This window comes from Notamacropus eugenii, chromosome 2, assembly GCF_028372415.1.
Source record: "Notamacropus eugenii isolate mMacEug1 chromosome 2, mMacEug1.pri_v2, whole genome shotgun sequence".
Lineage (NCBI taxonomy): Eukaryota > Metazoa > Chordata > Mammalia > Diprotodontia > Macropodidae > Notamacropus > Notamacropus eugenii.
In genome coordinates this window covers 131,614,928-132,191,643 of record NC_092873.1, presented here as the reverse complement: position 1 = coordinate 132,191,643, position 576,716 = coordinate 131,614,928, and the positions used below count along the sequence as shown (strand labels likewise).

General features: G+C 35.1%; 1 protein-coding gene and 1 pseudogene across 1 annotated transcript; one reads left to right on the top strand and one right to left on the bottom strand.

Annotated features, from left to right (window-relative positions):
* Nucleotides 1–40,739: 40,739 nt before the first annotated feature.
* LOC140523686 (eIF5-mimic protein 2 pseudogene) lies at nt 40,740–42,512 on the bottom strand (annotated as a pseudogene).
* A 184,328-nt stretch (nt 42,513–226,840) lies between these two features.
* Nucleotides 226,841–549,734, top strand: LOC140522815 (protein eyes shut homolog). The gene is made up of 7 exons (XM_072638058.1): nt 226,841–227,594; nt 261,110–261,223; nt 436,771–436,964; nt 438,699–438,826; nt 447,692–447,806; nt 546,665–546,801; nt 549,629–549,734. Exons 1-7 carry the CDS (start codon nt 226,841–226,843, stop codon nt 549,732–549,734), a joined length of 1,548 nt encoding a protein of 515 aa, XP_072494159.1.
* The last annotated feature ends 26,982 nt before the right edge of the window (nt 549,735–576,716 follow it).

Sequence of the window (576,716 nt, the reverse complement as noted above, 5' to 3'; positions counted from 1 at the left end):
CTGCTTTTAGCCTAGACACACATCAGCTCAACTTAAAAGATCTGTATCTTCTGACTGAAAGAACCAGAAGCTACAACACTCAGCCAACATCATGAATCGGAAAAAGTAGACGAAAAGTAAAAAAACCATAGAATCTTTCTATGGGGATAAGGAACAAAACACAAACACCAAAGAGGTCAGAGCTGAGACTGTACTTCCATTTGAAACCTCAGATGGGACTATGAATTTCTCGCAAGCACAACTAGATTACCTGGAACATCTGAAGAAGGATATAAAAGAAAAACTGGCCAATGATTTTAAAATTATAAAAAAAGAATTCACTGATGAGAACATTACTCTGAAAAGGAAAATTGAAGAAATGGAAAACGAAGTTCAAAAATTAACTGGAGAGAATAATTCCCTAAAAGGAAGAGTTAATTAAACGGAAAAGGAAACCCAAAACCTAATTGGGAAAATAGATCAGATGGAAAAGGAAACCCAAAACCTAACTGGGTAAATTGATCGAATGGAAAAAGAAGTACAAAAATTAAATGGAGAAAATAGCTCCTTAAAGGGAAAAATTGGTCAGATGGAAAAGGAGATGCAAAAGCTAACTGAAGAAAACAATACGATGAAGATTAGAATTGGGCAAGTAGAAAGTAATGACTCAGTGAGGCAACAAGAATCAGTCAAACAAAATCTAAAGAATGAAAAGATAGAAGAAAATATAAAATATTTAATTGGAAAAACAACTGACCTGGAAAATAGATCCAGGAGAGAAAATTTAAGAATTGTTGGCCTGCCAGAAACCCATGATGAAGAAAAGAGTCTGAACAATATCTTCCAGGAAATCATCAAGGAAAACTGCCCAGAAGTACTAGACTCAGAGGGCAAAATAGTCATCGAAAGAATTCACCGTTCCCCTCCCGAAAGGGATCCCAAAATCAAAACCCCAAGAAATATAGTTGCCAAATTCCAGAGCTATCAAGTGAAGGAGAAAATACTACAAGCAGCCAGAAAGAAACAATTCAAATATCAAGGACACACAGTCAGGATCACACAGGACCTTGCAGCTTCTACATTAAAAGATCGAAAGAATTGGAACCCAATATTCCGTAAGGCAAAGGAGTAGGTACTTCAACCAAGGATCAACTACCCAGCAAAGTTCAGCATAACATTTCAGGCAAGGAGAAAGTCATTCAATGAAATAAGGGATTTCCAGAGCTTCCTGACCAAAACACCAGAACTCAATAGACAATTTGATCTTCAAATGCAGGTCTCCAGAGAATCATAAAAAGGTAAACAGAGGGGAAAAAAACAAAAACAAAAACTTGCTACTCAATTAGGGCAAACTGTTTACCTCCCTATAAGGGAAGATGATACCTGTTAATCTTGAGAACTGTGCAGCTATTATGATAAAAGGGATATATGTAGAGGGAACGGGCTTAAAGTAAATGATGTCATGTCAAAAATATGATTTAAGTATGAGAAAGGAATGTAATAGGAGGTGTGAAAAGGGGGAAGCAGAAAATGGCGAATTATATCACAGGAAGAAGTACAAAACTATAGTAGAGGGAAGGAGGGGAGGGAGATGAGCATTGTTTGAGAGGTACTCTCATCTGATTTGTTCAAAGGAGGGAACAATAATCTTAAGTAGATAATCCTAACTTGCTCTATCGGTAGTAGGAGGGGAAGGGGGAAGAAAGGGGAGGGAGACTAAAAGGGAGGAAAGAAGCAATAAGAGTAAAGGGGAGTAAAAGGGAGGGGGGCTAAAAGAAGGAGGGGAAGGCTGCAGGAGGAGGGGGAGAAAAGTGAATACTATTGAGGGGGGAAGGGAGACGGGAGAGCTAAAAGCACAAATAGTGGGAAAGAGGTTGGAGGGAAATACACAGATTGTAATCATAACTGTGAATGGGAATGGAATGAACTCTCCCATAAAACGGAGACGGATAGCAGAATGGATTAAAAGACATAATCCAACAATACGCTGCTTGCAAATAACCCATTTGAAACGGGGGGATACACATAGGATAAAGGTCAAAGGATGGAGCAGAATATATTGTGCTTCAGCACATGTAAGAAAGGCAGGAGTAGCAATCCTAATCTCAGACAAAGCGAAAGCAGAAATAGATCTAATCAAAAGGGATAAGGATGGAAACTATATCCTGCTAAAAGGCACCATAGACAATGAAGAAATATCATTACTAAACATGTATGCTCCAAGTGGTATAGCATCCAGATTCTTAGAGGAGAGGTTGGGGGAGTTGAAGGAAGAAATTGATAGCAAAACTATACTAGTGGGGGACCTCAACCTCCCCCTCTCTGGACTCGATAAATCCAACCTCAAAATAAACAAGAAAGAGGTTAAGGAGGTAAATAAAACTCTGGATAAAGTAGATATGATAGACCTTTGGAGAAAATTAAATCTGAATAGAAAGGAATATACGTTTTTCTCAGCGGTACATGGAACATTTACAAAAATTGACCATGTACTAAGAAATAAAAATCTCACAATCCAGTGCAGAAAGGTAGAGATAATCAATGCATCCTTTTCAGATCATAATGCATTAAAAATTACATGTAATAAAAGGCCATGGAAAGAGAAACCAAAAATCAATTGGAAACTAAATAATCTAATTCTAAAGAAGGGTTGGATTAAAGAAGAAATCATAGAAACAATCAACAATTTCATTCAAGAGAATGACAATAGTGAGACAACATACCAAAACTTATGGGATACTGCAAAAGCAGTTATTAGGGGAAGTTTTATATCTTTGAATGCTTTCATAAATAAAATAGAGAAAGAGGAGATCAATGACGTAGGCTTGCAGTTGAAAAAGCTAGAAAAAGAATAAATTGAAAATCCCCAAGTAAATACCAAATTAGAAATACTGAAAACCAAAGGAGAGATTAATAAAATTGAAATTAAGAAAACTATTGAATTAATAAATAAAACCAATAGTTGGTTTTATGAAAAAACTAAGAAAATTGATAAACCTTTGGTCAATCTGATTTAAAAAAAGAAAGAAGAAAACCAAATTACTAATATTAAAAATGAAAGGGGTGAACTCACCTCCAATGAGGAGGAAATTAAAACAATCATTAGAAACTACTTTGCCCAACTTTATGCCCACAAATTCGATAATCTAAACGAGATGGATGAATATTTTGAAAAATACAAATTGCTCAGATTAACAGAAGAGGAAGTTGAATACTTAAACAACCCCATCTCAGAAAAAGAAATTGAACAAGCCATCAATGAACTCCCTAGGAAAAAATCTCCAGGGCCAGATGGATTCACAAGTGAATTCTATCAAACATTTAAAGAACAGTCAATTCCAATACTACATACACTATTTTTGAAAATTGGGGAAGAAGGAGTCCTCCCGAATTCTTTCTATGATACAAATATGGTTTTGATACCCAAACCAGGAAGAGACAAAACAGAGAAAGAAAATTATAGACCAATTTCCCTAATGAATATAGATGCAAAAATTTTAAATAAGATTTTAGCAAAACGAATACAGCAGCTTATCACGAGATTAATACATTATGATCAGGTAGCATTCATACCAGGACTACAGGGCTGGTTCAATATTAGAAAAACTATTAGCATTATCGATCACATCAACAACAAAGCTAACAAAAACCACATGATTATCTCAATAGTTGCAGAAAAAGCTTTTCACAAAATACAACACCCGTTCCGACTAAATACACTGGAGAACGTAGGAATAAAGGGAACTTTCCATAAAATAATAAGCAGTATCTATCTAAAACCTTCAGCAAGCATTATATGCAACGGGGATAAGCTAGATGCATTCCCAATAAGATCAGGGGTGAAACAAGGTTGTCCATTATCACCAGTATTATTCAATATGGTACTAGAAATGTTAGCTGTAGCAATTAGACAAGATAAAGATATTCAAGGAATAAGAATAGCCAAAGAACAAACTAAGTTATCACTCTTTGCAGATGATATGATGATTTACCTAGAGAATCCCAGAGATTCAAGTAAAAAATTGCTTTAATTAATAAACAACTTTGGCAAAGTTGCAGGTTACAAAATTAACCCACACAAATCTTCTGCGTTCCTATATATTAGCAACAAAGTCCAACAGCAAGAGATAGAAAGAGAAATCCCATTTAAAGCTAGGGTAGACAGTATAAAATACTTAGGAGTCTACCTGCCAAAACAAACCCAGGGATTATATGAACACAATTACAAGACACTTTTGGCAGAAATAAAGTCAGATTTAAGTAAGTGGAAAAACACTAGTTGCTCATGGGTAGGCCATGCTAATATAATAAAAACGACAATTCTACCCAAATTAATATACTTATTTAGTACCACACCAATTAAACTATCAGAGAATTACTTTCTAGAGCTGGATAAAATAATATCAAAATTCATTTGGAAAGACAAAAGGTCCAGAATATCAAAGGGACTAATGAAAAGAAATGCTTGGGAAGGTGGCCTAGCGCTACCAGACCTCAAACTGTACTATAAAGCAGCAATTATCAAAAGCACTTGGTATTGGCTAAGAAACAGAGAGGTAGACAAGTGGAATAGACTTGGCACTCAAGATGCAGTAGGCAAGGAATATAGCAACCTTCTGTTTGATAAACCCAAGGACCCCAGCTTCTGGGATAAGAACTCATTGTCTGACAAAAATTTCTGGGAAAACTGGATAACAGTGTGGCGGAAATTAGGCATGGACCCATACTTGACACCGTACTCAAAAATAAAGTCCAAATGGGTACATGATTTAGGTATAAAGATTGATACCATGAATACACTGGAGAAGCAAGGAATAGTGTATTTATCAGATCTATGGAGAAGGGAAGAATTCTTTACTAAAGGAGAGATAGAAAGCATTATGAAATGCACAATGGATAACTCTGATTACATTAAACTGAGAAGTTTTTGCACAACCAAACCCAATGCAACCAAAATCCGAAGGGATGTACTAAATTGGGAAAGAATTTTTACAGCTAAGCTCGGGGATAAAGGTCTCATTTCTAGAATATATAGAGAACTGACCCAAATGTATAATCATACAAGTCATTCCCCAATTGATAAATGGTCAAAGGATATGAACAGGCAATTTTCAGAGGAAGAAATTAAAGATATCTATAATCGTATGAGAAAATGCTCTAAATCACTATTGATTAGAGAGATGCAAATCAAAACCACTCTGAGGTACCACATCACACCTATAAGATTAGCAAACCTGACAGAACAAGAAAATGATAAATGCTGGAGAGGATGTGGGAGAGTTGGAACACTAATTCATTGTTGGTGGAGCTGCGAGTGCATCCAACCATTCTGGAGAGCAATTTGGAACTATGCCTAAAGGGTTACAAAAATGTGCATACCCTTTGACCCTGCAATATCGCTACTAGGACTATATCCCCAAGAGATCATAAAAATGGGAAAGGGTTCCACATGTACAAAAATATTTATAACAGCACTCTATGTAGTTGCCAAAAACTGGAAGTCAAGGGGATGTCCATCAATTAGGGAATGGCTGTATAAATTATGGTATATGAATGTAATGGAGTACTATTGTGCCATAAGAAATGATGAACAAGAAGACTTCAGAGAGTCCTGGAAGGACTTATATGACCTGATGCTGAGTGAAAGGAGAAAAACCAGGAGAACTTTGTGCACAGCAACGACCACAGTGTGTGAGAGTTTTTTTGTGGTAGACTTGGATTTTTGTAATAACGCAAAAACTTCTTATAAAAAAAAAAATCCCAAAGGTGATTCTCAAGGCAAAATGCCTTCCACACTCACAGAGAGAAATATGGAAGTCTCTCACAAAATGTAGCAGATCATGTTTGTGTGTGTGTATGTGTTTGTGTATCATGTTCTGATTTGTTATACGATTTCTTTCATTTATCTTAGTCTGACTACATAGCATGACTATAATGAAAATATACTCAATAGGAAAGTATATGTAGAATCTATACAGAATTGCATGCAGTCGTGGGGAGGGAGGGGGGTAGTGGGGGGTAGGTGTGGGGGATAAAATCGCAATTGTATGGCAGTGATTGTTAAACATTAAAAAAAATATAAAAAAATTAAAAAAATTAAAAAAAATAAAAATAGGTAACCCAAATGCAAAAGAAGTCCACAAAGCCAATGAGGAAAAGAATGCTTTAAAAGGAAGAACTGGCCAAATGGAAAAGGAGGTTCAAAAGCTCAATGAAGAAAACAGTTCTTTAAAAAATAGAATGGAGCATACAGAAGCTAATGACTTTATGAGAAACCAAGCCATTATATAACAAAACAAAGAGAATGTAAAAAATAGAAGACAGATCAAGAAGAGATAATTTGAAAATTATTGGTGTACCTGAAAACCATGATCAGAAAAAGAACCTAGACATCATCTTCCAAGAAATTATCAAGGAAAACTTTCCTGATATTCTAGAACTAGAAGGAATTCACCAATCACCTCTTGAAAGAGATCCCCCCCCCCCAAAAAAAAAAACCTCCTGGGAATATTGTAGGTAAATTCCAGATTTTCTAGGTCAAGGAGAAATTATAACAAGCAGCCAGGACAAAAAAAAATAAAAAAAAACAATCCAAGAATTTTGAAAGTACAATCCGCATAACACAGGATTTAGTAGCTTCTACCCTAAGGAATCAAAAGGCTTTGAATATGATACTCCAGACATCAAAGGTGATAGAATTAAAACCAAGAATCACCTACCCATAAAAACTGAGTATAATACTTCAGGTACAAAAATAGAAATTCCAAAATGGAATTTCAATGAAATAGAGTACTTTCAAGCATTCTTTCTGAAAAGACCAGAGCTGAATAGAAAATTTGACTTTCAAATACAAGAATCAAAAGAAACATGAAAAGGTAAACAGGAAAGAGAAACCTGAAGGAACTCACTGAAGTTGAAATGTTTACATTCCTATATGGAAAGATGTTATTTGTAACTCATGAGACCTTTTCAGTATTAGGGTAGTTAGAGGGAGTTTATCTATGTATCTATGTATCTATCTACACATACATATACATATATATATGCATATATGTATATATGTATACATACATATATATAAATGCATATATATACATATATACATACACATATTTATGTAGGTGTATATGACTATGTATGTGTATATTATATATGTGTAGTATGTATATGTACATAGATGTATGTGTATATATGTATGCATATATGTGTGTATGTGTTTATATATGTGTGTGTATAGGTAGATAAATAGATACGTAGATAGAGAGATAGATAGATAGAGAGATAGTGATAGATGATATATAGATAGATAGATAGATAGATAGATAGATAGATAGATAGATAGATAGATAGATAGATAGATAGGCAGACAGATAGATATAGATAGGTAAAGAGGGCACAGGGTGAGTTGACTACGAAGGGAGAATACCTAAAAAAAAATAGAATAAAATTTACTATTGAATGGAATGTACTAGGAGTAAGAGAAAGGGAGAGGAAGAATGTAGCAAATCATCTCACACAAAAGAGGGAAGAAAGAACTTTGGCAATGGAAGGGAAGAGGGGGGAGATGAGAGGAAATAAATGACCCTTAATATCATGGGATTTGGGGTAAGGAGGGAATAACACACACTCAATTGCATATGCAAATCTATTTTGCCCTGCAGGAAGGCAAGGGGGAAGGGAATAGGAGAGGGAAGATAACAGAAGGGACAGCAAATTGGGTAATGGGTTAATCAAAGTCAAACACTATTGAGGGAGGACAGGAGAAGGGAACAAATGGAGGGCAGAATAGGAGAGAAGGAAATGTGATTATTCTTTTACATCATAACCGTTATGGAGTGCTTTTCATTGTTACACATGAATTACCTATATTGAATTGTTTGTATTCTCAATGAGGGTGGTGGGGAAGAAGGACGGGAGGGAATATGGAACTCAAAGCTTTATTGTTTTAGCATGCAACTGGAAATGAAGATATACAGGCAATGGAGTACAGAAATCTATTTTGCCCTACAGGAAAATAGAGGGGAAAGGGGATGGAGGATGAGTAATAGAATGGAGGACAGATGGGAGGAAGTGGTCGATGTTGTGCATGCTGTACTGGGGTGGGGGAGGGGAGAGATGGGGAGAAACTTTTGAATTCAAATTCTTATTTGTTTTTTTTTTAATTAATTAAATTTATTTATTTAACTTTTAACATTCATTTTTACAAAATTTTGGGTTACAAATTTTCTCCCCTTTTATCCCCTCCCCCCCCAAACACCAAGCATTTCAATTACCCCTATGTCCAATCTGCTCTCTCTTCTATCATCCCTCTCTGCCCTTGTCTCCATCTTCTCTTTTGTCCTGTAGGGCCAGATAGCTTTCTATACCCCTTTACCTGTATTTCTTATTTCCTAGTGGCAAGAACATTACTCGACAGTTGATCCTAACACTTTGAGTTCCAACTTCTTTACCTCCCTCCCTCTCCACCCCTTCCCTTTGGAAGGCAGGCAATTCAATATACACAAAATCTGTGTATTTTTGCAAATGACTTCCATAATAGTTTTGTTGTATAGGACTAACTATATTTCCCTCCATCCTATCCTATCCCCCATTACTTCTATTCTCTTTTGATCCTATCCCTCCCCATGAGTGTCGACCTCAAATTGCCTCTCCTCCCCATGCCCTCCCTTCTATCATCCCCCCCACCCTGCTTGTCCCCTTATGGCCCACTTTCCTGTATTGTGATATAGGTTTTCCTACCCAAATGAGTGCACATTTTATTCTTTCCTTTAGTGGAATGTGATGAGAGTAGACTTCATGTTTTTCTCTCACCTCCCCTCATTATCCCTCCACTAATGAGTCTTTTGCTTGCCTCTTTTATGAGAGATAATTTGCCCCATTCAATTTCTCCCTTTCTCCTCCCAATATATTTCTCTCTCACTGCTTGATTTCATTTTTTTTTAAGATATGATCCCATCCTCTTCAATTCACTCTGTGCACTCTGTCTCTATGTATGTGTGTGTGTGTGCATGTGTGTGTGTACTCCCACCCAGTACCCAGATACTGAAATGTTTCAAGAGTTACAAATATTGTCTTTCCATATAGGAATGTAAACAGTTCAGCTTTAGTAAGTCCCTTATGACTTCTCTTTGCTGTTCACCTTTTCATGGTTCTCTTCATTCTTGTGTTTGAAAGTCAAATTTTCTTTTCAGCTCTGGTCTTTTCATCAAGAATACTTGAAAATCCTCTATTTCATTGAAAGACCAATTTTTCCCCTGAAGTATTATACTCAGTCTTGCTGGGTAGGTGATTCTTGGTTTTAGTCCTAGTTCCTTTGACTTCTGGAATATCCTATTCCATGCCCTTCGATCCCTTAATGTAGAAGCTGCTAGATCTTGTGTTATCCTGATTGTATTTCCACAATACTTGAATTGTTTCTTTCTAGCTGCTTGCAATATTTTCTCCTTGACCTGGGAACTATGGAATTTGGCCACAATGTTCCTAGGAGTTTCTCTTTTTGGATCTCTTTCAAGCGGTGTTCTGTGGATTCCTTGAATATTTATTTTGCCCTCTGGTTCTAGAATCTCAGGGCAGTTTTCCTTGATAATTTCATGAAAGATGATGTCTAGGCTCTTCTTTTGATCATGGCTTTCAGGTAGTCCCATAATTTTTAAATTGTCTCTCCTGGATCTGTTCTCCAGGTCTGTTGTTTTTCCAATGAGATATTTCACATTATCTTCCATTTTTCCATTCTTCTGTCTTTGTTCTGTGATTTCTTGGTTTTGAAAAAAGTCATTAGCCTCCATCTGTGCCATTTTAATTTTGAAAGAACTATCTTCTTCAGTGAGCTTTTGAATCTCCTTTTCCATTTGGCTAATTCTGCTTTTGAAAGCATTCTTCTCCTCATTGGCTTTTTGAACCTCCTTTGCCAATTGAGTTAGGCCAGTTTTCAAGGTGTTAATTTCTTCAACACTTTTTTGGTTCTCCTTTAGCAGGGAGCTGATCTGCTTTTCATGCTTTTCTTTCATCTCTCTCATTTCTCTTCCCAGTTTTTCCTCCACCTCTCTAACTTGATTTTCAAAATTCTTTTTGAGCTCTTCCATGGCCTGAGCCCATTGGGTGGGCTGGGACACAGAAGCCTTGATTTCTGTGTCTTTGCCTGATGGTAAGCATTGTTCTTCCTCATCAGAAAGGAAGGGAGGAAATGTCTGTTCTCCAAGAAAGTAGCCTTCTCTAGTCTTATTTATTTTCCCTTTTCTGGGCATTTTCCCAGCCAGTGACTTGACCTCTGAATATTCTCCTCACACCCACCTCGCCTCCTGATCCTCCCAGCCAAAGTTTGTGGTCTGAGATTCAAATGCTGCTTCCAGCCTTAGGGTTTTTGGTGGGGGCAGGGCTGCTATTCAGTGTGAGATTAAGATCAGGTGGTCCAGTTGGGGCAGGGCCACCTCTCAGGCTCCTTTCCCTCAGGGGGTTTATGCACAGACCTTCCACAATGGATCTAGGCTCCCGCCTGCCTGGGGAGCCCCGTTCTGCAGCCGCCTCTCAGCTTCTACCTCCCTGGGGGGCCTGAATTATGGGGGCACCCCACTCCCCTCTCGACCCGCCAAAGAGACTCTCTCACCGACCCTCTCACCTGTGCGTGGAGGGACTTGTGCGGCCACTGGAGATCCCGTCCCTGAAGCCCGCTGGGATCTTTTCCTCTTGGTGCCGTGGCCGCGGCAGGGCTGCACTCAGCTCCCAGTCCCGGGCGCCCAGTCCGCAGTGCAAAGGACCCCCCGCGAGAGGTTTGCAGGTCTCTCTGGAAGAGAAATCTCCCTCGCTCCAATATTCCGTGGCCTCTGGGTGCGAAATTCGCCGTGAGTTACTCCCCTGTAGCCGTTCTATGGGTTGTCAGTTCGGAGCTATGTGTATGTGCGTCTTTCTACTCCGCCATTTTGGCTCCGCCCTCAGAAAATTTGACTTTCAAAGACAAGACTCTCTCACCAGAGATGTTAGGGCCTTCTTAACCAGCAGCCATTTATATAACATAGCCTTGAGGGGCGCTCAGCAGTTATTTTGGAGAGGAGTTTCTTAAAGGTTTTTCCATCCTTTCAAGTTCCATTTGTAAATGTAAATATGCCTTGAAGCATTGGCTAGGTTCTGCCTCTATCCCGAGGTCTTCGGTTGGCCAAACCGGATGCTCATATGAGAGAAAGGACGTTCCAGAGTCAAACAAGGGTTGAGCTTTATTTCAGGGTCTAGTTACAAGTGCCCCTGCACTTCCTTAGGAGGGAGCGAAGAATCTCCCAAGGAGGCAAAGATCTTACAATAAGAGATTGGAAGTAGAAGTATAAGCAGGGAGAGAGGGGGAGGGGAGAGAGGAGAGAGGAAAAGCAGAGCCTTGTTGTCCTGTCCACTCCGCGCCCCTCCGCCCAAGAGCTGAATTCAAATTCTTATGAAAGTGAATGTTGAGAACTGAAAATAAATTATATATTAAAAAAAATCTTAATCTAATAGTGCCTAGTAGGTATACTGAAAGAAGCTATGAGATCCGAGACAAATTAGAACTAATTTATATTAACTTTTCCAGATCCCTTAAATCAATAAGGCATTCTTTGAGTGCCTATTTTGTGTTAAAACTGGACTTCAGGTCTCTGTTCACTTTGTCATGATAGATCATCTGTTGTCTTTACAATTAATCAATATCAAATTGTCTATTTAAAAAAAATTAAATGTTTCTTTTAAAAATGTCACTTTATTCCACCCTTGTTTAAATTATGGTTTGCTTGAGGATCAGCAATTTCAGAATATGAGTTTGGCAGTCTGTGCACATTAATGTCACTCATTGGTTAAGATGATTAACTTTAAAATGATAAAAGGCCAGATATATCTAAATATTTAACGAAAAAATGAATAAAGTGCAAAAATATAATTTTCTGCAGGAAAAAAAATCAGAGTTTTAAAGTTCATTTATAAAGTTATTTAGTCCCCCCAAATTGAGAGGTGTATTATAATCATTTAGCATATTGAATTACAGTCATTAGAAAAATAAAATGCTTAATTGATATTGGATGAATGATGCTATTATTCCTATTAATGTTTTTAAGTCTATCTTATGTTGCTATTTTTTAAAATGTATTTTTGTTCATTATTTCCCAAACTTGAGATTATCTCTTTATCTTTCACCCATTAAATGTCATGACATTTAAAGAGCATTATTAAATAAAATATTCTGCACCATATTAAATATAATGAAAACTTTTCTAATCATACAAACTAAGGACCTTTAAGTGAGACAATACAAAGTAAAATAGACTAATTCTAGTGCATTGTTAACATGTAATAATATTTTAATATTACTAAAAATCAAAGGAGAAGTATAAACATTGCCCTATCATCTCTCTCTCTCTCTCTCTCTCTCTCTCTCTCTCTCTCTCTCTCTCTCTCTCTCTCTCTCTCTCTCTCTCTCTATATATATATATATATATATATATATATATATATATATATATATATATATATATATATATATATACATATACATATATACTTCTACTTATAAATTCTTTCTCTTAATACAGAGATCATTTTCTTTCATATGTACTTTGTAGTTAATTTGGTATTTGTAATATCCAAAATTACTTATTCACTCTAAATTGCTTTTTAAAACAGTATTATTGTTACTGAATACAAAGTTCTCTAGGTTCTGCTCATTTTGTTATTCACTTTTTTGGGTTGTCTATCCATGTTTTTTTAAGATTTTTGAGTTCATTTCTTATAGCACAATAGTATTCCATCACAATCATATACCACAACTTTTTCAGCCATGCCCTAAATGGATGGGTATTCTCATAATTTCCAATTCTTTACTACCACAAAGAGAGCTATCATAAATATTTTAGGAGATACAGGTTCCTTCCCTTTTTTCTAATCATCTTTGGAAATAGATGTAATGGTGGTATGTTGTTTAAAACCATATAGCTATTTTTACCTTAAAAAAAATTTATTTCTTCATGTAGAAGTTTAAGATTAGTATATTAGAGTGACTTCTTTCTACCCAGAGAGCACGTCTATGAAGAGGATATGTAATGTATTGGAGGAACATGATTAATTCTCACAAAATCTGGTGTCCCAAAAGTTTTTTGTAATTTAAGGATGATGACTCATAAGCAAAGTAGGAAATTCTTATTAGCACTGTTCCAACTGGAAACTCAGTGTGTGGAACAGTGCTCTTGGTAGCTTGCTTCATCCCACAAAGCTCAGTATTACAAACAGTAGAAATTATTAACCATGTCTTGTCTGGACATGAACCAAGAAATGAAATCATTCAAGATGTAATTTCAAGGTTTTGATTCATTATATGTTTTTCAGGAAGGGAAAGGTTATGGAGCCAGAGAAGATGATCAATAAATGCATGCATAATGACAATCCTGGGTATGACAGTGTATCAGAATGATAAATTAAGCATGGGGCCCAGTATTTTCTTTATTCAAATTCATACAGAGAGTGAAGTTATTTTAATAGGAAGAAAGAATGAAGGGAAGAGAAAGAAGGAAGGAAGGAAGAAAAAACAAAGGGAGAGAGGAAGAAAGGGAAATCTTTCATGTGACTACTTATAAAAGTACATACATTATAGGTTTTTCAGCTTGTGATAACTAAATCTTGGTTTCCCAAGCAACTCTAAATTCCAGTGAAGTTTTTGATTATCATTGATAAAGCTCTTTACCAGCAATTACTGACTCTGATGAAGTTCTTTACACTGATGAAAGGGTAAATTATTTCACTGATTTACGTCTCCTTTTTTTCTTCAGTTCCATTTTTTTTAGTTTTGTGGAGACTGAATCTCTTACAGTCTGGAAATAGAATAGCAAATCATAGGCTCTATCCAAATACTGATTGCCATAGGAGTTTTGATCTAACCCATTTTCCAACTGTGCTCATTTAGTCCTCTGGAGACAATTTGTATACCAAAGGTTCCCACAACTTTTCATCATCTTCTTTAACCCTAATTCAAGTCAGATGTTCCTCAGCTCAAGAAATCCACCAGTCATAGCCTCCAAAACGTGACTACAGCTTCTTTATTCTTCTTCTATTTATTATGATATCTTAATACCTTTATCTTTTCTGAATGCTCATATGACTATAATAATAATGTGTCATTTTTATTTAACAGTTTATGGTTTGCAAAAATGCTTTACTTTTATTGCATCATTTGAACCTCAAAACAGACCTGTAAGATATTACCTATTTTTGTCCTCATTTTATAGATGAATTTTATCTCCTATTTTTATTCTTTACAATTTTTTTCTCTTCTAGAATTCAGGGATGTTTAGCTTCAGAAAAAAAAAAAAGTTTGCTTTGAGATTTCTTTTCATATTCCTAGCCTCTCCATCTTAGTAAAATAGGAAAATCTCTGCTCTGATAACTCGGATTTGAGTCCTGTCTAGGTTCCAATTACTTGTGTCATCTTAAGAAATATACAGGAACTCTCTATGCCTCAGGGCCGTCATTGGTACAATTAAATGAGTGTACTAAATAATGTCAAAAGTCCTTCCCAAGGGGTTGGGAAACTGCCTTAGCCCTACCATAGGAACTTTTACCTCCAGAATAGTGAGGGGAGTTGGTCATCTGACCTGGGAAGATTGAAAGAATCTCTGCTGAAAAGGAAAATCAGAATGAGCTGTGCTGTGGAGAGCCAAGGGTTGGGAAGGAACCACTTCCAGTGAGCGCAAAAGCAGTGGGGTGAAGATGCTGCTGCCTATAGGCACTAACAGGAGGCTGGAAATCTTAGTTTGAGTTCAGGGTCAGAGGGGAGAACTGAAGCGGATCAGTGGCCAGAGGCACCATTACCCTTCACCTCCCTGGACTAGAGGTGATTATAAAAAAACTAATTATAACCACGCAAAAAACGCATAGGAAAGGGAGAAAGAATTCAGTCATAGTGCACTTCTATGGGAATATCGAAGACCAGGGCTTGTATTCAAAGGAGGATACTGAAGCAAACAAACCCTCTTCTTCCCTAAAGAGTGATGTCAAATGGTCACCTGCCCTAAAAGAATTCATTGAAGAAGTTAAAAAATCTTTAAAAATCAAATGAGAAAGACTGAGGAAAAAAATTTAAAAAAATAAGAATTATACAAGAAAAACAGGAAGATTATGACAAGAAATTCATCCAACTAGAAAAGGAAATACAGAACCTTAAGGAAGAAAATGACTCCTTGAACATCAGAATTGGGCAAAGGGGAACCAGTGAAGGTATAAGAGATGAAGAAATAAAAAAATTATGAAGAATGAAAAAAATGAAGGTAATGTGAAACATTTCATAAGAAAAAGCAATGGATCTAGAGAACAAATCAAGAAGAGAAAATATAAGAATAATTGGTCTGCCTGAAAGTGTGATTAAAAAAAAGTGAATTGGTACAATAATCCAAGAAATAATTAAAGGAAATTGTCCTGAAGCATTATAACAAGAAAGAAAAGTAGAAATAGAAAAAAATCCAGTGATCACTACCTGAAAGACATCTTACAGGCAAAATTCATAGAGATATTATAAATTCCAAAAACCCTGGAGTAAGGACAAAATATTACAAGTAACAAGAAAAAAAAAACAATTTAAATATAATGGCACCATAATAATAAACACACAAGACCTAGCATGGGCAAGGCTAAAAGACTGCAGGTCTGGGAATACTATATATTGAAGAGCAAGAGAACTAGTCTTCTGGATGAAAATAAAACACCCAGAAAGTCTAAACATCATTCTGAATGAAAACAAATAAACATTTGATCGACTGTCAGGCTTTCAGGACACTGTTAAAAAAATACTGACCTCAATAAAAGATTTGACATATAAGAATGAAGAGAAATATAAGAAACGTGGCAATGACCAATTATAAGGTCTCAATAAAGATACAATGTTTACCTTTTATGTGTAGAAAATGTAAAATCTGTAGGTAAGATTTTTAGTAGTAATTAGGTAGCTTATAAGAAAGTTTAGGTTAGAGCTGAGTATGATATGACTTTAAAAAGTAAAACCATTCAAGAAAAGTTAAAAGAGTAATTATCTTACACAAATAAGGTGCAAGAAAAATATCCAATACAGAGGAATTAGATGGGGGAGGCTACTTTTAGGTCTGGCAACCTACTTTCTGGTATTGAGTATAAGAGGGAAAATACAGATACATTTAGAAAGGCATAAAATTCTTCTACATTTAAAAAGAAATAAAACTCTAAGGAGATAGGGAGAAGATAAAGGAAGGACCTGTAGAGTAGAAGGTGAGGGAATAGGTGAAAATGGGTTATAGAAAGGTGTTAAGATTTAAGGGAATTGGAGCATAAGGGAGGGATCTTTAGAGGGGAGGGTGATGATTATGTCAAAGGAGTAGACAAAAGGATGTTTAGATTTAGAGGAATAGGGGGATAAGGCAGTGCTTGCTAGAGTATGGGTAGTAGGTTAAGTAATAGGAGGGCAAAGTTGCAGTTAGAAGTAAAGTAGAGGAACTGAGATATAAGAAAAAAGAGATATACACAAACATAAAAGCATGATTAGTAGTAGAATCTCTTAGGGAAATTCTATGTTAATATATATATGTATGTATATGTGCATATATATTGTATATACACATATATATGAATGAATGTGTATACATGTGTATGTATATATCAATGTCTATATAGAAATATATCCGTTCTTCAACTGTAGCCTTGGGTGGTGATTAGGGGGAAGATAGGGGGGGAAAGAACAAAGTAAAAAGTGTGCAGCAGACAACAAAAAAATACTTCATGGAAAGAAAGAAAAGATTGACAGTTTTCAACATAATGCACAGTATTTAATATATAGGTATTGTTTTTTAATATTTAAAATCATTTATATTTTCTTTCTAAAAATTGATTTATTTATTTTTAAATATATAATTAAATTTTCAGTTCTCAACATTCACTTCTACAAGAATTTGAATTCAAAATTTTCTCCTCATCTCTTCCTGCCCCCACCTCAGGAGAGCATGCACCATATCTCTTCCTCCAGTCTGTTCTCCCATCTATTATCCTACCCTTCTTCCATCCCCCTCCCCTCTATTTTCCTGTAGGGCAAAAGAGATTTCTGTTGTCTATAAGATTGTTTGTACATCTTATTTTCCAGCTGCATGTTAAAACAATTTTTAGCACTCATTACTAAAGCTTTGCATTTGATATTCTCTCCCTTCCTCCCTCCCCACCTACCCTCGTTGAGAAAACAAGCAATTCAATATAGCTCATACATGAGTAGCCATGAAAAACACTTCCATAAAAGTTATGTTGCAAAAGACTTGCTACATTTCCCTCTGTCCTATCCTGCTCTCCTTTTATTCTGTTCTCTCCCTTTATCTGTCCTCCCATAATAATGTTTGCTTCTGATTATACCTTTCCCCAATTTGCTGTCCCTTCTATTTTCTTCCCTCTCCTATCCCCTTCCTCCCTGCTTTCCTGCAGGATAAAATAGATTTCCATGTACAATTGAGTGCAAAGCTCTTTCTTCCCTCTTTTACTTGAGATGATTTGATAGAATCTACCTTTCCCTTTCTCTTGCTCCTAGTTGGGGCAGCTAGGTGGTGTAGTGGACACAGCACCAATTCAAGAGTCAAGGGGCCTTGAGTGCAAACATTTGAACACTTGAACACTCAGACATTTGACACTCACTAGCTGTGTGTCCTTCGGCAAGTCACTTAACCTCAGTTGCCCCATCCTGGGTCATCCCCAGTCATCCTGATGAATACCTGGTCACTGTATTCAGATGGCTCTGGAGGAGAAGTGAGGCTGGTGATCTACACAGCCCTCCCTCACTCAAAAAAAGCAAAGTCAAGTGCAAATCATGTCATCATTTCTCTGATGGCATGGTCTTTTTCGGCAACAAAGGACAAACACACACACAAGGATATTTATAAAATGTATTCATGTTTCTAATGTATGAAGGATCACAAATTACTGTTGTATATACATTAAGACTATATTTCTAGCTTATGTTAACTACAACCCATTCTTGGAAAAGTCTACATAGCCAAATGACTAATGATTGCTTTTCCATTGATTTTAAATCCTGTATGTCATCATATTTACCAGAAAGACATCCCGCAGTTTTAAACTTTGAGAGAATGTTACAGTTATCATTCCCTGATAAACTGAATCTCATTTCTGTAACTGTTTACTTTTTAAGTCATTAAGCCACAGTGCCTTGTAACCTTATTTTCCCAATGCCAAACCATAATCTAGAAAGGAGAAAGATGTAGAAATAGCTGAACAGAAATAATTGATAAACAGAAAAGATTGATGTCAATTTGCCAGGAGCTTGGAGACATATAAACTACTTCTTCAGACACTATGAGTGTAAGAAGTTCAGCAGTCAGCCACTCAGAGACAAATGATTCTCAAATCTATAGTGAACACTGAGTGCAAAGTGATATTTCTTTCCTTGCATTTGTATTTTCAATTCTACCTGCATTGACTACTTAAATTCAAATTAGTGGTTGGGCATTCTTGACAGCTAGTTTTAATAAGACCATAATGTGGGGGAAAAAACATAGTTATAGTGTAAAATGAATTATATAGGAGTTTCTGTTGTGAGGCAGTAGCAAAAAATCATGCCATCAAAATTTATTCCAGTATATATGAAAATACTGGATTATGAGCCAAGTCTAATCATTAACTGAGATATGATGCATTCAAGGGAATTCCAATATCCATTCATCTTACGCTTAATTACCTCAAGGTATAGAGATTCCAGAATCTATTTTAGTTGCCAATTTTCATGCCAAAGTCAAGAAATTACTCCTTATGTGTAAACAGTACTTCATATGCTGAGGTTTAACATTTTTCCTCTTAATCTCTCCCATTCTCTGATTAATTATGAAGTTACAGATCTCCTTTCTATTTTTATTAAGGTTCTGGATAAATAATGGTGATGTCTGTTATCTTTATGTAGCTTGTTTTCCTCCTTCTTTAAGGAAAATTGGCAACTGACAAAATAAAATCATATGATTTTGAAGTTGAATAGAACGACTGATATTATGTAGTCTCAACTCTTTTATCAGATTACACACACACACACACACACACACACACAGACTACACATTATTAGAAACATATTATTGGATTATACATATATACCAGAAGTAGCACCAATGTGGTATTCACAGTACTTATGGCAGCCATGAATATGTCAGCAAAATTCTGAATTGTGAAACACAACAGACTCTCCACATGAAAGACGTAAAAAAAACCCAAACATTTATTCAGATACTAGAAAGTCAAATCCCAATACCAGAAAGTCAAATCCATGATAGTAACAAAGAAATCTATGCACAATAGCAATGCAGAGGACAACATCAGCATCAGCACCAAGTCTTCTCTCTGTTAGGCTTCCAACAAACCAGCTCCCTTAAACAAATCACAGATAAGTTTTCTCACTCACACAGGTCAGCTGCCTGCTTTTCTCTCTCTCCCTCAGTTCTGACTGCTCTCACAAATTTCCTCTCAGTTCTGCTTTAATTCTACCTTTTCCTACTCCATCTTTTCTGTTCCACCCATTCAGCAAACTCCTCCTACCACAGGCTCCATGTGACTTGACTCATGTGTCTTAAGCAGGTCACATGGGCTTATTAATAGATATGAAAGATCTTCCTGTTAAGAAGCAATAAGCTGCTTAATAAATTATTATGTTCAGAAGTTCCAACCTTTGTTTCCTCAGTTATTTCAGATTTTACCTGCCGCAGTATAAATGTAGGTATACATGTAAACACAAACATATGTATATATGTATTCATGTACATATGTATATAAATATATGTATACATATGTATATAAAAATACACATTATAAATATATGTGTACATTTCAATACATACAGAAAAGCAATGACTAAAATTTATCCTCTCACTTAGATCATTTCTGATATAATAAAAATTAAAACCCAGATATACTGATTCAATTCTAGTGACTCCCTTAATTCAGATCACCTTTTCTGGTTTCTTTCATGCAATTTTGTACCCAAATTTAAAATGCAGTAATTAATTCTTCCTTCTGACTCATGAACTAACCTAGTGCTGTGGAGAGTATATAGTCCATCTTCTCAGATTCCATCCATGTCTTTACAAATTTAATCAAACCTTTATGTTATATGTATCAAGGGTCAATATTCTTAGTAGAATGGCCAACAGTCATTCATGAAACAAGAAAAGCAGCATTTCATTCCTGGAAAATTTATCATGTTGATGATTTGCAGGTAGCCTTGACAATTATGTAAGCTTAGCTCAAACAGCATTGTATAAGCAATGACTTTCCTATACTCCTCTGTGTGCTAAGGTTTCTTCTTTCAAATTACGTTGTGTTTATTTTTTATATATTTTTAGTATATGCCTCTGTGTTTGTATGTGAATCTTGCCATCAGAATGTAATTCCTTGAAAGGTAGTTTCTTATTTAGCTTTTTATGTCCAGCTGCTTGGTAAGCTTTTAGTAAATGCTTGTTGTTTGAGTGATAGATGGGTTTTTTTTTTTTGTATTTAGAAAGCCAAAATGTATTTTAGTTCTTTATCCAAGAGAGCATTCTTTGAATTTAACAGAACTTTTTGCATTATATGGTCCTGTTATATTTGATAAACCTTATCACAAATATTATGTTATATAGTCACACAGAATAAGTGTCTAATAAGAATTATACATTGTGTCATAGTTATTTTTTAATTACAAATTGTACCACAACAGGAAAGATAATATTGCTGGATCTTATTAAATGTCACCCTAAATATTTAGGCACTGTCTAAATTATTTTTCAGGGGAAAATATATGTTTTTTTTTATATTTTTTTTTCTGAGAGAGAATGGTCTCTGGACCAGAAAGAGAATAATAGTGGACAAAAGCAAGTTAATCCCCAACTAATTAAAGGAGGGCTTTTAATTTTTTTTTATTTTTTTTCTCTTTTTTCTTTTCATTTTTTTATTGTTATTTGTTAATGTTTAACAATCACTGCCATACAATTGAGATTTTATCCCCCCCCACCTACCCCCGACTACCCCCCTCCCTCCCCACTACTGCATACAATTCTGTATAGGTTCTACATATACTTTCCTATTGAGTATATTTTCACTATAGTCATGCTATGTAGTCAGACTAAAATAAATGAAAGAAATCATATAGCAAATCAAAACATGATACACAAACACATACACATACACAAACATGATCTGCTACATTCTGTGAATGACTTCCATATTTCTTTCTCTGAGTGTGGAAGGCATTTTGCCTTGAGAACCACCTTTGGGATTTTTTTTTTTATAAGAAGTTTTTGCGTTATTACAAAAATCCAAGTCTACCAGAAAAAACTCTCACACACTGTGGTCGTTGCTGTGCACAAAGTTCTCCTGGTTCTGCTCCTTTCACTCAGCATCAGGTCATATAAGTCCTTCCAGGCCTCTCTGAAGTCTTCTTGATCATCATTTCTTATGGCACAATAGTACTCCATTACATTCATATACCATAATTTATTCAGCCATTCCCCAATTGATGGACATCCCCTTGACTTCCGGTTTTTGGCAACTACATAGAGTGCTGCTATAAATATTTTTATACATGTGGGACCCTTTCCCATTTTTTTGATCTCTTGGGAATATAGTCCTAGTAGCGATATTGCTGGGTCAAAGGGTATGCACATTTTTGTAGCCCTTTGGGCATAGTTCCAAATTGCTCTCCAGAATGGTTGGATGCACTCGCAGCTCCACCAACAATGAATTAGTGTTCCAACTCTCCCACAACCTCTCCAGCATTTATCATTTTCTTGTTCTGTCAGGTTTGCCAATCTTATAGGTGTGATGTGGTACCTCAGAGTTGTTTTGATTTGCATCTCTCTAATCAATAGTGATTTAGAGCATTTTCTCATATGATTATAGATATCTTTAATTTCTTCCTCTGAAAATTGCCTGTTCATATCCTTTGACCATTTATCAGTTGGGGAATGACTTGTATGATTATACATATGAGTCAGTTCTCTATATATTTTAGAAATGAGGCCTTTATCCCCGAGCTTATCTGTAAAAATTCTTTCCCAATTTACTACATCCAGGAGGGCTTTTTAAGGAAGCAATTAGATGTTTGTTTGTTTGTTTTACTAAATTCGAGTTACTAGGCTAAAATAATATTTTAATTAAGACGCTTACTAGAAAAATAGCATCATTCAGAGAGCTGGAAGGTATGATTATTGAGAAGGCATCAGTGATGCTTGCAATAGTATTGAGACATGAAGAGACATTACACAACTGGAACAGGACAAATGATACTATGATTTTTCCAAAAGTAGAATGCTGAAATATGCCAACTTTGGGCAAATGAATTGAACTTCATTTCCTTGCAAAATTCTTGAATCTTCAAATTCAGACATGGTAAATAATGAATAAGAGATGACAACTCTAGAAAAAGAACATCAGGACATATTGGAGTAACCTCATTTCCTTTTGTGGTAGTGGTATTAGACTGTCACTTCCCTCTTCCTCAAATTTCTCTTATGTATATTCTCTTAACTCTATTCACACATCTGTCACCCTGGTTCAAGCCCTAAACACCTCAGTCTATCACAACAGCCTAATGGTTAGTATCATCGCCTCAAGTATACCTATTCCATTTTATCATCCTTTCTGTTGCCAAAATGATCTTCTTAAAGTGCTGGATTAATCATGATCTCCTACTCAGTAAAGTCCATTTGGTCCCTATTAATTCAGCCATTTAACTTGTAAAGATGTTCAACCTTGCCCATTCTTGCCTTTCTAGCCTTCTTATAACTCCCACCCTTCCACAGTCTACAGTTCAACAACATTTACCTTCTTACTGTTTCTAACACCTGACGCTCTTCATCCAAATTTAATGCTTTTTTACCTTACTTTCTCCCATTCCGGGAAAGTTTTTCCTCATATCCACCTACTGAAATTCCTGATTCATTTCAATATTCAGTCCAATTTCCATATTCTGCAAGAGACTTTATCCATGGACTTCTGGGATACAAGATGGTGAAATAAGCAGTAAGTCTCTCTCACTTTCCCTTACAGACCTGTGAAAACTCAGAAAATATCACCCCAGGAAGCATCCTGAAACAATGGAGCCAACAGGAAGACAGGGTGCAGTAGTCTTTTAGCCCAGACAGATTGGGAGAGTAGTGGGAAAGGTCCCTCTTACTCTGGTGGAACGGGAGTAGTACAAGCCATTGGTCAGCCCTACCTCAGGAAACCAGTTGGAGGTCCTGAGCCCTAGGGTGGTAGAGCAGGCAAGTGCCAAAACAAGGATCCCCCATGTATCTTGGCACAAATGGCAGACTCTGGCTCAGAAATACACCAGTTGGGCCAGAGGGCAGGCCTCTTCCAGAATCCAAACCTTCCCATGCCTCAGCACAGTTCCAAGTGGTCAGGCTTCCTCCAGCAGCAGAACTTTACCATACTTCAGTGAAGACCAGGTAAGCAGTCATACCCCAGTGGCCGGATCCCCACTCCCACTCCAAAGGCTTCAGTGTAGCCCTGGAGAAATGCAGAGAAATTCCACCTGGCCTCAGTACATGTCATCTCAGAACCAGGTAAGCGGCCAGAAACTTACCATCTTTTTCTCCACACTTGAGGCCACAGCACACAAGGCAGTGACCAGGTCCCTGGCTGCCAACACAGAAAACTGGGGACAATGCCCATTGTGTTCCAACAGGAAAGCCAAACTTTAAAAGCTAGAAAAAAGACAAACATCTTGAAGAAAAAGTAAAAACAGATAATGACCACAGATTCTTTATATGGGGACTGGGAAGAACAAAAAGCACAAACTCAGAGAACAACATTGTCAACATATATCTGAAACCTCAAAGGGGAATATGAACTGGCCTCAAGGCTGTAAAGTGTTCTTAAAAGAGCTGAAGAAGGATTTTAAAAGACAAATAAGAGAAAGATAAGAAAAAAATTAGGAAAATAAATGAGAGGTATGCAAAAGAGAGTCAACAATTTGGAAAAGAAAAGACAACAAATTGACTTTAGAAAACAACTTATTAAAAAGCAGAATTGGCCAAATGGGAAAAGAGACAAAACTACTCACGAACAAGAAGAGTTCCTTAAAAAAGAGACCTGAACATATGGAAAAAGTAGCACAAAAGCTAACTGAAGAAAAGAATTCATTAAATATTAGAATTGGTCAAGTGGAAGCTAATGACTCTATGAGAAACAAGAATCAGTCAAACAAAGTCAGAATAATGAAGAAATGAAGAAATTGTGAAATATCTCATTGGAAAAGCAACGGACCTTGAAAATATAACCATGAGAGATAATTTAAAAATTGTTTGTCTATCAGAAAGACATGATTTAAAAAAAGAGAGAGACTGAACAGCATCTTTTAAGGAATCACCAAAGAAAACTGCCCAGAGGTCCTAGAATCATAGGGTAAAATAGTGATTGAAAGAATCCACTAATAACTTTCTTAAAGATATCCCAATATAATAATGACAACAAATAGAGTAGGCAAATCCCAAAATAAGAATCAGCCAGCAAGAAACAATTTAAATATCATGGAACCAAAGTCATAATTGCAGCTTCTATCTCAAAAATCAGACAGCTTGGAATTTGATAGCCTATAAGGCAAAGGAGCTTGGATTACAACCAAGTACCAACTATCCCTAAAAATTGATGATAATCTTTCAGGGGAGGAGATGGACATTCAATGAAATAAGAGAATTCCAAACTTTCCCGATGAAAAAGACAGGGCTCAACAGAAAATTTTGATTTTCAAATACAAGTCTCAAGAGAGGGAAACAGAGTAGAACAAACAGGGTAAACAGGATAGAAAAAAAAACATTTTATTCAATAGGATCAAACTGTTTACATTACTACATGGAAAGATGAAATTTGCAACTTTTGAAAATGGAATCTTTATTATGATATTAAGAAGAGGTATACATAGAAAGAAGCATGGATATAAGTTGAATTTAATGTGATGATTAAAATATTTAATTAAGCAATGAAAAAAATTTTACTGGGAGAAGAGGAAAGGAGGAAATTACACCACATGAAAAACCACAAAGAGCTATTACACTAGATGGAAAGAAAGGAGGGAGATAAGCATTGTTTGAAACTTATTATCATCGTATTTGCTCAAAGAAAGAATAACATAATCACTTAAGTCTAGAAATCTAACTTACCTTACAGAAAGTAGAAGAGGAAAGGAGAAAGAAAAAGGAGGGGGTGAATAGAAGGAAAGGAAATAGCAAGGCCAAAGAGGAAGCAAATGAAGAAGGCTGAGAGAAGGGAAGGCAGACTGAGGGAAGCAGTGATTAAAATAAAACACTAGAGAGGAAAGGAAGGAAGAAATGAGAGAGAAAAACATAAATAGGTTAAGGGAAATAAAATAAAATAAAAGACACAGTTAGTAATCACAGTGAATGTGAGTGGGATGAAATCTCCCACGAACAGAAGATAGCAGAATGGATTAAGAAACATAATCCTAGAATGTGTTTTTCTACGAGAAAAAAAAAACATTTGAAAGAAAGTAATAAACACAGAGTAAAGGCAAAAGGCTGGAGCATAACGTATTTTGCTTCAGTTGAAGTTAAAAAACAGGCAGGGAAAGCAATCCTGATCTCATACAAGGCAAAAGCAAAAGTATATAGAATTAAAAGAGATAAGAAAGGAAGCTCCATCTTGTTAATGAAGTAACATGGACAATGAAGTAATTCTTAGAGAAGTTATAGGAGTTACAGGAAGAAATAGGTAACAAAATTATACTAGTAGGGAACCTCAATCTTCTCCTCCCAGAACTAGATAAATCTAAACATAAAAAAGAAAGAAGTTAAAGAGGTGAATAGAATTTTAGCAAAGTTATATATGGTAGATCCCTATAGAAAAATCAATTGAGGATAGAAAATATTATACGTTTTTCTTGGCAGTACATGGCACATACACTCACACACAAATAACCATGTTTTAGGAAATATGAACTTTGCAATCGAGTGCAGAAAAACAGAAATGTTAAATGCATTCTTTTCAGATAATGATGCAATAAAATTATGTGAAATAAAGGGCCACGGAAAGATAGACAAAAAGTTAGAAACTTAATAATCTAGAAGAAGTGGATCAAACAACAAATCATAAAAGTAATCAATAACTTTATCCAGGAAAATGACGATTATGAGACAACATACTGAAACCTATAGGATTCAAGCAAAGAAGTTATTAGGGAAAATGTATATTTTTAAATGCTTACATGAATAAAATAGAGGAAGAGGAGATCAATGAATGGGATATGCAGCTAAATAAGCTAGAAAAAGATAAATTTAAAATTCCCAATTGAATAACAAATTAGAAATACTGAAAACCAAAGGCAAGATTAATAATATTGAAATTAAGAAAACTGTTGAGCTAACAAATAAAACTGAGAGATCGTTTGTGAAAAAAATCAGTAAAATAGATAAAACTTTGGTTAATTTGATGTAAAAAAGAAAGAAGAAAACCAAATTAAGATCAAATTAGGATCAAGAATGAAAATGGTGAAATCACCATCAATAAAGAGGAATTTAAAACAATAATTAAGAGCTATTTTGCCAAATTATATTTCAATAAATTTTACAATCTGAGTGACACAGGTGAATATTTACAAAAATATAAATTGCCCAGATTATCAGAAGAGGAAATATAAATCTTAAATCATTCCATTTTAAAACAAACAAAAAAGAAATTTAAAAAGCAATCAATGGAATTCTATCAAACATTTTAACAACAATTATATATTATATGAACATTTTAAGAACAATTCCAATATCATGTATGCTTTTTTCAGGAAAATATGGAAAAATGGAGTGCTACGAATTATTTTATTATACAAATATGGTCCTGTAACAGTAAACACCCAAACATACACAGGGGAACCTGCTATGATTATTTCTTACATCTGCATTCCTAAAAGAAATTCAACTTTCAAGGAGTTAACAATCACTTTAATCAAACACATGTATAATTCCTTTAACCAAGCACATATATCATTCACCTAGGTCAGGGGAGTTAGCAACCTGAACTTCAAAGAAAATACAGAGAAATCAAATAATCAACAGACATGGTTTCTTCAGGCTGAATTCAACAGACAAGTCCAACTGTCTGACCCTAATTACTAGAGAGGAATGCACCAACATATTAGTTTTCAAAACCAGGGAGCTCATTTAGAGACTTACCAGAGTGCTCATATGGCCAAACACTTTCCATCAGTAAACCCCAAAGGAACACCTCAACTCAGAGTATTTATAACTTTTTTAGAGCCAGAAGACATCACAGCTCTTGAGAACAAGTGTCTCATTAACAAAAGGAATGTGCCTCACCCCAAATCTTCCCTAGTCAAACTCCCCTTCATTGGCAGGTCCGTTAATGGGTGGGGAAGATCTTTAATTACATTAAATAAATAACAATAAAAATACATATACTATTTCTAGTTAAAGAAGCTTTTGTTTCTGTACTTTACTCCTAGTAAAGACTCTTGATTTATAAAGGCACGATTCAATCAGAGGCACTTGATTATACTAAAACAAAAACAGCAAAAGATCCTTCTCTGCTTGCCCTTACAGGTGCTGATATCTAAACCTGAAAGAGCCAAAACAGAGAAATAAAAGTGCAGACCAATTTTCTTAATGAATATGAATACAAACATTTTAATATAATATTAGCAAATACATTAAAGATTATATACTATATTAATAATATATAATATACATAACTATTATATATTATATATTATGTATATATTATACATTATTATATTATACAATATATAATGTAATATATATAATATATAAAAGATAATATACTATGACCAGGTAGGATTTATGCCAGGAATGCAGGGTTGGTTCAACATTAGGAAAACTATTAGCATAATTGACCATATCAACAACTACCCTAACGGAAAACATATGATTATCTCAATAGATGAAGAAAAAGCTTTTGCCAAAATAGTACACCTATTATTATTAAAGACAATAGGGAGCATAGGAAGAAATGCAGTCTTCCTTAAAATGAGTATCATCTACCTAAAAACCATCAGCATTCATTATAAGCAATAGGGATAAGCTATTAGCATTTTCAATAAGATCAGGGTCATGCAAGGATGTCCATTATCACCCCTGGTATTCAATAGTTTACTAGAAATGTTAGCTTTAGAAATAATAGAAGAAAATATAAATTGAAGGCATTATTTTAGTTTGATAGTTTTGTTACTATCTCTCTTTCCGTATGACATGATGGCAAAGTTAGAGAATCCTAGAGAATCAAGTAAAAAGCTACTGAAAAAAGCAACTTTAGAAAAGTTGTAAGATATAAAATAAACCCAAATAAATCATCTGTATTTCTACATATTATTAACAACACAAAACAGCAAGAGATAGAAAGAGAAATTCCATTTAAAGTTACTGTAGACAATATGAAATATTTGGGATTCTACCTGCCAATACAAATCCAGGAATTATAGGAACACAACTTTAAAACATTTTGCACAAAACTTAAGTGAGATGTAAATAACTGGAAAAAAAACTATCAATTGCTCATGGGTGGGCTAAGTTAATATAATAAAAAGAACAATTCTACCTAAATTAATTTACATATTCAAGGGTATATTAATCAAACTACCCAAAATTATTACTACAGGAGAGGAAGGAATAATTTACCTCTCAGATTAATGAAGAATGAAAGAATTTATCACCAAGCAAGTAATAGAGAACATTAGAAAATGTTAAATGGATAATTTTGATTACATTAAATTAAAAAGGTTTTGCACAAACAAAGCCAATGCAAGCAAGATTAGAAGGAAAGCAGAGAGCTTGGAAATAATCTTTACATCCAATGTCTCTGATAGCAGTCTCATTTCCACTATATATATACATATATATATGTATATATGTATATATATGTATGTATGTGTGAATATATATGTGCCTGCATATAAGTGTATTGCATACATATATGTATATATATATTCATGTGTATATACTCATATATATGTGAGTATATATATACATATGTGTTTCTATCTATAACTGCATCAAAATTATAAAAATACAAGTCACTCTTCAGTTGGTAAATATTCAAAGGACATGAATAGTTTTCATTTGAAGTGAATAAAGCTATCTATCATCTAATAAATATGCTATAATTCACTATTGATTAGACAGATGAAAATCAAAACTACTCTGACGTAGCACATCACAGCTATTACATTGGTTAGCATGACAAAACAAGAAAATGGTAAATGTTGGAGAAGATGGGGGAAAATCACAACACTAATGCATTGTTGGTGGAGTTGTGAACTGATCCAACCATTCTGGAGAGCAATTTGAAACTATGCCCAAAGGGCTATAAAATTGTGCATACTCTTTGATCCAGCAATACTACTCCTAGGTCTGCTATTCCAAAAAGATTGTACAAATGAGAAAAGGACCCACATGTACTCAAATATTTATAGCCACCTCTTTTTTTGGTGGCTAAGAATTGGAAATTGAGCAGATGTCCATCATTTGGGGAAATTCTGAACAAGTTGTGGTATGTGAATGTAGTATAATACTACTGTTCCATAAAAAGCAAAGACCAGGCAGACTTCAGAAAACCTGTAAAGAATTACGTAAAATGATGGTGAATGAAGTGAGCAGAAACAGGAAAACATTGTACCCAGTAAGAACAAAATTGTGTAACAGCAAACTTTGATAGACTTACCTCTTCTTCACAATGCAAGGATCTAAGACAACTACTCAAGTCTCATGATGTGTGTGAGTGTGCGTGTGTGTGTGTGTGTGTTCATCCTTTATTGCCTAAGAAGACCATGTTATCAGAGAAATAATAACATGACTTGCACTTGCCTTTGTTTCATGTGAGGGAGGGCTGTGCAGCTCACCAGCCTCACTTCTCCAGAGCCATCTGAATCCAGTGACCAGATATTCACCAAGATGACTGGAGATGACCCAGGATGAGGCAATTGGGGTTAAGTGACTTGCCCAAGGTCACACAGCTATTTAGCGTCAGGTGTCTGAAGTGAGATATGAACTCAGGTCCTCCTGACTCCTGTGCTGGTGCTCTATCCACTGCACATTTTAGAAATGAGGCTTTTATCAGAGATACTCATTGTAAAAATTATTTCCAAGTTTGCTGCTTTCCTTCTAATCTTGGTTGTATTGACTTTGTGTATTTTTTTTAATTTAATGCAGTTAAAATTATCCATTTTGCATTTCATAATGTTCTCTATTTCGTGTTTGGTAATATATTCTCCCATTCTCCATAAATCTGAAAGGTAAACAGTTCCCTGCTCTCCTAATCAGCCTGTAATATCAACATCCAACAAAAGAACAATGAATTTTGGATGCAGATGGAAGTATATTATTTGTTCTCTTTTTTGTTGTTATTTCTTTTTTCTCACGGTTATTCCCTTTGATTCTAAATCTTCTTTTCAACATGAATAATGTGAAAATATGTTAAATATGAATTTATATAGAGAGTCTATATCAGATTGCATGCCATCTTGGGTAAGGAGGAGAAGAAAATTTATAACTCAAAATCTTATGGAAGTGAATGTTGAAATTTAAAAATTAATTAATAAAAATAAAAAAGACGTTAGCCACAGCTCCCTCTCTGACTCTACCCTAATACTTTCCCTCTGAGATTATCTGTCACTTACCTTGTATACATACTTTATTTTCCATGTTATCTCTCCAATTAGACTACAAATTCCTTCAAGGCAGGGATTATGTTTTTTGTCTTTCTTTGCACTTTTGCATTAATACTTCTTTTCCTCACACATAGCAAATATTTAATACATGGTTGTCAAGTGAGGGACATGAGCATATTTTCAGGTGAAATATTTGTATATCAGATGAAGTCATTTAATACTTTAACATTATAGTGTATTTAGTTGTTCTTAATTGCTACCTCTCACAAAGAAAGCATTGGTTTTATCCTAACTTAAAAATACAAATAATCTAGAAGTCACACTGAAAATTTCAACCTCCTTTACTCAGATGAGCCTCAATATCAGTATAAACTCCTTATAATTGAATTTAGTGGTTGCATCTGGAAGAGAACCTAGGTATCACACAGTCACAAAATTTCACGATTGGAAGAGACTGCTAAGACAAACTAGTTAAAACTACATCACAATAGTAATCACCTTGACAACCTCTCTGACATGTTACTGTCCAGCTTTCCCTGTAAGACAGTTAGCGAGGGGGAAACAGCTACCTTGTAAGACAACCCATTGCAAATCTTTTCTGCCTTCCTATTTTTTAGGCTTTCCAGTCTTTGTGTTATTATTTTAAATTAATTCTTTTATCTAAACAGTCACTCATTTTTAAAATTGGATTGTTTCTCCTATTAGTTAGATTTATGAATTCCTGAATTTCTTTTCTAGCATTTTTAAAATTAGTTTTTATTTTACCCTTTCTTCCTTTAAGTTAATAAAATCTCATTCACATCTCAGTAAGGAATTCTCCTTGAGTCTGTGATTAATATTCCTTAATCTACTGTTGTGAAAACTTATTACTACAGATTCTATTCACAACTTATTATCTCAGATATTATCTTTCATTTGTAAAATCTCAGCTTTTTGATTTGTGTTTCATACTCTGATTTGTGACTCTTTGATTACTTTTTTTCCTAGTTTGATCCCTCTTCTTCCCACTCATAATAAAGTGGTTAGCTCTAAATCTCCTCACCTTTGCTCTCCTCCACTAACTTTTTCTCTCTATGAAGGAATTCTTTATCTTCTCTTCAATGATTTTCTTTTATATCTATTCTGTCTATTTCTTTGCTCTGTTTCATGTTTTATATACTTATTCCTTCTTTAATTTTCTATCCTTTTCTCATTGAATAAAAACTCTTTACTAATTTCATTGCTACTGCTTTGAAGATCTTTTAAAATTAATATATTTATTTTTAGTTTTCAACACAAGATTTTGAGTTCCAAGTTTTCTCCCCATCTCTCCCCTCCACCCACCCAAGTAAATTGTGCATTCCAATTACCCCTTCTCCTAAGTTACCCTTTTGTCTGTCACACTTCTCCCTTCTCTCATCCACTTCTCCTCTATTTTCTTGTAGGGCAAGACTGATTTCTACACCCCATTGCCTGTGTGTCTTATTTCCCAGTTCCATGTAAAAGCAATTTTTAATATTCATTTTTAAAACTTTGATTTGCATCTTCTCTCCCTTCCTCCCTCCTTACCAATCCCCAATGAGAAGACATGCAATTCAATACAGGTTATAGATGTGTGTAGTCATGTAAAACATTTCTATAACCGTCAAGATGTGAAAGGCTGTATTTCCCTCCATTCTATCTTGCCTCCCACCTATTCTATTCTCTTTTTTGACCCTATCCCTCCTCAAAAGTATTTATATATAATTACCCTCCTTCCATTTACTGTCTCTTCTCTCATTCCTCCATCCCACACTTATCTCATTGCCCCTTACTTTCCTGTAGTGTAAGATAGATTTTCATATCAAATTAAGTGTGCATGTTATTCCCTCCTTAAGCCAAATCCAATGACAGTGAAGTTCACTCTTTCCCTCTTACCTCCCCCCTCTTTCCCTCCTTTGGAAAAGATTTGTTTTACCTCTTTTATGTGAGAGATAATTTACCCCATTCTATTTTTCCCTGTCTACTTCTCCCAATGTATCCCAATTTCACCCCTTAATTTTATCTTTTTAGATATTCTTCCTTCATATTCAACTCACTCTATACCCTCTTTCTATAAGTATATAATTCCTCCAACTATCCTAATACTGAGAAAAGTCTCAACAATTATAAATATGATCTTTCCATGTAGGAAAGTAGGCAGCTCAAATTTAGTAAGTCCCTAATGATTTCTGTTTCTTGTTTAGTTTTTCATGCTTCTCTTGACTCCTGTGTTTGCAAGTCAAATTTTCTATTCAGCTCTGGTTCCTTTACCAAGAATGCTTGAAAATCCTCTATTTTACTGAATGACCATTTTTGCCCCTAAAATATTATACCCAGTTTTAGTGAGTAGGTGATTCTTGGTTTTAATCATAGCTCCTTTGACCTCCATAATATTAAATGACAAGTTCTTCGATCCCTTAATATAGAAGCTGCTAGATCTTGTGTTATCCTGATTGTGTTTCCACAACACTAAAATTGTTTCTTTCTGGCTGCTTGTAATATTTTCTCCTCCACCTGGGAGCCCTGGAATTAGGCTACAATATTCTTGGGACTTTTCCTTTAGAATGTCTTTCAGGAGGTGATCAGTGAATTTTTCAATATCTAGTTTACCCTCTGCTTTTAGAATTGCAGGGCAGTTTTCCTTGATAATTACTTGAAAGAGCTCTTTTCTTGATCACAGCTTTCAGGTAGTCTAATAATTTTTAATTTTTCTCTCCTGGTTTTATTTTCCAGGTCAGTTGTTTTTCCTATGAGATATTTCACATAATTTCTTGGTTTCCCTTAAATTCATTAGCTTCCATCTGCTCCATTCTATTATTTCATGAATTATTTTCTTTAGTGAAATTTTGAACCTCCTTTTCCATTTGGCTGGTTTTGCTCTCTAAGACATTTTTCTCCTCATTGGCTTTTTGGATCTCTTTTGTGATTTTGGTTCATTGATTTTTAAAGTGTCATTTTCTTCAGTATTTTTGGGGTCCTCTTTAGCAAGTAGTTGACTTGGTTTTAATAATTATCTTATATCACTCTCATTTATCCTCCCAATTTTTGCTCTACTTCTCTTTCTTGATTTTTCAAAATGCTTTTTGAACTCTTCCCATGGCCTGAGATCAATTCGTATTTTTATTGGAGACTTTGGATGTAGGAGGTTTGACTTTGTTGTCTTCTTACGTCTGTATATTTTGGTCCTCCTTGTCATTAAAGTAAGATTCTATAGTCTGATTCTTTTTCTAGTTGTTGCTCATTTACCAAGCCATTTATCTGACTTTTGAGCTCTTTGTCAAGGTAGCTCTCTGTTTCTAGTGGGGTTTAGGGGGAATATATTGTCAGCCATTTGATTCCCACACAATCTGTTGGCTTACATCTCCAGAAACAGCTGCAGCTTCTGCCCCTACTACTGCTGCCACAGCCACCTCCACCCATTCCACCACCCTGGCATGGACTCTCTCATACAGGTGTGACTGGGTTTTTTTCCCACTGTCCTTTCAATTTTTCCTCAGTGTTTGGGGGTTTTGAAGACTATAAACTGCCCCAGGAGCCAGTTTCAGTCCCCTCATACCTGCTCAAGTCCCATCTGTGCCAGCTTGACCGAGGCAAGATTGTGCTCTGCTCAGAGCACTGCATGATAGACATTTCCCATCAATCTTCCAGGCTGTCTTGGTCTGGGTAGTTATTTCACTCCTTCATTCTGTGGGCTCTGCAGTTCCAGATTCTGTTTAGAGGAATTTTTTACGGGTATTTGGCTTGGCTTGGGGGAGAGCTGTAGTAAGTCACTGCCTACTCCATCATTTTGGCTCTGCCCCTCACCACCCACTTTGGAGAACTTGTCCCAAATATCTCTTATTTTTTTCTTCTATGGCTCAATCTTAGAAATATTAATTCTTAAGAGATATGATGAGAATAGAAACATGGCCACATAGTAGAAATTACCCTATGTCCCTAATGGGGTAATGAAATTACAAAGTTTTATCTTCCTCATGACTATATTTCTTTATATTTGCTATGTACAGGGTCCACATTTCCCCACTCTTCTGAGTATCAGTTATCTCTTGGAGTTCTGACTTCCCTTCTCTTTAATAAAAACATTTTCCATGTAGTTTCATAATCTCTAAAGTAGTTTCTCTCTTCAGCAAGTCTACTCAAATTCAATTTAATGCCCCCATCTTTCATTGTAGACATATTTAATTCCCACCATGGAAATGCCTTTTGCCAGGACTTACTGTTCCTATTGCTAGGAACTTTTCTCAACTTGTTCTCCGTATTTCAATTCCTCTCAGTGGCCATCACAGCCACTCTTTTCATTCCTTTATACTCTTTCAAGTTTACCGGAGTTACTTTTTCACTTCATATTTCATTCATGGACTTAATTATAGAATATTAAACACTCCTTTCTATCTTCAACCTCTCCTATCACCACTTATGGAATCTCCCATTCTGTGAATTAGTTTTTTTTTTTAAAGATTCACTTAAAAGGATGTAACATGCGTGTGGAATCTGGTGCTTGATATTTCATATCTGTTTCTCCCATATCAATTCTTCTACTGCTGTATATTTCACTTTCATCTTTCTTGCCTTCTATACTGATTTTGGTAAGCATGGATGTAGAGTGAAGATGGTGCAGAAAAGGTGGGCACTTATCTGAGTTCTTCCAAATTCCCCTTCAAATAACTTTAAAACAAGCTTCAAAACAAATTCTGGAGTGGCACATCCCATAAAAGTTTGGTCTAAAAGAATTTACCTGCCCAGAACAATTTAGAAGGTTGGCAGGAAAAGTCTGTCACACTGTGGTGAGAGTGGAGTACAGTCCAATGCAGGCTCTTCCAGTTCAGATCAAGCTACAAAAAATAAGCAGCAAGCTTTGGATGGTGACTGAATCAATGGCAGAATTTAAAATTTACAGGACCCCAAAATTAGATGCACAAAAAATATGAGGTTTAAGACAGTGACTCTTCCACCCAGGAAGGAGAGCCCCTTTTTAGCATATAGTTAAAAATGAAGAAATAGGTGAAAAAAATGAACAAACAGCAATAACAGATCTTATCATAGAAATTTCCTGTGGGAATAGGAAAGTTGAAAACATGATTAGAAAAATGCAACAAAGTTAAAATTGCTACATCTAAAGGCTCAAAAACAAACAGCAGTTCGTCTCAGGTCCTGGAAGAGTTCCAAAAGGATTTTAAAAATCAAATAAATGAGGTAGAAGAAAACTTATGAAAATAAAAAGCAGTGATAAAAGAACATCATGAAAAAAGAATAAATAGCTTGGTAATAGATGGACAAAGAATACTCAAGAAAATACACTTTTAAAATAGAATAGAGCAAATGGTGAAAGAGGCACAAAGAAATTAATGAAGAGAACGGCATCATTGGCCAGATGGAAAAAGTTATGCAAAATTCACAGAAGGAAAGAACATAAAAAGGTGAATTGGCCAAATGAAAAAAGTGTACAAAGACACTGTAGAAAGTACATCCTTAAAAATTAAAATTGGACAAGTGACTCACTTTAGAAAGTACATCTTTAAAAATTAAAATTGGACAAGTGGAAACTTATAACTCACTGAGACACCAAGCAGCCACAAAACAACTTCAAAGAAATGAAAAAAATGAAGAAAATATGAAATATCTCATTGGAGAAACAAGTGACTTGCAATAATATTGAGGAGAACTTAAGAATTATTAAACTATTTGAAACCATGATTGAAAAACAGCCTACACACATTTTTAAAAGAAAATATCAAGGAAAACTTCCCTGGTATTGTGAACATTCACCTCCACTGTAAAAGCTCTTTTGTGCCTTTTTTATATAACAAAGTTTACCCCATTCTATATCTACCTTGCCCTTTTCCCCAGTACATTTCTCTTTCTCATCCCTTAATTTTATTTTCTTTTAGATAATCATCCTATCATATTCCCTCCAGGTTCTGCTAGTTTCATTCTTCATTAGTTTATAAAAATCTTAAGGTTATTTTTCTTATGGATTATGACTTAGAATAAATGGTTCTTCTGGTTTTGATTACTTCACTCTGTTCACCAGCTGTCTTCACTCTGTCCTACCACTGGACTGTGATGACTCTGGAGAAGAGAGTGAGGCTGACTTTCATGCAACTCTGCTTCACTTAAATTCAACTTCACTCTGTGTACTTAAAAAATCCTAAATCAAGGATTAGCAAAATACAGGTCAAAGGTAAAATCTAGTTACCACAATTTTTTGGTATGACTAACAACTTAAGAATGGATTTTACACGACAAATATAATAAAATTTTATTTTACAATGTAAAATCTTTCTTAGCTTTTATTTGACCAGGAGGACCAATTTGACAAGCAGACTCCCTTTGACTTGAGTGTCACAGTTTTCCAATTCCTATCTCAAACAGTCAAGTAAAAATAATTGAATTGATAACTTTCAGAAACTTGCAGAATGTAGAGTAAATTCATACAAATTTTCAGAATCCCTGTGTATGTGTGTGTGCCTGTGTGTGTATATTTGTGTTAGAAATGAAGACCACTGAAGACTGGTCTTCCAACTTTTTGGCTATAGCACTACCGAATACACATTAGTATAGCTCCGTTAAGAAGCTATTCAATATGTCAAGTCTAATTTATTTTTCTCTTTAAATCTTCTACCATTTGATACCAAATCTGCCCTGAGACAAACAGAAAATTTCTAAACTATAACCTAGATTTTAGCCCTTCTAAAATATATAAAAATTTATCTTCCCCCAAATACATACATATTCTTTTCTGTAACGCAATATTGTTTTAATTTTGTTTTAATTGTTTCTATTCATTATGCTATCCTGTCCTCACTGTAAGCGCTTTTTAGCTTATCAAAGTTGTTTTTTTCTTACCTTAAATTGAATACAACACTCTCCAAATAACTTCAGTGTCTGAAACTAAATAGACACATAATATGTTTTTTTAAATTTATTAATCACCTGTTAATTTACTTCTTTTTTCTTGTAAAATAGTACTCTTTTCATAAAACACACAAATCTGTTGTCAGACAGTTGACTAATATTGAACTTGTAACTATAATATGAGTTAAAAATCTCCACCCTTCTCCCATTAATAGATCTCAGGTGAAATCCATTAAAGTAAACTAGATGATGGAAGACTTGTTTTGTAGGAAGACCTACAACTTTTTGTAAAATAATTATTTTATTTATTTTCAGTGTTCTACAATCCCTTCCTCCTCTTTCTTCCTCTCCCCACTTCCTCCATGAGATGCCTTGCAAACTTATTTGGGTTCTACACATACATTGCTATTAAATACAATTTCAATATAGTCAGATTAAATAGAAAAAAATAAAAAGAATGAGAGAAACCATAAAACAAAAGAAAATTCTCTTGTTTATTTTATGATCCAATTCTATAGTTCTTTTTCTGGATGTGGAAGGTGATTTGTGTGAAAAGTCCTTTGGAAATTTTTAAGGTTCTTGCGTTCATAAAAAGGACTAAGTCTAATAGAAAAATTCCACACACGCTGTGGTTGTTGCTGTCTACAATGTTCTCTTGGTTCTGCTCCTTTTACTCATCATCAGTTCATATAAGTGTTTCCAGGCCTCTCTGAAGTCTTCCTATTCATCATTTCTTATAGCACAGTAGTATTCCATTACATTCATATACTACAACTTGTTCAGCCATTCACCACCTGATGGGCATCACCTTGATTTTTTGGTCACCACAAAAAGAGCTGCTATAAATATTTTTGTACATGTGGGAACCTTTCCCATTTCTATAATCTCTTTGGGACACAGTCTTAGAAGCAATACTGGTGAGTCAAAGGGTATGCACATTTTTGTAACTCTTTAGGCATAGTTCCAAATTGTTCTCCAATATGGTTGGATCAGCTCACAGCTTTACCAAGAATGAATTAGTGTTCCAACTCTCCTACATCTTCTCCAACATCTATCATCTTCCCGTTTTGTCATGTTAGCCAATCTGATAGGGGTGATGTGGAACCTCAGAGTTGTTTTGTTTTTCATCTCTCTAATCAATAGTGATTTAGATCACTTTTTTCACATGATTTTAGATAGTGTTAATTTCTTCTTCTGAAAATTACCTGTTCATATCCTTTGTCCATTAATCAATTGGAGAATGACTTGCATTCTTGTACATTTGACTAAATTCTCTATATATTTTAGAAATGAGGCCTTGATAGTAGACACTAGTTGCAAAAATTCCTAGTTTTCTGCTTCCCTCCTAATCTTAGTTGCATTGGGTTTGTTTGTGTAAAACCTTTCCAATTTAATGCAATCTTAATTATCCGTTTTGCACTTCATAACATTTTCTATCTCTCTATTAAAAATTTCCCCATTCTCCATAAATCTAACAAATAATATTATTTCTTGCTTCTCTAATTTCTTTAGAGTGTCAATATTTATACCTAGATCATGTACCTGTTTGAACTTTATTCTTGTGTATGGTGTCAGGCATTGGTCTATGCCCAGCTTCTGCCACACTGTTATCCAGTTTTCCCAGTAATTTTTGCAAAACAATGAGTTCTTATCCCAGAAACTGGGGTCCATGGGTTTATGAAACAGAAGATTTCTATACTCATTGACTTCTGTTTCTTGATTATCTAACATATTCCGCTGGTCTTCTCCTCTCTTTCTTAGCCAATAGCAAATGTTTTTGATGATTGTTGTTTTAGAATACAATTTGAGATCTGGCAGGACTAGGATACCTTCCCTAGCATTTCTTTTCATTAGTTCCCTTGATATTCTCAACCTGACTTTACTTGTGTGAGAAGTGTTTTGTAATTGGGTTCATAATGTCCCTGGATTTGTTTTGGCAGGTAGGCTCCAAGATATTTTGTAGTGTCTGTAATAGCTTTATTTTTGTTTTGTTTTGTTTTTCTGAGGATGGCCTTTACTTTTTAAAAAGTATTTAGGACTACAAATTACAAAGAAAGCAGATCACTACAGTAGAAACCTATTAGATAGATACATAACATCTATGTATGAAAACTTAACATACACTCCACTCACAAGACAATCAGTTATAATGTTCTTCCTTAAAAGGCTATTATGTAGTTTCAAATTATATTATACTTCATTTCCTCAAGGTGTATTTTTAATTTTAAATACCAAATTCTTGGGTCTTAATGACATATGCTAAGATAGGGCACATTTCACTGATGTCCTGGTGACAGTTTCCAGCTTTAGCTAAGAACACTTTATTTTAAAATGATCCCTTAAAATCTTTTTTCCCTACCACAAAAATTTACCTGCCAAAAATGAGGCAACAATCACCTTCTCTTCTAATGGCTCTGGCTAGGTATATAGACAAATTATCAGCAAAGTAAAAAGGTGAGCCATCAGAATAAAAAGATCATGAGCTGGAAACTTTTTTGGCTTGTGGCAGGAAGAAAATGGCAGTGGGGTAGATACTAGGCAAATGTTTACATCATCCTTGCATATGCTAAAAAATGAAGGCAGTCCATTCCAGTATGGCTGCATGGTGTCCCATTTCTGCATTTCAATACAACAAGCAGGAGGACAGATCTAACGGTTATGCTTGGAGTCCCAAACGGGCTCTTTGTAATCTAGAAAACATTGGTCACTTAACATATTAAATATTTCACTGGGTTTAGGATATTCGTCATTTCCTAACACGCACTCCCTTTAATGATTCCTGTCCTATGAACTTAGAGTTCTCTAGAGTGCAAGCTACTGTGTATGATAAAACTGTTTTCATAACACATTTGTAAGCTGACCCGGAGGTGGTGGCATAGCAGATGCTCACCTATTTTTATTGGCTGAAACACTGAATGCAGAAACATATGCAGTGGAGAGATCTGAATTTTCTTCTTTCCACCTTCCTGATCACTTGTGCTGCCTTAATTTTTCTGAATCGTTTCCCACTAATTCTTTTACTTACAGATGAGAAACCAGGGAGCAAGGGTAACAGAAATTTTAGCTGTAGGCTACTTAGAAACCTTTTGCTTAAAGTGTAATAATGCTAAAAATAAGCGCTAACACGAATACTTTTTAGTTATGACAACAAAAAGTGAGCCAATTACGTTAAAATCAATGTTCAGAAATTAACCCGAGGTCTTATATAAATTATCATCTGATGAATGGGGCTCTGAACACCGTTTAATGTTGCCTTTTCATTTCATACTAAATATCGTACAAGTCATTTGCCTTTTGACTTTGGATACTTGTACAGTTTAATTTGCAAACAGAATTTCCATAACAAATTGTTTTTAACCAAATCATGCCTTGTAAACTGTTTGTAGAAAACCCAGGGATAAAATGAACTGTTCATTGTGGTAGGCCTTAAATTACATTATTACAGTAGAAAATATAGGAGGTAGAATATAACTGAAAAGACTAATGCAACATTAGATTCAAATCTATAGCTCCTGTAGTTACTTAAAACATGGTTTTAAAAACTAAACCCAACATTTTTCAGTAACCATAGAAAACAGTTAAAATAAATTTGCCATGAAAGCCCTTATATCATGCTTGATAGAGGGAGTTAGGAAGATGTAAGAACCAGAAGGACACATGAGACATGATATTTTATCTACAACTCCTGTTTGCTTTACTGAGCTTGTAGTTCCACAATTCAGTCTCCTTCTTCTGCTTCAGACTCGGATTCTTCTTCTGCATTCTTGAGCCACTGTACAAATTTTTTCATTGGCTCAAGAAAGACACTTTTCCCCTTTGCAACATGTGCATCTCTTTATCCACTTCAAAATGGGCTCTTCACTCAGGACTTCAGCTTTACAAAAAAGCACCATGGTTTTCTGGAAGGCTTTCATGAAGTGAATGTTGTCATAACAGTATTCCTGAATCTTCAGTAACAGAGTCAGCTCAGACTGACCTTGAGTAGTAAAGGCAGCAAGTAGAGGTCTATATTGCTTCAAATGCTTGATGCCTTGCTCTGCTACCAGCTCCTCCTTTTTGTTCCACTCCACAGTGCTCATTACACTTGACCAGACTATGCCGATAATGATCTGTTCTGGAATATTGTTTTTCTTCATCTTCTCCTTGACATGCAAAATTATATCCTTAAATGGATCATCACTTGACATCTGTTCTTGAAGTTCTTTCTGTAGCTCTTTACGAGCTCCTATGGTTTGCTGGTTCCGAACATACTTAGAAAGTTCTTTTAGACCTGCTTCAATAAAGTATTTTATGAAGTGCTCAACATTTTGTTGGTTAGCAGGAAAAAGTTCCATCAGTCTGTTGTCCATGCTGACTTTTCGAAGACTAGCAGCTACTGCATTGATATCTCTTTCATTTATCAATGATTTAAACAGCTTTACACAAAGGCCTCTGAAACACCTTCTTTAACCAAATTCTCATTATAAAGGCTGTGAAAAATGGATGCATTAACTGTCCCATTGGCCAGAAGAACCCCAGTCAATATGGCCAGTTTGTTCCTCTCAGACTCTGAAAAACCCTTCAATAGCAGCAGCTTTTTAACTTCATCCTCAAATCCCTTTTCAAGGTATTTGTATCGCCTGATTAACTTGTTGAATACCTGAGCAAAGGCTTGTATGGTCTCTAGGTCTTCTTGTGCTTCAAATACACAGACATCTGTACGCATCATGTCATCTGCCAGTGTACCATCTGGGGCCAGCATGCCACCAACCGCTAGAATGTAAAAAAGTGTTTCTGCATATCAGCGATAATCAAGTTTTGCCCTAGAAGCATCAAGAAATTTTGCTACTGCTTCCAAATCAGTGCCAGTTTCAGTGAAACCTTGGGTAATACAGTCCTGAAACTGCGTAGGGTCAAACCTCTCTTTTTCATCTCTTTTTCTAGTCTTAAAACTCTGGCCTGATAGCATTGACTTTTGCTGCTTTTGATTATTCATAAAAGACACCCGAATTTAAGGTGGAGAGTAAAGAGCCAGAAATCCCCGAGGTGTTGGTAACTGCGGTGGTGGCTCCTCTGAGACCAGAACTAACGCAAAGAGGAGGGAGGAGGAAGTGCCACCCCACTCCTCGGCCCGTCTCATATCCTGTCATAGCTTTAAATGGGATTTCTCTTTCTAGCTCTGGTTCTTGGGCTTTGTTAGTAATATATAGAAATGCAGATAATTTATATAGGCTTATTTTGTAACCTGCAAATTTGCCATAATTGTTTATTATTTCAAGTAGTATTTTACTTGATTCTCTGGGTTTCTCTAAATATGTCAACATATCATCTGCAAAGAGTGATAGCTTAGATTTTGCTTTGCCCATTCTAATTCCTTCAATTTTGTTTTCTTGTCTTATTGCTACAGCTACCATTGGGTAGTGCCATATTCAATAACAGTGCTGATAATGAACATATTTGTTTCTCTCCTGATCTGATTCAAAATGTATCTAGCTTACGATCATTGCATATGATGCTTGTTGATGGTTTTAGGTAGATACTGCTTATTATTTTATGGGAAGTTCCATTTATTCCTCTGCTTTCCAGTGTTTTCAGTATGAATGGGTGTTGTATTTTGTCAAAACCTTTTTCTGCATCTACTGAGATAATCATGTGGTTTTTGTTAGTTTTTTTGTTGATATGATCAATAATGCTAATGATTTTCCTAATATTAAACCAGTATTTCATTTCTGATATAAATTCTATCTGATCACAATGTATTATACACATGATAGGTTGCTGAATTTTTTGCTAATATCTTATTTAAAATTTTTGCATCTATATTGATTAGAGACACTGGTCTATAATTTTCTTGCTCTGTTTTGGTTCTTCCTGGTTTAGGTATCATGACCATATTTGTATCATAAAAAGAATTTGGTAAGACTCCTTCCCCAATTTTTTGCACATTGTCTATATAGTATTGGAATTAACTGTTCTTTAAAACTGTGATAGAATTCATTTGTATATCTCTCTGGCTCTGGAAATTTTTTCCTAAGGAGTTCATTGATGGCTTCTTCAATTTCTTTTTCTGAGATGAGGTTATTAAAATATTCAACTTCCTCTTCTGTTAATCTAGGCAATTTATTTTTTTAAAATAATTGTCCATTTAGAGTAGATTATGAAATTTATAGACATAAAGTCAGGCAAAGTAACTTCTACTTATTGTTTTGGTTTCCTCTTCATTGGCGGTTAGTTCACGCTTTTCATTCTTGATACTGGTAATTTGGTTGTCTTCTTTGTTTAATCAAATTGATCAAAGGTTTATCGATTTTATTGCTTTTTTCATAAAACCATCTATTTGATTTATTATTTCAATATTTTATAATTTCAATTTTATTAATTTCTCCTTTGGTTTTCAACAATTCTAAATTGGTATTTACTTGGTGATTTTCAACTTGTTGGAGTTTTTTTTAGCTTTTTCAACTACATGTCCAATTCATTAATCTCCTCTTTTTCTATTTTATTCATGTAGATATTGAAAGACATAAAACTTCCCCTAAGAACGGTTTTGCAGTATCATATAAGATTTGGTAGGTTGCCTCATTATTGTCACTCTCTTCAATAAAATTATTAATTATTTCTATGATTGGTTGTTTAACCTATTCATTCTTTAAGACTAGATTATTTGGTTTCCAATTAATGTTTGGTCTATCATTCCCTGAGCTTTTATTACATATTTATTTTTTGTATCATGATCTAAGATGGATGTATTGACTATCTCTGCCTTTCTGCACTGGATTTTGAGGATTTTTTTCCCTAATACATTGTCAATTTTTGTATATATGCCATGTACCAATGAGAAAAAGGTATATTCCTTCCTATTCCCTTTCAATTTTCTCTAGAGATCTGTCATATGTATTTTATACAGAATTTTATTTACCTCCTTAACTTATTTCTTGTTTATTTTGAGGTTAGATTTATCAAGTTCAGAGAGAAAAAGGTTGAGGTCCCCCACTGATATAGTTTTGCTGTCTATTTCTTCCTGTAACTCCTGTAAATTCTCCTCTGAAAATTTGGATTCTGTATCACTTGGAGCACGTATGTTTAGTAATGATATTTCTTCATTGTCTATGGTGCCTTTTAGCAGGATATAGTTTCTATCCTTATCTCTTTTGATTAGATCTATTTCTGATTTTCCTTAGGCTGAGGTTAGGATTGCTACCCCTTTCTTTTTTCACATCAGCTGAAGTACAGTGTATTCTGCTCCAACCTTTTACCTTTATCCCGTGTGTATCTCTCAATTTCAAATGTGTTTCTTGTAAACAACATATTATTGGATAAGGGTTTTTAATCTATTCTGCTATCTGCCCTGTCTTATAGGAGAGTTCATCCCATTCACATTCACAGTTATGATTACTCTCTGTGTCCTTCCCTCCATCTTCTTTACCCTCATTTGTTCTTTTAATTCTCCCTTCTCCTTTCCCCTCCAAAATAGAGTTTTAATGTTTGACCACCACCTCCCTCAGTCTTTCTTTCCTTCTTTCAACCCCTCTCCCTTTTAATCTCCTTTACCCTTACTGGTTCTTCCCTCCCTTTTAGCCTCCCTTCCCTTTTCTTTCCCCTTCCCCTCCTACTGCCTCTAGAGTTAGTTAAATTTCTATACTTAACTGAGTTTGTCATTCCATCCTTGAACCAAATCAGGTGAGAGTAAATCTCAAACAATGCTCTCTCCCTCCCCTCTTTCTCTCTACTGTACCTCTTCTTGTTATATTTTGTACCTCTTCCTACTATGTACTTAAGCATTTTCTGCCTCCTCCTTTTCACATCTCCCTTTACAATCCCTCCACAATCTTAAATCACATTTTTATCATTACATCATTTACTTTATGTCCCCTCCCTCTATCTATTTATATCCCATTTATATACCATGATAAACATGCAGTTCTCAAGATTAACACATATTATCTTCCCTTAAAGGGATGTGACCAGTTTGCTCATATTGAATCTCCTTTCTACCTTTTTATGCCTCTCTTGAGACTTGTGTTTGAAGATCAAATTTCCTAATGAGCACTGGCTTTTTCATCAGGAAGTTCTTGAAATCCCTTATTTCATTTAATGTCCATCACATTGCCTGAAATATTATGCTCCACTTTGCTGGGTAATTGATCCTTTGTTGTAGTCCCAGCTCCTTCGCCTTAAGGAATATCAAATTCTAATTCCATCAGTCATTTTATATAGAAAGTGCAAGGTCCTGTGTGATTCTGAGTGTAGCTCCTCAATCTCGATATTTGAATGGTTTTTCTCTCTGTGTCTCTGTCTCTGTCTCTGTCTCTGTCTGTCTGTCTGTCTCTCTCTGTCTCTCTCTGTCTCTGTCTCTTTCTGTCTCTCTGTCTCTGTCTCTGTCTCTGTCTCTCTCTCTCTCTCTCTGTCTCTCTCACTGTCTCTCTTTCTCTATCCCCTTACATCCCATCCATTCCTTTACTAAATGTAGACAAACTGTTAAAATAGAAAGCATACCCAGATTTCTACTGTTTGCCAATTTTTAAGCTGTAAATGCTCATACTGTAATTTTAACAATTGATTCTATTGAGCACCTTAGACTGACTCCCTGGAGTTGAGTGTCTCTGTGATTATAATAAGTTTTGATGGAAAGGTTCTTGTTTGTTTTATTTTTACTCATTATTCCATCCTCTTTCAGGATTTCAGGCTCTATGTTATAGCCAGGGTCTGCACACTTCTGGAGGGAATGTGTGGGATCGTCCTGTTGCTTCTGTGTATGGGTATTCAGTATCGTGGTGTTCCATGATTTAAGGACAGCTTGAGCTTATAACCTGCGATGTTCCAGTGCTCTCAAAATGGCTACTCTAAAAGTTCCAGACATAGGGTTCATTCTAAACAATAGTCTATTTACTGGCCCTACTTGGTGAATTACTAGACTGCTGTAACACTCAGCTACCATCAGACAATTAGAAAATTCTGCTGGTTCAGAGTGACATAACTATAGAATTATTTTTATTTTTATGGAATTTCTGTTCTGGTTATTACTCTGAAGGGTTCATACTGGGCTGATCCTGTTCAGCTCCTGTGGTCTGAGACACACAATTGCTGCTTTCTTTTGAACTTTTTTACCTTGCTAGATATACTGCCTAGGTTCTATGACTACTCCTCACCTGGCTGTGTTAAAGTAAGCAAAGGCTCCCTTTTTAGTTCATCCTGGAACTATCATAGGAAACTAACTAGGTCTCACTGAAATGGTTTCATGTATTTTAATTCACATTGTTCAAATTCATAATTATATAAAATAGGGTAATTGGTTCCAGCCCAATGGAAACAAATATTACAAATTTAAATAATGCAACTAACTCATGAGATTCATTATTCACAATAATTGGGACCTAGTTGTATGTAGTGAATGAAAAAAACTACCAGGTGGTACCTGTTCCTGTAGCCTATGAAATGTTAGACTATTCCATGCTGGATATGGGACCTCCTTTTGCCCTTGTATATACCGTTTTCATTTCACTGGAATGCTTTCTGCAAAGTTCTCCTTGTCCTATCCCACTACCTAGTGCAGGGATGGGGAACCTGCAGCCTCAAGTCCACATGTGGCCCTCTAGGTCCTCAAGTGTGGCCCTTTGATTGAATCCAAATTTCACAGAACAATTCCCCTTAATAAAAGAATTTGTTCTGTAAAACTTAAACTCAGTCAAAAGACTGCACCTAAGGACCTAGAAGGCCACATATAGCCTCAAGACCACAGGTTCCCCACCCCTGACCTACTGTAAATTCATTTCTCTATTTATCTACCTATGCTAACCTAGACTGGAAAAAAAATACTCCTTTTTATCCCTTGGATTTTCCAATCAGTATTCCATCTGATATATTTTTTTAGATCTGTTTAGAAGAGATTGTCTGTTAATTTGGGGGTCAGGAGGACCCATTATACTTTTTCCTGCTATTCAGCTATCTTGGTACTGCCTCCACTGCATTTAAAAGAAATTTTTTTTTTCATAACATTGAATGTCATTCCTTCTACTCACCGCATAGAAAATACTAATGCTCTTTACTGTTAAACTTCATACAACACTTTGTTCTACAACATTCTAATGCACTTATCTGAAATATTCCATATTATATTTTAGATGCAATATCTTCATATAAGAATGTGAACTCAATAAGTTTATGTCACTTTAACTTTCTTAGCTATACTTGGTCTTCTGGTGCCATAGTCACAAAAATATTAATGTTCATTGATTGACTCAATTCACTCATAATAAAGGCAGAGACTGATGAGTAAAACCTTTGGACATAGAATCAGGAAGATCTGAATTCAAACCTTGCATTACATCAGCCATGACACTTATTGTTTCCAAAGCCTCAGTTTTCTTATCTGTGAAATGAGGATAAATGACTCAAAGAGATGGCATGAGGAATAAAGGAAACAATATGTAACTATATGTTAGTGACTGAAGCACAATTATATTAGCTATTACTTTGCATTTGGTTTTCAGCCTTTTATATTTCCACTAGAACTTTGGTATTTTAAAGAAAGTTCCTATAAAATACTTCCATGTCTTATAGCACTTTTAAAGATATCAACAATTGTTATACATAAATACATATATATGTAGGTATTATACATATATATATATATATATATGGGTGTGTATGTGTATATATATGTATGTATGTATGTGTGTGTACACTCACACACACACACCTGCACACATACACAAGTTCACCAAAAGATGGAAAATGTAGGGACCTATCAACCAGGCCATCAGAATAATTTGCTAAATGGTGCTTGTGTGGATATGGCTGTTTGCCAGCAGGACCCAGGCTTCAATGCTTAAAGCAAATGAACCTTCTCATTGGTATTTTGTGTTCTGTTTTTTACCTGTTACCCAGAGTTACCCTGCTATCCTGATTGGGCTTCTGGGTCTCCCTTGGCATCCTTGAATTAACTAAGGTCTTTCATGGATTAGCCTTCTGATTACCCTATTCATCCCTTTGTGTCACATGCTCAGAGTGTGACTGATTTATGGCTCTTGGATTTTTGCCTGAGCCCTGAGCCTTGACAGCAATCATTGATTTGTTTAATTACATTTGAATTTTGCTAAAACTTTGAGATTTCGCTATAGAGTAGAATTTGGCATAAGACAGGTCAGTTCTGGACCCTACCCAAAAGCCTTTTTTAAATGTTTTCCTTTTGTTTCTTTTTAATCAAGTACCAAACAGATATCTTTATAAAGTGATCTGATAAATAAAACACTTCATATTATAGATGGGAACATAAGTATACCAAAGCTCCAATATCACATCTTATCTTGTTAAATTTTTTTCTAAAAAAAGTCTAGAATAGTTTTGCTTGGTTATTTCACTTATGTCTGACTCTCTGTGACCCCATTTGGGGTGCTTTTGGCAGAGATATTGGAGTGGTTTGCCATTTCCTTCTCCAGCTCATTTTACAAAGGAAGAACTGAGCAAACAGGGTTAAGTGACTTGCCCAGGGTCACACATCTAACAAGTGTCTGAGGATTTGAGCTCATGACAATGAGTCTTCTTGATTCTAAGTTCTAACACCCACTAAACCCACTGCACCACCTAGGTTGTGGTAATATTATAGACAGTCATACAATTTTAGCCTACTGTAAGAGAAATTTCCATTTTGATGAATTGATCAAAAACTTGAAATGTTTCTTAGGACATTATGTTAGAAAGGCTTCTATTATTTCTGCTTAACAGAGCTTGTAGAAAAATATCTGAAATAAAAATGTTGAATTCTAACTTTTTCTATTTAAATTTACTTCTAGAATCGTTTTACATTTTTGATATGAGTAGTTTTGGCAACTTTTGTAAATATTTTAAAGCATCTTGTCTCTCATCTTATTTGTAAAATTAATCAGTTTGTTTGTGGTAACTTTTTTTTTAATGCAGGTAGGAGTTCTGTTGCATTTCTTAAGCTCCTTTAAACTCTCATGTATGGAAATGAGTGAGTAAGGATGTTTATTTCTCTGTTAATTCATTTAAACAAATAATTATATTTTCTCAGTGATGAATACATTAATAACAATTGATGAAAGTAGCTATAACCCTGAAAAACAATGTAAAGGATAGAATGTACTGGGTTATATTAACATGTTTATAATTTATTTCTTGCTGTAAGCAAGTTTTGTAGTTAATATTTGGGCATGCTAGAATTATGTTAGTAATGTTTTATCCTAACTCTTTCCTTAGAAATTAAACACATCATTTCACCTTCTTTTTCTTTTAATATGATCATTTCATTCAAAAATAGATTGGATTTGACTATAGAGCATGCAAAACATCAACAGGCTAGATTTTTATCCTGTTTCATTTTGCTGCACAAAGAAATATGTGATCAGAATGTAATAGGCAAAATGGAATATTCTGATTTCTGTTAAAGATATGTTTCATTTTAAAGTCATATGACAACATAAAGTTGAATTTGGGGTGCAATTCCATTGAACTGAATCTAAAAGTCAGTCTAATTGCTAAGGAATTATATTTTGCCCTCTTTTTTGACACTTTAGAGTATTTGTTTCCTAAAGCCAGTTTCTACCACAGTTATTAGTCATCCAGGTACCTTGACTGGTAAAAAGACATGTATACCTTCTACAATTGGACAATTCTACCACCCACTAGAAATATCTCTTTTTACTATTAGAGGAATTAACATGAGTCATAGCAACCAACTGCCTACCCTTGAAACTTATTCCCAAGTAGGAAGACTTTTTGCCTCGTTAGGATCTTTCTTCCACTTAACTCTTCATCATTTTTCAAGGTAGCTTCCCCTTTAGGATTTGATCAGTTAGCCAAGGAATAAAGATGTCAATTCTCCCTCTCCCCCCCCCTCCTCCCCCCGCCTTGTGTAAAACATACAATTAACTATTATATTGGACCCTTATTTAGATGAATGTAAGGAAGAGAATGCATTGGCATTTTAATGTAAGTGGCCACATTGTTTACAGAAAACACTTTTGAAGTCCAATTCATTTCATTAATTGTTTTATTTCACTTAGTGAACACTAAGGATATGGCATTTCCTACCTTCTCCCAGAAGAACCTTTTTTGTTACTGACTCACTTGCAGGTTTATCCACACTTGTTGATGAGTTGTGAAGTCTCCTGGTTCTTTTGTTTCATATTAACATTGATTTTGAATTTAAAAGGCTAGCTTAGTGAAAACATGATTCAGAAGTTATTGGAAGGGAAAGCATATACAAATACCCATGATATTATGAGAGAAAACTTTTTTCAATAACTGTCTATTAAAATATATTTTCTTTGCTCTCTAAGGTAATCAGGACACAACAGGCAATAGGAAAACATTTTGTAGGAAAATATTTTCAAAGAAGGGTGTGTTGCAAACTTTTTGAAACTTCTTTGCACTTATACCATTTTTTTAAAACTTTTCTTTGTTTTTTACTTAGTATTGTATTAAAGTTGGGGTAGGGAGCACAAGTGATATGAGGGTTGTATAAGTGATATCATATGAATCATAGAACAAAATATACATTGATTCTTAAATTGAATTCTCAGGCTTCACAATTAAATATCATTAGATGAAATTATATGATGAACAACTCTAAAAATAAACAGTCTTTCAGAATGCAAGGGGCTTTCATACATTGCCAGTGCTTTAAGTGGGTATTTGGAGGGTATCTGCTACTTTTTGTATATTTCTCTAGGAATTCCACTTTGGTCACAATTCTATATTTTTATGCAAAGGGAAGCAGTGGGTTTCTTACTGTCTTTCAATAATAGATGATTCAAGAACCTTACACTTTACAAAGTAATTTAAATGTCATATAGCTTGATGCCCATGGCTGCACTATGGTGGGAGAATAGCAGAAATTATTATCCCCATTTTACAGATCCATGGGTTCATTGATTTAGATTTTAAAGGAATCTCAGAGGCTGCAATATCCAACTGCCTTTTACAGGAAAAGAAACTGAAGACCAGTGACTTTGAGATGAGGAAATTACAGTTGAGTAATTTATCTAAGTTCACATAGACAGCAAGTGGCCGAGCTAGTATTAAAATACAGTTTTTCCAAATCTCAATACAGGGTTCTTTCAGCTATATCATAGTAATCCTAGTAAAGGATTTCTGAACTTGGAGTATGTATGCATATGTATGTGTGTATACACATATATTCATATATATATTCAATAACCTCTAACTCTCATTTAGTATTTCTTTCATTTATTAACATAGTCAACCAATATTATTCAGAGAAAGGTTCCATGAACCTAACTGGTATGCCAAAGGAATCTTTGACATAAAACAAAAAAACAAAAAAAAGTTTAGGAACCTTATATTAGTGGTACTATGGTATGGTAATTTTTTTTTTTAATCTTTAAGGGATAGGTGTCTGGGAGTATGACTAAAGCTATTTCAACACTTTTTCAAGGCTCCCTCTGTTTACTCCAGTCTGTAATCTTTACAGTATCTTAAACCTCTTTGATGACTGATTCCTGAGTTCTTTTTGGTTCTCTCTGTTACTATATGGCTGTGGGTCTGCTTTCCTATTCAAAGTTGCAATAACTTTAAATCTGTTTTTACCCCTAAGTTGGGACAAATTCTAGAGTTAGTCAGAGAAACGCCATTTTGTTAAAGCTCAGGATTTTTACAAAAACCTGATAAAAATAATACGAAGGTGATAAACCATGGTGACCCCAACAAAAATGACACTTCCAGAGCAGGTGAGAATTATTTTCATGATCTGACACAAGTGAGTAGCCCCAGAATTGCTATCACTTCAAATTTTAAATGAGCTCAGTGAGTCAAAGCAAGAACTTGGTAAGCACATCTGGTTGGAACTACCTTTGAAAACATCACTGAAGTCACAGTCTCCAGTCTTGGGAATTTCTTCCACATTTGCAAAAGCCTGCTTAAATTTTCCACCTTCCCTCCTGGCAAAGCTTTCAATTTTGGGATCTCTATCAACCTGTCTAGAGACAGATAGGGTCTGGTTGATCAGCATACTTTAACAGTATGGCCTGATTGTTTGTGGAGCCTTTTTGTGCCAACCACTCTGAATGAAAGAATTGATCTAATCGATTTACTTCAGCCTCCTTCATCCGCACACTTCTTTTATTTGGCTTTGTTTATCTTATAATACATACATTTGGAAAACCCATAGAAGTCAGTTATTTTAGCCAACATTCAAGGCATGAGAAAATGATAGTCCAGAAAAGAGATATGATTTCCTGCTAGTCTGAAAAAGGAAATTTTTCATCAATCAAATATGAGCTTTACATTGATACTGAGTAGTGGGTAATCTTAGAGGAAATTACAAAAATCAGTGATTGTATTGTATAGGTGACCTTTTGGTACAATAACTTTATCTAACATTATTCAATTCTACTCCTTAATTCCAATTCTTCAATCCTATGAAGAGATTTACATTGTTTCACAGTCCTTTTTTAATATTTTCCAATTATACATAAAAATGCCTGATGTTTTCAAAAAATGTTCCAAATTTTCTCCCTCATTGAGAAGGCAAGCAGTTGGCTATAAATTATATATGTATAGGTATACACACACACGCATATATACACACATATATTTCTGTTTTTATCATGCTGTGAAAGAAAACATTGGCAAAAAATAAAAGTATGCTTTGATCTACATTCATACTTGATCAACTATTTCCCTGGTGGAGGACACTATTTTTAGATCACTGTACTGCTGAGAATAGTTGTCAATTACAATCTATCATTGTACATTATTTCTATTATTCTGTATAACTGTCTCCTGGTTTTGTTTGCTTCATTTCACCTTTTGATCCATTCATACAGCTATTACGTCTGTAGCCCAAAGAGATCATATAAAAAGGAAAATGCATCCACATTCAGAAAAAAACATTTTTATGCCATCTCTTTTTGTGGTGGAAAGTTATTGGAAATTAAGGGTATGTACCATTTTATAGCTTTTTGGGCATAGTTGCAAAATGTTCTCCAGAATGTTTGCACCAATTCACAATTTCACCAACAATACATTAGAGTTCCAATTTTTCACATCCTCTCCAATATTTTTCATTTTCCTTTTCTCTTGTATTACCTAATATAATAGGTGTGAGTAGGTACCTCAGAATTGCCTTAATTTGAATTTTCCAATCAATAGTGGTTTAGAGTATCTTTTTCATATTACTATAGATAATTTTGATTTCGTCTTATGACGTTACTTGTTTTTAGCTTGAACATTTATCAATTTGGGAATGACTTTTATTCTTATAAATCTGATTCAGTTTTTATTACATTTTTGAGAAATGAGGCCTAACAGAAAAACTTGATGCAAATCCCCTCTCCCCCAATTTTCTGCTTTCCTTCTAATTTTATCTACATTGGTCTTGCTTGTACAAATTCTTCTTGATTTAATGTAATAAAATTATCTATTTTGCATTCTTTAATGCTCTCTATCTCTTGTTTGGTCATAAATTCTTCCATTATTCATAGATCTGACAGGTAAGCTGTTCATATTTACCTAATTTGCTTACGGTATCATTTTTTATGTCAAAATCATATACCCATTTTCATCTTATTTTAATGTATGATATGAGATGTTGATCTATACCTAGCTTCTGCAAAGCTGCTTTCCAGCTTTCTCAACAGTTTCTGGCAAATAATAATTTCTGATCACCAAAGTTCGAATCTTTATTCAACACTAGATTACTCTGGTGATTTAATACTATATATGGTGTGCTTAAACTATACCACTGATTCATCAGTCTAATTCTTAGCCATTACCAGTTTTTTTTCATGATTTTATAATATTTCCAGGAGTTTCATTTTGGGACCTCTTTTACCCTGTAGTTAAAGGAAATTAGGACAGTTTTCCTTTATAATTTATTAGAAGGTAGTATCTAGGCTCTGTTGCTAATCACGGCTTTTAAGTAGGCCAATAAATCTCCTTGATCTATTTCCTTGGTCGATGTCTTTTTTTTTTTAAATTAGATATTTCACATTTTCTTCATCTTTTTTTTTAATTCTTTTGATTTTGGTTGACTGATTCTTGCTGTCTTATAGAATCATTGGTTTCCACTTACCCGGTTTTAATTTTTAAGGATTATTTTTCTTTAGTGAACCTTTGCACCTTATTTCCATTAGACCAGTTCTAATTTTTAAGGAATTTTTCTCTTCAGTGAAATTTTGTACATCTTTTTTGTTCCAATGTAGCCAATTCTGCTTTTGTAGGAATTCTTCTGTTTGGAGGATTTTTCTACCTCTTTTACCATTTAGCTTATTTTGCTTTTTATGCATTTATTTTCTTCAGTATTTGTGTGTTTCTCTTTTACTGAACTGTTGACTCTTTTTCATAATTTTTTTTTCTGCATCACTCTCATTTCTCTTTCCAACTTTCTTTTTACTTCTTCTATTTGTTTTTGAAAATCACTTTTTTGCAATTCCAAGGCCTCAGAAATAATGACCTTTTTTGAGGCTTTGTATGGAGATGTTTTGATTTTATTATGTTTTTCTCACTTTGTATTTTGAAATTCTCTGTAACCATAGTAACTTTCTATGGTTAGGATCTTTTGTGTTATTTAATCATTTTGTAGTCTAATTTTTGACTTTTAACTTTATATTAAATTTAGCTCTGCTCTTAGGGTGGGGAGGACATTGTCTCAAGCTTCATATGTTTTCATACTTCTATTTTCAGAGCTAGTTCTGGGAATGTGTAAGTCAGCCTATTTTAAAGTGGTATGATCTAAGGAGAGGTGTAGTCATTGCTCTCTGTGCTTTGATCTGTGTGTTATCCTAACCTCTCTTTTCTACACTGGAACTGTGATTAGTGCCCCCTCTGCTGCTACTGGTCTTCTTTATCCTGAGGCTTTGAGACAGAATTTCATGTGGGCAATGCAACAGAGGTCTGCTCCCAGTCCTAGCAAAGAGTCACCTATAATCTCTTTCTGAGAAGTTTTCTAACCCCATTATGATCTTTGAATTGAGAGCTCCAAAAGTCACTACCAGTCCAGTCACCTCCATGATCTATTGCTAGCTTTCTAGTATGGCCTGGTCTGTTATGGTCTGTCCTGGATTGTACTCCACTCTCATTCCAGTGAGACAGACCTTTCCCATAGATCCTCTAAGTTGTCTTGAGATGGATAATTATTTCACCCCATCCTTTTTTTGGTTCTTCTGCTTTAGAATTTGTTTTGTAATGGATTTTGGGAAAGCCCAGGTGAGTCCCTATCTTTACTCAGTCTTCTTGCCTTCATTCTCTCCACAGATTTATTGAGATGGTTTCTTCTAGTTTTTTGGTCAGAAGGACCCTAATGAAGTTTGGTATGAGCATGAAAACACTAAATGTGCTACTTGTCCCAAGTAGAATGGCTAACTAAATCCACCAAAAAAGAAAAATGTTAGTCTTTCAAAAAAGAAATAAAAAAGAACAAGAAATACCCTAGGAAAAAATGGAAGCTTAATTAGTTAAGTACTTTCAAGATTATTTCAAATAGGGAAGTATTTAGGCATTTAAAAGAACAAGAAGAGAAATTATGGTATAGAGAAAGGAACACAGGACTGGCTAGTAATTAGAAAAAACTACATTTTAATTGGAATTTGTCATATGTGTGTGCTGAAAGGAAAAAAGATCAATACTCAGTGCCTTGAGTTCTTTCCTCTATATTGCCTTGCTAATCTTTTATCATCTATAATCATTAGAATAAAAATAACTGTGTGAATCATAGCAAAGACATTGTTCCCAGGGGAGTAAAATAAGAAAAAAACAACAACAAGCTGTGTGTAATCAAACAGAAATTCTTCTGTTAGTTTGACCTAAGGAGTATAACTATATTCACTACAAAGACTGTAGTAGTCTGACTATAATCATTGTAATAGTGTGTGACCATATCAATCATCTTGACTATATTAATCACCTTTACATCAAAATGTAGTTGTTTAATTCTTAGCTTCTTGTGTAAACATATACTCCTTCACAAGAGCTTTCTTGAGTCAAAGAGAATGATTTGCATAATAGCAGCCCCCTTTTTTTCTGTTTTTTCACCACCCAAGAATCAAAAAATCTATAAATGAATGTAAACTTTGTAACTCAGGATCTGTGACTATACTGGACATACTATAGGCCCCACCTTTGTTTCTCTTAATAAAAGTTGGTTTCTATGCCCAGGAAAGCTTACCAGTTCCTGTTTTACAGTGTGTGTATATATGTGTGTGTGTGCATATGTCTCTGTATGTATGCAAACATATACAGAAACTTGAAAAATACACAATCCTCTGTGTGTCAGATACTTTATTTAAAAATAATAATAACTGTTAGCTTGTCCTAAAGATGCCATGATATCAAAGCATCACAGGATTGCAGGTTTAGAAATGAAAGAGACCTTTTAGTCCTTTTACTGATAAAGAAATTGTACTCCAGAGACTGACTATCTTGACCAGAATCATTTAGACAGTATAATATATGTCAGAATAATTAGTAACATATAAAACTTATGTAAGTGTAAGATATCATTCAGTCTCTAGCTTAACTGTAGTTACTAGCTTTTGGACTAGAAATAAACCTCTTTACTTATCTGACTCTTAGTTTACCCATCTATAAAATAAGCAAGGTGCACTAGAGAGATTCAAAGTTTTCTTTCAGTAGCTGAATATTCTAATTCTGTTGTGATGCATTTGAGACAAGAGTTAAAATAATGGCTAAAAATTGCAAGCAGTTAAGAAAACAAAAGCACAGCATTTTGTGTTGGTCCAAGTTCTCAGAAACCTGACCCAAGCTAGAACTATAGTAAATTAATATCCCAATAGATACAGTAACTTCTTTAGTGGAATTTTTTTTTCTTACTCTGCTTTTCACTTTTCTGCCAAGACATTATTTAAAGTATTAGTGCAATTTGTTGACCTGTTAAAACTCTATGCCACCAGTGAAGATGTTAGCTAAATGCAGACTTTATTAAGGTAGGTTAGTATATGACCTTGGATGTCTTCATACAGTCAGCTCTGCTTCTTTAGTTATATCCATAATCTATTCCTTTCAGATTATCCAATGGATAACTCTTACAAACCCCCCCCCATCTACTACTTAAATTAAAAATTAATTTCAGATAGAAATATAAGAAGTCACTTTTCGAAGAAAAAAATAATAAATATGGAAGGAAGGATTATATACAAGAGGATACTCAGGAGGCATAAAATATGGGGGCAAATTGTCGTTATTCAGTTTTCTATGGATGTTTCAGAATTAGCATTCAAGATTTTATCGGGTGGATACCTTATACCATCTTGTAGTTATCAATGTTGTTTTTGCTTTTTGGAACAGCGTCATTTGATTTTTTTTTATTTGATTTGAGGGAATATGTAGTTCGTGGTCATTAGCCAATTTTACTCATCCTCTGCCCCACAACACATATCCTTAAAGTATATGTGTACTTGTATGATAATGAAGAGAAGGAAGGCAACAATAATGACTATGACTACAGTCATGATGACGATGATGATGATGACAATGATGCTGGTGACTTTGTTATATTTTATGTCGAACAAATGAAATAAAAAAAAACAACATGTATAAAACCTATTTATACCCCCACTAACAAAACAACTAAATAGCAACAATTTCAAAAATAATATAAATTCTGCCAAATCAGTGTGATTTTTCTAAATTTGAAAGTCCAAACTGACCCTTACTGCCAGTACTCTCATTTCACCAATATCTAGAATGGTTTATTGATCTGAAATTCGTCCAATCATTTCACAGCAGCTTACTAATGATACTTAGATTACCTCAACTTTGGTTTTTCATCTTGCCCAATGTTTACTTCCCAGGCATGTGCTGTTGAAAACTCTTTTGTAAAACTTTATACATAATTCTAGTTTAAAACCTGGGTCAGTTGGAAATAATTTTCAAATTAATTCCAGCTATGATAACATTCAATTTCCACTCTCTAGGCTCTACTTGCCTTGAAATGTTAAGAAGAATAAGGATGTATATAGATATATAGATATATTTATATATACAGACATATATCTAAATATAGATATATGTCTGTATATATAATATAGTTAATCCATATAATAAATGTATTTATGCTAAGCATATGTGTATAATAAGCATTTGTATATATGCACATATACTTCACATATACTTGTGTATCTTTTTTATGTACACAAAAGGTTTTATATGCATATGTTATTATTCAAAGAAGGACAAAGGGGTTTCTATTTTTGTAGATTAAAATCCTTCATACCAATACACATATCTAAATGATTTTTGTGTATATAAGGAATACTACTATATAGGCACATATTAACTAAGTATAATTTTCATAAGAGAAATATATTTGCATGTGTACATGTATAAGCATATGTTGCATACCATATGACACATGATATACAAAAACATAGTGCATAAGTAAACATATGTTAATAGCTATCTATGTTGTTACTTAAATTCAAAGGTGCTCTAGAATATCACTACTTCCTTCCTAGTATCTTTTTCAGAAAGACAGAAAATACTTTACCAATTCATTGAAGTAATGCTTTCACATCTTTTCAATCATAACATAAAATTCCTCAATCCTAATATAGGAAACATCATATATATGTATATGATACTAATGACTGCATTTTTTCTATTTGATTCTCCAATTAGTAACATTAAAATCATTTCTGAGTTGGGTCAAACTTGATCTTCATAGGTCATTATGCTGTATTTTAAGAAAATTTTTAAGAGATGACCTGGTTGTTCTGGAAGATATATATGTATATATCTATATCTACCATCTATCTCTGTATCTCTGTATCTATCTGTCTGTCTGTCTGTCTATCTATCTGTCTGTCTGTCTTTCTGTCTGTCTGTCTATCAACTTTTCATGAGACTTGTCAGAGGAAATCCAATTTCCCCTTAATTCATAACAGATGTATTGTGTATCTCTCAACCCCAGTTTTATGTAAACTGTTTTCAAATTTCCTGATATTTCCTTTTTATATTGTGAATTTTGTTAATGAAATCACTATACCTCTTTTAGTGTTCAAGGGTTCTGGTATCCTTCATCTTCCCAGGCTAAAATTGACATGTGCGAATTTATATGGAGGCAATCTTAGATTCACAGATTATTGGAGCTTAATGAAAGAGTAAAAGAAAATAAATCAGAACACATGAGTATATGATACATAGAAGCAAAGTGGCATGCTATTGGAAATACCAAAAGATCAAATATATTGAAGTAAGGATGCATTATTTAGAAATCTCTTGAGGAAAAAAGGCAAAGCAGTTTGTCTGAAATTAGGATTAGTTTATGACCTCACATCACATGCAACAATAAAGGTCAAATAATTAAATTACCTAGATGTCAAAAGACACATGGCAACCTAATTAGAAGAGCAAGAATGAAATAACCTTTACCATTAAGGACAAGAAAGAGTTGATAACCAGAAAAAAAAAAAAGAGATGCCACAGACAACAAAATTTCTTTCCATTCTGTGAAATGGAAGGTATTTTGCATGCAAAAAAATCAATACACTTAAAATTCCCAAATGAAAAAGTTAACTAAGAAAGATTTTGCAGCAGGTTTCTCTAATAACTGTCTGATATACAAGACTATGAAGTGTATATATTTATGAAACTAATGAGGTGCATATATTTTAAAAATGAGTTAATTGCTGATAAATAGGTGATCCAAGGATACGAACAGGTATTTCTCAAAGCAAGAAACCTAATTGATTAATAACTATTTGAAAAAAATGTTCCATATCACTATTAACTAGATAATTGACAGTTCAAACAACTTTTAATTTTCAATACAATTCTACTATTGCTATGAAAGATGACAGAAAAGAAAATATTAAATATCTTGCCCTCTCTGAAACATTTGAGATATCCATCTCCTCTTACTACTGAATACTCTTTTCTCTCTGTTTTACTAGCACTGCTTTCTTATATGCACGATAACTTCTCAGTTTCCTTTGCAAGATCTTCATGTAGATTATGCCTCCTAAAGAACAATATCACTAAGTTTCCTTCTAGACTTTTCTTATGTTCCTCCACTACACCATCAACTCCCATAAGTTCATTTTTTTTTTTATCCTAGAGAATGCAGGGGGGAAATAAAGTTTAAGAAAATAGGATAGGTAGGAAGAACACAATTGTACAGGACAATCAATAGCAAATGGACAATTATTACATATGATCCTTGAGGTATTAAGGAAAAACTGGTAACTATTAGGGCTTGACATGATGAGTCCTGCACAGCAGGAAAATTGCTTCAGGTGGTTGAGAATGGACTGGAATGTAATTTAAGACAGGAGAACTATGTTTAAAATAAAATTCTGTCTAATAATTAGATTGAGGTGATAAGAGCCTGTGCTAGGGTGGTAACCCTGTGTGTAAAGAAGAGGGGACATATACAAGATAGTTTTAAAGGTTGTGTCAACAAAACTTGGGAACAGAATTGATATATAAAGTGAATTTGAGAAAGAAGTTATGGTTGATATTAAATCTGTAAGTTAGGATGAATAGGAGAATGAGAATGTCTGTGAAAATAATAGGGAAATTTAGGGTGTCCTTGATAGCATTTTCCTTTTCATTTATTTTGCTATGTATTATGATTAAATGTATTTTGCCTTGAACTGGTGGTTTCTTGGTTGTTCTAATGAAGACAATATTGATATGGGATTATGTGTCAGTTTTGGTAGCCTTTACAAAATTTGGCAAAATGCTATATAAATAGAAGGCATAGCAAGAACAAAAAAATCAAATTTCTTACTCAACACCTGAGTGGGTAATTCATATACCACTACCTTCTTGGGGCGAGTGGGCTCCCAAAAAGTTCATATCCAAACGTGGTGTCACTGCTGGATCACTCTCCCATCTCAGTTTTCTCTCAACTGTGTCCAAAATAACTATTCTTGATCTTCAAGGATTGAAAGTTTAACCATAGGTGAACACAAATTCTTTTAAAAGCTCTGCTATTGATCTCCAGGTGGATCATTCAGCTGACCTTTTGAAGTTCACAAAGTCAAGGCCTCCATTCTTCTTCACAGATAAAAACAAACAAAAACCTAGGCAAAGAACCAAAGGCCCTTATTCAAGCATTTGCTTTGGCTGAGGAGGACATGAGACTTCTCATTTTGTAGTATTAACTCTTACTAGATTGGAACAAGTAAAAGCAGTTGAAGAGATGATGTCGATTAGTATCTTTTCAATGTATTCCAAGTTCTGGCTACATAGATAATCAAAGCGACTTTTCACCACATGTTAAATAGACTGGAACCAGTAATAGAGTGTTTATGTATGTTACCAAAGTCTATATGTGAACTGAATCACCAAAATCTCTGAAACATGCTTTTAAGTGACGGACTCCTTGTTCAATCCTGCCCCACTCCTCCAACACCTCTACTGTCTTTATGCTTTGTATCTCCAATGCCTAGAATGTAATGAGTGATTAATAAATAAATAGAAAAAAATATTTTACTAAGAGTTGCCTGGGGTTGCTGAGAAGTTAAGGTACTTATCCAAGATCTTACATTTAAGTATGTCAGAGGCAAAACTTGAACTAAGGTATTCTTGACAAAGGAGCAGTCCTTTATTCATTCTATAAGATATGTAGATTTACTATAATCTTATCTAAATTTGTAATTAAGTTATTAGGGGAAAGAGAGACATGGAACTATAACTGTGTATGTGTCTGTCAATAATTCACAAAAAAGTTCTCCGAATACTTTAACAAATATTAATGTATTAATTAAAAGATACATCTCTAATATATCACATATTTTAAAATGCACTTAATTCTACAATTAAGGGGGAAATGCTATGATTTATCTGTTGCACAAACATTATTACTTCTCATTACTTCTTATTTAAGTAGTAGTGAACCATTTAGCAATTTATTCCAGATTCTAGAATTTTGTTATGGGCAAACTCTATCTGTAATGTTAAAAATTCTTACATTCACTTGTTTCATTTTTGTCCCATTCTTTCTTTTCTCCATGTTTAACCAAAGATTTTGAGTCCTAGTCTGGCAATCATATTTGAAATATATTTGAAAATTCAGAAATGTAATTTCTCTGACCCAGAAGGTATAAGCTATTCTGAAGTAGGTAATTATATATTTATGATATTTTACTCAAGGGTAAGATAGTCTTTAGGGTGCTGATGATTGTGAGATTTTTGTGATTCCCTTTCTATGTAGGTATTTTCTTATGTTTTTCTTTTTTACAAATGTTTTTGCATTTAACAAATACCAAATAAAATGTATAATTCTGTAAAAAAGGTAGAACAGGAAAAAGAAGAATTTTGCATGAAACTATTTTATATATATATACATATATATATATATATATATTCAACTTGTGAATTTATTATGTATATTTCAAAGCTGTCCTGCTCTGTGTGCTTCTTTCTGGCCTTCCTCCCTTTGCCTGAATTTTTTTAATGCCTCTATGATCCTCTTTGTTTCCCTTCCTTCCATTTCTTTTTCTTACTTTGTCTTTCCTTTCCTTCCCTTTCCTTTCTCACCTCCTACCCTGTTCTTACCTTCATTTCCCTTTTATTATAATCCATTAAAAATAAGCTGTTATAATGAACGTACACAGTCAATCATCACAAAATCGCACATGGCCTCTGTTCAGAAATGTAACTCTTATTCACAATAGTGAGTTTGCCAAATCTTTGTCAAGAAAGAGGCACCATGCTTCTGGTCCTAAGTTGATCAGAGACCTCATATCTTACTTATTTTTTTCATTGTAATTTTGATATTGCAAAAGTTGATTTTGTTGTTTTGATGGAATCTTATCAATCAACTCATTCAAATCTTCCCAGGTTTCTCTGACAATGTATTGTTTTAATCTGACTACCTTAGAAGCCGATCTGTCACTATTTTTATTTTTGCTCAGTCATGCATGCTATTAAAATATTTCTAAAATTTCCCATAGGATTTTAGCATTTTCACTTACTAGAATGACTGTGATGATTAAATGTAAATGTCATTTTGACTCATTCATTCAGCACATAATCATCATCACTTATCTGAGGAATTAACGCTTTCTTCAAGTGGTCCTCAAAACAACGTTGTGAGTAATTACTCCATTCATTATATTCATTTTATACGTGGAGAAACAAAAACTGAAGTTTGCATGATAGAACAAATATCAGAACATAGTTTCAAACTCAAGTCACACTTTATTCTAAATGCCACAACTGGTGACCTCTGCTACACACACAAACACACAGACACACACACACATATACCTACACATACGAAATAATTTCATTTCAGTGCACTTTAAAATTTTCAACTTGCTTTACCAATGGACAGAAAAGACACTGCACTGTATAAAGTGTTAAAAAATGAAGAAAATTCATTTAAATGTCTCATGCATTATTCATTTCACTGGGGAAAATTAATAAAACACTTATATGGAACTAATATTTATTTCCGTTTTAGAGAAAACATAGCTAAGGTTTCATCCATCTTAGATGATTTTCTCTTCTGATGTTATCCGGGTTTTATATCTCTTAGCTTAGTAAAGACTGTTAATGAATCTTCCAAATAGCCTACTTAGTATACTGCACTACCTATTTAAATGAAAATTCCCTCTGTGGAATATCTTAATTGGAAAGTATATTTATTTCTATCTGCAAAATCCCTGGCCATGAGGGAATCTCTTTTATGTCTTCAGTTAGTTTATACAGGGGTATTCTTCTCCTCCCCATCAAAAGGATATATTAATTTCATACATTTCAATATTATAAGTTGCCTTCTGAAGACAATAGAGGTTAACATGGGATTTGACTTCCATTCTTTGAAATCTAAGCCATTTAAGCTTTTGAGGATGGAACTTAGGAGGATGCGAATATTTATTGGAAATCTTGAGAGTGTCTTCCATTTGTTCAAGTCCTTATCAGGCATTATTAGTGACTCTGACTATATTTTAATGCTCGATTACAATAAGCTTTTGATATCACAAAATCATTGCCTTAAACTAAGCTATAAGTAAATTTTTTTCTCTCTGAATTTCATTAGTAATATTAGTAAATTACCAAGTACTACTGGAAGGTCTGTAGCTTCTTTAATTCCTTTTGAAAAATCTTCTGATCTTCTATATAATTATATTTAGCTTATCAAAGAACTTGAACAAATGTAGATGCTATTTTACTGCCCGGGAATCAACTTTTACAGTCAATGTAATGTTTTTCTCACAAGATATAATATTTATGAATACTATAACAATATGAACCATTATTTACTCATTTATATGGATAAAAACATTTTGTTCAATTTAGAGGTATTATTCTTACTAGGAATAATAAATGCATTTTAAATGATTTTATTGAATCAATTAGCAAACATTTATTAGAATATAAGTTCATTACAAGTAGTTGCTTCATTAGTCAAGTTCCAGGCATATAGCTGGCATTTAATAAATACTTCACAATTTATTGATTCAAACATGAATTGACAGCACCTCCCTCAACCTCTTCTCCCCTGTTATAGGAAGACTGGAAAACAGAGTTCAAACTCCTCCCAATGCCTTCTTAATAGAAGGCAGGAACTACTTTCAACTCACTCCACTTTGTATCTATTGTCCTTCTAGGTTTCAGCTCAACACTGGGTCCCCCTGCTGTCCTGTTCCTCCAAGTTCCTCTCTCCTTTTGCATGTTTTCTCCCCTTTTAGACTGTTAGCTCCTTGAGGGTAAGGACCCCCTTTTTAATCAGAGGTATGTTCCTGGCATATAGCAAGTGTTTAATAAGTATTTATTGGATCAGATGTGTTAGACCCTGTTCTGAGCAATGGTGATACAAAAAAAGATGAAAAGATCCCTTAACCAAAGAAGTTTACCTTCCAATGAGAGAGGAAAACACACACATACGTGCGCATATATACTCACATGCATGCACACATGTAATTATATATACTCACATAGTCATATAGTTTTATACACACACTTATACGTGTGTGTTGTGTATATACAAACATATGTACTCATATGCTATTCAAATCAAACGAATAAATACATAGGTCACTTCTGAGAGATTTGGTATTGCATGTATCACATACACAGATACACACATGCATATTTTATATATATGTGTATACATATATATTTATAATAACAATGCTCTGAAAACCTTATATTTAATATGTTAATGCTATCTATCATTACTTTTGTAAATCATATGCCTCAAATACTTTAACTCTATTCCAAAGCATTTAAGGCCTTGTTACATATCATCCTATTGAAGTCATGATTTGTTAATGCATTGATCAATATCTGGAAATAATCAAATGTTGTATTCTGTTATCTTTTCTGATTATTGTTTAAATTGTCCTGTTTTCCACATATATTGTTCTCTATCCATTCTTAGAGGCCATTCCCAATTTTTCTAATCGTCATATTTAACATTTTCTATGACAATAATACTGCACTATAGTCATACACCATCATTTGTTTGATCATTTAATTAAAGAAATAACTTTTGTTTAATCAACAAATGAGTTGAGTCCTGAACATGGAATCTTAAAAGGCTTCTTCATATAAACTTCACTTCTTAGTTATGTTATCTTCAGTTAACCATTTAATATCTTTGGACTCCAGTATCATTATCTATACCTCACATGTTTGTTGTGAGATTTTAAAGTACTTGCTTGGTTTTTTTTTTTTGTTGTTGTTGTTTTATTTTACCATAAAGTAATATAAACTTTTGAGATTTTTTTTTTGTTATAGATACAATACATAGATACAATGAAGCAGAATCTAGACTACAAAGACTTTTTTGAATTTTTACTGCACTACTTATTAGAGAAAGTGACTTCATCTCTTAGGGTTTCAGTTTTTGTGTGTTTGTCTTTCATTGCCAAAGAAGATCATGCCATCAGAGATATAATGACTTGACTTGCACTTTAACTTTGTTTTGAGTGATGGAGAACTGTGCAGATCACCAGCCTCACTTCTCCTCCACAGCCATCTGAATCCAGTGATCAGATATTCATCGTGATGACTGGAGATAACTCAAGATGAAGCAATTGGGGTTAAGTGACTTGCCCAAGGTCACACAGCTCGTGAATGTCAAGTATCTGAGGTGAGTTTTGAACTGCACCACCTACCTGCTCAAGGAATTCAGTATACCCATTAAGAAAAGAAAAATAACAGTTTCTAAAGTATTTTTCACCTCTAAATATTATGATTCTAAGTACTTAACCCGAACAAAATAGTATGATTGAAAATCATTGCATTTTAAATTCCTTCCACTCATGAGTTATGATACATTGGATCATAGAATTATAGATGTGAAAGAAGAAATTTTAGCGACCTTTTAATGCAACCCATTTGACAGATGGAAAAACTGAAGCCATGGCAGAAGTAAAAATATCATATAAGCATTAAGTGACAAAGGAAAGATCTGAAACCAAGTTGACTGAAACTAGAACCCAGGTTTTTCTTATAACAGGGAATGTCAATAGTTCATTGTCAAATCTGTGTTTTAACCAATCAAATATTTTATCTCCACAACCAGAATATAGATTCCACAAAGTAAAAGGTTGTTTTAGTATTATTCTTATTAAAAATTTTACTTCTTTCACAGTGGCATGCATAGTTAATTCTACATAGGAAACCTTTTATAAATGTTGAAGGAAAGAAGAAAGAAGGAAAGAAGGAAGGAAGGAAGGAAAGAAGGACAAAGGAATAAATTAATATTAATGCTAACCAGGAATACATCTTGATCAAAGGTGAAATATAGCAAATAAGTGTATACAGAATTGGCTTTCACAAGATAAACATATAATTAATAAAATCTATCTCCAGTTCCTTAGGATATGGAAAGAACAATCTATAAGAACGAAATTAATTACTGATTGCTATACTATATAGCACAGGGATTCCCTACTTATTTGTCTTTTCTCCCTCCTTTCCTTCTTTCATTTTTATTTTTCTTCCCTGATCTCCTCTCTCTTTCTTTCTCATTAAACATTCATCATGATCCAGGGATTGTGTTCCTTCCTTCATATTTGTTCCATTTGGTAATCTTTATTTCACTCTATATTTTTTGTGAGCCCTCTGGGAGGCTAAGCTTCGTTTGTGAGTATGTTGGTCTAGGTCCTGGGACACAGAGGGAGCATGACATTGACAAGAAGAACATCGGGAACAAGTTTGAAGTGTAGATACAAAGAAGTTCTATTTTCATCTTAAAAATTCTACAGATAGATATCTTTTAAAGATTTCATATTCTATCCTTAATTAGTCTAATTATTCAAAAGATCTTTAATGAAAAGTGTAGTATTCATACTAGAAAAATGAAACTCTTCTATAATAATCCAAAAGCAAATGGAGAGATTGAAATATGTCATATGATTTTGAGTGACAAAATTCATTATGGAACATTTGGATGCATATTTGCTGAAATATTAATGATCTCATATGCGTGATCTATAGTTCAAAAAAAGTTACCTTGTGAAATGTAGTGCCTAATAATTCAACTGAGGAGAAACATGCCATTTAAACTCTTTTTGAAGTTGATATATTTTATATTTTCCATTGACTTTAAAGTTTAAGTATGTGCTTTCTTCTTTTGAAAAAAGAGATATTTAATTTTGGACAGTAGAGTTGTGATAAAGTTTAACTCTTGGGCAAAGTTTAACACTCTTCTCCCTCATTTATTGAAATATCTCCCTAATCAGTTATATTTGTGAAAGGAAGATAGTGATGATAACACAATACCACATTCATAAATATTTTAATAGAATGTCATTATTATTCTTTGAAAAGTTTCAGCTTAAGCCTGATGTCTCATCAAGAAATCCTGGGGTTCTCAAAAAAAAAACAAAAAACTTTCGCCTAGTCTTCCCTGTCTGGTCACTAGTTCAATGATCTTATTATTTCTCATCTTAGCTAGCCTATCATAAACCTGCACTATTATTAGTAAGCCCACTCGAGTAGCAGAACTATCTTGGTGAATCTTGCAGCTTTTCCCTCTCTGAACATGAGATCACACCTTCTTTGCACATCTTGATGTCATGGAAACTTTTAGTATCAGAGTTAGAAACAAGCAGGGACAAGTGAGAGAAGTGCCACACTTGAAGTAATAGCAATAACATATTTCTAGAGGTAGAGAGGAATAAATTGGGTATACATAGCTTACAGAAATACCTGCCTCAATAAGCTCAGAGATCTTTAAGAATATTTGCATACATTTACATGGTTCATTAAAGATTGAAAGGATAAATCTATAGCTACCTATTGATAGTAACAGATATAGATATGCATATGTATGCATATATGAATGTGTGTGTGTGTGTATAACAGTTTCTAAGGTACATTCAAACCTCTAAATATTATGATTCTAAGTGTTTAACCTGAAGAAATTAACATGACTGAAACTCATTGGATTTTGAATTCCTTCCACTCATCAGCTGTAACTCAATGGATCATAGCATTATAGATGTATGTATGTATGTAAGTGACATATGTGGATAGAGAGTGTGTGTGTGTGTGTGTGTGTGTGTGTGTGTGTGTGTGGTTCTACTTCAAGCTCACAATAATCCTTTCATTTAGGTAGGGAAGGTATTATAATTCTTATATTAATAATGACGAAAATAATGCTGTGAAAAGTTATGTGATTTTCCTAAGTCAGTGCAACTAATAAATGATAAGGGTAGGAATAAAATGATCTATCCATTGGAACACTGTAATACAACTCAATAATAAATATGAGCATATGCAGGAAAATTGCAAAACACATGAGAATATGTCACTACCACCACCACCACCATCATCATCATCATCATTAGATAGTAGTGATAGGATAGGAACTGAACTTGTGATTTCATTGCTCCAGGTAGTTTCCCCAATGAGGAAATGGTTATTGTCCTTCATTCTTGAAGAGGATCAAAATGACATTCATTTTTTAGAGTTAAGTTACAATGCACCTGACTGTAGTTGATCAGACCAATAAGATCAGACCAGGATGCTCTACCATGGGTCAGCTCAAATAGTCCATGTGAACATTTTGGAAGGATTCTATGAATTTGCACTTCTTGTGTTTCTTTGGACCTCCTTCAATTCTACTTTGTTTATAGAGCACAACACTTTTTTCTGATGAGTGCATGCCATTTTGGGTGGTCTTGTCCCAATATTTACCATGTCACCCAATCAATTCTAGAGTTCTTACAGAAACCTTGAGAGTATCCTTGCATCACCTCTTCTAACCACCATATGAGTGCTATGCCCTGTATAAGTTCTTCATTAAATAGCCTTCTGGGCAAGTGTATATTTGGCAATTGTACAATGTACCAGCACCTTGTACTTGCCCTCTCTGCAATGGTGTTTGAATGCTTGACAGTTTAGTTCTTGAAAGGATCTCAGTGTCTGGTGTCTTATCCTGCCAATTTCTCTTCAGAATCTTCATATGACGATTTAAATGGATGCAATTCAGCATCTTGGTATGGCATTGGTATATTTTCCAGGTTTTACAGGCATAAAACAACAAGGTCCACACAATAGCTCTATGGAACTCCAGTTTGGTAAAGTAAAGCGTCTTCTTTCCAACACTTTCCTTTGAAGTCTCCCAAACACAGAGGTATATGTATGTCAACCTATTATCAATGTGTACAACCATAGAAAATACATTGCCAAGGTAAGTGAAATTATCCAGAACTTTCAAAACATCTCCATTTGTTGTAACCAGTGGTTTCATGTATGAGTATTGTGGTTCAGCTCATGGAGTACCTGTGTTTTCTTGGTCTTGTTAAGCGAAAATTAGCACAAGCAGCAGAGAAATTATCCAGACTTTGTCGCATCTCAGCATCAGAGGCTGCATTGAGTGCACAAGCATTTTTGAATGAACAAAATCATGCACCAATACTCCTTCCACTTTGGTCTTGGCTTGTAGTCATTTCAGGTTGAAAAATTTACCATCAGCTGATCTATATGCCATGTTTGTCCTCAATGAAGACATTGGCAAATATGGCTACAGATATCATGCTAAAAAGCGTGGGAGCAAGCACATAAATTTCTTTCATTCTATTGGTGACTGGGAAATCACAAGAGAATTATTCATTATACAGAACTCAGGCAAGCACATCATCATGAAACTGATGAACACTGGTGATGAGCTTCTTTGGGCAACCAACTTTTGACATAATTTTCCACAAGTTCTCCTGAATGACTGTATTAAAATTCTTGGTGAGATTTATAAATGTTGTGTACAGCCCTTTGTTCCACTCCTGGCATTTCTCCAGATGTTGACGGGCAGCAAACACCAAATCAACTATTTCTCAACCTTTTCTGAAGCCACAATGGCTCGCAGGTAGATGACCATCTTACAGGTGAAGGATCAACCTCCCAAGGAGGAATCTGTAAAGAATCTTCCTGGAAATGATGAGAGAGAGAGAGAGAGAGAGAGAGAGAGAGAGAGAGAGAGAGAGAGAGAGAGAGATATCAAGTGAGAGACAGAGATTCCCTCTGTGATTGTCACAGTACAATCTATTTCCTTTTTCTTTATAGCTATGGACAATGGAGGCATCCTTGAACTCTGGGGAGACAACCTCCTCTTGCTATATAGCCCAGAATATTTCAGTAAACTTTTGTGTAAGCAATAGACTTGTGTAAACAATCTTGTAAATCTCAACTGAAATAGAATCAGCACCAGGTGTTTTGTCCTTTCAGACTCCTTGTAAAAGGGAATTACTTTGTATTTAGATGATTATATTCAAGTTTATTATTGTTTCCATTATAGTATATTCCATTCCTCTATTTCAAATGATTCTTTAATCATCTTAAAATATTTTCTTGGATAAATTGGTATATTTTTAGGATAAGTTTAAGAAGGAACTGATGCTGCTTCATCAAAGTGTGAGTTAAGTAATACTATTTTTTCAAAACTTATAATATATTTCAGAATCCTGCCCACCACATGTGTGAAATGATTACACATTTCTAAATGTATAAGAGAGAAAAAATACCCACAAGAGCCTATATTGTTGGAAATGGTTTTAGAGTTAAAATTTTAGTTTCTCTAAGAAACTAAGACAATTAGCCATCAGTTTAGGGATAGTTTGGGAAGTAGGAATCCACTCTACCAGTACAGGCCAAATCCTGGAGAGTTTCTGAGGGACAAAGAGCTAAAGAGTCTTGCTCAGGGTCAAGAGCTGGTGTCAGCATTCTAATTTGATCCTGAATCGTCCTGACTTAAATAAAATTGAAAATTACAAATATATATATATATATATATATACATATATATATGTATATATATACATATATATATGTACACACACACATATATATCCACACATATATATGTATGTATGTATGTATTTCTTTTTCAAATTCTATATTAAGTCTTGTGAAGGTATAAATAAGATTATGGATATCTTATATACCATTCATATATATTTTGTTGCATCAACTAAATAGCCTTCTTCTTAGGTGACACCATATGCCCCAATACCTCCTGCCTATAGATAATATAAACTGTCTTAGAGACCTTGGTTTCCTTGGAAATGCTATTTAGAAGTCAGGGTAAGGATAAGGAAGGGCAAAGTTAATGTATGTTGTACCTCTAATGGAGAAATCCAGTCATTTGCATATGAAAGAATATAAAAACATCTACTGTTTTTCTGACTTGTATTCATCAAGCAAGAGTCAACATCTTGATTGTTATCTGTTAAGTCAGAAGTGACAGCAATTCTGTTATGTGGTTGAGAGTCAGGATCTGCACTGTTTCTGATTCCCTTGATGTTATAGATTAGTTTTTATTAAAAAAATAATCTGGCAGTGGGGGGTGGGGGTGGAGACATTAGGCCTTGATCAGTGGACATTATCCATTCTCTCCCTATCATTTTGAGCATATACCTTCTCTTATAGTATTTGGACAAGCATACCATACCTTGTTAAGAAGACACTTGGAAACTTAATTGGTATCCAATGACTTTGACTCTGCAATACAGTTGATTGACTGGCTGGGACTCAGGAGAATGCACACAGATGATTGTTTTCTCCCACTAAAAGAGAACAGTCATGTGATCTTCATCATTTTTTACTTCTTGAATAAACATTTTATAGCAAGTCATAGCAGACTTGAGGGTTGAAGGGACAGTGATAACACTTAGATCTCATCTTTTCCCACCTTAAATATGTATGAGGATGTTCCCTGAATAGTTTAATTGATCAATATGAATCAATATCTATCACAAGTCCACCCTCCTGAGTTCCAATCAGTCAATCCTGTTCTGTACAGTACTAGTCACTGGAAAATGACCAGCTCTTAGCATGATTCATACTTTATAGTGAGAGAGATGTACTCAGAATTGAAAAGAGGAAATTCATCTGGTGATGTTCCCTCCTTCCTCTTTCAATTTTCTCTTACAAAAAAAAATTAGATTTGGTGTGTATAGAAACGATTGACTTGTTACATGGTCCTTTGAATGGTTGAATTACTTCACAATTGCACCGACAATGCATTAGTGTTCCAAGTGTCTCATATTTTCTCCAACATGTATCATTTTACTTTTTTGTTATATTAGTCAATCTGATAGGGGTGTGATGGCAAGCAAAATGGGATCTTTGGCCTTTTTTGTTTTAGGATAATCAAGAAGTATAATGCCTCTGATTGAATCTTGACTTTATCAAGCAAGAGTCTTTACTAGGAGCAAAGTACAGAAACAAGAGCTTCTTTAACTTGAAGCAATATATGTATATGCATTGTTAATATGATTAAAGATCTTATCTACCCATTAATGGGCCTGCCCTTTAAGGGAAGTTTGATTAGAGAAGGAAGAACCACACTTTTTGGTAATGAGGCACTGGTTCTCAAAGATTGTGATGCCCTCTGGCTCCAAAAAACATATAAATGCTCTGTGTTGAGATTTTACTTTGAGGCTTACTGACTGGAAGTGTTTGGCTCTAGGAAGATGATAAAGGAGCCCCGTGGCTTTGAAAATCCAGATGTTAGTGCTTTGCTCTCTGATGACTATGGTCAGACAATTGGACCTGTCTGTTGAATTTAGTCAGAGGAAGCCGTGTCTGTTGATATTTGATTTCTTTGTATTTTCTTTGTAGTTCAGGGTTCTGACTCACCTGAGCTAGGTTAATGATATATGTGCTTGGTTAAAGTGATTGTTAACCTTATAAAGTTGCCTTTGCTTTTATGAATACAGATCTAAAGATTTGTGATAGCAGGCCCCCATGTATGTTGGGGTGATTACTGATACAAGGGATGAGGTGATACATCATATTTGTTCTAATTTAGATCTCTCTAATCAATAGCAATGAAGAGCAGTTTCTCATATGACTAGGGATAGCTTTATTTTAATCCTCTGAAAACTGCCTGTTCATATCTTTGATCATTTATCATTTGGAAAATGACTTATATTCTTAATAACTTTGACTCAGTTCTCTATATATTTTAGAAATGATGCCTTTATCAGAAACACTGACTGCAAAAAATTTCTCTCAGCTTTTTACTCTCCTGCTAATCTTGGTGGTATTGACTTTGTTCAAAACCTTTTTAATTCAACATAATCAATTTTTTTCATTTTGCATATCATAATGTTTTCTGTCCCTTGATTGGTAACAAATTCTTCCATTTTCCACATATCTGCCAAGTAAATTATTCTTTTCTCTAGGAATTTTCATATGGTGTCAACCTTTATGTCCAAATTATGTACCCATTTTGACCTTATTTTGGTATTATGTGAGATGTTGGACTATGCCTAGTTTATGCTATAGTGTTTTTCAATTTTTCCTATAGTTTTGTCTAATAGTAATTGGGACCTGAAGTCTTTGGGTTTGTCAAATAATAGAGCAATACTGGTACACTAGTAGTCATTGACTGCTGTGTCTCATGTAACTAATCTATTCCACTGACTTACTGCACTATTTCTTAAGAAGTACCAAGTAGTTTTTTTATAATTGCTGGTTTTTATATTTTTATATTTACTATGGCTGTCAGCTTCCTTTGCATTTCTTTCATTAATTCATTTTATATTCATGATGTGTTGTTCTTCCAGGTGATTTGTTTTGTTCTACTTCTATAAAATACTTTTGGTAATTTGATTGGTATGGCACTAAATAAGTAAATTAATTTAGGTATAACAGTCATTTTTATTATATTAGTTTGGCTTGCTCATGAGCAACTAATAAGTTTCAAACTGTTTAGATTTAACTTTGTGTGTAAAGTGTTTTGCAATTTTGTTCATATAGGTTCTGGGTGTGTCTTGGCAGGTAGACTGAAAAATATTTTATATTGTCTATAAGTATAAGAAATGGACTTTTTCTTTTGATCTCTTGCTGTTCAGTTTTTTTCTGGTATTACGTAGAAATGCTTATGATTTGTGTGGGTTTACTTTATATCCTACAACTTTGCTAAAGTTATTAATTATTTCAAGTATTTTTGGTTGCTTCTCTAGGTTTCTCTAAGTATACCATGCCATATAGTACCTTTTGTAAGGAATGATAGCTTTGTTTCTGTGTCAAAAATTCTAATTCCTTCAATTTCTTTTTCTTCTCTTATGGCTAAATTTCTAGTACAATACAGAGTAAGATGAGAGTGGACATCTTCAATTCACCCCTGACTTTACTGGGAAAGCTTCTATTCTCATTATGTATGGTACTTACTAATGGCTTTAGATTGATGCTGCCCATGATTTTGTTTTTTTGTTGTTGTTTTTGTTTTTTTTTTATTTAAGTTTTAACATTCATTTTAACAAAATTTTGGGTTCCAAATTTTCTCCCCTTTTGTCCCCTCCCCCCCCAAAACACCAAGCATTCTAATTGCCCCTATGACCAATCTGCTCTCTCTTCTATCATCCCTCTCTGCCCTTGTCTCCATCTTCTCTTTTGTCCTGTAGGGCCAGATAACTTTCTATACCCCTTTACCTGTATTTCTTATTTTCTAGTGGCAAGAACATTACTCGACAGTTCTTCCCATAACTTTGAGTTCCAACTTCTCTTCCTCCCTCCCTCCCCACCCCTTCCCTTTAGAAGGCAAGCAATTCAATATAGGCCAAATCTGTGTAGTTTTGCAAATGACTTCCATAATAGTTGTGTTGTGTAAGGCTAACTATATTTCCCTCCATCCTCTCCTGTCCCCCATTACTTCTATTCTCTTTTGATCCTGTCCCTCCCCATGAGTGTCGACCTCAAATTGCTCCCTCCTCCTCATGCCCTCCCTTCCATCATCCCCTCCACCCTGCTTATGCCCTTATCGCCCACTTTCCTGTCTTGTAAGATAGGTTTTCATATCAAAATGAGTGTGCATTTTATTCCTTCCTTTAGTGGAATGTCATGGGAGTAAACTTCATGTTTTTCTCTCACCTCCCCTCTTTGTCCCTCCACTAATAAGTCTTTTGCTTGCCTCTTTTATGAGAGAGAATTTTCCCCATTCCATTTCTCCCTTTCTCCTCCCAATATATTTCTCTCTCACTGCTTGATTTCATTTTTTTAAGATATGATCCCATCCTCTTCAATTCACTCTGTGCACTCTGTCTCTATGTGTGTGTGCATGTGTGCATGTGTGTGTGTGTGTGTGTGTGTAATCCCACCCAGTACCCAGATACTGAAAAGTTTCAAGAGTTACAAATATTGTCTTTCCATGTAAGAATGTAAACAGTTCAACTTTAGTAAGTTCCTTATGACTTCTCTTTGCTGATTACCTTTTCATGCTTCTTTTCATTCTTGTGTTTGACAGTCAAATTTTCTTTTCAGCTCTGGTCTGTTCATCAAGAATGCTTGAAAGTCCTCTATTTCAATGAAAGACCAATTTTTCTCCTGAAGTATTTATACTCAGTTTTGCTGGGTAGGTGATTTTTGGTTTTAGTCCTAGTTCCTTTGACTTCTGGAATATCCTATTCCATGCCCTTCGATCCCTTAATGTAGAAGCTGCTAGAATTTGTGTTATCCTGATTGTATTTCCACAATTCTTGAATTGTTTCTTTCTAGCTGCTTGCAATATTTTCTCCTTGACCTGGGAACTCTGGAATTTGGCCACAATGTTCCTAGGAGTTTCTCTTTTTGGATCTCTTTCAGGCGGTGTTCTGTGGATTCCTTGAATATTTATTTTGCCCTCTGGTTCTGGAGTCTCAGGGCAGTTTTCCTTGCTAATTTCACGAAAGATGATGTCTAGGCTCTTTTTTTGATCATGGCTTTCAGGTAGTCCCATAATTTTTAAATTGTCTCTCCTGGATCTATTTTCCAGGTCAGTTTTTTTTTTTTCCAATGAGATATTTCACGTTATCTTCCATTTTTTCATTCTTTGCTGCCCATGATTTTAAGGAAAACTCCATTTATTCCTGTGCTCCCTTCTGTTTTTCATAGACATGAGTATTCTATTTTGGCAAATTTTTCCTGTATATTTTGAGATAACAAAATGATTTTATTATTGAAATGGTCAATAGTGCTGACACTTTTTCCTAATATTAAACCAGCCATCCATTCCTGGTATAAATCCTACCTGGTCATGAAGTGCCATCCTCCTAATAAAATGCTGTGTTGTCTTTGAATATTTTATTTAAATTTTTTGCAGCAATACTCTTTAGAACAATTGATCTATTATGTTTTTCTCTGTTTGTCACTTACAGGTTTGGGAATCATCACCATATTGTATTATAAAAAGAATTTGATAGGACTCCATCACTTTTTTTCCAAATAGCTTATATATTATTAAAATTAATTGTTTCTTAAATATTTGGTAGAATTCACTTGTAAATCAGTCTGGCCTTAGAGTCTTGTTTGCTTTTTCCCTTAGGGAGTTCGTTGATGTCTCGTTCAATTTCTTTTTCTAAAATGAGGTTATTTTAGTGCTTCTTTTCTTCATCTGTTAATCTAGACAATTTACATTTTTTGCAAATGTGCATCCCTTTCACTTGGATTCTCACATTTATTGGCATACAGTTAGGCAAAATATCTTTTAATTGTTTTAGTTTCCTCTTCATTGGAGGTAAATTCACCATTTCCACATTTGATCCTATTAATTTGACTTTCTTCTTTCTTGCTTTCTTTAATTAAATTTTTAAAGTATCAAATTAATGAAGGGTTAATTAAGAAATCTATTTTATTATTTTTCCTTAAAATCATCTCTTACTTTTTATTAGTTCAGCACTTTTGTTGATTTCAGTTTTATTAACCTTTCCTTTGATTTTCAGAATTTCAAATTTGCCATTTAATTAGGGATTTTTAATTTGTTCTTTTTCAATTATTTTTATATTATTTGCATGCCCAGTTCGTTAACATTCTCTTTATTTTTTACATTCAAACATTTAGAGACAAAGAAGAGCATATTCAGCTGCATCCTATAAGTTTTGGGATGTTGTCTCTTTATTGTCATTTTCTTTCATGAAATTATTGATGGTTTGTACAATTTGTTGTTTGACCTACTCATTCGTTAAGATCAGATTATTTAGCCTAATTAATTTAAATTCCAATTAATGTTTAGTCTCTCTTTCCATGGACTTTACTATGCATAATTTTTATTGCATCATGATCTGAAAAAGATGAATTGAATTGTGAGGTTTTTATGACCAAATACATGGTTAATTTTTCTGTCTGTACCATGTACCAGTGAGAAAAAGTATATTTCTTTGTATTCTCATGTAGTTTTCTGTAGAGATCTATCATTTCTACTTTTCTACAATTCTATTTACCTCCTTAACATTTTTTATTTTATGTTTAGATTTATCTAGTTTTGAGAGGGGTACATTGAGGTCCCCCATTAGCATAGTTTTGCTATCTATTTTTTCCTCTGAGATGCTTAACTTCTCTTCTAAGAATTGAGATACCATGCACTTTGTTGCATATTTGTTTACTATTGATGTTACTTCATTGTGTATGGTATGTTTTAAGAAAATGTAGTGTCCTTCCTTTTCTCTTTTAATTAGATCTATTTTTGCTTTTGTTTTGTCTGACATCACGATGGATAACCCTGCTTTTTATTTCTCATTTCATCTGAAACATAGTATATTCTACTCTAGTCTTATACTTTTACTCTATGTGTATCTTTCTGTTTCAAATGTGTTTCCTGTAAACACTATATTGTAGGACTATGGTTTTTAATCCAATCTGCTGTCTCCTTCCATTTTATGGGAGAATTCATCCCATTGAAATTCACATTTATGATTACTAGCTGTGTCTTTATCTCCATCTTATTCTCAGTCTTTTATCCTTTTTTCTCTTCTTTCCCCCTTTCCTTCTTTCCCTCCTCTCTACTGTTTTGCTTCTGACTGCTGCCTTCCTCAGTCTGCCCTCCCTTCTATCTTCCCCCTTCTCTGTTCATTCCTTTTTATCCTCCTACTTCCCTATGGAATACAGGAGATTTCTATACCCAAGTGAATGTCTATGTTGTTCCCTCTCTGAGCCAAATCTGTTGAAAGCAAGGTTCAAACAAAGCTCAGCCCCTCTCTTCTTTCTTCTACTGTAATAGGTCTTTTTTGCCTTGTCATGTGATATAATTTGCACTATTACTCTTCCTACTTTCCTCTTCTTCCAGTACAATCCTTTTTTCCCATCCCTTAATTATTTTTATATCACCATACCAAAGTATATGGCCAATATGATATCCATAGCACAGATTATGAATATGTAGGTATATTTCTAGAGTAAATCTGCAAAATATAAATAACTCTCTTTCTCAAAGGTAAAACTTAAATATTTATTCAAATACCAGAAAACCAATTCCACTACGGCAACAAAGAAGTTTATGCACATCACCAATTCAGCAATCAATGACATTCCCAAGATTTCCCTCAGTTAGACCTCCCCACATACAAGCTTCTCAAGCAAAATTTCTTCTTTTCTCACTCATAGTAGCTACCTGCCTCAGTTCTGCCTCACTCTATCCCAGTTCTGCCTCACTCAGTCCCTGCCATACCCCACCTACTTTCCCCATTTCAGGGTCTTTTTTGTCTTTATTTTGTTTTTGTTAGTATCACCACATGTAGTCTTTTGTTTTTTGAATTTATTTATTTTCAATTTTCAACATTCACTCCCACAAAGTTTTGAATTTCAAATTTTCTCCCCATCTACCTCTTCTTCCCACCACATGATAGCATGTACTCTGATTACTCTTTCCTTTAATCTTCTCTCTTTCCTATCATACCCTATCTCTTATCCCCTTCCTTTCTATTTTCTTGTAGGGCAAGATAGATTTCTATACACCTTTGCCTATATATCTTATTTCTTAGTTACATGTGAAAATAATTTTAGCATTCATTTTTTAAAGCTTTGAGCTCAACATTCTCTCACTTCCACTCTTCCAACCAATGCTCATTGCAAAGCAATTTGATATAGGTTATACATGTGTAGTCACGCAAAACAATTCCATAACAGTCATGTTGTGAGAGATTATTTCCTTCTATCAAGTCCCACCCTCCACTGATTTCTATCCTCTCATTTGACCTGTCTGTTTACCAAAGTGTGTGCTTCCAGTTATCCCTTCTCCCAATCTGCCAAACCTTCATTTCATTCCTCCCTGTTACCTCCTCCACGCCTGCTTTAATATAGAATAAGAGAAATTTCCATATCCAAATTAGTGTGTATGTTGTTCCCTCTTGAATCCAAATCTGATGAAAGGGAGGCTCACTTATTTCCTCTCCCCTTACCCTTCTTCCCCTCCATTGAAATAGCTCTTTCTTGCACCTTTTATATGAGATGATTTACTATATTCTACCTCTCCCTTTCTCTTTCTTCTAGTAAAATCCTTTCAACATTTAATTTTCTTTTTTAGATATCATCCCTTTATATTCAGATCACCCTGTACTTTCCATCTCTCTGTCTCTGTCTCTTTCTCTATCTCTGTCTCTGTCTCTGTCTCTCTCTCTGTCTCTGTCTCTGTCTCTCTCTCTCCCTCTCCTCTCTCTCTTTCTCTTTAAATATATATCTATGTATATGCATATCTATATGTTTATGTATGTTTATATGTGTGTATATGTACACACATATATTTATACACACATAATGTATATATAAGCACACACATATATACACGCATATATGTATACATATGAATACACATAAACACACACACACACATTATTCCTTTTATGACTCCTTTCTGGAGGTTATCAGTGGATTCTTTCCCTTTCTATTTTACCCTCTGGTTCTAGAATGTCATACCAGATTTCCTTAATAATTTCTTAAAAGATAATATCCAGGCTCCTTTGTTTATCACGACTTTTAGTTAATCCAATAAGTTTTAAATTCTCTCTCCTGGATCCATTTTCCAGGTCAGTTGTTTTTCCAATGAGATACTTCACATTGTCTTCTATTTTCATCCTTTTGGTTTTGTTTTATAATTTCTTGTTTTCTCATAAAGTCATTAGTTTCCATTTGCTCCGTTCTAATTTTGAAAGAATTATTGTCTTCAACTAGCTTTTGGGACTCCTTTTCTATTTGACTCAAAATACCATTGATTTGGTATTTTTCTCCTCATTAGTATTTTTGAAACTTTTTGTCATTTGTATTAGTCAATTTTTAAGGTGTTATTTTCTACAGTATTTTGGGGTCTCCCAACTGTTGATTCATTTTTCATGATTTCTTGCATCACTCTCATTTTTCTTCCAAATTTTTCCTCTGTTTCTCTTACGTGATTTTCAAATTCCTTTTTGAATCCTCCAAGACCTGAGGCCAATTCCTATTTTTCTTGGAGGTTTTGGATGCATGAACTTTGACTTTGTTCTCTTCTTGTGGTTGTATGGTTTTATCTTTCTTGTCACCAATGCCATAAGAAAATATCCCTTCAAAGAGAAAGTAAAAATCTATAGTCTTTTTCTTTTTCCCTCATTTTCTCATTTTCCTAGCCAGGTACTTGACTTTTGAAATCTTTGTTAATTGGAAGGTTCCAGAAGCAGCCTCTGCTTCAGTAGGGACTGCCACTGTACTTGAACTTGTTCCTGGTCTGGGTCTACAACTGTTTGTGAGTGTGGGTGTGGGTGTGGGGTCGGGCTGGTCTGGGGCCAGTCCATGCTCCCCTTTCAGCTAGATGAGAGACCTTTCCCACTGTCTTTCCAGGCTGTTTTTGACATTATTGGGTTGAGAAGCCTGGAAAACACAGCAGTCACCATAGGTTCAGTCCCCTAAGACCTGCTGTAGCTCCATTAATCCCAGCATGTCCCATACCAAACTGTACTCTACAACCAGCCTAGTGTAATAGACCCTTCCTTTTGACCTTACAGGTTATCTTGGGCTGGTAATTTGTTTCAGTCTGTCATTTTGTGGCTTCTCCTTGTCTATAATTTGTTTTGAGTCATTTTTTACACATTTTTTGAAGGATTTAGGAGGAGAACTATAGCAGGTCCCTGCTTCTACTCTTACATCTTTGCTCCACAGACTCTAAAATAAGGATACCGGAAATACACTGCTGAACAGTGTTGTTGAAAGTCTCAAATGTCATTTTAACTATGCATATACACACGTGTGAGTAATGTTTATGTGTATATTTCCACACTTTAAAGTGACAAATAAGTGTAATTTGCTAATGTTGATGCTTTTGTTGTTATAAAACACTGAAAAGCAAATACAGATATTATTCAATATTGTATATGATGCTTAAGTATAATAGAGACAAAACAATGCAAAATCCTGCATGATGCTCTGAAGGTAAGTTTATTGATGTTAGTGGGGATTAGGAAAGGTTCAATTGACAAGGTAGCATAGATGCTTACTTTAGATTTTATATATAGGAATTCAGTGGCCAAAGTGGAGGGTTAGGATTTCGTATGAGCTGATGATAGAGTCCAGACACAGGGAACAGTGTGACCAAGGCCTCAAGTCTGGGAACAGAAAGAGTCCCACTTAACCTGAATGTGACAGTCACTTACATGGCTCCTTGTGTCCAAACAAGACTAGTCATTACATTAAAATAACTTTGAAAAACTGTTGCCAGTTATAATCATACAGCGATAAATACATATACTCAACATGGGATCTAATGTTTCTTAGAATTCTATTATTTTAAATCTTGCTCTAAAGCACATCTTTTCCCCCTTAATTTTCCTTCTTCAGATGATAGTTAATATACGGAATTCCCTTATCAACTACCCTCTTATTCAGGCAGGAAAAGAATTAGAGTTTTAGGCACACTGTTAGGTGAAACAAAATGCTTAGTAAATAATTTTTAATTATAAGTTTGCAAATGAAATAAATCTAAAATAAAGAGTCTCTTTTTATTATATATCCATTTACATAGGTATCCAATCACAGCAGACCTTAAATGCTAGGCTAAAGAGTTCTTCTGAACTTTAAAAATAATTGGGATCCATTAAAATATTTTCAGCAAAATAAAGCCATCCCCAAATCTATTTATAAGAAAAACTAAGATGTCAGTCACTTTAACAATAGATTAGAAAAAAGAGTACATACCAGTCAGAAGATTATTGAAATGTTCAAGATAGATGTAGATGATATGTATTCATGAGGAGTCAAGGAGAATCAAAACTAGTGAACAGATTAGAGAGATATTTTATCATTATAGGTTAATAGATCTATTATTCCGATCAGATAGGAGGTGGGTATAAGGTCAAAATTACCTCAACTTGCATTTCTCTGATTGTTGTTTAGAGCATTTTATATGACTGTTTATAGTGTTTATATGACTGTTTATAGTTTTGACTTCTTCCTTTGAATATTACCTGTTCATATCCTCTGACCATTTTTCAGGTGGGGAATGACTGTTACTCTTCAAAATTTTGGCTCAGTTCCCTATATACATCTGAGAAATGGGACCTTTATCAGAGAAACTTACTACAAAGATTTTCCCCAGTTTTCCATTTTTCTTCTGTTTTTTTTTTTTTCTAAATTGGTTTACTATGTGCAAAAACCTTTCTTTTAATTTTAGGGAATAAAAAATTGAGGCAGCTAAAAGGTACAATGAATAGAGTGTCAAACCTGAAATATGGAAGACTCTTATTCCTGAGTTGAAATTTGGGTTCTGTGACCTTGGGCAAGTCACCTAACCCTGTTTTCCTTATTTTCTCATCAATAAAAATGAATTGGAGAAGCAAATGGCAAACCACTCTAGTATCTTTGCCAAGAAAACTCCAAATGGATTCAAGAGGTGTCAGACACAACTGAAATAAATGAACACCAAAAAATCAAAATTATTTATTGTACTTACCATGAATCTCTTGCCTCTTTGATCATGGTCTCTCCTTCAGTATATTATTTTTGTAAAGCTTTCATGAATAACATCAGCTGGTGGGGAAACGGTCAAGAAGTTAGAAGCTGTCATTTCAGCTGGGCTTTGAAATAAACTATGAATTCGGATATGGTACCTGTTTGTTCCACTTACAGTGCTAAGTACCTTATATATACTATCTCATTGAATTTTCACACCAAGTCTGTGAAATAGCTTCTGTTATTATCCCCATTTTGCATTTGAGGAAGCCAAGGCAAGCAGAGGTTAAGTAACTTGCCAATATTCTCATACCTTATAAGTTTCTGAGTGTGTTTGAACTAATATCTTCCTGACTTCCTAACTCCTTTTTTCCTGACTCCTAACATTCTATCCACTCACCACAGAAAGAGAGAGTACATTCTGTATAGAAATGTTTTTGATTTTCATAAATTCATAGACTATTAGAATTATGAAGGACCTTAGAGATCTTTCAGTATCATAAATTCATTGATCAAAAACTTGAAGAAGCTACAGAAATTATTTACTGAAAGCTGCCAAGATTAAGTGGCAAACAAAAAGACAAAGTAGAAATTTGACACCCAGGGCTTCTGAGGTCCAGAGTAGTTTTCTTACTTGTGTTACATTCCATGTTGTCATTCTTACAGCAACGTACATAATGTATTTTATATCTGTCCTTTACTTTCCATACACATTACGAGCTTTTCAGTTTAAATAATCTTTGCTCCAGGTCTAGGCAACTCCAATCATCTCCTAACTAGTCTATCTTTCTTCTGTCTCTTTGCTTTTCAAATTATATGACACTATGTTGCCAGATTAATCGTCTTTTTTTAAAAAAATGATATCTTAGTTATGTCACTTCCCTGCTAAACATTTTCATTGATTCTGTGTTTCCTATAGACAATACTCAAGAAAAATTTCAATAAATTTTGAGATTTAAGTTAAAAATAATTTTAATTTACCCCCCCAAGAAAAGTTTCTTTGAGAAATCTCTGACTAGCTGTCTGAAAAATATTTTACTAGGTTTGTATGCATATTAACATATAATCATTATCTCTTTCATTATGTGCCATTCAAGATCCAAATAGAAAAACATAAATGAGATATAAAGTGTTTTCATTTAAATTTATTCATTAAAAATCATTTAATTATTTATTTTTTCAAGGATTTTTTTATCCCCCCTTTCAATTATATCCTCAATTACATTGGAAAGAAATCTTAATAAAGATACATAGTCAAGCAACATGCAACCCAATATTGGCCAGGTTGAAAAATGAGTTACTTCTTTTGGATACTAATTCTGTCACTTCTCTGGCATGTTATGGAAAGTGTGATTCATCTGCAGCCCTCTAAATTCATAGATTTTCACAGTATGTATCAGAGTTCTAAATCATTTCAGTTACTTCTTTCTAAAATATTGTCATGCAAATAGTTTCCTGATTTTGCTTACTTTCACTCTGATTAATTCATAGGAGTGTTCCCAGTTTCCTATGGAACTGCCACATCATTTTTATGGCACAATAAGGTCCATTATAGAACATACCATAATATGGTCAATTATTTAATAAATACTTGCCATCATTTTATTATTTTACAATTGAGTTACTAATGATTTAGTATTTAAATTTTCATAATCTCTTGATTTAATTACTCACTGACACTTTCCCTGATTGTTAGGAAAACCTTATTTTCCAGTTTTGGATTACTATGAAAAAAAGTGTTATAAATATTTAGTAAAGATAAATCCTTTTCCTCTTTCTTACTTCTCTTTAGGATATAGAACTAATAATCATATAGATGAGCCTTGTAATTGCATGCATTGGTCAAAGAGTAAGAAAAATTTGGTAAATTTTGAGTTTGAATACCATTTTTTTCTATAATGGCTTAAACAATTCACAACTCCACCAATCATGCACTAGAGTGCCTGTTTTATTGGAATGTATATTGACAAGTTAATATAAAAAAATTACATTTTTAAAATGTCAGATTTCTTCTCTATTTGATATGGTTGTCTCTTATTTCTTTTTTCCTCAGCCTTTACATCCAGATATATTAATAGAAAAAATTCTATTACTGTTCATCTTCTGAGTTAACTGTTGCTCATTGTAGAGAGTTTTACCAGATTCACTGAGAAGGGGAACCAGATTAGATCACTCAGTGACAATGTTATGAAGCTTTATCACCCCTACCTCAAGCAATCTTTAAACTCAGCTAGAAAGATCATGAAAAAAAAAACAGTTGTGAATGTAAAAGAGTGCGTGAAGCAGGAAATCTCCCTGTATTTTTCTTGCATCTTGAAGAGATTTTTTTTTATAATATGGAGATTTTTCCACAACTTACAGATGAATTATCCAAAAAAAAACTATCAAAGAAAGTGATTAAAAATATGAAAATAGTATATGCTAAATATATCTTAGCATTTTTTGCCACGAGATTTAAATGCAATCTTTCAGGCTTCTGACATTTCTATATTGATGCATTCTTTGCTCATTTTCTCCAAGAATGTATTAGATAGGAGAAATATTTGCAAAAGGTGTCATTTGAAACAGTTGGAGAAATGCTTCTTGTTAATTTCCCTAGACTAGTTGTTCACTATCATCCAGAAAGCATTTATGCAGAACTTTATAACACCAAGTACAATGCAGGGTAGTTGAGATAAAAAGATAAAAACAAAATAGTCTTTGCCCTGAAGGCAAGAGCAAAAAATCATTTACATAGTGCTGACTTTGTGTCAGGTATAATGCAAAAAATCTTTTTTTTTTATATTAATTAATTTATTTTAGTTTTCACCATTCACTTTCACAAGATTTTGAATTACACAGTTCCTCCCCATCTTTCCCCCCACCTCATGATGGTGTGCATTCTGATTTTCTTTGCCCCCAATCTGCCCTCCCTTCCATCACAGTCACTGCCTCTCTAATTCCTTCCCCTTCTACTGTCCTGTAGGGTAACTTAAATTTCTATACTCCATTCTAAATTTTTTTCCATTCTAATTTTTAAAGAATTATTTACTTCAGTGAGCTTTTGGACTTCTTTCATATTTTGGCTAACTTTATTTTTTAAGGCATTTTCTTTATTGGTTTTTTGGATCTCTTTTGTTATTTGGGTTCTTCTATTTTTATAAATTTATCTATTTTTAGCTTTCAACAGACATGTCCACAAGATTTTGAGTTTCAAATTTTCTCCCCATTTGCTCAACCCAAGACAACTTCCATATTGATTACCACTTCCCCCAATCTGCCTTCCCTTCTATCACTTCCCTCCTGTCTCCTATTCCCATTCCCTCTATTTTCTTGTAGGGCAAGGTAGATTTCTCTACCCAATAACTGTATATCAATTTTCTTGCATCACTCTTAATACTCTTTGCAATTTTTCCTCTGCTTCTCTTACTTGATTTTCAAAATCCTTTTTGAGGTCATCCATGACCTCTATCAATTCATATTTTTCTTGGAGACTTTATACGTATGAGCTTTGACTTTGTTGTCTTCTGGTTTTATGTTTTGATCTTCGTTGAAAGAAGTTTCTATAGTCTTGTATTTTTCTTTTCCCATCCTCTGGTCATTTCCCCAGACAATTACTTGACTTTTTAGTGTTTTGTTATGGTAGGTCTCTGCTTCCCGTGTGGAGGTCATACTGTCCCAAGTTGCAGGGGTTTTGTGCAGAGCTTTCAAAGATATTCCTGGAGACCTGTAAGTTTTTAGTTCTTCTAAAGTGGTATGATACAGGTAGAGGTATTTTACTTCTTTTCTGGCCTGTGATCTGGTCAGTGAGTGACCATAAGCACTCTTTTCCACCCTGGAACTCTGAGGAAGATTCTCTTTCCACTGCTGCCACAAGTTCTCTTGTCCCAGTGTTCCTCCTTACCCCTAAACTGTCACCCAAGACTGTGACCCAGATCCATGTATGGGCAAAGCAGCAGAGTCCCATCTCACTGACAGAAAAGAGACCTCTATAATTTCTTTATGACTAGGTATTTGATCTCTTTAGCTTATTTGGGCTGAGAGTTCTGGTAGCAGCTGCTATTGCTGCTTTCTCTACAACCACCCAGAGGCTGCAATGGACTGGTGATGGTCAGCAGTTCTTTTTTATTCAGGACTTACACTGACCTTCTTTCCCACTGACCTTCTATATTATTTTTGGTGTTTGTGGGTTGAGAAGTCTGGAAACTGACTAAACTGATGGTGATTCAGTAACTGAAACCTGCTCTGAGTTTGGGGGAAGGGGAAAGTATATGCCAGAATAACTGTGCTCCTCTCCCTACCCAGAGCAACAGACTTTCTTGTTGTCCATCCAGGTTGTCTTGGGTTGTAAATTTTTTTCACTCTGTTTTTGTTTGGTTACGCTGCTCTAGAATTTGTTTAGGGTAATTTTTATAGGTATTTGGAGGAGTTTAGGGAGAACTCAAAGGAGTCCCTGCTTGGCCACCCCTTGAAAGTTCTTTTCCTTTTCTATTTTTTTTTTTTTTAATAATAACTCATTTCATTCTTACAAAAATCAGAAAGGCAGATGATACTATAATTTCTATTTTTCATTTGGGAAAATTAAGACAAAAGATAATTGTTAGATTAGGTTCACAGAAGCAGTAAAACTATTTCTGAAGCCAGGTTTGGAATGAGGTTTTTTTCTACCTCCAGGCCCAACACTCTTATCGTTTATCACCAGTTGCCTCCAATGCTTTAAAGGAACTTGCTTACATTCTAGTTGAAAGAAAAAAATAAAAATATAAAGGAGAGGTTGGAGATAGAACTTATGATTTCATTGTTTTAATTATAAGGCATGTTGTTCCTTTAAGATAACTAGAGTGGTTTAGTATTGAAAGGGACATGAAAGGATTGATATTAACAATAAATGCTACTTTTAAAAAATTACACTACCTAAAAGTAGCAACAAAATAATTTTTTAAAAATAATTTATTTTTTTCAATATTCAGTAATTACTTCCATATTTTAAATTTTCTGCCCCTCCCTCCCTAAGACAGTATACAATTTTATATGGGTTCTACACATACATTCTTATTAAACACACTTTCACATTGGTCATATTGCATAGAAGAATTCAAACAAATGTAATAAACCCTGAGAAAAACCTAAACAAAACATAATAAAAAAGAAATTTTACTTCATTCTGGCTTCCAATTCTACAGTTCTTTCCTTTGGATGTGAATGACATTTTGCATCAAGAGTTCTTTGGAAATGTTTTAAGTCCTTGCATTGCTGTGAAAAGTTGAGTCTATCATAAACAGACCTCTTACACTTTGACTGTTATTATGTTCTGCTGGTTCTGCTCATTACTTTCAGTATAGATTCATATAAGTCTTTCCAGAATTTACTGAAATCTGCTTGTTCATCATTTCTTATAGCACAATAGTATTCCATTACATTCATATACCACAACTTGTTCAGCCATTACCAATTGAATGGCATTCCCTCAATTTCCAGTTCTTTGTCACCACAAAAAAAGCTGCTATAAATATTTTTATACATGTGGGTCCCTTTCTCATTTATATGATCTCTTTGTGATGCAGTACTAGAAGTGATATTGCTGCTCAAAGGGTGTGTACATTTTTGTAGCCCTATGGGCATAGTTTCAAATTGCTCTCCAGAATGCTTGGATCAGCTCACAGCTCCACCAATAATGAATTAGTGTTCCAACTCTCCCACATTTTCTCCAACATTTATCATCTTTCTCTTTTTTCACGTTAGCTAATCTGAAAGGTGTGATATGGTACCTCAGAGTTGCAAAATAACCTTTTTTTTAATGAAAGCTGTTTTTGATGGTATTTGAAAAGTGTGAGGAAATAAAATGAGCACTGACACAAAATTTAAAAAAAAATCAAATCACTTTTTGAATAATGCATTATGATACCCTGCTTATATAAATAATTTAATGATGTGAAACTCTCATGTGAACAAACTTCTTCTAACAATGGAAGTTAATACCTCCTTTGCAAATGAATCAATAACACTTTGCAGACATTTATTAAGTGTCTGGTACTGTGGAAATTAGAGTAACATATATTAATGAGAGATTAAGTGATTTACCCAGGGTCACATAGTCTCCGTGTTTCAAAAGTGAGACCTGAACAATGGGCAATTTTTGAGGCCAGCTCCCTATGTACAACAGAATGATGCCTCAGTCACAAATAGAGATAGTTGGAAAGATAGATATGAAAATGAAAGTAAAAGTCAAGATGGAGAGGGGCAAAGGATAAGGGAATGACAGATAATTGGACGACTTAGGAAAAGTTGCAAATAGAAGTTAACCTTTAACTAAGCCTTGAATGGAAATAGTGATTTCCAGAAGTTGAGGTGAGGAACAAGAACATTTCAAGCCTTTGAATCAGCCTGTGTGAACAGAAAGTCATATTTGGGAAATGGCAAAGGAAGCAAAACCACAATTTTTCATGACTTTTTAAAAGACGTTTATTTATTTGTTTTAGTATGTGAATGTAAGTTATTTATTTATTTTTAGTTTTCAACATTCATTTCCACAAGATTTTGAGTGTCAGATTTTCTCCCCATCTCTCCCCTCCTCAACTTCAAAACACTGTACATTCTGATTACCACTTCCTGCATTCTGCCCTCCCTTCTATGACACTCCTCCTTTCCCTTATCCTCATCTTCTCTCATCTCTTGTAGGGCAAGATAGATTTCTGTACTCCATTATCAATATTTCTTATTTCCCAGTTGCATGCAAAAACGATTCTCAACATTCATTCCTTAAACTTTCAGTTCCAACTTCTCTCCCTTCCTCACTCCCCAATCATCCCCACTGAGAAGACAAGTAATTCAATACAGGCAATATATGTGTAGCTTTGCTAAAAACTTCCATAACAGTCATGTTGAGAAAATCTAACTATATATCCCTCCATCCTAGCTTGCCCCCTATTTATTCTATTCTCTCTTTAGATCTTGTCCTTTTGCTAAAGTGTTTACTTTTAATTACTCCCTCCTTCCATTTGCCCTACTTTCTGTTATCGCCCCACCACTTATCCCCTTTTCCACTACTTTCCTGTAGTGTAAGATAGATTTTCATACAAAATTGAGTGTGCATGTTATTCCCTCCTTAAGTCAATGTATGTGTGTACATACACACACACACACACACACACACATATATATATATATACATAGACATAGATATGTGTGTGTTTATATATATAATGTGTGTGTATGTGTGTGTGTGTGTGTACAATCCCTCCAACTACCCAAATAATGAAAAAAGTTTCAAGAGTTGCAAATACTATCTTTCCATGTAGGAATGTAAGTCATTTATGATTTCTCTTTCCTGTTTACTTTTTCATATTTCTCTTCATTCTTGTGTTTGAAAGTCAAATTTTCTATTCAGCTCTGGTCTTTTCATCAAGAATGCCTGAAAGTCCTCTATTTTATTGAACGACCATTTTTTCCCCTAAGTATTATATTCAGTTTTTCTGTGTAGGTGATTCTTGGTCTTAATCCTAGTTCCTTTGGTTTCTGGAATATTACATTCCAAGTCCTTTGATCCCTTAATATACAAACTACTAGATCTTGTGTTATCCTGATTGTATTTCCACACTACTCAAATTGTTTCTTTCTAACTACTTGCAATATTTTCTCCTTGACCCTCAGAACTCTGGAATTTGACTACAACATTTCTAAAAGTTTTTCTTTTTGGATATCTTTCAGGAGGTGATTGGTAGATTCTTTCAATATGTATTTCACCCTCTGGTTCAAGAATATCTGGCAGTTCTCCTTGACAGTTTCATGAAAGATGCTATCTAGGCTATTTTTTTGATCATGGCTTTCAGGTAGTCCCATGATTTTTAAATTGTCTTTCCTACATCTGTTTTCCAGGTCAGTTGTTTTCCAGTGAGATATTTCACACTGTCTTCTATTTTTTCATTCTTTTGGATTTGTTTTGTAATTTCTTGGATTCTTATGAAATCATTAACTTCATTGCCTCCATTCTAATTTTTAAAGTACAATTTTCTTTAGTGAGCTTTTGAACTTTGTTTTCAGTTAGGTAACTTCTGCTTTTTAAAGCATTCTTCTCCTCATTGGCTTTTTGGAACTCTTTTGCCAGTTGAGTTAGTCTATTTTTAAATGTTATTTTCATCAGCATTTTTTGGATCTGCTTTAGCCAGCTGTTGACTTGATTTTCATGATTTTCTTGCATTGCTCTCATTTGTCTTCCCAATTTTTCCTCCACCTCTCTTACTTGATTTTCAAAATACTTTTTGAACTCTTCCATGGCCTGAGACTATTGCATATTTATTTCAGAAGTTTTTGGATGCAGAAGTCTTGACTGTTTTGTCTTCCTCTGATGGTATGCATTGTTCTTCTTCATCTGAAAGGAGGGAAAAAAATACCTGTTCATCAAGGAATAAATGTTCTATAGTCTTATTCTTTCTCTTTTTTGGGTATTTTCCTAGCCAGTTACTTGACTTTTGATTCCTTTGCCAATAGGAGGTTATACTCTGTGAACCTATAACTTCTCAGTTCTTACAAGGTGGCAAAATCAAGGGAGAGATGTTTACTCCTCTCCTCACCTGGGCTCTGATCTGGCAGCCAAAGCATGCTTTTCTGCCCAGGGTCTGTGAGTAGAATTCCCTTTCCAGACCACCATGCCAGCCAGAGCTCCTCCTCACCCCAGCACCACTACTCTGGGCTGAGATGCAGATCAGCAGGTGGATTCTCCCAGGGCCTTTCAATTGAGGGCTCCAAAAATGGTTGTTGCCAGTTCCTGTGGCTGCCTGGGGCTGGGGCTATGGGAGGATCCTGCTCCTTTCTCACCCAGGTGAAAGAGCTTTCTCATTGACCTTTGAAGTTGTCTCTGACATTTGTGGGTTGAGGGATCTTTGAACTGCAGCTGCTTTGGATGATGTCCTGAAACCTGCTCTGGTCCTGTCCCTGTTGCCAAGTGGCCAAGGCCAGGCAGAGCTGCACTCTGCTTTGAGCCCAGTGTGATAGACCTTTCCTTTCAGCCTTCCAGGCTGCCTTGGGCTGGAACTCTCTTTCACTCCATCATTTTGTGGTTTCTGCTGCTTTAGAAATTTTTTTAGAGTCATTTTTTACAGGTATTTTATGGGCTGAGGGGGGAGAGCTCCTACAGGTTGTCCTTCTACTCAGCCATCTTAAGCAAAACTACAGTTGAAATTTTCTTTTAAAAATCACATATATGAACAAACACAAAGCTATGATGGTTAGAGTAATTTATTTATGGAAAATTAACACCAATATGTATATGAACTCTCTATGATATATATTACAAAAACTACACAGGTATGAAGCGAAAAGTCTTATATTTTAAGGTTTTATTTTAGTAGTGATGAGTATTAAGAATTTACAAAATAAGTATATACAAAACAGATAAATTACTTTATCCATAGTCTAGAATTCTTATGCTGAGGCAGTCATGTCCCAAGTATATTGATGGAATCAGTGTTAATTTTGAATATTCAATGCAAGCTTTCACAATATTGGAGAAAACAAAGTTGGACCTAACAGAATCAGTGATATAATTTCCATTTTTTAAAAAAATGCCATATTAGTATATTAATTAAGCAATACTGTATATTCACATTAAAACACAGACATCTGTAATATTTAGTGATTTGTTCATCAAATTGAACAAATACAAGCATGTTTTGCTTTTTATATTTAATCAACCAACTTAGAATATTTGAGAAATTGTTCTCATTTTATTTTGACTGAAGAGATACATAGTGAATATATCTCATTTTGTGAATATGCACTTGCATGTATGTGAGTATGCACACTTATATTATGCATACATCACACATGAATAATATAGGTATATGTATAGACCTAATACACACATATGTACAACTTACTTTGACCCATAAGTTTAAACATTTTTGTTCACAGTTTAAAATTTATTTGAATGTGTTCAGGAGTATTTGATATCAGCACCATAATTAGCTAATTGTTTGCCTCAAATGAGAATATAATATATTTCTTCTCTTAATTTCATTATGAAGCTTGAGACGAAAAATGTACACTATATCTACGTGTCATTAATCCTCCCCTTTGTGAACATGAAGCAAATTTTGTCTTTGACAGAATCCTATTTAGAATGATGCTTATTTTCCTTGAAGTGGAATGTATTTCTAAATACATATGGGGACTCAATGAGACAAATAACGATGAGGTTATATAAATTAACTTTTCAATTTATTTTGATGGATATTTTCTTCTCTATAATTTATAATTTAAGCACTTTGCATCTTGAAATCGCTCTAAAATACTTTTATTTAATAATAAATTTTTGATACATATTTTTCATCATTTTGAAATTTTGCTGGAGAATTTTGTGAATTGTTTTTTTTTTCTTTTTCCTCAAAATTAATAACAGAAACAAATATCTAGAGTTTATAAATTTCAATTTTGCTATTTTTAAAATTAATATTAGGTTGAATATTTTTGAATGTTCTTTGGATTTATTTTTCTATATGACATTTTTCCTGGCTAACAATTCTAAGATATTTTACTGATACACTTCAGGAGTAACAGAGAAACTCTGATTAGGAATCTTTAGGCATATGTAATATAGATTAGGTGTCAAAGAAGTGTTCATGAAATACTCTTTCTACTGTGTGGTTGGCTCACTTTCCTTGTACTCAGGCAAAGAGGAAAATTATTTTTCATCAAGTGTGTTGAAGCATCAGTCACCAGCATCAGATTCAAAACACCCACTGAAGTTTTAATTGCTTTAATAGTGCTGCTGTCAATTAGTATATATTTTTTTAAGATTTCATTGCCTTAACTTGTACTTCATTCAGTGACTATTGTAATCACATCATGTTTCATGTTTTATATTTACCAAAGGAAACCTTTATAGCCTGTTTTAAAGAAAGAGAAATTTAATTAAAGTATTTTCTTCTTAACTCACTTTTTTTTTTAAAAAAGGGTAATTAATCATGCCATTTACTATAGGAAGTACATCAAGATTCTAATGCATACGAATATTATTAATGAACATTTAAAAATGGGAGCTTTTGAAAATTGCTGTTATATCCCATTTCAAAATGATTCGATATTAACGGCCCTAGAAAAGAAATAGTACTTTATTCATGCCCAGTAGCAAATTTCAGGTTATGTAGGAACAGAAGAGATACGTAAAATGACAAGAAACACCTAAATATTCGTCAGTATATACTAAAGAGAGTCAATCCCAAACTTCTAGCCAAAAACTGGTTGATTCTGGGGGTCGGGGAAGAATTAATATATTGACAATATATGGTATATTGAAACCAGGTTGAAGGATCGAATGAGTCAGTGAGCAATATAAAAGAGATCAGATTGGGAACTTAGAATGTGGTTGAAGTTAGGTACCAGGAATTTAAATCAGATATGTACAAAACTTTCTAGATGAGACAAAGAAATTTAATAGCCAATCAGTTGCATTTACCTCCATGTTTCTTCCTTTTAATAAGCTCTCAACTATTGGTCATACTCCTTGGTTTAAGAGGAACCATCCTGAATTAAAAAGTGAATGGGAAAAGGAGAATTTATTACATACTTACTGGGTAAAAAACCTCATACTATGGAATGGAGACCAGTATGAAAGTAATGAGATTTCTGTTCTCAAGGAGTTCATATTCTACTGGTGGGAGTCAAGAAATATGAAGTAGTTTAGCTACAATTTATGGGGAAAGTTTCCATAGTCATTAGCTTACAGCAGTAAGGCAGATGGAAATTCCTCCTTAATATCAATTAATCTTCTTAGAATTTGGGAATTGGAAATTCCACTCTGTCTCCACTCATAAACTATGCTCTAATACATTCATTTATATAATATAGTCAGAATAGCTATCCTTCTGTATAAGTGTTCAAGTATTGTGGAACACAGCTGATTTCCTCATAAACACAGAACCCATGTGTCAAAAAAAAGGACTGAGTCTCTTTGACTGAAGGAATACTTCTTTGCACCATACAATAGTGCTCCTATAGATGCAAATCACTATGATGAGTAGTTACAATGCTGCCTTGATAAATTTCATCATTGTGATTTCCCTGTACTAGTAGAATCATAAGTCCAATATTACACCTAAATATAAACAACATACTCTCTTCCTTAAGTGTCTCCTCAGTGTTTTTCTGTCTTTCTATTCACTGTTTTCTGTCTTTTTTATTCACTCTTCTTTATTCACTATTTTCTGTTCTATTCACTATTTTCTATTCTTCCATTCTATTTCTTTATTCACCACTAAGGAAAAGTCAAACTCTTATGCATAGCATTGAAACCATTCACCTATCTAGAACCAAGTCATCTTTCTACAATTTTCTCACATAGCTCATATCCAAAACCTCTGCTATCAAATCTAAATAACAAATTCTAATCTTACTTTTGCAACTTCTTATTAATAACAGATTATGGAATCATGCATTTGAAACTGAGAAGGTCCTTAGAAGCTTTCAAATTAATTTACTTTTAAAAAAATCTATCAGTGTAGAAGTATCTCTCATTTTACAGGAGAGAAAATTGCATCACAGAGATTAAGTGACTTATCCAGGGTCACAGATAATAAACATCTATACGGGGATTTGAATCTACATGTTACTGACTCCAAGTTCAGCACTCCATCCATTACACTACTGATTCTTTGTCCCCTGGTGATTGAACCAAGTGATTGTATTTGCTTCCAATATATGCTAATAGACAATACAGATAAGAACTACTGAGGCTGGAGTTTGCTTAAAAGACTGACAGCCAATTTTCTTTATCCCTATTTACTTCCTGTATTACTCCACAGAATCTCCTCTAACATGTTTATCTAAATTTAGCTACCTTGGATAGCCTCATTCATATAGTCTTGCATCAACATTCCTTTCCTACTCTCTTGAAAATGATTTGTTGAATTCTCTGGAATTACTTCTCTGTGTTGTTCTGGAAAATATTCAGATGAAAATGCTATGGATTTGAAATTTTCTTTACGTGTTATACAGTCACTCCTATATCTAGTGTTATGTACATGCTGTAAGGTAAACAGAGTTGGACTGAAAAAACTTAATACTCCTATAGAAGAACACCTAAGAAATAAAATCATGAGTGTCTGAAAGGATATTAATTTTAAATGATTTTTTGTGAGACTATAGGGATTTTTAAAATATACTTACTGAATTGAATATAGTTAATTGAATTATAATTCATTTTCATTAAATTTGAATATAAATTGCATGATTTTATGCACAGAATGTATTCATCATGATAGCTAATTTTAAAAATATAGCTGGTCTTTCGGTTTCCATTACAATTTTTTCTGGAAAAAGAAAAAAAATCTCTCCTGCTCTGAGCTAAGTCTTCTCAGGTAATGAATTAATAAAATTAAGCAAAAACTACCTTATATCAAGACTGGTAGTGTATACAATATTTTGTATTTTTAGATTTCTGCTTTTCTGCTATGAAGTATGTTGTATTATCTATTTTTTACTAATATTACTGACTTTTTTCAGTTACTTACAGGTCAGATTCTTTTAGGAAATATTTTCATGTTTATGCTTGGTCATTCCATGTATCATTGTTTTCTTCTTATTATATCACAATCTATCATTTCAGATGAAATTTCATTTATCTTAATTTTTCATGCTTTTTTTTCAATTCTTATAGCATAACAATTTTTTGTTTCCATATGTATGTCAAGAACTTTTTCAGCCATAGAAATTGATAGGCATCTAAGTTTTCTCTAGTTCTGGCTACCACAGAAACTACTGCTAATAGTATTTTGTCATATATTGGAGATTTAAGTTTGTCTTTGATTTCCTTGTGTTGTATGCCAAGACATGAGAACACTAGGTCTAAATGTATTGGTACTTTTGTGCCATTTTTGAATAATTTTAAGGTGATGTACTGCATAGTTGGACAAATCAGCAATATACTTGAACAGTGTTTAAGTGTGTCTTCCCTCCTATAATGTACAACATAGATAATTTTAAGGTTTTTGTTATCCTGGATATTTGACTTTTTTTTCTTGAAAAATTTTTTTTCTAACTAATGACCACCTCTTAAGTGAGGAATGGCTCTTGCTTTTGTATCTTTGTGACAATTCTATACATATATTGGATATCATCTTACAGGGCATATTTGATGTTATTCCTCTTTAAAACTCATTGTCTTCTTGTCCCTTGATTTTATTTATTGAAATTCTTCATAATTTTACATAATTGAAATTGTCCAGTTGGTGCTTCATCATATACTTTGGAATGACAATTGTTGCATGTAATTCTGGAAAAAATAGGCACCTTAATGCTTTATTCCATTGATATGTGAATTTGATAAGGTCAGGAATGTAATTTGGAATTATGCTTCAAAAGCCAATAAACTATGATGATCTTTGAAATGATTTTGTAACTAATAGACCCACATAGATGAAAGAGAGAAAGGAACGACTTGCATAAAAACATATTTATATCAGCTCTTGTAGTAATAGTCCCAAACTAGAAAATAAAAGAATATACATCAATTAGAGAATTGCTAGACCAAGTAATACATATGGCCATAATTGAAGATTAATGTGCTATAAGGAAAGACGAAATAGACAATTTTAGAGGAAAGTGAGAAGGTCACTGTAATATGAAGCATGCACTATGGATGTCCAACTGTGAATTGATAATGCTCAGTTTTCCTGAGTAGATTATTGTCAGCCATATATTTACATATTTTGCCTTTTGGAATACTATAACCTATATTTTTCTCTCCCTGAATGTAGCTGCTAAATTGGATCCTGATTATAGTCCTTATGGAGGTGTTTTAATTAAGGTTATTGGACTTTAATCCAGCTTTTCCATGTCACAGATCAACTGCCTTACATTGGTCAAGGAACTATTACCATTAATTACAGTACAGGAGTTCCATGGTTGAAATCTCGGATGAGCTTAGACATAAGTGAAAAAAACCATTAAGTTTAGACCCAGATGATCTAGGTTTGAATTCCACTTTTGTTGTACCTAGCTTGGCTAAATGAACATAAACCTTGTCGAGCATAGTTTTGGAAATTAAAATAAAATAATTTCATTTTGAGACAAAAGACAATGTGTAATCATTTCAGCTTTTTAAGAAAAAGAGTATTTAGATGAAAGACTTGGGGAAGGGCAAGCCAACATGATAAAAACAATGAAACCAAGAACTTTTGTAATAATATTGATCTGGAGTTCTTAAACTTCTTTGTGTCATGGATCCCTTTGGCAATCTGGTGAAAGATATGGACGTCAGAATAATAATTTTAAATGCATAAAAAATGCACAGGATTGTAAAGGAAACAAATAATGCTGGAGTAGTTATTAAGGTGTAAAAAAAGTCAGCATGTCCTACTTTAAAAACTTTGAACATAACTATATACATGTTTTCCCAATTAGGATATTTAAAATGATTTTTCCATAGTATGACGAAAGTTTATTGATAAGAATGATGAATGATCAATTCTTCTGATAGATTTGAAATTATAGTCCTTTGAATGGGTTTTTAGATTGACTCTTTTCAGACCCTCTATCATAAATAAAGTAATATTTCTAGTTCTTTGTGATAGAGCAAATAACTCAACAGGTTCTATTGTTGTGGTTCAGTTTAGTTTGGTTCTTTTTATCCTATTAAGCAAAGTAGCTTTCCTTATTCTTTAGGGAATCTGTTCTGGACTATTAATTATAAAGAAATCTTATTTGATAGTAGAAGCACTACAGTCTATTATATTATTACATTATAAAGGTATAAGTAGATATGATAAAAATAAATGTGGCATCAAGAGATCTTCCTTTCTCTGGGACTCTCAAAATGTATTGAATTAGAAGAAAAATTTTCAGAATTTTTTCTCCTCTTTTTAAAAAAGAATACTGAAACTTCTGTTTTTTATATTAATTTTATTTATTTTTAGTGTTCTACAATCAATACCATAAAACTTATATTTTTTCCCCCTACCTACCCCACACCACTCCTTTCCCTACCCAAGACAGCATAAAATTCTATATAGGATCTACACATACATTGCTATTGAATACATTTCCACTATAGTCATGCAGTGTAGAGAAATTAAAATAAATGGGAGAAATCATATAACAAACCAAAACATAATACACACACAAAAACAAAAAACAATGATCTACTACATTCTGAGATTGAATTCCACAGTTCTTTCTCTGAATTTGGAAGGCATTTTGCCTTAGAAGACCACTGGGAATTTTTTTTTTGAGTCCTTGCATTGCTATGAAGATCCAAGTCTACCAGACAAAACTCTCGCACACTGTGGTCATTGCTGTGCACAGAGTTCTCCTGGTTCTGCTCCTTTCACGCAGCATCAGATCATATAAGTTTTTCCAGGCCTCTTTGACGTCTTCTTCTTCATCATTTCTTACAGTGAAATAGGATTCCATTACATTCATATACCATAATATATTCAGCCATTCCCCAATTGATGGGCATCCCTTTGATTTCCAGTTTTTGGCCACTACAAGGAGTGCTCCTATAAATATTTTTGTACATGTGGGACCCTTTCCCGTTTTCATGGTTGAAACTTCTATTTCTTAAGAGACTATGGATCACAGTGTTTTTTTTCCCCCTTAAACTCTATAAATTGAAAACAGTATTTAAATATTTTGCATATGGTATAATGCTATTTGTATAAATTGAGAATGGCATTTTTCTACTAAATTTTAACAAGAAGTATTCTATTTTTATAAATCAATTTTCAGTATATCTTGGTAATAACACAATGGTCAAGGTCAAGGTAAAATTTGTCTTCAAGCCTCAATCTTGTATTCATTTTTAAAGGTTTTTGATAGGGCAGCAGCATATCCAATCATTTGCAAAATTTTCAGTTTTGCCCTCACAACATTGTTTGAACTTGATGTAATCTTTGCAATTTCATAGCCAATGTCTTACTTCAGTCTTTCATCTTCTCTCATCTAGACTATTTTTCATTCTACTAAATCTGACTCAACCCTTTCTCCACTCCAGTGTATTCTACATACTATTTTCAAAGTAATTTTCCCTTAGTGCAGATCTTATAACAATAGCATTTATACAATGCCTACTAGGTCCTTGGCTCTGGGGTAAGTTATTGAAAATACTATTTCATTTCATTTTCACAACCTTGTAAGTGTTATTTTACCAAATTTTACACTTGTGGGAACTGATGTAAACAAAGGTTAAGTGACTTGTCCAAGGACACATAACTAGTAAGTGTAATGAGGCCAGATTTTAACTCAATTCTTCTTGACTCCAGGTTCAGTCAGTGTTCGAGCCATTGTGCAACCTAACTGGCAAGATCTGACCTTGTTTTCCCATTACTCAACAGCTCCAGGGACTTTTTAACTACTTTTAGAAAAACAGCAAACTCCTCTCTTTAATTTTTAACACCCTCATCACCCTACTCTCCATTTTTCTTTCTCCTCTTATTACATATTTTTCTCCCTTTAGCATTCTGAATTCCCCTCAAACTCAGCAGCCTATCTTTTCCTCCCACAACATATTTCATCTCCCACATTTGCATTTTGCATTGACAACTTGCCAGGAGTGTTCTATCTTTCTATTTTCACCTAAGTTTGGTATCACTGCTGAAGATATCACCATTTTCCTGGTCACTGAGACTCACAACCCAGATTCATCCTCCACTTCTCACTCTCCCTTCACCCATATCCAGTATATTTCTAAGACCTGGTAATTTTTATCTTTGTAACCTCTCTTACATATTCTCTCTTTTCTCCTCTATCACTGCAAATATCCTGTTGCTGTCCCTCATTACTTTATTCACATTTTTATTGCAGTAGGCTGATGATTAATCCACCTGGCTCAAATTTCCCTCCAATGTAGTTTGTCCTCTACTCATCTATCAGAGTTATCTTCCTAAAGCACAGGCCTTACCATGTTATCTATCTACTGAATAAATCCTATTGGCCCCTTAAATCACTTCTAGGATCAAATATGAAACCCTCTGTGTTTTCTTCAAAGCCCTTCATAACACCCTATCTAATCTCCATGCTAATCTTTCCAGTCTTCTTAACTGTTATATCCTGCCCCCTCCTCGCTAGTGATCCAGTGACATCAGGCCCTTTTCTTTTTTTTTTTTTTCTACACAAGACACTCTATCACTTAACTACATGCATTTTCTCTGACCAACTGTCACTCATGCCTGTGATTCTCACTTCCTTCCTCTCTGGATCCAGGATTCTCTGTTTTCCTTCTAGTACCAGCTAAAACCCCTCTGTCCCCGTGATGTTTTTTCTAATTTCCATTTAATTATTATCCCCTCTGTTCTGCTGTCTGTCTGCTGTCTGGTCTATATCTTGTTTTAATTTAGTTCTTTTCATTTTATCTTGCCCATTAAACTGTAAACTCCTTGAAAGCAAGGAATGTATTCTAATTTTACCCCTAATGCTTTGAACAGTGTCTGGAAAGTAGGATTGCTTAAAAACAGTTTGACTGACTATTGACTCCTCTTCTTTTAAGGTCCATCTCAGGTACTATCTTCAGCATAATTCCTTTAATTGTGTCTTTAGCTGCTTGCACCTGTGCTCCCATACTCATATATATATATATTATATTATATATATATATATTAGCTCTACAAATTTTATGTGTATTTGTTGCCTAGCCTATTAAAAATTAAGAAACTTGAATGTAGGGATTGGTTCCTAGGTAGGCCAGTAGATAATGGGCCAAGCCTAAAGTTAAGAAGACCTGATATAAAATTCACACTAGCTGTGTGATCTTGGATATGTCACCCTTTGCCTCAGTTCCTTATCTGTAAAATAAACTGGAGAAGGAAAGGACAAATCACTCTAGTATCTTTACCAAGAAAATCTCAAGTGATGTCATGAAGACTCAGACACAACTGAACACACACATACACAATAAAAATACACATACACACCATCACACACACTAGTAGAGATTGTTTCATCTTTTTTACTTGTATCCAGACACCAAGAAGAGTGCCTAAAACAAAGTAGGAACTTAAGATATATTTGTTGATTGATTAACAGATTTTTTAAAAAAATAAGGTTTTAACACAATTGTAAAACAATAGGAAATACTGTGTGCCCCAATTCCTTTATTCAACAAATACTTCCTGGGATATTATTTTGGGCAAGACTCTACAAGGTATAATCATGAAGTCTTTGGTCTAAAAAGCCTAGATTGTTGAGGAGAACTTACAGGCCTCCAACGCATCAGTAAGTTAGGATGATGTCTACCTCATATATGTGAGATCTTTCCCGGGTGGAATAGCAGATAAGAGCAATTTGTTCCAGCTACCAAGAAGATGACTGAAGGAGAATCTGTGGGGCACTTACAGCTTGGTCAAGCATCAAAGATGGCAATATCATCTGCTGCGTCCTGGGTCATCTCCAGTTGCCATGACTTTTGTCTTGTCACTGGACTTCTATGACTGTGGGATAGAGTAAGGCTGTGTGATGTAAAAAGTTCAACAGACAAGTTTCTGGGTAATAAATCATTTTATTAATAATGTTAGTATAATGTTAATAAAAAGGGTCAGAGACACTCTCAAATGCTGGAGATCCCTCATGGAACCCACTCAACACTTGCATACCCTTGGAATCCCCATCAATTTGGGAATGGTTGAACACGTTCTGTTATATAAAGGTAATGGAATACATTGTTCCATAAGAAATGATGAAGAAGCAGATTTCAAAAATCTGAAAAGACTTACGTGAACTGAGACTGCATGAAGGGAGCAGAACTAAGAGTACATTATAAACAGTAATAGCAACATTGTTCGATAATCAACTATAACAGACTTAGCTCTTCTCAGCAATGCAAGGTTCTAAGACAACTCCAAAAAACTCATCATCAGAAAATGCTATCCACAATCAGAGAAAGAACTATGGAGTCTGAATGTAGATTAAAGCTTATTATTTTCTCTTGTTTGTGTGTAACTTTGTTCTTGTCATTTAATTTCAAATTTCTCCATCCTTTGGCTTTCAAAATAATTAAATAATTATTAGTAATGATACTAATTAATAACAAATAATTTGTTCCTAGTCAAACCTGAGTAGAATAGATGGGCAGGAATTGACCTAGATAAGAAGGTTTATGTGGGATAAACTTTTGGCAAGGTCAGTAATATCCTATCAAAGACTGGACTTTGAACAAAGAAATAAAACAAGGGAAAAGCCTCTATCTACCTTATAATTTGTTATTAGTAATAATTTTTCTGAGCTGAAAAATTTGCTCAAATCTTCCTCACTTAAAATTTTTTCATGCTCAAGTAAGACATCAGAATATAATACCATTGCTTCTCTTCAAAAATGAAGAATGGTGATGACACTAAGTTTATGATGACTAAAAGTAGCTTTTTTTTTTTTTTTTTTTTTTTTTTTTTTTTTTTTTTTTTTTTACTTTTGACTTCCTCAGTACCTCAGCTCTGAAGTTATTTTTCATCTCCAGGCAGATGGGTGACATCTTAATATATCTACTTGATGATCATTCCTAGTTCAAAATGTTCATTTCTCTTAACTTGGAATGATCAATCAGTCCTCCCTTCGTCTACCATCTATACCCCTTTGAGAACTGCATGCAGATTATTGGTTAGCTAATGGATGTAGCCCATCTCTTACAGGAAAGTTCATTCCTAGTGTGTGAATTTTTCATTTAATCATATCGTATTTTTTAAATACAAAGCTTTTTTATTTGCATTTAAATGTCTTTGCCCTTTAGCCCTGAAAACCTTCAATTTCCCTAGAATTTTCATGTAATAATTCCTCTTATAAAGAAAATTAAGTAAAAAGGACCTATTTGTACAAAACAAAAACATTTTAGCAGATCTTTTTATGATAGCAAATAATTGGAAATTGATGGGGTGCCCATGAATCAAGGTATAGATTTAAGAAAATTGTGCTATATGCTGTGAGGGAATACTACTGTGCTATAAGAAATTCATTTAAAAAGATATAGTTAAAATGTTTTAATGAAATTGAGAAATATTTATGAAATAATAAAAATATAAAGCAAAGAAAATTAAGTAAAATATAAACAATCATTAAGTAGTAAAATTAAGTTGCTGTTCAATATGTCAATCTTGTCCAATTCTCCATGACCCTATTTGGAGTTTTCTTGAGAAATATCCTAAGATGGTTAATCATTCCCTTCTCCAGCTTATTTTGCAGATGAGGAAACTGAGGCAAAGAGTTGAGTCCAAATAACTGGACAAGTTAAGTCACTTGTCCAGGATCACAGAGAGAGAACATGTTTCAGGCCGCATTTGAATGCAGGTATTCCTGACTCCAAGCTCAGCGCTGTGTCTAATTTATTACCTAGGTACCCCTTAAACTTATCTTTATATTAAGTTTATAAACACTTATTAAATACTTAATATTCCCTTAATAATCCCTTAATATTCCCTGGGTCCTCACATAAGCACTAGTAATTTAAAAGAAACATAAATGCTAAGAAAGAACTAAGAACTGCCCTCAAAGAACCTACATTGTAATGGATGATGCATTGGTGATAGTAGATTTTTTTAAAGCTGAAAAACTTGGATAAAGATAGAGAAGGAGAAGATAATGGATGGAATGGTGTAGAAACAAATCCTGAAAGTCTAAGTAGAGTGAAGAAAGGAATAAAGGAATGAAAATCCATGTCCTATTTACTTCCTAAAAGATGGAGGTTCTGAGAGGAATCGACCACTTTAGAAAAGGGACCTTAAAGAGGTAGAGGGGAGGGGTGGAGCTAAGACGGTGGGTTAAAAGAACTAGCCTGCTCTAGCTCTACACCCATGCCCATAAAACACCTGTAAAAATGACTCTAAACAAATTCTAGAGTACCAGAAGACACAAAATGACAAGGCAAAAGAGATTTCCTGCCCAAGAGAGCCTGGAATGCTGACAGGAAAGGTCTAACACATTGGGTTCAGAGTGGAGTGCAAGCCAGCTTTGGCCATGCAGCACCACACAGACAGGACTGGAGCATGCTTCAGGCACAGAATCACTAGTAACATCTGTGGTTCCCAGATTACTCAACCCACAAAAGTCAGAGAGCTTCAAAGGTCAGTGAGAATATTCTTTCACCTGGGTGAGAAGGGAGCAGGGTCTGACCATTGTCCCAGCCCAGGGCAAGTTATTGTGGCACAGTGTACATTTTGGAGCCCTCGTCCTAATGACTCTGAGGGAATCAAGTGACTCATCTGAATCTCAGTCCTGAGTGGTGGCCCTGGGGTGAGGAGGAGCACTGGCTGGTGGAGATGGTGGAGACTCTGGAGAAGGGACTCTACTCACAGATCCTAGGAAGAAAAGCTGGTGGTTGTTCCCAGACCAGAGGGCAGGCCAGGAGAGGAGCAAAGTCTTCTCCCTTGATTATGCCAACCTGGAGAAACTGAGATATTACAGATCCCTAGAATTTACCCTCCACATGACAAAGGATTCAAAAGTCAAGTAACTGGCTTGGAAAATGCTCCTCCCCTCCAAAAAAAGGAAAAAAAAAACAATAAGACTATAGAAGGTTACTTTCTTGGCAAAAAGATATTTCCTTCCATCCTTTCAGATGAGGAAGAACAAAGCATACCATCACAGGAAGACATAAAAATCAAGATTTCTACATCCAAAAACTCCACAAAAAATATGCAATTATCTCAGGCCATGGAAGAGCTCAAAAAGGATTTTCAAAATCAAGTAAGAGAGGTGAAGGAAAAATTGGGAAGAGAAATGAGAGTGATGCAAGAAAATCATGAAAAGTGAGTCAACAGTTTGTTAAAGCAGACCCCCAAAAAATGTTGAAGAAAATAATACCTTTAAAAATAGACTAACCCAAATGACAAAAGAGGTCCAAAAAGCCAATGAGGAGATGAATGTTTTAAAAGGCAGAATTAGTCAAATGGAACAGGAGGTTCAAAAGCTCGCTGAAGAAAAATTAGAACGGAGCAGATGGAAGCAAATGACTTTTTGAGAAACCAAGAAACTACAAATCAAAACCAAAAGAATTCAAAAATAGAAGACAATGCTCAGCATCTCATTGGAAAAATAACTTATTTGGCAAATAGAAGCAGGAGAGATAATTTTAAAATTATGTGACTATCTAAATGTCATGATCACTAAAAGAGCCTAGACACCATCTTTCATGAAATTATCAAAGATAGCTGCCCTGATATTCTAGAACCAGAGGGAAAAATAAATATTAAGAGAATCCACCAATCACCTCCTGAAAGAGATCCGAAAAGAAAAGCTCCTAGGAATAATGTAGCCAAATTCCAGAGTTCCCAGGTCAAGGAGAAAATATTGCAAGCAAGCAGAAAGAAACAATTCCACTATTGTGGAAATCCAATCAGAATAACACAAACTGGCAGTTTCTACGTTAAGAGATCAAATGGTTTGGGACATGATATTCCAGAAGTCAAAAGAACTAGGATTAAACTAAGAATTACCTATCCATCAAAACTGAATATAATACCTCAGGGGAAAAATTGCTCATTCAATGAAATGGAGGACTCACAAGCATTCTTGATGAAAAGACCAGAGCTGAAAAGAAAATTTAACTTTCAAACACAAGAATCAAGAGAAGCATGGAAAAGCAAACAGAGAAGAGAAATTATAAGGGACTTACTAAATTTGAATTGTTTACATTCCTACCTAGAAAGATAATATTTGTAACTCTTGAAACTTTTCTCAGTATTTGGGTGATTAGAGGGATTATATACATATAGACAGAGGGAACGGGGTGAGTTGAATAGGAAGGGATGATATTTACAAAAATAAAATTAAGGGGAGAGAGAGGAATATATTGGGAGGAGAAAGGGAAAGATGGAATGGGGTAAATTATCTCTCATAAAAGAGGCAAGAAAAAGCGTTTTCAATGGAGGGGAAAAGGAGGGAGCCACATTTGGCTTAAAAAGGGAATAATATGCACACTCAATTTGGTATGAAAATCTGTCTTACACTACAGGAAAGTAGGGAAGAAGAGGATAAGTGGGGTGTTGGGGAGATGACAGAAGGGAAGGCAAATGGAAGGAGGGAGTAATTAGAAGTAAATACTTTTGGGGAGGGACAAAGTCAAAAGAGATAATAGAATAAATAGGGGGCAGGATAGGATGGAAGGAAATATAGTAGTCTATCACAACTTGACTATCATGAAAGTCTTTTGCATAACTACGCATGTATAGCCTATATTCCATGGCTTACCTTCTTAGTGGGTATGGGTGGGGTGGGAAGAAAGGAGAGAAGTTGAAACTCAAAGTTTTAGGAACAAATGTTGAGAATTGTTTTTGCAGGCAACTGGGAAATGAGAAATGCAGCTAATAGGGTATGGAAATCTATCTTGCCCTACAAGAAAAGAGAGAAGATGAGGATAAGGGGAGTGAGGGGTGTGATAGAAGGGAGGGCAGATTGGGGGAAGGGGTAATCAGAATGCACTGTGTCTTGGGGTGCAGAGAGGGGAGAGATGAGGAGAACATTATGAACTCAAAATCTTGTGGAAATGAATGTTGAAAACTAAAAATAAATAAATATATTAAAAAACATCTATCTAGAAATGATACAAACAACTTTTTAAAATACAAAACATTAATTCCCTAAAAAAAGGCAGAAAGATCTTCCAAAGTGAGAAGGCTGATAGAGTTTTGTGGAAAAAAAGTCTGGAGAGTCAGAACTTGGACCTAGAGAAAAATAAATTATTGAATGATATAGCTAGAAGTAAGCTTTTTTTCTTAGTTTAGTAGAAATCTGTCTGTCTATTGTACCTATTGTGTACATTTAAAGTAATATGAGTTGAAAAACTGTCATAGGTAAAAAGTTGGGCAACTCATAAGAACATGAAATTCAAAGGGAAAATGAAACTTGGTTAAAAAAAGGGAGGGGGGAGAGAAATTGATCACAACCCTTTCATATTCAAACTGTGATTCCTATCAATTTTTTTTCTGGTAGTTCAAGAGAGAAGAGTTTTTTTTAAAGATATCTAATATGAACATATTATCATAAAATGTCACAACAAAGTTAACTATATTTCCCTTTCCATTACTTTGTCTGATAGTGAATGGAGTTCTAAACCTGTTGAATCACAAATAAGAAAAGGTTTTCTAGGGTAGGGGCTGAGTTCAAACCTCATTACAACAAAAACAAAAATCTTTGAAACAGAAGCAATTATTAGTCCCAGTAAGTGGCTGATTTATTTCAACAAAAAATTGATGAACAAAATTCTGGTGCAAACAATTTTTATAGTCCTATGGAGTTCATGGTAGCAGGATTTGATGTGTATTTTATATGTAATTACATAAAAAAGTTTCTAGATTCCATTAACTTACTCAATATTCACTTAATTCCATTCTTAGAAAACTTTTTAATGCCATGTTAAAAATGAAGACTGTCACTAGAATCTCAGAAATTAAATCACAGCTCTATTACCAACTACACTTGTGACTTTGGTGAAGTTGTCATTCTGCTCTAGGTTTTAATTATTCTTGAATAAAATGAAAGACTTAAAGGAGAAAACCACCACAGACACTCTAAGGTATAACTCTAAGGTCCTTTAATGTATATAATTCCTCATTCAACAAATATTCATTTGGTTTCTTTCATATACAGAAAATAAAAAAAAAAGTATCTCTGCTAGGTACTGGAGGTTGGGATAGAGGAAGGATTAAAGAATACAAAGGTAATAAAGTTTCACGTTCAATAAGATTGCATTCCTGTGGATGGGTGGTGATGGAGTTTTTATGTATATACAGGAAGTAACATGAGATCGTTGAAATAAATGGGGCAGACTTCAAACTGGATCTTGACGAGTTGGTAGAATTTTTAAGGAAAGACATGACATTCTTAGGCATGTCAAAGTATATAGAATGACTTGAGCAAACGTAGTGCAGAATTGTGAATTCATGTGTTCTGACTGCAGTATATTTGTGTGTGTGCATGTGCGTGTGGTGTGTGTGTGTGAGTGTGTGTGTGTAAAGAAAGTAAAGATGTAACAAGTTATTTGTCCATTCCCTGTTTAACCAGCCATCCACTAGTCACTATTGTGCCCATCATGGAACTTGGTGGGTGGGTTCTCACTACACACTCTCATGTCTTTGCCACCTGACCCATGCTAACCAACCATCATCAGTCTGTTTCTAGGCTTAGAGAAGTGGGAGTTGCATCTTTTTGCTTTGTTTTCATTTGTTACTGACATTGAACAGGAACAAAGTAAGTGCACGCAAACACCAACACAGCTGGCACCTGCTTTGTGATGAGCAGCAATGATGCAAGGGCTTCTTTTCCTCCCTGGCTGTGTGGCTGCCCTCCAAGCTACCTGAGTGTCTAATGCTGTCTCTAAGGTCAGCCACTCAGTTCAGTTACTTGTATGTGAGCAGTTGCTATGAATATTTTTTGGTACTAACATTTAAGTTTTGGGATTGACTTTGTAAAATGGGTGATAAAAAGATTTTGAATCAGAACATAGAGTATTTAATCTGCAGTGGACAAACAGATGCTTGTTCACTTACACAAGGGACAAAATATTCTGCCTTGTATGCCAAGAAGTAATACTTACTCTGAAGGAATGCAATCTTCGTCACCATGTCAAATCAAAACATTCTGACTTAACCAAATTAGACACCAATGAAAAACACATTAAAGAGTCCAATTTGTTGAAAAATCTCAGTGGGGAACAACGGCTTTTGAACAACATAAACACAAAAAATCAGGTGACTACTAAGGCTAGTTTTCAGATTTGGAAAGAAATTGCTGCTGCTGCAAAGTCTTTTACAGAAGGTGACTTCCTGATTGCAGTTTCTGGATTATATCCTGCTTTTCTTTTTAAAAGTGTTTTTGAGAATTAGTTAGTCATTAATTACACTTTTACTTGGAAAATGAGGTGCTAAAAACCTATCTGTTTCCCAATGAAGTTCAAACTATTTAATTTTAGCCCCTACCTACTGCCAAGTTATGCAGGTCAGCTATATGACTTTTGAAGTCTTTTTTAGTTTTTCTGTGATACTATGATTCTATGTAACATTTTGACAATACAAGACTATGAAGGGTATACATACTTAGCAAAGTGCTAGAAAAAGCACATGGACTTAAGTACAAGCCTAAGTATGTGAGAGAGTTAAACTTTCAGAAGTGGAGCATTTCAATTTACCTTGAGCTAGGAGAAAAGGGTAAGAAAATTGTTAATAAGAGACAGAAAAATTTTGAGATGAAGAGGAGAGAATTCAAAGAAGCTCTTGTTTGATAATCATAATCTCAGTAACTGAGGAGATGAGGTCGTTCATTAAGAGTACAGAAATTGTTACAGACGTGCTTGAAAAAAATATGCTTTGAAATAACTCCTTTGGGAAATATAGTAGGGAGTTCAAAGTAAAAATCCCTTGAAATAATGAGATAGTTAAAATAACGGGGTGAATATAAAAATTACTTTTCAGTTAGCTCTTCTGTTTTAATGAAAACACTTTAATCTGTAGTTGGATAATTACAGTAAAAGTTACATTGCAATGTTTCTGAATGAATAATTGACCTGAAAGTGATACTGAGGTGGGAGGGTGATGAGAGGAGCCAGTATGTTAATATTTTATAAAGATCATTGAAAATGTGAAGTTCCCAATTCAATACTAAAATAACTATATGCAGAGCAAGGGTAGAAAGAAACTGTTGGTTGATAATTTCATTTTAGAATACATTTTCTGAAATGTTAGTTCACAGTTTGGGAATCTATTAGGTTGAGATTGCCAGAGTTAAGGTGAAAAATAAATTCAGTTTATTCTATAAAATACAAAGAATGAGTTTATTCCATGACCATTATGTGGTCATCATAATGATGAGAACACAAATTTTATTATTCAGTCAGAATTCAATTTTATTACTTTTGACTCATAGTAAGTACACATGAAATCCTCTTACCTGAAGATTGATTTGCATTGTTGTCGCTCAACTTGCCTTCATGCATACTGCTGGTGACTAGTTAATATTGAAAATAAATGATCACCGGTTTTTGTGGTTTTTTTTTTAAATAACAAGAATATTAACTAATAAAGTCATGCAAGAAACTATTGTAAAGCACTGACTGCTAGTTGAAGTAGAGGACTGAGAGTGGGATAGGAGTCAGGTAGACTCCTTTTTTCTGCATTAAAATCTGGTCTTAGATACTTACTAGCTGTGTTCCCTGGGCAAGTCATTTAATCCTATTTGCCTCAGTTTCCTCATCTGTAAAATGAGCTAGAGTAGTAAATGACAAACCACTCCAATATCTTTGCCATAAAAATCCCAACTGGGATCATGGAGATTTGAACCCTACCATAAAACAACACCTACTATATGTATGAAAAAATACTAAGGCATGGAGTAATAAACATGACAGTCACCTATACTCAAGGATTTTATAGTTTCGTTAGGGAAATAATGAATACATACAAATAGCTATGTTAGATAGATAGAAAGATAGATAGATAGGTAGGTAGGTAGGTAGATATACACACAAATACACACAAGGGCATGTGTATACACTTGTATGTATATATATATATGTAGATATGTGTATATGTATGTAGATGCATGTATGCATGTATACACACATTTATATATAATTGGTACATGAAAACAGTGAAGTGCTGTCTATGTTCAGAATAGAGAGAAAACAGTTCTGGTGCATAGGAGGGAGCAGTTTATGTGCGTGGTTTGAAGCATGTAAGAGAGTGAGGCATTTCACTCATAATGAATGGCAAGAACAAAAACCCTACAGTAGGGGAAGTAGGACATAATTTAGTGAACCCTGAGTAATAACGTTTAGATGGAGTAGAAAGTAATTGATGAGAAGCAGTCTAAGGCCAGAAAGATTGGCTGGAATGACATTATGGAGGGCTTTAAATGACTTTCATTGGATTTTAAATAGAGAGTTTGTTGTGGACTCCTTTGATTGTGATGAGTCCTTCAAAACTTTTGAATAGTAGGATTAAGTTATCAGAGCTATAAGTTAGAAAGAGTGTAAGGTTGACTAGGAAGGTACATACACAATAGTCAGCCTCTTAGGATACTCCAAAGATGAAAGAAAGTAAGGGTAGGAACTTAGATGAAAGAAGAACGGCTAAAAAAAAAAAAAAAAAAAGATTTAACACTCATGCATAAGGATCATGAATGAGAGTGAAATGCAAGATAACCGCAGATACCAGGAATGACTTGGAGAATAGTTGTGTGAAAAACCAAAGAGGGACATCAAAAAGATATTTAGGTTTCTGAGGAAAGATCATGGTTGAGTTAGAGTCTTCATTGGTGTGTGAAAATGGATAAGACATACTCCTGATGTAGTTTCCCTTACCCTGACCCAGTTGCCTTCCTACATGCAACCTCCACACAATTTCCTTCACCCCCAATTACCCCAAGGGTTTCTTCAGTGAAACATCCACCCCTCATGAAATCTGAGTGACCTTAGCTTTTTTGCCATAGCTTCCTGGCTACTTTAAAGTAAACATCATGTGGGCTCCATGCCTCTCAAAATTCATGGGTACTATAAAACTATGTAATTTGCTATACCGTGATGACTAACTAGATACAGTTTCCAGATGGAGATGAGGGAATTCTTGTCTGGAAAACTTGTCACCATATCCTTGTTGAGTTAGGGCAAAGTAAGTTCTTTTGTTAAATGTCAGTCGTTTGAGAGAGCTTCATTTCATCCCAACATTGAGGGTACTAGTGTAGAGGGAAGCATATGTGGGGTCCAATATATTATAACAGCTTGTTTCCTCTCCTGTAGGATAGGCCTATCATTGTTACTGTATGGCTCAAAAAGAGATAGAATAGACATGTCTAGCCTCTTTGTCCTCATTCACTATTCTCCACAAGAGGTTATCATTTGGCCTGGAAGGGAAGCAGAACATTGGGGATTAGTTTACTCTGTTTTACTCAGGGAGAAGGGATGTCAGGGTAGAATTATATCTGTCTTTTCCCCTATACGTTGTTTGTCTAGAGGATATTATCAGGTTCAATCTAACTTCTGACTATGGTCTCTCATTTTGGGGGGGAAAGAGTACTCTCAAACTTTATATTCAAGGCATGATTCTTTCACACTAAATGTCAGCTCCACAATGAACGCACAGAGTAAACAGTAAAAAGGCCCATTAATCATCAAACTGATAACAAAACAGAAATCAGGAGGGGGCGGAGCCAAGATGGCGAAGTAGAAAGACGCACATACACATAGCTCCGAACCCACAACCCACAGAACGGCAGAGGGGACTAACCCAGGGCGAATTCTGCACCCAGAGACCACGGAATATTGGAGCGAGGGAGATTTCTGTTCTGGAGAGACCTGCAAACCTCTCACGGGGGTCCTTCCCGCCGTGGACTGGGCGCCAGGGCGGGTAGCAGAGAGCAACCATACCGTGGCAGCAACACCGTGAGAAAAAGATCCGAGAGGGCTACGGGACGGGATCTCCAGTGGCCACGTGGGTCTCCCCACCCACAGAGGGACCTGCAAACCTCTCGCAAAAGGTCCGTCGCGCTGCAGACGCGGTGCCCAGCCTGGACCTGCGGCAGCGACAGCGGCCAAGGCTCTGAGAGACACAGTTCTGAGAGGGCTCCGGAGGCGGGATCTTCAGCAGCGGCAAGGGACCCCCCACCAACAGGTGACTGACGGGGGTAGGTGAGAGAGTCTCTTTGGCGGGTTGAGAGGGGAGTGAGGTGCCCCCATGGCTCGGGCCCCCCGGGAGGTGGGGGCTGAGAGGCGGCTGCCCACGGGGACTCCCCAAGCGAGCGGGAGCCTGAATCCATTGTGGAAGGTCTGTGCATAAACCCCCTGAGGGAACTGAGCCAGAGAGGCGGCCCTGCCCCTGACCTCAGCACCTGAGCTTAATTTAACAATGAATAACAGCCCAGCCCCAAAAATCCTAAGGCGGGAAGCAGCATTTGAATCTCAGTTCCCAAACGCTGGCTGGGAGGACCAGGAGGCGAGGTGGGTGTGAGGAGAACATTCAGAGGTCAGGCCACTGGTTGGAGAAAATGCCAAGAAAAGGGAAAAGAAATAAAACTATTGAAGGGTACTTTATTGGAGAAAAAACACTTCCTCCCTTCCTTTCTGATGGGGAGGAACAAGGCTTGCCATCAGGCAAAGACACAGAAATCGAGGACTCTGTGTCCCAGCCCACCCAATGGGCTCGGGCCATGGAAGAGCTCAAGAGGAATTTTGAAAATCAAGTTAGAGAGGTGGAGGAAAGACTGGGAAGGGAAATGAGAGGGATAAGGGAGAAGCATGAAAAACAGATCAGCTCCCTGCTAAAGGAGAACCAAAAAAATCTTGAAGAAATTGGCACCTTGAGAACTAGCCTAACTCAGCTGGCAAGGGAGGTGCAAGGGGACAATGAGGAGAAGAGTGCTTTCAAAAGCAGAATTAACCAAATGGAAAAGGAGATTCAAAAGCTCACTGTAGAAAATAAATCTTTCAAATCTGGAATGGTACGGATGGACGCTTTGGACTTTTCGAGAAAGACAGATATCTCAGAACATACCGTGCAGATTCGAAAAATGCAAGATAATGTGAAATATCTTATTGGAAAAACAACTGACCTGGAAAATAGAATCAGGAGAGACAATGTAAAAATTCTGGGACTACCTGAAAACCATGATCAAAAGAAGAGCCTAGACATCATCTTCCATGAAATTATCACGGAAAACTGCCCTGAGATTCTAGAACCAGAAGGCAAAATAAATATTCAAGGAATCTGCAGAACACCACATGAAAGAGATCCAAAAAGAGAAACTCCTAGGAGCAATGTGGCCAAATTCCAGAATTCCCAGGTGAAAGAGAAAATATTGCAAGCAGCTAGAAAGAAACAATTCAAGTATTGTGGAAATACAATCAGGATAGTACAAGACCTGGCACCTTCTACATTGAGGGACAGAAGGGAATGGAATAGGATATTCCAGAAGTGAAAGGAACTAGGACTGAAGCCAAGAATCACCTATCCAGAAAAACTGAGTATAATACTTCAGGAGAAAGAATGGTCTTTCAATGAAATAGAAGACTTTCAAATTTTCCTGATGAAAAGAACAGAACTGGAAAGAAAATTTGACTTTCTAACACAAGAATGAAGAGAACCATAGGAAGGCGAACAGTGGAGAGAAATTATAAGGGACTTACTTAAATTGAACTGTTTACATTCCTACATGGAAAGACAATATTTATAACTCTTGAAACATTTCAGTATCTGAGCACTGGGTGGGAGTACACACACACACACATGCACACACGTACACATACATAGAGACAGAGTGCACAGAGTGAATTGAAGAGGATGGAATCATATACTAAAAAAAAAATGAAATCAAGCAGTGAGAGAAATATTGGGAGGAGAAAGGGAGAAGTTATATGGGGCAAATTATCTCTCATAAAAGAGGCAAGCAAAAGACTTATTAGTGGTGGGATAAAGAGGGGAGGCAAGAGAAAAACACGAGGTCTACTCTCATCACATTCCACTAAAGGAAAGAATATAATGCACACTCATTTTGATAGGAAAACCTATCTCATAATACAGGAGAGTGGGGGACAGGGGCACAAGCAGGATGGGGAGGGAGGATAGAGGGGAGGGGATGGGGAGGAGAATGCAATACGAGGTAGACACTCATGGGGAGGGAAAGGACCATAAGAAAATAGAAGTAATGGGGGACAGGACAGGATGGAGAGAAATATAGTTAGGCCTATACAACACAGCTAGTATGGAAATCATTTGCAAAACTAAACAGATATGGCCTATATTGAACTGCCTGTCTTCCAAGGGGAAGGGGTAGCGAGGGAGGGAGCTAAAGAAGTCAGAACTCAAAGTGTTAGGACCAAATGTAATGTTCTTACCACTGGGTAACAAGAAATACAGGTTAAGGGGTCAAGAAAGCTATCCGGCCCTACAGGACAAAAGAGAAGACAGAGACAAGGGCAGGGAGGGAGGATAGAGGAGAGAGCAGATAGGTCACAGGGGCAATTAGAAAGTTTGGGTCTGGGGGGGGAGGGGAAAAAAGGGGAGAAAATTTGTAACCCAAAATTGTGTGAAAATAAATGTTAAAAGTTTAATAAAAAAAATAGAAGCTAATTAAAAAAAAAAAAACAGAAATCAGATGATGTGTACATAGGAGAATATATACAAGATAATACAGAGTGAAGGGATTCTCTCCTTAGGAACAAACTAACTAAACCAAAATAGATTCCTTGATCTCCCTAAATCTCTAGTGTAGCTAGTTAAGGACATGATGGAAACTTCCACGTCCATTCATGTGTTCCCCAAGTTTTTTTGTTTTGTTTTGTTTTTTAGTTTTTTATTCCTTCAGGGACTTGAAATTAACTTGGCCTCTTCCATCTTGCCTCTTGAAGCTGGAAGTAAGAATTGCCCAAAGTGACTCAAATCTCAAAGAATGTGGGATGAGAACTGAACCTCTCTTGTTCTCACCAACTCCTTGCTGCCCCTCACACAGAGCATGACATTCATTTCATCAAACAAGAAGAAAATCTTATATCAACAGACTTTGTGACAAGGCTTGTATTTGCTTAGTAAGGTACAAAATAAAAAATTAAAAGTCTGAAGCTCTGGATATAGGTCAGGGAAAGAAATACTGAATTGGAAATCATTCTTTAACAATTTTAGTAGGATCCCAAAGACAACTGAACTCAGATTAATTATAGTAACCAAGCTAGATCCCAGAAAAAAGATAAAAGTCCTCGGCGCATATAATTCTTGAAACCATCATCTTATCTGTCAGGTTCACTTACATCCTTTATATGGAAGGGATCAGTTAGTCTGGAAGAATATATGTAAAATGGTCTAAATTGCAAAAAAAAAAAAAACCTAAACAAAACAAAAACAAAAGACTGTGTCAATAAAAGTTTTATAAAGGAGAACAATTATAGTTGATGCCTTGTAAGTATCACATGAAATGATGTATCGAGAAAATAGAGAGAGAAAAGATTGTAACAGAAACTTTTAGAGATAACAGATCTAGGACCAGAAAGTGTATTAAAATCTATTTCATTGATCCTTCTTATTTTACAAATGAGGAAATTGTGTCTCAGATAGGTTTAGTGATTTTCCTAAATTCACACGGATAGAATTCAAACCCATGTCTTCTGTCTCCCCAGATAACATTTATTTCACTGAATCTTGCTGCCTCTGAGAAGACAGATTAAAGTAATGATACCTTTTCTGTACAAGAATAGATGAAGTAAAAATAACTTTAACTGAAAATTCTGTATCTCCCGTAATGAGGAATGACACTATCCAAAATAACAAGATTTATCAACTCATTTCCATTCACAGAACTCTTCTAACACATAATTGCTCTTTAAGCATTTATCCTAATGTATGGTCTTCAATGTTTTTCTCTTAGCAAAAAACTCTATTGTCCTCAAAGGTTTATGGTATCATCCAACACATGGATATATTTCCTTTTAGAGGGACTCCTGAGGACAAAACCCCCTTAAAACTCAAACAGAATCAGATTTATGACTGGAAAGAACTTTAGAGGTCATCTAGATCAAGCCTTATTTCAGACATACTAGAGAAATATGGATTAAGAATGAGGTTCATATCATACCCTAGAGACTGATAATTCTCCATAAAAAAGAAATTGCAGGTCTGTTCCCAGTCTGTATACTAGGACTTGCAAATCAATTTAGAAGGGCATGTAAAAGTCAACATATTTTTAAGAAATAATACAAGTGTGAATGTGACAGCACTGACTCACCTAAATTAAAAACATTAAAGAGTAAATTTAAAATCGTTTCTTGTTAGTGGGACATTGGAATCAGATTAAGCTTAGACACTAGCTCTAACTCCAGCGTTCTATTCAGAAGAAATAGCCAAAACAAAGGATTCAGAGATTGGTGCATGTCAGATGCATTTGAGGAATCAGAAGTAAGATCAGTCTTTCTGAAGGTGACAATGTGAATTTTCCGAACAAAAGCAAAAAATGAAACTGAAAAAGAAGATAGAGCCAAATCATGGAGACTCTATAAACCAGCCAAATGATTTATTTATAATTTGTTGGATATTGGATATCCAATAGAGAGTCACTTGATTAAAGCTATTAAAAAGTCACATAAGTAGCCTGTAATTCTAGTTCAGATAAATTATAGATACCCACCTGAAAAGTTGGCTACAGGAATATTTTAAGGACACATAGAAGTATGTATTCAAATTCTAGTATAGTAGAACACCAGATGAAGACTTCTGTGGTACTAAAGAAGTCCACAGAGATAGTTATAGACTGGAGTGACTAGGATTGGATTTATGAAAGGCAAAAGAATAACGTCTTAAGATATGAGTTGGGTTATTGAACAGAAAAAGGAAATACAACATGAACAAAGGCCATGCTATGGCAATGGATATATCATATTGAGGATACAATGATGAATGGTGGGAGGTTCATATAGGGCTAGTGATATATAACAGAAGGATAGAGATTCTTAAATACATGTGAGTCTTTATCTTATAGACAATGAGAAGGTATTTATTCTTTGTCAGAAAAGATGCATGCCATAAGTGATTTTTTAGAAAGATTTATCTAGCAGTATTGTGAAGAATGAACTAAAGCAATTAGTTATATTACTGTTTAATCCTCCAGGTGCTTTACCTGGAATTAGAAGTAAGAATGGAAAGAAAGGAGCAGAAATAAGATTTATTAAGAAGAGATATTTGGTAGGATTTGATGACTTATAGCATATGAGAGTTGAGAGAGGGGTCAAAAATGACTGAAGTTATGGTCTTCCTGGGGTACTAGTTTAAGAAAAGTGATCATTCCATTGATAAAGTTAGTTAGTAGTTAGTAGTTAGTAGTAATAAGCCATTTTGAGAAATAAGATGATAGCTTCAGAATGAGACAAGTTCAACTTAAGTGTTGGTAAGATATCCTAAGGGAAATTTCCAACATGGAGTTGAAGATCCAGTTAATGATATCATAAAAAGCAAGACACAGAGGAAATATTTGTTTTCTTCATTTTCATCAAAGTAAAATGATATGAATAGAGAAGAGTTCTTAGTGAAGACAGGGAAAATTTTAAAAGGCCATGCCTTCATTTCTTTCTGTGCTTCTATCCTGACTTTCTTCCTATCCTTCTTTCTTTACTATTCCTCAGCGTCCTTCTCATCCTGGAAGATCAATTGCTTGCTAAATCTTTCTTACCCTGAAAGGTGCCTCTGAGCCTGTGGCCCCTTCCTCTTATCAGTTAATTCTTTCCAGAACTTCCATTTTAAGAATAATGACTTAAATTCTCTCTGGAATTTGCCCTTGACTCTCTAAATGTTTTTCTAAACTATGTTCCTGTAGGAATAGCTTCTCCTTTGTTCATCCATTTTTAGTATCTTTGCTACTTGAGGGCAAAAGCTGTCTCTCCTTTTGTTTGCATGTGTATTCCTGAAGTCGAATATTGCATCTGTGAAATAGTAAAGGCTTAATAAATGTTTACTGCCTTGAAAAAATCAGAGATTCAAGGACTGAGTTTTGGTAAATTCATTGGGAAATTCACAAGTTGATGAATTTGAATTTGGATCACTGAAACATAATTCAGAAATTTGGATTAGGATTCGAATTTCCTAAATTGTGGTAAGTGAACCAGGTTTTTCCTTTTGCTTTTTCAATCTATAAATTTAGAGGATAAGTGAGAATTATACTAGTATCTTCACAGAAATATTTTGAGAATACTTTAGAATGTTAAAAAATAGTTTGAGCTCTGTGGAAGAAAGATGTATTTAAGTACCAATTGCTATAATGTACTTTGTCTCCTTGATCCTATCCATCTGTTCAGTGGCTCTGAATCAATTACTTTGCCAGATAAAGCAGATTTACCAGGTGTTTACATGGGATGTCTGAATTCAATAAGAACTAAACATACTGAGTTAGTTTTTCAGCACGGTCAGTCTGTATGTGATCATTATTTGGGGGGTTGGAAGTAGTGAGATGTAACTTGCAGAAGAAAGTTTAGTAGTGCATATTACACAACACACAAGGGCAGCTGGATCAAATTAAAATCAAGAGATTTTATTCTTTATTACTTTAACAGAAGGACATTCTTAATATTTGGTTTAAAGTTGTTATTTTAATTAATTGTATTTCCTTATATCCCTTTCTGAATGTATTAAGACATTAACAGTTAAGACAGCTTACCTCTCCTAACTGCAGATGTACTACAGCAATAAAGGTCAATTTGGTGATTTCTATTATTTTATATTCTTTATATTTATATTTTATATTCATATTCTTAAAATATGGCTAGCCCCACTAAATCAGAGCAACATTAAAATAAAATAATTAGTCACAAACTTATACAAAAATACTTATGGAAAATAATCTAAAAAAGAATTTGTGTCCATTAGAGTCACAAAATTTAAAATCTAAAGAGATTTTAGCCCACGTTTTGTCTTTACACGAACCATCTTCTTTGAGAACTCATGTTTTAACAATGAGCCATCATTAAATTTATAATTAGTCGATAAAACACACATTTATTAAGAAAATACTATACAATAGGCAAAATGCTAAGTGTAGGATATTCAAAGAAAAAGTGAAAATAGTCTTTGATCTTGAAGAGATTTATATGAATAGGAGATACATTCGTTTTTAAAATAGTTTTATTGATATCTTCTGTTTCTCATGTTATCATAGTTATCCTAAATGGACCTATATATGTTTATAAAATTTCTCTGACAAAGGTTTTCTGTCATACACATACATGTAAATTATTTCTATAAATTTCTCTATGAAGTTTTGATATTTTAAACACACAAGAATAACAACAACCTAGAAATCACATCTCATTCCCTGCAAATTGGCAAGGATGACAAAAATATGACCATTTTGGAAGGGTTGGTATAATAAGCACATTTTGCTTATTTTATCAATTTAAGTGTTTTGGAAAGCATTTTTGAATCATGCAAAGAATTTATATAACATTGAAGTCACAGATAACATTACTGTACTTGGACATCAAGGAGGGCATTAATAGAAAGAAAGTCACCTTATACTGAAAAATATTTTTAAGCATCACTTGGTGTTATAGTAAAGAATTCAACACAAAGTAGATTTTCATTGATTAAGAAATAGATAAAAAATATGCTGTGTTAAGGTAATAGAATATTACTGTGCTGCACAAAATGATTATTGTGATGAATATAGAGAATGTTCATGAACTTATATAGAGTGAAGTAAGCCAAGACAGAAAAACAATACATGATTTGACTGCAATGTAAACAAAAAGAACACCTACACTCACAAGTTCAAAAAAATCAAAAATGAATCTTGATAAACTTTAAAAGAATAGATGGAGAGAATAGATATAGAAGATACCCAAATGCAAAAGATAGGAGTTCCTGAAGTATTATACAATGCATGTATGTATATATATATAATTTTATTGAATGATATGCTCATATATTTCATCTTTTTTTCTTTTAAAAAGTTTAAGTACATTATTTATTGTATCAGATGCATCTCTAAAAAATTAATTGGAAGGATTTTGAGAGAAATTATGTTGATGTAAAAAAAATCAATGAAATCTTATTTTAATGAAGGATATCATAAGAGTGCAAGCACAAAGGGACAAGGGCTTGAACTTGATTTAGGGCTGTTTGAGTGAAGAGAAGGTGGTATGAGTGAAAGATGCTGTAATGAAAACAATTATAAGTGCTGACAGCTGAGTGTAGATATGTGCTGATGAGCACGAGAAGTGGAGTGAGGATATCAATCAAGTTGCAAACTCATGTTACTTAAGGGAAGATATTTGGTACCCTACATATAATTGAAAAGTCAATAAGAGAAATGGATTTGGGAAATACGAGTTCGATTTTGGCCATTTTGAGTTCAAGATGCTTATGGTACACCCCTACTATCCAAGGTACCCAATAGGTAGTTGGTGACAGAAATAGCATTCAAAGAGTTATGAGGGCTGAATAAATTGAGCTAGGAAACATTTGTATACTGATAATAAATGAACCCCTGAGAGCTGATGAGATCACCAAGTGCAGAAATGTATAATGAAAAGAGAAGTGGGCCAAGGGCAGAGCTTTGGAATGATACCCACAAACAGTAAACTTGGAAATTGCTTTCAGTGTTGTAGATCATGATATATAAAGCAAGAAAATCAGAGATTTTATCAAACTCTTAAAGATATACACGACTTTATCCATGCCATCTAATTTACTGTCTTGGGCTAATAAATAATAAAGCATATTTTCTAAAAAGCAAATCAACTACATTCAATCCTCAAAATTCCTTTATTTAACTTTTGTGACTTCAATCATTTCTGTGACTTTATTAGCAAACTTGTTTTATTTTTGTGTTGGAAATGCTTACATTTGCCACTATGTGAAGTGGGGAGAAAATGAGAGGAATGATGAGGGTAAGTTTGTGAAATGACTGGTATCCTAATGGGTGCTTCACTGAGCTTGTTAACCCTACCATTTTAAAGACCTCCCTATGAATCCACCACATATTTTCATTATTTGTCTTTAAAACCCAGTTTTTTTGTTTCATATATGCTACCTGCTGATCTGACCAAGCTAATGTTTCCTTTACCATTTCTAGCACCATCCACCAGCTGATAAGGACAGACTGTCAGAGGTGATGTCAGACCTCACCAGTATTGGCATCTTCAGATATCAGTGACTGAAATTCCAGAAATATCTCTCACTTTTTAAAAAAGAGGGTTGCCAAGGTAGAGAGGTTAACAACAGTATAGTATACAGAACCATACCCTTATAGCACTATCTGACACAGTAGAAGGTAAAATAAATTTTAAAAAATGCTTTTCTTTTAAGAATTTTGGGTACAGTATTTTTTGTACAATATTTATGGTATTATAGATTTCATGTGTTATCAAAAGGGAATATTGTCTGAAATCAATGTGCCGTTTTAATAGAGAGGTTAGCACAAAAGAAGAGAGAAATTTAGGGAATTATTATTGAAAATAATGTTTTGCATGTTACCAGTTTTATTTTCTGTACTAAATTTTATGCGTAATTTCATGATTACTGTGTTAGGAAAAGTAAATATTATGAGAATTAATGCAATACATAGAAAAAGATTACAGTTTTTAATGGTTATAGCAAGCTACCCAATTTTGCAGAGGTTCAGGGTATCAACATTTTCATTTTTGACCTTTGCATCGTTTTCTAGGAAAATTTACCCCCATATCTTGAAAATTCACCATACATAGTTCACATAAACCTATTCATACTTTCTACTGTTCAAATTTATTTTCATATCTATTGATATTCTGAAACATCTCAACTCATTTAAAATCTAAATGATACCTTTCTGACACCACTTGTGCTCTCCACTAATGGCTGAATAGCATTCAGTCTACCAAAAATTTAAATTTTGAAGATTATATGTTTATGCTTTAAAAGTTTAGGATATGCTATTCTTGATATTTCCTTTTTTAATTGTATTATTTTTTTATTTTCAGTGTTTAACAGTCACTTCCACAAATCTTAGATTTTTTTCCACTCCCTCCCCCTTATTCCCTTTTCCCTCGCCACTCCCTCCTTGAGACAGTGTAATCTTATAAAGGTTCTACACTTACTTTTCTATTAAACACATGTTGCATAGAAGAATTAAAACGAATGGAAAAAACCATAAAACAAAACAAAACATAATAAAAAAGAAAATAGTCTATTTCTATATGCAATCCAATTCCATAGTTCTTTCTCTGAATGTCAAAAGCATTTTGTCTCAAGAATACATTGGGAATTTTTACGTCCATGCATTTCAGTGAAGTACTAAGTCTAACAGAAAAATTCCTTACACATTGTGGTTGTTGATGTGTACAAAGTTCTCCTGGTTCTGTTCCTTTCACTCAGCATCAGTTCATAAAAGCTTTTCTAGGATTCTCTGATGTCTTCCTGTTCATTGCTTCTCATAGCACAATAGTATTACATTATATTCAAATACCACAACTTTTCCAGACATTCCCCAATTGATAGGCATCTTCATGATTTCCAGTTTTTGACCACCACAAAGAGAGCTGCTATAAATATTTCTGTAAATGTGTAACCCTTTCCCATTTCTATGATCTCTGTGGGATAGAGCCCCAGAAGCAATACTGCTGGATCAAAGTGTATACACATTTTTGTAGCCCTTTGAACATATTTCCAAATTACTCTACAGAATGTTTGGATAAGCTCACAGCACCACCAATAATGAATTAGCGTTCAACTCTCCCACATCTTCTCCAACACTTATCATGTTCCCTTTTTGTCATGTTAGCCAATGGGATGTGGTACCTCAGAATTGTTTTGATTTGCATCTCTCTAATCAATAGTGATTCAGAGTATTTTTTCATATGATTATATAGAGCTTTAATTTCTTCCTCTGAATATTCCCTGTTCATATTCTTTGACCATTTGTCACTTGGGGAATGACTTCTTTCTTGTTCATTTGCCTCAGTTCTCTATATATTATAGAAATGAAGCCTTTATCACAGACACTAGTTGCAAAAATTCTTCCCAGTTTTTTGCTTCACTCTTAATCTTGGTTGACTTGGATTGGTTTGTGCAAAATTTTTTCAATTTAATGTAATAATTAAATCCATTTTGCACCTCACAATGTTCTCTATATCTTGTTGGATCATAAATTTCTACATTCTCAATAAATCTGACAAATACACTATTCCTTGCTCCCCTAAATTGTTTATACTATCAATCTTTATACCTAGATCATGTATGCACATGGACTTTATTCTTGTTTACGGTGTCAAGTATTGGTCTATGCCTAGTTTTTGCCACACTGTTATCCAGTTTTCCCAGCAATTTTTGGCAAACAGTGAGTTCTTATCCCACAAGCTGGGGTCCTTGGGTTTATCAAGCAGTTGATTGCTATATTCATTAACCACTGTGTCCTGAGTATCTAAACTATTGCACTGGTCTACCTCTCTGTTTCTTAGTGAAGTGGTTTTGATGATTGCTGCTTTATAATACAATTTGAGATCTGGTAGGTCTAGGCCACCTTCCTTAGCATTTCTTTTCGTTAATTCCCTTGATATTCTGGACCTTTTGTTCTTCCAGATGAATTTTGAGAATATTTTGTCAAGCTCTAGAAAATAATTATCTGGTAGTTTGATTGGAATGGCCCTAAACAAGTAAATTAATTTAGGCAGAATTGCCATTTTTATGATATTAGCTTGGCATACCCATGAGCAATTGATGTTTTTCCACTTGCTTGTATCTGAATTTACTTGTGTGAAAAGTGTTTTGTAATGGTGTTCATAAACTCCCTGAGTTTGTTTTGGCAGGTAGACTCTCAAATATTTTATAGTGACTACTGAAGCTTAAACAGAATTTCTCTTTCTATCTCTTGCTGTTGAGCTTTGTTGGTAATATGTAGAAATGCAGATCATTTATGTGGGTTTATTTTATAACCTGTAACTTTGCCAAAATTGTTTATTATTTCAAGCAGTTTTTTACTTGATTCTCTGGGATTCTCTAAATATATAATCATATCACCTGCAAAGAGAAATAACTTAGTTTCTTCTTTGCTTGCCTATTCTAATTTCTTCTGTGTTTTTTTCTACTCTTATTGCTATAGCTAGTATTTCTAATAATGTATTGAATAACAGTGGTGATAATGGACAAATTTGTTTCACCTCTAATCTTATTGGAAATGCATCTAGCTTGTCTCCATTGCATATAATGCTTGGTCATCGTTTTAGGTAGATACTTCTTATCATTTTATTGAAAGTTTGATTTTTTCTTGTGTTTTCCAGTGTTTTCAGTAGGAATGGGTGTTGTACTTTATCAAAAAGGTTTTCTGCATCTATTGAGATAATCATGGGGTTTCTGTTAGTTTGGTTGTTTATATGAGCAACAATGATAATATTTTTTCTAATACTGAACTAGTCCTGCATCCCTGGTATAAATTCTACCTGATCATAATGTATTATTCTCATGATAAGTTGCTTTATTCTTTTTGTTAATAGCTTATTTAAAATGTTTGCCTCTATATTCATTATAGAAATTGGTCTATAATTTTCTTTCTCTATTTTGGCTCTTCTTGGTTTAGGTATCAGAAGCATATTTCCAACGTAAAAAGAATGTCTTAGGACTCCTTCACTCAGGAATTTTCCCAAATATTATATATAGATTTGGAATTAACTGTTCTTTAAATGTTTCATAAAATTCACTCGTAAATCCATCCCACCCTGGAGACTTTTTCCTAGGGAGTTTATTGATTGCTTGTTCAACATCCTTCTCTGAGACGGGATTATTTAAGGACTCAAATTTCTCTTCTGTTAATCTGGGCAATTTAAATTTTTTAAAATAATCATCCATCTCATTCAGATTGTTGAATTTATGGGCATATAGTTGGGCAAAGTAATTTCTAATTATTGTTTTAATTTCCTCCTAATTGGAAGTTAGTTCACTTTTTTCATTTTTGATGTTGGTAATTTGGTTTTCTTCTTTCCTATTTTAAATCAAATGACAAAAGGTTAATCAATTTTATTGCTTTTTTTCATAAAATCAACTCTTAATTTTATTTATCAGTTCAATGGTCTTCTTAATTTCAATTTTATTAATCTCTCCTTTGGTTTTCAGTACTTTTAATTTGGTATTTACTTGGGGATTTTCAATTTGTTCTTTTTTCTAGCTTTTACAGCTGCATACCCAATTCATTGATCTGCTTTTTCTCTATTTTATTCATGTAGGCATTCAAAGATATAAACATCCCTTAAGACCTGCTTTTGCACTATCCCATAAGATTTGGTTAATTGTTTCATTATTGTCATTCTCTTGAATGAAGCTGTTGATTGTTTCTATAATTTGTTTTTTAGCCCACTCTTTCTTTAGGATTAGATTATTTAGTTTTCAGTTCACTTTTGTTCTATCTTTCCATGGCCTTTTGTTACATATAATTTTGATTGCATCATGATCTGAGAAAGATGCAATGACAATCTTTGCCTTTCTACTTGGTATTGTGAGGTTTTTATGCCTCAGTACATGGCCAAGTTTTGTAAATGTGCCATGAGCCACTGAGAAAGAGGTATATTCCTTTCTATCCTCACTCAGTTTTCTCCAGGGATCTATCATATCTACCTTATCCAGAGTTATATTCACATCCTTAACTTCTTTCTTGTTTATTCTGCCGTTAAATTTATCAAGTTCACAGAGGGGGAGGTTGAGGTCCCCCACTAGTGTACTTTTGCTGTCTATTTCTTTCTGTAACTCTTTTTGCTTCTCCTCTAAGGATTTGGATGCTGCAGTACTTGGAACATATATGCTATTCTCGATATTTCTAAAAGTTTCAAATGGTCAATTATCTGAAGTATACCTATTTCCCCAATAAATTCTCAACATGCACAGGATATATTACTTGGAATTATGTCTAAAGGAAGTAAGCACATGCCAGTTACTCAGTGAATCTATATTCTGACTAAATCATTCAAAAACCTAAGGGTGTTGTACTTAATTCTTAGTGATTGAATTCTGAGGAATTCATTGTTATTTCCTACTTCACTTGAGCTAGATGTGCCATCTTATTCATATAAGCTCTCTGTCAAATTGTTTTGATATCCTTTCTCTAGCAATATATGATTATTTTACCATGCATCAGGCCCCACTATACTCTCAATCCTCATTATTCACAGATGGTATATTAAAGAAGCTTTTGTTGGTAGTATTTGTTTTATTACCAAGGACAAAAGTATCCCTAGTATCATTTCCCCTTCCCCTCTCGCAGTCAACCCAAATAGCAAATACTATTTAGAAAAAACGCTAAAAAAAAAATAAAAATAAGAGAGAAAATCCCCATACATCATGAAACTCATGAATACATTTAAAAAATCTAACAATATATAAAATATGCCACATTTAGGGACTCCTACCCACCTCAGCTAAAGTTAAGTGTGTAAACACCTCATATCTCCATTTTAGATCCAACCTTTTTTTTTTCTCTTTTGTTTCATAACTTTTTAAATATTCACTGTGTATTTGTGCCTCGGATTTTATATCCCACATTTACATTGTTATACTCATTTTATATATCATTTTCTTGGTTCTGCTTACTTTAACAGATGTAATTTCTTCTTAACATGTATCCTAGAAATACCTATGAACACAGTGTGAGTAATTAAAACAAATCAATATCCAACAAGTGCTTTATTTATTCTTAATGACAACTTTAAAAAACCTTCATCTTTTTCCCTACTAATATCTCTATAATGCTAGTCATGAAAAATAAGAATGATCATCTTTGATATAAAGAAATAAAAATAATTTAATATAACTCAATGAAATTTGATCTATTCAGATTATGGAAATATTCTGAATGAATTATTAAGATCTAGTCTCATTCTGATATTACCAACATATATCAATCAATTATCAACTATGATAAACTCATTTGATTCCTATGCTTGTGTTTTCAATAAGAACAAATGTTTTATTTTATTAAAAGCCTTTTCTGCATCAATTCATATAACCACAACTTTGTGGGTTTTTATTTGTTATTTTGATACGATTAATTATGCTTAAAGTTTTTCTAATATTGAAGGACATTATGTCCCTAGTCAAAATATACACTCTTAGGGGCATATTACTTAGGTCTCCTTGCTGGTGTTTTCTTTTCTTTTTTTTTTTTTAGTTTACATAAATATCCGTTACTGTTATTCGTCCTTTTTTTAAGGTTCTATTTTCTTCCTTTACTAAAGTTTTTTCTTCCTTTACTAAACTATTGATTATCTTTTGATTATTTTCTTACAATGCTATCATATCTTTTCCCAGTTTTTCCTCTAACATTCTTATTTGATTTTTAATTTTTGTTTTCTTTTTAATCACTTCCAGGAATTTTTGTTAGACTTTTGTCCAATCTGCAATTTTATGTAAGACTTTTCTTATAGCTCTTTCACATCATTGTCTTCTCCTGAGTTCTTGCCTTCAGTTTCCTTTTCATTAGAATACATTGTTATGCTGTTTCGTTTTATTTGCTGTTTATTAATTTTCCTGGTTAATTTTATGAATTTGACTTTTATGTTAAATTGTGGCCTTACTTTCTTGTGGTGGGGTGGAAATCACTGTCCCAAACTTCAGGCTTTTTTTACCTTCTTCTTTTCACAGCTAATCTTGCAGGTCTGTAAGTTTTTGCTCTTTCCAAGGTGCTGTAAGCAATGGAGTGCTGTGCCCTCTGCTCTACTTGTCCAGGTTTTACTCATTATTCAGTAGGTGCCTGTGCTCCTTTGCAATAAGTGATCCTTCACTCTGTCCTGGAATTTAAACCCAAATTTGTATAATGGACAATGGACTTGCCAAGCCAGACTCCATCCTGTGCATAATGCTTGTATAGCCATGCCCTAAAATTATTTTTGATCAATTGTCCATTCTCTTGTCTCTGAACAGTAAGAACTTCCAGAACTGTTGCTGTTACTCTTATTGTTGCTATCACCCCTGCAGCCTACAAGTCCCACAGCTGGTATTGTTGGTTGTGCTGGGCTCTGGGCCAACATCCACCACAGTGTTGCAGATGTCACCTTCCAATACCTTATTTTTCACTAGAAAAATGTCACATTTCAAACTCTTGTTTGCTACACAACTCTAGAATTTTATTTGACACATTATTTTAAAATTGTTTGGATAATGTTGGGATAGTTCAGCTAAAATGTCCCATAATCACCTCAAATTCAACATAACCAACACTCAATGCCCATTGTCCATCTCAGATACTGATTCCCTTGCCATTATACTTAATGGTAAAATCATTAAATCAGTGTCCATATTTAAAAGTTTAATACCACCTTTAACTTATTGACCTCCTCTTCCTATAACCTCAAATGGCGAATTACATTTTAACAATAATTTTGCTCAATTTGTAACTTCGTTTATTCTTTTTTATTCTACTAATATTAATCAAGTCCATTAGTGTCATGACTCACAATCAGTTTATGTTCTTTTATCTAATTTTCTGTTTTATTTCTATCTCTCTGCATTTCATAACATACTGATCACTAAAAAGTGTTGAACAGGGTTCAGTGGCAAGTCACATAGTTGCATTCAGGATTTTATAAAAGAAGAAATTGCCAAAGACCAACAGAGGGGCTAGAATAGGACAGAAAAAGAGTGGAATCAAGAGGGTGGGGCAGAAGGAAGAAGTAAAAAGTTCTGCCATCAACCCCACACCATATTCCACCATGCCCCAAATAAAAAGAAATTCTTCAAATAGATCTGGAAATCACATGAGACTGAATCATGATCAGAAAACCTAAGAGAAAGTGACAATAATTCACTTTTTTTCCAGGAAAGGTCAGCATGTGGAGAGAGAGAAGTCTGGGAGTAGAGTCTAGGCACCCACACAGCATTCTAGCACAGGGAGAAGCTGTGCCTCAGGCCAATACAAGGCACCAGCCCCATACCAGGGAACTGGGACCTAATGCAAAGTATGGGAAGAGTTGGTAATTGGCATTTTTCCTTTTAGATAAATTTCTAGGACACAAATACCAGGAGGACTGAGGGAGGAAGTTGTATTCAATTCTAGGTAAAGTATAAGACGGTGTATGTGTGTGTGTGTGTGTGTGTGTGTGTGTGTATGTGTGTGTGTGTTCATCTTTCATTGCCAAAGAAGATCATGTCATCAGTAAAATAATGATATGACTTTCATTTCACTTTGTTTTGAGTGAGTGAGGGCTGTGCAGGTCACCAACCTCACTTCTCCTCCAGAACCATCTGAATCCAGTGACCAGATATTAGTCAGGATGATTGGAGATGACCCAAGATGAGGCAATTGGGGTCAAGTGACTTGCCCAAGGCCACACAGCTAGTGAGTGTCAAGTGTCTGAGGTGAGATTTGAACTCAGGTCCTCCTGATTCCTGCACTGGTGCTCTATCCAATGCACCACCTATCTGCCTCCATAAGATTGTAGCTTATGTACTGAAAGAAGCAACAAGCTTAGAATCAAATAGCACCTGTATATCTCAGACCCCAGAATTAAGATTAATCAAGATTCTGTGTCTTAGCCAAATCTGAAGCTTTAAGAATAATGAGGGCAGGTATCACAAAGCAAAATCTTGCCCAAACAAGAAATTGCCTGAAAGTTAGGATTAACAAGAGAATCCAATAGTCCTGCAAGAAGAACAAAAGACATTTCAAAACAAAGTCAAAAGAGTGAAAACAGAGAAAAAATACAATATGTCTCATAGCAAAAATGACTGCCTTAAAAATCAAGGATAACAATGTTTAAGATCATTGAACAACTGAAAGTCATGGCCCACCATGCACAAAAAAGATCTCATACATCAAAATTCCAGAATTTTAACATAAATCTAGAATGATATCTTAGAACCAGAGGGCAAAAGAGAAATAGAGTTAATCCACTGGGCACCTCCTGAATGAAACCCCCACATAAAATCTTACAGGAAAGTTATAATCCAAAGATTGAGATACTAGGTCAAAATAAAACAAATGGCATGCACAGCCAGAAGGAATTAAAATAAGCATTAACAATCAGGATCACCCAAGATTAAGCAGCTCCCAATATAAAGGAATGGAAAACCTCACAATACTCTATAAGGCAAAAGATATACACTTATAGCGAAGAGTAATCTATCCAGAAAAATTGTGTATAGTCAAATAGAAGGGAAATGGACCCTTAATGAAACATATCTTCTAGTCATTACTGATTCCTTACAAGACCAGAGTTACATATAAAATTTCACTTTCAAGCACAGGAGGTAAGAGAAATGTAAAAGAAAGAGAAAAAAAAAACCTTATTCTGAGATGTCAAAGAATTTTGAAACAATTTTGTGAAGATAAATAACTTTGAAAGAATTAGCAACTCTGGTCACCAACCACAGTTCTAGAGAACTAATGATGAAATATGTTAGTCATCTACTGATAGAGAAGTGAAAAACTCAGAGCTCAAGTTAAGACATGAACATTTGTCGTTTTTTGTTTTTATTTTTTTTTTTGTTTTTGTTGTTGTTTTTGATAGGGCCAGTATAGAAATAATTTTTTTACCATATACTTAAGGCAATTTTTTTCTGTCATTATCAATTGACAGAGAGGAAGGAAAGTGGATTTAGATGATTAAAAATAAATTTTATTTTAAAAGAATCAGACAGATATCTATATATATATATATATATATATATATAGGATCTTTTAAATTATAAAAAAATACCCTCATAGATACACCAATAAAAATGGTAAACAAGATCTTAGATATCACTTAAACTAAACTTTAAACTTTTATATATAATTGATTTATTTTTCACTGCTTAACATTCATTTCCACAAGAATTTCAATTGAAAATTTTTTCTCGATCACTCGCCACCCCCCACACCAGGACAGAATGCACCTCATTCATCCTTTCCTCCAGTCTGTGCTCCTTTCTGTCATTCACGCTTCTTCATCCTCCTTCCTCTCTATTTTGCTGTAGGTAAAAAGAGATTTCTATACTCTGTTGCCTGTATAGCTTAATTTCCAGTTGTATGCTAAGACATTCATTCTTAAAGCATTGATTTCCACATTCTCTCTCACTCTCCTACTCTACCTTCACTGAAAAAAAGCAATTCAAAATAGGTCACACGTATAACAATGCAAACCCCTTCCATAATATTTATGTTGTGAAAGACTAACCACATTACCCTCTGCTTATCCTGCCCTTCATTTATTCCATTCTCCCCCTTGACAGAATAATGCTTGCTTCTGATTATCGCTTTCCCCAATTTGCTGTCCCTTCCATTATCTTTCCTCTCCTGTCCCTTTTCCCTTTCTCTTCCTCCAGGGAAAAATAGATTTCCATATCCAATTGACTGTGTGATATTCCTTCCTTAAACCAAATCCCAGGAGAGTAAGACTCAATTTCCTTTCATATCTCCCTTCTTCACCTTCATTGTAGAAGCTCTTCCCTTTTGTATGTGAGATGATTTGCTACATCGTACCTCTCCCTTTTACTTCCTCCTAGTATATTCCATTCAACAGTAAATTTTTTTTTAGGTATTTTCCCTTCATATTCAGCTCACCCTGTGCCCTCTGTGTGTTTTATATATAAATATATATATATGTATGTATATATATATGTGTATATATACACATATATATACATATACATATATACACACACATATACATACACATACATACATACATACATATATGTATATATACATATATGTGTGTGTGTGTGTGTAGTTACAGGGAATATATATATGTATGTATACACACACACACACACACACACACACACACACACACACACACATATATATATATATATATATTCCCTGTAACTACCTTAATACTGAGAAAAGTCTCATGACTTACAAATTACATCTTTCCATATAGGAATGTAAACAGTTCAACTGTAATGAGTTCCTTAAGACTTCTCTTTCCTGTTTTCCTTTGCATGTTTCTCTTGGTTCTTGTATTTGAAAGTCAAATTGTCTATTGAGCTCTGGCCTTTTCACAAAGAATGTTTGAATATCTTCTATTTCATTGAAATTCCATTTTTTCCTCTGAAATATTACACTCAGTTTTGCTGGGTAGGTGATTCTTGGTTTTAATCCTATCTCCTTTGACCTCTGGAATATCATATTTCAAGCCCTTCAGTCCCTTAGTGTAGAAGCTGCTAAATCCTATGTTATCCTAATTGTATTTCTACAATACTTGAATTGTTGCTTTCTGGCAGCTTGTAATATTATCTCCATGACCTGAGAACTCAGGAATTTGGCTAGAATATTCCTAGGACTTTTTATTTTGAGATATCTTTTAGGAGGTGATCAGTGAATTCTTTCCAATTCTATTTTACTATCTGGGTCTAGAATATCAGGGCAGGTTTCCTTGATATTTCCTTGGAAGATGATGACTAGGCTCTGTTTTTTATCATGTTTTTCACATAGACCAATAATTTTTAAATTATCTCTCCTGGATCTATTTTCCAGGGCAGTGGTTTTTCCAATGAGATATTTCACATTGTTTTCTACTCTTTCCTTCTTTTGGTTTTGTTTTATAATTTCTTTATTTCTCATGAAGTCATTACCTTCCATCTCCTCCATTCTAATTTTTATAGAATTATTTTCTTCAGTCAGCTTTTGAACCTCTTTTTCCATTTGGCTAATTCTTCTTTTTAAAGCATTCTTCTCCTCATTGGCATTTTGTACCATTTTTGCCATTTGGAGTAGTCTGTATTTAAAGGTATTCATTCTTCAGCCTTTCTGAATCCCCTTTAGCAAGTTGTGTACTTGCTTCTCATGATTTTCTTGCATTGCTCTCATTTCTCTTCTCAATTTTTCCTCCACCTCTCTTATTCAATTTTCAAAATTCTTTTTGAGCTCTTCCATGGCCTGAGACCCTTGCATATATTTTTGAGGGTTTTGGATATAGAAGCCTTGACTTTGATGTTTTTCTCTGTAGTATGCTTTACTTTTCTTCTTCCAAAAGGATGGAAGAAAATATCTTTTTACCAAAAAAAGGAAACTTCTATAGTATTTTTTCCCCTTTTTGGGCGTTTCCCCAGTTAGTTACTTGACTTTTGAGTTCTTTGTAAATTGGACAATATACTCTAGAGACCTGTAAATTTTCATCAAAGGAGAGAAGTTTGCCCTTTTCCTGGCCTGGCCCTGGTCTAGGAGCAACCACAAGCACTCTTCTGCCTAGTATCTGTGAGTAGGATTCCCTCTCTAGAGCCACCATCAGCTCCATCACACCAGTATTCCTCCTCACCCCAGGACCACTACTCAGAACTGAGACCCAGATCAGCCCTCAATTCCCCCAGAGTGGTAAGGCTGAGGGCTCCAAAAGTGGATAGTTCAATGACTACTGCTATCCTGGGACTGAGACTGAGACCATACCTTGACCCCTCTCACTCAGGTGAAAGGGCTTTCTCACTGACCTTTGAAGCTATCTTCAGGTTTGTGGGTTGAGAAATGTGGGAACTGTAGGTGCTACCCATGACTCCACTCCTGAAACCTGCTCCAGTCCTCTCTGTGCTGTGCTCTCCTGCCCTAGGTGGGGTGTGCTCTGTCCTGAGCCCAGTGTGGTAGACGCTCCGTCTGCCTTCCAGGCTGTCTTGTGATGGAAGTCTCTTTCACTCTGTTGTTTTGTGAATTTTGCTTCTGTAGAAATTGTTCACAGTCATTTTTAGAGGTATTTTATGGACTATGGGGGCAGAGCTAGAGCTGGCACGGTTTTTGACTCCACCATCTTGGCTCCACCCCTTAAACTTTTATAGATGAGAAAATTGAGGCTGAAATAGTTAACAGTCAGACTGAGATCACTGGGTTAGTATTTGACAGGAATCGAGCATAGTTCTTTAGACTCTAAGGCCAGTGTCAAATATAATAAATATTGTTTTTGGAGATTACTTTAAATAATGTTCTTTCCACATGTTTACAGTGTGATGTTACACTAGAAATGTGTTATTATTGCATAACTTGTCTACAAATAATTGTTAGTTGTCATTGTACTAAATAAGTAGAAAACTAGGTGCTAAGTAAATTAAAAAAAAACATAGTAACTCATTTCTGTATGCAAAATATTAGTACTGAGGCATTTGTTTTATCTCAGTCAAATTTTGGGGTATGTTCAGTGACATTTATGTAATGTTGATTAAAATTATCACATAGACTGTTGAATATCTGATATCAAATATTCAAATTATTAGAGATGGCTTCTATTAAATGGCAAACTAATTTCTTTATTCTAATGAAATATGACAAATATGTTTGAGTTGATTAAATTTAGTATTTATTTCAATTTTCTAGCTTTACAGAATTAAATTTGCAAGGATAGGACTTAAGAGCTTGTTTGCAGGCAGCTAGATGGTGCAGTGGATAGAGCAATGTCCCTGTAGTCAAGAAGAACTGACTTCAAATCTGGCATCAGACACTTAACACTTACTAGCTGTGTGATCCTAGGCAAGTCATTTAACCCCAGTTGCCTCACAAAAATAAAATAAAATGAAATAAAAAAGACTTTGTTCACTACTCCTGATTACTTTGCCTGAACTTAATATATGTTATAAGCAATTTAAGAGAATGAACTAGGTTATGGCTGTGTGGTTTAGATAGTTAAGTTTCTCATAACTGTCACCGACTGACTTGGGTGTAATAAAAAGAAAATTCGATTAGTGGTCAGTAAAAAGGTTTGAAATTATGTTTAAGTAACTTCTCATAATATGTGTGTGACCCAAGGAAAATCATATAACCTCTCTTAGCTTCATTTTTTTTTTCTTTTTCAAAATAGGGTATAACAAAGCAATTTGGAGATACTTTCCTCACACCCAATAAACTGTCAAAAATCACAAAAGATTTTAAAAAATCATTATTGGAGGGTCTTTCAGAAGACAGAAAAAAACTAGTACATCATGAAATATTTAACTGGCTAAGATTGTAAGTCAGGGTGTGGGTACTAAATGTGCAGTGATGCATTGATTCCTTTATGCAATAAGAATCTTCCTTAGTGAAAGAAAAAGGACAATGTGATAGATTGAACAGATAACCTCTCAAACCCCTAAAGAGAATTAAAAGTGGGAGGTAAAGCTAACAAATCACACAAAAGGCAGGACTCATCTGACCTCTTCCATTTTAAAAGCAAAGAAAAAGTCAAGCATCATGAGCAAAATCAAAACAGAAAAGGAAAGAGCATAGAATCTTACTATAGGGACAAAGATCAAAATACAAAAATATAAGACATCAACACTGAGAGTGTACTCCAATCTGAAACCTCTGAAGGGAATTCGAGGTGGCCTCAAGCCAAAAGAGCACTCTTGAAAGAGCTGAAGAAGGTTTGTAAAATTAGAGAAGTAGAAGAAAAATTGGCCAAAGATTTTAAAAATATGATAAAAGAACTCGAAGAATTTAAAAGGAAAAGTAGTCAAACAGATAAGGAGATACAAAACCTAGAGGGAGAAAACAATTCTTTAAAAGGAACAATTGGACAAATGGAAAAGGAGATGGAAAAATCAACTAAAGGAAACAATCTATTAAAAATTAGGATTGGGCAAGTAGAAGCTAATAAATCTATGAAAATCAGTCGAACAGAATCTAAAGAATGAAAAGATAGAAGAAAATGTAAAATATCTCATTGGTAAAACAACTAACCTGGAAAATAGGTCCAAGAGAAAAAATATAAGAATTATTGGTCTACCAAAAAGCCATGGTGAAAAAGAAAAGAGCCTGGACAATATCATCCAAGAAATCATCAAGGAAAATTGCCCTGAGTTCCCAGATCAATGAATAATGAATTTCCACAACTTCCTGGAGAAAAGAACAGAGCTCAATGGAAAATTTGTTCTTCAAATACAAGTCTGAAAAGAGGCATAAAAAGTTAAACAAAGGGGAAAAAATAACAAAAAAATAACTTGTTTCCAATATAGACAAAATGTTTACATCCCTACAAGTGAAGATTATACTTGTTAAACTTGTGAATTGTATATTTATTATGATATTTAAAAGGGATATATATAGATAGAGGCCTTCGGTATAAGTTACCTGATGTGACAAAATGCGATTTAACAGCGTGAAGGAAGTGGAATTGAAGAAATGACAAAGAGGAGCCATATAAAGGAAAATTTACATCACAGAAAGAGGCACAGAAACATATTATAGTATACCGAAAAAGAGAAGGGAGATTAGCACTGTTTGAGATTTACTGTCATCTGATTTGGTTCAAGGAAAGAACAACAAACTCAGTTAAGTATAGAAATTTATATTGTCCTATAGGAAGTAGGAGGGAAAAGTGGAAAGGAAAGGAAAAGGAGGACCAAAGAGAGGTAAGAAGTAGTAAGAGAAGAGAGGAATAAAAGAGAGGAGGCTAATAGAAGGGAGGGAAGACTGAGGAAGGCAGTAGTCAAAAATTAAAGCTTCTGAGGAGGGGAAGGGAGAACTAAAAACATAAAAGGTGGGAAATAGGATGGAGGGAAAGACAGTAATCATAACTGTAAAGGTGAGTAGGATGAACTCTCCTATAAAACAGAGGCAGAAAGAAGAATGGAATAAAAACCAGTACCCAACAATGTGTTGTTTACATGAAATACATTTGAAACAGGGGTGCATACACACAGGTAAAGGGAAGAAGTTGGAGAACACTATGCTATTCTTCAGCTGATGTAAAAAAAAAAAGCAGGAGTAGTCATCCTAATCTCAGAAAAGCAAAAGCAGAAATGTATCTAATCAAAAGGGATAGAAGAAAAGTACATGCTGATAAAAGATACCATAGACAAGGAAGAGAAAACATTATTAAACATATATATACACCGAGTGGCATAGCATCCAAATTCTTAGGGGAGAAATTAAGGGAGTTGTAGGAAGAAATAGATAGCAAAACTATACTAGTGGGGGACCTCAACTTCCCCCTTTTGGAATTTCATAAATCTAACCTCAAAATAAACAAGAAAAAAGTTAAAGAGGTGAGTATAACTCTGGATAAGGTAGATACGATAGATCTCATGAGAAAATTGAATGGATATAAAAAGGAATGTAACTTTTTTCAGCAGTATATGGCACATTTACAAAAATTGACCATGTGCTGGGGCATAAAAACCTCAAATGCCAAATAGAAAGGCATCGATTGTCATTGCACTGTTCTCAGATCATAACGCAATGAAAATTTTGTGTAACAAAAGGCTATGGAAAGATAGACCAAAAATTAATTGAAAAATAAATAATCTAATCCTAAAGAAAGAGTGGGTTAAAAAACAAATCATAGAAACAATCAATAACTTCATTAAAGAGGATTACCATAATGAGACAACCTACCAAAACCTATGGGAAGCTGAAAAAGTAGTTCTTAGGCAAAGTTTTATATGATTGAACACCTATATGAATAAAATAGAGAAAGATGAGATCAGTGAATTGGGCACGCAGCTGAAAAAGCTAGAGAAAGAACAAATTGAAAATTCCAAAGTAAATACCAAATTCAGAAATACTGAAAACCAAAGGTAAGATGAACAAAACTGAAATTAAGATTACTATTGAACTAATAAATAAAACAAGGATTTGCTTTTATGAAAAAAGACAATACAACTGACAAACTTTACTTCAATTTTATTTAAAAAAGAAGAAAGAAAACCAAATTAATACATATCAAAATATAAAAGGTGAACTCAACTCCAATGAGGAGGAAATGAAAACAATAATTAGAAATTACTTTGTCCAACTGTATGCCTATGAATTCAACAGTCTAAATGAGATGGACGAATTGTTTTAAAATATATAAATTTCACAGATTAACAGAAGAGGAAGTTGAATACTTAAATAACCTCATCTCAGAAAAAGAAATTAAACACGCCACCAATGAACTCCCTAGAAAAAAATCTATAGGTCCAGATAGATTTACAAATGAATTCTATAAAATATTTAAAGAAGAGTTACTTCCAATACTGTGCAGAATATTTAGGAAAATTGGCTAAGAAGAAATCCTAGCAAATTATTTTTGTGATACAAATATGGTTCTGATACCTAAACCAGAAAGAGCCAAAACAAAGAAAGAAAATTATAAACCAATTTGTCTTACACCAATTTCTCGCATGATTATGGATGCACAATATTTAATCAGATATTAGCAAAAAGAATACAGCAACTTATCACGAGTATAATACATGATGATCAGGTAGAATTTAGGCCAGGAATAGAGGGCTGTTTCAATATTAAGAAAACTATCATCAACAACAAAACTAACAGAAACCATATGATTATCTGACTAGATGTAGGAAAACCATTTGACCTAATACAGCACCTATTCCTACTGAAAACACTGGAGAGCATAGGAATAAATGAAGTTTTCCATAAAATAATAAGCAGTATCTAGCTAAAATCACCAGCAAGCATTATATGTAATGGGGATGAGATAGATGCATTTCCAATAAGATCAGGGGTAAAAAAGTATGTCTATTATGACCACTATTATTCAATATTGTATTAGAAATATTAGTTTTAGAAATAAGAGAAGAAAAATAAACCGAAATCATTAGAATAGGCAACAGAGAAATTCAAGTAAAAAGCTACTTGAAATAATAAATACTTTGGCAATGTTGCAGCCTGCAAAATAAACCCACATGAATCATCTGCATTTCTATGTTACTAGCAAAGCCCAATAACCAGAGACAGAAAGAGAAATCTCATTTAATGATATGGTAGACACTATCCACTCTCTGGGAATCTACCTTCCAAAACAAACCCAGAGATTGTATGAACACAATTACAAAATACTTTTTGCACAAATAATGTCAGATCTAGGAAATTGGAAATACACCAGTTGCTCCATGTAGACTGACCTAATATAATTAAAATAAAGAATTCTCCCTAAATTAATTTAATTATTCAATGTCATATCAATCAAACTATCAGAAAAATATTTTCTAGAACTAGAAAAATAATATCAATGCTCATCTGGAAGAACAAATGTCCAGAATATCAAGGGAATTAATGAAAAAGAAATGCTAGAAAAAGTTGCCAAACCCTACCAGATTTCAAGTTGTATTATAAAGCAGCAATCATCAAAGTCACTTAGTACTGGCTAAGGAATTTAAGGGTTGATCAGTGGAATAGGTTAGGCACTCAAGACAGAGCAGACAATGAATATAGCACTCTACTGTATGATAAACCCCAGGACCCCAGCTTGTGGGATAGGAATTCACTGTTTGACAAAAACTGTTGGGACAACTGGATTACAGTGCAGTGGAAACTGGGCATATACCAATGCCTGACACCATACACAAGAATAAAGTCCAAATGGAAACATGATCTAGGTATAAAGACTGATACTATAAACAAATTAGGGGAGCAAGGCATAGTGCATTTAGCAGATTTATGGAGAATGGAGAAATTTATGACCAAACAACAGATATAGAACATTATGAAGTGGAAAATAGTTAATTATGATTACATTAAACTGAATAGTTTGTGCACAAACAGACCCAATGCAACAAAGATTAAAAGGGAAAGAAAAAAATGGGAAATAATTTTTGCAACTGGTGTCTGTGACAAAGGTCTTATTTCTAAAATATACAGAGAACTGAGTCAAATTTACAAGCATACAAGTCATTCCCCAATTGATAAATGGTCAATTTATATGAATAAGCACTTTTCAGAGGAAGAAATTAAACTTATCTATAGTCTTAAGAAAAAATTCTCTAAAGCACTATTGATTAGAGATGCAAATCAAAACCATTTTCAAGTACCACATCATACCTATCAGATTGACTAACATGACAAAAGCGAAAGATGATTAACACTGGAGACGATGTGAGAGAGTCAGAACACTAATTCATTGTTGGTGGAGCTGTGTGCTGACCCAGCCATTCTGGAGAGCAATTTGGAACTATGTCCAAAGGGCTACAAAAATGTGCATAACATTTCATTCAGCAACTTCACTTCTAGTACTGTATTCCAAAGAATTCATAACAATGGGAAAAGTTCTCACATATACCAAAATATTTATAGCAGCTCTCGTTATGGTGTCCAGGAACTGGAAATCAAGGGGATATCCATCAGTTGGGGAATGGCTGAGCAATTGCAGTATTTGAATGTAATAGAACACTAATGTTCTATAAGAAATGATGAACAGTAAGACCTCAGAAAGGCCTGGTAGAACTTATATGAACTGCTGTTGAGTGAAAGGAACAGAACCAGAAAATCACTGCATACAATAATAACCACAGTGTGTGAGGAATTTTTCTGGTAGACTTAGCCAATCACGACAATGCAAGGACATAAAATGTACCCAAACAACTCTTGAGGCAAAATACCACCCACAATCAGAGAAATAACTATGGAATAGGAATGCAGAATGATGCAGAATAATTTTGTGTGTGTGTTATGTTTTGTTTTTATTTTTGTCATGGCTTTTTCCATTCATTTTAATTCTTCCAATGCAACATGACTAATTTGAAAATGTGTTTAATAAAAATGTATGTATAGAATCCATATAAGATTGCATGCTGTCTTGCAGAGACAGGGGAAAATGAGAGGGAGAAAATCTAAGACTTATAGAAGCGATTGAAGAAAACTGAAACAAATAAATTAATAATAATAATAAATAAATTAAAAATTGCACTTAAAACAATATTATTGTCTCTGTGTAACACATTCTCTTGATTCTGCCCATTTTAATCTTCATTATTTCCTCCAAGTCTATCTATGTGTTTTCTAAAATCATTGAGTTCGTAACATCTTATCACTCTTCTTGAAATGGAATATATGTTCCTTGAGAATAGAGTTTTTCTGATTCACATTCTTAATTATCTGTGTAATATTAATGGGACATATCCAAACAGTCAGAAACTGTCTTCTAGGAAGAAGAGATATATACATTAAATGAACATGGAGAGAGGGAGTTTGTCACTGAAGACATGTGACAGCAAGGACCCTGATGTACACAGGAAGATCTGTTGTACAGGTTCTTAGATCTGCTTTTCTAAAAAGAAAGCAACTTTTGAGGGCTCAATAATCACTTGAATCAAGCACATATATCATTCAATTAGTTCAGGGGGAAAAGTCAACACCATGAACTTCAGAGAAAATAGAAACAAAGAAATAAAAATCAACAGACAGGGCTTCCAACTTTCTAACCATAAGCAATACCTGCATAGTTACCAGAGAGAGAAGAACCAACATCTGGGTTTTCAAAGCTGGGGACCAGGGGGAGACTCATTAGTGACTGCTCAGAGTCTCATCTAGCCAAGCAAACACTTCCAATGACTAAACCCCAAAACAAAAAGTCACCTCAAAATATATATGCACCTTCAATGTCAGAAAGCCAAAGCCCTTAAGGAAATTAGAAAATAACAAAAGATGTGGGCCTTCCTACAAAACAAATCTCCCTTAATCAAAGTTCCCTTAATGAGCAGACTCACTAATGGATGGGGTAGATCTTTAATTCTCTAATTAACATTACAAGACACAAAGCAGGTTCTGAGAATGACATGATCTAGGAAAAAATAATTAAATATACCCTGAAGAAACGTTCAAAAATGTACAGAGTTGAACAACAAAAATGGACCCGTGTTAGTTAAAGTTTACATCTTAGAGATACACTGCAACTAGTTGGAGAACACATCTCAAGGTATTATTAGGAAACTATTAAAGTTTATTGCTAGGGAGCTACTGAGTTAATAAATTTCTATTAGTAGGAAACTATTAAAACATTTTTTGAAGCTATTAAATTTATTACAACATTTAGTGAAAAGTATTGTTGACAGTTACTGACTTAATAGTTCATGTGGAACATGATAGGGGGCTGAATTGGAGGAAAAGGAGGAGGAGGAGAACAAGGTGAGCAAGAAGAAGAAAAGAAGAGAGAAGGAAATGGAGGATAAGAAAAAGAGGAGGGAGAAGGGAAAATGCTTTTTTGTGGAAATTTCACTCTTGGGATTAGCTTCTTTCTAGTAAAACTCAACATTTTATAGTGATGCAATTGCTATTCAACTTCTAATGATACATTAGATTACATTTATCTTTATTAAATTTCATCTTAGATTTAGCCTGTTTTATTTATTTATATGTATGTATGTCTATGTCTGTATGCATGTGGGGGCAACCAGGTGACAGTGGATAGAGTGCTAGACCTGAAGTCAGGAATATCTGACTTCAGTCTAGCCTCAGATATTTGCTAGCTATTTCTTATTCCAGATTTATTAATTTATTTGTTTTCAGTTTTCAACTATCAAGTCCATTACTTCCAAATTTTCTCCCCCTTACTCTCCAAGATGGTATGCAATCTTATGTCAGGTTTACACATACATTCCTATTAAATAGCTTTTCGTATTAGTCAAGTTGTATGGAAGAATTAAAACAAATGGGAGAATACCATGAGATACATATAACAAAAGAAAACATAACAAAGGAGAAAATAGCCTGCTTCATTCTGCTTTCTAACTCCACATTTCTTTCTCTGGATATCATTTGCATTTTGCATTATGAGACCTTTGGAAATGTTTTAGGTCCTGGCGTTTTTGTGAAGGGCTAAGTCTATCAAAAATAGTCCTCACACACTATGGCTGTTACTGTGTATAATGTTCTTCCTGTCTCTGCTCAGTTCACTTAGCATGAGTCCGTGTAAGTCTTTCCATGTTTTTTGTAAAATTCGTCTGTTCATTTCTTAAAACACAATAGTATTCCATTACATTCATATACCACAACTTGTTCAGCCATTCCTCAATTGTTGGGCAATTTCCAGGTCTTGGCCACAACAAAAAGAGCTGCTACAAATATTTTTTGTACATGTGTGACCATTTCCGTTTTTTATGATCTCTTTGGGATACAGCCCTAGAAGCAGTATTGCTGAGTCAAAGGGTATGCACATTTTTGTAGCCCCTTGGGCATAGTTCCAAATTGCTCTCCAGATGGTTGCATCAGCTCCGGTTACATAGTGTTCCAACTCTCCTACATCTTCTCCAATATTTATTTTCTTCCTGTTTTGTCATGTTAGCCAATCTGATGAGTGTGATATTGTACCTCAGAGTTGTTTGGATTTGCATTTCTTTAACCAATAGCGATTTAGAGCATTTTTTCGTATGACTAGAAGTAACTTCAATTTCTTCTTCTTAAAACTACTTGTCCATATCTTTTGACCATTTGTCCATTGGGGAATGGCTTATATTCTTGAAAATTTCACTCATTTTTCTATATATTTTAGAAATGAGGTCTTTATAACAGACACTACTTGTAAAAATTCTTTCCCAGTTGTTTACTTCCCTCCTATTCTTGGTTCCATTGACTTTGTGCAAAAATTTTTAATTGAACATTATCAGAATTATTCATTTTGCATTTCATAGCATTCTCTCTGTCTTATTTCATCATAAATTTTTCCATTCTCTGTAAACCTGAAAAATAAACTATTGATTGTTACCATAATTTGTTTACAGTATTAGCCTTTATAACTATATCATGTATCCATTTGGACTTTGTTCTTGTATGCAGTGTCAAGTATTGGGCTATGCCCAGTTTCTGCCACACTATTTTCCAGTTGTCACAGCAGTTTTTGTCAAACAGTGAGTTCTTATCCCAGAAGTTAGGTTTCTTGGGTCAATCAAAGAGTAGACTGCTATAGTCACTGACCATTACGTCTTATATACCTAACTTATTACACTGATAGCCCTCTATTAGCCAGTACCAAGTGACTTTGATGATTACTGTTTTGTAATATAGTTTGAGATCTGGTATGAATATCCTACCTATCTTGGTTTCTTTTTATTAATTCCCTTGATAGCAGATTCTCTGGACCTTTTGTTCTTCCAGATGAATGTTGATGTTATTTTTTCTAGCTCTATAAAATAATTTTTTGGTAGTTTGAGTGGTATGGCACTGAATAAGCAAATTAATTTAGGCAGAATTGTCATTAATATTATATTTGATTAACTCAGCCTACCCATAAGCAATTGATGTTCTTCCAATTATTTACAACTGACTTTTTTGTGTGAAGTGTTTTTAATTGTGTTCATATAATATCTGAGTTTGTTTTGGCAGATAGACATCCAAATGTTTCATAGTGACTACAGTAACTTTAAAAAAGATTTCTCTTTGTGTCTCTTATTGTTGAGATTTGTTAGTAACATATAGAAATGCAAATTACTTATGTAGGTTTATTCTGTATCCTGCAACTTTGCCAAAGTTGCTTATTATTTCAAAGAGTTTTTTACTTAATTCTCCAAGCACATCATGATATCATCTGCAAACAGTGATAACTTAGTCTCTTATTTGCCTCTTCTAATTCCTTCAATTTATTTTTCTTCTCTTATTGTCAAAGCTAACATTCCTAGTACCATATTGAATAACAGTGGTGATAATGGACATCCTTGTTTCACCCCTGACCTTATTGGAAAAGCAACTTGCTTATCCCCATTACGTATGATTCCTGCTTATGGTTTTAGATAGATATTACTTATTATTTTAAGGAAGGATGCAATTATTCCTATTCTCTCCTATGTTTTCAAGAGAAATTGGTGTATTTTGTCAAAAAATTTTCTGCATCTATTCAGATAATCATATTGTTTCTGTTAGTTATGTCGTTGATATGATCAATTATGATGATAGTTCTCCTAATATTGAATTAGTCATGCATTTCTGCAATAAATCCTACATGATCATAATGTATTATTCTTGTGAAAATTGCTGTAATCTTTTTTGCTAACATATTATTTAAAATTTTTGCCTCTGTGTTCATTAGGTAAATTGGTCTATAATTTTCTTTGTCTGTTTTGGCACTCACTGGTTTAGGTATAAGCATGATATTTATTACATAAAAAAAGAATTTGATAGGACTTCTTCTTTGTCAGTTTTCCCAGATAATCTACATGTTATTGTATTTAATTGTCCATTAAATTTTTAATAGAATTTCCTTATAAATCCGTCTGGCCCTGGACAATTTTTTCCCCAAGGGAGTTTATTGAGAACTTGTTCAATTTCTTTTTCTGAGATTGTGTTACTTAAGTATTTTACTTCCTCTTCTGTTAATCAGGGCAATTTATATTGGAATCTTTTCTTTTTGCTTCTTTGCAGTATTTTCTCCTTGAGCTGATAATTCTGTAATTTGTCAAAAATATTCCGTGGCATTTTCAACTAGGGATTTCTTTCAGGACGTGATTGGTGGATTATTTCCATGACTATTTTCTCCTCTGAATCTGGAATCTTCAGCGCTTCCTCACTCAAATCAAAGTCAACTGCGCCTCATGTCATCACCTTGATGTCATGGTCCTCTTTGAAAACAAAGGACAAAAAAAAAAAATAACTCCGACCTCAGGGGAGTTTCCTTTAATAATATCTGGGAAGATACCATCCAGGCTCTTTTTTTCACCATAGACTCATAATTCTTAGATTGTTTCTCCAGAATCTATTTTCCAGGTCAATTGTTTTTCCAATGAGATATTTTATGTTTTCTATTTGTTTTTCATTGTTTTCATTTTGTTTGATTGATTCTTGATTCCTCATGGAGTCATAAACTTCTATCTGCCTAATTCTTTTTTTTTTTTTGAAATTTATTTATTTATTTAACTTTTAACATTCATTTTCAAAAAATTTTGGGTTTCAATTTTTTTCCCTTTTTGTCTCCTCCCCCACCCCAAAACACCGAGCATTCTAATTGTCCCTATCGCCAATCTGCCCTCTCTTCTATCATCACTCTCTGCCCTTGTCTCCATCTTCTCTTTTGTCCTGTAGGGCCAAATAACTTTCTATACCCCTTTAACTGTATTTCTTATTTCCTAGTGGCAAGAAAAGCACTTGACAGTTGTTCCTAAAACTTCGAGTTCCAACTTCTTTCCTCCGTCCCTCCCAACCCCTTTCCTTTGGAAGGCAAGCAATTGAATATAGGCCATATCTGTGTAGTTTTGCAAATTACTTCCATAATAGTCGTGTTGTATCAGACTAACTATATTTCCCTCCATCCTATCCTGTTCCCCATTACTTCTATTCTCTCTTTTGATCTTGTCCCTCCTCATGAGAATCGACCTCAAATTTCTCCCTCCTCCCCATGCCCTCCCTTCCATCATGCCCCCCACCCTGCTTATCCCCTTATCCCCCACTTTCCTGTATTGTAAGATAGGTTTTCATACCAAAATGAGTGTGCATTTTATTCCTTCCTTTAGTGGAATGTGATGAGAGTAAACTTCATGTTTTTCTCTCACCTCCCCTCTTTATCCCTCCACTAATAAGTCTTTTACTTGCCTCTTTTATGAGAGATAATTTACCCCATTTCATTTCTCCCTTTCTCTTCCCAATATATTTCTCTCTCACTTCTTGATTTCATTTTTTTAAGATATGATCCCATCCTCTTTAATTCACTCTGTGCACTCTGTCTCTATGTGTGTGTGCGTGTGCATGTGTGTGTGTGTGTGTAATCCCACCCGGTACCCAGATACTGAATAGGGTCAAGAGTTACAAATATTGTCTTTCCATGTAGGAATGTAAACAGTTCAATTTTAGTAAGTCCCTTATGACTTCTCTTTGCTGTTTATCTTTTCATGCTTCTCTTCATTCTTGTGTTTGAAAGTCAAATTTTCTTGTCAGCTCTGGTCTTTTCATCAAGAATGCTTGAAAGTCCTCTATGTCATTGAAAGACCAATTTTTCCCCTGAACTATTATACTCAGTTTTGCTAGGTAGGTAATTCTTGATTTTAGTCCTAGTTCCTTTAACTTCTGGAATATCCTATTCCATGCCCTTCAGTCCCTTAGTGTAGAAGATGCTAGATCTTGTGTTATCCTGATTGTATTTCTACAGTACTTGAATTGTTTCTTTCTAGCTGCTTGCAATATTTTCTCCTTGACCTGGGAACTCTGGAATTTGGCCACAATGTTCCTAGGAGTTTTTCTTTTTGGATCTTTTTCAGGCAGTGTTCTGTGGATTCCTTGAATACTTATTTTGCCCTCTGGTTCTAGAAGCTCAGGGCAATTTTCCTTGATGGTTTCATGAAAGATGAAGTCTCGGCTGTTTTTTTTGATCATGGCTTTCAGGCAGGCCCATAATTTTTAAATGGTCTCTCCTGGCTCTATTATCCAGGTCAGTTATTTTTCCAATGAGATATTTCACATTATCTTCCATTTTTTTTCATTCTTTTCGTTTTGTTTTGTGATTTCTTGGTTTCTCATAAAGTCATTCGCCTCTATGTGTTCCATTCTAATGTTGAAAGAACTACTTTCTTCAGTGAGCTTTTGAACCTCCTTTTCCGTTTGGCTAATTCTGCTTTTTAACGCATTCTTCTCCTCATTGGCTTTTTGAACCTCTTTTGCCAATTCAGTTAGCCTATTTTTCAAGGTGTTATTTTCTTCATCATTTTTTTGGGTCTCCTTTAGCAGGGTGTTTACTTGCTTTTCATGCTTTGCTTGAATGTCTCTTATTGCTCTTCCCAGTTTTTCCTCCACTTCTCTAACTTGATTTTCGAAATCCTTTTTGATCTCTTCCATGGCCTGAGCACATTGAGTGGGCTGGGATACAGAAGTCTTGACTTCTGTGTCTTTCCCTGGTGGTAAGCATTGTTCTTTCTCATCAGAAAGGAAGGGAGGAAATACCTGTTCACCAAGAAAGTAACCTTCTATAGTCTTATTTTTTTTTCCCCTTTTCTGGGCATTTTCCTAGCAGTGACTTGACTTCTGAGTGTCCTCTCCACCCCCACCTCGCCTCTGGATTCTCCCAGCTACCCCTTGGGTCTGAGACTCAAATGCTGCTTCCCATCCTCAGGGCTTTGGGCGGGGGCGGGGCTGCTATTCAGTGTGAGATCAAGTTCAGGTGCTCAGGTGGGGGCACAGCCACCCCAGGGACTCAGTTCCCTCAGGGGGTTTATGCAGAGACCTTCAACAATGGATCCAGGCTCCTGCCTGCTTGGGGAGCCCAGGTCTGCTACTGCCTCTGCTGCTGCCTCCCGAGGGGGCCTGAGTTACGGGGGCACCCAACTCCCTTCTCGACCCGCCAACGAGACCCTCTCCCCGACCTTTTTCGCCTGTGGGTGGAGAGACCCGTGCTGCTGCTGGATATTCTGTCCCTGAATCCCTCTCAGATCCGCTCCTCTCCGTGCCATGCAGCCAAGACAGTGCTGGGCTCTGGGCCCGCAGCACGAATGACCTTTTGCAAGAGGTTTTCAGGCTCTCTGGAACATAAATCTTGTCCGCTCTGTTGTTCTGTGGCTTCTGCTGCTCCAGAATTTGTTTGGAGTTCTGTTTTACAGGTATTTTATGGACTGTGGGTTCGGAGCTAGCGTATGTGTGTCTTTCTACTCTGCCATCGTAGCTCCTCCCCCTCTGCCCAATTCTATTTTTTGGAATAAATTGTTTTCTTCAGTTAGCTTTTTTACCTCCTTTTCCATTTGATCAATTTTATTTTTAAGTCACTGATTGTTTTTTTAAAATCATTGATATTAGTTTGCTGTGGCCCGTGGGGTGAAGATTAATTAAACACAACTGATGTGCTGAACAACGACACCAAATACACTCACACATATGTGTATATATGTATACATAAATAGATATAGAGACACTCATGCATATTAGAAACTAAATCTGTTAATTAATCTATTAGTATTTACTCTTCCTCTCACCTTCATGTCCAGTTCAAGTCTTATTAGCTTTATATCAACAACTACTATGTATAATCAAAGTCTCTTTAAAGACACATGTGGTTTAGATTGAGTCATGGACCTATCTTCAAGTAGTTTAGAGTCTAATAAGAGACTCAAATATAAGGAGTCAATGTTAAATTTTGTACAAGGATTAGCAAGGTAGTTTATTCTGGAAATAATATTTCAAGGATCTATGATTTCAATCATGCATGGATGAAAATTGCAACTTATGAGAAGCATGATAAATAGACTGAAGGATTTGTCTAAGCTTAAGAGAAAATAATATGACAGTTAGTATTTGAATCCAAAATCTCTTGACATTGTGTTCAACCTAAACAAAACACATCATATAATATGCCCAAGTGAATAGTTTAATTGAAATATCTTGTTTATATCAGGTTGATGCAAAATGGTTCTATTATCCCCAAAACTCCTTTTATATATTGTATTGCTCTCAGACAGACAGATAAATATTTTTTACAATTTGAATAACCTGAAAAAAATTTCTGTAATTAGGAAAAGGCTGGTGATGCACAAGTTTGTCAACAGAAGTCAGTATCCAAAGGCTAATCCAAGTAAGCAAGTTTGTACAAATGTAGAATAAAATAATATCATAGAATTTAAGAAATGATGGATCACTTAGTTGTGATTTTTGAAATATGAAATATTCAGAGACAGCTACTTATCTCAAAAAATAGAGCTTTTAAAACTCAGTGTGTGGCTACCACTTACAACTAATGTAGAAGTTTTGCACAAACCTAAGGACTCAGATTCAATGCTTTGAACTATCTTATGCAAGGAAAACACCCATTGAAGCAATGGCACTTAAACAAATTTCACAGATTGCTGCTTTCTGTAGTGACAGAAAAGCTTTTATGCAGTTTTTCCTTTTGATTTTCAATGACTTGAATTCACACATCTGGCTCGGTTGAATGAAAAGAAAAGGTTGTTTGAAGAACCATACTTCAGAGACAATATCGAGTCAATATTTAGTTCCCAAAAAGGTACTGCTTTAAAGAATTTGTCTTTTGTTCAGGTTACCTTATTTTCATTTCAAAGAACATAAATCCCACCATTATCTTATTAGTAAAAGTATTCTGATCTTCCAGGAAGAATATTTGTGTTTTTTATAGAAATACTGCACATCCTTTAACAATGGTGATTTTATTTTCAAATTTTATAGTTATTTAATATTTATTAGTGTCATGCAGTACTCTTTCACTATATATTGCTAATCTATGCTTTATCCTTTTTAAAATGTCATACTATTCTGTTACAGTATTGCCAAGTTGTATATAAATTTTTTTTTTTATTTTTGGCCCCAAATTTTTTAGCATTAAAGTTTCAGTTTGAAAAGGCTCTCTTCAGGCGAGTCTCCCTGTCAGAAACATTAGTTTATGAAGGAGACAGTGTTGGATGTTGGACAGTTCTCTGTAAACTATGTTGAAAAAACCTCTATTTCATGCTTTTGCAATCACCACCTACCCACACTAAGACCATTGTAACCTACCATTGAATTTACATTTTTTCCACCCTTTTTCTGTCTATGCCAAAGAAGCTATGATTAGTGCTCATTTATCTCCTTTTTGGGGAGGTGATAGTCTGAAGAAGAACAAATTCTTTTCAGATAAACGTATCACATGAAATACCAGCTCCACTACCCCCAATGGAATCCATAGCAAGACCATCATTTTAACACTTTCCACTCCAGCCAGCTATGAGGAAAGATACATTAAGCTTTCAAAAATGATCATTTCTTATCTCTAGTCCTGTGGTCCTTGCATAGACAGTGATTTTTACTACAGTTTGTCTACCATGGCCAGGAGAGAACTGAAAAAAGAAAATTACAGCGTTCTGTAGTCTGGTTGTAGTGTCAAGCTCGAATGCCTTTCCACTCCTCCCCTGGTTCTTTCCCCTGTTCTTATCCAAGAAGTTTTGTTTACGATCTTGCCATCCTAAAAAAAAAAATATTCAATTATAGGAGATATGGGCTTCAGAACAAGAAATACTAATAAAATTATTTGTCCTTCTTTTCTTCTGGTTAGTTGAACTTTTCAGAATGTTTGTCCGTAGATATCCTTTATAACCTTTTTTGTATAAGACTGTTCATATGTTGTTCCTTTTCACCCCCATCATATCATGAACCACTTGAGGGTAAGGATCATTTTTATCTTTCTTTGGAGCCTAATTACAGTTCTTGACACAGTTGATTTGACTTTGTTGTCTTATTAGTTCTTAACCAATGCGAAAGTTTTTCTTTTTTTGTGTGTGCTTTTTTAATAGCTTTCTCTAATCTTTAAGGGGAAAATACAACTTTGTGTAGCTTAGGATTTGCTTGTTTATTCTATTTCTTTTCTCACTTACTCTATCTGTTTTCTTAATTGCTTTTTTTCCCTTGCATAAAAGGTCACCTCATAGCCATGTAAATAGTTGTGTTTGCTGATTACAAACTGCCAGGTGATACATGTGGGTCTTTTTGTCTTGCTGTCTGATGATCACGTGCTAAAAGGGCTTGTTTTAGCAGAGCAGTTAGGTGACATAGGACATAAAGCACCAGGCCTGGTGTCAAGAAAGCCTGAATTCAAGTCCGACCTCAGACATTTATTAGTTGTGTGATCCAGAGTAAGTCAAATCCTTTAAGTTTTGTTTGCTTCAATTTCCTCATCTGCAAAATGGGATAATAATACCTACCTCTGAGAGTTGTTGTGAAGATGAAATGAGATTATAATTATAAAATGTTTAGCCCAGTACCTGACACATAGTATGATATATAAATTTATGTGTGTTTATATTTATATGTTAACTATTACTATTCATGCTAGTATTATGTGGCAAAGCATTAGTAGTTCTCTGGAAAGCTCCAACTAGAACTGTCTTACTTCATCACTCCAGCTGGAACCATGTGACTCTGAGGGAAAGGACAGACAAACTCCAATCCATCATCATTGTGCATTTAGCCACAAGGCAGCTAACTCTGAACTACAGTATTGTAATAAAAGATATTGTGCACAAACTACTGAGTAGATTTTGCTCTCTTGTGTTTGCTTGTTGTTCATCTTAAGTGAATGAATAATTACTCTCATACGGACTTAGTGAGACTTGGAGGTGATCAAAAGACTTGCGCCTTCATGTAAAAACTCAATGCTACCAATGGAAAAGGTCTCTGGCAGTTAGTTACTTAATGGGTAGGATTGCCATTATACTGGGAGTAGAGAAGTTCAGCTCAAATGCACCCCTCCTTGGAAACCTTACAGTTGCTCTGGAGGAGAAGTGAGACTGGTGACCAGCACAGCCCTCCCTCACTCAGAACAAAGTCAAGTGCAAGTCATGTCATCATTTCTCTGATGGCATGGTCTTCTTCGACAATGAAGGATGAAAACAATCCTGTGAGTAGACACAATTGCCTTAATGGGGACCCAGCTAGCTGAGTAACTCAGCTCCTCCTCTCCTGTCTGCCTCCCCCTCCCCTTCCTTCTCCTCTCCAAGGGAAGGTAAATTTGGATGGTCAAATGATGCCCAGTTGACTATGTGTTACTGGCTAGTTACTTTCCTCTCCTCTCCTCTCCTCTTCTCTCCTCTGTTCTCTCTGTTCTCCAAAAACCTTAAACCTGCTGCATTCTGAAGATGGAACACCAATGGGGCCCTGCCTAAGGGCTATTCTGGACTCTCCTAGCTTTAGTGTGATTATCAATAGTAACTGTTGCTGTTTCCCTCCCAGCCTGATGTCTTTCTTTTTCTCGGCCTCATTAAAAGGGTCATGCCTTGACTACCTCTTTAAAAGTCCTATTCAATGAATGTGTGTTGCCTCACCCTAAGTGAGTACCTGCAAAGACTTTGGCCTAAAGGGGCCAAGATCTACCACTGCATCCTGGGTCATCTACAGTCATCCTGAGGAATATCTGTTCACTGGATTCAACTGGCTGTGGAGAAGAAATGGGGGTGGTGACCTGGACAGGCTTCCCTCATTCAAAACATATTCAGCTGCAAGTCATGTCATCATTACTCTGATGGTATGGTCTTCTTTCAGCAATGAAGGATGGACACAATACAGTTGCATGATTTAACCAAGAGTGTTAAAGTAAAAAATACTTTGAATTTTGATATGATATAACAAATCTGGAGTGGCCTCTATGTGTTCACCTACTCTGTGATAGTCACTGATAGGTAGGATGCTATATAAAATAAAGAGCCTTCAATTTGCTATACTCTAATTTGAAAAGTTTGCATGCCAAATAACATACTTTAGAAGGAACAACATTTTCTTTTGCTATTTGTTTATGGTGTATCATTTTTATTGATGTTTAGGCTTAGTGTTGTAAGGTATATTATTTCATAATACAAATTTGTTCACTTAACATCAACATAGCTACATCATATTTTAATATTGTATTTTATATTTCTAATAACGTCAGAACTGGAAATAAATTATACTTACTTTCTTACTTAGTTGACAAGTTTATTCTTGGAAACATAGGATATTTGCTGTTTAACACTTAATGTCTGAAATTTGACCACTATAATTCCTGGCAATGTAAATTTATTGTTCCTCACTATCAGTTACTAATGAATTCATCTGAGCAGTAGTTTCCCCTCTATTTAGAATATTTCAGACCCTTTTTCTTATATTGTTCCTGGTAGTATAAAATCTATGATTTTTATCTTATCATATTTGGGGGTAGACCTATGTACTTTATCTCTGTAGAGTGGCTTTTCAAAACCAATGTTTTTGTCTTGTAGATAACTTTTGTATTCAACTTAAATCAACAAATATTTTAAGCATTTTCAGTTTTAAGGAAATATGTCATGTGCTGGGATAAAAACATTTCATTTAGTTGTTTGATATTGTTCTTTTTTTTTACACATATTCTTGCTCTTGGTGGATTTGTTTTGTTTTATTTTGCTTTGTTTTTAAAGTATAGATGAAATATCTTTACTTAAGATATTCTAAAGAAAAAGAATGGTAGAACCAACACTTGGAGATATGAATGTGAAGTAAGACTGATAGACATTGTTTGTCAAAGGAAGTTGTAAAAGAATGGTTTTAAAAACAGAAGGTTGCACCAGTCTGAGAAAGGTATAGAAGTTTTGGTCTCCTTTTTGGAGGTAGGGAAGCATTTTTTTTACCTTGTTCACTGAAACCTCAAGTTTACATACAATAGTTCAAACAAAGAATTCCAGCAAATAAACACACACAAACAAATACACACACACTAAAGAAAAGAAATAATTAAAAACCATTCTGTCCAGTTATATGATAACACAGAGGAAATGGATGTATGTTTCCTAAAAATATACAAAATATCCAGCTTAATATGGTTTATATTATTTAGCTAGTCTTTCTTACCTATCCTCAGTGAAGAGAACAATTATGGATTTTATGCTAGCTATATTTAGTACATATATATATATATATGTATGTATATATATACACACACCTATGTACATATATGTATGTATGTGTGCATGCATGTATATATGTATTATACATATATACATGCATGCACACATACAGTATAAGGTGTCATCCTTCCCCATATTCAGGAACTTAAATTTTGAGAGAAATATGATGCATAGAAATATATTTTGCGATTTCTCAGCTGATTGGGAAGGCCCATTAAAAGTCATGATAACAATGGAAAAGAGCACAAGGATGCAGGATTTTGTTGTTGTTTGTCATTGAATGAATTCATCAAACCCAGCAGGAAGTACAAGGCTACCCAGATGGCAACTGAGAAGTGATTTTCAAGAGTATTCTATAGTATTTCAGAGTACCATATGTTATGTGTATGAATTTGAAATTCAGGGGGTGGAGCCAAGATGGCAGAGTAGAAAGATTCACATACACTAGCTCTGAACCCACAGCCCAAAAAATATCTGTAAAAAAGAATTCCCAACAAATTCTGGAGCAGCAGAAGCCACAGAACAATGGAGTGAAGGAGATTACTGTTCCAGAGAGCCCTGAAAACCTGACGTGAAAGGTCCATCCCGTCCAGGACCCAGAGCACAGCCCAGCCCTGCCTTGGCCACATGCCCCCAAGAGAAGCAAATCCAAGCAGATTTCAGGGATGGAATCTCCAGCAGCCGTGCGGTTGCCTCCACCCACCGGCACTGGGGGTGAGTAAAAGAGCCTTTTTGGATTGCTGGGAGGGGAGTGGGGTGTCTCCATAATTCCAGGCCTCTGGGGAGGCAGCAGCGGAGGCAGAAGCAGACCAGGGCTCCCAAAGCAAGCAGGAGCTCGGATCCATTGTTGAAGGTCTCAGCATAAACCCCTTTAGGGAAATGAGCCTTGAGTGGCATCCCTGCCCCCACTTGAGCACCTGAACTTAATCTCATACTGAATAGCAGCCCTACCCCCACCAAAAGCCCAAACGCTGGGAAGAAGCATTTGAATCTCAGATCCCAAGCACTGGCAGGGAGGATCTGGAGGCCAAGTGGGTGTGAAGAGGATGCTCAGAAGTCAAGTCACTGGCTGGGAAAATGCCCAGAAAAGGGAAAAAAAATAAGACTACAGAAGGTTACTTTCTTGGTGAACAGGTATTTCCTCCCTTCCTTTCTGATGAGAAAGAACAATGCTTACCATCAGGGAAAGACACAGAAGTCAAGGCTTCTGTATTCCAGCCCACTCAATGGGCTCAGGCCATGGAAGAGTTCAAAAAGGGTTTTGAAAATCAAGTTAGAGAGGTGGAGGAAAAACTGGGAAGAGAAATGAGAGAGATGCAAGTAAAGCATAAAAAGCAGGTCAACACCCTGATGAAGGAGACCCCAAAAAATGCTGAAGAAAATAACGTCTTGAAAAATAGGCTAACTCAATTTGCAAAAGAGGTTCAAAAAGCCAAGGAGGAGAAGAATGCTTTCAAAAGCAGAACTAGCCAAATAGAAAAGGAGGTTCAAAAGCTCACTGAAGAAAATAATTCTTTCAAAATCAGAAAGGAACGGATGGAGGCTAATGACTTTATGAGACACCAAGAAATCACAAAACAAAAACAAAAGAATGAAAAGATGGAAGATAATGTGAAATATCTCATTGGAAAAACAACTGACCTGGAAAATAGATCCAGGAGAGACAATTTAAAAATTATGGGCCTACCTGAAAGCCATTATCAACAAAAGAGCCTAGACATCATCTTTCATGAAATTATCAAGGAAAATTGCCTTGCTATTCTAGAACTAGAGGGCAAAATAAGTATTCAAGGAATCCACTGATCACCACCTGAAAGAGATTCAAAAAGAGAAACTCCTAGGAACATTGTGGCCAAATTCCAGAGTTCCCAGGTCAAGGAGAAAATATTGCAAGCAGTTAGAAAGAAACAATTCAAGTATTATGGAAATACAATCAGGATAACACAAGATCTAGCAGCTTCCACATTAAGGGATCGAAGGGCATGGAATAGGATACTCCAGAAGTCAAAGGAACTAGGACTAAAACCAAGAATCACCTACCCAGCAAAACTGAGTACAATACTTCAGGGGAAAAAATGGTCTTTCAATGACATAGAGGACTTTCAAGCATTCTTGATGAAAAGACCAGAGCTCAAAAGAAAATTTGACTTTCGAACACAAGAATGAAGAGCAGCATGAAAAGGTAAACAGCAAAGAGAAGTCATAAGGGACTTACTAAAGTTGAACTGTTTACATTCCTACATGGAAAGACAATATTTGTAACTCTTGAAACTTTTCAGTATCTGGGTACTGGGTGGGATTACACACACACACACAGAGACAGAGTGCACAGAGTGAATTGAAGAGGATGTGATCATATGTTAGAAAAATGAAATTAAGCAGTGAGAGAGAAATATATTGGGAGGAGAAAGGGAGAAATGGAATGGAATAAATAATCTCTCATAAAAGAGGCAAGCAAAAGACTTTAGTGGAGGGAAGAAGAAGGGAGGGAGAGAAAAACATGAAGTTTATTCTCATCACATTCGACTAAAGGAAGGAATAAAATGCACACTCATTTTGGCATGAAAACCTATCTTACAATACAGGAAAGTGGGGGATAATGGGATAAGCAGGGTGGTGGGGGATTGATGGAAGGGAGGGCATGGGGAGGAGGGAACAATTTGAGGTCAACACTCATGGGGAAGGACAGGATCAAAAGAGAGAATAGAAGCAATGGGGAACAGGATAGGATGGAGGGAAATATAATTAGTCTTATACAACACGACTATTATGGAAGTCATTTGCAAAACTACACAGATATGGCCTATATTCAATTGCTTGCCTTCCAAAGGGAAGGGGTGGGGAGGGAGGGATGAAGAAAAGTTGGAAATCAAAGTTTTAGGAACAACTTTCATGTGGTGTTCTTGCTATTAGGAAATAAGAAATACAGGTAAAGGGGTATAGAAAGTTATTTGGCCCTACAGGACAAAAGAGAAGATGGGGACAAGGGCAGAGAGGGATGATAGAAGAGAGGGCAGATTGGTGATAGGGGCAATTAGAATGCTCAGTGTTCCGGAGTGGGGGGAGGGGACAAGTGGGGAGAAAATTTGGAACCCAAAATTTTGTGAAAATTAATGTTAAAAGTTAAATAAATAAATTTAAAAATAAAATAAAATAATGCTCAAAAAAAAAAAAAGATTTTGAAATTCTTTATATCCCCTTCATTTAGTTACAATAGCTAAAGACCTCCTTCTTGTGAGAAGGGAATCAGACATGAAGACATGACACTGGTTTTTCTATTCAGTAGCTAGTCTGTAAAGAAGCCATGGCTGCTGTACTGTAATCTTCATTCTATGGTTTTGTTTTACGAGATGTCTGAAACGGCTGAACTTCTATTCAGACATCTTTTAATCCTTCTTTTATGTATGTGTCAAGGAAAATAAAATAAAGAAATAATCTCAAAGGCAGTAGAATGTAATTTCAACTAAAGATGAAATTGTTTGAAAAGAAATATTTCCTATTTTTGTTCCCTAAGTATTACATTTAATTAACTTGCCTTTTGCTTTTATCTTATACTTTCCAGTTTTCCCATTGTAGTAATAGTAGCAATAGGAATCGTAATATAAAGAGGCTAGATTTTGATACAGGCAAAATTAATGTATATTAAAAAAATAAAATCATACCATCTTTAGTTTGATGGAGTTCACATTCTTCTGGCTAGGATCTATTGGAAATGAATATATTAAAATATTGCTTTTTATTCAATTATTTCTATGCACTGGAGAATTTTATTTCTAAATAGGATACTATGCATAGCTATGTAATTCTATGTAGTGTATATATATATATAGCTATATAATGATGTATAGTTTTTATGCAATTCTGTTCTTGTCTGTACTTATGATTACACTTCCATTATATAAATCAATAGAAATAGCAGAATAAATGAAAATAAAAGAAATAAAGTAACATATTCTGGGTTGTTTTAACACATTTTTTATTTAATGTTTTTAAATCATTAAATAGCGTTTTATCAGATACATAAAGGACATTTCTGTGGTTTCCTTAATCAAGACAGAGGAGCAAATGATGAAATTGAGAAAACGATTTTCTTGGAATGGATTTTGCCCACATTTAAGTTTTTACATATCTCCATCCCTTTGATCCTTTATATACTCTATCTTTTCTCTCCTGTCTTGCTTGGATCAATCTTTTTTTTTTTTTCTTAAATTAGTCAGTTATGAACTCACTCAGCCTTCAGAGGATTTTGCTAATTATAATTAGTATCTCACCCAGTTGGTCAGTTATTTGTTACAGGTTATCTAATTTCTAAGCATTTATGGATATACTGACATAAATATTCACTAAAAAGAAATCTTTGGCATCGTTTCTTAATGAAATATGACTATCTGTGTTATCTCCAAATCTGACTGTGTAGAAACAAAAGCTTCATATCCTATTTCTCCATTAATAAAACTTCTGAAATGCAGTATAAAGAGACTTCACCAATTCAAAAAAACTCTTTTTTTGGTAGTGATTTCTTTCTCTAATGTTATATGATGAAATTATTTCACATTTAAGTAAATATTATTAATAAACTGTTGTGATGAGAGGTCCTTATCAAATTGACACCCTCTTAGTCAGGCTACTGCAATGAAAGAAAACAACAGTCAAAAGTTAACAAAAGAAAATGTACTCGTTTATATTTACTTAGCTATATATAATATAAGCTAATTATTTAGAGCCTATCTGACAGCGATATTGCAGCAATTAGCTGGATTACAAGCAATACCCTGAGCCTCTACATGAAAGCACATCTTTTCTGCAGGCCAGGTTTTTGTGACTATTGTGAGTTTGACAAATCTGCTAGTTTTGAAAGGCCTTGACTTTAGGTTTTACTTTCTTTTTTATTTTCCACCTTTGGTAACTTTACTTTCATAAGGCCAGAGGCTACTCAGAAGTTTTTGCAAGAGAGTTTTTCCCCTTAAGTCAGTGACACACTTGGAAATACTTTATCATTTTTCAGGAAAGAAAGAAAATGTAACCCAACATATTTTGCAGGTGAAAAGTCACATGAGTTGCAAATATCATCTTTCCATATAAGAATGAAAGAAGTCCAGTTCTAATAAGTCCCTTTTGTTTTCTTTTCCTGTTTACATTTTTATGATTCTGCTGAGTCTTGTATTTGAAAATCAAATTTTCTATTCTTCCCTGGTCTTTTCATCAAGAAGACTTTAAAGTCCTTTACTTCATTGAGTATTCATTTTTCTCCCCCACTTCCCCAAGGATTATATTCAGTTTTGCTGGGTAAATGATTCTTGTTTTTAATCCTAGCTCTTTTGATCTCCAGAAAATCATATTCTAAGCAAAGACTGACAGTTTTGTTTTGCCATTGCCCATTTTAATTCCTCCAACTTATTGTTCTTCCCTTAATGCAAATGTTAACATTTCTAATAAAATATTTATTAGTAGTGGTGATAATGGGCATCCTTTTCTCACCCCTGATCTTGCTAGGAAAGTTTGTAGCTTATTCCATTATATATATTGCTTGCTGATGGTTTCAGAGAGATCCTACTTATCATTTTAAGAAAAACTCCATTTATTCCTATGCCTTGTATTGTTTTAATAGGAATGTGTTCTCTATTTTGTCGAAAACTTTTTTTGCATCTATTGAGATAATTAGTTTTGTTTGCTCCATTGACGGGGCTGGGTGTGGTGTGAATGGGGTTGTTGGAGGCTGGAGGAATCTGTCAGCTTTTCTGGTGCTGACCTAGTATCCTGGTGGTGATGCCTAGCCTGTGCTGAGACACAGTGAGTGGAATGCTTCTGTGTTTCCCAGACATCACACTGAAGGATATGATATCAGGCCTCTGGAGGTTGCTTGTTTGCCCAGGGCTATGTTGAAGTATTACAGGGTTTACCTGTTTGCTAAGGCATCTGTAAGGTGGATATCTACCTATTTGGCCTAGGCTGTGTTCAAACATGGGGAGATTTGTTCACTGGGTACCTATTTGCCCGGGGTTGTGCTGAAACAGGTGGTGGATTTTGGAGCTGGAATCTTCTGATTCCTCTTGTTTTGCTAAGGTATGTGGTGGGTACCAGTGTTGACATCTGCCTGTTGCACCACACTAGAGTTCAGAATCTCCTCCTGGTCTGCTGAGGTGGGAATTGCTTCTAGCTTGGTGAGATAAAGCTCTCTGCCCTTGAATGTGCTCCCCTTTTACCAGAAAGAGATGGACGTTTTTTCCCTGATATTTCAGTTTCTTGGTTTAAAAGATTGTTTAACCTGGTCTTTATGCTGGTTCTGCTGTTCCACTGTTTGTAAATTTTACAGTTGTTCTGATGTGAATATGGGAGAATTACAATGATTTACAGCTTTCTCCACAATATTTTCTCTTAAAAGTGTCAACAAGCACTTATAAAACCTTAACTATGTGGTATACATTGCACTGAGGACTTGGAATACAAATATAAGCTGAAACATAGTCCTTTCCCTCAAGGAACTTAGAAAATAAAGGGTGATAACTCCTAAAGGAAAGCTGAAAACCAAAAGGAAAGGAGAATAAGTGTACCCCACCAGGAGAATGGTATAGAAAGCCTTTAAATTCCTGAGCACAATCTGGAGAGAAATAAAAACTAGTCTCTTTTATCTTTGTTTTAAGATAATATGAATGACAATATTTTCAATGTTTACAGATACAAAGTGGCAGTTTGGAATGAAAGGGAGATGGGATTGCTACATTTGAATTCAAATGACTTAGGTTCAAACGCATCTCTACCATTTTTTATTTTTACCATATGCAAGCCATTTAAGTTCTTGATCTCAGATTGTTCTTCTGGAAGATGAAGGGATTGTACTACATGATTTTAATTTTATAACTCTAAGCCCATGATTCTATTTGAGAAACAATATGGAGTCAATGAAGGTAAGATCTGTGCACATTTAAGTAGTTATTGTCTTTAAGAATATATTTCAGATAAAAAAAAGTCAACTCTTTTTTTTTTATTTTAGCAGTATTTTCCCCAATTACATATGAAGACAATTTTTAACATTCATTTTTGCAAGATTTTTGAGTTCTGAATTTTTCTCCCTCTCTCCACTCCCCTCTTCCAAAAATGCTATTTATTATAGATCATATTGTATTTATATATTATATTTATATATTTATATTTTATATATTATATTTATATATTTCTTTATATATATTTATTTTTTATATTTTTATATATTTATATATATTTTGTATATATTTATATATATTTTATATTTATTTATTTATATTTATATATTATATTTATATATTTATTATAGATCATATATGCTCTATCATGTGAAACATTTCCATATTGGTTGAACAAAAAAATAATCAAAAAGGAAAAATAGAATAAAGTGAAAAAAATATGCTTCAATCTATATTTGCAGTCCATCATTTATTTCTCTGGACATGGAGAACATTTTAATTCCTGAGTCCTTTGTACTTGTCTTGGATCATTGTGTTGCTGAGAGAAACTGAGTCAGTCATTTTTCAATTGGAAAATGAGTTGAATTCCTATGAATTTGAGTCAATTCTCTATAAATCTGTTAAATGAGGTCTTTATTAGAGACACTTGTTGTAAAAATTGTTTCCCAGCTTTCTGCCCTCCTTCTAATCTTTGGTGCATTAGTTTGTTTGTGCAAAAGCTTTTTAAATAAATGTAACAATGATTATCTATTTTGCATTTCATAATGCTATTTCTTGTTTTGTCATAAATTCTTCCACTCTCCATATATCTGACAGTAGCAATTCCTTGCTATTTTGATTTGTTTATTATGTCCCCCTTTTGTTCAAATCATGAATCCATTTTGATCTTATCTTGGTAAATCTAGTTTGTGTCTTATTGTTTTTCAGTTTTCCCAACAGTTTTTGTTAAATAATGAGTTCATATTTCAAAGGCTGGCTAGGATTTATTGACCACTAGGATATTATGGTAATGTACTACTACGTCTTGTGTACCTAACCTGTTCCACTGATCCACCATTCTATTTCTTATCCAGTACCATATAGCATTTATTATTACTGCTTTAAAATATAGTATGAGATCTGGTATTCCAAGAGGACTTTCCATTGCATTTTTTCCATTAATTACCTTGATATTCTTGACCTTTTGTTTTTCCACATGAATTTTATTTTTGCTTTTTCTAGGTCTATAAAATACATTTCTATAGTTTGATTTGTATGGCACTGAATAAATTAACATAGTCAATTATGTTGATACTGTTCCTAATTTGGAACCAGCCCTATATTCCTGGCATAAATCCCACCTAATCATAATGTATAATCCATGAGATATGTCACCATAATCATCTTACTGATATTTTGTTCAAAATTTTACATTGGTATTCATTAGAGAAATTGCTCTATAATTTTCTTTCTCAGTTTAATCTCTTCCCGGTTTAGGCATCTGCATATTTGTGTCATATAAGGAGTTTTTAGGACTCCTTCTTTAGCTGTTTTCCCAAATAGTTTACAAAGTATTTGAACTAATTGTTCTTTAAATATTTGGTAGAATTCTCTTATGGATCCATATGGCCTAGCAGATTTTTTTCTGAGGGGAGTTCATTTATGTCTTGCTTAATGTATTTTTCTGAGAAAGTGTTATCAAGGCATTCTGTTTCCTGATCTGTTAATTCAGATAATTTATATTTTCATTAATATTCATCAGTTTAGCTCAGATTGTCAGATTTATTGGCATATTATTTGTCAAAATATTTCATAATCATTCCTTTAATTTCTTCTTCATTGGTGGTGATTATACACTTTTTCTTTTGATAATGGATATTTAATTTTCCTTTTTCTTTCTTTAAATCAAATTAACCAATGGCTTATCTATCTTATTGATCTTACGATAAAACCAGTTCCCACTTTTATTTATTAGCTCAATAGTCTGTTTTTTAACTTTCAAACTTATTAATAACTTATTAATCATTTCAGGATCTCCAATGTGGTGCTCAATTAGGAATTTTTAATTTATTCGTTTTCCAGTGTTTTTTTTTTTGTTGTTGTTGTTACATGCCCAATTTATTAATCTATTTTTTCTCTATTTTTTTGATGTAAGGTTTAGACAAATAAAATGTCCCCTAAGTATTGCTTTGGCTGCATCTATAAATTTTGAGATGTTATCTCATTTTTGTCATTCTCTTTACAGGAAGTATTGATTGTTTCAGTTATTTGTTCTTTGACCCACTTATTCTTTAAGATGAGAATATTTAGTTTCTACTTAATTTTAATCCATCTTTCCACTGCCCTTTGTAAAAAGTAATTTTTATTGCATTATGGTGTGAAAGGCATGTATTTAACATTTCATTCTTCCTACATTTAATTTTGAGGTTTTATGGCCTAATAGATTGTCAATTCATGTGTCAATGTCATGTACTACAGACAAAAATGTATATTTCTTTCTGTTCCCATTCAGTTTTTTCCAAAGTTCTATCACACCTAACTGTTCAGATCTTCTATTGACCTCCTTACTTTCTTTCTTGGCTATTTTTGGTTGAACGTATTGAGTCTTGAGAGAGGATAGTTGAGTTCCCTCACTTGTATAGTTTTGCTATTTCTTCCAGCAATTCAATTACATTTCTCTTTAAGAATTTGGATACTTTGACAAAACAGGAAGATGATAAATGTTGGAGAAAACGTAGGAGAGTGGGAATACTCATTCATTGTTGGTAGAACTGTGAGATGATCCAACCACACTGGAGAGCAAATTGGAACTATGCCCAAAGGGCAACAAAAATGTGCCTTGACCCAGCAATGTCACTTCTAGGACTGCATTCCAAAGAGATCATAAAAATGGGAAAGGGTCCCACATGTACAAAAATATTTATAGCAGCTCTCCTTGTGGTGGCCAAAAACTGGAAATCAAGCGGATGCCTATCAATTGGGGAATGACTGAACAAGATGTAGTATATGTTCTTTCTTTATTTATTTTTTTAATTTATTTATTTGACATTCATTTTAACAAAATTTTGGGTTCCAAATTTTCTCCCCTTTTGTCCCCTCCTCCCCAAACACCAAGCATTCTAATTGGCCCTATGACCAATCTGCTCTCTCTTCTATCATCCCTCTCTGCCCTTGTCTCCATCTTCTCTTTTGTCCTGTAGGGCCAGATAACTTTCTATATCCCTTTACCTGTATTTCTTATTTCCTAGTGGCAAGAACATTATTCGGCAGTTGTTCCTAACACTTTGAGTTCCAACTTCTTTACCTCCCTCCCTCTCCACCCCTTCCCTTTGGAAGGCAAGCAATTCAATACAGGCCAAATCTGTGTAGTTTTGCAAATGACTTCCATAATAGTTGTGTTGTATAAGACTGACTATATTTCCCTCCATCCTATCCTGTCCCCCATTACTTCTATTCTCTTTAGATCCTATCCCTCCCCATGAGTGTCGACCTCAAATTGCTCCCTCCTCCCCATGCCCTCCCTTCCATCATCCCCCCCACCCTGCTTATCCCCTTATCCCCCACTTTCCTGTATTGTAAGATAGGTTTTCATACCAAAATGAGCGTGCATTTTATTCATTCCTTTAGTGGGATGTGATGAGAGTAAACTTCATGTTTTTCTCTCACCTCCCCTCTTTATCCCTCCACTAATAAGTCTTTTGCTTGCCTCTTTTATGAAAGATAATTTCCTCCATTCAATTTCTCCCTTTCTCCTCCCAATATATTTCTCTCTCACTGCTTGATTTCATTTTTTTAAGATATGATCCCATCCTCTTCAATTCACTCTGTGCACTCTGTCTCTACGTGTGTGTTTGTGTGTGTGTGCATATGTGCGTGTGTAATCCCACCCAGTACCCAGATACTGAAAAGTTTCAAGAGTTACAAATATTGTCTTTCCATGTAGGAATGTAAACAGTTCAACTTTAGTAAGTCCTTTATGACTTCTCTTTGCTGTTCACCTTTTCATGCTTCTCTTCATTCTTGTGTTTGAAAGTCAAATTTTCTTTTCAACTCTGGTCTTTTCATCAAGAATGCTTCAAAGTTCTCTATTTCATTGAAAGACCAATTTTTCCCCTGAAGTACTATACTCAGTTTTGCTGGGTAGGTGATTCTTGGTTTTAGTCCTAATTCCTTTGACTTCTGGAATATCCTATTCCATGCCCTTCGATCCCTTAATGTAGAAGCGGCTAGATCTTGTGTTATCCTGATTGTATTTCCATAATACTTGCATTGTTTCTTTCTAGCTGCTTGCAATATTTTCTCCTTGACCTGGGAACTCTGGAATTTGGCCACAATATTCCTAGGAGTTTCTCTTTTTGGATCTCTTTCAGGCGGTGTTCTGTGGATTCCTTGAATATTTATTTTGCCTTCTGGTTCCAGAATCTCAGGGCAGTTTTCCTTGATAATTTCGTGAAAGATGATGTCTAGGCTCTTTTTTTGATCATGGCTTTCAGGTAGTCCCATAATTTTTAAATTGTCTCTCCTGACTCTGTTTTCCAGGTCAGTTGTTTTTCCAATGAGATATTTCACATTATCTTCCATTTTTTCATTCTTTTGGTTTTGTTTTGTGATTTCTTGGTTTCTCATAATGTCATTAGCCTCCATCTGTTCCATTCTAATTTTGAAAGAACTATTTTCCTCAGTGAGCTTTTGAATCTCCTTTTCCATTTGGCTAATTCTGCTTTTGAAAGCATTCTTCTCCTCCTTGGCTTTTTGAACCTCTTTTGCCAATTGAGTTAGCCTGTTTTTCAAGGTGTTATTTTCTTCAGCATTTTTTTGCGTCTCCTTTAGCAGGGTGCTGACCTACTGTTCATGCTTTGACTGCATATCTCTCATTTCACTCCCCAGCTTTTCCTCTACCTCTCTAAGTTGATTTTCGAAATCCTTTTTGAGCTCTTTCATGGCCTGAGCCCACAGAATATTTAGTCTGGATGTTTGGGATACAGAGGCCTTGACTTCTATGTCTTTGCCTGATGGTAAGCATTGTTCTTCCTCATCAGAAGGGAAGGGAGGAGATGCATGTTCTCCAAGAAAGTAGCCTTCTATAGTCTTATTTCTTTTCCCTTTTCTGGGCATTTTCCCAGCCAGTGACTTGACCTCTGAATATTCTCCTCACACCCACCTCGCCTCCTGATCCTCCCAGCCATAGCTTGGGGTCTGAGATGCAAATGCTGCTTCCCAGCCTCATGGCTTCCACAGGGGTGGTGCTGCTATTCAGTGTGAGATCAAGTTCAGGTGCTCAGGTGTGGGCAGGGCCACCCCAGGGACTCAGTTCCTTCAGGGGGTTTATGCAGAGACCTTCAACAATGGATCCAGGCTCCTGCCTGCTTCGGGAGCCCTGGTCTGCCACTGCATCAGCTACTGCCTCCCGAGGGGGCCCGAGCCACGGGGGCACCCCACTCCCCTCTCGACCTGCCAAGAAGACCCTCTCACTGACCCCCGTCACCTGTGGGTGGAGGAACCCACGTGGCCACTGGAGATCCCATCCCCAAAGCCCTCCCAGATCTGCTCCTCTCCGTGCCATGGCCGTGGCAGGGCTGGGCTGGGCTCCGCGTCCGCAGCGCGAGGAACCTTTTGCGAGAGGTTTGCAGGTCCCTCTGGAACAGAAATCTCCTTTACTCCACTGTGCTGTGGCCTCTACTACTCCAGAATTGGCCTTGAGTTCCTTTTTGCCGATGTTCTATGGGTTGTGAGTTCGGAGCTATGTGTATATGCGTCTTTCTACTCTGCCATCTAAGATGTAGTATATGAATATAATGGAATGCTATCGTGCTAATGATAAACAGGAAGACTTCAGAGAGGCCTGGAAGGACTTATTTGAACTAATGCTGAGTCAAAGAAGCAGAACCAGAAAAATTTGGTACACAGCACCAACCACAGTGTGGGAAGAATTTTTCTGGTAGATTTAGTCCTTCACAGCATTGCAAGGACCCAAAAAATTTGCAATGGACTCTAGAGGAAAAATGCCTTCCACATTCAGAGAAAGAACTATAGAATTGGATCACACAATGTAGTAGACCACTCTCTTGTATTATATTTTGTTTTATGGTTTCCCCCATTCATATTAATTCTTCTATGCAACATGACTAAGGTAAAAATGTATTTAATAAGAATGTATGTATAGAACTTATATAAGATTGCACACTGTCTTGAGGAGGGAGTGGGGAGGAAGTGGGGAAGAAGGGGAGAGATGGGGAAAAATCTAAGACATATGGAGGTGATTGTAGAAAACAGAACAAATAAAGCAATTAAAAAAGAAATAACGAGCTCAAAAAACCAATTTCTATGATTTGCCACATGGTGATTATATGTTTAGTATTGATATTACCTCATTATCTATGGTACCTTTTAGCAAAATGTAGGTTCCTTCCTTATCTCTTTTAATTAGGTCCTTTTTTGCTTTTACTTTCTCTGAAATCAGGGTTGCTTACTTCCCTCCCCAAATTTTTTGTTTTACTCCAGCGGAAGCTTAATAGATTCCACTCCAGATTCTTACCTTTATTCTATGTGTGTCTTTCTGCTTCAGTGTGTTTCTTGTAAACAACATATTGTGGCACTCTGCTTTTTGATCTACTCTGATATCTGCTTCTATTTTATGGAAGAGCTCATCCCATTCACATTCACAGTTATGACTACTAACTACATGTTTTACTCCATCTTATTTGTTTGTAATGTCTCTCCTTTAGTGTTTTCCTTCCTCAGTTGTGTTTTGTTTCTCTTTACTATTACTCTGCTTCCTCCCTCTCTTATCAGTGCCCTCTGTTACTTTTGTTCACGCCTTCATGTGAAATAATTTACCAAATTTTACCTCTCACTTCCTTCTCCATCCAGTGCATTCCACTTTTTCATCCTTTATTTATTTGTTTTTTTGTCATTCCTTCATTGCTTCTTTGCCCAGGGATATGCTAAAGCACATGGTGAGTCTAGCAGATGGAGTTGACCCATTTCCCTGGCTATGCTGAGGCATGTGGGCATCCTGATATTGATGTTTGCCTGCTCTTCTGCACTGGGACTCAGGATCTAGCTTTCTTTCACTGAGGTAGGGATTGCTATTGATTTGCTGGGAAGCTTCCTTTCTTGTACTGTACTCTCATTTTATCTAAGTGAGAGAGAGTTTCCTGCTTATCCTCCAAGTTTCTTGAGCTAAAAGACTAATGCACACCATCATTTTACTCATTCTACTGTTTCAGGATTTGTTTTTGGTGTGGTTTTATAGTTGTTTGGAAGTGAATAAGGGAGAGGTATGGTAATTTGCTGCTTACTCAGACATCTTGGCTACTATCTGTAAGATTGCAAGTTACAAATATAAGTGAAAAATGCATTATTCCAATTATAAAATGAATGATCTCAATTTTCTTTTTCCTCTATAGTATTTTATTTCTTAATTCAATTATTTATTTCATATCCAAATTTTCTCCCTTTCTACAATCTTCCCTCACTCATTGAGAAGAGGAAAATATGATAATTCTTATAATTATAAATTCATGGAAAACATATGCCTGTATTAGCAATGTACCCAGAAAAGCAATACAAATGAAAGAAAGAAAACCAAAATGCTTTAAACTACACTCTCAATCCTTCATTAATATGTCTAGAAACAAGTAATCTTTTATGTCATAAATCCTCAGGAATTGTAGTATATCTTTAAATTGATCAGTTACTAAATATTTTCACATTAAATTATCTTTAAAATATCATGTTTTCTATGTAGATTGTTCTCCTGCTTCTGCTCAGTTTATTTTGCATCAGTTCATATAGGGCTTCTTTTTTTTAAACCATCCCCTTCATTATTTATTACAGCAAAGTAGCATTCTGTCACAATCATATACCACAACTTATTCAGCCATTCCCCACTTGATAGGCATTCCCGCTGTTTCCACTTTTTCACAACCACAAAAAGAACAGCTATAAAATTTTTGTGCATATCAGTTATTTCACTTCATATTTCATCTCCTTAGGGTATAGATTTACTCCTGGTATTTTAGGGTATGTGTAGTTTTACAGTCTTATGGGCATTGACAAATTTCTTTTTCATTGAGACTGCACTATGCATAAAATGTTTTTTTTTTAAGTGTTAGCAACTACATAAAGTATGGGAAAGTAATAAACAAAGGTTAAAGTGTTTGCTACATCGCCATGTGAAGATGACTCAGAAGTGAAGATAAATCACCTCTATAATCAGCATGGATCTCAAGTGGAATATACAATAGATGAGATGTGGGAAAATGGATAGATTGCCACATACATTGTAAAAATGACCTGTATTTGGATCTGCATTTCTACATTTGTAGGCTACATGATCATGAGGGAGTCAGTTAACCTCTCTCAGCTAAAATTAGTTTGTCCATAATATGACAATGATAATTTATACACTTTGCCTTATGAGATTATTTCAAAGAAGAAGTTTCAAAAACTGAAAAAAAATGTGAATTATTACTTTTCATCTGTTGTTATTGTGACACCATAATTTTTCAAACTTAGTTGTATTCAGATTGTCAGCCCAAATGTTCTTGTCCAAAGATTAATTTCTCTTGGGTAACATGGAAAAAATAATGACCACTGCTTTTTCAGTCATAAAGTTTGAGTTTTGGCTAAGAAACTTGACTGATTCTTGACTTTGAGCAAATTACAGTCTTTCTCAATCTGAAGTTCCTTATCTACAAAATAAAAATTATAACTTTAGTGAATTCTTTCCTTAATCAGAAGTATGAGATTAGGAATCAAAAAATGTCTTGTGTGACTCATTTTAATCATTTATGATACAAGAAAGTGATATTAGGCAATTCTAGCTCTAAGAACTAATAATTCACTTTGATAATTTTTCATCATTACTATTGTTTTATTTTTTTTCATTCATACCTGTGATTTGTTGACAAGATCAAATAGGAAAGAGATTAGAAACCACCAACTGCAATATAAATGAAAGAAGTTAATATTAGCTTTTGTATAAGTTTATATTATGCATTACCAGAAGTCTGGCCAACTTGTGATGTTTTTGTTTCTCTATTTATCTTTTTTGTAACTATCATAAATACCAATTGCTAAAATGTGAGGGAAGATCAATGTGTAAACTAATAGATAAAATATGACGAACACAAATATACTTCTCCATATTAATATCCATCTGTTTTATGTGTAATAAACACACATATATGTATGTGTATATATGTATGTGTATGTGTATAAATATACATATATGTGTATGTAGGTATATGTGTATACATATGTATAATATATAATATATCTACATGTATTGTGTTCATCCTTCATTGCCAGAGACCATGCCATCAGAGTAATGATGACATGACTTGCACTTGACTATGTTTTGAGTGAGGGAGGGCTGTTCAGTACATTAGCCTCACTTACCCTCCAGAGCCAGCTGAATTCAATGACTAGATATTCATCAGGATGACTGGAGATGACCTAGGATGCCCTGGGGGACTTTGGTGCCTTTAGGCCAAGGTTCTTTCAGTTACTCACTTAGGGTGAGGCAACATCCTTTCATTGAATAGGACTGTTTAAGAGGTGGGCAGGGCATGATCCTTTAATGAGGCCAAGAAAAAGAAAGATATCAGGCTGGGAGAGAAACAGCAACAGTTACTGTGGACAATCATTCTAAAGCTAGGAGCATCCAGAATAGCCCTTAGGCAGTTCCCTACTGGCATCCCAGCTTCAGAGTACAGTAGGTTTAAGGTTTGGGGAGAGCAGAGGAGAATAGAACAGAGCAGAGGAGAAGAAAGGAGAGGAAAGGAACTAGCCAGTAACACCCAGTCAACGGGGCATCTTTTGGTCATCCAAATTTACCGTCTTTTGGAGAGGAGAAAGAAAAGAAGAGGGAGGCAGACGGAGAGGAGGAGCTGAGTTAACCAGCTAACTGGGTCTCCATTCAGTCAGTTGTGTCTACTCACAGGATTGTGTTCATCCTTCGTTACTGAAGAAGACCATGCTATCAGAGAAATGATTATATGACTTGCACTTGACTTTGTCTATATATCTTCATGGCACCTATAGTAAGAAAATAACTGATCCTTAAGAAGGTGTGATATAGCAGATGGTGAGGGTTACAAAAAAGGAGTGGGCTCAGTGTTTTAATTTATCCCAAAAAATCAAAACAGTTGAATTTATTGAAGGCAATAGATTGTCTTGTCTTTCACCATCAAATGGCCATTATTTTTTTCACTTTCACTTCAATTCATAAGGGTCAGGTTATTTTAAGCTTGTGAATGATGTATATGCAAAGAGAGGCATACCATAGCAAAAAGAACATAAGACTTGAAGACAAAACAACCAGGTTTGAGTTCCAGCTCTGATACTTTCTAAATGAGTTCCATAACAAAATATTTCCCTTCTCTGTGTCTTATCTATAAAATAAGGATTATGTTGAATTGTTGATCTCACAGTTTTATTATGAAGACCATGGTTTTGCTACATCTAGCAGAAAAATAGAAAATAATGAATATGAAGCTTTCCACAAATTCAGGAAACCTTGGGTTCAAGTCTTTTCTCTGATACATATAGGATGAGAGAGCTTGGGTAAGTCATTTATGCTTTTAAACCGAGAGAACTCTTTCTGAATTTCTGAAGCTGATGCTCAGTTTCCTCTGGCAGAGAGAATTTACTTTCTGGGAGTTCCCTAATTGAAGAAAATTGCTGGTATGAATGAAAAATAAAGCAATAATAAGATAATAAAGGTGAGGTTCTAAATGCTTAGGACAGGAAAAGGACTTTACAGATCACCTAATCCTGTCTTATCATAAACAAGTAAAATATGGCAGACAACAGTGAAATTATTTACCTAAGTCCATGCAGTAAGTTAATGACAGAGCCCGACTTCAAACCAAGATATCACATTTCCAAATCCAATACCTTTTATCAAAATTATAATAAGTATATATTATGCATAACACCTAGTGATTCCTTCTAATTTTGATTATGAGTTCCCCAGACCAAAGCACTCTAGGGTCAAGGTACTTTGTGAATCTTTTTATTTTCAAAAATCATAGCCTATGAAAGCCTACCAATGTGTTCTCTTTTACTTCTCATTTAGAGGGTACAATTAATTCACACAAAGACTTTTAATGCAATAGTATATTTAAAAAGCAGAAATCAAACATTTTTCTACATATTTGGAGTACACATGCATGTATGATTGATGGGAAAAGTGGAGATAGTTAGTGATCATAAGGAACACATAAAAAGATCTAGAGTCATGGCATACACTTGAATAAATAATTCAGGTCTCTGATGTTTGGGGACAGCCAATGGGTTCTGGTGAGGTTCATGCTGTTTTGACTGGATCTACTCCCAGTTAAGCTTACCTGATGTGTAGTCTTTGCCCAATCTATAATCTAAGCAGTAGTGTTTCTTGTTTACTAGCCTCAGAATTGTCTGAGATGCTCAAAGCTTTAATGACTTTTCCAAGATCTCCAATTTTATAGATATCATTGGCAAAGCTTGAATCCAAGTTTTCCTGATTATGAGAAAACTCTCTATTCATTGTTCCCTTCTGCATCTTCTACACTTAAGAAAGCATTTTCCTCATAATAACTCTACAATTCACAGTCCTATAATTTGCTCTATTTTCCACATAAGAAAACTGAGGCACAATAAGGGGACATTTATTGCTATATGATCCCATTTACAAAGTCATAGAACTAAAATTCAAAACCTGTTTCCTGTTCGTCTATGACTACTACTCATATTTTTCCTGGTGTTTCCATAGCCAGTATTGTTCACTACTACTGGCCATAAGTGTGTGGGATTTCTCTCTACTTCTGTCTTGTAGCTTCAGCTGGATTCCACAGTTCAAATGCCACCTGTTACTCGCAGAAGAATGAATGGGTTCTATCATTGCTCTTTGAGATAAAAATAGAAATCTATTTCTTTTTTTTTCTTTCTTATAATTCTTTTAGAAAGACAAAAGCCCTAACTTACTTAGTCACTGGAATTTAAAGAAAACACAAAACCCCCCACAAATGTCCATTTTTTTCTCCCCATAAGATCACATTTATCTGTTTCTCAAAGCCTTGCTAGGTTGTATGACATAGGCAAATGTCTCTATGTTCAGAAAACCAAAAAACCTAGGTGTTAATGTAGATAGAGCTCTGCATCTGGCATCAAAAAATTAAAAAAAAAACAACTTGAATTACAATCTTACCTTATACATTTATTAGCTGTGTCACCCTAGGCAAATCACTGCTGGTTGTCTCAGTTTCCTTAACTGTCAAAATGGGAAAAATGATAGTATCTATCTCTCAGGGTTGTTATGATGATAAAATGAGATTATGTTTGTAAGGCACTTAGTTCAGTATGTGGAACATAAAAGGCATTTATGAAAATATTTGTTCTTCTCCCTTCTTTCCTTTCTTTCTTGCTCTTTTCACCTTCCTTATTCACCCCCTCTTTCCATCCTTCCTTTCCTTCCTTCTTTACTTTCTTTTTTTTTCCTTCCTTGCTTTCTTTCTCCCTCTCTATATCAATATGAGCTGTGACATTTCCAGGGAGAAAGCCCTAAAACAAAATTCCTGAAATCTGTATAAGTAGGAAAAAACATAAATAACCCAGATCCAAAAATAATAAACTGGCAAAATTAGAAATGTAGCCTGGAAACCTAAACAAAAAGCAAAATTTGAGAAGATTGGTTCAAACACAAACAGATAGACAATATGGTGTGAAAACAGACAGAGATAACATGTAATCTGGGGTAAAACTACAAGAATACTACAAGAAGAGGCTACAAGACTACAAGAAGAAGCTATAACCAAATATAATGGAACTAGATAGGAGTGTGAAGATTTTGATAATGATGGTCAGAATCCTCCACAAAATGACTCAGTAATAGCTATAGGAAGTGGGAAACATAGTAGCTTTTCTATATTGCAAACCACCTTCCTGGTGGATAAGGCCACACAAGAGACCAATTACATATCAGATGGTTCTTTGGTGAGCACAGAATTAGAGTAAATGGAGTTATATGTCCTTAAGGGACATTTTGCTCAGGCTATAGTAGTTTGATAAATTACCCCTCTAGGCTCTAGGGATATTTCAGCCTGAAGAACAAGACCAGCCATCTAAAACGTTCTCTCCTATAGAAAAACAATGACAAATTCTGTACTATTCAACTCTTCTTTTTGCAATATTCGTTGTCAATTATTAAAAATATATGCTTTATTAGACAACCTCTTTTGCATTTCCACCTTGGGCTGGGGCCTTTGAAGCAGATCGTTGTCAGATGATATTTTCATGCAGACCTTCCAAATCTCTATCATTCTCCCACACAATTTAGAATTTTAGGGCAAGTTAACTTCTCAAGTTTTTCTTTCCTAATTGCTGCTGACTGAAAAATTCTTCTCTATAGACAACATAATAAAAATTCACTCTGTGTTGTTGTTTAAGTCTCAACAGTAAGGATGATCTTTCTTTTTATTAATTTCAGCCCTAATGCTTATCATAATTCCTGGCACATAGTAGGTACTTAATAAAATATTAAGTAATAGAAACAAAAAGTGCCAGGAAAGTGTGTGTATTGGAGTGTTGGGGGTGTGGTACCATAAAGTATTCCACAGGCTCATCTTTTTTCTTGGAGTTTAATCCAGGCAGAACATCAAATGCAAAACTGAGTGACCTTATATTCCACTTTCTGTCCTCTACAAAGGGAGGCACTTGAAAGACTTTGGTAGTCTACAAACCAGCCCTTCTATTAGAAAGGAGAGGAGGTGGTGTCAGTCAAGGCTTCAGTGAGTTTCATGATGATGGAAATAGAAGTGATGAGCTTATCCTGAGCTCATTGAAAGACATATGTAAATAATTTTTTACATTCGTACTCAATCTTTTTCTACCACATTTCATTCTTCATGACAGTGATAAGCTGATAAGCTTAAAAGCATTAGGAATAGAAGCACGAACTCCCTGCTCCTACATACCAATGCCTATCTTCTCTGCTTCCCACATTGGGAAAAATCCATTGTTTAAAGGAAATACTCTTCATAATGCTAGTACCTGATAACTACTTTTGTAGATGTTGTATCTTCTGCCTCTCCAGCAACAAAAGTTACTGAAAAGCTAGAAGATAAATTTCTCACCATCAAAATTCTTGACACCATGTAATTGCTTGAAATCAGAAACTGATATGATTATTATCAATGGAAAGACAGATGTATCAGCAGGGACCCTGACATACAGAGGAGGGTCTGCTCTATAGGTTCTTAGATGTGCTTTTCTCAAAGGAAAGCAACTTTTGAGGGGTCAACAATCACTTTAATCAAGCACATATGTCATTCACTTAAAAAAGTCAGCACCCTGAACTTCAGAGAAAATACAGAGAAACAGAGATCAACCAACAAACAGGACTTCCAACTGTGTGACCATAAGCAATACATATATTACAAATCAACATACAGATTCAACTATCTGACCATACATACACAGTTACTATAGAGAGAGAGAAACACCAACATCTGGGTTTTCAAACCCGGGGGTTCCTTAGAAGCTGCCCAGAATCTCATCTGACCAAATACTTCCAATGAGTAAGGCCCAAACAAAGTCTCATCTCAAAGTATAAATAAGTATGTGTGCATGAATATGTGTATATATGTATATATGTGTAATGCATACTTACATGTATATATGCATTTATATATGCATGTATATGTGCACATGTGTATATGTGCATGTGTGTGCATGTATATATGTGTGTAGATATGTAAATTGTGCACGAACATATATACATACATATATACATATTCATACACACATACACATATACACATATACATACACATTTACACACCCATATATACTTATAAATGTGCACATATGTGTGTGCACATGTGTGTACATTTACATATGGATATACACATATATACATATATGTGAGTGAATGTATATATGTATGTATATATGCATATATGTATATATACGTGCATATATGTGTATATATATGTATGTGTACTTTTCAGAGCCAGAGACCATCGCAACCCTTGAGAACCATTGCCTCATTATACTTTAACAAAAGGTGTGGGTTTTCCTACAAAAAAATAAAATGTCTCCTAATAAAGCTTCCCTTAATGATCAGGCCCATTAATGGGTGGGGAAGATTTTTAACTATCCTTAGAATTACAGTAGTAAATAAGATGCATTTCATTTGCTTAGCCACTACTTTCTGAAGACCATGGAAGTTTTCTACTTGAGTTGCAATCAAAACTTTTATCTTTTTTTCTCCACCGTTAGAAGATGTCTTTTAAAAACAGGACTATCTTGCTTTTTTGTTGGAATTATTTCTAGTGTTGACCAATTAAAAACTTAATAAATGGTCCTCCTTCCTTCTGCTCCTCCCTTCCTTTTTCCCTTCCTCCTTTCTTTCCTTATTGTTATTTAAATCCACATAGGCCTTTTTAGCTTCCTTCTTTTCCATAGTTTTCTCTCACTCAGATATGTGATAGTGTGATAATGGAATTCAATCATCTCAGTGGCAAGGAAAATGTGGTCTTCAGTACCATTTACCAATTCTGGTAGCCTTTCTCTGTACTCTTCAGTGTATTAATTAAGTCAGCCGAAGTTTATTAAATGTCTGTGATATGGCAAGTAGTCTGACTGAGTCAGAGAATACAGAGTGGAGGAAATAAACTATTTCCACCTTCTAAAGATTATTGTAGTCTATTGGAAGAAGTATCATGCATGAATGCAAATAAATATATGAAAAATAATTGAAGGGAAGGAAATTAAAAATGAATGAGAAAAAGTTAGGATCAAGGCCTGATGTATCAAGTGAGAAAATCTAGGAAGTCTCAAAAATAGAGGAGAGAAGAGAATTCATGCTATGGATGGGAGACAATCTTTGAAAAGATCTGAAAATAAGTAATAGCAGCTCTCAATGATCAACAGAACGTAGGACAATGTACTAAGATATGGATTTTTTTAAGGTAATGCAATAATTTGGTGATGATATTCTGAACCCAACCTGTGAAGGACTTTTAAGTGACACAGGAGTTTATTACTTATTCCAAATATGATAAGGAGCTTTTATTACAAAGTCAGACTTGTACTTTAGGAATATAACTTTGTCAGCAGAGGGGAGTATGTATTGGAGAAAAGAACAATTTGAGGCAGGCAACTCAAATAGGAAGCTATTGCAATTGTCCTCCTAAGAGTATGAGAAAAGACTTGAGACAGAGTTATAACTGTATAAGTAGATAAAAAGGCACAGAAATTCTCTGTAGTAATAGAGAGTAGCACAGTACTCCAGACTGTGTCTAAGATAAAATCCATAGTGACTATCACCTCCATATTCCTGGAACTTTGACATCACAATATCTGCCCAAAATAATATTCATTTTTTCTGACTGTCATGTCACATTTTGGGCTAATATTGAGCTTAATTTCACATATATTCCCAGAACTTCTTCAGATGAACTGCTATCTACCTGTATGATTCCCCACTTTGTATTATAGAGGATGATCCTTAGGAAATGAAGAATTAGTCACTGCAGGTATGCTTTTGGCATTCATCCCCTTAAATTTAGCCCAAGTTTTCTCTTTTGTCAATATATTTTTTGGGACCTGACACCCAGCGTATTAGCTAGCCATCCCATTTTCGTGTTTTGGAAATCTGATGTAGACATAATATATTCCTTTATCTAAATCATTGATAAAAATGTCAGACAATATAGGGATACTCCAGGGTAACATTAAACACAGATTTCCTTGGGTTTTTATTGGCCATGCCTTTCTGCAGTAAAAAAAAAATACCACTCCTGACCATTCAGGGAATAGGCATTTAACTGGATATGCATATATTTCAATGTAACCTTCTAGTTCAGAGATGCATTCCATGTGCAACCTTAAACCCAAAACATTCCTGAGTATAGCTTTAACCAGATCAAAATGAAATTCCTGTATGATTTGAATGTGTTGACTTAGTAAATAAAAAAGAAGATATATAAACACATACAGTTTTAGAAGTCAATATGCGGCCTGTGATACTTATATATGGTTTAGTGGATGCCATTTCTTTGAATTTGACTGTACTATTTCACTTCATATCTATACCTTTTTCATGATAATAACATTATACACTTTTCATAAACTATTCTGCTGAAAACTAGATAAATCATGTTTACAACAAGCTCTTTTTTCTACAAGTCAACAATCTTTTCAAAAAAAAAGGAAATAAATTTGACTTCTCTGAAGCTTATTTAATGTATTTGGTGATTTATGATCTATATTATTAGAGCGAATTCCGGTATTTTAATTTCCCTATGCAGATATAATCACAGATCCTTAACATAACTGAGGTTAATAAATTAGTAGGGATCATATTCCTCATAATCTCATGTAGTACATTGCTGGCTTTCTTTCTCTATGTATGTGTATCTTGCCCTCTTCTTGTTCTGTAAAATCTGTGATGGCAGACACCACATTTAATAAAACCTTTGCATTTCTCCGTTGCCTAGTATAATTCCCTACACACATTAAGCACTTAAAGTTTGTTCAATTGAAGTAAATCCTAAAACAACTCTATGTGTAGTGTAATATCTTTATGAAGTGTAAATCCTAAAAGGAACAAATACATTAACACTCAAAAGTTTTTAAAGACTCTAACAAATTTTCCTATATGAATATACTTTTTTATTACCTGTAATTTCTTTCTCCGAACAAACATATTCTCAAATACTTTCATTTTAATAGGTCATTCCATTTCACAAATGATTTGTTGTATCCAAAATTATATCACTGTTTACTGCAACAATTAATTAAAGAATAAAAATAAGCCACCCTGACAACCTTTAAAATGTTACTAATAACTTAAAATTTTAGGAACACTTTCTAATCAGTGGCTAGAGGGGATTTTTTTTTCTTAATGGTAAAATATGAATCTTTTTATATTCTCCCAGAAAAAAATGACTTTAAATAATCTGCAAATTTACATTAAGCTCTAACAGGGGAAATGTGGAGTAAATATGATTACTACTTGGTTACAAGGTCATTATCTTTTATTTAATGCATACACATCTAAATAGGAAGATAGAATTCAAATTATAGAACTGAAGAGAACATAAAATACTGTATCAAAAATAAAAGGTTAATAAAATTAAATCTTATTTGCCAATGAAAAAGATGAAAACGTTCAAAACTATGGGAATTTTCCAGACACAGATCGCTAAAGGATCTACAAGTAAGGAATCTATTTTTAAACCCCAGTGCCAGACAAGAAATATGGTACAGGAGTCATGATGAGCCTTTCCTGTCCTGCTCACCCACTCACACTATATCCTACACTTCCCATGGCCAAGCTGATTTAGAGAAAGGAGAAGCAGATAAATATGTTTCCCAAAGTGAGAATATACCCTTTTTGCTGCTTTCAACTTGTCCACATTTACCATGACATTTTTCCAATACACAGCTTGATGAAGCAAGTGACAAATGTGGGAGCACATTGTATCTTGAACCAATACACCAGGAAGTCTAACTATAACACTTCATGTTTTGATCTAATCTTGAAGGAAGGCTAAGGCAGAACAAGAAAAATTAGACATAATTAATTAACTAGACCATGACAGATTTCAGGAAATGTTCTAACATCATGTAAAATAATAGGGGTATCAAAGGAATTTAATGTCAAAGAAAAATATTGTGACTTTAGCTCTTTCAGATTTATAAAAGAATATGATGGCTTTAAAGAATTAATTAAAAGAATATGTAATCTGTCATGTGTAGTGTTTAAAATTCAGTATATGATTTTCCCTGGGAATGTTTTTATCAGAATCTGTTTATCAATTTTCCCCTTATGTTAAGTAAACTTTATACCTTCACTTAAGAGCTTGATAAAAAAAGTCATATATTTGATGATGAATAAAGGAAAATTAGTAAAGTTTCAAAGGGATTAAAATACATAAGCTACTAGGAAATTTTCAGATTTTTTCATAAAATAGATTTGTAGGAAGTCTGTACTTAACTGTTGATTTTAGGACTCTTAAGTTTGAAGACTATAACCAAAACAGGCAGAAAAAGAATAAAAGGTATAGAAAACATATATTAAAAGAAATGTTGAGTTTCTTTCAGGAAAATATCCAAGATTATCCAAAGAAATCAAAGATATCTACATAGACCCTAAAATTTACTTATGTAGAGATCAATATCTAGAAAGATACAACTACGGATCTATATATAGATATAGAGATGTACTTTGTGCATTGTGTGTGCGTTTTCTCCCTTTTTATAATGTGGGTTGTTTAAGGATCAAGAATAATTTAAAAAAAAATTTGCAATACCCGTACTTAGAATTCTAACTGGCATATAGTTAGTACTAATATAACTCAGTTTACCCAGAGGACATCAAAATCAAGTTCAAATTCCCCAAATAATCTAACTTATAGTTACAAGATTAATGTTTAAAATAATACTTTATTTTTCTCCAGCTACATGTAAAGATGATCTTTAACACTCATTTAAAAAAAAAAAAATGTTTGAGCTACAAATTTTCTTTCTCCTTCCCTCACTTTCAACTTCTGAGACACTAAGCAATTTGATATAGGTTATACATGTTCAATCATACAAAACATATTACTCATTAGGCCCATTATGAAAGAAGACACAAACCCAAAGGACAAAAAAAAATATAGGAAGTAAAAAACAGTGTGCTTCCATGTGTATTCAGACTCCATTACATCTTTCTCCAGAGGTAGATATCATATTTCATCATGAATCCTTTCAAGTTATCTTGGATCATTGTATATCAGGGAAAAACTAAGTCATTCACACTTAATGATCACAGAGTATTGCTGTTACTATGTAAATTGTTCTTCTGATCGTGCTCACTTTACTTTGCCTCAGATCATTTAAGCATTGTGTGGGCCTTTATAGTCCAATTTCCATCTAAATTTTATCTCATACCTTCCAACCTTTGTTGCTCCTCACAAAGCAATGCATCTGTAATATCTTCTCTATGATAAGTGGCAAGAGTTGTTCATGTCACAGAGCTCTTTAAGGTATGAGGAACTGCTCTGGACCAGAGGCTGAAATGTAAAGGTCTGTCAGCTACCCCCGAGGATCATGTAAGGGTGACATAAAATGTACTCATGAATCATATTTGTCATTTTACAAAATGGAAATTTGCTTAGATATAGTAAAGACTGAGATTGAATGAAGAGCTAGTGTTTTTATTATGTTCTTGGGAGATGATAAAGAGTGTGAAAAATTAGTGAGTGTTCACACATATAGATTGAATTAATCTGTAGCACAGGAAAAGTTGATAGAAGTAAGTGTACAAGAAGAGGATTCAGTGAACATCTCTGAAATAGAAAGGGTAAATGAGTAACTGAAACGAGGAGAGCTAGAGGAAGAGCAGAGTAGGAGATGGAGGGCAGATCCAAGATGGTAGAGTAAAAGCAGGGACTTGCTAGCATTCTCTCCCCAAACTCAGGTAAATACCTACAAAAATGACTCTAAACAAATTCTGGAGGAGAAGAATCCACAGAATGATGGAATGAAACAAATCTCCAGCCCAACACAGTCTGGAAGATTGAGAAGTCTCAAATTCACTGTGCTTGGAGTGGGGTGCAGTTCAGCAAGGGCTGTGACAGCACTGATGGAACATAAGCAAGCCTCAGAGAGGAATGAATCACTGACACCTACTAAAGTTTCTATTCTTTTTATAATTTATTTTTTAAAAGTCATTTATTTCTTTATTTTTATTTATTTATTTTTAGTTCTCAACATTCATTTCCACAAAATTTTGAATTTCGTATTTTCTCCACATCTCTCCCCTCAGTCCTTCCCAAAACTCTGTGCACTCTGATTCACCCTTCCTCCTTCTCCACCCATCCTCAATGAGAAGGTAAAAAATTCATTAGAGGATATCTATGCGTAATTTTGCAAAAGACTTCCATAATAGTCATATTATGTAAGACTAGCTATTTTTCTCTTCATCCTATCCTGCCCCCTCATTTATTCTCTTCTCTCTTTTTACCTTGTCTCTGCCCAAAGGGGTTTACATCTAATTGCTCCTTCCTACCATTTGCCCTCCCTTCTATCATCCCCCTTACCCCACTTATCTGCTTCTCCCCTACTTCTCTATAGTGTAAGATAGATTTTCATACCAAATTGAGTGTGCATATTATTCCCTCCTTAAGCTAAATGTGATGAGAGTAAGCTTCACTTTTTCCCTCTCACCTCCTCACTTTTCCCCTCCATTGAAAAAACTTTTTCTTGTCTTTCATGAGAGATAATTTGTCCCATTCCACCTCTCCCTTTCTCCTCCCAATATATTCCTCTCTCACCCTCTAATTTTATTTTTTAAGATACCATCCCTTCCTATTCAACTCACCCTGTGCTCTCTGTCTCTGTCTCTGTTTCTGTCTCTCCACATATATGTGTGTGTGTGTGTGTGTGTGTGTGTGCATGCGTGTGTAATCACTCCAACTACCCAAATCCTGAGAAAAGTTTCAAGAGTTACAAATATTGTCTTTCCATGTAAGAATGTAAACAGTTCAACTTTAATAAGTCCCTTATGATTTCTCTTTCCTGTTTACATTTTCATGCTTTTCTTGATTCTTGTGTTTGAAAGTCAGATTTTATATTCAGCTCTGGTCTTTTCATCTAGAATACCTGAAAGTCCTCTATTTCATTGATCGACCATTTCGCCCCTGAAGTCTTGTACTCAGTTTTGCTAGGCTGGCAATTCTTGGTTTTAATCCTAGTTCCTTTGACTTCTGGAATATCATATTTCAAACCCTTCGATCCTTTAATGTAGAAACAGCTACAGCTTGTGTCATCCTGACTGCATTTCTACAACACTCGAACTGTTTATTTCTAGCTGCTTGCAGTATTTTCTCCTTGACCTGGGAACTCTGTAATTTGGCTACAATATTCCTAAGAGTTTCTCTTTTGGGATCTCTTTCAGGTGATCAGTGGATCCATTCAATACTTATTTTGCCCTCTGGTTCTAGAATATCAGGACAATTTTCCTTGATCATCTCATGAAAGATAATGTCTAGGTTCATTTTTTTGATCATTGACTTCAGGTAGTTGCATCATTTTTAAACTGTCTCTCCTGGATCTATTTTCCAGGTCAGTTGTTTTTCCAATGAGATATTGCACATTCTCTTCTACTTTTTCTTTCTTTTGGTTTTGTTTTGTAATTTCTTGATTTCCCATAAAGTCATTTACTTCCATCTGCTCCATTCTAATTTTTAAAGAACTATATTTTCAGCGACTTTTGAACATCCGATTTCATCTGGTTATTTCTGCTTTTTAAAGCATTCTCCTCATTGGCTTTTTGGACCTAATTTTCCAATTAAGTTAGCCTATTTTTAAAGGTGTTATTTTCTTCTGCATTTTTTGGGGTCTGCTTTAGCAAGTTGTTGACTCATTTTTTGAGATTTTCTTGCATCTCTCTCATTTCTCTTCCCAATTTTTCCTTCACCTCTCTTATTTGATTTTCAAAATCCTTTTTGAGCTCTTCCAAGGCCTGAGACAACTGGATATTTATTTTGGAGGTTTTGGATGCAGAATCCTTGACTTTTACTTCTTCCTCTGATGGTATGCCTTGTTCTTTCTCATCTGAAAGGATGGCAGAAAATACTTGTTCACCAAAAATGTAGCCTTCTATAATCTTCTTTTTCCCCTTTCTGGGCATTTTCCCAGTCAGTTACTTGACTTTTGTGTCCTTTGTCAAGAGGAGGGTAAACTCTGGGGACCTACAATTTCTCAGTTCCTCCAAGGGGGCACAGTCAAGGGAGAGGAATTTACTCCTCTCATGGCCTGTTCTCTTGTCTGTGAGCAACCACAAGCATTCTGTTCTGCTCAGGATATGCCCATAGGGTTTTCTCCCCAGAGCCTCCACCAGTACTCTTCCTTAACCCAGGGCTGCCACTCAGGGTTGAGATCCAGATCAGTGACTCAATTGCCACAGGGTCTTTAGGCCAAGGGCTCCAAAAATTGATGCTGCAGCTTCAGTTGCTACGACCAGCAGGGTCAGTCCATGTTCTCTTTCCCACCCAGGTGAGAGAGCTTTCTCACTGACCTTTGAATCTGTCTTTGGTGTTTGTGAGTTGAGTAATCTGGGAACCGCAGTTGCTGCTGGGAATTCCACCCCTGAGGCCTATTTCCATCCTGTTCCTACTAGACCATCAGGGGCAAGGCTGGGCTGGGCTCTGCAAGCTGCACTTTGCTCTATTCCTGGTGTTGGCCTTCCAGGCTTCCTTGGGCTGTAAATTTCTTTCACTCTGTCGTTTTGTGGCTTCTGCTGTTCTAGGATTTCTTGAAAGTCATTTTTCCAGGTATTTTATGGACTATGGGATGAGCTTCTATGGGTCCATCTTTGAACTCCTCCATATTGGCTCCACCCCTCCCCCCAGTTAATATGCTTCTTGACTCTAAATTGCAAAGTCAGTGAGAAAAACCTGTCTGACCTGTGTGAGAGAGTAGAGTAGTCCAACGGCAGCCCCAGGGCAACAAAGGGGCAAAGGAGCCTACAGTAGTCACCACAGCAGCAGGGACAGCAGCAGCTGCTGTTTCTGGAACTGTAGGCACACGTATTGTAGGAAGGGCTCAAGCAATTGATCCTACACCCCACGCTGGAAGCAGATAATTCTTGACAAAGAGCTCAAAAGTCAAGTCATTGACTGGGGAAATGAGCAAAAACAGGGGGAAATCAGACTGTAGAATCTTAGTTTGGTGACAAGAAAGGTCAAACCATACAATAAGAAGGAGACAAAAAAGTCAAAGCACCTACATCCAAAGCCTCCAAGAAAAATATGAATTGGTTTCAGGGTATGGAAGAGCTGAAAAAGAATTTTGAAAATCAAGGAGGAGTAGAGGAAAAACTGGAAAGAAAAATGAGAGCAATGCAAGAAAATCATTAAAAACAAGGCAATTGCATGGTAAAGGGGACTTTAGAAATGCTGAAGAAAACAACGCCTTAAAAAACAGAATAACCCAAATGGTAAAAGAAATACAACAAGCCAGTGAGGAAAAGAATGCCTTAAAAAAGCAGAATGGGCCATATGAAAATGGAGGTCCCAAAGCTGACTGAAGAAAATAATTCCTTCAAAGTTAGAATGGAGCAGATGGAAGATAAGGACTTTGTGAAAAATCACAAAATTATAAAAAACAAAACAAAAACAAAGTAATGAAAAAAATGGGATACAATGTAAAATATCTTATTGGCTAAATAAATGATATGGAAAATAGACACAGGAGACACAAATGAAAATTTGCTAGACTATTTGGAAGTCATGTTCAAAAAAGAAGCCTACACATCATCTTTCAAGAAATTATCAAGAGAAACTGCCTTCATATTATAGAAGCAGAGGGTGAAATAAATATTGAAAGAATCAGCTGATCACATTCTGAAAGACATCTCAAAAGAAAAACTCTTGGGAATATTGTAGCCAAACTTCAGAGCTCCCAGTTCAAGGAGAACATAATGCAAGCGGCCAAAAAGAAGTAATCTGAGTATTGTGAAAATATAATGAGGAAACACAAGATCTAGTAGCTTCTACATTAAGGGATTGAAAGACTTGAAATTCAATTTTCCAGAGGTCCAAGGAGCTAGAATTAAAACCAACAATTATCCACCTACAAAAACTGAGTATAATCGTTCAAGGGAAAAAATGAATATTCATGGAAATAGAGGACCTTCAAGCATTCTTAATGAAAAGACCAGAGCTGAATAAAAAATTTGACTTTCAAACACAAGAATCAAGAGACACATGAAAAGGTAAACAGGAAAGAGAAATCATAAAGAACCTACTAAAGTTGAACCATTTACCTCCTTACATGGAAAAATAACATATATATGTGTGTGTGTGTGTGTGTGTATGTATATATATATGTATATATATGTATATATATACATATATATGTATGTATGTATATGTATATATACATGTATGTATAGAATGTATGTATAGAGGGGGGAGGGGCACAGGATGCTTTGAATATGAAGGGATTATATTGAAAAAAGTAAAAGTTGAGAAAGGAATATATTGGGAGAAGGATAAAGGAAGAAATAGAATGGAGTATGATTATGTCTCACATAAAAGAAGCAGAAAAGATCTTTTTCAATGCAGGGGGAAAGGGGAGACATTAGATAGAAAGAGTGAACCTTGCTCTCATTGGATGTGTCGTAAGGAAGAAATAACATGCACACTCAATTTGGTATGAAAGTCTATCTTACTGTACAGGAAAGCAGGAGGAAAGGGAATAAGCAGGGTTTGCAGGATGATAGAATAGGGTACATGGCAAGAGGAGGTAATTAGAAGTAAACATTTTTATTGAGGGACAGGGTCAAAATGGAGAATAAAATAAATGGTGGACAGGATAGGATGGAGGGAAATATAGTTGATCTTTCACAACATTACTGTTATGTAATTGTTTTGCCTAACTACACATGTATAACCTGTATCAAATTGATAGCCTTCTCTATGGGAGTAGGTCAGGAAGAATGAAGACAGAGAAGTTGAAACTCAGAGTTCTAAAAGCAAATGGTAAAAAGCATTTTTTACATGTACCTGGGAAATAATAAATACAGGTAACAGGGTATAAAAATGTATCTTGCCTCACAAGAAAATAAAAGGGAAAGGGATAAGAGAAGGGAGGGATGAGATAGAAGAGAGGGTAGATTAGAGGAAGGAGTAATCCAAATGCATGCTGTCTGGGGTGGATAGAGGGGAGAGATAGGGATAATATTTGCAACTCAAAATCTTGCGCAGGTAAATGTTGAAAACTAAAAATATATTAATAAATTTCTTTAAAAAATAAATAATTAGAAAAATAATAATTTCTCTTACTTAGGCTTTGCCAAAATAATAAAAATGACAGTATTTCTAAATAAACATACAGTAAATAATTAACAAATATGTATACATAGTGAATAAACCAATAAATGAATACTTCAAAAAAAAAAAAAGAGCAGAACTTGTACACCCCAGCTATACATGTAGATAATTACTGTGTTTGGGATGCTATATCCAAATGATATCTATCTCCCTATATCTTTCATCACCCCCATGTAATAATAGTTAGCCGTAGAGAGGATAAAATTTAGTTTTATACAATTTGAGTTAAATGTTAAAGTGCAACTGAATAGAGCTAGAGAACATGATGAAACTCTACTGATAGGGTCGATTACAAATCTATACTACATAATTCCAATTCACTATCACTTCAGTAAGGAAATACTTTTATAACTCTCTAATATGCTTCCTGTCTCACTCATCACAACCACTATTCCCAAGATTTTCATTCTTAATTTCCATGCCAGACCCTTTCATCTTAGGACATCATCGTATACTTTACTAAGAAATGAGTTGAGTTCCTTTTTTCCCTACTTGCATACAGACATGTTGACCTACTCTCTGTGTCTTCATTCTCATCTTGTACAAAGACTGGCCCTTCTTGTGAAAGTAAACCTTTCAACAGAAATATTTGATCACATCTCTTCCTATCTAATGGGCCATTCATTTGTACATACAAACATTCACATTTGTCCATTATCCTTACAAAAACAAAAACACCTCACTCTATAGAAGTATGCTGTATAGCCATGGTCTTATATCTCCCATTCTTCCTTGGCTAAATTCCTTGAGATAACTATCTACAATAGGTGTTTCCATTCTCTCATCCCTTCCCACTAACTTCTAAGTCATTTTCTATCTTTCTTCTGATTTCATTATTCAACTGAACCTTCCCTCCCCAAGTTAAGCAATGATCTTTTTATTGACATTTTTAATCCTCATATATACCTTCTCATTTCAACTCATAGACCTATAACTTTCTAATATGCTCTCCTCACCATGTTATGACTATTACAATAACCCTTCAGTTAGTCTTCCTTCCTCATAGTGCATCTCCTGTTAGAATGTATACTCTTTGTGTGCAAGAATAATGGCTTTGACTTTCTTTATACCCCTCTTTATGTCCCCCAAGCAAAACAACAGCTTTATACATGCATATTGACTAAATAACTGAATAATATTTTGAGCTTCTCCTAGTCTGTTGCGAGAAGAATTTCTCAAGAATTCCTAGAGTATGAGACAGTAAAATAAGTGAAAATTTCAAAAGAAAGTGGGTGCTTATATAGTTTAATCTAACAGTGTCCACCCGGATATCAATATTTGAATTTTTCCTACTCCCTCTAGAGAACTCTCAAATGGTGTTACTTAGCTTTTGGACTTAGAAACTACCAATTAGCAATTTCCCCCCATTTGTCCTGAACCGCTTGGTTCTAAATCTGAACCAATTAACCAAAGAATCCTCCTCCTTCTTAGAATCTTTATACTGCACTGGGTTTTCTGTCTCTAGATTAATTATGCCTTCCACTAAGACACTGATTGCTCATCACTGTCAGTCTGGTGTGTATGTCCCAGACTTGTTTCTGTCCTGTATCTTTATATTACCTATGTACCTGTATCAGGGGAGGAATCATGGGATATCAGATGGAGATGTGGAGTTTGTGTCAGTTCTGGGATGGAATCTTTCCTTAGACAAAAGCTGTGTGACCTGTCATGCCACTCACCCTTTCTCAGGTTCAGTTTCCTCATCTATAAAATAAGAAATGTTAATGGAACTTCCTTCACAGGTTTGTTGTGGAAATTAAGTAAATGAATGTTATGTGAAGCACTTTGAAAAATGTAAAATGCATGTGTTAGCTATCTTCAGAGTTGCTGACAATCTGGATAGCGTCTTTTGACTGAATATGTTCCACTGTACATCCCTTCCAACATTGGTCACTTACTTTTTTTGTCCTATTACCTAATCTATTAGGTGTGAGGCAGTAGATCAGAAATGTTTTAACTTGTATTTTTCTAATCAATAGTGAGTAAGTATATTTTTTCATATGGCTATAGACAGCTTTAATTGCTTCATCTGAAAACTGATTATATCTTTGATCATTTATGAATTGGGGAATGGCTCTTATTTTAATAAATTTGACACAGCTGTCTATATTTTAGAGAAATAAGGTCTTTATCAGAGAAACGTTCTTTATTTTTTTTGCAGTTACTATTGCTGACTTTATTTCACTCCATCCTATTTCCCCCATCTAATTATTCTATTCTCTCTCTTCTTTCACCCTGTCCCTCCTCACAAATGTTTTCTTCTGATTACTCTAACTCCAATTCTATCCTTCCTTTTATCGTTACCACTCCCCTTTTATTATCCTCTTTCCCTTCTATTGTCCTGTAGGCTAAGATAGATCTCTATACCCATTGCCTGAGTATCTTATTTCTCAGTTACATGTAAAAACACTTTGTAACATTTGTTTTTAAAACTTTGAATTCCAACTTCTCAACATTCCTCCCTCTCTACTGTATTGCTAATTTGTTTTTGCTTATTTTGAAGATATTTCCTACTCATTAATAGGCCCATGTGAACTGCTTAAATCACATGAAAGCCTAAATGACATGTGGTAGGAGTAGCTTGCTGAACAGGTGGAACAGGAAGGGTGGAGCAGAGCAGGGAGGAAGTTGGTGAGAGCAGTTATGGTGGAGGAGAGGGAGGACACAGGCAGGCAGAGACAGTGTTGTGAGTGTTCAATTGTAGGAAGGTCCCATCAGGGGCAGGGAGGGGGGATGTAAAGGTTGGGAGTAGTGTTGTCCTCTGAATTGTTAATATATATTGATTTCTCAGTTACTATGATGGATTTAGCTTTCTGATGTCTGAATAAATCTTTTCCTTCTGCCTTCTATGTGGAGAATCTTTTATACTTTGTGATTCAGGACTACACTAATATATTCATCGTCACCCCCATTGCTGAGAATATTGCCTTGGCTATATATTTGGCATTACCAACAGGGTTGCAGATTGTAACATCTCTGTTTGGAGGCAGAATGGCTTTAGAGGAAGAAATGGATATCCCAGGAAGGGAGGATTTGCTTTATTTCTCCTTGGAAAGGGAATGGACTAAAAGCACTGAACCTTGTGAAAACTGGAAACCTAGGTTATGGGAGGGAGAACCAAGAAATTTTGAAAGATGCTTGCAAGGAATACCAATAAAACCCAAGAAAGAAGTGGCATGGGTATGTAGCAGAGACTAAATTTTATTAAGAGGTTACCATATTATGTGTAAAAGAACAGATGGGCTGCTGAAGGAATAAGTACTGATAGAAAAAGATTTAGCTAGTTTGCATGAGAATTCTCAGCATTCAGGCTCTCCTTCAAGGAGAAGATGTGAAAGCCTGACAAAAGAAGTGTGCATGAGACCTTTGTACAGACCCACACTAACTGCCATGGCTACAATTGCCATGGGAAAGTTTCATGGGAGGAAAATATCACAAAGTCAGTGGGGGAAAATTAAACAATGCTAGAGGAAGAGACTTCTCAGGCAGAAACCAAATTCTAAAACAAAAACAGAAGAACTGGGGGACAGCAGAGTATTTATGGAGATAATTCAGGATTTTACTTAACAAGGGTCACAGATGTTTTGAATCAGTTCACCCAAAGGATGGGAGAATCATTAATGTCTTGGATGATTAGAATCAGTGATGAAGGGGTGGGAGGAGTATTGCTAGATGGTGTGGATTGCTGGAAATTTATAGATATTAGTTAGAATTCTTTTATACTTTTAAAACTTGTTTTCTAGATTTGTTTCCTGCAGGCTTAGTACCCTTCACCTGCAGATGCCTGATTGCTTAAGCTAGATGTCACCTCTTGTATATGACTGTGATGTATCACCCCTGAACTTGCTGTCAACCAAGCTTTGAATGCCAGCTGAAAAACTATTCTCTCAAACAGGACCTCTTGGAGTAGGGACAGCTCTACTTTCAATTTCAGCTGGAAGTAGCTATGGAAGAAAAGACCTTTGCACTTTACTTCAAGAATTTAGACTCCATTTGTTCTTGGGGGAAAGTGAGGAAGTGCTTGTGCTCAAACCCCACTCTAAGATATTGATTTATGTGCTTATTTTGTGTGACCCCTTGTTATATTGTTGCAAAGTTCTGTTGACACCAGTTGTCCCATTTACCTATGTTGTGTTTGTCCCTCGTTCTCAAAGAGGAACATGAAATCAAGATGATAACATGACTTGCAGTTGACTTTGATTTCAGTGAGAGAGGCTGTGCAAGGTCACCAATATAACTTTCTTCTCCAAAGCCATCTGAATTCAGTGGCCTGATATTCATCAGGACAACTAGAGATGGCTGAGGATGCAATGTGAGACCTTGGTCCTTTTAGGCTGAGGTCTTATGACATTCTGACTTTGTGTGAGATACACTCATTCAATGAATAGGCTTCTTTAAGTAATTACTTCAAGGACAGTCCCTTTAATCCAAAAAAATCCAAAATCAAACTGGGAGGGGAAGACCCTCTGGTTCCTGGGTAAAAGATAAATAGTTGCTGTGTTAGATTTACATTCACTCTATGCCACGAGGGTGGGAACCTGTTGTCCAGTCTATGAGCTCCAGAGTAAGTTGAATTTAAGGCTTGCTGTTTCAGCAAAAATCTGACCATTAAGCCCAAATTAGATGGAAAGAACTTGGGTCTAAAAGTATTGCTAATGTATTTTTACTTTATTTGAAGATCTTTTCCACCTACCGGGAAAGGCTCATGTAGTCTACTTAAATCACATATAAGCCTAAGTCACATGTGATGGGAGGATCTTACTGAAGAAGTGGAACAAGAAGGGTGGACCAGAACTGGGAGGAAGTTGGTGAAAGCAGTTAAGGTGAAAGAGAAAGAGGACACAGGAAAGCAGTGTTGTACTTGTTTGTGGGAAGACAATGGCAGAGGGCAAGGGCAAGGGGAAGGTTGGGAATGGTGCTGTCCTTTGTGATGCTAATATGTATTGACTTCTTGGTTTATATGATGGATTTGGCTGTCTAGTATTGGGATCTGACTTTCTAATGTCTAAATAAATATTTTTCTTTTGCCTTCTATATGGAGAGCCTGTTATACTTTGTGAGACAGAACTTCACATCGTATTCATTGTTGCCCTCAATGCTGTGAATGTTGCCTCGGTGATACACCTACTTAACCTCATTGAGAAAGCAAGCAGTTTGATAGAGGTTATACATGTGCAGTCATGCAAAAACTTCCCTAATACTCATGTTGTTTCTTTTCACCCTCTCCCTCCTCTAAAGAGTTTTCTTCTGCTTATCCTTCCCCCAATCCACCCTTCCTTCTATTACTTCCCCCCTTTCTTATCCCTTCCCCCCCCCCCATTTTCCTGTATGGTAAGATAGATTTCCATGCCCAATTGAGTATGCATATTACTCCCTCCTTAAGTCAAATTCTATGAGTGTAATATCCACACATTGTTCTCTCGTTCCCTCACACATCTCCCACTTCCCCTTCACTGTGAAAGCTTTTTCTTGCCCCTTTAATATGAGGCAATTTGCCACATTCTACCTCTCCTTTTCTCCTTCTTCCAGTACATTCCTCTCTCATTCCCGCATTTTAATTTTTTTAGATATCATCTTTTCATTTTCAATTCACGCTGCCCTCTATCCATATATATTCCCTCCAAATACCTTAATATTAAGAAATGTCTCATGAGTTGCAAATATCATCTTTCCCAGCAAGAATATAAACAGTTCAACTTTAATAAGTCACTTATTACACTTTTCTGTTTGCATTTTCATGCTTCTCTTGAATTTTGTATTTGAAAGTTATTGTTTCCATTTAGCACTGGTCTTTTCTCAAGAAAGCATGAAATTGCTCCATCTCACTGAATATCAATTTTCCCTATTATGAATTATACTCAGTTTTTCTGAACAGGCAATTCTTGATTTTTAAGTTGAGCTCCTTTGATCTCTGTAATATCATATTCTAAATCCTTAGACCCCTTAATATAGAAGCTACAAAATAATATGATATCCTAATTGTGGTTCTATAACAAATAAATTGTTTTTTTCTAGCTACTTGTAACATTTACTCCTTGACTTGAAAGCTCTAGGATTTTACTATAATATTTATGGCAGTATTTATTTTGGGACCTCTTTCAGGAGATAGCTAGTGGATTGTTTCAATTTCTCTTTTACTCTCTGGTTCTAGAATATCAGGGGAGTTTTCCTTGATAATTTCTTGAAAGAGGATACATGGGATCTTTTTCTTTAACATGGCTTTTGGGTAGTCCAATGAGGTTTAAATTATCTTTCCCAGATCAATTTTCAAGGAAAACAGTTCTTTCTCAATGAGATATTTCATATTGTCTTCTATTTTTTCATTCTTTTTGTTTTATTGTTTCTTGATTTCTCATAAAGTCATTAGCTTCCATTTTCCTCATTCTAATTTTTAAGGAATTATTTTCTTCAGTGAGCTTTTGGACCTCCTTTTCATTTGGCCAATTCTGTTTTTTTAGGCACTCTTCTCCTCTTTGACTTTTTAGACTCTTTTGCCATTTGGTCTAATCTATTTTTAAGGTGTTATTTTTTCAGTATGTTTTTCGCAAACTTTAGCAAACTGTTGACTCCTTTTTTATGACTTTTCTGCATCATTCACTTCTCGGCCCCATTTTTCCTCTCCTTGTTTTACTTGAATTTCAATTTTTTTTTTGAGCACTTCCATGGTCTGAAACAAATTCATGTTTTTCTTGGAGGCTTTGGATAAAAGAGCTTTGACTTTGCTGTTATCTTCTGGGTGTATGTTTGTATTTTCCTTGTCTTAAAAATAAGATCCTACCATTTGAGTTTTTTCCATTGTTTCCTCATTTTCTCACCCTTTTCCTTGAATTTTAACTTTTTGTTAAGGTAGGACTCAGCTTCCAGTATGAAAGGTGAACTGTCCCAAGCTTTAGTTTTTGTGTGCAGCTGTTTTCAGAGATATTTCGAGGAATCTGCAAGTTTTCAGTTCATCCAAGGTGGTATGATTTAAGGAGAGGTGTTACTCCTCTCCTGTCCTGTGTTCTGGTCATTGAGTGATAATAAGCATTATTTTTTGCCTTGAAACTGTGACAACAATTTCCTTTTCACTTCTCCCACAAACTCTATTATGCCAGTGCTCCTACTCCCTACAGGACTGCCACCTAGGACTGTGACCCAGATCTGAGCATGGGCAAAACAACAGTCCTGCCTCAGTGCCAACAAAGAGACCCAAGTAAACTGTTCTGACCAATTGTTTGATCCCCTTACTCTCTGTGATCTAAGAGCTCCAGAAGCAGCCCCTGTCACTGAAGCTACTGTTGGTTTGATAGGTCAGAGCTGTGCTGGGAGCAGGGCTAGACTGTGCTCCTTTCTCACCCAGGTCTAACAGCCCTTTCCTACTGACCTTCTAAGTTGTCTGTAGCATGGGTGCACTGAGAAATCTGAAAACTGCCACAACTGTCAGTGATTCAGTTCCCTGAGACCTGCTCTGGCTTTTCTGGGACCTGTTATATGCTGACACAGTCAGCAGCTGGACAGCACTCCTTTCTCAGCCTGGTGCAATAGAGCTTTCCTATTGATTTTCCAGATTTTTCTTGGCTTTATATTTATTTTACTCTGTCTTTTAAGGGTTTTGCTATTCTAGAATTTTGTTGGAATCATTTTCTCCAGTTTGGAAGGGTTTAGGGGAGTGCTCTGGTGTATCCATGCTTTTACCCACCATATTTCTTGTGCCCCCCTCTCAAAAGAGCATTTTTGATAATCAAATTATGCCAGATTCTAAAAGGAAGTAAAATAATGGACTTTCATTAAAAAAGGGTCAAAGCCTACCGCCACATAGATACTTTAGTTAACATGGAACTGTTATTGTAAGACACATTGCTAAAGCTTCCTCTTCCTCCTATTAAAAAACAACAACAACAAACAAACAAATTACTGCCCTCAAGGAGGATATATTCTATTTGAAAGCTGTAATTTCCATATAGATTCTTAAACACAAAAGATAAGAAAATTTGCCAGCAACTGGTCCATTGGAGGCATAGAGGCAGTGATAAGAAAGAAAGAAATAACAGCAGCAGGAGGTAGACCAGCCTGTACCAGCTGTACACGACTCTTTTATTGATTTGAGGGTCAAAATTTATATGCTCTCTTAAGCAAGCAAGCAAGCAAAGTTATTCACATGAGAACATTTTTAGTTTACATCTTTTATTTCATTATTTTAGTTCCTTCTGCATAACAACCTTGAGGTGCATAATCAGAGTAAGGACAATCTCATCCTTGCTTATCAAGAGTGGAATCGTGAGCCAATCCTGAGAATGTCAGCCTTTATGCTAGTACAAGTCTCAAGTATCTCACATTCCAGGCTCCCTCAGTACTAGTACTCTACAAAAATTCATATAACTTTGCTTCACATTGGAGAACAAACTAATAACAGAGAAAAATAATCAAATGAGTCTTGGTGGTGGAAGCAACTGAGCTACTAATTTGAAAAAATCATGATAATAGGGAGCCAAGATGGCGGAGTGAAAGCAACGAATCACCTAAGCTCCTGGAAAAACTCCTCTGGATATATCTGGGGGGAGAGTCTGACCAGACTTTGGAGGTGTAAAATCCAGTGGGTGACGGACTTTGACGGATTCGGAGCCCAGGCTGGACCGGAGGGTCCACGGGAGGGATCTGTTCCGCCGGGGTAAGACCCCGGCGCACAGCGCAGCGCGGTCAGCGCGGCAGGGCGGAGGGGACCAGAGGAGCCCGAGAGTGGCGGGCGAGACCAGCGGAGCAGGAGATAAGCCAGGCCGAGCCGGTGAGAGCCGCTGAGTGCCAGACATCAGCGCAGCAGTCCTTGAAATCTTCAGCCTGAAGACGGACTTTGGTGGGTCACTACTTAAACTTCCAGGAACTGGGATGGCAGAGTGATCAGTAAGTGCTCTCTCCTCCCCCCTGATGACCCTGAGGGAACCATAAAATTCTTCCCCAGATTAATCCTGGATCAGCGGGAACAGCAGAAGGGGGCGGGTGGTCTCATAACACCAGAGGCTGAAAAAGTGGCAAAGGGGGATTCTCCCTACTGTGGTGGAGGCGATCTGGAGGGACAGACGACCTAGGGCAGAGAAAATTCGTACTGAGACCCAGGCAAGCCTCAGAGCCAGGAGACGAGCCCCAGGAGGGGCGGGAACACGCATTAGCTTCTAGGCTTGCCCCAGCCCTCCAGGGGAAAAGGGAAGACAATAGGGAAGCTGGGATTACCATCCCCTGACCATGCCTTTGCCTCAAGTCAGCTGAGGAGATAGCCTGAGACCAGACCACACCTCCCACACACCTAACAAACTAACCCCAGGGTTGATCGGGGAAACAAAAAACAAAAGCCTGCTTTTAGCCTAGACACACATCAGATCAACTTAAAGATCTGTACCTTCTGACTGAAAGAACCAAAAGCTACAACACTCAGCCAACATCATGAATCGGAAAAAGCAGACGAAAAGTGAAAAAACCATAGAATCTTTCTATGGGGATAAGGACCAAAACACAAACACCAAAGAGGTTAGAGCTGAGACTGTCCTTCCATCTGAAACCTCAGATGGGACTATGAATTTCTCGCAAACACAACTAGATTACCTGGAACGTCTGAAGAAGGATATAAAAGAAAAACTGGCCAATGATTTTAAAACTATAAAAAAAGAATTCACTGATGAGAACATCACCCTGAAAAAGAAAATTGAAGAAATGGAAAAGGAAGTTCAAAAATTAACTGGAGAGAATAATTCCCTAAAAGGAAGAGCTAATCAAATGGAAAAGGAAACCCAAAACCTAATTGGGAAAATTGATCAGATGGAAAAGGAAACCCAAAACCTAACTGGGAAAATTGGTCGAATGGAAAAAGAAGTACAAAAATTAAATGGAGAAAATAGCTCCTTAAAGGGAAAAATTGGTCAGATGGAAAAGGAGATGGAAAAGCTAACTGAAGAAAACACTACGATGAAGATTAGAATTGGGCAAGTAGAAACTAATGACTCAATGAGGCAACAAGAATCAGTCAAACAAAATCTAAAGAATGAAAAGATAGAAGAAAATGTAAAATATTTAATTGGAAAAACAACTGACCTGGAAAACAGATCCAGGAGAGAAAATCTAAGAATTATTGGCCTGCCAGAAACCCATGATGAAGAAAAGAGTCTGGACAATATCTTCCAGGAAATCATCAAGGAAAACTGTCCAGAAGTACTAGACTCAGAGGGCAAAATAGTCATCAAAAGAATGCACCGTTCCCCTCCCGAAAGGGATCCCAAACTCAAAACCCCAAGAAATATAGTTGCCAAATTCCAGAGCTATCAAGTGAAGGAGAAAATACTACAAGCAGCCAGAAAGAAACAATTCAAATATCAAGGACACACAGTCAGGATCACACAGGACCTTGCAGCTTCTACATTAAAAGATCGAAAGAATTGGAACCCAATATTCCGTAAGGCAAAGGAGTTGGGACTTCAACCAAGGATCAACTACCCAGCAAAGTTCAGCATAACATTTCAGGCAAGGAGAAAGTCATTCAACGAAATAAGGGATTTCCAGAGCTTCCTGACCAAAACACCAGAACTCAATAGACAATTTGATCTTCAAATGCAGGTCTCCAGAGAATCATAAAAAGGTAAACAGAGGGGAAAAAAGAAAAACAAAAACTTGCTACTCAATTAGGGCAAACTGTTTACCTCCCTATAAGGGAAGATGATACCTGTTAATCTTGATCACTGTGCAGCTATTATGATAAAAGGGATATATGTAGAGGGAACGGGCATAAAGTAAATGATGTCATGTCAAAAATACGATTTAAGTATGAGAAGGGAATGTAATAGGAGGTGTGGAAAGGGGGAAGCAGAAAATGGCAAATTATATCACAGGAAGAAGTATAAAACTATAGTAGAGGGAAGGAGGGGAGGGAGATGAGCATTGTTTGAGAGGTACTCTCATCTGATTTGTTCAAAGGAGGGAACAATAATCTTAAGTAGATAAGTCTAACTAGCTCTATAGGTAGTAGGAGGGGAAGGGGGAAGAAAGGGGAGGGTGCCTAAAAGGGAGGAAAGAAGCAATAAGAGTAAAGGGAACTAAAAGGGAGGGGGGTCAAAAGAAGGAGGGGAAGGCTGCAGGAGGAGGGGGAGAAAAGTGAATACTATTGAGGAGGGGAAGGGAGACGGGAGAGCTAAAAGCACAAATGGTGGGAAAGAGGGTGGAGGGAAATACACAGATTGTAATCATAACTGTGAATGTGAATGGAATGAACTCTCCCATAAAACGGAGACGGATAGCAGAATGGATTAAAAGCCATAATCCAACAATATGCTGCTTACAAGAAACACATTTGAAACGGGGGGATACACATAGGATAAAGGTCAAAGGATGGAGCAGAATATATTGTGCTTCAGCTCATGTAAGAAAGGCAGGAGTAGCAATCCTAATCTCAGACAAAGCAAAAGCAGAAATAGATCTAATCAAAAGGGATAAGGATGGAAACTATATCCTGCTAAAAGGCACCATAGACAATGAAGCAATATCATTACTAAACATGTATGCTCCAAGTGGTATAGCATCCAGATTCTTAGAGGAGAGGTTGGGGGAGTTGAAGGAAGAAATTGATAGCAAAACTATACTAGTGGGGGACCTCAACCTCCCCCTCTCTGAACTCGATAAATACAACCTCAAAATAAACAAGAAAGAGGTTAAGGAGGTAAATAAAACTCTGGATAAGGTAGATATGATAGATCTTTGGAGAAAATTAAATGGGAATAGAAAGGAATATACTTTTTTCTCAGCGGTACATGGAACATTTACAAAAATTGACCATGTACTAGGACATAAAAATCTCACAATCCAGTGCAGAAAGGTAGAGATAATCAATGCATCCTTTTCAGATCATAATGCATTAAAAATTACATGTAATAAAAGGCCATGGAAAGAGAAACCAAAAATCAATTGGAAACTAAATAATCTAATTCTAAAGAAGGGTTGGGTTAAAAAAGAAATCATAGAAACAATCAACAATTTCATTCGAGAGAATGACAATAGTGAGACAACATACCAAAACTTATGGGATACTGCAAAAGCAGTTATTAGGGGAAGTTTTATATCTCTGAATGCTTACATAAATAAAATAGAGAAAGAGGAGATCAATGACTTAGGCTTGCAGTTGAAAAAGCTAGAAAAAGAAAAAATTGAAAATCCCCAAGTAAATACCAAATTAGAAATACTGAAAACCAAAGGAGAGATTAATACAATTGAAAGTAAGAAAACTATTGAATTAATAAATAAAACCAATAGTTGGTTTTATGAAAAAACTAATAAAATTGATAAACCTTTGGTCAATCTGATTTAAAAAAAGAAAGAAGAAAACCAAATTACTACTATTAAAAATGAAAGGGGTGAACTCACCTCTAATGAGGAGGAAATTAAAACAATAATTAGAAACTACTTTGCCCAACTTTATGCCCACAAATTCGATAATCTAAACGAGATGGATGAATATTTTAAAAAATACAAGTTGCCCAGATTAACAGAAGAGGAAGTTGAATACTTAAACAACCCCATCTCAGAAAAAGAAATTGAACAAGCCATCAATGAACTCCCTAGGAAAAAATCTCCAGGGCCAGATGGATTCACAAGTGAATTCTATCAAACATTTAAAGAACAGTTAATTCCAATACTACATACACTATTCTTGAAAATTGGGGAAGAAGGAGTCCTCCCAAATTCTTTCTATGATACAAATATGGTTTTGATACCCAAACCAGGAAGAGACAAAACAGAGAAAGAAAATTATAGACCAATTTCCCTAATGAATATAGATGCAAAAATTTTAAATAAGATTCTAGCAAAACGAATACAGCATCTTATCATGAGATTAATACATTATGATCAGGTAGGATTCATACCAGGACTACAGGGCTGGTTCAATATTAGGAAAACTATTAGCATTATCGATCACATCAACAAACAAAGCTAACAAAAACCACATGATTATCTCAATAGATGCAGAAAAAGCTTTTGACAAAATACAACATCCATTCCTACTAAAAACATTGGAGAATGTAGGAATAAAGGGAACTTTCCATAAAATAATAAGCAGTATCTATCTAAAACCTTCAGCAAGCATTATATGCAATGGGGATAAGCTAGATGCATTCCCAATAAGATCAGGGGTGAAACAAGGTTGTCCATTATCACCACTATTATTTAATATGGTACTAGAAATGTTAGCTGTAGCAATTAGACAAGATAAAGATATCCAAGGAATTAAAATAGCCAAAGAAGAAACTAAGTTATCACTCTTTGCAGATGATATGATGATTTACCTAGAGAATCCCAGAGATTCAAGTGAAAAATTACTAGAATTAATAAACAACTTTGGCAAAGTTGCAGGGTACAAAATAAACCCACACAAATCTTCTGCATTCCTATATATTAGCAACAAAGTCCAACAGCAAGAGATAGAAAGAGAAATCCCATTTAAAGTTAGGGTAGAAAGTATAAAATACTTAGGAGTCTACCTGCCAAAACAAACCCAGGGATTATATGAACACAATTACAAGACACTTTTGGCAGAAATACAGTCAGATTTAAGTAAGTGGAAAAACATTAGTTGCTCATGGGTAGGCCGGGCTAATATAATAAAAATGCCAATTGTACCCAAATTAATATACTTATTTAGTGCCATACCAATTAAACTATCAGACAATTACTTTCTAGAGCTGGACAAAATAATATCAAAATTCATTTGGAAAAACAAAAGGTCCAGAATATCAAAGGGCCTAATGAAAAGAAATGCTTGGGAAGGTGGCCTAGCGCTACCAGACCTCAAACTGTACTATAAAGCAGCAATTATCAAAACCACTTGGTATTGGCTAAGAAACAGAGAGGTAGACAAGTGGAATAGACGTGGCACTCAAGATGCAGTAGGCAAGGAATATAGCAACCTTCTGTTTGATAAACCCAAGGACCCCAGCTTCTGGGATAAGAACTCATTGTTTGACAAAAATTGCTGGGAAAACTGGATAACAGTGTGGTGGATATTAGGCATAGACCCATACCTGATACCTTACACAAGAATAAAGTCCAAATGGGTACATGATTTAGGTATAAAGATTGATACCATGAATAAACTGGAGAAGCAAGGAATAGTGTATTTATCAGATCTATAGAGAAGGGAAGAATTCTTTAGTAAAGGAGAGATAGAATGCATTATGAAATGCAAAATGGATAACTTTGATTACATTAAACTGAGAAGTTTTTGCACAACCAAACCCAATGCAACCAAAATCCGGAGGGATGTAGTAAATTGGGAAAGAATTTTTACAGCTAAGCTTGGGGATACAGGCCTCATTTCTAGAATATATAGAGAACTGATCCAAATGTATAATCATACAAGTCATTCCCCAATTGATAAATGGTCAAAGGATATGAACAGGCAATTTTCAGAGGAAGAAGTTAAGGCTATCTATAATCATATGAAAAAATGCTCTAAATCAGTATTGGTTAGAGAGATGCAAATCAAAACAACTCTGAGGTACCACATCACACCTATAAGATTGGCAAACATGACAGAACAAGAAAATGATAAATGCTGGAGAGGATGTGGGAAAGTTGGAACACTAATTCATTGTTGGTGGAGCTGCAAGCGCATCCAACCATTCTGGAGAGCAATTTGGAACTATGCCCAAAGGGCTACAAAAATGTGCATACCCTTTGACCCAGCAATATCGCTACTAGGACTATATCCCCAAGAGATCATAAAAATGGGAAAGGGTCCCACATGTACAAAAATATTTATAGCAGCACTCTATGTAGTTGCCAAAAACTGGAAGTCAAGGGGATGTCCATCAATTGGGGAATGGCTGAATAAATTATGGTATATGAATGTAATGGAGTACTATTGTGCCATAAGAAATGATGAACATGAAGACTTCACAGAGGCCTGGAAGGACTTATATGACCTGATGCTGAGTGAAAGGAGCAGAACCAGGAGAACTTTATGCACAGCAACAACCACAGTGTGTGAGAGTTTTTTCTGGTAGACTTAGATTTTTGTAATAACACAAGAACTTATTACCAAAAAAAAAAAAAATCCCAATGGAGGATCTCAAGGCAAAATGCCTGCCACACTCAGAGAGAGAAATATGGAAGTCACTCACATATTGTAGCAGATCATGTTTGTGTATGTGTATGTGTTTGTGTATCATGTTCTGATTTGTTATAGGATTTCTTTCATTTATCTTAGTCTGACTACATAGCATGACTATAGTGAAAATATACTCAATAGGAAAGTATATGTAGAATCTATACAGAATTGCATGCAGTCGTGGGGAGGGGGGGGAGTGGGGGATAGGTGCGGGGGATAAAATCACAATTGTATGGCAGTGATTGTTAAACATTACAAAATAAAAAAATAAAAAAAATCATGATAATAGTACTTTTCTTACTTACTTCACAATGTATTTTTTTTCAAAATCAAATGAAATTATAAACGTGAAAGTTTTTTAAAACCTGCTTTGTGTAAAATTAGGTAAAAATACTAATTGTTTTTACCTACATATTCTTCTGGCAATATTATGTAGTAGTAATACTTGGAATATTATAATATACAAGAATTCAAAGTTGTGGATACCCTGGAAGGGCAATGGAAATGCACATGGAGGATATACTTAGTTAAAGAATATTTCTAAAAATTCCCTGAGCTCAAGAAATATATGAATCCAAATGACAAATGCTGTTCCCCTAGAACCTCTGCAAAATAAAAGTCTTCACTCTTTTGTTCTTCCTCTCTGGGATGCAGAACTGAATCTTTGAACTTCTTCCTCCATCATGGTTCAGTCATCTTCTTTAGAAGATCACTATGTAGTATTGACTCTGATTAGTCAGTTCTACCTGGAGTCTCCATTTAAAGTAAGTGCTCATACCATCAGAGTTCTCTTGTTCATTCCTCTCTGCCCTCTGATCTGACTCTCACCACTTTTTCCCCAGATTTACCCTGTTTTTCAGCTGCCTTTCCTGGAGGAGATAGATTTTATTATTGCATTATATTTGTCTTCACAGAACTTAACAGTGTCTGGCACATACATGCATTTAACATATGCTTATTGACTTGCCTTAATTTGACTGCATTGTGCGTAGCCTACCTGTAGAATCTATAGAAGAAAAAAAAGTTAAACATCCTCAGTTTCTTCAATTGCCTTATGTATATTATGGTTCTCAGGTGTCTTGACTTTTGGGTAATATTCTTCTGCTTAAATTCGATCTTGCCAATGTCTTTCTACAATATGGTACCAAGAACTAAAGAAATCACTCTAGATGACTTTTCAGGACAGAGTAATGCAAATGCATCACCTAAATATTTCTGGATAATATGCATCTTGAGAGAAATAGTAATTAATAACTAATGACTTAGGTAGATTCAGAGTTCCCCCTTTTTCTATAGTCTTCATTTCAAAGTTCAGCCTCTTAAAAGACATTATAGATGGAGGGGCGGAGCCAAGATGGTGGAGTAGAAAGACGTACATACACATAGCTCCAAACCCACAACGGAAAGAATGGCTACAGGGGAGTAACTCACTGCTAATTCTGCACCCAGAGGCCCCAGAATATTGGAGCGAGGGAGATTTCTGTTCCAGAGAGACCTGCAAACCTCTCGCAGGGGGTCCTTCGCGCTGCGGACTGGGCGCCGGGACTGGGAGCTGAGTGCAGCCCTGCCGTGGCCATGGCATCGAGAGGAAAAGATACGAGCAGGCTTCAGGGACGGGATCTCCAGTGGCCACACAAGTACCTCCACGCACAGGTGACAGGGGTCGGTGAGAGAGTCTCTTTGGCGGGTCGAGAGGGGAGTGGGGTGTCCCCATAATTCAGGGCCCCTGGGAGGTAGAAGCTGAGAGGCGGCTGCAGACCAGGGCTCCCCAAGCGGGCGGGAGCCTGGATCCATTGTGGAAGGTCTGTGTACAAACCCCCTGAGGGAACTGAGCCTGAGAGGCCAACCTGCCCCCACCTGACCACCTGAACATAATCTCATACTGAATAAGAGCCCTGCCCCTGCCAAAATTCCTAAGGCTGGAAGCAGCATTTGAATCTCAGACCCCAAACTTTGGCTGGGAGGATCAGGAGGCGAGGTGGGTGTGAGGAGAATATTCAGAGGTCAAGTCACTGGCTGGGAAAATGCCCAGAAAAGGGAAAAGAAATAAGACTAGAGAAGGCTACTTTCTTGGAGAACATGCATTTCCTCGCTTCCTTTCTGATGAGGAAGAACAATGCTTATCATCAGGCAAAGGCAAAGAAATCAAGGCTTCTGTGTCCCAGCCCACTCAATGGGCTCAGGCCATGGAAGAGCTCAAAAAGAATTTTGAAAATCAAGTTAGAGAGGTGGAGGAAAAGCTGGGAAGAGAAATGAGAGAGATGAAAGAAAATAATGAAAAGCAGATCAGCTCCCTGCTAAAGGAGACCCAAAAAAATGTTGAAGAAATTAACACCTTGAAAACTAGCCTAACTCAATTGGCAAAAGAGGTTCAAAAAGCCAATGAGGAGAAGAATGCTTTCAAAAGCAGAAGTAGCCAAATGGAAAAGGAGATTCAAAAGCTCACTGAAGAAAATAGTTCTTTCAAAATTAAAATGGCAAAGATGGAGGTTAATGACTTTTTTCAAAACCAAGAAATCACAGAACAAAGACAGAAGAATGGAAAAATGGAAGAAAATGTGAAATATCTCATTGGAAAAACAACAGACCTGGAAAATAGATCCAGGAGAGACAATTTAAAAATTATGGGACTACCTGAAAGCCGTGATCAAAACAAGAGCCTAGACATCATCTTTCATGAAATTATCAAGGAAAACTGCCCTGAGATTCTAGAACCAGAGGGCAAAATAAATCTTCAAGGAATCCACAGAACACCACCTGAAAGAGATCCAAAAAGAGAAACTCCTAGGAACATTGTGGCCAAATTCCAGAGTTCCCAGGTCAAGGAGAAAATATTGCAAGCAGCTAGAAAGAAACAATTCAAGTATTGTGGAAATACAATCAGGATAACACAAGATCTAGCAGCCTCTACATTAAGGGATCGAAGGGCATGGAATAGGATATTCCAGAAGTCAAAGGAACTAGGACTAAAACCAAGAATCACCTACCCAGCAAAACTGAGTATAATACTTCAGGGGAAAAATTGGTCTTTCAATGAAATAGAGGATTTTCAAGTATTCTTGATGAAAAGACCAGAGCTGAAAAGAAAATTTGACTTTCAAACACAAGAATGAAGAGAACCAGGAAAAGGTGAACAGCAAAGAGAAGTCATAAGGGACTTACTAAAACTGAACTGTTTACATTCCTACATGGAAAGACAATATTTGTAACTCTTGAAACATTTCAGTATCTGGGTACTGGGTGGGAGTACACACACACACATGCACACATGCACACATACATAGAGACAGAGTGCACAGAGTGAATTGAAGAGGATGGGATCATATCTTAAAAAAAAATGAAATCAAGCAGTGAGAGAGAAATATATTGGGAGGAGAAAGGGAGAAATTGAATGGAGCAAATTATCTCGCATAAAAGAGGCAAGCAAAAGAATTATTAGTGGAGGGATAATGAGGGGAGGTGAGAGAAAAACATGAAATCTACTCTCATCACATTCCACTAAAGGAAAGAGTAAAATGCACACTCATTTTGGTATGAAAACCTATCTTACAATACAGGAAAGTGGGGGATAAGGGGACAAGCAGGGTGGGGGGGATGATAGAAGGGAGGGCATGGGGAGGAGAGGCAATTCGAGGTCGACACTCATGGGGAGGGATAGGATCAAAAGAGAATAGAAGTAATGGGGGACAGGATATGATGGAGGGAAATATAGTTAGTCCTATACAGCACAACTATTATGGAAGTCATTTGCAAAACTACACAGATTTGGCCTATATTGAATTGCTAGCCTTCCAAAGGGAAGGGGTGGAGAGGGAGGGAGGTAAAGAAGTTGGAACTCAAAGTGTTAGGATCAACTGTCGAGTAATGTTCTTGCCACTAGGAAATAAGAAATACAGGTAAAGGGGTACAGAAAGCTATCTGGCCCTACAGGACAAAAGAGAGGACGGAGACAATGGCAGAGAGGGATGATAGAAGAGAGAGCAGATTGGTTATAGGGGTAATTGGAATGCTTGGTGCTTGGGGGGGAGGGGACAAAAGGGGAGAAAATTTGTAACCCAAAATTTTGTGAAAATGAATGTTAAAAGTTAAATAAATAAATTTAATTAAAAAAAAAAACGAAAGACATTATAGATAATGAGATTGTATTAACTCTCCTCAGTATTGGTCAGACTTCACCTAGTCTTAGAAAGAATTTGAATTAAGGTAGATAAGCCCATTAAGGCTACTAGGGTTTGGGTGAGGATAAATTTTTTGATTAGATTGCCCAAACCTAAGTGTACTCTAGTTGTAGAGATATTCTCTTTGTCCAAGAGTGACATGATGTTATTCTTAGTTCCTTATTGGAGTGAGTCCACTTCTCATTGTATTGTTCTTTCTTTTCATTAATTGGTAACTAATCAGAGTTGATTGGCACTCTCTGGAATACCCACTTTCTAAGAGCATATAATCAAGGAACTCACTGTCATGAGAAAAGTCTTTGGCATGTGAGAATTTCACTGATTTTTTTTTATTAATAATGCTAGCATTACTATTGTAATGTTCATTCACCCAGAAATTGTGTCTCTCAGACTTTGTAAATGTTGCGTTCTCTTTATGGAGCCTAAGACTATTTTTGGTTTTCATGTCATGATGTTGACATATGTTGAGTTTACATTATGCCCTTCACACTTACTGGATACTCAATCCATCATAACCAGTCATTTTTCTGTTGTTGTTGATTTTTAAAAATTTAATTCATTTAATCCATGTTGAAATTTATCTTATTAGATTTTTCTTATTGTTCTAAACTGTTGAAATTTGAATGTGGAGGACCTCACAGGGGAATTTTAATCTGACACTTGATTAATTTCTATTCAATAAATACTTATTAAGCCAGACCCTGAGCTAGGTCCTGGGTGAACTAAGAAAAAAATTAAATCATTCCTGACATCAAGGAAGTTAACTATGGCTTCTCCTTAAGAGTACCCTATACTGTCAACAGATAATAGGTATAACCTAAAAAGATAAAAATAAAAATAAAAAGACAGAAAATTCAAGCTTAATCACCTGAGTTCACTCTGTACTCTTTTTGGAAAACTAGGACATTTTCCTGCCCTTTGCCTCCAGCAGTTCTTTTTCTCCAAGATCTGTTGCAGATCCTTGTTCTTAATGAAAATTTGTAGGTGAATCATTGTTCATAAAACGAATAATTGGAAAAAATCACTAACATATCACTTACTATGTATCAATCATTGTGATTAGTTGATAGGAATATAAATATAAAGCCAAAAATATTACCCCTCCTCAAATCGTTTACATAATTCCAGAAATAACACACAGAAGATTCATGTCCAGGAATTGTGATTTGGAAAGTTACCTTTATGGTGAATGGACACTTATGTAGTGTAAATGACATATCTTTTAGTGTTGCAATGACAGTATTGATTTGATTATGCCTCCAGATCTGGAAGATGGGGTTGAGATGGTGAAGGGCAGCAGCTGGTAATAGTGTATGTGATTAGAAGATAGGGGAGAGAAAAGTAAAACATTGTTGGGATCAGGTAGCAATGAGCCATGGGAAAGACTAAATAATGTATCACAAGAAATATATGTTTATATTTCCGGGATTTTTCTTTGGATCCTGGATATATATCATAGAAAAATAGCATAATTCCCCATTATTTTTTAAGTTAGCTGGCATGTTCATGTGTCACTAGCCCTGAGAAAGCAAACAGTATTTCATTCACCATTACTCTACTGCTTTGTTTGGCCAGTTTCAGATTATCTCCTACTTGGACCTGTAGATAGCCATCATCTTTCTTTGGAGCACTGAAGAAAAATTGCTTGCTTCTCAGAAGGTACGTGTTTACTATTCATAATGTTTTACACTTGTTACATTGCTCCATGAGCTCAATAGTGCTTCTTGCCTCAACTGGTTATATGATTTTATCATCCAATCTCCTGATTAAGTTGTCCTTCTGCCCTTTCAGAGCATTTCTTTTTAACTTTGAAGCACTTCATTCATTCTTTCAAAGAAAAATGTATCTGTCCCTATAACATGAAAATTAGAGATGCATTTACCTGCTCCTTTAACAAGAAAACACATTCCCATGAAGTTCTATGTGCCCTTCATATTTTATTGGGTGCTCACTCCCTAGTAACGACTCTTTTGTTATGGTTGAGTTTTTAAAATTTCAATTCATTTTTTCTTACGTTTAATGTTCAAAACTCCCTTCTTCCCCACCTCACTCTGGAGGAGATCACAATTGAAAATAGATAGACAGACAGACAGATAGATAGATAGATAGATAGATAGATAGATAGATAGATAGATAGATAGATAGATAGATAGATAGATGATAGACAAATAAATAAAATCTCATGCTCTCCCCTTTAGCTTCCTATTTCTTAGTCAGCAAATCTTTCTAAGTGTCCTTACCTTATCATAGTTACTTGCCATCTCTTTTCTCTTTAAGTTAAGAAGACTTTTATAGACTTCTAGACCTATCTGTTCTTCCCTCTTTAATACAGTTCTAGCACTGCCAGCCCTCTTCCCCCTTTTGTTCTCCACTGTTCTTCCACTCATGCCTCATTTATATAAGCTAATTACCCCATTTTACCTCTCTCTGAGCATTTTATTTTTTAGATAATCTCATCATGTTAATTTCAAACCTATGCTTTTTATCTGTTATTCCCAACTACCCAATTAATAATAATAATAATATTCTTAAGATTTAAAGATAATATTTCCCATATAAGTAAACAGTTCAGCTTTAAATCGCCTAAAATTGGACTTTTCTGTTAACTTTATTATATTTTTACTGATTCTTGTAGGTCAGATTGTCTGTTTAGTTCTGATCTTTTCCTTGAGAATACTTGAAAGTCCTTTAATTCATTAAATATCCACTTTTTCCTTGTTGCATTACATTCAGCTTTGCTGCTTAAATTATTTTTGTTTGCAAAGCCAGTTTCTTTACTGTTCAGAATATAATTTTCCATGTCCTTTGTTCTTTTGTAGAATGTAGAACCTTATTTTTGTGTTACCCTGAGTGTAGCTCTATAGTGTTTAAATATTTTTACTTGTTCATAATATTTTTTCCTTATCATGAGAATTTTGTGACTTAGCTACAATATTGCTATGAGGTTTTCATCTTGGAATCTTTTTCAGATGGTGATTGGTGGATTTTTTTTCAGTTTCTATTTTACTGTACTTTGTATTTTACTGTACTGTTTTGTTGAATGTACTCTTTGCTACTTTATTATGAAACTCAAGAGCAATACTCATTAATAATTTCTTAGAGTATAGTGTCTATATTCTTTTTATAATAACTTTAAGGAATTCCAACAATTCTTCTATCGTCTCTCTTTGATCTTTTTTCCATGTCAATTGTTTTTTTTGTAATGAGATATTTCACATTCTTTTCTGTTTTTTTCATTCTTTTGGTTCTGTTTCATTATTTTTTAGTGTCTTATGAAGTCTTTAGCTTCAATTTACACAACTCTGGATCTCTTTTTCCAAATTAGTTGACTATCTTTTCATAATTTTCTTCCATTTTTATTATTTTTTCCTATTTTTACTCAATCCCTCTAATTTGTTTCTTAAAGTCCTTTTATACTCTTCCAGGAACTTTTTTGGGCTTGTGATTATTTTACATGTTTATTAGAAGCTTTAGAAGTAGATGTTTTGGCTTCATTTTCTTTCTCTGAGTTTGAATGCTGATATTCTCTATCACCATAGTAGCTATCTGTGGTCATGTTCTTTCTCTTTTATTTACCCTTTTTTTTTAAAGTGGCTTATTTCTTGACTCTTAAATTTATATTAAAATCTAGCTCTATTCCTGGGGCACAGGGAATCATGTCTTAAGCTTTAGAGGTTTGCTTTGCTGTTATTTTCTGAGTACTCTCTGGAGGTCTGACCTCAAGTATTCCTCTCTGCCCCTGAGTTGTGACGTGGGCCCCCAACAGCACTGGAATAGCTAAGGCTCTAATTCCCTGCAGTCTTTCTAGCCACTATAAGCTTCAGCTAACCTCTGCGTCCTGAAACCAAAAACAGAGATCCTAATCTCCTTGGAGTGACCAGAATCAATAGGATCCCAGCCCCTTTGCAAGTAGGATTTCATTACCAGCTCCTCCTTGACTGTAGCCTGGGACCATGTCGCATCAGTCCACTAGGGTCCAATGTCTAGTAACAGTGGAAGGCCCTACAATCTTCTTCTGATCAACTTTCTGGCCCCCACAGTGTTTTGGGAGTGAAAGTTCCTGACACTGAGGCTTCAACAAACACAAATATCTGCCAGGGCTTGTTGTTTGCTGATTCAGGGATATCTACCTGGATTTATCAACACTTCAACCAGGACAGAATAACAAAATACCACCCTGGAAAGTGTGGTCTTTTTCTAAGGTCCTTCCAAGTTGTCTTAATGACTTTTAATGATTTCTGCCACTTTCAAGTTCACTTTGAAGGATTATTTTAAATTATTTGTGCTGGAATTTAGAAGACTCAGGAAATTTCATGCTTTATTCTACCATCTTCCCCAAATCCTCCTTTTTGGCCAGTTGATTTGGACTAATTCATAAGGGCAAATTGCTTCATCAAAATGCCTCAATAACACCTGAAGAGTATTCTTGTAGCATTTTCTAATAACAGGATACTTATTAAAATCAATATGCAAATTCTTGTCATAGACTTTGCACAGAGGATAATTACTCTCTTCTTATGTCAAGTTCTTAAAAATGAATGTAATCTGGAGTCTCTTCTCTCTGTCTTCTAACTGAATTCTCCTCATATTGCTGATCAAACTATAGCTCATTTTCTATTCTTTGATTAATATGTTTCCACCCATTATTTTTCTTCAGCGAGGTCTTATCTTGCATTGGACAATACAATTATCTTTATCATTGCTTTCCTTATTAATATGAATCTCATTCCTTTATGGTCATAGACAATTTGTAAAATAAGTTTTGGGAAAAATATACATCAATATAAGTAAAACAATATGATTGATACATTGGAATGCTACAGAGAGTTTAGAGGTGCCAAGATTCAACAGTTAATAGATGAAACTGGAACTTACATTCCAATGGCAGAGACAATATATGCACAGGGAATCATAAAGGTGGAGAGGCAAAAGAGATTACCAGAAGTATTATAGAAGAACTGGAAGCCTAGATTTTGGTAAGATAAAGCAAATAAATGACCCAGCAGAATCAGGGGAGGCAAACTTGGAGTCCAAATTTCTGATTAGATAGAAATAGTTAGAAAGCAAAGTCATGATAGGGAGATTGTTCAAATTTCTGGTGATATGGAGAGAGCTGGAGAGAAGGATCAAGATAAGGAAAATCCTAGTCAATCAGAAATAAAGAAGGCAGGAATAAAAAGTTTTCTTTTAACTTTATGATTTCAATTAATTATCTCTTGAACGTGATTATATTTTCTGACAGCCTGGCCACTCCTATATATGATCATCAAAAAGGAAATCAGAAAAAAAAAAGACCTTGAAAGTAGAACAGCAGCTAAATTTCAACAGTAAATCATGAGAGCAAATACTTACCCCATATTTCTGGTCCATAAATGAATCAAAGAATCCAATTGGGCAATAGCTTTGATGGAAATGATGCAGGTGACCCAGGACATTTGAAGTAATCTTCCCGTCTCTTCTACTCCCTTTTTAAATTTCAAAGGATTCTGTGACCTGAGTGTAATTGTTAAAGAGAAAGTTAGGAATCAGATGAAAGTAATTGTTGAGGAGAGCAAGGGAATAGCATAAAAACAAGCCGTCTTTTCATAATTTTCAGGGTTAACTAAAAAAATCTCACTTTTAAAGTCCTGGTGCTATCATTTCTGATATATGTTTTGCCTTACAAAGAATAGCATTATTGTTTGAAAGAGATTTCCAAGATATATCTCCTCCAAACAGTGTCCTTACATGCCCAATGTAAAAGTAACAATCTGTTCACAATGAGATTAATTTATATTTATGTAAATATAAATTAATCTCATTTTGAAAATAGAAGTTATATCATTCAATTTGCAAAGTAAAATATACTGTATTGTTAGGGGAAGCTTTTCAGAGACATGTATTTAAAAACGCATTCTCCCAATAATTAATATGTTCTATCTAATAAAGCTTTATGTCTTTATTTAAATGCTCCATTATAATTTAAAAATGTCAGTTCATCAAATAACTTTGTCTAGACCATTTCTGATTCATGAATGCAGATTCATGAATGCATTTTCATTCAATGTCCTGCAAAATACTTGATCATGATTATGTTATGTCTTGGGGTTTATATGGACTCTTAGGATTGAATTGTTGAAAGTGTTGTGTTTGCTTTGTCCTTCATTCTCAAAGAGGACTGTGACCTCAGTGAGATGATGACATGACTTGTAATTGACTTTGACTTGAGTGAGCCAGGGCTGTACAAAGTCACCAGTCTCATTTTCTCCTCCAGAGTAATTTATTTGGGTCCAGTGATCAGATATGGAGTTGAAAGTGACTTGAGATACGAAACTTATTCAGTTCAGAGGGAAGAGCAAAACAAAATAAAACAAAAGAAAACATGAAAAACTGAGTGACTTAACATCAGATAGATAATTAGGAACCTATCTAGCACTAATCTAAGTTTTCAGAATCACTTCTACTTAAACCATGATACTTCTAAAGTTTTGCTTATGTTGTTTTTTTGCTGTAAACTAATTTTATATCAAAAGTCAGCTATCCTTCATTCTTTCCACTTCACCTTCATGCCTCCTGTGGTGCTGTCTTTCACCATTAAAATATAAATTCCTTGAGGGCAAGAATTGTTTTTCTAATTGTATTTTTACACTTAGGCTTATCGTAATAACTAGCACATAGTGAGCACTTAATAAACGCTAAGTGGCTTGCTGACTTGACACAAATATTAATTAGCATATTCCAAATGTAAAGTTTAAATGAATAGTAAATGGTACATCTTGAACAAAAATCCAAGTATCTGAACTTGATGGAAGGGTGATGGAATCAAAAGGACATGAAGAGAGTTGACTTTGATAAGAAAGTCACTTCATTAGAAATTTGAATAAAGAAGACTTCATAATGAGGTCTTTTGATATGTCAAGTACTAAGAGAGAGCATATACCGAATTATCTTCATTTTCTCAGTTCAATATGAAGTGAGGTCTCCAGCTAAGAGAAGAGCAGATATTAAAGGAGACTTGTAGAGAGAAGAAAAGAAACGGAACAATCTTTGAGGGTTTTGGAATACAGGACAAATCAGAGAGCAATTAAAAAAAAGTATCGTGGCAATAAGGGTCCAATTAGTACTAGATAATAAAAATGTATTGTGGACCTAATCAGCTTATTGACTAGACTTCTTCTGACTATTCAACACCACATGAGAACATATAAAGTAAATTAAGGATTAATCAGTGAAGGAAACTTCAGTGAACAACTGAAATAAAGAAAATAATAGTTATAATCTGAGATGGTCATGTTTCAAGCATAACAGATAATAGATTAGGAGTTTAATGCTTCATTTCTATCTCCTTTGTGTCAAAAGAAAGTGTGAAAGGCTCCCAGGACGGTGAGTAGACCATGTAATAGTGAAATTGGAGACAACTAGGTAATGCAGTGAATAGAGGCTCAGGCCTGAAGTCAAGAAGATCTAAATTCAAATATGATTTCAGCTACTTTCTAGCTACGTGACCCTGGCCATGTTATTTAACCTCTATTTGTCTCAGTGTCTTCATCTACAAAATGGATATAATAATAGCATAGGGCTTTACAATCATTATCTCATTTGATCTTCATGTTTATCATAGGAGGGAAAGGCTACTAATATAGCTATTAAATAGCACAGAAGAAGTGCTATAAAACATATTCGCTACTATTATTACCATTGAATTTTAAAAGCACATGAATAAAAGTTCTTCAAGTTGTGTTGGCATGGTTATAATTTGCATCACTGAAGAAAACATGAAAATTACCAAGATTTCATATATATAAATATGCACACACCTATCCACATATATATACATTGTGAGTTTCAGGGTTATCAAACAATATACATACATATATTTATGTATATGTATGTATATGTGTGTGTTCAAATTTCAGTTTTAAATTTATAATAATAATATAAAATAATTTCTATTTACTATTTACATATTTATTTGTTGTTCTTGATGGTGGTGGTGGTGATGCTGTTGCTCCTTTGCCCTGCTTTGCCCAGTTGAGTTAAAAAAAAAACTTCCTGATGCCTTTGGGGTGTGTAGGTTATTTACCATATATTGAGTCCATAGAAATATGTTTTTCATTTATGGAAAAGAACACTTCATATCTTGCATTAGTAGCGCACCTTACTTCTTTTAAAACATACTTGTATTACCTATCTCATTAAATCTTCAGTACAAAATAAGCATGGCAAATATTTCTCCATTTTAACCATGAATTTCAAACAGGGTTATGACTTTCTTCAAGAAAGTCATTTGATTAGTAAGTGGTGGTGTCAGGAATGGAAACTTAGCATCTGAATTTGGAAAGTTGATTGCACTTTCCATGTTACTTCACTGGCCTCTCCCTCCACAAACAATATGCCTTTAAGCTAGCACCACTACCAACACCATCTCTGTGACATTTTATTTGCTCCTTATGATGAAAAATGGAAATCTCTTTCATTGATGGCCACTGAAATCGTTACCTTTGAATGAGTAATTTCCCAATTGAATCAGGAATGATTTCTTATAGAACTAGTCTCATAAAAACAATCTTATGCAATTTTGGAAGTAAAAGGGACCTTGATATTATTCAATCCAAACCCCATCCTTTTTTACAGACTTGAAAGGAAGCCCAGAGAGGAGAGATGATTCATTTGAATAGTCACTGAAACAGTGAATAAGAATGTATTAAATGTCCACAATGTGTCAAGTACTAGGCTAAGCATTAGGGAAAACAAATATGAAAAAAGCCTGCTCCTTCTTTCAAGGTTCTTATTAATGGAAAGAAACAGCTCAAAAAAGAAGCTAAAAAGGGGTGTGTGACATGAAGAAGGGAAGACATATTGGGCTCCAGGGCATCATGAAGTAGTGTAGCCAAGAGGAAAAATGTAAAGATGACTGACTTAGGCTCCTTCCTTGAATAGACGCTCTCTACATTGTGTTCAAATGTATCTTAGGGGTGGAAGTTGCTGATGAGGTATAATTTCCAAGACTGATTTGATCATGAAAAGCAATGAAATTTCTGTGGGCATAAGGTCTGCATAGAAGGTAGAAGACTAGTCAAAACCAAATTCGGTATATAAATCCAGATATCCTTACCACCGATTTCATATTGTTTTTACCGTACCAATATATTTCAAAATATTCTTTTGTGGAATAGCAAAAATAGGAAAACAAAGAAACAAAAAGAGAAGAATCTAAAACATGCTTAGAGGAGGCCATGAAAGCATGCTTTCTTAATTTGAAAAGAATTCTCTTCACTTCCTTTCTACTGTTCCTCTTTTATACTTTTCTTTTGCTCTTGAAAAATTTATCAACATCCAAAGCTTCCTACAATTTGTACCAACCTCAAGTGTATATCATGAATCATAGAGGTTCCTTTTCCCTTCAGAACTGCTCTCATATACACATTGATTTCAGAATAATTGGTTATCCTTTAGTGATACAGTAGATAGATGGTATTGTGTGAAGAAGAAAAGAAAATAAACTCGGGACTGAGAATCAGAAAACCTAAATAGCCTAATCTACAAAAGTGATTGGAGGATCTTCAAGGTCCCTCCCAATTCAAAATACTATGATTTTTAAAAATTAAATGTGAATGATGACCTCTATTCCCTAATATGTTTATGATGAAAGCTCTTTTTTTTAACTGAAAAGTATATGAAAGTTATGTACATATCTCATTAATTTTCATCACTTAGAGATTTTTTCCCTGCCATTATATTCACCTAAACAGGAAGGTAGTACTGCATCATGTGTGCAAAACAGCCTTGGCTTCATTTTCTACCTATCTTCCTACTGTCCCTATGTATATTGTTCAGTGATAGAAACTCTAGTTGTATTGACAATTTATGTTTCTATATCGTTCTCCACCTTCATTAACAATCACACAAAAATAACAAATCACTCAATGTTATGAAACATAAATTTCTTTTGAGTATGGGTTATTTTAATTTTGGTTTTGAAATCTCTGCCTAGTACTGTGTCAGGCAAAGGGTTAGAACTGAGTAAATGCTACTATTTAAGATCATTAGACTTCAAATCAAAAGAGTTGGGCCTTCACTGAAACCCTATCTCTAGTCTTTCAGTTAAGTATATGACTTGGGATAGGTGAATTAAGTCAACAGTGATGGGTTCAAATTAAATTATTTCAAACCTCATTTCCACCTCTAACATTGGATAAGTCTATTAACTACATTGCTCAGATACTATGCTCACATTAATTCTAGGACCTTTAGAAAATGACATAGATAAAAATGTTGGCTTACAGAGCTAAAAAATATTTCTGAGATATCATTTGATTCAACTAAATCATTTTAGAGATGAGGAAATCGAGACCTTCTAGATTTAATGGATTTACTTAAGGTTATAAAATTAATGAGTGATGATGCCAGAAATTGAATCCAGATCCTCTGATGTTCCAGTCCAATGTGATTTAAAGTATACAGTATATGTTATCACCAATTTATTTCATTTCTTAGTAGACTGTCAGTCCTGAAATAAGTTTAGGTAGATAAACATGTCTGCAACAGGCATTCATATTAAGAATCTGATAATGTAAACATAAGAATTTCCTCTGGGCTAGAAGTGATTTTGTTTTGCATAGTAGCTTAAATCAAATTTATCTGATAAAAACAATCATCATCATTAAGCAAAAAAAAATAAGGAAGTACATTATTATTATTTCAGTACAGATCTTTTATACAATGTCATGCATGATGCGTCCCTTGATGTAAAAACAGAAATAAAAGAATCATAGCCTCTTTACTGTTTGTCAATTTCATTGCCTGACTGTTAAGATGAAATTGTAATCTTTATAGCAAAGAAGTTAAAACATACCCTTAAGGAATTGGTAAGAAAGAGCCTCTTATTCACAAATCAAAAACATTTCTCTTAAAGCATAGGAAATAAAGACAGAATACAGCAGAAGCTCAACATCTAAAGGAGTCAGAAACAAGTAAAATTCAGTGTGCATGAGGAAATATTAGCTGATAACACAATATACTTCTCAATACAAATGATAAATGAACAGCAATTGTATTAACATTTAGACTATTATTATAAAAGACTGAAACTCATTTAAAAATGAAGAAAAATCTTATGAAATATGTGAGTACCCAGACATTTTAATATGTTACAACGCATAATTTTCCTTTAATTTTATTGTGCATGCCTATTTAAGGGGCACAGTTTTGTTTGGGGAGGTGGAGGTCAAAACAATTTAGGAAAATCTCCTAATCATGCCCTGGAAATCAAACATAGCATTGGAATACTTGGAAGCAGAAATTACTTTATCAGATCAAAACATAAGTATTATGAACTGTGATGACCTTGAAACTACAAGGTTTCTTTGCTTTTAGAGGTGAGAAATTGATCCAGACAAGGATCACTAAAATAAAATTCAAAGCCTTTGTCCACCAGTTAAGAATAATATATGGAGACTCCAAGTATGTGGGCCACTAGCTTACTTCAAGTTTCAATTCCGTTACTACCTCTGATAGGAAGACTTTCCTGACTTTCCTAGTGATTGTCTCTCTCTAAAATATCTAACTGATCTATTTCTACTTACAGTCTATCCCCTGTAGAATATATGCTCCTTGAGACAATGACTACTTCATTTTTGTCTTCTCAGCACGTAGCTCAGTGGCAATTTCCTGAAGACCAGTAATTTTATCATAGAAGCTTCATACAAAATGTAAATCACAAGTGACATAAAACTTCCATTCTTGCAAAGTTTCTTGAGACTCAGAAAGTTTAGTAACTTGCCTCTGGCCACCTATCTGGTAAGCATCAAAAGCAAGATTTAAAGTTTTAAGTCTTCTTTTCTTTAGGCTATAGACAAAGTTTTTTCAATGAATCTTTCATGGATTTTTTTTCTAAATTGCCACACCAGTATCATCAATAATTCCATGCAGGTGATCTATGCTATCAACTTAATTCCTGAACTAATGGAAACCAAATGTCAAAACAATTTTCTAGACAGGCTCTTTCAAAGAAAGAGTACATTACTAATGTATCTTGGAATCATATTAGATTGTTATTTTGTCCCCCATGACACTGCTGACTTATGTTGACCAATATAAATATATATATATATATATACACATATATACATATATACATATACAGATATATTACATATATATGTATATATACACATATGTATCTATATCTATCTATCCATATATATATATATATACACACACACACATATATATATATATATATATATATATATATATATATATATTAAATAAGGATTAGCCAAAGAACCAACATCATTACATATCACATTTAATGCCATTCCTAGTGCTTTGAATGAGCTCTAAGACAAGCAAATTGTTGGCAACGGATGATGCATGTCAACCTTGTACTTATTTACTTGTACTTATAACCCTATACAATCTCTCTCTCTCTCTCTCTCTCTCTCTCTCTCTCTCTCTCTCTCTCTCTCTCTCACACACACACACACACACACACACACACACACACACACACACACACACATACTGCAACATTAAGTACCTTGACATACACAGGGGGCCCTGCTATCACCGGTTCTTTCATCTGCTTTTCTAAAAGGAAAGGCAACTTTTAAGGAGTTAACAATGACTTTAATCAAGCACATGTGTCATTCACTTAATTCAGGAGGAAATGTTAGCACCCTGAACTTTAGAGAAAATACAAAGAAATCTAATATAGTAGACAGTGCTTCCAAACTGTCTAACAGTAATCAATATATACATCACTATTCAACAGACAGGTTCAACTGTCTGACCATAGTGACCATAGAGGGAAAGACCAACATCTGGGATTTCAAAGCTGGGGGACTGCTTAGTGGCTTCCCAGAGTTCTATCTGGCTCACAAATCTTCTTCCAAAAATGAAGCACCAAAGCAATATCTCACCCTCAAAGTATATATACACTTTTCAGAGCCAGAGCATGTGACCCTCTGACCCAGTGTCTCAATAGATTAAAAAAAAAAAGTACTTGAGAAGTTCCTAAAAAACACCTCCCCTTATCATTCTTCCATCAATGGGTAAGGAAGATATTCAATTGCATTATTTAATCAGAGTCATTTTTAGTAAAACAAAAACAGCAAAATATCCTACTTTTCTTGGCCTTACACATACACACACCCACACACACACACACACACACACACCATCATTCTACATGCATGGCAAGTCTGGGAAAACCATCAAGAAATCCTTCTTCAGTCTCTCCTTATATTGCTTCTCTCTTTCTTCTTCCTTGAATTAAGCGCCATGGTGGGTGACATTACCCCTAAACATTTCAGATTCTCTTCATTTTTGTTCTTTCTCTTTTTCTTAGACAAAAGTCTAAGTGTGTGGGCAGGAGAAAAAGCTTTATATTTCACCTTACTCCTTAAACATTATTTTATACCCCACACTTGTTTGCATATAGGAAAATTTCAATTTGCTCAGTTAGTTGTACACTCTAGAAAAGAGTTCAGGAATAGTCTGCATTATTTAATGCAAAGCAATAGTACAAGGGAAGAGGTCAATGCTCTATGGAAGATGCCAAAAGAAATAATGCAGTTAAATAATGTGGCAAGGAAAGAGAAACAGAATATACACTATTTTTATCTATGTAAGCTAGATAGATAGTTGGACAGACAGATGTAAACTCTAAACCTGTGATTTCATTAGCATACTTCCTGACAAACAGGTGATAGAGTTAGTATGTAGAATTAGATGGACATATATGTGAGTGTGTGTATACACATATATGTGTACTGTGTATATACATATATAAAAACATATACACATATATACATATATACATACATATTCATACACACATGTGTATATGAATATATATATATCACCTCTCCAGATAGACATGTAAATACATAGATTGATAGATAATATAAATAACTAGACAGATATAGATATAGATTGATTTATACAGTTAATGAGAGAATTTGCTTTACCTGACTCTGTCTCTATCTCTGTCTCTGTCTCTGTCTCTGTCTCTCTCTCTGTCTGTCTCTGTCTGTCTCTCTCTCACTCCATATACATATATGTATATGTGTGTATGTTTCCATAAACACACGTATACATATGTGTGCATGTATTTTTAGAAAGAATTTATTTTTCTTTCCTTTTTTATCTTCTTGGGAGGCAGGATAGAGAAAATTATTAGTTAAATAATGAAAATGGAAAGGGGATAGGTTCTACAGACGTATGATATTGGATTTACTTCAAGATGAATTTATTATAATTTTACTTTTTCCTAATTGGTTTGCTCCATTATTAGAGACTTCTTGTGTTGTGGAAGAAACATGTAAATGTCTAAGATAAAAACAAACAAAAAACCCCCACAACAACACAGTGTACATTAATGAAATTAAAAAAATATGATATCTTCTTTATTATTGTAGATTAGATCACATCAGTGTTTAATTAGTATTTATTTAGGGACTCTACACTAAAATTTTCAAGATGAAATAAAGAAATAGAATAAATATGTGATGCCATAAAATTATGTATGCCTTCTTTGAAGTGACTATCTCTCTGAGCCTCAGTCTCTTAAGGCAATATATGCTGGTGATGTGCATTGTCACACTAATACACATATACACACATATACACAGATATTTACACACATATATCTTCCTTATATAATCATTATTATATACTTACATACATTGTAAATATTACACAATGGTATAGTGTACTTTTATATAATATAATTGTCTTGTATAATAATATAGTGAATTAAATCTAATTGGCTAGAGTAATTAAGTATTATATATTAATTTAGTTAGGTAGTCTTTCTTACCAGTAGAATATACACTTGAGAGTATGAACAGTTTTAATTTTTAACTTTTTATCTATGGCACCTAACAAGTCCTTGACAGATAATACATTCCTAATAAAGTCTTCTCAAATTAAATTGCTGAGTTGAAAGATAGCTTGAAGTACTGCTCTTATTTATCAAACAATTTACCAGTTGTCCATCTATAACTTATAACTTAAAACTTCATAGAACTTAGATTGTTGATTATGCAGCCTGCATGATGGAATGGAAAGAATATTGACCACAAGTTTAAAATACCTGAGCCTTATCTTCATTCTCTCTTTCAGTAGCTCTGCCACATTTGTTAAGTCATCTAAATCCTGAGATAATTTCTTTATTTTTAATATAAATATAATTTTTCTACTACTATGTCACAGAGTTGATGAGGAGAAAGTTCTTTTTAAATTTCAAAGTTCCACATAATTATTAGTAACTGGCCTTACTTCATTTCAGAGATGAAGGATTTGTGGCTTAATCAAATGACTTTCTAATATTTCCACCAAAGAAATAAAATTAGATGTTTCAACAAACTTCCACAACTAAATTTTTTGATGTTTATTAGGTTGCAAAAATAGTTATATCAGAACAAATGAAAGTTTTCTGTTTCTATGAAGCATTATAAGGAGATTTCCTCTAACCATTTCATTACAAAAGTTTGAAAAATATTAATGTAGAAATTAATGGCTTTGAAAATCTTTGTGTGTCTGTCTAAACAAATCTGTTTGCTTATTTTCTTGTTTTGAGTAGACCACACAAATGCTCTTTGTGTTAAGATTGTGATCATATTTGCAACTCAAAAGTTTACTGACATATTTATATTAATTTTATCAAAATAGAAAAAATAAAGGCATTTGTATTTTTAGTATTTCAAGTGAACTTTATAGAAAATATTTTTGATTGATCTACTTTATAAGAATCAAATAAACTATCTGATATTTTCCAAATAGATTATATTCTACTTGAAGTAATTCATCTCAGATAATAATGCAGATTTGAGATACAGGTTTATAACAATGTTAGTTTGTGGGTTCACCCACTACCCTTCAGTTTTTAAACAAAACACGTTTCAATACTTGCACTACTATGAAATATTTATTAGTTGTTAAGAAATTCTCATTTTTTTTCAGTTTAGTTAACTGCTGAAACATTTTATTTAAGCCATAATTGAAGACACTACATTTTCAGGATAGTAATCCATCCTTGTAATCTCATTCAATTCTGGGGCTAGCATGTAATCCATCTATAATACTTGTCTAAAAAAATTGATATGGATAGGCTAATTTAATGATATGCATCCAAGTACACATTATAATGCAGGCAATATTCATTTTTAATCCACTTTGTTTTTCAAGCATAAATTAATGTTGATATTTGATAAATATCTTTATTCTGGTTGATGGTTTTGTAATGAGGTGCACATTTATATGATTTAAATTCTATTATTTTTAATCCAAATATTATTAATCATTTTAGCAAGGGTAAAATTGAATTAATAAAATAAATGAAGTAACAACTTTTTTTCCTATTTAATTCATTAAATTTGCTATTGATAATAGCCATGTAAGCATTTGATCACAGGATCATAGTTTTAGAATGTAAGGAACCTTAGAGGCAATTTAGTCCAACCCTTTTATTTTACAGATGAGAAAATGAAGGTGATGGTAGATTTATAGATACAAATATTCATGTTATACATATACACATGTGTATATGTGTGTTTGTCTGTATGTATATACCCATATACACATATTCACATATATACAAATGCATATACACATGTATGTGTACTCCCTAGCATTGCTCCAATATTTGTACATTTACATTAAAAGATAAATATATGTATTAAATTATAAACAAAGATATATTGACATTTTAGTCCATTATAGCTTTTCCACAGCAATATAGGTTGTTGAAACAGTGTCTAGATCGACAGATGACATGCATATATTACATATGATATTGATCTTTATTATATTCAATTACAGTCACTAATTCAATAAATATTGCTTAAGCAACCTGTTGTCTCCAGAAAAATTTCATATACTGGAGGAAAATAAAAATGTTTAAGAAGACACTGTATTTGTCCTTTTGTACACATGGATCTCTCTCTCTCTTTTGTCTCTTTTTTTTCTCATTCCATGACTAACCCAAACCTTCACCCCACTCTTCTCTCCTCCCCATAAGTGTATTTATTTCTTTGCAGTTAGAACATATTTCATTTATGAAGTTATGCTGTGCTTTTAGTTACCCCAAACTGCTTGATACTACAAAAGCTCATTTCTTTAACAGCAATATTTTTGGTATAAATAATAGCATATTGTGACCTTACAAAATTAAAATCCCTCACAGGGCACTGAATATTATATACTAATCATATATGTCTTTATTTCATTTGGTATACACTAAGGTTCTAAATTTATTGCATTTATTTCATTTCAAAAGAAACTGAGTTTATTGACTTTTACAACATTCAGATAGATATATCAAATAGAAATAAAGCAAATAAAAGAGATTTTCATGAGGAGAGACAGTACTAAGAATTAAATAAAGAATCAAGAAAGGCCTTATATGTACATAGCATATTTTTTGGATTTTGGAATTCAAGAAGTTGGAGAGCATTCTAAGTGTGGAGATAGACAGTAAAAAGGAATGGAAGCAAAATTTAGAATGTAATATATGAAAAGCAGATAAAAGACTGATGTTATCAAAGAGAAGACTAAGAGGAATTGATTTGAAATATAGCTGGAAATTAATGAGACCTAGATGTGAAGTTTATTAAACGTCAAGTCAACAATTTTCTGTTTTGACATCTACACAAGAAGGAGGCATTGAAGATTAAATGACATAATCAGACTTGTGTTTTAGGAAAATGAATTTACAGATTTTCTGAAGGCTGAATAGAATAAGGTAAAAACTAGAAAAAGGAGATCAATTAGATACCTTTTAAAATAAAAAAAAGATAATGAAGACCTATCCTAAACAAATTATATGCTAAAGAAGAGTAGATTGATGCAAGAGAAGTTTTGATCTAAGGTCTAAAATCTTACATTTTTAATGTTGAACCAAAATTATTACAGAAATTTACTATGGAGTATTTAAGCTATATTGCTGTTATTTTAAGTCATCTACTTTTCTCAACCACAATTCCTCATTCACTATTCATTAAACATCTCCTATAAAGTGTACCTCAGGAAAATTATAAATGGACAACAATTTTTGTGAAGTCCTGAAAATTGCAGAATTAGTCGTGCAGGAATGGAAGATCACTTCTGTATCCTGTCTAAAACTTAATATATTTACATTTGCATGGCTCAGTGAAGATGCAGTATTATTACTTGGCACATGCACAATGAATGATGAATTTGGTTGCACTTATTATATATGATTTCCTTGCCTATAATTTACCTGTTTTGAGTAAAAAAAAAATAATAAAATCAGACAACTAAAGTGTCCTGGGAAAGAATCTTCAGTATATACACGATTAAGAAAAATTATCTAAATCAGAAGAGATTTTTTTAAAATAAAAAAAAACCTTTTCAAATCACACTTTTTTCTTTGACAGGCAGTATGATTTAATGGGTAAAGTCAGCTAGACAGGAATTCCAGTCCTATTCTTGACACTTGCCAGATATGTGACTATGCTAAGTGTCCAAAACAATTGATTGCCACTAAAATATGTGAATGAGTTGTCAATCAGTGTCTTTAAAGAAAGATTCCAAATAAGGTCTTTATACAAACAAAATCACATATTAAGCACTCACTAAAATCAAATGAAATATATAATTCATGGTAATGATAAACATAATAAATTACATAAAAATGTTAACAAGAAACATTTATCTAATATAGAGATGAATTATTTATTGTTAATTTAACCTAAAATGTGATATCTCATCTGCTTACTGTATCTATGAATATCATTTCATCAACATCAGTTTGAGTACCTGTTTTCTTTATTTTTATTCTGAAGGTGGATTTCTAAAAGCATCAATATTATTGATCATCTCTGAAGAAAATTGAATCATACCCAGGGAAAGTAAAGTGGTTTCTGACTATTCTTCAAATATTCACTTTTAAAATACCTTAACCAACGATGATAATCAAATCTGCAATTGTTGTTATTCTACTTTTCCTAAAAATCTGTATTACTAGTGAATATACAGTATGTAAGAGAGAAAAGACTACAGAATGGCATCCCCAACCTAAAACAATTACAGTGAATTGGACTCTCAGAGAAAATATCTGCTTTGATTTCTATAAGGAATGTTGGAAAAACAGTTCCAACACTCAAAACAGTTCCTCAACCCATCAAGAACTTAATATCCCTCAAATTTGTCCCTTGCAACTTCAAGTTGGGGACGTGCTTATTATTTCTTCTGAACCATCTTCTCACTTCCTTGGAATGAATTTGGTGAATGTTTCCAAAGACACTTTCATTAATTGTCTGCAAAATGACAGTGCTGAAGATCAACTGCTTTTTGGCTGCAAACTAAAAGGAAAACATGAGGTTAACCCTCAATGGCTCAACATCGGAACACATTACTTCCTCACAAAAATGACAGGAGGCCCATTATTCTGCAAACTTGGTCTTCGTTTGAATGTAACTGTTAAACAACAATTTTGCCAGGCATCCCAGAATGCAGCATTTTGCTCTGGCCATGGCAGATGTCTAAGTGAAGTTTGGAACAAGACATATGTCTGTCATTGTCATCCTCCATATTCAGGGGAATTCTGCCAGGAAGTTGATGAATGCATTCAAAACCCATGTCACAACAATGGAATTTGCATTAAAAAAAGAGAACAGAATGAGGATTCCTGCGATTGCATCTGTTATCCACACTTCACAGGTAAGATTTTTTTTTTTTTTGCTATAAACTAAATTCACAAGTTAACAATTACAAATTGAAATGTATTTTTTTTTCATAAAAAGACTGTATTGTACTGAAAGTTTTATTTGCAGAATTCATATAGAATGAAGTCTAGAATTTACTTTCCATCATGGCACTATTTATTTCATTAGTTTAAATATTATATTTTACATGTTTTTTACATGGTAAATTTTTCTGACTGTATGTACCAAAAATGACCATGTTTGACATTCCACTCATGTAGTCTGCCACATCACAACAAAACAAATCTGAGGGAATAGCATTTTTATTCAGGTCAAGATTGATTGCTAAAATTATTCACTTGGGCATTTTTCTATTATTCCTTGTTTTTCCCATTGTAGTCATTGTGCATATTATTTGGTTTCACTTCATACAATAGATACTTCATTTGATTACTATCTTTTCCTAAAAAGAATAAAAATTCACTTGGGAAAGAAGGAAATGAGTTGTATATGTGAGCATTGTTTGTGTGTGTGTGTGTGTGTTTGTGTTTTGTGTTGAACACACTTGAATACTTTGATGAATGAGTTAAAATAATAAATAAGATGATTCCATTATGACTTTGGGCTTTGAATCTTTTGGGAAGTCCTATGAAAAATTCTTTTGATTCTCTCAGTACTCTCACTTTTCCTGCCAATCTGAATAATATGTGACATATTAGGTATGGTGCAGATATGGAGAATAACTTTTCCTTGGGCATTGGAAAAGAAGGCATAAAAAGAAAAATATTTAAAATAATAAACACATTGATGTTCACTTGTTAATGATAGTTGGCTAAGCAAGCAGTGAGCACTTAGAAAACGTAGATAAATTAAACAATGAGTAAATGAACTAAACAATAACAAATCAAAGAGAAAAAGTAGAAAACGACAAAATAACCTTGAACAGGAAGGGATGAGTAGGTTTCTAAACTGTACTAAACTTGTCTTTGTAACCACTTTCTTTGGCGTAGTACCCACAATGTAGCAAGTATTTAATACATTCTTTCTGACTTGACTACCATTCATATGTTTAACTGTAGTAATATTTTATTTCATTGCCCTAATCTATCAACAGAACCACGCTGTTGATTCACACGCTTACTGATTCAGAGTTCTTTTCTGGAGAAGACAACTTCTGCAAAGCCTTAAGTTCTTTCTTAAATCTTATTTTCTCTTTTGATTTCTCCTTAATTCAGAATTGCATTCAATTGCAGATGGTCATAAAGTCTGTATTATATCTGTAATACTCTCTAAATTTGTACTCTCTGACAGAATAATACACTCTACAACTCAGCATTTTACAACTTGACTTCTTCAAAGAAACAGAATGATTTGCAGCATGACAAAACAACTTCCAATTGAAATCTAATTAAAATTTCAAGGACTACAAATATAAATCAGACAAACTTTTTTTTCACAAAAATTATTTAAGTTGTTTTCCTTATATATCTGATTGCTCCCAAGACTGGACAAAAAGTAATTATAACCCAAATTCTTCAAAGTATCTATGTATCTTTATAAAATTAGTACTTTATAAGCTGCATTTCTCAAATGTATTATTTTTAGATATATTTGGATTGTCTTCTTATTTGTTCTATCTTTATTTAAACTAATTGCTGGACAGAGATATTTTGTGTCAGATGTTTTATTAACTATCATCATTGTCCATGGAACATATAACATTTTATGGTAAAATAATTAGATAATACTCTAAGATGATGGGTAAGAATAAATCTGAGAGGAATAAAATTGTTAAGTGAAGAAATTGAAATATAATAGACTCATTCATTTACATTAAGTGAACTTCAAAAACAGAAAATAATTTAGAATAAGAAAATGGGAAAAATTTAAGATTTCTGAAATAAATCTCATATCTTTGGTCTAAAAACAGAAAAAGTAATTCTTCCTAAATAAAACAGGCATTAAATTGGGAAAAAATGGGAAAGATATATTGTAAGAGATTACTTTTCCTCTTCCCACATGTTAGATCATCAAAATATTGAAGAATGCGTGAGGTTTCCCTAAGTATTCTCTACTTCCATTCCATAATCAATCTTCATATGGCAGAATAATGGTAATTCATCACACTGGTAAAGTTTTCTGGATGTTTTCTATCTTAGCAAATGCTATTCCTAACAAAAGATGCACAGAACTTAAGCATAACCTGCCTGATGTATTTGTAAACACTTATATTTAACAACAATCATGAAGCATAATACTGTAAATAGAAGAGGCTTTATTTAAGAAACAAGAACTTTTGACTGAAAACACCCATGCACAAATATAATTTATCATGATAGTAACAGAACAGGTGTATTTGTGTGCAAATGTGGTCTTAAGAGTAAAAGCAGTAGGTAGAGCCAAGATGGCAGACAGAAGCCAGGAAGCTACCTGTTTCCTTCCTCCTACCCCAATTTCCTTCATAAGCAACATTAAATCAAACTTCTAAATTGATTCTGGAGCATCAGAACATAAAAGAAGATGGAGTGAAAAAGTATTATGTTAAACAAGCTAAAAATAACTTGAAAGACTTCAGGAAATGTCTTTCTTCCATGGTTGAAAGGGGAACATAGCTGAACACATACTATGCCCAATCAACTCAACAGGAAGACCTTAGCCACAGCACAGTAAAGCAACTGAGGCCCTTCCATCCTTCATCAACAGGCCAGTGGCACAGCAGGCCAGATGTGAAGATTCCGGCTCCAGCACAGAAGAAAAGTTGCTAGCCCTAGAAACCTGGCAACAACAGGCATGCCTATGCCAGGCCATACTTAGACAGTGAGCAAGCCACCAGCAAGTGAAGCCCCAACTCACAAAAGCAGTGACTACGCCCCTGGCAGCAGGTACAAGAATCTTGGGACAGTGCCCTCTGTGCACCAGGAGTAGAGTTTAAAATTAAAAGTTACAAAATAGATGAAAAAAATTAACAAAAACTAAAAGAGAACGTTGACCACAGAAAGTAAATATTGTGACAGGGAAGATCAAAACCAAATTTAAATGAGGACAACTATGTAATAATGCCTACATGAAAAAGTTGAAAGGGGAATATGAATTGGTCAGAAGCCAAAAAAGCATTCTTGAAGACCTCAAAAAAAATGTTAAGATTAGAATAAGATAGGCAGAAGAAAAATTGGGGAAAGCGATGAGAGGTGTGTAAGGGAGAGATAAGAGCTTGGAAAAGAAACCACAATGATTGACTGAAGAAACAATTCTTTAAAAGATGCAATTAGTCAAAGGGGAAAAATCCATTGAGGGAAACAACTATTTAAAAAGTAGAACTGGTAAAATGAAAATAAGGTGCAAAAGTTAACTAAAGAAAAGAGTTCTTTAAAAATTAAAATTGGGAAAGTGGAAAGTAATGACTTTATGAGACACCAAGAACTGGTCAAATAAAATCAAACGAATGAAAAAAGTATATGAAAATGGGAAATAGCTCATTGGAAAACAAAATAACTGAGATGGAAAATAGATCCAGGAGATAAAATTTAAGAATATTGGAGTAGCTGAAAGCCATGATAAAAAAAAAAAAAGAACCTGAAAAGTATCTTTAAATAAATTATCAAAGAAAACAGTTCTGATATCCTATAACCAAAATGCAAAATTGTCTTTGAAAGAATCTACCGAACACCTCCTCAAAGACATCCCAAAATGAAAACTCCAAGGAATTTTGTAGTCAAATTCCAGAAACATCAAGTGAAAGAAAAATAGTACAAGCACCCAGAAAGAAAAAAAAAATTGACAAATCATAAACAAACAATCAGGATTACAGAGCATTTAGCAGCTTCTGCATTAAAGGTTCAGGAAGTCAAAGGAGTTTGGATTACAACAAATAATGAACTACCAAGGAATCTGAGCATTATCTTTCTTCAGGGAAAAGATGGGCATTTAATGAAATGGGTAACTTTTAATCATTTCTGATGAAAAGAATAGAGATGAACAGAAAATAAGATCTTCAAAGACTAAAGAGAAGCATAAAAAGGTAAACAGGAAAGAGAAAAAAACCAAATTTGTTATTCAATAAAGTTAAAGTGTTTATATTGCTACAAGGGAAAAAAATACTTGTAACTTTTGAGAACTGTATATTCATTAGAGCAGTTAGAGAAGATAGCTAGAGGCTGTGAGTATAAGTTGACTTTGATGTGACGATATACAAAACTAAGGGTTTAAAAAAGAATACTGGGAGAAGAGGAAAAGAAAAGTTATAAAAAGGCAAACTACATCATTTGAAGAGGTACAAAAGTTCTGCTATAGTAGAGGGAAAAGGGAGCAAGGTGAGCATTGTTTGAACCTTACTCTCTTCAGATTTGGCTCAAAGAGGGAATAACATACACATTCAGTTGGGTTTAGAAATTTTTTCTTGTCATAAAAGGAAGTAGGAGGAGAAAGGAGAAATAAAAAAGAGGGGAACTTATAGAAGGGAGGGCAGATTAAGGGAAGTGGAGGCCAGAAGGCAAAAACAGGTGAGATGGGACAAAGTTGGAAGGAGAGATAAAAATATAAATGGAGTATATAGGATGGAGGAAAATAAACATTTTGTAATCATACCTGTGAATGTGAATGGGATAAAATTTCCCATAAAACAGAAGCAGAGAGCAGAGCTGATTAAAAACAAGAATCATATAATACGTTGTTTACAAGGAATGTATTAACAAGCAGAGAGAGATACACAGAGTAAGGGTAAAGGACTGGAACACAATACATTATATTTCAACTGAAGTAAAAAAAAGCAGGCTTAGTAATCCTCATCTCAATAAAAGTAAAAATGTATCTAATTAAAAGAGATAAGGAAGGGTAAAGGTTAAAAAGGGTAACATAAAAAATGAAATAATATCAATACTAAACATTTATGCACCAAGTGGTATGACATCCAAATTCTTAGAGGAAATGTTAAAGGAATTACAGGAAGAAATAGATAACAAAACTAAGCTAGTGGGGGACCTCAGTCTCCCCATCTCAAAACTAGATGAATCAAACCACAAAATAAACAAGAAAGAGATTAAGGAGGTGAACAGAGTTTTTAAAAAGTTAAATATGGCAGACTTCTGAAGAAAACTAAATGGGGATAAAAAGGAATATAATATTTTGTTCAGCAGTACATGACAAATACAAAAAAAATGGCCATGTGATAGGGCACAAAATACCTCAAAAATATAATACAGAAAGCCAGAAATATTCAATGCATCCAATTCAGAACACAATGCAGTAAGAATTATATGTAATAAAGGGCTATGAAAAGTCAGACTAAAAATGAGTTGGAAACTAAATAATCGAATCCCAAAGAATAAGTGGAGCAAAATGGAAATCACAGAAAGAATTATTTCATCCAATATAACAAAATAATGAGGAAACATATCAAAACTTATGGGATGCAGTCAAAGAAATTCAAAGAGGAAGTTTTATATCTGTAAATACATGAATAAAATTTGGAAAGATGAAATCGTTGAATTAGACATGAAGCTAAAGAAACACAAAAATAGAAAATTAAATACCACATTAGAAGTTCTGAAACTCAACGGAGAAATGAGTAGAAAGAAAAGTAAGAAAAATATTGAAATAAATAAAAACTAAGAGCTGTTTTTATGGAGAACAAACAATAAAATAGATAAGTCTTTGGTTAATTTGATTCAAGAAAACAAAGAAGAAAACCAACTAACCAGTATCTAAAGTGAAAAAGGTGAATTCACAACAATAATTAAGAGATGTTTTGCCCAATTTTATGCCAACAAATCTGACTATCTAAGTCAAATGGATGAACATTCAGAAAAACAGAAATTGCCCATTTTAACAGAAGAGGAAATTGAATACTTACATAACTCCTTTTGAGAAAATGAAATTGAAATGTCATCAATGAACTCCCGAAGAAAATATCTCCAGGGTAGATGGATTTGCAATTGAATTCTACCAGATGTTTAATGAACAATTAATTCCAATACATTGTTAACTATCTGGGGTAAAAAAAGGCAAAGAAAGACTCCTACCAAATTCTTCGTATGACACAAATATGCTGATACCTAAATCAGGAAGAGCAAAAATGGAGAAGGAAAATTGCAGACCAATTTCACTAATGAATATTGAAGCAAGAATCATAAATAAAATAATAGAGAAGAGATTACAGCAACTTATCATGAAGACAGTGCACTATGACCACGTGAGAGTCACACCTGGGAAGTGAGGCTTTTTCAATATTAGTAAAACTATTAGCATAACTTACCATATCAAAACCAAAACTAATAGAAATCATATGATTATCTCAAAAGATGCAGAAAAGATTTTTCATAAAATACAGGACCCATTCCTATTAAAGACACTGAAAAGTACAGAAATAAATGGAGTTTTCCTTAAAATGTTAAGTATTATCTATATAAAACCATTAGTATGATACATATACTTGCATACATATATGAATATACATATGTATGTATATGTGCATACACACACATATATATGTGTACATATATATATATATATATATAAGCAATGAGGTAAAAAACTATCATAATTTGAAGATGATATAATTACAAACTTAGAGTATACTAGAGAAATAACCAAAACACTACATCAAACAATGAACAACTTTAGCAAAATCGAAGGATGTAAAATATATATGTACTTCATCATTTCTACATATTACTAACAAAACCCAACAGCAAGAGATGAAAAGGTAAATTCCATTTGCAGTAACCTTAGACAATATACAATATTTGGGACTGTATGTGCCAAGACAAACTCAGGGCCTATATTAACAAAATTACAAAAGACTTTTCCCACAAATAAAGTGAGATTTAAATAATTGGGAAAATATCAATTACCTATGAGTAAACTGAGGTCATATAATAAAAATGACGATTCTACCGAAATTATTTTACTTATTCAGTGTCACATCAATCAAACTATCCAAAATTTGTTTATAGAGATAAAAAAAATAATAACAAAATTTGTCTGGAAGAAGAAAAGGTGCAGCATATGAAGGGAATTAATGAAATAATGCAAAACGAGATAAACTAGAGTGACTAGTTCTAAAAGAGTATCATAAAGCAACATCATCAAAACTGTGCGGTATTGGCTAAGAAATAGAGTGGATTAGTGCGACGAGTCATGTTGACAAAGATAAAAATCAATGACTATAGAAATCTAGTGTTTGATAAATGCAAAAACTGGTATATGAACTTACTATTTGACTAAAACTGCTGGGAAAACTGGAAAATAATGCTCTGGAAACTAGGCATAAACAAACATCTTTCACTGTATACCAAGACAAAGTCAAAGTAGGTATATGGTTTAAATATAAAGAATTATACCCTAAGCATGTTAGGAAGGCAAGTAATAGTTTACCTCTCAGATCGACTAAGAAGGAGCAGTTTATGATCAGATAAGAGGGAGAGAACATTATGAAAAGCAAAATTATCAGGTAGTTTTGATTATATTAAAAATTAGAACATTTTTGTTCTGTTTGTTAATAATGAAAGGTACACCTATTCTATTTATTTTCTTTAATACATCCTGAAGTTTACTTTTTAATGTTTATTTATTTATTTTAGTTTTCAACACTCATTTTCACAAAATTTCCGAGTTCCAAATTTTCTCCCCATCTCACCTTTCCCCCCCTCAAAACGCTGCGCATTCTGATTGCCCCTTCCCCAAATCTGCCCTTCCTTCTATCACACCCCTCCCTTCCCTTATCCCCATCTTCTCTTTTTTCTTGTAGGCCAAGATAGATTTCTATACTCCATTACACGAATTTTTGATTTCCCAGTTTCATGCAAAAATAATTCTCAACATCTGTTCCTAAAACTTTGAGTTCCAACTTCTCTCCCTTCCTCTCTCCCCACCCATTCCCACTGAGAAGGGAAGTAATTCAATACAGGCTATATATGTGTAGTTTTGCAAACGACTTCCATAATAGTCTTGGGTGTAAGGCTAACTGTTTCCTTTCATCCTATCTTGCCCCCCCCATTTATTCTATTCTTGCTTTTGACCTTATCCTTCCCCAAAAGAGTACACTTCTAACTGCTCCCTCCTCCCATTTGCCCTCCACTCTATCATCCTCCCACCCCACTTATCCCTTTCTCCCCTACTTTACTGTAGTGCAACATAGATTTTTCATACCAAATTATGTGTGCATAATATTCCCTCCTTAAGCCAGATGTGATGAGAGGAAGCTTCACTTTTCTTTCTCACCTCCCCCCTTTTCCCCTCCATTGAAAAAGCTTTTTCTTACCTCTTTTATAAGAGATAATTTACCCCATTCCATTTCTCCTTTGTTCCTCCCAATATATTCATCTCTCATTCCTTAATTTTATTTTTTCAAAAGCATCCCTTTCTATTCAACTCGCCCTGTGCTCTCTGTCTAAAATCTATATACATATAGATATAGATAGATATATGAATGTATGTGTTTGTATGCGTGTGTGTAATGCCTCCAACTACCCAAATACTGAGAAAAGTTTCAAGAATTACAAAAATTATCTTTCCATGTAGGAATGTAAACAGTTCACCTTTAGCCAGTCCCTTATGATTTCTCTGTCCTGTTTACCTTTCCATGCTTCTCTTCATTCCTCTGTTTGAAAGTCAGATTTTCTATTCAGCTCTGGCCTTTTCATCAAATATACTTGAAAGTTCTGTATTTCATTGAATAACCATTTTTTTCTTTTTCTTTTCTTTTTTTTTTTTTATTTTTTTTTTATTTTTTTTATTTTTTTAATGTTTAACAATCACTGCCATACAATTGCGATTTTATCCCTCCCCACCCACCCCCCACTACCTCCCTCCCTCCCCCCGACTGCGTACAATTCTGTATAGATTCTACATATACTTTCCTATTGAGTATATTTTCACTATAGTCATGCTATGTAGTCAGACTAACATAGATGAAAGAATCCGTATAATAAATCAGAACATGATACACAAACAGATACACATACACAAACATGATCTGCTACATTATGTGAGTGACTTCCATATTTCTCTCTCTGAGTGTGGAAGGCATTTTGCCTTGAGGTCCACTATTGGGATTTTTTTTTTTTCAGAAGTTCTTGTGTTATTACAAAAATCTAAGTCTACCAGAAAAAACTCTCACACACTGTGGTTGTTGCTGTGCATAAAGTTCTCCTGGTTCTGCTCCTTTCACTCAGCATCAGGTCATATAAGTCCTTCCAGGCCTCTCTGAAGTCTTCTTGTTCATCATTTCTTATGGCACAATAGTACTCCATTACATTCATATACCATAATTTATTCAGCCATTCCCCAATTGATGGACATCCCCCTGACTTCCAGTTTTTGGCAACTACATAGAGTGCTGCTATAAATATTTTTGTACATGTGGGACCCTTTCCCATTTTTATGATCTCTTGGGGATATAGTCCTAGTAGTGATATTGCTGGGTCAAAGGGTATGCACATTTTTGTAGCCCTTTGGGCATAGTTCCAAATTGCTCTCCAGAATGGTTGGATGCGCTCACAGCTCCACCAACAATGAATTAGTGTTCCAACTCTCCCACATCCTCTCCAGCATTTATCATTTTCTTGTTCTGTCATGTTTGCCAATCTTATAGGTGTGATGTGGTACCTCAGAGTTGTTTTGATTTGCATCTCTCTAACCAATAGTGATTTAGAGCATTTTTTCATATGATTATAGATAGCTTTAATTTCTTCCTCTGAAAATTGCCTGTTCATATCCTTTGACCATTTATCAATTGGGGAATGACTTGTATGATTATACATTTGGGTCAGTTCTCTGTATATTCTAGAAATGAGGCCTTTATCCCCGAGCTTAGCTGTAAAAATTTTTTCCCAATTTACTACATCCCTCCGGATTTTGGTTGCATTGGGTTTGGTTGTGCAAAAACTTCTCAGTTTAATGTACTCAAAGTTATCCATTTTGCATTTCATAATGCATTCTATCTCTCCTTTAGTAAAGAATTCTTCCCTTCTCCATAGATCTGATAAATACACTATTCCTTGCTTCTCCAGTTTATTCATGGTATCAATCTTTATACCTAAATCATGTACCCATTTGGACTTTATTCTTGTGTACGGTGTCAGGTATGGGTCTATGCCTAATTTCCGCCACACTGTTATCCAGTTTTCCCAGCAATTTTTATCAAACAATGAGTTCTTATCCCAGAAGCTGGGGTCCTTGGGTTTATCAAACAGAAGGTTGCTATATTCCTTGCCTACTGCATCTTGAGTGCCAAGTCTATTCCACTTGTCTACCTCTCTGTTTCTTAGCCAATACCAAGTGGTTTTGATAATTGCTGCTTTATAGTACAGTTTAAGGTCTGGTAGCGCTAGGCCACCTTCCCAGGCATTTCTTTTCATTAGTCCCTTTGATATTCTGGACCTTTTGTTTTTCCAAATGAATTTTGATATTATTTTATCCAGCTCTAGAAAGTAATTGTCTGATAGTTTAATTGGTATGGCACTAAATAAGTATATTAATTTGGGTAGAATTGTCATTTTTATTATATTAGCACGGCCTACCCATGAGCAACTAAAGTTTTTCCACTTACTTAAATCTGACTTTATTTGTGCAAAAAGTGTCTTGTAATTGTGTTCATATAGTCCCTGGGTTTGTTTTGGCAGGTAGACTCCTAAGTATTTTATACTGTCTACCCTAACTTTAAATGGGATTTCTCTTTCTATCTCTTGCTGTTGAACTTTGTTGCTAATATATAGGAATGCAGAAGATTTGTGTGGGTTTATTTTGTACCCTGCAACTTTGCCAAAGTTGTTTATTAATTCTAGTAATTTTTTACTTGAATCTCTGGGATTCTCTAGGTAAATCATCATATCATCTGCAAAGAGTGATAACTTAGTTTCTTCTTTGGTTATTCTAATGCCTTGAATATCTTTATCTTGTCTAATTGCTACAGCTAACATTTCTAGTACCATATTGAATAACAGTGGTGATAATGGACAACCTTGTTTCACCCCTGATCTTATTGGGAATGCATCTAGCTTATCCCCATTGCATATAATGCTTGCTGAAGGTTTTAGATAGATACTGCTTATTATTTTATGGAAAGTTCCCTTTATTCCTACGTTCTCCAATGTTTTTAGTAAGAATGGATGTTGTATTTTGTCAAAAGCTTTTTCTGCATCTATTGAGATAATCATGTGGTTTTTGTTAGCTTTGTTGTTGATGTGATCGATAATGCTAATAGTTTTCCTAATATTGAACCAGCCCTGTAGTCCTGGTATGAATCCTACCTGATCATAATGTATTAATCTCGTGATAAGATGCTGTATTCGTTTTGCTAAAATCTTATTTAAAATTTTTGCATCTATATTCATTAGGGAAATTGGTCTATAATTTTCTTTCTCTGTTTTGTCTCTTCCTGGTTTGGGTATCAAAACCATATTTGTATCATAGAAAGAATTTGGGAGGACTCCTTCTTCCCCAATTTTCAAGAATAGTGTATGTAGTATTGGAATTAACTGTTCTTTAAATGTTTGATAGAATTCACTTGTGAATCCATCTGGCCCTGGAGATTTTTTCCTAGGGAGTTCATTGATGGCTTGTTCAATTTCTTTTTCTGAGATGGGGTTGTTTAAGTATTCAACTTCCTCTTCTGTTAATCTGGGCAATTTGTATTTTTTAAAATATTCATCCATCTCATTTAGATTGTCGAATTTGTGGGCATAAAGTTGGGCAAAGTAGTTTCTAATTATTGTTTTAATTTCCTCCTCATTGGAGGTGAGTTCACCCCTTTCATTTTTAATGTTAGTAATTTGGTTTTCTTCTTTCTTTTTTTTGATCAGATTAACCAAAGGTTTATCAATTTTATTAGTTTTTTCATAAAACCAACTATTGGTTTTATTTATTAATTCAATAGTTTTCTTTATTTCAATTTTATTAATCTCTCCTTTGGTTTTCAGTATTTCTAATTTGGTATTTACTTGGGGATTTTCAATTTGTTCTTTTTCTAGCTTTTTCAACTGCAAGCCTAAGTCATTGATCTCCTCTTTCTCTATTTTATTTATGTAAGCATTCAGAGATATAAAACTTCCCCTAATAACTGCTTTTGCAGTGTCCCATAAGTTTTGGTATGTTGTCTCACTATTGTCATTCTCTTGAATGAAGTTGTTGATTGTTTCTATGATTTCTTCTTTGACCCAATCCTTCTTTAGAATTAGATTATTTAGTTTCCAATTGATTTTTGGTTTCTCTTTCCATTTCCTTTTATTACATGTAATTTTTAATGCATTATGATCTGAAAAGGATGCATTGATTATCTCTACCTTTCTGCACTGGATTGTGAGATTTTTATGTCCTAGTACATGGTCAATTTTTGTAAATGTTCCATGTACCGCTGAGAAAAAGGTATATTCCTTTCTATTCCCATTTAATTTTCTCCAAAGATCTATCATATCTACCTTATCCAGAGTTTTATTTACCTCCTTAACCTCTTTCTTGTTTATTTTGAGGTTGGATTTATCTAGTTCAGAGAGGGGGAGGTTGAGGTCCCCCACTAGTATAGTTTTGCTATCAATTTCTTCCTTCAACTCCCCCAACCTCTCCTCTAAGAATCTGGATGCTATACCACTTGGAGCATACATGTTTAGTAATGATATTGCTTCATTGTCTATGGTGCCTTTTAGTAGGATATAGTTTCCATCCTTATCCCTTTTGATTAGATCTATTTCTGCTTTTGCTTTGTCTGAGATTAGGATTGCTACTCCTGCCTTTCTTACATGAGCTGAGGCACAATATATTCTGCTCCATCCTTTGACCTTTATCCTATGTGTATCCCCCCGTTTCAAATGTGTTTCTTGTAAGCAGCATATCGTTGGATTATGGCTTTTAATCCATTCTGCTATCCGTCTCCGTTTTATGGGAGAGTTCATCCCATTCACATTCACAGTTATGATTACAATCTGTGTATTTCCCTCCACCCTCTTTCCCACCATTTGTGCTTTTAACTCTCCCGTCTCCCTTCCCCTCCTCAATAGTATTCACTTTTCTCCCCCTCCTCCTGCAGCCTTCCCCTCCTTCTTTTAGCCCCTCTCCCTTTTAGTCCCCTTTACTCTTATTGCTTCTTTCCTCCCTTTTAGCCTCCCTCCCCTTTCTTCCCCCTTCCCCTCCTACTACCTATAGAGCTAGTTAGGATTATCTGCTTAAGATTATTGTTCCCTCCTTTGAACAAATCAGATGAGAGTACCTCTCAAACAATGCTCATCTCCCTCCCCTCCTTCCCTCTACTATAGTTTTGTACTTCTTCCTGTGATATAATTTGCCATTTTCTGCTTCCCCCTTTCCACACCTCCTATTACATTCCCTTCTCATACTTAAATCATATTTTTGACATGACATCATTTACTTTATGCCCGTTCCCTCTACATATATCCCTTTTATCATAATAGCTGCACAGTTCTCAAGATTGACAGGTATCATCTTCCCTTATAGGGAGGTAAACAGATTGCCCTAATTGAGTTGCAAGTTTTTGTTTTTGTTTTTTCCCCTCTGTTTACCTTTTTATGATTCTCTGGAGACCTGCATTTGAAGATCAAATTGTCTATTGAGTTCTGGTGTTTTGGTCAGGAAGCTCTGGAAATCCCTTATTTCGTTGAATGACTTTCTCCTTGCCTGAAATGTTATGCTGAACTTTGCTGGGTAGTTGATCCTTGGTTGGAGTCCCAACTCCTTTGCCTTACGGAATATTGGGTTCCAATTCTTTCGATCTTTTAATGTAGAAGCTGCAAGGTCCTGTGTGATCCTGACTGTGTGACCTTGATATTTAAATTGTTTCTTTCTGGCTGCTTGTAGTATTTTCTCCTTCACTTGATAGCTCTGGAATTTGGCAACTATATTTCTTGGGGTTTTGAGTTTGGGATCCCTTTCCGGTGGGGAACGGTGGATTCTTTCGATGACTATTTTGCCCTCTGAGTCTAGTACTTCTGGGCAGTTTTCCTTGATGATTTCCTGGAAGATATTGTCCAGACTCTTTTCTTCATCATGGGTTTCTGGCAGGCCAATAATTCTTAGATTTTCTCTCCTGGATCTATTTTCCAGGTCAGTTGTTTTTCCAATTAAATATTTTAGATTTTCTTCTATCTTTTCATTCTTTAGATTTTGTTTGACTGATTCTTGTTGCCTCATTGAGTCATTAGTTTCTACTTGCCCAATTCTAATCTTGATCGTATTGTTTTCTTCAGTTAGCTTTCGCATCTCCTTTTCCATCTGGCCAATTTTTCCCTTTAAGGAGCTATTTTCTCCATTTAATTTTTGTACTTCTTTTTCCATTCGACCAATTTTCCCAGTTAGGTTTTGGGTTTCCTTTTCCATCTGATCAATTTTCCCTATTAGGTTTTGAGTTTCCTTTTCCGTTTGATTAACTCTTCCTTTTAGGGAATTATTCTCTCCAGTTAATTTTTGAACTTCCTTTTCCATTTCTTCAATTTTCTTTTTCAGATTGATGTTCTCATCAGTGAATTCTTTTTTTATAGTTTTAAAATCATTGGCCAGTTTTTCTTTTATATCTTTCTTCAGACGTTCCAGGTAATCTAGTTGTGCTTGCGAGAAATTCATAGTCCCCTCTGAGGTTTCAGATGGAAGTACAGTCTCAGCTCTGACCTCTTTGGTGTTTGTGTTTTGGTCCTTATCCCCATAGAAAGATTCTATGGTTTTTTCACTTTTCGTCTGCTTTTTCCGATTCATGATGTTGGCTGGGTGTTGTAGCTTTTGGTTCTTTCAGTCAGAAGATACAGATCTTTTAAGTTGAGTTGATGTTTGTCTAGGCTAAAAGCAGGCTTTTTTTTTTGTTGTTGTTGTTGTTTCCCAGATCAACCCTGGGTTTAGCTTGATAGGTGTGTGGGAGGTGTGGTCTGGTCTCAGGATATCTCCTCAGCTGGCCTGAGGCAAAGGCAAGGTCCGGGGATGGTGATCTCAGCTTCCCTATTGTCTTCCCTTTCCCCTGGAGGGCTGGGGCACGCCTAGAGGCTAATGCGTGTTCCCGCCCCTCCTGGGGCTCGTCTCCCGGGCTGAGGCTTGCTTGGGTCTCAGTGCGAATTTTTCTCTGCCCTGGGTCGTCTGTCCCTCCAGATAGCCTCCACCACAGTGGGAAGAATCCCCCTTTGCCACTTTTCCAGCCTCTGGTGTTATGAGACCACCCGCCCCCTTCTGCTGTTCCCACTGATCCAGGATTAATCTGGGGAAGAATTTTATGGTTCCCTCACGGTCATCGGGGGGGAGGGGAGAGCACTTACTGATCACTCCGGCATCTCAGCTCCTGGATGTTCAAGTAGTGACCCACTGAAGTCCCGTCTTTAGGCTGAAGATTTCAAAGGCTGTTGCGCTGATATCGTTGGTTCGGCCTGGCTTATCTCCTGCTCCGCTGGTCTCGCCCGCCACTCTCGGGCCCCTCGGGTCGCCTCCGCCCTGCCGCGCCGACCGCGCTGCGCTGTGCGCCGGGGTCTTACCCCCGCGGAACAGATCCCTCCCGTGGACCTTCCAGTCCAGCCTGGGCTCCGAATCTGTCAAAGTCCGTCTCCCACTGGATTCTACACCTCCAAAGTCTGGTCAGACTCTCCCCCCAGAAATATCCAAAGGAGTTTTTCCAGGAGCTTAGGTGAGTCGTTGCTTTCACTCCGCCATCTTGGCTCCGCCTCCATAACCATTTTTTTCCACTGAAGTATTATACTCAGTTTTGCTAGGTAGGTGATTGTTGGTTTTAATCCTAATTCCTTTGACTTTTGGAATACCATATTTCAAGTCCTTCAATCTCTTAATGTAGAAGTTCTAGATCTTGTGTTATCATGACTGTATTTCCACAATACTCAAGTTGTTTTTTCTAGCTACTTGTCATATTTTCTGCTTGACATGGGAACTCTGGAATTTGTTTAAATTATTTCTAGGAAATTCTCTCTTGGGATATCTTTCAGGAAGTGACCAGTGAATTCTTTCAATATTTATTTTGCCCTCTGATTCTAGAATACCAGAGCAGTTTTCCTTGACAGTTTGATGAAAAATGATGTCTAGGCTCTTTTTTTGATCATGGTTTTCTGGTAGTCCCATAATTTTTAAATTATCTCTCCTGGATCTATTTTCCAGATCAATTGTTTTTCCAGTGAGATATTTCACATTGTCTTCTATTTTTTTTTTATTCTTTTGTTTTTCATCTGTAATCTCCTGGTTTCTCATAAAGTCGTTAGCTTCCATCTGTTGCATTCTAATTTTTAAAGAACTGTTTTCTTCAGTGAGCTTTTGAACCTCCTTTTCCATTTGATTAATTCTGCTTTTTAAAGCAAACTTTTGTTCATTGGCTTTTTGAACTTCTTGAGTTGAGTTAGCCTATTTTTAAAGGCATTATTTTCTTCAGCATTTTTGGCATCTCATTTAGCAAGTTGTTGACTTGCTTTTCATAATTTTCTTGCATCGCTGTCATTTCTCTTCCCAATTTTTCCTCCATCTCTTTTACTTGATTTTCAACATCCTTTTTGAGCTCCTCCATGGCCTGATAGAATTGCATATTTATTTTGGAGGTTTTGAATGCAAAAACTTTGACTTTTAGATCTTCCTCTGATTGTAAGTGTTGTTCTTCCTTATCTAAAAGGATGAAAGAAAATATCTGTTGGCCAAGAAAGTAGCCTTCTAAAGTCTTATTTTTTTCCCTTTTTGGGGGCATTTTCCCAGTTAGTTCCTTTATTTTTTAGTCCTTTGTCAAGAACAGGCTATACTCTGGGCACCTGTAAGTTCTCAGTTCCTCCAAGGTGACACAATTAAGGGAGAGGAGTTTACTCCTCTCCTGGTCTGCACTCAAGTCTGGGAGGTACCAGAAGCTTTTCTATCCAGGATTAATTAACTATTTTTTACTTTTCAACGTTCACTTCCATAAGTTTTAAATTTTCTCCCCCTCCTTATGCCTACTCTGTGCCAAAAATGTATACAATATGGGCTCTAAAATACATTCCTATTAAACACATTTTCACATTAGTCATGTTACATAAAAGAATTATAACAAATGGGAGAAATTATGAGAAAATAAAAACAAAACATAAGGAAAAAGAAAATAGTTTGTTTCACTCTGCATTCTGACTCTATAGCTCTTTCTGTGGATGTGGATGGTATTTTCCATAACGACTTCTCTGGAATTGTTTTATGTCCTTACATTGTGAGAAGGACTAAGTCTATCAAAATCAGTCATTACATTCTATGGCTGCTTCTGTGAACAGTGTTTGCCTGGTTGTGCTCACCTCACTTAGCATCAGTTTATGCAAATTCCTCCAGGATTTTCTGAAGTCCACCAATTCAATACTTCTTATAGCACAATAGCATTCCATTACATTCGCATAGCAAGACTTGTTCAGCCATTCCCCAAATGACAGGCATCCCTTCAACTTATACTACTTGGCCACCACAACAAGAGTAACGACAAATATTTTTGTACATGTGGGTCCCTTTCCCATTTTCATGATCTCCTTGGGATACAGCCCCAGAAGCAATATTTCTGGGACAAGAGGCATGCACATTTTCGCAGCACCTTGGGAATAGTTCCCAGTTGCTCTCCAGAATGGTGGGATCAGCCCACAGCTTCACCAAAAATGAATTAGCATTCTAACTTTCCCACATCCTCTTCAACATTTGTTACCTTCTTCTTTTGTCATGTTAGCTTGTCTGATAGGTATAATGTGGCATTCCAGAGTTGTTTTCATTTGCATCTCTCTAATCAAGCATTTCCTCGTATGGCTACAGATAACTTTAATTTATTCCTCTGAAAACTGCCTGTTCACATCCCCCAAACATCCACCTACTGGGGAATGACTTGTACTCCCATAAATTTGACTTAGTTCTCCATACTTTTCAGAAATGAGGCCTTTATCAGACACAGTAGTGGTATATATTCTTTCCTAGTTTTCTGCTTCCCTCCTAATCTTCGATGAATTGGCTCTGCTTATTCAAAAACTTTTCAATTTATTACAATCAAAACTATTGATTCTGCATTTCATAATGTGCACCGTCTCTTGTTTGGTCATAAATTACTCCAGTGTCCAAAAATCTGACAGATCAACTATTCCATGCTCCCCTCATTTGTTCCTAGTGTCAGATTTTATATCCAAATAGTGTACCCCTTTCGGCCCTACCTTTATATACAGTGTCAGACATTGGTCTATGCCCAGTTTCCACCACACTATTTCCCAGTGTCACCCTCAGTTTTTCTCAGGTATTGAGTTTCTCTTCCAGAAGTTAGGATCTTTGGGTTTATCAAAGAGTAAATTACTATTGTCATTGACTACTATGTCTTATATACTTAACCTATTCCATTTATCCAGCTATTTATTTCTTATTCATTACCAAGTAGTTTTGATGATTGCTGCTCCATAATACAATTTAAGATCTGTTATGATTAGGCCACCTTCCCTAACATTTCTTTTCATTAATTCCCTTGATATTCTGGACACTTTGTTCCTCCAGATGAATTCTGTCATCATTTCTTCTAGCTCTATAAAATCATTTTTGATAGTTTGATGGGTATGGCATTGAATAAATAAATTGATTTAGTCAAAATTTTCATTTTCACTATATTAGCTCAGCCTACACATGAACAATTGACATTTTTCCAGTTATGCAGATCCGACCTTATTTTTGTGAAAAATGCTTTGTAATTGTGTTCACACAGTTCACAGATTTGTCCTGGCAAGTAAACTTCCAAACATTTTATAATGTCTACAGTAACTTTGAATGAATTTTTTCCTTCTATCTCTTGATGTTGGGTCTTATTAGTAAAATATAGAAATGCAGATGAATTACGTGGGTTTATTTTATATCCCGCAATCTTGCTAAAGTGGTTTATTACATCAAGTGGCTTTTATTTTTTACTTGATTCTCTAGGATTCTCCAAGTATATCATCACATCAATGGCAAAAAGTGAAAACTTAATTTCTTCTTTGCCTATTCCAATTCCCTCATCTTCCTTTTCTTCTCCCATTGCTAAACATAACACTTCTAGTACTATACTGAATAACAATGATGATAATGGGCATCCTTGCTTCAACCCCAATCTCACTGGAAATGCTTCTAACTCATTCCCATCACATACAATGCCTGCTGAAGGTTTTACGTAGATGCTACCTATCATTTTCAGAAAGGCTCTATTTATTCCTGTGCTTTCCAGTATTTTTAATAGGAATGCATGTTGTATTCTGTCAATAACCTTCTCTGCATCCGCTGAGACAATCATATGGTCTCTGCTAGATTTGCTGCCAATAAGATAAACCACACTGATAGTTCTCCTAATATTGAACCAGCCTTACATTCCTGGTATAAATCCCACCTGATCAATGTACATTAGAATATTGTTTTAAATTTCCTCTTCATTAATTGTGAGTTCATTATTTTCATTTTTTATACTGGTATTTTGACTTTCTTCTTTCTTTAAAATCAGATTACCCAAGGTTTATCAATTTTATTATCTTTTATTTCATAAAACCACCTTTTAGTTTTGTTTATTATTTCAATAGTTTTCTTAATTTTATTTTTTTAAAACTCTTCTTTGGTTTTCAGTATTTCTATTTTTCTTTGTTTGTTTGTTTTTCTTTTTTTTATTTTTAATTAATTAATTTATTTAACTTTTAACATTCATTTTAACAAAATTTTGGCTTCCAAATTTTCTCCCCTTTTGTCCATTCCCCCCAAACACCAAGCATTCTAATTGCCCCTATGACCAATCTGCTTTCTCTTCTATCATCCCTCTCTGCCCATGCCTCCATCTTCTCTTTTGTCCTGTAGGGCCACATAACTTTCTATACCCCTTTACCTGTATTTCTTATTTCCTAGTGGCAGGAACATTGCTCTACAGTTGTTCCTAACACTTTGAGTTCCAACTTCTTTACCTCCTTCCCTCCCCACCCCTTCACTTTGGAGGGCAAGCAATTCAATATAGGCCAAATCTGTGTAGTTTTGCAAATGACTTCCATAATAGTTCTGTTGTATAAGACTAACTATATTTCCCTCCATCCTATCCTGTCCCCGATTACATCTATTCTCTTTTGATCCTGTCCCTCCCCATGAGTGTCGACCTCAAATTGCTCCCTCCTCCCCATGTCCTCCCTTCCATCATCCCCCGCACCCTGCTTATCTCCTTAGCCCCCACTTTCCTGTCTTGTAAGATAGGTTTTCATACCAAAATGAGTGTGCATTTTATTCCTTCTTTTAGTGGAATGTGATGAGAGTAAGCTTCATGTTTTTCTCTCACCTCCTCTCTTTATCCCTCCACTGAGTCTTTTGCTTGCCTCTTTTATGAGAGATAAATTGCCCCATTCCATTTCTCCCTTTCTGCTCCCTATATTTCTCTCTCACTGCTTGATTTCATTTTTTTAAGATATGATCCCATCCTCTTCAATTCACTCTGTGTACTCTGTCTCTATGTGTGTGTGCGTGTGTGCATGTGTGTGTGTGTAATCCCACCCAGTACCCAGATACTGAAAAGTTTCAAGAGTTACAAATATTGTCTTTCCATGTGGGAATGTAAACAGTTCAACTTTAGTAAGTCCCTTATGACTTCTCTTTGCTGTTCACCTTTTCATAGTTCTCTTCATTCTTGTCTTTGAAAGTCAAATTTTCTTTTCAGCTCTGGTCTTTTCATCAAGAATGCCTGAAAATCCTCTAATTCATTGAAAGACCAATATTTCCCCTGAAGTATTATACTCATTTTTACTGGGTAGGTGGTTCTTGGTTTTAGTCCTAGTTCCTTTGACTTCTGGAATATCCTATTCCATGCCCTTCAATCCCTTAATGTAGAAGCTGCTAGATCTTGTGTTATCCTGATTGTATTTCTACAATACTTGAATTGTTTCTTTCTAGCTGCTTGCAATATTTTCTCCCTGATCTGGGAACTCTGGAATTTGGCCACAATGTTCCTAGGAGTTTCTCTTTTTGGATCTCTTTCAGATGGTGTTCTGTGGATTCCTTGTATATTCATTTTGCCCTCTGGTTCTAGAATCTCAGGGCAGTTCTCCTTGACAATTTCATGAAAGATGATGTCTAGGCTCTTGTTTTGATCATGGCTTTCAGGTAGTCCCATAATTTTTAAATTGTCTCTCCTGGATCTATTTTCCATGTCAGTTGTTTTTCCAATGAGATATTTCACAGTATCTTCCATTTTGTCATTTTTTCCGTTTTGTTTTGTGATTTCTTGGTTTCTCATAAAGTCATTAGCCTCCATCTGTTCCATTCTAATTTTGAAAGAACTATTTTTCTTCAGTGAACTTTTGAATCTCCTTTTCCATTTGGCTAAATCTGCTTTTGAAAGCATGCTTCTCCTCATTGGCTTTTTGAACCTATTTTGCATTGATTTAGCCTATTTTTCAAGGTGTTATTTTCTTCAGCATTTTTTTGGGTCTCCTTTAGCAGGGTGCTGACCTGCTGTTCATGCTTTCACTGCATGTCTCTCTTTTCTCTTCACAGCTTTTCCTCCACCTCTCTAACTTGATTTTCAAAATCCTTTTTGAGCTCTTTCATGGCCTGAGCCCACTGAGTGGGCTGGGATATAGAAGCCTTGACTTCTGTGTCTTTGCCTGATGGTAAGCATTGTTCTTCCTCATCAGAAAGGAAGGGAGGAAATGCCTGTTCACCCAGAAAGTAACCTTCTATAGTCTTATTTTTTTTCCCTCTTCTGGGCATTTTCCCAGCCAGTGACTTGACTTCTGAATATCCTCTTCATACCCACTTGGCCTCCGGATCCTCCCAGCCAACGATTGGGGTCTGAGATTCAAATGCTGTTTACCAGCCTCAGGGCTTTTGGCGGGGGCAGGGCTAGTATTCAGCGTGAGATTAAGTTCAGCTGCTGCGGTGGGGACAGGGCCACCTCACGGGCTCAGTTCCCTCAGGGGGTTTATGCAGAGACCTTCAACAATGGATCCAGGCTCCTGCCTGCTTGGGGTGCCCTGGTCTGCTCCCACCTACGCTGCTGCCTCCCGAGGGTGCCTGAGCTATGGGGGCACCCCACTCCCCTCTCCACCCACCAAAGAGACCCTCTCACCCACCCCCGTCACCTGTGGGTGGAGGGACCCACGCAGCTGCTGGAGATCCCATCCCTGAAACCCGCTCGGATCTGTTCCTCTCGGTGCTGCAGCCACGGCAGGGCTGTGCTTGGCTCCCAGTCTGTGTCACCCAGTCCACAGCGCAAAGGACCTTTTGCGAGAGGTTTGCAGGTCCCTCTGGAACAGAAATCTCCTTTGCTCCAATGTTCTGTGGCCTCTGGTGCTGCTAAATTCGGAGTGAGTTGCTATTTACAGATGTTCTATGGGTTGTGGGTTCAGAGCTATGTGTATGTGTGTCTTTCTACTCAGCCATCTTGGCTCCACCCCAGTTTTCAGTATTTCTAATTTGATTTTTAATTGATAATTTTAATTTGTTCTATTTCTAGTTTTTTTCAGTTGCATACCCAATTCATTAATCTCTTCTTTCTCTATTTTATTCAAGTAAGCATTTAGAGATATAAAACCTCCCTTAAGAACTGCTTTTTTTTCTGTATCCCATAAGGCTTGGTATAATATTTCATTGTTGTTGTTCTCTTGAATCAAGTTATGGATTGTTTCTATAATTTGTTGTTGGACCCAGTCTTTCTTTAGGATTAGATTGCTTAGTTTCCAATTAATTTTTAGTTTATCTTTCCATGACCCTTTATTCCATATAATTTTTGTTGCATCATTATCTAAATAGAATGCATTGAATATGCTTGCCTTTCTACACTGGATTGTGTGGTTTTTATGCCATAATACGTGGTCAATTCTTGCGTATGTGCCATTTAACACTGAGAAAAAAATTATATTCCTTTCTATTCACTTTCCTATTTCTATTCCCTATTCTCCACAGTTCTACTTTCTCTTTTTTCTAAAATTCTATTCACCTCATTAACTTCATTCTTGTTTATTTTCAGGTTAGATTCATGAAGTTCAGAGAGGAGGAGCTTGATGTCGAATAGTTTTGCTTTCTATTTCTTCCTGTAACTACCTTAACTTCTCCAAGAATTTGGATGCTATACCATTTGATGTTTGTGTGTTTAGTAATGATATTATTTCAATGAATATTTTGCCTTTCAGTAGGATATAGTTTCCTTCCTTATCTTGTTTGATTAGATGTATTTTTGCTTTTGCTTTGTCTGAGATTAAGATTGCTACTTATGTTTTTCTTTTTCTACTTCAGCTGAAGCATAATATATTCTGCTCTAGCCTTTTACCTTTGTCCTTTGTATGTCTCCCTATTTCAAATTTGTTTCTTGCAAATAAGATATTGTAGGATTATGGTTTTTAGACAATTCTGCTATCTGTTTCTGTTTTATAGGAGAGTTCATCCCATTAACATTCACATTCGGGATTAACATCTGTTTCTTTCTCTCCATCCTGTTACCCACTCTGTTTATTCTTTAATTTCTCTTTTCTCCTTTAGCTTTATCAAGGGAGGGTTGCTTTTCATCATCATCTCCCTCAGTCTTTGTTCACTTCTCTTAACCTTCCTCCCTTTTCTTTTCCTTACTACTTCTTCCCTCCCTTCTAATTACCTCCTCCTTTTTCTTTTCCTTCTCCCATCCTACTGCCTATACAGAAAGTTAGATTTCTATACTTAACTGAGTTGTTATTCCCAACTTGAACCAAATCCAATGAGACTAAAGTTCAAACAATGTTCGTCTCCTTCCCTTCTTTGCCCCTAGTATAATATTTTTGTGATTCTTCATGTGATGCAATTTAACATTTTGTGCCTCCTTTCCTCTTCTGTCATTGCAGTCCATTTGCACCCCTTAGTTAGGTATTTTATCACATCAGTTAATTTAAAGGCACACCCAAGTATATCCCTTTCAAATGTTGTAATAAATACATGATTTTCAAGATTTACAAGTATTGTCCTCCCATGTAGGGATGTAAACAGTTTGTTCTTATTGAATAAAATGTGTTTTTTCTTTTAATTGTTCCTATTTACTTTATTATGCCTGTCTTGAGTCCTGTATTTGAAGACCAGATTTTCCACTGAGCTCTGGCTGTTCCTTCAGGAAGGTCTGGAAGTCCCTTATTTCATTGACTGTCCATCCCCTTGCCTGAAAGTTTATGATCAATTTGGCTACTTGATATTTGGTTGTAGTCCAAACTCCTTTGCCTTACAGAATATTATATTCCACTACCTCTGATTTTTTAATGTAAGTGCTGCAAGTTCCTTTGTGATCCTGGCTGTAGTTCCATGATATTTGATTTTTTTTTTCTTTCTGGCTGCTTGCAGCATTTCCTCCTTGACTTGATAATATTGGAATTTGATTTCAACATTACTTGGCATTTATAATTTGGGATCTCTTTCAGGGGGTGATAAGTGGATACATTCAGGGGCTATTTGCCCTCTGGATCTAGAAGCTTAGGGAAGTTTGCTTTGATGATTTCTTGGAAGATATTGTACAGGTTCTTTTCTTTATCACAGATTTCCAGTAGACCAATAATTCAATAATAATTGGTCCAGTAGACCAATCAAGAATTTTGATTTATTTTTGGACTTATTTTTCAAATCAGTTGCTTTTCCCATGACAAATTTTACATTTTCTTGTATTTTTTTTTTATTTCTTAGATTTTAGTTAACTGATTCTTTATTCCTCATATAGTCATTAGCTTCTACCTGTCTAATTCCAATTTTTCACAAACTGTTTTCTTCAGTTAGTTTTTGCACCTCCTTTTCCATTTGGTCAAATTTACTTTTTGAGGGGTTATTTTCTCCAGTTAGGTTTTGCACCTCCTTATTCATTTGGCCAATTTTTTAAAGGAGTTCTTTCCTTCAATGATTTTTTTTAAATTTTTAATTGTATTTTTTAATGATCAATTTTTCTTATACCTCTCTAATTTGACTCTTAAAATCCCTCTTGAGCTCTTTGTGAGTTTGAGACTCTTTCATATTTGATTTTGAGATTTGAGATGTGGGTATAGTGTCAATGCTGTCCTCTTCAGAAATTGTACTTTGATCTTCCCTATCCTCACAGTAAAAATATATGGTCTTTGCTTTTCTAATTTTCTTTTTGGTCATTGTGTTTGCAATTTTCCTTGCTTTTAACTGGATCTCTTCTTCTGAGGCACAGTAACTGTGCCCCACACTTCCTGTGCTGGGAACTACAGGCCTCATTACTGGCTTTGTGTGCAGTAACCTCTGATTTTGGCAGCTAGAATCTGTATAATGCTGCAGCTTACCTGGTACGGAGCTACAGCTGGGAGGTGTATGTTTAGGCCAGGTGCAATCTTTCTGAGTTTCCCCAGGGTTACACTAAAGCCCCTAGCATGAATTGTGGGGGAATGGTGGTCTGGCCACCAGAAATTTCCTCCTCCCCTAGGGTTGCACTAGTACTGGTAGCTGCTGGTGGACGCCCGTGCACACTGGTGTCTACCAATTCCTCTAGTTCTCATCTGGGGTCCTGGTGTTGGGCTTACTGGCTCCACCACCCAGGGTCTCCTGTATTTCACTGAAGTGGGGCTTGCTGTTGGCTTGATAGGACTCCTCCTGTACTGTACTGGTCCCCTTTAACCATGGTAAGAGTAACCTTTCCCATTAATCCACTTAGCCTCCTGAATTAAGAGGCTGCTATACCCTGTCTTTCTGTTGGCTCCAGTATTCCAGGATTTTTACTGAGGGAAAATTTCTCTAGGTTTTTCAAAGTCACTAATGGAGGGTGAGAGCACATACTGTTTACTCTACTTTCTTGGCTCCAAGAAGTTTAAATAGGTGACTTTCAAACATTTAGTCTGTGGGTTGGTAGCCCAACCACTGTTGCAGGCCCTGCACAGGACTGCACTTTTTTCTCACCCAGTTCCAACAAACCCTTTTCCTGCAATTGAGCGATCTGTGAATCACTATTGCCACCAATGACTCAGTCCACTGAGGTTTGCTCTGCCCTACTATAGTCGAGTTTCTCTCTTCTTTGTTTCTCAAAATTTTTTTGCACTGTTCCAGGAATTCTTTTTGGCCCTAAGGCCAATTCAATATTTTAGATGCAGCAATTTTTACTTTGTTGCCTTCTGATTTTGTGTTTTGATCTTCCCTGTCAACATAGTAACTTTTTGTGACCAGATTATTTTTGTCGTTTGCTAGTTTTTCTGGCCTGTTTCTTGACTTTTGTCTTTATGTTAAAGATTCAACTAGAAGGGTAGAGGGTTCACTCTCACAGACTTCAGGGATTTTGTGCAGCTGTTTTACAATATCTTTTTGTAGAAAGGGTCTATATGTTTTCAGTTCCTTCAAGGTGGACTGATCCAATGAAAGGTGTGTTTACTACTATATTGTCCTCCTGTCTGGGGGAGAAGAAAGTATCTTTCTCACTCTGGAACTGTGAGCAGTATTCTTCCTCCCCCAAAGCTGCAAACCCTGGTGGGTTATTGCTCCTCCTCCCCCTTGAAGTGTGAAACAAAACTATGTCCTTGCTCTAAGTGTGGGCAACACAACAGAGTCTTATACCCAGTGTAAGAAGTGGGACCCCTGTAATCTCCTTCTGACCAGTTGTCTGGCTTCTCTGATCATCTGTAACATTAAAACTCCAGAAACTGTCACTGCTTGTGTTGATTCAGTCACCCCAAAACCTGCTGCTGGTTTGCTGATCCTACCCTCTGCTAGCACAGCCTGCACTATACTGTGCTGCACTCTAGCCATGTTGCAATAGACATTTCATGCTAACTTCCTTAGTTGTCTTGGGCTGTAAAACGGTTTCACATCATCCTTCTGTGCACTCTGCCATTTCAGAATTCATCTTGAGGTGTTCTTTAAAGTTGATTGTACTGGAATTTGGGAGAACACATGTAAGTCCCTGCCTTTTTCTCTACAATCTTTGATCTACCCTTCACTTTTTTCTCCATTTTCATTCATGAGAATCAAAGTTTAAACATCTTTGTTGTGTTCTTTTCCCATTTAAACTGTTTACTTTTATCATTAGTATTTAGACATTGTCTTTTCATTTTTGTAGTATTCATTCTGTAGAAGGTGATTAAAATGCTTACTTGGAAAAAGGAGAAATATCTCTACAGATATGAACATACCTATATCTATATAGATATCTATCTCCATATATTTATACCTACCCCTACCTCTATCCAAATGGAGAGAGGGGGGAGGGAAAGAGAGAGAGAGAGAGAGAGAGAGAGAGAGAGAGAGAGAGAGAGAGAGAGAGAGAGAGGGAGAGAGAGAGATTACTTGGTTTCTTGTTTCTTGTTTATTAGTAGCTTGTATTGTCCTCTATATTCCTATGTTCCCTCATGATCACATAATCTAGTCACTGTTTCGCTGCTTAACTATTCTCAGCTGAGGGAAGTCAGGCAGGATCAGAATTATATAGTTTAGATTGCCAGGTTTCTAATTTGTGTTCTTTAGACATTTTCCTCTACTTAGATGAGTATAGGGCATACAGTTTTAGAAGTGATACCTACTTTCTTATAACTACTATTGAGGAAAGAATGACAGAAACAGCCACAGATGATAAATAAAAAAAAAAAAAACAAGTGTTGAAGAAACCATATAGAGAGAGGGAATTGAAATAATACACACATACATAAATGCATAAATACATACACACATGTGTAGCAAAACACTCAAAAAATACTGAGAAGAAAAAAATGGTTTCCAAAAGATCTTGGAGAAAGCTACATGTCCTTCTCTTTTGAGCAATAATATGTCTCACCTCCTTCTCTTTTAAACAAAGTATATGTAATGTCAATTTATGTTTTTTTCATATATGCTCATTTAACTTCTTGATAGTGCATCTGAATACTTCCTTTTGAAGATTACTTTATTTAGAAAAGCTCTTTTAAAAGATCTAAGTATTCATCAAAAGAATCTTCTGTCAAAATATGAAGAGAAAAAAAATGCTCACCCCAAATACTTTTCTCTAGCACACCACATCCTTAAATACACCAAAGTATGGATCAATTCTCTGCTGCCTGTGCTAATTTTGGCCTAATAATTAACACCATAAAAACACAGGTGCTCCATCAGCCACACCATCCATAAGTGGAACCATCTGTTACAACAAATGGAGAAGTTTTGAATGCTGTGGTTAAGTTCATTTACCTTGGTAGTGTACTTTCCAGGGATGTACACAATGACAATTAGGTTGATACACACATTGCCAGAGCTAACTCAGTGTTTGGGAGGCTCCAAAGAAAAGTTTGGGAGAAAAGAGGTATTAGACTGACTACCAAATTGAAGGTCTACAGAGCCATTGTGCTGATCTCATTACTGTATGCCTGTGAAACATGGCTACCTGTGCCATGCCACGAAATTGAATCGCTTCCATTTGAACTGGCTTATGAAGATTCTGAAAATCATCTGGCAGGACGAGGTACCATACACTGAAGTCCTTGCTTGAGCTGAACTGCCAAGTATTCAAATTATGCTCCAGAGAGCACAACTCCAATGGTCTGGTCACATTGTTCCAATGCCAAATGTACACCTGCCCAAAAGACTATTTTATGGAGAACTTGCCTGGGACAGGTGATTGCATGATGGATAGAAGAAATGATACAAGGACATTCTCATGGTCTCTTTCAAGAAATCTGGATTTGACTGTGCAACACAGGAGACAGTGACTCAGGACCATGCAACAAGGTGTGCCCACATAAGAAAAGGTGCTGTGCTCTTTGAGCGAAGCAGAATTGAGATAGCACAAAGCAAATGCAGGATGCACAAATTTGGGACATTCACCCCAAATATTCACAGGGAATATCTGTGCCCATCCTGTGGGAGAGCATTCCAAGCTCATATTATTCTGGTCAGCCACAGGCTGACACAATGAAATTTAACTTTACAATGGTGATGTCATTTTGGTCCTCTTTGAAGATGAAGGACAACAACCACCACCAAGTCCTGCTAAAAAAGAAAACTGGAGATTATAAAGATCTCTAAATCATTTGGTGATATTGCACCAACCACAGAAATTGCTAGGTTACTAAGAAAGCTTTTTCAGCAAAATGTGTGAGCTTTGGCAAATATGTTGTTTCTTGTCTCTCTTTCTCTCCTGCCTGTTTCCTTGGGAAAAGAAAATGTTTCTTCTAGATGTGTTTAAGAATGAAAGCTCCTTATCACATATTAAATTATCGTTTCCCTTGTAGTGGTTCAGGAGAGGTCTGAGTCCAGAACCTTCACAATCATGTCTACTGTTCTGTAACTGAAGATCCTATCATATATGTTTTAAAGCTATCGTTGCAGTTTAATTTTTATTACTTAGAAATAATTATTTGTAAATTTAAGTGATATTAATCATTAATTTGTATTCTGGATGAGAAATGTCACACTCATGACTTCTGGGACACATTCTCTGCAAAAATGAGGCCAACGGAGTGCGAAGCCAAGATGGCAGACTAGAAAGACACACAGTTGTACAGGACTTCTCTCCACATCCCACTCTCAACAAATTTTGGAGCAGCAGAAGTGGAGAAAAACAGAGTGGAAGAGATTTCCAGCCCATGGTGACATGAAAGGCCCACAAATACATTGGTTGCACTGGACATGGAGCCAAACACAGAGCCCAGCCCAGCCTTGGCCGAGCAGCTCAGCAAGACTCTGGGAAGTGGGCATGTAGGGGGCAGAATCTCCTGTCCCAGAAGCGCGTCCTCAGATTCCTCAATCCACAGGTGCCAAAGGTCAGTGACAGGGTTTTATCAGCTGGCCATGAAGGGAGAAGGGCCTTCCGATAGCTCCGGCAGCAGGCAGCAGCCACAGAGGCAGCACAGCAGCCCATACGAAAGCTCCACTATTGGAGCGTAAAAACCCTTGGGGGCACTGAAGAGCTGAGTCTTACCTCAGCCCTGGGTGGAGGCTCTGGCCAAGCTGGTCTTTGTCTCACACTGAATGGCAGCTTCCATCCAGCTTATCTGAAAACCAGGTCCCAGTGATGACTTAGTGGAACCAGAGGCCAGGTGTCTGTGGAGAGGTAAATGCTAAGATTCTGGGCATAAACAACCCTCTCTGATTACAGACCAATACATGCTTGATTGTGTCACCTGTGAGGAATTAAGATCTCACAGATTCTCAGAGTATACCCTACTCTTGACGAAGGACCCAAAAGTCAAGTAACTGGTTGGGAAAATGCCCAAAACAGGGAAAAAAAATAAGACCATAAAAGGTTACTTTCTTGGTGAACAGATATCTCCTCCCATCCTTTCAGATGAGGAAGAGCAATGCTTACCATCAGAGAAAGACATAGAAGTCAAGGCTTCTGTATGCCAAATATCCAAAATAAATATTCAGTGGGCTCAGGCCATAGAAGAGCTCAAAAAGGAATTTGAAAATCAAGTTACAGAGGTGGAGGAAAAACTGGGAAGAGAAATGAGAGAGATGCAAGAAAAGCACGTAAACACCTTGCTAAAGGAGACACAAAAAATGCTGAAGAAAATAACACCTTGAAAAATAGGCTAACTCAATTGGCAAAAGAGGGTCAAAAAGCCAATGAGGAGAAGAATGCTTTAAAAAACAGAATTAGCCAAATGGAAAAGGAGGTCCAAAAGCTCACTGAAGAAAATAGTTCTTTCAAAATTAGAATGGAACAGATGGAGGCTAATGACTTTATGAGAAACCAAGAAATCACAAAACAAAACTAAAAAAAAGACAAAATGCAAGATAATGTAAAATATCTCATTGGAAAAACAACTGACCTGGAAAATAGAGCCAGGGGAGACAATTTAAAAATTATTGGACTACCTGAAAGCCATCATCAAAACAAGAGCCTCGACATCATGTTTCCTGAAATTATCAAGGAAAACTGCCCTGAGGTTCTAGAACCAAAGAGCAAAATAAGTATTCAAGGAATCCACTGATCACCGCCTGAAAGATGTCCAAAAAGAGAAACTCCTAGGAACATTGTGGCCAAATTCCAGAGTTCCCTGGTCAAGGAGAAAACATTGCAAGCAGCTGGAAAGAAACAATTCAAATACTGTGGAAATACAATCAGGATAACACAAGATATAGCAGCCTCTACATTAAGGGATCGAAGGGTGTGGAATATGATATTCCAGAAGTCAAAGGAATTAGGACTACAACCAAGAATCACCTACCCAGTAAAACTGAGTATAATACTTCAGGGGAAAAAATGGTTTTTCAATGAAATAGAGGACTTTCAAGCATTCTTGATGAAAAGACAAGAGCTGAAAAGAAAATTTGACCTTCAAACACAAGAATGAAGAGAAGCATGAAAAGATAAACAGCAAAGAGAAGTCATAAGGGATTTACTAAAGTTGAACTGTTCACATTCTTAGAATGAAATACAATATTTGTAACTCTTGAAACTTTTTAGTATCTGGGTAGTTGGTGGGGTTGTGCGCATACACATACACACACACACTCACACACACACACAAAGAGAGACAGAGAGCACAGAGGGAATTGAATAGGATGGGATCATATCTTAAAAAACTGAAATTAAGTGTTGAGGGAGAAATATATTGGGAGCAGAAAGGGAAAAATGGAATGGGACAAATTATCTCTTATAAAAGAGGTAAGGAAAAGACTTTTCAGTGGAGGGGAAAAGAGGGGAGGTGAGAGAAAAACATGAAGCTTACTCTTATCACATTCGACTAAAGGAAGGAATAAAATGCACACTCATTTTGGTATGAAAACCTATCTTGCAATTCAGGAAAGTGGGGGAGAAGGGGATAAGCAGGGTGGGGGGGATGACGGAAGGGAGGGCAGTGGGAGGAGGGAGCAATTTGAAGTCAACACTCTTGGGGAGGGACAGGATCCAAAGAGAGAATAGAAGCAATGGGGGGCAGGATAGGATGGAGCAAAATATAGTTGGTCTTCCACAACATGACTGTTATGGAAGTCATTTGCAAAACTACACAGATATGGTCTATATTGAATTGCTTGCCTTCTCAAAGGGAATGGGAGGGGAGGGAGGGATGAAGAGAAATTGGAAGTCAAAGTTTTAGGAACAGCTGTCGAGTACTGTTCTTGCTAGTAGGAAATAAGAAATACGGGTAATGGGATATATAAAGTTTTCTGGCCCTATAGGACAAAAGAGAAGATGGGGACAAGGGAAGGGACGGATGTTAGAAGAGAGGGCAGATTGGTTTTAGGGGCAATTAGAATGCTTGGCATTTTGGGGTGGGGGAAGAGGAGAAATGAGGATAAAATTTGGAACCCAAAATTTTGGGAAAATGAATGTTAAAAGTTAAATAAATACATTTTAAAAAATGTGACCAACACCAGAACCACATAAAAATTTCATTTGGGAAAAGTAACAAAATAAACAAAAATGTAACATAACACAGATAATGTTAGTTTGTTGTTTACTAATTCAATATGTGGCATCTTCATTCCAGAATTGGTATGTTTAAATAACAGAATCCATATTATGATGATAATACCTTCATGGCTTTATCAGTATTCGAAGAGTGACAGCAAACTACTCAGTAGTGATAGTACCCCACAATTTTGAGTCACAATAAACTTCTGATGTATCAGAGAGGGGTGCTTGAATTTAAAAAATGTTAGTCCTAGTAACTATTATGTGAGAGGAACTATTACAGGTGCTTGTGATAAAAGAGAGAAGAAGAAATAATCTCTTTTCTAAATGAGTTTTCAATTTATTGGTAAGTTGAATTTCTATCCATGGCACCTAATTCTCAATCAGAGTATTAAATATATATGTATATACAATACTATTGTTCAAGGTTTTATCACAAAAGAACAGCTGTTAATACATTGAAAGAGGAATCATTGCCAAGTAAAACACAACATTTAATCATCCAATAGCAGATATGTAAATATATTACAGAAATGAGTGTGTGTTCATCCTTCGTTGCCAAAGAAGACCATGCTATCAGAGAAATAATGACATGACTTGCATTTGACTTTGTTTTGAGTGAGGGAGGGCTGTGTAGGTCATCAGCCTCACTTCTGCTCCAGAGCCATCTGAATCCAGTGACCATACATTCATCAGAATGATTGGAGATGACCCAGGTTGAGGCAATTTGGGTTAAATGACTTGCTGAAGGTCACAAGCCTAGTGAGTGTCACTTTACAAATGTTTATTGGTTGATCACTATTGCCTTTGGACATCCATTGCAGGCATATAAGTATTCTTCCCTTTGTACCAGTAGTTACCTCAATCTTTCCTCTTTTTCCCTTTCTCTCTTCCTACCTTCCTTCCTTCTCTCTTCCTTCTTTTTTTCCTTTCTTTCTTTCCTCCTTTCTTTTTTCCTTCCCTCTTTCTTTCCTTCTTTCCTTATTCAATGAAATCTCAACTCTAATTTGGGGGAAAGCTCAAAATGATTCAGCACTATGATGTAACAGACAAAAGAAAAACACTGATTCCCTACTGCAATAAAAAAAGAAGAGACATAGCATTCAAGACAAGACAATCCTATTGGTTCTGCCTTGGGCCACATCTGAATATTATTGAAATACTGTTCCTTTAAAACCATTTAGATTTTTTTTTTTAATTTGGACTTTGGGAAACGTTATGACATGCCTTCGCATAATGTGAACTTGTTACACAAGAGTAAAAATAGATGAATGGTCTAAAAAAAACCTATTTCATTTCATTTTCAATAGGTAAAAATTGTACAGAAATAATTGGACACTGTCAACCACATCTCTGTCTCCATGGGAACTGCAGAAATATGACAGCAAATACATTCATTTGTGAATGTGATGAACACTTTACAGGTAAAAACAAATGCTTTTTAAAAATTTTAACTATTTTTGGCATTTCAACCTCCGTCCTTTATTTTAAAATATTGTCTCTGCTATTCAATCTTAGTCCTGAAAGTAATTTTGCCACCTCATTCAACCTTGGATTAATCCCTTGGGTTAACATAATTGACCACTTGTTCAAAAAAAAAATAGATAATTCAGGAATGAGTGAGGTTGTTATTTTAAAGCTATTTTTTTTTCCATAAAGTTGAGGCTTTATTGTGAGTTAAATTAGAAAATACCGTGGAAATTATTTTTAAAAAATTATATAAGCTATTCACAAATTTCTCATCTACTGTATTGTTTGATGACAATTTTATTTTGTTACTCTTCTTGGAAAAGACATATTTTTACTTTCCACACGCAAAAAAATACCATTTTGTCTGATTCTAAAATATTACCACTGTTATGTACCTAGCATGGAAAGAAGAAAAAACAGTTGCTTATATTTAAGAAAACATACTGCTGATGATAGTTAGAGTACTGATTCCCATTCATGACTTGGCATCCTCTCCAAATATGTCCCATTAAGTACTTTTTCTAAAGTAAAGGTCTATTTCATCCTGTCCAAGCACCTAATGAACTCCAAGGGCTCCCTTTTGCCTCAAGAAAAAATTTATAGTGGGGAGGAGCCAAGATGGCCGAGTAGAAAGATACACATATGCTAGCTCTCAACCCACAGCCCATAAAGTACCTGTAAAGAAGAACTCCCAACAAATTCTGGAGCAGCAGAAGCCACAGAACAACGGAGTGGAGTAGATATCTGTTCCAGAGAGCCCTGAAAGACTGACAGGAAAGGTCAGTCACGCCCCAGATCTGGAGGAGAGCCCAGCCCTCCTTGGCCATGTGGCACCAAGAGGAGCAGACCCCAGCAGGCTCCAGGGACAGAATCTCCAGCAGCAGCTCGGGTCCCCCACCCACAGGAGCCAAAGGTCAGTGAGAGAGTCTCTTTGGCTGGCCGAGAGGAGAGTGTGGTGTCCCAATAACGCAGGCCCTCTGGGGAGGCAGCAGTGGAGGCAGCAGCAGACAGAGCTTCCCAAAGCAGTCAGGAGCTCAGATCCATTGTTGAAGGTCTCAGCATAAACCCCCTGAGGGAACTGAGCCTGGTGTGGTGGCCCTGCCCCTACCTGAGCAGCCGAACTTAATCTCACACTGAATAGCAGCCCCACCCCCACCAAAAACCCTGGGCTGGGAAGCAGCACTTGAATCTCAGCCCCCAAGGGCTGGCTGGGCGGATCTGGACTCTTGGTGGGTGTGGAGAGGAAACTCAGAAGTCAAGTAACTGGCTGGGAAAATGCCCAGAAAAGGAAAAAAAAGTAAGACCATAGAAGGTTGCTTTCTTGGTGAACAGATATCTCCTCCCATCCTTTCTGATGAGGAAGAACAAGGCTTAACGTCAGGGAAAGACATAGAAATCAAGGTTGCTGTATCCCAAACATAAAATAAATGTTCAATGGGCTCAGGCCATGGAAGAGCTCAAAAAGGATTTTGAAAATCAAGTTAGAGAGGTGGAGGAAAAACTGGGAAGAGAAATGAGAGAGATGGAAGAAAAGCATGAAAAGCAAGTCAACACCTTCCTAAAGAAGAACCCAAAAAATGCTGAAGAAAATAACACCTTGAAAAATAGGCTAACTCAATTGGCAAAAGAGGGTCAAAAAGCCAACGAGGGCAAGAATGCTTTAAAAAGCAGATTTAGCCAAATGGAAATGGAGTTTCAAAAGCTCACTGAAGAAAATAGTTCTTTCAAAATTAGAATGGAACAGATGGAGGCTAATGACTTTATGAGAAATCAAGAAATCACAAAAAAACAAACAAACAAACAAACAAAAGAATGACAAAATGCAAGATAATGTAAAATATCTCATTGGAAAAACAACTGACCTGGAAAATAGAGCCAGGGGAGACAATTTAAAAATTATGGGACTACCTGAAAGCCATCATCAAAACAAGAGCCTAGAAATCATCTTTCATGAAATTATCAAGGAAAACTGCCCTGAGATTCTAGAACCAGAGGGCAAAATAAGTATTCAAGGAATCCACAGATCACCACCTGAAAGAGATCCAAAAAGAGAAACTCCTAGGAACATTGTGGCCAAATTCCAGAGTTACCTGGTCAAGGAGAAAACATTGCAAGCAGCTGGAAAGAAACAATTCAAATACTGTGGAAATACAGTCAGGATAACACAAGATCTAGCAGCCTCTACATTAAAAGATCGAAGGGTGTGGAATATGATATTCCAGAAGTCAAAGGAACTAGGAGTAAAACCAAGAATCACCTACCCAGCAAAACTGAGTATAATACTTTAGGGGAAAAAAATGGTCTTCCTTTGAAATCGAGGATTTTCAAACATTCTTGATGAAAAGACAAGAGCTGAAAAGAAAATGTAACTTTCAAACACAAGAATGAAGAGAAGCATGAAAAGATAAACAGCAAAGAGAAGTCATAAGGGACTTTACTAATGATGAACTGTTTACATTCCTACATGGAAATACAATATTTGTAACTCTTGAAATTTTCAGTATCTGGGTAGTGGGTGGGATTACACACACACACACACACACACACACACACACACACACACACAAAGAGAGACAGAAAGCACAGAGGGAATTGAATAGAATGGGATCATATCTTTAAAAAATGAAATTAAGTGGTGGGAGAGAAATATATTGGGAGCAAAAAGGGAGAAATGGAAGGGACAAATTATCTCTCATGAAAGAGGCAAGTAAAAGACTTTTCAGTTGAGGGGAAAAGAGGGGAGGTGAGAGAAAAACATGAAGCTTACTCTCATCACGTTCCACTAAAGGAAGGAATAAAATGCACACTCATTTTGGTATGAAAACCTATCTTGCAATTCAGGCAAGTGAGAGAGAAGGGGATAAGTAGGGTGGGGGGGATGATGGAAGGGAGGGCAGTGGGAGGAGGGAGCAATTTGAAGTCAACACTCTTTGGGAGGGACAGGATTCAAAGAGAGAACAGAAGCAATGGCGGGAAGGATAGGATGGAGGGCAATATAGTTAGTCTTACACAACAAGACTTTTATGGAACTCATTTGCAAAACTACACAGATATGGCCTATATTGAATTGCTTGTCTTCCCAAAGGGATTGGGTGGGGAGGGAGGGATGAAGAGTAGTTGGAACTCAAAGTTTTAGGAACAGCTGTTGAGTATTGTTCTTGCTGCTAGGTAACAAGAAATACAGGTAATGGGGTATAGAATGTTATCTGGCCCTACAGGACAAAAGAGAAGATGGGGACAAGGGAAAGGAGTGATGATAGAAGAGAGAACAGATTGGTGATAGAGGCAATCAGAATGCTCGGTGGCTAGGGGTGGGGGAAGGGAAGAAATGGGGAGAAAATTTGGAACCCAAACTTTGTGAACATGAATGTTAAAAGTTAAAAAAGGAAAAAATTAATGAAACTCGGATTGAACTCAGGTCTTCCTGTTTACCAAGTCCAGCACTCTGTCCTCTATGTCATCTACTGCAGAATCACCTTCCTCATTCTAAATACCATACTTCTATTAAGGGCACCTAACTAAAGTATTTCTGACATATTTTGTTAATGATTCCCAATAAAACCTTGTCACTTACTTTAAAGCTATTGAATCGTAGTTATCTGCATTCTCTTCTTCATCCTTCTGTGATATCACCTCCATGACTCCCTCTTTTAATTGTTAAATTGAAGTTCTCTACCGTGCTTTTCTTCCCTCGGCTTTGTGAATTAAATGCACGTAGTCTAACATGGACTTGCGATATTCAGCCACACCTACTGTTTAATTTAATTCTTGGTGAAAAAAATATATCCTTGCATCTTGCTATTTTAGATTGTAGGTCCCACTCCTTCAAGTCCATGTTAAATTTATGAGGTCATATATATGTTTGTGAGATATATATATATATATATATATATATATATATATATATATATATTCATATACATACATATATTTTACACACTCCTATATATTACACACATATGTCTATGTGTGTATATATGTATACACATGCACTTATTGATACATATAGATTTAGATACAGATATAGATATAGATTAATAGAGATAGAGATAGAGATATCCTCCCTCAGACATATGTTAAGTATGACACCCTGACAAGCTTCGACTTCTTGTAGCCTCAGTTTTTTTTTTTTTTTATGTAAAATAAGGGTAATACTAGCATATACTTTATACGGTTCTTTTTTAGGAATACAAAATAAAGTATGTTTCAAATCTTAAAGCTATGTATAATTTATTATTTGTATTACTAAATTGCACTGAGTCTTCCTCATTATAACACATTTAAAGAACACATATTTTTTTTTTCTTACTCTGGTTCCAATTTTTAAAATATCTTTTGCAAAAGAAAAGCCATTGAAAGGAGGAGAGGCAACATGTTAGGGAATAAGAGAGACTACCAGGTGATGATCAAGTGAAAGACCAAGCAATACTTAATCCAGAGAAGGAAAAATATGAAGAGGACTATGATAGCTGTTTTCAATTACTTCAGTGATTTCTATGTGGTAAAGAAATTAAGACTCATTCTGCTTGGGGTTTGGGTGGAAAAGTACAATGATAATCTGCAGGGATGCATATTATGGTTCAACATTATGCAAACTTACCTATAATGTGGAAAAAAATATAAAATGGGACATATCAGAGTGATAGTGCATTTTATATTACTACAAACTGTATAATGAATACTATATGACCATTTGTCTGGGGAATTTGTAAGTTGGTTAGGGGTCAGGGTGGATAAATTTTGAGTTATGTATCAACTACAAAATTCCATCATTTTATTTCTGTGTCATCCTATTTTTTATTCACTTTTCAACTACAAACAAACAACAACACAAACAACTGGAAATATATGTCCTGACAAATAAAAATAAAATTATAAGATTCGTTTAGACAAACATAATGTTGTAGGTTGCCATATTCTCAAGTAGTCACAAAACCTTAGTTAATTAAAAAGAAGACTTTTTGATCTTGTAATATTTTCGTTCCTACCAGATATTGATCATATTCTTATAATGTACTGTTTGTAATAGGAAAGCACAATACATTTATGAAATATATTATAAAATACTGTCATATCTTTACTTTTATTTGACATTCTGGTTCTTGTGAAATAGGGCCGGTTTGTTCAGTTAGTTAGAACATAAAAATGACGTAGGTAAAATGCTATTTTTGAGTCCTCCCATCTAGGCAACTGACTAGGAAAAAGGGAAAGGAAGCCAATAAACATTTATTAAGCATCCACTATGTGCCAGGCACCATATTAAGCATTAACCCCCATTTTACAGTTGAAGAAACTGAGACAAACAGAGCTTAAGTGATATACCCAGGATCACATAGTAAGTAATTGTCTGAGGCTGAATTTGTACTTGTGTCTTCTGAACTGAAGGATCCACTATATCAACTGTGCCACCAAGCTGCCTAAGGGTTGCTAATGTTGATAATCAAAGTAAATTCATTTCCAGGACTCAAAAATGAATTCTTCTTATTTTGTGGTAGCTTCTCTGTATGAAAATGTAGTACTTTAAATGCCAGCAGAAATAATAGTTCAACTGTTATCAAGAGTAATTTATTTTTTGGGAGCTTCCTTTAAATAATATCTTAGGTTATGTATGAAATGTACTATTTTATAACTCTTGAGTATTAAGAGGAAATATTAATTGAATCATTAATTAATTATGTAGTAAAGCAGTAATAATGATACTAATGTATTTTAGAATGCTCTCTCTATATACATGTATGTGTATATGTATGGGTATACACACATATGTACCTACATGTATGTATGTGTGGATGTATGTATGAGTGTATACACACATACACACAAATACACATATTAGAGAATTATCTTTTGGGTGTGATTTAGTAAGGAGTAAATATTAGATGAAAGAGATTTTTATTTTAAAGTTGCTCATTATCTGTCATTTCCATTATAGTAGTTAAATAGACTGAACTCATTTCTGGTATGTTAATAAAGTCATCACGTCAGAACAAATTTTGGTGACCTCCAACTAACAAAAGCCAAAATCTTGGAGGTATCAGGTGGATATATTTACCTCCTAATTCAATTTGAGAATGACTAGGCTTTTGGAAGATAATTTCCACAATCTTTGGGAAGGTCAATCATATTACTAAATGAAATGGGAGTGGGATAATTAGTCATAAAATCAGAGAGTAAACTCTGCCATTATAAAAATAAAATGAAGACTGACATTGTTAACCAAAGATATTATGTACATGTATTCTTCCTTGGAGTTCTCAATTTGAATTTGTTGCTTAAGTTCACATTGCCATAAAAAAAAAAAAAATGAATGGCTTTACTTTCTACTTTCAAAACAGTTCCGGAGACAAGATTTAATATCTTTCTGGTAGTGGATGAAATGATTTAGTTTCACATATAAATGTGATCATTTTCTCTCGCTGGTTTTTTAAACTTTTACAATGTGATTTTGAGCATGACAAAAGAAATTATGTGATTTAAAAAAAAACAGCTTTCTCACTCCTTATACAAATCAACATAATGAAACAAAAAAGTATTTTGGTTAAAACAATGTTTGACATCAATTAGTGAAATAACAAAAAAAAAAAAAGCAGGAAAACAACAACAACAATAGGAAGGGAATAAGCATTTGAACAGCACCTGGTATATGCCAGACATTGTGCTAAGCATTTATCAAATATTATGTCAACTGACACAACAACCTTGAAACTGGGTGCTGTTACAATCTCCATTTACAGTTGAGGAAAATACAGCAAACAGATGTTAAATGGCATACTCAGGATTATAGTTAAATATATGTGGGTATATATGTATACAAACCTGATATATATATATATATATATATATATATATATATATATATATATACATATATACACATATATAACTATGATATATATATGTATGTATGTATATGATTATGATATATATGGAAATAATTCTGGATTTGAACTCAGATCTTCTAGGATAAGATAGGATAGGATGGGACAGGACTGGATGGGATGGTGTAGGAATTAGAATAGAATAGACATTAGAAAAGAAGAGAAAAGAGAAAAAATAGAATAGAAAAAGTCACGAGAGAACGACTGATGAAGTACATAGTAGAATAAATACAAGGCTAGGTGTCATAAGATCTGGATTTAAGCATTGATTTTGCCGCTCAATTTCTTTGTGACCTTAGACAAGTCACTTAAGCACTAAAAATCACCATATTCCTCAAATGTAAAAAAATGATTCTAATAATACATACTGTTTCAGCATTGTTGTAAAGACAACACTTTAAAAAGTTTGATGCATATTAACTTTTTGACTACATGTGAAGATATCATAATAAATATTTTTCTACTTTGATAATAGAATAACAGGAAAACAGGAGATCCCATAATACAGGATAAAGATGTAGGGTAAAAAACAAAAGAACATGAAACATCAAAGAGCAATATAAACGTATACTCAATTAAATTGAATTAAACTGGATTTTTAAAATTGAAACAGAAGCTGTATGTAGAACTTTTTTCACCTCAAACATTCAGGTAAAGCTTAAGAGAAATCTTGTTAGCAGCTCTCAATACCAGGTCTGGTCATGATTTCAAGGAAATAAGTCAATAAGAACTTGTCTAACACTTATTTCTATGAAACAATAAGAGGGAAGGAAAAGGAATAAAGACAGGAATTATTCAGGAATATGTAATGAGGAATTAATCAGTTTGGCTAGTATGGAGGTTAAATAGGGACCAAGGACAATGTTTGAGCTTCAGAATAAAGGACTATTGACTATCCTTACAGGCAACTTGGAATAATTGAAATTTTTCAGAAAAGTGAGTTTTAAGATAAAAAGAACCATGTAAAAAGGTTAGCCTACTAAAATTATGCAGAATTTATTGAGATCAAAGTTAACAGAAACTTTTTCTTTAGTTGCTGGATTGGATTTCACTACGAAAACAGCATGTCCCAATGAAAGTATTTCCCAAACTTTGCTATGAAATCACTAACCTTAGCAACGATTGAAGTTCTTTCTAGATTCACCATGATTCTGATAAAGGTTACTTTTATTTCCTGGTTTTCTCTTTATTGTGAATTTTATGGGTTAGCTATCTTTCTTTTATCATTGCAATATGTCTGAAACAATTAAAAATCAAAGAAATAGTTATACCACACTCATTGCATGATCATAATCATTCCAAGTGCTGGAGATATAAGTACAAAAAACAAACCATCCCTATTTGCAAGGAATTATATGGCATATGTTCCTTGTTTGTTTGCTCATACTCTCCATATTTATTTTCTTTATCTTTTCTGCCTTCTGTGACATTCTGTTTCACTCTCCTTTAAATCTTCTCTAATCTAATAACCTAAAATTCTTTGGAGTTTGTTATCAGATCAATGGTCCTTAGCATTTCTTTAGTTGAGTCTTGTTCCAAAGAAGATTCCAAAGAGACAGGTCTGGATCATTATGACCTTACAAATGCCCATGAAAAGGACTTGATTTGAAAACATAGAGGGTAATAAGTAAGTATTAATTATCTATGACTACACACAGATAATAAGACACAACAGAAAGGATGATAAGGAGCCACAAGCTGAGTTTACATCCTTGTTTTGCTATTTGTTGAAACATTTATGACCTGGGCAATTCTCTTAGCATCTGTAGACCTATTTTTCCACATGTACAAGGTTGGAAATTGAAATAAATGATGCTCAAAGTAACTTTTAAACCTAAATCTATAATCCTAGAAAGTTATTGTCCATAGAGAGCAAGACAATAATTCTACGCTTTCTCTACAAAGAACCCTAAAGAAAATATTGAAGGAAAGAATTTCTTTAAAACGCTATATCTAGTCACTTTCATTGAGGTTGTTGATTGAAATGCCCCTGAGGAAAATAAGTAAACCTTATAATGCTCATCTCAATGTATATAAATTTTTATAATTGTGAAAAATTGAAGGAATATACATTTAATATTTAAAATTAGCAAGTATGTTTTAACTATATACACACGTGTGTGTGTGTGTGTGTCTGTGTGTGTGTGTGTGTGTGTGTCTGTGTGTTTTCTTACCAGTGCTTCCTCTTCTGGAGAGTTGAATAAGCTAACATTTGAGGACAGATGTTCCATACATTGCAACGATATAATTTATAAAAATCGTGATAATTTTTCCACTTCTGATTTGTCAATCTCAGTGACTCTAAAATCATTTCCTGACTACTTAAAAATGTTTGGCATTTTTCCATATTCACTAATTTCTTTTGGTACTATGCATGGACGTTAATGAGTTCCTAAATTCATTTGAGGAGTGCTTATTTCAGTACTTTGTTCTACTAAAAACAGGTGTGACAATTAAATAGATTACAAGCTGAATCATCACTAATCATTTCACATTGGGATTTTCAAATGTGTTTTTATAAAAGAAACTCCTATTTTTATAATTTTTTCATATCACAGTGAACCATTTAAGTAATTGGCTTCAAGTTTTATTGGGCATCCAAAAAAAAAACTTCTCATAATTTATGAATGATAAAAATTACACAATTCCTCTATTTGTCATATAGAGCATCAAAAGAAGGGCAGGTGATAGCAATAAATAGTGAAAAATCCACTACATAATCATTGCAACTATAACTATCAGCAGCCCCAATGCTTGTAATATTTATATAAATATATTCAAAGATTCTATGATTCCATCATTTTTTGAGAAGATTTGGTCTGATAATTCCTTTCATGAACATATATTGTAACCAGTTTATGACTTAAGCATAAGAACTTGCTTGAGGCATAGTTAAGTGACTTGCCTAAAGTCATATGGCTAATAATTAACAGAAGCAGAACTTGAAACCAAGTTTACCTGATAGTAAACAAAAAACTATTCAGTATTCCAAGCTACCCCGTGCTAAATTTCTGTTTAATTAGTCAAAGCAGGACTCCCTGACCTCTTTGTTAGTCTTCTAGATGGACCTAGACTTAGAAATAATTTGATAAAATAAAAGTAATGTGGATTTTCTTAGGAATGTAATTCAACTCAATATATAAAAACAGAAGCACCCTATATTTTTGGGAGATTTGCTTACAACTTTGTTCTGCCATACATCTTTCATTCAGTCTCTTTTTTCTGAGAAATGACTTTGATTCTGACTAGAAGAGGAAGAACTAAGGCAAATAAATATGTATGGTTATGTAAATAAATATAGTTTTCAAAGTTTATATAGATTTTGTAAAACTCAGGAAGCTTTACATATGCGTGTATATCTATATCCATGTCCATATGTATTTATATCTATCACATTTGTGTATGTACGAATTTGGTTTGTGTATTAATACACACTTTTTTTAGATTTTATTTTTTAACAAAATAATATTTCCTTCCTTTCTGCTTATCCCCAAATATCCATTAGAGAAAGGAAGAAAAAAGCCTTTAAAATATTTATTTTTAAGCAAAATTTTATCTTCTGTCCTTTGAAATCATGGTTGCTTATTATCATTATAAGTGCTATTAAGTCTTTCAAATTTGCTTAAATACTGTTCTTATTTTATAAACTGTTCTTCGAGTTCTACTCAATTTACTTTGCAACACTTCAGTTTAGTGTCTCAAGGTTTCTCTAATATTATCCATGTATCCATTTGATATGGATAATACGATATGATAATATTATGGTATGATGATATTCCTTTACATTCATATACCAAAATCTGTTCAGGCATTCCCCAACTTATGCCACCCTCCCCCACACTTGGTTTGCAGTTCTTTGCCTTGACAGAAAAGATCTGTTATAATATTTTGTTTACCTGTGGGTCTATTTCCACTTTCTTTGGATTTCTTTGGATTAGAAATCTGGAGGTGCCCTTGCTGAGTAAAATAGTGTGTATAATTTAGAAAGTTTTTGTCCAAAAGAGGCATATCAAATTTATACTCTTTCTCCTCAGTATTAGAGGAGGAATAGCACCTTCTTAATTGGGTTTTAATATCAATAAATGTCTCACCAATGGTGAGACAGCACCTAGAGAACTGGCAGGAGTAAAGGTTGTGGAGACAACTTTCTAAGGTGTGGGTGTATATGTAAGTGTGCAGCTTTGAAGGAGGTTGATTAGTGGACCTACGTTTTCATTAACATAGGGTGAATCTGGGTATTTACAAGGATTAAGACATATGATATATGATATTTACTTACATGATTTATGTAAAGAATTTTGGAAGTCACAAAATACTATAAAAATATCAGTTGTATATATTTATTTGTCTCTTAAAATATAATGGAAACAGGAAGAATGATTTAAATTTTGTGTATATAAATGATAAAGTTGCAACCAAGTAATATTCCTACCAGCATTAGCAATTGAGAGGCAAGAAAGTCACTGACTCATAACCTTAACAGTGGAACTGTTTTCCCATAACATTGCAAGTTCGTCGAGTAGCATATGTTAGTGTTTTCAGTAACCATAAAAAGCTATAAAATACAACAACAACCAAAAAAGAATTGCCCCTCCAACATACTGGACAAGTTTTTGTTCAGGCTTTCCTAAAGAACTCCAGTGAAGACCCCTAAGGCTTCAATTGTCTTGGAGCTGTTCATTCCCTTTTAGGCAGCTCTGATTCTTAGGACAACTTAGAAAAACTTCTTTCAAGAGAATAACAATAAGGAGACAACCTAGTAAGTCTTCTGGGATATTGCAAAAACAGTTCTTAGGGGAAGTTTTATGTCTTTGAATGCCTACATGAAAGAGAAGATCAAAGACTTGGACATGCAACTGAAAAAGCTAGAAAATGAACAAATTGAAAATCTCCATGTAAATATCAAATTAGAAACACTGAAAGGCAAAGGAGAAACTAATAAAATTGAAATTAAGAAAACTATTGAACTAGAAAATAAAACTAAGTTACTTTTATGAAAAACTAAAACAAATTATAAACCTTTGGTGAATTTGATTTAAAAAAAAAAACAAAGAAGAAAACCAAATTGCCAATATTGAAAACGAAAAGAGTGAAATCATCAACAATGAGGAAGAAATTAAAACAATAACTAGAAATTACTTTGCCTAACTGTATGCTCATAAATTTGACAATCTAAATGAGATGGAGGGGGCGGAGCCAAGATGGCGGAGTAGAAAGACGCACATACACATAGCTCCGAACCCACAACCCATAGAACATCTGTATAAAGTAACTCACCGCGAATTCTGGATCAGCAGAGGGCACAAAACAGTGGAGCGAAGGAGATTTCTGTTCCAGAGGGACCTGCAAACCTCTCGCTAAAGGTCTGTCGCTATATGGACTCGGAGCCGAGCACAGCTCTGCCACAGCCACTGCACTGAGAGGAGCAGATCCGAGCGGGCCTCAGGGAGAAGATCTCCAGCAGCCACGCTGTTCCCTCCACCCACAGGTGACAGGGGTCGGTGAGAAGGTCTCTTTGGTGGGTTGAGAGGGGAGTAGGGTGCCCCCATAACTCAGGCCCCGTTGGGAGGCAACAGCAGAGGCGGGAGCAGACCAAGGTTCCCCAAACAGGCAGGAGCCCAGGTCCATTGATGAAGTTCTGCATAAACCCCCTGAGGGAACTGAGCCCGTGAGGCGGTCCTGCCCCCAACCAGGCAGCTGAACTTGATGATACACTGAATATCAGCCCTGCCGCCGCCCAAAGCCCTGAGGCTGGGAAGCAACATTTGAGTCTCAGACCCCAAGCACTGGCTGGGAGGATCAGGAGGCATGGTGGGTGTGAGGAGAATATTCAGAGGTCAAGTCACTGGCTGGAAAAATGCCCAGAAGAGGGAAAAAAACCAAGACTATAGAGGGTTACTTTCTTGGTAAACACGTTTCTCCTCCCCTCCTTTCTGATGAGGAAGAACGATGCTTACCATCAGGGAAAGACACAGAAGTCAGTGCTTCTATATCCCAGCCCACTCAATGGGGTCAGACCTGGGAAAAGCTCATAAAGAGCTCAGAAAACTTTGAAAATTATGTTAGAGGACTGGAGGAAAAACTGGTAAGAGTAACCAAAGACATGAAAGCAAACTATAAACAGCAGATCAGCAACCTGCTAAAGGAGACCCAAAAAAATGCTGAAGAAAATAACACCCTGAAAAATAAGCTAGCTCAATGCCAAATAGGTTCAAAAAGCCAATGAGGAGAAGAATGCTTTAAAAAGCAGAAATAGCCAAATGGTAAAGGAGATTCAAAAGCTCACTGAAGAAAATAGTTCTTTCAAAATTAGAATGGAACAGATGGAGGCTAATGACTTTATGAGAAACCAAGAAATCACAAAACAAAACCGAAAGAATGACAAAATGGAAGATAATGTGAAATATCTCATTGGAAAAACAACTGACCTGGAAAATAGATCCAGGAGAGACAATTTAAAAATTATGGGCCTACCTGAAAGCCATGATCAAAACAAGAGCCTAGACATCATATTTCATGAAATTATCAAGGAAAACTGCCCTGAGATTCTAGAACCAGAGGGCAAAATAAGTATTCAAGGAATCCACAGAACACCACCTGAAAGAGATCCAAAAAGAGAAACTCCTAGGAACATTGTGGCCAAATTCCAGAATTCCCAGGTCGAGGAGAAAATATTGCAAGCAGCTATAAAGAAACAATTCAAGTATTGTGGAAATACAATCAGGATAACACAAGATTTAGGAGCTTCTACATTAAGGGATTGAAGGGCATGGAATAGGATATTCCAGAAGTCAAAGGAACTAGGACTAAAACCAAGAACCACCTACCCAGCAAAACTGAGTATAATATTTCAGGGGAAAAACTGGTCTTTCAATGAAATAGAGGACTTTCAAGCATTCTTGATGAAAACACCAGAGCTGAAAAGAAAATTTGACTTTCAAATACAAGAATGAAGAGAAGCATGTAAAGGTGAACAGCAAAGAGAAGTCATAAGGGACTTACTAAAGTTGAACTGTTTACATTCCTACATGGAAAGACAATATTTGTAACTCTTGAAACTTTTCAGTATCTGGGTACTGGGTGGGATTACAAACACACACATGCACACACGCACACACACATAGAGACAGAGTACACAGAGTGAATTGAAGAGGATGGGATCATATCTTAAAAAAAATGAAATCAACCAGTGAGAGAGAAATATATTGGGAGGAGAAAGGGAAAAATGGAATGGGGCAAATTATCTCTCACAAAAGAGGCAAGGAAAAGACTTATTAGTGGAGGGATAAAGAGGGGAGGTGAGAGAAAAACATGAAGTTTACTCTCATCACGTTCCACTAAAGGAAGGAATAAAATGCACACTCATTTTGGTATGAAAACCTATCTCACAATACAGGAAAGTGGGGGATAAGGGGATAAGCAGGGTAGGGGGGATGATGGAAGGGAGGGCATGGGGAGGAGGGAGCAATTTGAGGTCAACACTCATGAGGAGGGACAGGATCAAAAGAGAATAGAAGTAATGGAGGACAGGATAGGAAGGAAGGAAATACAGTTAGTCTTATACAACACAACTATTATGGAAGTCATTTGCAAAACTACATAGATTTGGCCTATATTGAATTGCTTGCCCTCCAAAGTGAAGGGGTGGGGAGGGAGGGAGGTAAAGAAGTTGGAACTCAAAGTGTTAGGAACAACTGTCGAGTAATGTTCTTGCCACTAGGAAATAAGAAATACAGGTAAAGGGGTATAGAAAGTTATGTGGCCCTACAGGACAAAAGAGAAGATGGAGCCAAGGGCAGAGAGGGATGATAGAAGAGAGAGCAGATTGGTCATAGGGGCAATTAGAATGCCTGGTGTTTGGGGGGGACGGACAAAAGGAGAGAAAATTTGGAACCCAAAATTTTGTTAAAAGGAATGTTAAAAGTTAAATTAAAAAATACTCTAATTTTTTCTTTCAAAAACCATTTAAGTGTTATGTGATACCATGTCCAACACAATGAAGTCAGAGGTTAACTAAAGAACAACAGGAAAGTAGTATAGAATAGTGGTTTCATATTGGACTTACAGTATAGAAGACTTTTGTCCATACTCTGCTTCTGACATGTAGCTATGTCTAGGTGTTGGTGGATTATCAGTTGTGACACAAAAGAAAACAAAAACTAACTTTTGCTAATGTATGTTAGCATAATTCATCTATTATTTCTCATTTATTTTTATAGTCCGCATAGCTGCTACTAGCTGTTGACCTTGACATTTGATACTATGATGCATACTTTAATAGGGCATCTACAAGAATAATCTGAATGAGGTCTGTTCATAGAAATTTTCTTTCAATTGAAATAGCTGAGTTGAGTGGCTGATTTTTATATCGTGATGAAATACTTCAGTTGCAATGCTAGCAAGAGTTTAGAGCTGTGTGCTTTAAGAAGTGCGTATCACGTAGTTCATACTTAATAAATTCTTGGTAATTTTTATTTTAAAAGCTATGTCCACTGGAAATTATTTTGCAGTATTAAATACTGATATGTACACGAGACAGAAATGGTATAGCTCTTCTCCTAAAAGAGAGGTTTAAAAATGAGTTCAGTGAATACTAATCATTTCTTCATAAATAATTATTCGTAAATAAAATCATTTACTTTTTATAAACTTAAGAACTATGTTGAAGAGAATTTCATAATGTTAAATCCTTTAAGGATTCATAAAGCTTTCAGACAAAAATTTTAAATGTTTTAACTCTAAGAAAGTAAATATGTTGATCAAGTCTCCCATATGTTACCTAGCAATATCTAATTCACCGTTGTGATTTTTTCAAACATCTAAACCAAAGATTCCACTTATTTATCTAAAAACACACCAAAAATTACTTTTACAACCTTACCTTTTAATAATTTATATTACTATATTTCTTTTTGATTGTATCTGTGTGCAAATAGGAAATGAGTTCTTAATGCATATTTAGTCTTATTAAAAGATACAATTCAGTGTTCACATATTTGTATCTAAAAAAGGCTGTAATTTAAAATAAAAACACCATGGCTACGATATTGATATATACATTTAAGAGGAAGGACACGGCGGAGTGAAAGCAACGACTCACCTAAGCTCCTGGAAAAACTCCTCTGGATATCTTCGGGGGGAGAGTCTGACCAGACTTTGGAGGTGTAGAATCCAGTGGGTGACGGACTTTGACGGATTCGGAGCCCAGGCTGGACCGGAGGGTCCATGGGAGGGATCTGTTCCACGGGGGTAAGACCCCGGTGCACAGCGAAGCGCGGTCGGCGCGGCAGGGCGGAGGGGACCAGAGGAGCCCGAGAGTGGCGGGCGAGACCATCAGAGCAGGAGATAAGCCAGGCCGAGCCGGTGAGAGCCGCTGAGAGCCGCTGAGTGCCAGACATCAGCTCAGCAGCCCTTGAAATCTTCAGCCTGAAGACGAACTTTGGTGGGTCACTACTTGAACTTCCAGGAACTGGGATGGCAGAGTGATCAGTAAGTGCTCTCTCCTCCCCCCTGATGACCCTGAGGGAACCATAAAATTCTTCCCCAGATTAATCCTGGATCAGCGGGAACAGCAGAAGGGGGCGGGTGGTCTCATAACACCAGAGGCTGGAAAAGTGGCAAAGGGGGATTCTTCCTACGGTAGCGGAGACGGCTGGAGAGACAGACGACCCAGGGCAGAGAAAATTCGCACTGAGACCCAGGCAAGCCTCAGAGCCGGGAGACGAGCCCAAGGAGGGGCGGGAACACGCATTAGCTTCTAGGCGTGCCCCAGCCCTCCAGGGGAAAAGGGAAGACAATAGGGAAGCTGGGATCACCATCCCCTGACCTTGCCTTTGCCTCAAGTCAGCTGAGGAGATATCCTGAGGACAGACCACCCCTCCCACATACCTAACAAGCTAACCCCAGGGTTGATCGGGGAAACAAAAAACAAAAGCCTGCTTTTAGCCCAGACACACATCAGCTCAACTTAAAGATCTGTACCATCTGACTGAAAAAACCAAAAGCTACAACACTCAGCCAACATCATGAATTGGAAAAAGCAGACGAAAAGTGAAAAAACCATAGAATTTTTCTATGGGGATAAGGACCAAAACACAAACACCAAAGAGGTTAGAGCTGAGACTGTACTTCCATCTGAAACCTCAGATGGGACTATGAATTTCTCGCAAGCACAACTAGATTACCTGGAACGTCTGAAGAAGGATATAAAAGAAAAACTGGCCAATGATTTTAAAACTATAAAAAAAGAATTCACTGATGAGAACATCACCCTGAAAAAGAAAATTGAAGAAATGGAAAAGGAAGTTCAAAAATTAACCGGAGAGAATAATTCCCTAAAAGGAAGAGCTAATCAAATGGAAAAGGAAACCCAAAACCTAATTGGGAAAATTGATCAGATGGAAAAGGAAACCCAAAACCTAACTGGGAAAATTGGTCGAATGGAAAAAGAAGTACAAAAATTAAATGGAGAAAATAGCTCCTTAAAGGGAAAAATTGGTCAGATGGAAAAGGAGATGGAAAAGCTAACTGAAGAAAACACTACGATGAAGATTAGAATTGGGCAAGTAGAAACTAATGACTCAATGAGGCAACAAGAATCAGTCAAACAAAATCTAAAGAATGAAAAGATAGAAGAAAATGTAAAATATTTAATTGGAAAAACAACTGACCTGGAAAATAGATCCAGGAGAGAAAATCTAAGAATTATTGGCCTGCCAGAAACCCATGATGAAGAAAAGAGTCTGGACAATATCTTCCAGGAAATCATCAAGGAAAACTGTCCAGAAGTACTAGACTCAGAGGGCAAAATAGTCATTGAAAGAATCCACCGTTCCCCTCCCGAAAGGGATCCCAAACTCAAAACCCCAAGAAATATAGTTGCCAAATTCCAGAGCTATCAAGTGAAGGAGAAAATACTACAAGCAGCCAGAAAGAAACAATTCAAATATCAAGGACACACAGTCAGGATCACACAGGACCTTGCAGCTTCTACATTAAAAGATCGAAAGAATTGGAACCCAATATTCCGTAAGGCAAAGGAGTTGGGACTTCAACCAAGGACCAACTACCCAGCAAAGTTCAGCATAACATTTCAGGCAAGGAGAAAGTCATTCAACGAAATAAGGGATTTCCAGAGCTTCCTGACCAAAACACCAGAACTCAATAGACAATTTGATCTTCAAATGCAGGTCTCCAGAGAATCATAAAAAGGTAAACAGAGGGGGAAAAAAGAAAAACAAAAACTTGCTACTCAATTAGGGCAAACTGTTTACCTCCCTATAAGGGAAGATGATACCTGTTAATCTTGATCACTGTGCAGCTATTATGATAAAAGGGATATATGTAGAGGGAACGGGCATAAAGTAAACGATGTCATGTCAAAAATATGATTTAAGTATGAGAAGGGAATGTAATAGGAGGTGTGGAAAGGGGGAAGCAGAAAATGGCAAATTATATCACAGGAAGAAGTACAAAACTATAGTAGAGGGCAGGAGGGGAGGGAGATGAGCATTGTTTGAGAAGTACTCTCATCTGATTTGTTCAAAGGAGGGAACAATAATCTTAAGTAGATAAGTCTAACTAGCTCTATAGGTAGTAGGAGGGGAAGGGGGAAGAAAGGGGAGGGTGGCTAAAAGGGAGGAAAGAAGCAATAAGAGTAAAGGGAACTAAAAGGGAGGGGGGTCAAAAGAAGGAGGGGAAGGCTGCAGAAGGAGGGGGAGAAAAGTGAATACTATTGAGGAGGGGAAGTGAGATGGGAGAGCTAAAAGCACAAATGGTGGGAAAGAGGTTGGAGGGAAATACACAGATTGTAATCATAACTGTGAATGTGAATGGAATGAACTCTCCCATAAAATGGAGACGGATAGCAGAATGTTTTAAAAGCCATAATCCAACAATATGCTGCTTACAAGAAACACATTTGAAACGGGGGGATACACATAGGATAAAGGTCAAAGGATGGAGCAGAATATATTGTGCTTCAGCTCATGTAAGAAAGGCAGGAGTAGCAATCCTAATCTCAGACAAAGCAAAAGCAGAAATAGATCTAATCAAAAGGGATAGGGATGGAAACTATATCCTGCTAAAAGGCACCATAGACAATGAAGCAATATCATTACTAAACATGTATGCTCCAAGTGGTATAGCATCCAGATTCTTAGAGGAGAGGTTGGGGGAGTTGAAGGAAGAAATTGATAGCAAAATTATACTAGTGGGGGACCTCAACCTCCCCCTCTCTGAACTCGATAAATCCAACCTCAAAATAAAGAAAGAGGTTAAGGAGGTAAATAAAACTCGGGATAAGGTAGATATGATAGATCTTTGGAGAAAATTAAATGGGAATAGAAAGGAATATACTTTTTTCTCAGCGGTACATGGAACATTTACAAAAATTGACCATGTACTAGGACATAAAAATCTCACAATCCAGTGCAGAAAGGTAGAGATAATCAATGCATCCTTTTCAGATCATAATGCATTAAAAATTAGATGTAATAAAAGGCCATGGAAAGAGAAACCAAAAATCAATTGGAAACTAAATAATCTAATTCTAAAGAAGGGTTGGGTTAAAGAAGAAATCATAGAAACAATCAACAATTTCATTCGAGAGAATGACAATAGTGAGACAACATACCAAAACTTATGAGATACTGCAAAAGCAGTTATTAGGGGAAGTTTTATATCTCTGAAAGCTTACATAAATAAAATAGAGAAAGAGGAGATCAATGACTTAGGCTTGCAGTTGAAAAAGCTAGAAAAAGAAAAAATTGAAAATCCCCAAGTAAATACCAAATTAGAAATACTGAAAACCAAAGGAGAGATTAATACAATGGAAATTAAGAAAACTATTGAATTAATAAATAAAACCAATAGTTGGTTTTATGAAAAAACTAATAAAATTGATAAACCTTTGGTCAATCTGATTAAAAAAAAGAAAGAAGAAAACCAAATTACTAATATTAAAAATGAAAGGGGTGAACTCACCTCCAATGAGGAGGAAATTAAAACAATAATTAGAAACTACTTTGCCCAACTTTATGCCCACAAATTCGATAATCTAAACGAGATGGATGAATATTTTAAAAAATACAAGTTGCCCAGATTAACAGAAGAGGAAGTTGAATACTTAAACAACCCCATCTCAGAAAAAGAAATTGAACAAGCCATCAATGAACTCCCTAGGAAAAAATCTCCAGGGCCAGATGGATTCACAAGTGAATTCTATCAAACATTTAAAGAACAGTTAATTCCAATACTACATACACTATTTTTGAAAATTGGGGAAGAAGGAGTCCTCCCAAATTCTTTCTATGATACAAATATGGTTTTGATACCCAAACCAGGAAGAGACAAAACAGAGAAAGAAAATTATAGACCAATTTCCCTAATGAATATAGATGCAAAAATTTTAAATAAGATTCTAGCAAAACGAATACAGCATCTTATCACGAGATTAATACATTATGATCAGGTAGGATTCATACCAGGACTACAGGGCTGGTTTAATATTAGGAAAACCATTAGCATTATCGATCACATCAACAACAAAGCTAACAAAAACCACATGATTATCTCAATAGATGCAGAAAAAGCTTTTGACAAAATACAACATCCATTCCTACTAAAAACATTGGAGAATGTAGGAATAAAGGGAACTTTCCATAAAATAATAAGCAGTATCTATCTAAAACCTTCAGCAAGCATTATATGCAATGGGGATAAGCTAGATGCATTCCCAATAAGATCAGGGGTGAAACAAGGTTGTCCATTATCACCACTATTATTTAATATGGTACTAGAAATGTTAGCTGTAGCAATTAGACAAGATAAAGATATCCAAGGAATTAAAATAGCCAAAGAAGAAACTAAGTTATCACTCTTTGAAGATGATATGATGATTTACCTAGAGAATCCCAGAGATTCAAGTGAAAAATTACTAGAATTAATAAACAACTTTGGCAAAGTTGCAGGGTACAAAATAAACCCACACAAATCTTCTACATTCCTATATATTAGCAACAAAGTCCAACAGCAAGAGATAGAAAGAGAAATCCCATTTAAAGTTAGGGTAGAAAGTATAAAATACTTAGGAGTCTACCTGCCAAAACAAACCCAGGGATTATATGAACACAATTACAAGACACTTTTGGCAGAAATAAAGTCAGATTTAAGTAAGTGGAAAAACATTAGTTGCTCATGGATAGGCCGTGCTAATATAATAAAAATGACAATTGTACCCAAATTAATATACTTATTTAGTGTCATGCCAATTAAACTATCAGACAATTACTTTCTAGAGCTGGACAAAATAATATCAAAATTCATTTGGAAAAACAAAAGGTCCAGAATATCAAAGGGCCTAATGAAAAGAAATGCTTGGGAAGGTGGCCTAGCGCTACCAGACCTCAAACTGTACTATAAAGCAGCAATTATCAAAACCACTTGGTATTGGCTAAGAAACAAAGAGGTAGACAAGTGGAATAGACTTGGCACTCAAGATGCAGTAGGCAAGGAATATAGCAACCTTCTGTTTGATAAACCCAAGGACCCCAGCTTCTGGGATAAGAACTCATTGTTTGACAAAAATTGCTGGGAAAACTGGATAACGGTGTGGCGGAAATTAGGCATAGACCCATACCTGACACCGTACACAAGAATAAAGTCCAAATGGGTACATGATTTAGGTATAAAGATTGATACCATGAATAAACTGGAGAAGCAAGGAATAGTGTATTTATCAGATCTATGGAGAAGGGAAGAATTCTTTACTAAAGGAGAGATAGAATGCATTATGAAATGCAAAATGGATAACTTTGATTACATTAAACTGAGAAGTTTTTGCACAACGAAACCCAATGCAACCAAAATCCGGAGGGATGTAGTAAATTGGGAAAGAATTTTTACAGCTAAGCTTGGGGATAAAGGCCTCATTTCTAGAATATATAGAGAACTGATCCAAATGTATAATCATACAAGTCATTCCCCAATTGATAAATGGTCAAAGGATATGAACAGGCAATTTTCAGAGGAAGAGGTTAATTCTATCTATAATCATATGAAAAAATGCTCTAAATCAGTATTGGTTAGAGAGATGCAAATCAAAACAACTCTGAGGTACTACATCACACCTATAAGATTGGCAAACATGAAAGAACAAGAAAATGATAAATGCTGGAGAGGATGTGGGAAAGTTGGAACACTAATTCATTGTTGGTGGAGCTGCAAGCGCATCCAACCATTCTGGAGAGCAATTTGGAACTATGCCCAAAGGGCTACAAAAATGTGCATACCCTTTGACCCAGCAATATCGCTACTAGGACTATATCCCCAAGAGATCATAAAAATGGGAAAGGGTCCCACATGTACAAAAATATTTATAGCAGCACTCTATGTAGTTGCCAAAAACTGGAAGTCAAGGGGATGTCCATCAATTGGGGAATGGCTGAATAAATTATGGTATATGAATATAATGGAGTACTATTGTGCCATAAGAAATGATGAACAAGAAGACTTCAGAGAGGCCTGGAAGGACTTATATGACCTGATGCTGAGTGAAAGGACCAGAACCAGGAGAACTTTATGCACAGCAACAACCACAGTGTGTGAGAGTTTTTTCTGGTAGACTTAAATTTTTGTAATAACACAAGAAGTTCTTACCAAAAAAAAAAAAAAATCCCAATGGAGGATCTCAAGGCAAAATGCCTGCCACACTCAGAGAGAGAAATATGGAAGTCACTCACATATTGTAGCATATCATGTTTGTGTATGTGTATGTGTTTGTGTATCATGTTCTGATTTGTTATACGATTTCTTTCATTTATCTTAGTCTGACTACATAGCATGACTATAGTGAAAATATACTCAATAGGAAAGTATATGTAGAATCTATACAGAATTGTATGCAGTTGTGGGGAGGGAGGGGGGTAGTGGGGGGTAGGTGGGAGTTATAAAATCGCAATTGTATGGCAGTGATTGTTAAACATTACAAAATAAAAAATAATAATAATAATAAAAAATTAAAAAAATAAAAAAAAATAAAAAAAAAAGAGCAAGGACAACTTTTAATTGCAAATATTTTTGCTTATGTGTTAAATATACCCTTAAATCAGCATATCCACATACATGTATATGGAAAGATTTCACTGTTAACACACACATATTCACTTAACATTTCAATTAATAAACACTTACCCCCTAAAAGGTAGAGAGATAAAAGGTAAATATACACATAAAAATACATTTATGCAAAGTATGAAACATCATGTCACTAGGGAGAGTGAGATGAATGGCACATACTGTAACAATACTTCATGTGATTGAACTGAGGCAGGCAGATTGAAGTATTTCAATATTATAGCAGAAATAATAATGCCTTTGTGAACTCCTTCAGAGTACAGATTTCTTTTCCTTTTAGTATTTATAACTCTGTTACTTAATATATTGTCTGACACTTTGCAACTAATGCTAAATAAATGCTTCTTTATTAATTAATTAATTAATTTGCTTTCATTCATATAATTGATTACTTAAAACAGTGTTATCCTAGATTTAGTATATCTCACTTGCCCTCAGTTATCTTTGTAAAATGATCTAGGTGAACTATATTTTATTCCCTTCTGTTTCTAAGCCCATAATTTTATGAAACATCCAGTATTAGACAGATCATATCTATCCAGTCCATGTCTTGTCAAAGCAAATGACACAGGCAACAACACTGATGTGGTTAGTTTTCAAAATCCTTTTCTATTTATATTATTATTCTAGTTTAGTTGCATGAATAAGACAGAGCATTAGAAACCTTAAGTCAAATTAATCAACAGGCATTTAAGTATTATGGAGGCAAAGAGAAAACAAAAATTAATATCAAGTTATTTTTAAGTTCATACAAATAGAAGGCAATTTAATAAAACAACCGTTATCAGAATTTTGTAATATTATAAACAATTTCTGAAGAATCAACTTTTGGTAATTCCCAGCTCCCTTTCTGATACACCTAGTTTCTCCCTCAAGATTATTTGGGATCTATTTCAATTTCTGTGAGAAAATTTTTTTAAAAATACAATACCCCTTACACACATAATTACCCCATCCAGGGCTAAGAAATCAATAAAAAGTGGTAGACAACTCAGATGATAAAATATGCTCACTTTACATGGATTATCTTAATTGATAATCACTCCCATAGTAAGTTATGTAGTGCAGAATCCAAAGCAGTAGTCAATTGGACTCTACTCAGAAAATGATTTTTTGCTTCTTATTTTCTGACAATGATATGCTACAGATGATGAAAGAAAAAGCATGAAAATCTAGAATTTTTTCCTCCTTTTGGCCAGTTGCTAATGAAATGGGATCATCACGACTCTTCCTTTCCTTTCATGTCTTTTGGATATACCTTTTGGCGGTCCTTAAATAGCTGCCAGGACTATTCCTTTCCCTTATGATGGATCAAGGATTCTCTGAGATATCATTCTTCCAAGATTGGATTGTTTCATGGATCTGCACTGACTTGAGGCTGAACCATATAGTAGAAATGGTTCTGAACTCTTTATTTCTCTCTTCTTATATTTATTGGCATTTGAGAAGTCCCTGTACTTTCATGGTCAGTGGGTTGAAGAAAGTATTAATAGTTTTATCTTTTAAAGTAATAAATGTGATCCTTAGAATGATTAATTGTTATATTTTCATTATGTGTCATTTTTCATTAGATTTAATTGTATGTCACTGAAGTAAACATTCCTTTATGGACCAAAAACAAAAACAAAAACCTGTCTCTTTCTAGAGTAAAAGTATGTAGTTATTTAAATGGGTACAGTTCTTCAAGTACACTAAGAAAAATGCCAAAGTATGAAATTGTCCAAATACCCCCAAAGATTTGGGGCATTGGCAGAGTTGTTAACTAATGGAATAAAGCAGGAGTAATTTTCCTTCTAGCTTGAGTGAGATTCAATGGAATAAATTACAGATAGATAGATAGATAGATAGATAGATAGATAGATAGATAGATAGATAGATAGATAGACAGATAGATAGATAGATAGATAGATATAAAATAGAATAAAATGAGGACTTAGGTAAAAGGTTGGTTAACATTTGAATTTTTTTTCAAAACAAAAGCTACCTTTTCCAAGTGTCTCCAGAAAATGTCATTCTTTTTTCTTTTTCAATGGAATAGTCACTGGATCTGTCCAACTTTTTAAAAATTAACCAGATGGAGAACTTTATAGAGATACAGACACATCCCCTTCAACCATTCTTCACAATTTTTTTAATCAAGAACAAGATTTGGCTTTCAGGATTATGTTCTAAGATATAATAATGCAGGGCTTTGCTGAGAACTATATGGCAGTAGTTATAATTTCATCATAATGACTAGAGGTCTAGACTTGAAAGGAACACGTATCAGTTAATGAAGAAAGGCCAAATGGGAAGTTGATCTCTAGCTGTAGATCACAGTATTCTTATCTTCATCCTCTTAATTTGCGGTGGATGACATGGATGAAAGCATAGATGAGACATTTATCAAGTTTCTGGATTTTATTATGCCAGAAGACAACATAATAAAGATGATAGAAGGAAGATACAACAATAAAAGTACTATTCCTTTATGTGCTAAGAACATGAAGAAAAACAAAAATGGGGTCCCAGCCCTCAAAGAGCTCACTTTCTAGATAGTAGCATAACAATGTAGTTGTTTAATGGTCTGTCTATCGTGTCTGACTCTTTGTGACCCCAATAGGGGTTTTCTTGGCAAAGGTAGTGGAGTGATTTGTTATTTCCTTTTCCAGCTCATTTCACAGATGAGAAAATTGAGGCAAACAGGGTTAAGTTATTTACCCAGAATCACACATCTTGTATATGTGTGAGGTGGGATTTGAAATTAGGAAGAATGGTCTTCCTGACTCCAGGCCTGCACTTTATCCACTGTGCCATCTAGCTGCTCTACCTAATAATAGCTAACATTCATATGGTCTTTGTGTTTGCTAGGCACTGTCATAAATACTTTAAAATTATTACCTCATTTAATCCTCACAACAACGCTGACTGCTAGGTGCTATTATTATCCCTTTTTTATAACTGAGGAAATTGAGGCATACATTGGTGAAGCCTTTTTCCCAGGCTCACATCTAAGAAGCATTTGAGATCGGATTTAAATCAGGTCTTCCTTACTCCAGGCCTGGAACTCTGTGTACATCTACACACACACTCCCACAAACACCCTCCTCCACCACCACCACCCCCCAACAGTGAATGGAAAGCTTTAGGAGTGGGAGAGAGAACTGAGAAAGACCTCCTGCTGAAAGTGAGAGTTGTACCGAGTCTTGCTGGAAAGTAGGAGCCAGAAGAGAAGAGGAATAATTCCAGGTATGTGAGGTATCATAAAAAAGCCAGTGAGATAGGAGTTAGAATGTCATATATAACAAGCAATAAGAATAAATTCCTGAACCATAAATTACACAGATGACTGGAAAAGTAGAAGGGGTCACCACTGAATGGGCTTTAAAAGAAAAAGAGAAAACTTTATAGTTGATCCTAGAATCATTGGAGTTTATTGAGGGTGAATAGGGTGTAGTATGATCAGGCTAGAACTTTAGGTTAATGATTTTGTTAGCTGAGCAGAGGATGGATTGGGAAAGACATTTAAAGGGTATTGCAACCAGAAGATTACAGGTATGGCGAGCTGAGGGCCACAACCAGAAATGGAAATTTTGTGAGAAAAAACGTACATAAAATATTTATGTGAAGACAGAAACGATGATGCTTCAGTCAAGACCAGACATGTAAGGTGAATGATAGTAAACAGCTGAAGATGCCATCAAGATTATAAGCCTGGGTAACTGAGAGCATGGATGTCTCTTCAATAGTAACAGAGGAGTGGGACTTTCCAGAGTCAAGACGACAGAGTAAGTAGTAGTTTGCTGTCTCTCTCCATTCTCATCCCTAAACACCCATAAAGCAGCACCCCAGAACAGATCCTGGAATTGTAGAATCAGGGGAAAGATGGATGAGTCTTTTGGTCCAGAAGACTGAGAACATTGGCAAATAAGATCTGTATTACTCATAAAAGGGAAGGATAGTCCAAGAAAGGAAGCTGGTGGCAGGCTGCAACTCAACGAAACAGTGAGAGATCCTGAGGTCCAGAACAAGAGAACAGGCAAATGTCAGGAACTTCCCAATATACTTTAGCACAACAAGGGGAACCAGCAGACTCTGGCTTGGAGAAAAATCATGTGTGCTGGCATAGTCCCACAAGCAGGTAGGTGTCCTCTAGTATGCTTCAGCAAAGCCCATGGTGGTCAAGCATCCTCCAGCAGCCTAACTTCCCCATGCTTCAGCACAGCCCCAGAGTAATGCAGAAAAATCCAACCTTGCCACAGTAAGTGCCAGATACCATCACTAGGACCCCAGTTCAGCAACAGGTAAGCTTCTAAACACCTACAGCATCCCGTGGCTAATAAAATAAACTTAGGATAGTCCTTCTGGTGGTCCAGCAGAATAACCGCAAATTTAAAAATCACAAGATAGGTAAAAAGTAAAAAAAAAAAAAATGTACAATGACCATAGAGAAGTATAATGGTGACAGAGAAGATCAAAGCTTAAACTCAAAAGAGGACAATATTGTCAACGTACTCAAGTCCAAAACCTCAAAGGGGAATATGAAATGATCTCAAGTCCAAAAAGCCTTCCTGGAAGAGTTCAAGAAGCATTTTAAAAGTTAAATAAGAGTAGAAGAAAAATTGGGAAAAGAAATAAGTGGTATGCAAGAAAGAACAAACAGTTTACAAAAAGAAGGACAAAAAATGGAATGTAGAAAAGAATTCCTTAAAAAATACAATTGGCCAGATTTTGGGGGAGGGGGGTTGGAAATCCATTGAAGAAAAGAACTACTTAAAAACTAAAATGGCAAAATGGAAAAGAAGGTACAAAACTCACTGAAGAGAAGTAGTTATTTAAAGGTGAAATAGGCCAAACAGAAAAGGAAGTATAAAAGATAACTGAAGAAAACAATTCCTTAAAAACTAGAATTGGGCAAGTTGAAGCTAATGACTCTATGAGCCATCAAGAATCATTCAAACAAAATCAGAAGAATGAAAAACATAAAATTTAAAATATCTCACTGGAAAAACAACGACCTGGAAAATAGATCCAGTAGAGATAATTTAAAAGTTATTTGAATACCTGAAAGACATCACCAAAAAGGTCTGGTCTGCATCTTTCAAGAAATTATCAAGGAAAACTACCCTGACATTCCAGTACCAAAGAGTAAAATACTAATTTAAAAAGTCCACCAATCAACTCCTAAAAGAGAACCCAAACATAAACTCCAGGGAGTAGCATACCCACATTCCAGAATCAAAGAGAAAGTATGGCAAGCAACCAGAAAGGAAAAATTTAAATATTGTGGAACCTTAATCAGGATTATGTAGGACTTAGCAGCTTCTACATTAGAGCACTGCAAGGTCTACAATATAATATTCTGTAAGAAAAGGGTGTTTGACTTATAACCAAGAATAAACTAAACAGTAAAGTTGAACATAATATTTTAGGGGGAAAGATGGACATTTGATAATATGGGGTACTTCCAATCATTCATGATTAAAAAAAAATGCCAAACAAACTAGAACTGAACAGATAATTCATTCTTTAAATACATGACTCAAAAAAAGTATACAAAGGCAAATAGGAAAGAAAAAATAAGAGTTCCAGATCAGCTGCTCAATTCCCCCAGAAACTTTACTCTAGGGCTCCAACAATGGAAACTGCTGCTGCCTGGTGCTGGTGCTAGACCACTGTGTTCCTTTCTCACCCACGTGAAAGAGCTTTCTCATTGACCTTTGAGGTTGTCTTTGGCGTTTATGAGTTGAGGAATCTGGGACCCACAGATGCTCCCAGCGGCCTTGAGGCATGCTCCAGTCCTGTCTTTGTCACGGCACACTCCATGTCTGTGATGGGCTGCACACCACACCTACTCTGGGCTGCACCAGATAATCAGATCTAAAAAAAAGCAGAAAGCCAAATTACGAGTATCAAAAATGAAAGGGGCGAATTTACCACCAATGATGAGGAAATTAAAATTATGACTATGAGATATTTTACCCAACTGTATGCCAATAAATCTGACAATCTAAGTGAAACAGATTAATATTTACAAAAATACAAAGTACCCATATTAATAGTAGAGTACAGAAAATATTTTAAAAGACCATTTCAGAAAAAGAAATTGAACAAGCCATCAATGAATTCTTTACGAAAAAATTTACAAGGCCAGATGTATTTGCAAATGAATTCTATCAAGCATTTAAAGAACATTTAATTCCAATACTATGTAAATTATTTGGAAAAATAGCGAATAAAAGTGTTCTACCAAATTATTTTTATGACTAAAATCTGATGATGATACCTAAACTGGGAACAGCTAAAACAGAGAAAGAAAAAATTATAGATTAGTTTCCTTGATGAATACACATGCAAATATTTTAAATTAAGTATTAGCCAAGAGATTACAGAAATATACCATAAGGATAAGCCACTATGACCAGGCATGAATTATACCTAGGAATGGAGCATTGGTTAAATATTGAAAAAAAAAAACCAACTATGTTATCATGTCAATAACAAAATTACAAGAAATTATATGGTTATCCCAACAGATGCAGAAAAATTCTTTCACAAAATACAATACTCATTAATGTTGAAAACACTGGAGAACATAGGAACCAATTTAGTATTCCTTAAAATGATAAATATCTTCTATTTAAAACTATCAGCAAGCATTTTATGTAATGGGGATAAGGTAGTATCATTTTCAATAATATCAAAAGTGAAACAATGATGTCCTTCATCAGCACTGTTATTTGATATCATACTAGAAGTGTTAACTTTAGCTATAGGAAAAGAAAAAAATTAAAGGAATTAGAATAGACAATGAGGGAATAAAAATATCACTGTTGGAAGATAATATGATTCTATGCTTAAGAGAATTCTAGAGAATTAGCAAAAATCTCCTTGAAATAATTAACAATTTTAGCAAAGTTGCAGCACATAAAATAAGTCCACATAAAGCATCAGAATTTCTGCATGTTACTAACAAATTCCAATGGCAAGAGACAGAGAAGTTCTATCTTGAGTACCTATAGACAATATGAAATAGTTGTGAGTCTACTTTCCAAGACAGATCCAGGACCTATATGAACACAATTACAAAATCAGAAATAAAATCAGATCTAAAATTAGAAAAATATTGGTTGCTTATTGGTAGGCCAAGCTAATATAATAAAAACAACAATTCTACCTGAATTAATTTTCTTGTTCAGTGCCATATTTATCAAACTACCAAAAGTTATTTTAAATAACTAGACAAAATAATAACACAGTTCATTTGAAAAAACAGAAAGTCCAGAATATCATGGGAATTAATGAGAAAAAATTCAAAGGAAGATGGCCTAGCTATCCCAAATGTTAAATTATATTATAAAGTGGCAATTATCAGAACTGTTTGGTACTAGCTAAGAAACAGAGTGGTGAATTAGTGGAATAGATCAGGTGCACAAGACACAACAGTCAATGTCTATAGCAGTCTACTGTCTGATAAATCTGTAGGTTTCAGCTTTTGTGATAAAAACTCACCATTTAACAAAACCTCTTGGGAAAACTGGAAAATATTATGGCAGTAACTAGGCACAGACCAACATCTTACACCATATACCAAGAAAAGCTCAAAATGGGTACACAATTTACAGATAAAGTTTGAAACCTTAAGGAAATGAGGAGAGCAAAGAATAATTAACTTTCAAATTTATGGAGAAAGGAAGAATTTATGATCAAATAAGAGTTGGAGAACATTATCAGATGCAAAATGGATAATTTTGATTATGTTTAATTAACCCTTTTTGCACAAAGTCAATGAAACCAAGATTAGAAAGGAAGTAGAAAGCTCAGAAACAATTTTTGTAGTCAGTGTCTCTGACAATGGTCTCATTTCTAAAATATATTGACAACTGAGTCAAATCCATAAGAATGCAAGTCACTCCCCATTTGATAAAATGATCAAAGATATTAACAGGCAGTTTTCAGATGATGTTAAAGCTATCTATAGTGATAGGAAAAAGTGGTCTATTTAAGTATTGATCAGATCAATGTAAATTTAAACAACTCTGAGGTAGCACATCACACATATTAGATTGTCTTACATGACAAAAGAGGAAAATGATAAACGTTGGAGAAAATGTGGGAAATTGGAACGGTTATTCATTATTGGTGGAGGTGAGAATGTATCCAACCATTCTGGAAAACAATACATAGCTCAAACGGCTATAAAAGGGTTACAAAACTGTGCGTACCGAAATACCATTACTAGGTCTGTACCGTAAACAGATTATAAAAATGAGAAAAGTGATCACATATACAAAAATATTTATAGCATCTCTTTTAGTATTGTTAAAGAATTGGAAATTGAGGGTATGTCCATCAATTGGGAAATGGCTGAACAAGTTGTGGTATATGAATTTAATGGAATGCTATTTCTCCATTAAAATGGTGAGCAGGTGGACCCCAGAACAACTTGAAAAGACTTTCCTGAACTGATGGTGAATGAAGTGAGCACAATCAGGAAAACACTGTGCACAGTAACCGTATCATTTTGTGATAACTGACTTGGTTAGGCTTAGCTTTTCTGAGCAATGAAATGATCTAAGACAATTCCAAAAGATTCATAAAGGAAAATGCTATCCATCTCCAGAAAAAGAACTATGGAGCCTGAGTGCAAATCAAAGCACACTGTTTTCTCTTTCTTTTGTTGTTTTTTTGGGTGTTTTTCCTTTTTCATGGTTTTTCCCTTTTGTTCTGATTCTTCTTTCACAAGATGAATAATGTGGATATATGTTTAATATGATCATACATGTAAGACATGCATCACATTGCATATCATCTTGGTGAGGGGGAAGGGAAGAGAGGGGGTAAAATTGAGCAAGTGGTGAAAAGTAAAAATAAATAAATTTTAAAAATAACAGAGTAGGTAAGAAGAGGGATTTTAGAGGGAAAGACAGTGAGTTGTATTTTGGACATGTTAATTTTGGATGCATGTAGGGCATCCAGTTAAGTTTATGAAAGAGGTATGGCTGGATATAAAGATTTTATTTTAAATATTTTTTTTTTGCTTTAAACAGTATTTTTCCTACAACTACATATCGAGAACATTTTAAATATTCACTTTTTACAAGATCTGGGTTCTAAATTTTTCTCCCTCCTTCCCTCCACTCCCTGCTTCTGAAAATTGTAGACAGTTTGATACAGTTTATGCTATCATCAAAATATATTTCCATATCCATCATAATTGTGAATAAATAAATAGATAAAAAGGGGAAAATGCCATAAGAAAGAATAAAATAGGTAAAAAAAAGTTCTGATTTATAATCAGAGCCCATCAATTTTTCATTTGGATATTGGATAACATTTTCCTTCATAAATCATACGTATTTGTCTTGGACCATTTTGTCTCTGAGAAAAGCTGAGTCATTCATAGTTGATCATCATACAATGTTGCTGATACTATGTACATCGTTATCCTGGTTCTGCTCATTTCTCTTTGCATTAGTTGGTTCAAGTCTTTCCAAGTTTTTCTTAAATGTACCTGTTCTTTTTTTCTTATTGCATAATAGTATCCCATTACATTCATACACCACAGCTTATTCAGCCATTCCTCAATCGATGTGCATCACCTCAATTTGGTTATAAAGATTTTAGGTTCATGTACCTAGAGATGATAAATGTGCCAGCAGGACTTGATAAGATCACAAACTATGAAGTATAGTGGGAAATGCAAATAAAACCCAGGGCAGATTTGTAGGGGATATTCCCAGTTAGTGGGATTGTCCTGGAAGAAATTTTAGTTGAGACTGAAAAGGAACTATCATATCTGTAGAAGAAGTTAGAGAAAATGATAGTATCACGAAAAAGTAGAGAGAAAATTTTATCCAGGAGGAAGAAAAGTTATCATAAACTTCAAAAACTTGAGAAAATTTAAGAAGTAAGCATTTTGAGAAAAATGTCAATAGACTTCTTAAGAGAAAATTGATAATTTAAAAAAAAGCAATTTCTATTTATTGTGGTTGGAAATTAAATTGTAGATGATTTACAATCAGTGAGAGAAAAAAGAAGTGGAAACCATTTTTAAGACATTTAGCCACTAAGGAGAGGAGAGATATAGGATGATAGCTAGCAAAGATGGCCAGATCAAATGACATATTTTTTTAAGGATAGGGGAGACATAAGCATGTTTATAGGTGGGAGACAGAGCAAATGCATAGTTTGAAGATAAATGAGAGAATGGGGATAAGAGAAATGGAAAGCTACTAGATAAGGTAGGATGAAGTATGATCTCTTATGTATATAAAGAATTTCGCCTGGGTGAGAGATAAAAAGGAAGGTGATAATTTGGATGAAGAACAACAATGCTACACACAGATATGGTTTAACAAAACTTCATTGCTACTCACAAAGAGATCATAACAGATATCAACAGAAGTAGCATAAATATGCAAGCCCCATTGCCCCAAAATAAATTAGACAGTATTTAGACACTGGCTTGGACATATAGTGGGATGCATACCCTTGCTAAAGGAACAGAACTACACATAACTTAAATTTATATAGAGGTTTTATACAAAGAACTGAAATAGCACTAGCATAAAACTGCCATATCATCATCAGAGCAAGGCAGAGTATTAGCTTAGGTCAGTAGGATTAGGGTAGTCTTTGAATTTCCTGATAATCAGAAAGGAGCATGTGATAAGGATGCACAAGATATATTTTCAAAGAAATATTTCTGTCACAATGAGCAAGCAGATGTAGGAGTCGGGGGCAGGATAGATTAATAATTAGTCTCTAACTTGGTTAGGCCTGAGCATACAAGAACCAGAAGCTTTGTTGGGGAATGGGGCCAGATTAGTAAAACCAAGATTACCAGCTCATGCTTGGCAATGATAAAAGTGATTTCTTTGTGTAAGGCATGAAAATGATGGGGAAAGTGATACAGTGAGATAGCAGAGAAAACATCTGAACAATAGGAGATAAAGAGGAGGAGGTAGAAGGCAAATGTTCTCCAATTTTCTGTTAGTGCAGAAGGCAAGATTCTCCGGAGAGAAGGTTAAGGAAAAGGTCCTATGGGATGCCTGAGAAGGTATGGGAACATTATGTCAAGGTTTTGATGAGTGAACAAAAGAGCTATATATAATAAGAATATTATTAAGTGATACATGCAAATTCCTACATTAGGGTTCATAATATCAATTGCAAAAGAAGACAATGGGGGCAACATGGCTAGAAAGAAATTTATGGGAGAATCACCTTGAGTTTTTTGTACACTTAAGCAGCATAATTTAAGTATGTTGGAACAGACACAAATATATTGGAACAGATGATTAGTAGCTATTTGAATACAGTAATTTTGATGATGATAAATTAAATATGTTATGACAATAATAATATATTTATATAACTTTTTTAAGATTTGTAAATAATATTTCATATATTATCTGGTTTGACCCTTATAACCAGCCTATGTCAATATTACTACAGGCATTATATTTGCTGTTTTAAAGATAAGAAAGCTAAAGCTCAGAGAGGATAAGAGACTTACTCATTTTCACATAGATTGTAAGTATCACAGGAGGCTTATACCTCAAACTTTCCTTAATCCAAGTCTAGAACTCTATCTTTATATACCTTTCTGCATCATAAAGTTGCTAAAAGTAACTTAATTTTTTTTGTGGATTTCGTTGTCTGGATTCAGGGTTTTATATCTACATCTATATCTATACATCTATATCTATATATAATTATTCTATTAAAATGACTCAGAACTTAAGTTAGCTACTGTTGGGTACAGGAAGCTATTTATTCAATCATCTTAGCAGGACAGCATTCTGAAGTAGAGTAACAAAGAGGTAGAATTCATGTTAAATTGCAAAATTGTACCAGATCAAGATTAAGATAAGTAATATACTATTTACTCCTGGATGACAAGTTTATTTACTCGTAGCATTGGAATTTCAAATTGTAGATTTGTAATCATGAAAGTCATAACTAAATGACCATGGAGTTCAATAATTTTTTAAAAAGTGCATTCCTTTTGACCACTGCCTCCCCCAGAAAAGTACATTCCTGTATAGTGCCTGTCTTTCTTGCATTTTCCAAACATTAGTGTATTCTTCTCTATTCTTTCCCTTTTCCCTTTCAGCTATTAGTCCTTTAATATCTCCTTTGTAAACTTCAAAATAGTATCAATCATTAGGACACTGAAAGAAACAATATAAGGGCATGTTGCATTTTAAATGTTAGATTAATAAGATATTTTTTTTGAAAACTTAGATATGAAATGACCAATTAATGTTGAGCTGGTGTCCTGCTATATATTCTCCATGTTTTACGAGAAGCAACTATTTAAGAAGATGGCACCACCAACATGTCTCAAAAGCACCCGTGAAATAGGTGATATAGAACTGTGAAAATATATGATCTCTGATATATGCATATAGGAACTCTGATATATACTAATTCCCCAATACGTATATGAACTTCCCAAATAGCATGTTAGGAAAGAATGTGTGGCATTCTTTTATGTGATAATAAGTGGTGGTGCAATCTGGCATTTTCTAAATTTAGGCTGGAAGCTAGAGGTTTTAAATCACTGTAAATTTACTTACATCATTTCCTCAGCAGATGCTAAGCAGAAGAGTTATCTATGTATAGCTGAGGAGGCAAGTACTTTGAAAAGAGTGAGAGATTGTTCAGATACGAATTCCTCAGTCTTTTTCCAAGACTGATTCTTCTCTTTTTGCCAAATGTTGTTCGGTACGGTTTATGAAAAAATTATTTTTTTCTAAAATTCTCTTAAGTTGACACTTTTTGTCACCAAAACTGCATGTACTGGGAAAAGATTTTGAGATGGAAAAAGAAAAGCCTAGTTACCCAGGAACATTGTATGGCATATAATTTTAGAATTATAAAGAATTTAGAAACTATCTGATTTAACTCTCACTTTTCTGATGAGAAAACTATGAGGCTTAGATGACTTTTGAGATTTGTCAAGGTCCTTCATCTAGTGGCTAAGATGTCCTTCTCCAGGCTGTTTTATATTACATTATTCTATGCTAAGTATAAGTATTCATCTGGTATCCCTGATTCTCTATTACAAGAGGCAAATTTGCAGAGTGAGACTTGGCTTCAGAATCAAAAAGAACTGGGTTCAAGTATTACATCAGACACATACTGCCTAGAGAGATCTGGAGAAGTCAGTAAGCTTTTCAGCGCCCTCAGGATAATTAAGAGAATGAATTTCTGCACAAGTGAGAATCTACGTATTCAGAAGAAATCATCACACCAGAGGAATTCTTCATTCTACACTGGGCCATATTTAAAGAGCAATCGGGTTGATTGTTTCTTCCAGGACTCTCATTCTTCTTCACTTGCCTAGAATTTTAGGACCCAATATCACCTGAATGCCACAGTGAGAAATCAGTGTAGGATTTTAGTGAAGGCACTATATGTGAAAGAGAGGACTCTGAAAACCATATTTTATGCATTCCTGTTAATGCTTTTAAATATATATATATATATATATAATGTTAATAATATTATTACAAATATATTGCTATATATATACATTCATGCACACATATACATATACATGTATACATTTAAATTTCCATTCAAGAAAGGGACTGATGAGTATATTATAAAACCAGTAAGTTTTTTCTGTAAGACTGGTATGTAAAAAAAAAAAAAAAATTCCTCACTGAAAAATGTATATATTCATTTGCAAACAAGGTCGATTTTATTTTCCACCTTCATACATATTTTAATATTAATTCAATAATTAGGAATCTCCATGATAAATCCCTTTCGTATCACCATTTCAACTTAATGTTTCTTTGTTTAAATTTTTCTTAATATTTTGGATAAAACAGTGATGGGTCTTACCTTGGATATACTAGTGATCAACCTCATCCTCCCCAAATACTCAGGTCACCTGAAGGGCCAGGTCCAGTCATATGTGGCAGAGAGAAGGGGAAACACATCTTACCATGTGTCTTGGAATGTCTCCTGAAATGTCTTCAACTCAATTTCAGAGTAACTAAACAAGGTGGAAAGTGAGAATGATTAACCAGTGCTTACTGAGTCAATTTATTTCTCAGTAGCTTTTGAGGGGGGAATATCTTGAAGAGACAAGAAAGGATTATTATATCCTACATCAATGTTCCACATGTAGCAAGAATCCTCACTTAAAAGAATAAATGCATTTCTCCAAGCTAAAGTATTTCTCAAAAACAATTTAGCGGACAAGGAGGATGTGCTTGCATAAAATCAGGGATATTCTTTGGTCTTCACAGTTAGCTCACATTTTCCACATCCACGAAGTTCCGTATCAAAGTGCCGGTCAGTATGTCTTCATTCCTCCATGGGATCCACTCCTAACTCTGGATTTTCTTTACTATGCCCCACCCTTGGTGTGCAAGTATTCTCCCTCTTCCCCTTTCCAACTCTCTTTTTTGGTTCTCTTCCCAGTTAGTTAGTAAGTTAGAATGTAAGGTTTTTGAGGGCAGGTATTGTCTTATATTTATAATCCTAGTATTTAGGTAAGTGCCTGATGTACAGTAACTGTTTAATCTTTTGTTTTTTAACTTACTGACAAATTGCAGTGATATTACGAAGTCTTTCAATCCCAACTCCCAATGATGCGATGTCCAACACACTATTTTGTTTGTCGGTACTTTATAGGGGCAGGATCGGGAAGAGAAACATTTATTTTTTTTTTCTCAAAGGCATAGCATTTATTGTTGTTGGGAGTGGGACGATAGGGATCTTATTTGTTTCCAGTTCAGTAGAAAGAGAATATTATTTAAAGTCTTATATTGAAATCTAACCTATACTAGTAGCTGGTGTGTGACATAGACAAGTCGTTTCAATTTTCTAGCCATTTTCCAATGTGTATAACATTTGATATTTTCGCCAATCAGAACGCTTAGCTCTAGTCTTAAAAGTTACCTGCCACACAGGTCTTTTCTTATCGCCCTCCATTCTACCTAACCATTTCAAAATTGCTTTATGTTTACCTGACAAACCCAGCTGGCTGGTCTCTAAAAGCCCTGCCCGTTGTATTTTTCTAGGTTTGAGAAGAGGAACTAATGTGAGATCAGCCCTTAGAAAAGGGGCGTGTAGGGTGAAGTTTTCATGATACCCCTGTGGGGCAGGAGGTGGGAGGGGGAGTTCTTCTAGACAAACAGGTGTTTAGACGGGAGATACGACAATTGTTCCTGCTGTGGCTACAATGGCTGCTGGTGCCTATGGCACCTTCAATTTCTTTGTGTGTGCGAAGCGGGAAGGTTCACATTATAGTGTGCGCATCTCAGGTCCTGGCCGCCAAAGCAGAAGCCAAGAGAAAAGTAAGTCAGATGAGCAAGGAAGTGAAGAGAGGGAGGACCCTCCTCTGCCTTAGGCTTATTTTCCTGTGTGTGTGTGTGTGTGTGTGTGTGTGTGTGTGTTCTCTGTTGAAGTATGCCCTTACTAGTTTTAATAATATTTCTCATAAATATCCGTGGTTGATGTTGTCCTTAATTTATTGGGTGTCTCTTTGTGGCATTAATGTGTAACAGGAGCCAAGAAGAAGAGAAGGATTTTTTTTTCTTGAACAGAAATGGGAGTTCAGCATTCATTTAACCCATTGTTAGTTAGGGCTCTGTATCTGGGGCATAAGCCTGAGCTATTTCTAAGTGCATAATGACTATAAATTTGAGGCATATTAAAAAAAAAATTCATTGATGCAAGACAAAACTACATTTAACTTTGTATATACTTTAAATGCACTTAATAAAAGATAATCTCCTTGCAGAAAGGGGCTGTTGTAACATTAATAATACAAAACATAGGGGTTGAAAGTTATTTAGAATTTAGTAAGGTTTTATGAAACTGGTTAAATTACAAATAACTCAGTTATATCATCACAGAATCATAGAATTAGACAGGTGGAAGAGACTTCTGCAGCAGTCTAGGACAACTTTTATAAAAAAAAAATTCTAAACTATCTTGCGTCTCACAGGTGGTCATACAGTCATAAAGACCTTCACAGACATTGAACCCATCATCTCTTGAAGTAAGACATTAAATTTTTGCCTTGGCAAACACTTTTTCTTGATAAAGTCACAACTAACTATTTGTGATTCCTATCTATCCATCCCTCTGGTTCTCACCATGTGGGGCAAATAGAATCAATCTAATTCTTTTCATAGGAAATATTATATAATCTATACGTATATATGCACATATACCTAAACAATATAAATAAATAAAAATTTAAATATAATTAAAATATATGGTAATCCTAAAGTTATTCATTTTAAGATTTATTTCCCGACTAAATTTTTATTTTTCCAGGTTAAACATCCCTAGTTATTTTAAGTTGACTTATAGATAGATCAGTGTCATGGAATAAAGCAGTTTTCCAGCGTGGATCTTTTTGATGACAAAAGTTTTACAGGATTCAACCATACTTTTCACTTTGAAATTGCTTTAAAAGTAACTTGAACATTCATAACGTAAAGAAGAGAGCACTGTACTAGGAGTTCCAAAACTTGTGTTCTTGTATAGAATCTGCCACTTACTTAACATGTAAAGTTGGATGTTATGTAACCACTTTGGAACAGCAATTTACTCATCAGTAAAGTATATCTACCTCACAACACTGTTGTGATGAGCTCTTGCTCCCTCTCTCAACACAATTGCACAAATATACATATTTACACACATACATTTATGTGTACATGGCATATATCTAATTTGCTAACCATAAAGATTCTGGGTGCAGTTAGATGGCACAATGGCTATAGTACTGTGTCTAGAGTTAGAAAGACCTGAGTTCAAATTTGACCTCAGATATTTTCTAGCTGTATAACACTACATCCTAGCAAGTCACCCATTGGCCTCAGTTTCCTCATCTGGAAAAAAATTGAAGTAGAGAAAGAAATGACAAACCACTCCAGTATCCTTGCCAAGAAAACCTCAACAGGGGTCATGAAGGGTTACATACAACTGAAAAATGACTAAACAACAAAGATCTTTAGAAATCATGTCTGCACATATATGTGTGTATGTCTCTATGAATACATAGAGATGTGGAGGAATAAAGACAGAGACTGATTTGTCAGAACCTGTATCTTTAAGATATCAACAGTTATGCTTTGTGTGATTGTGCTGTCAAGAATTTACAAAAGGGCATGGGTGAAAGTTATGTAAGATAGGCAGAGTGGCTAGATTGTCGCTGGCATCACTAAAAGGAATTTGTTGTTGAGCCACTCAGTTGTGTACAACTCTTTGTAAACATATTTGGGGATTACTTGGCAAAGATATTGAATGAGTTTGCCATTTCCTTCTCCAGTTCATTTTACAGATGAGGAACTGAGATATCACACAGCTAGTAAAGTATCTGTAAGGTCAGATTTTAACTCAGGAAGATCATTCTTCCTGATTCCTGGACTGGTACTGAATCCACTGTGCCACTAGAAGAAAGCAATGCATCAATAAGATCAGCATTCCATTGTGATATTGGGAAGAGCTTTGAGGGTAGAAACTCTCTTTTACTACAGCAGATCCACAGCTTATTTCTGACAACAAAATAAAGTTGCCTAGGAAAGGGAGAAGTGAAGTGATATTTGACAGGTCTAATAATTATTAATGCTTAAAATGAAGGACTTGAAATCAGGCCTTCCTACATGCCTTCCTAAACGCCCTGACCACTATGCCAAGGTATCTTTCATATCTATATCAATATTCACCTATATCTAAAGCCTCATTTTTTATATATGTGGAAATCTGTAAAAAGAATTGTGACTCTAGAATCAAAAGACTTTGTTTCAAATTCCATTTCTGACACTAGCTATGTGTTCTTATGTAAGTCACTTGACTTTCTTGTGCCGCAGTTTCCCTGCATACAAATAAGAAGGTTGCACTAGTTGGTCCTCGAGCTCTCTTCTAGCTCTAGTTCTAATGTGCTTTCATTATATATGGTATTATAATGTGATATTATATTATATTAGATGTAGAGAATTATTAATGGTATTTGACATTTTAATGAAGTATTTTTTCTTCCTTCTCACTGTGTAAGGGGCCCCATTTGATTAAGTAGAAACATGCTTCTGGAGAAAGCCTAGAATTTGAGCATTTCCTGTACAAGATACAAATCAATTGTTGAAATATAACATATATATATATATATACATATATATATATATATACACATACATACACAGCATAATAAACAAATAAATTAACATGTTTAAGTGAGTATATGGCATTTAATTCTGACAGATTGACAAACAACATATTAAGTATAGACAAAATGCAAAAAGTAGGAATATATTGTAATACATAAAACAGATCATTGCAATGCAAAGTCTATCTCTCAGTAAATGACTCTCATGGTTCTAAATTGTACACATAAAAGGTGCTGCAAAATTTAAGAGAGCCCTGGTGTGAAATCTCAACTATAGCTTTCTTTTCTCACTGCATTTGAACAACTGGTTTAAGAAGGAGGAGGCATTAACTCTGTAATGGTAAAACAGAATTCAGAGAGCAAAAACGCTACATTTACACTTGATGACCACAATAATGCTACTTTTCACCCTGATTTGTCAAAATATTTTGCAAAATTTTCTAAAACCATAGAAAACTGTCAAGGAAAGAAAAGTGCAGAAGACAATTCAAGCAGGCAAGAATGAGGTGTAAATGGAAAGGATGACATTACAGACACATTCTTCAGAAAATTTCAGTACCTTACTGCTGTCTATTATAGCAAGAATCTCAGGATAAAAAGGACCATTAGCACTTACAAACTTTTGAGGGTGTCTTTTTTTTATAGTATTTTTATACAGAAAAATTTTGAATGATTATTTTTCCAATGCATGTTAGATTACAAAATGTAAAACAAAACATCACATTTCTATATAGAAAATAAGATCCCCCCCATTGGTGGACCTTTAATTGTTTTTCTAGCCATTTGTGTTGAGATACCCATATCATTTTTACCCTTCTCCTGAAAAGTGTATTCTATTCACTGTACTGCTTTGAACTTTTTTAACAGTTTAGTGAGACAGATAAAATATAAAGGTACACGAGAACGATTAAAACATCCACAATTTAATCTGGCAGCAAGCAAAACTGTTCGGGCTAAGAAGACAACTTATACTTAGTCAGATCTTTGATCAGAGTGCAGATGACATCTCTATCATGTGGCAGTTCCCTCCCCTACAATCATTATAAGCTAGGAGACAAAAGACAGAAACAAAAAAAGAAAGGAAAGTTGCTGATGATTTGTTTGCTTGTGTATTTTCATACAGATTTCTTTTCCACCTTCCCCCACCCCCACCACCTCCATAAATCAGTGGAAATTTTTGTAATATGGTTGATGTAAGTTTATCAGTATTGTAATGATCTCAGAACCAGGAAACTCCATTAGGCAGAGAAGTTTGAACGTCTCCTTCTTATAATTCTATGTCAATTCATTCTATCTTCTCTCTGCAGATTATTCAACGTATTGTGAAGGGAGAAAAAAACATTTATATGAGGCATTACCCCTGTTCTTGTTGATCTTACACTTTAACAAAACACACCTAAGACAGGTGATTTTAATGCACTATTACATTATTATTTTGTTTATTGTTATTATTTTAATACAACTTAAATTCAGTATCAAAGCACACAACCCATAGCTACGTCAATTTAAATGGAGGAAAGTATATTAATGACAAAGATAAGACAAGACTTCAAAGAAGGCATTGAATTTATATTTGGCTGTAAAGTAGAAATAGTAATTCCACGTGTAAAAATGCAAAAGAAAGGGAATCAAAGATGCATAAGCATGCATGTGGGAATGAACAGGTATATTAATTACAATTGAATAAAAAGGCATTTATTAAGGCATGTTCAGGTACTGTACTACATTCAGAAGATGCAAACAAAAAAGAGAAATAGTCCTTGCCCTCTAGTAGATTGTATTCCATTGGTGAGTGATTTGTATCTATGGAAGGAAATTTTGATCTGGTAACTCAGAGGGATGAGGAATGGAGCAATAAGTAGAAGTTATCATGAACATTCCAGAAACAATGGCAATATTGTATTGCTTACTGTTTTCAGAACAAAAGTTAGAATGCAGAAGTGGGAGGAGACTCTAAATATGTGATAGAAGGCCAGATGGGCAATGGGTTGATGGCACAAAATAGAGCAGGTTAGTCAAGTTTGCACTCACTCATGAAGCAGGACTCTTCAGCCTCAAAGCAGAGATAAAGAAAAGTCTAGTTGTTTGATTTATAGTTTTTGGTGGCATGTAGTATAATATATGATTGGAAAGGTACACTAGCAGAAAGAGAAGGAAGAAATTAGGGTGAGAAAAGAACAGGGGAATAGAAGATGTAAAAATGGGCGGTATAGAGGGGGAGAAATCAAAAAGAGCTGGTAAGAAAATAAAAGGCAAAGGGAAGAAACAGTGGAAAGAACACAAAGTAGGTTTAAGTGACATTTAATGAAAGTCTCATACCATTATACTCTAAGGTCCAATAAAACATTGAAAATAATAGCATTTGTAGATTTTTGGTTTGTTTTATATCACTTACTTAAGTGTTTGCACTGCAGCTAAAGTTGGGTAATGGAAAATGGAATGGTGAGTTTTGTTCACTCTATTTAGTTCATGGATAATATATTTAGATTCACAAGTAAATATGAATCAGTTAAGCTATATCATTTGTATATAAATCATTATTTTACTGTGTATATGACCTCATCATTGCAAAAGTATATGAATGCCTTCTTTTCCATTGCTTTAGTTATACAAGTGCTTCAACTAACAAATCTTCCCATTTCTACCACCACATCATCTCTTTTATCACCTTCATTTTTTTTTTTACTCACACTGCTACAGAAATATTTCAAGTCCTATTCACATCTCACTTATTTTATTGTAGTGGCCTCTTAATTGCTCTCTTAGCTTTTCTCTTTCTGTCCATCCATTTAACCCTCACACTGTGATTAAAGTAATTTTCCTTAAGTGCAGATCTTACTGTGTCCCTCTTCTACTTCCCCTAGTTCCACTTGGTCCAAAAATAATCTCCACAATTTACTTTTTAAAATCCTTACAACCTAATTCTAATGTATCTTTCCAACCTCATTGTGTACTTTTCCTCCTGATACAATCTGGGATCCAGCCAAATTGTTCTTCTTGTTTTAAGCACAGAACTCTGCAATTTCCACTTACCACAATTTTGTACTTCTTTTTCTCATCAATTCTGTATATTTATGTGTGCATGAGTGTGTGTGCGCGTTTGTGTCTGTGTGTATTCTAGTCCTGTAGTCATTTTAAGCTTATAATTAGACCTTTCTTATCCACAGCCCTCTGTCTCACAATATCCCTCCGTTCCTTCCATGTGGAGCTCAAGTAACAGCTTCTCTGTAAACTTTACTGGACACCTCAAATTCAAGTGCCCTCCTCAAAATAACTGATACCTTTAACTAGTTTGCATATATTTATACTTCATATACTTATACATGTGCTTGTCATTTTCTTTGCTAGAAGGCAAGCTCTTTGAGAGTAAAGATAGTCTTAATATATTATGAAACACTTAGTACTTAGCAGAGGACCTGACAGGTGCCTCTGGGTAGCTTGGTGGCATAAAGGATGAAGTGGCATACCTGGAGTCAGGAAGACTCATTTTCCTGAGTTCAAATCTGGCCTCAGACTCTTACCTAACAGTGTGACCCTGCGCCAATTATTTTAGTTTTGTATCATTAAAATGAGCTCAAGATAGAAATAACAAACCACTCCTGTGTCTTTACCAAGAAAACCCCAAATACTGTCCCAAAGGGTCAAATACGACTGAAAGGACTGAGCAGCAACAAAAAATACTTTTTGATTAATTGATTCTGTAATACTATATGAATTACCTATTCAAGTTTCTTGAAGCTTCCTCTGGGTCTTTTAACGTTTTGGTCTTTGTTTTGCCACGGTTTTGCCAGTTATTTTACCAATGTTATTGCCATATAATCGAACAGTCCATCCTTTCTTCCTGCCCCTCTCTCTCTGTTATTATTTCTAGTTCTTACCTACCACAACCTCTGCACGTAATGGATTTTGCTGTTTCTTGAAGCTTTATTTCTGTTTTACTTGAATGACGTTTACTCACTGGTGGAAAATATCAAGGTGAAAGGATATTGAAAAGGCTAACAATGACATTTAATGACATTTCTGGAATAATTCCAAATTGCTATTAAGAACAGATGAACCAATTCCTAGCTCTGCCAGTACTGTGTGTAATATTTTCTTTTCCCATAGCTCTGCCAACTTGGAATCATCAACTCTTGCCATTCATTTTTATCATTTTTACCAATTTGTGGGTGGTAAGGAAAAATCTAATTGTTGTTTTGATTCGTATTTCCTATTATGTATTTGAAGCATGTGGCAATTTATAATTTGCAATTCTAATTTTGACACAGTGTTTCACATACTTTAACCATTTATATATTTGGGAAATGGCTCTTCAGTGTTTTATGGACAGTAGATAGATGGAAAGACAGATAGATAGATAATTCCCCATACTCAAAATTTCCTAGTGATATTTGAAGCACATAATTTTCCCACTATCACTTCTCTTGTCTTTGCCTCGTTTGCTTGATATATGCAAAATATTTCTTAAAATTCCATATAATCAAAATATTCCATTTTATCCTTTTTCTTCTATCATTTTTGGATCATAATAATTATCCCTTTTGCTATAATTGTGAAAGGTGCCATCTCACTTAATATGTTGATATATGTGTGCATTAGTATTAATAATGTTTATGTATTCATGTGTATCTATATAGAAACATGTATAAAGTATATACAGCATGAATATATGCACATGCATAAACACATGTATGTGTTTTATACAGTCTTATAGCCATTTTGGACTTATATATGTTGTAAGTCCTTGATTAAATCTAATTCTATCAAATTGACCTTAGTTTTCCTAGAATTTCTTGGCCCAGAGTTAGTACTTTTGATGCTAATAGATCATCTTGCCTTTATCAAATACTTAATAACTATTTTCAGTGTTTGGGGCTTCAATTTAATCTTCTTTGTTTCATTGTTATTTAGCCATTATCAAAGTTTTGTTGCCTACTGACTCATAATTTACATATAATTTATACATGTAAATTATACATATACATAATGTATAAATATGCATGTTTACGAATTTATTACATGTAAATTTATAATTTACATGTATTTTACATGTAATTGGAAAAAATAGAATCCAAAATTTTAAAGCCTGTTTTTAAAAATAAATCACTATTTAAAATTAAACAGTTACAACAATGGCTATTGTGACTTCTGGAATGTCTGTAGTGTTTTTCAAGTTACAAATATCAAGAAGGCACAGTTCTATTGATATTAATAAGGCAGGAAAAGGAAGCAACAAAAGCCAGCATGGTTTTCAGATCATATAAGAATGACACAATTAGATACTCACTGCAAAAATAAGTGTAAAATTTAGAGACATATTCTGTTTTTCACACATCCATTAAAAGATAGTAAAGTCCTCACCATATTCATTTCTACAACTGAACCATTATCGTCTGCCTGGAATCACAGAAATTTTTTAATGTGTTAAAATAAAAATGTGTTCATAATGCTCAGCTTTTAAAATTTCAATTACCAAGTGTTAATTGGATTCTAAAATGAGGAAACAGGTCCAAAAAAGTGTATAAGGAATTAGGAATAGAAAAGAACTGGATGATACAAACAAATGAAGAGAATTAGTTAAAAGCAGGGAATATAAAAGAGAGTAAACGGAATAAAGGGAAGGGGGAAAGAGAGATAAAAAAATGATGAGAAGGAAACACGTTGTGAGTGAAGTACAGAGGAAGGGACACAGAGATGGAAGAAAGGCTGAAGAAAGGAAGGGGGAGAAAGAAGAGAAAGAGGGAAAGAAGACATTTAATCACATTATCTAAAGATTAAATGTGATAGGCATCTTAAGATAAAGGAGAAGAAAGCTTGCAATTATATCCAAACACAAATACTTAATGTCCTCTTTTTAGATTGTCAATTTTAAATGACCATTTCTGGTGAATTTTTTGTCCCTACTTTAAAATTTGTAATTCATGATATGCAAATTTGTTTTTCTATTTAATATTTATTTTCTGTATACACATTCTTCATATATAAGAAAATCATGTCAAGTTTACTCTTTCCTTTTTCTTTTATAAGTTTTATTTTATTTTAATGAAGCTAAGACTGATAATGTCCACTCAAAATCAATTTTAGAGGACAGAAAGTCAAAAGAAATTTCTGTTATTTAGATTTCTTTATTAATTTCTAAATGAAAATATGGATGATTTTTTTAAATCTTAAAATTGTACATCTTTTCTGGGAAGCACTTTTCAAGTTAGACATTACTGTCATAGGAAATGTTCCCAACACTTACAAAATTAATGGAAAGATTAAAAGAAAGTGGAGGAGTACAATCAATCCTTATCCCTAGTGGTAAGGATTTGCATTCTAAGGAGAAGGCAACATAAAAATAACTAGGTTCATGCAATATATTTAAAGAGATGATAGAAGGAATCTGAGAAGTGAATCACTTCAATTTCTTGACTTATGGTACTCATTTGGTCCAGATCATTCAGTTTGGTTTTTTTTTTCTCAAAAAATGTTCCTTTTCTCACTGAAAATTTTAATCTAAGAATAAAACAAGAGCATATGAGAATTTAAAGGAATATGAAAATTGTTTAGGACACTCTTTCCAGCAGATTTCATCACCAATAGCCCTGAAATTCAGTCCTGTGAATGCCATGCATGTGCATATATGTATTAAAAAAAAAACAAAACAAAACCAAAAAAAAGGTAGCCTAGGAGGAAAAGGACTGCATCGTGAACACAAGAATTCAGCACAATGAAAATAAATAATGTTATATAATTTGCATTAGAATGAAAAATGCAAGTCTTTGAACATGACTCCCAGGGATAGGGTGTCAGTTTCACAGAACTGTCAAACACCAGGCAAACAAGACAGGACAGTAAGGTTCCAGGCACTGTGTTAAATCATCTTGGAAATAATGGAAGCATAAAGAAAGACAATTGCTGCTCTCCAGGAGAGCACATTATATGGAGCTGAAAAGGGAGAGTGGAGCTATTCTGATCATGGTGTTAAAGTCCAGAAATTTTGAAGCAGAGCCAGGAAGGGAATGAAAATTGGGCAGTCTGGGTCTCTTCTCAAAATGGAGACCATGAGAGACATTTACCAATAAGAGAAATGGGGTGACATGGAGGAGGGAGAAGGATGAGAATGAGGAGACGCAAAGTATTAAAGTAATTTCCAGGGTGAGACTGTAGCTGAGAAATAATGGCATGATTGGGAAAGTCAGGAGGTGAGCACATTTCAAGAGACCTAAAAAAATAAGAAATGAAAAGAAATGTAAAACAAGACAAAACATTTCCCTATAGATTTGCAATCTGGAAGCTGTGAATGTTAACAACTGTATCTCAATAACTGGTTTCTTTTGTAACTCTATGTTTTATTTAATCCTTAAAACATTCTAGGAAAATCTTTTAAGTGTAACAAGACTGACATTGATAACACATAAGACTGAGTTAAACCACTGGAAACATTCCATGTGTGTTCCTAAAAAAAAAACAAAAAAACCCCCTAATTTTATGTAATTCTTACATGCCCTGCTTTTTGGAGAATATCAGCCATTTTCTGATCTTCAAAGATAAACATGAGTTCATTGGAATGCCCCAGTTTTGACAATATGATTCTTAAAATCTCCTGAGAAGTGATGTTATTTTCACCTTGAAGTGAAACTTACTATTTATCTGTGACTTAGATTTTAATGTAATACTTTCATTTCTTATCTCTGAAGTGCTCAGTTGAAAGCTCTGATTTTTTTTTCCAACAGAGCATTGCTGTTTTCACCCCATAGGTGTTGAGGAGACACCAGTATTACAAAACTGAAATTTACCTCCTTAAGCTCTAAAATTTTATCTCCCCTATGGTACAACACTCCAGGACACCATAATTTCACTTTTCGTTTTTACTGTTTGGAGTCTAATTCTGTTAGGTACTTCAGGGAGAATTCTTTTGTTCATTGGTTTGTGCCTCCCTGGATGAACCACAAAGTCTTACTCTATAAGTCAAGAGTTATTTAAGTATTTATTATGCTTTAGATGTCCAAAAGTTAGTAATGTGGAGCTGGAATTCAGGAGAGAGGATATACAGCTCAATATATAACAATATATAACTAAGGTATTCATCTCTATAGAGATCTAATGAGATCTCAAATGAGAAATTATAGAATGAAAAGGGAAGAGGACCTACATCAGAACCTTTGGAGATACCTATAGCATCAATGAAAATGTTATCAAAGGAAATAAAAAAGAAATAGGATAAAAAGCTATTTAAACACTTCATAGCAGTATGAACGTTATCTTGGATTCTGGAAGGCTATTTCAAAACACATGTACTAACATGATCCACAATGCTAAAAATGCTTTGAACATCATTTAAGTGATAGATTGATTTCCAAGAACCATCCTTGCTAAATATGGAAATGCTATATGACAACTATACTAACCACTAGGTGATGAATAATTTGTTCATGGGAACCCGTCAATAAATCTTTCAGCCAGCATTTGTGAGGTACTTACTATATGCCAGACAAAATGTAAGTCACAGGGGAAACAAATACAATACATGAAACAATATTTCTATGAAAGGAGCTTATATTCTAACTAGAGAAATAACAATGACATATAAATATAAATGAACACACACACACGCACACACACACACACACACACACACACACATACACACCCTGAGAAAGTGTATAGAGTTCCAGGTCTGGAATAAGAAAGACTGGTCTTCATGAGTTCAGACTTGTGTCAGACTTAGATACCAGTTGTGTAACTATATTTGCTTCAGGTAGAAGGAAATAAGCTAGAAGGAAATGGCAAACAACTTTGGTATCTTCGCCAAGAAAATCCCAAATGGGGTCACAAAGAGTTGGGAGCAACAGAAAACAATTGAAGAACAACAGATACAACAACAGTATATATGTATGTATATAAATATGATTGTACATACATATAATAAATATGACAAAATTAATAAAATTATTTTAAAAAGAAAATAATATAAAATGACATTTTTGTGTAATCACTTCTGTTTTTTAGGTAACGGTATCACAGTGGTGGAAAGGGGAACACAGGTTCTTAAGAAGCAGATTGTTTTAACTAATTCTGTAAACATTATATTTACTAAAAATTCCATAAATGTGACTTTTTTTTCCCCAGTGACCCATGAGTCAACATGGCACTACATATAATTGATAATGTCATTATTAGCATTCTTTTTATATTTGTAATTAGAAGATTGGAAGTCACAGCTAAAAGGAAAGGTGGCCTGTAGGTCTTCTTGGGCAGGCATAAAGAGTATTTTCTTTTGTGTCCTCACCAAAAAAAAAAAAATCCCAAAACAAACAAAAACTGATTTTGGGGGGCATTTGATAATTTATATTTCACGGTTCAGTATAAATGTTTATAAAACTACTACTTTGAGGACAATTATATATCTCTTGGAGACACAGCAGAGCAATTCTATTAAAGACACAATAAGACCCTGTAAATTAAATACTAAGATTTAAAACTTAGAGTTTCAGTATCTAAAATGTGAATAAGGGATTCCTAAATAGTAATGAAATTTTTCAGATAACTTCTATTTACGAATGACTTTTTTTTTTGATCTAGGGGAGAGAGAGAGAGAGAGAGAGAGAGAGAGAGAGAGAGAGAGAGAGAGAGAGAGAGAGAGAGAGCGCCATGATTGTTGAAATCTGAAATTGAACCTACAACAACTTACTCTTTGTGCCTACATCTCTAAGACTTAAATTAACAAGACTTTCAGAGGCCACATGTGGGCACAATAAGGCTAAAGTCATAGCAATTGCTGCAGACTTCTGTAGTCAATCAGCAAATTCTTCACAGGAAGAAATCCAAAATTAACTGGAGAAAAACAGTATATTACTGGGAACGTCATTTTAGCCATTTGATAAGAAAATAAAGTATAAACTTCACAAGGCAAAGTAGAGCAGATGGCCCCAGAATCTTGTGAGCTGTTATTTTTGCTCTGAGTCCATTGCTTGGAGATGGTAGGCAAGCACTTTGGGAATGAAGTAGCTAGTGCATATGGATGTGGGTGTTTTTCTTAAGGTGGAATCAGATTCATAGTGTTAAGAGAGTCAATTCTGTTATTTCTAACTAGTTTGTTATGCTATGATGTTTTTCTCAAAAAAAAAATGTTGGGGTTTCAAGTGAAATGCAAAAGAAGAAAAAAACCTTGACACTGAAAAGCAAAGCAATTAAGGACCCTTTTCCAAGTGTCAAAAGTTAGAAGTTAAGTCAGGATATTAAAATAGGGACTGTTGTTGTTGTTCAGTCTTTTTTCAGCATTTGGGGTTTTCTTGGCAATGATACTAGAGTGACTTGCCATTTCCTTGTCCAACTCATTTTACAGATGAGAAATGGAAGCAAACAGAGTTAAAGGACTTGCCCAAGGTCACACAGCTAGTAAATGTCTAAGGTCAGATTTGAACTCAAGAAAGTGTATTCCTGACTCAAGGTCTAGTACTCTATTCACTACAAAACCCAGTTCCCCTAAAACAAGGATAGGACTTGTAACTTTTCTTAGTCTTAAAAACTTAAAAACTCCTGGTGATGGGTCCCTCTATGAAGACAAAGTAAGCACGAACTTGCAACTTACAGTCTGAGTTATTGACAGGATATTTTCTTTCCTTGGGATTGATCACACAAGATACCCTCTGGGCAGTCATAATGTGTTTCTTTACTTACTAATGGCATCTTTTCACCAACAGGAGAGGGGTTTCTTTTTTATGGTTCCCTTTATATTATTAGTGTATGCACAGATGCAACTAGCATCACACTTCCAATTTCTACCTATGGTGACTAGAAAAATTGTCACTTTTATCACCTACATTTGCCTCTTTCTATGGGGACAAGAAATCAAGAGATTAGGGCCAGGAACTCCCAGTACTGGCAATGTAGACTGACCTAACTTCCAAGTTCCACCGTCTTTCAGTGCGCCCCTAAGTTTGAAATTTTGTACCTTATGAGTAGAAAAATAAAGAAGTTAGGTAATTGAAAAAAGCTATTACCAGTATGTACGTATGTATGTATGCATATATGTATGTATACACATATATTTGTGTGCATGTGTATGCATATATACACATGTATTTACACACATATATGTATATCTATCTATATATGTATATGTCTACACACATATCTATGTATGTGTATATGCTGGTCTATATGTATGTGAATGCATATGCATATATATGTATGTATATATGTATGTGTATGCATATACACGTGTACTTATATGTATAAAATTAAAAAAATCTAGGCAACTGAAAAAAGCAGGCTATAACCAATATGAAACAATACATACATGTATACTTACATAAATATGCACACATATATGTCTATGTGTGTATGTGTGTGTGTGTGTGTGTGTGTGTGTGTATATATATATATATATATATATATATATATATATATATATATATATATATATATATACACACACCCATGCAAGTATAAACAGCAGTACTATGGAGAAAATTGCAGCGCTTTAGATGAAATCTTCCTATTTGATCCAGAGAAAAAACACCATAACAGACTCTTTCCATTCCTCCTACCTGTTTCTCCATGGAAGTAGTAAAATCTAACCTATGGATTATTTATTAATTCGAGCCCAATGGGTTCTAAAAATATTAAACTTTTTTTATTGTAACATAAACTTCCTAATGTTCTTTGAGATGAGATACTATGGTATAGAGAAAGGAGCTTGAACTCTGAAGGAAGAGGACCTAGGCTCAAAATCTGTATGTCACTTACCTCTCTTTTTCTCGGTTTTGTCTACTGTAAGAAAAAAATAGTAGGAGTGAAGGTGGAGAATAGATGGTTTCTATAGTCCATTCTAACTCTAAATTAGTGATCCTGTGTAGTAAAATTTTGACCAATATTTGTCATTTTTATTTATGGCTTATATAGAAAACAGCAAATAAACACCGATTTAGAAACAAGATCTTTTGTCCAGTTGTAGAGGTTTGAGTTTTAAAGTTGGAGAAGTTACACTCAAGTCAAATCAAGAAAAATTTATTAAGTATATACTATGATTTGGTCACTGTGCTTAATGAAGGGAATACAAATATGAGCAGAAAAACTGCAGTCTCTGACCTCATGGAGTTTTCATTCCAGTGTGGAAGATACATGAAATAAAAGGGGACAGGAAAATGAGATATGTCCATAGGGACATGTTAGAAAAAGTCCAGAGAATCAAGAATACAGGCTAGAGATAAATAAAGATATGGTTAGTTTATATAGGAGGAGGACCCAGCCAATCAGAGGAAGATGCCAAGATATCTCCATTTTATAAGTTCAGTTTTAATATATTTCCTTGGTGAAGAGGTTTCTTTGACATGGGAGAGAAAGTGCAGAGAATCTCGACTAAAATTGAGAGGAATGAGACATGACATTCTTGTATCTGACTGGCCTGGGTCTGATTGACTGAAACTTAGTGCTAGGAGGATGCCATTAAATCAGAGGAAGAGGCCACAGGAATCATGGGTTTTTCCAGTGTGAGAAGTTCAGATATATTTGCTGGGTGAAAAACTTCCTTTGGCATGGTAGAGGAAATCTAGAGAGTAAGAAGTGCTGAACATAGGGGAACGAAGAAGGGCAATGTGAGGGCAACATATTTACTTTTAATGAGGCTAAATCTGGCAATCTGCAGCAAACAACTGGAGGAACTTTTTTGATGGATTCAACACAATCTTCACATGGAGCACTACACCTGTTCTCATAAAGCTCTATAACCTAAGTGTTCTTCCATTGAAATAAATCCAAAAATTCACATGATTTGGATTTCTTAGTCTACTCTTCATGAATGTGTCAGTTGGCTTTGGAAAGTGGTTTGTTTTATATATATATATATATAATTTATTCTTTTCAATATCAAATGTAATTCCTGGCCACTAAACCAAGTTTCTAAACTGTTTTCATGTGAAAAAAATAGTGAACTACTATAACGGGATGGAACTTTGATAATGCTTGATATAAGGCATAATTTTAGAGAAATGAAATGAGAATGGATCCACACAAGGTCACACATCCTGGAAAGTGAGGACCAGGATCCAGTTACTCCTTGTCACATATCTATCTACTTCCTACATTTGTTGCATGAAATATGTTTGACTATACATTGTTGCCGAAGTGAAATTGTTTTTGAGTTCTAAACATACAGAGACAGGAGAACCCAACTAATTACTCTTAAAAAAGTATTCATTTAGGGGGCAGAGCGAAGATGGCTGGGTAGAAAGACACACATACGCTAGCTCTGAACCCACAGCCCATAAAATATCTGTATAAAAGAACTCCCAATAAATTCTGGAGCAGCAGAAGCCACAGAACAATGGAGCAGAGGAGATTTCTGTTCCAGAGAGCCCTGAAAATCTTGCAAAAGGTCCATCGCTCTGTGGACCCAGAGCCCACCCCTGCCTTGGCCAAGCAGCACCGAGAGGAGCAGATCCGAGCAGGCTTCAGGGACAGAATCTCCAGTGGCCACGTGGGTCCTTCCACCCACTGGCCCCAAAGGTTGGTGAGAGGGTCTTCTCAGCTTGCTAAGAGGGGAGTTGGGTGCCCCCATAACTCAGGCCCCCTCGGGAGGCAGCAGGGGAGGTGGGAGCAGACCAGGGATCCCAAAGCAGGCAGGAGCTCAGATCCATTGTTGAAGGAATTTGCATAAACCCCCTGAGGGAACTGAGCCTGTGAGATGGCCCTGCCCCTACATGAGCACCTGAACTTAAGCTCACACTGAATAGCAGCCCCTCCCCCGCCAAAGCCCTGAGGCTGGGAAGCAGCATTTGAATCTCAGACGCCAGCTGGCTGGGCAGATCTGGAGGCCAAGTGGGTGTGAAGAGGATATTCAGAAGTCAAGTCACTGGGTGGGAAAATGCCCAGAAAAGGGAAAAAAATAAGACTATAGAAGGTCACTTTCTTGGTGAACAGGCATTTCCTCCCTTCCTTTCTGATGAGGAAGAACAATGCTTACCATCAGGGAAAGAACAGAAGTCAAGGCTTCTGTATCCCAGCCCACTCGATGGGCTCAGGCCATGGAAGAGCTCAAAAAGGATTTTGAAAATCAAGTTAGAGAGGTGGAGGAAAAACTGGGAAGAGAAATGAAAGACATGCAAGCAAAGCATGAAAAACAAGTAAACACCCTGCTAAAGGAGACCCAAAAAAATGCTGAAGAAAATAACACCTTGAGAAATAGACTAACTCAATTGGCAAAAGAGGGTCAAAAAGCTAATGAGGAGAAGAATGCTTTCAAAAGCAGAATTAGCCAAATGGAAAAAGGAGGTTCAAAAACTCACTGAAGAAAACAGTTCTTTCAAAATTAGAATGGAACAGATGGAGGCAAATGACTTTATGAGAAACCAAGAAATCACAAAACAAAACCAAAAGAATGAAAAAATGGAAGATAATGTGAAATATCTCATTGGACAAACAACTGACCTGGGAAATAGATCCAGGAGAGACAATTTAAAAATTATGGGCCTACCTGAAAGCCATGATCAAAACAAGAGCCTAGGCATCATCTTTCATGAAATTATCAAGGAAAACTGCCCTGAGTTTCTAGAACCAGAGGGCAAAAGAAGTATTCCGGGAATCCACAGATCACCACCTGAAAGAGATCCAAAAAGAGAAACTCCTAGGAACACTGTGGCCAAATTCCAGAGTTCCCAGGTCAAGGAGAAAGTATTGCAAGCAGCTAGAAAGAAACAATTCAAGTATTGTGGAAATACAATCAGGATAACACAAGTTCTAGCAGCTTCCACATTAAGGGATCGAAGGGCATGGAATAGGATATTCCAGAAGTCAAAGGAACTAGGACTAAAACCAAGAATCACATGCCCAGAAAAACTGCGTATAATACTTCAGGGGAAAAATTGGCCTTTCAATGAAATAGAGGACTTTCAAGCATTCTTGATGAAAAGACTAGAACTAAAAAGAAAATCTGACTTTCAAACACAAGAATGAAGAGAAAAATAAAAAGGTAAACAGCAAAGAGAAGTCATAAGGGAGTTACAAAAGTTGAACTGTTTACATTCTTACATGGAAAGACAATATTTGTAACTCTTGAAACTATTCAGTATCTGGGTACTGGGTGGGATTACACACACACACACATGCATATGCACATGCATACACACATAGAGACAGAGTGCACAGAGTGAATTGAAGAGGATGGGATCATATTTTTTTTAAAAAAAGTATTCATTTATTTGATTTTAATTTTCAACATTCACTTCTATAACTTTTAAATTTTCTCCTCATCTGTCTCCGTTTCCTCCCCAAGATGTCATGAAGTCTGATAAAGACTGTCTATATATATATACACATATATATATATACATATATATGTATATATATATGTATATATATATATGTATGTATACATATATATATACATATATATTCCTATTAAACACATTTTCGCATGAGAAAGCAAAAAAAAAGAAAAGAAAAGACAAAAGAAAATAGGCTGTTTCACTCTGTTTTGCAGCTCCCTAATTCTTTCTCTGAATGTGGATGACATTTTCCATCATGAGTGCTTTAGAATTGCTTTAGGTCCTTTTCTGAGAAGAGTTAAGTCTATCAAAATCAGTCATTGCACACTGTGGCTGTTTCTGTGAAAAATGTTCCCCTGGTTCTGCTCACTTCATTCAGCATCAGTTCATATGAGTCCTTCCAGGTTTTTATGAAGTCCTTATGCTCATCATTTCTTATAGCACAGCAGTACTTTATCACAATCATATAGCACAACTTGTTCAGCCATTCCATGATTGATGGCCATCCCCTGAATTTACAGTTCTTGGTCACCACAAAAGAACTGCAGTAAATATATTTGTGTATGTTGGTCCTTTTCTCATTTTTATGATCCCTTTGGGATATAGCCTTAGAAATGGTATTGCTGGGTCAAAGGGTATGCACATTTTATAGCCATTTGGGCATAATTCCAAATTTCTCTCTAGAATGGCTGGATCAGCTCACAGCTGAATTAGTGTTCCAACTTTCCCAAGTCCTCTTCAATATGTATCACCTTTCTGTTTTGTCATAGTAGGCAATCCAATAGGTGTGATGTGGCACCCCAGAGTTATTTCGATTCACTTCTCTCTAATCAATAGTGATTTAGGGCATTTTTTTTTTCATATTGCTGTAGTAGCTTTAATTCCTTCCTCTGAAAACTGCCTGTTCATATCATTTTACCATTTTTCATTTAGAGAATAACTTGTATTCTTGTAAATTTGACTCTGTTCTCTATGCATTTTAGAAATGAGGCCTTTATCAAACATTGATTGTAAAAATTATTTTCTGGTTTTCTGCCTTCCTCCTAACCCTGGTTGCATTGAGCTTTGTTTGTGGAAAACTTTTCCAGTTAATATAATCAAAATTCCCCACTTTGCATTTCATAATGTTCTCTATCTCTTGTTTAGTCATAAATTTCTCCATTTTCCATAAATGTGACAGATAAACTGTTCCCTGCTCCCCAAATATGTTTGTAGTATCAACCTTTATACCCAGATCATGTATACATTGAACTTTATTCTGGTATACAATGTCAGATGTTGGTCTCTGTGTATTTTCCACCATACTATTTTCCAGTGTTCCCAAGGGTTTTTGTCAAATAGTGAGCTCCTATCCCAGAAACTGAGACAGTAGAGTGCTATAATCATTGACTACTGTATTGTGTTCCTAACCTATTCCATTGATTAACCCCTCTGTTTCTTATTCAGTACCAAGAAGTTTTGTTGATTGCTGTTTTATAATACAGTTTAAGATCTGGTATGCCTAGGCCACCTTCCCTAGCATTTCTTCTCATTAATTTCCTTGATATTCTAGACTTTTTGTTCTTCCCGTTGAATTTTAGTATTATTCTTTCTAGCTCTAGAAAATAATTTTCTGGTAGTTTGATTGGTATGGTGCTGAAGAAGTAAATTAATTTGAGTAGAATTGTCATTTTTTTTTATGTTACCATTGCTTACCCATGAGCAACTGATGTTTTTCCAATTATTTAGATGTGTCTTTATTTTTGCGTAAAGTGTTATGTAATTGTGTTTATATATTTCACATATTTATTTTGGCAGATGGATTCCAAAATATTTATAATGTTTACAGTTACTTAAAATGGAATTCCTCTTTCTTTCTCTTGCTATTGGTCTACATTAATAATAAGTAGAAATGTCGATGATTTGTGTCAGTTTATTTTATCTACTGCAACTTTGCAAAAGTTGTGTATTATTTCGAGTAGTTTTTTATTGATTCTCTAGGATTCTCTAAGTATGCCATCTGCAAAGAGATACAGTTTTGTTTCTTCTTTGCCTACTGCAATTCCTTTGATTTCTTTTTCTTCTTTTATTGCTAAAGCTAATGTTTTTATATTTTATGTTTTTACTATATTGAATAACAGTGGTGATATGGGACATCCTTGTTTCACCCCTAATATTATTGGTAACGCATCTAGCTTGTTTCCATTACATATAGTACTTTCTGAAGGTTTTAGGTAGATGCTACTTTTCTATGTAAGGAAGGCTCTATTTATTCCTGTGCTCTCCTGTGTTCTTAATAGGAATGGGTGTTTTATTTGTCCAAAGCTTTTTCTGCATCTATTGAGATAATATATAGTTTATGTTAGTTTTTTTCTTGATATGATTAATTATTCTGATAGTTTTATTACATTGAACCAGCCTTGCATTCCTGGTATAAATCCTACCTGATCAAAGCATATTATTCTCTGGACAAGTTGTTGTAATCTTTTGGCTAGCATTTTATTTAAAATTTCTCCATCTGTTTTCTTTAGGGAAAGTGGTTGATGATTTTCATTCTCTGTTTTGACTCTTCCCTGTTTAGGTATCAGTACCATATTTGTATCATAAAAAGATTTTGTTAGGACTCCTTCTTTGCCAGGTTTCCCAAATACTCTATATAGTATTGGACTTAATTGTTCTTTAAATGTTTGATAGAATTTACTTGTAAATCCTTCTGGTACTGGAGATTTTTCCTAGGGAGTTCATCAATGGCTTGTTCAATTTCTTTTTCTGAGATGGGGTTAAGTATTTTACTTCCTCTTCTGTTTATCTGGGAAATTTATATTTTTAAAACATTCATCCATTTCACTAAACTTGTGAAATTTATGGGCATACAATTGGGCAAAACAATTCCTAGTTATTGTTTCAATTTTCTCATCATTGGTGGTGAATTCACCCTTTTCATTTTTGATACTGGTAAATTGATTTTCTTTTTCTTAATGAAATTAACTAAATGTTTATCAATTTTATTCTTTTTTTTCATAAAATCAGATCTTATTTTTATGTACTAGCTCAATTTTTTCCTTAATTTTGATTTTACTAATTTCTCCTTTGGTTTTCAGCATTTCTAATTTGGTATATAATTGATGATTTTTAATTTGTTCTTTTTCTACTTTTTCAGTTGCATGCTCAATTTATTGGTCTCCTCTTTCTCTAATGCATTCATGTAAGCATGCAGAAACATAAAACCTCCCCAAGAACCATTTCCACTGAGTTCCATAAGTTTTGGTACTGTTGTCTCATTATTGGCATTCTCTTGAATGAAGTTATTGTTTCTCTGATTTTTCATTTGACAGACACACATTCTTTAGGATTATGTCATTTACTTTCCAATTAATTGTTACTGTATCTTTCCATGGGCATTTAATACATATAATTCTTATTGCACAACAATCTGAAAAGGATGTGTTGACTATTTCTGCCTTTCTGCACTGGATTGTGAGGTTTTGATGACCTAGTACAAATTCAATTTTTGGATGTGCCATGTAATGCTGAAAAAAAGTATATTCTTTTCTCTCCCCATTCAGTTTTCTCCACAGATCTACCATATGTGCTTTTTCTAAAATTCCATTCACTTCTTCAACTTCTTAATCATTAATTTTGAAATTAGATTCATCAAGTGCAGAGAGGGGGAGGTTAAGGGCCCCACTAATATAGTTTTGCTGTCTATTTCTTCATGAAACTCTCTTAACTTCTCCTCTAAGAATTTTCATGCTACACCACTTGGTGGAAATGTGTATTGTAATGATATTACCTCATTGTCTATGGTGTCTTTTAGCAGGATATATTTTCTTTCCTTATCTGTTTTGATTGTATCTATTTATGTTTTTGCTTTGTCTGAGATTAGGATTGCTACTCCTGCTCTTTTGTTTATTTCAGCTGAAACATAACATAATCTGTTCCAGCTTTTATCTTTAATCTGTGTGTGTCTTCTTGTTTCAGAAGCATTTCTTGTAAAAAAGTAATGTAGAATTATGTTTTTTAATTCATTCTGCTCTCTGCTTCCATTTTATAGGAGATTTCATCCCATTCACATTCATAGTTATGATTACCATCTGTGTTTTATTCTCCATCCTATTACCCTCTTTTTTTTTATTTTTCCCTTCTCCTTTACCTTCCTCAAAAGAATTTTGCTTTTGATCCCTGCTTCCCTCAATCTTCCCTCCCTTCTATCAGTCTCCCCATTTTTATTTCCCTTACTACTTCATCCCTCACTTCTATCCAAACCCTCCCTTTTCTTTCCCCTTTCCCCTTATACTACCTGTAAGGCAAGTTAGATTTCTATACTTAACTCAATTAAGTATTGAACTAAATCTAATGAAGAGTAATGTTCAAACAATCCTCATCTCACTCCCATCTTTTCCTCTATTATAATGTGTTTCTGTGCCTCTTCATGTGATGTAATCTATCCTTTTCTGCCTCCTCCTTTCCTCTTCTCCCATTAAAATCCCTTTGTACCCCTTAATTCAGGTTTTTTATCAACATGTCTGTTAATTGATACCTATACCCTCTGTCTATGTATACTCATTTTGAATTTTATAATAACTATACAATTCTCAAGATTTACAAGTATCATCCTCCCGTTTAGGGAATGCAAATAGTATGCCCTTATTGAATAACATCTTGTCTCTTTGTTTTTATGTTTACCTCTTTATGCCTCTCTTGAGTTTTGTATTTGAAGATATTTTCTATTGAGTTCTAGCTTTTTCATTAGGGAGGTCTGGAAGTTCCTTATGTCGTTGACTGTTCATCTCCTTGCTTGAAAGAATATACTCAGTCTTGCTGAGTCATTGACACTTGATTGTAGTCCAAGTTCTTTTTCTTTCTGGAATAGCACATTTCAATTCCTCTGATCTTTTGATTTAAAAGATTCAATGTCCTATGTCTTCGTGACTGTAGTTCCATGATATTTGAATTATATTTTCTGACTGTTTGTGGTATTTTCTCCTTGACCTGACAATTCTAGAATTTGGCCATAATATTCCTTGGGATTTTCAATTTGGGATCTTTTAAAGGAGGTGATTGGTGGATTTTTCTTTTGATGACTTTTTAACCTCTGATTCTGTGACCTTGTAGCAGTTTTCATCATGGATTTGTTAGGTGAGTGATTCCTAGATCATTTCTCCTGGATCTATTTTCTAGGTCAATTGTTTTTCAATGTTATATTTTACATTTTCTTCTATTTTTTGATTCTTTAGATTTTATTTGACTGATTCTTGGTGCCTCATAGACTCATTAGTTTCTATTTTCCCAATTCTGACTTTTAGCAAACTGCTTTCTTCACTTAGCTTTTACACCTCCTTTTCCATTTGGCCCATTTTACTTTTTAAGAAGTTGTTTTCTTCAGTGATTTTTTTTCTATCTTTTCAATTTATTTTTAAAAGAATTAATCATTTCTTTTACCTCTCTAATTTGACTTGAGCTTCGTGAGCTCCTCAAAAATGCCTTTTTGGCTTGAGAGCAGCTTATGTTTCTTTTGAGGTTTCAGATGTGGGTATAGTGTCAATGTTGTCCTATTCTGAATTCTTATTTTGATCTTCTCTGTCCCCATAATAATTGGCTTTCTAATTTGATTTTTGATCATTATGGTTGCCTTTTCCTGGTTTTTAAAGTGAATTTCTGCTTCTGGGTCACAGGGAGTTCTGACCCTTGCTTCTTATTTTGGGGGATTGGCCTAGTGACTGATTTTGTGTGTTTGACCTCCAGCTGTGGCAGTTTTATAATGCTGTAGTTTAACTGTTGCAAAGCTGGATTTGGCTGACATACACTGAGGCCAGGTGTTTACACAGGTTTACCCTGAAGCTTTCTTTGAGGTGTGCAGAAAGGTGAGGCCCAGCCATTGGAAGTCTCCTTTTCCCCTAGGGCTGTGCTACAGCACAGGTGAGCTTAGCTCCTGGTGGATGCCCATCCATACTGGTATCTGTAGATTCCACTGGCTATTGGAAGAAATGTCTGGGATCCTGGATTTGCTAGCTCCACCTCCCTGGGACTCAAGATCTCCTGCTTGTCTGCTGAGGCGGGATGTTGCTGCTGGTTTACTGGGAAGCCTCCCATCCTGTTCTGGTGTCCTGCAGCCACAGCAAGTGGGACCTTTCCCATTAATCTCCCTAGCCTCTTAAGCTAAAAGAATGCTATGCTCTTTCTGCTGACTCCACTATTCCAGGATTTTTCCTGGGGCAATATTCTCTGGGTTTTTTCAAATTCAGCAAAGAAAGGTGAGAGTCACTTACTATTTATTCCACCATCTTGGCTCCTGGAAATTTAAATAGGTGGATTTCAAATGTCTAGTCTGTGAGCTAATAGGCCCAGGAATACCTGCTGCTACTGCTGCAGAACCTGCACAGGACTGACCTTCTCTCTAACCCAGTTCCAACAGACTACTCTCCTGCACTGAGAGATCTGGGAATCACCACTGCCACCAGTGATTCAGTCTGCTGAGGTCTGCTCTGGCCTTCCTAAGGTCAAGTCTACATTGGAGCCCAACTCAGTGCAATAGATCTTTCCTGTTGACTTCAGGTTGTCTTGGACGGGAAATCTGCCACATTCTGTCTTTTTGTGGTTTTTGTCACTCTAAAATTTGTTCAGATTCATTTTTTAAAGGTATTTGAAAGAGTTTGTGAGAAAGCTCAGGTGAGTTCCTGCTTTTACTCCTCCATCTTGACTCTGTCTCCCCACAACTGATTTTTATTGTAGCAGTTTAACTGACCCATCAGTCATCTCACTATGCACTTAAACACTAATGTTGACCTTGTCATAATTCTGATTGTGCAGCAGTCTCATCTTTGGCACGTACTGATTTTAACATTCTTCCATCTTGCAACATGTTGATTCTTATCATAAACATAATATGCTACCTAACATGTCTTGCTCATGTCTCATCCAATTTCCTCAATATGGGAATACCCTTTTTAGGGTCTCTTACAGTTGTTGACTGTTTCCTTTCGGATTTCATCTCTTCCTATTTTGGGTCCCAGCATTCTCAGCATGATCAACAGTTATATAACAGTTACATTATGGTTATTCTGTTGTCTGACTTTTGGTTGGCCCTAGTAGATATCAATAGCACTACTTCAGGTCAACCTTTGTAATTTTAGTGGAAATTACATAGAAGATATAATGCGACCAGGATAAGATGATCAACTTCTGGAGTTGAATCAATGCAAAGTGAATAATTCCTTAAAAGGCATTATTTTGGAGTAGAATTCTAATGTTATAAAACTGGGATTATCTCACTTCAATTGACCAATTACTGTTTTCCCAGCCCTTTCATATATAATTTATTATTTTGTTCTTCTCAGATCAAGTACAGTTAGTTAGAATATTGCCTTATGAAGGTTCTAATAATTCTAATTCAAGTGATAAAATTCATCCCAGGTTTTTGTCATGTATATGTTATCTTGATCTCATCAGAAGGAAACTTAGGTAATGAGGGCATCAGCTATATATCTTGTTTAATTACATTTGTTTTTAATCAAACTAGTTTTTTTTTTCACTTCCCATTTCTCTTCCTCCCTCTAGCCCTTCCTACACCTGTTCAGAAGGAAAAAAATATGATTCTCATCCTACATATGATATCATGCAAGACATATGTTTCATTACCTATCTCTCCCTCTATCCCAAAGCAAGGGAAAAATGTTTCAGTTAGCACTCTGAGTCCTTCTGATCTCTATCTGGATGTGGATAATATTTTACATTGGGGGTCCTTTGTGTTGGATCAGTTTTTGATAACTTAGTCTTTCACAGTTCATTATCTTTATAATATTACTATTATGATGTAGAGGTTTTTCTAGTTCACTTTTCATTTGCTCATGTAATTCTTCCGGGTTTTCCTGAAACCATTTCATTCATTATTTCTTATAGTCCAAGGGTATTCCATCATATTATTATGCCATAACTTGCTTACCAAATCCCCAATTAGTATCCTCCCAATTTCCAATACTTTGCCAACACAAGGAGCTGCTGTAAATATTTTGATACATATGTGTAATGTTTCTTTTTTGTTTGATTTCTTTTGGGTACAGACCTAATAGGATTATTGCTGGGTCAAAGGTTATGTGCAGTTTAATAGCCCTTTGGGCATATTTCCAAATTGTTTGTTAAATTGGTTAGACAAGGTCACACCTCCAACATCAATGCATCAGTGTAAGTATACTTACTTTCCCATTCTGTCAGTTTCTGAATCGATCATGTAAACTAATCAGATGGGTGTGAGATGATTGTTTAGAGCTGTTTTAATATGCATTTTCTTTAATTGTTAGTTATTTAGAGTATCTTGTATGATTATTGATGGCTTTTGTTTCTTCCTCTGAAAATTGCCTATTGATACCCTTTGCTTATTTATCACTTCATATAGGGATTCATTTTTTAAAAATTGCCTCGGTTCTCTGTATTTGTGAAATGAAACCTTTATCAGAGAAATTTGACTTAAATATTTCTCCTGATTTCATGTTTGAATTGTCAATTAACTTATGGAATTACCATTTAGAAGGAGGAATGAGACAATAGTGAGTCCCCATGGGTTTGGTTGAGACAGGCACACTAGATTCTTTGGATACTCACTGGGAAAGACCATAATGGCAGTGTGGAGTGACGCTTTAAATATATTTTAACAAGGTATACAAAGTACGGAGACATATAGTATAGGTGAAGGGGAGAGTTGCACAGAGGCAAATAGGGGTAGGATGATGGAAGGAGGTAGACTTGTGGGGGGGGGAGAAGAATGGGGAATAGGAAAGAATGGGGAGTAAGTAAGACTTGGAGAGATACTTGTGCAACTATGGATTGGCGTTGGGAACACTCAGGTATGAACCATATTGCAGATAGAAGAGTACTCAGGGAACTCTACTGTCTACAAACATTCTCATGTCTCCTCTCTTCCAAAGTTGTGTGATCTATGGAGATATCTGGTCACAACCCTTCTGCTCTGGGCTCTGGTCCTTATTCATTTAGGATCTCTGTTCCTGCATGATTGCAAGCACTTCTCTCTGCCTTAGAACTGCAGCCCAGTGATAGTTGAAATAACTATGGAATGGTGTCCAGACTTGTGACAAGTGCTAGCTAAGGGGTCCCAATATTCTTTTCCTGACCAAGTTTCAGTCCTCATACTATACCTGGGCAGGGGGTGCCACCATCAACATTGCAGCTGTTGCTACTGTTGCTGTTGCCTTCAGTTCCAAGCCCCACTGCAGATACTATTTTGTCTGTGCCATGTTCCCAGCCATCCCTCACTTCATTGAGCACAGATTTCATTTTCTAAACTCTTAAGCTATAATTTGCTACAAAGCGAGTCACTGTGATGCTTTTTTGGATTCCCTGTCACAATTTGTTTTGATGCACTTTTAAAAGTTTTGTTTGAGGGCTGGGTTGGGATAACATAAGAGAAATGTTCAATTCATTCTGCCATCATGGCTCTGTCTCCTTAGTTCCTTGTTAATAGCATATTTTAATGTTAGTGAAGTATCCACTTATCATTTGGCATTAGTACTAACAGAATTGTAGCACTCCACTGATTACATATAAGTGTGTCAAGGATATATTTTTGATAGATGACCAGAATCTTATTTTTCTCCTTAGCACAAATCTTAAATTTATACCTTTAAGATGAATTGTTCTACTGCCTTAATACAGATAAGTAGCACATGATTTCCTGCTTATAGGCAGTTTATAGAAAATATTTCACTCTTACAAAAAGGTTCTTAGTCTCTTAATCTATTCATTACCTTTTGTTTTTTAACATTGATTTTCCCTTAAAAAATAGGTTTTACTTTAATCTACTATTCTTCTTGTATCTTTAAGTGTCATTTGGGGCTACAATAAGGTTAAAAGAATTATTTTGTTAAGCTCTATCCTCTTTTTAAAATATTATGATACCCTTAATTTTAAATGTCCTTAAAAATCAACTTTTCAAATGAGATTATGTGGATTTGAAATATTAATATTTGATTTTTTAAACCAATAAATAAGTCTAGAAATAAATATACAGATTTAGACTACAACTGTGATTTCCTTGATTTGTCTCATTGTAAGGAATTCTTATGAAAGAACTATCTCAAATCAACTGCCCTCATCTGTCAGTCAATCAATAATCATTCATTAAACACCTATTATGTCTCAGACAATGTATTAAACGCTGCCTCTCTACATTTTTATCAATGACTGCTAAATATATTTTGAAGATAGAAAATATATAATAAAATGTACATAATTTATCAGGAAAAACATACCTAAAATTGAAGATTTCTGCTATGTATAATTTGCTTTTAATTATTGAATAATTTTAGCCTGAAGTTTTCAAATTATTCCTGATTGCTTGTGCTTCTTTTATGGTCTTTTTCTGTTCTCTTCTCTGTATTAAGATAGGGGGGAAATTATGCTATAATTGCCATTTCCCTTATTTTCTTTCTTCTGCTATCCTAAAGAGTTATTTGTGTCCTGTAGAAGTAGTGCCATCCCCCCCCCCCCCAGAGCAACTGACATGTTCACTGCCAGAGACATGATTTGAGCCCAAGTCTTCCTGATTCCAAACATGGCACTCCATTCACTGTCTCCTCCCCTCCACTCCCCTCTGTTCCTCTTCCCTCTCATTCAGTCCTCTTTTTTTCCCTCCCTTCCCTTCTCCTTCCTTTCTCTCCTTTCTATGTGTATACATATACACACATACACACATATACATATACATATATATATGTATACATACACTCATATAGATACATATACATATTTATAAATATTCTGCATTGTAATGCAGGAACTCACCTGAGCTGTTCAGATTCACATTGGATTTGGACAGCCTGAAAAAGGACAATGGAATTAAGGGGTTCATAATCACTTTATTTTTCTGGCAGCCAGTCAAGACAAGGAATAAAAACATCTGCCAAGGTAGGGGCAGCAACTTCCAAGTCACTTTGTTCTCATGGAGGCAGGTAAAGGCAAACAGTAGACTCAACCATCCACTAAATCACTTTATTCTTGCAGTGGCTGGTCAAGAGAGGGAGTAAACACATCTGCTTTTAGTGAAGGAAAGTTCAAGAGGGACTTCTCATCACCACTTAATCTCGCAGCAGCAGGTTGAGACAAGGGATCCTCCCACACCTACTGACCAGCAATCTTTTTATATATGGAGAAACACACAAAGAAGGCAGCATGCCAACGATAAGCTCATAAGTTTATATTTTTGGTTACATGATGATGTGTCAACATGGTGCAAGTACAGTGCTAGTAAGAGTCATGGATCCTGGCTACCTGTGTCAATCTTGATCCATGCCACATTACACTTGCATGCACACATACCTCTGTGATGGCATGGTACAGTAGAGATTTGATCTCAGAGTCAGGAAAGCCTGAGTTTAAGTAAAAACACTCGCACATAATGACTATGTGAATCTGGGCAGTTCTCTTAATATTTCAGTGCCCCAGGAAACTCTCTAAGACAACAAATTTCAGGCATGTGCCATTTTGCATTGGTGGAAGGGTTTTTACCACAGGCAGTTCAGTGTATCCATAAAATTCTTGGTCTTATCCAAATTATGTAGGTATGCATGCATGCATATATGTTTGTATAATGTTTTGCAGGGCTATCGCCATACAACCTCCCATTTTTTTATTTTCCCAAGATAATCAGCTACACCATGTGTAAGCTTCTTCTTTGGTCTATACTACTAAAACTGTAGTTTATACCCCCAACTGCCACACACAACAGCCAGTTTAGAGAATTAGTTCAAATGAATGACACTAAATGGCATATCATATAATATCTCCTCCATAAATCTGAGATATACATGACCCTACATCAGTAGGAAGTGGATATATACAGTAAGTATAGCTCTAGCATGCATCTCAGTCATTTCTTTCATCTTCCTATGGTTTTCTCCTGTTGTGTACAGCATTTTTACTTGCATATATCTTCACTATGATCTCTAGGATGTTTTCTATTGTTCAACTTGCCTCTTCAGCTGAAGACACTCAGATTTTTGTTTACAGAATTTTCTACTAGAAAAGTTTCTCCTCCGTAAGAAACTATTTTATGTCAGATGGGAGTGAGAGATTGGATGTAGTACAGCAGAGAGTAACCTCATTTTATTTGCTATACTTTGAAAGAGTTTTAAAAGACAAAGATACGTTCTTTCTCAAGAACTGTGTTCTTCCTCCACAGCTGTCTTTTTTCTTGACTGCCAGAGATGACACTATTGCTGAATTTTTAGAAAATATGTTGTCTACAGATTTATGTAGATTTTAAAAATCTTCCTTTTGAACAGTTCTTTGCACATCCTTATAAATAAGCTATGAGTAATGTACTCCCTATTTTCTCCTTTTACAATCTGCAAATATGCCAGTCAGAATATGAGTCAATGTTTCACTCCTATACAAACTGCAAATGCAGTTACTCAGTCTCAAAGAGAAAAACCTTAACCTTTTAATTTTAAAACTCTGTTGTCTGACTCTTAAATCCTGCCATTTCACCAAAAGAATTGGTGAATTGGGAGTAGAACTCAATGAATCAGTGATGCCCTAACTCCCTATGATATAAACAGAAAGACTATACATACTTCTTTATATCTCCATTCTCGATTTACATCTCCATCCTCTCTCTCTCTCTCTCTCTCTCTCTCTCTTTTTCTCTCTCCATCTATCTATCTATCTGTCTTTATTGAGAGATAACAAAAACGAAAGGTTGGACTTTAATAACAGGATATATATATGTATATATGTATATACATATATACATATATACATATATATATGTGTATACATACATACATACATATATATACATATATATATACATATATATATATACATATATATATATATATATATATATATATATATATATATATATATATATATATATATATATATTTACCTAAACAGAATAAATTAAGTGAATGTTTCCCGGTGAATTTCTTCAGTGAAATCTTTTGACCCATGTTCTCGACTAGGTGAGTGAAAATTTAGCAGACAGTTGTTTAGTCTCAGATCAATTATTTAGTGCTCTAAAGCAATACTAGGCCAGAAGGTAACTAGGAATCTAACAGGAACAACACTTAGAAATGAATGGCTAATGAAGATCTGGTAAAAAGCTGAAGATAATCTAAAACAATTTAAGGACAAAGTTTTCTGCCTGTGGACACATAGATCCTACTGCTGTCTGGGAGATGAATTGGGCTTTTAGCTTTGTAAACCAAAGCACATTTTTGTGATGTGATGTGATCTACAAAGGAAATCTTCTTGCTAGAAGTGGTTGAAAGATATAGTGCCCCTGTGAGTAAGCTTTCTACTATAGAAGAGGTTAGAATTACAACTAAGCATTATAAGAAAAAAGATACTTTTTATATCAGAAACCACGATTTTTTCCCTCAGACCTCGTTAAATAGACATGCTTTTTTTCATTAAATACAACTAAGAAAATATTGAAGAATCATTTATACTTATTTTAATTTATTTTTTATTTGAATGAATGTTAAAATTGTTTTGTTTTATGCTGTACTGGATAAACTGGCCTTGGAGTCAGGAAAACAAAGGCTTACCCATAAAAGCTGTGTAACTAAGGTCAGGTCACTTAAGCTCTCAGTTTGTAGAGTGATTGTAGATCAGTTTCCACATTCAGAGAGTTTCCACCGGAGGAGTTCCCTCTATATATGAAATCAAAGATTCAGGAAATAATGACCAAATTAAAAAGGGAATAAAAGGGTATTTGAGATATATCCATCAGTTTTGTTCCATTATTTAGGAATTTTTCTATCTTAATCACATCAAGGACTGATTTTTCCAAATTTTTAATTATTATTTATAGCTCATTGTTTTAATTATTAAAATTATAATTAATACTTAATTTTCTAAAATATTTAATTGGTTAAAGAGCACTGAGCCAGCAACTGATAACTGGCACATAGATTATTTATTTCCTATTCCCCCAAAATTAAAATAATTAAAGTTAGTATCAACATTCGAGAAATTAGGTAATCACTAAATTGCATCGATTTATTTATTTTACTTCTTTCTGCTGCACTACCTCTAAAACTCATTTTATTTTATGTGCATGTGAAGACATATAAAACTGAAGTAATACTTTGAAATTCCTTCTGACAATTCATGGCTTCAGGAACACATCAAACTCCAATCAAGAAGAGTGCATTGCTTCTTCCTCTCCTTTTGTTACTGTGGACTTATTCTTTCCCTCTGGCTTTTTCAGCTTTCTCCTAAGTTAATGGGTTCTCCACTCTTAGATGCCTGATATCTTGTCTTGCCATTAATCACTATGAAGTTAACAGCTCCTGCACTTTTCAGGACTATCTTGAGCTTAACTCTGTCCACACAGTAATGAATCAAAGTCATGAAAATATAGCATAGTACCTCTTCAAATCAAATCCTTTTTACTCTTTCATATCACTCAAACTTTCACATTTAGAAAATCATTGTTGTCAAACTGTTTTTTCCAAGAACTGGAAAATTCCACTTGAAGCGAATTTGAAAGCAAAGATTGATTGGTCACTTCTTTTGGAGCCAGCTTTAATAAAAGTATCATATTATAGTAAATATAGTTATAGTGATACAGTTATAGTAAAGTAATTTATACAATTATATAATTTATACAACTATAGTAATTCAATTATGCAATTATAATAAATAGTTATATGACTGAAGTAAAATAGAATTAGAATTAAATTCCATTCTTTATTTCTGATTCTTTTTCTAGAAAAACCATTACTACAAAACACTTTTTTTCTTAATGTAGATTTCTAGAATTTGAGTGCTAATGCAAAATTAGAAAAAAGTTCATGAGAACTTGCTGATTGTGTGTTGAAATGGTTTTTGTATGTTAAAAACACCAAATATTTGAACAGTTTGGTCATTATCTAAAAAAAGGATTACTTGGCAACATGTATTGTGAACTTCAGAATTTAACTCTCCCTGCCAACGAGTTTAGACAGATTCTGTCTTTCCTGGAGAATTGTTCCTCAAAATGGTGACCTGAAATATGTTTATTTTTATGTTGAACAGACTAGACATTGTTAAAGTTAGAGCAACATGAAAACTGGAAGCTATTGTATAGAAAACTCCTTTGTTGTATGTGTGAAAGAATAAAGCCAAGATAGGAAGAAAACAAGAATGAAATCAGTTTGGTAAATAAGGCCAACCATTCCCTAGTTTACTTATCACCAGCAGTTTGCCAATTCTTTTATAAAGATTAATAAAGAATGCAGGATAAAGTGTAGCTGATTTTAGAGTGTTCACAAATGTGAAAATAGCACATCAAGCTACACGTTTTGATTCATAGGATATAGGTTCAGTCTTAGCTACTTGCCAGTTATGGTAATTCATAAAACTTCTTTGTATTACAGTTTCTTTATGTATAAAGTTATACAATTGAAGTAGAAGAACATATCGTTATATATAAGATAAGGAAAGGACTTAGCAGAACTACTGTCTCATATACACCAATATTTTCTATGTCCTAAAAGTCAAGATGTTTCATATTAAGTACGATAGAGTCACAAACTTCTAATCTGATTAAATCCTTTCCAAAACGCCCATTTTTTATTGAAGAGAATTGGCTTTAATGACTATCTAAAGCTGAATGAGATAAACATGGCAACATTAAAAATGTTAGCTCTAGAAAGATGAGGAAAAAGAAATACTACATTGGAAAATATCACATTTATTTCAATATTTTTATAAAATCATGATTTTATTATAGAAAGCCACATTTAATGTTAACATAGTGATATCTGAAGTAAATGAGTAAAGAGTCATGCTTTTTATGATAAACATGTCAGGAATTTGGGGGTGAGGGGAATACTAGATGGTAGAGAAAATGCCAGGACTTCCCTGAAGTTTCCCCAAAGCCCTCCAAATACCTGTAAAAATGACTCTAAACAAATTCTAGAGCTACAGAACCCACAAAATGATGGAGTGAAACAAATCCCTAGCCCAAGACAACCTGGAAAGTGGACAGGAAAAGTCTATTACCAGGGCAGGGAGTGGAGTCCTGTCTGGTGTGGGCTGGAGCGGCACACAAGCTGGAGCAGGCTTCAGGTGACTGGATAATTGGCAGCTGTGGGAGTTTTCAGATTTCTCAAGTCACAAACATCAAATAGGTCAGTGGGAAAACTCTGTGGGACCTGTGTGAAAGAGGAGACAATCTGACCAGGTCCAGTCCCAACCCCAGAGCAATGGGGCGGGGGGGGTGGTGGTGGTGGTAGCAGCAGCAGCAGTGGCAGAGGCCACTTCTGGAGCTCTGGGCCCACAGATGGTGGGGGCTTGAGTGGGTGATACAAATCACTGGAGCCTGTGACAGTACACTCATCCACACTGGAAACAGAGTCCTACCTTGACAAAAAATTAGAAAGTCAAGTGTATGGATGAGAATAAGAGTCAACATCATAAAAGAACTTGGACTATAGAATCCTGCTTTGGTGACAAAGAAGATCAATATATACAACCAATATAAAACAGTAAAGTCAAAGCTCCTACTTGCAAAGCATTCAAGAAAAAAAATAGCAAATAGTCTCAGACCATGGAAAAGGTCAAAAAGTATTTTGAAAATCAAGGGAAGTAGAGAAAAAGTTCAGAAGAGAAGTGAGTGATGGAAGAAAATCATGAAAATTGATTCAACAGCTTGCTAAGGGAGACTTTAAAAATACTGAAGAAAATAATACCTTAAAGGTAGACTAATCACAATGGCAAAAGACGTCCAAAAAATCAATGAGGAGAAGAATGCCTTAAAAAGTGATGCTGGCTAGATGGAAAAAGAGGTCCAAAATTGCCCTGATGAAAATAATTCCTTCAAAATTAGAATGGTGCAAATGGAAGCTAATGACTCTTTGAGAAATCAAGAAATTATAAAACAGAACTAAAAGAATGAAAAAGAAGATAATGTGAAATATCTGTAATGGTAACTGTGAGGGTTTAAGGATCTTTCCCACCCATTAATGTGCCTGCCCATTAAGGAAAGCTTGATTAGGGGAGACCCACACCTTTTGTTAATTTTCTAAAGAGGAACATCTTCTCTAGGGTTGTGATGACCTCTAGCTATGAAAAAGGTATAAATACTCTGAGGTGAGGCTTTACTTTGGAGCTTACAAATTGGAGGTGTTTGTTTGGCCAGATGAGACTCTGGGCAGCCACTAAGGAGTCCCATGATTTTGGAAACCCAAATGTTGGTGTTTCTCTTTCTTGTAGCAATGTATGTATGGTCAGACAGTTATCTGTCTGTTGATCTGTGATGTATGCATTGCTTATGGTCAGGCAGCAAAATCTGTTAATGTTGATTTCTCTGAATTTTCTCTGAAGTTCAGTGTGCTGACTTTTTCCCATGAACTAAGTGAATGATACATGCACTTGGTTGAACTGATTGTTGACCCCTAAAATGTTGCTTTCCTTTAGAAAAGCAGATGTAAGAAACTGTGATAGCAGGCCCTCCTGTGTATGTCAGGTTTCTTGCTTTTACAATGTCTCATTGGGAAAAACATTGATGTAGAAAATAGATCCAGGAGAGACAATTAAATAAAAATATTTTACTACCTGACAACCGTGATCTAAAAATGAGCCTAGACATCATCTTTCACGAAATGATCATGCAAAACTGCCCTGATATTCTAGAACAAGAGGGTAAAATAAATATTGAAATAATCCACTGATCACATCTAAAAAGAGATCTTAAAAGAAAAACTCTTAGGAATGGTGTAGTTAAATTATAGAGTTCCTAGTCAAGAAGAAAATATTGCATGCAGCCAGAAAGAAACAATTGAAATATTATAGAAATACAAGCAGGATAACACAAGATCTAGCAGTTTCTACCTTAAGGGGTGAGAGGGCTTGAAATATGAGATTCCAGAGGTCAAAGGAGCTAGAATTAAAACCAAGAATCACCTACTCAACAAAGCTGATTGTAATCCTTCAGGGGAAAAGTGAAATTTCAATGAAATAGAAGAGTGTTAAGCATTCTTGATGAAAAATAAACAGAGCTGAATAGAAAATTTGATTTCCAAATACAAGAATCAAGAGATGCATGAAAAGATAATCAGGAAAGAGAAATCATAAGAGACTTATAAAAGTTGAACTTTTTAATATTCTTACATGGAATGATATTTGTAACCCATGAAACCTTTCTCATTATCAGGGTAGTTGGAGGAGATAGATAGATAGATAGATAGATAGATAGATAGATAGATAGATAGATAGATAGATAGATAGATAGATAGATAGATAGATAGATGGATGGATGGATGGATGGATGGATGGATGGATGGATGGATGGATGGATGGATGGATGGATGGATGGATGGATAGACAGCATAGGGTTTGTTGAATATGAAGAAATGGTATCTAAAAAATAAAATTAAGGTGTAAGAGAGAAATATATTGGGGGGAGAAAGGGAGAGATAGAATGGGGTAAATTACCTAACATGAAAGAGACAAGAAGAAGGTTTCCCAATGGAGGAGAAGAGAGGGAAGGTGAGAAGGAATAAATGAAACTTACTCTCACCAGATTTCGCTTATGGGGGGAATAACATACCCACTCAGTTAGGTATCTTACCCTCTATTAAAGTAGGTGGGAAGGAGATAAGAGGGGAGAATGATACAAGGGACAAGGTCAAAGGAGAAAATGGAATAATTGGGGGGATGGGGAATAGGATGGAAGGAAATATATTTAATTTTTCACAACATGACTTACGGAGGTGCTTTGCCTAACTACACATGTATAACCTATATTTAATTGCTTGCCTTTTCAATGAAGGTGGTTGGGGAGAGAAGAAGGAAGAGAATTTGGAACTAAAATCTTTAAAAACAAATGTTAAAAAATATTTTTACATTTAACTGGGAAATAAGATACACAAGCAGTGGGGTATAGAAATCTTTCTTGCCCTTCAAGAAAATAAAGAGGAAGGGGATAAGAGGGTATGAAAAAAGGGAGGGCAGACTAGGGGAAGGGATTATCAAGAGGCATGCCATCTTGAGTTGGGGAGAGGGGAAAGATGGGGAGAAAATTTGGAACTCAAAATTCTGTGGAAATGAATGTTGAAAACTGAAAGTATATAAATAAAAATATCACGAATTCTTTGAGGAAAGGATTAGGATAAATACATTGTTGCTCCTTTTTGTAAGAGAAAATAAAAAGTAAAAATTGACTCACATTATGAGGCTATTCTAGACTTGGATCTTGGCTTCCCAACTCAGCAAAAACTGAGACTTTATTCCTCTTAGCTTCACAAAGTAGACAAGGAGCTATGGTTAATGAGGTAATGCAGCAAAGCACCTGGTACTGATTCCATTCCAGCAGAGATTTACAAAGCAGGGGGTCCACTGCTCATCCAAATCTTAACAAGTGCTTAGTCATTGCCAGCAAGATTCTTGCCAGAGTCCTCCTTAATAGGATGATCATTCACCTGGAAGATGGTCATGTACTTGAGAGCTGGTGTGACTACATAAACTGCTAAGGAAAAAATGATATTGTGTTTACTGCAAAGGCAGGAGAAATTCCAGAAGCAAAACAGAGTTTTGCATGCAGTATTCATACAATGTTCTGACCAAATTCTTTGATACTGTCAGTCATGAGGGCTTGTGGAAAATCATGACAAAATTTGCCTGCCTGGAGAAATTCATTAGTATTGTATGCTAGTTACATGATGGCATGCCTATATAGGTTCTGGATAATGGACACTGTTCTTATTCTTTCATATTGAGCAATGAAGTGAACTAGGATCTTGAGCATGTTCCCATACTTTTTACCATGTATTTAGTGATATTATCAGATGTCATCAATGAGGACAAAGCAGGATTAAGTTCACCTACTGCACTGATGGTCAATCATTTATTGAAATGACTACAAGTCAAAATTAAAATACAAGGAGAGCTGGTGAGCAACTTTTGGTTCCTAGATGACTGTATATTCGTTGCATATTCTGAGGCTAAAATGAAACAGCATGCATTGATTCTCTACCACTTTTACTAATTTTGCCTGACAACTAATACCAAGAAAACAGTGGTGCCCCACCAGGCAGCACTGCACCATCCACATTTGGAACCATCAATTACAGGTGGAGGAATTTTCAGTGCTGTGGATAAGTTAGGTTACCTTGTCAGTATACCTTACAGGTGATGTACACATAGATGATGAAGCAGATGCACATTTTGCTGGAACTAGTTCCATGTTTCAGAGCCCCCAGAAAGTATGGTAGAGAAGACACATTAGGCTGCCTGACAAACAAAAAGCCTAAAGAATTGTAGTGCTGATCTCATTGCTATATGCCCGTGAAACTTGGATAGTATACCAGTGCCATACCAGTAAACTGAATTGCTTCCATTTGAATTGTCTTAGGAAGATTCTGAAGATCACCTGGCAAAAGAAGGTATTGGACAGTAAGCTTCCTTCTTGAGCTGAAATGCCAAATATTTGCACTCTTCTGTAGAGAGCATAACTTTGATGGGCTGGCCACATTGTTTGAATGCCAAACATATATTTGTTTAAAAAATATTTAACGAAGAAATCACACAAAGAAAGCACTCACATGGAGGTCAGAAGAAGTGATACAAGAACAGTCTGAAAGATCTCTCTGAGGAACTTTGGAGGTTATAGTGAAACATGGGAGACTTTAGCACTGGACCATTCAGCATGGCCCACCCACATCAAACAAGGCAATGAACAAAGCAGAATTACAACAGCACAAAAGAAACATGAGATGTGCAAATTTAGAGACATCTCCACTCCAAATATTCATACAGATTATTTGTGCTCAAGTGTAATAGAGCCTTCTGAGTTTATATTGGTCTGATCAACCAAAGTTGGTCTCACCTTAACCTGATTTCCAATGTAATGTCCTTTTGATTTTCTTTGAGTATGAAGGACAACAACCAATCACACTTAGAATTAATATAACATTGTAAGACTTAAAATCATTTTCCTCACAACAGTCCTGAAGGATGTATAGTTCAAGTATTGCCACCCACATTTCATAGATAATCAAATAGAGGTTCAAAGACCTAAAGTCATATTTTTAATTTATAAAATGATGAAATTGCTCACTATATTGCCCAGGTGCCCAATGTAACATAACAATTGGGCTCTTTCAATAGCTAATCTAGGTTCTAGAAAATATGTAACCTTATATCCTATATTCAAAATATTATTTCAAGAGCCCCAACTGAATTATGTACTTTTTTGCATATATAAATATGCATTAAAAATACTTTCTGAAACAGAAAATTTAAGTAATGAGGAGAGATAATGAATATTGTGAATGAAATTATGATCTTTAATTTTCAGAGGCTAAGGCATTGATAACCGCACTATTTTTATTATTGAATCATCATTAGAAAATGTCTGCTTAACTTTTGATTATTATATTTGTATCCACTTCCTAGATTATGTATAGACTAATTAGTAAGGAAATGCTTTTTTCACTTTATTTATTTGATATATAATTTATTTTTCAGTTCTTCACATTCACTTCCAAGAATTTGAAATCAAAATTTCCTTCCCATCTCTCCCTACCACCCCACCTCAAGAGCATGAACTCCATCCACCTCTTCATCCATTCTGTCCTCCCTTCTATTACCCACACTTCTTCCATATCCTTTCCCCTTTACTTTTCTGGAGGACAAAATAGATTTCTATACTGCATTGCCTGTATAGTTTAATTTCCAGTTGCATATTAAAACAATTTTTAACATTTATTCTTACAGCTTTGAGTTGCATATTCTCTCCTTTCCTCCCCACCTAATCTCATTGAGAAAACAAGAAATTCAATAGAAGTCATACACATGTAACAATGCAAAACGCTTCCATAATATTTATGTTATAAAAGACTAACCACATTTCCCTCTGTCCTATCCTGGCCTTCCTATATTCCATTCTCTCCCTTGACCTGTCCTCCCACAACAGTGTTTGCTTCTGATTATTGCTTTCCCCAATTTGCTGTCCATTCTATTATCTTCCCTCTCCTGTCCCCTTGCTCCTTGCCTTCCTTCAGGGTAAAATAGATTTCCATATACAACTTAGTGTGTATTATTCCCTCTTTAAGCCAAATCCCATGAGAGTAAGGCTCACTTATTTCCTCTTATCTCCACCCTCTTCCCTTCCATTGTAAAAACTTTCTTCCCTCTTTTATGTGAGATGATTTGCTACATTCTACTCATCCCTTTCTCTTACACCTAGTATACTCTAATAAGCAGTAAATATATTTTTTTTTTGGTATTCTCCCTTCATATTCAGCTCACCTTATGCCCTCTGTCTATATGTATGTGTATATAGACATAGAAAATATAGATATCAGTATCTATATCTATATGCATACATGCACATATACATACTTACACATATTACATATATGTATATGTGTGTATAGATATACATTACATACCCATAAACACCTCTACACACACACACACACACACACACACACACACACACACATATATTTCCTCCAACTGCCATAATACTGAAAAAGGTCGCATGAGTTAAAAATAACATTATTCCATGTAGGAATGTAAACAGTTCAATTTTACTGAATTCTTTAAGGCTTCTCTTTCTACTTTACCTTTTCATGTTTCTCTTGATTCTGACATTTGAAAGTCAGATTTTCTATTCAGCTCTGGTTATTTCAACAAGAATGCTTGAAAGTACTTTCTTTCATTGAAATACCATTTTTTTTCTCCTGAAGTATTATACTCAGTTTTGCTGGATAGGTAATTCTTGGCTTTAATACTTTCTCCTTTGATCTCTGGAGCACAATATTCCAAGCCTTTTGATCCCTTAACATAGAAGCTGCTATTTCCTGTGTTATCCTGATTATATTTCCACAATTCTTAAATTGTTTCTTTCTGACTGCTTGTAATATTTTTCCCATCAAGTGGAAACTCTGAAATTTTAGTACAAGATTCCTAGGAGTTTTCCTTCTGGGATCTCTTTCAGGAGGTGATCAGTGAATCCTTTCCATTCCCTCAGGTTCTAGAATATCAGGGCAGTTTTCTGTGATAATTTCTTGGGATATGATGTCTGGGCTCTTTATTTTGGATCAGCGTTTTCAGATAGACCAATAATTTTTAAATTATCTCTCCTGGATCTATTTTCCAGGTCAGTTGCTTTTCCAATGACATATTTCACATTGTCTTCTATTTTTTTATTCTTTTATTTTTGTTTTAATTTCTTGGTTTCTCATAAAGTCATTAGCTTCAGTTTGCTTCATTATAATTTTTAAAGAATTCTTTTCTTTTTTATGTTTATTTATTTTTACTTTTCAACATTCATTTCCACAAAATTTTGAGTTCCAAATTTTATCTCCATCTCTCCCCTCCCCCCACCTCATAATGCCTTGCATTCTGATTATCCCCTCTCAATATGCCCTCCCTTCTATCACACCCCTCTTTTCCCTTATCCCCATCTTCTCTCTTTTCTTGTAGGGCAAGATATATTTCTGTACCGCATTACCTGTATTTCTTATTTCCCAGTTGTATGCAAAAATAATTCACAGCATTTGTTCCAAAAATTTGAGTTCCAGCTTCTCTACCTTCCTGTCTCCCCACCCATCCCCAATGAGAAGGGAATCAGTTCAATATAGGCTACATATCTGTCATTTTGCAAAAGACTTCTATTATAATCATGTTATGTAAGACTAACTATATTTCCCTCCATCCTATCCTGCCTCCATTTATTCTAATCTCTCTTTCGACCTTGTCCCTCCCCAAAAGTATTTACTTCTAATTGCTCCATCTTCACATTTGCCTTCCCTTGTATCATCCCAAACACCCTATTTGTCTCCTACTTGTTAAGACAGATTTTCATACCAAATTGAGTGAGCATGTTATTCCCTCCTTAAGCCAGATGTGAAGACAGTAAGCTTCACTTTTTCCCTATCACCTCTTCCCTTTTCTCTTCCATTGAAAAATCTTTTTCTTGTCTCTTTTATGAGAGATAATTTGCCCCATTTCACTTCTCCCTTTCCATTTCAAATATATTCCTCTCTCACCCCTTAATTTTATTTTTAGATATCACCCCTTCTTATTCACTGTCTATGAGCTCACTGTCTATATAAAGATATCTATGTCTATAGATATCTTTATGTATATATGTATATATATACGTATATATGTATATGTGTGTGTATATATATATTTATATACATACACACAGACATATATATAGACATATATTGACATAGATATGTATTTATAAAGACATATATATGTATGTATATATGTTTGTGTGTGTGTGTGTATAATCCCACCAACTACCCAAACACCGAGAAAAGTCTCAAGAGATACAAATATTACCTTTCCACGTAGGAAAGTAGACAGTTCAGTTTTAGAAAGTCCCTTATGATTTCTTTTTCCTGTTTACCTTTTGATGCTTCTCTTGACTCTGGTGTTTGAAAGTCCAGTTTTCTCTTCAGTTCTGGTCTTTTCATCAACAATGCTTGAAAGTCCTCTATATCATTAAGTGGCCATTTTTTTCCCTGAAGTATTATAGTCAGCTTTGCTAAGTAACTGATTATTGGTTTTAATCCTAGTTCCTTTGACTTCTGAAATATCATATTCCAAGTCCTTCAGTCCCTTAATGTTGCAGCTGCCAGATCCTGTGTTATCCTGATTGCATTTCCACAATACTTGAACTGTTTCTTTCTAGCTGTTTGCAATATTTTCTCCTTCACCTGGGATGTCTGGAATTTGGCTACAATATTCCTAGGAGTTTCTCTTTTTGGATCTCTTTCAAGAGGAGATCAGTGAGTTCTTTCAATATTTATTGTGCCCTCTGGTTCTAGAATATCAGGGCTATTTTCTTTGATAATTTCATGGAAGATGATATTTAGGCTCTTTTTTTGATCATGGATTTCAAGTAGTCCCATAATTTTTGAATTGTCTCTTCTGGATCTATTTTCCAGGTCAGTTGTTTTTCTAATGAGATATTTCACAATATCTTCTATTTTTTCATTCTTTTGGTTTTCTTTTGTAATTTCTTGATTTCTCATAAATTCATTAGCTTCCATCTGCTCTGTTCTAATTTTTAAAGAACTGTTTTCTTCAGTGAGCTTTTGAACCTTTTTTTTCTATTTAGCTAATTCTGCTTTTTAAAGCATTCTTCTGCTCATTGCCTTTTTGGACCTCTTTTTCCATTTGAGTTAGCCTACATTTAAGGTATTATTCAGCATTTTGGGGGGTTTCCTTTAGCAAACTGTTGACTTGGTTTTCATGCTTTTCTTGTATTGCTCTCATTTCTCTTCCCAATCTTTCTTCCACCTCTCTTACTTGATTTTCAAAATCCTTTTTGAGCTCTTCCATGGCCTGAGATCATTGCATAGTTTTTTGGAGTTTTTGGATGCAGAAGCCTTGACTTCCTCTGATGTTATGCATTGTTCTTCCTCATCTGAAATTATAGAAGAAAATACCTGTTCACCAAGAAAGTAACCTTCTCAAGTGCTGTTATTTTCCCTTTTTGGAGCATTTTCCCAGTCAGTACTTAACTTTTGAGTCTTTTATGAAGAGACGTGTATCCTCTGGGTACCTGTTCCTTCTCAGTTCCTCCAAGGTGTCACAATCAAGGGAGAGGAGTTTTCTGCCCAGAATCTGCAAGTAAAATTCCCTCTCCACAACCACCTCCAGCTCCACCATGCCAACACTCCTCTTCACCCCAGGGCCATGCTCAGGGTTGAGATTCAAATCAGCAGCTCAATTTCCCCAAAGGCTTTAGGTGGAGGGCTCCAAAATATGACGCTGCTGCAATGGCTGCTGCTGGGGCTCAAAATTGTGTTCCCTTCTCCTGGGTGAAGGGGAATTTGTGGGTTGAGCAGTGTGAAAACTGTTGCTGCCAGTGACTCCCTGAAGCCTGTTCTGGGTCCTGTCCCTGATGCAAAACGCAGCCCATTCTAGGCTGTGCTCTGCTCTGTGCACTCTGGAATAGACCTTTCCTCTTGGCCTTCCAGGCTGTCTTAGACTGTAAATCTCTTTCATTCTGTTGTTTTGTGACTTCTGCTGGCCTTGAATTTGTTTAGAGTCATTTGGTATGGGTATTTATGGGCTTTATAGGGAAGCTTCTATATTTCTGTCTTTTTACTCTGCCATCTTGACTCTGCCCCCCAAAATTATTTTTTTCAGTGGGTTTTTGAATCTCCTTTTCCATTTGACACATTCAACTTTTTAAAGCTTTCTTCTTCTCATTGGCTTTTTGGATATCTTTAGTCATTTGGGTTAGCCTATTTTTAAAGGTATTATTTTCTTCAGCATTTTTAGATCTCCTTTTGGAAGCTGTTGATTCGGTTTTTATGATTATGTTGCAGTGCTCTCATTTCTCTTCCCAATTTTTCCTCTACCTCTCTTACTTGATTTTCAAAATCCTTTTTGAGCTATTCTATGGACTGACAACACTTCATAATTTTTGGGAGATTTTGGGTGTAGAAGCCTTGGCTTTGATGTCTTCCTGTCATGGTATAGTATGTTCTTCCTCATCTGAAAGGATGGAAGAAAATATCTTTTCACCAAAAGGGTAAACTTCCATAGTCTTATTTTTTCCCCTTTGTTGGGCATTTTCCCAGCCATTTACTTGAATTTTGAGTCCTTTGTCAAGTGGAGGGTATACCGTAGGAACCTTTAAATTCTCAATTCCTCCAAGGTCGTGCAATCAAGGGAGAGGAATTCACTCCTCTTCTGGGCTGTGCTCTGATTTGGGAGCAACCACAAGCATTCTTTTCTGCCTAGGATATGAGTGTAGGATTCTTTCTCCACAGCCACCACCAGCCCCTCCCTAGCAGAGCTTCTCATCCCAGGACTGTCATTCAGGACTGAGACCCAGATGGACCTCTCAATTACCCCAGGGTCTTTAGGCCAAGGGCTCCAAAAGTAGACAGTGCTGCCACAATGGTTCCTCCTGCTCTGGGTTCGGGACTGGGACCAGATTGCACACCCCAAGTGATAGAGCTTTCTTATTGACCTTTGAAGCTTTCTTTGGCGTTCGTGGGTTGAGAAATCTGGGAACCATAGTTCCTACTTGAAACCTGCTCCAGTTTTGTCCATGCTGCACCGTGAAGTCTGCTCCAGTACTTTCCATGCCATGGCCAAGGCTGGACTAAGCTCCGTTCTGAGCCTGGTGTGATAGACCTTCCCTGTTGACTTTCCAGGCTATCCTAGGCTAGCAATCTCACTCTGTTCCTTGGTTCCTTCTGCTCCTCTTGAATTTGTTTAGAGTCATATTTTTAGAGATATTTTATGGAGTATGGGGGGAGAGATAGAGCATTGTGTCTTTCTATTTTGCCATGTTGGTTCCACCTCAAAAATGCTTTTTTAAATCAAAAGAATGTTTATAGCTTATTCTCTGGACTGATTAAGGTTGATCTGAATTATGCACCCATATGTTCCAGATACTTTATAACAGAACATTTAAATACTTTGGGTGTTCAGAGTAAATCTTTCAAATGGCATTTTCCAATGAAAATATGGAATTTATCTAATAGGCTAAATAACCCCTAGGATTGCACTACACTAAAACTAACAAAATGAGTTAGAACACATTGTTTACTTTTTGTATAGTTATCTATATCTATTTATAATTTAATCAAGTTACTTGCTTTCAGTTTTCAACAATCACTTCAATAAGTCTTAAATTTTGCTCCCCTCCTCCTCTCCCTTCCCCAGATGACTTACAATCTTATACAGACTCCACACATACATCCATATTAAACATGTTTTTATATTAGCCGTGCTGCATAGAAGAATTAAAATGAATGAGAGAAACCATGAGAAGAAACAAAGAAAACAAAACATAGTGCAGGAGAAAATAGTATGCTTCATTCTGTGTTCTGATTCCATAGTTCTTTCTCTGGATATGGATGGCATTATATCATACTTCCTTTGGTAATGTTTTATATCCTTGCATTGCTATGAAGGGCTTAGTCTATCAGAAACAGTCCTCTCACACTGTGACTGCTACTCTGTACAATGTTCTCCTAATTCTGCTCATTTCACTGAGCATCAGCTCATATAAGTCTTTCCAGGTCTATCTGAAGTTTAATTGTTTGTCATTTCTTTTGGCATAGTGGTATTCTACTACATTCATATAACACAACCTCTTTAGCTGTTCCCCAATTCGTGGGAATTCCCCCAATTTTTAATCCTTCACCACCACCAGAAGAATGGCTATAAATATTTTTTGTATATGTAGGACCTTTTCCCATTTTTATGATTTCTTTGGTATGCAGTCCTAGAAGTGATATTTCTGGGTCAAAGGGTACATACATTTTTGTAGCCCTTTGGGCACAGTTCCAAATTGCTCTCCATAATTGTTGGATCAGCTCATAGCTCCACCAACAATGAATTAATGTTCTAACTCTGCCACATCTTCTCCAACATTTATCATCTTCCTGTTTTATCATGTGAGCCTATCTGATAGGTATAATATGACATTTCAGAGTTGTTTTGATTTGCATCTCTCTAATTAATAGTGATGTAGAGCATTTTATTTCCTTAGATAGATTGAGTTTTTTTCTCTGAAAACTTCCTGTTCAAATCCTTTGACCCTTTATCAATTTTATTCTTGTAAATTTTACTCAGTTCTTTATTTTAGGAATGAGACCTTTATCACATACACTACATGTAAAATTTCTTTTCCCGTTCTCTACTTCCCTCCTAAATCTTGCTTGCATTGGCTTTTGTTTGTACAAAAAGTTTTGAATTTAATTTAATCAAAATTATCCATTTTGCACTTCTTAATGTTCTCTATCTCGTCTGATAAAAAATTTCTCCATTCTTCATAAATCTGACAAATTCATTGGCCCTTGCTCCCTGAATGTGTTTACAGTATCAGCCTATACAGGTATATCATATACCAATTTGGGCTTTATTCTTGTGTACAGTGTCTGGAATTTATCTATGCCCAGTTTCTGCCACATTATTATCCAGGTTTCCTAGCAGTTTTTGTCAAATAGTGAGTTTTTGTTTCAGAAACTGGGGTCATTGGATTTCTCAAACTATAGACTGCTATATTCATTGACTACTATGTCTTGAGTACCTAACCTATTCCACTGACCTACCCCTCTATTTCTTAGTTTTTGATGATTGATGATTTATAAGACAAGTTGAGATCGGGTATGGCTAGGGTATCTTCCCTAGTTTTCTTTTCTTTAATTTCCTTGATATTCTCAAACTTTTATTCTTCCAGAATAATTTTGATATTTTTTATAGCTCTAGAAAATGATTTTCTGGTAGTTTGATTGGTGTAGCACTGAATAAGTAAATTAATTTGGGAAAAATTGTCTTTCTTATTATATTAGCTTGACCTACCCAGAAACATCTGATGTTTTTGCAGTTACTTAGATCTCACTTTATTTGTGTGAAAAGTGTTTTAAATTGTGTTCATATAATCCCTAGGTTTATTTTGGCAGGTAGACTCCCAGATATTTATAGAGGCTACAGTAACATAAAATGGGATTTCTCTTTCTATCTCTTCCTTTTGGGCTTTGTTAGTACTCTATAAAAATTCATGTTATTTATGTGAGTTTATTTTGCAACCTGCAACTTTGCCAAGATTATTTATTTTTTAAGGTAGTTTTTTTATTGACTCTCTACAATTCCCTAAGTATACCTTCATATTGTTTGCAAAGAGTGACAACTGAGTTTCTTCTTTGCCTATTCTAATTCCTTCCATTTCTTTTTCTTCTCTAAACGCTAAAGCTAACAGTACTAGTACCATATTGTATAACTGTGGTGATGATGGACTTTCTTTCACCGTTTCACCCCCTGTCTTATTGGAAATACGTCTAGCTTGATGGTTTTAGGGAGATTCTACTTATTAGTCTAAGCAAGGCTCCATTTAGTCCTTTGCTCTCCAGTGTTTTCAATAGAAATGGGTTGTGTATTTTGTAAAAAGTTGTTCTGCAACTATTGAGATAATAATAGGGTTTTTATTTTGTTGTTGATATGATCAATAATGCTAACATTTTTCCTAATATCGAGCCATTTCTGCATTCTTGGTATAAATCCTATATGGTCACAATGCATTATTTTTGTAATATGGTGCTATAATCTTTTGGCTAATATCTTATTTAAAATTTTTCCATTGATACTCATTGGGGAAATTGGTCTATAATTTTCTTTCTCTGTATTGGCTATTCCTGAGTTAGGTATCAGAGCCATATTTGTACCACAAAACGAATTTGATAGGACTCTTTCTTCCCCCATTTTCCCCAGTTGTTTATATAGTATTGGAATTAACTGTTCTTTAAATATTTGATGGAATTTGCTTGTAAATCCATCTGGCCCTGAAGATTTTTTCCTAGGGAGTTCATTGAGGGCTTGTTCAATTTCTTTTTCTGAGATGGGTATATTTAAGTATTTAACTTCTCTTCTTCTGTTAATCTGCAGTTTATAAATATATATGTATATATATATACATACATACGTATATATATTTAAATATTCATCCATTTAACTTTGTATAATTTATAGGCATACAATTGAACAAAATTAGTTTCTAATTATTGTTTTAATTTCCTCCACGTTGCAGATGAGTTCACTTTTTTCACTTATGATATTGGTAATTTGGTTTTTTTATTTGTTTATTTGAAACAAATTGCCCCAAGTTTATCAATTTTATTTTTTTTATAAAACCAACTACTAGTTTTATTTTTTAGCTCAATAGCTTTCTTAATTTCAATTTTATTAATCTCTGTTGTTTTTCCGTATTTCTAATTTGATATTAACTTGGGAATTTTCAATTTGTTCTTTTTCTATCTTTTGCAGCTGCATGTCTAATTCATTGATCTCCTCTTTTTCTGTTTTATTCATATAGGTATTCAAAGATATAAAATTTCCCCTAAGAACTGCTTTCACTGTATCCCATAACTTTTGGTAGGTTGTCTCATTGTTGTCATTCTCTTGAATAAAGCTATTAATGGTTTCTGTGATTTGTTGTATATATAAAAGGTATATTCCTTTCTATCTCCATTCAATTTTCCCCAGAGATCTATTAAATCTAATTTATCTATTCATCTCCTTATTTCTTATTTGTTTATTTTATGCTTAGATTCATCAAGTTCAGAGAGGGGGAGGTTGATGTCCCCAATTAGTATAATTTTGCTCTCTCTTTCTTCTTGTAACTCCCTTAACTTCTCCTCTAAGAATCTGGATCATATACAGCTTGGTGCATATATCTTTAATAATGACATTGATTCATTGTCTATTGCGTCTTTTAGCAGAAAATAGTTTCCTTCTTTATCTCTTTTCATTATATGTATTTCTGCTTTTGTTTCGTCTGAGATTAGGATTGCTACCCCCACTTTATTACATCAATTAAAGCACAATATAGTCTGCTCTAACATTTAACCAGTACCCTGTGTATATCCTCCTGTTTGTAATGTATTCCTGGTAAACGACATATTGTAGAATTTCGTTTTTTAATCGATTCTGTTATCCATCTCCATTTTATGGGAGAGTTCATCCAATTCACATTCACAGTTATGATTACTGTGTCTTTCTCTCCATCTTACTTCCCCTATTTTATGTTTTAATTTGTCCCTTCTTTCCCCTTCACATAGTGTTATTTTTGACTACCTCCTCCCTCAGTATTTCCTCCCTTCTATCAGCCTCCCTCCCTTTTGTTCTCCTTTATCCTTACTTCTTCTTCCCTTCCCTTTAAGCTCCCCTTCATTTCCTTTCTCCCTCCCCTCCTACTGTCTATATCACAAGTTACATTTCTGTACTTTAGTATTTTGTTCCCTCCTTGAACCAAATCAGCTGAGAGTAAATTTCAAACAATGCTCATCTCCCTCCCCTCTTTCTTTCTATTATGTTTTTGTAACCCTTCATATGCTGTAATTTACCTTTTTCTGTCTCCTTTTCTCTTCTCCTGTTACAATCACTTTGTACCATTTAATCACATTTTTATCATCACATCTCTTAATTTATATCCGTTTCTCCTATCTATGTATATCCCTTTCTAACGCCATAATAAGTACACAATTCTCAAAATTAACAAGTGTCATTCTTCCCTATAGGGGTGTAAACAGTTTGTCCGTATTGAATAAGGAGTGTTTTTGCCTCTGTTTACCTTTTTATTCCCCTCATGAAAATTTTAAAAATTTGAAAATCAGATTTTCTATGGAGTTCTGGCCTTTTCATTAGGAATATCTGAAAAATCACTTATTCCATTGAATGTCCAACTCCTTGACTGCGAAGTTTTGCTGGGTAATTGATCCTTGGTCATAGTCTAAGGTTTTTGTTTTGTTTTGTTTTGTTTTTACCCTAACAGAATATCATATTCCAATCTCTCCAGTCTTATAATATATGTGCTGCAAGGACCTGTGTAATCCTGACTGTAATTCCTGAATATTTGAATTGTTTCTTTCTGTCTGCTTACATTATTTTTCTCCTTAACTTGATAGCTCTGAAATTTGGCAACAATATTCTTTGGCATTTTCACTTTGGGATCTCTTTCAGGAGGTTAATAGTGGATTCTCTTAATGATTATTTTGACCTCTGTAACTAGGACCTCAGAGCAATTTTACTTCATTATTTCTTGCAAGATATTGTTCAGGCTCTTTTTTAATAATGGCTTTCTGGTAAACTAATAATTCTTAGATTTTTTCTCCTGAATCTCTTTTCCATGTCAATAAAAGATCCAATGAGATATTTTACATTTTCTTCTATTTTTTCATTCTATAGATTTTGTTTGACTGATTCTTGATGTCTTATAGAGTCATTAACATATACTTTTCCAACTCTAATATTTAATGCATTGTTTGCTTCAGTTAATTTTTGCACCTCCTTTTCCATTTGTCTACTTCTTACTTTTCAGGAGTTGTTTTCTCAAATTAGATTTAGTGCTTCCTTATCTGTTTGCCCAATTTCCTTTTTAAGAAGCTATTTTCTTCAGTGAATTCTTTTTTTCATTTTGTCAATAGTATTTTTGAAATCATTTACCAATTTTTCTTCCACTTCTCTAATTTGTCTTTTAAAATCCTTCTTGAGCTCCTCCAAGAATACTCTACAAATTGGTCTCAAGTTCAAATGCTGTCAGTTTATGCATTCTTATTTTGGTCATTTTCCCCATAGTAAGATTCTATGGTCTTTGCTTTACTAGTTTGCTTCTTGCTTATGATGATTTCCTATTTTACTGAATTTTAAAGTGTATCTTTGCTTCTAGGGCACAGGGGCCTCTGTCCCACATTTCTTGTCCTAAGGACTTAAGGCTTTGTGTGTTGTGCCCTCTGGTTCTTTCAGTTAGAAGCTAGAATGCTGCAGCTTACCTGGTGTTAAGCTGGCTAATCTGTGCCAAGGCTAAGGCCAGGTGATGTCTTTCTGAGTTTCCAAGGGTTAGCCTGAAGGTCCCTGTGTGAGGTGTGGGTTAGGGGTGGTCAGGGCACAGGAGGTCACCTCCCTTGAGCTAGAAACCAGGCAGACTCAGTGGCTGGTGAATACCTCTCTGTGCTGATATCTACCCAACGCCCCTGGTTGTGCTTAGGCATGCCTGGAGTCCTGGTGTTGGTACTTTTGGGCTCCACCCCCCTGGTGCTTAAGATCTCCTTCTGGTTTACTGAAGTGGGGCTGTCTGGGAGAGCTTCGTTCCTGCACTAGTCCCCTTCAGCCACATCAAGAGGAACTCTCTTTGACAAACTTCCTAGCCTCCCAAGCTGAGAGACTGCTTACCCATTAGGCTGATCCCACTATTCCAGAATTTTTCCTGTGCAGAATTCTCTGGATTTTTCAAGGTAAACAAAGGGAGGGTGAGAACACTTACAATTTACTCTGCCATCTTGGCTCCCAGAAGTTCAAGTAGGTCATTTTTAATCTTTTAGTCTGTGCACTGATAGTCTCAGGAGTGGCTGTTGCTGTTACCAGGAGTCTTACACTTCTCTCTCACTCATTCCTGCTGGACTCTCTTCTTGTGATGATATGTATGAGAATCTATATTGATACTGTTGACTCTGGCCCAGCTCTCCACTATGAAGGGCTCTGTGCAGATATAGCTTGTGTTCCCTGCTCTCCCCCAACCCCATGTAACAGATTCTTTACATCGACCTTCTGGGCTGTCCTCACCTGGAAATCTTCCACACTCTGTCTCCTAACAGATTCTGTTACTCTAAAATTTGCTCAGATTTTCTTTGTAGAGTTATCTGAAGGATTATATGGTAGAGCTAAAGTGAGTATGTACTCTTACCCTGCCATCTTGGCTTCAAAATATCCCTTGTTGACTTTCCATCTTATTGTGTCCAAGACAATGATTTGAGTACAAAATGCATAGCCTTAAGCATTTAACACTCAGAGCTAGAAAGCAAAGCTGTATTATACAAGAGCTTCCAGAGTGTGAAGTGTATTTAGTGACATGAGCAAGATGATTCACAGTCCTGTAACTTTTCAAGAATAGTTCAGAATTCTTGTGTGTGACAGCACAATGTCTATTACTAGTAATAAAAAACAAAATCACAAAAATTTCACCATGGCAGCAGTTGTTAACTCTAGAAACTGGCAAATACTGTGACACTGATTAGTTTTATTTTTCAGCATCTTATAAGTAATATTGAAATTTCTATTTCACTTTTATATACTGGCAAGTCCTCTGTTGCTATTTCACTTTTGAGGGGCAGATTTTTTGAACATCCACCTTACCTGAATTATAAAAAGAAAAAAAAAAGCATTTCATTCCTTTTCAGTAAGTGTTTTCTAAAACTGGCAAGGGAAATGTATATATAGTTTAATTCAGTCATGAGATTGTTAAGTTTATCTGTGAATTTCTGAAACTTTGATGATCCAGATATGATAAAAAATAATCTAATAAATAAAATAATCTAATAAATCCTTGTTATGCATTACTCTCTGCATTTCTGAGCATGTTTATTGAGAACTCAGCAATCAGTTTGGGCCAATGGCCCAGTGTCAAGCTCTTGCCTTAGCTTGGGAGTACCTGCAAACGCTAATACTGTATTGATGGAAAAGAATAAATTGTTTCTTTAATATGACATGCTTCAAATTACTGATAATTTTTCAAATGTTAATGTTCTTGATAGCTTGATCAATTTTAGAGCTAGTTGTGAAATAGAATTGGAGATCTGAACCCTTTTGCCTTGCATGATTTTTTGAAGTTCAAGGAAATTTTAATAAATCAAGTTATTACCTCACTATCTTCTGATGAGATAAAAGAGAATATCCATAAGGGTCAATTTTATTGCATCTGTGTATTTCTTGGAATTTTTGTATTTTATTATTCCTTGGACTAAGCCATGTGAACTGTTTTCTCCTGTTTTGATAGGTGATTTTTTGCATTATTTTGCCTGCAGTCAGGTCTCCAGACCACTCCCTAGACACATCTTCACCATTCTCTGTGTTCATCCCGTCTTTCCCCTCCTTTCTCCATTTATATGTTATTTTTCCAAGTTATAATATAAGCTCCTTGATGGCAGGTACTGTCTTTGTTACTTTCATCAGTATCTTTAGGACTCAATATAGTACCTGGCTCATTGTAAGCACATAGTAAACGGTTCATTTATTCTCTCCCTCCCCCCCTCCTTCTCTGTCTCTCTTCCTTTTATTGTGGCAATATATGATAAACTAAAACATTCTCTCTCTGATTCCTTTTTGCTGAAGCTAGTGGTCTTTGAATTGTTCCCAAAAGATAATGTAATCAATTAATCAATGCACATTTATTAAGCACTTATGCAGAAGCCTTTGTAGTAAATGAATCTGTTCTTGCCTTCTGGGAACTTATTTTAGGGAAAAGAGTATATATAGATAATTAGAATCTAAATCTATGCAGAATAATGTGCATGAGGAAATAGTGAATGCATCTGCATGCTATATTTGTATTAGTCTTTCTATTTAATATTTTTAAAATGAATAAAAATATGATTCACACTTATAATATAACTGGAGAGAACATTTGTAGCTAACCTTTAAAATGTACATCCATATGGCCAAAATACAAAAATGAGTGGAACTTGCATGTGATATGTGTAGAAGTAGTTACCAAAGATACTGTGAGATGAAAAGAATAATAAATATCACCATCAGACTGTATGTAGTGACTAAAAAAGCACTGAAAAATATAATTTATTTCTATTAGTTTTATATGTATTGAGAATTCTATATCTAGGTTAAATGTGATGGGTATATTTGGTTCCAAAATTCTAAAAACAATACCATTTATTGTTTCATAAAATTTTTCAGAGGTTTAGTATTTGACTTAAGAGAAGTCAGTTCTTAATGGAAACTATATGTGATCAATTTATCATGAATAAATATCATCACAAAATATACATTATGAAAAATGAGACTGCATATCATATGAAAGCTTACTGGAAATCAATATTTAAGCATAAATATTTAGGAATGAATGAAAAAATATTAAATTATTGCATTCCAAACATATATTTAATTGAGGCCAGTGTAGTTTCATGGAATATAAACAAAAGGTTTGAGTCAAGGGGGAGTGAAAGAATCTTAAAATCCATTTAATTTTATATGTGCCTTAAAATGAGCTAAAATACAATTAGCAGAATTACAATTACAGAAATACAAACCATAACTAGTCAAAGGATTAAAAACACTATGGATATTAAAGAATACAGAGAAGACTAGAGGTAGGCTTCATGGCCTAAAAGATGGGAAACTCTCAGTAGTGAAATTCTAGAGAAAAAGCTAATTATCTCAATCCAGAAAAAAAAAATGTGGATTCACAGAAATAGTTTGGGTTTAAATGATAGTTTCAGAGAAGTATATTTCTTTAGTTATAATTGTACTAATAGCATGTAATATGGCTTAAGACATATAGTTTAAAACATTGATACATATAGGGAAATATAGTTATATAGATGTACATGGTACTGACTGGCAGGTTATGGAGATGCAGTGTCCCCTCTGGGACCATTCTACAATGGGTGTTCATAGTTTAAATCTTCATAGGGCAACTTCTAATTCAAATCCTAGAAATAACCCTGTTGGTTATAGCTTACAAGCCTCTGACTTATGTGTTTCCCACTAAAACAAAGCATCTAGTAGACACAGTTAGTTTAAAAAGGGCATTTACACAAATGACATTTTAAAAATTATAACCTTGCTCACACCCAATTAATCACAGCCCAACTCTCCTATAAATACACAAAGTATGCCTGGGAAGATTGTTATCAAAACTAAGGTTAAATGTTGGTGAAGCATTCTTATGGAAAGTAACACATTTAACTCTTGCTACTGAATGAAGATTCTGAAATTCCCTCCTCTCTCCATGAAGTCTTGTTTGTTTCACAGGATCTGCTCCTCTCCAAAACCTAAATTTTACATAACAGAAGTCACACTTCTTGAGCACACCCCTTTATCTTTTCTTCAAATAACCATCTCATTGAATCCATGTCTGTCTTTAATGTTTGTTTCTACTCCCCTCATATTCGTTGTTTCCTACTGTTATAGGGCTCACTGTCAAAGTTTTATTGTTGATGTAGAAGAGAAAGAGAAATTCCTTTCTTTCTCCCTTCAGGGATTTTCAACAGTTTACAAATATCTCTGACTCCAAAATTCTGTATGGTAGACACTAGGATCAGCTGGGTGAGGAGAAAGCAAAAAAAATCATTTATTTTGAATAGAGGTCTTATTCTACAACTCTTCCAAACCTTGACTATCTTAAGGTCTTGGGACTTAGCTATTTAAAGCTGTGTGAACATTTGTTTTCTCAGCCAGTCACTTTGTTCCTTTCTTGACTGAGTCAGACAGAATTCAAACCTTATTAACTGGATGAATCCTATGATGGACTTTTCTACAGCTGAACACATCAATAACATCTTGTGATTACTTTGTGGACATTCTGTGACTAAACCAATAGAACTTAGACTTGTAAAATCACATCCACAAAACTTACCCTTCCCTTTAACACATAAGGAATACAAAGAATAGCAGTGACTTTGTAAAAAAAATACATTGAGAAGAGTAAAATTCATAATAAGCTAAGACTGACAGTGAATAAATAGGATAACAAAAACTTATGTTTCATCTTTAATTTATTTATTCATTTTGTTTATTATTAAAAGGATAAGATAGAAGTTGGTTTTTTGAACTCTTCTGATGTTCCAGTTACTGTTTCTGTAATTTCACAAAACAAAAAACAAACAAAAAAAAACCACTCTTTCTGTGTAATTACTTCCAAAAATATGTTATTTATCTCTAATAGAATGATAAAGCATATTGTTTATGATTTGTTCTCACAAGGGACCAATGATGTCATATGGGTGATGTCTTGACTTGCACATAGTTGGATTTGAATGAGACAGAGATGCACAAAGTTGGCAGCTGTCCTCTCTCTTCCAGTCATCCAAGTCTGGTGGCAAGAAAAAACTCAAGATGACTGACTTTGTATGGCCAAAGATGCAGGGGGGGAGGGGATGGAGTGGGAATTCTTAGGCTTACTAAATTAAAGTCTTTCTCAGGTCTCAATTTGTATGAGGCCATTCCATTTCAAGGACGAAGTTAGGTAAGAATTAAGACAAAAAAATGGCCCAATTTACCATCACAAAGATATCAGTCTCAAAGTTTCTGAGTAGAACAGAGGGCAAGTGATATTGTTATTTATACTTATTCTAAACCAAGGGTGGAGAACCTGCAGCCTACATCCTGAGGTGCACCAAAGGCCTCAGGTTCTCTACACCTCTTCTAAGCCATTGAAACCTAAACAATAAGCAACCTAAAATCAGGTAGAGCCCTATTTTTGGACCTTCATTGAAAGTCAGAATGATTTACATTCAAAGGAAGAGTCAAGTAGCTCCATTTAAAACACAACAGCCTTTTTAAAGCCTGTTTGTTTCAGTTATATTTCAAGAAATAAAAAAAAAAATCAAAACTGTGCAGGACAAAAAGTAAATTGTCCCAAATTTATGAAAAGAGATAATAAGAGAAACAAAAGGAGGAGAAAAGGAAGGAGGAAGGGGAGGAAAAGAAGAAGAAAAAGATTTTAACAACTTCTACTTAAACTGGCAAAGGCAATTAAAACAAAAACTTCTTCTATGAAGTTCACTTCTTCCCCACAAATACATAAACCCTGCATTTGAGATGTAAGTTTAAATTTAGACTATAATAGTTGTAAACACATGTATCAGATACATATGTGTGACGATATTTATCTCATCACCTGCTCTGGAAGTCCTCTCTGTGTAGACACCTCATCCAGAACCTTTATGGTTGTTCATCCTTTGTTTTCAAAGGGGACCAATGGCATCACAATGGTGATGTCTTGAGTTGCATGTGAATTGGCTTTGAGTGAGGCAGAGCTATGCAAAATGATTTGCCTCACCCTCTCCTCCAGAGCATTGTTCTTAAACATCAGAGGTTATAATACTTTTGGATCTGTATCCCCTATATTTCATATAGTGCTGGGCATGTGGGGAATGTTTTTGTATTAATTTCTTCATTCATTCATTTATTCATGACAACTCACACTGGACAATTTATTTTTAATTCACCTCTTTTGCCCTTCTTTTCTCTTACTAGTGAAACAGTTAATTGAGATATTATGTAAAGTAAAAAGTTAGGCTAAAATGCAAAATGCAATTTTGCATAAATGAGGTTTTTTATTTAAATTTATTTATTTAAGTTTTCAACATTCATTTCCACAAAATTTTGGATTCCAAATTTTCTCCCCATTTCTCCACTCCCCCCACCCCAAAACGCCAATCATTTTAATTACCCCTATCACCAATCTGTCCTCCCTTCTAACATCCCTCCCTTCCCTTATCCCTATCTTCTCTTTTGTCCTATAGGGCAAGATAACTTTCTATACCCTATTACGTGCATTTCTTACTTCCTAGTTGCAAGAACAATACTCAACAGTTGTTCCTAAAACTTTGAGTTCCAACTTCCCTTCATCCCTCCCTCCCCACTCATTCCCTTTGGGAAGGCAAGCAATTCAATATAGGCCATATCTGTGTAGTTTTGCAGATGACTTCCACAATAGTCATGTTGTGTAAGACTAACTATATTTCCCTCCATCCTACCCTGCCCTCTATTTCTTCTATTCTCTATTTTGATCCTATCCCTCCCCAAGAGTGTTGACTTCTAATTGCTCCCTCTTCCCACTGTCCTCCCTTCCATCGTCCCCCTCCTGCTTATCCCCTTCTCCCCCACTTTCTTGTATTGTAAGATAGGTTTTCATACCAAAATAAGTGTGCATTTTATTCCTTCCTTTAGTCGAATGTGATGAGAATAAGCTTCTTATTTTTTCTTTCACCTCCCCCTTTTTCCCTCCACTGAAAAGTTTGTTATTTGGCTTTTTTATGAGAGATAATTTGCCCCATTCCATTTCTCCCTTTCTTCTCCCATTATATTTCTCTCTCACTGCTTAATTTCATTTTTTTAAGATATGATGCCATCGTATTCAATTCACCCTGTGCTCTCTCTCTCTCTCTCTCTCTCTCTCTCTCTCTCTCTCTGTGTGTGTGTGTGTGTGTGTGTGTGTGTGTGTAATCACACTAACTACCCAGATAGTGAAAAAAGTTTCAAGAATTACAAATATTGTCTTTCCTTGTAGGGATGTAAATAGTTCAACTTTAGCAAGTCCCTTCTGATTTCTCCTTGGTGTTTTACCTTTTCATGCTTCTCTTAATTCTTGTGTTTGAAAGTCAAATGTTCTTTTCAGCTCCGGTCTTTTCATCAAGAATGCTTGAAAGTCCTCTATTACATTGAAAGACCATTTTTTCCCCTGCAGTATTATACTCAATTTTGCTGGTAGGTGATTCTTGATTTTAGTCCTAGTTCCTTTGACTTCTGGAGTATCATATTCCGCACCCTTCAATCCCTTAATGTAGAAGCTGCTAGATCTTGTGTTATCCTGATTGTATTTCCACAGTACTTGAATTGTTTCTTTCTAGCTGCTTGTAATGTCTTCTCCTTGACCAGGGAACTCTGGAATTTGGCCACAATGTTTCTAGGAGTTTCTCTTTTAGGATCTCTTTCAGGAGGGGATAGGTGGATTCTTTCAATATTTATTTTACCCCCTGCTTCTAGAATCTCAGGGCAGTTTTCCTTGATAATTTCATGAAAGATGATGTCTGGGCTCTTTTTTTGATCATGGCTTTCAGGTAGTCCTATAATTTTTAAGTTGTCTCTCCTGGATCTGTTTTCCAGGTCAGTTGTTTTTCTAATGAGATATTTCACATTATCTTCCATTTTTTCATTCTTTTGAATTTTTTTTGTGATTTCTTGGTTTCTCATAAAGTCATTGGCCTCCATCTGTTCCATTCTAATTTTGAAAGAACTGTTTTCTTCAGTGAGCTTTTGAACCTTCTTTTCCATTTGGCTAATTCTGCTTTTGAAAGCATTCTTCTCCTCATTGGCTTTTTGACCCTCTTTTGCCAATTGAGTTAGCCTATTTTTCAAGGTGTTATTTTCTTCAGCATTTTTTTTGGGTCTCTTTTAGCAAGGTATTGACCCGCTTTTAATGATTTTCTTGCATCTCTCTCATTTCTCTTACCATTTTTTCATCCACCTCTCTTATTTGATTTTCAAAATCCTTTTTGAGCTCTTCCATGGCCTGAGACCACTGGATGTTTATTTTCGATGTTTGGGATACAGAAGCCTTGACTTTTCTGTCTTTCCCTAATGGTAAGCATTGTTCTTCCTCATCTGAAAGGATGAGAGAAGATATCTGTTCACCAAGAAAGCAACCTTCTAAAGTCTTGTTTTTTCCCCTTTTTTGGGGGGCATTTTCCCAACCAGTTATTTGACTTTTGGTTCCTTTGTCAAGAATAGGGTATACTCTGGGAATCTGTATGATCTCAGTTCCTCCAAGGTGGCACAATTAAGCATGTACTGGTCTTGGTGCAGAAGGGATTTTTGTGCCCAGAATCTTAGCAGTTTCCTCTCCACAGGCACCTTGCCTCCAGTTCCACCAAGCCAGCCCTGAGGGCTGATTTTCAGATAAGCTGTTGGGAGCAGGGTCACTATTCAGAGTGAGACAAAGACCTGCTCCCTCAGTGCCTCTACACAGGGCTGGTAATATTCAGCTCCTCAGTGTTTCCAGGGTTTTTACTCTCCAACAATGGATGTGGGCTGCTGTAGGGGCTGCAGTAGGTACTGCTGCTACCTGCCCAGTGTGGCCTCTATGGCAGCTGCCTAAGACTGCAGCTATGGAAAGGCCCTTCTCCTTTCCTGGCCATCTGAAAAAACCCGCCACTCACCTCTGGGGCCTGTGGGTGGAGGGATGTATGAACCCGCTGCTGCTGGGACTGGGGATTCCGCGACTGGGTATTCAGCCCCTGAGGTCTGTTTGCAAGCTGTGTTTGCAAGGCTGGGCTGGGCTCCCATCTGCATCTGGTGGAACAGACATTTCCGGTGGGCCTTTCAGGTCACCCTGGGCTGAAAATCTCCTCCAGTCTGTTGTTCTCCACTTCTGCTGCTCCAAAATTTTTTGAGAGTCCCTCTCTACATATATTTTATGGGCTGCGTGGGACAGCCTGCATTTGTGTGTGTTTCTACTCCATCATCTTGGCTCTGCCCCCATTAATCAGGTTTTACAAGACTTTGTTGTGCCATACATGAGTCAACACACCTATAAATAACCCAGTTTTTTTTATATCTGGATCTCAGACTGTATTGTAGATTCCATCTTTGCTTCTCTTAATAAAGATTAGTTTCTTTTTCTAGAAAGACTCCCAATTTCTTTTTCACACAAGTATCTGAACTCCTGTCATGTGGCAGAAGATTCATATCTATTATATTTCCTTAAATGATGAAACTAAAGCAAAAGTTGCAGGGAGGAAGATTCCATCTTGATAATGGGGAAAGTGTTCCAAATAGTTAACCTAAGAATCAAAATGTACCATGCAATCCAGTTCGAGGTTTTATATGCAAGCTTGCTTTAGCAGTACATAGACTTTCTTTTAAAATATGGCAATTTCAGAAGTCCATTACAACTCCAGTTTGGAGATACTATAATTCTGTAATTTCATCTGAGAATATGTGATCAGTCAGGGAAACTATCATTTTACCTATTAAGAGTTTTTCTAGGAAAGGGTTAAGGAAAGAAAATCACAAAATTTATAAATTTCAGAATTGTATGGGACTTCACAAGTCACCTAATACAAGGCAAAACTGAACAAGAATCTCTGAGTGCTGAATGTGGAAAGAAAAAAAATTAGCACAGAGCCCTTTTTTCTCTTAAGGAGTTAAAACTGACCAAAGAAATTCATAATCTATGAGAAATCTGTGTCAGATGTTGATTATCTAGCCTCCATATGTAGAAATTAGGGATGGGAATTCATTCCTTCCTGTCTAATACAATCCCTTACCTTTTGAGAAAGTTATGAAAATTAGAAGTTCTTGACAAGCACCATATTATTTTCTTTGACTTCTATCCACTTATTATAGTCCTGTTACCTATACTTCTTCTTCATCTTGATAACTTTTGCAAATATTTGAAGACACATGTTTTGATCCCATTTTTTTCCCTCCAGCCTGGGAATCCCTCTTCATTCTACTAATTCTCATATATTATAGTCTCCAGGTACCCTTTCTTCCGGTTTGGCCCCAATTCGGTAAGCCAGACACTATGTTATAGAAAACTGTAATATAGAAACAAAAGCAAATCAACTTCTTCTTCCAAGAATCCTACATTTTAGAAGTAATTTAAAGATAAATATAAGGAAATGCAAAAATTTGTTAAAAATGGATGTAATTTTGTTTGTCCTTCCTTGCCAAAGAAAACCATGCTATCAGAGAAATGATGACATGACTTGCACTTGACTTTGTTTTGAGTGAGGAAGGGCTGCACAGGTAACCAGCCTCATTTCTCCTGCAAAGCTATCTGAATCCAGTGACCAGATATTCCTCAGGATGACTGGAGATGACCCAGGATGCATTGGGAGACCTTAGGCCCTTTAGATCAAGGTGTTTGCAGGTACTCACTTAAGGTGAGGTAATGGTCATTCATTGAATAGGATTGTTTAAGCAGTAGCCAAGGCATGGCCCCTTTAATGAAGCCAAGAAAAATAAAGACATCAGACTGGGAAGAAAACGGCAACACTTACTAATGATAATCACTCTAAATCTAGGAGGGCCCAGAAGAGCCCTTAGGCAGGGGCCCATTGGCATCCCAGCCTCAGAGTCAGTAGGTTTAAGGCTTTGGAAAAGAGAATTGAAGGGAAGGGAAAGGGAGGGAAGGGAATTGACCAGTAAAACCCAAGTCAGTTGGACATCTTTTTGCCATTCAAATTTACCTTTCTTTGACAAGGAGAAGGAAGGGGAAGGGGAGGCAGACAGGAGAGGAGGAGATGAATTACCCAGCTAACTGGGTCTCCATTCAGCCAGCTCTGTCTATTCACAGGATTGTGTTCATCTTTCCTTGCCAAAAAGACCATGCCATCAGAGAAATCTTGACATGACTTGCACTTGACTTTGTTTGGTGTGAAGCAAGGCTGTGTCACCAGCCTCACTTCTTCTCCAGAGCCATCTGAATCCAATCACCAGATATTCATCAGAATGACTGGAGATGACCCAGGATGTACTGGGAGACCTTGGCCCCTTTAGGCCAAGGTCATGCAAAGTAATATTAGTATTGTGGAGCGTTACAAGCTGTAATTATAAGAAAGATCCTAATATCTGATTTAAGCCTTTCAAAGAAGCAATATTTACAAGTGGAAGAGTTGCTGAAAGAGAAAAATTCAGTCTTGAAGTGTGGGTAGGTCCATAGGTAAGGTGAGGGAGCTGAAATGTGTAGATGCAGAGCAGCTCTCCTCCAACCAGAGCTCCTAATATACCAGAAGGTACAAAATAACTATGATACTTTACTTTGAAAAAAGACCAGAAGTTATCTTTTGAAAGTGGATGTCCAAATTAGATCCTCCATGAAGACACCCCAAGTAAACTACCACCATGAGGCATGGATGACAGCTGCTGTTCCACATTACTGCAGAATTATGAGACAAGTGGCCCTTGAGATGCTGCACCTCCCATTTCACAGTCTGGAAACACTCTTCACCCAGTCTTTTCTTTGAAATCATGCCCTTGTGCCTGCTTGGAACCCAAATAAGGTGCAGTTTTCATGATTCCCACTTCGACTGATGCCCAAGACCTGAGTTTAAATTCTGACTTTCTTACCAGTTCTGATACTAACTACCAATCTAACAACGAGCAAGTTTTCAACTGGTGTGGGGCCTCATTTATCAGTAAATTTAATGACTTGACTAAATGAGCTCTGAGTTCTTTCCAGCTTTAAATACTATAACCCAAATTCTAAAAACAAGGTCATATTTTATGATTCTCATCTTATTCTCAGTATAATTCCTTTGAAAGATAAAAGTCTGATTACTGAAGACTAGCTTAATTTAGTGCCTAGAAGCTCATGTCTAACAGGCTATTCACATGGTTACGAATTCTTAGGCACTAACAAGCTGATAGAAAGATCAATATCAAACAAATCTCAGTTCTATGAAGCCCATTTCCATTCTGCATGGACAGGGGCATAGTGATTAGAAAGAGGTAATTAAGTTCTAGGAATCAGACAGTTCATAGACTGTCTATAAACTTTATTCAGCTACTTAATAAGGATTTCATATCTCAAAATATGGAATTCTTGTCCTGTCTTTAACCAGTGAGCATATGTTAAGAAGGTGAATCATATTAATCTTGATATTCATTTTTAAAACATGTTTCCACATAAGTAATGTTGTGAAAGAAGAAACAGAACAAAAGGGAAAAAAGCACATGAAAGAAAAAAAAAGAGAAAATACGGTTCTTTCTCTGCATGTGGATAGCATATTCCATCTTGAGTCTTTTGGAATTGTCATAAAACATTACAGTGCTGAGAAGAGCTAAGTGTGCCAGAGTTGGTCATCACAGAATGTTGCTGTTACTGTATACCATGTTTTCCTGGTTATGCTCACTTCATTCAGTCTCAGTTCATGTAAGTCTTTTCAGATTTTTCTAAATTCTTCCTGCTCATCATTTCTTATACAACAATAGTATTACATTATTTTCAAATACCACAACTTTTTCAACCCTTTCCCAGTTGATGAGCATCCCCTCAATTTGCCATTCTTTGTGGTCACAAATAGAGCTTCTTTAAATATTTTTGTGCATTATGGTCCTTTTCCCTTTTTTATGATCCTTTTGGGATACAGATCTAGTAATGGTATCAAAGAGTATGCACAATTTTTATAGTCCTTTTGCCATAGTTCCAAATTTCTTCCCAGAATCGTTGGTTCAATTCACAACTCTACCAACAGTGCATTAGTGTTGTAATTTTCCCACATTTTCTCCAACATTTGCTATTTTCCTGTTCTTTTTCATATTAGCCAGTCTTAAATTCTGATATTCTTGTTATAAATCATACAAAATACACGCATGGTGGATCATGATTTTAATGCCTGCTACCAGGAAGGCTGATAATATTAGAACGTGATTTCAGGTCTTCTGGGTTGCTGTAGAGCTAAAACCAATTAGATGTTCTCAATAATTGAGGCACCAGTCTGGTGAGCTTTTTGGAGCTGGACACTACTACAACCTGTTTATGAAGGGACGAACAAAGCTAAGTTTAAAATGGAGTTGTTCTGATGTTGATCAGTAATCAGATTTGATAGTGTGAGTGTGTCTTGGACTTTCCTCATGGGCAAGATAAAGAGATACAGTGTTGGAAACAGAGAAAGACTTCAAATTAATTCAACATATACTTGAATCCTTGGTAACTTCAGTGATAAGATGGCAAAGGTGAGGGGATTGTGAATGAGAGATAAGGAAATGAGAAAACTCAAAGAACTGAAAATTATGTTTTATTCTTTGACATCATGAATGGTTTTCTTGAGAAAGAATATGTAGGAACTGAAAGGGCTGAATGATCTCAAAAAAATGTTGTTGATTTGAAGGGACATCTATAAAATAGTCTATGTACAGTCAGATCAACATTTTGTTAGAGCAAAGATCAATGTTGGTATATATATATAAAGGAGAGACAATATTAATCAAGAAATATGACCTGATTTCCATCAATTGGGGAATGTCTGAAAAAGCTGTGGTACATGATTGTGATGGAATACTTCTGTGCTACATGAAATTAGGAGCCCTATATTTTTAGAAAAACATGGATAAACTTCCATGGAGTGATAAAAAGTAAAATTAGTAGAATCAAGAAATATCATATATAGTAACAACAATATTGCTTTAAGAGTAACTTAGAGCATATAAATCACTTTTATTATTATAAACACACAAACTACAAAAGATATATGAAGATGCTAATTGTATCCAGACAAAGAACTGATAAATAATTGTACAGAATTATTGCATGTGTCTGCATGTATATGTGTTCATGTATACCTATATGTATGTATATACATATTCATATACATGCATGTATATATATATATACCCCTGTATATGTGTGTCACACACATATATATGTATCTATTTACATGTCTCATCTGTTGTGTAACAGAGCTAAAGTGGTAGTGATTACATTGTTTTCTAAAGAACACATGGTATGCAAATTATAGCCAATCAGTAGTAAAGTCTGCCCATAGGTCTTAATAAGCAAGTATTGACAGGCAAGCACGTTGCATATTTTCAGGGAGTCCAGCATGCATTGGCAGGAATATGCACATGTAATGACTTGTTTAAGATGCCATATGGTTGCACAATACAATATTGTGTCATTAAAATTTAAATGGAGGAAAAAAATCACAAATTTACAATAAATTATTAAATTTAAATTACATCTTTTTGAAAAAATATGTATTTTTATGCTTCCTTTTGAAAAGATGCAAATTTTTAAAAACTGTTAAACAAAGTAGATTTCTGGTGGGGGGAGAAGGGCTGAGTACTTCTTTTAAAGGGTTTTTTAAAAAAGTTGGCAGACCAAATGCGATTCACCAAAAAATAGGGAGAATGTAAGATACAACTCTGCTTATTGTTATTTGAATATTTAAACACATTTATTTTGGTAGTGCTCCACCATCCTAGATGATCTGATTTGTCATTTTGAGATCACTACACACACACAGACACATAAACAAGCACACACACACATATGTATTTCAGTGATAGTTCTTCCATGAAATCTGAACACTTTTGTGATTCTACAGCTATTAAAATACGTAGATTGCAGGAAGTGGATACAGAGTGGTGGCTATGATTCTAAGGAAAAGAAAAAGTAAAGCACAAAAATTGACATGTGCTTTAAAAGTAGATTTTTAATCTATAAATAATTTGACTTCCTAACACTGAAATAACATTTCAACTAATGATCTGGAATCAGAATTTGATTAAAGATCAAGAATTATACTAAATTTAAAGCAAAGTATATTAAGTCATTTCTATAGCATTTCACTAAAAGTGCAAAGGATATATGCTCTTTCATTTAAAATATTGATGACTTTAATTTTATATTGCATTCATTTCTGAATACATCCCTGATTCTGCCATTTAGCCATGCATTGTGAGGAAAAGAATTACACACATATACACACACAGTCATGCTCTCTCTTCCTCTCTCTCTCTCTCTCTCTCTCTCTCTCTCTCTCTCTCTCTCTCTCTCTCTCTCTCTCTCTCTCTGTCACATTCACATTTTTTTCTTAATGGAAAGAAAAGCATTTGAACAAAATATAGAACAGATTTTCAAAGACAGTGTATGCAAATACCATGCAAGCATGTTTCACTACAAGCAAGGAGAGGAGGCACATTTTGTCAGTTCTTTTTTCTATCTTTGACTTTGCCATGGAACCTAGGTGTCAATGAGAATGGATGTTTTTAGTCACTTTTTCAAATTATTGGTTTAAATTGCTCTCCAGAATATTTAAAGAGATCTTCCAGGTATTTAATATGCTTCTCTCTCTGTAGCCCCTCCAATATTATTTATTCCTGCTTTTTACATGATTGATAATTGCTGTGTGTGAACTGAAACCTCCTAGTGCTTTTGATTTGTAGTTATTTTATTACCAGTAGTCATCTGAAAGAATCTTCTGTATGCTTCTGACTATTTGAAGTTTTGTAAGAATTATTTTCTCAGGTCATTTATTGACTTATTTATAGGGAATGGCTCTTGATCATATTTATATTAATTTCCTTCAGCTCCCATGGATTATTTCCCAGATTCAATTACTAACTCGATGTTGATATACTCAAATCTACTTATTCAGCTTTAACTTCTCTGGTGATTTTGAATCCCACATTTCTAACTGCCTCTTAGACATCTCAAAATAGATTTCCTATAGAAATCTTAAACTTAATATGTCCCAAACTGAATTCATTAACTTTCCCCACTAACCTTCCTCTCCCACCCCATTTGAAAATTTCCCTGTGACTTTTCAAGGATTTACCATCTTCCCAGCCCTCTGTGCTTACAAGAATCCTCAATATCACCCTCCAGTTTTGTAATGAAAATTTAAATGGGAAGATCTTTCCCATTCATGAATAGCCCCGAGTGACCCACTTAACTCAGGTGGAAGCCTAAGGCACATGAGTTTGAGTCACATGATTCCTGTGGTGGGAGGAGTTTGCTGAAAGGGTTTAGCAGGAAAGGTGGAACAGAAAGAGACAGGGATAGAGCAGAGCTGAAAAAAAGGTAGTTAGAGAGCAGTCATAGCTAGGAAGGATACATACAAGCAGGCAGCTGCCTAGTGTAAGTGAAGGAGCTTTTTTGTGATTTTGTTTAAGGGGACCTGCTTCTGATTTGTTTAAGGGAACTGCTCTGTGGGAAGCCAAGCAAGGGGAAAGAATGGAAATAGTGTTTTTCTGTCCACTGTTATTATGAGTAGATTGTTGTTACTATAATATATTTGGCTTTCTGGTGTCTGAATAAATGTTTTGGTTCTGTCTTTCATTTAGACAGTCTGCTGTATTTCGTGATTCAGAATTGCACCTTCATATTCATGGCTGCTGTAGGCCCTATAGCATTGGTGCTACAATTTTCCAAAATATTTCCAAGACCTTTCAATTCATATATACAATACATATCTAATATGCCTCTTTTTTTCTTCTGATACTACTATCAATATGGTACAGTCCTTCATCTCCTCATTCCTGGGCTATTTAAGTAGCTTGCTGCTTTGTGTACCAAAGTGTCTTTCCACAGCAATCTCTTTTCCAGTCAGATATCACAGTGATTTTCCTAATGTACAGGGCTATCCATGACACCCTACTGTTGAGTCACCTCCAATAGCTTGTTATAGCCTCCAGATCACATACAAAATTCGGTATCTGGCATTCAAAGTTATTCATCAGGTAGCCCCTCTTACCTTTCAGATCTTTTTACACCTTACATTCTCCAAATACTCTTTGACTCAGTGATGTTTTCTTGCTTTTTCTCAAAAAAAGATATTTCATTGACCATGATCATGTGTATGGATTATTTTCTCTCTTTATCTCTACTTCCTTTTCTTCCTTGTTCTCCTCAAGTCTCAGATGAAATGCTGTCTTCTAAAGAAAGGATCTGAAAAACCGTCTTGATTCCAATGCCTTCATTCTCTCAGTTGTCTCATATTTATCTTGTATATATATCAAGTCAGTGCCTATTCATGCATTCATTTTGTTTTAATAATTAATTTGTTTGTATTCAGTTTTCAACAATCACTTCCATAAGTCTTAAATTTCCTCTTCTTCGCTCCCCCTCCCCAGCGAAGAGGGCATACAATCTTATAAGGGTTCTATATATACAATCTTATTAAAAGCACAAAATCTCCCATTCCCCAAAATTTCTGACAAATACACTATTTCTTGCTCCCCTAATTTGTTTATAGTAGCAGCCTTCACACGTAGATCATGTACCCATTTGAACTTTATTCTGATACACTGTGGCAGGCAGTGGTATATGCCCAGTTTCCACTAGACTATTTTCGAGCTTTTCCAGCAATTATTGTCAAACAATGAGTTCTTATCCCAGAAATTGATATATCTTGGGTATATCAGCAGTGGATTGCCATTATTATTGACTATTCCATCTTCTGTACCTAAACTATTCCACTGATCTAGCCCTCCGTATCTTAGACAGTACCAAGTTCTTTTTGATAATTGCGGCTTTATAATACAATTTAACATCTGGTATAGCTAGGCCATCTGCTATAGCATTTCTTTTCCTTAATCACCTTGATATTCTGGATATTTGCTTCTTCCGGATGAATTTTGATATTATTTTTTCTAGATCTTTAAAATAATTTTTGGTAGTTTGATTGGTAGAGCACTGAATAAGGTTCACTTTTTAGTGGTATCTGAGGGAGTTTGTGGAAGAGCTCAGGTGAGTCTGCACTTTCACTCTGGAATCATGGATCCACCCCTCCCTATCATCATTATTTATTATATTATTATTGCTCAACCACAAGTAATATGTATCTTCCTCCACTTATTTAAGTCATTATTTAGGTTATTAAAATGAACTTTAAAATTATGCTTATGCATCCTGAAAGTATCTTCTAAATTTTTATACACTTTGTAGTTATGTTGAATGTGCTGCTCTTCCTATAATTTCACCTAAATTTGTAAGTTGCATAGAAAAAAGTATAATGAATCTGCTGATTTATTTTCAATATTAATTTACTAAAGTTCTTAGCTGTCTACAATAAATATTATGATGTTTTCAATCAGTTCAAAGACAATAGAATGAGTATACTTAAACATTAATGACTGGTGGAGTTAGGTGCATCATGTGAATTAGATCTAGCTGTGTTTGAGCCTCTAAGATGCTCTTAAGAATAACATAGCAAAAGTTCTAGGCCATTTTCTTTGTTCCCAAGTCTTAATCTTCACAATTCTAAATTGCATGTGAAGGAAAAATTATCTGTAGTTCACAGTCATACCAATAACCTTCTCCCTTTCAAAACATTTATGTATTTGATTGATAATGTTTCTTTGAAGCTATATAAGATATATATCTTTTTAAGTAACAAATTCCTTAATAGGAGTATTTTCCTTTTGCTGATGAATGAAGATAACATGAATACATGGGTGGTGAAAAAAGATTTTTTTTTCCTATAATTGAACTGGTCAGACAGACTCTGAAAGAATCAGGAAGGATTATAGGATAGGGACACAGAAAATATTAAAATAGACTAGAATCTGATTGCAACATAACTGTTGCAACAAATGATCACTTTGAGAGAATAATTTTTGAAAATGTGTGAAAGAAAATGTCAATTTTAAGAGAATATGGAGGAAGTCCTTGAAGAGTATGCATATGGAATAATACTTCTCTTCTTTCATTTTAGTCACAAAATATCTTCATTGAAAATATTACATTTCACTTTTCTTTCTGAGATTATGTGAGAACCCAGATAATTTTAATTTTCAAAGTCCACTAACATCTTTGCATCTGTCACGTTTATGTTTCAGTGATTGTCAGGGCAATCAATTTCCTGAGCATTTTAAACAGAAGATTGACTGATGCAACTTCAACTCCAGCAGAATTCAGAGAAGGAAAGAAAATATAATAAGCATCACAAACCCTAAGCAAAACTTCTTGTTTTGAACATATACTTCATTTTAAATATGTTTTCTTCCATTACTTAAATTCAGTGAAAACAACAAGAGACAGAAAGAGAAATCCCATTTATAGCTAGAGTAGACACTATAAAATATGTGGGAGTCTACCTGCCCAAAAAAAATCCAGGGACTATATGAAGACAAGTATAAAATACTCTTTACACAAATAAAGTGAGATATAAGTAAGAGGAAAAACACCAGTTGCTTGTGGGTAGGCCAAGCCAACATAATGAAAATGACAATTCTACCTAAATTAATTTACTTATTAAAGGCCATACCAATCAAACTATCAAATAATTATTTTCTGCAGCTGGAAAAAATAATATCAAAATTCATCTAGAAGAAGAAAAGGTCCAGAATATCAAGGAAACTAACTAAAAGAAATGGTACGAAAAGTGACCTAACTCTACCAGATCTCAAATTGTATTGTAAAGCAGCAATTATAAAAAGCACTGTTACTGGCTAAGAAACAGAAGGGTAGACCAGTAGAGTAGTCGAGGTACTCAAGACACAGTACTCAAAGAATATAACAATCTACTTTCTGATAAACCCAAGGACTCCAACGTCTGGGATAAGAACTCACTGTTTGACAAAAATTGTTGGGAAAATTGGCATAGAGTAATGCCTGATGCTGTACACAAGAATAAATTCCAAATGGGTACATGATCTAGGTATAAAAATTGATAATATAAACAAATTAGTGGAGCAAGGAATAGTGTATTTATCAGATTTATGGAGAAGGGAAAAATTTTTGACTAAACAAGAAATAGAAAGCATTATGAAGTACAAAATGGATAATTTTCATTACATTAAACTGAAAAGTTTTTGCATAACCAAACCCAATGCAACTAAGATTAGGAAGGAAGAAGAAAAATGAGAAAGAATTTTTGGAAATAGTGTCTATGATAAAGGCCTCATTTCTACAATATATAGAGAACTGAGTCAAATGTACAAGAATACAAGTCATTCTCCAGTTGATAAATGGTCAAAGGATATGAACAGGCAGTTTTCAGAGGAAGAAATCGAAGATATCTATAGTCATGAAAAAATGCTCTAAATCTCTATTTTTTCGAGAGATGCAAACCAAAACAACTCTGAGGTACCACATCACACCTATCAGATTGACTAATATGACAAAACAAGAAGATGATAAATGTTGCAGAAGATGTAGGACAGTTGGAACACTAATTCGTTGTTGGTGAAGCTGTGAGCTGATCCAAACATTCTGGAGAGCACTTTGGAACTATGTTCAAAGGGCTACAAAAATGTGCATATCTTTTGACCCAGTAGTACTGCTTCCAGCACTGTATCCCCAAGAGATAATAAAAATGGAAAAAGGTCCCACATGTACAAAAATATTTATAGAAGCACTCTTTGTTGTGGCTAAAAACTGGAAATCAAGAGGATGCCCATCAATTGGGGAATGGCTGAATAAATTATGGTATATGAATGTGATGGAGTACTATTTGCTGTAAGAAATGATGAACAGGAAGACTTCAGAGAGGCCTAGAAAGACTTATATGATCTGATGCTGAGCGAAAGGAGCAGAATCAGGAGAACTTTGTACACAGCAACAACCACAGTGTGTGAGGATTTTTTTCTGGTAGACTTGGAACGTCATTACAATGCAAGGACTTAAAAAAATTCCCAATGGTCTTTTAAGGCAAAATACCTACCACATCCAGATAAATAACCATGGAATTCAATAGCAGAATATAGCAGATCATTTTCTTTTCTATTACATTTTGGCTTGTTATATGATTTCCCCCATTCATTTTAATTCTTCTATGCAACATGACTGGTGAAAATGTATTTAATAAGAATGTATGTGTAGAACCTACATAAAGCTGTATGCTGTCTCCAGGAGGGAGGGGAGAGGTGGGGGGCAGAGAGGAAAAATATGTTGTATGGTAGTGATAGTAGAACACTGAAAATAAATAAAATAAAAAAAATTCAATGAAAAAATATTCTACAAACATTTATGATGGTTACTAAATGCCGTACACTCTTCAAAACACTGGGAGAGACAAAACTCCCTTTGGACCAATTAAATGTGACAGAGAAGGTCTTCCTTTAAAAAAAATTCAAAAGAAAAATTTATCCAAAATTCTCTTGACAAAGGATTCAGAAGTCAAGTAACTGGCTGGGAAAATGCCCAAAAAAGGGGAAAAAGTAAGACCACAGAAAGTTATTTTCTCCTTTCACCCTTTCAGATGAGGAAGAGCAAGACATACTGTCAGAGGAAGTCAAGGTTTCTTCCTCCAGTACCTCCAAAATGAATATGAAATGGGCTCAGGCCATAGGAGAGCTTGAAAAGTGTGTCAGCAGACTGTTAAAGGAGATATAAAAAGTGCTGAGGAAAATAACATCTTTAAAAAGAGGCTAACTCAACTGGGAAAAGATGTGAGCAAAGCCAATGAAGAGAAGGAGGCTTTAAAAAGTAAAATTAGCCAAATGGAAAAGAAGGTTCAGAAGCTCACTGAACAAAATAAAAATGAAAGAGAGAATCAAGTTCAGGGAAGGTAATGACTATGAGATAAACAAAGAAGTTAGAAAACAAAACCAGAAATTTGAAAAAATAGAAGATAATGTGAAACATCTCATTGGAAAAACAACTGACCTGGAAAATAGATCCAGGAGAGACAATTTAAAAATTATGGGATTACCTGAAAGCCATGATCAAAAAAAAGACCCTAAACATTATCTTTCATGAAATTATCAAGGAAAACTACCCTGATATTCTAGAACCAGAGGGCAAAATAGATATTAAAAAAGTCCACCAATCATCTCATGAAAGAGACCTGAAAAGAGAAACTCCTAGGAATATTGTGGCCAAATCTCAGAGTGCCCAGGTCAAGGAAAATATTTTGCAAGCAGCTAGAAAGAAACAATTCGAGTGTTGTGGAAATACAATCCAGATAACATAGGATCTGGTAGCTTCTGCATTAAGGGATTGAAGGGCTTGGAATATGATATTCCAGAAGTCAAAGGAATTGGGACTAAAACCAAGAATCACCTACCCAGCAAAACTGAGTATAATACTTCAAGGGAATAAATGGAAATTCAATGATATAAAGGACTTTCAAGCATTCATGATGTAAAGACCAGAACTAAATAGAAAATTTGACGTTCAAATACAAGAATGAAGAGAAGCTTGAAAAGGCAAACGGGAAAGAGAAATCATAAGACTTTCTAAAGCTGAACTGTTTACATTCCTACATGGAAAGATAATATTTGTTACACTTGAGACTTTCCTCTGTATTTGAATAGGTGGAGGAATTATACAGACACACACACACACACACACACACACACACACACACACACACACACACACACACACTGAGTGCACAGGTTGAGTTGAATCAGAAGCGATGACATCCATAAAAAAAATAAAATAGAAATTAAGGTTTGAGGGAAGGAAATACTGGAAGGAGAAAGGGAGAAATGGAATGGGGCAGGCTACCACTTGTAAAAGACATAAGAAAAATCTTGTTCAATGGAGAAGAAAAGGGAGAAGGTGAGAGGGGAAAAGTGAAGTTTACTCTCTTCACTTATGGCTTAAGGAGGGAATGACATGCTCAAAAAGTTTGGTATAAAAATCTATCTTACTCTAGGGGAGGAGAGGAAAAATGGGGTGAGGAGGATGACAGAAGGGAAAGCAAATGTGAGAAGGGAGTAAGTAGAAGAAAACACTGTTTGGAAGGTACAAGGTCAAATGAGAGAATAAAAAGAGAATATGAAAAAAGGCTTTGGACATTGTAGGATAGAGGACAATATAGTTAATATCACTAACTATATGATTATTATGGAAATATGATTACCATATTGTTATGATTATTATGGAAGATGATTATTATGGAAATCTTTTGCAAAACGACACATATATAGCTTGTATTGAATTGCTTGCCTTCTCATTGTGGCTGGGTAGGGAGGGAGACAGGGAGGGAAGGAGAGAAATTAGAAATCAAACTATTAGAAATGAATGTTGAGAATTATCATTGCATTTAGCTGGGAAATAAGAAATACAGATAATGGGGTATAGAAATTTATTTCGCCCTAAAAGAAAAGAGAGAAGATGGGGATAATGGAAGGGTGGGGTGTGATAGAAGTGAGGGTACATTGAGTGAAAGGGAAATCAGAATGCAAGGTATTATGGGATGGGGGAGGGGAGAGATGCAGACAAAAATTGGAACTCTAAATTTTGTGGAAATGAATGTCAAAATCTAAAAATAAATACAATAAAAATTAAAAAAGAAAAGTATAACAAAAACTGAGGAGAGAAATGAGAGTGATACAAAAAATCATGAAAAACAAGTCAACTGCTTTCTAAAGGATACCCAAAAATGCTGAAAAAAATATTTTAAAAATATACAAACTCAAATGGAAATAGAGATCCCAAAGGTCAGTGAGGAGAATGCCCTTAAAAGCAAAACTGGCCAGATCGAAAAGGAGATCGAAAAACTCACTGAAGAAAATAATTTCTTAAAGATTACAATGGAACAGATGGAAGCTAATGACTTTATGAAAACTCAAAAAATTATAAAATAAAACCAATGGAATGAAGAAATAGTGCACAATGTGAAGTATCTCATTGGAAAAACAACTAGCCTAGAATATAGATCCAGGAGAGACAATTTAAAAATTATGGGACTACCTGAAAGCCATGATCAAAAAAAGAGCCTAGACATCATCTTTCATGAAATTATCCAGGAAATCTGCCCTGATATTCTAGAACCAGAGGGCAAAATAAGTATTCAAGGAATCCACAGAACACCGCCTGAAAGAGATCCAAAAAGAGAAACTCCTAGGAACATTGTGGCCAAATTCCAGAGTTCCCTGGTCAAGGAGAAAATATTGCAAGAAACTAGAAAGAAGCAATTCAAGTATTGTGGGAACACAATCAGGATAACACAAGATCTAGCAGCTTCTACATTAAGGGATCGAAGGGCGTGGAATAGGATATTCCAGAAGTCAAAGGAACTAGGACTAAAACCAAGAATCACCTACCCAGCAAAACTGAGTATAATACTTCAGGGGAAAACATGGTCTTTCAATGAAATAGAGGACTTTCAAGCATTCTTGATGAAAACACCAGAGCTGAAAAGAAAATTTGACTTTCAAACACAAGAATGAAGAGAAGCATGAAAAGGTAAACAGCAAAGTGAAGTCATAAGGGACTTACTAAAGTTGACCTGTTTACATTCCTACATGGAAAGACAATATTTGTAACTCTTGAAACTATTCAGCATCTGGGTACAGGGTGGGATAACACACACACACATGCACACGCACATGCACACACACATAGAGACAGAGTGCACAGAGTGAACTGAAGAGGAGGGGATCATATCTTAAAAAAAATGAAATCAAGTAGTGAGAGAGAAATATATTGGGAGGAGAAAGGGAGAAATGGAATGGGGCAAATTATCGCTCATAAAAGAGGCAAGCAAAAGACCTTTTAGTGAAGGGAAAAAGAGGGGAGGTGAGAGAAAAACATGAAGTTTACTCTCATCACATTCCACTAAAGGAAGAAATAAAATGTACACTCATTTTGGTATGAAAACCTATCTTACAATACAGGAAAGTGGGGGCTAATGGGATAAGCAGGGTGGGGGGGATGATGGAAGGGAGGGCAGTGGGAGGAGGGAGCAATTTGAGGTCAACACTCATGGGGAGGGACAGGATCAAAAGAGAGAACAGAAGCAATGGGGGACGGGATAGGATGGAGGGAAATATAATTAGTTCTTACACAACACTACTATTGTGGAAGTCATTTGCAAAGGTACACAGATCTGGCCTATATTGAATTGCTTGCCTTCCAAAGGGAAGGGGTGGGGAGGGAGGGAGGGCAGATTGGCAGACAGGGGCAATTAGAACGCTCGGTGTTTTGGGGTGGGGGGAGGGGACAAAAGGGGAGAAAATGTGGAACCCAAAATTTTGTTAAAATGAATGTTAAAAGTTAAATAAATTAATAATAATAATAATAAAGAATATATGTGCAAAACCCATCTATGATTGCATGCTGTCTTGGGGAAAGAGGGAGAAATAATCTAAGACTTGTGGAAGTGATCGTAGAAAACTGAAAACAAATAAATTAATAAAAATGCATTAGCATTTCACTTTCCCCACATCTCCAAAATTTATCCTTTTCCTGTTTTGTGGTGTTAGCCACTCTGAAAAGTGCGATATGTTTCATCAGAGTCATTTTAGTTTACATTTTCTCTAGCCAATAGTGATTAAGATTATTTATTCATATGACCATGGATAGCTTTAATTTAGTTTTTTTCCAAACTTATTAATTTATTTGTTTTAAGTTTTCGACAGTCACTCCCATAATTTCTAAATTTTCTCCTCCTAATTTCTCCCACTCTCCCCAAGACGGCATGCAATCTTATATGGGCTCTACGCATACATTCCTGTTAAACATATTTTCACCTCACTCATGATGTACAGAAGAATTAAAACAAATGGGAAAAACCATGAGGAAAAACAAAACAAAACATAAAAAAAGAGCAAACAGCTTGCTTCATTCTGCATTCTGAATCCATAGTTCTTTCTCTGGATGTGGAGGGCATTTTACATCATGAGTCCGTTTTCAATGTTTTGAGTTCTTACATTGTAGTGAGGGATTGAGTCTTTCAAAAAACAGTCCTCACACTGTGACTCTTACTGTACATAATGTTCTCCTCGTTCTGCTCATTTCACTCAGCATCAGTTCAGCTAACCATTTCCAGGTTTTTCTGAAGTCTGCCTGTTCATTTTTTTCTTTTTTTCTTTTTTTTTTACCACAACAGCATTCCATTACATATGTATACCACAGCTTACTTGGTCATTCCAAAAATTATTTGCATCCCCTCAGTTTTCATTTTTTGGCCACCACAAAAAGAGATGCTATAAATATTTAGTGTATGTGGTTCCCTTTCTCATTTTTTTTCTCCTTGGGATTCAGTACCACCCTAGAAGTGGAATTGTTCACTCAGAGTGTATGCACCCATTATAGCCCATTGGGCATAAATCCAAATTGCTCTCCAGGATGACTGGATCAACTTGCATCTCCACCAACAATGAATTAATGTTCTAACTCTCCCACATCTTCGCCAACATTGAACATTTCCCTGTTTTCTCATATTAGCAAATCTGATAGGTGTGATGTAGTGTCTCAGAGTTGTTTTGAAGTGTATATTTATAATCAATAGTGATTTATAGCACTTTTAGTATGACTATAGATAGCTTTAATGTCTTCTTCTGATAACTGCCTGTTCACTTCCTTTGACCATTTATCAGTTAATGAGTGACTTGTACTGTTGCACATTTGACTCAGATCTCTATATGTTTTAGAAATAAGACCTTCAATGTGAGGTCTTTGTGTGTACCACTACCTGGGTAGGGAGGCTTGGCTGTCCTCACACCGCAATGGCCATGTATCTGATCAACCCCATGTTGTCCCTGTGCTTCAACACTGAGGGACTGTGGAGGAAGAGATGTACCTGAGTTCTGTTGCAGGACCAAGACTGGTCCCTGATTATAAAAAAGAGTTTTTCACATTCATCATCCAGTGATTCACCTTTGCCACACCAAGGGGGAAATGAAGATGCTGAAGAGGAATATGACACCCGTCCAACCCCAAGTAAATAGAGAAGAAATCAAAATGATGATGATGATGATGATGATGATGATGATGATGATGATGATGATGATGATGATGATGGCAAAAATGGCTTTTTTGAGCCAGGTCTTCCTCCTGGATTTAAAAAGCAGGATGATTCTCCACAGAATCCAATTATGGGTGCTGTATTGCCACCTGGTATTAAGAGCTGAGCACAGAAGACTAGGGAAAACAGAGATGATCTGGAAATAATAATGTCATCTTTCAACTCTGAGGGAAGAGGGAGTAGTGAAGATGATATGGGTGTCATCTGACCAATGACTACAAAAGGACCAATTGATTATACTGTAACTAAAACATTTGAAGTCCAGAACTCATTACTGGAAATAGATCTAGCTTATCTCCATTACATATAACGTTTACTGATGGTTTTAGGTAGATATTGCTTATTATTTTAAGGAAGATTCCATTTATTCCTATGGTCTCTAGTGTTCTCAGTAGGAATGTGTGTTCCATTTGGTGAAAATCTTTTTCTAAATCTATTGAGATAATCATATGGTTTCTGCTAGTTTTGTTGTTGATATTGTTAGTTTTACTAATAGTTTTCTTGATAAACTGGCCCTACATTCGTGGCACAAATCCTATATTGTCAAAGTGTATAATTCTCCTGATGAGTTACTATAATCTTTTTGCTCATATCATATTTAAAATTTTTGCATCTATATTGATTAGGTAAATTGACCTGTAATTTTCTTTCTCTGTTGTACTTTCTGATTTAGACATCAGCACCCTATTTCTGTCATAAAAAGAATTTGGTAGTACTCCTTTTGTTCCAGTTTCCCCAAATAATCTATACAGTATTGGAATTAACTGTTCTTTAAATGTTTACCAGATTTTGCCTTTAAATCGATCTGCCCTGGAGAGTTTCACTAGCTAGTTCATGAATTGCTTGTTCAATTTCTTTTTATGAGATTGGGTCATTTCACTTCCTCTTCTGTTAATCTCAGAAATTTATTTTTTAAATATTCATACATTTCACTAAGATTGTCAAATTTATGGAATACCATTGGACAAAATAATTTCTAAATATTGTTTTAATTTCCTCTCAATTTAGTCTTTTCCTTTTTTGACACTGGTAATTTATTTTCTTCATTTTTTAAAATCAAATTGGTCAAAATTTATCAATTTTATTATTTTTTCATAAAAGGCTTAGTTTTATTACTTTAATAGTTTTCTTAATTTCAATTTTATTGATCTATGCTTTGTATTTTCTGTATTTCTAATTTAGTATTTACTTGGGGATTTTCAGTTTGTTCTTTTTCTAGTTTTTTTTTTACTTGCATGTCCAATTCATTGATCTCCTATTTGTTTATTTTATTCATGTAAGCATTAAGAGATTTAAAATTGTTCTCTAAGAGTTTCTTTCACAGCATCCCAAAAGTTTCGGTGGGTGGTCTCATGCTTTTCATTCTCTTGAATGCAGTTGTCTATTCATTTGATTTACTGTTTGAACCTCTCATTCTTTAGAATTAGATTATTTAGTTTCTAATCAATTATTGCTTTATACTTCCATAGCTCTGTATTATATATAATTTTTATTACATCATCATCATAAGGAAAGGATGTATTGACAATTTGTGCCTTTCCGTACGGGATTGTGAGGTTTTTATGCCCTGGTACTTGGTCAGTTTTTGTGTATGTGTTGTGTGATGCTGAGAAAAAAATGTATATTCCTTTCTATCCCCATTCAGTTTTCTCCAGAGGTCAATCATATCTAACATTTCTAGAATTCTATTCATCTCCTTAAGTTCCTTCTTGTTTATTTTGAGGTTAAATTTATCAAGTAGAAAGAGGGGGAGTTTGAGGTCCCCCACTAGTATAGTTGTCCTAGCTTTTAGTTACAGTTGTCCTGTAACTCCCTTAACTTCTCTAAGAATCTGGATGCTGTGCCACCTAGAGCATATTTGTTTGGTAGTGATATTACATCACTGTCTGTAGTGCCTTTTAACAGGATATAGTTTACTTCCCTGTCTCTCTTTGATTATCTCTATTTTTGTTTTGTCTGAGTTTTTTTTTTTTTACTTCACCTGAAGCATAATTTAATCCACTCCAGACTTTTACCTTTACTCTGCCTGTATCCCCCTGTTTGAAATGTATTTCTTGCAATCAACATATTTTTCGATTATGGTTTATAATCCACTCTGCTCTCCACCTCCATTTTATAAGAGAGTTCATCCCATTCACATTCACAGTTTTGATTACTATCTTTGTCTTTCTATCCTATTTCACCCCAGTTTATGCTTTTACTAACTCCTTTCCATATACATATATGTGTGTATTTGTATATATGTGTCTATATGTGTGTATATATGTACATATACATATATGTATATATGTGTGCATATATATACACACACAGACACACAGAGAGACACACACAATTCTCAAGATTCACAGGTATCAGACTCCCATAATAGGGATGTAAAACTTTTACATATTAAACTGCAATATTTTTTTCCTGTGTACCTTTTTTATTTTTATTTTTATTTTTTCATAGATTTTTTTTAAAAAATTATTTATTTACCTTTTAACATTCATTTTTACAAAATTTTGGGGTCCAAATTTTCTCCCCATTTGTCCCCTCCCCCAGCCCCAAACTACCGAGCAGTCTGATTGCCCTTATCACCAATATGTCCTCTCTTCTATTATCCCTCCCTTCCCTTGTCCCTAACTTCTCTTTTGTCCTGTAGGGCCAGATAACTTTCTATACCCCATTACCTGTATTTCTTATTTCCTAGTGGCAAAAACAGTACTCGAGAGTTGTTCCTAAAACTTTGAGTTCCAACTTCTCTTCATCCCTACCTCCCCACCGTTTCCCTTTGGGAAGGCAAGCAATTCAATATAGGCCATATCTGTGTAGTTTTGCAAATGACTTCCATAATAGTCGTGTTGTGTAAGACTAACTATAATTCCCTCCATCCTATCCTGACCCCCCATTGCTTCTATTCTCTCTTTTGATGCTGTCCCTCCCCAAGAATGCTGACTTCAAATTCCTCCCTCCTCCCATTGCCCTCTGTTCCATCATCCCCCCCACCCTATTTATCCCATTCACTCCCACTTTCCTGTATTTTAAGATAGGTTTTCATACCAAAATGAGTGTGCATTTTATTCCTTCCTTTAGTGGAATGTGATGAGAATAAACTTCATATTTTTCTCTCACCTCCCCTCTTTTTTCCTCCACTAAAAATTCTTTTGCTTGCCTCTTTTATGACAGATAATTTGCCCCATTGTATTTCTCCCTTTCTCCTCCCAATATATTATTTCTCTCTCACTGCTTAATTTCATTTTTTTAAGATATGATCCCATCCTATTCAATTTACTCTGTGCTGTGTGTGTATGTGTGTGTATGTGTGTGTGTGTGTGTGTGTGTGTGTGTGTGTGTGTGTGTGTGTGTGTAATCCCACCAACTACCCAGATGCTGAAAAGTTTCAAGAGTTACAAATGTTGTCTTTCCATGTAGGAATGGAAACAGTTCAACTTTAGTAAGTCCCTTATGACTTCTCTTTGCTGTTTACCTTTTCATGCTTCTCTTCATTCTTGTGTTTGAAAGTCAAATTTTCTTTTCAACTCTGGTGTTTTCATCAAGAATGCTTGAAAGTCCTCTATTTCATTGAAAGACCATGTTTTCCCCTGAAGTATTATACTCAGTTTTGCTGGGTAGGTGATTCTTGGTTTTAGTCCTAGTTCCTTTGACTTCTAGAATATCCTATTCCACACCCTTCGATCCTTTAATGTAGAAGCTGCTAGATCTTGTGTTATCCTGATTGTATTTCCACAATACTTGAATTGTTTCTTTCTAGCTGCTTGCAATATTTTCTCCTTGACCAGGGAACTCTGGAATTTGGCCACAATGTTCCTAGGAGTTTCTCTTTTTGGATCTCTTTCAGGAGGGAATTGGTGGATTCCTTGAATGTTTATTTTGCCCTCTGGTTCTAGAATATCAGTGCAGATTTCCTGGATAATTTCATGAAAGATGATGTCTAGGCTCTGTTTGTGATCATGGCTTTCAGGTAGTCCCATAATTTTTAAATTGTCTCTTCTGGATCTATTTTCCAGGTCAGTTGTTTTTCCAATGAGATATTTTACATTATCTTCCATTTTTTCATTCCTTTGGTTTTGTTTTGTGATTTCTTGGTTTCTCATAAAGTCATTAGCCTCCATCTGTTCCATTCTAATTTTGAAAGAACTGTTTTCTTCAGTGAGCTTTTCGACCTCTTTTTCCATTTGGCTAATTCTGCTTTTTAAAGCATTCTTCTCTTCATTGGCTTTTTGAACCTCTTTTGCCAATTGAGTTAGCCTATTTTTCAAGGTGTTACTGTCTTCAGCATTTTTTGGGGTCTCCCTTAGCAAGGTGTGGACCTGCTTTTCATGCTTTGCTTGCATGTCTCTCATTTTTCTTCCCAGTTTTTCCTTGACCTCTCTAACTTGATTTTCAAAATCCTTTTTGATCTCTTCCATGGCCTGAGCCCATTGAGTGGGCTGGGATACAGAAGCCTTGACTTCTGTGTCTTTCTCTGATGGTAAGCATTGTTCTTCCTCATCAGAAAGGAAGGGAGGAGATATCTGTTCACCAAGAAAGTAATCTTCTATGGTCTTATTTTTTCCCCCTTTTCTGGACATTTTCCCACCCAGTTACTTGACTTCTGAGTGTCCTTTCCACACCCACCTGGTCTCTAGATCTGCCCAGCCAGCAATTGGGGTCTGAGATTCAAATGCTGCTTCCCAGCCTCAGGGCTTTTGGTGGAGGTGGGGCTGTTATTCAGTGTGAGATTAAGTTCAGGTGCTCAAGTGGGGGTAGGGTGGCCTCACGGTGCTCAGTTCCCTCAGGGGCTTTATGCAGAGACCCCCAACAATGGATCTGAGCTCCTGCCTGCTTTGGGAGCCCCTATCTGCTGCTGCCTCTGCTACTGCCTCCCGAGGGGGCCTAAGTTATGGGGACATCCCACTCCCCTCTCAGCCAGCCAAAAAGACCCTCTCCCATACCTTTGGCACCTGTGGGTGGAGGGACCTGCGCGGCCACTAGAGATCCAGTCCCTGAAGCCTCCTGGGATCTGCTCCTCTTGTTGCTGCTCAACCAAGACAGGGCTAGGCTCTGCCCTGGGTCTGGTGCAAGACAGACCTTCCGCGTGGGTTTTTCAGGGCTTTCTGGAACTGAAATCTCCACAGCTCTGTTGTTCTGTGGCTTCCACTGCTCCAGAATTTGTTGGGAGTTCTTCTTACAGGTATTTTATGGGCTGTGAGTTTGGAGCTAGTATATGTGTGTCTTTCTACTCCACCATCTTGGCTGCTCCTTCTGTGTACCTTTTTTATGGGTCTCTTGAGTCTTGTATTTGAAAATCAAATATTCTATTGAGTTTTGGACTTTTCATCAAGAAGGTCTAGAAATCCTTTTTTTTATTGAATGTCCATCTCTTTGCCTGGAATATTACATTTAATTTTTCTGGGTACTTGATCCTGGGTTTTAGTCCAAGCTCTTTTGCCTTACAGAATATCATATCCCAGTCTCTTTGATCTTTTAATGTGGAAACTGCAACCTCTTTTGTGATCTTTAGTGTACTTTTTCAATATTTGAAATGTTTCTTTTTTTCTGGTTGCTTGTAGTATTTTCTCCTTGACCTGGGACTTTTGGAATGTAGCAACAATATTTCTTGGCATTTTTAATTTGAGATCTCTTTAAGAAGGTGATCAATGGATTCTTTTGGTGACTATTTTGCACTCTGGATCTTGCACTTCAGGGCAGTTTTTCCTAGACAATTCCTTGGAAAATATTGCCCAGGCTCTTTTTTTTCATCATGACTTAGTGGTAGAGCAATCCTTCTTAGATTTTTCTCTCTTGCATCTATTTTCCAGGTCAGTTGTTTTTCCAATGATATACTTTAAGTTTTCTTCTATTTTTTCATTCTTAAATTTTGTTTTACTGATACTTGATGACTCATATAGTCATTACCCTCTACTCTCCCAATTCAAATTTTCAATGAATTATTTTCCTTGGTTAGTTTCTGCACCTTCTTTTCCATTTGTCCAATTGTTTCTTTTAAGGAGTTATTTTCTCCAGTTGTGTTTTCTACCTCCTTATCCATTTTGTCAATTTTACTTTTCATGGAGCTGCTTCTATTTTAAAATCATAGGTTAATTTTTCTTCTAACTCTCTTATTTGACTTTTTAAAATTCTTCTTGAGCTCTTCCAAGAATGCTTTTTGACCTTGAGACCAGTTCATGTTCCATTTCGAGGTTTCAGATATGAGTATAGTGTCAATCCTGTCATCCTCTGAATTCTTATTTTGGTCTTCCCTGTCCACTTAGTAAGATTCTATCATAGTTGCTTTTTTAAATTTGCTTCTTTCTGATGGTGATTGCCTTTTTCCTGGCTTTTAAAGTGGATTTATTCTGGGACACCGGTGGCTCTGTATAACTTGTCTTGTGCTGGGAGATAGGGACCTGGTTACTGGCTTTGTGTCCTGTGGCCTCTAGTTCTAAGCTACTTAAACAATGTAGCTCACCTGGTACTGGACTTGCAGATATATGCCAAGGCCAAGACTTGGTGAAGTTTCTCCAAGTTTCCCTGGGGTTACTCTGAAGTTTTATGAATGAGGCATAGGGAAGGGTGATCTGGCCATGGTAGGTCTCCTCCTTCCCTAGTACTGTGCATTCTCTGTGGCTGGCATACCCCATGTGTGCTGTTGTCAGTTCAATGCCCCTGGCTGTGCTAATGCCCACCTGGGGTCCTGGTCTTCATGCTTACCAGCTTTAGCCCCCTGGTGCTCAGGATTTCCTGACACCTCTGGTTCTGAAGTGGGGCCCTTCAGCCACAACAAAAAGGACCCTTCCCATTAATCTCCTTGGCCTCATGAACTAAAAGACTGGTGCACCCCTTCTGCTGGCTCCACTCTTCCAGGATTATTCCTGTGGCATTATTCTCTGGGTTTTTCAAGGTCAACAAGCAAGGGTGAGAACACTAACAGATCACTCTCCCAATTTGTCTCCCGGAAGTTCATGTAGGTGATTACATTCCAATATTCAGAGACGTAGCCTCTGTTATTCTTGTTTGCCCTGTGCTACTCTCTCACCCAGCTCCACCTGAATCCCATTCTGTGATGATTGATTTGAGAATCAGCACTCTTGATGGTGACTCAGAGCAACTTGGGGCATCAGGCATATGGCCTCATATGTACTGGAGCAGCCCTTTAACTATGCAAGCTTCCCAGTCTGGTGTAACAGATCTTCCTCATTGACCTTGCAGGCCTACCTGGGCTGGAAATCTTCAACACTGTCTCTGAGTGGATTCTGTCACTCTAAATTTTGTTCAGATTCACTTTTTAGAGTTATCTGAAGGAATTTGTGGAAGAGTTCAGGTGAGTTCCTGCTTTTACTCTGCCATCTTGGCTCTACCCATGCTTTAATTACTTAATCTGAAAATGGCCTGTCCCTATCCTTTGATAATTTTTGGCTTGGGGAATAGCTTCTTTTCTAGCAACATTGATTGAGTTCTCTATATAATTTAGAAATGTAGCCATTATCAGAGGTACACACTACAAAAATTGTTTCTCAGTTTTCTGCTTCCCTTCTATTTTGACTGCATTGACTTTGTTTGTGCAAAATCTTTTTAATTCAGTGTAATGAAAATTATCCTTTTCTCATTTCATAATGTTCTCTATGTCTTAATGATAAAATCTTCCATTCTCCCTACATCTGACAGGTAAACTTTTCCAAGCTTTCCTAACTTGTTTATAGTAAGACACTTTATATCCAAATTGTGTACCCATTTTGACTTTATCTTGGTATACAGTGAAAGATGTCTATGCCTGGTTTCTGCCACACTATTTTCCAGTTTTCACCTGCAGGTTTTTTCAAATATTGAGTTCTTCTACTAGAAGCTGGAATCTTTGGATTTATCAAATAATAGATTACTGTAGTCATTGCCTATTGTTTTTTGTACCTAACCTATTCCATTGATCCACCACTTTATTTATTTGCAGGATAGAGTTGTTTTGATGATTCTTGCTTTATAATCTAATTAAAGATCTGGGATGGCTAGGCCACCTCTCTTTCCCTTTCTTTTCATTTCTTGATATCATGCACCTTTTGTTCTTCCAGATGAATTTTGTTATTATTTTCTACTCCTTAAAATAATTTTTAATAGTTTGATAACACTGAATAAGTAATTTAATAGAAATAGAACTGTCATTTTTATTATATTAGATTGGCCCACCCATGAGAGACTGATGTTTTTCAGGTTATTTAGATTCATCTTTATTTGTGTGAAAATTGATTTGTAATTGTGTTCATATGGTTCCTGTATTTGTTTTGGCATGTAGTGTACAAATATTTTATATCTACAGTTACCTTAAATGAAATTTGTCTTTCTATCTTTAGATGTTGGACTTTGGTAGTTATGTATCTATATCTATCTATCTATCTGTCTATCTATCTATCTAAATGCCATTGATTTATAAATGTTTATTTTATATTCTGATACTTTTGCAAAATTATTACTTCAAGCACTCTTTAGGTGATTCCCTAGGATTCTCTAAATATACCATCATATAATCTCCAAAGAGTGATAGCTTTGTTTCTTTTTTCACTACTGTAATTCCTGCAGTTTCTTTTCTTTTCTTGTTGCTAAAGCAAACATAGCTAGTACCATATTGAATAACAGTGGTGATAATAAACATCTTTGTTTCACTACCAATCTTATTAGAAATGCTTCTTGCTTTTCCTCTTTATATGTAATGCTTATTGATTGTTTTAGATCTATACTACCTATCTTTTTAAGGAAGGTTTTTTGTTAATATTCTGTATAGTGTTTTTAATTAGAAAGGGGTGCTATATTTTCTCAAAAGCTTTTTCTGCATCTATTGAGACAGTCATATGATTTCTGTTGATTTTTTGTTGATATCATCAATTAAGCTTACAATTTTCTGCATATTGAACCATCTCAGCATTCTTGATAACAATCCTACCTGATCATAGAGTAGTGTCCTTGAGATAAGTTGCTATAATCACTTTGCTCACATTTTATTTAATATTTTTGTATCTATATTCGTTAGAGAAATTGTTCAATATTTTCTTTCTGTTTTTGTTCTTCTCAGTTTAAGTGTCAGCACCATATTTATGTCATAAAAAAGAATTTGATAAAACTCCCTGGATTATTTTATCAAATAGTTTGCATAGTATTCCAATTAGTTCTTCTTCAAATATTTCATAGAATTCATTTGTAAATCCATCTGTTCCTGAAGATTTTTTTTTCCTTAGGAAATTCTGGATGGCTTATTCAATTTCTTTTTCTGAAATGGGGTTAAGTATTATATTTTTTTCTTCTGTCAGTCTGGGCAAGTCATACGTTTTTGTAAATATCCATCCATTTCACTGAGATTGTCAAGTTTATTGTCACTCATTTAGGAAAAATACTTCCGAATTATTGTTTTGATTTTCTCTTCGTTGGTACTGAATTTACGCTCTTCACTTTTGATGCTGGTAATATGGTTTTCTTTCTTTCTTAAAATCAAATTAACCAGTTTTTTTCATAAAATCTGCTCTCAGTTTCATTTATTAGTTCATTAGTGTTCATAATTTATTTTTTATTAGTCTCTTGGTTTTCAAAATTTCTAATTTACTGATTAATTGATGACCTTTAATTTGTTTTTTTCCTTTTTTATTTGCTTGCCCAATTCATTGACCTCTTCTTTCTCTGTTTTATTCATGTCAGCATTTAGAGTTACAAAACTTTCCTTAAGAACTGTTTTCTCTACATCCCATATATTTTGTTATGTTGTCTAATTATTGTCATTCTCTAGGATGAAGTTATTGAATGTTTCTTTCATTTGCTGTTTCACCCATTTATTCTTTAGAATTAGATTATTTAGCTTCCTATCACTTTTTAGTCTATCATTCCATGGTGCTTTATTACACCTAATTTTTATTGCATAATCTGAAAAATATATATTTAATATTTCTACTTTTCTGCATTGTATATCAAGATTTTTATACCCTAATACATAATCCATGTTTTGTAAGTGTGATATACTGCCGAGAAAAAGCATTTTCCCCATTTATTTTTTTCTTCAGAGGTGAACAATATCTAATTTTTAAAAAAACTTTATTCATCTCCTTAAATTCTTTCTTGTTTATTTTGCATGTAATTTATCTAGTTCTGAGAAGAGGAGGCTGAGATACCCCACTACTACAATTCTGTTAATATTTTCTTCCTTACCTCACTTAACTTCTCTAAGAATGCGAATGCTATATCACTTAGTGCATATGTGTTGAGTAATGATATCATGTCATTGTCTATATTACCTTTTAACAGGATGTAGTTCCCTTCCTTATATCTTTTAAATAGATCTATTTTTGGTTTTCCTCTGTCTGATATGAGGACTGCTTACTTATTTTTGTTTTTACTTTGGCTGAAGTATACAATAATCTTTTCCAGCCTTTTGCCTTTACTCTGTGTATCCCCCTGTTTCAAATGTGTTTCTTGTGAACAACGTATTGTAGTATTATGGTTCTTAATCCACTCTACTATTCAATTCTCTTTTATGTGAAAGTTCATCCATTCACATTCACAGTTATGATTACTATCTGTCTTTCTTTCCATTCTATTTCCCTTACCCCCATTTATACCCTTCTTATCTCTTTTTCCCTTTCCCTCCTCACTAGAGGTTTCTTTTAACCACAACCTCCCTCAGTCCACCCACTCTTCTATCAGGTCCCTACCTTTCCTTCCCCTTTAGCCTTCCTCATTCTTCCCTCCCTTCTATCCACCCCCTCCATTGTTTTTTCCTTTCCCCTCCTACTTTTTGTAATGCAAGTTAGATTTCTGAATCTAACTGATTATGATATTTCCTCTTTGAGCCAAATCTGATGAGGATAAAGTTCACATCATGCTCATGTCCCTCCCTTCTTCCATTTTACTGTAATAAGGTTTTTGTGCTTTTTTATGTGATGTGATTTATCCTTTTCTGCTTCCTCCTTCCCTCTTCTCCCAGGACAATCTCTTTTCACCACTCAATTAGATTTTTTATTATCATATCAAAGTCAACTTATACCTTCACCTTCTATGTGTATGCCTTTTCAATGGTGCAATAACAATTAACTTCTCAAGAGTTACAAGTTCTCCCTTCTGTTTTGGGGATGTAAAATGTTTGCCCTTATTAATAACATTTTTTCTTTACTGTTTAATTTTTTATGCCTTTCTTGAATTTTGTATTTGAAGAGCAAATTTTCTATTGAGTTCTGTTTTTGTTTTCATCAGAAAGGTTTGGAAGTCCCCTGTTTCACTGAATGTCCATCTCCTTCCCTGAAAGATTATGCTCAATTTTCCTGAGGAAATCCAAGCTCCTTTGCCTTGGGGTATATCATATTCCATGCCCTAGAATCTTTTAATATAGAAGCTGCTACATTCTGAATAATCCTGACTATGGTTCCATGGTATTTACATTGTTTCTTTCTGGTTGTTTGCAGTATTTTTTTCTTTGACCAAATAATTTTGAAATTTGGCTACAATATTCCATGGCATTTTCAATTTGGGATCACTTTGATGAAGTGATCAGTGCCTCATAGTAGTTTTCTTTAATTATTTCCTGACAGATGATGTCCTGGCTTTTTTTTTTTTTCATCATGGTTTTCAAGTCGAACAATAATTTTTAAATTGTCTTTCCTGGATCTATTTTTCAGGTCAGTTTTTGTTGCTTTTGTTGTTGTTGTTTGTTTGTTTACCAATGAGATACTTTATGTTTTCTTCTATTTTAATCATTCTTTTGTTTCTGTTTGGCTGATTCTTGGTGTCTCATAGAGTCATTAACTTCCACTTGCCCAATTCTAATTTTTAACAAATTATTGCCTTCTATTAGATTTTGAACCCCCTTTTCTATTTGTCCCATTATTCTTTTTAAGGAGTTTTTCTTTTTGGTGGAATTGTATGCTTTTTTTTTACATTCAGGCAATTCTTTATAAGGACTTGTTCCCTATAGTTATTTTTTTCTCCTTCCTTTTCCAAACTACTGACTCTCTCTTGTATAGCTCTCATTTCTTTCCCAATTTTGTTCTACCTTTCTGACTTGACTTTTAAAATCCTTTTTGAGCTGTTCCAAGAAGGATTTTTGAACTTGGGACAAGTTCATATTCCTCTTTGAGGTTTTGGGGTATGGATATATTGACAATGTAGTCCTCTTCTGAATTTGTGCCTTGATCTTCCCCATCCCCATAATAAAAATCTGTGGTCATTGTCTATTTTTCCTTTTTACTCATGGTGTTTTCTTAGTTCCTGCCTTTTAGATTTGAACTCTCCAGCTAGAGCACAGGGCCCATTCATCTATGCTTCTTGTACTAGGAGCCTGGGATCTGGTCACTGGCTTCACGTGCTGGGGCCTCAGGTGCTGGCAGCTTACCTGTTGCTTTGCTGGGGTGAGCATCACTGAAACTCTTGAGGTGAGGCTGGAGTATCTGATCCTTGAGTGATGCCTGCTCACCTGACCTTGAACTCAAATGTTTGTCTCTTGCACTTGAGTGTTTGGCTTCTGGAGGATGTCTGCCAGAATGGAGCTGTTTCTTCTGGAGTTGTGCTTCCTGGAGTTGTGTTGAAGCACTAGGAGATTCTTATGATAGAAAACATTGCTGCACGTAATGGTTTTCCTGGTTGGTGTGTACCAGTTCCCCAGCCTATGCTGAGGCACTTGAGTGACTCACTTATTTTTTAGGATTAGATTATTGAGTTTCTAATTAAATTTTTAGTTAATCTCTCCAAGCCTTTTTAATGTAATTTTATTGCATCATGATTTGCAAAAGATACTTTTAATATTTCTGCCTTTTTGAATTTGATAGTGAGGTGTGTATGCTCTAGTACACATGGTAAATTTTTTGTCTATCTGCCATGTACTGCTGACAAAAAGGTATGTTCCTTTCTATCCCCTTTCTGTTTTCTTTAGAAATGTATCATATTTAACTTTTCTAAGATTTTATGCACATCCTTAACTGCTTTTCATGTTTATTTTTAGATTTCTCTCATTCTGAGATGGGGAGTTTCATTTTCAACACAAGTATAGCCTTGTTATCTATTTTTTTGCCTATAATTTGCTTAACCTCTTCTCCAATTATTTGGATGCTATACCATTTGGTGCACTTATGTTTAGTATTGATATTACTTAATTATCCGTGGTAACTTTAGTAGGATACAGTGTCCTTTCTTATTTCTTTTAAATAGATCTATTTCGTTTTTGTTTTATCTGAGATCAAAATTGCTATCCCTACCTTTTTTGTTTCTACTTCAACCTGTAACCTTTCTTCTGTGTTTATCCCTTTGCTTCATATATGCTTCTTGTAAACACCATGTTGTAAGATTATTCTTTTTAATCCATTCTGCTATCTGCTTTCATTTTATGGGTGAGTTCAACGCATTCATATTGACAATTATGATTCCTAACTATGTCTTTGTCTCCACCCTATTTTTCCCCTTTTATGCTTTTGTCTTTCCTTTCTCCCTTTTCCTCCTCACTTGTATTTTACTTCTAACAACTGCTTCCTTTAATATGGCCTCCTTTCTATCAATCCTCTTCCCTTTTCTTTCCCCTTTCCCCTACTACTCCTTCCTTCCCTTCTGTTCTCCATTCTATTCACCCTTCTCTTTTCCCCCTTCCTAATTCTTATAGGGTTACTCATTTCCATAACCAAGTGAGTGTGTATATTATTCCCTCTTTGAGTCATATTTGATGAGAGTAAGGTGCAAACAATGTTCTCTCCCTGTGTTCCTTTGCTGTACTGTAACAGGATTTTTGACCATTTCATGTGATGTAATTCACTCTTTTTTGTTTCCTCCTTTCCTCTTATCCCAGTGCAATCTTTTAACACCTGTTACTCATTCTTTTTTCCTGACTTCAGAGTCAACTTATATCCACATCCTTTATCTTTGTATACTACTGCTAAATGTCATAATAAATACACAGTTCTAAAGAATTACAAGTATCATCATCCCATATAGGGATGTAAACACTTTACCTTATTGAATAATATTTTTTTTCTTTCCTGTTTACCTTTTTGTTCTTCTTTTGAGGCTTATATCTGAAGAGTGAATTTTGTTTTGAACTCTGATCTTTTCATCAGGAGGGTATGGAATTCCCCAATTTCATTCAATATCCATCTCCTCCCCTGAATTGTGCTCAGTTTTGCTTGGTAGTTGTTTTTTTGTCATAATCCAAGTTCTTTGCCTTCCTGAATGTCATATTCCATGGCCTCAGATCCTTTGATGTAGAAGCACATAGTTCCTGCATAATCCTAACTATACTACCATGATATTTAAGTTGTTTATTCGCGCCTGCTCACAGTATTTTCTCCTTGATCTGATAATTTCAGAATTTGGCTACAATATGTTTTTGGAGTTTTCTATTTGGAATTTCTTTCAGGAGGTGATTGCTAAATTCTTTCCATGAATGTTTTGCCCTTCGTTCTAGTACCTCAAGGCACTATTCCTTGGTCATTTCTTGAAGATGCTGTCCAGGCTACTGCTGCTTTTTGTTCTTCTTGTTCTTGTCCTTGTTCTTCTTCCTCTTCCTCTTCTTCTTCCTCTTTCTCTTCTTCTTCTTCTTCTTCTTCTTCTTCTTCTTCTTCTTCTTCTTCTTCTATCGTGACTATCAAGTAGACCAATAATTCTTAGATTTTTCTCTCCCGATCTATTTTCCAAGTCAGTTGCTTTTTTCTTTTGAGGCATTTTACATTTTCTTCTATTTTTTGTCATTCTTTTGATTTTGTTTGCCTGATTCTTGATGTCTTATAGGCACCTACCTATTTCTTCCACTTACCCAATTCTGATTTCTAATGAATTGTTTTCTTCTGTTGCTTCTGTACTTCCATTGCCATTTGGTCAGTTCTACTTTTTAAGGTCTTCTCTTCAGGGCACTTTTGTATTTCCTTTTCTATTTGGCCTATTGTATTTTTTAAGGAGTTATTTTCTTCCATCAGATTTTGTCCTTCCTTTTCCAAGCTTTTGACCCTCTCATGTACCTTCATTTACTTTTCAAGTTTTTCTTCCACTTCTCTTATGTGACTTGCAATGTCCTTCTTGAGCTCTCTCCAAGAAGGCTTTTTGGGTCTAAGATCAGTTCATATTCCCCTTTGAGGTTTCAGGATATGGATAGATTGACAACATAGTCGTCTTCTGAATTTGTGTTTAGATTTTCTTTTTAATCATAATAAGATAAAATATAAAACTTTGGTTCTGCAATTGAAACAATTCATATCTTGGGACCTTAGTATCTTGACAGTTTTCTTATTATTCACTTCTCTCAACACTTTCATCAACCCAACTACAATTGCCTACTTGCTTTTCTTTACATAAGATAGTACATTTCCTTAAGTTATGTATTTACACTTTCTGTTATATATACCTTTAATATTCATCTCTTTACTTTATTTCCCTAAATTATATCAATTGTCACCTAAAATTTCATATTTTGAAGTAAGGCTTTCCTTGTTTCTATATCAGAGACTGCCCTTCCAAAATTGCTTCACAGCTAATCTATATTTATCTTTTATGTACCTATTTATTTACATATTATCTCCCCATTAGAATATTAACTTTTTAAAGATATTGATTAGTTTTGAATTTCTTTGTCTCTTTAGCCCCTAGAATAGTGTTATGGTATTATAGTGACTACTTAATGATAACTGATCTATTCATTTAAATTCCTTCACTCATCCTTAGTTCTCTCTTATACCAGTATGGATGGGTAGGAAGAAGAAGATTGTCATAGTTATTTTCACTTAATCCTTCCATATTTTAAAGCTTTTTTCCATATATGTCTCCTCCCCTGAATTGCTAAACTTCTAGAAAGAACACTTAGTATGATGATTTCACTTTTACTTGTTTGCTTATGCACAAACCACTTGAAACGTTTTTGTCCTTAACACTGTTTTGAAATTGCTTTCTCCAAAGTCATCAAAAACCTTTGAATTATGTTTTTTATATCCCATTTTCTTTTTGAGCCACAAGGGAAATGAAGATTGCAATCAAATAAATATTTAAAAGTTGTGAGGCAACAGCTGTAAAAATTCATATATGCATTAAATCAAAACCTGTGAAGAAATGAACCAAAACATTAGATCAGTAGGATCATGCTTTCACAGTTAATGAAAAAAGATGTTATTCTAACAAAATTCACATATTTACCCTTTCCATGCATTCCAATTTTCATTAGCACAAAAAAAAAACCACAAAGTCTTTTTTGTTTGCTAATTTATCAGATAAACCAAAAAATGTGCTTTGAGAAATAACTTCTGGGAAGCAAGAAAATCATTTCTGTCGTTGTTGATTTTCATTCTACTTTGCATTTCCTGCCCTACCTGGTTCCAACTCACTGAACAAGTTGCTCCTCCCAAGATAGATTCATCACTTTTTAACTGACCACCATGCTTCTAACTCAAGCTGAATAATACCACCTCCATCAGCCTCCTATCTCCTTTTATTAGAAAGTAGGAGGGTAAAGTATTAAACTCTTCCCAATGCATTCCTTTATAGAGGGAAGAAATTGGACTCTCAGTTTTTTTTTCTGCCTGTTTTTCACCTCTACAACAAAAAGATGCTTATGCAAGTATATCATATGGTCCCCTTCCACCCTTACTTTCCTACCTCCTTTTGTGTGTCATCTATATCCATCCTCCTACCTTTTTCCACTGACACAGAGGCTTTATCATACAGAAGTTTACTCAATCCCTTTAGGGACAGAAGCTTGCTAGGAGCCTGGGAATATAGCCAGTTCCAAAGCAGACAACTTCCAGCACCAGCACTGCAAAACTCTGAACTGCTGGTGCTGATCCAGAGAACTGAGGAATAGGGAAAGCAGAACAAGACATTGTGTGTGGTGGGGTAGGAGGTGCTATGAAGCCTTCACAACTGAGAGAAAGAGTATAACATCCATCTGAGGCTACTTCTGCTCATCCAAAAGTCCCTCAGATTGGAGATGTAACTGGTGTCCTGCAAATTCCCCAGTGTAGGAAGTGACTGAGACATTTTGAAATCCAATCACAAAGAAAACTCCCAACATACAGAAGAGAGTGCAGTGGGGGGAAGTGGGAGTTGGGGATGGAAATTTCCAAAAATCTCAGGAAAATAAAAACTCAGAGATTTTGAATATAGGAAGATATATCAATAAATAAAACTTTAACAACAGAAAGAAACATAGATTTTAGACTTAGTAAATGAATTTAGGCATCTATGAATAAATACTGCAAAACAAAGGGAAATGATTCAGCACTGGATGAGACAGTGGATTCTGTGGAATGTGAGAATATGGAACTGTAACAAATTGTTTCTTAAAGATTCAAAAGAGAAATGAAAATAATGAGAGCAGAATTTAGGGCCTGCCAATGAAAAATAATGGGCAAAATAGGAAAACTAATTTGCAATGGCAAACAACACTGAAGAAACAGAAGAGATAACCATAGATTAGCAATGTGAATACACAAAAATGAAGGTTAATCAGGAAGAGAAGCAAAGACAGAATAACATTAAGAGAATATATATTTGCTATGCAAGCAAAATACACTGACCTTAAAGACAGGATGCATAGAAACAACCTAAGGATGAAAGATCAGAGAACAAGACATACCAAATAGTACTTTACCTCTGTAATGAAGGAAATAACAGAAAAGAGCTGTCTATAACTTCTGAATATACAAAATTAAACCCTAAATGACAGAAATCATAGATCACCTCCAGAATACTTAAGGTCTAACCTCTTTCTGCATGAAAGAATGGGAAAGAACTAGAGATTTCCAGACACAGTCTAGAATATATACTGACACTTGTTTACCCATAATCACATGTTAGAAACATGCTTGACACTAATAGGTATCACGGAAAATTTATTGCAGCAGAGTTCAGAGGAATTGAACACTTTGGCTAAAGTATGCCCCCACCCTCATTTCGGGAGAAGGGAGCTTGACTGTGATACAGAAGTGAAATTGATTTTATACTGTTAATTCAGGACAGGTTCTCCCCTCAGGAGACAGATTGGTCCATTCTCCATTAGGGCACCATGTTCTCTACATGCCCACTACATAACCACCCTTGGTGTGATTCCTCCTTCGCAAACATGTTTTAACATAGGACCCATGATCAGAAAATGGAGGGATAATTTTATGTGGGGTGTGTCTGCTTATATGCATGAAGTTCATTTAGCAAGCCCAGTGAAGAAAAGCTTTCTCAAGGCTATTCCAGGTCATTTCCCTTGATTAGTTTAAGCTAGTTTTAGATTTGGCACCCTTTAACAAAATTTTTGTGACATTATGAAGGCTACTCTCTGTCTCCTGATTGGTTGTGTCCACTTGTAGTCTGCTAGTTTTCTTATTGTCTGACCTGTTTTCTGTAACTTCATCAATCAATAACTGTAAAAACTTAATTTTTGGCTGTCTTTTACACACAAAATGAAGCCTATAGACTTACTGGGTTCTTCAGGTTTTGGACAAGCCACATTCCCCACCTGGATATCCTATTGGACCACTTATCCATTCATCCTCAAATTGTCTATTTCAATTGTGACCACTAAATAGGTTGCTGCCTTGCTTGCAAAACATAAAGCAAACAGTTCTGTAGATGCTCTCATTGATTCCTTATGGACTTAAACGGCACTTGTTTGGAAGTATCTTTTCCATATCAGATTGAATAGAGACACTTGGTGACACAAAAGTGACCAAAGTAGGTGACTGCTATATTTCTGGAGTGGCAAGTTGCCACAGTGGTCACTTATACCTCCTTTGAAAAAAAAATTACTCACTTATTAGAGGACCTTGGTAGTTACTGAACAGATGACATAAGGTAATGTAATCATTATTTGTCCAGTGTTGCCTTTTTTAATTTAAGTCATGTAAGATAGTTCTTCTGGTAATTTGGGAAAAGCACTATTAAATATACTATTTTTAAACTGAAATGATACATTAAAAATCCCACCTCACTTCATCCCTTCATTGTTAATACCCTTCACAAGTAATTGGTTACTAAGTCATAAACTGAGGCCTCCAGTTTAAGTCCTTGAATTCTTTCTCCTCCACTAAACCAATAGGCCCACTCCTACAAGGACATGACTCTTCAGGATTGAAGATTTTGTCTAATTTAATGATGACTTTATCTGTCATGAGAGGTATACAAAGCTAGATTCAAATGACCACTAATCTGGTAATAGGAATACTTTAGAGAGTATGATCATCATTAATAATCACCATAGGCTGAGGTCTGGATTGCACTGCTGGGCAAAGAGAGAGCTTTGATAGATGAGACAGATGAGACATTCATTGACAGTGATTCATAGAACAAATGGTCTGAAAACTAGAGAAATCATAGGAGTAGATTCTCCTTTTTGGGATCAAATAGGGGAATTTCAAGAATATCTTCCACTGAATATATTTTTGAGGTATGTCAGCATCCATCAGAAACATCATTTGCAAAAAATGACTAGTTTAGAGCTATTACAAAAAGAGGGCACAAGATGACCAAACTGAGGACAAGGCAGCTATCCCTACCTGAGTTTTGTGCTACTTGGAACACACAGTTCTCTCAAATGAACATGAATTTCTACTCAACTAGAAAAAATGAATTTTTCCCTGAACAGGGCAACAGGGTTTGATAATCTGAATGATCAGGTCATGTATAACTTCCCAAACACTGTGTGTCTTAAGAGTCAATAATATCCTAGTAAGGTGAAAAAGCATGTTAGAAACGTAATCTAGGAAGACATACCTGATAAGAATGGAATTTATTTTTACATAAGTTCAGTTTAACTTCTCTGATTTTATTCTTTCAGAAGAAAATCATCTTGGTCTCATACTCCAAGATGAAATAACTCAGGTTCCTTTCACTTGGGATGGTTTAGAGTAATTATTTCTATAATGACTTGATGTACCAAAGAGTGGTTGGGTCATTTTTTTTTTCTAATACATAGGTGACATGAAACCATGTCTATATAACTATTATGAATGTTTATTTTTGCTTGACATAAAAGGGACTCCTAACTGACATGGCTATAATTCTGTGTTTCTGATTGGGCATGAAGCAGAGTCCTGAGGGAGGACTTCCCAGAGGAGAAGTTCTCCCCTGGACAATGATCTCATATCATTTCCTTGATGTGTTTCTTAGAGATTAGGTGATCTAGTGCTTACTGACGGAGTGATGATATTGGAGGAACCTAAATATCAACATAGAGCTGCAGACAGAGTGCATGTATGAGGCTTCTGACATACTGGCAACTTTAGTAACAGTCACCTTGATATGTGATGATGTATTTATGGATATACCAAAAGTATCTGGTATAGTCTGGTGATCTTCATGTTGTTTTTGCTCATCATCGTGCCCTTATATTAGGAGAAAAACTTATATGTCATTATCTGAGTGATGGTCCTAATATTTCTGGTTCTGCCTTACTTTATCATTCTTGTCTTGTATTAGGAAACCCTCAGCAAAGTGCAAATATTTGACGTTACCTAAAACATGGACCATATTTTAGAGATCTGAGACTCAATTCTTCTAAAGCATAGTATATGTCTTTCTGTGTGTGTTTGGGAGGGTGTTGGTGGCCTAGTTTTTGTTTTTTTTTTTTGTTCTGTTCCATATTTTTCTTTCACACACACATACATATGTATCCATATATATATATATATATATATATATATATATATATATATATATATATATATATATATATATATATATATATATATATATTCTCTATGATGACCTATGTAAGAGGGAATTTTTTTCTTTTATTTTTCACCATGAGAACTGCTTATTCCAGAATTGTCTAGTGATGGTATTTAAATAGTGGAACGTCCTTTAGGAGATCTTGGACCTTTAAACAGGATGAGTATCTACCAGAGTTCACATTTTTTCCCCCATCAACGTGGATTAGGCTAGATTTTCGCCTCAAAGATGAGAAAGCTGGGACTTCATTGACACAGGGATGGGTCAAAGCTCAAACTGTGTCTTCTTTGGAACATTTTCCTATTGGCCTCTGACTTTGTTGCTGTGGCTTTCTGGTTGCATAGAAGCATTAAGATTTCACTAACCTCTGGCATGTTGAGTGTCTGAAGATCATGAGAGTCACCAAATTCTCATCAGATGAATGTATATTTTTCATTTGAAAATGAGAGATGTTGTGTCCATAGAAACTTAGTGTTTCTGTATTCCTATTAAATAATCTTACTCTGTTATGGTTAAGTACATTTCATTTTGTTAAGCATTCAGTAACCTATAAGTGCTTAATCTTGGCGGAACATCAAACTTGAACTGGTGGTGCTGGTGTTGTGGGGTTACATAAGAGCTAATCTGATCACATGGCAGGGAAGGAAGGGGAGAGAGGAGGGTATAGGAAGAGAATGAAGACAAAAGAGGAAGGGGGAAAGATGATTAGAAGGGAAGAAATAATAGGAAAAGAAAAACAAAAGGAAGAAAGGGCAGGATCAGAGGGAAAGGGAAGAGAAGACGGGAGAGAGGAAGGGAAGGGTGGTACTCAAGCCTAAGATAAAATATGTGTAATTAAGGAGTAAACAGAATACCTCTGGATCATACTAGAACTAAGCAAACTTCAGGGATTGTGTTTTATTTCAGGTATTAAGGTATATAGTTTCTTGTATTACATAAAGTTGTCTTCAAATCTACAAAGAATTGTATTCATACTCTATCCCTGACACATAAGTCTTTTAGGTCCCTAGGAAAGCCATTCTCAATGATCTAATTAGAGGTATCAAAAGAGCTAGTGTAGTCTGAACTAGATTAAAATAAAATTGGGAAACATTTAACAAAATAAATAAAAGTACAACACAACAGAAATAATGTCAATTTGTGCTTTTCTAAGTACATGTGCTGCCTGAAACAGGGGTATGGTTCTACTTCAGTTTGACACCACTGCTGTAGGCAAATCTCTAAGATTGTAAATTCCATAGAAGATGCCACTTTAAATTTGAAGAAGAAATTTCTTAGACTTCCTCATACTAATTAAATCACAGATCTATTGCCTTGTTTACCTGTCTAAAGTTCTCTATATTACTTTGTGATTTCTTCTTACTCCTATTCAGCCAGCTGCTTATCTTTTTTTTCCCTGTCTCCTTCAACTTTCTCCTATAAATGCTAGAATTGGAATAAAATAATAGCAATAATTTGGTAAGTACTTTACTAATATTTTTCATTTGATCCTCACCATGACCTTGGGAGGTCAGAGCTGTTACTATTTCCATTTTACAGCTGAGGAAACTGAGACAAGCAGATATTAGTGTACAATCCTATATTTGAACTCAAATCTTCCTGAATCCAGGACTAGTACTCTCCACTGAACCATATATATGTCTCTAATAAAATCACTTGCCATCAGACTTCTCCCTGATAGTGTCTTTGGTGACACTTTTCTTGAGGATAGCATCACTGGTAATGTACTACAGGCTACTGTCACCCATTATGTATCTTTCCATTGCTCTTTGTTTCACCTGAAGTTTTTACTTATGTGATGTTATCATGTTCCATGATTACCATTCCTATAGCATCATAAGGAGAATAATAATATAGGTTAAAAAAATAAATTTACTGGAACTCTTTTTCAAGGGTTAGTGTTGATAAAATATTTTAAAAGAAGATAAATTATTAAAGTGGTTTATACACAAAATGAAATTCAGAATTGAAATCAGTATTATTTGGAAAAACTGGGGCCCCCAAACACTGTACCTGAAATATGCAGACAAGTGAAACAGACACATGTTTTTATAGTATTCTCATATGTGCACTCTAATGATCATATTCTAGTAGTGTAATCTATTTTCCCCTTATAATACTCAACATTCCTTGTACTATATCTGGAGCTGAGTGAGCTATTAAATTTCACAAAATACATTTAAAATAAATTGTGCTTTTATCAAATTTTTGAAGCTTTTTTAGCAGTAATCATTAAACACTAAGAATTAATTTAGTACTTAAAGTTTTGTATCAATATCCCTCAGAGGGATCAGTGGAAAGAGTTCTAGCTAATTATATTCTCCTTTCCACCTGTACCTCATCCCCCAATTTTAATTATTAGATTAAAATTCTAATTTACATTAAAAAGCTAAAGTTTTCTCAGTCTCCAGATAGAAGAGAGAAAATTCAGATAATTACAATTTTAATGATGTTATTTCTAAATTTTAGTTATCTGTTCCTGAAAAGGCAGCTGTGTTAGATTATTAAAATAACTTTTGCCTCAGTTTACACTTTTGGACTCCTCCTTGCAATACATATCTTAGCCTATTTAGTTATTTTTCAAATATGACAATTATGGTTTCAATATTTGAAAGAAATAAAAATTTCAGTTAATAGATCACACAGATTATTACTAATGTTATTTGATTTTTCCTCTTTTTTTGTGTAAACCTTAAAACATGAGCAAATGCATGATAGGTTCACTATGATATTCTGCTCTGTTGGATTACATTTCTTTCTTTGCATTTGCTAAACCCCCCCCCCAAAAAAATCCACAAAACAACTCTGCTACTTTGTTCATTTGAATAAAAAATTTCATTGACTTAAAACTATTTTAATAACCCATTGAATGAAACCTTGAGATTGAAAGTTAAATTAAGTCTTATTAGATTTTAGTGAGTTTTTCAATTATTTCTTTTATGAAATATATTTAAAATATATTCAAAATATGTTTTCAAATAGTTAACTTACTATGAATAAGCAATATAATATAAATTGAGACAGAATTTAATCATTTGTATTCGTGAATTTAGAAAACTAAGTATTCTTTTTTGTCATTATTTGTATATAGCAATAACTTTAAAAAGAAACAAAGTATTCCTTTTATTCACAAAACAGCTCTCTGACTGTGAGTGATAAAATAACAAGGTCCACTAAAAATTGATATTGCTAGTCACCAAAATCAATGTAAAAAATACAAAAGTTTAAATAGATTTAACATGTTGCCCAAAAGATGGGACTGGTATAATAGATGTCATCAAAAAGCTGCATGACCAGAAAATGATCCGGCAGTATAATATTGAAAGAGTAAAAGTTTATCAAAGGACAACCCTTATAAAATATTAGCATTTATAGAAGAAAACACTCTGCTTACTGAATGAAATTCCTGTGCAAAGATTAGGGGAGAATCTGCACAACTTTATCATGGAACTATAATTTGTGGATGATTTGCAGTACATACTATAGAAAAGAGTACTTAAATCAGTGAAATCAGTGATCCTGCAAAAGCCTCAAGTGGGTTAACTACTCCAAGGACTCTAGTCATATGCTAACAAGTCATTTTTAAAAGTTTCGTTTTGATATCTCCATTCAGCACCTCAAAGTCAACTTGTGTAACCTTTTTATCCTTTTCTGAAAAATAAAATAACAATGCTTCTACTTTGCTTTTGAATCCTCTGTTTCCTTTATTCCATACATCTGATAAGCTTTCAAATCCTGCTCGTTCTGCTTTCACAACACCCCATTTTTTTTTTGCATTCTCTCTGTAACTACCATGACCCAGGTATTCCATTCCTATCAAATCGTTAGAGTCCTCGACCTGATCTTTCTATTTCCAGTCTATAATTTATTCAATGCCTATATTATACTGCTACCCAAGTGAACTTTCTCATGTATGCTACCACTGTGTGATCATATTATTCCTCTAACTACAAAACAAATGGCTCACATCGCCCTTTATGTACAATGTAAAACTCCGATTCTGCCATTCAAGGTTCAATGCAACCCAACTACAAACTTTTATTCCAGTTTTATTTCTTAGAACACCCATTCATGGAATATATGTTCCAGGCAAACTGGGGTATTCTCCAACCCTTTTGCTTATTCTTCCTTCTCTAGTCAGTGCATCTGCTATTTTTGTGTCTTTGTTACAGTTCCCATCTTCTCAAAGAGGTTTTCTCTTATACCTCCTTGCCCAAAAGAGCACTTTGCCTGCCTCTTTCCTAACACTGCCGATAATCTTTTTTGTTCATCTTTCATCCCCTCTTAGATCAAAAGTGCCTCAATCATTTTATCCTTACCGGTGTTCCCATTGTCTTGTAGTTGGTAAATAACTGAAAATATTTTTAAATTTGAATTCTGTTTAACTTAGATTAATAGTCTACCTTTATATTCTCACCCTGTCCTTTTTCATGACACTTCTACTTTAATTATGATCTGCATCCCCTGCTCTCATGAAAGCTGGACTCTGCCTCAGAAATGACCTAGAGCTCTGATAGGTGGGTTGTCAACATATCTAATCTAGAGCCAAATTTTCACTTCAATTCCTAGTCACCAACTCCATTCCATAGCACTATCCCTACACTACCTGCCCTGTCCTCTTTCTGCCCCCTCTTTTGTCTTCCCCTGTTAGAATGTTAAAAATTCTCCAAAAATTTTGTCTGCCTCCTCCACCAGTATAACATGTGTACCTTTCCATTACAAATATTACTTTCCCTGGGGAATATTTTTTCTTCCTTAAAAGATCTACAGCCCCTTGAGGGGCCTGCTTACTTGTATTAGTGTCCTCAAGTCTCATCATAGTATCTGGTGTATGGAAAGCGCTTAATAAATGTTCTATTTGTCATAAATAAACCATTTCAAGGAAGAAAAACATTTATAACTTTGTTTTTAAGGAACCAAGACAATGTTTTGCCTATAAGTGGTTGCCATTAAGTATAATATAAAACACCAATTAGCTTTGCTTTCAAAGCCCACTTGAATCTAGAGCCTATCTAACTTCTCACTACTTTCATATATAAATATTTTGTTACAGTCAAATTGGTCTGTTTATTATTCCTTGAATGATGAAGCTCATTCATATTTAACTTTATTCACCTTGCCTACAATGGACTTGTCATTTTTTTGAAAGGTTAGTTTTAATTTTTTACTTTGTACTTTCACTACTAGGCACAGTATCTAACATATACATAGGCAGCTTTTAATACTTCTTGACTTTTTTTAATTCTGCAATTGTTTCAGCTCAAAGTTTTCACTCAGTCCTTATTGCCTCCATCCATAGCTTTTATAGTCCTGCACTAATCATTTAACATTTATCATATGCTTCCTCAGAATGTTAGTCATCTTCTTTATTTCTGCGCCCTTTTTCACCAATGAGATTATAAGTCCTTTGGTGTTCAGGGATCATACTTATGCCTTCTAAGAACTGCAATTACAGGAATAGAGCTAATAATTACAGAACCAAAAATAATAGAGTGCTTGTTGATAATAGCGATGTTATATTCTTTTTGATTATGAAATAAAAAAGACTAAATTATAAAAAAGATCATCTCAATTGGTTACTTGGTAAGTTGGGGAAAGATAAATTTATTTAATTAAAATACCTTTTTGTATTGTTTTAACAACTGAGCATATTGGGCGACTCTATTTTAAAATAATTAAAGGATCTTTGCTATAAAAAGAATATTTCATTTGTAAACCTATGAGAATTTGAAGAATGTCATTATTCTGGAAGGTTCCTAGAAATATATCTGAATATACAAATTAATTGCCTTTATTCTTTGACTTCTTTGTGTTAGTTAACTGTTTTCTGTAATTTTTAAATATAGGTCCTAGGAACCAAATTTTTTTTCATAAAACACAAGTATTTCTCAGCATTGTCTTTTGTGCTGCCTGGGACTTTAGGAAGATCACTAAGTTGTCACAATAATATAGGGAAAAGTGAATTCACATGAATATTAATATTAAAGGCATTCTAGAAAAGTTAAATATTCTTTAGCAGGTTGATCAAATAAACTTACTCAGATAATTGCAATGAATCACAATGTAATCACTTCTTGTACATTATGTTTCTTAGGGAAGTAGGCATTTTAGCAGAATAGATTGTCTCCATTGTTAAGTGAAACTCAGGTAATTTACATTAAGAAAAAAATCATCAGTTTCTTCTTTGTAGTCTCTTTTCTTTACAATACCATTGGCAAAAAGTCATTTTGACATTATGTGTGTGTGTCTGTGTGTGTTTGTGTGTGTGTGTGTGTGAGAGAGAGAAAGAGAGAGAGACAGAGACAGAGACAGAGACAGACAGAGACAGAGAGAGAAGGAGAAGGAGAACGAAAGAACAGCAAAAAAGAGATTACCTTGACTGATTTAAATGAAATGCTCAAATCCACTAGCTGTGAGGGATTGCAGAAGCTGTATAATTCAAATTCCTACTCAATTCCAGGAATATAAACTGCAATATTCCTGATAATTTTTTGACCATTTAGCTACTACTTAACTACTTGACATAGTTGAGCAATTCATGGCTTTACAAAGCAGTCCATTTTACAATTTGTTTTCCTGGTTTAAAAGTTCTTTTTCCTATTGGAATTAAATGTAATGAAGAACTTTGTGATTTAGTCCTGATATTCCTTTAACCGTGAAAGGTACAGGGAATTTGTTTTGACCAGAGGCATTTGAACTAATCCGCTTTAAACTGACTTCTGTCATTCAGAAACCTAAGAAAAATGTAATGACAAGAATACACAGGCATATTAACTAACACCAGTCTACTTAACCCCATTTGTGGTTGTTTACTATTGTCTTGTTCTTTTACATTCTAAAGAATTCAAAGCTGTCCATGGTATGAAATATGAAATATGAAAAGTAACCAATGATAAATACCCTACTGAGGACACATATCTAGCCTTGAGGATTCAACAAATAAATCATCCAAACAGGACAATTATCACCTACTAAATGTTTACAAATACGTGGCATAGTGCATAGATTGCTGGACCGAGAGTCAGAAAGACCTAAACTTGAATCTAGCTTCATATACTTATTAGCTGATTAACTGATTGAAGAGTTCTGAAAGCCAAGACTGAGTGGTAAGCAGTGAATTGTTGTGCTCCCATATTCACCTCCAAACAGACAAAGGTCCATACAGTAATGCCCCAGAACAAATCCTGGAACAGCAGAGCCAGCAGTAAGAAGGGGTGGAGTGGTCTTTTAACCTAGAGAACTTGGAAGATCAGCAAGAAATGTACCTCTGAAGTAAAAGGGTGAGGCAGTCCAGATCAGGAAGCATCTCAGCAATCCAGAAGCAATCCCTACCTCAGAAACCAGCAGGAGATCATCCTCCAGTGTGATGGAGCAGGCAGACACCAACAACATGACCACAGCATTCCTTGGCATAATAAGGGAACCAGTAGATTCTAGCTCCAAAAAACACCCATGCTTTGGTACAGTCTGGGGCAGGTGTCCTTCAGTGATCAGACTTTCAGGTGCTTCAGGGCAAGTAGTCACCTTCCAGGACCCAGATTTTCCTGTGCTTCAGTGTAGTCCCAGTGAAATACAGACAAATCCCCTCAGCATATGTCAGACACCACTACTAGGATCCCAGCCCAGCACCAGGTAAGCTCCCAGATCACTAAAGTCTCCAGCAGCACCAGCCAACCCTTGCCCTACCCCTACAGCACTGCAGCAGACATGAAGGTTTCATTTGTGGGCCTCAGGGCAACACCAGTACAGCATCAGGAAAGCAGTTGGGGCCTGCAGTCACTAGCACAAGAAACGGAAGGCAGTGCTCCTCCTTCCTTGGGAGCAGAGATCAAAGTTAAAAGAAAGAAAAAGTTCAAAAAAGATTTGTGTGTGTATGTGTGGGGAGGTTAAACAGAAAACAACAACAAAAATTATGGTGACAGAGAAAGCCAAGACATAAACTCATAAGATGACAACAAGGACAAAGCACCTGTAGGTAAAACCACCAGGAAAAACAGGAAGTTGTCTCAAGCCCAGAAAGATCTCATGGAAGAGCTCAAAAAGGAGCTTAAAATCATATAAGAGAAGTGGAAGAAAAGTGGGAAAAAGAAATGAGAGTGATGAAAGAAAATTAGGAAAAATGGCACAACAGCGTGGAAAACTATTTAAAAATTAGAATTGGCCAAATGGAAAAAAAAGGACAAAAGCTAATTGAGGAAAACAACACCTGAAAGTGAGAATTGAGTGAATGGAAACTAATAACTCTATTACACATCATGAGTCAATCAAATAAATTCAAAAGAATTAAAAAAATGAAAGAAAATGTAAAATATCTAATGGGAAAAAAAGACTGACCTGAAAAGTGGATTCAGAAGAGACAATATCAGAATCTTAAGGATTGCTTTAAAAGCATAATTAAAAGGAGGGTCTTGACTTCATGTTTCCAGAAATAATCAAGGAAAACTGCCCTGATGTCCTGGAATGAGAGAGCAAAGTTGGCATTGAGAGAATCTACCAAATCACTTCAGGAAAGAGATCCCAAAATCAAAACTTAGACCAGAAATAACACTGTACATAGTATCTATCAACAATATCATTTGATGATCAACTATGAGTGACTCAAATTTTCTCAGCAACACAATGATCCAAGACTAAGATGCATGAAAGAAAATATTCTCTATATCCAAATAAGAAACTGATGGACTCTGAATGCAGATTGAAGCATATTTTGTCACTGACTTTATTCTTTCTCTCTTTTTTAAAATTTTGGATCTGTTTCTTCTACCACCACCATTATGAATATGGAAATATGTTTTACATGATGACATATGTATGAACTACATCAAACTGCTTACCATTTTCAGATGAGGAGAAAGGAGGGAGGAAGAAAATTTAAGAAATCAAACTCTTGTAAAGATGAATTCTAAAAATGTTCTTGATTAGTAATTGTGGGGGAAAATAAAGTATTACTTAAAGCAATATAAAAACTTTTTAGCTCTATGACCTTGAGCAAGTTCACTTAACCTCCTCAGCTTCCTTAGTTGTGAAGTATGGATTCTAAAAGCATTTACCTCTCAGCTTTTTCCTGAGAATGAAATGAGATTAGGTTAGTAAAGCAATTAGCACAGTGCCAGGCATATGGTATATACTGTATAAATGTTTATTCAATTTACCCTTCATCCCCTCACAGTTGGCCAGACAAAACACTGATCCATTAAAAATTTAAGAACACTCTTTTAAATAGACATTTACATACTAAATCTCATAATCCCTCAACTACGTGGAATGAAAACTTGCAAAATATATTTTTGGTGAGTTGGAAAGTAGTGTGTAATAGCTGTTAAAGTGATAGATATATTCAGGAAAATCTATGTTCATATCCTGCTTCTGACACATACTTGATAAGTTATCATCAGCAAGTCATTTTACCTCTTTCAGCCACAGTTTTTCCATCTCTAAAATGTGGTCAATAATGGTTCTAGTACTGACCTCATAGAATAGTTATAAGGGTCAAATGAGATAATAAATATAAATCACCAAGATATTGTGCAAAGAGTTGCATCAGAGAGCTATATGCATGGCAAAAAATTAAAAAGTCACATTTTTTTAAAAAAAGACACTATAACTGATTATCTCACATGTTCCACTCATGTCAAGATAGCTGAATCATTAGGATAACCTAATAGATGCTCCCTGCTCAGACCAGGAGAACATGGTACATTATAAAGGCAATATTATGTGATGATCAGCTGTGATTGAGTTAGCTCTTCTCAGCAACACAATGATGCCAAATAATTTCAAAAAACTCATCATTGAAAATTTTATCCAAATCCAGAAAAAGAAATGATGGAGCCTGAGTACAGACTGAAGCAAACCATTTTAAATTTTTTTTTATAAAGTTGTTTCTTTTTCTTCTGTTTCTTGTTTCACAAAATACTAATATGGAAATTTTTTTACATGAGTGCACATATATAACCTTTATTAAAATTGATTACTGTTTTAATGAGGAGAAAAAGAAGAAAGAAAGGAGAAATTTTGGAACTCAAAATTTTATTTAAAAAAAGAAAATTAAAAATTGTTTTTTCCATGTAATTTGAAAAAAATAAAATACTAATTATAAAAAAAAAGATGGCCCCTGCTCAGTGGATATATTATTTGTGAATGATTAAAGAAATATATGACAAAAGTCACAGAGGATGGACAAGACTTTCAACTGTAATATTAATCTTTGGACATCACACATTGATATTCATCAAAACTCCATTAAAGTTCTTAATAAATAGCCTTGTTCATTCATTCATGTATATACTTACTGTGAAAACATTTATTGAGCTCCTACTATTTAGGATGACAATTTGGGTGACAAATATGATAGTGAACCCATGCTGCATGTTTTACTGTGCCAATGTGGGCTTTAATAATAATAATAAATAATGATCACTAACATCATTATTACAGTACAGAAAGTAAAATATTCATTGGGAGGGAAATTATCACTAAGTTAAAGTCAGTGCACATTGGGATCATTGTTTCATCAAAAATAAGCAAGAAGAATGAAGAGTTATAGTAAAAATAGTTTCCCTTTAAGATAATTTAACTACCAATCATGAAAGTAAACTAATAAAAATAAAAATGAAAAGTGGACAATATAAGTGATATTAGAAATGATTATATTAATTTTGTCCAAAGCAAGTCTGTGAACTAATACTTCAGACCTGAGCAACAGATATCCCTCATTGTTTGGTGTTTCCTATATGTATAAACAAGTTAAAAATCTTTCTTCAAATGATTACAGACCTTCTCCAGGAGGCTCCAAAATGTTTTCGGACTTGATGCAATAAACACAAAATCATCTAAAATCAAGAACATATAGAGCAGTGGTTTCAAACATTTAGGATAAAGGACTGCTTAGATTAAAAGACTAATTGGGAAATGATTAACAAAATAAAAATATAATACAGCATACAAAATGCTAATTTGTGACTTTAGAAGTCTATATATTCTGAAATATATCTGATTTTTTTAGGTTTATTTGATTTTGACACATTTGAATTCTAGAGGACTTTATCATCCAAAGGAAATCTCGCCTTGACTTGAGCTCTTTGTTAGACCTCCATCATGGTAGCATATACTTTGGGAAATGGTTTGGTATACATCTCCCTATTTTATGGGTTTTCTGATGTTTATCATGAGAGGGTATTTTCTTTTCTAACAGTTTCCAGGAAATTTTGAAAGGTCTTGATAAAAGGAAAGGTGACAACGTATTGTAAAAGAGCAAGTAAGACATTTTATTTCCCTACAGAACTGAATTATTTTCCATAATCGAAAAGCAATAAGCATGGTGGCACCTTCTAATCACTTATGATATGGTAAAGAAATGATGAGCTGTGGTATATTGCTTTTTAGAGTTTTATTAATGTCTCCATTTAAAATGCTCTCAGTTTGAATAGAGATGAATATAGATTTCATATGGATGGGAGAATAGGTATATAGGTCAATGTTCATGTTTTGTCAGTCATTTCTGGTTGAGCACATTAATAAGGTTGAAAAAAAATTCATGTTCCTTAGGTATTACATTTTCCTTCAAATACCATGCAAATTGGTCCTGGGATCTCTTTCATTTGATCACACCCAATATAAATTTCCTTTATATATGCCTGATCCAAACCAAATACTTTTAATATATTTTTCATTTGTTGCCCTCTTTCCACTTGCCTTCATGAATAACTTTGGGATCATATTGCTTTTTTTCAGATATTTTGTCCTCCAGAAATCTTTTCCTATTTTATAAAAAAAATAAAATTCATAAATATCCATCATTATTGTCCATTAAAGATTATATCAACATGTACATGTATGTATATGGATGGAAAGAGAGCAATACAGACAATATTGTTTTTCCCAAATAGGATCTTCCTAAAGTAATTAACTCACTCATTTTCCATGAGGACATTATAGAGTTTCAAATTTGTTCTGTATGTTTTGCTTGAATCTTTTTCTTCACATTCATTTGTGTGTTCATGCATTCATTTATTCATTTTCATTTGTTTCCTCCTTGAATCATAAAAGATCATAGCCTATCCTCACCATCATTCAGTCATTTATCTGCTTTGTCAAGATCTGATTCTATACACAGCTCCACTAGACTCCTACCCTGCTTTCCTTCTTATAAGACAAACAGTGTCAGAACTTCTTTAAATTCACTGCCCTAGGTCAAATCCCAACTCTGAAAGAAGCAGCATAATAAAAATCAGCATAATAAATTTAGTTGCAAATTTATAGGTATGAGCTTCAAATTGAGCTGCATTTATTAAAAATAAAGATAATGTTGTATAACAATAGAAACAAAAGAATGATAAGCTACAAAGAACTGTAAACCATTGGCACACTTAATTTTTTTTAATAGTTGTGTTTCTTTTTAGTGAACTGCTCCACTCAGGTAATGGCTCTTTTTACAGAATGAAGCTCAATCTTTAACAGACACTCAAAGAACCTCCATGATATGTTGTTACTCACTTTTTTAGTGTAATCTCATACTACAGGTTAGATTCTACCATTAATGTTATGCTGTAACCAAGCTGAATCTGTCAGAGAAAAAGGAACATAGGAAGTGGTATCAAAAGTCCCTGGTTTGGGGGGTGGAGCCAAGATGGTGGAGTAACAGCACACACTTTCTAGAGTGCTGCCCACAAGCCCAGCCAAATACCTGTAAAAAATGGCTATAAACAAATTCTGAACCTGGAGAACCCACAGAATGACTGAGTGAAGCAAATCTCCACCCCAACACAGCCTGGAAGGTCTCAGGAAAGTATCCATTACACCATACAGGGGACAGGGGACAGTCCAGCATGGGCCATGCAGCAAAGACAAGACCTGAGCAGGCAATGAGGAGACTGAATCTCTCTCACCTGAGGCAGTTTCCAGACTGCAGGACCATAAAATGCTGAGGACAAATTGGAAAGTCAATGGAAAAAATCTGTGGAACCAGTATAGGAGTGTGAAGTAGTCTGGCCCCAGTCCCAGGGCAGAAGAAGGGGAAGGAGGCAGAGGACCATGCAGTAGCCACAGCAGCAGCAGGGGCAGAGACAGTCACTATTTCTGGAGCTCTAGGCCCACAGATTGTGGGGAAATTGAGCAGGTGACAATACACCCCTTACCCCCACTGAAAGCAGAGACCTACCCTGAAAAAGGGCTCAAAAGTCAAGTAAATGGTTTGGGAAATGAGTAAAATCTGGAAAAAGAATCAGATTATAGAATCTTACTTTGATGACAAGGAAGACCAAACCATGCAAAAAGAAGAAAACAAAGTCAAAGCCCCTTCATCAAAAGTCTTCAAGAAAAGTATGAATTGGTCTGAGGTCATGGAAGAGCATAAAGGATTTTGAAAATCAAATAAGAGATGTAGAGCAAAAATTCGGAAGAAAAATGAGAGTGATGCAAGAAAATGACAAAAAACGAGCTAACTGCTAGCTAAAAGACATCCAAAAAATACTGAATAAAATAACACTTTAAAAATAGAGTAACCCAAATGGCAAAAGACATCCAAAAAGCCAATGAGGAAATGAATGCCCTAAAATGTAGAGTTGGCCGGATGAAAAAGGAGATGCAAAAAGTCACTGAAGAAAATAATTCCTTTAAGATTAGAATGGAGCAGATGGAAGCTAATGACTTCATGAAAAATCAAGAAATTATAAAACAAAACCAAAAGAATGAAAAAATGGCAGGCAATGTAAAATATCTCATTGGAAAAACAACTGACCTGGAAAATAGATGCAAGAGAGACAATTTAAAAATTATTGTGCTACCTGAAAGCCATGATCCAAAAAAGTACCTAGACATCTTACATGAAATTATCAAGGAAAACTTCCCTATATTCTAGAACCAGAGGATAAAATAAATATTGAAAGAATCAGCTGATCACCTCCTGAAAGAGATCTGAAAAGAAAAACTCCTAGGAATATTGTTGTCAAATTCTAGAGTTCCCAGGTCAAGGAGAAAATATTGCAAGCCACCAGAAAGAAACAATTCAAGTATTGTGTAAATACAATCAGGATACCACAAGATCTAGCAGCTTCTACATTAAGGGGTTGAAGGGCGTGGCATATGATATTCCATAAGTCAAAGCAACTAGGATTAAAACTAAGAATCACCGACCCAGCAAAACTGAGTATAATATTTCAGGGGAAAAAACGGTCATTCAATGAAATGACTTTCAAACATTCTTGATGAAAAGTCCAGAGCAGAACAGAAAATTTGACTTTCAAACATAAAAATCAAGAGAAGCATGAAAAGGTAAACAGGAAAGAGAAATCATAAGGGACTTACTAAAGTTGAACTGTTTACATTCCTTCATGGAAAGATCATATTTGTAACTCTTGAGACTTTTTTCAGTATTTGGGTAGTTGGAAGGATTATATACATATAGACAGAGGGCACACAGTAAGTAGAACAGGTAGGGATGATATCTAAAATAATAAAATTAAGGGCTGAGAGAGGACTGTACTGGGCAGAGAAAGGGAGAAATGAATTTAGCAAGTTATCTCACATAAAAGAAGCAAAAAAAAAAGCTTTTTGAATAGGGATGAAAAAAGGGAAGGTGAGAGGGGAAAAGTGAAGCTTACTCTCATCATATTTGGCTCAAGGAAGGAATAACATGCACACTGAATTTGGCATGAATATCTATCATACTCTACAGGAAAGTAGGGGAGAAAGGGATAAGTGGGGCATGGGGTAGTGATAGAAGGGAGGGCAAATGGGAAAGAGAATAATGAGAAGGAAACACTTGGGGAAGGACAAGGTCAAAATAGGGAATAGAATAAATGGGGGGGCAGGATAGGATGAAGGGAAATATAGTCTTTCACAACATGACATTTATGGAATTCTTTCACATAACTACGCCTATATAACCTATCTTGAATTGCTTGCCTTCTCGGTGGGGATGGGTGGGGAGGGAGGGAGAGACGTTGGAACTCAAAGTTTTAAAAACAAATGTTAAAAATTGTTTCTACATGCAACTGGGAAATAAGAAATACAGGTAATGGGGTATAGAAATCTGTCTTGCCCTATGAGAAAATAGAGGAGATGGGGATAAGGAAAAGGAGGGCTGCTTGTAGGAAGGGGAAACCAGATTTCATGGTGTCTTGGGATGAGAGAGAAGGGATAGATGCGGAGAAAATTTGGAACTCAAAATCTTGTGAAAATGAATGGTGAAAACTAAAAATAAATAAATAACTTTTAAAAAGTAGAAACTGGTCTATATTTGTCTGTAGATTTCTTTCTCTCTTTTGACTCTTCCTGGTTTAAGTGTCAGTACCATATTTGTTGACTTGTGAAAGAAAGAATTTTCATATTTTTATATTGTGAAGGGTCAAGACATTTGGAATTGTGACAAGGTCACTGGAGTGATCAAATGTATGGGTGCCTGGTGGGGGAGAAGTGAAAAAAATAACTTTTTTTTTTGTTTTTATTCAGTTATGTTCAATTCTTCGTGTCCCCATTTTGTGGTTTTCCTTCAAAATTTCTGAAGTGGTTTGCCACTTTCTTCTCCAGCTCATTTTACAGATGAGGAACTAATCCAATTCCAAATACATTTAAGTGGCTGAACTTAAGAAGAGTTGTCTTGATTCCAAGCCCAGTGCTAGATTCACCGTGCCACCTTGGAGCCCTTAAATGAAATTAGGGTTGAAGAAGTAAAGGATATGGGATCATAAAATCTTGAATGTTTCATCAAATGGATTTTGCCTGGTCATGCTTCCTGAATGTTTAAATTATGTAATTTAAAGTGAGCTTCGAGGATCATATATATCTCTCTATTGATTTTCCATTGTTCTGATTTTTTAAGCCAGTGTTGGCTTTCTCCATGATCTCTATATGGAAATATTTCTCAAGGATAGATTAGTTTAAGAGGACAGCCTTCCCTAGTGTAATAGTGATCCCCTGGCCTAGTGATTCCTGTATTCCCCACAGGATATTTGTCATACATTCTACCCTCCTTCCTGGATTCTCTGATACCTTTGGGTGTTGGAGGGTCTCTCATCTCTAACATTGTCTCTTGCACATCAGTTGCTTTTATAGAGATAAATTTCCTTTAAAGTTAAAGCTATAAAAACATGTAGGCATATTCTCCCAACACTTCAGGGTTATCATTTCTACCTATACTACCACAGAAATTGGGAAGTAAAGGAAATTAAGTTTACAGGCTAACTCACTTTCTATATGAGTCTTAAGAAATTACAAGTACAAAGTGCACTTGGGCTAGATCCTAAGAACCCTGTATTATCCAGGCTGATTGCAAAATTCATCCTGGAATCCTGGATTAGAAGGTCCCCAGCAATCAAGTTCCTGGGTCCAGAACAACATTTGCCACACCCAGAAGTGAAGAAGACAAATAAAAGACCAATACTCCAAGTTCATTTATCAGAATCACAGCCCAAGAATATGTGAATAATTGAGTATACTTCTGGGAGAAGTTGGAAAAGGCAGAGTGATATTGCCTCCATCAGTTACATTTGAAGATAAAAGCATGTGGGAAGCCCATGCCAATGATTATTCAATTATCTACTCTCCTGTGTTTCCGATGCAAGTCCCTGATATTTCCCTTAGTTTCCTCTGTCTTAGCTGATATGGGAGTGTATCAAACAATGACTAAACCAGGATCATAGATTTTCAAATAGACTGACTCATTTTATGAATAAGAAAGCAATGCATAAAGAGTGAAGTGACTCTCAAAGCTTATATAGATAAGTAGGTAATGGAGATAGTATTTGAATCTAGATCTCACAATAATTCCCACTTTCTTTCTGCTTTTCTCTATCTCCTTTAGATTAATATGTAGTAGGCTATTTTCCCTATTCAGCAATATTTTAAGAGAACATGGAATTTTAAGAGAAATGTAATAAAAAGTGGAGTTAGAAAGTTACCACCACCACCACCACCACTGCCACCAGCTGTAGCAGCAGTAACATCTAAAAAGTATTCATCATTTTTGCTTGAACCTCTGCAGACAACCTCTAAAAGGAAACCTCTCACTTTAATTAGATCCAGATTATTCACACCTACATGTTCATTAGTGATTAATTTTTAAGTTGTTATATTTTTGTTCTTATCGAAATAAAACTAACAAATCTATGTTGCAGCAAATGACTGTGAAGAATCCAGCCAACTGATGCCTACTTTAATTTATTCTATTTTCTCTGTGATCAGTAAAATTCCTAAAGCTATTGAAGTTAATTTTAACATTCAGTTTTCTTAATTGTCCTTACCTAATAGGCTCTGGTTTTTCAGGCACTGCATTATCTTTCCCTAAGTTGTTTGCATGATTTATTGTTGCTTCCAATGTCTAATCATATAATATACAGTGAGATATAATGCTGAAATGTGGTAATTATACTATTCATGCTTCTCATCAACCTGTATTGCATAACCTGGCCTTCAAGGAAGGCCTACATGGAAAGATTCCTTTCTCAGTGCTACATTTGAATTTTTTTGTCATTTTTTCCCTTTCATCTACAGTACCAGTTTTCATAATACACCCTTTACTTTCTTATCTGAAATAGAAATCTGCTTCATACAATGAACTGTTAGAAAAAAATTGGCATATTATAAAGACAAATGGTTTTCAGAATTTAAAAAAATTATAAATTCAAAATAATCATAATGTAAGATTTCTTTTTGGACAAAGAAATCACAAGCCACTCCAGTATTTTTGTCAAAAGAATGCCAGAGAGCATGTCCATGATGTTATGAAGAGTCACAACTGAGTGACTGAATGAGAACAACAACAAATTATATTGTGTCCTTACAGTTTGTGTCATATTCAGTTTTTAATTAGTCAAATCAAAGCTTCTCTATTGAATGTCCATTTGGGTCAATTAGTAAGCATTTATAAAGGACCTATTATGTTTCAGTCACTTTGCTAATTGCCTTGATTATAGAGAAAGACAAAGGACCGTCCCTGATCTCAAGCAACTCACATTTAAGTAACAGGAAACCATGAAATGCAGCGTTGAAGCAATTATGTACAAAAAAAGCTATGTACTGCATAAATTGGAGATAATCTGTTGAGAGAGGTTATTAGCATTAATCAGGATCTACAAAGGGATCATAGCTAATGAGATTTTACCTGGGTTTTGAATTAAGACAAGGACACTAGAAAGGAGAGATGAAGAAGGAGAGTGTTCCCAGGGAGGGAGTCAGTCAAAATGTCTGGAGTGAGATGGAAGATTTTGTTCCAAGAAAAAGGAGACCAGTGTCAATGAATCATGGAATGGAGAGGAGAACAGAGTAAGATGGAAGAAGACTGAAAAAGTAAGAGGGAGACAAATTCTGAAAGGCTTTTCATGCCAGAGGATAATAATGATGATGATTATTAGTTACTATTATCATCCAGGTAGGAATAGTGATGGGGCATGATCAGCTCCGTGTTTTAGAAATATTAATTATTATTTTTAATCTTCTGCTGTATAACGTTTAGCACTACCTTTTAGTTTCACTGAAAAATTAAATTACCTGTTCATGGTCACACAGCTAGTACATGCCAAAAGTGAGGCTTGAACCCATGTCTTCCTGATTACAAAATTGAGCTGTCAACCAATACACCATGATACCTTTCATAATGCTCTATAATCAAAAGTTATCTCCCTATGCATAACAGAATTCAAAGGGTTGTCCTTCAGGAAAATCACTGGAAGTCTGCTTGTATCTATATATGTATATACCTGTTTATCCAATTAGAATTGAAGTTCCTTGAAGTTATGCAGTTTTGCTTTGTCTTTGTATAACCAGCCCTTAGAATAGGCTGTAGCACATGTTAGATACTTGATGAGTGCTGGTTGACTGATTTGTTAACCCTTTGAGTTTAAACTCAAGTTCAGTACCTTACTAGATATGTGATTTTCAATGTCACATTTCCTCTCTGAGCCTCAGTTTCCTTATTTTAATATGGAGATTTAGAGAAAAAGATCTCTAAAATCCCTTCCATTTGTAATTGTCGCTCCATGTCTAAATGCCAGTTAGTATGATCATTATTTACTTTTCTTTTTTTAATTGATTTAGTATTTCATTCATCCCCAATTACATGTGAAAAATAATTTTGGCTGTTTTTAGAACTCTAAGCTCAAAATTCTCTCCCTCCTTCCCTACCCAAACCCTTCTCTTTGAGAAGGCAAACAATCTGATGCCTGTCATATATGTGTAGTTATTTTATCAGTAATCACCCCAGCATAAGCAGGGGGACCCACTATGACAGGTTCGTAGATATGCATTCATAAAAGGAGAGGCAACTTTTGAGGGGTTAACAATCACTTTTATCAAGCACATGTATCATTCCTTTAACCAAGCATATACATCATTCACCTAATTCAGTGGAGTCATGACCTTGAAATTCAAAGAAAATACGAAGAAATTAAAAGTCAACAGACATGGCTTCCTCTGCCTGACCATAATTCAACAAATAGGTGGAACTGTCTGACCATACCAAAGTAGGAAGCACAACATCTGAGTTTTCAGATCTGGGGGGCTCCTTAGCAGCTTCCCAGAGTCCTCATCTGAGCAAACAAATATTGTTACAAAAACTAAGCTCCAAAGTAAAACCTCACCCTCAGACTGTTTATTCATTTTTTAGAGCCAGAGGACATCATGTCCCTTGAGAACCAGTGTGTCATTAACAAAAAAACTTGAACTTTCTTATAAATCTTCCCAGGCTGATAATGAGTGGGAAAGATCCTCCTCAGTCACATTCAAATAGAGGCATTATACTTCTTGATTACCCTAAAACAAAAACAGAAAAAGATCTTATTTTACTTGCCATTCCAGTTACACAAAACATGTTTCCCTATTAGTCATGTTGTGAAAGAAAATATAGACCAAAGTGGAGGGGGAATCTCAAACTCAAGAAAAAAAAGTATGTTTCAATCTGTATTCTGATATCTACTATTAGTTCTTTGTCTGGGGAGGGATAGAATCTTTCATCATAAAGTTATCTTGAACCGTTTTACTACTGAGACTAAGTAAATCATTCACATCTGGTCACATTAGAATATTTCTGTCACTTTGTACACAGTACACTTTGCATCAACTCATGTTAAGTCTTCTCAAGTTTTTTTTTTTTTTTCTGAAAATATCCCACTTATTTCTTATAGCACAATAGTATTAACTCACGATCACATAGCACAGTTTTTTCAGTCATTCCCCAAGTGTTGGGCATCCCCTTAATTTCCAGTTCTTTGCCACCAGAAAAGAACTGCTAGAAATATTTTTTTCATATATATGCTTTTTCTTCTCTTTCATCTCTTTTTGTGTACAGATGTAGAAGTGCTCTTGCCAGATGACAGAGTATACATGATTTTTATAGCCCTTTGGGCATAGTTTTAAATTTCTCTAAAGAATTGTTGAATCAGTTCACAATTCCACTAATAGTGCATTAATGTCTTATTTTTCAAATATTCCCTATAGTATTTGCCATTCCCTTTTTCTGTCTTATTAGTCAGTCTAACGGGTATATGAGGTAGAAATATCATATTAATCTGCATTTCTACAATCAGGAGTGAGAGTATTTGTTTTCATATGGCTTTAGATAGCTTTGATTAATTCATCTAAAACTCATTCATATTTTTTGAAATTAAGCAATTGTGAAATGGCTCTTATTTTTATTATTTTGATTACACTCTCTCTGTATTTGAGAAGTGAGGCCTTTATCAGAAAAACTTGGTTCATTTTTTTCAAACTTATGATTACTAAATGTATTTCCCTCCATCCTATTCTCCAGTTCATTTATTCTATTCTCTCCCTCCTTTCACCCTGTCTTTCCTTGAAAGTGTTTTTTGCTTCTGACTACCTCCTCCCTGAATCTGCCCTCCCTTCAATCACCTCCCCACTCCTATGCCCACACCAGCCCATTTTTCCTTAGCCCCTTCCCTTCCTACTTTTCTGGAGGGTAAGATAGATTTATGTACCCAATTGAGTGTGTATATTATTCCCTCTTTAAGCCAATTCTGATGAGAGTAAGGTTCATTCATTCCCTGCTTCCCCACACTTTTGCCATCTTCCCCTCCACCATAAAAGCTTTTTTTGCCTCTTTTATATGAAATAATTTACATCATTCTGCCTCTCCCTTTTCCTTTCTCCCAGTGCATTCTTCTTAAAAAGATTAGTTTGAAAGCTGAGTGGAGGACAGATTGGAGACAGGAGAGATTTGAGATAGGGAGACAAACCAGGTTACTGAAATAATCCAGGTGTAAGGCTACGTGAGCACGTATCACAACGCTGGCAGTGTCAGAGGAAAGAAGGGGTATATTTGGGGCCCAGAAATGACCTAATCAATAAGAAATCCTAATGTCTCCTTGTTGCTAATCTTATTCTTCATTCTACAAACAGGAAAAGTATTTTGTCCTATTTGCTACTAAATTGCAATGTTGTTTCTAATACAAAGATATATTATTCAGCTGTTTAGTTTATATTAAGTTGGTTCAAGCCCTGAATAAAACAATGTTGAACATTATACATTTGGGTGGAAATCAGCAGCACAACATTACTGAGAAGAGAAAAAATAAATAAATTCACATCATATACTGGAAAGAGGGCTGGAGTAAAAAATTAAGAGATCTGTGATTAAATGTTCTTCCTCATTCTGGCTATCTGTGTGACCATGGGAAAAAATACTTAAACTCTCAAACTCAGTGAAATGGAGATTATAACATTTGCACTTGCCTGCCTCACAGGACTATTGTGGACAAAGTTTTACGTAAATGTTAGATGTTGTTACAATCACCCTCTTCATGTCAGGTGTTGATAAAGCAGTCCTTATAACTGCAGTCAGGTGCTACTCAATACCATCTGAGGAAGCCTAATTCATGACATATGAATGCAATAAAGAGATCAGTAGGGGAGGAATCAGAAGGATGGGACCTCTCTCAGGACCTGATTTGTTGGTAGGTTTATCATAAAGCACTTTTGTCCCCTCTTTTAGTTTAGAGTCTCGCAAACCATAAAGGCTCTTTTGTGTCCTTTTCTTTAAGCTCCAAAAGTGATGAGCTGTTAGCTGAAGTCCCTAGTGTTATATAGGCATGGAGAATATGACTATTATTACCAACTGCTTTGTTGTTATTGTTTGTTGTTCTTAAGGAAGATTTTTATGGTCTTTGAGTAGCATTTTTTGATATGGATACATTCAAAAGGAATAGAAATCTTACAATCAGACCACCCCAGCATAGTTAGGCATATCTCTACATCATTCACTGATGTATCTTCTGAAATGTGTCATGTTTACCCTTTGAGATTTCTAAAATTTCTTTATTACAACTGAATCTCTTATTTTAAAAGTGTTATATCTAATGAAAATGGTCAAAGTAAGAAAAATATTTTAAATGCATAAACATAAAGCCCGACTTTAAAAACAGGGGGAAATTATCTAACATATAGCACCTGTCAGATGAATAAATGAAAGTGGAAGAATTTATTAAGCATCTTCATGTTAGACACTGACATAGGCTCTGAGGAGATACTCCCTGCCTTCAAGGAGTTTGCATTCAAATAGAGAGATAGAACAACATAAAAGAAAATAGCTCTTTAAAGTTAGTTAACTAACATTATCTCATTTTATCTTAATTGCAACTCTAGGAGTTAGGTGTTATTATTATTCCTATTTTTCAGATAATTGAGTCAGATAGATTAAATAACTTGACCAGATTATAACAGTATCTAAACTGAGATTTAAAATCAGATCTTCCTGGCTGTCCACTGAACCACCTCACTGCCAGCATAGCCTTGGAAGGGCATTTTTAGCCTGGAAAGTCAAAGTTATAAGGGGAACCATGCATGGTATAATCTTCTCTCCAGGACCAATTTCAATATAATTTTCCTAATGACGAATATCCCCAGTGTCATATTGCAAAATGCACTAAAGGGTGAAATGGCAGATCAGATGGCAAGATCAATATGAAGCATAATCTTAGACTGGCTAGGCACTTTAGATTAGATGAGTTTGAACTCAGTCAAGCTCACTCATTCCCAAGATTGAAAGCTAAGTGGAAGAACTTCCCAAGGGAGAAAGTTATGGCCTTAGGAGATGCATATCCTGCTGGAGTTATTTGAGCATATGTGGAGAGAAGAAGTTTCAGTAAGTTTGTTAGATAGGTATTTGGCATGGATAAGTGTCAGTCTTCCTTTTGAATCATATTTTAGAGAAGTATTAATAATTATCAAATTGGAATCGTTCACCTATAACATCTCTAGGCTAGTAATGATTAATAATAACAATGATGATGGTGATGGCAACTAGCTTTTATTTAGTACTTTAATGTTTGGAAAATACTTGATACATATTATTTCATTTTGTTCTCAGGCCAACCCTGAGAGATCTGTGTAAATTTTCTTCTCATTCTAAATATGAGAGTGAAGTTAAATGACTCACCAGGGACATGGAACTAGTGTCTAAGGATAGATTTGAATTCAAGTATTCCTGGCTCCAAGAGTTCAGTGGTCTATCAACTATGCTATCAAAATGCAAATGGTAAATTATTAAGAAATGCTTGTTAACAATGTGCCATATGGCAATATTTCCTTCTTTCTCTTATTCTACCTGTGCACCACCAATCTTTATACCTTTTTACCTTTTTCATGATTTTCCCCTGACTTCCCAAAAATTATATCAAATTCACATTTTTTTAATTTTGTGAGCATTATGCTAGACTATGTAGACATTATTATTATTGTTATGACTACTGCTGCTAGACACAGTCCCTGTCCCCACTTGCATTCCAGGAAGGATAATATGACATGTAGACAAATACAAAGCCTTCCAGGTGCAACATGAAACAGCAAAGGAATTATCTAGATAAGTATTATGAACAACTGAGAAAGCAGAGATCACTTTTATATGATCAGGTAACTTTTATAGAGGAGAAAATAGATTAAATGAAAGATTTCATGAGGAAAGATGGTGGGAACAACATTCGACTTTAAATTAAAAGAATTGATTCTGAATACTAACTGTGATTTACTAGGCATTTGAACTTGACCAAGTCACTTAATTTCAATGGGATTTAGTTAAAAGTTATATTTGACAGAGATAAATGTAAAATTTCTTTTTATTACACTTTTATAGTACTTTTTTCCAATTACATGTAGACAATTTTAACATTTTTATAAAATTAGAGTTCCAAATTTCTCTCTCTGCTTTCTTTCCCTCTGAAAAAAGGTAGGGAGTTTGATAATGGTTATATGTACATACATATATATATATACATATGCAATCATGTAAAACATTTCCATATTAGTAATGTCAAGAAACAAACCAAAAGAAAAAAAGGAAAAAGTGATAATAATATGCTTAGTTCTACATTCTACATATACCAGTTCTTCCCCCTGAAGTAGATAGCATTTTTCATCATGAGACTTTAGAAATTGTCTTGGATCAGTGTATTGCTAAGAAGAACTAAATCATTCATAATTGATCATCAAACAATATTGCTGATACTGTGTACAATGTTCTCCTGGTGCTATTCAATTTGTTTTGTATCATAGCATGTAAGACTTCCCATGTGTTTTTGAAAGCATCCTGCTCATCATTTCTTCAAAACTATTCCATCACAATCACATACCACTATGTGTTAAGCCATTCCCTATTTCATGGGCATGCCTTCAATTTCCAGTTTGTTTGTTGATTTTTTTTTTTTTTACAATTATGAAAAACCTGCTACAAATATTTGTGTACATGTAAGTCCTTTTTCTTCCTTTTCCCCCACCTTTTTATGATAATTTTGAGATACAGACGTAGTAGTGGTATTGCTGGATCAGAGGGTAAACACATCTTAGTTGCCCTTTGGACATAGCTACACATTGTCTTCTATTATGGTTAAATCAGTTCACAATTCAACCAACAGTGCCTTAATATCACAGTTGTCCCACATCTTCTTCAATTGTAATGCTAATGCAATACCCACAGCAGTCACTATAGGTATGCATGCAAATTTCCAGGGTAAATTCTCAAAATATAAACTCTCTTCCTCAAAGACAAAACCAAGGTATTTATTCAGATACCAGAAAGTCAAATCCATCATGGTAACAAAGAAATCTATATACATGATCAATTCAGGGAACACAGCCATTCCCAAGCCTTCCCTCTATCAGGCCTCACCACAAACAAGCTACCTTAGGAAAAATTACTCCCTCTCTCCCTCATGAGAGTTGTTCTGCTCTGCCTGCTCTCTCTCTCAGCTCTGATTCTCTCTTCCTGCTGCACTCATCCTGCTCCACCTATCCAGCAAGCTCCTCCCATGAAGGGCTCCATGTAACTCAAGCTTGGGCTGGGCCAAAGTTCAAAGCAGATGACATAGGCCTATTGAGGGACAGGAAGATGTTCAAATTCCCTTACCATTACATTTGGTCCCAAGATCTTCCATGTCCATTAATAGGTCAATGGGAGTTTACAGGTAACTGGTGTTGACATAACTTCACCACAATGTAACAACACGGATACCACAAAATAAACGCATAAAACAATATCTTAGGGTGGGGGCTTGAGCACAAGGACCCTATCATTGCCCCTCAAATGAGTGGGACCCAAAATCTCTTGGGAGAAATGGAAAAAGTCTGTTCTTCTATAATGAATTCCTTCTGAGATAAGTACACAGAACTGTCCCTGCCTCATGAGGTCCCATTCAAGGGGTTAGTTCTTTAGTCAGTATCCAGAGCTTGATCAATGCCAGGTCCATGGGTGACATATTGTAGTGTTGGACAGAGGGTGAATTCCAGCTTATGTAGTCAGTCATCTACAAGTGGAGGGCATTAAGCCTGCAGGGGACAGATCTAGCAACAGGTTAAACAAACAAAGGCCAAAAACAATGAGACAATAACCAAAAGCATGGTAAATATAATATCTGTTGTGCTTCTGGAGTCCATGGATCCACTGAAACTGAACTAATTTCTATCTTCCTTACTGCAGGGTTTCCATGTATAAGAGGGATTTCTATCCCAGTATCTTTTAATTCCCTAGTTACAGTAATTGATCCATTTTTTCAGTATGTAGTTGAACTGATATGGAGTCTGTAATCCCATCTTCATACTTCTTTAATCTGAGATAGGTCTTCGCCAATTTCCTATTCTCCCTGGGGATGTAACAAACTTGGATACAGTGATTCAGGAGGATCTGTAGGGGCAGTTATTATATCCCCATTCCATCTAATATTAAGTCCCTTTTCTCTGTACATCTTATATAGTTCATTAGTTAGATATCATCTATTCTTCCAAAATCTGTCCCTGCTCTTAAAAAAAAGCAATAAATAATTCTTTCCTTGTTAATCTGACTTGGAATCTGTTGGCGATTTGCTCTTCTCTCTTGAGGATATTTATCCTTTTCCCATTACCCTAAGTCACTTAACTGTGAAATCTTATCCAGAACCTCTGAAAGAGGATTCTCTATTTCCCCAACTAGAACAGTTAGAATTAGGTGCTTATAAGTTAGAGCAGCTCATTTCAATATTACATTTGTATGAAGAACCATTAACAGAGAGTTGATTAGCTGATGAGCATTGGCATCTGCCACCATTATTGCAGTTTCCATTACCTCTTCCTTTAACTTTCTCATATGGTCTCTAATTGAATATCAGGGTCTTTCTCCTCTAGGCCACATAGAGTCACTGAGATAATGCTTACTTCATCCGTCAGCAGGTAAAGCTAACAGATAAATTCCATTGTTACCTCCTTTAATATGATCCCTACAAGCTAGTTGTACACAGGGATTCTAATACCTGTGAATTTCAAACAATCTGTGTTATCTATCTATACTCCTCATGTCCCTTAGTGACATTCTCACCATCCAAGAAACTAATGATTCTCTCATTGTGGGGGTGAAGTGACTTAAAATATCACTGACCTCCTGCTGAGTAATATCCAGTTACTTTCTTAAACACTATATGCACCCCCCCAAGTTCTTCTGCTTCATCTATAGTATTGAATGTGCACCCACATTTCTAGAAGACTCCTTATCTAAATTTGTTTCATTTTTCTCCCATCAATCTTCTTCTCAGGTGTCTAGGCCCCAATCAGGCCATACAGATACAGGGGTTGCATTCCTTTTCCTGTTATTAACTTTCCCCTTCTTTTTTTTTTTTTCTAAAGCACTCTCTCAACTGTCTTTTCTGTTACCAGCTGATACTTTTTAGCTTGCTGTTTTAAAGGAAAGTTCAGATTCTGTACATAGAAAGCTTCTCTTGAAAATCAGTTATCTCCTTTTTTTAGCTAAACCTTTTCCTCCAGCAAATTATCTCTACTTTTACATATAAAATGACAGCTTGTTAACAAGGCCCATCCTTTTATTCACATCCCTAACATTCCTTTCCCTTGTTCTATTGGTATTTCTTGCAAACATCTTTCTATATCTCTGGGTTCTCCCTTGTGTAGACTCGCTTTCCAGTTTTCACAAAGGCCAGTGTTTTTAGCTCGTTCTTTTGCCAGGGAGCAATAAGGTAGATCATCCCATCCTGGGATACCCATTTCATTCCCTAGAACCTTCCTGTCTCAAGAAAGTAGAGGTTTTATATTTTGTGATCCCATACTCATTGCCTTTTGTAACTCCAATGCAATACCAACAGCAGCCACTATGTATATACATGTGTATTTACAGACAAAATTCGGAACATATAAGCTCTCTTCCTCAAAGATGAAACCAAGATATTTATTTATAGACCAGAAATCTAAATACATCATAGTAACAAGGAAATCTATACACATTATTAATGCAAGGACCAGAGCCATCCCCAAGCCTTCTCTCTGTCATGCCTGTAAAGGCAATCAAAAGAGGACTTTTTGCTGTTTATGTTTTAGTATAATCAAGTGCCTCTGATCGCATCTTGCCTTTATCAATCAAGAGTCTTTAAAAGGAGAAAAGTATAGAAACAAGAGTTTCTTTAACTAGAATCAGTATATGTATTTATATTGTTAGTTATTTTAATGTGATTAAAGATCTTCCCTACCCATTAATGGGCTTACCCATCAAGGGAAGTTTCATTAGGGAAAATTCGTGGGAAGGCACAAACCTTTTGTTAATGAGGCACTGGTTTTCAAAAGTTGTGATTCCCTCTGGCTCTAAAAAAGGTATAAATACTCTGATTTCAGATTTTACTTTGGGGATTAGTTTTTGGTAAGAAGGTTTGAGTTCCAGATGAGGAATCTGGGAAACTGCTAAGGAGCCCCTTAATTGAGAATCCAGATGTTGTGTTTCCAATCTGGTATGGTCAGACAGTTGTACCTGTCTGTTGAATTATGGTCAGGCAGAGGAAGCCATGTCTGTTGATTACTTTGGGGCTTACTGACTGGAAGTATTTGTTGGGCCAGATAAGGACTCTGGAAAGCTGCTAAAGAGCCCCGCACCCAAGCTTTGAAAACCCAGATGTTGTGCTTCCCTCTCTGGTAATTATGGTCAAACAGTTGGGGTTCAATTGTCTGTTGAATTCAGGCAGAGGAAGCCATGTCTGTTGATCTTTCGATTTCTCTGTATTTTCTTTGAAATTCAGGGTGTTGACTCCCAGAAGTAACTGGATGATATATGTACTTGGTTAAAGGAATGATATATGTGATTCATTAAAGTGATTGTTAACCCCTCAAAAGTTGCCTTTGTTTTTTATGAATGCAGGTCTAAGAACCTGTGATAGCAGGCCCCCATATGTAGGCTGGGGTGCTTACTGATACAATGCCTCCCCACAAACGGGCTGCTTAAGCAAAAATCACTCCTTGTCTCACTCATGCTAGCTGCTCTCTTCTGCTCTGCCACCTCTCTCACTCAGCTCTATATCACTCTCTCCCTGCAGTACCCTTCTTGTTCCCCCCATTCAGAAAGTTCCTCCCACCAACAGCACCATGTGACACTGACTGTGGGCTGGGTTAGAGCTCAAAGCAGGTCACATGGGCCTATTAAAGAACAGGGAAGATCTTCATATTCCCTTACAATTATACTGACGTTTGTCATTTTCCTTTTCTGTCATATTAGCCAATCTGATAGGTGTGAAATGATGCCTCAAAGTATTTTTAATTTCTATTTCTCTAATCTATAGAGATTTAGGGCATTTTTTCATATGAATATAGATAGCTTTGATTACTGTTTTTGAAAACTCTTTACTCATATTCTCTGACCATTTATCACTTGGGGAATGACTTATATTCGATTCTCTATATATTTGAAAAATGAGGACTTAATATTTCTGATTGTTTTGTTCTAATCTTGGCTGCATTTGTTCTGTTGGTTCAAAAACAATTTAAATTCAATTTTATAAAATCAATAGTATACATTTTGCTTAACACTCTCTGTCTCTTGTTTGGTTAAAAAAATGTCTTCCCTTCTCCATAGAGTGTACAGATAAGTTATAGTTTGCTGACTTAATCTCACTTAATTTGCTTATGATATCCCCCTTTCTGTCTAAATCACTTTTATCTTATCTTGGCATATAGTGCAAGAAATTTGTCTGTGCCTAATTTCTGCCATATTGGTTTCCAGTTTTCCTAGCAGGTTTTATGAAAAAGTGAGTTCTTATTCTAGGAGCTAGGGTTTTGACTATATTAAATACTAGATTACTATTATCATTTACTACTTTGTTTTAGGTACCTAAAATATTCCATTTAGCCATGACTCTATTGAATAGGAAGTATCAGATAATTTGATGATTATTGCTTTATAATGTAGTTTTGAAATCTGATACAAGTAGACCACCTTCCTTTGTACTTTTTCTCATTACTTCCCTTGATATTCTTCACCTTTTGTTCTTCCAGATAAATTTTGTTATTATTTTTTCAAGCTCTATGAAATAGTTTCATGGGAGTTTGATTGCTATGAATTTAAATAAGTAAATTAACTTAAATAGAGTTGTCATTTGTATTATATTGACTCAGTATGAGTCAATGGTAATGTGTCAGTTGTTTAGATCTAACTTTACTTGTGTGAAAATTGTTTTGTAATTGTATTCATACAGTTCCTGGGTTTATTTTGGCAGGTATAATCTCAGGTATTTTGTATTATCTACTGTTATTTTGAGTGGAATTTCTCATCCCATCTTTTGGGGCTTGGCTTTGTTGGTAATATATAGAAATACTGATGATTTATATGGGTTTATTTTATATTCTATAACATTGCTAAAGTTAATTATTTCAGTTACCAAAATTTCATTTTTTACTTGATTCTCTAAGTATACCATTATATCATCTGCATAAGTGAGAATTTTATTTCCTCACTGGCTATTCTAATTATTTTTTTTCTTTTCTTATTCCCATAACTAGTATTTCTAATAAAATACTGAATAATAGTGGTGATAATGAACATCTTTGATTACCCTTGATATTATGGGAAAGGTTTCTAGCATTTTCCCATTACAGAATCTGCTTGCTTATGGTTTAATATTGATACTACAATCATATGATTTTTTATGGTTTTGTTATTTCCTTTTTAAAAACAGATTAATCAATGGTTTATCTGTATTATTGATTTTTTTCATAAAACCAGCTCCAAGTTTTATTTACTAGCCCATTAGTTTCTTTTTCTAAGATTTCATTTCTTTTATTTATTGTTAGTTTTCAACATTCATTTACACAAGATTTTGTGTTCCAAATTTTCTTCCCATCTTTTCTTTCTCACTCACTAGGAGAAGACATGCGTTCTGATTTTGCCTTCTCCCAGTTTGCCTTCCCTTTTATCATCCCCCCCCACTTTCCCCATTCCCTTTACTTTCTTGAAGGGCAAGATAAATTTCTTTTTTTTTTTAAATATATATTATTTTTAAAAGTTTATTTAGTTTTAATTTCCAACATTCACTTCCACAGGATTGTGAGTTCCAGATTTCCTTCCCATATCTCCCCTCCTCCAACCACAAAAGAGCATGCATTCTGAATACCACTTCCACAATCTGCTTTCTCTTGTATCAAACCCCTTCCTTCTCTTGTCCCCATCCTCTCTATTTTCTTGAAGGCCAAGATAGATTTAAGTACCCCATTGCATGTGTATGTTATTTCCCAGTTGCATGTAAAACAGTTTTTAACATTCATCTTTAAAATTTTGAGTTCCAGCTTCTCTGATTTGATTGACAAGGCAAACAATTCAATAGAGGTTATATGTGTGTAGTTATGGAAAACACTTCCATAACTGTCATATTGTGAAAGACTAGTTATATTTCTCTCCATCCTATCCTGCCCCCCCCCATTGATTCTATTCTCTTTTTTGACTCTATCCCTCCTCAAAAAATGTTTCATTCTAATTACCCCCTCCTCCCATTTGTCTCCCATTTATCATCCCCAAACCCTCATTTAGTCCCTTCACCTCTACTTTCCTGTAGTGTAAGACAGATTTTAATATCAAACTGAATGTGCATGTTATTCCTTCCTTATACCAAATGCAATAAGAGTAAAGTTCACTCTTTCCCTCTCACCTCCCCCCTCTTTCCCTCCATTGAAAAAACTTTTTTTGCCTCTTTTATGTGAGATAAATTACCCCAATATATTTCTCCTGTTCTCCCAATATATTCTTCCCTCACTACTTAATTTTATTTTTTAGATGCCATCCCTTCCCATTCAACTCATCTTGTGCCTTTTGTCCATATGTCTATAATCCCTCCAAATACCCTAATATTGAGAAAAGTCTTAAGAGTTATAAGTATTATCTTTCTGTGTAAGAATGTAAACAGTTGAAAATTTTTAAGTCCCTCATGATTTCTCTTTCCTGTTTACCTTTTCATGCTTCTCTTGATTCTTGTGTTTGAAAGTCAAATTTTCTTTTCAGCTCTAGTCTTTTTATCAAAAATGCTTCAAAGTCTTCTATTTCATTGAATAACCATTTTCCTCCTGGAGTACTATACTCAGTTTTGCTGGGTAGGTAATTCTTGGTTTAATCCTGACTCCTTTGACTTTTGGAATATTCTATTCCAACCCCATGATCCCTTAATTTAGAAGCTGCTAAATATTGTGCTATCCTGATTATGTTTCCACAATACTCAAATTATTTCTTTTGGATGCTTACAATATTTTCTGCTTGACCTGGGAGCTCTGGAACTTGACTACGATATCCCTAGAATTTTCCTATTGGAATCTCTTGCAGGAGGTGATTGGTGGATTCTTTCAAAAATACTATTTTACCATTTGATTCTAGAATATCGGGGCAGTTTTCTTTGATAATTCCATGAAAGCTGATGTATAAGCTCTTTTTTTAAAATTCATACATGAAAAAGTAGTCCAATAATCTTTAAATTGACCCTCCTGTATCTACTTTCCAGGTCAGTTGTTTCTCCAGTGATACATTTTACATTGTCTGATATTTTTTCTTTCCCTTTGTTTTGTTTTGTAATTTCTTGATTTTTTTATAAACTTATTAGCTTCCATCTGCTTCATTCTAATTTTTGAGGAATTATTTACTTCAGTGAGCTTTTGGACCTTCTTCTCTATCTGACCAGTTCTACTTTTTAAGGAATTCTTCTCCTCTTTGGCCTTTTGGATTTCTTTTGCCATTTGGGTTAGTCTATTTTTGAAGTGTTATTTTCTCCAGTAATTTGGGGTCGGCTTTAGTGGGCAGTTGACTCAGTTTTCACGGTTTTCTTGAGTCACTCTCATTTGTCTTCCCATTTTTCTACTACTTCTTTTACTTGATTTTCAAAATGCTTTTTGAATTCTTCCTTGGCCTGAGACAAATTCCTATTTTTTTGGAGGCTTTGGATGTAGCAGCATTGACTTTGTTTTCTTTTTCTATCTGTATGTTTTGGTCTTCCTTGTTACTAAAGTAAGATTTTATAGTCTGATTATTTTTCCTGAATTTTGCTCATTTCCTCAGCCATTTACTTGATTTTTGAGCTCTTTTCAAGGTAGTACTCTGTTTCTATTGGAGTTGGTGTGGGTGTACTGTCAGCCACTTGGAGCCCCCATCATCTGTAAGCCTAGAGCTCCAGGAAGAGCAGCTTCCTCTACCCCTACTGAACCTGCCTCACCATCCTGCCTCTCCTCTCTCCTACAGACCTGACTGGTTTTTCCACTGATCTTTTAATTTTTCCTTGGCAATTTGGAGTTGTGAAGTCTGGAAACTATCACAAATGCCAGAGATTCAGTCCCCCAGAAACTTGCTCAGATCTCTCTGTTCTGGTACAGGCCAAATTGGACTGTGCTCTGCTCCGAGTGCAATATATGATTTCTATTGACATTCCAGGCTATCTGGGGCCTGAAATTTGCTTCACTCTGTCATGCTGTGTGTTCTGCAGCTCCAGAATTAGTTTAGTCATTTTTACAGATATTTGGCTGGGTTTGTGGGGGGAGCTCTAGTAAGTCTCTGATTATACTCTGCCATCTTGGCTCCACTTCCTAGAATTTTTTTATTTAGAGGAAAAGTATAAATTTGAACATGCAGATGTAGTAAAAGTAGTAGTAGTAGTAGTAGTAGTAGTAGTAGTAGTAGTAGTAGTAGTAGTAGTAATAGTAGTAATGACAATATAGTAACTTTTAAATAACACCTAATCTGTGCCAGGTGCTGTTCTAAGCACTCTACAAATAGTATGCCATTTGTACTTCATAACAATCAGGGAAGAAAGTACTATTATTATCCTCATTCTAGAGTTGAAGAAATTAACACAAATTGAAGTTGACTTGCCCAAAATCACACAGGTAGTATCCAAGGCCTCCTTTGAACTGAGGTCTTCCTGACTCCAGATCCACTGCTTTATTCACTATGCTGCATGTATAATGCAGTATTGTCAATAAGAGTGATAACTATCTGTAACAGTGATGGGTAACAATTAGAGGAAGAATTATTTTGTTATCTGAAAATGAAGTTTGACATGGAAGAATCTGTGGCATGAAAAGGGACAAAAGGGAAAGGGAAAATAATTGCATATTATCCCAATAAGCAGTCTATTTACATTCATAAGCATTTGGATTTTGTCTCTGGTATCTTGGTTTTATTCCAGGTATGCTCTAGATATGATAAAACACAAGATAAATACAGTGCACTATGAAACCCTAGATATGATGTAGAAATACATACAAAATATAAAAATGTTGGATGAATTGTTTCTGGTTTCTGTTGTCCACTCCCAATTTCTGCTCTAGAGGAGTAGTAAACAGGAATTGGAAAAAAAGTAGTAAAATCTTCTAAAGTAGATCTCTGTGCCTGGTACACGGGGGCTCTGTCCCACAGTTCTTGTGCCTAAAACTTGAGGCTTTGTGTGTTATGGCCTCTAGGTCTTTCAGACAGAAGCTAAAATGTTTCAGCTTACCTGATGCTGAGTTACCTGGCATTGGAAAGCAGAGGCCAGGTGAGGTCTCTTTGGTTTTCCCTGCAGTTACCTTAGAGCTGGCTCATTCAGTTTGTGGGAGGGATAGTCTGGCCACAGAAGGTCTCATATGCTGAGCTACAGCATAGGTAAGCTCAGGAGTTGGTGATCTTGTCAGTGCTAGTGTCTTTCCAATTCCCTTGGGGTTCTGAGGTATACCTGGGGTCCTGGTGTTGATGATTGATGGCTTCTTCCCCCTGGGGATGAAGACCTTCACCTGGGTTGCTGAGGTGGGGCTGTCTGGGATAGCTCTGATCCTGCTCTGGTCCCCTCCAGCCACAGTAAGAGGGACCCTCCTTAGTGATCTTCCTAACCTCACGAGCTAAGAGTCTGTTTACCCCTCCAGCTGCTCCCACAGTTAAATTCTGTTAAAAATATGAAGGAAGGCATGAAGCTGTGGCATGAGACTAGCCTGTCTGCTTTTCTCAGAGAGAGAGTATACTAAGATAAAATAATGTATCTCTTTCTCTCTTAAATACTGGGTTCCAATTACACATTGAACACACAGAGGAAATAGCAAATACAAAAATTTATCCAATGACGAAAGAGAAATGAGAGGAAGCATTTATAGGAGAATATATACCATACATTAGAAAGTAAAGGAAACCTCCCAATAGAAGAGTAGTAACTCAATTTGGTGTTGAAAGTCAGTTCTAGATCTTATGCAAAAGGAAAATTCCTTGAAGATACTAATGCAGAAAGCTTGGAATAGAGAAATGATGGAGTTTGTTAGCTCCTCTCATGTCAACATCACAAAGATTTCTCTCTTTGTGTCCACAAAGGGAGAATATGGGGTGGGGGGGGGCATAGACAACATGGCAAAGTAGAAGGAATGCCCTGTAAAATTTTCCCCCATAGCTCATAAAATACCTGTAAAAAAATTACTCTGAACAAATTCTAGAGCAGCAGAAACCACAAAATGGCAGAGTCAAGAATATTTCCAGCCCAAGACAGCCTGAAAGGCATACAGGAAAGGTCTATTGCACCAGACTCAGAGCAGAGCACAGCTCAGCCTTTCCTGTGCAGCTCAGCAGGTACAGGACCAGAGCAGGCCTCAGGGGGAAGAATACCTGTCAGCAACTGTGGTTTCCAGATTGCGCAACTCAAAAAGGCCAAAGACAGCTTCTAAGGTCGGTGAGAAAACTCTTTCACCTGGATGAGAAGGGAATGAGTTTTGGCTCCACTGGCAGCACCCACTGCAGTGGTAGCTTCCATTTTTGGAGGCCTCCTCCTAAAGAACCTGGGGAAATTGAGCAGCTGATCCAGATCTCAGCCCCGAGTGGTGACCCTGGGGTGAGGAGGAGCACAGGCATTGAGGAGCTGGAGGTGATAGTGGAGCGGGAATTCTACTCACAGATCCTGGGCAGAAAAGTTTTGGTTGCTCCCAGACCAGTATTCAGGCCAGGAGAGGAGTAAACTTCCTTTAACAGGTCCTTAGAGTGTATTCTCCTCTTGACAAAGGACACAAAAGTCAAGTAACTGGCTGGGAAAGTGCCCCCAAAAAAGGGGAAAAAAATAAGACTGTAGATAGTTACATTCTTGGCGAACAGATATTTTCTTCCATCCTTTTGGATGAGGAAGAACAATGCATACCACTAGAGGAAAACATAAAAGACAATGCTTCTGCATCCAAAACCTCCAAAATAAATATGCAATGATCTCAATCATGGAAGGGTTCTAAAAGTATTTTGAAAATCAAGGAAGGGAGGAGGAGGAAAAATTGGAAAGACAAATAAGAGTGACGCAAGAAAATCTTGAAGACCAAGTCAACAGCTTACTAAAGGGGACCCAAAAAATGCTGAAGAAAATAACACCTTTAAAAATAGACTAACTCAAATGGCAAAAGAGGTCCAAAAAGCCAATGAGGAGAAGAATGCTTTAAAAGGAAGAATTAGCCAAATAGAAAAGGAGCTTCAAAAGCTCACTGAAGAAAACAGTTTTTGTTTTAAAAATTAGAATGGACCGGATGGAAATTAATGGCTTTATGAGAAACTAAGAAATTACAAAACAAAACCAAAAGAATTAAAAATAGAAGACAATATGAAATAGCTCATTGGAAAAACAACTGACCTGAGAAATAGATCCAGGAGAGACAATTTAAAAATTTAGGGACTGCTTGAAAGCCATGATCAAAAAAAGACATCATCTTTCTTGAAATTATCAAGGTAAATAGCCCTGATATTCTAGAAGCAGATGATAAAATAAATATTTAAAGAATCCACTGATCACCTCCTGAAAGAGATCTGAAAAGAAAACCTCCTAGGAATATTGTAGCCAAATTCCAGAGTCCCCTGGTCAAGGGGAAAATATTACAAGCAGCCAGAAAGAAATAATTTGAGTATTGCAGAAATACAATCAGGATAACACACGATCTGGCAGCTTCTACATTAAGGGATTGAATGGCTTGGAATATGATATTCCAGAAGTCAAAGGAATTAGTATTAAAGCCAAGAATCAACTACTCAGCAAAAGTGAGTATAATACTTTTAGGGGAAAATGGTCATTCAATGAAATAGAGGACTTTCAAGCATTCTTGATGAAAAAACCAGAACTGAATAGAAAATTTGATTTTCAAACACAGGAGTCAAGAGAATTATGTTAAAGTAAACAGGAAAGAGAAATCCTAAGTACTTAGTAAAGTTGAACTGTTTACATTCCAACGTGAAAAGATCATATTTGTAACTCTTGTAACTTTTCTTAGTATTTGGGTAGTTGGAGGATTTACAAACACACACACACACACACACACACACACACACACACACACACACACACACACATATATATATATATATAGAGAGAGAGAGAGAGACAGACAGACAGACAGACAGACAGAGAGACAGAGACAGAGAGAGAGAGGGCACAGGGTGAGTTGAATAGGAAGGAATGATATCTAAAAAATGAAATTAAGGAGTGAGAGAGGAATGTATTGGTAGGAGAAAGGGAAAAATGGAATGACTCAAACTATTTCTCAAAGCAAGTAAAAGCTTTTTCAATGGAGTGGAAAAGGGAGGAGGTGAGATGCAAAAAATGAAGCTTACTCTCATCACATTTTGCTTAAGGAGGGAATAACATGCACACTCAATTTGGTATGAAAATCTATCTTACAGAACAGGAAAGCAGGAGAGAAGGGGATAAGTGGGCTGTAGGGGAGATGATAGAAGGGAGGGCTAATGGGAAGAGGGAGCAATTAGAAGAAAACACTTTTGGGAAGAGACAAGGTCAAAAGAGATAATAGAACAAATGCGGGTCAGGATAGGATGGAAGAAAATATAGTTAGTCTTACACATCATGACTATTATGGAAGTCTTTAGCAAAGCTACAAATAAATACCTATATTGAATTGCTTGCCTTCTCCATGGGGATGGGTGGGGAAGGAGGAAGGGAGAGAAGGTGGAACTCAAAGTTTTAGCAACAAATGTTGAGAATTATTTTTGCATGCAACTGGGAAATAAGAAATCCAGGTATTTGGGAACAGAAATCTATCTTTCCTTACTAGAAAAGAGAGAAGATGGGGATAAGGGAAGAGAGGGGTGTGATAGAAGTGAGGGCAGATTAGGGGAAGGGATAATCAGAATGCACGTTATCTTGGAGTGGGTTAGAGATGGGGAGAAAATTTGAAACTCAAAATTTTGTGAAAATATATGTTGAAAACCAAAAATAAATAAATAAATTTTAAAAACAGATTTAAAAAGGGAGGACATGACATTGTGAATCTTCCTTCTTGATGCTGCAAGCCAGAAGAATCCAAAAAAAGTTAAGAGAGTTGATCTCTCTCTCTCTCCCTCCTTACCTCTTTCCCTCTCTCCATCTCTCTTTCTCTCTCTCTCTCTCTCTCTCTCTCTCTCTCTCTCTCTCTCTCTCTCTCTCTCTCTCTCTCTCTCTCTCTGTCTTACCAGCTTCTCCAGAGGCCTCACAACAGGTGTGTCATTGATATTCATCACAAAGGAGAGAAGTCCACATGTGTGGACTTTGGACTTTAGGTTAAATATGTTTTCATACATACAAAAAGTATGGATTTTGAGATCAGCTACTTAATACTAAGATTATGATATTGCTTCTGTCATTACTTAAGGTCCATTTTGTGAGGAGTTGCTGGAGCCTTGCCTTTTTCAACCATGTTGGAATAGAGGAATATGCCATAATCAAATGCCAGCTTGTATTTTTGATGGTCTAGCTGACTTTCTTGGTCCCAAATGTGAAACTGAAGTTGACGAGTGCTTACTCCTGCAATGTCAGAGTGGAGTTGAATGCCTCGTTATGCCAAATGTAAGTCTGTACTCAAAAAAAAAAAAAAAAAAAAGCATTACAAATCCTCGGAGTTCTGTGTTTTTTATTCGAAAGATTTAATGTTGCTGAAGAGTTCAAAAAGTGTTAAGCTCCAAGGTCTTTCTTGTCAACATATTGTATTAGAAATCAGGGGGAATCTCCTAATTTACTTGTATTTTCACTTTCATTTCTCCCATGTTGAGGGAAAACTAAAAACACCAAGATAAAGGTTCATTTCATTTGTTTTATTCCCATAAGGATTTTTCTTTGTGAAATGAGTAATTGTGCACATTTTTCTTTATTAGTTATTGATTGTTTCTCATTGCAACTTTTACTTGAAATAACATGATAACTGTTATTGTTCTGTTTTAAACAATCTTTTTTTCTCAATTTGATGAGAAAATTCAAGAGGACTAAGATAAAATTTGATAATCAATCAGACAAATCAGTATATTTTCACTACAGTGATTTTCACATCAGTTGAGAGCTCACATGGGGTTCTTGTTCTCTTCTTCATTGAATTTCATAAGCTTTTGTTTCTAGCAAATTATAAAAAATTGCAGATGCTTACTTTGAAGAAAAATAAGCTTCTTTTTACTAAAGGATAGAACCAAGATGTTTTGGCAACCTTGAGTTCAATCATAATATGTAATAAGTCATAAAATTAAAATTTCACTTTAGAGCAATTTTGTTTCACTATTTTTCTTTTAAAATTAAAGATCTGTGATTAGTTTGATCCTGTAACTATTCCATAATTTCTACTGGCCCTTTGCTTTGTAGGAGTCTGGGAACTTTCTAGGGGAGGGTATATATTGAAAAGATTTTTTTTAAATTCTTAATATTAAATACATTTACATATATGTATATATGTCTGTAAATATATATATACACATACATAGAGAGAGAGAAACAGAGAGACAGAGAGACAGAGACAGAGAGACAGAGAGACAGAGAGAATTTGAGAAGAACCTAGTTTGATACAATGAAAAGAGTATTGTTGGAATCAGAGGATGTGGGTCTGAATATGGCTCTGCCTCTTGCTCTCTAGTTGACCATGAATAAGTAATTTGACCTCATTATACCTCCATTCTTACTTTTGCAAAATGAGGGGTCAGACTCAATTCTGTTTATTTTTCATTATAACTGTAACCAATATGCTACTATGATCCATTACTTACAGTTTTGTGCTGCAGCTCAAATACAAAAGAATCTTTGAGGAAAACACAAACAAATGTCATCAGATGAATGAATTCCATAATACTGATCCATTTTAGACCTCAGAATCAACTTGTGATTACACTCATACCCTATTCAGTGTTCCACTTTAAAATTAACTACAGCCACATCTTGTGGGTACATTGCCTTATTATACTATTATATTAATTTGAGAGACCATATCTGCTCATTCATTCGCCAAACACCTGTTTGGCTAATGGATATTAAATTCAAACCAGTTTAGGTTTTGTTTTGTACTGATTGGCTATTGATAACTCATTATTCACTGATGATCTGTGTTGACTGAAGCTTATTTAAAGAATAAATGGTGATTATCTTGTAATTCACTGAGCCATTATCAAGTTCAAGTGGGGAGCTTTAGTTTAGGTACAGTTATCTCCTTGTAAGAATATAGTTTTATGCTGGTTATATATCATCCATTCTAAGATGGATCTCATGGAGAAAATTCAATTTTCTTTTAAGTAACTATAATTTTTCCATCATCAAAACTTTTTCTAGGATGCTACATGCATGTATTCACGAAAATTCACAGCCAAGTTTTGCGACAGAATTCTAAAAACATGTGATTCAATGCTTTGTGGAAAAAATGCCACTTCTAAAGAACAAGATGGAAGTTATCATTGCAGGTATGATAATCAGTGACTTCATTTCTATATTTCTGTTGTTTCTAGGTGTTTATTTCTATATTTCTACTGAGTATTTGTCCCTCCCTCCCCTGACAAAAAAATGAAAGTGTTCCAAGCCACAAAAACTACATATCAATAATTTCATTTAAGTAACTTTTAATTACATGTATTATAATGAAATTAAGAATGTTTTTCTTAAAACCTCTGATAACCCCCCCCAAAAAAACCCAACAAAAGATCTCTTAAGTTCAATGAGATGTTTTATTTTTTTCTCATAAATCATATAAGATAAAAGAAATAAATGATACTTTGGTGACAAGAAAGACAAATTGATAAAGTACCACTCCTTTTTATTGTACATAATCATGATATTGTCTTTCAAAAGGATGAAACAAGTCTTCTTAAGCTTAACTCATGGACCTATATTGGTAGTTCTCAGTTTGTGCCTTTTAGGAGAATGTTAAAAAGCAGTGCTTTATTTAAATAGGAATATGCTCAAAATTACCCATTTGCAAATGACAGAAGTGACCCAAATATATAGGCCCATAATTCTAGTACATTTTAAATAGCTTTATAGATATTTCCTCACACCATTAAGAAGTACAATTTGTCCTCTTCACACTTACTTGACTTTTATCTGGCTGCTTAAAGTAGGTTCTGTTGGGCATTATTCAAGTGCAGTAAACAGCTTCAACATTTTAGGATATTCATAAAAGCAGAAAATTAAAAGCTGTGATACATAAAAGGCTCAGAGCACACTGTGAATCAACCTAGAATATGCATTCACATCACAGATGTACAGTACACAACAATTTCATCTTTTTGAAAAGATTCACAGTTGCTAAATTTGAAATATACATTGGAGGTTTTAAGTACAACTTTCTGAAAGAAACTGAGCAAAGAAAGGTGGAGTAGGCAGAATAATTGATATAAAGTGCCTTGAAAATAAGTACCTCGGAACATAGGGACATATTGTGTCTCAGAGTCATGCACTAACAAAGCTGAGGATTAACCAGCAGTTTGAATTTCAGTCCTCTACCCAGTACATTACTATCTTGTGAACCAGCTTGCAAGGATGATTACAGGTTTTGTTTGATGCATTTATTGTAACAATAAACATAACAAATATTTTATCATTCACTTAATCGCAGGTTTATTTATTTATTTTTACTTTTTGTGTTTATTATGAACCATCTGCTATCTATCAAAGAATTCATAGCTTGTGAATGTCTGGTTGGCAGAAAGAGGTTTAAAGAATACTATTTTATTTATCTTAATTGACCCTGCTTCTGAAACATATTGAGACAACAAGAAAAGACAATTAATAGAACACTGGTTGGGTGACCAGGAAGACCTTATTTCTAATCCTGCCTTTCACACTTTCTACCTGGGTGAACCTGGAAAAATCACTTACACTTTTCAGCATCAGTTTCTTCGTCTATAAAATTAGGAATGGAGATAATAGCACTTATTTTACAAGTTTGGATTTTGTTTTATTTTATATTTTTGATGAGTATGAAATGAGAAAATCTGTTTCCATTTGAACCAAATACATGCAGTTATTTCTATGTATACCTATATACATCGATTCATGTATGATATATGGATCAAAAAATGTGTAGACATGTTAGACACATGTGCATTTATTTTTAATGCGATTCTCTCTCTTTCTCTCTCTGTCTCTGTCTCTGTCTCTGTCTCTCTCTCTCTCTCTCTCTCTCTCTCTCTCTCTCTCTCTCTCTCTCTCACACACACACACACACACACACACACACACACACACACACACACTCCCAAAACAATAGCCAGGGTAGATGGTACAGTGGATAGAGCTGCAGGTCTGGAATCAGGAAGATATGAGTTCAAATTTTGATTCAGACACTTTCCTGCTGTGTAATGCTGGGCATGTCACCTGATCCTGTTTGTCTCAGCTTCCCCATCTATAAGATGAGCTGGAGAAAGAAATGATCAAACCTCTCCAGTATCTTTGCCAAGAGAATCACAAATGAGGTCCCCAAAAGTCAGATATGGCTGAAACAACTGAATAACGAATTATTTTTTAGATGGTCACATGATTTTTAATCAGTGTGCCAAAGATCCGTAATTTCCTTGTTGTTAGAACTCATTCCACCAAACATAGATCTCAGCTCCTCTATATCTGAGTAGATAAATATTAGAGATTTAATTGCAGCTCTTAGAAATCAAGTAACACATATCATGTTCACATAGCTAACAAGTGGTAGAAAAGAGATTTACCTAGTTTTCAATACTCTGCGTTCAGGACTCTATTCACTATGTCATACTGACTTTCTAGGTGATTTTATTTGTTGGTGAATTGAGATATATGCACAGTAGGTGCTCATGTTGTGTGTGTTTTATTCATTTTCAAAGAAGTGAGCTTTAATTGTTCTACAGCGTCTATCACCATCTTTCAACTCCTATAGATTCCTTTTGGAATCCATGCTCTGGATTCCAAGTTACAAAGCAGAAAGAAGGGGATGGAATTGTCATTGACTTTATTAGCAGAAAAACTTGACACTTCAATGGGGAAAACACTTTAATCTAAAACTGGATTATCATATGAAGATATTAGATTCTCAGAGTGGAAGTAAGAGTTGAATGAAAAGTTGAGTATTGTGGCATTCTGCTGCTCTTAGTCTGGATAAACTGTTCAACATAGACTAAGCGGATTATGCTGAAGTTTTAGAACATAGTCAAAATCAAACAGTTAAAAAGAATTATTAAATTAAAAAGTGTACTTTTTTCATTCTAAACGTATTCAATAAATGAGCAATTTGATCTCTGTCTTGAAAGGGGTAAGATAATATCTGAAATAGCCTACAAATAGCACAGCAAATCTTTATGATAAAAAAATTCTGGAACTCAGGGTCAGGCATTTGTGATGGATTTGCTTAGTCAGTTTCTTTTAAGTTTAAAGAACTGAAGAAACCAAGACTGAAAATGTTTCCCTATTGATAACAGAAAGTTATCCAGCACAAAATTTATACTGGAAGAAAAAGAAAACCACCCTTCTTCCCATCCCAAAATACTTGGGCATAAATTGGGAAATAATTTCTCCTTCCAAGAATGGCTACTAAATGTCAAAATAGTGGGTCAAAACTAATACAGCTGAGAAAAGGTAAGGAAGAGGAAATGAGAATCTTCAACCGTGTCTCAGTTTTCTGTTTTTAACTTCTTCAGTTTCCATTCTGTATGTCCCAATTTTCTTTTACTAACAGATTTAGTTTTTATTTAGGAGCTCTTTTGAATTTTCTTCTGTTTATTTTGGATTTAGAAAGAAAGGTGAGAAACTGGCAATTTTGAGAATCACAGCATAAGATGAGAAAATAAATCATGGAAAAAAATAATAAATTCACCATTGTAATCTGATTTTCATTATCTACCTTACGAAGAACTTTATATTAAACAAAAGAAGTAATACCTTACGAGCAGAGGGAAATTTAGGCAATTTAGCTAGTCTACCTCCTCTTTCAGGAATCCATCCCAACACTTACATTTGATCTTTTATTTTCCATCAAAGAAGTAGGAACGACCATTTTATATTTTTATTCTCACCTCATTAAGCCTGTTTCCTTATGTTTTAGAGGAGTGAGTTCCAATAACAATGTGAATAATTTAGAAGCAGATTTTAATGTTTAAGGATAGAAGTTAGGGGAGACAAGAGAAAAATGTGAGGGGAAAATGGATGTTGGTGACTGAATGAGTATTAAAAATATGTAAATAATAAACAATAAGGCTTTAGTCAAAAACATGATTGTCAAATTTTTATTGACATATTTGGAATTTTATCAACTTTTCATTTTTCTATTTTAGATAAGATTGATTGGAAAAAATACCTTACCCCGTTAAATAACTCAACAGATGTTAAAAAACAAAACAGCTATGCCTTGTGATCTTAGAAAACAATACAAAATGCTCTATTGTTATTAACCTCATAAATATACTAATAAAATTTATTCCTAAATACTCAAATTTTTATGAAATTTTTAGGATACATTGATGATACTTATTGCTTATCTTAAAATAACCCCTATTTAGATTTATATTTGCACAAACAAAGGCAATGCAATTAAAATTAAAAGGCAAGCTGACAACAGGAAAAGAGTTTTTACAACCAGTGTCTCTGATAAAGGCCCCATTACTAAAATATATAGAGAACTGAGACAAATTGATAATAATTGTTGGTGGAGTTGTGAACTGATCTAACCATCCTGGAGAGCAATTTGGAAATATATCCTGAAGGCATAAAACTATGCAGTACCACTGCTAGATCTGTATCCCAAAAAGCTTACAAAAAAGGAACACAGACCCAAATGTACAAATATATTTATAGCTGCTCTTTTTGTGGTAGCAAGGATGTGGAAAGAGAGGGGATGTCCATCAATAGGGGAATGGATCAACAAGCTGTGGCATATGAAAATAATCAAATACTATTGTTCTATAAGAAATGAGAAGCAGTTCGATTTCAGAAAAACCTGGAAAGATTTTCATGGACTGAAGCAAATGAACTGAGCCGAACTAAGTTAATATTGTACACAGTAACAGCAATAGTGCAATGACTGACTTTGATAGACTTAGCTCCTCTCAGTAACGCAGTGTTCTAAGTCAGTTCCAATATAATCATGATGGAAAATGCTATCCTCATCCAGAGAAGGAACCATGGAGTCTGAATTGTAGATTGAAGCATACTACTTTCTCTTTCTTTTCTTCACGTCTTCCCCCTTTTGTTCTGATTCTTATTTCACAATTTGACTAATGTAGAAATACATTTAATGTGATTGTACATGTATAACCTATATCAGATTTTGTACTATCTTAGGGAGAGGAGAAGGGAGAGATAGGGAAAAATTGGAACTCGAAATTTTATAAAAGTGAATGTTTAAAATAAAAACAAACAAAAATACAAATAAGGAAATAAAAGAATGATCTTTATACTAAAATAGATAAAAATAAATGAAAGAATAATCTTAATCCTAAAATAAATAACATTGCAAAATGAAGGATACTTCCTAACCATGTAAAGCAAAGATTTCATAAAGTCAGTGGCAGTGCCAAGAAAAACTCATAGATGAGTAGAACTTTTAGGTTTACTAAGTATTTTTCTGTGACTTAAAGATATAAATGTTAGAAATTGAGGCTCAGGGTACAAGTAAGATGAGATGATAAGATCTCTGGATTTTAAGTCAGAGGACATGCTTACTAGTCCTGATTCTGCTACTTACTACTATATTATCTTGGGCAAGACATTTTTTTGCTTTGAAAAAGTTTTGAGAGAGATAATTTTTGGGTAATTTAAACATCTTATTATTAAGGTCAGCATATTCATTGATAAAAGGGTGATCATTTGGTTATTTGGCTGTCTCTCTTAGAATAAAATACTCATGGCTGTGGGCTTATGGCTTATTTGTCCTTTTGTAAAAGGAATATTCAAGAGGATGGGAATCAACTCTGATTAGTTAGCAATTAATGAGAGAATTAATATTGCAATGAGGGGCTGGACAGGAACTTTGATCATATCATCCATTTAAGTCCAATTTCATTATCAGCAATGTCCTTCAAAGACCGATCTTTTACAATAAGGACTTCAGAAAAAAAGAGAATTCTGGATTCCTTCAAATCATTCCTTTTTAATTTCTCTCACACTTAACCTATAGCCCTTAATTTCCTTACTATAAAAATCAATGGTTGGACAAGAGTCCCAGCATCAAATATTTAGCAAGATTCAGAGGCAAGGCTCATCACATGTATTTCTCTTGACTTCTAGCCTGACACTTTCTCTTCCCTACAACACATTGCCTTTCGAGATCCCATCAACAAAGTACCTTTTATTCTCCATTTACTACTAAGGAAAACTTGCCATATTGGTAGAAATAATTAAATTATCTTTGGTTGAACATCAATTATGCATTTTTGTCTTCTTGTTATTTAGTAGAAATAAATTATTAACCAAATGAAATTATATTTCTCCGTCATCTTTCTACTTTACTCTTTTGCATTTATTTGCTTTTATTGGTCTGATAATAAGTTGTTGAATCAACTTGGCATTTTTTTTTGCAGTTTGGAATATTAGTAAATGATAAAAAAATGCCGATTTTAGCTATGGTTTGCTATCTTCAGAAATGATTGTGTATTTCATTTATTTTAAATTTGGGATATAATTTTTAATTTTCAGAAATTTTAACAAATTCTAAAAAAAGTTGAAAGGATTTGTAGTAGTTACAAAGATAAATAAAAATATTAGATGAAGTCCAAACTTCCCTAAAACACTAGGTAATTTCTGGAATCAAAGTTAGATCTTTCAAATTATAAATATGTTCTGCACATTATGGATATAGGCATTGGAGAGCCACTATGCTATGAATAATCTTATCTTAGAAATTATGAAACTATAAAATTGTCTTACTTCATTCTTAACCTAATTTTAGATGCATGCTTACATTGGTTATATTCATTCCTGTTCCTCAGTTAATGAAATATAAGCATATCTCTGTGAGGACTTTCCACCAGTTAGAGTTTCTGATAAGCAATTTCTTCTTCTAAAAATAAAGAAGTTCGAATAGATGATAGCAAAGTTCTTTTACAGCTCAAAAGTTTTCTGTTCTTCTCATTCTAATTGATTCAACATGCTTTCATGGCAGTGGTAACACAAATATTTAATCTACATTAAATGATTTGGAGGTAGGGTCTATCAATCAATTGACTGACACTTAATAAACATTTACTAAGTGATAGGAACTGAATTAACTATTAGGAAAGCCAAAAGAGGCAAAAGATAGTTCCTATCTTCAAATAAAATACTAAAAATACTATAATTGTTAATTTGGAATAACTAAAATTATATTTCATTTTGCTGATGAAATTCAGAAATTTTTACCACTTCAAACTTTATTATAATAGTCACCAGAATTCAAATTTGTTATTTATATCAACTATAATGAGTAGTCACAAGATTAGAAATGAAAACATAATAGATTTAATTCTCTCTAAACTGTTTTTCAAACATTAAAGGCATTCTTCTCCAGTGGGGGAAAGTGTCTAACTTAGAGGTGGCTTATTAGGCAGAAAACAGCAATCAAATAAAGACTAAAGAAAATGAACTATTTAAAATAGTGTCAAATTGTACTGAGTACAGAACAAAACAGATGATGTGGTTAAGTATGTTCTGTCTCATTATGTGACTTATTAATCCCTTCTAAAGTCCCAATACCCTTGTAATTGATCTAAAATACATCACACAACTACTCTTAAAGATACAGGGGGGAGAGAAGAGCAATTCCTTAGGCTAGAAAGGACACTGCATTAAGTCTTGGGTTCTGTGGAGAAATGGGGCAAGTATATTTTCAAGATCACCGAAATAGCAAGATTATTTTAAATCATAACCCACAAAGAGCTATATGAGAGAATCATGAAACTTAATTGTCATGTGTTGTTTTCATCATTCCAATTACATTGTTCAAATATATTGTGTAATTTTTTTACCTTACAAATTATAATTTTTAATAAGATTCTTTAATACCAATATGAAAATATGGCTATATTTATTTACTCTATACATTTAATGACTACTCATAATTTTAAAGGAATAATACTTGGCTTATACAATAAATATTAAAACTTAAGTAGACTTGCTTCCTCTTCATTGAATTGTGAGAGAGAGGGAGGCAGAAAGAAAGTGAGAGACAAAAACTGAGATAAAGACAGAGATTATAAAAGACAGGGAAAAAGTGTATTGATAGTGACTTACACTACAGGGTGGTTTGGAAATTCTTACTGAGTAATGAGAATGAGAGAAAAGGAAGTCAGGCTAAGTACATATGTTCATAGCTTTCATGTCATCTCTGGGCACCATATAGAGTTAATGAACTACTGGAGAAGAGAATGTTAGCTTCTTTCTTTAAAGGAAATCTATAATTATAATTAAACAAACCCAACTGTGGCCATGCTATTATCCTCAACAGTGGCTCTCTATGCTATTTTTTCAAACTCAAGTATGTCATTATTGTCTCCTATTAGATAATCATCAGTGTATAATGACTCTGCTAATGGGTCTTCATCTCATTTGTCATCATATTCCTCTCATTTCTTGGTAATAGACTCATCTCTCGTAATAACTTTCAAAAAACGATGGTTTACTGTTAAATATCACTTTAGCTCAAGGTTGATTTTACACACGAATTGCCAAAAGATAATATTAAGACTATCCAGTCAAAAATGATGCTTTGAGTGATTCTTACTTGAAAATTTTTTTTCTCCTTAAAATGGATTCAAAGTAAGCAGAGTTAATACCATTTCAAGAAGCAGTTTGGTTTAGTGTATGGACAGGTGTTGTCTAATACAGGAAAATTGTTTTCAAGTTCCACCTCTGACACTGCCTTTCACTTCTCAGAGCTCTCTGGAACTTTTTAGATTATAAGTTGTGGATAAAATGTCACCTTTCTTTGATAGAGTTTATAAAGCTACAAGTTCCTACCACCAGTGGTGTGAAACCCAAATAGAAATGAATGTTTGGAGGTTGCACGTTAGCTGAAAATAGCAAACCACAAAATAGCACTATCTATGATGCAAGGTATTTTTAAATGTATTTTGTTAAAAATGTCCCAATTATATTTTCATCTAGTTCTGGCTGAAATTTAACACCCCTGCCCCACATTAATGAACTCACAGGTGTAATCCATATCCCCTAATAACAAGTCATGAAAATAAATTATCTTATATATATATTATATAAAGCATAATTATTCCTATTCTTGGTAGAATATAGTTTAATTGTAATTTTGCAATGTTGTGAGGGGAAAGTGCATTTTAAAATGTGTATCTTCTAAAACACATTCCTGATTTTTGCAGGTGGATGCCAGGATTTACTGGAAGGAACTGTGAAGAGGTAATTAAGTACTGCAGACTGCTCAGCGTCAACTGTCTGAATGAAGGATTGTATTTCAATATAATTGGAAGATTCAGAGTAAGTAACTCAATATAAGGCAAGCTAATTCAACACCTCAAAATATAAAAGCTTCATCTAGTCACAACTTCACAAGCATTTGTCTGTCTAAGTGACTAGATAAACTTATCTTTGTATGTGCATTATTTATTTAAATCAATAATACAAGACAGGCAAAGGTCAGTAATATGGATTTTTTTGTGCATTTCACAAAAGAATCATATAGTATAGAACACTAAGTAACTATACTTGGCGGTACTTTTATTGCAAAAGGAATATATAGCTAATTGTCTTCTGGTATTATAAACCTCCACAGATAAAAATTGCATTGGCTGATTCCCTCATTTCTATAAATAAATCATGAATTAAGAAAATCAACATCATTTTTAAAACAAACAAATGTACTTTGAGGCATCCTAATGATTTTTAGTTTGGAAGCTTGCAACCAAGAGGACAGTGTATGCAGTGAACAGTAAAAAAGAAATGAAAGAATGGTTCAACTAAGCTCCAAGCAGATTAATTGCACTGACAAATCTTGATATGGGAGAATAGTTGATGCAAACAAGACACCACAGATGTGCAGTTTTTCATTCCCTGGCAAACATAGATACTTTTTCAGTGAGTTTTGCTTAACTATATTTTCGTATGTCCAGTCTTTAAACAAATCAATAAGCATATGTTAAGTCTCTATTTTGGTCAGATGTTATGCAAGGAATACAAATAGAAAGAATGAAGTAAACTGTACTCTGAAGAAACTTGCATTCTGATAAGTGATTTTGAATGTGTGGGGAGGCCAGAGATTGATTGTGTAAAACCAGTAGGCATTAAAAAAAGATGTATATGCACACACATATATGTATTGTAAATGCATTCATGGATAACATACATATATATATATGCATGCATGTATATACACACTGACACATATGTAAGTGTGTATTACATCCATGTATAAATATGAACAATATATATGTTTGCATATATGAGCAAATATACACATACATAATCACTTTCATATACCATAAATGCACATATACACACATGTAATCACTTCCATATGCCATTTATAAATGAAATTTGCTGTGTCATTCCGTAATTCTGGTCATATAATTTTTCTACCTTTGAGCTACTAAAGGCAGATGTTCCGATGGGGAACAAATTCAGTAATGAGATTGCTTAGTTAAAAGGATTAAGTGATTTTATAATGATATCCTTATCCTCCTAGTTATTAGTATTTTCCCCATCCCCAGACTTACTATGCAAAAGTGCTCTAGATTTTTATTTTAGGAGGCAGGTAGATGGTATAGTGAATAGACAAGGTGACCTATATTTAGGAAGATTTTAGTTGAACACCTACCTTAGACATTTACTAGTTGTTGGTACCTTATATAGGTCACTTGACCTCTATCTACTTCTACATCTTCATTTGTAAAATAGAGATAATAGTAGCACCTAGATTTTTTGTGAATATAAAAAGCTAACATTTGTAAAGTTATTTGCAAAACATTATATAAAAATTTAAGTCTACTGTTATTATCATCATTACTTTAGTAATCAGGCTTTATCTGCCTTTATACTTAACTTACAGATGGGTAAATATTGGGAAGTCATTTGCAGAAGATTATTTCATTTTTTTTTTTGTTTACATGACAAATATCTACTTGAGTTCCTGTCTTATAAGCAGGCACTTAATCAATACTTAGTGAATTAGAAAAACTAAAACACCTTCTAAAAGTTGCTTAGCAATTGTTTTACAAGAATGAACCTTCCACACATTTATTCTCAAAAATTTCTGAACATATCTAATCAACATTGTCAATATACTTACATCCAAAACCTCAAAATGAAATATGAACTGGGCTCAAGCCCAAAAAGCCTTCTTGAAAGAGCTCAAGAAGGACTTTAAAAATGAGAGAGGGAGATGAAAAATTGGGGAAAGAAATGATAGGTATGGAAAAGAGTCAACAGCTTGGAAAAGGAAAGATAAAAAAATGACTGTAGAAAACACTTGCTTTAAGAAATTGAAATGGCCTGATGGGAAGGAATTCACTGAAGAAAACAATCTTTTAAAAAGTAAAATTTATCAAATGGAAAAGGAAGTACAAAAACTAGGTGAAGAAAACAATTCATTAAAAATCAGAATTATTGACTAGAATAAGAGTACTAGAAGAAAAGTGGAAGAAGAAAAGGGTAATTACATCACATGAAATGGCACAAAGATCTTTTACACTAGAAGAAAAGAAGGGAGATTGGTGAGTATTGCTTGAACCTCACTTCCATCAGATTTTCCTCAAAGAGGGACTTACACATGTTCAGTTGGGTAGAGAAATATGTCTTACTGTGTAGGAAATAGAAGGGAAAAGGGGAAAGAATGGGTAGGAGGTTAATAGAAGGGAGAGAGAAAAGGAGGGAAGAAGTAGTAGGGAAAAGGGGAAAGAAAAGGGAGGGGGAGAGATAGAAGGGAGAGCAGATTGAGGGAGACTGTGATAGAAGCAAAACATAAATGTGGAGAAAAAGGGAGAAAGGAGAGAGAAAAGCATAAACATAAAGGAAAATAGGATTGAGAGAAGTACAGTTAGTAATGATAACTGAATGTGAATGGGACAAACTCTCCCATAAAACTGAAGCGTATATTAGAGGGGATTAAAAATCAGAATCTTATAATATGTTGTTTATAAAAAAATAAAAAAATTGAAGCAGAGAAATGTAAACAGCATAATGGTAAAAGGCTGGAGCAGAATATATTATGCTTCAACAGAAGTAAAAAAACAAAAAAGCAGGAATAGTAATCCTGGTATCACATAGAGCAAAAGCAAAAATAGATCTAACTAAAAGAGAAAAAGAAGGAACTGATGTTCTACTAAATGGTACCATAGACCATGAAGTAATATCAGTTCAGAACACATTTGCACAAGGAATTCAAGGCTTGTTCAGCTATCTGCATAATTGACCATATCAATAACAAAATTAAGTCAAATCATATGATTATCTGAATGAATGTAGAAAAAAAAATTTTTTTTTGCCAAAACACATTTATTTATTTTTTAAAAGACTAGAGGACATAAGAGCTAGGAGCATTTCCAATAAGACTGGGAGTGAAACAAGGGTGTCTACTGCAATTCCATATTGCACTAAAATTGTTAGCTTCATAGATAGTATAAGAAAAAGAAACTGAAGGAATTTGGAAGGACAAAAACAAAAGTCATCACTCTTTGCAGATATGATGGTATAATAAGATTCCTAGAGAATCAACTAAAAATCTACTTTAAATAATTAACAGCTTAGCAAAGTTGCAGGATGTAAAATAAACCTACACAAATCTTTGTCATTTCATTGTATTACCAATGATGCCCAATAGAAAGAGATAGAAAGAGAAATTCTTTTTAAAGTTACTATAGACAATATAAAATATTTGAGAGTCTACCTGCCAAAACAAACAAAAGAACTATATGAACATATTACAAAATATTTTTCACACAAATAAAGTCAGATCTAGGTTATTGGAAAAATATCAGTTTCTCATGGGTAGACCAAGCTAAAATAATAAATTAAACTAAAATTGGCCAAATGGAAAGGAAAGGTACAAAAACTAATTGAAGAAAACAATCACTTAAAAGTGAGAATTAGGCAGATGGCAGCTAATGATTCTATGAAACATCATGAATCAATCAAAAGTGATTCAAAAGAATGAGAAAAGATGACACAAAATGTATAATAACTCATTGGAAAAAACACTTGACCTGTTAAATAGATCCTGGAGAGATGATATCAAAATCATTGGAATTGTCTTCATTTTTTTCATTCTTTTGGTTTTGTTTTATAAATTCTTGGTTTCCCTTAAAGCTTCCTTCTATTGTGTTCTAATTTTTAAAGAACTGTTTTCTCCAATGAGCTTTTAAAACTCCTTTTCCATTTGACTAATTCTGATTTTTAAAGCATTCTTGTCCTCATTGGCTTTTTGGACCTCTTTTGCCATTTGAGTTAGTCTATTTTAAAGGTGTTATTTTCTTCAGCAGTTTTTTAGGTCTCCTTTAGCAAGCTGCTGACTCGCTTTTCATGACTTTCTTGCATCAATCACCTTTCTCTTCCCCATTTTTCCTCCACCTCTCTTATTTGATTTTCTTAAATATTTTTGAGATTTTTCGTGAGATGATAGCATTGCACATTTATCTTGGAGGTTTTGGATGCAGAAGCCTTGACTTTGATGTCTTCCTCTGATTGTGTCCTTTGTTATTTCTCATCTGAAAGGATGGAGGAAAACACCTGTTAACCAAGAAAGTAGCCTTCCATAGCCTTATTTTTCCACCCTTTTTTGGTATTTTCCCAGCCTGTTTCTTGACTTTTGAATCCTTTGTCAAGTGGAGAGTATACTCTAGGGATATGTAAGTTCTCAGTTCCTCCAAGGTAGCACAATCAAAGGAGAGCTGTTTACTCCTCCCATGGCCTGCACTTTAGTCTGGGAGCAGCCATAAGCTTTTCTGCCCAGGACCTGCGAGTACAATTTCCTCTCCACAACTGCCTACAGCTCCACCATGCCAGAGCTCCTCATCACCCCAAGATTGACAGTCACGACTGTTATCCAGATAAGCTGCTTGATTTCCCCAGGGGCTTTATGTGGAAGGCTCCTAAAATGGATGCTGCTACCTCAGAGACTGCCACCTCCCTGGGGCCAGGGCCAGACTGCATTCCCTTCTCACCCAGGTGAAAGAGATTTCTCATTGACCTTTGAAGCTGTCTTAAAGATTTGTGGGTTGAGAAATCTGGGAACCACAACTGCTGCTCAAAATTCCATGCCATGAAGCCTGCTCCTGTTCTGTTCTTGCCAGAGCTGCACAGCCAAGGCAGAGCTGCGTTTAGTGGGCTGCACTGTGTTGTGACCCTGATGAGATAGCCTGTCAGCCTTCCAGGCTGTCTTGGGCTGTAAATCACTTTTACTCTGTTGTTTTGTGTCTTCTGCTTCTCTAGAACTTTCTAAAGTCATTTTTACTGGTATTTTATCGACTTTTGGGGGAGAGCTAAAGTAGATCTCTCTTTCTACTCTGCTATCTTGGCTCCGCCCCCCAATTTGTCTTTTTTCTAAAGGAGGAAGTTGAGAAAGTAGGGAGAGAGATAATTTGAAGCTAAAAATTTTAAATTATGAATGTAAAAATTTTACATATGATTGGAATTTTTTTCTTTCACACAATTATTTTTTACCTACAAATTTATTTCTTTTAAATTTTCAAAAATCACTTCCCTAGGTTTGAATTTTCTCCCCTTCCCTTTTCCCTCCTTCCCAAAACAGCATACAATGTTGTATGGGCTCTATACATACATTCTTATTAAATACATTTTTACATTAATTTTGTTTCACAAAAGAATTAAAATGAATGAGAAAAAAGCATGAGTAAAATTAAACAAAACAAAGCGTAACTAAAGAGAAAATATGACTGCATAGTTTTTTCGCTGGATATGGATAGCATTTTGCATAATCAGTCCTTTGGAAATGTTTTAGGTCCTTGCATTGCTGTGAAGGACTAAATCTTTCAAAAATAGACCTCATATACTCTGAATGTTATTGTGTTCTCCTGGTTCTGTTCACTTCACTCAGCATCAGTTCACGTAAGTCTATCCATGTACTTCTGAAGTCTGCCTGTTCATCATTTCTTATAGCAAAATAGGATTCTGTTACATTCATATACCACAACTTACTCAGCCATTCCCCAATTGATGGGCATGTCCCCAATTTCCAGTTCATGATCACTACAGAAAGAGCTACTATAAGTATTTTTGTACGTTCCCTTTTTTATGATCTCTTTGGGATACAACCCTAGAAGGAGTATTGCTGGGTCAAAGGATATGCACATTTTTCTAGCCCTTTGGAATAGTTAAAATTGCTCTCCAGAATGGTTGGATCAACTCACAGGTTCATCAACAATGTATTAGTGTTCCAACTCTCCAATTTCTTCTCCAACACTGATCATTTTCCTATTTTGTCATGTTAGTCAATCTTATACTTGTGACATGGTACCTAAGAATTGTTTGGATCTACATCTCTCTAGTGAATAGTGATTAACAGCATTTTTTATATGACTGTAAATAGCTTTAATTTCTCCATCTCAAAACTGCCTGTTCACATCCTTTGACCATTTATCAATTGGGGAATGACTTGCATTTTTTTCAATTTGACTCAATTGTCTATATAGTTTAGAAATGAGGCCTTTATCATAGACATTAACTGTAAAAATTATTTCCCAGTTTTCTGATTCCCTCCTAATTTTGGCTAAATTGGCTTTGCTTATAGAAAAAAAAACATTTCTATTTAATGTCATCATAATTATCCATTTTGCATTGCATAATATTCTCTATCCTTCTTTTTGGTAATAAATTTCTCCATTTTCCATAAATCTGATAAAAAATAAAACCCTATTCCTTGCTCCCCAGTTTTTATAACATCAGCTTTTTACCTAGATTGTGTACCCAATTGGACTTTATTCTGTTATATACTGTCAGTCATTGGTCTATGTCCAGTTTCTGCCATTCTATTTTCCAGTTTTTCCAGCAGTTCTTATCCAAGACACTGTTGTCTCTGGGTTTATCAAAGAGTAGAGTTCTATAGTCATTGATTGCAGTATCGTGTGTGCCCAACATATGTCACTGATCCATTCCTCTGGTTCTTAGCCAGTACCAACTAGTGTTGATGATTTGTGCTTTATAATACAATTTGAGATGTGGTATAGCTAGACCACCTTTCCATAGCATTGTTTTCATGAATTCCCTCAATATTCAGGAACTTTTGTTCTTCTAGATGGATTTTGATATTTTTTCTAGCTATGTAAAATAATGTTTTGGTAGTTTCATTGGTATGACACTGAATAAGTAAAATAATTTAGGTAGAATTGTTATTTTTATTATATTAGTTCCACTTAACCATGAGCAGCTAATGTTGTTCCAGCTATTTAGATGACTTTATTTGTTCAAAAGTTGTTTTTTTAATTGTGTTCCTATAGTCCTTGGGTTTGTTTTGTCCAGTGGATTGCAAAATATTCTATACTGTCTACCATAACTTTAAATGGGATTATTCTTTCTATCTCTTGCTGTTGGACTTTGTTACTAATATATAGAAATACTGATGATTCATGTAGTTTTATTTTGTATCCTGCAAATTTACAAAGTTGTTGATTATTTCAAGAAGTTTTTTGATTCTCTATGTATATCATCATATTATCTGCTAAGAGTGATAACTTAGTTTGTTCTTAACCTGATCTAATTTCTTCAATTACTTTTTCTTCTCTTATTGCTAAAGCGAACATTTTTAGTATCATATTGAATAACAATGGTGATAATCAACATCCTTGCTTCATCTCTGATCTTATTAGAAATGTATCTATCTAGTCCCTATGACATGCAATGCTTGCTGATGGTTTTAGGTACATGCTACTTATTACTTTAAGACTGGCTCCTTTTACTCCTATGCTCTCCAGTGTTTTCAGTAGCATGGTGGTTGTATTTTCTCAAAAGGTATTTCTGCATTTACTGAGACAATCGTATGTTTTCTGTTAGTTTTATTGTGCTACACTGCTTAAACATATCAATTTTAGTTGTGCTGATAGTTTTACTGATGTTGAGCCAGACCAGCATTCCTAGTAGAAATCCTACCTGATCAAAGTGGATTATTCTCTTTATGAGTTGCTATAATCTTTTTGCTATTATCTTATTTAAAATGTTTGCATCAGGGGCTGAGCTAAGATGGCAGAGTCAAAGGACAGACCTACTCTAGCTTTCCCCCATAACCCATAAAATACTTGTAAAAAATGACTGCAAACAAATTCTAGAGCAGCATAAGACACAAAATGACAGAGTGAAACAGATTTCCAGCCCAAGACAGCCTGAAAGGTTGACAGGGAACATCTATCACACCAGGCCTGAAGTGGAGCGCAGCACAGCCTGGGCTAAACAGCACAGAAAGGACTGAAGCAGGGCACAGAACTGCCATTTGCCTCTGAGATTCCCAGATTTCTCAACCCACAAATGCCAAAGACAGCTTCAAAGGTCAGTGAGAAAACTCACCTGGGGGAGAAGGGATCACAGTTTGGCCCCAGGCCCAGCCCCAGGGTGGCAGCAGTCTCTGGTGCAGCTGCTACCACTTTTGGAGTCCTCCACCTTAAGGCACTGGGGGATTGGAGGGCCTTACCTGGATCTTAGACCTGAGTTGTGGTCTTGGGGTAGGGAGGAGCACTGGAACTGGCATGGTAGACTGGCGGCTGTGGAGAGGGAATCCTACTCACAGTTCCCAGACAGAAAAGAGTGCTTATGGTTATTCACAGACCAGAGTACAGGCAGTGAGAGGAATAAGCTCCTTTCCCTTGATTGTGCCACTTTGGAGGGAGTGAGAATCTGCAGGTCCATAGAGACATCTCAGACAACAGCTTCCTGAAAAGCTCTGAAGCCTAGGGTATTATACCTTCCATTTGACAAATGCCTCAAAAGTCAAGTACCTGGCTGAGAAAGTGCCCCAAAAAGGGGGAAAGATAATACTATAGAAGGTTAATTTCTTGATAAAAAGGTATTTTCTTCCATCTTTTCTGATAAGGAAGAACAAAGCATACCATCAGAAGAAAATATCAAAGTCAAGGCTTCTAAATTCAAAACATCCCCCAAAATATGCAGTGTTCTCAGACCATGGAAGAGCTCAAAAAGGATACTGAAAATGAAATAAAAAGAGTTAGAGGAAAAATTGGGGAGAGAAATGAGAGCAATGTAAGAAAATCATGAAAAGCAAGTCAACAACTTGCTAAAGGAGACCCAAAGAAATTCTGAAGAAAATAACACCTTTAAAGATAGACTAACCCAATTGGAAAAAGAGGTCCAAAAACTCAATGAGGAGGAGAATGCATTGAAAAACAGAATTGGTCAAATGGAAAAGGAGGTTCAAAAGTCCACTGAAGAAAATAATTCTTTAAAAGTTAAAATGGAGCAGTTGGAAACTAATAACTTTAGGAGAAACCAAGAAATTATAAAACAAAACCAAAAGAATGAAAAAATAGAAGACAATGGGAAATATCTCAATGGAAAAATAGATCTAGGACAGATAATTTAAAAATTATTGTTATACCTGATAACCATGATGAAAGAAGAGCCTAGACATCATCTTCCAAGAAATTATCAAAGAAAACTGCCCTGATATTCTAGAAGTAGGGGGTAAAATAGAAATGGAAAGAATTCACTGACCACCTCCTGAAAGATACACCCAAAGAAGAACTAGGAATATTGTAGCCAGATTCCAGAGTTTCCAGGTCAAGAAGAGAATATTACAAGCAACCAGAAGGAAATAATTCAAGTTTTGTGGAAATGTAATCAGGATAACACAGGATTTAGCAGCTTCTACACCAAGGGATCAAAGGGTTTGGAATATGATATTCCACAGGTCAATGGAGATAGAATTAAAATCAAGAATCACCTACTCAGCAAAACTGAGTATAATACTGCAGGGGAAAAATGGAATTTCAATGAAATAGAGGGCTTCCAAGGATTCTTATTGAAAAGATCAGGGCTGAATAGAAAATTTAATTTTCAAATACAAGAATCAAGAGAAATATGGAAAGGCAAGCAGGAAAGAGAAGCCTTAAGGAACTCATTAAAGATGAATTTTTCACATTCCTACATGGAAACATTATTTGTAACTCATGAGACTTTTGTCTGTATTAGGGTAGTTGGAGTGAATATATATGAAGGTATGTATGGGTATATATGTATAAGCATATTGAATATGTGAGGAGGGACTGACTTTGAAACGCAAAGCTTTAATAATCAATGTTAAAAATTATTTTAGCATGCAACTGGAAGTTAAGATACACAGGTAAGGGAATCTGGAAATCTATTTTGCCCTATCAGAAAATAGAGGAGAAGGAGAATTGGAAGAAGGTTGGGTAATACAAGGGAGGAGAGACTGGAGTAAAGGGTGGATAGGGTGCATGCTATACTGGGGTGGGCTTAGGGGAGGGGGAAAGATGGGGGAAAATTTTGAATTCAAATTCCTGTGGAAGTGAATGTTGAAAACTGAAAAACAAATAACTTATTTAAAAAACTGCATCTATATTCATCAAGAAATTGATCTAGGGCAGAGCCAAGATGGTAGAGTAGAAAGACAGATCTACTCTAGCTCTCTCCCCAAAGTCCATATAATACCTGTAAAAAATGACTCTAAACAACTTCTAGACCAGTAGAAGCCACAAAACAACAGAGTGAAAGAGATTTCCAGCTGAAGTCAGCCTGGAAGGCAGACAGGAAGGGTCTATTGCACCAGGCTCTGAGTGGAGTACAGCCCAGACTTGATCACACAGCAGGGCATGGACAGGAGTGTAGTAGGCTTCAGGGTGCAGAATTTCAGGCAGCAGCTGCAGTTCCCAGATTCCTCAACCAACAAATGCCAAAAACAGCTCCAAAGGCCAGTGAGAAATCTCTTTCACCTGGGTGAGAAGGGAATGCAGTCTGGCCCCGGCCCCAGGGAAGTGGCAGTCTCTGAGGCAGCAGCATTCATTTTAGGAACCCTCCGCATGAAGCTCCTGGGGAAATCAAGCAGCTTCTCTGGATAACAACCCTGAGAGTCAATACTGGGGTGAGGAGGAGTACTGGCATAGTGGAGCTGGAGGCAGTTGTGGAGAGGGAACCCTACTTTCAGATCCTGGACAGAAAAGCTTGTGGTTGCTCCCAGACAAGAGAACAGGCCACAAGGGGAGTAACTCCTATCCCTTGATTGTGCCACCTTGGAGGAAGTGAGAACTTACAGATCTCTAGAGTATATCCTCAACTTGACAAAGTACTCAAAAGTCAAGGAACAGGCTGGGAAAATGCCCCAAAAAAGGAAAAAAAAATAAGACTATAGAACGTTCTTGGTGAACAGGTTTTTTCCTCCATCCATTCAGATGAGGAAGAACAATGGATACCATCAGAGGAAGACATCAAATTCAAGGTTTCTGCATCCAAAAGCTCTAACATAAATATGTAATGGTATCATTCCATGGAAGAGCTCAAAAATAGTTTTGAAAATCAAGTAAGAAGTGGAGGAAAAATTGAGAAGAAAAAGGGGATTGATGTAAGAAAATCATGAGAAGCAAGTCATCAGCTTGCTAAATGCTGAGGAAAACACCTTTATAATAGACTAACCCAAATGGTAAAAGAGGTCCAAAAAGGCAATGAGGAGAAGAATGCTTTAAAAAGCAGAATTAGCTAAATGGAATAAGAGATTCAAAAGCTCACTGAAGAAAATAGTTCTTTAGAAATTGGAATGGAGTAGATGGAAGCTAACGACTTTATGAGAAGCCAAGAAATTAAAAAACAAAAACAAAATAATGAAAAAAAATGGAAGACAATGTGAAATATTTTATTGGAAAAACAACTGATATTGTAAATCTATCCAGGACAGACAATTTTAAAATTATGAGGCTACCTAAAAGCCATGATGAAAAAAAAGTCTAGAGATCTACTTTCATGAAATTATCAAGAATATCTATCCTGATATTCTAGAACCAAAGGGTAAAATAAATATTTCAAGAATTCACAGATTAGCTCCTGAAAGAGATACGAAAAGAAAAGCTTCTAGGAATATTATAGGCGAATTCCAGAGTTCCCGAGTCAAGGAGAAAATGTTGAAAGCAGCTGGAAAAAACTATTTGAGTACTGTGGAAATCCAATCAGTATAACACAAGATGTAGCAGCTTCTACATTAAGGGATCAAAGGGCTTAGAATATGATATTCCAGAAGTCAAATGAACTAAGATTTAGACCAAGAATCACCTTCTCAGCAAAGCTGAGTATAATATTTCAGGGAAAAAATTGACTTTCAGAAACAAAATCAAGAAAAATATGAAAATGTAAACAGGAAAGAGAATTCATAAGGGACTTAGTAAAGTTGAACTGTTTATATTCCTATATGGAAAGATAATATTTGTAATTCTTGAGACCTTTCTCAGTATTTGGGTAGTTGGAGGGATTGTATACATTTAGACAGACAGAAGAGAAAAGGATGGTGTCAAAAAATTAAATTAAATTAAAGAGTGAGAGATGAATATACTGGGAGGAGAAAGGGAGAAATGGAATGGGGCAAATTATCTCTGAAAAAAGAGGCAAGAAAAAGCTTTTACAATGGAGAGGAAAAGGGGGAAGTGAGAGGGAAAAAGTGGATTTTACACCACATTTGGCTTAAGGAGGGAATAGCTTGCACACTCAATTTGGCATGAAAATGTATCTTGCACTGCAGGAAAGTAGGGGAGAAGAGAAGTGGAGTGGGGGAGATGACAGAAGGGAGGCCAAATGAGAGAAGGGAATAATTAGAAGTAAACACTTTTGGGGAGGGACAGGGTCAAAAGAGAGAAAAGCAAAATGGGGGACAGGATAGCATGGAGGGAAATATAGTTAGTCTTTCACATCATTACTATTATGGAAGTATTTTGCATAATTATACATACATAGTCTAGATTGAATTGTTTGCTTTCTCTGCAGCGATGGGTAAGGAGGGAGAAAGAGAGATAAGTTGAAATTCAAAGTTTTAGGAATTAATGTTGAGAACTGTTTTTGCACTGAACTGAAAAATAAGAAATACAAGGCAATGGAGTATAGAAATAGATCTTCTCCTACAAGAAAAGAGAGAAAGTGAAGATAAGTGAAGGGAGGGCTATGAGAGAAGGCAGGGCAGATTGGGGGAAGGGGTAATCAGAATGCTCATTGTCTTGGGGTGGGTTAGAGATGGAGAGAAAATTTGCAACTTAAAATCATGTGGAAATGAATGTTGAAAACTAAAAATAAACAAATAATTTTTAAAAAATAGAAATTGATCTGTAATTTTCTTTTTTAAAAAATTTATTTAACTTTTAACACTCATTTTCACAAAATTTTGGGTTCCAAATTTTATCCCCTTTTGTCCCCTCCCCCCCAAAACACCGATCATTCTATTTGCCCCTATCACCAATCTGCTCCCTCTTCTATCATTCCTCTCTGCTCTTGTCTCCCTCTTCTCTTTTGTCCTGTAGGGCCAGATAACTTTCTATACCCCTGTACCTGTATTTCTTATTTCCTAGTGGCAAGAACAGTACTCGACAGTTGTTTCTAAAACTTTGAGTTCTAACTTCCCTTCCTCCTTCCCTTCCTACCCCTTCCCTTTGGAAGGCAAGCAATTCAATATAGGCCAAATCTGTGCAGTTTTGCAAATGACTTCCATAATAGTCGTGTTGTATCAGACTAACAATATTTCCCTCCATCCTATCTTGTCCCCCATTACTTCTATTCTCTCTTTTGATCTTGTCCCTCCCCATGAGTGTCGAGCTCAAATTGCTCCCTGCTCCCCATGCCCTCCCTTCCATCATCACCCCCCCACCCTGCTTATCCCCTTATCCCCCACTTTCCTGTATTGTAAGATAGGTTTTCATACGAAAATGAGTGTGCATTTTATTCCTTCCTTTAGTGGAATGTGATCAGAGTAAACTTCACGTTTTTCTCTCACCTCCCCTCTTTTTTCCTCCACTAAAAAGTCTTTTGCTTGCCTCTTTTATGAGAGATAATTTGCCCTATTACATTTCTCCCTTTCTTCTCCCAATATATTTCTCTCTCACTGCTTGATTTCATTTTTTAAGTTATGATCCCATCCTCTTCAATTCACTCTGTGCACTCTGTCTCTATGTGTGCGTGTATGTGTGCATGTGCTTGTGTGTGTGTGTGTGTAATCCCACCCAGTACCCAGATACTGATTAGTTTCAAGAGTTACAAATATTGTCTTTCCATGTAGGAATGGAAACAGTTCAACTTTAGTAAGTCCCTTATGACATCACTTTGCTGTTTACCTTTTCATGCTTCTCTTCATTCTTGTGTTTGAAAGTCAAATTTTCTTTTCAGCTCTGGTCTTTTCATCAAGAATGCTTGAAAGTCCTCTATTTCACTGAAAGACCAATTTTTCCCCTGAAGTATTATACTCAGTTTTGCTGGGTAGGTGATTCTTGGTTTTAGTCCTAGTTCCTTTGACTTCTAGAATATCCTATTCCACACCCTTCGATCCCTTAATGTAGAAGCTGCTAGATCTTGTGTTATCCTGATTGTATTTCCACAATACTTGAATTGTTTCTTTCTAGCTGCTTGCAATAATTTCTCCTTGAACTGGGAACTCTGGAATTTTGTAACAAGGTTCCTAGGAGTTTCTCTTTTTGGATCTCTTTCAGGAGGGGATTTGTGGATTCCTTGAATACTTATTTTGGCCTCTGGTTCTAGAATCTCAGGGCAGTTTTCCTTGATAATTTCATGAAAGATGATGTCTAGGCTCTTTTTTTGATCATGGCTTTCAGGTAGGCCCATAATTTTTAAATTGTCTCTCCTGGATCTATTTTCCAGGTCAGTTGTTTTTCCAATGAGATATTTGACATTATCTTCCATTTTGTCATTCTTTTGGTTTTGTTTTGTGATTTCTTGGTTTCTCAGAAAGTCATTAACCTCCATCTGTTCCATTCTAATTTTGAAAAAAGTATTTTCTTCAGTGAGCTTTTGAACTCCTTTTCCATTTGGCTAATTCTGCTTTTGAAAGCATTGTTCTCCTCATTGGCTTTTGGACCCTCTTTTGCCAACTGAGTTAGTCTATTTTTCAGAGTGTTATTTTCTTCAGCATTTTTTGGGGTCTCCTTTAGCAGGGTGTTTACTTGTTTTTTATGCTTTGCTTGCATGTCTCTCATTTTTCTTCCCAGTTTTTCCTCGACCTCTCTAACTTGATTTTCAAAATCCTTTTTGATCTCTTCCATGGCCTGAGCCCATTGAGTGGGCTGGGATACAGAAGCCTTGACTTCTGTGTCTTTCCCTGATGGTAAGCATTGTTCTTCCTCATCAGAAAGGAAGGGAGGAAATACCTGCTCACCAAGAATGTAACCTTCTATAGTCTTATTTTTTTTTCCCCTTTTCTGGGCATTTTCCCAGGCAGTGACTTGACTTCTGAATATTCTCTTCAAACTCACTTTGCCTCCAGATCCTCCCAGCCAGTGCTTGGGGTCTGAGATTCAAATGCTGCTTCCCAGCCTCAGGGCTTTAGGCCAGGTCAGAGCTGCTATTCAGTGTGAGATTAAGTTCAGGTGCTCAGGTGGGGGCTCAGTTCCCTCAGGGGGTTTCTGCAGAGACCTTCAACAATGGATCTGAGTTCCTGCCTGCTTGGGGAGCCCTGGTCCACTGCCACCCCCGCTGCTGCCTCCTGAGGGGGCCTGAGTTATGGGGGCACCCCACTCCCCTCTCGGCAAGCCAAGACCCTCTCACCAACCTTTGGGGCCTGTGGGTGGATGGACCCGCTTGGCTGCTGGAGATTCTGTCCCTGAAGCCTGCTTGGATAAGCTCCTCTCAGCACCGTGCGGCCAACGCAGGGCTGGGCTCAGCTCCGGGTCTGCATCATGAGGACCTTTTGTGAGAGGTTTTCAGGGCTCTCTGGAGCAGAAATCTCAGCTGCTCTGTTGTTCTGTGGCTTCTGCTGCTCCAGAATTTGCTGGAAGTTCTTTTTTACAGATATTTTATGGGCTTTGTGTTCGGAGCTAGCATATGTGTGTCTTTGTACTCCTCCATCTTGGCTTTGCCCCCTGGTCTGTAATTTTCTTTCTCTCTTTTGACTTTTCCTGATTTATGTATCAGCACCACATTTATATCATAAAAAGCATTTGGCAGGCCTCTTTCTTTGCCAGTTTTCCTACATAGTTGTTACTCTTTGAATTAACTGTTCTTTGAATGTTTGAAATAGAATTCACCTGTAAATCCATGTGGCCTTGGATTTTTTTTTTTTTACTAGGGAGTTCATTGATGGCTTGTTCAATTTCTTTTCTCTGTGTTGATGTTATTTAAGTATTTTGCTTCCTCTTCTGTTAATTTGGGTAATTTATATTTTTTGTAAATATTCATGCATTTGACTAAAATTATCCGATTTAGGGCTAGAGGTCTCCTCCTCCCCTAGGGCTGCACTAACCCCATCTTTGCTGGTCTCTGCCCAATACCCCTGGCTGTACTAATGTAAACCTGGGGTTCTGGTGCTAGTGCTTACTGGCTCTAACCCCTTTGGGCTCAGTATCTCCTGCTGGTCCACTCAGGTGGTGCTTCCTGGGATTCATCTGGTCTTGTACTGGTCCCCTTTAGCTATAACAAGAGGAATCCTTCTTAGTGGTATCCCTAATCAACTAAGCTAAAAGACTGTTTACCCATTCCAGTAGCTCCAGTATTCCAGGATTTTTCCTGGGGATATTTTCTCTGGATTTTGCAAGTTTAACCAGGGAGGGTGAGAGCACTAATATTTTACACTGTCATCCTGGCTCCTGGAAGTTGAAGTAAGTGACTTTCAAACATTTAATCTGTGGACTGATAGCCCTAGCAGTAGCTACTGCAGCTGCCATGGGTACTGTCCTCTCTCACCCAGTTCTGCTGAACACCTATCCTTTGCTGAAGCGTTTGGGAATCCAAACTGTAGCTGGTGATTCAGCCAGCCTGGACTCTTCACACTGCACTCTGAACTCCCACAGCCCAGTGTGACAGATCACTCCCTTCTGTCTTTGGGAGTGTCCTGGGCTGGATATCTGCCACCCTCTTGTATCCCAGTTGATTCTGACACTCTAAAATTCATTCAGGTTCACTGCTTAGAGATATTTCTGGGAAATGTTTTATGAAATAAAAAGTAGTAAGAGTAAAAGGATGTGTAGAAGGCAGCAGAAAGAAATGAAAAAGGGAGCACTGTTACTTCCAGCAGTTGTATTTCAAATACAATGTACACAAAAATGCAAACTCTACCTTATAAAATTTAACAGTTTCATCTATATTCTAGCTTTTATATTATAAATTACGTACTTCATTGTAAAAATTTAAATGACAATAATATTTTTTTATTATCTTAATAACTAGTTATTCCAATTAAGGTAAAGGAAATTTGTTTCTACAGAAAATATATATAGTTTGTAGTTAATTATTATCCTGACCATGATTAATTAACTTCTTTATTGTCCTTCCTTCCAGACATTGGTTTGTTTAGTCTTTGATAAAGTTATTTGTATGTAATCTCTGAAAATCCTTTTTATTTTGTATTTTATATGTAACAGATTTTAAGATTTACATTTATTTAATTTTAGTTTTCAACATTCATATCCACAAAATTATGAATTCCAAATTTTCTCCTCATTTTTCCCCTCTCCCAACCCAGAGATGGGATGCACTCTGATAATGCCTTCCCCCAGTCTGCCCTTCCTTTTTCTTCCCCTTATCCCTTTCCCCTTTACTTACTAGAAGGGCAACATGGAATTCTCTACACCATTGCTTGTATATCTAATTTCCCAGTTGCTTGTAAAAACAATTTTCAATATTTATTTTTTAAAATTTTGAGTGCCAAATTCTGCCACTTCTTCCCTTCCCACCCACCCCCATTCAGAAGGCAAACAATTCACTATAGGTTATACATGTGTAGTTATACAAAACACCTCCATAATAGTCATTTTCTGAAAGACTGTTTCCCTCCATCCTGTACCCTCCCCAATTATTCTGTTTTCTCCTTTGACCCCTGTCTCTTTTCTAAAGTATTTTCTTCTGATTACCCCCTCCTGCAATCAGTTCTCCCCTCTATCAACCCATCTGTTATTCCCTTCCCCCCTACTTTACTTTAGGGTAAGATACCCACTTGGGTGTTTCTGTCATTCCCTCCTCAAGCCAAATCAGATGAGAGTAAGGTTCACTCATTCCTTCTCACCTCTCCTGTCTTTCTTTGCATTGTGAAAACTTATTCTTGCCTCTTTTATGTGAGATAATTTGCCTATTTCAGTTTCTCCATTTCTCTTTATACCAAATGCACACACACACACACACACACACACACACACACACACACACACACACACACATATTTCTCTGTCTCCCCATAATTTTATTTTTTGGGGCCCTTCATATTCAACTCACCTTGCGCCTTCTATCTATTTATCTATTTCCTTCAACTACTCTAATACTGAGAAAGATCTCATGAGTTATAAATATCAATTTTCCAATTAGGAATGTAAACAATTTAACTTTAGCAGGTCTCTTTTGATTTCCCTTTCCTGTTTACCTATCCATGCTTCTCTTGGTTCTTTTATTTGAATATCATATTTTCCACTCAGCTTTTGTGTTTTCCTCAAGAATGCTTGAAAGTCCTCTATTTCTCTGAAATACCATTTTTCCCTGAAGGATTGCCCTCAGTTTTGCTGGGTAGGTGATTTTTTTTGTTTTAATCTTAAGTTTGTCTGACGTCCAAAATGTCATTTTCCTAGCCGTTCCTTCTTTTCATATTGAAACTACTAGATTTTGTGTTATCCTGATTCAATTTCTCCAATACTCAGAAACTCTTTCTTTCTGGCTGCTTGCAATATTTTCTCCTTGACCTGGGAACTCTGGAATTAGGCTACAATATTCGTAAGAGCTTTCCTTTTAGGATCTCCTTTAGGAGGTGATGAGTGTATTCTTTACATTTCTATTTTACTCTCTGATTCTAAAATATCAGAGCAATTTTCCTTGATAATTTCTTGAAAGGTGATCGTTGTGCTCTTGTTTTGGTCATAGCTTTCAGGTAGTCCAATAATTTTATATTTCTCCCTCCTGATCTGTTTTGCAAGTCAATGGTTATCAGTGACATATTTAATAGTTTCTTCCATTTTTTTTTAATTCTTCTGATTTTGTTTCATATTTTTTTTTGATTTCTCATAAAGTCATTAGCTCCCATTTGTTCTATTCTAATTATGAAGCAACTATTTTCTCCAGTGAGCTTTTCGACCTCTTTTTCCATCTGGATAATTGTGCTTTTTAAGGTGCTCTTCTCCTCATTGGCTTTTTGGATTTATTTTGCCATTTGGGTTAGTCTATTTTTCAGGTGTTAGTTTCTTTAGCATTTTTTGAGTCCCCTTTAGCAAGCAGTTGAATTGTTTTTCATGATTTTTTTGCATCACTCTCATTTCTCCATTTTTTCCTATATTTCTCTGACTTGATTTTCAAAAATATTTTGAACTCCTCCATGACCTGTGAACAATTTATATTCATTTTAGAGGCTTTGGATACAAGAGCTTTGAAATTGTTTTCTTCTTTTTGTTGTATGCACTGCTCTTCTTTGTCACCAAAGTAAAATTCTATAGTCTGAGTTCTTTTATGATGTTGTTCATCTTCTCAGCTAAACATTTGACTTTCTCACTCTTAAATTCTGCACAGTAACTATTTTTCTTTTACCGAGGAACCCAGAGGGTCTTCCCCTCCCAGTCTGATTTTTTTTTTTTTTTGGATTGAAGGGCCATGCCTGGAGTAACTACTGAAAAGAAGCCTATTCATTGAATTGGTGTATCTCACTCAAAGTGAGAATGTGATAAGACCTTAGCCTAACAGGGCCAGGGTCTCACATTGCATCATGGGCATCTCCAGTCATCCTGATGAATATCAGGCCACTGGACCGAGATGGCTCTTAAGAAAAAAGTGAGGTTGGTGAACTTGCACAACCCTCCCTCACTAAAAGTAACGTCAATTACAAGTCATGTCATAATCTTGAGGTGATGGTCCCCTTCAAGAATAGAGGACAAACACAATACAAGCCTGACCAATTTTCTTCCAGCTCGGCTCCACCCTTCCTCTTCCATTCATTCCACAAGCTCCTCCCACCACCTATGACTTAGGCTTCCATGTGATTTAAGCAGGTCACATGGCCCTATTAATGAATGGGAAAGATTTTCCCTTTTAAAATACCATTGCACTCAAAGTGTCACCTCCTGTGGGCCCAGAGATCTGGAAACAGCTTCTGTTGCTGCTGCTACTGCTGCTGTTACCACTGTTGCTGATGCCTCCACCAACAAAGCCTACTACCACTCCCACTGCCCTAGGACTGGGGCCCAACCAGTCAGATCTTGGCTCCTCCTTCACCCTGGTCCCACTGACCTCCTTGGCATATGTGGGCTCAGAAGTCCAGAAATTGCTGCAACTGCCAATGATTCAGTACCCTCAGGCCTGCTCCAATCCATCTGAGCCAGGGTGGACTCTGCTCCCTGCCTATTGAAAAAGACACTTCCTGTCAATTTTCCAGGTTGTCTTGGGCTGGGGATTTGTTTCACTATGTCGTTTTGTGGGTTCTGTAGCTCTAGAATTTGTTTAGAGTCATTTTTACAGGAATTTTGAGGGCTTTGGGGAAGAGCTCAGAGAAGACCCTGCTTTAACTCTGCCACCTTTTCAGTGCCCCCTGTCGACGTAACAATTTTTTAAAAGCTATTTTTTTGGTATTGCTAAATTAAGTCTATTGGTATAGTTCCTGCTTCCTATTTTTTAACTTTACCTTTTTAATGACTTCTTAGAATTTTCACTTTAAACCTGACAGTAAAACAAAAAAGCTATTGAAATCAAGTAAGTCAATATTACTATTTAATCTTTGTTTTAGCAAATGGTATCTCTTTGTGTGTATATGTTGGGAAGGGCTGCAATTATATCCAAGATAATAGATACAATTAAAAGTTTAAATTATTAGTGGCTTTCAATTATTCACCTTTCTCTCATTATATTATGCCCCATAATCCAAGTTTGGATGATTTTAATTATCAAAGTAAGACAAAGATCTGAAACCCTTTAAATTTGAATTAATTTACACTAAAAAGGTTTTATTAGATTTAATTTTGTCACATTGTTGAACAGTAGATATAATATTTGAAACAATGTATCTTCAAAATCCTAAATCTTGTGGGAATTATTCTTTATCTTCTCAATCTTTTTTTTAATTTTTTTAACTACCATCATTTTATGGTCACATTTTAAAATTTATTTACAAAGAATATAACTAACAAATGTCTGATGAGTATATACCTCTTACTTTCTGTTGGATAAACATAAAATAACAAGGTAACATTAGCAACAACAAAAACTTTATGAAATAATGAATTATTTTTGCCCTGGAAACAAATTGCTATAGTGTGTTCTTTAATGGAGTAACTTTAAAAATGGGATCAAAATGATGTAAAATGCCAATATAAAGAACAAAATAAGTAAGGAATGGGCTGCTGTTGCTCAAAAATTCCCCTCTCCATAGATCGACAGGTAAACAATTCCTTGCTGTTATAATTTGCTTTTGGCATAACCTTTTATGTCTAAAAATGTGTCGAAAAATAACCATTCTGACCTTATCTTGGTCTATGGTAAAATATGTTGGACTGTGCCTAGTCTCTGCCACACTGTTTTCTGGTTTTCCCAGCATATTTTAGTGAAATAATGAATTTTTATCCCAGAAGCTAGAATATTTGGGTTTATCAAACAGTCGATTACTATAGTCATTAGCTACTTTATCTTGTGTGATTAAAGTATTCCAGTGATCCTCCACTCTATTCCTCAGCCACTGTAAAATAGTTTTGATGATTGCTGCTTTATCATATAGTATTAGATCTGGTATAGCTAGGCCAACTTTCATTGCATTTCTTTTCATTAATCCCGTTGGTATTCTGGAACTTTTGTTCTCCTAGACGAAATTTGCTGTTATATTCTTCTAGTTCTATAAGATATTTTAGTAGTTTGATTGGCATCACACTTAATAAGTACATTAATTTATGTAGAATTGTCATTTTTATTATAATACATCAACCTATCCAAGAGCACCTAATGTTTTTTCCAATTATTTAGATCGGACCTTATTTGTTTGAAAAGTCTTTTGTAATTGTGTTTATACAGTTTCTGGGTTTTTCTTGGCAGGTAAATTCCCAAATAGTTTTTATTGTTTACAGAAATTTTAAATGAAGTTTTTCTTTTTGTGTCTTGCTGTTGGCCTTTGTTAGTAATATATAGACATGGTTATGATTTATGTGGGTTTATTTTACATCATGCAACTTTACTAAAGTTATTAATTATTTCAAGTAGTTTTTAAATTGATTCTCTAGGATTCTCTAAGCATACCATCATATTATCTAAAAAGATAACCAAAGTTATTAATGTAGTTTATGTCAGACCTCTAATTCTTATTGATTTCATTCTTAAAATCTTTTGCTGTCACTTCTGTCTCCAACTTCCTTCATTAAATGTTCTCTTAAAGGTCATCTATTATATTTTGTTGCTTTACAAGTTCAATTGATTTTTTCAATTCTGCTTAATTCTTGATCGCTATGATACTTTCCACACTGTTGAACAACTTGACATTGTATTGCTCTTGTCTTCAGTAACACGTCATGTTCCTTGTTTTCCTGTTACCTTCCTAAATTCTGTTTCCATTTCTTCTTTATTGCTTCCATGTTCTACTTCTGTATGTTCTAATTTGATGGAAGTTCTCCAATCTCCAAAGTTTTATTGTGAGATGTATTTATATGTAGAAAACACACACATACATATATGATATATCATATATATATATATATATATATATATATACACAAAACAATATATGTATTGTAAATCTGTTCTCCCTTAGAAATTTCAAAAAGCTTCAAAACCACTTCTGTTTAAGAGAATCTCAAAACTACATCTTCATGCCTGCCTTTTGCCTGAACTCTGGATCTCTATCAAACCTGTATACAATACATCTCTACCTAGATGTCCTCTGTAACATCATAATCAACAGATCCAAACCAAAAAATTTCTTTTCTCTTAAACCAACTATTCCATTTATACCATCTGTCTACCTCAAATCATGATGCACCTAGTCATCCATGACCAAGACTGTAGTGTTATCGTTGATTTCTTCCCCTCCCCCCCACCTGTTTCATCTTATTAGTTATCTTTTTCAATTTAAGAAAATAAAATAAGCTCATGATTGCAAGGAGAAGCCAGGAAGTCACCTGAGCTCTCCCCTCTTTTTCTCAGAAAGAACATTAAATTAAGGCTCTGAACAGTTTCTGGAGCAACAGAACCCACAAAAGTTGGAGTGAAACAATTTTCCAGCTTAGGACTACTTAGAAGGACATTAGGAAATATCTGTCTTGTTTGGTTAATAGGGGAATGTAGCCCAGCACAGACAGTCTTCAGATAAGCCAGTGGGAGACTCTTAGTAGTTACAACACAGATCAGCAAGCAACGAACTTTTGATCCTGGTTTAATAGGCAAATGGCAGAGCAGGCTAACTGTGAGGTCTCAGCCTCAGTGGAGAAGGCAAATTGTAAGCCCTGGAACCTTTGTAAAGCAGGTGGGACTAGGACTGGCCACCCTAATACAGTGAGCAAGTCACCAACACCTAAGCCGCAGGCACAGTAATCCAGTGATCAGTGATCCTGACCCTGAGCAAAAGAAGCTTGAGACAGTGTCAGCTGTTTCTCATGAGCAGAGCTGAACTCTTAAAAGTGATAAAAAAAATAAAAAATAAAAAAAAGAACCCTGATCACAGAAAGCTGCTATGGTGACGGGGGAGATCAAAACATAAATTTAGAGGAGTACAACAATGTTAAAGTGCCTGCATTTGAAGCTGCAAAGAGGAATATGGGTTGGTCTCAAGCTGGAAAGTCCCCTTGGAAGCTCTCAAAAAATATTTTGAAAATCAGAGAGGCAGAGGGAGAACAATAAAGAGAGAGAGAGAGAGAGAGAGAGAGAGAGAGAGAGAGAGAGAGAGAGAGAGAGAGAGAGAGAGAAGAGAGAGAGTACAGTTTCAAAAGTGAAGCACTAACCTTGACTGAAGAAATTTTCTTTATAAGTAGAATTGGGTAAATGGAAAAGGACTTACAAAAACTCACTGAAGAAAATATTTTCTCAAGTATTTAATTAATCAACCAATAATTAATTATTATTTAATGTATGTAATGATTAAATAAATATTTATTTTAAGTATTAAATTTAAATCCCCAATTGATAAATGGTCAAAGGATATGAACAGGCAATTTTCAGAGGAAGAAATTAAGGATATCTATAATCATATGAAAAAATGTTCTAAATCACTATTGATTAGAGAGATGCAAATCAAAACAACTCTGAGGTACCACATCACACCTATAAGATTGGCAAACATGACAGAACAAGAAAATGATAAATGCTGGAGAGGATGTGGGAGAGTTGGAACACTAATTCATTGTTGGTGGAGCTGTGAGCGCATCCAACCATTCTGGAGAGCAATTTGGAACTATGCCCAAAGGGCTACAAAAATGTGCATACCCTTTGACCCAGCAATATCGCTACTAGGACTATATCCCCAAGAGATCATAAAAATGGGAAAGGGTCCCACATGTACAAAAATATTTATAGCAGCACTCTATGTAGTTGCCAAAAACTGGAAGTCAAGGGGATGTCCATCAATTGGGGAATGGCTGAATAAATTATGGTATATGAATGTAATGGAGTACTATTGTGCCATAAGAAATGATGAACAAGAAGACGTCAGAGAGGCCTGGAAGGACTTATATGACCTGATGCTGAGTGAAAGGAGCAGAACCAGGAGAACTTTGTGCACAGCAACGACCACAGTGTGCGAGAGTTTTTTCTGGTAGACTTGGAATTTTGTAGTAACGCAAGAACTTCTTATAAAAAAAAAAAAAATCCCAATGGTGGTTCTCAAGGCAAAATGCCTTCCACACTCAGAGAAAGAAATATGGAAGTCATTCTCAAAATGTAGCAGATCATGTTTGTGTATGTGTATGTGTTTGTGTATCATGTTTTGATTTGTTAAAAAAAAAAGTATTAAATTTAAAAATTGAACAATTTGTTTTATTTTTAATTTATTAATTAATAAAAGAAAAATTACAAATTAGAAATCGACAAATGGAAGCTAATGAAAATGAATGAAAAAAATAGAAAAATAATATAAAATTCATCATTGGTAAAACAACTGACCTGTAAAATAGATCAGAGGAGAAATAATTTAAAAATTATTAGACCACCTACCTGAAGGCCTGGTAAAAAGAGAACATGCGTAACACCTTTCAAGAAATTATAAAGGAAAACTGCTCTTATATCCTAGAACCAGATTGTAAGAGAGTCATTGAAGGAATCCATTAAGAAAGAAAATTACAAGGATTATTGTAGCCAACTTCCAGAATTATCAGGTAATGTAGAAAATGTTGCAACTAGACAGAATGAAACAATTCAAATATAAAGGAGTTACAGTCAGCATTACATAAGATTTAGCAATTTCCACATTAATGGACCAAATGTACTGGAAAATAATATTCTAGAAGGAGAGGGAGCCTGGATTACAACCAAGAATCAACTACCCAACGAAACTGAACATAGTATTTCAGAAGAAAAAATGGACATTAGTGAAATAGGGGGCTTTCAAACTTTCCTGATGAAAAGAACAGAGATGGACAGAAAATTTGGCTTTTAAATACAAGACTCAAAAGAAGCATAAAAATGTTCAAAGGAAAGGGAAAAAAATTATGTAATTCAATAGGGTTTAACTGTTTACATCCCTATGTGGGAAGATAGTACTTGGAACTCTTGAGAACATTATCTCTATTAGACCAGAAAAAGGAGAATACATAGACAGAGGGTGTGGGTATAAGTTGACATCGATGTGATGATATAAAAAATAATAAGGGATTTAAAATTATTTTACTGGAGGAAAAGGAAGAAAAATAGGGTAAATTACATCATATGAAGAGGTATAAAAGTTTGATCACAGTAGAGGGAAAGAAAGGAGGGGGTGAGCATTATTTGAACCTTACTCTCCTTTGGATCTGGATTTGAGAGAGAATAGCATACATATTCAGTTAGGTAAAAAAAAACAAAATCTTACCCCATATGGAAATAGAAGGAGAAAGGGGAAACAAATGGGGGGGGGGGGGGCTGATAGGAAGGAGGGCAGATTAAGAAAGGTGGTGGTCTGAAGCAAAATGCTAGTGAGAATGGACAGGGTCAAAGGATAGAAAAAAGATATAAATGGGGAAGAATGGACAGAAAAGCACAGTTTATAATCATAACTGTGAAATGGAAGGGGATATCAAAGTGAACTAAAAAGAAGAATCCTAAAATATGCTGTTTATAAGAAACACATTTGAAGCAGAGAGATTAAGTGAGAGTAAAGGTAAAAGGTAGTAGAAACTGTGAAAAAAAAGTTTTTCTGATAAAGGCCTAATTTTGCAATCATATAGAGAAATGAGTCAAATTTTTGAAAAAATAAGAATTATTCCACAACTGATAAATAATCAAATAATGTGATCAGTTTTGAGATGAAGCAATCAAACTATCTATAACAATAAGAAAAAAATATTCAATTTACCATTGATTGGAGAAATGCAAATTAAAGCAATTCTAAGGCATTAACTCATACCTATTATACTGGCTAATAGGACAGAAAAGGTAAATGGCAAATGTTGGAGGGAACATGAGAAAATGAGACTTTAATGCATTGTTGGTGGAATTGTGAATTGATTCAACAGTTATGTAGAACAATTTGGAACTATGCCCAAAGGGCATTCTATTAGATCTAGCAATGCCATTACTAGGTCTGTATTCCAAAGAAATGTTTTTTTAAAAAAAGGAAAAGGACCTATGTGCACAAAAATATTTCTAGCAACTTTTTTTGGGTTGTAAGCAATTAGAAGTTAGGCAATGTCCTTCAATTGGTAAATGTTTGAACAAGTTATGGTATGTAATTTTGGTGAAATACTATTACACTTTTTAAAAATTTTTAAGCATTCAACAAACATTTATTGGTCACCTACTATGTTCCAGGCTAGGTGCTAGTGATGCAAAGACAATAATGAAACAGTCCCTTCCCTCAAAAAGCTTACCTTGTATGGAACATACAGAATGTATGCAAATAAGTACGTACAAGAAAACTCTTAACTGTTAGTGGACAAAAGCTGCATGTAGAAGTTGGTACTTCTGCTGATCAGAAAATAGGAATTTTATTATTTATTTATTTTTTCACATTATTGCTTGATTTGTTTTCAGTGTTCTGTAATCACTTCCATAATAACAGATTTTTTTTTCCCCTTTCCCCTTCCCTCTCTGAGATGGCATACAATTTTAAATAGATTCTACATGTACATTCCTATTAAATACATTTTCACCTTAGTCATGTGCATAGAAGAATTAAAATGAATGGGAGAAATCACAAAAGCAACTAAAATATAATACAAAAGCAAATGATCTGCTACATTCTGTGACAGAATACCATAGTTCTTTCTCTGGATGTGGAAGGCATTTTGCTTTAAGAGAACATTGGGAATTTTTTAAGTTCTTGCATTTCAATGAAGTTCTAAGTCTACCAGAAAATATTCTCACACATTGTGTTTGTTGCTGTGTACAAAGTTCTCCTGGGTCTGCTCCTTTCACTCAGCATCAGTTCATACAAGTGTTTTTCCAGGCTTCTATCAAGTCTTCTTGTTCAGCATTCCTTATAGCACAATAGTATTTTGTTACATTTATATACTACAATTTATTCAGGCATTCCCCAATTGATGGGCATCTCCTTCATTTCCAGTTTTTGGCCACCACAAAGAGTGATGCTATAAATAATGTTGTACAAGTGGGATCCTTTCCCATTTCTCTGATCTCTTTGGTATACAGTCCTAGAAGCAATATTGCTGAGTCAAAGGGTATGCCCATTTTTGTAGCCCTCTGGACATAATTCCAAATTGCTCTCCAGAGTGGTTGGATCAGCTCCACCAACAATGAATTAGTATTCCAACTTTCCCACATCTTCTCAAACATTTATCATCATCCCGTTTTGTCATGTTAGCCAATCTAATAGGTGTGATGTGGTACCTCAGAATTGGTTTAATTTGTATCTCTCTAATCAATAGTGTTTTAGAGCATTTTTTCATAGAACTAGAGATAATTTTTTTACTTCTTCCTCTGAAAACTGCCTGTTCATATCTTTTGACCATATATCATTTGGGGAATGACTTATATTCTTGTAGATTTGACTCAGTTTTCTCTATATTTTAGAAATGAGGCCTTTATCACAGACATTAGCTGCAAAAATTCTTTCCCAGTTTTCTGCTTCCCTCTTAATCTTGGTTGTATTGGGTTTCTTTGTGCCAAAATTTTCAGTTTAAAGTAATCAAAATTATCAATTTTCCATTTCATGATATTCTCTAAATCTTGTTTGATCATAGATTCTTCCTTCTCCATAAATGTGAAAAATACACTATTCCTCGCTCCACTAATTTGCTTATAATATCAATTTTTTCACCTGGGTGATGTACCTATTTGGACTATATTATTATGTATGATGTCAGGCATTGGTCTATGCCTAGTTTCCACCACCCTACTATCCAGTTTTCCCAGCAATTTTTGTCGAACAGTGAGTTCTTATCCCAGAAGCTGGGGTCCTTGGGTTTATCAAACAGTAGATTGCTATATTCATTAACTGCTGTGTCTTGAGTACCTAACCTATTCCACTGGTCTACCCTTCTAGTTCTTAGCCAGTACCAAATGGTTTTGATAATTGTTGCTTTATAATACAATTTGAGATCTGGCAGAGTTAGGCCACCTTCCCTAGCATTACTTTTAATTAGTTTCCTTGATATTCTGGACATTTTGTTATTCCAGATGAATTTTGATATTATTGTTTCTAGCTCTACAAAATAATTACCTGATAGCTTAATTGGTATGATCCTGAATAAGTACATTAATTTAGGTAGAATTGTCATTTTTATTATATTGGCTTGGCTCACTCATGAACAACTGGTGCTTTTCCACTTACTTAGATCTGATTTTAATTGTCTGGGAATCAAGATGGCGTAGTGATTGGTAATTTCTATCTCCCTCCCCTTGTTGACCTTCACAAGCACAGAGAATATCTCCCCAGGAAAAACTGCAGAATAGTAGGAGTAGCAAAAGGGGTAAACAGATTCTCAGCCCGGGAGGCTAGAAATATTGCTGAGGAGGGTTGTTCTTGCTGTGGCCAAAAGCGACCAGTGCAGGATCAGAGCTATCCCACACAACCCCACCTCAACAAAGTGGAAGAAGATCCTGAGCCCCAGGGGGGTGAAGCTAGCAACTGTCAACACCAGGAACCCAGGCATGCCTCAGCACCCTAGGAGAATTGGAAAGATTCTATTGCAGATGGGATCACCAACCACTGAGCTTGTGTATTATCTAGCTCAGCAGAGAAGACTTCTGGTGTCCAGACCACCTCTCCCCCACATGTAATGAGCTAGCTCCAGGGTAACTGAGGGGAAACACTTGGCCTCTGCTTTCAAACACTAGCCAGTTCAGCGTTTTAGCTTCTAGTTGAAAGAACCAGAGGAACACACAAAGCCTCAAGTTTTAGGCAAAAGAATTATGAGACAGAGCTCCCTGTGCCACAAATGCAAAGACCTGCTTTAAAAGCCAGGAAAAGGGTTATTATCATGAGTAAGAAGCAATGGAGAAAAGAAAAGACCATAGAATCTTTCTATGGGGACAAGTGTAAAAGCACAAATACCAAAGAGGTCAGTATTGAGACTGTACTCCCAACTGAAACTTCAGAATGGAATATGAAGTGGTTTGAAGCACAAAGAGACTTCATGGAATAAATCAGGAAGGATTTTAGAACCCAAATTAGAAAACTAGAAGAAAAACTGGCCAATGATTTTAAAAATACGAAAAAAAGAATTCATTTAAGAGAATAGCTCCTTAAAAAGGAAAATTAGACAAATGGAAATGGAAGCACAAAACCTAATTGGTGAAAATACCTCCTTAAAAGAAACAATTGGACAAATGGAAGAGGACATGTAAAAGTTAACTGAAGAAAACAATTTGATCAAAAAATAGAATCAGGCAAGTACAAGCCAATGAATCTACAAGACATTAAGAATCAGTCAAAAAGAATCTAAACAATGAAATGATAGAAACAAATTAAAAATAACTCATTGGAAGAACAACTGACCTAGAAAATAGATCCAGCAGAGAAAAGTCTTAGGATTATTGGGCTACCAGAAAGCCATGATTTAAAAAAGAACCTGGATAATATCATCCAAGAAACAATCAAGGAAAATTGTCCAGAAGTCCTAGAACCAGAGGGCAAAATAGTCTTCAAAAGAATCCACCTTTCACGTCTTGAAACGGACCCCAAGCTAAAAACACCAAGGAATATTTTTGCCAAATTCCAGAACTATCAAGTAAAGGAGAAAATACTACAGGCAGACAGAAAGAAGCAATTCAAATATCAAGGAGGTAGAGTCAGGATAACACAGGATCTTGCAGCATCTACAGTAAAAGACTGATGGAATTGGAATATGATATTCCATAAGGAAAAGGAGCTGGGACTACAACCAAGGATTACTTACCCAGCAAAGTTGAGCATGTTATTTTAGGCAAGGAGATAGACATTCAATGAAATAAGGGATTTCCAGACTTTCCTTATGAAAAGCCTGAACTCAATAGAAAATTTGATCTTCAAATGCAGTTCTCAAGAGAGGCACAAAAATGTAAACAGAGGAAAAAAGAAACGTGGAGGGAGATGAGCATTGTTTGAGAGGTACTCTCATCTGATAGGATTCAAGGAGGATGCAATAAACTCAGTTAAGCAAAGAAACAGAATTAGCCCTATAGGCAGTAGGAGGAGAAGTGGGAAAGAAAAAGGAGGGGAGGCTAAAAGGGAAGGAAGAAATAGTAAGGGAAAAAGGGATTAAAAGGGAGGGGGCGGAAAGGGAGGAAAAACTGAGGGAGGCAGTGGTCAAAAATTAAAACTGTTGTGGAAGGGAAGAGAGAATGGAGAAGAAAAAAGCATAAACAAGGGAAAATGGGATAGATGAAAAGACACAGATAGTAACTCTCCCATAAAATGGAGAGGAATAGCAGAATGGATTAAAAACCATAATACAACAATATGTTGTTTACAAGAAACTCATTTGAAACTCTGCATGCATATAGGGTAAAGGCAAAAGACTGGAGAAAAATTTTTGTATTTCAGTTGATGTAAAAAAAGCAGGGCTAATAATCATAATCTCAGAAAAAGCTAAAGCAAAAATAGATCTAATCAAAAGTGATAAGAAAGGAAACTAAATACTGCTAAAATGCACCAGAGACAACAAAGCAATTTCATTACTAAACATATATGCTCCAAGTGGTATGCCATCCAAATTCTTAAGGGAGAAGTTAAGGGAATTACAGGAAGAAATAGACAATAAAAATATACTTGTGGAGAACCCCAAAGTCTCCCTCTCTGAACTTGATCAATCTAACCTCTAAATAGAAAGAAGTTAAGGAGGTGAATAGAACTCAGAGTAAGGTAGATATGATAGATATCTGGAGAAAACTGAATGGGGATAGAAAAGAACATACCTTATGCTGAGCAGTACATGGCACATATACAAAAATTGACCATGTACTAGGCCATAAAAACCTCACAATCCAGTGCAGAAAGGCAGAGATAGTCAATGCGTCCTTCTCAAATGATAATTCAATAAAACATATATGTAATCAAAGGCCATGGAAATACCAACCAAAAACTAATTAGAAAGTAAACAATCTAATCCTAAAGAATGAGCGTGTTAACAAATTATAGAAACCATTAACAACTTGATTCAAGAGAATGTCAATAATGAGACAAACTACCCAATTTTATGGGATACTGCAAAAGTAGTTCTTAGGGGAAGTTTTATATCTTTGTATTTCTACATGAATACAATAGAGAAACAGGAGATCAATGAATTGGGCATGCAGATAAAAGAGCTAGACAAAGAACAAACTAAAAGTCTTCAAGTAAATACCAAATTAGAAATATTGAAAACCAAAGGAGAGATTAGTAAAATTGAAATTAAGGAAACTATAGAACTAATCAATAAAACTGTGTTGGTTTTATTAAAAAACGAATAAAATTGATAAATCTTTTTTCAATTTCGTTAAACAAAAAATAAAGAAGAAAGCCAAATTACCAATATCAAAAATGAAAAGGGTGAACTCACCTCCAATCAGGAGGAAATTAAAACAGTAATATTAAATTACTTAGCCCAGATATATGCCCATAAATTCAACGATGTAATTGAGATGAATAATTATTTTAAAAGATATAAATTGCCCAGATTTATAGATGAGGAAGTTTAATACTTAAAGAATCCCACCACAGAAAAAGAAATTGAAGAAGTCATCAATGAACTCCCTAGAAAAAAATCTCCAGGGCCAGATGGATTCACAAGTGAATTCTATCAAATATTTAAAGAACAGTTCATTCCAATACTATATAGAGTATTTGGGAAAATTGGGGAAGAAAGAATCCTCCCAATTCTTTTTATGATACAAATATTGTTTTGATACCTAAACCAGGAAGAGTTAAAACAAAGAAAGAAAATTATACACAATTTTTCTAATGAACATAGATACAAAAATTTTAAATAAGTTTTTTAGCAAGAAGAATACAGCAACTTATCATGAGAATAATACATTATGATCAGGTAGGATTTATACAAGGATTGCAAAGCTGAATCAATTTTAGGAAAACTATTAAAATTATTGGTCATATCAACATCAAAACTAACATAAACCACATGATTATCTCAATACATGCAGGAAAAACTTTTGACAAAATACAGCACCCATTCCCATTGAAAGCACTGGCTAACCTAGGAATAAATGGAACATTCCATAAAATAATAAGCAGCATCTACCTAAAACCATCAGCAAGCATTATACACAAAGGGGATAAGCTAGATTTTATTTCCAGTAAGATCAGGGGTGAAACAAGGATGTCCATTATCATCACTATTATTCAATATGATACTGGAAATGTTAGCTGTAGCAATAAGAGAAAAAAATGAAATTGAAGGAATTAGAACAAGCAAAGAATAAACTAAGTTATCGCTCTTTGCAGATGATATGATAGCATACTTACAGAATTCCAGAGAATCAGGTAAAAAACTTCCTAAAATAACTAACAATTTTGGCTAAGTTGCAGGTTACAAAAAAAACCCACACAAATCTTCTGCATTTCTATATATTACTAACAAAGTCCAACAACAAGATATAGAAAGAGAAATCCCATTTAATGCTGTGATAGACACTAAAAATATTTGGGAGTCTACCTACCAAAACAAACCCAGGGACTATATGAACACAAATACTGTTACACTTTAAGAAAAGTTGAGAAGTATGTTCTCAGGAAAACCTGGAAAAACTTGCATGAGCTGATGCAAAGCGAAATGTATTGCATAAAATGTAACAGGAAAATTGTAAGATGATCAGTCATCAATGACTTAGCTATTCTCAGCGATACAATGATCCAGGACAGCTCTAAAGGGTAAATATAGGACTTTTGTTGAATCTAAATATTATATGAATATAAATAAATAAATGTGAAATATAAAGGACTTATGTTGAAAATGCTATCTATCCCCAGAAATAGAACAGTTGGTGTCTGAAAACTGATTAAAGCAATTTTTTTACTTTATTATTCTTGATTTTTTTTGTCTATGTTTTCTTTTGCTTTCTATTATGAATATGCTTTGTATGACTACACATATATGAAACTGCTTGCCTTCTCAGTGGGTGTGTGGAATGGGGAGTAAGGAAGGGAGATAATTTGAAACTCAAACCTTTAAGAACAAATATTATTTTACTTTTAACTGGGGGAAAATAAAATACTAAATAAAAGCTTAAAACAATTTATCACGCTATGAGCAGGTTGCATATATAACCAGGAACACAGGGTTGGTTCTATTTTAGGAAAACTATAAGCATAATTTATCATATTAATAACATACCTAACAGAAATCATGATTATCTCACTAGATGCTGAAAAAGCTTTTGATGAAATATAGCACTCATCCTATTAAAAACTCTAGAGGGTATAAGAATAAATGGAGTTTTTCTTACCGTAGTAAGCAGTATCTATTTAAAACCATCAGCAAGTATTATAATGGTGATAAGCTAGAAGCCTTCCTAGTTAGATCAGAAGTGAACCATAGATGACCATTTTCAACAGTATTTTTCAGTATTGTACTAGAAATGTTAGCTTTATCAATAAGAGAAAGAAATTGAAGGAATTAAACTAGGAAATGAGGAAAAAAAGCTATCACTCTTTTCAGATGATATCTTAGTGTACTTAGAGAATCCTAGGGAATCAACTAAAAACTACTTGCAATAATTAACAACTTTAGCACAATTCTAGCATATAATGTAAAACCACAGAAATAATCAGCATTTCTCTATATTACCAATAAAGCCCAGCAGCAAAAGACAAAAACAAAAATTCTATTTCATATAACTATAGATAGTATAAAAACATTAGCTGGTACAACTGCCAAGACAAATGCAGGAACTATGTGAACACAATTATAAAATACTTTTCACACAGATAGTCAGATGTAAACAATGAGAAAAATATCAATTGCTCATGAGTAGGTTGAGCTAACACAATAAAAATGACAATTCTACCTAAATTGATTTACATATTCACTGCCATACCAATCAGTCTACTAAAAAAAAAAAAAATTAAACCTAGGAAAAAATAACAAAATTCATCTGGAAGAACAAAAGATCAAGAAACTCAAGGTAATTAATGAATGAAAACTGCAAAGGAAAATTGCCTATCCATACCTGATCTAAAGCAACGATCATCAAAAGTATTTGGTCCTGACTTAAATATCGAGTGGTATCATGGATCAGTGAAATATATTAGACAGCACAAGACACAATAGTAAACAATTGTAGTAATCTACGGTTTGATAAAAGTAATGACTCAAGTTTCTGTGGTAAGGACTCACTATTTGACAAAAACTGCTGGGTAAACTAAAATTATTATGGCAGAAACTAGGCACAGACCAACATCTCACATCCCATATGAAGATGTTTGAAATGGACATATGATTTATGTGTAAGAAATGACATCACAAGCAAATTAGGAGAGCAAGGAATAGTTTACCTGTCAAATGGATGAGGAAGGGAAGAATTTGTGATCAAAAAAGGAGCAGAGAACCTTATGAATTCGAAAATGGATAATGATGATTATGTTAAACTAAAAAAAAAAAGATTTTGCACCTATAAAACCAAGGCAACCAAGATTAGAATGAAAGAAGAAAGCTGATAAGCAATTTTTGTAGACTCTATTTCTGATAATGGTTTTTTTTCTTAAATACATAGAAAACTGATTCAAATTTGTAAGAATAGAAGTCAATCCCCACTGGATAAATGGTAAAAGGATATGAATAGGAAGTTTTCAAATGGAGAAATTTAAACTACCTTAAGTCATATTAAAGGATAGTATAAATCACTATTGATTACAGAAATGCAAACCAAAACCACTCTGAGGTACCACATCACACCTATCAGATTGGCTAACATAACAAAACAGAAAAGTCATGTAGATGTTAGATCAGCAAAACTGGAACATTAATGCATTGTTAGTGGAGTTGTGAACTGATCCAACCATTCTGAAGAGTAATTTGGAACTATGCCCAAAGACTGTGCATATCTTTTGATCCACAAATCCCACTACTCAATCTGTATCACAAAGAGATCATAAAAAAGCGAAGAGGACAAATATGTACAAAAATATTTATACCCATTCTTTTTGTTATGGCAAAGAACTGGAAATTTAGGTCATGCTCATTAAATCAGGACTGGCTGAAGAAATATTGGTATATGAATTTAATGGTATCTTATTGAGCTATAAGAAATTTTGAACCAGAAGAATTCAGAACAACCTGGAAAGGCTAGCATAAACTAATACTGAGTGAAGTGAGCAGAAACAGGACAGCATAGTACACAGTTAATAGCAACTTTGTGTGATGATCATTTATGATAAACTTATCTCTTCTTAATAATACAATGATTCAAGACAGTTCCCAAAGATTCTTGACGGAAAATTTTATCCACACCCAGAGAATGATCTATGGAGTCTGAATGCAGATCAAAGAGTACTATATTGATACTTTTCTATATAGTTTCCAAATCCAGGTAACCCTATGAACCACTATGTTAGATTCATGTCATCTTCAAATTAATTAGCATATCATCTCTGTCCTTATCCAAATCAGTTTTTTTAAAAAGTTAAATAGTATAGGTCCAAATATAGAATGTTAAGAGAATCCCTGTCATAATTTTCTACAAGAAAGTAATGACAAATAATATTTATTTATTGATAAATCTGTGTCCAACTCTTTATAAACCTACTTGTTATTTTTTAAATAGATATATTGTATTTGTTTGCCCTTTCCTTTTCTTGATTGTTTTATAGATGAAGAAACTAAAGCAAGCAGGGTTAAGTTACTTGTCCATGGTCACATAGCTCAGGTCTGAGGCTGGATTTGAACTCTTGAAGATAAATCTTTATGACTCAAGGTCTGCACTTTGTCTACTACACCGTTCCTGTACCACCTAGCTGACTATATTTTGGGTTCTGTTACATAGCCCATAGAACAACCTGTTTACAAAAACAGAAGATAGAGTGTAATATGTGAGGAACAGCAAAAGGATCAATATGACTGTATTTCAGATGGTTTAAGGAAAAGAAAGACTTTGGAATTAAATTTTAAAAGACTTTGAATGCTAAAGAGAGGTTTTATTTTATTATTCATGTAATAAAAATAAGGTTTTATTTTATTATTCACGTAATATTATTCATGTAATAAATACTAGAGTTTATTAAAAAGGAGAATGACACAATCTTACCTGCCCTTTAGCAGTTATGGTGGATTGCAAAGGAAAGAGACGATGAAGGGACATCAATTAAGTTACTATTAAAATTATTCAAGAGAAATGTAATAAAGAACTCTAGGTGATGGCCTTGTGAATGGAGAAAATGAGTTAAGGAGTTGGATGAGAGAGATATTTTAAGGCATGACTTGGCAAGATTTGAAGACATATTGGATATGTGGGGTGATAGGTGTCAAAAATGACTCCTTGGCTATTTTCTATCGAAATAGGTATGTACTTTAAAGTCTAAATCAAGTGTCACCTGCTCCATGGAATCTCCTCTCATGTCCTGAAAAATTTTCTTTCTTTTGCCTACTCTCAGATTCTACATTTTTATACATGTGTTGTTTACTGCAATTTTGTAACATACTATAGTTGTTGTACACAGCTACATTTTTGTGAACCATATCATCTTGTTCTTTTTAAAGTCTGAGACTATTTTCATTGTCTCTCTCATCTTTCATGCATATCACAGGGATTTTTTTTTCATAGTAAATACCTCATAACTTATGATTTGAATAAATGAATGGGTGGATTTGAAAAAGGCAACTTACTTGTAAAGCTATTGTTTGGAGACCATTTTCTGCTGATTGGAGCATGGGTTCATTTTGCAAATACAGGAAAAGGATCTTTGGCAACTCTACCTAAAAGTCAATGTTCTAATTGCTGTTTTCTTTTGGAGGGGATTATCAAGAGTTAGAGAATGTCCAGTGAATACACTAGAATAACTTTTAATTGAATTTTGCTTCTTTGTTTTGCAATTACTATTGATCATATACCTTTAGAGTATTTTGATATATTTTGATATAGGGTGGAATCTTTTGAAAGATATTTTCCTTTTTTAATTAATCTGTTTTCAGTTTTCTACAATCACTTCCATATGTCTTAGATTTTTCCCATCCCTCTCCCTCCTTCCTCCCTTCCTACCCCCTCCCTCCCTAAGAGAGTGTGCAATCTCATATAGGTTCTACACACATATTCCTATTAAATACATTTTCACCTTAGTCATGTAGCATATAAGAATTAAAATGAATGGGAGGAGCCATGAAAACAAAACAAAACATGACACAGGAGAAAAAGGTCTGCTTCATTCTGCAATTCAATTCCATAGTTCTTTCTCTGAATATGGAAGGCATTTTGCCTCAAGTCCATTGGGAATTTCTTAGGTCCCTCCATTGCGGTGAAGGGCTAAGTATAACAGAGAAATTCCTCACATACTGTGGTTATTGTTATCTACAAATTTCTCCTGGTTCTGCTCCTTTCACTCAGTATCAATTCATATAAGTACTTCCAGGACTCTGAAGTTTTCCTGTTCATCAATTTTTATACCACAATAGTATTCCATTGCATTCATATACCACAACTTGTTCAGCCATTTCCCAATTGATGGACATCCCCTTGATTTCCCGTTTTTGTCCACCACAAAGAGAGCTGCTATAATATTTTTGTACAGGTGGGACTCTTTCCCATATTCACGAACTTTTTGGTGTACAGTCCTAGAAACAGTATTGATGGATTAAAGGGTATACACATTTTTTTAGCCCTTTGAGCATAGTTCCAAATTACTCTCCAGAATAGTCATATCAGTTCACAGCTCCACCAAAATGAATTAATGTTTCAATTCTCCCACATCTTCTCCAACATTTATCATCTTCCTATTGTGTCATGATAGACAATCTGATTAGTGTGATGTGTTACCTCAGTGTTGTTTCCATTTGTACCTGGTTAATCAATAACGATTTAGAGCATTTTTTCATATGACTATAGATAGCTTTAATTTCTTTCTCTGAAAACTACCTGTTCATATCTTTGGACCATTTATCAATGGGGAATGACTTGTATTCTTGCACATTTGACTCAGTTGTCTACATATTTTAGAAATGAGTCCTTTATCACAGATACTAGATACAAAAATTCTTTTGCAGTTTTCTGCTTCCCCCCTAATCTTGGTTGCATTGGATTTGCTTGTGCAAAAACTTTTCAGTTTAATGTAATCAAAATGATCAGTTTTCTACTTTATAATGTTCTCTATCTCTTGTTTGGTCAAAAAATTCTCCATTCTCCATAAATGTGACAGACAGACTATTCCTTGCTCCCCTAATTTCTTTATAGTATCAATCTGCATGTCTAGATCATATGTCCATTTGGACTTCATTCTTGTGTACAGAATCAAGCATTTGTCTATGCCCAGATTCTGCCACACTGTTATCCAGTTTTACCAACAGTTTTTGTCAAACTTATCCTAGAAGCTGGGGTCCTTGGGTTTATCAAACAGTAGATTACTATATTCATTGACTACTGTGTCTTGAGTGCCTAACCTATTCCACTGATCTACTCCTCTATTTCTTCCCAGTACCAAGTGATTTTGATGACTGTTGCTTCATAAGACAATTTGAGATCTGGGAGGGCTAGGCCACCTTCTATAGCATTTTTTTTTTCATTAGTTTTCTTGATATTCAGGATCTTTTGCTCTTCCATATGAATTTTAATATTATTTTTTTCTAGCTCTAGAAAATAATTATCTGGTAATGCGATTGGTATGGTACTGAATAAGTAAATTAATTTAGGTAGAATTTTCATTTGTCACTTATCATTGGCATTTGCCTGAATGGGGACCCAGCTAGCTAAGTAACTCAGCTCTTCCTCTCCTGTCTCTCTTCCCCTCCCCTTCTTTCTCCTATCCAAGGGATGGTAAGTTTGAATGGCTAGAGGATGCCCCTTGGGGTTTACTTGTTAGATTTCTCCCTTCCCCTTCCCTTCCCTCCCCTCCCATCCACTTCTCTCCCTCCCTCTTCTTAATGAATTCTTAAACATACCTATTCACTGAATGGGCATTACCTCACATTTAGTGAGTACCTAAATAGGTCTTGACCTAAAAGGGCCAAGGTCTTCCATTGCATCCTGGGATATCTCCAGTCATCCTGATGAATATCTGGTCACTGGATCTAGATGGCTTAGGAGGTAAAAGTGAGGCTGGTGACCTTGCACAGCCCTCTCTTACTCAAAACAAAGTCAGGTACAACTAATATCATCATTTCTCTGATGGCATGGTCTTCTTTAGCAGTGAAGGACAAACACAACCACTTTTACCCAGAAATACTTCTTCTAGGGCTGTATTCCAAAAAGATCATAAAAATGGGAAAATGACCCACATGTACAAAAGTATTTATAATAGCTCTTTTTGGGGTGGCCAGGAATTGGAAATCTGGGGAATGGCATCAATTGGGGAATGGCTGAACGAGTTGTGTTATATGGATGTAATAATATACTATTGGACAATAAGAAATGATGAACAGGGGACATTAGAAATACCTGGAAAGACTTATATAAACTGATGCTGAATGAAATGTGCAGAACCAGGAGAACATAATACACAGTAATAGCCACAGTATGCAAGGACTGTTTATAATAGATTTAGTCCTTCACAGCAATGCAAGCATCTAAAACATTTCCAAAGAATTCATGATGCATAATGCCATCTACATCCAGAGAAAGAACTACAGAGTCGTAACTCAGAATGAAGGACACTATTTTCTATATTTTATGTTTTGGTTTTTTCTCTCATGGTTTCTCCCATTTGTTTTAATTCTTCTATGGAACATCATTAAGGTGAAACTGTGTTTAACAAAAATATATATGTAGAACACGCATAAAATTACATGCAATTCCTAGTAAGAGAGGGGGTATGGAGGGAGAGAAAAAATAAAACTTATGGAAGTGATTGTTGAAAATTAAAAATTAATTATTAATGAAAATGAAATAGTATTATGTATAAGTATGCCAGGCATATGTTGGTTTTGTAGATCCTTTTTCCGCTGCTCTTAACTTTTCACAGATGCTCTTTCTACTTCCAATAAGCATAAGAGGGAAACACTAAAGCAGGGAAGAAGCTATGGAAATTAGCATTTTTTCACTTTTCACATTAAAATAAGCCAGTTCAACTACTAGAGTCCCACAGATTTGACCTCCATGGTAAATGGTTCTAGAGTTCTTTGAAAGCAATTTCATGGCAGACCACCACCCTAGGGAAGAAGCCTTTTGTAAGTCAGAATAGGCTGTTTAAATTAATTAATTAATTAATTAATTAATTAATTAATTAATGTGTGTGAGTGTTACTGAAATTCTAGCAAACTGGCAATTGATAACCTGGTTGTTCAATCTCTTGTCTTTTAAAAACATACATTAAGGACCTAGAATCCAATATTCAGACCTGAAATGCAATTTGTAGATCATTGAATCCAACCACCCTTATTTTAGAGGTGTGTAAACTGAGGACTAGATATTAAGTGAGTTACATAATGTAACTAGCAAGCAGAATAGCCAAACTGTGGATCTACAGCATCTTTTGGAGTAGGATTTATTTATCCATGTATGTCCCTAAGAACTTAGTAAGATGCTTTGCCAATATTAAGGTTCTACTCAATGTTTGATAAACGTTGAATGAATTATTGATCAATAAAAGAATTGAAAAGAAAAGAAAAGAAAAAGTACTCCTGTGGTTTGAGTAAAGAATAGCACACGGATTCCAGGAACCATGATCAAGAAATGAAGATCAAAAGAAGTCAAACTTTTTTTAACTTATAAAAACCAAGTTAGAATTTCAACTTTGGCACACACCAAAGCCAAAATAGGAGAAACCCAAGTTTCTCAAAAAAGGTAAATGTCTGCTTATTTAACTAATGAAGACTGCAAGTGCAATACTTCTCCTGCAGAGCTACAGAATTAATGTGCTGAAGTTTTCATTGAGTTTGGGCAACCCTAAAGAATATATAGTGCATCAGTACTGTTATTAGAGCCATGTTCCTAGTTTAAGCGTTCCATTAAGAAAAGTGTATCCTAAGTGTTGGATCACTATAATCATCAGGACATGTTGCCAATTCAATACAGTTTAATTTTTATTTTCTCCAAATGTCAATATTGCTGCATGGGTGTGCATGTGTGTGTGTGTGTGTGTGTGTGTGTGTGAGAGGAGAGAAAGAGAGAGAGAGAGAGAGAGAGAGAGAGAGAGAGAGAGAGAGAGAGAGAGAAAGAGAGAGAGAGGGGGGGGAGGGGGAGGGGGAGGGAGGGAGACAGAGAGAAATAGAGAGTTAATTTCAATATTCTATGTTGATTTTAGGACTTTTTTCCCACCTTTTTGAAGTTATTTTTATTATATTTTGTCCAAAATTGTATTTTAGATACTAAACAATGAAGGATTATAATAACAATGGTTAATATATTGTGCATATGGATTTTTTCTAAGAACTCAAATAATCTTATAAATAAGTTTAATACTATCTATAATTTTATATTACCTACATTTCCCTTGAATCCTTTCCTCTCCACTCACAGAAAATCATCCCTTGTAACATAAAATATCAGCTAAAACAATCAATATATTAGAAATACCTGATGTCACATTCAGTGTCCCACACTATTGAGTACCTGATATGTAAAGGAGAGGGAAATAAATTTTAATATTTATTCTTTGAAGCTAAGTTTCATCATTACAGTTTTGCAAATTCAGGATTAACTATTTTGTGGGATTTTACCCTTTACATTTTTTCACTTATAATTATGAACATTCACACTTCCTGGTTCATTTTAATTAATTTTGCTTTGGATCATATCAGTCTTCCCATGCTTCCATGTTCATTCTATCTTAAAACATCAAAATAATTAATTACAATTGTTTACCACAGTTTGTTTATATATTGCAAAATGGATGGACATGTACTTTATTTCTGTGTTTCCATGTTTCTGCTATCATAAAAAAGTGTTGTTTTAACCATTTTGGTAAAAATGGAGTTTTGCTTTTATAAATGACTTCTTGGGGATATATGACTAACAGTAGAGACTGGGCTAAAGGGTATAGACATTTTTAGTCATTTTATTTGCATAATTCCAAATTGCTTTCAGGAAGGGTTTTGACAGTTCACAGCTCCATTAACAATGAGTTAGTTATCCTGTCTTTCTTTCCATCCCCAACAGTGAGAATTGCTACATTTTATCATCTTGACCAATTTTCTGGTTGTGAGGCAAAACCTCATGCAAAAATAATTGACATTTCTCTTATTACTTGTGATTTGCAGAATAATTTGGTTGGTAACAGTTTCCACTTCTTTTGAGAAATTTTGTTTCTATCATTTAACCAATTATCTATCGGGGAATGACTGCTAGTATATATTTGTTGGCTGTCTGCAACTATTTGATATCAAATATTTTTCAAAGATATTCAATGCAAATATTTTACCAGTTGACTCTTTAGTTTCTTGATTACGAAAAAACTTTACAATGTCATGCAAATTGTCATTTTTTCCCATTATTATTCCTTCTGTCACTTGTTTGGTGAAAAATTTGCTTCCTACCCATACTTGTGAAAGGTGTGTGGTCTTTTCTTATCAAGCTTCTGGACAGTTATTTGATTCTTTTTTTCTTGGAATAAAAATACTTGAATTTCCTACTTCATAAGTTATGAACTGAGTTGTTGAAATAAGAGCATTTTGTTAAAATATACTGTGCCAAAGATAGGTTTTATTTTCATTTTTATTTCTTGTCCTACAAGCCATTGCCTCTTGGTTTCTTTGTTTTTGTCTCTGCCTCTGTGAATTTATCATCTATGTATTCATGTGTAGGTGTATGTGTGTGTGTGTATATAGAATATATATATATATATATATATATATATATATATATATATATATATATATATATATATATTCTATATACACACACATACATATCTATATACATATGTACTCCCAGAAATCAAAATAAATTACACATTAAAAAAAAAAAACAGGAAAGAACAGTGGAAATCTATTGAGTTCAGTTGCAAAATGTGAAAATAACCTAGAAAAATTTTAGACTTTAAGCCTGGGATTTTATAAAAGTTATGTTCCTTACGCTCATTCTTTAAAAGATGAAAAGAAAGGACAATTAATGGGAAAGTTACTTTGAGCTCATAGAAATAGATAAATGTTCACAATACTATCAACAATGACAATAATAAAAAATCATAATTAAATTTTTATTCTTTTCTGCAGTTCATATTTTCTTTGAGCACTAAGTAAATCAAGGTAGAAAAAGTAACTTGACACATCATTATTTTGAAAAGATCCTCTTCCCAGGGACCTATTTGTGTAAGCTGCCTAATCTCTCTCTCTCTCTCTCTCTCTCTCTCTCTCTCTCTCTCTCTCTCTCTCTCTCTCTCTCTCTCTCTCTCTCTCCTCTCTCTCTTATACACACACACACACACACACACACACACACACACACACACACACACGCATCTTAAAAGCTGCTAAAAAGAAAAAAATATCGATCGAGTACCAGCCCCAACCTGGAATAATGTATGAGGATTTATTTGAGAATATTCTCAGAGCAGTTTTAGGCTTTCATCTGTCTTGAAATGAATTTTCCTTATAATTCTAAGGCTAGATGCCATCAGTAGCAAAAGGTAGACAATGGAAAATGAATGGTCTGGGTTTTCCTCACATTCTCTTCCCAACTAGAAATCTGGGAACAAAAAATCCTTATAGACAACAGTTGAGAAGCATTGAGATGCAATTTTTTCTCCATTAAGAGAATTTTTAAAAGTGAAAAATATTTTTCTTAAATAATTCAATGAACCTTGAATAAGGAAAGCTTGAGTTCAGATATGAGTTCATGCACAGGTTGTGTGACACTGGACAAATCACTTGATCTTTATTTATTCTAGTTTCCTCCACTGAAAAATTGACATAGTCATAGAAAGTCATAGGTTTTATTTTAAAAGGTGGTTGTAATGATCAAGTGAGATAATATTTCAGTACCTGGAATGTAGTAGGCAATTAAATGATTTTATCTTTCCTCCTTGTTGAATTGATACAGTTTTGTCTCCAGTTGCAGGACTCCCTCTCTCATAAGCATCATGAACTTCTTCTGAGGAAATTCTAAATGAACTCTCAGTTAACTCAATTTTGTTTTTGTACTTGGGAAAGTTAGAAGTCACTTAACTTTCTATATCTGAACTACAGAATTCCAGGAAAGGTATTCTTTGAAATGCAAAATCCCTTAGTTTCATCCTCCCTACACTCAATTTTCAAAAATCACATACCGACAAACCTAATTTATAACTGAAAATCAATCTAATCTATCATCCATGATAGAGCAATATGGAGCATTTCAGTTCAGTCTAAATGGATGGAAAGAGGAAAGATGAAGAGGAGAAAGAAGATGCCTCTCAACCACTTTACTACACTTTTTAAGAGAGAGGAAGTAGAAATTTGAAAATTCTACCAGGTTATAGCAGTGCTAAAAGCTAGGTACATTCAGGAAAACACTAAGTTCCCTCTAGAAAGATGTCTCATAAAAGAGTGGCACATAACAGGTATGGATGCACCTTCTCATAATTATGGTCAATCAATTTGTTCATCCAGGGCAGTAAAACCTTTCACTTTCTATTACCTCATACCTTTATTATGTCCTCACCTGCTTTCTCCTTCTGAAGTTATCTCCAAAATTTGCGACTTTCAAGAGACTTCATTACTTTCTCTCATCTAGGGAAATTATACTTCCCATAAGCCCTTGCTGCCCAAATTAAGCTCTACAGTATATTGAAAAAGAATTGGTTGGGAATAATGTTGATCAGGGATGGTTTTGTGGTGTGTGGTTATAGTACTAAAAAAGTTTTACCTTTGTATAGTTGCTCTGGAAGTTTACTTTTATTTATTAATTTTTGAAGTTCAATGCACACAGAGATTCACTGGGAAAAAAAACCAATCTTGAGTAGCATAATCTATTACATTTATAAAGAAATAAATAATAGAAATGAGAGTTTCTCTGAACTTTTTTATGTCTCCTATGCACAAGATTATAAAAGGTTTTGACTGTGAGGCATTATTTGAACTTCAAGTGGATCTTCCACAGGACTCTTTTTTCAATGACATTTGTTTGGTAGCATTATGAGACAAGTGTGTGTTATCCAGCTTATAAAAGGAAGATGAAGATATCAACTGTAGGAAAAGAGAAGAGTCTGACTTTTATTGCAGATGATTATAGGTAATCATTTCCACTGCCTTGGAACATTAAGTACAGATCCAAGACTATCAAATCCATTTCTGAAATGGAATGACATTTGGGATGCAAGACCATGAAAAGAGTGAGAGAGAGCAATCTAGCCTAAGCTTTGCACCTGAGATTTTTTTTATCCTGGCAGCCAAAAGTTGATTTAGCAGAAAAGCAATCAATCTATTTCCATAGTTCTTGGAGAGACAATAACTTGCTGATGAAAAGAAAGAAGTGACATCACACGTTTAAGAACGATTGTGAATTTCTTCATTTTTCTTTTCCTTAAAATGAGGCTGAAATTTTAAAGGAAGTTCAGGTATTTGAGGTTTTTTAAGTTACTTATCAGAAAAAGGAAAATAAATAAAAGCACTCATGAGTAAATTTGTTAGGGATTGTTCCCCTGGAGAAGGTTGCCATAGCAATACTTTTTATATGCATTTGCAAAATAATTCAAAGTGGAAGCAGAGAAAAGAATTGTGTTTAAAGAATGAAAAAAATATATACTTAGAGGAAAATATTAAATATTTCTTGTGATGAATTTGGTCAAAATAATCTGACCTAGACCATTTGACTTAACAATATAGTAGGTAGCAATGTTTTAATTGATATATTTCATTATTTAATAAGAAACACATTAATGATTATTAATAGTTCCTGATATCCATGAATTATGTGATGAAAAAATATTGATTTTTATGTGTCTTCTCTGCAACTATTGAAAGGGGAAGTTTGCTTCCTTCAACAGAAAATTGTTGGAGTGAGAAGAGATTGAGTGGAACATAATCTCAATATGAGTCAGTAGAGTTAATGTGAAAACCTCTAAGAAAAAGGTACTAAAATTTCAGGAAAAATTTTAAAAGGCTTACTCTGCAGAATGGAAATAGCATTCTAACCCTGACCAGACCATATGCAGAATATTGTGTTTAATTTGGAATCCTACATTTTAGGAGAAAAAAATATCATTTTGAACCTTGTATAGGGAAGGGCATCTAGAGTGTTGTAAACAATGGAATACCAGGAATGACCAAAGGGACATTCATGTTTTGCATGGAGAATAGAAGATTTAGGCTCTTAATGTAATCATATTTAAATATTTATAGAGTTTTCATGTAGAAGGCAGAAAAGACTTTCTAATAATTGTCCCAGAAAGCAGATCTTTGGACTGTAGGTAGAAGGAAGAGGTATGTTTAGCTTTGATACCACATAAAATTAACTAGTAATGAGTAATGTCTAAAGTTTAGTGGACTTTCTGTAGCAGTTCTGGAGTGAAGACTGGATGTGCAATTGTTAGGATCTTTTATAAGAAATCTTTGGTCAGATATGGATTAGACTTTGTAAGTTTTAGATTTCTTCATGAAATCCTATGGCTTTTATTTGTTTCGGCTTTAGAACATTCATAACTCATGAAAAGTTTTGCATAATTTATAAGTCTTAATCAGCACAAAAGTGCTACATTGATGCTAATATAGTTTGCAAAATGATTATTTTTGGTTTTTATTTGTTTTAACACCACAACCTGTGAAATCATCACAGTCATTTTTCAGTCATATCTAACTCTTTATGACCCCATTTTTTTATTATGTTTTATTTGCAAAGAGAGTGGAGTGTTTTTCCATTTTGTTCTCCAGCTCATTTTACCCATAAGGAAACTAAGAGGAATAAGGTTAATTAAGCTCAGATTCACACAAGTATGTGAGGCCAAATTTGAACTCGTGAAGATGAGTCTTCCTGAGTCCAGATCTGGAACTATATTCACTGTGCCAGATAGCTTTCTCACAATAAGATAAAAAATGATCTTTTAATTTGTTGGGGTCTGGTTAGTGAATGATGTGCTAGAATATTTGGTGGCATTTTTTAATAAGAACCTTTCTATTCCACACAAATTCCACTTTCTGCCTTATAATGCATTGAAGCCATTTTTAATGGTGTCTTTAATATTCATGATTCTTTTTATTCACTTAGGTACTATGTGTTGTTCTATCTGTCCCTTTTTCTATCTATCTAGTTGTTGCTGGGTAGAATTGTCTTACTTCTTCACAAACAAGCAGAACAAAACGACTCCCTCTCAGAAATTTATAGACAGAAGACATTTTTGTCACTTTTTCATTTTAGAGATGACAAAAATCAGTTCAGAATAACTATGTCAGAAAAATCACAGTGTTTCACAATTTCTGTGCTAGAAGTGACCTAGATCTTGTTCCTTTTTTATTACTTAGCAAATATCCCTACAATATTACCAACGTGTTTATACAACCTTCTCTTGAAGATCTGAAGTCTTAGGAAACACAATATAAGCTGTCAGTCCACTTTCAGATACTTCTAATTGTTGTCAAGTTTTGATTTTACCCTTTTTCCTTTCATTAAGCCTAACTGAAGCAACTATTACTCCTTGCAAACTCCATGGAGCCAAGAAGAACAATTCTTTTTTGTAAAACTGAAGATACCTCTGCATCATGAAGGCAATATTCACAGCACTGATGGTGACTATGAATATGCCAAAGAAATTCTTAATAACAAAATATAAAAGACTCTCCATATAGAAGGCAGAAGAAAAACATTTAAACACCAGAGCCACATCGCAACACCAGAAAGCAAAATCCATCATGGCGATGATCACAGAAGAAGGCAAAGCCATTCTCCAACCTCCCCTCCTTCAGTCAAAGCCTTCTCACTATCAACTGTCACAATGTGTCAGTCTCAAACCTCCCCTCCCTCCCCCAAGGTCTTCTCACTAACAACTGTCACAATGCATCAGTTGGCCTGTGTCAATTGACCTGTGTCAGTTAGCTTATGTCCTTTCCCCTCTGACCAGACCCCACTCATTCACTTCCTCCTCATTTCACTCTACCCTTCCTGTTCCACCTCTTCAGCAAGCTCCTCCCACCACATGTGATCCAGGCTTCCAGATCATATGGGTCTATTAATTAATGAGAAAGATCTTTCCATTTAAAATTACTATTACACTATCCCACAGTGATCTTTTCTTTTCCAGGCTAATATTCCCAGATGACTAGATCTCAGACATATGACTACTCACTGACAAAGTCAGAAATAGGATAAAGGTCCCTGCTAGGTATTTCTAGCACAACATTGTTCTCACATTCTTTCATATTCATGTGTCCTAATCCTAATAAATTAGATTTATATAGCACCTTTGTGCCAAGCACTGTGCTGAGCAATTTTTTTTTTTACAATTATATCGTTTTAGTTTCACAACAATCCTGTGATGTAGGTACCATTTATTATGCTTATTTTACAGTTGAGGAAGCTGAGACAAAGAGATATTAAGTGACTTTTCCAGAGTCACACAGGTAGTAAGTGGCTGAGGTTGAATTTGAATTCAGATCTTTATGGATTCAGGCCCAGTGCTCTATCCAATGAGCCATCAAGTGCCTCCTAATCATTAACAATGCCTGGCACATAGAAAATACTTAATAAATATTTACTGACTCACTGAACACTATAACTCCTGGCTTTTTACAATATTTAATAAAACTGTAGGAGGAATATGAATTAAACCTGTGATTTCAGTGGTACAGGGAGCTCCCAGATGAGGAAACTTCAGCTATAGTAGATGCACCAGCACCTTCTCTTATCTCTTGTCTTCTTGTCTCAGAGAGCTTACGGGAACAATGAAAACCTTAGGCAACTTCCCTAGGACAGCATAGCTAGTGTGTGTGTTGGAGACAGAATTGAACAGGAGTAGTCCAGGATCCAAGGCCAGTTCCCTATTCACTTATGCCATGCTAGCTCTTTTGTGTTAACAAGACAAAGAAAAGATACTTTGCTAATTTTTTCCATAATAGTAATAATAATGATAAACCACAATAATAGTTATCATTTTATAGCACTTTAAGTACAAAGTGCTTTATAAGCATTATTTCATTTATTCTTGATTTTCCAGGTGAGGAAATTGTGGCAAACCAAACAGAGGTTAAGTGACTTGCCAAGGGTTGTTAAAAAGTTACCAGATGTCTGAGTCAGGATTTGAATTAAATTCTTATTGACTGTAGGTCCAATGTCCTCCGTGCCAGGGAGCTACCTCATAAATTTGCATCTTCACAACAATCAATTGGCCTTTCCACTGAAAAACCCTATTATTTCCTAGTATAGATAAGTTTACCTGGAATCAAAAGAATTCTAAGACACAGCAAATACATTTTAATAGCACAGATTGCACATAAGAGCAAATTTAATGAATTATAGAACGCTTCTCATAATTGAAATAATTTCTCAGCAAATGTTCACTTTTGCTTTACCAAAGGGGTTGGGGAGGGGGAAGAAAGCTTCATGCGGGATCACATTTTACAGACATAAGAACATTATTATTTTGGTTTCAGATAAAAATATAGGAATCCACAAGCATTTGAAATTTCTTCGCAGTTCTGCTCCTAATTTTCTCAGTAACCTTTTGCAAACCATTTGCAAAGAACTTAAAATGAACGGATGTTTGACATTGGATGTGAGTGATAACTCTCAGTTTCTCTGGAGCTTAAATACTTCAAACATGTAGCTCTTAGTCTCTTACTGATTCTTCATATGCCTATTATCAGAGAAAGATCTCATTCAAATCTGTTGTTGCTCATTCACTCACTTTTCTGACTCCTCACGAGCCATGAGCTGTACCATGTGGTTTTCTTGACAAAGATACTGGAATTGGTTTCCATGTTCTTCTCCAGTGGATTAATGAAAACAGAGGTTATTTAATTTACCCAGGATCATACAACTAGTAAGTGTTTGAGGCCAGATTTGAACTCAGGTCTTCCTGACTTGGCCCAGCACTCTATTTAGTCAGTCAACTTGCTGCCTCCTAGGCAAAGAAAGATTAAATTACTTGCCCAAGGTCACAAAGCTAGTAAATGTCTGAAGCGGAATTTGAATTCAGATCTTGCTAACTCCAGGTCCAGCACTATTTCAACTGAGCCATCTGGTTATCTCATACAAATTTAGATCAGATATTAATAAGTACCTAGTTACACTGAACAATGAAAGGAACTAAACTTTTCAAAATGAAGATTGTAAAATATTTCTCTAGTGGGCTCACATAGGGAGAGATGAAAGAACATTTCCTATACTAGACCATAAGCAGAAACATTCTAGCAAAGATCTAGTAAGTATAAAGCATTGCATTAGGAACTATAGAAATAATGATGATCGTTATATATTACTTTAAGATTTGTAAATTCCTCTACAAATATCATCTCATTTTAAATGAATAACAATAATAATACATATATTTAAAATGAATACGATTCCCTCAAGATTTCTTTATCTAGGGTGGGGACTAGGGGGTTGTTGATAGAGTATGTGGATAGAGTAGATGATAATGAGGAACATGCTTGGGGCCAGAATCACTCTGGTTACATCTTCAGAACTTAATTAAATTGAGTCAAGAAAGCAATTAGCAAAAAAAAAAAAATGTTATTGTATAATACAACAGACATTCAAACTTTTAATAAGGATATGCACTGACAAGCACACCTAGGTCTCCACGGAACATGTCAAAGTCATTAGCAACAGCATTTGATTCCTCAGGTTTAAAATACTACATACCTTCTTCTTACTGCTGGCTCACATGATATTCCTCACTATCATCAAAAGTTCTACTTAATTCATTTAGCCAATCACCTAACATGGAGTTCTCTATTAATATACTATCTACAGTCTTACTCAGGGTTCCCATGCTTTTTTTTTTTTGTACTAGTGTCATGAAACATAATTAACCCCTTAATGTCTAAAGCTTGGGCAAAACATATGGACCTTGTATGAGGAAGCCCAGAAAGGAAACAGTATTCAAAGAAATTGAAGGTATTGGGTGGGATGTATGAAGACTTGATGAAGAAGGTGTCACCTGAAGTCAATCTTGAAGGAAGAGAAAGGCTCTGAAAGGTGGAAAGGGGTAGAATCTCAGGCATGAGGAATGTTCTGTATAAATACATAACAGCGGAGAATGACTTGCTGAATTTAGGGAACAGTAAATAGACCAGTTTAACTGGAACATAGACTATATATGGATGAGAAATTATAAGGCAAAAGGACAGGACTTGACAATTGATTTGGATATGTAAGTTGAAAAATGGGAAAATTCAAAGGTGAATGCAAAGTATTGAATCTAGGTGAGTAGAAGGAATATGGTGCATTGGTCAATATCTTCATTTGGTTTCTACCTTCATAGTCTATGTGCAGAGTGCCCATGGATGATGAACCAGAGAATTTACAGAAAATAATTAGAAGAATGCACAGGGAATTGATGAAGTAAGGGTTACTATGAGGCTGTACTTTCCTCTAGCAATCTGTTGCTATTTAACCTTTGATAAAAAGATGGCAGTGTAGTTTATGAAAGGGAACACAAGATGAATACAGAGTCAGGAGGCCATAATATTCCCTGCTTATTAAAATTGCAGTGAAGGTGGAAACCGCATCTCCAACTCTTGCACAACATTTCCATGAGCTGCCTTTTAAAATTTCCTACACTGTTATTCTAGCTATTCAAAAAACTTCCTTCTAAGAGCTTCTCTTCAGGTGCAACCTGGATGATATACACAGAGCAATATAGGAATTAAAAAAAAAAAAGAATGAGGTATAAAGGGGAAAACCACAAATTTAGTATTGGCCATATTGAACTGAGTTTGAATCTTGCCTCTAATATTTACTTTCTGTGTGTTCCTGAGATACTCATTTAACCCCTTTGCTCATTTTCTTCATGTGTGAAATGAAGATAGTAATGGCACGTAACTCATACACTTTTCTTAAGGATCAAATTAACCGAAATTTATGAAGCACTTTGTGAAACATTGAGCACTATACAAATAAGTTCTTCCTTCTTCCTCTTCTTTCTTTCTTCCTCCTCTTCCTTCTACTAGTCTTCCTTTTCTTCCTCCTCCTGCTCTTCCTCTTCCTTCTCCTCAGTGTTACATCTAATATTATTTATGTGTTTTATAAGTCATAGATGTGTTTGAAATTGTCTGTGTGGAAGAAATATATATAATATATAAAATATATAATATATATAATATAAATTATATATATTATATATTAATATGTTATATATTATTATATATACAAATATATATAATGTATATAATATATAAAATATATATAATATATGATCTTGAACAGTATTTGACATTCCCCCTCCTCACTTAAAGGCACCTCAGTCTAAAATTCTTTGTCATTTTACATTTTAAATGTGTATGTGTGTGTATGTGTGTGTGCACACACATATACATATGTGTGTATGTGTATATGCACACATGCATGTACGTGTATATATGTATGCATATGTACATATATGTGTATATGCATGCATACATATGTACATACATATATATGCACACATACCCATATATATTTGATCTATACTTAGCATAGGACCAATTAACCCAAATCTTTTGGAATAATAAGGAAAGATATACAAAATATGTTCTCTTCATCAGCATCATAATTTTATCCTTAGAAAATTAATTTTTTTTTAAAGTAAGGTCTTTTATTCTTCTTGCTGGTTCCTCTTTCTCTTCCTGGAGAGTATTATTTTCCAATATTATATCCTCTATCCTCAGATCTTTTTTATACACATGTTAATTTCCTGCTACTCTCCTAACCCCCACCCCACACACCCCCCACACCCACTATGGCAAGTAAGTGCTAGAGATTTAAGGCAAAAAGAAAACAGTCCTTATCCTCAGGAGACTAACGTTATATAACAGAAGACATGTACTTTAAGGCATAGGCAAAAATTGAAGAAAAAAATGTGAGGAAGGGTGGTCATTTAATACAGAGTTAATAGTGTCAGCAAGTACCTCCAAAAGGCAGGAAAAACCCAGATATGTAAAGAGAATCATAAGCAGTACAATTTACTTTATGTAGATGGATAGTAGTTGAAAAAATTTGGAAAGGTAATGAACTTCTGAATTTAGATATTATGAGATTGAAATCCAACCAGGTTAATTATGGAATCAAATATTCTTAGCAATGGATGTGATCTAACAGGTCACTTGGTTCATACACTTAAAAAAATGATTCCTTCAGCAATACCTCAATCAAATGGTCATCTATTTTCTATTTGAAGGCTTCTAATTAAATGGGAATCCACTAACTAAGAAAGCCAATGTACATTTAGATGGCTCTAAGATTCCATTTAGGAAACATTGGGGTTCTCACTAGAATCAAGCACATAAGTAGTATTCTTTTTTATTCCTTATAACTTTCCTAAAACAATCTCTCTGCAGCCTTCTAGTATGAAGATATAAAATTAGATATGCTAATATAAATGCTATCATGGCTTAGCCTTTCAGTGTCCCAAGCAAATCTCTGAAATTATAAGTTGGAGATAATTATGCATTTTTATTAGTTCAAGGCATTTCTACATCAGCATTTCCCTACAACGATTTAATTGATAGTCAAAACAACAAAAAATTCAACATAAAAGATGGCAATAAATAACAATATTATAAATAAATAAGAACAATATAATTGAGAGATAGGAGGATCATGCAAGTAAACCACCTCCACAACCACCTCCCCTTGAATTCTGGTATACACAGTTTAGTATACTACACAGTTTAGTATACCCAGTTTAGTATACTATAGTGTAGTATACAGTTTAGATCAGAAACCATACTTCCATTTTGGCTTCTGCATCTGTCATTGATTAGAGCAACCCTTGTGCAAAAGGTGATCATTATGACTGCTATCATCAGGATCAAACACTGACCATGTAACCCCAAGAAGCAGGTGCTACAGTCCCTACCTTCTCAGCAAGTATAGTTTCTAAAGAGAGAAAAAAATAAAGTTTTATCCACCAATTATTTTGTCACTTTCACATAGTTCAACCTCAGAAAATAGTTCAATATTTTTATTGAGGAAGTTACATTATAGAACATGTGTGTAATATACATGTAAAATCATATAGCCTTTCTTTTTGACTTGCAGCTAAATCTATCTATTATGATTTGCCTCTCCCATGTAGAAATATGGGGTTGGTGGGAAGGGAAGAAAACAAAAATAGAAAATAAAATTTTCATGATAATTTTGTTGTATATTTGAATAGAATGGTATGTTGTGCATAGTAGATTGGTAGTTCCATGTACAACATGTTTTATTACATTGTATTATGAAAATACTTGTTTTATTCCATAAATAAAAATAAAAAAAATAAAGTAGGTTGGGGCTACTAGGTGGTGCAGTGGATAGAGTGCTGGACTTAAAGTCAGGAACTCTTTTCTTCCTGAGTTCTAATCTGATCTGAAACACTTACTGACTGTGTGACCCTTGGCAAATCATACAACCCTGTTTGATTGTTGTAGTACCAATGTGATATTCTCAGCACTTATGGTAGCCATGAATATGCTGGCACAGTTCTGTATCACAAAATAAAACAGACTCTCCACATGGAAGACAGAACCATAATATTTATTCAGACACCAGAAAGCCAAATCCGTAAGAGAAACAAAGAAATCTATACACAATATCAATGCAATGGGCAATAGTAGCTCTAAGCCTCTTCTCTGTTGGGCTTCCTTAAACAAAATTACAAAAAAGCCTTCCCAGTTATGCTAGTTGCTGTCTTTCCCAGATTTGACTGCTATCTCTGACTAATTTCGTCTCAGCTCTGCTTTAGCTCTACCTCTTCCTGTTCTGCCCTTCCTGCTCCACCCCTTTCTATTCCATGTAATTTGACTCATGTGACTTAAGCAGGTCACATGGGTCTATTATTGAATGGTAAAGGTCTTTCCATTAAGAAGCAAAATTATATTAACAAGTAAAAATATATTATCAATACACTCAGCTCATCTGTAAAATGTGCTGGAGAAGAAAGTGACAGACCACTCCAGTATCTTTACAAGAAAGCCCCAAGTTGGGACATGACTGAAAAAACAATAGAACAGCAACAAAATTAGAATAGTATACAAACTCATCAGATGTGAAACACATTGAAAACCTATGGGCTAAATCAGGACTAGATTTGAAAAAAATTCTTATTCATCAAATATTCACTTAATATTAAATATCATATGTAGTTTCATGATGATAGAATACACTCTCATACACACAAATGTAACATATGTGTATCTATACATATGTGTACATGTGAGCATGGTTTGAAACTGTTGTGGACTCAATGACAGATCATGTCAAATAAGGGATCACATGAAAGGATAGACATTATATATTGAGATGTTTCTTTCTTAATATGTAAAAATTTGGAAAGTGTATTGTGTTCCTCATTAAATTTAATTTATTTTTACTTTGTCTCCAGTAATTCATATATAACCATAACTGTTTTTAAGATTTATAGTCTCCATTAGCAGAATGTAAAACCCTAATATTTACTTATGAAAACCAAATATTAAAAGGCATCTACACCAACTGTTAATAAAAAAGCCAAAAGTCCTCCCATTCACATTGCTGTTGTATTTTCAGTTTGAAGTATCCAGAGTAAATGCATCCAGAGCATTCTGACTCAAAATCTTTTTAACAGAAATAGAATTCAGAAGACAAACTACAAATAGAGACAGAAGAACAGCAAAGAGTTTGAGTTAGTGAACAAATGTGCTTTATGAGATCGGGTTGTCCATGGAGTGGTTATAGTTCTACTTATATATTTTGTTTTCCACTCTTTTATATTCATTCATTTCTTATATAGAGTATTCAATTAAATGTGTATATCATTGTCTGTTGATTTTGAGAACTGCTAGAGCTATAATCTTATTGGTTGAGGAAAGTCGTGTTGCGGAAAGTGTTAAATGATGCGGATCAATATATGTGTAAAGGTAAAAATATAAAAAAATAAAAATAAACTGCCAAACATTCAAACTTTACAGCAGAGAGTGGAACTCCAGTTGGTTGGCCACATTGTTAGAATGACAAGTATTTACTTGCCAACAAGACTGTTATATGGAGAATTTACGCTGGGCAAACGCCCAAATGGTGGGTCAGAAGAAACGATACAGGGACACTCCCAAGGTCTCTCTTAAGGACTTTAGAGTTGATCATGTGACATGAGAGACACTGGTACAGGACCCATCAGGAAGATGTACCCTCATCAGATGCTGAGTGAAAGGAGCAGAACCAGGGGAACATTATACACAGTAACAACCACAGAGTGCAAAGAATTTTTCTGGTAGACTTAGTCACAGCAATGCAATGACCTAAACATTCCCAGTAGACTCTTGAGGCAAAATTCCTTCCACATCCTGAGAAAGAACTATGGAATTCGACTGCAGAATGAAGCAAAATATTTTCTCATGTGAAAAAAAAAAATGATGCAGATCAACAACTCATTTTGAGCTTATATATAGTATTCGAAAGCTAATGGGCATTCTAATGAGTTAAATGACTTGGGCACATTATATAAGAATAATTTATTCAATTCAGGTTTTGTGCATATGAAGAATAAATAGTTCTTCATACACTAGTAGAAAGTAATTTTCTTATAATATTAAAAATAAAATCCACTATCACTTCCTCCCTTCAAAAGTCCCAGCATCTATAGGTTTTTTTGATAATACACAACTAAATGCTCCTCTAAGTTTTTTTCTGTACTTATTTTTCAAAGTGGGGATGGGGTAATACTGGCTTTGTATCAAGAACTGTAACTTGCCCTGTAAAATGACCTACGTTTTAGAAATGACAGCGTGTTGATCACATCATTGCAATTCAGTGATTCAATAGGTGATTCTGGAATTAATCACAGCTGCTTTAATTTTTGTTTCAGTTCATTAGTTTTACAGTTAGTTTATGTTGAAGAATAGAAATTCAGTTTTTTAAAAGAGTTTATGTCTTCCTTGAATTTCTGGGAAAGAGCTATATGTTCATTTGAAGACTATTTGGTCTCAATCACAAATAAAATTGAACTTGGCTGAGTGTTGGAAACAATTTTTTCAATTATGATTTCCCAAAAGAAAGTCAAACTTGTCTAGCACTTTTAAGCAAAAAACAACCTAAAAATGAAGTCAATTAAATAAAATCCAAGGGACTACAGAAACATTTTTTTGAATTGAACTTACTTTACTTCCTATTTGCTGCTTTGTTTAAAAGAATTAGTCAAGTTTTCTTGGGTCATGTATGAGAGGTAGCAACTTTCTTGCTTTCTTCATTCATCTCTTGCCTCTGTATGTCCTTGAGAGACCTCGGCAATTTCCTCATGTCTTCTGGCTTTGTCTTTTAAAATTTTTAATGAGATCTGATTGACTGATCTCCCTGGTCTTGTTTCTTGTATGCTCCATAACTCATAACTGTTTTCCTTTCCATTTTTTTTATTTGTAAATTTTATTTTATTTTTAATTAATTAATTTATTTTTAGGTTTTGATATTCATTTCCACAAAATTTTGAGTTCCAATTTTTCTCCCTATCTCTCCTCTTCCCCCACCCCAAAATACCTTGCATTCTGATTACCCCTTACCTCATTGTACCCTTTCTTCTATCACACCTCACCCTTCCCTTATCCCGATCTTCTCTCTTTTCTTGTAGGGCAAGATATATTTCTATACATCCTTACCTGTGTTTCTTTTTTCCCTGTTATAGGCAATAATAATTCTCAACATTCGTTTCTAATACTTTGAATTCTAACTTCTCTCCCTTCCCTCCCTCCCCGTTCCCACTGAGAAGGCAAGCAATTCAATACAGGCTATATATATGTCATTTTGCAAAAAAATTCCATAATATTTATATTGTGTAAGACTAACTATATTTCCCTCCATCCAACCTTGTCCCACCTTTTTTCCTATTCTCTCATTTGAGCTTGTCCCTTCCCAAAAGTGTTTACTTCTAGTTATTCCCTTTTCCCATTTGCCCACTCTTCTATCATCCCCCTCATCCCACTTATCCACTTTTCCGCTACTTTCTTGTAGTATAAGATAGATTTTCATACCAAATTTAGTGAGCATGTTATTCCTTCCTTAAGCCTTATGTGAAGAGAGTAAGCTTCACTTTTCCCCTCTCACCTCCTCCCTTTTCTCCTCCATTGAACAAGATTTATCTTATCTCTTTTATGAGTGATAGCCTGCCCCATTCCATTTCTCCCTTTCTCCTCCCGGTATTTTTCTTTCTCACCTTTTAATTTAATTTTTTTCTTTTTTTTATGAATGTCATCTCTTCTGATTCAACTCAAATTGTACTCTCTATCTATATGTGTGTGTGTGTGTATGTGTGTGTGTGTGTGTATAATCCCTCCACCTACCCAAATACTGAGAAAAGTCTGAAGAGTAACAAATATTAACATTCCATGTAGGAATGTAAACAGTTCAGCTTTAGAGAGTCTTTTATGATTTTTCTCTCTTGTTTACCTTTTCATACTTCTCTTGATTCTTGTCTTGGGAAGTCAAATTTTCTATAAAGATCTGGTCTTTTCCTCAGTATGAATGTTTGAAAGTCCTCTATATCATTGAATGACCATTGATTCCCTTGAAGTATTATACTCAGATTTGCTGGGTAGGTGATTCTTGGTTTCAAACCCAGTTCCTTTGACTTCTGGAATATAATATTCCATGCCCTTCGATCCTTTAATGTAGAAGCTGCTAGATCTTGTGTTATCCTGATTGTATTTCCACAATACTCCAATTGATTCTTTCTTGCTGCTTGCAACATTTTCTCTTTGACCTGGGAACTCTGAAATTTGACCACAATATTCCTAAAAGTTTCACTTTTTGGGTCTCTTTCAGGAGGTGATCTGTGGATTCATTCAATATTTATTTTGCCCTCTAGTTCTAGAATATCAGGGAAGTTTTCCTTAATAATGTCGTGAAAGATAATGTCTAGGCTCTTTTTTTGATCATGTCTTTCAAGTAGTCCCATAATCTTTAAATTATCTCTCCTGGGTCTATTTTCAAAGTCAGTTGCTTTTTCTTTCTTTTTTTTAATTTTTTTTAATTTTTTAATGTTTAACAATCACTGCCATACAATTGTGATTTTATCCCCCCCACCTACCCCCCACTCCCCCCTTCCCTCCCCACGACTGCATACAATTCTGTATAGATTCTACATATACTTTCCTATTGAGTATATTTTCGCTATAGTCATGCTATGTAGTCAGACTAAGATAGATGAAAGAAATCGTATAACAAATCAGAACATGATGCACAAACACATACACATACACAAACATGATCTGTTACATTATGTGAGTGACTTCCATATTTCTCTCTCTGAGTATGGAAGGCATTTTGCCTTGAGAACCACCATTGGGATTTTTTTTTTTTTTGTGAGAAGTTCTTGTGTTATTACAAAAATCTAAGTCTACCAGAAAAAACTCTCACACACTGTGGTTGTTGCTGTGCATAAAGTTCTCCTGGTTCTGCTCCTTTCACTCAGCATCAGGTCATATAAGTCCTTCCAGGCCTCTCTGAAGTCTTCTTGTTCATCATTTCTTATGGCACAATAGTACTCAATTACATTCATATACCATAATTTATTCAGCCATTCCCCAATTGATGGACATCCCCTTGACTTCCAGTTTTTGGCAACTACATAGAGTGCTGCTATAAATATTTTTGTACATGTGGGACCCTTTCCCATTTTTATGATCTCTTGGGGATATAGTCCTAGTAGCGATATTGCTGGGTCAAAGGGTATGCACATTTTTGTAGCCCTTTGGGCATAGTTCCAAATTGCTCTCCAGAATGGTTGGATGCGCTCGCAGCTCCACCAGCAATGAAATGGTGTTCCAACTCTCCCACATCCTCTCCAGCATTTATCATTTTCTTGTTCTGTTATGTTTGCCAATCTTATAGGTGTGATGTGGTACCTCAGAGTTGTTTTGATTTGCATCTCTCTAACCAATAGTGATTTAGAGCATTTTTGCATATGATTATAGATAGCTTTACTTTCTTCTTCTGAAAATTGCCTGTTCATATCCTTTGACCATTTATCAATTGGGGAATGACTTGTATGATTATACATATGGGTAAGTTCTCTATATATTCTAGAAATGAGGCCTTTATCCCCGAGCTTAGCTGTAAAAATTCTTTCCCAATTTACTACATCCCTCCAGATTTTGGTTGCATTGGGTTTGGTTGTGCAAAAACTTCTCAGTTTAATGTAATCAAAGTTATCCATTTTGCATTTCATAATGCTTTCTATCTCTCCTTTAGTAAAGAATTCTTCCCTTCTCCATAGATCTGATAAATACACTATTCCTTGCTTCTCCAGTTTATTCATGGTATCAATCTTTATACCTAAATCATGTACCCATTTGGACTTTATTCTTGTGTACGGTGTCAGGTATGGGTCTATGCCTAATTTCCTCCACACTGTTATCCAGTTTTCCCAGCAATTTTTGTCAAACAATGAGTTCTTATCCCAGAAGCTGGGGTCCTTGGGTTTATCAAACAGAAGGTTGCTATATTGCTTGCCTACTGCATCTTGAGTGCCAAGTCTATTCCACTTGTCTACCTCTCTGTTTCTTAGGCAATATCAAGTGGTTTTGATAATTGCTGCTTTATAGTAGAGTTTGAGGTCTGGTAGTGCTAGGCCACCTTCCCAAGCATTTCTTTTCATTAGTCCCTTTGATATTCTGGACCTTTTGTTTTTCCAAATGAATTTTGATATTATTTTATCCAGCTCTAGAAAGTAATTGTCTGATAGTTTAATTGGTATGGCACTAAATAAGTATATTAATTTGGGTAGAATTGTCATTTTTATTATATTAGCACAGCCTACCCATGAGCAACTAATGTTTTTCCACTTACTTAAATCTGACTTGATTTGTGCAAAAAGTGTCTTGTAATTGTGTTCATATAATCCCTGGGTTTGTTCTGGCAGGTAGACTCCTAAGTATTTTATACTGTCTACCCTAGCTTTAAATGGGATTTCTCTTTCTATCTCTTGCTGTTGGACTTTGTTGCTAATATATAGGAACGCAGAAGATTTGTGTGGGTTTATTTTGTAACCTGTAACTTTGCCAAAGTTGTTTATTAATTCAAGTAATTTTTTACTTGAATCTCTGGGATTCTCTAGGTAAATCATCATATCATCTGCAAAGAGTGATAACTTAGTTTCTTCTTTGGCTATTCTTATTCCTTGAATATCTTTATCTTGTCTAATTGCTACAGCTAACATTTCTAGTACCATATTGAATAATAGTGGTGATAATGGACAACCTTGTTTCACCCCTGATCTTGTTGGGAATGCATCTAGCTTATCCCCATTGCATATAATGCTTGCTGAAGGTTTTAGATAGATACTGCTTATTATTTTATGGAACGTTCCCTTTATTCCTACATTCTCCAATGTTTTTAGTAGGAATGGATGTTGTATTTTGTCAAAAGCTTTTTCTGCATCTATTGAGATAATCATGTGGTTTTTGTTAGCTTTGTTGTTGATGTGATCGATAATGCTAATAGTTTTCCTAATATTGAACCAGCCCTGTAGTCCTGGTATGAATCCTACCTGATCATAATGTATTAATCTTGTGATAAGATGCTGTATTCGTTTTGCTAAAATCTTATTTAAAATTTTTGCATCTATATTCATTAGGGAAATTGGTCTATAATTTTCTTTCTCTGTTTTGTCTCTTCCTGGTTTGGGTATCAAAACCATATTTGTCTCATAGAAAGAATTTGGGAGGACTCCTTCTTCCCCAATTTTCAAAAAGAGTGTATGTAGTATTGGAATTAACTGTTCTTTAAATGTGTGATAGAATTCACTTGTGAATCCATCTGGCCCTGGAGATTTTTTCCTAGGGAGTTCATTGATGACTTGTTCAATTTCTTTTTCTGAGATGGGGTTGTTTAAGTATTCAACTTCCTCTTCTGTTAATCTGGGCAATTTGTATTTTTTAAAATATTCATCCATCTCATTTAGATTATCGAATTTGTGGGCATAAAGTTGGGCAAAGTAGTTTCTAATTATTGTTTTAATTTCCTCCTCATTGGAGGTGAGTTCACCCTTTTCATTTTAATATTAGTAATTTGGTTTTCTTCTTTCTTTTTTTTAATCAGATTGACCAAAGGTTTATCAATTTTATTAGTTTTTTCATAAAACCAACTATTGGTTTTATTTATTTTTTCAATAGTTTTCTTAATTTCAATTTTATTAATCTCTCCTTTGGTTTTCAGTATTTCTAATTTGGTATTTACTTGGGGATTTTCAATTTGTTCTTTTTCTAGCTTTTTCAACTGCAAGCCCAAGTCATTGATCTCCTCTTTCTCTATTTTATTTATGTAAGCATTCAAAGATATAAAACTTCCCCTAATAACTGCTTTTGCAGTATCCCAAAAGTTTTGGTATGTTGTCTCACTATTGTCATTCTTTTGAATGAAATTGTTGATTGTTTCTATGATTTCTTCTTTAACCCAACCCTTCTTTAGAATTAGATTATTTAGTTTGCAATTGATTTTTGGTTTTTCTTTCCATGGCCTTTTATTACATGTAATTTTTAATGCATTATGATCTGAAAAGGATGCATTGATTATCTCTGCCTTTCTGCACTGGATTGTGAAATTTTTATGTCCTAGTACATGGTCAATTTTTGTAAATGTTCCATGTACCGCTGAGAAAAAGGTATATTCCTTTCTATTCCCATTTAATTTTCTCAAAGGATCTATCATATCTACCTTATCCAGAGTTTTATTTACCTCCTTAACCACTTTCTTGTTTATTTTGAGGTTAGATTTATCGAGTTCAGAGAGGGTGAGGTTGAGGTCCCCCACTAGTATAGTTTTGCTATCAATTTCTTCCTTCAACTCCCCCAACCTCTCCTCTAAGAATCTGGATGCTATTCCGCTTGGAGCATACATGTTTAGTAATGATATTGCTTCATTGTCTATGGTGCCTTTTAGCAGGATATAGTTTCCATCCTTATCCCTTTTGATTAGATCTATTTCTGCTTTCGCTTTGTCTGAGATTAGGATTGCTACTCCTGCCTTTCTTACATGTGCTGAAGCACAATATATTCTGCTCCATCCTTTGACCTTTATCCTATGTGTATCCCCCCGTTTCAAATGTGTTTCTTGTAAGCAGCATATTGTTGGATTATGGCTTTTAATCCATTCTGCTATCCATCTCCGTTTTATGGGAGAGTTCATTCCATTCACATTCACAGTTATGATTACAATCTGTGTATTTCCCTCCACCCTCTTTCCCACCATTTGTGCTTTTAGCTCTCCCGTCTCCCTTCCCCTCCTCAATAGTATTCACTTTTCTCCCCCTCCTCCTGCAGCCTTCCCCTCCTTCTTTTGACCCCCCTCCCTTTTAGTTCCCTTTACTCTTATTGCTTCTTTCCTCCCTTTTAGCCACCCTCCCCTTTCTTCCCCCTTTCCCTCCTACTACCTATAGAGCTAGTTAGACTTATCTACTTAAGATTATTGTTCCCTCCTTTGAACAAATCAGATGAGAGTACCTCTCAAACAATGCTCATCTCCCTCCCCTCCTTCCCTCTACTATAGTTTTATACTTCTTTCTGTGATATAATTTGCCATTTTCTGCTTCCTCCTTTCCACACCTCCTATTACATTCCCTTCTCATACTTAAATCATATTTTTGACATGACATCATTTACTTTATGCCCGTTCCCTCTACATATATCCCTTTTATCATAATAGTTGCACAGTTCTCAAGATTAACAGCTATCATCTTCCCTTATAGGGAGGTAAACAGTTTGCCCTAACTGAGTAGCAAGTTTTTGTTTTTGTTTTTTCCCCTCTGTTTACTTTTTTATGATTCTCTGGAGACATGCATTTGAAGGTCAAATTGTCTATTGAGTTCTGGTGTTTTGGTCAGGAAGCTCTGGAAATCCCTTATTTCATTGAATGACTTTCTCCTTGCCTGAAATGTTATGCTGAACTTTGCTGGGTAGTTGATCCTTGGTTGAAGTCCCAACTCCTTTGCCTTACGGAATATTGGGTTCCAGTTCTTTCGATCTTTTAATGTAGAAGCTGCAAGGTCCTGTGTGATCCTGACTGTGTGTCCTTGATATTTGAATTGTTTCTTTCTGGCTGCTTGTAGTATTTTCTCCTTCACTTGATAGCTCTGGAATTTGGCAACTATATTTCTTGGGGTTTTGAGTTTGGGATCCCTTTCGGGAGGGGAACGGTGGATTCTTTCGATGACTATTTTGCCCTCTGAGTCTAGTACTTCTGGGCAGTTTTCCTTGATTTCCTGGAAGATGTTGTCCAGACTCTTTTCTTCATCATGGGTTTCTGGCAGGCCAATGATTCTTAAATTTTCTCTCCTGAATCTGTTTTCCAGGTCAGTTGTTTTTCCAATTAAATATTTTACATTTTCTTCTATCTTTTCATTCTTTAGGTTTTGTTTGACTGATTCTTGTTGCCTCATTGAGTCATTAGTTTCTACTTGCCCAATTCTAATCTTCATCGTATTGTTTTCTTCCATTAGCTTTTGCATTTCCTTTTCCATCTGACCAATTTTTCCCTTTAAGGAGCTATTTTCTCCATTTAATTTTTGTATTTCTTTTTCCATTCGACCAATTTTCCCAGTTAGGTTTTGCGTTTCCTTTTCCATCTGTTCAATTTTCCCAACTAGGTTGTGGGTTTCCTTTTCCGTTTGATTAACTCTTCCTTTTAGGGAATTATTCTCTCCAGTTAATTTTTGAACTTCCTTTTCTATTTCTTCAATTTTCTTTTTCAGAGTGATGTTCTCATCAGTGAATTCTTTTTTTATAATTTTAAAATCATTGGCCAGTTTTTCTTTTATATCCTTCTTCAGACGTTCCAGGTAATCTAGTTGTGCTTGCGAGAAATTGATAGTCCCATCTAAGGTTTCAGATGGAAGTACAGTCTCAGCTCTGACCTCTTTGGTGTTTGTGTTTTGGTCCTTATCCCCATAGAAAGATTCTATGGTTTTTTCACTTTTCGTCTGCTTTTTCCGATTCATGATGTTGGCTGAGTGTTGTAGCTTTTGGTTCTTTCAGTCAGAAGATACAGATCTTTTAAGTTGGGCTGCTGTGTGTCTAGGCTGAAAGCAGGCTTTTTTTTGTTGTTGTTGTTGTTGTTTCCCAGATCAACCCTGGGTTTAGCTTGTTAGGTGTGTGGGAGGGGTGGTCTGGTCTCAGGAGATCTCCTCAGCTAACTTGAGGCAAAGGCAAGGTCAGGGGATGGTGATCCCAGCTTCCCTATTGTCTTCCCTTTTCCCCTGGAGGGCTGGGGTACGCCTAGAAGTTAATCCGTGTTCCCGCCCCTCCTGGGGTTTGTCTCCCAGCTCTGAGGCTTGCCTGGGTCTCAGTGCAAATTTTCTCTGCCCTGGGTCGTCTGTCCCTCCAGATCGCCTCCGCCACAGTAGGAAGAATCTCCCCTTGCCACTTTTCCAGCCTCTGGTGTTGTGAGACCACCCGCCCCCTTCTACTGTTCCCGCTGATCCAGGATTAATCTGGGGAAGAATTTTATGGTTCCCTCATGGTCATCAGGGGGGAGGAGAGAGCACTTACTGATCACTCCGCCATCCCAACTCCTGGAAGTTCAAGTAGCTGACCCACTGAAGTCCAGTCTTCAGACTGAAGGTTTTAAGAGCTGCTGCACTGATATCTAGCCCTCGGCGGCTCTCATTGGCTCGGCCTGGCTTATCTCCTGCTCCGCTGGTCTCGCCCGCCACTCTCGGGCCCATCATGTCCCCTCCACCCTGTTGCACCGACCACGCTGCGCTGTGCGCAGGGCTCTTACCCCCGCGGAACAGATCCCTCTCGTGGACCCTCCAGTCCAACCTGGGCTCTGAATCCGTCAAAGTCCGTCACCCACTGGATTCTATGCCTCCAAAGTCTGGTCAGACTCTCCCCCCAGAGATATCCAGAGGAGTTTTTCCAGGAGCTTGGGTGAGTCGTTGCTTTCACTTCGCCATCTTCTCAGTTGCTTTTTCAATGAGATATTTCACTTTATCTTCTGTTTCTTCAATCTTTTGATTTTATTTGCTAACATTTTGGTATATCTCATAGTCATTAGTTTCTCTGAACTTCACTCTCTCTTTTAAAGAACTATTTTGTTCAGTGACCTTTTAAATCTTCTTTTCCATTTGGCTAATTCTGCTTTTTAAAACCTCCTTCTCCTCATTGGCTTTTTGACCTCTTATTCCAATTGAGTTAGCCTGTTTTTAAAGGTGTTATTTTCCTCAGCATTTTTTTGGTTCTTGTTTAGCAAGCTGCTGACTTGCTTTTCAAGCTCTTCTATGTTGGGCCCATTTCACATTCATTTTGGAGGTACTGGAGGCAGAAAGCTTGATTTCCTCTGACAGTATGCCTTGTTCTTCCAAATTCAAAAAGATGGAAGGAGACAACTGTTCAGCAAGAAAGTAACCTTCTATGGTCTTATTTTTTTCCCCTTTTTGGGCATTTTCCCAGACAGTTACTTGACTTCTGAATGCTTTGTCAAGAGGAGAGTCCTAGTGCTCCTCCTCCCCCCAGTACCATGCTCAAGGTTGAGATTTAGGTCAGTTGCTCTATTCCTTCAGGGGCTTTGGGTGGGGGCAGGGCCCCCATTGAGGGCTATGGTTCAGATCAGCTTCTCAGTTCCCGCAGAGACTTACAGCAGAGCTGCCTGGCCAGTGGACCCAGGCTGCTTCTAGTGCCTCCAGAGGTGCCCGCTGCTTGCTGCTGCCACTTCTGCCACCACCTGAGGTCAATGCTGGGGGGACTCGTTCACCTCTTGTCCACCTGGGGAAGCACTCCCACACTGACATTTGGAGCTTTCTTTGTTGCTTGTGGGTTGAGGGATCTGGGACCCTCCTTGCTAGGAATTTTGCCCTGGAGCTCTGTTCAGTTCTTGTTCCTCCCAGTGCCACGAGGCCAGGGCTGGGCTTGGCTCTGCTCAGCTTCCTCTGAGATAAACTTTTCCTATTGGCCTTCCTGGTTACCTTTGGCTGGAAGTCTCTTTTTTCTGTTGCTTCTGCTGCTCTAGAATTTGTTGAGAGTCATTTTTTACAGGTATTTTGTGGGCTGTGGGGGAAGAGATAGAGTATATGCATCCTTCTACTCTACCATCTTGACTCTGCCCCCTGTTTTCCTTTTCTTCTGTCTTATCAAACTTTCTCTCGATTTTCTTACCCTTTTTTTCATGATGATATTGAAGTTAAAGAATCATGGAATCTGTGATCAGATAGTAATCAGGGAGATGAACATCAAAATTAAAACCCCCAAGACTGAAGACTGAGAAAGTTATTAAAAAAGGCACAAAAGTGGCACCTAAGACACAAAAGTCTTTTAACATTTTCATGATCATGTGTTAGTTGTTAGATAATAATAAGGATGAATGAAGAGGTGTATATAGAGGCTACTGAGAGCTGTATAATTCTAAATGAAATACTTTAAGAATGATTCTGCTCCCATTTATGACAGGATTCTTAGGTAGGAGGTCTGTGTATTTTGACCTCAGATGTGACAACCTAGATTCTTTACCTGAGAGACAGTCAATATCTAGTTTCAGAATTTGAAAAATGTCTGGGACTACAAACTAAGTTTCCAACTTAGAAGATAATTGTTGGGAAGGATAAAAGCATAGGAATACAATGACAATATGTTAATATGATTAAAACAGATACAAAGCTAAAATTTAGTCTTATATGCACTGGGGAAAAATTAGAATCTTCCCCAATAACTGCTGAAGTGAACCAAAAATGTAATCTTCCTTCATTTTTTACTTAGTTCTAGAAATGCTAAGAATAGGAAGAAAGCAAGAAAAAGAAGTTAAAGGTAACATTGAAGTAAAGCATTTTTCTGTTTGCCACTCATATGATAACTGACACAGAAAATTCCAAAGAATCATGAAATAAAGTAACAAAATAAAACTACAGAAATCAAGAACATTTTAGTATAATAAAAATAAAAATTCAGAAGGAAAGAAATTAGAAAATCATAACTCATTGGAAATAATTCCAAAAATGCTTGGTTACTTTATTAGGGCACTTTCAAGATTTCTATAGATGCAATTACCTAGCCTGATTTTAAAAAAATGAAAATTGACATATATAAAAATAATAATACTACCTAAAGATATTTAGAATTAGTACTCTAGTAAACTAGGCATTTGTTTACCTAGGGATTACTTTATAGAGATAGACAAAAATGATATGTGTTTTAGAATCTCAAGGAATAATGTGAAAAAACAGGAATGAGGGGGAAATCATACTTCTAAATCTTAAAATATATTGTAAAACAGTAATTATAAAAACTACCTGGTGCTGGATTAAAAGAAATTTAGTGCCATAGAGTACATAAGGATAGCTCATGAACAACTGAACACAAAAACCAAGTTTTCCAAAGAAAATAAGAATGGAATGGAATATGAAGGCATTTAATAAGTAATTGTTAGATGCTAAGAACTTTGCTAATTGCTAGAGAGGCTAATAGAAAATAGAAATAGTCTCTGCTTTCAAAGACCTTAAACTCATATTACAGGATGCAGTATAAAAGGGAGGATCTTTGTTCATCTTTAGTGCATGGCAGATAGAAAGATGAGGTAATATTTATGCAGGTAGACAGCAGAACAGATGGCATCACCAAGGACTTCAGGGTGCAATGGCAGGGACGATGGTCTACTGCCTAAAAGATATTGTGTCCAAGCACTTTGGATAAAGTAGGACTTTGAAATGACTCTAGCTAAGGTATACATGTGAGATGTGTATGTGTGTGGGAGAGTGTGTCAGAGAAAAGCTAACTGGGCATTCAGTTCTTTGTAACAAGTGGGCAGTGGAACAGTTAGGGTTGGTTGAGGAGGGGAAAGGGGCATTGTTCCCTTCAGGAACAGTGGGTTGTGTAAGTCTAAATTCCAACCATTTATTGCCATTCTGGCCAGAAGAAGGAAATATGCAGTTCCTAATTTTTGGTCTCATGGAGGTAAGTGATCCATTTCAATGAACCCTGGACTATAGAGGTGGGGCAAAGGGAGGGTAAGAACATGAGAAAGAATTCCTCATCTGATAATTCCTCATTTGATAAGATCTGCTGAATTTCTCTCCCTGTCTTTGTGTCCCTCTGTCTCCTCAGTACATTTCAGTATTTATATATTTATAGCTCAAATATTTCGATTGCTCAGCTAAGAGGAAGCATAGAGTGATGCAAAGAGAGAGCTGGCATTGGAGTCAGGGTTCAAGTTGTGTTTTAAATCCTCAGGTCATGTTATCTGGAAACATTATTTAAATTCTCAGTGTACTTTTAAAATTTTTGAATCACTAAAGAACAGAAGAATTGCCAATTTGCATTTTAAAATTTAAGTAGTATTTTATTTTTTTCCCTAATTACATTTTAAGAATTTTTTTGCTTTCATTTTTAAAAGATTTTGAATTCTAAATTTTTCTCCCTCTCTTGCCCTCCCCTCTTCTGAAATTGGTAAGCAGTTTACTATAGTTTATACATGTGCTATCATGTATCACAGTTGTGGAGGAAGAAACGGATCAAAAGGAAAGAAAACCATTTGAAAGAATAAAATCAGTGAAAACAATTTGCTTCCATCTACATTCTGAATCCTTCAGTTCTTTATCTAGATGTGTACAGCATTCTCCTTAGTGAGTCTTGTTCTTGTCTTGGATCATTGTGCTGATGAAACAAGCTGAATCATTCATAATTGATCATCATATGATGTTGCTAATACTATGTACAATGTTTCTTTTTTTTCCTTTTCCTGCTTATTTAACTTTGCATCAGTTCCAACAAGTTCTTCTAGGTTTTTCTGAAATCTGCCCATAATTTCTTATTACACAAAAGTATTGTATTATATTCATATACTATAGCTTGTTCAGACATTACCAAATTGATTGAAATCCCCTCAGTTTCCAATATTTTGCCACACAATAGGGCTACTATAAACATTTTTGCACATGTACGTCATTTTTCCTTTTTAAATATCTCTTTGTGATATGGACCTAGTAGTGGTTTTGATAGATCAAAGAGTTTGGACAGTTTGGTTGACCTTTAGGCACAGTTTCAAATCGCTCTCCAGAATAGTTAGATCAGTTCACAACTCCAGAACAGTGCTTTGGTGTCACAATTTTTCAATATCTTCTCCAATATTTAACATCTTCATTTTTTGTCATATTAGTGTATCTTATTTGTGTATGATTGTATTTCAGAATTGTTTCATTTGCATTTCTCTAATCAGAAATAATTTAGAGCATTTCTTCATATGCCTGTAGATAGCTTTGACTTTTTCATATGAAAGCTTCCTGTTCATATTCTTTGGCTATTTATCAATTTGAGAATGGCCTATATTCTCTTAAATTTGACTCAGTTCACTATATTTGAGAAATGAAGTCTTTATTGGAGACACATTTTCTAAAGATTGTTTGTCAGCTTTATGTTTTCCTTCTAACGTTGGTTCTGTTTATTTTGTCTGAACAAAAGCGTTTTCAATTTAATATGATAAACATTATTTATCTTATATTTTGTAATGCTCTTTATCTATTGTTTGGGCATGAAGTCACTCCCTCCCTACAGATTTGATAGGTAGACTTTTCCTTGCTCTTCTAATTTGATTGCTTCATTGTCTATGGTACTTTTAGAAAGATTTAATTTCCCTCCTTATCACTTTTAATTAAGTATATTTTTGTTTTCACTTTATCTAAAATGAGATTGCTACCCCTCTGCATTTTTGAATTTCAGTTGCCGCATAACATATTCTGCTCCAGCCTTCACCTTTACACTGTGTCTCTCTGCTTCCAATATATATCTTTCAGGATTTGAATTTTTGACCTACTGTGCTATCCACTTCTTTTTCATGGGGGAATTCATTACATTCTCATTCACAGTTATGATTACTACCTGTGCGTTTCTCTCAATCTTATTTATCCTCCTATTTGTCTTCTCTCTCCTTTCACCTGTTCCCACATCATCAGTGTTTTGCTTCTGTCTACCACTTCCTCTAATCTGCCCTCCGTTGGATTAATCACACCACATTGCCCTCCCCTTTACATAATCTTATGCCCTCCTATTTCCATGTTGGGTAAGATAGATTTCTATATTCCCTTTATGATTCAATAATGATGAAAGTAAGGTTCAAGCAAAGTCCATCACCCACTCTCCTATCTTTCCCCTCCAGTGCAATAGGATTTTCTTGCATCTGCATATGAGATAATTTATTCCATTATACCTTTCCCATCCTTCTGCACCCTTTGTACTCCTCTTTCTCATCCATTATGTTTTGTCAGTCCATCAAATTCACCTTAAGCCCATACCCCATATCTATGTATATTCTTTCCATATGGACTATTTGTGATACAATTTTTAACAAGTTTATCTTCTTGTTACAAGGATTATCTTCTCATGTAGGGATAGAAACAGTTCAGCTCCATTGAATACCTTCTTTTCTTTTCCCTTTCTACCTCTTTATGCTTCTCTTGGGTCTTCATATTGAAGATATTTTTTTTGGCTTATTTATTGTCTTCTTATGAAGGCTGGAAATCGTTCTGTTTCATTGAATGACCAGGATGTATCATGACCTTGATATATTATGCTTACTTTTACCAAGTAAGTGATTCTTGGTTGTGGCCCTAGCTCCTTTGCCTTCCAGAATATCATGTTCCGTGACCATTGATCTTTTAATATCACAACTGCCAGGTCTTGTGTGATCCTGATTGTGACTCCTCATCATTTGCATTGTTTCCTTCTGGCCACTTGCAGTATATTTTCCTTAACCTCATAGTAATGAAATTTGGCTATAATGTTTCTTGGAGGTTTTATTTTGGGACATTATTCCTGAGATGACAGGTGGCCTGTTTTGCCCTCTGGTTCTAGGATATCAAGACAGTTTTCTTTCATAATTTCTTATGTCCAGGTATACATATGTATATATACACATGCACACATACACACATGTATGTACACACATGTATATGTATATACACACAAACATATATATGTACATGTGTGTGTATACCAAGAAAGAGAAGAGAAGATTAAAATGAGAGAGAGAAAGAGGAAAATAAATCGGAATTCATGTTCTTCCTACTATGCTATATGTTAAAGAGTTAAGAGATAAAGAAACTAAGACCATAAAAATAATTTGACAGACTTTTATGGTATCATTACATTTTAAATATTATTTCTATTAGGAGAATTGTAAAGTTCATTTTGACTTGGAATATATCAAATAGCCTCCATGGGGAAAAAAGTATAAGTAATTGTTTCTCATTGGAAAGGGACAAGTTGTCTGAGGAACTGACAAATCAGAAAGTTTAAATGAGGCATAAGATAATCGAAAAACAAAATTATTTGGAATTTGAAAAAGTAAGGAAATGAATTCACTAGAAAAATTCACTTTTTTGGCCTATTTTTTTAGATAATGGTCTTGGAAATTAAAACATGTTTTAGATGTACAACCACAAACTTAATATTTGATGGAAAATAGTTACTCTTTTTAATGGCTTTTTCTTCACAGTATTCATGCTCTCCAGGATGGACTGGAGATTTCTGCCAGCTTATGAAAAATGCCTGTGCCATTTATCTGGAAAACGGCCACAATGGAACAACTTGCACTGATGTTTGCCAGTCTAACCAGAACCCTAAGTTTCAATGTATATACCAAGTGGGATTTACAGGTAATCACTGGTTTTAATTGCATTTACATTTCAGCTTTTCCTTGCGTGTGAGAAAAATTCTGGTCACTGATTTTTTTTTCTTTAGTCAATTGTATGCACATTACTCATCTGTGAAGCAGAATGGAGCAGTGTATAGGGAGAACTGACATTGGAGGCAAGGTTCAAGTTCTGTCTGAAATGATTAGAACATGTGACCTTGAAAATATCACATAACTTATCAGTGTACATTGACAATTTTTTAAAACTTTAAATTGTGAAAGAGTTGCTAATTTGTATTTGTAGAAGGAGTTTTCTTATCAGGAATTTTCAATACTTATCTTACCAGACAAAAATATGTTAAAAATCACATTTCCCCAAAACTTCTTAATAACTCATTTTAGTGAGCAATCAAAAATTGTGTTTAATAATTGTGCAAAAGATATTAGATCATGCAAACTCCATTTAATGAAAATAAAATAATTTTTGCACAATATTAATCTCTAAATTAAAATAAAATCATTGTTTTCCTTTGAGAAATCGAGAATTTCTGACTTTGTGTTAACTATTTTGATGAGCATGAGTCTGTTAGTCTTGGGTTACACACACACACACACGTATGTATAAACTGTGCAGCACAGTCAATGCACATTAGTGTCAATTCTTTAAAAGACTGATCTAATTATTTGCGACATTTACTTTTGGTTTTAAATACATTTATTATGGCAGCAAGATATGTCACCACCAAAATTTATCAATCATTCAGAAATATTCAAATCTGATGCTTTTATTCTCAATTAATGGTTTATTTTACTGAACTGACAGCTGCTGTCCTTAGAAAAGCTTTTAAATATATAAAATGACTCTTACAAGAAACCAACAGTTAGCCTTGGAAAAATAAGTAAGTGCAATTTATTTTGTGAAGTTCAGAAAAGGCCATTTGAAGTACTAAGAACAGTTTAACTTCTGTTCCCATGCCAACAAGGAAGAAAATCATCCGTTAAATAAGCAAATCATAAATTTAGATACACAATAAGCAAAATAAAGTATTGTTAACCAAGGAACAAACTTTTCACTGGAAATGAGAGGGAAAGAAGAGCTGAGTTAGAGAGTTGTCATCATCTTTAATAGATTCCAGTCACCTGATCTATTTGAACGATATCCTTGGATCCCAAAGATCTGGCAGATATGATTGTTTGGCTACTGTCATGATATTTGGAAGAAGAAAATTGGAGTGATGTCAGAAGATTGGAAGAGAAATCTGTTCATGGCACTACATTTCTTACTTTTTAAAAAATCATTGACTTGGATAAAGCATGGATATTATGCTTATCAAATTTTGCTGATGTCATAAAAGGTAGAAGCATAGCTAAAACACTAGATGAATAATCTAAAAGTATCCTGATTATTTATGTCATTGTACCAAATATAAGATGAAAGCCAATATAAATATGAAGTCTTGCTAAAAGATATTTTTAAAAAAATCAGTTTTACAAAGTACAAGATGGAAGAAACATGCTTTTTGTCAGTTGCTCTGGAAAGTAACTGAGGGTTTTAGGGCTTACCAAGCTCAATTTGAGTAAGCATTGTGATATGATAATGGGTTAAGGGAATATAAGATCTTCCCTGTCCCTTTATAGGATTATGTGACCACATGCGTTCCCCTTTTTTCCTTGGAAGAGGGGCTTTGTTCCCTTGTCTAAAGACATGCAATTATTTCAATCACGGATGTCTTGCTGCCTACTTCACAGCTGTGATACATTCTGTGCTGTCATATACACTTTCACACCTTTGGGCTCTGAGTCAATTAGGCACTGAGTCATGTGGTTTGTAATACCTTCTGGCTCTGATCTTGTTAGTTCAAAACTATATATACAAATTGAGATTTGTATTTTACTTTGAGGCTCCTTCATGGGAAGAATGCATCTTTGTGATTTGGGCAGATGAGACTCTAGGGAGATATTGTTAAGAGGCCCTCCTACTTTATGAACCTGGATCTTGATGCTCCCTGGTCTGGTGATTATTACTGATACATATGGCAGACCAAAAAAAATAACAAAATAAAATAGAAACAAACCTCTAATAGGCACCAAAATTTTAAGATAATGATAGGGATGAAGTGTGTCCGGATCAGGGCAAAAATAATGTTTAAGGGCCTTAAGTTTATGTCATTTGAGCTTTCACTGAAAGAATTGTGTCTGTTTTGACTGGAGAAGAGAAGAATCAGGATGATTTCTGAATATTTGAAGGGCTGTTTTGTAGAAGAAAAAATAGATTTATTTATTTGGACCCCAAAGGCAGAATCAAAACAATATAAGAAACTCCAAAGAAGTAAATTTATGGTTGCGGACAGAAAGAAAAAAAAAGAAAAAAAAGAAAACCCCCAAATAATTAAAACTGTTTAAAAGTGGAATGAGTGTACTCTCCTTACTTAGAGACCATCAAAGATTTGTGTATTGGTTAGGTAAGTTATAGTAATAATTCCTTTTTATTTTTCTTAAATCTGAGTTCCAAATATGTCATTAACCTACTAAATAAATACTGATAGCTCCTTACCATCTCTACAATCTAATATAAAATGCTCTGGCATCTAAAATACTTCATAATCTATCCATTCAACCTTACATTTTTTTTACACCTTACACATCCTTTCCCAACCTAATCTGTGCAAAGATATTCTATAATATAGGCATTTTCCCTATCTCCCACGTCTAGACTATACTCCCTTCTCATCTCAACCTCCTGGCTTCCTTCAAATCCCACCTAATAAAAAGCCTTTCCTAATCTGCCTTAATTATGTTGCCTTTTTTTGATTATTTTTAATTTATGTTGCAGTAAGATAATTTGCAGAGTTGTTTACATATTTCTTGAATTAGACTGTGAAATCCTTGAGATCAGGGGCTATTTTTTTATCCTCAATGTTTACCATAGTGTTTGATATATAGTATGAGTTTAATACATCTTTATTTAGTTCTTTTTTTTTTTATCATGACTTCCAGGTAGTGCAAAAATTCTTAGATTACCTCTCCATTATCTCTTTTCCAGGTCAGTTGTTTTATACCAGTGAGATAGTCTCAATTTCCTTTTACTTTTTCATTCTTTTGATTTGATTTCATTGTTTCTTGACATCTCATGAAAGCGTTAGATTTTACTTGCCCATTTTAATTTTTAAGTAATTTGTCAGTTTTTTCAGGGACTCATTTCTTCAGTGAATGTTTTGTATCTGTTTTAATGTTTGGTCATTTTTTAAAATTTGTTTGTTTTTAGTTCTTAAATGTTATTTCCTTCAATATTTTGTGTGTGCCTCCTTTACCAAGCCTTTGGCTCTTTCTTGTGATGTTTTTTTGCATCAGTCTCATTCCTTTTCCAATTTTTTTCGTCTACCTCTCTTATTTGATACTTAAAAATCTTTGGAGCTCTTCCTGGGCCTGAGATAAATTCATATTTTTTCTTTAAGGCTTTGCATGTAGTTGCTTGGATCTCATTATATTCTGAATTTGTGTTAATCTTTCCGGTAACATAGTAATTTTTTATGGTTAAATTATTTTTTTATGTTGTTTGTTCATGTTTTCCAGCCTATTACTTGAATTTTAACTTTATATTAAAGTTGTACTTTGCTACTGGGGTGAGTATTATCCCAAGCTTCAGGTTTTATGTGCTGCTGTTTTCAGAGTCAGGTCTGGGATGTGTTAGTTTTCAGTTTTTTAAGGTGGTATGATCTAAGGAGAGGTGTGGTTACAGCTTGCCTGACTGGTATTCTGGTCTGTGAGTGACCATAAGCAGTATTTTCTTCCCTGGAATTATGACCAAGGTCCTTCTTCCTGCTAGTGCTCCTTTTTGCTTTGAGACTGACTCAGTACCACATATGGGCAATTCAACAGAGTCCTTGTGCAAATGTCAGCAAAAAGTCCTCTTGAATTTCCTTCTGACCAGTTGTCCAAACCCTTTACTATTGGCTGAGAGCTCCAAAAGCTGCAGGCAATTGAGTCACCTCCAAGGTCTGCTGCTGGCTTTTCTGGCTCCACATGGACTGGACTAGACTTCACTCTCCCTTCAGTGACACAAACTTTTTTTTTTGCCAATCTTCTTCTTTGTCTTGGGCTAGAAAATTGTTTCACCACATCCTTTTGTTGATTCTGCTGTTGTAGAATTCATTTTGAAACAATACTTTAAGAGTATTTGGAAGGGAATTTGCAAGTGATGAGGTGAGTCTCTGCCTTTACTGTGTCATCTGTATTCTGTCGCTATATCCTTCCCTCACTAGAGTCCACTTGTGAAAAAGAAAATATTCCCAGCAGTCAGAAATAAACATTTCGATATCATGAGACCACAGTAAGGATAATACAAGATTTGAGAGTGTTCATACTAAAGTAGCAGGGAGTTTGGAATATGTTATTCTGGAAGGCAAAGGAATTAGGATATTAATTAAGATATTAAACAAGAATAAACTTCCTAGCAAAACTGAGTATTTTTTTCTTCAAGAAAAAGATACCTTTAGTGAAATATTGAGCTTTCAAGCAATCTTGATGGAAAGATCAGAGCTGAATAGAAAATTTGACATTCAAGCACAAAACTCATGAAAGAGAAATCATGAGACTCAATAAAGTTGAACTGCTTACATTCCTACATGGGAAGATGATACATGTAATTTCAAAGGAAAAAAAATATATAAACATATGTGTATGTCTGTGTATATATGTGTGTATATGTATATAGGTATGCATACACACACACACACACACACACACACACACACACACACACATACTCGGATATAGAAAAAGGAGGGAAAAAGGATAAGATAAAGGCAGGAGATAATAAAAGAGAAAGCAAATCAAAGTGGGAAGTTACCAGAAACAAACTTTTGAGGAATGATGGAATAAAAAGAGAAAGAGAAAAGAATGAGAGACAGAAGAAAATAGGAAGGAGGGAAACACACAGTAATCACAACTTTAAATGTGAATGGAGTGAGCTCACCCATGATATAGAAACAGGCATCAGAATGAATTTGAAATCAGAATCCAACAATATGTTATTTACAAGAGAAACACTTGAAACAGAAAATCACAGGAAGAGATTAAAATAAAGAGATGAAGCAGAATCTATTTTGCTTAAGTTGAAAAGGGAAAAAGACAGGAATACCAATCAGGATGTCAGACAAAGCAAAAGCAAAAATAGATGCAATTAAGGGAGGTCATCAGAGAAATTACATTTTGATTAAAAGTTACAATAGGGAATGTGCAGGTAGGTAGTATAGCAGATAGAACACTGGGGGCTCTATATCAGGAAGACTTAAATTTATGTATTCAAATCCAGCCTCAGACACTTAATACCTATGTGACCCTAAGCATGGCTCTCCACCCTTTTTGCCTTAGTTCTTCATCTGTAAAATGAGCTTCAGAAGGAAATGGCAAACTATTCGGTTATCCTTGCCAAAAAAAAACAAACAAACAAACAAAAAAAACCCAAATGGGGTGACACAGTCAAACATGACAGAAACAAGTGGACAGGAACAACAACAACCATAAACAATGAAGAAATATTTTAAAAAAAACATTGTAGCAGTTTTCTCTGATGTAAGCCTCATTTTTTCAAATGTATAGGGAACCTTGTCAAATTTATAAAAAAATAGGAACCATTCTGCATTTGTTAATTTTTTTTAATACAAAAGAAATTGGTCTATTTCTCTCTGTGATCCAATTTAATAGCTTTTTCCATGGATGTGGAAGGCATTTTACCTCAAGAGTCCATTGGAAATTTTTTTTAGTCCATGTTTTTCAATGAAGTACTAAGTCTACCAGAAAAATTCCTTGCACACTGTGGTTGTGGCTCTGTACAAAGTTCTTCTGGTTCTGCTCCTTTCACTCAGCATCAGTTCATGTAAGTCTTTCCACATCTATCTCAAGTCTTCCTGTTCATCATTTCTTATAGCCCAATAGCATTTCATTACATTCATATAACACAACTTGTTCAGCTATTCCAACAATTGATGTGCATCCTCTTGAATTCCAATTTTTGGCCACCACAGAGAGAGCTGTTATAAATATTTTTGCACATGTGGAAACCTTTCCCATTTCTATGACCTCTTTGGGGTAGAGTTCCAGAAGTGATATTGCTGGATTAAAGGGTATGAACATTTTTATAGCCCTTTGGGCATAGTTCCAAATTGCCCTCCAGAATGGTTGGATCAGCTCACAGATCCACTAACAATGAATTACTGTTTCAACTCTCCCACATGTTCTCCAACATTTATCATCTTTCTCTTTTGTCATATTAGTCAATCTGACAGGTGTGATGTGTTTCCTCAGAGCTGTTTTGATTGGCATCTAATAAATAGTGATTTAGAGCATTTTTCCATATGATTATAGATAGCTTTAACTATTTTTCTTCTGAAAATTCCCTGTTCATATCCTTTGACCATTTATCAATTGGGGAATGACTTGTATTCTTGTACATTTGACTCAGTTCTCTATATATTTTAGAAATAAGGCCTTTATCACAGACACTAGTTGCAAAAATTTGTTCCCAGTTTTCTACTTCCTTCCTAATCTTGGTTGCATTAGGTTTGTTTGTGCAAAACCTTTGCAATTTAATGTAGTCAAAATAATCCATTTTGCACTTCATAATGTTCTCTATTTCTTGTTGAGTCATAAATTTATCCATTCTCCATACATCTGACAAATACACTATTTCTTGCTCCCCTAATTTGTTTATAGTATCAATTTTTATACAGAGATCATGTATCCATTTGGGCTTTGTTCTTGAGTATGGTGTCAGACTTGATCTATGCACACTTTCCACCATACTGTTGTTCAGTTTTCCCAGCAATTTTTGTCAAACAGCGAGTTCTTATCCCAGAAGCTAGGGTCCTTGGGTTTTCATTATCTGTTGTATCTTGAATACCCAACCTATTTCACTGGTCTACCCTCCTGTTTCTTTGCTGGTACCAAGTGGTTTACATGATTGCTGCTTTATAATACAATTTGAGATCTGGGAGGGCTCAGCCACCTTCCCTAGTTTTTCTTTTCATTAGTTCCCTTGATATTTTTGACCTTTTGTTCTTCCAGATGAATTTTGGTATTATTTTTTCTAGCTCTAGAAAATAACTATTGGGTAGTTTGATTAGTATGGGACCAAACAAGTAAATTAATTTAGGTGGAATTTTCATTTTTATTATATTATCTTGGCCTACCCATGAGCAACTTATGTTTTTCCACTTACTTAGATCTGACTTTATTTGTGTGAATAGTGTTTTGTAATTGTATTCATATAGTCCCTAGATTTGTTCTGACAGGTAGACTCCCAGATATTTTATAGTGTCTACCATAGCTTTAAATGGGATTTATCTTTCTATCTCTTGCTGTTGGGATTTTTTAGTAATAAATAGAAATGCAGATGATTTATATGAGTTTATTTTGTAACCTGCAACTTTGCCAAAGTTGTTTATTATTTCAAATAGTTTTTTAATTGTTTCTCTGGGATTCTCTAAGTATGTCATCATATCATCGGCAAAGAGTGATAACTTACTATCTTCTTTGCCTATTCTAATTCCTTCCATTTCTTTTTCTTCTGTTTTTGCTACAGCTAGTATTTCTAATACCATATTGAATAACAGTGGTGATAGTGGACATCCTTTGTTCCCCCTGATCTTATTGAAAATGTGTCTTGCTTGTCCCCATTGCAAATAATACTTGTTGATTGTTTTAGGTAGATACTGCTTATTATTTTATGGAAAGTTTCATTTATTCTTATGCTTTCCAGTGTTTTCAATAGGAATGGGTGCTGCATTTTTTCAAAAGCTTTTTCTGCATCTGTTGCGATAATCACATGTTTTCTGTTAGTTTTACTGTTGATATGATCAATGATGTTAATAGTTTTTTAATATTTATTCAGCCCTGCATTCCTGGTACAAATATGATAAATTCTCTTTTTGCTAATATCTCATTTAAAATTTTTGCATCAATGTTCATCAGAAAATTGGTCTATAAATTTCTTTTTCTGTTTTGGCTGTTCCTGCTTTAGGTATCTGAATCACATTTGTATCATCAAAAGAATTTGGTAGGACTCCTTCATTGGTAATTTTCCCAGATAGTCTATACAGTATTAGTATTAACTGTCCTTTAAATGTTTGAATGAATTCACTTGCAAATTCATCTGGCCCTGGAGATTTTTTCCTAGGGATTTCATTGATGGCTTATTCAATTTTATCATTGTTTTCTTCAGTTAACTTTTGCATCTTCTTTTCCATGTGTCCTATTGTTCCTTTTAAGGAGTTATTTTCTCTATTTATGTTTTGTGCTTTCTTTTCCATTTGTCCTATTAAATTCTTCTGTGAGTTCTCTTTTCATACTTCCAAAGTCATTGCAGCTTATCTAGTGCTGAGCTGGGTGGTGTTGGAAAGCAGAAGTCAGGTAAGGTATTTTTCATTTCCCCCAAAGTTACCCTGCAGCTAGCTCATTCAGTGCGAGGGGAGGATGATCTGGCCACAGGAAGTCTCCTCTGCTGAGCTGGAGCATAGTCAAGCTCAGCGGTTTGTGATCCCATCTGTGCTAGTGTCCTCCCCATTCCCCTGGGGTGCTGAGGCACATCTGGGGCCCTGGTGTGATGGTTGTTGACTTCACCCCCCTGGGGCTCAGGATCTTCTCCCAGTTTGCTGAGGTGGGGCTGTCTGGGACTGCTCTGATCCCACACTGGTCCCCTTCAGCCACAGCAAGTGGGACCCTCCTTAGCAATCTTTCTAGCCTCACATGCTAAGAGTCTGTTTACCCCTTCAGCTGCTCCCACTGTTCCAGGGTTTTTCCCAGGGAGATATTCTCTGGGCTCATCAAGGTCAACAAGGAGATAGCAATTACCAATCACTCAGCCAACTTGGATCCCTGAGCACCATCTTTGCTTCAGGCCCTAAATTTTCAAGGGATATAAACAGGCACTTCTCTGAAGAAGAAATTAAGAAAGAAGAAGAAATCATTTGAAAAAGTGTTTTAAATGTATGGTGGAGCAATGGCAGAAGAGAGTGAATATGGAAGTCATTTTTTTAATAATATTTTTTAAAATATTAAAAATAATTGCATCTTTAATTATTTTACCTTTAATTTCTGTATGCGAGTAAGGATTTCAATTTTTTTATGACCTCCCTATAAAAAAAAGGTATTAAAATTCATTAAGGAAAGAATGAATGCTCCTTTCAATTCTTTTTTTTTCTCTTGAAATCAATCGACTTGTCACAAAGATTAAATACTGCTTACATAAAAAGTATCCATTTGAATTGCTTACTTTGCAGTTTGTTTTCTAAAATAAAACAAAGGAATACAAATGTTTTACATTGTAGAAATATTCAAATGTATGAAAGAAATTTAAATATGAATGACAAAATGTGCTTATGTCCTTTATTATGTCCATTTAAGTGAGACAACAAAATGGAGGAAGAAAATATGGGAAATTGAGTAACTGAGGAAATGACAGTAACAAATAAAAAATAAGAAATACATTGAGAGATAAAAACAGAGAGAGAAATCAATGGGATATAAACATACTTATATAATTATATATATGTATGTGTATATATACATGTATGTACACACATATGTGTGTATATATGTGCATGTATATGTGCGCATTTTACACACATACACATATTATATATACATATATGTGTATATATCTATCTGGCTCTCTGTCTATAGCTTTTGTTAATCTACTCCTGGAGATCAGGAAGGGACCTCAAGGAGAATCTTTTCCAAACTCTTCCTTTTGTAGATAAGTAAATTGAGATCCTGAAAGATTAAATGACTTATCCAACATATCATGAAAGCTAAGATTTGAATTTGGATCTTCTTAGTTCAGGATTACTACTCCTTCCATTGTAAAATTTTGCCTTGGTGGACAATCAAACACAAAAGATATAGTCCCTAAAACTGTATGGTGCCCTTTCAGATATTGATGCTTAAGACTTTTCAAGTATTTTTGCGGTCATAATCCTGATTAAATTGAGAAACCCTGCACAGCATGTGGTAGGTAAAAACAAATAAAGCTTACTTTTTCTTGTGTCTAATCAGAACTGATTTCCTTCCTTTTCAGGTTTGCAGTAAATTCTTAGGCATTTATTCTAAAGAAATACACCTTTGAACATTAACTAACTATCATGTTATCTTCCAATCACTGATATGCTTGAATAAATGAATGAATGAATGAACCAGCCTTTCTTAAATGATTATTATTTATCAAGGAGAACTTAAGTTGTGGAACTAAGAAACACAAAAGCAAAGACTAGCCTTGATCTCAAGCATGTAATACCTTAAGGAAGGAGATACACAATGGAGATTGTCACTTTGAGAAATTTCCTAACATGCAGAGTAGGGCTCTTGGCAAGTAAATTAACAATACTCTGTAAAATGTCATACTTCTGAATGAAAATTATTATCATGTTTGAGGAGAGAGAAGAAAGTTGATGTTCAGATCAGCCTTTCTCAGAATACTTTAATTAGTTGATTTTTATTTTCCATTTTATCTGTTGGCACCCCAATAAACACATAAGGACCTCTATCATAGGTTCTTTGACCTGCTTTTCTAAAAGGAAAGGCAATTTGTGAGGGGTTAGCAATCTCCTTATTCAAGCATATGTATCATTCACTTAGTTCAACAAATCAACAGACAGCACTTCCAAACTGTCTGACATAAGCAATGCTTATATCACAAATCAAAAGACAGGTTCTACTGTCTGACCATAGTTGCCAGACAGGGAAGCACCAACATCTGGGTTTTCAAAGCCAAGGGCTCCTTAGTGACTTCCCAGAGTCTCATCTGGCACACAAATCTTCTTCCAGAAACTAAGCCCCAAAGTAAAACTTCACCCTTAGAGCATTTATAGCTTGTTTTGAGTCAGAGGACATCCCAAACCTTGAAAACCAGTGCCTCATTAACAAAAGGTTGTGAGCCTTCCTACATATCTTCCCTAATCAAACTGCACTTAATAGACAGGCCCATTAATGGGTGGGGAAGACCTTTAATCACATTAACAATAATTGACAAGCATATAATGTTTCTATACTTTACTCCTAGAAAAGATGCTTTGTTGATAAAGGCAAGATTCAATCTGAGACATTATACTTCTTGACTGTACTAAAACAAAAACAGCAGAAGATCCTACTTTGATTGCACTTACATATGGCCTGGGTAAATTTAAAGATAATTGGAAATCTACTTCATTTTAGTTTGGATGGGGGAAAGGAGAACATGAGACTAAATGGTCAATTTCCCATGTATGTACTATAATTCCCTGGCTCTTTATGTTTTTGTAGCCTCTCTATGCTCTTGCTAACACATTAGACTTTCCCTGAAATCCTTCAAAGTGTAGTATTAAAGCATACTTTTAATTAGATCCAGCATATACACGTTTTATGAAGGCTTTCTTGCATTTAAGAATTATATAGGGGAGGTTGAACCAAGATGGTGGACTAGAAAGACACACTTACACAGAGTCCTCTCCACAGCCCATAAAATACTGTAGAGAGGGAGTCTCAACAAATTCTGGAGCAGCAGAGGTGGAGAACAATGGAGTGGAGGAGATTTCCAGCCCACAGTGACCTGAAAGGCCCATGGAAACATCAGTTACGCTAGACCCAGAGCTGAGTGCAAAGCCCAGCCCAGCCTTGGTCTGGCACCATGGTGCAATGAGACTCTGGGAGGAGGACAGCTCAGGGGCAGTATCTCCAATTGCAGTAGCAGGACCTAAGGTCCCTTGGCTCAAAGGTCAGTGACGGGGTTTAATCAGCAGGCCAGGAAGGGAGAAGTGCTTTTCCATAGCTCCATCAGCAGGCAGCAGCCAGAGAGCCTGCACAGCAGTCCATAAGGAAGCTCCATTGTTAGAGCATAAAAACCTCTGGGGGCATTGAAGTGTTGAGTCTTACCTCCACGCTGGGTGGAGGCCCTGGGAGAGCTGGTCTTTGCCTCACACTGAATGATGGCCCTGCACATCCAGCTTATCTGAAAATCAGCCCCCAGTGCTGACTTTGGAACTGGAGGCCAAATGGCTGTGGAGAGGTATCTGCTAAGATTCTGGGAATAAAAATCCCTCTCTGCGTCCAGACAAGTACATGCTTGATTGTGCCACCTTGGAGGAATTGAGATCTCACAGATTCCCAGAGTATACCCTACTCTTGACAAAGGACCCAAAAGTCAAGTAACTGGTTGGGAAAATCCCCAAAAAAGTGGAAAAAAATGAGACCATAGAAGGTTACTTTCTTGGTGAACTGATATCTCCTCCCATCCTTTCAGATGAGGAAGAACAATGCTTACCATCAGGGAAAGACAAAGAAGTCAAGGCTTCTGTATCCCAAACATCTAAAATAAATACTCAATAGGCTCAGACCATGGAAGAGCTCAAAAAGGATTTTGAAAATCAAGTTAGAGAGGTGGAGGAAAAACTGGGAAGAGAAATGAGAGAGATGCAAGAAAAGCATGAAAAGCAGGTCCACACCTTGCTAAGGGAGACCCCAAAAAATGCTGAAGAAAGTAACACCTTGAAAAATAGGCTAACTCAATTGGCAAAAGAGGTTCAAAAAGCCAATGAAGAGAAGAATGCTTTAAAAAGCAGAATTAGCCAAATGGAAAAGGAGGTTCAAAAGCTCACTGAAGAAAATAGCTCTTTCAAAATTAGAAGGGAACAGATGGAGGCTGTTGACGTTATGAGAAACCAAGAAATCACAAAACAAAACAAAAAGAATGAAAAAAATGGAAGATAATGTGAAATATGTCACTGGAAAAACAACTGATCTGGAAAATAGATCCAGGAGAGATAATTTAAAAATTATGGGACTACGTGAAAGCCATGATCAAAAAAAGAGTCTAGACATCATCTTTCATGAAATTATCAAGGAAAACTGCCCTGATATTCTAGAACCAGAGGGCAAAATAAATATTGAAAGAATCCACCTCTCCCCTCCTGAAAGAGATCCAAAAAGAGAAACTCCTAGGAACATTGTAGCCAAATTCCAGAGTTCCTGGGTCAAGGAGAAAATATTGCAAGAAACTAGAAAGAAACAATTCAAGTATTGTGGAAATACAATCAGGATAACACAAGATCTAGCAGCTTCTACATTAAGGGATTGAGGGGCATGGAATACGACATTCCAGAATTCAAAGGAACTAGGGCTAAAAGCAAGAAGCACCTATCCAGCAGAACTGAGTATAATACTTCAGGGGAAAAAATGGTCTTTCAATGAAATCGAGGACTTTCAAGCATTCTTGATGAAAAGACCAGAGCTGTAAAGAAAATTTGACTTTCAAACACAAGAATGAAGAGAAGCATGAAAAGGTAAACAGCAAAGAGAAGTCATAAGGGACTTACTAAAGTTGAACTGTTTACATTCCTACATGGAAAGAAAATATTTATAACTCTTGAAACTTTTCATTATCTGGGTAGTTGGTGGGATTACACACACACACACACATACACACACACACACACACACACGTGCGCGCATGCACACATACAGCACAGAGTGAATTGAATAGGATGAGACCATATTTTTAAAAAATGAAATTAAGCAGTGAGAGAAATTTATTGGGAGGAGAAAGGGAGAAATGGAATGGGACAAATCATCTCTCATAAAAGAGTCAAGCAAAAGACTTTTTAGTAGAGGGAAAAAGAGGGGAGGTGACAGAAAAACTTGAAATTTACTCTCATCACATTCGACTAAAGGAAGGAATAAAATGCACACTCATTTTGGTATGAAAACCTATCTTACAATACAGGAAAGTGGGGGAGAATCAGATAAGCAGGGTGAGGGCGGATGATGAAAGGGAGGGCAATGGGAGGAGGGAGGAATTTGAAGTCAGCACTCTTAGGGAGGGACAGGATCCAAAGAGAGAACAGAAGCAATGGGGGAAGTATAGGATGGAGGGAAATATAGTTAGTCTTATGCAACACGAGTATTATGGAAGTTATTTGCAAAACTACACAGATATGGCCTATATTGAATTGCTTGCTTCCCAAAGGGAATGGGTTGGGAGGGAGGCAGGAAGAGAAGTTGGAAGTCAAAGTTTTAGGAACTGTTGAGTATTGTTCTTACTACTAGGAAATAAGAAATACAGGTAATGGGGTATAGAAAGTTATCTGTCCCTACAGGTCAAAAGAGAAGTTGGGGACAAGGGAAAGGAGGGATGTTAGAAGAGAGGGCAGATTGGTGATAGGGGCAATTAGAATGCTCGGCGTTTTGGGGTGGGAGAGGGGAGAAATGGGGAGAAAATTTGGAACCCAAAATTTTGTGAAAATGAATGATAAAAATTAAATAAATAAATTTAAAAAAAGAATTATATAATTGAAGATTCAAATATTAGTGCCTTAGAAATGACTTTATCCAATTTCCTTATGTATATTATAAAAGAAGAAATAGAGACCAGAAGTGTTAAGCAATTTGTTCATGTCTAATTCTTTTTTTTTTTTTTTATTGGCAGAGGCACATTCAAAGGTGTGGACATCTTTTGATTTAATTCTATACTCTTTCCTTTAGAAACACCATGCTGTCTTATTGTAGAAATAAACTTATAGGTCCATTCACCTAAATGATGCTAAAATCTATTCACCAACTTCAGAAATTAAAGAAAAGTCATGTATTTATATGGAATTTTTATGTTCCACCATCAAATTCAATTAAAATAAATTATGAGGTTAATGTATACTATCAGGCTATGTCTACTCGCATAGCTGGTTTATCCTTGTTAATAGCTAAAAGGTTGAACTTTTTAAAAAAAAATCTATTTTATGTCCTGAATTTTAATGAGTTTTTCATACAAGTAGACTTCCTTATGTTAAGGTTTATCAACACTGGCTATTTAATGGATCAGAGCAAAAGATTAAAGCATCACAGAAGCAATAAATCTACAATTCATGTCCTTTAGAGAAAACTCTTATTTTTTTTTTTAATTTTGTACAAACTAAAATAAAACTTGCACCCAAAAGAACTGACAGAATTCTATCTCAACAAAATTTCCAGAGAAGTAAATTGAATGAAACCTTAAAAGCTACTTAATAAATTGAAGATTTTTTTTAATAAGGAAGTATTAGAGAAATGATTAAAAGTTAATTTTAATATGACTAGAAAGAGTTAAAAGAAATTATTTTGTTTTGGCATGCTATGATGGATTCTGAGAAAGAGCTCTTAATTTTGTTTCATGGACTTTAAAAAGAGAGATTAAAAGATAAATACATAGATTATCATATCTCAGTATAGTTGGTTTCTTTTGTAACTCTATGTATTTTGTTTTACCCATTTAAAACATTCTGAAAGTTTCATTCACAAAATGTCCATAATCAGCAGTAATTGCCAAAAGCATGTATAGAATACTTTTAGCTTTATAAAATATTCTGTATATGTTACTCATTTCATACAATGACCCTATGAAGTTTGGTAATTTTTTTTTCATTTTATAGATGACAAAACTTTGACATGATCAAAGAGCTATTGAATGTCTGAGGTAGGTTTTGAACTCCATTCTTCTTGATTTGAAGTCTAATACATACACACACACACACACACACACACACACACACACATAGACACACACACATCCTTTAGTATAGAGTTCTGAGAAAGATTCTTTTAATAGTAATAGTAAGAATTCCTTATTAAATTAGAAATTTTTTCATATAATGAAAAAGCATAGATTTATCAAAGGTAGCACATTTTAAGAAAATCATTAAGTATCATTGTGCATATTGTTTTATCGTATTTTTATAGTATCAAAGTACTGATGCTCTGTTATGTGACAAACTGTCTTCTTATGTCTCTTATGGTCTTATTTTTTTCTCGTCAGTTTCCTAATAGAATCTATTTTGTTAACAATTATCAGCTTCTGAAAATATAGATAATTAGGGAGAAAATTTTTCCTCAGACATGGGCTTGAGGAGAAAGGTCGATATCTATCTGAACTTTCAGTAGAAGCCATGGCTTATCTATCATTTATTTGCTTAGTATAGAATTCTAGAAAAGCTCATCACAGTTACATTGGGCTCAACTAAAAACCCAAAATCATGTAACCAGTGGTTAAGAGTCTAATTTCCCCTTCTGCTTTATATTTATTTTTTTCTTATTTTAAAAAATGCATTCATTTTCTCAGCATTGGGGAATTCTCTACTTGCTCCCCTGTGTTTCACTTGATCTGGTTACTTGACTCCTTTGTAAGTCAAATATAGTCCCCTAACTCTCTTCTTCCAATTCTTCTCTCTTTTTGCTTCAAGTAGATACAGAAATCCCTGGACCCCTACTAACCTTTGTATAAGTCTCTTTTTCTAATTTTATAGACTTAGACACAGCTCCCTTTTTTGTATTCCTTAAAACTTTTCAAAAATCTAGTTATAAACTTTCTTCAAGTCAGATCACTATCACTAAAGCTCTCATCATTATAACCAATTTAGCCTAATTGACCTCCACTATATCTGACATTCATTTTCTTTATGCACACCTTTGTTTAGGATACCAATGCACTTACTCACCCCCAACCTCTTTTCCTAGAATAACTCTTCACTTCTGATGTCATTTTCTAGAGGAACTATTCCTTGAACCTACAGGCAATTAATGATTATATTACCCTTCCCAATATTACTTTCTGCCAAGTCAAATCAATTCAACAAACATTAATTAAGTGCTTCTGGCTTCCTTTGTATTCGATTTCCTGCTATCTACTCCATTGCAACGTATGTTACTTGAGAGTAGAGGCTGTCTTTTGTATGTTTTTGTATTTCTGGAGTTCAGGACAAAGCCTGGAAAAAGGTTTAATAAATGTTTATTGATTGATTGTTGATTTAATATATAGATGTGTATGCACATATATACATATATATGTGTGTATACAAACACATACCCATATAGCTTATTAGTGTACAAAATGATTTCCCCTGGTAAAATGCAAGCTTCTTTTAGTCAAAAATTATTTTTCTTCTTTCTAAATAAAAGTACCTGTGGAAATGCTAAAAGAGAAAAACAGGAACTTAGAATTAACCAGAGTCTGACCACAGTTTACAAAGATTATAACTGTATTTATTGCCTGAGAAGAAGCAGCTTATGGGTTGGAGCAATGGGAAGCTGTTCTCATCTGCTCGAAGGGGAACGTGAAAGGTTGAGGTATTTATACATATTTGAGCTATTTAGAACTTTTTGAATTATTTGTGGCTAAGTAAGAGTTAAGGCAGAAGCCCAATAAATTTGGAAGTTGGGGAAGTTGGATTTAGGGAGAAGATATCTGTAAATACAATAAATCAGAAAGCAGGATGTTTTCCGGTCTTTAGATAAGTCTGAAACCAAAATGTCTGCTTCCCTTTAGATAAGTCTGAAACTATGATGCTTGCTTTTCTCTTATAACTGGTCAAGACTGGTTTCAGCACTGGCACTCATTTCTGAGGTCAGCTAAAATTTACTTTAAAAATTAACCCTGGTATGTATGTCAGGAAGCCCTGGGCATCAGCAGTTCTCCTTTTTGGCTAGTTGTTGTGCTACTCCATTGTCTAGCTCCCCTGTGAAAAAGGCAAGGTTTTTTGGTTAGTAAAAGAATTACAGAGCTCATGTCCACATTACTAACCATTGTATCTTCAGTGACTGGCATGTGTTAGTCATAAATAAGTTTACAATAGTAATAAAATTGTGTCTTTCCTATAAATATATGCTTGTTACTTTGAATTATCATCTATAAATTGGTAACGTAATATAAATTCACTTAAGACTTAGGCTGGAAAACTAGAAAAAGCCTCTTATTTGCCAACTGGAAGGGGATACATGCAGACACTCTAGTTCATATGTCATGCCCTGGCAGGAATGAAATAAAATGCCAAAGACTTTATTTAAGCCAATTGAATATGAATATGTGAATGAACAGACTGTAATATTAGACACCTTCATTATCACATGTGATTTTGCAATTTGATATTGGATGAAATGAAAAAGAAAAAATGAAAAAATGAATATAATTGATTTTTAAGAAACACTAGAAATAATATTTTAAATGATTTTTTGAATTGAAAATGGTATAAAGAAAATTTGTGTGTTTATGTTGTGTGTTTAATTTTTAATTTTGAAGTCTTGGTATGCATTTTTAAAGTAAATAATCCTGTGAGAATTTACATATAAGATGAAGTAATTTTATCCTAATCTGTCACAAGTTTTTATATGATATCAGTGCCTTTAAGCGAGTTCATAATTTATTAATTCCCAAACTGAAGTATTTTCCAAAATATAACTTTATGAAATGTAAGTTTCTGTTTCACTGAACATATATATTCATCCATGAAACAAATAGAAAGATACTTGTACAAAAACAATAAAGAACACTTATATAGTTTGCATTTCATCCTCAAAATATCCATTTAATCAGGCAACAGGAATATTATGATTTCCTCCCTCCACCAGGCTGCTCTGAGAATATAAATTTCAGAACAGTAACTAACCTATATTATTGAAGGGAATTTTCACAATGGGTATTTAATATGCTGAAAAAATCACTAGACCAAAATATAATCTTGGGGGGAGGAGCAAAGAGAAAAATCCATGTTTGTGAACTAGACAGTGAAGAGTAATAGTATCTTATTTTATGATCTTCATTTTATGGGTAAAGAGATTGAGGCTCATAACATTGAAAGTTGCACAGATAATAAGTGGCAAAGGTGGGGTTTTAACAAAGACATTTTGATTTACATACAAATCAGTTTATCAACAAAAATGTTATTATGTGCCAGGTACTATGCTATGAACTTGGGGGGTTACAAATACAAACAAAAATAAAGGCAGCCCCTAGTCTTCAGGAACATACTTTCTAATATGTGAAGAAAGCACATAAAAAAGTTGGAGAGTGGGGAAAGATATCAAGCCAAGTTGAATCAAGAATGACTGGTCTGGATCTTTTCCCTGAAATCAAGGTTATAAGAAGAATTTAAGGGTCCCAAGACGATTTTGACCTGGGCTTGGGGGTGGGGAAACTGAAGGCTTGAGAAATTATAGCAAGTTTCATAATTTTAGAAAAGGAAGGTATTCCATAGATCACAGTGGAAAGGATAGGTGACTTTGGAGTAGAACATTGGTGGGATCAGGTTATGTTATAGGAATAAGGGAGGAGGCAAAGTGGGGGGAGAAAACAGTGAGGAAGTGCTTCAGAATCAATGAGAAGGAAAGAATGAAGGAACTGGAGTATACTAATCACTGATGAATGAGTTCAGACATTATTTATTAATAACTGAAGACATCTCCATTAAGGGACAGAGGAGACTAAACTCTTCAAGGTTATTGTCCAATTTCAACCTTGTGACAAGTGATATTGAGTTCCAGGAGACCCACCCCACAATGCACAGGAGAGGGTTGAGGTGAGAAGAAGGTGAATGTGAACAAAAGGAAGAAGCTGGTAATTACAGTTTTCTTTTGTCCAATAATAACCTTCAAAGTGCTGGAGAAGTATATCATGTGAAGTCATCAATCATAGGCTTAGAACCCAGCCTGAAGCTGGGAAACCTTGGAAGGTTCAGGAGCAAAAAGGTAACAGACAGGCTAGTTGTTTTGAGAATTGATGCAGAGTCCAGATCCAAAGCAAATGTTACTATTACCTAATAAGTTCTGTGTCTTTGCTATTCCCAAGAATAAGAGCCCTTAACCTTTTTTTTTTTAATTTTTTACATGTCACCAACTCATTTGTAAAGCCTATGATTTTTTTAGAGTAATTTTTTTTAAACAAAGTTACTAAATTTCAGTTATTAGTTAGTAAAAAGAAGTTTAATTGGTTAGTTTTTTATATGCTTTTTAAACCCTCTATTCAGAGTCACAACCATCTCTGGCATTTAAAGTTTACAGATAGTTGAAAAGCTCAATCTCTTTGCCTTAAATTTCCAACCAAACTTCGTGGAAGAATTATTGGCACGAGCTGTTCTCACCATATCCTTCCCCTATTCCCTGCTATATATACACATGCACCATGCCCACACACAACATAATTCAACATTATGTGGTCTTTACTGTTCTCTTCTCAGGTGTTAAAATAGGCAATCATACTCTTACATCTTTTGGAAGACATTAAAACAATTGACAGAGAGGAAGGATGATCAATCTACCATACAATTTAAAAGCTCCTAAGACTGCATACAAATCTGCCCTCAAACTATTTTTCACTGGGGGAAGTTGGTTGGGAAACTGTAGGTTCAAAGGAAGGATGACCTTGCATCAAAATGGGAAAGAGATGAGAAACATATCAAGAAACAGGAATGATTTCCAAATAGTCATTCTCATTGCAACCTGTTTGCTCCATCAAGAGATATGTTAACATGATTTTATGCAGTAGGAAATGATAAATAGAAGACATTCAGAGAAATGTGAGATTTTTATATGTATATATACATATATATTATATATCAATGTACAGTCTTATAAATAGAACTAAAATAGAAATGTATACTATGACTACAATGTCAATGAAATGAACACTAAAGGGAAACCAAATGCTGAGTTACTGATACAAAGCAAAACAAAAACAGACATGATGCCAGAGAACAGTTATTCAAACATGTCTCCATCCTCAGGAGAAGGAGGGAAAAGGCCATTAGGATAAACTATATATATTATCAGCTGCCACTATTTTATAAGTTCATTTTTTTTGTTTTACTACTCTTTGAGATGAAGGGGTGTTCAGTCAGAAGACTGGAAATTTGTTCTCCAAGAATGATGATGATGACATAAGAAAAGGCAAGAATAAAACTTTTAAAGAGAGCAAAAGAAATTGGAGACTTGGGAAGGCATAACATTTAATTGTATTGCTAATTTAAATATTTTATTAATATTTTAACTTAATATCCAATGAAGATATAGTTTAGGAATAATAAAAAGGTTCAGATAATTAGATGAAAAGTTGTAAGTATCATGAGAATAAAATTTTCTTTTTTGACATAGTTTTGCCAGTCTTTAAGAAGGTATAATTTTTTTTCCTATAATTTAAAAAAAAAATTCACAGTATGCGAATTTTAAAACCATGCCAGTGAATTTGCTGGGTGCCATTAATTTTACCAGCAGTAAAATAATTTTAATTAAAGGATTTTTCTACCAACTAAATGAAGTGTCTTACACGCCCAATCAATTCCTGCCAATGTGATTGCTCTACACAAAAGGCATGGTAGTAATTAATTAGAGGAAACTCATTCAAGGACAATTGGTGTACTGTGCACAACTTGAGAAACAGCTGACATGCCCTATTTCTTCTCAATGTTATCATTTCTGTTCATCATATGTATCATTATCTTTGAAAGAAGGAACCAATGTCAGAGTAGATCATGAGTTGTAAAGTGAAATAAGACAATAAAAATCACTACTTAAAAAATGATTGATAAAAGATGTTAACAAAAATGTATGTATTTGTCCTCTTTATTCCTTTGAAAAACTGATTAGAAGTATGTGAAGTTATCACAAATAGAAACTTATTATTTTATAAATTTTAGGTTTAAAATTATATGCCACCATTTTTTTTGACTAGTGTAACACTACTCTAACATGGCTATCTGATGAGATTTTACCAATAGCTGAAGTGTAAAGAAAGGGAAAGGCAAAAGGAAAAGAAATACCCAACTGAAATCAGAATTCCAGAAAACAGCAAGGAGAGATAAGGTTTTTTAAAGCAGCAATGCAAAGAAAGGGAGAGAGAGAGAGAGAGAGAGACAGACAGACAGACAGACAGACAGACAGACAGATAGACAGAGAATGGTAAAAACAAGAAATTTCTTCAGGAAAATTATAGATATTAAGCAAATATTTTATGCAAAAATTGGCATCACAAAATACAAAAATGGTAGGAATTAATGAAGTAGAATTAATTAAGAAGAGGTGGAGAGAATATGAAGAAAACTATATGAGAAGGACCTTAATATCACTTGATAACCATGATGGTGTGCTTGCTAATCTGGAACCGCATATCCTGGAGAGTGAGGTCCATTGGGTCTTAGGAAACATAGGTAATAGTAAGGCTAGTGGAGGCCATAGGTTTCCAGTTAAACTATTTAAAATCCTAAAAGATGATGCTGTTAAAGTGTTGTACTCAGTATGCCAGCAATTTTGGAAAACTCAACAGCAGCTACTGAATTGGAAAAGTTCAATTTATGTCCCAATTCTAAAGAATGACAATTACAAAGAATGTTCAAGCTATCAAATTATTGTTCTCATTTCACATGCCAGCAAGGTTGTGCTTAAGATTTTGTAAATCCTAGCTTACAAAGTCTAGCTTGTGAAGCCTAGCTCCAATAATATGTGAATGGAGAATTATCAAAAGAGCAGGTAGGACAAATCAAAAACCAGGATTAAGGTTGCCAGGAGAAATATCAACAATTTCAGATTTACAGAGAATATAATTCTGAAGGCAGAATTTGAAGAAGGATTAAGAAGCCTCTTGATGAAAGTGAAAGAGGAAAATGTAAAAGCTGACTTGAAGCTGTTAACAACAACAAAAAAAATCTATGGTCATGGCAAATAGTGACCTCACTTCTGGCAAATAAAAGGAGAAGAAAGAAAAGCAATTTCAGATGTTGTATTATTTGGCTCAAAGATCACTTCAGATAGAAACTGTAGTCATGAAATTAAGAGATGCTTGTTCCTTAGAAGGAAAGCTATGGCAAGTCTGTTCAGCATAATAAAAAGCAGAGACATCTCCTTGACAACAAAGATCCTTATAGTCAAAGCTTTGGCTTTTCTAATAGCACTGTATGGCCATGAGAACTGGACTATAAGGAAGGCTGAGCATGATAGAATTATTGCTTTCAAATTATTGTACTAGAGAAGAATTTTGAGAGTCCTTTGGATGGCAAGGAGATAAAAATCAGTCAGTACTTAATAAGTCAGTACTTAAAGAAAGTAATTCAGACTGTTCATTGGAAAGTCAAATACTAAAGCTAAAGCCTGAATACTTTGGCCTCAAAATGAAAAGACAGGACCTATTTGGAAAGACCCTGATTTGGAGAAAGATTGAAGGCAAAGGGAAGGAGAAATAACAGTGGGTGAGATGAATAGATAGTGTCATTGAGACAATGAATATGAGCTTAAACAGATTTTAAGAGATAATGGAGGACAGAAAGGCTCGTTGTACCATAGTACACGGGATCACAAAGAGTCAGACATAGCTGAAAAATAATAATACAACAATAATAATAAATTAAAATAAATAAATTAAATAAATAAAATAAAACAAAATAATAAAGAAATACAATAAACAACAATAATATCAATGACAATGACAATACTGGCACTAAAAGAGAAAGATTTTTTAAACTGTTTTTCCTCCATAAACTCTTAAGCTGATGAAATGTTTGCAGTAAATTAATCAAAAGCTAATTCTTTGTCATGATAAAAGTATATATTCTTTCATCTCTCAGTGTATTTTGCTCCAAACCCTTTCAGTCTTACATTTTGAATTTTATTTATTAGCCTTCATGTATATCTGACTGAAATTATAGATTGGAGTTCATTCACATTTAAAGAAAACAAAAACAAGTTGAAACAGTATTTCCAATTGTAACCTAAAACTAGCTTGCATACTACATTTAATAACTACTATGAAAAGCTTCTGATGGAGATGATTTGGTTTTTAGATGTGTTGCTTTCCATTATATTTTGTTTATTAGTTTAAATAATTTATTTGGTAACAAAAATAAATCCTTGACCATTTATTTCTAGTCTAATAATTATTTCAGACATAAGTTGAGTATTTTACACATGAAAAGGGGTATCTTTTATAAATTCAATAATTATTCCAGAGCAAAATTGCCCCTTATTTGAAATATGTCATTTTCTTCTGTGATCTTTATGTTCTTACTTTTTCACTTGATAGTTCTGCTTCAATGTGGCCTTTTTTATCTTCTCACCACTTAAATGTCTAAAGAAGTGGATATAGAATGAGATCGGATAAATAATGTTTTTTCACCTTTATAATGTTTTCCATTCTTCTCAGTACTTCTATTAATCCTTTTTATAATTCAAGACTTAAGTACCTCTTTCTGTTTCTATTTCTTACTATTCCAGGCTATATTGACCTTTTCCTTCTTTGAATACTTCTTGAATTTAACAACAGTTCCACACGTTAAAGTGTTGAATTATTTGCTTGTTATTCCATTGCTTTTTTCTTTTCTCTGAACCCAGATTTTCCATGTTTCAGACCATGAGCAACATATATTATGTTTGGTTTTGTATTTCCTGGAGATATTATAGTCAGATAATAGTTGCTCAGTTAATAATGAACTAAATAACTGTTGTTTGCTAGACAATGGAATAAAATGCAGTAAACAGCTATATGGATGTCTTTGTATAATGTGATCTGATATCACTTTACGTTAACACTAATAATCCAAATTTCACAATGCACCTACCCTTTGTTTCACTCTTTCACACATGACACTATGGTCTCTTTTAATGTAGTATAGATTTGTAAGGGAAAACAGAGACTATCTAGATCAAAGTCCTAATTTTGAAGGTGACAAAATAGAAACATAGGTAAATTAAGTAACTCATCCAACCAAGATAAAATAAGTAGTAAGTATCATAGATGACATTTGAAAGCAGGTCATATGACCCTGAAAACATTTTTTGTGTCTACCTGACATGGATCATATGGCAAATAGCTAAGTGGTAGAAGGAAGCATACTTCAGTTTTATTCAGAGTTCATTAATTCTCAGGAGATGGATAGCATCTTTTCATCATGAGTCCATTGTAATTATCTTGGATCACTGTATTGATGAAAATAACCAAGTTTTTCATAATTGATTATCATCACAACATTTATGTTACCATGCACAATGATTTCCCAGTTCTTTTCACTTCATTTTCATCAGACCCTATAAGTCTTGCCAATATTTTTTTCTTAAATCACCCCCCTTGTCATTTCTAATGCCACAGTTGTTCTCCATCACAATCATATAGCTCAACATGTTCAGCCATTCTCCAATTGATGAGCATCCCCTCAATTTCCAGTTCTTTTTCTACCACAAAAAGAGCTGCAATAAATATTTTTGTGCACATAGGACCTTTTCCTTTGATCTCTTTGGGATTACAGTGTTTGTCACTGTATTGCTAGATATAAGAATATAAACAATTTTATAGCCCTTTGAGCATAGTACTAGATTATTCTACTGAATGATTAAAACTCTTCACCACTTCATCAACAGTTCATTAATATACCTGCTTTTCACTCATTCCCAACAGCATTTGTAATTTTGGATAGGTATAAGATGGTATCTGGGGGTTCTTTTAATTTGCCTTTCTCTGGTTAATGCTCATTTAAGACACATTTTCAAATGATTATACATAGCTTTCGTTTATTTTTTCTCTGAAAAAATCTGTGTCCTATAGTCTTTGACCATTAATCAATTAAAGAATGACTCTTATTTCTTATAAATTTGACGCAATTCCCTATGAAATTTTTAAGAGTCACTTCTGAGAGCCAAGATGGCGAGGTAAGCAACAAATTGCCATAATTCTCCTATATTCACTTCCAAACAACTATAAAATAGCACCTTAAAAACAAATCCTGAAACAGCAGAACTATCAAAAACGAGAGTACAAGAAATTAATTTAATTATTGGAAGAAAAGGTCTGTCTCTCTAGGGTAAAAAGGGAGCATTGTCCAGGATAGGAAACATCCCCACAAGTCAGCAGCAAATTCTACCTCAGCAAACCAGTGGTAAATAATGAGCCCCAGGGAAATGGAAGCGGCAAATGCCAACACCAGGTTCACCTACATGCCTCAGCATAAGCCTACTCCAGTTCTGAGAACTGACAAGTGCTTCAGCAAAGCCCTGGGCAAAGAGGCAGTCTCCAGAAGCCAGGCCTCCACATATTTCAGTTTATCCCCAGGCAAAGAGTTAAACACTAACTCTATGGGTGCCTATGCAAACAGCCCACAACTCTGGGCTCCTGTCACATGTTTTAGCATGGCCCTGGGCAAAGAGGAAGCTATAAGCAGCCAAATCACAATGTGCTTCAGTGTAACCCCATGGCAACACAGAAACACCACAATGATATCAACACATGCCAGACACCACCAATAGGATATCAGTTCAGCATCAGGTAAGCTGACAGATCCCTACACTCATGCACCACCAGATCCCACCAGACATGAGCATTCACTATGGTCCTCAGGTCAACATCAGTGCAACACCAAGTAAAGTACCAATTCCTAGAGCTCCTGGCACAAGAAACTTGAGACACTGTCCCATTCCACCATGGGAGCAGAGATCAAATTTTTAAAAAAGGAAAAAGATCAAAGAAGGGAGCAAAAAACAACAGAAATAAAAAGAAATCTGATCATAGAAAATATTATGGTGACAGTGAAGACCAAGACACAAACTCAGAGGAGGACAGCAATGTCAAAACACCTATGGACAGAACACTAAAGAAAAAATGGGAAGTGATCTCAAGCCCACAAAGAACCTATGGAATAGGTCAAAAAAAGAGCTTTAAAATCACAAAAGAAATGTAGAAGAAAAATTGGGAAGGAAATGAGAGTGCAAGAGAATTACCAAAAAAGGCTCAACAGCTTGCAAAAATAAACAAGTGCTTAAAAGTAAATTTGACTAAATGGAAAAGGAGATTTTAAAACCAACTGAGGAAAACAATACCTTAAAAGTGAAAATTGGGCGAGTGGTAACATATGACTCTCTGAGACATCAAGAATTAATCAAACAACGTCAAAAGAATAACAAAATAGAAGAAAATATAATATAACTTATACCAAAACAACTGACCCAGAAAATGTATCCAGGAGAGACAATATCAGTATTATTTGATTACAGGAAAGCCATAGTGAAAAAGAGGGCAGAGAAAGCATCTTTCTTTTTTTTTTTCATTGTTATGCTTGTTTAGTTTCTCCTTAATTATCTTTATGCAACTGTGCATTGCATGGAGTAAGTGTAATATTGAACAATTGTCAAGGAAGATAGAGACAATTAGAGTTGGCAGTTCATGTGCTGAGGTATACATGAATCAAACTTCACATTCTGGGAGTTAACGGGAAAGTATAGGGGGAAAGTACATTTTGAGGATTTGGTTAGTTTATCATCTGATGTCTTAAAAGCTGCTATCTCTTACTTTGAATTCTACTTATTTCACTTGACTACAAAAATATGCTAGTCTGTAAGCTGATATTAAGAGACGGCATTGTGAGATCTTTGATCATATCAAGTATAGCAAAGGGTATTGTCAGATCTCCAATACAAGCCTCAACAGATATGATGAGCTTTCACAGTCTCAGAGAAAAGTTGTTTGATGTGAACCATAGTGTTTCCTATTTGTTACTGCTGATTACATTTTTAAAATGACATTAATATGACTTATAATTACCTAATTTGCCCAAAACTAGCATGAAAATTTATAACTTCACAGTTTGTTGTTATTATTAAACTTCATAAAAAAAAAAAAACATGGAAAGAAAAAATGAGTTTGGGAAATGATTTTTCTCTTTGAAGATAAAGAAATATCCATCATCCTCAGAGTTGAATTCAGTACATTGGTTTCCCTCAATCTTTCGAAGTGCAGCATTAGAGAGAGAAAGAAAAGTAACAAGTATTGTTCTTTTAAAGGGATTTCTTTTTTTTCTCTTGATTTCTTTTTTTATTTTTTTTAATTTTTATTTATTATTTTCAATGTTCTACAATTACTACCATAAAACTTAAATTTTTCCCCGTACTTATCCCCCACCACACCCCTCCCTCCCCAAGACAACATACAGTTCTACATAGGATCTACACATACAGTGCTTTTGAATGCATTTTCACTATAGTCATGCTGTGTAGAAAAAACTGAAATAAATGGGAGATACCATATAACAAACCAAAACATAACACATGCATACACATACAAAAAATGATCTACTGCATTCTGTGATTAAATTCCATAGCTCTTTCTCTGAATGTGGATGGCATTTTGCCTTAGATTATCATTGGGATTTTCTTTTTATATGTCCTTGCATTGCTGTGAAGATCCAAGCCTACCAGAAAAAACTCTCACACACTGTGGTCGTTGCTGTGCACAAAGTTCTAGTTCTGCTTCTTTCACTCAGCATCAGATCATGTAAGTCTTTCTAGGCCTCTCCGAAGTTTTCTTGTTCATCATTTCTTATGGCACAATAGTATTCCATTATGTTCATATGCCATAATTTATTCAGTCATTCCCCAATTGATGGGTATCCCCTTGATTTCCAGCTTCTGGCAACTACAGAGAGAGCTGCTATAAATACTTTTGTACATGTGGGAGCCTTTCCCATTTTTATGATCTCTAGGGGATACAGTCCTAGAAGCGATGTTGCTGGGTCAAATGATATGCATATTTTTGTAGCCCTTTGGGCATAGTTCCAAATTGCTATCCAGAATGGTTGGATGAGCTCACAGCTCCACCAACAATGAATTAATGTTCCAACTCTCCCACATCACCTCCAACATTTATCATTTTCCTGTTCTGTCATGTTTGCCAATCTAATAGGTGTGATGTGGTACCTTAGAGATATTTTGATTTGCATCTCTCTAATCAAAAGTGATTTAGAGCATTTTTTCATATGATTATAGATATCTTTAAATGCCTCCTCTGAAAATTGCCTGCTCACATCCTTTGATTACTTATCAATTGGTGAATGACTTATATTGTTGTACACTTGACTCAGTTCTCTATATATTCTAGAAATGAGGCCTTTTTCCCTCAGATTAGCTGTAAAAATTCTTTCCCAATTTACTACATCCCTTCCAATTTTGATTGCATTTGGTTTGGCTGTGCAAAAACTTTCCAGTTTAATGTAATCAAAATTATCCATCTTGCACTTCCTAATGTTTTCTATCTCTTCTTTATACAAAAATTCTTCCCTTCTCCATAAATCTAATAAATAAACTCTTCCTTGCTCCTCCAGTCTGAGGGACAGCATGTTTCAAGAAATTACCAAGGTAAACTGCACTGATGCCCTAGAACCAGAAGACAAAATAGGTGTTGGAAGAATCCACCTGTCACCTCAATAAAGGGATCCCCAAATAAAATCCTCAAGGAACATGATAACCAAATATCAATACTACAAGGTAAAAGAAAAAAATACTACAAGTGGCCATAAACAAGTCACTTATCAGGGGAATACAATCAGGATAACACAGAATTTGGCAGCTGCAACACTAAAGAATAAGAGATCATGGAACATGATATTCTGGAGGACAAAGGGATTAGGACTACAAAGAAGAATCACTTACCTGACAAAACTAAGCATAATATATCAAGGGAAAAAATAATTATTCAGCAAAATAGAAGGATTTCACACCTTCATGAGGAGAAGATGAAAATTAAGCCAAAAATTTAATCTCCAATGTCATGACACAAGAGAAGCATAAAAAGGTAAAAAAGGGAAAGAACACATAAGGAATTCAATGAACTAAAATTCCTTATATCCCTACATGGGAAGATGACACTGTAATTCCTAAAAATTGTATTACTATTATAGTATAGCTTTGTATCAGTATTCTAGTATAGCTAGAAAGAACACACATAGACAGAGGGTACAAGTATAAGGTGAATTTGAAGGAATGATGTAAAATAATTAAGGGATGAGAAAGAGGAGTACAATGGGTGCAGAAGGAAGGAGAAGATAGAATGGAGTAAATTATCTCACATGAGAGGCTAGAAATACCTATTACAATGGAGAGGAAGATGGGGGTGTGGGGGATGGGCTTCACTTGTACCGTATTCTCATCAGCATTGACTCAAAGAGGGAATGGTATACACAATCAGTTGAATACAGAAATATATCCTACCCAACAAGGAAGTAGGAGGAGAGAAAATTAAGTTAGGGGTTGGTTGGGAGGTGCTGACAATAGGGAGATCAGATCAGGGTCTGTGATAGACAAAAGGAGAGCATTTGTGAGGAGGGAGAGGGGGAAAGGAATGAAAACAAATAAGAGGAAGGCTAGGATGGAGGGAAATACTCAGGTAGTAAACAAAACTAGGAAGGTGAATGGCATGAACTCTCCCACAGAACACTAACAGATAGCAAAGGGGATTAAAAACCAGAATTCTACAATATGTTGTATACAAGAAACACACTTGAAGTAGAGACACACACAGAGAATAAAGGTAAGGAGTTGAAGCAGAATATATTGTGTTTCAGTTGAAGTAAAAAAAAAGGTGGAACAATCTTGATCTCAGAAAAAAGTAGAAGCAAAACTAGAGCTAATTAGAAGAGAAAAAAGAAGAAGAAAAGAGGAAGGAAACTATAGTTTGCGAAAAGGTACCATAGACAATAGCACAAAAACAGTACTCACTATATAGGAATAAATTGTTATAACATCCAGATTCTTAAAGGAGAAGCTAAGTGAATTATCGGGAGAAATAGACAGCGAAACTGTACTAGTGTGAGATCTCAATCCTCCCCAGTCAGAACTTCATAAATAAAAAATAAACAAGAAAGAACTATGGAAGTAAATAGAATATTAGAAGCATTGGATATGACAGACCTTAGAAGAAAACTGAATAAAAACAGAAAGGAATATGCTTTTTTTTCTTCACAGCATATGGCACCTACACAAAATTGACCATATAATAGGGCACACAAACTTCAAAATCAAATTCAGAAATATTAAATCGATTCTTTACAATTTCTAATATTATAAAAATTATATTCAACAAAGGACAGTGGAAAAAAAGGAGTAAAAAATAACTAAATGATCTAAACCCTAAAGAACAAGTAGGTCAAATAACAAATCATTGAAATAATCAGTAATTTAACTGAAGAGAGTGACAACAATGAGACAACATGCCAAAATTTATGGGATGCATTCAAAGCAGAATGTAGGGGAAAATACATTTCTCTAAATTCTTACATCAACAAAATGGAAAAAGGAACAGATCAATTAATTGGACATGCATTAAAAAAAAAAAAACAACTAGCAAAAGAACAAATTAAAAATCCCCACCTGAATACCAAATAGGAAATCCTGAAAATCAAAAGTGAAATCAATAAATATAAACTTTTCAAAAGGAAAATGCATTAAAATAAAAGAACCATATTAAAATTCATAAGGAGAAGACCAGAATTAAACCAAAAAATTGATCTCCAATATCAAGACACAGTAGAAGCATAAACAGGTAAAAAAGGGAAAGAACACATAAGGGATTTGATGGAGCAAAATATTTTACATCCCTACATGAGAAGATGATACTTCTAATTATGACTATTATTTATTAAGATAATAGAGCTAGGAACTGGTTTTATGGGGAAAACAATAAGATGGAAAAGCTATTTGTTTATTTGATTAAAAAATAAGAAAGCCAACTATTTAGTATCAACAATGAAAGAGGTGAAATCACCATCAATTTAGAAAAGAAAATTTAAAGCAATCATTAGGAAATATTTTGTCCAATTATATGCCAATACATTTGAGAATCTCAGCAAAATCAATGAACATTTGTGAAAAATATAAATTACATAGATTATCAAATCTGGAAATAGAATGCCTAAATAATGCCTTCTTAGAAAAAGAAATTAAACAAATTATTAATGAACTCCCCAGGAAAAAATCTCCAGGTCCAGATGGGTTCATGATAGAATTCTACAAAAGATTTAAAGAATGGTTAGTTCAGTACTTTAAAATATTTGAAAAGAATAGGCAAAGAACGAGTCCTATCAAATACTTTTTATGTCACAGATATGGTTCTGTCACCTAAACCAGGAAGAGCCAAAATAGAAAACAAAAATTAATGACCAATTTCCCTAATGTATATCAATGCAAGCATTTTCAATGAAATATTAGCCAAGATTATAGCAATTTATTACCAGGATAATACACTGTGAGCAGATGGGATTTATAATAGGAATGCAGGGCTGGTGCAACATTAGGAAAACTATCAATATAATTGATCATATCAATAGCAAAACCAATAGAAATCCTAGGAATACCTCAACAGATGCCGAAAAGGCTTCGGACAAAATACAACACTCATTCCTATTAGAAACATCAGAGAGCCCAGGAATAAAGTGAGCAGCACTCCTTAAAAAATACGCAGTATCTATCTAAAACCATCAGCAAGCATAATCTGTAATGGGGATAAAATAGAGCCGTTCCCAATAGGGTCAAGGATGAAATAAAAATGTCCGTCATCACCACTGTTTTTCACTATAGTACTAGAAACATTGACTTTAGCAGTAATAAAAGAAAAATAATATGAAATAATTAGAAAATGCAATGAGAAAACAAAGCTATCCCTCTTTGCAGAAGACATGATGGTATGTTTAGAGAATCCTAGCAAATCAGCTAAAAATAAACTACTTAACATAACTGATAACCTTACAAAGTGGTGAAATATAAGACAAACTCACATCAATCATCATTCTTTCTTTATAAAATCAAGAAAGCCAAGCAGCACAAGATAGAAAAGGGAATTCCATTTACATGAGTGTAAACAAATTAAAAACTATATCAAAGTTGACACAGTGGAATGAAGCATTTATTGGAGAAATCTGATATAAATTTGTTTGATATTACTTCATTGTTTATGATACTTTTACCAAAATGTACTTTTTCTTATTCTCTTTTTTCATTAGGTTTATTTTTGCTTTTGCTTTGTCTCATATTGATGTCCATATCTGCCCTCTTCATTTCCACTGAAGGAAATTAAACTCTGTTCCAGGCTTTCATTCCAATTCTCTTTGTTGTCTTTATGATTGATGTAAGAATATAAATAGTTTAACCTTTTGGAATCCCTTATGAATATTCTTTCATGCTCACTTTTTTATGCTTCTTTTGAGTCTTCTATTTCAATGTCAGATTTCCTACTCAGCTCTCTTATTTTCATCAGAAATGTTTGAAAGTCTTCTATTTCATTAAATAACCATCCCCACCCCCCCCCCATGGATTATGCTCACTTTTATTGGGTAGGTGATTCTTAATCCTAGCCCTACCTCCCTTTCCTTCCTGAATATCATTCTCCCCAAGGCCTCCGATTCTTTAATGTAGAAGTTGCTAAATCTTATGTTATCCTGACTGTGGCTCTATGATACTTGATTTTTTTTTCTTTATAGCTGCTTGGAATATTTTTTCCTTGACCTGGAAGCTCTGGAATTTGGCTATAATATTCCTGGAAGTTTTTATTTCAGGATGTCTTTCAGAAGATGATTAGTGGATTCTTTTAGTTTTTATTTTGTCCACTGCTTTTGTGATATCGGATTACTTACCTGAAAGATCATATGTAGGTTATTTTTTATCATGGCTTTCAGGTAATCCAATAATTCTGCTTTACACGTGAGGTTTTTTTTCTCCAGTTTCAGATTTCCTATTTTCTTCTTTTTTGAATTTGTTTTTATTGTTTCTTGATGTCTTATGGAAATATTAGTTTCCACTTGCCTGATTTTAATTTTTAATGGGTTATTTTCTTCAATTATATTCCTTCAATAAGAATTGCTTTCTTTGTACTTCTTTTTCTATTTGGCCAATTCTGCTTTTTAAGGAGTTCTTCTCTTTAGGGGATCTTTGTGCCTTTTTTTATCATTTAGCATACTATTTTCTGATAATATTGCTTTATTCACTCTTTTTGATGTCACCTTTACCAAAGTATTGAGTCTTTTTTTAATGGTTTTCTTGCACCACTATCATTTTCTTCCCAATTTTTTCCTCTACCTCTACTGCATGATTTTGGGGATCCTTTATTACCTCTTTCAGGAATTCTTCTTGGGCCAAAGACCAATCCACATTCTTTTGACTTTGAATGTAGCTATTTTCACTTTATTGTCCTCTTCTGAATTTCTTTTTTGATCTTCCCTTTCATCATAGTTACTTTTTTATGGTTAGGTTCTTTTATTTGCTTATTTTTAAGCCTATTTCTTGAGTTTTATTTTTAACTCACCTCAGTGAAACAGATGTTTCCTGCCAACTTTCTAATATATGTTGGACTGGTAAATTGTTTCTCCCCATCCTTTTGTTGTTTCTGCTACTTTAGAATATGGTTTGAGGCACTATTTTAAAGTTGGTTGGAAGAAAATTTGAAAGAACCCAGGTGACTCCCTTCCATTACCATTTGATGTTTTGACACCCCTTCTTGATCTCTTCTACATTTCTTAAGTCCTCATCATTTTTGTCTTTCATTATGCCATTTTTTTGCACAAAACTTTCCTATACTATCTCTAATTTTCAAGAAAAGATCGCTTACTTTTCCATTCTATTGTTTTCTTCCATTTCTTTATATTGCTTATATGAGAAAAAAGAACCATCTTGTCTCTCCTTGCTACTGTATGGAATTTTGTATTCAGTTGAGTATATTTTCCCTTTTTTTCTTTCCCTTTCCTTTTTTCTTCAGCTATTTATAAAACCTCATCAGATAGTCATTTTCCTTTTTTGTTCTTTTTCCTTGGAATTTCTTTTTGATTATTGTTGCTGCCTCCTGTACAATATTACAAACCCCTACCCATAGATCTTTAAGCAGTCTATATACAAGATGTAATTCCTGAAATCTGTTAATCACTTTTTCATACTCATAAGAGATGCTATTTAAGTGATTCTTATGCAATCTGATGGTTTTCCCTGCTTTCTTCAATTTAAATCTGAATTTTGCAATAAGTAGTTCATGATCTAAGCCATAACCAGCTTTAGTTATTGTTTTATCTGACCATGTAGATTTTGTCCACTTTTGGCTACAAGGTGTATATAATCATCTCATGATGTCCATGTAAAGAGCCACCTTTTGGATTATTGAAAAGGAGTAGTTGCTATGACCAATGAGTTATATTGATAAAACTGTATTAGCCATATCACTGTTTCATTTTGTACTAAATAGGCAAACTTAATGGTGATTCTAATTATCATTTGATTTCGTATTTTAGTATTTCAATACCTGACAATGAATATGAAATGTAGCCATTTTATTGACCATGAGACATTTCTTTTAAGGGAGTATTCCCCTAATATTATATATATATATATATATATATATATATATATATATATATATATATATATATATATATATATATATATAAATAATCACCCGAATTTAATTCAATCTTTTCTTTCCATTTGAGTTCCTTTTCAATAATGATGTAGATAATTAACCTTTATATCTTCTGTCTATTATGTGTCAGACCATGTACTAAGTGCTAGCAATACAAATAAGAACAAAGACATTCCTTGACCTTAAGAGGATTGTAATCTAATAGATGAAGACAACACACAAGGGAGTGAGAAGCACCAAGAGTTACTGGCATAGGGTCTTCTTGTTCTGTGGCATTAAGTCCGAGCACAGTTGGAGATGGAAATTGGAAGGGTGAGCTGGAAGTTTCATATTTTGGTCTGTATAAAAGAGTTTTAGGTGGAGTTGTGTTCCACCCTTCATCTCCACAATCAGAGGAGAGAGGATGTTGAAGGAGTAGGAAAGTGTTGAATAGCCAAGGCTTAGTTAAAGAGCATTATTATGATAACTCAAATGATCAGCTTATCCTGGGATTGACCTCTTATTAGTGGAGTTCAAACCTTGTGGAACTGCCGTTCAAAAGTGGTGTCTCATTGAGACTATTCCAATAATTTCCTAATTAGTCTTCCTCCTTTTGCTCTATTTCCATATAAATCCAGCCATCATTCTAAAGAATCTTCTAATCCTATCATTTATTCAAAAAATTCAATAGATTCCCACTGACTAGCAAATTGATATGAACTCCTATACCTGACATTCCTATATCTCTAAGATTTCGCTTCCAGTTTTTTTCTAGTCTTATTTCACGCCAATCTCATTATAGATGCTATATAAAGTAGCATCACTTTCCATGTCTTAGTTTACATCATTTTCAAATCCTGGAATAAATATCCCCTATCTAAATTTTTAATGTGTTTCTATTGTTTCAAGCCCAATCCAGGTATTTTCTTCCACTTACTTTCCTTCTCAGATCGCTCTTGATGACTATGGTATCTTTGCCTTCTTAGATTTTGCATAACATTTACCTATGTTTCCTTTTCACTTATCATACTCATTTATATTAAATTGATATATGTAAGTATGTTTTTATATTGATTGAATTTTAAGCTCCTGGAGAGTAAGGTTTGTATCAGATTCATCTTTATATTCTGTGAGCCTAATACAATATAATGCATGTTGTTGTTCAGTTGTTTAATTGCATCTGATTTTTCATGATCCTGTGTATCATTTCATGCCAATACCATCCATGGAGTTTTCTTGGCAAGGAATGGCTTGCTATTCACTTTTCCAGTGGATTAGGGTACCCAGAAGTTAAATGATTGTCCAAGGTGACACAATTAGAAAGATTCTGAGGCCAGATTTGAACTCAGGTCTTCTTGGGTCTAGGCCTAGTGATCTATTCACTGAGCCAACTAATTGCCTCTGGCCTGCAATTAGTACATATATTTATTGAATTGAATTTGTTAAACTGGAAAGGTCTTGGTGTGATGTATTAGATTGATGATTTGGTATCGTCTGTCATTCATATATCAAAATGAGCCTTTTGAATGCTTATTCAATTTGTCATCTCTTGGCTTTTATAGGATTTGGAGGTGAACAATGTGAAGTGGATATTGATACCTCCTCATCATATGAAGCAATCTGTTTGCCAAGGCCTCTGTGTATAGGAAAACTGCATTGGATTCACTATGTATGTTGGCCCCCATGTTCAGAAAGCATCGAGGTAAGAAAAAGCAAAGATAATAATTTTCTCCAAAAGTGTTGTTTTAGCTAAAGATATCTTTAATTGTAAAAACTGAAAAAGAAATGAAGACTCACAGCATAAAAGTAAACATAAAAGTGACTTATGTAAATGAACAGTTGAGTCATATAAACAATCTTGGGATAAATTCTTCTATCTCATCATGTAAATGTACACTCAGTTGCCTTTATCTGTCCTGACTAATAACCTATATCTTGTATTTTTATTTTTGAAATTTGTTATCATTGTTAAAAACTATTACTCCACTCTATGCTCTATGGAGAAGGCTGATCCAGTCTATTGAAAGCATTGAAACATTTTGAAAAGCCAGTTAAAACCATTAAGGATGAAAGGGAAGTTTACAAGTTCTACATGGTAACCCCAGGAGACTTAGGAGACATTCCAATTTTATGAGAACAAAGAGAGATCTGAAGTTTTATGGACTTTAAGAAATGTATAAAAATTTTTAATGGCATGTTACCCCTTCCTGAAATCATTTTTATAACTGAGAGTTTTGTGGATTGTATGTTAATATGCAGTGAATGTTGAAGACTAGTTGTCTCTGCTAAATGTCAAAATGATGTGGTGTTGGGTCCAATTATGAAATCAAGTCAAGTTCACAAATCTATTTTTTAAAAGGCCCTCAGGAAACTACATTAAAGAGATTCAAAACCTTTCCACTGTAAAATAATTGATGAAGTTAACAACCAAGAGATAAAATCGGGGGCTCAGGGAAACCAATAAATTCCATATCATCTACCTGGAATGTTGAAGCAGGATGGGATTTATAATTCTAAGGCATAAATAGCAGCCAGTAGAAGAAAGTATGTACATATTGGGACTTAAAATATTCAATGAAGAGACAGAGACAGAGAAAGCAGAAGACAGAGAGAGAGAGAGAGAGAGAGAGAGAGAGAGAGAGAGAGAGAGAGAGAGAGAGAACTAAAATGGCAGGAAAAGTAGTTAAAATCTGCCCAGAAAGCACTCTTAAATTCCTAAAAACTTAAAAGAAGATAAGTTGTCACGTGACAAGGGCTCCCTAACATTATCTTTTTGTCTGTCAGCTAGAGCTTCCTGACCGTGGCTAATTTTATGTCTCAATAGAAACAATAATTTTGAACCTAGAAACTGGACAAATATGCTCAGTAGAAATGAATACCTTTGGAAGTGGCTAATTTCTTTGCTTAGATATAAATTAAATAATTCTACATCTTTGAAACTGTTCAGAATGTTTTCAATTCTGTTTTTCAATTCTTCAATTCAATTCAATTCTTTAATACCTTACAAGATCTATAATTTAGTATTATTAGTACTTTTACCAGCAAACTATGACCCAGCCATGCATTGTAGATGATTTCATGGGTTTAAAATGAGGGCCACTCATTAAATTAATTTAAGTGAGATTTCTCTGTGTGAGGGTTTTTTTTATTTTGTTTTACTTTTTAGAAGGCTTGCTTATATTTTTCCTTACTGATAAAGAAAAGACTCTTTGATAACTAAGGAAGGACTGAAATATTGTCACCTTCACTCATTTCTTCTTTGCCTCAGTTGTCTGGAGGGATCTTCATGACTGCTTTTCTCATGGTCATTGGCTACCTTGTGATGTCAAAATGTCTAGAGGACACCTCAATATTCATCATTCCAGAGAGTTATTTAACAACCAACATAGTCACTAGTTATGAAAATCAAGGCCCCAACTTATTGAATGGAAATGTAATTTCTCTTTTCATCCCACATTCCAGAGGTCAAATTTGCCAACTGATCAATGAGGTCATATTTTTTACTTAAACTTGATGAAATCAGTTCTACCTAAGAATTGAACCAAGTTAGGTCTACTCTTCCCAGACAAAGATGGTGAAGCAAAGAGTATGCTTTGGAGGTATTAAGGGATATGTCCATGCTTTGTTCTTGATGTAGTTTTGAGGGAAAAACAATCTCTTGGTAAAAGCTTGATACAAAGCTATGTAAAGTGTTTAAATAGAACTGAAATTCTACTCATTGCCCTTAACTAGAGAAAAAAAAATCACTGTTGGTGGTGGTTTGAACTGCTGACAGTATAGAAAATACACTTACAAAACCCTCAACATTCCCTTCTATCCTCAAAGGGGTAGTTATGGCACTCTCAGAGAGCGAGCCAAAGTAATACTTGATATGTGTTTTAAAAACATTATTCTGAGGAGGTGACATAGGCTTCACCAGACTGTCAGAGGAGTTTATAACAGAATGAAAGTCAACAAGATACTCATTTAAAGGGCCCTCTATAATATTTTTCTATAGTCAAAGCAGGGGGAAATGAAATCAAATGATTGTTATCTATCCAGTGATGAACTTCTAAGTACTTGCCAAAGCTATTACAAGCAGAAGTCCAATGTCAAGAACCTATACCAAATTGTCATCTACTAGTATATCCTTAGAAATCCTAGAATTAATATCACACTATTATGAAGCATCACATTAGAACTTCAGTTCAAATGTTTGGCACAGTTTATAATCAAACCATGTAATTATAAAATGAAAAAATATTCATGAATTAATACTATTTGGGTGATTACATTGGGGCATGGATAGGGATTAGATCTTTAATTTAAATGGCATAAGGAAATCATGTTGATGAAAATCCTTCTACCACTGTATATGGGGACCGTTTCTTATAGAGAGTAAGCATGAGTACTGAGCACTGAAGTAACTTGCCCTGAATATTGCAATTACTGTCAGAAATGGGACTTAACCCAGGTTGTGCTGGCTCAGATTCTAGCTCTCTTCTTTTCACTGAGTTGGCAGTCTGGGTTAGTTTGACCTTGGCAAAATACTATGACTATTAAAAATAATAAAAAATATTTATGTAGATATGAGCTACTTTTTTATAAAGTTGATAATAGCATTTATTATTATTAACATGACTAATATTATTTATACTTTATTCTTTGATATTCTCAAATGGAAGCTTTGTTTAATTAGAAATATTTTACCTAAAAGAAGTAAAAGAAATGCAAATTCTCAATATATTGATTGATCTATTGAAGTTCATTTGTTCATTTACTTTATGTAATGTTACATGAGTTCTGCTTCATAACAATTTTGTAATCTGCTTGTAAAAGGAAATGGGTTTTTTTTTTTATCCAGAGTAAAGTGAATTATTCCATTACACTGATAGTTTCAAGACGTGTGATATCACCTACTTCTTTTGGAACCTGCACACATATAACTTTTTTAATGATGAATTTGTCTATTGAAAGGCCCATAAAAATCGACAGCATGGAACAAACTGAATATTTTTACAAAGAAGCATTCAACATTTATTTTATCTTGAATTACATGAGCACACCATCCTCCAATGAATGTCAAGTATATTATGAAGAAAACTTACTGGCTCAAAGGTTTAAATCTGAATTGTTTAGCATCTGGTAAATTCTAACATTTTTATGATTTGAAGTGCCATACTGCATGCAAATATTCTATACTTGGCGTAACAATATAATGATACTCCAGTCATTATAACTATTTAGGATGGAAAGTGATGATGTGCTAAGGATGCTGATAGTAGCTACTAAAACATTTTAGTGTAATATTTTCTTAAAATCTCTTAGTCATATCTAATTTATCCATATCTTTCTATCATTCTGTAGATATACAGGAGGATAACTATTCGTATTTATTTCTAAAATTATCTTAAAACAAAGCAGTCATCAAAAGGTTGCACCAAGCATTTGTTATGTGTTAATGTAGACATATCAGGATATTAAATTTTATTTCTTTAAAAAGTATGTTAATAAATAAATAAATGATAAATACAGCAGTTGTTTGGATAGACAAACTCCCATGTAGCAACTTAGAAAGGATTGTCATCTGTGCCAAATAGGGGCAGAAATCAAGAGTAAAGAAAAGGGAAGTTTCTTTGTTAATAGTTGCAAAATACAAATTAGTATTTGTTGAGATAGGGGTGCACTGCTTTGTCCACAGGTTCAATTAGAGAAATTCATAAAAATCCAGTCAGAAACTACTGTATCTGTTGATTACTACACTCATGTCAATGTTTCCAGGTGGGCATAAAACTGATATCTGCATTGCGGGCATTTAATTGGCAGTACTTTGAGTCATGGATTTAGCATAACTACCTATTTTGATTAAATTCTAGGTAATCCTCACTTTCTAACTTGACTGAGTTTTGCAGTTTCCCTACTTAGGAACTGATTGAAAGTGTGACAAGGCATATTTCTTAGTTCTCTAAGAGAATGAAAAGCTCTAGGGAAACTTAATTTATCGGTGTTTGTGTCTGTAGTGTGTGGAGAAAAACTTAAGAAATCAATTCATTTCACATATTTGATAGCTAAAATTCATTTGTAAGAAGAAGGCAAACAAACATTTTTCAGGCTAGCACATAGCTAAAACTGTCAACCCAATTACTTTGTTCCCCTCTGTAAGTAAGTCAGAACCCACTCCTAAATCCACTCTATCTTTCACCCAAAAATGGGAAAAAATAGGTCTTAGCAAAGGAGTGGTTCTTCTTCTTTTTTTTTTTTTGATAGACAGATTTTAAAATTTGATTCTCACTATGGATGAGATATACAATTTGAACAATAACCACACAGTTCTGCATACATGTGTATAACATGAATTATAACAAAAGAAAATGAGAAATCATCTGTTCCAACTCCTTTATTTATAGGTGAAGAAATTGAAGCCTAAGCAAGTGAATAACAATTGGAATACACAATTTTTTGTCTCAGATTTATTGTTTTCTTTTCCCCTGTGTATGAACCTACATGCTCATATATACCCTAAATTCATGCCAGGTTTTCATGCTATCAACAGTAACTTTCTTACTTTTTCTTTCTCTATATAATATTCTATCTTCTCTTTCTGTGTTTTTGCATGACATTACCTCTACTTCCCAAACTTTAAAAAAAAAAAAAGATGTCCTTACTAATTACTCTTCTAAAGCAGTATCTTCTGCAAGAGAGCTCTTTTGATTCCTTCTCCAGTGTTTTCCTCCCTAAAATTTATTTTGGATTAACTTATATCTGTAAGGTTGTTTCACCACAATAGAATGTAAACTCTTTGAAGATTAGTATTGGTTGGTTTTTATGCAAAGTCTATCTCAGAGCCTGATACATATTGGACATTTAATAAAAAACATATTAAATTAAATTTAGCTTATTAATTAGAGAAAAGCACTTTATTATGTTGCTACAACAATCACTTTCTGGCTCACATGTTTCATGAATATGTAGAAAGCATTTTTTTAAGAAAATAAGAGCAAAGAATAGTAGCTTGAGATAGAGCTAAGATATTGCAGTGGCAGGAAATCACTTGAATATTCCAGAATTTCTCTACAAAAAATATTAAAATAATTCATCACATTGAATTCTAGAGGGGCAGAAACAACAAAAGGTCTGGGTGATAATGTTTTGTAGTCAAAGACAACTAGGAAGTTGGAAGAAAGGTCAGTTTCAAAAGACAGAGGGAAATGCATAGTATTAACTGTGATTATTATTGTATATTATGAGTATAAATCATAACTATGATAAATTCATGGATAAATCAGAAGCAGAAATCAAAATGGATTAAAAACCAGCATCCAAAAATGTGTTTTTTCAAGAAAAACACTTGAAACAGAGAGACACACACTAAATAAAAATAATAGAACATGTTCTATTATACATTAGCCAAAATAAAAAAAAAAAAAAAGAATAGCCATCATGATCTCAGACACAGCAAAAGAAAAAAAGTAGATCTAAGTAGAAGAAAAAAGCAGAGAAACTGAAAGGTACCATAGGCAACAAAGTAGTATCAAAGCTAAGCATAGACACATCAAATGGTTTAGTATCTAAATTCTTAAAGAAAATATTAAATGAATCACAGAAGGAAATTGACTTTCAAAGTGTACTAGTTTAAAAAAAAATTAAAATAAAATATACTAGTGAACAACCTGAACTTTTCCTTCACAAAACTAGATGAATCTAACCAAAAAGGAAATTATAAGTTTTAGGAGATGAATAAAATTTTAGAAAAATTAGATATGATAAGACTTTCAAGAAAATTTAATGGAAATAGAAGAGATATCAATTTTTTTTCTTCTATATATGGTACCTTCACGAAATAACCCTGTATTAGGGCATAAAAACATCACAATCAATGTGATAAAAGCAAAATCATGTATAAAAGCACTATATTAAATATACTCTTTTCAGATCATAATGCAATAAAAATTACATTCAGTAAAGGGCCATGAAAAGTTAAAATTAATTGGATGCTAAATTATCTTATCATAGTGAGTGGGTTAAAGAACAAATCATAGAAACAAACAATTTCTTGAAAGATAATTATGAGACAACATACCATGAGATTCAGCCAAAGCAGAAATTAGGGGAAATTTTATATCTCTAAATAATTAAATTAAATAGAGAAAGAGCAGATCAATGTAATGGACATGCAAATAAAAAATAAACTAGCTGCATTGTTGGTGGAGACTTCAACTAGTGCAGCCATTCTGGAGAGAAATTTGGAACTATGCCTGAATGGCTGTAAAACTGCGTGTACTCTTTGACCCAGTAATATCACTATTAAGTCTGTTTCCCAAAGAGATAAAAAGGGTAACGATCCCATATATACAAAAGTATTCATAGCAGATCATTTGTGGTGGTAAAGATTTGGAAACTGAGTGAATTCCCATCAGTTGGGGAACAACTGAACATTTTGGAATGTATGATTGTGACAGAATGCTATTATGCTATAAGAAATGAGGAGCAGAATGGTTTCAGAAAAAAATGGAAAGATTTATATGAATGATGCAAAATGAACTGAGCAGAGGAAGGAGATTACTCCATTGTACCTGGTAACAGCAATATTGTACAAGATTGTATTCATCCTTCATTTTCAAAGAAGATCATGATGCCAGAAAAATGATGACATGATTGTACTTGCTTTGCTTTGAGTGAGGGATGGTTGTGCAAGGTCACCAGCTTCACTTTCTCCCTCTGAGCCATCTGGATCCAGTGACCAGATGTTCATCAGGATGATTGGAAATGACGTAGGATGCAATGGGAGACCTTGGTGTTTTTAGGCTAAGGCCTTTTCAAGTATTCACCTAGAGAAAGGTAACACCCTTTTATTGAATAGGCCTCTTTAAGAAGTAGTCGGGGAAATAGTCCCTTTAATGAGCAAAAACAAAACAAAACAAAACAAACAAAACAACAACAACAACAGCAACAACAACAACAAAAACTAAATCAAGGTGATAGGGAAAGGAAACAGTTACTATTGATAATCACTCTAAGACTGGAGGGTTCCAAAAACAATCATTCAGTGGAGCTTGGGCAGGACCTATTGTTGTTGAATCTATGGGTTTCAGAGTGAACTGGGTTTAAGGTTTTGGAAAGATGAAAAAATGGAAGAAAGAAAGAAAGAAAGAAAGAGAGAAAGAAAGAGAGAAAGAAAGAGAGAAAGAAAGAGAGAAAGAAAGAGAGAAAGAAAGAGAGAAAGAAAGAGAGAAAGAAGGAGAGAAAGAGAGAAAGAAGGAGAGAAAGGAGGAAAGAAAGGAGGAAAGAAAGAAGGAAGGAAGGAAGGAAGGAAGGAAGGAAGGAAGGAAGGAAGGAAGGAAGGAAGGAAGGAAGGAAGGAAGGAAGGAAATGTGTGGGATGGCTCAGGTCCCTACATAAATCAATTACTCAGAGGCCTCTCAAAGTGATGACAGAAAAGTGATTTATTCGATTGTTGAGAAGCGTGGCTAACCTGTAGGAGTTGGAAAGCTGAAGACAAAGAAAAGGGCAGTGATTTATATAGACCCTAACGCAAGTCCCTCCACCCCCACTGGCCATTATCCTCATTAGCTGAGAATATGATCTTACATTCTAGACATGAAATCTAACCAATCCCTTTTGAAATGAAGACATCGAGGAATTATGTAAGTTTTATGCAATCATTGAGACCCTAATACACTACACAGTTTTATATCCTTAGATGGAACTATTCTATTCTAAAAATATTGTAACCTTGAGCCTCTAGGTCTTACCTCACCCCTGGGAGAAGAATTACAACCTGAGAAGTCTTCACTAAACCTATCCCACGGAAGGAAGGAAGGAAGGAAGGAAGGAAGGAAGGAAGGAAGGAAGGAAGGAAGGAAGGAAAGAAAAAGAAAAAGAAAAAAGAAAGAAAGGAAAGAAAGAAAGAAAGAAGGAACGAAAAAAAGAAAAAAAAGAAAGAAAGAAAGAAAAGACATTTAGCCAGTAAATCCTAAATTAACTGGGCAGTCTCTGGCCATCCAAATTTGGCTTCCTTTGGAGAGAAGGAAGGGAAGAGGGAAGTAGAAGGGAGAGGGTGAACTGAGTTACCTAGCTATCTGGGTCCCTAGTCAGGCAGCTGGATCTACTCATAGGTTGTGTTCCTCCATTTTTGAAGAAGACCATGACATCAGAGAAATGATGACATGACTTGCACTTGACTTTGTTCTGAATGAGGAAGGGCTGTGCAAGGTCACCAACCTCACTTTCTCCTCCTGAGCAATCTGGATCCAGCGTCCTGAAAAGGCCTGCTGATTATTGTTTTTATATTTGTCTGTATCTCTTTTTTCCTATCTCTCCTAACTCCTCTACTTTACTTACCCTCTATCTTACCCTCCTATTAGTTAGCCTGCCTCCTCCCCACAGTAATCCCTCCCTTATCCTCCCATTCCCATTGATCTAAACACCTTTCTATGTCCCCCTTTTAACCTATTCCCTAACCTTCCCCTATAAAAATCCCTTGTCTATCCTCTCTCTATGCACTATCACCATAGAATTTTATTTCTTTCTAAATTTAGAAGACTTGTATACTCTTTTAGGTGTATAGGTAGTTTCCTTTTTGAATCCATTCCCAATGAAAGTATGTTTCCAGAATTAACAACTCCACCCCTGTATAATACCTCTGTATTGACTCTTCTCAAATCTCTTCTGTATAAGATAATTAATCTTTTAGCTGTTCTTTAAAGGTTTTACTTTTTTAAGTCATATTATAATGAGGTCTGCCCCAATGTTTCTTATAAGCTTCCTAATTACTAATAACAATATTAGACATAGGCTTACATTTTATATACATAAAATTTAAACAGTATAGACTTATTGAGTAACTTCTAATTGATCACTCTTGTGTACCTTATATTTCCCTTGGCTCTTCTGTGTCAAATCTATTGTTTAGGTTTTTTTATTGTTCTTGTTTTCTTTTTTAACAAAGTCCTGGAAGTCTGCCAGTACATTAAATATTCTTTTTTTTTCATTGAGGATTATGGTTAGTTTTGCTGGATGTGATATTTTCAGCCAAAAGCCCAATATTTTTACTCTTTGATACAGTGTTCCCAGACTTCAATCTTTCAGTGTCTTTTACAATTATAATTGTGATACCATCATATATAAATTGTTTTCTTCTTATTGTTTATAATATTTTGTCCTTCAACTGATGGTTTCAGAATTTGACTATAATATTCTTGTGCATTTTCCCTGTAGAATGTCTTTCAGGTGATTTTTTTTTTTTCTAGCTCTACTTCTCTTCTTGTTCTAATTCTTCAGGACATTTTTTGTGAATTATTTATGTATTACTGTATCAGAAGCTTTTTTTTATCATAGCTTTCAGGTAGTCTGATTACTCTTACATTTCTTCTTCTTGATTGGTTCTTCAGATCAGTTATTTTTTTCATACTTCACATTATCTTCTGTTTTTTTTTCATTATTTATATCTTGCTTTTTTATTTTGAAAATTTCTTATAACTTTGCTGGCTTCCCCTTGCCCAATTCAGCTTTTCAAAGAGTCATTATCTTCCTCAAGATTCTGGATCTCCTTTTCTAATTGGTTGAATTTCTTGTCATAATCTTCTTGTTTTTCTTCTATTCTTATTTTTCTTTTTAGTTTTTCCTCCCATCTCTCTCATTTGATTTTTAAAGTCTTTTTTTTTTTGAGTTCTTCAATGAATTCTTTTTGGGCAGGTGACAATTTGACATTATTTGTTGGAGTAGAAGAGGGTTTCTTTGCTTCAGTATCCTCCTCTAAAGGTGAACCTTGGTCTTTGCTATTCCCATAGTAGATTTTTGTGATCAAATTCTTTCTCCTTTGTCTCTACAATTTTTTGGTAATAATTTAGTTTTTATAATCACCTCCAGTCCTGGTGGGGGTGGGGGGTTACAAGGGGTGGTGACTGTGACCTCTGTTGCTTTTAAGTTCTCCCCTCTGAACTTGAACTCAAACTAAGACCTCCAGCATCCTGTACATGCCCACAGCTAGCAACATCCTGCCCCACTCCTCTGCACTCACAGGCATGTGCTGGTTCTTTGTCTTCCACACACCTGGGTCTGGCATTTCTTCTCAGTAGAGGTTCCCTAGATTTTCCCCAGCATGGATGTCTAACTCCAATAATTGTCCTGAAGGTAGTAGTCCCTGTGGCTAGGGCCTAGACAGTCTCCCAACGCAACAAACCCAAGGGATTGCTACTTGTTTAAGTGGTCCTTACCCTTGAGTTGTTTACCGTTCACAGAGAGGAAACCTGATACTGGGATTTTTCTTCAGATCTTCTCTGATTGTCCAGTGAGAACCCTTGTTCTGCCCCTACTCTTATGTATTTCCACCACTCTTTGATCATTTTGAGATGCTATTTTATCTCTTTTGTGTAGGAAAATCTTGAGAGCTTGAAATTTTCTGATCAACTCTTTCATCTTCCCAGAATCCACTCTCATTTGCTTTTTAAGTTTAGTATAGAAAGAAACTAGTAATTTAAAAAAATAGAGTAAGTTTCCTTTTTTATTAAATTTATGAAGATTTTATTTGTCATCCAAAGTAATGCAACTTTCAAATAGTTAAATATATATGGTTGAACAGCCTAGTCAGGTCTGCATCGCCTGATTCCTTCACATATGGGAGAAAAAGCCATTTTCAGAATGATTTTCACAAAGGACATATAGAAAAGATGAGAAGAGTGACTTACAACTAAGAATTAATACAAAAAACTAGCACATATCATTTAGTGTGAGGAAGCTAAAGCCCAGAGTATACTTAGACTTCTAAAAGTGTTAAGGAAAACAATAATGAAAAAGGTATTTTAAAAAAGAAAAGCACATTGGAAACAAGAAGAAAAAGTGAGTTTAAAAAAAATTGAGTTGCTTGATTTGTGGCTGAGTGATGATATCAACTGAAGAGATGAAACGTAATGAGGACTTGGAAACTGTGTAAAGCTTTACCTACTGAGCTCATCTATTTTACCTTTGTTTTACAGTTGAAATTAGTGATCTTCAAAGTAGAAAAGGTAAAATTAATCTGTTTAATTGAAGCCCCTTTAACCCAGTAATACCACTTCTAGGGTATTTATGATACAAAGATATCAGAAAAATGAGGAAAAGACCCACATGTACAAAAATATTTATAGCAGCTCTTTCTGTGGTTGCTAAGTACTGAAAATTGAGGGAACGTCCATCAATTGAGGAATGGCTGAATAACTTGTGGTATATGAATGTAATGGAATACTATTGTGCTACAAAAAAATTATGAGCATGCAGCCTTCAGAAAAACCTGGAAAGACTTATATGAACTGATGCTGACTGACAGAAGCAGAACTCAGAGAACATTGTATACTAATGACTAATTTTGATTGACTTGCCTCTTCTCATAAATGCAAGGTTCTAAGATAACTCCAAAAGACTCATGATGGAAAAAGATATCCACATCCAGGGAAAGAATTATGGAGTCTGAATGCAGATCAAAGCATACTATTTGCTCTCACTCTTTTTTGCTTTGTTTTCCTTTGTATCTTCTTTGTTGTGGTTCATTCCGTTGATTATAATTCTTTATATTATGACTAATGTGGAAAGATGTTTAATATGAATGTATATATAGAGGCTATATCAGATTGTGTGCTGTCTTGGGGAGAAGGAGGGGAGGGAGGAGGAAAAACTTTAAAATTCAAAAGCTTGTGGAACTGAATGTTGTAAACTAAAAATAGATAATTTTAAAATTTAAAAAAGGAACTAGTTGAAGCCCAGAATAAGTGAGGATAAAGTTAGATAGATTCCCTACATGGTCAAGCCAAATTCAAGCATCTCATCTCAGATAAAAATTCAATTGATTTAAAAGAAAATGAAAATGTGATTGATATCTCACTGAGAGCAATACATGGAGAACCATAAGGATAATAAGAATGTCAGAATACCAGAAATTTTGAGGAAATTTTTAAAACTATGGAAGTGACCTTGAAAAAATGCTCAGTAAAATTTTAGATATTGTTCTCAAATATGTTTTTGTAAATAATTACAAAACAAATAGGGATCATTGCAAACCAACAAATGTTACCTAAAAATAAGTCATCTCAAAAGTAACCTTATTTGTTAGGGTGACTAGACCTGATAGATATTGTACAAAGATTATTTTTGAATTTCTGCTAGGCATTTGGAGACATATCAGAAAATATCCTTATGAATAATGTGGAAAAATGTCAGTTAGGTGATAGAATAAGTAAGTGCATTCATAGTTAGCTTAAAAACTATTGAAATAAGATTAATGGGTTAATGCAGATGTCTACCTCAAGGAATTTTTTTGTAATTGATCTCCTCCTGTTTAAAAAATGTTGATCAAGAATATGAATGAAAAATAGATGCTATTTCTTGTCAATTTTTTGATGATATGAGCTTGAAAGCATAGTTAATTACATAACAGAATCATGATCCAAAAAGATCTTGACAGGATGGAACAGCATAGTGAACTGGAACAAATGATAATTCAGTTGATAGGATTAACTATAAGTCTTCCACTTGATTTGAAAAAAATATATCAACAAGGATAGCAGAATGCAACTTAAAATCATTTTTTTTTTAAAAATGGTTTCTTTAATCTTAAGCTTAGAGAAAGACAAGAATGTTCAGTCACAATCCAAAGAACTGATTATAATTTTAGGCTGCATAAATAAATAGGTAATATCCTAACCACAATGTTACTTGGATAGAAGAGAATAGAAAGAAGTATCACACATTAGAACACCAACCAAAGCACTAGATGTGGAATTGAGACCTGATTTCAAATTTAGGATGAGCCAGTTAGGTGACCTTGGATTGATCACTTATTCTCTCTGAGATTTAGATATCTCACATGCAAAATGAGGAGGTAAAATTAAAGAACTTTTAAGTTATCTTCTACCTCTTAGTGCATGAGTAAAGGAAGTAATAATTTCTTTTTACTTTGTATCCTATACCAGGGGTGGAGAATCTGTGGCCTAGAGGTCATATGTAGCCCTCTAGGTCCTCAAGTGTAGCCCTTTCCCCAAATCCAAACTTCACAGAACAAATTCCCTTAATAAAAGGATTTGTTCTGTAAAAGTTGAACATAGTCAAAAGACTGTACCCAAAGACCTAGAAGGCTATATGTGGTCTTAAGGCTGAAGGTTACCTACCCCTGAAAGAGATGGTATTAAACATTATTACAGCTACCAGGAAAAATTTATTAGATTTGTAAGTAGAGGTCCAAGATTTGAATCCTGTATCATCTACTAGCAAGTTATGTGAACTAGAAGAAATAAATATATAAAGAACAATTGTGAGACTCCTCTTTCATTATCTGTAAAATGATGGGATAGAACTAGATGAAACCTTACCTAGGTCATTTCTAGTCCTAAATCTGATGATCCAAATTCCAGGTCAGTGTCTACCTAATAGTAGTGCCTGTTTTGCAAAATTTCATCATTATTATTTCTTATTAAGTGCAAATTTTAAACTTTATATGTCAGTATTACTTGTTAGTTTACAGTGATAGAGAGTTCTTACTGTTATTTTTCTTGTTTTAATTTTTTTGAAATTGAGTTTTGGTAACTTATGTAAGAAAGAAGAGCCATGGTAAAGTGTATACCCAATCTCACAGCTAATCATTATAGGAGATTTGAGCTACTCTGTCTCCTTCCTGAGCCAATCTGTTTACTCTTTAGGCAGCCTGGTGGTCCCCATTCCCATAGACTCATCATTATGGTGACAGATTTAATATGGATGATTATTCAATTACCTTTACTTGCAACTTGGAACAACTTAGTTCAAGCAATCCACTAACAGCATCTCCCAGTAGAAAGAATCAAAGATCTTCACTATCATGACTGGTTTGTTCCTAATTAGTTAAAGTTTAATAGACTTGATTTTTTTGTGATATTCTTTGATGCTTTCCACATCCAGTTGTTTTAGACTCCCCTCTAAAAGAAAGTAAGTGTTAGCACAGAATTATGAGATTACGCTGTAATAAACAGTCCCAGATTTGACAGATTTCATTTTTAAAATTTGAATTATATGTAACCTTTGACTCAAAGAGCATGTTCAGAAGTTTCTCTTCATTGACAGAAATTGATTACTCAGTGTTGTGCTCCTGTCCAAAAGAGGAAATTGGTGAGAGGCTATGAGAAAAGGCATCCAAGTCTTTTGGCTTCCAGCTCTGAGAGAAAAAGTACTCAGCTCAAGATAGGTCCTTGAAGGAGAGAGAGAGTCTGGGAAAAAACCAACGTGTACAACAACCAGAATTTAAATCATTTTTCCCAGGGCAGAGCCAAGATGGAGTAAAGCAGTGACCTGCTATATCTCTCCCCCCAAACACCTCAAAAATCCTATTAAAAGGGACTCTAAACAAATTCTAGAGCAGCAGAAGTGACAAAATGATAGAATGAAGCAAATTACCAGTCCAACACAATCTGCAATATCAATGAGAAGAGTCAATTGCACCAGGTTGGGAGGGGAGCACAGTTGAGAGTATAGTATGCTGGCACTGACTGCGCACAGAATGAGTGGTGGCTGCTTTGTATTCCAGACTTCTCAACCCAGAAATGCTAAAGATAGTCTCAAAGGTCAGTGGGGAGGTTCTCTCACCTGACTGAGAGGGGAAAATGATCCAGCCCCAGCAAGAGCCTTTCTGGAGCCATCCACTTAAAAAAGCTCAGAAGTCAAGTAATTGGCATGGAAAATAAGCAAACAGGAGAAAGAAACTGACTAAATTTTTACTTTCTCAGTGAAGAGGTATTTCTTGCATTATTGGGGATGAGGAAGATCAAGACATACAGCCAAAAGAAGACAACAAAGCCAAAACTCCTGCATCGAAAGACTCTAAGAAAAATATGAATACATCTCAGGTCATAAATAGGTCATGAATAGATCAAAAAGGATTTTGAACATCAAGTAAGAGAAGTAGTAGAAAAATTGGGAAGAGATATTAGAGCGATGCAAGAAAATCATGAAAAACAAGTCAACAGCTTTCTAAAGAAGACCCCAAAATGCTGAAGAAAATAACAACTTTAAAATTAGTCTAAATCAAATGTCAAAAGAGATCCACAAAGCCATTGAGGGGAAAAGTGCCTTAAAAAGAATAAGCTTAATGGAAAAAGAGGTCCAAAAGCTCACCAAAGAAAAGAATTCTTTAAAAATTAGAATGGAGCAAATGGAAACTAATGACTTTATGAGAAACCAAGAAATTACAAAATACAACCAAAAGAATGAAATCATAGATGATAATGCGAAATATCTCATTGGAAAAACAAATAACCTGGAATATGGATGCAGGAGAGACAATTTAAAAATTATTGGACTACCTGAAAGCCATGATCAAGAAAAGATTTTAAGAAATTATCAAGGAAAATTGTCCTGATAGTCTAGAACCATAGAACTACTCTTAACTTCAACCTATATCTAAATAAGGCCATGTGAACACATAGAACCTACATGGCTAACATAGAACACAGCACACTCACTCAGCCCTACATATATTTTTCAGGTAACTTTTCATCACTTTTCCTTCTGGCCACCTCCAACTTGAAATCACCAACTATCAAAATATATATTGACTTGATCTAGAATACCTTATCATCTTTTTCATGGCTTGTATCTACCTGATTATTCTCTACTGCAGATTGTACACATGCTTCAATTATCATTACAATGTTCCCTCTGTTTGGAATCTCTTTTTAAAAAAATTATTTATTTAACTTTTAATACTCATTTCCACAAAATTTTGGATTCCAAATTTTCTCCCCATTTCTCCCCTCCCCCTACCCCAAAACGCCCAGCATTCTAATTGCCACTATCACCAGCCTGCCCTCTCTTCTAACATCCCTCCCTTCCTTTATCCCCATTTTCTCTTTTGTCTTGTACGGCAAGATAACTTTCTATACCCTATTACCTGTATTTCTTATTTCCTAGTAGCAAGAACAGTACTCAACAGTTGTTCCTAAAACTTTGAGTTCCAACTTCTCTTCATCTCTCCCTTCCTACCCCATTCCCTTTGGGAAGGCAAGCAATTCAATATAGGACATATCTGTGCAATTTGGCAAATGACTTCCATGATATTTATGTTGTGTAAGACTAATTATATTTCTCTCCATCCCATCCTGCCCCTCATTGCTTCTATTCTCTCTTTTGATGCTGTCCCTCCCCAAGAGCGTTAACTTCAAATAGCTCCCTCCTCCCATTGCCCTCCCTTCCATCATCCCCCCACCCTATTTATCCCCTTCTCCCCCACTTTCCTGTATTGTAAGATAGGTTTTCATACCAAAATGAGTGTGCATTTTATTCCTTCCTTTAGACAAATGTGATGAGAGTAAGCTTTATGTTTTTCTCTCACCTCCCCTCTTTTTCCCTCCACTAAAAAGTCTTTTGCCTGCCTCTTTTATGAGAGATAATTTGCCCCTTCCCATTTCTCCCTTTCTCCTCCCAATATATTTCTCTCTCATGGCTTAATTTCATTTTTTTAAAGATATGATCCCATCCTATTTTATTCACTCTGTGCTCTCTGTCTGTGTGTGTGTGTGTGTGTGTGTGTATGTAATCCCACGAACTACCCAGATACTGAAAAGTTTCGAGAGTTACAAATATTGTCTTTCCATGTAGGAATGGAAACAACTCAACTTTAGTAAGTCCCTTATGACTTCTCTTTGCTGTTCACCTTTTCATGCTTCTCTTCATTCTTGTGTGTGAAAGTCAAATTTTCTTTTCAGCTCTGGTCTTTTCATCAAGAATGCTTGAAAGTTCTCTATTTCATTGAAAGACCATTTTTTCCCCTGAAGTATTATACTCAGTTTTGCTGGGTAGGTGATTCTTGGCTTTAGTCCTAGTTCCTCTGACTTCTGGAATATCCTATTCCATGCCCTTCGATCCCTTAATGTAGAAGCTGCTAGATCTTGTGTTGTCCTGATTATATTTCCACAATACTTGAATTGTTTCTTTCTAGCTGCTTGCAATATTTTCTCCTTGACTGGGAGCTCTGAAATTTGCCCACAGTGTTCCTAGGAGTTTTTCTTTTTGGATCTCTTTCAGGAGGAGATTGCTGGATTCTTTCAATATTTATTTTGCCCTCTGGTTCTAGAATATCAGGACAGTTTTCCTTGATAATTTCATGAAAGATGATATCTAGGCCGTTTTTTTGATCATGGCTTTCAGGTAATTCCATAATTTTTAAATTGTCTCTCCTGGATCTATTTTCCAAGTCAGTTGTTTTTCCAATGAGATATTTCACATTATCTTCCATTTTTTTCATTCTTTTGGTTTTCTTTTGTGATTTCTTGGTTTCTCATAAAGTCATTAGCCTCCATCTGTTCCATTCTAATTTTGAAAGAACTATTTTCTTCAGTGAGCTTTTGAACCTCCTTTTGCATTTGGCTAATTCTGCTTTTGAAAGCATTCTTCTCCTCATTGGCTTTTTGAACCTCTTTTGCCAATTGAGTTAGCCTATTTTTCAAGGTGTTATTTTCTTCAGCATTTTTTGGGGTCTCTTTCAGTAAGGTGCTGACCTGCTTTTCATGCTTTTCTTGCATCTCTCTCATTTCTCTTCCCAGTTTTTCCTCCACCTCTCTAACTTGATTTTCAAAATCCATTTTGAGCTCTTCCATGATCTGAGCTCACTGAATATTTATTTTGGATGTTTGGGATACAGAAGCCTTGACTTCTTTGTCTTTCCCTGATGGTAAGCATTGTTCTTCCTCATCTGAAAGGATGGGAGGAGATATCAGTTCACCAAGAAAGTAACCTTCTATGGTCTCATTTTTTCCCTTTTTCTGGGCATTTTCCCAGGCAGTTACTTGACTTCTAAGTTTCCTTTCCACACCCATCTCACCACCAGATCCACCCAGCTAGTGCTTGAGGGCTGAGATTCAAATGCTGCTCCCCAGCCTCAGGGCTTTCAGTGGGAGCAAGGCTGCTATTTGGTTGAGATTAAGTTCAAGTGCTCAGGTGGAGCAGGGCTGCCACATTGGGCTCAGTTCCTTCAGTGGGTTTATGCTGAGACCTTCAACAATGGATCCCAGCTCCTGCCTGCTTTGGGAGCCCCTGTCTGCTGCCACTTCTGCTGCTGCCTCCTGAGGGGGCCTGAGTTGTGGAGACACCCCACTCCCCTGTCGGCAAGCTGAAAAGTCCCTCTCACTGACCTTTGGCGCCTGTGGGTGGAAGGAGCCTTGCTGCTTCTGGAGAGTCTGTCCCTGAAACCCACTGGAATCTGCTCCTCTTGGTACCACGTGGCCAATGCAGGGCTGGACACTGCTCTGGGTCCCGTGCACGACAGACCTTTGGTGTTGGTTTTTCCGGCCTCTCTGGAACAGAAATCTCCTCCACTCAGTTGTTCTGTGGCTTCTGCTGCTCCAGAATTTGTTGGGAGTTCTTCCTTACAGATATTTTATGGGCTGTGGGTTAGGAGCTAGCATATTTGCATCTTTCTAATCCACCATCTTGGCTCCTCCCCCTAGAATCTTAATTAGTACTGCAAGATAAAATGGCCATTTCCCATGAAAAGACAATTTTTATGATCTTTGCTTACATGTTTAAAACAAAGAAATGAAGTTCCATTTTTAAGGGTGAGTGAGATCTTCTAATGACAACCTAGGAAATAGCTTTTCATCTAACTGTGTAGCTTATGACCCCATTTCCCCAAGTCTGGGCTTAGATGGGGACCTTATCCTGGGAATGGCAGTTAACATCATATCTCTGAATTTATATAAAAATCTTAATCAGAGTCATGGAAAATCTCTTAATATAATCCTCAAAGTGGATAAAAGAGAATATGATTCCATGGAGAATGTCAAGGTAACAATCTGTAAGATTCAAATATAGAACTCAATATTATGGACTTAAAATAATGACAAATAGTCAGTGTAATTCCCATTCCCTTTTTTATGAGGCACAGCTTTCCTTCAAGGCCTGTGATAAAATTTAAATTCATAATGCCACCTTGTAGTTTGGACCTCCTTGCAAAGGAAATGAATGTAAGGTTGCTAGAAAGGTAACTACTACCCCCCAAAAAATGTATTCTGCCTTTTCTAATTTCCTGTCAGAGGACTATATAGATATCCAACCAGATGGCAATA

Bases quoted from the DNA above. Each gene is read 5' to 3' on its own strand.
- LOC140522815 (XM_072638058.1), top strand. From the start codon at position 226,841: ATGATAATCAAATCTGCAATTGTTGTTATTCTACTTTTCCTAAAAATC. The intron at 227,595-261,109 runs GTAAGATTTTTT...CATTTTCAATAG, and splicing joins CTGTTATCCACACTTCACAG to GTAAAAATTGTACAGAAATA. The intron at 436,965-438,698 runs GTAAGTCTGTAC...AACTTTTTCTAG, and splicing joins AATGCCTCGTTATGCCAAAT to GATGCTACATGCATGTATTC.